At 46.8% G+C, this 572,091-nt stretch overlaps 2 protein-coding genes and 1 non-coding gene across 10 annotated transcripts; 1 reads left to right on the top strand and 2 right to left on the bottom strand.

The window, feature by feature from the left end:
• The first annotated feature begins 92,137 nt into the window (after positions 1-92,137).
• Positions 92,138-470,320, top strand: MSI2 (musashi RNA binding protein 2). 8 transcript variants are annotated; one of them, XR_004421222.1, is made up of 16 exons: positions 92,138-92,419; positions 92,717-92,757; positions 93,076-93,157; positions 93,849-93,933; positions 97,753-97,794; positions 221,283-221,375; positions 333,102-333,150; positions 394,924-395,006; positions 412,173-412,287; positions 421,340-421,414; positions 441,229-441,252; positions 442,549-442,611; positions 446,173-446,222; positions 463,518-463,672; positions 465,482-465,554; positions 468,067-470,320. XR_004421222.1 is itself a non-coding variant. In XM_033089089.1 (15 exons), the coding sequence occupies exons 1-14, from the start codon at positions 92,358-92,360 to the stop codon at positions 465,521-465,523; spliced, it is 1,011 nt and encodes a 336-aa protein (XP_032944980.1). In that variant the 5' UTR covers positions 92,138-92,357; the 3' UTR covers positions 465,524-465,554; positions 468,067-470,320. The 8 variants fall into 8 exon arrangements, 6 of the variants coding, with proteins under 6 accessions (XP_032944980.1, XP_032944977.1, XP_032944982.1 ...); XR_004421223.1 differs by lacking the exon at positions 441,229-441,252; XM_033089089.1 differs by lacking the exon at positions 446,173-446,222.
• On the bottom strand, positions 388,491-388,564 carry TRNAT-GGU (transfer RNA threonine (anticodon GGU)). The gene has a single exon. It is a non-coding gene; the product is annotated as a tRNA-Thr (tRNA).
• A 48,290-nt stretch (positions 470,321-518,610) lies between the features above and the next one.
• On the bottom strand, positions 518,611-519,072 carry CCDC182 (coiled-coil domain containing 182). Its single transcript, XM_033089207.1, has one exon. The coding sequence runs from the start codon at positions 519,070-519,072 to the stop codon at positions 518,611-518,613; it is 462 nt and encodes a 153-aa protein (XP_032945098.1).
• Positions 519,073-572,091: the final 53,019 nt, after the last annotated feature.

Below are 572,091 nucleotides of genomic sequence, written 5' to 3'. Positions count from 1 at the left end.
CTTTTCACATATGCCTTTATCTCAGAGATCTTTTAATGGTGACATTAAACCAGTTATCAAAAAATATTTTGGTTCAACCCCCTTTTTCACCAGCTTCACTGTTTGCCTGTTTCTTATGTACTTGTTACTGAGTTCTTTAGTTTGATTTGCTTCAAATTTGTTTAGAGTATTTCTTGGAATTTTTTTGTTTTTAGAACATGTGTGTCCTTGTACATTCAAACCTATCTTTCTGTCCCGACACACCAGCAGCTGTTAGCTGAGCATCCCTGATGGAGTGGATGTCTCCTTGCCAAAACTTCCATCCTCTCTCCCTGTAGTAGGATTGTACATCCTAGCACTTGAGCTCAGATGTCGTTCGTGACAGGTGGGTACAGGTGACGTGTATCCCAAGACAGACACTCTTAAAAGCCAGCACATGATTCATTTTTCCTCTTCCCGCTGGCCCAGCGTTGGCCACGTTCCGGTGGAGACTCATCCATGCACCTGGGTCCTGGTGTGAAGATGACGTAGAACAGAGCTGCAGCCAACCCGATGGATGTATGCTGCACAAAGCAGCAGGTGTAGTCGCCGAGGTCAGGGGGATATGGGTTACCTGTTGTTGCCTGTTCTATCTTGTCCTGATTGATGGGATCGTTCTGGGTCCCAGACCTTTTCTCTGACGACTTGGAGCTCTGGCAATGGGACTTGGGGCAAGTTCCTTGCTCTCTCTACCTCCCTTCACCCCCATCTGTAAAATGTGGGGGTGAATTAGATGAGCACGGAGGTTTGCCAGATTCGACTTCATACTGATCTGTTTTGCAAACAAGGACCTTCCTGAAGATTCCTCTTAATGAGGCTGACTTATTTTGTATTTTTACAAAGCAAATTATCCGGGGGAGGCCTTGGCTGTTTGTCACTAGAAATAGGTCCAGTAGGCATCTGGTGGGGACAGACGGCTTTTGAGAAGCCGTGGAAGACACCGGAATCTCCTACTGGAGTGGGGATGGATTTCTTGTCTTTGCCCAGCCTTCCTGGTCTGGTGATACGCAGGAGCTCTGCTCTCCCACTGACCCCTTTCTCTCCATTGAGTGCCTGCTGTATGCCAAGTGTCCTGTTAGGGGACTGCAAGGATGAAACACACACTGACCCTTCAGGAATTGTTTCTCTTTGGGGAGGTGGGCTCGGTGATCTCTATGCAGATGGTGCTTTCCTGTGGAGCTGCCTTCCCTCACTTCCTAATGGGATCCTGGCAACTGCCGGTGAGGTGGGCAACAGGCTCAAAACCGGCAGAGCCAGGACTGGAGCCAGGGCCTTGCAGATTCCAGATGTATTTGGTAGATCTGCTATGTCTCCCAGTCTTGGCCGGGTGGCCTAGTATATAGTAGGTGTGCTGTGGGGCTCTAGCCCAGTCTCCCTGGTCACCTGCTCTAGGAGTGTCCCTTGTGTGGGTTCTGTGTACCCTCCTGTTACAGTTGAACCTTGATTGCTGTTGGCACATCAGTGGGTGGTATTGACCCTCAGGCTGATTGGCTGTGGGGTTTATGTCCACAGCTTATGGGCTGCTCTGTGGGGAGCTCTGGTGCCTGCTCTGGTGCCTGTTGAGATCGCGCTTTGTGGATGCCGCTTATGGGCCTAATTGGGCTGTTTTATGCTATGGTCTGAAGCCAACCTCCAAAAGAGTGCATTGTGGGCAGGGCTGGCTGCTCCCGAGAGAGTGCCTTAGGCATTTTGGGAGTTGGGTGGGGCGGGGTCCCAGCAGAGCTCACCAGGCCAATCAGATTCAGGTTTGGCCTGTGGGGGCGGGCTCAACACAGGAAAGATGGCGCCTGCCTGCCGGCTACACAGGAGGAGGACCTTTCACAGGGAAAATGGTGACTGTCCGCCAGCCTGCACCACGAAGCCACACACCTCAGTCTGCCCTCCAACAGCCTCCCGAGTCATGTCCCTCCGCTGGAGCCCAGGGTGAGTGCCTGCGAGCAAATGAGTCTGTGCGAGGGCCGTTTAAGAGGATATCTGGGTTTCCTAAAGCCTTCCATCCCACCTGGATGGTCAGAATACCCACTGTTTTTCACAGCCAGATGTTGTGGGGGCTCCTCTTTCTGGCACTCTGGGAAGAGTGAGTCTGGTGGGGGTAGGGTCCCTCGCTCCTGGGGGTGGGGGGAACCTCCGCGACCAAGCTATCCCTCCTGTTTCTCAACTGCCATGGGGAGGTTTGGGGCCCGTTCTGCATTTCTGCCCCTACTACCAGTCTCAGTGTGGCTTCTTTATATTTTCAGTTATAGGACTACCGTTCAGCTAGACTTCAGATGGTTCTCCAGGCTGATAGTTGTATAATTTAGTTGTAATTTTAATGTGTTCATGGAAGGAAGCAGGCACAGTGTTTATCTAGTCTGCCATCTTGATCTCTTCCCATTGCTTCCAACTATGAATTGTTTAGACTTTGAAAATTATAGCATCTTCCGTTTCCCTAAGGTTCTCTGTGGTGGGCAGTTTTGTGTCATGTGGACTCTTTCCTGGAGGAGCCTTGTTCCTGGCAGGGGGACCCAGCACAGAACCCCCACCCACATAGGCTGGGCGCAAAACCCGGTGTAGCCCAGAAAGCCCCTCTTGGTATTCTAGCATAGCGTGGTCTACACAGCCAGAGTGCTGGCAGCACCTGGGAGCAGAAGGTCAAGCCCCACCCTTCTTAACCCACATCTTGATTTTAACGACACCCAGGTGATTCTTGTTTGCATGGAAGTTTAAGACGCACTGAGACAGCGGGAGTCTCCCACTACAGCTGCCTATTGGAATCACTCCTAAAATTACCAGTGCCTGGGAGCCCTTCTCACAGATGCAGATTTAATCAGTTTGGACTGCAGCCTGGCATTGAGATATATGCTTTTAAAATGATTACCTTTGGAGTATAACATATATACTAACGCACATCAAGTGCACAAATCTCGAGTGTAGAATGTGAAACATTTTTACACATGTACACACCTGGGTAAACATCATCAGATGAAGATAGGGGAACATCTCCTGGACCCCAGGGTTTTTCCTCAAGCCCTTTTCTAGTCAATACCCTCTCCCCAGGTAACCAGTAATCTTTTATTGCCCTAAGATTCATTTTGCCTGTTTTGGAACATCGTAAGAAGGGACGCGTCCAGTAAGGACTCTTGCAGCTTGCCGCTTCACTCACCACGATGTCTGGGAGGGTGTGTGTGTCAGGAGTTCTCTTTTGATGTATGTATTCCACTGTAGGAATATGCTACAATTTATTTACCCCATCTTTGATCACTTATGTTTCCAGTTTGGGGCTGTAATGAATATAGCTACTGTGATTCGTTCTTGTGATTTTGGTGGATGAATATATTCCTTTCTCTTGAACCCGCACCTGGGAGGGGGGCTGCTGGGCTATGGGTAGGAGTGTGTTGGGCTTCAGTAGTTATTTGCTTTTTGAGATGTTAAGAGGCTCACCAGGTGACTCTGATATACTGCTGGGATCGAGAATCTTGCTCCAGAGACTCAGCTCTTTATCTCTTGCTGCCAAGCTGCCCTTCTGAGACTTGTTGTTGAGTGCTTCCAACTGCTGCTGTTAGGTTCCCCAGTTGCCCTCTAATCAATCCCGACTCCGTGTCTGTTGCTTGCCACCAGTGAGCCCTGTCCCACCAGACATGTAGTTCCAGTCCCGCTCTTACCCCACCCCTGAATCTGCTTCAGTCTTGAATTCTTTTCCCCACCGTCTCTATTGATTGGATGCCAGCCTTGAACCAGTATCTCCGCTGCCAGAGCCCTTTACTACCTGGCTCTGTGTCCCAAGGACACTGACACAGACCTCTACGATGGCTAACAGGCTTGACATGAGGCTGGACTGGCATAAAGCCCTTAACAATAGGGCCTGGTGGAAAGTGCTCAACAGGTGATGCCTGAATACAGATAACAGAACATTTCCATCATTGCTCAAAGTTTTAATGGACTGCTGCATTGAGAGCTGCACTGTTCAGTAAGGTAGCCGCTGGCCACATGGGGCTATTGAGCACTTGAAATATGACTTGTCCAAACGAAGATGTGCTGTAAATGGAAAATATACGCTTTATGAGAAAAAGACTGATTCCATGTTGAAATAATATTTTGGGTATAGTGGGTGAATAAAATACAATCAGTCACACCTGTTTCCTTTTACTTTTTAAAGGTGGCTAGTGGACAGGTGATCACTCACCTGGCTCATGTCGTTTCTATGGGACAGTGCTGGGTAGAGGAAATGCCATTGGAAGAGGTCACACCCTTTCAGGTAGTGTTTCTCAAATTAGGGGGCTCAGGTCATTTGCTTCGAAATTTACCTGGAGTGCTTGTTAAAAATGCAAAGTGTTGGGCTCTACCCAGAAACACAAGAATGGGACTGGGAGTCTGCATTTTCAATAAGCCTCCCAGCTACACTCCCAGCAGTTGAGATTTCACTGCTCCTAGAACTTGGGGCAACTTGATTTTCCTCTTAAACAGGTACGCTTCCTTGCTTTAGATAGAAGATGGAACTTTTATTTCCTACATTGACTGGGCTTGCAGGAGTATTCAGAACTAAGTTTTGGGTTAAATAAGGGTTTAATTATTGTGTGACCTGGGTGGCTATTTTGCTGTTTTGATTAGAAGTATCTGGAGGCTAAACCCTGTGTAGAGTTTCTGGCCTCAAAAGACCTGTCTCAGTTCTGCCTTGTGGCTGTTCAGAAGATGAAAAGAGATCCTGTAATTTCAATAAAAATCTTGCCTAAAAAACCGAGGTAACAAAAGCAAACGCACTCCACGGCAAGCCATGAAGTTCTGCGGTCTTGGACCACTAGATGGCGCCACAGCACCAGTTTATGGAAGTATTCCCTCCCTACACCAGTTGTCTTAGACAAGTGGTTCTCCAAGTACGGTCTCATTCTTAGAACTTAATCAGAAATGCAAATTCTCAGGCCCTACCCCAGACCTACTGAGTCAGAAACTGTTTTAACACACCACCCAGGAGGTTTCTGATGCACACTTAAGTTTGAGACTCACTGTCCTAGAATCTGCCTTGGGGTGGCTTGGGTAAATGTGAGTAGGAAGTATGGGGTAGAGGGCTTGCTGGAGAGGGGCAAGGGGTACAGTGGGGAAAATCTGGGGGACGGGGAGAGTGAAGGTCACCAGTACAGGAACAATTCCAAATTGTCCACAGCTCATACAAATCAGGGAGCAGTTATGGAACAAGAGACTGGGTGGCGGTTTTGTAGTTTTCTTTTTAGGTAAGGCATATCAAATGGTGTCAGCTGGATGAAGGGAAAAGGGGGTCACTGGGGAACCCCCACTTTAGGTGAAAGGCCCTGGACCAGGAGCAGAAACAGGTTGGCTGAGTTCTGCAGGTGCCCTCGGCCAGCCTATGTCCTCACTGTGGCTATTTATTTCTGCCCATTCTGAAATTTCACCAAAGCACTACTGTGTTAATGGACTAAATTCTTGCAACTCTCCCAAAATGATCCAGGAAAATAGATGCTCAGAAATCAAAAAGAACCTTGCGACTAGGTGGAAAAAATCACTCGTGAATTAAACCCTTATTTCTTCCATCTTTTCAATCCTATCTGTATCCTAAGGGGAAGCCAGAGCCACAATAAATTCATATCTTTTTTTTCCTTTTTTTTTTTTTTTGACACAGGCAAAAATTCCTTTTGCAGGTGGCTGCTGAGCCTTCGTAGGGGCAATGCATCATGCAAATAATTTTTTTCAGCTATGACGTGTACAGTTTAGTTTGATTTATTTTTGATGTCAGAAACAAAATGGAAAGTTTACACTTTAAAAATGAGCGTGGCTGGCTGAATAAATAAATAATACGCTCCTGGCCAGAACTTGCCTGTGTCTCCTTAATTGCCCATTGATTGTTTAATTCTCTGCACTTTAACATCTTTGGAAATTAAGAGGCCACGGAGCATGGAGATGTCTTTTGTTAAACAAATTAATAAGGAAGTCGGGTTTGAGAAGGTGTAGTCCTTTCTCAGGTTTGCCCTAGCATTTAAAGGCAGGAGGACAAAAAGCCAGGTGCCCTCAGCAATTGTCTCTGGAGCACGGCTGGACCTCACCTTGCTTTTTCAGCCATGAATATTTATGGCATGTCCATGGGCCTGAGAATATACAAAACACAGAGCAACTTAGCGACAGGGACGTTGCACGTCCCTCCTGTGGTTTCCTGGGGCATCCGGAAGCGGCCTGGCGTGGTCTTCCTCTGAGGATGATGATGCTTGTATTTAGAACTCTGCAGACTAGCCGGGGAAGACCAGGCCATAAGGTCCTGGAGGGTCTCCTCCATTTATTTCAAGGAAAGTAACACTCCCCCAGGTTTCTTTTATCCCATTTCCAGGCTGGATGGGGGCACCAGCCATTCTCACCACCCTCGGGAGAGACCACTGATGCAGTCCCGAAAGGCTTCGGATCCCCATGGGCCTCCAGAGTCTCCCCGCTCACCCCCACCCTCGGACTTCCATGCCAGTCCTTCCAAACTGCAGAAAGTTCTGTGCGTCTGTGAGGGCTGTCTCTGCTGCTGGTTCTCCCTTCTTCCCCTAACACAGAGAGGTTTCCCTCCTCCAGGAAGGATTTCGGAACCCACATGTCCAGTTTCTCTCTGTGGGATGGTAGCCCACCTGTCCCCAGAGTACACCTAGTATCCATTTGCTGTGCCATCACCTCCTGATACTGAGTCCCTGAGAGCAGGACGTCAGGTTTATTATTTCTGTAACTCTAGCATATGAAACATGATAAGCCCTCAAAAATATTTGGTCAGTGAATAAACGATGGAGTTCCTTTGCCCTACAGAACAGAGAATGAAATGCCCAAAAGGAAATTCCGTGACTATTTCCTTGTCTTTTTGTGTTCTAGCCTCTCACACCTCTGTGTCAGGAAGTCCTTCCTCATATCCCCTTTAAGCCAGGTAGAGTTGGAGGAAGTTAAATGAGAAATGCCTGCAGAGCATTGTTGCATGCGTTCCTCCCACCAGTGGCAGGGAGGTTTGAGATAGGAGCCTGTCTTAGCCTCTGGTGGATCCAGGCTAGGTCTGGCAGGACAGATGTGAAGTCCTATGGAGAAAAGGCCATATCCTGCTGGGTTTTAGACCCTTGAACACAATGTATCTGACCACAAGTATGTGCCACTAAGACTGAAACCTCCCCCAACTTTCAAAGGCAGCCTACGTGTATGGACACCTCTGGGTGGGTATATCGGCTAAGAGCTGTGTGATTTCAGGGAAGTTACTTGAACTCTCTGGGCCTCAGTTTGCTCATCCATAAACTAGGATCAATAGTAATAGTGCCACCTCAAATTGTGGGAATTACAGGTAAAGCTTCTGGCATCCAGGATGCACTTGGTAAATATTTTGTGTATGCTCTTCTAGCTGTTGCACGGGGTTGGTGTGAGGACGAGAACATCTGCGGAATGTTTCTCTGTAGAAGTTTCTCAGGCAAGGCCATCTTTTTCTGCTTCTGTGGGTTCTTCCAGGGTGAGGTCTGCCGCTTTCTAGGTCTAGGGTGGCCCTTCATTTCCTTCACATTAAAGACCCAACTGCTGGTCCCTCCTTCACTCACCCCCAGGAACTCCCATGGAATACCTCCTTGGCCACAATTATGGCTCCAGGGTGATGCCACCATCAAAACACCTGCTGCCCAGGCCCCTGTTCCCAGATGTCCTTTCCTTCTGAGCCGGGCTGGGGGGTGAGGCTGAGACCACTATCCAGGCAGGTCCGCAGCTAGCTGCCTTCAGGACTTCTCACCGCCTCTCCTCTCAGTCCCAATTCCCCTTTCCATCAGCATCTTCATTACATTAGAATTCTCGCCCTTCTACTTATCAAATCACATCGCACCTGCCTGTCTCTGCCACTGTCAACATCCCTGCTTCTCGTGTCTCCTGCAGCCTGGCGCCGGGCGGCTCCCCTCTCGCTGGCAATTATGATTCCTTCCCCAGCTCACATCGAAAGTCTTTGTTCTTCTCCCTGAACGTTCAAGTTAATTTCTACCGACTGTTTATTCAGCCTTTGTACTGGCTGGCTTGCTACTTACTCAGGAAATGCAGCCCCCAGAGGGAGAGTGGGGACACAGAGCAACAGTTTAGGACAGGAAGGAAAGACACTTCAGAGAGTGAGGGGGAGAGGCAGGAATTCCGAGGGCCCCCGGGAACTAGGGCGTGTTGGGGGGGGAAGGAAGCAGGAGGGGGAGGCTGGCCAGTTCTCAGGCTCTGCTCTTTGGATTAGCATCTTGGTAGTTCTTTACCGTGTTAAGTATGCATGCAAATGCACATGGATACATATGCACGTGGAGTTACAAACCCATGTATAATGCAGGAGGCAGGAAAAAAATAACTGTCAGTGGCCGCAACTAACTCTCTGTCAGCCTTTTGTTCTGCTGAGCATTTTGAGTGTTTGGGAGGAGTTGCTGGGCAGGCCAAATCGCCCTACTTTGAAGAGAAGAATTTGGGGCAGAGAAGAAGGTGGTCCAACAGGGAGGAGTCAAAGAGGGGGCAATGGGGGAAGGGGGAAGAGCTGGGAAGGGAGGAGGGCTGGGTGGTGTGGCTTAGGAGAAACCCCCACCAGGGTGGCCTGAGGAACACCGTGTCATTCTAAGCTGTTTGCTCTGAAGTGCTGCTGTGACTCCCCAGTGTTCGTGGAAAATTCAGTTTTTAGGCATCAGTTTTGTATTTGAGGTTGCTAGGAGTGGGAGAGGCAAGAGATGTGTGTTTCCTTTGTGAACTGATGCCAGGGTGTAGATAAAGCCACATCTAAGAGACGTGTCCCAGAGCAATATTAGGGGGAGGTTGGAAGTCTAGAACTTCAAACAACTGGGAATTTGGAGAAATCTTGGCCGGAGCTTTGACCTGTGGAATGGTGGGTATGAATCAATGTTACCCCTCGATTGGGACCCAAGAGACTCCAGCTGACATCTGAGATTCTCTATATAACCGCACAGACATACACACACACCACACACAAGAATACATTCACAATATATAAAATGTAGAAATGCCAAATTACATATAACTATGTATAAATTATATACAATATGTTACATATATTTATAAAAGTATAAAATCATTAAAAGAAAACATAAAATATAAAAATCAAACATATTTATATAATACAAATACAATACATACAAGTATACATTGTAGTGTATAATGTATATAATTATAATATACATAAAATGTAGATGTAATCATGTTTTAAACATATATCAATTTATATGTACATAAAATAGAAATATAATCTTAGGACACAAAATAAAGACACATCTTTTATTTTTCCCATTCTGGCAATCTCTGTCTTTTATGTGGAATGTTTACTTCATTTACATTTTTTGACTTTACTGATATATAATCGGCATACAAGTTGCACATATTTAAAGTATGTAACTTGTACGTTTTTGTTTTTGTTTTTTTTTAATTTGCAAGCAGGGTTTATTAGTGATACAGTCTCAGGGAAGAGAACAGCTGAGGTTGGAGAGAAGGAAAGGGGGAGAGGAAGGGAGAGAGCCAGAGAGAGAGGGCCAGAGAAAGAGAGAGAGACAGACAGAGACAGAGACAGAGACAAAGAGAGCCCTTGTCTGGAAGACTTATAGTTTGCTGGGTGGGGTGAGGGAGTTACTTATTGATTTGGCAGGAAAAGGGGTGCATGCTCTTCATGGGAGGGTGTGACCCCCAAAGATGGGTGGAGGTCCGTTGACTCAGATCCTTATCTTGCTCCAGACCATCTCTTGTCATCTGTTGTAAAAACAGATACGTGGCTGGAGGCAGTTAAATCAAAGCTAGTTATGGCCTTTTTCTGTAGGCACTATGGACCCCCTCCCACCCCTCCCTCCTTCTCCTACATTTTCTAACTTCTACCTAATGTTTTCCCCCCTCAAGCATTAGGAACCCAAATCTTTGGGGACTTTGGGGCTATAAGTGCTCTGGCTGCTTCCTGCTGTAAAGGGACGTTGAAACGTCCTTGGGTTCCGTCTGCTCGCTAACTATTGATCGACGGGGGAGGAGGAAGGGTCCATCCATCCGCCCCTGATAGGTGTCTGGAGCTTGGGGTCCCAAGGGTCAATAGCTGTTCATGACAGTCGTTTGTAGCTTTATAGCCTCTGTTTACATTCCAAACAGCTGGAGACAAAGGGTGCAATCCGAGTCAACGCACCAAAATGTGATGGGAGTCTCCGTTCTTCTTGCCTTCGCAGTGCAGTGAAGAATCAAAGGTCAGCAAGCTGATTAATATGCAAGCAGGCTTTATTCTCAGGAAGATATATATATATATATATATATATATATATATATATATATATATATATATATATATATATATAGAGAGAGAGAGAGAGAGAGAGAGAGAGAGAGGAGAGAGAGAGAGAGAGAGAGAGAGAGAGAGGAAGAGAGAAAGGGGAAGAGATCGAGGGCCAGAGAGCGACCAACTTGTATGTTTTGACGTAGTATGTACACACCTGTGAACCCATTACCACAGTCAAGATAATGAACGTGTCCTTCACCCCAAAAAGTTTATTCATCCCTTTGTAACGCCTCCTGTCTCTCCCCACCTGCCTTCCATCCCCAGGCAACCAATAATCTGCTTTATGTCACTGTAGATTAATTTGTGTTTTCTGGAATCATATAAATGGACTTATACAGTATGTATTCTTTTCTGCATGACTTCTTTCACTCCGCATAATTTTTGGAGACTCATCCATGCATGTGTCAATGGTTCTTTTCTCTTTATCGCCACGTTACATTGAATGGATGTACCACACTTTGTTTATCCAGCCACCTATTGAAGGACATGTGGGTTTAATATGCAAAAACACCTCCAAGCCCTCCATGCCATGAAGTACAAGAAGTTCTTCTTCCTTCTCAGGTTTCTCCTCATGTCGCAAGAGCCTCACGGGCGGCAGGGTTCATTTCTCTGTGGGTTGGGAAGTTGAGGCCCTGCTGTCAGCACAGAGAGACCTACCCAAGCTGCCGCTCTGGGCTGTGCTGCCTCGCTCTGCCCCCACCGGCCCCTCAGCACCTGCAGCCCAGGTGTAGGAGGCAGGCTACTGCTCCTTCCTGGTGTCTGTGGTTGCTCAGGGAGCTGGGTCCCAGAGGCCATGGAGCACCGAGTGCAGGCCAGCCCTACTCTACCAGTTTACTCCAAGTTGGGACGCAGCTGTGTCTCGACTCTGTCAGGGCACATTCCAGGTCTCCCCAGGGGTCCACACACGGTCACACCCCTTTGAAAGTTCACACTACATACGCTGGGCCCCTGCTGCTGACCCAGAGCCTCAGTGATGCCCCCAAAGTCTCCAGCTATTATTTTTGGAAGGCTCTGGGCGTTTTTACAGGCAGCCCCTCATGTTCCATCCAGATTCCTACCTGGTCTCACTCAGTCCCCTACAACCACTCTAGCTCTCTTGCAGTCCCTCAAACACACAGGTGTTCCCAGCTCAGGGGCCTTCCACTTGCTGTTTCCTCTGCCTGGAATACTCTTCCCCAAGATGACTGTTCTTTCCTTATCTAAAATTTCACCCCCCACCATCACCCTTTCATTTCACCTTTTCCCACTTTATTTTTTCTCTGTGAATCACCTTCTAACACACCACATAGTTTAATTCTCTCTCTTATTTATCATCCTTCCACCAGAATATACCATAAGCTCCATGAAGGCAGTGATTTGTCTACTTTGTTCATCGGTGTTCCCAGCTCCTGGAGTGTCTGGCACATAGCAGACTGGTGCTTAAATATTTGTCAAAAGAACGAATGAATAAATGAACACCTGGTTCCTGTACTTCCTATTGGAGAAGAGCAACCTAAGTTCTCCAGGACGAATAGCCTGGAGGCAGATTCAACCTAAAAGGGCTGTGACACTTTCACACTGACAGTTGAGGGCATTTAGCCCTCTAGCACAAGTCCTGATAAGGACGAAACCCGTGCTGACATTGTGCGTCGGAGGCCGAGGGCTGGCATTGTGCGTTCTGGGCTGAGTACCACAGCACCTTAAAGAACAGCTCCTCCAGTTTGCAAACGTTTTTAAAAACAATGGATTTCCCCCCCACACCCCGCTCATCCCCCCAAGAAATCTTCCTGGAATTTCATTATGCAAATTAGATTAAATTGATATTCTATTAGTATACAACTACAGGTTTACATTTATAACATTTACTATTAAATGAGGACACTGAGATTAATGAAAATACAAATTTGACTCAATGCCATGTGGTGTCCTGGATCAGATTTTGGAATAGAAAATGGGGATTAGTGGGAAAAATGGGAGAACTGAGTAAAATTTGGAGTTTATTTACTGGTAACATACCCTTGTTGCCTTCTTAGTTCTGACAAATGTACCATGGTGATGTACAATGGCAGATATTAGGTGAAACTGAAAACAAGTAAGGGGTATTTAGAAAATCTTGAGATTATAACTTTTCTGTGAATGCGAAATTACAAAAAAAAGTTTATTAAAAATTTTTATTGCATTACTAAATAAAATTTAACAAACAAAAAATACACATTTAAAATTACGGATGACAATTAAAATCTTCTAAAACATATACATTATTACTGTTTTGCTTTGGTTACCCAATATTGAAAAAATCTTGACTCTCCCAGCTAAGCAGTTGAAAATGGCAACAGGTTTTATCAGCTGCTCGCCTTGTGATCTCAGAATATGCTCCCATTAAACTTGGAAGGCAGGAGCTCATTTTGAGTTCTGTAGAATACTAGTGAAGCAGACATTCCAGTTAGTGTCATGCCAGACCACAATGGGTTAACATTTCGTACCAAGCACACTGGAGTGTGCGTATTGTTTCCTGCAGTTTTAAGAGTTTAAACTATTTTTTGAAAGATGAAATTGGAATCAAACATTTTTGGAAATCCTATGAAGCATCTCTAGGGCTTTGCCACACACAATTTGAAAACCACTGATCTAATCACAAGTTCCCATTTTACAGATGAAGAAACTGAGGCCTGGAGAGGTGACAAGACAAAGGTCTCACCACAAGCCGATGGTGTCGTATTTCCTGTCATGAGATTTATTCCTATGGACAGATGTAACTGGATTATTCTTTCTAACTTCTGGATAGAAAGTCATTGAACAAACGCTTCAGCCTCTCTGTTCTCCTCTTAATGGTCATTGACTCTATGTCCATTTTTTAAAGCTCCAGTGAATTATCTTGAACATGTCTCTTTATTCACATGCCTAGAGCTTCTCTAGGGCACAATCTTAAAAGTGCAGTTGCTGGGTCATTGAATGTGCATACCCTCAGCTTCACTAGAAAATGCCAATTGCTCTCCGAGGACTTGTAGCCACAAGATATGGCTCCCTCAGACTCCCCAATGTCACCAGTACTTGGTATGGTCAGATAGAAGGGATGCAGTGTGCCTCCTCTCTCCGGTGTATGGCCTTGGGCCAGTCACTTCCTGCCTTCTCCTTCCCCCCCCGCCCCCGACTGCTTCTCCTCATCTGTGACATGAGGAGGTAGGCCTAGTTCAGAGGTTCCAAATCTGAGTGTTTATTACTCAAAATTAAATTTTCACAACTTCCCCCATAAAAACAAATGTATTTGCAGTATTGGATGATTGAGACAATACAACACGATCCCAGGCTACTATGAGTTCAGTAATGGTTTACACTGAATTTGTATTTCATTATGTACCATGACATGGAATACATTTTGAAATGGCCATATGTGTATTGGTGATCAACATATTTATTTATTTTACCCATAATGCTTCATACATGTATGGCCACACGCACCATACCCCAGAGTTATTCACACATCCCCCCTCTCTCCACCCATAGTTGGAAACTGCTGGACTAGAGAATGTCAATGAAGGGGGAATGCAGCATAGTTTTCAGGTTTTTCTAGTTTCAGAAAACCCTAGTTTTGCATCCTGCTTTTGCCATTTACTAGCTGTATGACCTCGAGCAAGATACTTCCTGGGAACCTAGCTTTTTCTAGGGTCCAGAAAAACACACCAGGCTCTATTCTAAACACAGTTCACATATTAAATTATATGCTTAGAACAGTTCCTGGCATGTAAGTTCTCTCTAAATGTTAGCTCTTATTATTATCTCAATTTATCCCCCAACAGTCTTACAAGAGAGTTATTATTTATTTATTCAATAGATATTTATTGGACATAACCATGTTTATGGCATTGATTAGGCACTGGGGATATGTCGGGGAATAAAACAGTCACAAATTTCTGCCTTTATGGAGCACACCGTGAGCTTGCTTTTATGCTTAATGATGCTGGAGCCCAGAGAAGTTAAGTGCCTTTTCTAGTCCACACAGCAAATAGAACAAATGATAAGACCAAGTTCCCACACCTAGTCCATCCATATGATGTTGGCAGCAGCTGCTCTGTTCTCTCATGATCCTTGCTCATGGCCCTTGGACCAAGGAGGGACATGAGTTTCATTCTGTGGGTTTTTGTTCTTGGGACCAGCGAAAGCACAATGTCAGTCAGTGGAAGCCAGAAGAAGAAAACTTGGAAGCTGTTGGCTGCCATGTTTTCTTCCATATGGAGAATGTCACTCTGGAGGAGAGAGAAGAATGGAGCCAAGACACAGAGAGAAGCAGAGAGAGGTTGTGTGTGTGTGTGTGTGTGTGTGTGTGTGTGTGTGTGTGTGTGTGAGAGAGAGAGAGAGAGAGAGAGAGAGAGAGAGACAGAGAGACAGAGACAGAGAGATAGAGAGACAGAGACAGAGAAGAGAGAAGCATGCTGGTATTTATCTCTCCAATCTCAGCCATTCCTAAGACCCAGCCACGTTCCTCTCTGAGTTCCTGGACACATCCAGTATCCTTTTAACAAACTCCCCATTTTTGCTTCAACTTGCAACCAACGGAATCCTAGTTAATGGACGGACATGACAAGTGCCGGTGAGCAACAGCTCTAAGATTCTTTGAGCTCCTGCCACACCCTCGATTGCCTTTTGGCATCTGGGGCTGAGCGTGTCCTGTTCTTAGACAACTTTGCAATAGATTGTCTACCTTCAGAGCGTGTGGCTGCAACCTAAATCTTAATAAATCAGATGGGAGCTTTTTGCATGGAAAAGAGCCTCAGCCATACATCATTTTTGTTTGCCTCTTGGGGAGAACAACTATGTGACAGCGATAACCTGCCACATATATGTCGCAGAGCCCTATTTATATAGCCATATGGATAAATATATATAAATAGGACTGTAGAATAATGGATCAAGGGACCTGCTCATCCATAGAAGACTTATGGGTCTTTCAGGACTTAATGGCGGCCTGATTCAGTATGAAAAATGGGTCTTCAGCAGGATGTGGCTAAGAATTAGATGAGCCCATAACCTGATAGAAAGCTCACCTGGGAGATGGAGAGGGAGGGAGGGCTGCGTGAGGAGCAGAAACTTTGGCAGAATGAGCTGTAGGGGAGAATGAGCAGAGCAGGGCTAGGCAAAGTCATGTACCCAGAGCTGTTTTCCCAGCTCGGCCCCTATTTTTCTGTGCGACCTTGAGCAGGTCACGGGCCTTCTCTGAGCCTTGGTGCCTCATATATAAATGAGGAATGTGGACTCACTGACCTCTAAGGTCAGCTTTATCCACTCTGACACTAAAATGACTCTGAGCTCTGTGGTTGCTGCCCTCAGAAGATTGAGAAGATCTCAGGTTGAAGTATCCCTGGGCCTTGATCAATCACTGGTGCTCCTTATGGGTCTTGTAGCTTCTGGAGGCTTCCTCAGAAAGGACCTGCAGGCACACGACTAAAGGTCCTAGGGCAGTCTAAATAACAGTAGCTGCTGCTACTCCTCCTGTTATTTTGCATGACCATGGCTGGGTGCTTCCGTCTCCTGATGTTGAACACTTATTGAGTACTTTACTATGTACCAGGCACCATTCTATACACTTCACATATATTATCTTGCTTCATAAGAACTCTGGGAAGTGGGGACCATTATTATCCCCATTTATGGATGAGGAAGCAGGGAGAGGCCCAGTGACTCGTTCCAGGCTATGCAACCATGTGATGGTGTGAAGATGCCCCTGAAGTCTGACTCCAGCATCTGCACTCCGAATGTCCGCTGTGGACTTCTCCTGTACACGGGCAGAAACTCAGGCGGTAAGAGGTTAATTAACGTGTGAACAGCCGAGGTCCTTGGAATTCTCAGGCCTGTCAATTTCATGGGAAGAGATTTCGAGAAAAAGTATTCTCACTGCTCCTCAAGTTTCTTTCAGTTTTTTCCAAGTCAGTCAAATTTTTTTCTTTTTAAACAGAAGTCTATTTACAGAAGCGACATTTAGGACCCAAGATAACCACCTGTCAGCAGTGCTTCAGTGAACCCCCAAATCAAAGGTGGACTGGATATCATGTACCTGATGCTACGGGCTTTCTCAGGATTTCAGACTGTTTTTTGTTCCCTCTGTGGATTGAAATGAGGCTTTTGTGACTTGATGAGGACACATGTTTCTCGGGGTGTAAAAATGCAGCTGGTGTTAGACCTAATGCCGGAGAGAGAACATTTGCTATTTTGGAAGAGTTAATCCTAAAGCTCCTTTGGCTCTTGACTTTAGAAAAGGCATTTCTGAAGCTGGTCCAGGCGAGACTGCTGCCTCAATAATCTGTCTTCAAGCATCTTAACGTTAAGCATGACATTTTATTGAGCACTTGTAATGTGCCAGGTCCGGTGCTGACAACTGGTTTAATTCTCCTAATGCCTTCTCAACAAGTATTGCCATTACCCCCACATTGCAGACAAGGGGCTGAGGCACAGAGGTTAAACAGTTTGCCCGTGGGGTCCCAGCCAGCAAGTGGCCGAGCTGGGACTAGAACCCTGAATGAGCACACTGGGCTGTTCACACCAGACGCTGCTACTTCCGGGACCAGCCATCCAAATTGTGGGGGGAAATGAACATGTGGGGCCTCTTGTTCTACAATTATTAAGAATTTCAAGATGAGGACAGCACAGTGTTAACCAATTGTGGGGCCCTTCTGAGTGTGACTGCACAGGACCCATGCCCAGGAAGCCACCCTTCCCAGCCCACAGAGAAATGAACTCTGTAGTCCATGGAGCTCTTGAAAAATGAGGAGAAACCTGAGAAGACCGAGGAACTTCTTAGGCAGTGCCTGCTTTGGGCAGTTTCCTGGCGTTTTCCAGCTCCCTGGGCCTCTTTTCCAAGGCGATGTTCTCACAGTGAAAAAACAAAACACCTCAGCCCTGGCAGTGTGCCTTAGGAAACCCTGAAAGCTATGAAAAGGAACAGCACACCTGGGCTCTGGAAAGCCTTGGGCAGCTGCAGGTGCCTTCCAGACAGGAGGCAGACAGGGCTCAGTGCCTGGACTGGGCACTCTGAAGCCACCCTCCTGTCCCATCAGGGCCCCCAGGTAGGCACTTGGTCGAACCCCACCTATCGGCAGGCTGTCCGATAGGCTGTCCGATAGGCTGGGAGACCTGAGAGCACTCCTGCCCGTCTTCACTTGTGTGTCCATCACGGGCCCTCACAGAGGTTCAGGTGGACCAGACCGTTGCCAATTCTTTAAGCTTTGCTTTATTAAACAATAAAGAAATGTCAACTGTGGTGCATTTCAAATGTGTACATGTTTAAAATTAAGGCCATTAGCAAAAAAATAATATAATGCAATATGCATGCTTTTCCCAAGACAGTTACTGTATTTATTCATACCAGTTCTACCAGTTATCTGAGCATCCCTTAGCTCAGTCAAGTTGTCCCCTAAAATTAACCCTCACACTGCCTGCCATCCCTCAGCCTGTCCTCATCATCCTCCAGCCACCCCAGTGATGGGGGCAGGACATTCTCCCAATTTCACCCTTCTGTCAATGAGATAATGAAACGACCAACTAAACCAAGAAAGAGAGACAGACAGGAGAAGAGGGGAAGGGATTCAATCCCTCGTTATACTCTCTCATTGTGGGAGTTTGGGAAAGCCATGTAGATATCTATCTCAGAATCTTCAGCTCCTTTCAGTGGACATCTTTTGGGCAGCTCCCACATGCCAGGTACCTTTGCTACCTCCTGTGACCATTCCAACAACCTTGCAAATTTGCTGTTACTATTACCCTGTGTCAGGCACCTCGTTAATATTCATTATCGCTCATCTTCACGACGCCTTCATATATAAAAGAAAAAAGCAGAGCAAAAAGACAAGTAGCTCGTACAGGGTCACATAGATAGTAAGTGCCATCACAGGACCTGCACCAGAGCTCCTGGCACAGCGGGGAGGCCACATGGTATCTCGACAAGCGGTGCCTGTATTATTGTAAGTTATATACATGCACATGTGTGCACTTGTGTGCACAGATGCACAGATGCCTGTGTATGAATGCCACTTCCTCTGACACGCATTGCTCTTTCTGAGTGACTAAGCACAAATGTACGTTTTGTCAATTGAATTACATTATTTACCAGGGTAGGTGACTTTAAAAAAAAAAAAAAAGACCCACAAAGAGACATAGAGTGAGGCTGTTGGAAAATATAACCCTATCTTGTATTGTGTGTAAAGCTATAGGTTGTCATAGTTGGAAGTTGCTTAAAGCAGGAGCTCCATGACCCCACTCCCACCCCCGCCCTTCTCACTCACCCCCATTCTGGCGCTCTCATGTGTGCACTGCAAGAAGCTCAGCATCCTGTCCTGGTTTATAGTGACCTAAAGTGGGCAAGGCCTCAGACTCGGGCTCTATGCTCGGGCCAATTTGGGTAGGAGGTTCTCTCCCTGGTTCTCTCCTGCTCCCCACCCCACCCCACCCCTTCCTACCTTACTACTCACAGAGAGGCCAGTCATTTCTGCCAGGTCTGTTTACTTCAGAGTCAGTGAGGTGAGCTAACACAGTAAAGCGATAGAAAGTGATGCTTTCCAGTTCCAAAAATAATTGTCCCTTCTGTTTGTCTCCTTGGAGAGGTGGGAGGAGCAAGCCATGAGCCCTGCATGGGCTCATTCATTCTGTGGGAGGCCAACCGCCTCTCTGGAGCCCAGTGGGGCCCTCCCCGCCATGATCCGCATTCATTCAAAGGGAACGGCCTCAGTGCCAGCTGCACAGCCGTGGGCTGGGGCCTTCACTAACTCCTGCTGTTCCCCTTGAACTACCCAGGCAACAGAGGGTCCTTGGCAGGGGACCATCACCCCCACTTCCCAGGAACAGCAGAGCTAGCAGCCAGTAGCCACAGCAGGTCAAGGCCAAGTAATGCGTGGGGGAGGGCTTGGCTGTTAGTTCCCAGCAAGACCAAGCTCAAGGGTGGGGACTGCAGCCACCGAAGCCAAGTGAAATTATTCTGAGAAGTAACAAATGGCTGAAGAGGAAAGGAAGATGGAAGGAGGAGAATTTGTATTTTTTTAGTACCTACTATGTGCCGGGGACTATGTAAGGTGCTTCCACATACCTTACCCTCTTTGATCTTCCAACGACCCCGTGAAATAGATGCTATTAATTATTATACCCAGGCCCAGCGTCACTCATGGGTATGCCACCAGAGCAGTATGTACAACCCTGTACTCAGAAGGCGCCCTGCACTCACTTTAATGGTCTCCTGTTGCCACTTTCAAATTCTTAGTAATTTTTTAACAAGGGGCCCCATGTTTACATTTTATACTGGGCCCTGCAAATTCCGTAGCAGGTCCTGACTATACCTACTTTACAAGTAAGGAAACCGAGGCTCTGAAATGTTACATAACCTGCCCAAGGTCACAGCTAGGACATGGTGAATTTAGCACCTGGACTCAGGGCTGTCAGACACCCACGACCATACTTTTCAATTGTACCATGCATTTCACCCCCAAAAGTGTATTTATTGAGCAATGGCCGGTACCGAGGCCCGAGGGTAAGAGTGTGACTGGTGAGCCTGAGGAACAGTAAGGAGGCCCCTGGAGCTGGGACAAGTGTGGCAATGATGCAGCCACATTCCATGTGTCACCAAGTCTCTGGATCCCAAGTCTCTTTGCTTATTCCAGCCATGTGACTATTGCCTGGGGAGACGATTTGAGAACAGTCACCCAAGCAGGACAAATGACGGGCTGTTTCTCTTAAGGGGCAATTATATCCTTCAAGGAGAAGACATGAGGACCCACCCAAAAGTATGGCTCATGGATAAACACATCACGCCTTGTTGAAAGGCTGAGGCTCGCTGACTAAGGTCTTTGCTGTGGTGTTCTTACTTCCTTTGAGCAGCCCCCGAGGACAGATCAGGGGACATTTTCATTAGGTTGCAAAGGTGCCTTGAATGCCAACAAATAATGGGAAGCTCTGGGACTCACTCCGCTGAGGGAAACAGCAGGTCTGTAGTCTCAAGGGTTTTCTCAAAGTCTCAGGGGCATCCTTGTCATCCCTCATGAAATCCCTGGAGAAAAAATACTGGCACAGTTGACCAGCAGTGGCTCAGCCTCTTCTTCAGAAGTGGACCTGACCCCAGTGACCGGGTGGGCTCATGTCCTAGGGAGCCCCCCAGCCCCTTTATCTTTTTTTCCTTTGTCATCTCACTCCTGTTCTCCGTCCTTGTGCAGAATTTGTACTTCACTCCAATGGGGTTGATGAGAACTTGGACTCCAAGAAAGTGGTAGAAGGAAGGGAGAAGAAGGAAAGAAATATTAATGGCATAAGGATAGCTAGACTTGGTCAAAGATTGTATGGTGGGGGTGAGGCGTGATGGGGAAGGAAAATGGCGGATAACTTCCAGGTTAGCTGACGTTTAATTGAGTGTCGATTCTGTGTCAGACAATATATGAAATGCACTCTGTGCATTGTTGCATTTAACTCCTCATTATACCCATTTTATGTATGGGAAAACTGAGCCTCAGCTAGGAAAGAACTAGCCTCAGGTCACAGAGCTAGTAAGTGGTTCTCAAACCTTAGCACATATCAGAATCACTGGGAATGCTTGTCGAAATAGAGATTACTGGGCTCTACCCCCAGAGTTTCTGATTCAGTAGGTCTGGGGTAGGGCCTGAGAATCTGCATTTCTAACAAGCTCCCGGGTGATGCTGAGGCTGTTTATCCAGGAACCATACTTCGAGAACCACTGCATCCCATTGAACCAGTGATTCTCAACCCTGGCTGTGCATTGGAATCACCGGACCACTTGAAAATGATGCCAGCTGGTTCCCCTCTCCGAAAGTCTGACTGTGTTGGTCTGCAGTGGTGTTTAGACTTTGGCATGTTTTTACAAAGCTCTCTGGGTGTTTCTCATGTGCAGCCAGGGATGAGAACCGCTGCTCTAAACTCTGTCAGTAGGGAATACAGGCGGAATAGCAAGGTTTCTGGAGGAGAATAATGGTCCCTTTTCACTAATATACAGAAACATAATGACTTCTGCTTTCAAGCTCAAAATCCCCCGCATTACAAGCCAATCTGCTCAGGCCCAGCTAGATGCTAATTGAGTTTCCTCTTTGGGCTGGGTGCTTGTCTGTGGCTTTTCCAAGGACCTGAGTGCTGACTGATTGGGGCCAACCAGTTGGTGGAAAATGACCAGATGGAAATCCATTGAGAAGCTGATGACAGGTCTACCTTACAACAGGGCATTTTTCTTACAAATAATCGGCGGTGATTTCACTTACGTTTGCGGCAGCATGTTTTATGACTGAAGCCCTTGCATAATTATGCAACGGAAATGTATTTGAAATTGCTTAAATGGTTATATATAGGTAGGATTTGCTCAAGCATTTGATGTGCTTTTAAGAAGTCTGTATTCAGTTGGATTACCTTTGAAATGTGCTTTTGAAATTGGAGTTTGCTATTCCCAGTTTAGTGCTGAGAAAGAGGTGGGTGCTCTATATAACCTATAAGTGACAGCAATTTTCAGAGGGCTGGCATGAATTGTTGCTAAGGGTAATTAAGTCATATCTGGTGATTAATTATTCAGAGATAACTGGAGAGCCTTGTGGCTACTGCCTTAAAATACAAGGAAAGTAAAAAACAAAAACAAAAACAAAAACCAAGGCAAGTCGCATGTCTCAATTCATTGGCTGTCACCAAGATGAAAACAAAAATGGTGATGATGGGACGGGATAGAGGAGGAGGAAGAGAAATTGGAAAGACGGAGTGGTAGAGCTTTAGCTGGGGAGCTGAAGAAGGCATCTAGAGCAGGCGGTTCAAATCCACTGTGTACAGAAGCCTCAGTGAGTGAGGGACCCCAAATGCCCCCCGCCCCAAAGAGAGGGTCTGATTGTTTCATCCATGAGTGTGGGCCCAGTGCTGCCAAATCGCCTGAGTTTTCAGAAGACAGAAATCCAGATTTTAATGTAAACATTCCCAATTTTAAAATGCTTGCTTAAATACAACAAGTAATGTGTGGGCCAAATAGGTCTGTGGGCTGTATTCAGACCACATCAATGATCTTGTCCAACCCCATTATTTTACAGAGGAGGAAACATGCCCTAGACGGTTTATTCGGTTATTGATTTAAATAGAGACAGTTAACTCAGAGCTCTTTTCCTTCCTAGGAGCTCATAATCTGGTGAAAGAAAAGGCAGGAAACAAAGGTGGGCCATGACAGAGTGGACCCAGGAGGCTGTGGGGATGAGCAAGCCGGGTCTCATCCAGCCTGGGATCAGGAAGGACTTCCCTCTAGAGAGGAAACTTCAGCTGAGTCTTGACGGAGGAATAGGGGTCAGTCACTTGGATGCTGGAAGAGGGGACAGCTTCAGCAAAGACCCAGGGACAGGTATGGTTGGAGAACTGCAAGGGGCTATAAGACTGAATCAGGCACAGAGCCTGAAAGGTCATAGGTAGAAGGAGCAAATGGGAGATTCTGATGTGGCTGACACGCTAGTCCACACCCCAAGATGTGTCTTCACCGTGGTGCAGGAAAAAGATGAGTTAAGTGTCTAAGAATCTGAGAGTGGGGCTTAGCCACGCCTGGAAAAAAGGGTGACAATGTCACGTGATGAAATATAGTTTGGGCTTTTATTTTTCACCTGCTCGCTGTGAAATGAGCATTCCAAGCTCTGTCATCATAACCTCTGAAAGGTTGCCTGATTCCTCCATGGAAATGGCTGGTTCTGCTTTTACCATTGATGGACATATGGGTCGTTACCAGCTCCCAGGGCTTTCGGTGGGTGGATCTTTACATTTCAATAATCGACGTGATTTCCCTTCAGTAACTTCGGCATTCATTGCACACGGCCGAGGAAGCTTTCTTTTTCAGCCCTGACGCCTTAGTTTGGAGGAAGGAAGAAGAGGAAATTCAGATTGCCTTTCTGTTTGGGAAGGGATCTATTTTTCTGTTCCTACTGTTTCTCTAAGAGGGACCTCTAGAGGGGGACAAGAATAAATTTCTTCCTGGGTCAATTGTTGATTAGCTGCCTCTGTGGCTTCTCTAAGTATTGAGGCTTCACAGTTTTCCATATTTTCTTGGCATCATGATAGCTTCTGGGATCCAGACACTGTCCCTGCCCTCATAAAGCTTACAATCTTGTGAAGAGAGCCGTGTGTGATCAAAGTCATGACAGGGTGAATTAAAGGCCCTGATGATGTCCATGGCAGGGAGTGAAGCATTTGATCCCTTTTATTGTTGGAGAAACTGAATCCATCAGCAAACATCTTGACCTGCCATTTACTTTTTCTTTTAAATTAAGAGAAGAAATTGAGATAAAAATTCACATTACGTAAAATTCACCATTTAAACCACTTTCATATGTTCAGTTCCGTGATTTTCAGTATCAGTGTAATGCAACCATCACCACTATCTAATTCCAGAACAGAATCATTACCCCCCAAAAGAAACCTCATACTCATTAGACAGTTACCCTCATTTCCCTATCTCCCAACCCTTGGCAAACACTCATCTACTTTCTGTCTCTGTGGATTTACCTATTCTGGACATTAAATCTAAATGGAATCACACGATATGTAGCCTTTTCTGCCTGGCTTCTTTCACACAGCAGTTTTCAAGTTTCATCCATGTTGCAGTACATGTCAGTACTTCATTGTTTTTTATAGCGGAATAATGTTCCATTGTATAAATATATCACATTTTGATTATCCATTCATCAGTTGATGGACATATGGGTTGTTTCCACCTTTTGGCTATTGTGAATAGTGCTGCTGCAAAAATTTGTGTACACATTTTTTTTTGAACATCTGTTTTCAGTTCTTTTGGGTATATACTAAGGAGTGGAATTGCTACTACATATGGTAATTCTATGTTTAAATTTTTGAGGAAATGCCAAATTGTTTTCCACAGTGGCTGAACCAATTTACATTCCCACTAGCAAATTATGTGAGTTCCAATTTCTCTACATCCTCAACACTTGTTATTATTTTTTTTTAATCTATCCTAGTGTTTGTAAAGTGGTATCTCATTGTAGTTTTGATTTTCATTTCCCTAATTACTAATGTCGTGGAGCATCTTTTTGTGTGCTTATTGGCCATTTGTATATGTTTTTTGGAGAAATGTCTATCAAGTCCTTTGTTTATTTTTAAGTTGTGTAGTTTAATCTTTTTGTTGTTGAGTTGTAAGAGTTATTTTATATATTCTATTCTGGATACTAGACTCGTATTAGATATAAGATTTACAAATATTTTCTCCCGTTCTGCAGATTGTCTTATGACTTTCTCCATAGTGACCTTTTATACACAAAGTTTTTAAATTTTGATGAAGTTTAATTTATGTATATTTTCTTTTGTTGCCTGTGCCTCTGGTGTTATATTTAAGAAACTGTTGCCTAATCCAAAGTCACAAAGATTTATACCTATGTTTTGTTTTAAGAGTTCAATAGTTTTAACTCTTGCATTTTAGGTCTTTGATCCATTTTGAATTTTTTGGTTATGGTGTGACATAGGGGCCCAACTTCATTCTTTTGCATCTGGATACCCAGTTGTCTCAGCAGCATTTGTTGAAAAGACTATTCTTTCACCATTGAATGGTCTTGGCACTCTTGTTAAAAATCAGTCGATCATATGTAGATATATGGATTTATTTCTGCATGCTTAATTATATTTCATTGACTAATGTATTTATTTTTATGTCAGTACCACAAAGCTTGGATTATCATAGCTTTGTAGTAAGTTTAGAAATTGAGAAATGTGAGACCTCCCACTTTGTTCTTCTTTTTCAAGTCATTTAGGCTATTTGGAGTCCCTTGCAATTCCATATAAATTTTAGGATAAACTTGTCCATTTCTGCAAAGAAGGCAGTGGGAATTTTGGTAGGGATTGCATTGATGCTGTAGATCATTTAGAGAGTATTGCCATCTTAACAATATTGTCTTCTACTCTATGAACACAAGATGTCTTTCCACTTATTTAATTGTCTTTAATTTCTTTCAACAACATTTTGCAGTTTTTAATGTACAAGTCTTGCACTGCCTTGGTTAAATTTATTCCCAGTATTTTATTCTTTTTGATGCTACCGTGAATAGAATTGTTTTCTTAATTTCCTTTTTTGAAAATTTCCTTTTTGGATTGTTTCCTGCTAGTGTATAGAAATACAACTGATTTTTGTATATTGATCCTGCAGTTCTTTTATTAGCTTTAATACTTTTTGTTGTTGTTTTGTTTTGGTGTGTGTGTGTGTGAATTCTTTAGTGTTTTCTACACGTAAGATCATGTCATCTGTGAATAGGGATAGTTTTACTTATTCCTTCTCAATCTGGATGCCTCCCCACGCCCTCCCCCTTGCCTAATTGCCTTGGCTAGAACTTCTAGTACAATATTGAATAGAAGTGACAAGAGTGGACTTTGCCTTGGCTAGAACTTCTAGTACAATTTTGAATAGAATTGACAAGAGTGGACTTCCCTGTCTACTTCCTGATCTTAGGGGAAAAGCATCTAGTCTTTTACCAATAAGTAGGATGTTGTCAGAGGGTTTTTCATAGATGCTCTCATAAAGGTGGAGGAAGGTTCTCTTCTACTCCCAGTTTGTTGAGTGTTTTTATCACGAAAAGGTGTTAGATATTTTTTTCAAATAATTTATCTGTATCTATTGAGATACATATGTTTTTTCCCCCTTTTCTGTTAGTATGGTCCTGGGTACATGATATATTAAATTAATGATATAAATGACATTGCCCTAATGTCAGCAGAATGGTGCTGCTGTGTGCTGCCGTTTTGTGATTACGTGTTGTTGGTTTGTTGTTATCATTTCTATAGCATCTACAGGGGATTGTCCCCAGTCATCACTGCTCTCTCTCCCAGCAATCCTTTTGACCTACAACCTACAACCTCTTGGAAGTGGCTGTTTGAGGGTTCAGGTAGGTAAACCTCCCCCCAGACCTGACAACAACACAGGGATCTTATGACCTTGACCTTTTCAACATTTGGGCTAGCCAAACCAGACAAGGAATCTTTACCTTCTACATAGTCAGGTCTAAAATGTTAATGTCACATCCTCAGTGCATTGTACATTAGGAAGCTACAAAGAGTTAATTCCCAGAAGCCATTCCTATTAGTCTTGGTACTGGATATAAACTAAATTTGGGACCTCAATTACCTGATCAAGTCCCATGTAGACTTAGCTGGCAGCAATATTGATGAAGACGGCAATCATTTTCTCCCACTTGGAGAGCTGATTACAACCCCCTCCTAAGCAATCTGTCCTTCAAGTGCATCTGGAAGTAGGCGTTATCTTTCTCTTCTGTTGTAGAAAGAGTTTTTGGTTCCTGAATCTCTAACCCTTTATGCTCCACAACACAGCCCTACTTGACGGAAGAACGTAAATAATACCACTAACGATTGAATTCTTTCACACTACAGGAAGCGCTTTAATGTTATCTTGTCTCGATCAATCCTCATCCCTTTTCTGTAAGTAGGTTTGGCCATGCCCACTTGTCAGGTGGGGAAACTGAGTTTCGAAGACGTTAAGTCACCTGCCTGCATCATTTGGCTAGTAGAGGGCAGAGGGATGCCCCTCAGAAACTTGACTTTCTGGCTCGTGTTGTGCTTGTTTCTCTGGGCTACAGAGGGCTTCATTAAACAGGTGCAGATGTTTTCACAGGGCCACAGACAGGAAAGAACAAGGCTTGCCCTTGGTTTAGAGATTCGTGGGGGTGATGAAGAACAAAGTCTGATTGAAAGGGCACGTGGGAGGAGAGAGAAGGATTTTGAAGAGGGGACTAGAATGAGCACTTTTGGCAGGTGGAACGCTACTGCCATCAAAAAGCAAACATCTCCACCTCTCAAGCAGTGGTTTGTGTCATGGACCTCCATTCATCTGTAGTTCCCCTATGCTGACCCTTGCCAGTTATCCCCTTGGTAAATGATTGGTGTCATGGTTTTGATCCCAAGCCACCTGGCGCACACCTGGTCGTCTACCTGGACAGTGAGCATGTGATCAGATACTGTGAATTGCTCTGAGTAGGAATCTAAGCAAAATGAGTCATGGAAGCAAATCCTCATTCAAAACTAGTCAAGCAGTGGGGGCAAAGGCCATGGACCTAAGGAAGGACTAGGAGCCTTCTTCCAGCCACGCTTGAATCATTACTACCAGCTGGTAACTGTTAAAGGAAGAGGGGCCAGTGGTTTGTGAAGGGAGAAGCTTTATGCTTCCTTTGTTCCTTTGCCTTTTGTCATTGAACACAGGGAAAGAGAATGAGACCTGAGGAAATCCAGCCATTTTATTCCTTTGCATTTAATTCTACATTCCATCATTCAAAAATATGAGTCAAGCATCTATGGTGTGTTAAGGCCTGGGCTGGGCACTGGGATTACAACAGCAAGCCAGCCAGATATGGTCTTTGCCTTCACGGATCTTGGAGTCTATAGTGGAAGAAAAACAAAATTAAGTAAACAAATACATAATAACAAATCAAGGTATAGTACTAGGAGGAAAATAAACAAGACCTTTTTGCTAGCAAATAATAGGAGGAGACTTAATTGGATCTGATGGTCAGAAAGATATCTCTTAGAGGACATGACATGTAAGTTCTATTTTACATACAAATAGGAACCCATCTTGGAGCAGGGGAAGCGGTTAGAGGAAGAAGAGTTTTCCATTCAACGCATAAGGAACAGCACATGCCACAGGCTCTGAGGTGGCCATGAGATTGGTGCCTTCGAGGAAAATAAAGAAACCCAGTGTGGCTAATGTGTGGAGAGCCAGGAGGAGGATGGTAGGAGATGCAGAGAGGTAGGCAGAGGCCGATTATGCAAGGCCTTGTTTCTCCTCCCCAGCCTCCTACCACCACACCCCCAACCCCAATGGGACCTTAGAAGAGTGTGTCCAATGGAACTATGTCAAGGCCAATGGAAATAGGACAAGGGGAACAGTGAGCAATGGAAGGACTGCATTATTGGCCTCAATTCTTCACTCCTCTGTATCCTACATTTATACCCTTGCCTTTGCCTCTGGACTTTGGCCAATGCTATGTGAAGGCCACAAAGACTCGAAATATGCTTGTGCCAATGAGTATACTTCCTTGCACTTCTGCCTTTTGGTATTAAAAGAACAAGTCTTGGGGAGTCCTAGGAAGACGAGAGATACTTGGAACAGACTGGACACAACCTGAAGCCTGGAGCAAGCCTCGCCAAGCCTGGCGTAAAGCAGCATGTCACTGAGCCCTTTTGGTTTTGCCTTTGAGTGTTTGAGAGGTTTGTTATACAGCATTATTCTGGCAATAGCTGGCCAATACAAACAGGGTGGGGAAGACTTCTGATGAGGCATGCTCGGCAGAGACAGAGCATTTATCTGGAGAACAGAAGATTGAAAAGGAAGCCAGGCCTGTCATATGACAGACGAGTTAGGCTTCTCCCATGTGACCGTAACGTACATGTATGAGATCAATGGGTGGATGTCTACAGGGAGGCAGATTTAGCTACACCTAGGAAAGAACTTTTTATCAGCTGAAGTGCTGGAAAAATGGAATTTATCACCTCAGAGTCTATTTTTCACCACCAGAGGGCATGGCAATAACAATGTAGGGCCTACTATGTGCCAAGAACTCTCATATGTTTTCCTTTTATTTTGTGATAATTTTGACACACACAAAAAATCGGTGAGATAAGGATTCTTTTAAAGATAAGGGAATTGAAGTTCAGGGAAAGTCTGTGTAGAGCCAGTAAGCCATAGAGGCAGGGTTTGAACTCAAAGCTGTCACTAAAATGCTGCCATTCAGGAAGCTGATTTCCAGAGATGGTTTCAAGTGGATTCGAGTGCTGAATGGGAAGCGATACACAAAGCGTGGGCCTCAAAGCCATCCCTGTTCCAGGATGAAGTTTTCACTAGTATTTGGCAAGATTTCACTAGTATTTGGCAAGGTTTCACTACTAGGGGGGAGGCGTGTGGCGAGGAGGGGAAAAGAGAAATGTAGTGAATTTTTCATAAAGCTAAATTTATTCCATTTCAATGGCTTCTCTTCGTGCCACCATTCTATCTTTTCAGTTGTTCTTTATTTTTTAAATCAAATAATGATGTTGTTTTACAAACTGTCCAAATTTAGCAAAATTAAAAGTTATCAACTTTGTCAGGCTCCTCAGATGTTTTGGAAAGATATGGGCTGTGAAATCTACAAGTCTAGAAAGCCACTGTCTGGATGACTTCCAATGTCTTTTCCAGCCTTGAACTTGTATAACTTCTTTTTTATTTTTTAAAGTTATAGACCTTTAAGGCTAAAGGTCAAGTAACAATTTTCAAGAGTCTCAGGAATCTGCCCTGGCCGCAATTGCCTCCAGGCTGAGGGGGGTGGGGGAGAGGGCAAGGTTGGCTGTCTTCTCCTGACTCAAAAAGGAGACTGCTGAAGTCTCGTAAATCACACACTTCCTTAGAGCAGTCCACCTTCTGGCCCATTTGGCTGGTTCCACAGCAGTAGTAAGCCAGCCTTGTCTGTCCATAAGGATCTCTATCACAGTGTTATGATGGAGCGGGTGTGGCTGGTGTAGGTGCCCGGCTGAGGTGCAAACTCTTGTTAGGCAGCTGAGCTGAGCTGTGCTGATGCTGCTGAGATCTCCTGACAGTGACCTTGTCCCCTCTCCTTGTTACTCAAGACACAGAGTCAGAAGTTTTCTTTCAGGGGTGGCCAGTTAGCTCAGTTGGTTAGAGCATGGTGCTAATAACACCAAGGATGCCAGTTCGATCCCCACATGGGCCACTGTGAGCTGCGTCCTCCTTAAAAAAGAAAGAAAGAAAAAAAAAAAGAACCCTAAAAAAAAAAAAAGTTTTCCTTCAGGGAAAGGCTTGGCTTGGGGTGGGCTGGAGGGCAGCCTCTTAGCCACAGATGCAGGTAATTAGCAGGGCCTTCTGGGAGACTGCAGCCCTATCTACTTTTTAATTTTTTAATTTTTTATTTACTTATTTTAATTTTTTTTTTTTATTGGGGAACAGTGTGTTTTTCCAGGACCCATCAGCTCCAAGCCAAGTCGTTGTTTTCAGTTTAGTTGTGGAGGGCACAGCTCACTGGCCCATGTGGGAATTGAACTGATGACCTTGGTGTTATGAGCACTGCACTCTAACCACTGAGCCAACCAGTTGCCCTCTATCTGCTTTTTTAAAAAACAGCTTTATTGAGATAGAATTTTCATACCATACAACTCAGCTATTTAAAGTGTACGTTTCAGTGATTTTGGTATATTCACAGATATGTGCGACTATGACTGCTGTCAATTTTAGAACATTTTCGTGACGTCCAAAAGAAACCCCGTACCCTTTAGCTATTAGTCCCCCACCCCAACTCCTACTCTATCTCCTAGCTCTAAACAAGCATTAATCTACTTTTTGTCTGTATAAATTTCCCTATTCTGGGCATTTTGTATACATGGAATCATATAATATGTGGTCTTTTGTGACTAGCTTTTTTTACTTAGCATAATTTCAAGTTTCAAGGTTCATTCATGTAGTAACGTGTCACTACTTCATTCGTTTTTTGTTTCTGTTTTTTTAAATTGACTTTTTATAGCAATTTTAGGTTCACAGCAACACTGAGCGGAAAGTGTAGAGAGTTTCCATATACTTCCTCGCCCACCCCCCTGCAGCCACACCTTCCCCACTATAAACACCTGGCATCAGAGGGGTACAGTTATTACAAAAGATGAACCTACATTGACCCATCATCACCCCAAGTCCACAGTTTACATTAGGGTTCACTCTTGGTGTTGACATTCTGAGAATTTTGACAGATGTATAATGATACGGATCCATCTTTACAGAGTCACATAAATAGTTTCACTGTCCTAAAAATCCTCTGTGCTCTGCCTAGTCATTCCTCTCTCCCTGCTCCCCCCTGGCAACCACTGATCTTTGTACCTGCCTTCATGGTTTGGCCACTTCCATAATGTCACACAGGGGGTAGGCTTATCAGATAGGCTTCTTTCACTTAGTGATATGTCTTTTCGTGGCTGTATTGCCCATTCCTTTTGAGGGTTGAATAATATTCCATTCTGTGGATATACCACAGTTTATTTCTCCATTTAAGGACATCTTGGTTGCTTCCAAGTTCGAGCAGTTATGAATAAGGCTTCAATACTTCATTCCTTTTCATGGTTGAATAGTATTCCACTGTGTGGCTATATCACATGTGGTTTATCCTTTCATTAGTTGTGGGGCATTTGGGTTGTTTCTACCTGTTGGCTACTGTGAATAATGCTGCTATGAACGTTCCTGTACATTCCTATGTTTTTGTGTGAACACCTGTTTTCAGTTCTTTTTAGTGTATACCTAGGAGAGGAATTGCTGGGTCATAGGATACCTCTATGTCCAATCATTCTGGGGAACTGCCAGACTGTTTTCCCAAGTGTTCGAACCATTTCACGTTCCCACCCGTAGTGTAGGAGGGTTCTGATTTCGCCACATCGTTGACACCACCTGTCACTGTCTGACTTATTTGATTCCAGCCCTCATAATTGGTATGAAGTAGTATCTCACTGTGGCTTTGTTTTGCATTCCCTGATGACTGATGATGGCCATCTTTTCATGTGTTTATTGGCCATTTGTATATCTTCCTTAGAGAAATGTCTATTCAGATCCTTTGCCCATTTTTTAATTGTTGTTGTTATTATTATTATCATTAGTGAGTTGTGAGAGTTCTTCATGTATTCTGGATACAAACCCCTTATCAGATATACGACTTAAACAAATATTTTCTCCCGCCCATACACTCTTATAAAGTGCTTACTTGCTCCTCCCTGTCCCCTGAAAAGCTGGAAACAGGGTGTTAGAGAGTTTTGATTTTTTTTTTAACTCACACGTTTCTGGGTGTATACCCAAAAGAATCGAAAGCAGAGACTCAAACCAGTATCTGTACACCAATGCTCATAGCAACATTCACAGTAGCCCAAAGTGGAAACAACTGTGTGACTTTTGGAACGAGGTCTAGCTTTGGAGTCAGCCTGCCTCGGTTTGATTCCTGGCTCTGCCATGTAACCTCAGGCAAGTTACCTTCCTTCTCTGAGCCCTGGCTTCCTTACCTGTAAAACGAGGTGGTAACAGTTCCTTCCTGTGAAGAGCCCTGGCTCAATGAGCGAGTGTGCCAACATACCTAATGTCAAGGCCCTGTGGTGGAAGGAGGAAAGATCCAGAGGAAGGTTTCCTCTCGGCCCCATCCTTGACGTTGGTATGACCATGGGCAAGACACGTGTCTCTCTGGACCTCCGTTTCCCCATCTGTAAAGTGGGGATACTAACACCTGCCCCTATTATACACTGTTAAGTTGTGAGGTTGATAAGAAAGCATTCTGTAAATGGAATAGCCTTATACAGCAGTAAAATGGAGATTAAAAAATAAAGAAATACTTGGCCTAATGATGAACTGTTAACTCAAGGTACTGTTGTTAATTAAAAATGATCCTGCATAATATGCAGCCATTAAAATGGATAATCATGCAGACTATGTAGAAAAAAGGAACACCATTTATGAGAAGTAGAACGCTTACAAAATTTTACGTACATGAGAACCAGAACTATGCAGAATTATATAATGTAGACAAAGACTAGAAAAGATTACAAAAAAACGTGTACTTATTGTGCACAAGCACGGGGAGGATTATGGGTGATTGAAACACATTCTTTTAAAGTCATCATTATGTTGTTTTTATAGTAAGAATATGTTTTTTAAAAACATAGGTGTGGCGGGGGTCATTTGGCGACATCCTTCGTGTGAATTCTGACCTTCGTTTGCCGCAATGGTAGGATATATCTGAATGAATAGATCTGAAATTTTTGTACATAAAAATAATGTGATTTATATACAAAGCAGCTCAAATCGTTATTATTCAATGCCTAAAATAGTCAAAATATCAACTTTTTGGTTTTTTTGTGGATTTCTGACACATCTTGGAAAAAAAATCTTGAAATCAATTAACGCAGCGAAAGAGTTAAGGCCCACTGGCTTTGTTGGCCCCTGGGAAATGACACTACAGTGTCATCCCTGCAGAAGCCCGGTGATCTGTTTGGCCCCCTGGCTTACCTGTCCCTCCCCACTTATAGATTCCACTGTGCACAGATCTTCAATGAGAGATGGACCAAGAGCCCCTCCTGGCATTAGCCCTGCAGGAGTTACCCACCTTGCTGAGCCTGGCTTCCGTCTGTAAAGAGGAGACACAGTCCCTGGACCTCACAGGGCTGTTGGGAGGGTGGAATGGGAGAGTGACTGTGGAAGAAGCAAACCCACTGGACCCCATGAAGCAAACATGGGCGTCACCACCTGTGTGTCCAGTGCTGTAGGGGGAGGAGGGCTCCACAGCAGTGAACCTGTAGCTAACTGCCACTGAAGCCTGCTTCCTTTTCATTTCAACGGCTACCTGTATTCGAGAAACCTCAAATTTATTTATCACACACTTACATACCTTCAAAAGTAGAACATATGGACTATAACTGTGCTTTTATTTAAAATACTTTGTTTGTAGTGAAAGTCATCAAGTCAGGCCCCTGTTCTTCCAGGCCAATCCCCAGAGCAACTGCTTCACACTTTTTCAGCTGTTTCTCCTGAATGTTATCTGCATATCCCTAAGTAAACACTGCCATTTCTTTATTTTTCATGTTCACTAGATACTCACTGACTTCCTGTACACTGGAACAGGGCTCAACTCACACTCCTCCGTCTCCCTTTGTTTCCTTTTCCCAACACAATTATGTCCCTGTTTTGCCAAGACTGTCACTTTAAGAAATACGCTACATCTTTCCTTGTTCACCCCCTGTATTATCTCTTGGTGCTTCGGGAGAAGAGGCAGCTGATGCTACGGTCTCCTCTCCTCTCTTCCTTCTGCCTCCAAGTTTCTGTCATAGGAGTTTGACTTTTACATTGTCTCTAAGATACATCCTCGTTCTGTTTCATAACTATAATTAAGTCTTCCATGCTTTGCTTGAAGACGGAGTCTAAAATCAATAAACAATATTTATGTTATTGAGACCTACACATACACATATGGTTCTTTGTCCGGTCAGTGGCATATCTGCTTATGTTTGCTTTCTTGGGATAATTTTCTTTGATGTGGAATTTCAAACAGCTTTACTTTTTTTTTCTAGCACATATTATTTTCCCATAACTTTCCATCCCAGTAGGTGTTCTGTTGAGTTTTGTCCCCTCCCCAAGGTCAACCTTCTAGAATCTTCTGTCCTCCTAATGATTCAATCGGAACATTAATCATCCAGGAACTTCCTTTTACTGATTTCCGGACCTCAACCCCCAGGTTCTGAGATTTTTGGTTGCTGTTGATTTTTCTTCCTTGTTTTACCTGAGTATACCATTAAGTAACATCTTAGGCAGAAGTGTGTGGTGGGTAAAATGTCCAAATCTTGTATGTTTGGAAATTTATTTATTCAGCCTTTGTGCTTGATTGATGATCAGGCTGGACATTGAATCTTAGGTTGTAAATCAAATTCCCTTAAAACATTAAAGGCACTACTATATTGCCCTCTATATTGATTTTCCTATTGAAAACCCTGATTCTCTCTCATTCTTATGGCTTTATGGGGACCCTGACCTTCCGTGGAAGCTTTTAGGGTACTCCCCTTGTCCTTGGTGACCTATTATGTCAGTGTCGTTCCCAGGCCTGGGCCTTGTTTCATTCACTATTCTGGTCTTGTGTCCTCTACCTCTGAGAAATTTCCTTATATTATGTCTTTGATAATTTCCTCTCCTCTATTTTTTCTGTCCTCTTTTTTCCCCAGAAACTCCTATTGGATGAATCCTGATTTGGTCCTCTATGTCCCTTATTTATTGGCTCTTTTTTCTCTCTGTATCTTTGTCTTCATATTTTCCAATCACGCTAGTGTATTTAAACTCGAGAACAATTTGTCTTTTCAATGTAAAGTCTTAATGTAAAAATGTATTTCTTGTTATATTATTTCCATAATAACAGAGTGACAGACATTTCAAACAAGTTTCACTTAAGAGTTTAAGGATTACCATAAACATAAATCAAAACTGCCTTCAAAGAGCGAGGCTCTGAAAGCTTAACTACAAAATGAGAGGAAGGGCTTTTAGAGGCATCAAATAAAGATTGTGGTGGCAGGGTGAGGCAAGAGACAGGTAGGAGAGAGAAAAATGTGATCTTAGCATGTGCTTTCGGTGCTTCCTCAGGTCACCAGGCTCTTGGGGAACACTATCCCTGCTCCCGACCCCTGCCAAGAAGTGGTAGATCAGCCAGTCAAGCAGAGGAGCTGAAAGCATCAAATCCCAAGTCTGTGATGGGATCTTCCCTGAGCAAGGCAGCTGGATTGGAAATGCCATGGGGGTCTTCTTGCCAAGGACAGAAGCCAGTCAAGGCTTTAGACAGGGGGAAGCAGGAGCCAGGCAGAGAAGTGAGAATCAAGCTCAGACGAGAGCCCAGGCCTAGGCTTGAGTGGATGTCAAGGTTGGCTAAGAACCTGGCAGAGGCTCAGAACACTGATGAGGCACCCCGGGCTCTCTGGGTCAAGAAACGCAGCACTCACCTGGCTCATGGGGCTGAGCAGGCTCATCCTCACATTACATCTGTTACCTCCCCGCTGCAGGGCCTTCCTCTGATGACGATGAGGTGACAGAGTAGAAAGATACAACCAAGGTTCAAGGGCCTTCTGCTGTTCTTGGACCCTGAGTGCGTGATTTACCTTCAAGCCTGTGTTCATCCTATGTGGGTGCTGTCCGAGTGCTCAAAGCTTTTTGTTAGGTACCCCCTCCATGCCGCCCCTGCAGTCAGGCTTCACTGTGTGGGGGAGTAAGAGGCAGTACATACACAAATACACACCCAACCATCACACCACCACGCCCGCTGGTACTTCCTTTCCTGTACAAATGTGTCGGGAGTCTGCCCGACGCTGTGCCTGCGCGGAGCTGGGGCTGAAGCTCCAACACCACATCAGATGCCCTTCCTGTTTCCATGTCCCGTGGGGCAGCAGCCGTGATCAGAAGAGGGCTGGTGATTCCTTCACAGTTCAGCTGCCTCCAAATGAGATGCTTGGCAAGAGAGGAGGACTGCAACCTGTTGTCCCTATGTTCATTGTTTATTTGCTAAAAGAATACTTTAGATAATTAGTCACTCATGCAAATGTTTACTGGCTCAACAAATGCTTATTGAGTTCCAATAATGATAATAATTAGCACTCGTTGAGTGCTTACCATGTGTCAGGCGCAGTGCTAAGCCCTTTGAACTCCACTACTTGCCAGATGTTAGAAACACAGAGATAAAGATGCAGGAACCACCTTCAAGTAGGTGAGAGGCCAGTAACATTGCAATCGTTTTGTGTAACCTTCACAACACCCCTTTGAAGTACTATTCTCAAGAGGAACTATAGTATAGTGGTTAAGAGTAAGGCCTTTTGTATCAGGGACCTGGGATTGAAATCTGTTTATACCACTCTTTAGCTGTGTAACCTTGGACAAGTTACTTAAACTGTTTAAACCTCAGTTTTCCCATCTATAAAATGGGTGTGAAATGAATAACAGCTATCCCTTATGGAGTTGTGAGGTTTAAATAAGACAATGTGTATAAAGTGCTGGCACATTGCTTGGCATATAGTTATTACTAAGTCCAGGGTATTATGGGATCCCAGTAACCAATTAGTGTAACATTACATTAAGACAGCCCAAAGGTATTAATCCTCACAGGATGAATAGGAGTTAGACAAAGAAGGAAGTGGAATTAGTCTAAGTGGTTCCTCTATTCTGATTGGAAGCCTAGCATTACCCTTAAGTATTTCTTTGTAATAACACAAACCTTTTCAGTTCCAGGTTCTAGCGCCATCACTCATGCATAGCATGTCATTGCAATATGCCTTGGGGAGTTGCTTCTCCCTTCTGGGCTTAAAATTCTTCATCTTTACAGAGAAAAGGTTATACTGATTCCACCTAGAAATCTATCCTTTGAGTATATTCATTACAGCATTGCTTATAATAGTAAAAACTTGGAAGAAATATAAAGTGTTATCAATGGAGAAATAGTTTAATAAATTATGATAAATTCATATAACAGAAGGCTATGTAGCTGCTAAAAAGGTAGAGGTAAACCCCTAAGAGTTGATAGAGAAAAATGTACTCTACTGAGGCAAAATTGACCTGCAATCAATGTACCAATTCTGAGGATACAGCTCTATGCATTTTGGCACATGTCACTATGACTCTGATCAAGATAAAGAATGTTTCTATCGCTCTAAAAATTTTCCTCATGCCACTTTTCCATCAATCCCTCCCCATTCACACAGAGGCAATGGCTGTGGTGATTCTAACACTATAGATTTGTTTTGTCTCTTTTTAGACGTCATTAATCAAATGAATTAATTTTTAAAACATATTCAATCACATTGTTGAAAGTAATAGCAGCTTCCTTTTTGTTGCTATTGTGCACTAACTGTTTGTGCCCCGCCCCCAAATTCCTGTGTTGAAGCTTTAACCCCCAGTGTGGCTGTATTTGGAGATGGGGCCTTTAAGGAATTTATTAAGGTGTTTTTTTTTTTTTTACATTTTTAATAGTTTTTTATTTTTTAATTATAATTGACATGAAATATTATATTAGTTTCAGGTGTCCAACATATATTAAGGTTAAATGAAGTCGTAAGGCTGGGACCCTGATCTGATAGGATTGCTGTCCTTATAAGAGACACCAGATCTCTCTCTCTCTCTTTCTCTCTCTCTCTTTCTAATAAAAAGTAATGTGAACACACGATAAGATGGCAGCCGCCTATAAGCCATGAGAAGAGGCCTCAGAACAAAACCTGCTTTGCCAGCATCTTGATCTTGAACTTCCTGGCCTCCAGAACTGTAAGAAACAACCTTCTGTTGTTTAAGTCCCCCACTCTGTGGCATTTTGTTATGGCGTCCTGAGCCGACTTGCTGAGTAGTAGTCCATTGTTGGTTTGTAGACCACACTTTGTTTATTCTGTATAGATCGATATTTGAGCTGTTCCAGTTTTTGGCCATTATGTATAAAGTGTGACCAAGAACAGCTGCAGGGGCTGAGAGTTGAAAAGAGATTGTAGAATACTGGAGAGAATTTGGAGTTCTGAGCCAGCTAGAGGGGAGAAGCACGGGGAATCAGTGGAGACCTCAGAAAGATCTTGTCTTAGGAATAAGAACCATGCCCTAGGAGTAAGGGGAGAACTGAAATAGACCCACCTTAACAAAGACTCCAATCAAACCTCAACAAGAGCAAAGTTACCATCCAGAATTTAACTGCCTGCCACGATAAAATTCAACATGCTGTAGAAAAAGATGTTTTAAAATCCAGGGTCTGTATGCTACATCAATCATGATACCAACAGTGTAATGAAAATGTACTACCTGTTTCAATTCCTATGAATATTCTTGACCTTTGTTCGATGATGTGATTAAGTTACTTAGATACAGTTTGCTTGTTTCAGGTTTGTTTGTAAGCTTTGTCAGGTGGGACCAGAGCAGCATTCATTCTGAGGCAAAACTTTTCTGAGGACACCAACTGAATACTCTATTTGAATTACGTGACTAATGCTGCTATGAACATGTGTGCACATGCATTTGTTTGAGTACCTCTTTGCAATTCTTTTGGATATTTACCGAGGAATGGAGTTGCTGTGTCATATGGTAATTCTGTTTAACTTTTGGAGAAACCACCAAATTTTTTTCCCACCAGTGAATCGTTTTACGTTCCCATCAGCAATATACAAGGGTTCCCATTTCTCTGTCTCCTTGCCAACACTTTTTATTTCCCATTTAAAACAATCATAGTCATGTTAGTGGGTGTAAAGTGGTATCTCATTGTGATTTTAATTTGCATTTTTCTAATGACCAATGAAAATTATAAGAGCATCTTTTCATGCTCTTACTGGCCATTTGTATATCTTCTTTGGGGAAACGGCTATTCAAGTCCTTTGTTCTTTTTTAAATTATGATGTATTTTAAGTGAAAATAATCATATGTATATTATCATCAATTTGGTAAAATAAACATTGTGTGTGTGTATACACAAATACATGCATAGAGCATAATGGTTAGATAAACAAACTTTATTTTTTTAATGAGTAATTTTGTCTTTCCTTTATTTAAAAAAAAAAAAATTTGTATTTTCATCCTCTCCTCCTCCCCTTTGGCAACCGTCAGCTTGTTCTCTATATCTATGGGTCTGTTTCTGTTTTGTTTTGTTTATTCATGTATTTTGATTTTTTAGATTGTACATGTAAGTGAGATTATATAGTATTTGTCTTTCTCTGTCTGACTTATTTCACTTAGCATAATGCCCTCTAGGTCTATCCATGTTGTCTCAAATGGCAAGATTGCATTCTTTTTTATGGCTGAGTAATATTTCATTGTATTGTATATATGTATCATTTCTTCCTTCTCCATTTATCTATGATGGACACTTAGGTTGCTTCCATATCTTGGCTATTATTAATAATGCTTCAGTAAACATAGGGGTATGTATATCTTTTTGAATTAGTGTTTTTGTTTTCTTTGGATAAATACCTAGAAGTGGAATGGCTGGGTCGTATGGCAGCATTATTCTTAATTTTTTGAGGATTCTCCATACTGTTTTCCATAGTGGCTACTTGCATTTACAATCCCACCAACAGTATACTAGGGTTCCTTTTTCCCCTTTCCTTGTCAACACTTGTTATTTGTTGATTTGTTGATGATAGCCATTCTGACAAGTATGAGGTAATATCACATTGTAGTATTAATTTGCATTTCCCTGACGATTAACGTTGAGCATCTTTTCATATGTCTGTTGGCCATCTGTATGTCCTCTTGGGAAAAATGTTTATTTAGTTCTTCTGGCCGTTTTCAAATTGGATTCTTTGTTTTTTTGGGGGGTTAAGTTGTATAAGTTCTTTATAAATTTTGGATATTAACCCCTTATTTGATGTATCATTTGTGAATATCTTCTCCCATTCAGTAGGTTATATTTTCCTTTTGTTGTTGGTTTCCTTCACTGTGCAAAAACATTTTAGTTTGATGTAGTCCATTTGTTTATTTTTTTCTTTTGTTTCCCTTGCCCAAGGAGATATATCTGAAAAAATATTACTAAAAGCAATGGAGAGTTTACTGCCTATGTTTTTTTCTAGGAGTTTTATAGTTTGGGGTCTTACATTTAAGTTTTTAATCCATTTTGAGTTTAATCTTGTATATGGTATAAGGTAGTCTAGTTTTATTTTATTTATTTATTTTTTTTTTGCAGTATCTGTCCAGGTTTCCCAACACCATTTATTAAATAGACTGTCTTTACCCCATTATATATTCTTGCCTCCTTTGTCATAGATGAATTGACCATATAGGTATGGGTTTATTTCTGGGCTCTCTATTCTGTTTCATTAATCTATATCTCTGTTTTTATGGTAGTACCATGTTGTTTTGATTACTGTAGCCTTGTAGTATAGTTTGATATCAGGTAGTGTTATACCTCCAACTTTGTTTTTCTTCCTGAAGATTGTGTGGCTATTCAGGGTCTTTTGTGGTCCCATATAAATTTTAGGATTATTTGTTGTAGTTCTGTGAAAAATGCCATCGGCATTTTGATAGGGATTGCATTGAATCTGTAGATTGCTTTGGATAGTATGGACATTTTGACAATATTAATTCTTCCTATCCATGAGCACAGCATATACTCCCATTTATTTGTATCTTTTCAATTTATTTCTTCAATATCTTATAATTTTCCACAGATAGGTTTTTAACCTCCTTGGTTAAATTTATTCCTAGGTATTTTATTTTATTTTGTTGCAATTGTAAATGAAATTGTTTTCTTAGTTTCTCTTTCTGGTAGTTCATTATTGGTGTATAAAAATGCAACCAATTTCTGAATATTAATTTTGTATCCTGCTACTTTACTGAATTCATTTATCAGTTCTCATTGGTTTTTGGTGGAATCTTTAAATTTCTCTCTATACGGTATCACGAGTTTTACAAATAAAGACAGTTTTACATCTTCGTTTACAATCTGGATGCCCTTTATTTCTTTTTCTTGTCTGATTACTGTGGCTAGGACTTTCCCCACTTTGTTCTTTTTCAAGATTTCTTTGGCTACCTGGAGTCTTTTATGGTTCCATATAAATTTTAGGATTAGTTGTTCTAATTCTGAGAAGAATACCATTAGTATATTTTAACAGAGATTGTACTGATCTGTATATTGATTTAGATAGTAAGGACATTTTTACAATACTAATCCTTCCAATCCATGAGCATGGTATATCCTTCCATTTATGTGTTCCTGTGCAATTTCTTTCTTCAATGTCTGATAGTTTTCAGAGTACAGGTCTTTCACGTCTTTGGTTAAATTTATTCATAGGTATTTTATACTTCTTGATGCAATTGTAAATGAGATTGTTTTCTTAATTTCTTCTTCTGACTGTTCATTATTAGTGTATAGAAATGCAACAGATTTCTGTATATTGATTCTGTATCCTGCAACTTTAATGAAGTCATTTATTAGTTCTAACAGTTTTTTTGGTGGAGTCTCTGGGGTTTTCTATATATATAGTACTATGTCATCTGTAAATAATAAGAGTTTTACTTCTTCTTTTCCAATTTGGATGCCTTTTATTTCTTTATCTTATTTGATTGCTGTGACTAGGACTTCCAATAGTAGGTATCCTTGTGTTCTTCCTGATCTTAGAGGAAAGGCTTTCAGCTTTTCACTATTGTGTATGATATTAGCTATGGGTTTGTCATATATGGCCTTTATTATGTTGAGATATGTTCCTTGTATACCCACTTTGTTGAGATTTTTTTAAATTATAAAAAGATGTTGAATTTTGTCAGTATCTATTCAGATGATATGATTTTTATCCTTTATTTTTTTTAAAGGTAATGTATCACATTTCTTGATTTATGGCTGTTGAACCATCCTTGCATCCCTGGGATGAATTCCACTCAGTCATGCTATATAATCCTGTTGCCAACAGGATTATAATCCTGTTGGCATTACTGAATCCAGTTTGCTAACATTTTTGTGAGAATTTTTGCATCTATGTTCATCAAGGATAATGGCCTGTAACTTTCTTTCTTTTCTTTCTTTCTTTCTTTCTTTCTTTCTTTCTTTCTTTCTTTCTTTCTTTCTTTCTTTCTTTCTTCCTTCTTTCCTTCCTTCCTTTCTTTTTTTTTCTATCTTTATCTTGTTTTGGTACAGGGTAATGCTGGCTTCATAAAATAAGTTTTACAGTGTTTCTTCATCCTCAGTTTTCTGAAATACATTAAGAAGGATAGGTGTTAATTCTTCTTTGAATGTTTGGTAGAATTCACCTGTAAAGCCATCTGGTGCTGGACTTTTATTTGTTGGGAGTTTTTTGATTATTGCTTCAATTTCATTGCTAGTAATTGCTCTGTTTAGATTTTGTATTTCTTTCTGGTTCAGTCTTGGAGGGTTATACACTTCTAGAAATATTTTTTTTCAGATTGTTTAATTTGTTGGCATATAATTGTTCATAGTATTCTTTAATAATTCTTTGTATTTCTATGGTGTCAGTTGTAACTTCTCTTCTTTCATTTATGATTGTATTTATTTGGGCCTTCTCTTTTTTTCTTGATGAGTTTGGCTATTTTATTTATCTTTTCAAAGAACCAATTCTTAGTTTATTGATCTTTTAAAATTGTTTTTTAAATTTCTGTTTTGTTTATTTTATTCTGATCTTAACTATTTTCTTCTTTCTGTTTACTTTGGGTCTTGTTTGTTCTTTTTCTAGTTCCTTTAGGTGTAGAGTTAAATTGTTTTTTTAGGATATTTCTTGTTTCTTGATGTAGGCCTATACATAGCTATGAACTTCCTTCTTAGAATTGCTTTTGTTGTATCCCATACATTTTGAAAGTTGTGTTTTCATTTTCATTTATTTCAAGATAGTTTTTGATTTCTTGTTTTCCTCTTTGATCCATTGGTTGTTTAGTAGCATGTTGTTTAGTCTACACATACTTGTATTTTTTTTCCAGTTTTCTTCCTGGAGTTGATTTCTAGTTTCATGTTAGTGTGTTTAGAAAAGATGCTTGATATGATTTCAATCTTCTTGAATTTATTAAGACTTGTTTTGTGGCCTAATATGTGATCTATCCCGGAGAATAATCCATGTACACTTGAAAAAAAATGTGTGTTCTGGCAATTTTTGCATGAAATGTTTTATAAATGTCTATAAGTCTGTCTTGTCTAATGAGACGTTTAAGGTCATTATTTCATTATTAATTTTCTGTCTGGATGATCTATCCATTGATGTGACTGGGGTATTAAAATCCCCTACTATTATTATAATACTATGGATTTTTTCCTTTATGTCCATTAATAATTGCTTTATATATTTAGGTGCTGCTATGTTGAGTCCATAGATATTTACGATTGTTATATCCTCTTCTTGGATTGACTCCTTTATAATCATGTAATGTCCTTCTTTGTCCTTTTTTTAAAACATTTTTTGTTTTAAAGATATTTGTCTAAGTATTGCTACTCCAACTTTCTTTTAGTTTCTATTTGCATGGAATATCTTTTTCCATCCCTTCACTTTCAGTCTGTATATGTCTTTTGATTTGAAGCAGCACATAGACGGGTCATGTTTTTAAATCCACTCAGCCACCCTATGTCTTTATTTGAGCATTTAATCCGTTTACATTTAAAGTAATTATTGATAAGTATGTACCTATTAACATTTTGTTAATTATTTTTAGGTTGTGTTTATAGTCCGCTGTTCCTTTCTTCCTCTCTTGATCTCTTCCCTTTTGTTTCCTGTTTCTCTTTAATGTTTTGTTTAGGTTCCTTTCTCTTTGTTCTTTGTATACCTTTTGTAGGTTTTCAGTTTGTGGTTACCATGAGGTTTATGTATATCATTCTTTATCTATAACAGTCTATTTTAAGCTGATAGACATTTAAGTTCAGATGTATTCTATAAAGACTACATTTTTACTCCCCTTCCATGCTTTATGTTATTGATGTCATATTTTAGATCTTTTTGTAGTGGTATCTTCTAACTACCATGTTTCCCCAAAAATAAGACCTAGCTGGATAATCAGCTCTAATGCATCTTTTGGAGCAAAAATTAATATAAGACCCGGTATTATATTATATTATATTATACCAGGTCTTATATTATAGTAAAATAAGACCAGGTCTTATATTAATTTTTGCTCCAAAAGGCACATTAGAGCTGATTGTCCAGCTGGATCTTATTTTCGGGGAAACACGGTACAGTAGTTTGAGCTGATATATATATGTGTGTGTGTGTGTGTGTGTGTGTGTGTGTGTGTGTGTGTGTGTATACACACATATATATATATGTGTATATATATATATGTATGTATTAACTTTCATAGTAGCTTATTAAGTGTCTGATTTGCTGTGTTTGTTGAATATTTGGCTTTTCCTGTGAGGTATTTCCCTTTCTCATATTTTCTTATTTCTGGTTATGGCATTTCCTTTTCTACTTAAAGAAGGTCCTTTGATATTTCTTGTAAAGCTGGTTTAATGGTGATGAACTCCTTCAGTTTTTGCTTGTCCGGGAAACTCTTCAGCAACCCTTCAATTCTGAATGATAACCTTGCTGAGTAAATTATTCTAGGTTGTATATTCCTTTCTTTCATCTCTTTAAAGATGTCCTGCCATTCCCTTCTGGCCTAGAAAGTTGTTGATGAGAAATCAACGGATAGCTTTATAGGGTTTCCTTTGTATATAACTCATTTTTCTCTTGCTTCCTTCAAGATCTGTCTCTTTATCTTTAACTTTTGCCATTTGAACTACAACAAGTATATCTTGGTGTGGGTTTCTTTGGGTTCATCTTGTTTGGAACTCTCTGTGGTTCCTGTACCTGAATGTTTGTTTCCTTTACTAGGTTACTACAGTTTCCAGACATTATTATTTTAAATAAAGTTTCTGTTGCTTTCACTCCTTTTTCTCCTTCTAAGACCCCTATAATGTGAATGTTTGAGCACTTAATGTTATCCCAGAGGTCCTTTAAACTATCCTTTTTTTTTTTTAATTCTTTTTTTCTTTCTGCTGTTCTGATTGATCTCCAATAGTTTGTCTTTCAATCACTGACCCATTCTTCTGTGTTACTAATCTGCTGTTGATTCCTTGTAATTGGGTTTGTTTGTTTTTTTTTCATTTCCGTTATTACTTACAAATTACTTTAATTTCTTTGGGTTTTTTTTCTGGGGATTTTTCTGGTTTCTTAATTTGAGAAATATTCTTCTGTATTTTCATTTTGTTTGACTTTCTATGTTTGTTTATATGAATTAGACAAAATAGCTGTCTCTTCCAGTCTTGGAAAAGTGGCCTTATGTAGAGGCGGGCTCTGTGTAGACCTTGTGTGCCAGGTGTTTTTGGCAGGCCAGTAGGAGCTGAACAGTTGCCTAAGGCATCCAGGGCAGTGGCCTACTGAGCCAGAGCAGCTCCAGGTGGGGAAGCCAGGTGCGTGTAGTAATGCCGTTGATCCTGCTTGCTCCCTCTGATTGGGCAAAATGGGCTTGGGGGATGTGTCCAGGAACACACTGCAGCAACCTTACAAGCAGGCCAAAGCACCTGGATAGAGCCCCTGCCCACCCTATGAAGGTGGAGGGGGACATGAACAATGGCACTCCCTGACCCCTCCGACCCCAGAGAATCCCTGCAGTCCTTGGAGAGCTTCTGCAGCTCTCCAGTCTTTTCTATATAGTCTCTCTCTTGTTTGTCTACTGAAAGCAGTCCCGTGTAGAAGAGACCTCTATGTGCCGGGTAGTCTGGAGAAGCTGCTTGGAGCAGGGCAGACACTTACGGTACCTGAGGCACTAGCCTGCATGGAGGAGTAGCTCTTGGCAGAGAGGCCAGGTGGGTGTGGTGACGTCTGGTTATTCATGCTTGCTCCCTTTGTTCAGAGGCAAAGGCTCTAGGCAATGTAGCTGTGAAGCACTGCGGTGGTCTTGCAGGTAGGACTAAGCCGCTGAATAGAGCTCCTGCCTGCCCTGTCGAAGTGAAGGGAGCAGAAACAATGGTGGCTCACCAGCTCCTCCAGCCGTAGAGAGTTCCTACAGCTCCCAGAAGGCTCCCTTGGTTTCCCAGCCTCCTCTATTCAGTCTCTTTCTCTTGTTTGTTGTCAGAAGCTGTTCACTCAGCATTCAGTTGTCTCACAGGAGTAATTACTACCTATATACATGGGAGAGGGCAAGTTCAGCATCCTCCTATGCTACAGCCAACTTGGACCTCTTTTGGATGGACGAACTTTAGAGTAACACTGCCTGGTTTGTAGTCTAGTTCTGATACTCACGTAAAACCAAGGGCAAGTTACCTAATCTCAGTGTCCTTATCTTTGAGATGGGTATAATAGCTAGCCTCTTCCTGTTGCTGTCAGGATGAAACAGTACCTGTAAAGACTTAAAATAGTGTTCAGGAACATTGTAAGTACCGTGTTTCCCCGAAAATAAGACCTAGCTGGACCATCAGTTCTAATGTGTCTTTTGGAGCAAAAATTAATATAAGACCTGGTCTTATAGTATAGTATAGTATAATATAGTATAGTACAGTCTAGTATAGTAAAATAAGACCAGGTCTTATATTAATTTTTGCTCCAAAAGACACATTAGAACTGATGGTCCAGCTAGGTCTTATTTTCGGGGAAACACGATACTTGTTAAATATCTGTTGTTTATTTAAGAACAACAGTGATATACAAATATATGTGGGTAACTGCATAGAAAAAAGTCTGTAATAGATAATCATTAACAGAGATTTCCACTGGAGAGTAAGATGAGAGAAAGACTGGGGGCACGTTCTCTTTTTAGTTCATATAGTTCTGTATTGTTTGAATTTGTTAAAAATAACATTTATTTAAAACAATAAATTTTTTAAAAAGCTTCATGATGTAAAAATAAGGGAACTTTCTGCTTTAAAGTTTAACTTTAACCTTAACCCTCAATCCCGGCCACTTACAGTTGTCGGATGGCGTTTTTCTATGGCTTTCCAGAGGATGCAGTTTGAGGCAGCTTTGCAAGGAAGGGCTGTGAGGTGGCCCCTGTCTACTTCTCCGGAGGATTCCCTCTCTACTCCCCATCTTTGTTTTCCAGCTCCTCAGAACTTCCTCTAGCTCCTGGCACACCTTGCTCTCTTATGCTTAAGAGACTCTTCACTCTTTGTTCCTCAGGAACACTGCCTTGGACTCCACCCCTATGTCATTGTTGTTCTCCTTGAACTTACATGTTCTTGAAAGCCTTCCTTTCTCCCTCTTCCAAGTGGGGTTGGGTGTGCCTCCCTTCTCTGTGCTTGTCTAGTGCTCCAGGGGATCCCAAGTTCACCTCTTGTCACACCATATTGGGAATTTCCTGTCTATCTCCTCTGATAGTGAACTAGTAGAACTAGAGCCAAGTTCATCTCCACCATGGCTTCATGATTCTATCCCCACAGGCTAACATGTGGCCAGAAACAAGGGAGGTGCCCATAGTTCGTTGAACAAAGGAATGAATGAAGGAAGGAGAGACGTGTGTCTCTGAGTCAGAAACCCAAGCTTCAGCCCTCAACTGTATGTCCTGGATTATTTGGTACATAACTCCACGTCTCATAAACATAGAGCTTTAAGGATCTAAATAAAGCCCTAGGGGAAATTTTCCCAGTGGAAAGCGAAGTCGATTGTAGACCCTTACGCCTTCACACCACAGAGCTGCCTACGGATTCCAAACGGAGTGGGGACTATCACCCATCCAGTTCTCTCGGGTATTATTGAAGGGTCATTTCCTTCTTTGAGATAAAACAAGGTGGGTTTCTTTCAAGCTGATGAGTCTCAAAACAGCCACCCCCTCAAGTTCCAGAGGTGGTGCAGCTGTTCTTTCAAAAAAAAAAAGGAAATAAGAAGAAAAATACTTTTACCTCCCTGAGAAATAAATAACTCAAATTTTTCAAAATTTCCTAAAGAAAACATTAAGATGCACTAAGTGTCCAGTATGTGTTCCTGACACAGGGACACCACAGGCATGAGAAGCTAACGAACATTGAGTTAGGCCTGCAAACATCCTTCAGAATAATGTTTCACTAAGGAGGCACCACATGAAGACATCACCAGAACAACTAAGCTCCAGTGTTGCATTATCCAGGAAGGGACCGGCCAGGAGAGTACTCCCTCCATGAGCTAATGTCCAGATCGGAGCAGTATCGTTAAACTTGAGAATTCATTATGGGCTATGGTTATTATTATTTGTGTGAGTTATTATAACTGGTTATCTTTGGCTTGTGTGCCTGATGGTGTATGTGTTTGGGTTATTGTTGCAGTAATGGTAGGATTGAGTGTGTCTTCTACTTGCTATTTTTTAATTCTTCTCAAGGGATTTATGGAATTCTGGTGATAATATACAATGGCCCTTGTTATTGTGTGTGAATAGATAATAGTTATATATGCAGAGATGAGTAGGACATAGGAGAGCTTCCTGTAGGTGAGCCATCAATCATAGCCAAGCTAAGAGAGAGGCTCAACTTGGCCTGTCCCACAGGGTCCAGCAAGGCCACTCACCCCGTGAAACTCAGCTGCCCTGGGGCTCACAAGAGATGAGTAGAACCTCTTGCTGAGCATGCTCATTACCTAACAGATTTCCAGACGGCTGGCATTGTTGTCTGGTATCCCATGATGCCCCAGCTCCCAGATGAGATTGAAGCTGATCTCTCTTGAGATTTCTGGGGCAGAGGGGTTTGTAAGCAGGGGTGAAGGTAGCTATAGTTTGAGCGACATTTCTGCTTCTTAATATCCAAGACGGACCTGAGAGTCTCACAATACCAATAATATTAATATTAATCACCACCACTATCATCATAGCTAACATTTGAGTGTTTACTATGTGCCAGGCACCCTGCAAAACACTTAAGATGGAATATTTTATTTGATCTTCCCAAGAATCCTGTGGGGTTTATTTTTACAAATAAGGAGACTTATTTGTAACTAAGGTTGAGCAACTTGCTCAAGGTCACCTAACTCAAAAGTGGAGGAGGTAAGATACAAACCCAGACAGCAGTTTGCAGGTAGTTGTGGACAAACCCTAAGGTGCCTTCCATTGAGTCATATCCTTGCATAATCCTATCCCCTTGGGTACTGCAGCAAGTGCAGGCAGTACCTGTGACTTGCTTCTAATCCGTAGAAAATTTAAAGGTCATGGATGTCACTCCTATGCCACCTTATCTAAGACTCTGTTTTAGCCAACTGGAGCAACAGAGTCTCCTGATGGCCTCTGTTGTGTGCTGCCTATGGGAGGCCACAGGGCAGGGGACTGTGGGTGGCCTCTAGCATCTGAGGGCCACCTCCAGCCAACAACCAGTAATAAGCTAGGGCCCTCACTCATACAGCCAGAAGGGCATGAATTCTGCCAATAATCTGCATGGGTCGGGGAGCCAGTTATTTCCTAGTTGAGCCTTCGGGTGAGAACACAGCTTGACAACAACACCTTGCTTGTAGCCTTGTGAGACCCTGATCAGGGGCCCCAGCTAAGCTCTCCAGGCCTGGACTCCTGGCCCATGGCCCTGATGAGATAATAGTGTCTTGCGTTAAGCCACTAAGTCTGTGGTGCTTTGTTCTGCAGCATAGCAGACTTATACACAGCCCATACGCTCTACCTCTACCTCATCGGCCTTTGCAGCAGGTCTCTGTGCTTTGGTGCATGAATCCTCCTGCAGAGTTCCTCTTTCCCTTTCCAGGGAGTTCCAGCTTCCTTTCTGGGAAGGGGCCAGAGCCAGGGAATCCTGTTCTCGTTTTTGCCTGGAGGCAGAAAAGCGGGGGACCCAGGAACAGTGAACTCTTTGTCTGAAAGAAGGTCAGCAAGAAGTGTGTGGAGCCCTCCTACCTTGTGACATTTCTAGGCAAGAGGAGACTTTGGGTTAGGGGTAAGGCATGACTTCCGAGGACTGGTCCTGGTAGAAATGTGTACTAATGATGTTATACGGCGGGGAGGGGTGTATTCTGAGAGTTGAACCTCTGGTTACATAATGATGTTTAACTGAGTGCTGGCCTTCTAGGGTACATTTCACCTTTATATTCAGTGCTGGAATTTAAAGTAGGACCCACAGGCCACCCATGGTTGGAGTGGCGCCGCGTCTCTTAGGTATTTTCAGTTTCTCTACTACATTGAACAGGGCTCTAAAAAGTCGGTACCACAGGATAGGGCTGCCTGCAAAATCCCGCCAAAACTAAAACACAACCCTCTGTGCAGGGGCTAATAAAGCTGGAAGTTTCTTCTTCCTCGTTGACCATGCATGTACCCAGTCAGGCTTGTGCAGAGCTCTGAGAACAAGGGTTGCTATGTGAGGCCATTAAAAAAGGCATTTCAGTCTCTGCCCCAGGCAATCAGGACACTGGATCCTTCATTAGCTGCCCCAGGAGGCTGAGGGCTACATAAGGGCCCACCCAGAGCAGGCCTGCCCTTCAGGCCTAGCTGGCACCATCCTGATGGGCCATGGAGTCACCTTTACTGATCATACTTTCTAAATAGGGGGAAGGAACACCCGTGGCCTGAACACTGAGGTATAGGCTGGTGGCTGGTATATAGGAGTGGGTCTGCCCAGCCTTGGGGTGGCCATCAGATTTCTCAGCAAGCTGCTTCAAGAAGTGAGAATAGCTACTGATTCATCTCTTTGTAGGAGACATATGACATCCAGGCCCTGCCTCTACGTGTAACTTGAAAGGACAAAAACACTTGCCTGTTAAACAATGTCTCTTGCAGAGATGACAACTGAACAAAGCTGTCACCCTGCCATGCCCAACTCTGGTCTATTTGCATTCCGGAGGCAGGGTTTCTTGGGCGGTGGAGAATCAGCTGTAGGGGTTTTCTCTGGGCTTTGGGAGAAATGGAAGAGGACATTCTCCAGGGCTGGGTGGGAGTTCAGCATCAGATAGCTAAGGGTGAGGAACAACCTGCCTAGTGCTTGCAGACAGCCTGGCCCTCAGGGATCAGAGGCTTCCTGGGCTGCTATCTATACATGCTGGCCCAGAGGCCAGGCGGGAGCTGGAGGGGTGGGCTGAGTCCTCAGGTCTTCCTGGGAAGATCAATCAGAACGAACAGAATTTGTGCCGAGTGAAATGGAGACAGGCATCAATTTCAGCCCAAAATTAATAAGCACACTTAAGAAGACACAGGAGAAGCACGAAAGATATGTGCAGATGTGCACAAATCCAGAGTGTATCACTCACAGCCCCATCTGTGAAAAATACTTGAGAAAGACTGGAAAAACCACAAATGAATCCACTGGGGACCTCGGGAAGTCAGAAGATAAAGTGACTTTCAAATCTTGCTGCTTTACCAACAACGGTGCGATCTCGCTCGTGTTATGTGTCTCTTCTGAGCGTGGCAACTCCGTTCCACATTCTTTTCACAGCGGGACCCATTTAGTGTCAAAGTCCATATGTGTGCTTTCATTGCTCCCGTTTTATGTGGGTGATTGTTTTATGTTGTTGTTTCCTCTTTTTCTGTTCCCTGGCTTTGGTTGGATCAAGTCCTTACTTATTCTGTTTCTCACCTGCTCAGCAAAGGAGTTCTATTGCACTTTTCTATTTAAGAAATGCAATTAAATATGGGGATCCTCCCATTCTTTCCTTTCCGAAAAGAACACACATTCCTCTACTATTATTTGAAAATAACATGCCAACTGAGGTTGATGGAACAGAAATTAGAAAGAATTGGTCCCCCATGACATGGGAGCTTCTATATTAACCCAAGACTGCCTGTTTTGGAGCTTATTTTCTAAGAGAGAGAAACAGCTTCCATAGCTGCCTCTGGTATTTGGGATTTTCTGTTACAGGCAGCAATGATCAATTATGTTGTTCAAACATTTCCTGGCTGTCCCGGCGGGAGGATCACACATTCCCAGTTTCTTGAGGCCGGGCTTGGCCCTGTGATTGGCTTTGGCCAATGAAAACATGGCAGAAGTGACCTGTGCCAGTTCTAAGCGGGATCTTTGAGAGCCAGTGTGTCATTCCACTATGTCCTCTTTTCCTCGGCCATGAGCCCAGCAATGCCTCAGGTAGGAGACTCTCCAACAGCCCAGGTCCCAACGTGAAGGGCAAGTGAGGCAGAGCCGTGGCCACCCCACAATGGACCAGTCAGGTGAGCAAAAATGAAATCTTGCAAGCTCCTGGGATTTTGTTATCTTTGTCAACACACGTAACCCAGTCTGCTCAGACTCATACAAAACTGGTGTTTGCACCTAAAATCAATTTTACTTAATGCATCGTGCCATCTCATATTTAATCGCCACCCTGGACTTATAATTGACCCTGTTTTCCGAAAAAGTAATGGGGACACAGAGGTAACCTTTCTAGAACCACACAGGCAGTAAAGGGAGCAGAGCCAGATTTCAGACTCAGGACAAAATCCCCTGTTCATTTTACTGCCAGAAGCTGCCTCACGAGATAGTAGCAGCCGCCTGGCATCACAACTGCAGTGCATGCGGCACTGTGGCTTTGCATGGGATTTTCTCATTCAATTCCATTTTTAGCTGGAGTAGCACATGGTACTAGGTTTCTGACTGTTACCCTTGGAGTGTGATAGATTTATCACAAAATAAGGATCTGCCAGCCCCCAATCTTCCCACACTTAAAAAAAAAAATGAAGAAAAACTTAACTGCCAGTGTCCAGCTCCCACTGCCAAACTGGGCATAAAAATTAATGTTCAGTTGAAGTGCTCCATACTCTCTGAATTAAAGGCCTGAATAATCCATTTCCTGAATTTAAGGGGAGGTGATCCTCCCTCTCACCTTTGCAGGGTAATTCTAGGCTTCTTGCTAGATTCGGATCTCAGGGGCGTGGAGTGAGCAGAACAGGGTCCCCATTATCTGGGATCCTGGGACTCGCCGACTGTCTCTGCTTCATCCTACTGAGTTTGGCAGAATGGCCACCCCCTGTCCAGGAAACCCCGCCAGTCCCCAGCCATCTCCCTGGGAGAGAGAGAAACTTTTTCAAGGGCCCCTTTCACGAGGGGAAAAAAAATCGTCCAAAAACCTCACAGATTTTTATACAGGACTTTAAGGAGAACGAAAAGGAAGGCGGTGGGAAACAAATGCAGAAGCGAGAAGAAAGGAGCTCCTTGAACTTGATTCTGGACATGAACAAGAAAATTGTGCAAGTATCAGTTGATGGTGGGGGATGAGGGAAGCAGGGAAAATCATCAAAAGTTCCATAGACTAGACTGTTCGTTTTTCTCCTGACATTTTCCCTACCTGAGCTTTTACGTTAAGTGGATTTCTGGATCACCAGGCGATAATTTGGAGAATAGTAAGTGATGAAAAAAAGTGGTTTGGACTAAACCACACTCAAAAGCTCTGCTTCTCAAAAGCTGATTTATTGCCTCCTGCTCCTCCCAGCAATTCCCTTTAAAAGAGGGATTGTATCGTTTTCTAATCAAGGCTCATCTCAATGTTCATGCCTGTTCTGAACTGTACAAGTTAGGGACCACCGTACCCCAGCCTGGGCAAAGGCCCAGATTAAGAAATAGGAAGAAAACCTTGGTGGGCTGGGAGGGGTAAAATAAGAGTGCCAAGAATGGCTGCTACAGCCCCAGAGGTGATGAATCTATTGGAGTGATTGGGTTGCTTAGCTCCATGATGGAGAAGGGAGTGGTACCAGCCCACCCATGGGAAAGGCAGATCCGTAGACTGTCTGGAGAGCATCATATCTTGGCTTGAACATGGATAGAGATTTCGGAGATGGCTTGAAAAATCAGATGCTAAGAGGTGTCTAGAATCTTGATACCAAGATGGATCACAGAGCCCTAGAAGAATAAGCCTGGTTTCCCTAATAGCGTTTTACCCTCCGCTCAAGCATTAATCTCTTCACATTCAGCCTTTGACTCTAGTCAGGTAGCCATGAATAGATTTCACAGAATAGTGTTAACTAAGAAGTTAATCCAGATTGGAGGCTTGGAGTTCTTTAGAGCTTGTGGGCTTCATAAAAGCATAAGAAACTTTAATATCACCTGCAAGACTTTTAGCAAGATGCATCACCACATGCTGTCCTGAAACAGGAGAGGATACACCCAGCTCCCTGATACCTAAGGCACTTTCTCTCAAAGTGAGGGTGGGTTGGGAGGAGGCTCAAGTCACCTCTGTCACTGATGGGATTTCAGTTAGCCGTTGTGTAACAAACCATCCCCAAACTTAATGACTTATGACAACCATTAGTTGTTTCTCACAAGTCTGTGGAAAAACTGTGGTTCTTCAGGTCTGGGCTAGACTAGGCTGATCATAGCTTGGCTTGCTCATGTCTCTCTTGTCAGCTGATGGGTTGGCTAGAAACTGGCTGATCTAAGATGGCTTCACACATATGTTAGGTGATTGGCTGGGTTTTGGCTGCAGCAATGTGGGTGACTTGAGTCGTGAATCTCTCATTATCCAGCAGGCTAACCCAGGCTTGTTCTCTGGATGATGGCAGGATTCCCACAGAACTAGAAGTGTGAAAGACCTTGAAACCTAGGCTAAGAACTGGCTTGGTGTCACTTATACTATGTTCTACCAGTCAAAGCAAGTCATGAGGACAGCATGGATTCAAGGACTGGGAAAATGGACTCCATCTCTTGATGGGAAGAGCTGCAAAGTCACGTGCTCAATGGTGTATGGCAGATATGGAGAATTACGGCCATATTTGTAACCAGTCTACACAAATGGATGGGCTCTATTTGTGAGATGGTTGACCCAGACTATGAGTGTGACATGTGACCTGGAACCCGAGCCATCTCTGTGTGGAGTGAGTAGACCCATGGAGGAATCAGAGCATAGCCTTGTCCACACTGGAGCTGTGTCTCTATGTAAGCAACTATAGGGCCAAAGGGTTTCCCACATTCACAATATTGCCTAGGATTTCTTATCTCAGTACCTTTGTGAATGCTTCCTGCGTTTTACAGAAAGAGAGACCAGAAAATCAAGCCTCCCCCCCACCCCTCCCCCACAGAGGTTTCTTTTTGAAACAAGGTTTGAACTAACTAAGCCTTCTGTTTTAGAAACACCTGGTCACAGTGTGTCTGCTCTACAGTTTCATGGGCTCCTGCTGACTTCCTAAAACACTGCACACATGGAAGAGATGGGAGGAGTAACCTAAGCTTTGTGGTTTAAGGGCTATAAATCAAGCTTCAGAAATCTAGGACACAAATGTGACCTACTAAGAACAATAGTGAACCATGACACCCCTTTCACAGTTATTGAGATGAGGGCTCTCAAGCACTCAACCTGGATGTATGAGTTGGTCTTGAATCATGACTTTGAAGATCTCTAGGGCCATCTGCAGAGGCTGACCATGGCTCCATCTCTGAGAGAAAAGGAGCAGCATTGGTGGGGTGGCCAGAGTCCTTGATCACCCCCACCCCATGGTAATCCTATTGGAAAAAGGAAAAGTTGCTTCTCACAAAAATGTCATTGTGGCAGACATTGGTGGGTTGCCTGTTCAAAAGCTGTTTGTTCCTCACTGTCCCCATACACTGTTTTCTTCCACGCCAATGAAATCCTAATTTGGTTTCAGTATTAGTAGCAATGTGGTTTGGCAAGATGGGACCCTCTCCAACCCCAGGCGATGAACAATGATTGGTCTAAACTAACCACTCTACTTCCATTGTCCTGTGCTAATGATTGGTTTAAGGGTGGACATGTGACCAAGTTTCTGGCTAATAGTACTTAGGAGGAAGTCTGATAAGAGATTTTCTCTCCTGATAAAAAGAGAGATGCACTAAGAGAAACTTCCACTGTTTCCTTCCTGCTTTTAGACCTCATTGTTTGAGGCATGGCAATCAACTTCTTACCCCAAAGGGAAGGCCAAGAGAACCTCTGGAAGCTGTGGCAAGCCCTGACATTGCTGAGCTGTGGAGCCAACTTGGAACCTGGGATGGAATGCAGCCAGATGCACTGATGTAGCAGCAGCAGTTGTTTCTCACTAGGACTTGTTCTGATTAGTCGGCATTGGTTCTGATTTGTCAGTGCCTGTGCCACATGGATTGTTGAGGACTTTGACTAGCACCCTTGCGCCTCGCTTGGAAACAATGCCTCTGGATTTATTGTTATGTAATGAAAATAAACCCCTATTGTTTAAGACACATCAATTGGATAAGTCAGTTACTTGCAGCCAAAAGCATCCTATCTGATTCAGTTATGGGGTCATAGAAACTGGGTCATTCTTAGTTATGCGTGTGGATATTTCACTTGCGGGGTTTTGGAGCCTGGGAGCCCTGTCAGCATCTGTCCTATTCCTTATCCCCACCCCACCTCCAATTGTTAGGTAACAAGAATGTCTTTCTCTGTTTATTGGCTCCCTGAGAAATTAAAAAAAAAAAAAATAGTGGTGGTAGTAGAGTAAAGGCAAACTATCTAACATCTGTACCTGGAAAAGGAAACTATTGCAACTCTATCAGTGTGTTGTATCTGCTGTTCATGGAAGATAGAAATTTATCCTCTTTGGCAGAAACAGGAGATTTAGCTAACTTCTACCTAATCTGTCTATTTGCTCTTTTGCTATGCCATTTGATTAGCCATATTGATAATGTCCCTTTTAGGAATGAGGCTTGGGTATCTATGAGTCAAGCAGACAGCCTATCGATCTCATTGAAGCACGCCTTCAATCACAAGAGGTAGCTTCAGGGAGAGGCGCTATGGACACGCTTGCTGCATTGTATTGTAATTATTATTTTTTTCTGTGTCCATTGTCAACATAAGAACATCTAAGCCTATAGAGAATTTTTAGAAACATGTATTTGAGCCAAATGGAGGATACACCTGAAAACAAGATCTCAACAGACAGAAAAGTGCTTCTGAGAAGGGCCGTTTGCAGCTTCTTTTATGCATTTGGAATTAAGGAGGGGACATAAGGAAGATTAAAGGAAGGTGGGAAAAAGCCAGGTGGGGACTGGATTACAGGATAGTTAACAAGATTATGTGCTCTGTTGAGGGTAGTTACTTTGAAAAAGACATTTCTAAGGTGTCTTAACCTAGATGCAGAGAAACAATAAACAGGGCTTGCCTAAGGCAAAGGTAAACCTTTTACTAAAGAAACTATATGCCTGGGGTGTGACTACCCACCATGACCCACCCAGTTGGGAATTTATGATCAGATCACCCTGTGAGGTGACTTTCCATAGAACCCCTTTTTCGTCCATTCCATCTTTCCTCCTGGACTGTGCGCAATTTAATGGCAAGAACTACATCTTTAATCTTTGTACGTATAACTAAATTTGGCATAGGATCTGGCCCATACAGAGGATTTGTTGAAAGAAAGCATGAATTATATACAAAATTATTATAAAATGCATGTCCTACCAAGAGTAGATGATTTTTATGGTCACAGAATAATTTGCTTTCTATCTGACTGCCTGAAGAAATTGTAATTAGGAATATTGGAATATCTCATCCCATTTTAAAAACCAACATATTCAGAAATACATTTTAAGAGGAATCAACGCATCTTTCCATGGACTTTTTATGGCAGAGTTTGCGCCTAGAAAGTCTTTTTTTTTTTTTTTTTTTTTTTTTTTAATGAGAAAGATGATGCTTCTTCTTAAAGCAACTCTCCTGCCAAATGTGAAGATAAGAAGTGGAAATCTCGTTCTCAGGGTTAAAAAGATTTTTCATTAGTTCACTAAGTAGTGTGTTTGAACTAACTCTGAAAGCTGACTTATAGAAACTAGATAAAATATGTTTGTATCTCTGCTAACCATCTCTCAAGGTGTCAGCTCATCTAAAGCCTCCCTGAGATCCAGGAGAGACAGCATGTAAGCTGTTCTTTAGATGGCCATCTGAAAGCTCATCAAATAGCAAGGTAGGGAAAACACAATCACCTCCAAAACTTTCGAATTGCATTGATCTGTGGCATAAAGCCTCGCCACAGGAAGAGAAATGATGGATTTGAGACTCACAGGAGGATTCATTTAAAGTGCTTTGTGTTTTTGTTTCTTTAATTTATGTATGGAATTGCCCAGGAGTAGTAAACAGACCTTATTTGCTATATTTCTGAAGAAGATAAAATTATCAGGACTGTCGACGTATTTCAAAGCCAGGGAAAACAAAAACTGCTTTGAAGCCTCTCCTCCCGGATTTTTTTGTCCTAATCTTCTAAGAGATGGTCTTGATAATGTTTATTCTTTTCTTCTTTCTAAAACAGTTGAAAGTACTATTTTTCTCAGTAAAAATAGCAATCTGATTTTTAATTAGGTAGGGTAAAGTGCTCACTGAGCACCACAGATTATTTAAATGACTGCAAAAGGGCAAGCAGAAGTTTTTGAATAACATCACCCCCCTGCTCCCCAAATCTCTCTCCTTCTCCCTAACCCTGGGTGGCTCCAGGAACATGCCCTGGTCTTTGTGGGGTATAAATCATTTGGATTTATACACACCACAAGTTTTTCTGCTACATTTCCCCGATAACCATAAAGAAAAGACATTTTCATCTGCTTGGAGATAATGTGTGGAGTTTTTGTTAGGCTCGGTGGGCATGGGGAAAAGGACCTACAGCCCACGCTAAATGCAGCCAGCAAAGACGGAGAGGTGGGGCTTTAAGTTTCTTATACCCCAAAACATGCACTTCTCATGAAAGCTCATCCTGTGACTCGCCCCAGAGCCTGGAGCAGAGGTTGGGAAACCTTTTCTATAAAGGGCCAGATAGTAAATATTTTAGGCTTTGTGGGACATTGGGTCTCTATTGGAACTGCTGAACTTTGCACAAAATCAGCCATAAACAGCATGGAACCAAATAGGCATGTGTTCGATAACACTTTATCTATAAAAACAGGCAGTGAGCCTTGAACCTCTGGTTTCAATCATCTTCAGGGTTTCACCTGATGGGGGCCCAGATCAGAGACAGGTCTGCTGTCCTGAGGAGGTGAGCCCAGCAGGGGCTCTGACCCCTGCAGGTAGGTCTATTGCACTACCTGACCTGTGCTTAGGCCACACTTTTGCGTGATGGAGAGCTGGTGAGCATTATAGCAGGTAGCCCCTCAACGTAATGACCTTGCCAGCTGCCCTTGTTGTGGCCCTACTAATGTCCCACCTGTCATGGTGATCATCTCCCTGGTCCAAGCATTCCATTCTTTGGCCTCTTCTCCACGCTCAGCTAGGGCTAGCTTTCTGAGACAGTCAGTCCACTCACAGAGCTCTTGTTGAACCATGGTTGATAAAGGAAGCCCAGTCATATCTAATCATGGTATCCAAGGCTATTCCTAAACTGATATCAGGTTGAGTTATCCATTAGGCATAGAAGATATGATGCCTGGGGCCCATGGTCCTTTTAGGGGCCCCAAAACATGGTTTAATTTTAATTTCTTTGAAAGTGAAAGAAAAATGAATATAATAATAATAATAATAATAATAAATATGTGATAATGACGCCAGCCTGAATTTTATTAATCGTCATCCTTATCCAGTCCTAAATACAATTAAAAATGCATTTTCTTAAATGAAGGGGCCCATAAAGGTAAAGGTACCTAGGCCTCTTTCTAAGGATTGTCATAGAAAATACAAAATGCCCAGTTAAATTTGAATTTCAGATAAATAATGAATAATTTTTTAGTATAAATATACCCCCAAATATTTCATAGGGCATAGTTACTCTAAGAACTTGTTTGTTGTTTATCTGAAATTCAAGTTGACTGGGCATCCTGTTTATCTGACATTCAAATTTTTTGGTGCAAAATCTGGCAATACTACAGGAAAGTCATAATGGGGCCCTCGCTGGCACCAACTAAAGTGGCAGCCTTCTCTCCCATGCCCCTTCAACTAAATGTCTTAGGTCAGGTTCCCAGGAAGCAGATCTTAAGATGAGGATTCATGTGCAAGTAATTTATTTAAAGAAGTACTCCCAGGGGAGACTAGGAGAGGAGGGAGAGAACAAGGCAGGGCAGGACAGGAGAGGTGCCAAGCAAGGGTCAAGTGCAGACCTCTCCAAGGCCCTGCAGAGGGTGTGTCAGTGTGACCCCACAGGGGAGTGTAAGTTTCACCTCAGAAATATCCCAAAGGGTACCTGGCCAGAGCACTGATGCCGTCTACACTAAGCCAGAAACAGAGGTTAGCCCGAGTGCAAGACTTGGGAATAAAAATCGCCCAGATCCTGTTAGCTTACTTTCATTTGGTTTTAGTCTTTAACCTATACATAAGCAATGCAATGAGGAAGAAGGAGGAAATCAGGCATACATTATGGCACGAATGGATGCTGCTCCCTCATGCCCACCTGTACCTCACAGAGGTGGCCCGGATCTCACAGAGGTGTCATGTCCGATTTCAAGGGTCTACCTTATTACCATAAAAATATTTTCTTTCTTTTGCTACTGTTCTTAGCTCTGCCTTTCTTTATCTTAACCTTTGCTGCACCATCAAGCGTGTGCAACGTTGCGTTCTCTGGCCTGACCAAGGCCCAGTGCTGTCACCAGCACACCCCACGTCGCATTCGCCTAGCTTCCCATTGCTCTCGGAATGTGTGGCTCACTTTCTCACCTCTGTTGTTTTCCTTCTGCTGTTTGCTCTGCTTTGAAACCCCTTCCCATCTTTTCCCATCTGGCAAATTCCTATCATCCCTCATGGCCCAGGAAAACGCCCTGTCCTTTGTGATGCTTACTGACTGATGAAGGTCAGTTACCTTCATCCCTAAAGAATATATTCCACCAGTGGAACCGCAGACGTACCTTTGCGTGTCACTTATCACTTGTGCTATGACTATTCACATCTTCTCCCTGACTACCTGTGGCTTCCCCTCTGGCAGGGATTTAGTTTTATTTATCTGGTTATTCCCAGCACCTAGTCCATAGTGGCCCCTCCAATGTTTGTTGTAGGAGTGAATGAATGAATGAATGAATGAATGAATACGGGAATTCAGTCGATGGCTCTGCACAGAGAAGCACTGTATTGCAATTAGTCAACTCCGCATTCCCATAGGGAAAGTGTGCATGTGTTTACAGCACCAGCAAAGCAGAGGCACCAAAACATAAAAACATGCGTCAGATGCCACTGTGCTTCCTCCTGGGGAAGCTAGGTGGGTGGGTATTAGGAGATCCTTCCCCTGGAGATGTTGTCTCCAGCCTCCAGACTCAGGCCAGACTAAGGCCTTTCCAAACCCCCACTAGAGTGTCCCATCTGATTATTTTATTTTTTTCAGTTTTGTTTGTGCATGTGTTTCGTCCCCCAGTGGAGATTTATTATACCTTCAGGAGAGCTTCTCCTATCTCATGGTTTGATTTTCTGACACCATGAATATATGGTGCACACGAAAAAGCTTAATCAAATCTGATGATTTGATTTCCACCTCCATTTCCAGGAGTCGGGAGCCTGACCCTGGTCCATCCCCATTTACTGGTTGGGGCCTAGGCTTTGCCAACTCCTCACCAGTCCCCCTCTTCTGGGGCTTCCTGTGGCCCTGCTTTCCCAGCTCTAAAACACCAGTACAATAGCTTTATGATAAATGGTGCCGAACTTATTAGGTTTCTATATGCAAAAGTGAACCTTCATCTACACCTTGCACCAGAGATAAAAATTAACCCCCAGTTGGTAATAGACTTAAATGTAAAGCCTAATACTGTAAAACTTCTGGAGGCAAATGTAGGAGAAAATCATTATGATCTTGGGGTAGGCAATGATTCTATAGTTACAAAATTAAAAGCATGATCCATGAAAGAAAAACTCGATGTAGTAGATGCCATCAAAATTGAAAACTTATGCTCTTTGAAAGACACAAGAATGAAGTACTAAGGATGTAATGTATAGCATGATGACTATAGTTAACACTATTCTGTTAGATATATGAAAATTGATGAGAGTAAATCCTGAGTTCTCATTACAAGGAAATTTTTTGTTGTTGTTTTTTTCCCCTTCTTCAGTCTCTCCCCGTCCCCTACACACACTCTGGTTCCAAGCCGTTGTTTCTCAATCTAGTTGTGTAGGACACAGCTCCCTGGCGCATGCTGGTATTATGAGCCTTGTGCTCCCCCCGGCTGAGGCAGTCGGTCAGCCGCTCACAGCAGCTCACAGTGGCTCTCACCAGCTGCCAGCCACTCACTCTGGCTGCCGGCCACTCACGCTGGCCACCGACCGCTCCTGGAGGCACATGGTAGCCGCGGCAGCACACAGCAGCCCACACCGACCTCCGACTGCTCTTGACAGCCCCCCTCCAGGGAGAGCCCTTGTTCACAGATTTAGCTATAGAGGGCGTAGCTCACTGGCCCATGTGGGAATCTAACTGGCGACCTCGGCATTAGGAGCACAGTGCTCCAACCACCTGAGCCACCAGGCTGGCCCTACAAGGAAATTAAAAAAAAAATTTTGTTTTTCTTTTTGCTTTCTCTGGTGCATAGTATGAGATGAGAAGGATAAGGAATTGAAACTGTCCTGCGTATCTGTTAAGTGATATCACTTAGTTCCCATGAGGTGGTATTATTCTTGTTGATGGGTGAGGAAACTGAGATGAAGCAACTTCCCCAAGATTACTCCCCTGGGCATTGCCAGGGCCAAGGTCCAAGCCCAGATATGTCCACTCCAGTGTCTGAGCTCTCTCCTTCCTTCCACCTCTCCACCTCTGGCTATGGGAGTGGGCTGCCCAGCGGACTGATGGGAAGGGAAGGCCGTACTTTGGGGGTCCAACGGGCAGGTGAATGTAGATCTGAGTAAGCCTCACATCAAAGTCCAAAGGGTCCAGTCTGGCTGTGGGATTTCACGGTGCTCTTTCCATCAGGCTATATGAGATGATGGATGCTAACTAAACTTACAGCAGTTGTCATTTCACAGTATATGTAAGTCAAGCCATTATGCTGTACACCTTAAACTTGCACAGTGATGATGTCAATTATCTCTCAGTAAAACTGGAAAAAATAAATATCAAAACACACACAAAAATAAAAAACACCAAATTCTTACTGATTTTCAAATTCTTAACTGCTGTACAGATTGAAAGATTTAAGTGGTCTTCTCATAGTATCTAAAGGAATGAGCTGGTGGAGGAAAATATTTTTACTTATTCTTTACGAGACGAGATTTAAATCTTATTAAAAACCAATCACTTACAACATCTTTAAAAAGAGAGATAAAATAAAAAGACAAGCCACAGACTTGGAGAAGATATTTGCAAAATACATCTCTGATCCAGAATATATAAAGAACTCTCAAAAACTTCACAATAAGATAACGAACAAACCAATTAAAATATAGGCAAAGATTTGAATTGGCACGTCATCAAAGATGATTTATGGATGGCAAATAAGCACCTGAAAAGATGCTCAACACCATTAGTTGTTGAGAACATGCAAATTAAAGCTACACACGCCTATTAGAATGGCCAAAATATTTAATTGACAACACCAAGTACGGACAAAGGTCCAGGGATACAGCTGGGATTTTCATGTAGTGCCAGCAGAAATGCAAAATGGTGCAGTTTGACAGTTTCTTATAATACGACCCAGCAATCGCACAGTCCCACTCAGATATTTACCCAAGTGAAATGAAAACTTATGTCCACACAAACACCTTTACATGAATGTTTATGGTGGCTTTGTTTATAATTGCCCAAACCTGGAAACAACCCCAAAACCCTTCAGTTAGTGAATAGATAACGAAAATCCATACAGCGGAATCTTACTCAGCAATAAAAGGGGACAAATTACTAGTTCTCAGGTTAATGTGGACGAATCTCAAAAACATGATGATAACTGAAAGAAACTACATGCAAAGTCTGCACATGGAATGACATTCCACTTATACGACATCCAGGAAAAGGCTACATTTAGGGAGAGATATAACAGATCAGTAATTGCCAGGGGCTAGGGCTGAGGAAAGGAGATGATTATAAAGACAGGGAAGGGAATTTGGGGTGTCATGAAACTGTCCTATGTAGTAGTGGTTATATGACTGTATGCATTTGTCAAATTCATAGAACTTTACACTAAAATAGGTGAATGTTGCTCGATGTGTTATATATTTCAATGAAAAAAAATAGTTGAACTACAAAAAAAAAAAAAAAAAGTGGGTGTTGGGGAATTGAAGATGAAAAAGCCAGACATTGGAATTTCTTTGGAGAGAGTCTCCTTTTGGGGGAAAAGTAGGTCATCCCACCTCACGTCAAGTCCAGTGAAAGATGCTCAGAATAGATCACCCTAGAAACTTAACTCACACTTGAAAGGAAAGTAACAGGGCTGGCCTAAGCAGCCTGTGGCAGCAGAGAAATCACTGCGTTTGAGGAATCACTGCATTATTGCGAAGTCAGAAGCGCGTAGTTCCAAATACCTCTAGGAAGGGTGGGGTTGTTTCATGCCTCCGGAATTCCTGCATGGATCCAGGAGAGCTGAGCAGAAACAAATGGAGGGAATAGTGTCAGGTGTCCAACTGAGGGGGGCCATAAGCAATTAACCTAAGAGGCCCACTATCTTGGTCAAAGGAGTCAGTTGTACGGATCCAGGAGGGGAGCCTGGAGGACGCCATGGAAGCCCATGAGAGAACTGCCAGCATTAGGCATCCGCCCCAGCCGCGCCACTGTCAGATCAGACTTTTCCTGCCCTTGACTTTTGTCCCCTCATCCCCGTTATCCTGGAGGAGCCAAAGGTTGCCTAGTGAGGAGGGCGGAGGTCCTGGGAAGAACTCTCGAAAGAATCACCAGGCAAACCTGCTATGGATCTCTGGAAGCTCCAGATCAGGGAATCAGTTTCTAGAACTCAGTGAAGGAGGATTAAATATAATAAAAGTCGTTATTTTTTTCTTTTAGAGAAACATGAATTAAACCCCGAAGAGCTAACTTCTGTTTTATTACAGCTTGAAATTTATAAAGGAGAAAAAAACCTTCCTCCCCCCCTTTTTGCCTCCATCGCTGGAGGGGAAGTATGACCTCATCTTGCTCACTGGTACACTGAGTGTCATGGTCACCTTTAATCGTGGAAGAGGGTGCACTGACCACGTGCTAAACAGTGTGGTTATTTACATCTGTCCTGAATGATAATACTCTTCTTATGCCTCTGCTGCCTGAAAGGGGCGATTGTCCTCTCCCACGGAGAGAAAAATATATGACTTTTTGTGATGGGCTTACTGTCAGCTGTTACCTTCCTTTGAAAGGACGTTAGTGGTCCAGCCTGCTTACACGCTGATTCTGAAGTCTGACCTTAACACGAAAGGTGAGGTGGTAAAGTTCTTCCAGAACCTGGCTGGGGAGGGGTGAGGATGAAATGGCAATGGAGCCACGAAGTTAAACCCAAGGTTCGATTTGAACCCATGGCGTGATTGAGCTCCCGTGCAAGTTACTCCATTTTTAACAAGGGTTGCATCCGTTAGTCCCTCCATGACGAGGGTCTTCTAGAGGCTCAGTCCCTCTTGGAGGTGACTGGGGTACCATTAGCTAAGCTGAAGAAGGTGACTCCCACGCTCAGGGAGAGAGAGCCCCCAAGCATCTGAGCTCACTCTGGGAGACCGCAGCAGCGTTTGTCACCCCAGGGAGTGATGTCAGATTTAATTTTGCTGTCAAGGGCTTCGTAAACCTGTGATGAAATGTATCCCAGAACCTAAATTACTCTCGTTTTTGTGATCATCTGCCCTGAGATCTGGTCTTCTGTGATAATCTTTCATGACATTAGGTACAGCCACACCCCACTCCCCTTCTCCCCCACCCCCACCCGGCTTGGTCTGAGTCAGCATCAAGGTAATCCATCAGTCTCGCTCTTGGTGTTCATTTATCTCCCCTGAGATTTGGCTTCAGACTTATGATGGGAAAAGAAAGAAAGTAAAATATCTCACCTGCATCTACCCGGAGTGGGTCCAAGTACATGTCCTAAACACCCACATTGATTTTAGTTCTCATCACTCAGCTGTGACAATAATTATTGGGTTATTTTTCTGTGTCCTTTTATTAGCTAGGACTCCTTTTTTGCAGTGTTAGAAAACTGAGCTTGAGGCTCATCTAACTGAGAAGCCCAGACATCATGGAAAGCTTGGCTGGATCCGAGGGTTTAAATCAAGGCTTCAGGACTCAGTCTCTCATATCTCTCCCTTTAGGATCTTACCTAAACCGATCACCACATCCAGGAGGTTGGAATACAATGAATGGCCAGGTCTCGGTCATTTCCTCAGTCCTTGAACCCAGGACTAGGTCATCAGCTCCAAATGAACCACAAGACCAAATGTACGAAGGGAAGGGCTCCCCAAAGGCAAACCAGGGTGTTGTCATCTGAAGGAACGGATTGGATGTTGGGCAGAAAAACTGCAGTTGTTCAGTTTAAATTTTGACTCTGTCTTTTCTGAGCTCTGCAACCTTGGGCAAGTTATTAAATATGACTGTGCCCAATTTCCTCATTTTTAAATTCAGGAAAGTAACCCATGCTCAAGGATCAAAGGATTAAATGAAGTAACCTAATGTAAAATGCTTAGCGCAAATAGTAAACACTCAGTTAAATGCCATTTGTTATAATAATACTATTAATTACACCAATTATTATTAATTCACTTATTAAAGCTCTCCAATAGACAATAAATTAATATTTATCTTTCTGGTATTTAGCATATGCCTAGTAAATATGCAACAAAGAGTTATGGAATAAATGAATGAATGAATAACAAACCATAAAACCTTGAAATCATCACATTATCTCTATAAAGAAAATATACATAGGTTAGTTTAATTTTATTTTAGGTCTATTAATGTATTAACTTAGGTTAATTTCACTTTATTATTTTAAAATATGTCATACATATAGATGAGTGAACAAAACATGCTGAAAAATAATAATGAGGTGAGACCCAAGAGACCAGCTACCAGGTCAAGAATAAAAATCAGTGCCCTTCCCCAAATGCAATCTCCTTAATCCCGAAAGAGGTAACCATTCTTCTAATATTTTGTGATACTCATTCTCTTGTTTTACTTTATAGTGTTACCAATTATATATCCATCCCAAAGTAATATAGTTTACTTTTATCTATGTTTTAACTTTGTAGCATCAAATCATACTATATATATCCATTTCTGTTTGATATATTTTGCTTCAATATTGTATTTTGAGATTCTTCTATGTCAATTAGTGAAGCTGCAGTCCATTCCTTTTCAGTGCTGTATAGTATTCTACTGTATAAATACACACTTTTTCTTTCTTTCTAGTGTTAATAGACATTTGGCTGTTACCAATATTGCTGCTCTGAATATTCCTTACGTTTTTTCTGACACATGTGCAGGAAAGCTCCTCTAGGATTTACATCTAAGAGTATGATTATTGGATTGTAAGGTGTGTACACATTCAACTTGATAATGAACTTTTCCCAAAGTGCTTTGATGAATTTACACTCCCATCTGCGGTGGGTGAGTGGTGAGTGATCCCATTGCTACACACTCTCTGCAGTTGTTATTATCAGACTTAATTTTGCCAATCACGTGTATTATGGTGCTTTGCTCATGATGTGCTATCCTTTCCATATATTGCTGATTAAGATTGCTAATATTTTGTTTGTGATTTTTGAATCTATGTTCATGAGCCAGATTTGCCTGTAATTTTCCTTTCTTATACTGTCAGGGTTGGGCATCAAGTTAATGATTAGATTCCTAAAGTTAGTTGAGGGAATGGGAACTCTTTTTTAACTCTCTGACATAGCTCGAATAAGATCATAATTATTTATTCTTTGAATGTCTGGCACTCACGAGTGATGCCATCAGCACCGGGAGTTTAATATGTAGAAATGTTTTAATTTACACATTCGATTTCTTTCATGGTTATAGGATTGTTCAGGGTTTCTATTTTTATCTCTTTTTTATTTTATTTATTTATTTATTTATTTATTTATTTATTTATTTATTTTTTAAGGAGGGCGCAGCTCACAGTGGCCCATGCAGGGATCGAACTGGCAACCTTGGTGTTACGAGCACCACGCTCTAACTAACTGAGCTGGCTAGCCCCACAATTTCTATTTCATAAGTCCGTTAGATTTTCCTGAGAATGTGTCTGTCTCATAAGATTTCAAATTTAGTGACAAAGATTTATAACAATGTCCTCTTATTACTTTGTTTCAATGTCTGTAGTCTCTGAATGTATGTTACTATTTCATTCCTGATGTTTATGCTTTCTCTCTCCTTTTTTTTTGGTCAGTCTTACCAGAGGTTTGTCACTTTGATTAGTCTTTTCAAAGGACCAACGTTAGGCTTTGTTAATCTTCTCTATTGTGTTTATTTTCTATTTCATTAATTCCTACTCTTGATTATTTCCTTTCATGCTTTTCTTGAGTTTAGTTTGCTGACCTGTTTCTAACTTCATCAAATGATGCTTAGCTAATTAACATTCAGTTTTTCTTTCTTTTGTCAAATAATGTTTTAGGCCAACTATTTCTCAGCATTATTTAGCTCTATCCCAAAATTTTTGCTATGTATTTTCATTATCATTCAGTTCTTCATATTTTCTAATCTCCACTATGCTTTCTTCTTTGATTCCCTCGTTATTTGAACATGTGTTTCTGACTTTCTAAGTATATGGGGATGAAGGAGGTTCCATTAACTTTTTGTTATTGTCCGAGAATGTAGTCTGTATGATTTTAATCCTTAAGAAGTGTGTTGAGAGTTGCTTTATGATCCAGTACATCATCAATTTCTGTAAGTGTTCTGGGTGTACTTGAATGTGTTTTTTGCAGTTTGGGGATACGTCTATGGTGACTGAAAACGTACCACTCAGTTCTTTTGCTAAATATGTCTGTGATGGTCATACACAAGTGCAAGCCAGCTCTCCTGCTGTGGGAGCAAGCTGCCTGAAGCCCTAACTGCTGCTTCTCTGGATCCACCAACCCATTTGTGTTGAGACCACTCTTCCCCTGGGCTGCTCCCAGCCAGTAACTGTGCATGTTGGGGGTATGAGTGCAGGTCCATTCCTGTGGGATGTGAGTCTCCTCTGATGGGCAACTTAGACTCAAGACCACCACTTCAGTCTGGCCAAACCATTTGTAGAGCCGCACTGTAATGTGAGACTCTTCCTACTCGTGTTTACTTCCTTCTCCCATTCCTTTCAGGCCTGTGTTGTGGTCAGAAGGCTCTCCCTGCCTACTCCTGCTTCTTTCCCTCATCCTTCATAGGCAGTATCCCCAAGAAACCTCTGCCACATCTTATCCCATCTCAGGATCTGTTTCCAGAACTGGCGTAAAGTCCCTTAGGTCAGTTGTATTAAATATATTGTTCAAATGTTCTATATCCTTATTGATGATTTTTTTTTTTTTTACCATTTGTTCTACCAGTTACTGATTTACTTCTCTTGACAATAGTCAATTTTTGCTTAATATATTTGGGGAGTTATTGAGTACATAAATTTAACATCAACATAGTTTCCTGTTCAACAGAATTGCTTAACATCTCAAAGTGACCCTCTTTGTCTCTAGAATTACTTTTTGCCTTAAGTCTAGTCTGCTTAATATGAAGATAGCTAAACCCAATACAGTTTCTTAGTACTTCTTTTTCCATCCTTTCACTTTCAAATTCTCTCTCTATACTCTTGCTTAAGATATATTTCTTACGAGCAGCATATGGTTAGATTATTTTTAAAAATCCATTCTCACAAGCTTTGTATTTTAGGTGGGGCATTTATTTATATTTGTCATAATTATTATATTTTCAGGTTTAGAGCTATCATGTTTTTGGTTATTTCTATGTTTCTCACAAGTCCCATTTATCTTTCTATCCTTTCTTGCCCTCCTTTAGATTGATCTGTTGTTTTTCCATTTTCATTTTTTTTCTTCCACTGGCTTAAGAACTCTGTTTCTATTCTGTATGTGGTTTTTCTAAAAATAGCAGGAAATAACTTACCAAAATCAAAGTTACTCAATAATTTTACTCTTCTGAAAAATACAAAAACCTGACAATTTCCATTTACACCTTCCTGACTTATATGCTATTATTTCTGTGCATTTTAATTCTATCAGTTTTCTTTTGAAACCCCTATACACTCAATATTTCATCTATTTTTCACTTTTTGTGTGCTTTGTTTCCTCTTGCTCCTCATACCTTCCATCAGGACTAATTTTTCTTCTGCCATAAATGAGAGTTTGTTGGTACCACATTTTCTCAATTTTCCTATGTCTGAAAATGACTTTCTACCTTTCATTATGAACATAGAATTGAAATGACCATCATTTTCTCTCAGCCCATTGAAGATATTATACATTGTCTTTTGATTTCTACTGCTGCTATGAGTCGTGAGTTGTTTGTTACTGCTTTAAAACTAATCTTTCTTTTCTCTCTCCCTGCTTTAAGATATTCTTCGTCTTCGGTGTTCTGGAATTTCACTGTGATGGATGCATATATCCTGCTTGGGGTCCTGGGGATTTCTTGATTCTGTGGGTTGATGTATTTCATCAGTCCTAAAAATTTTCAGCCCTTGTCTCTTCAGATATTTCCTCTGCCCCTCCTCTTTCTCCTTTCATAGTGGGACTTTAATGAGATATTTGTTAAAATTCTTGATCTAGTCTCCACGTCTTTTTTCCTCATTCATATTTTCTCTTTGCCTCTCTATGCTGCATTATGGAAATGTTTTTCAGGTCAGTTTTCCAGTATACTCATTCCCTTCACATGTGATTATTACAAATATGTCTATTGAGTTCTTTTTTTCCCTAGAAGTTCTTTTGGTTCTTTTTCAAAATTGCTTGATCATATTTTATAGTTTCTTTTTCTTGTATATATTTTCACGTGTGGGTTTTAATTTATATTAAAAAATTTTTTTTAAGTTTCTGTAGTAAAGAAACTTATTTGTCTTTGTTTAATTTAGCATTTCTTTTTTTTTTTTTTAATGATTTTTTTATTGGGGAAGGGGAACAGGACTTTATTGGGGAACAGTGTGTACTTCCAGGACTTTTTTCCAAGTCAAGTTGTTGTTCTTTCCATCTTAGTTGTGGAGGGCGCAGCTCAGCTCCAGGTGTAGTTGCTGTTGCTAATTGCAGGGGGCACAGCCCACCATCCCTTGCGGGAGTCCAACCGGCAACCTTGTGGTTGAGAGGATGCACTCCAAGCAACTGAGCCATCCGGGAGCTCAGCGGCAGCTCAGCTCAAGGTGCCATGTTCAATCTTAGTTGCAGGGGGCGGAGCCCACCATCCCTTGCGGGAGTCGAGGAGTTGAACCGGCAACCTTGTGCTTGAGAGCCCACTGGCCCATGTGGGAATTAAACCGGCAGCCTTCAGAGTTAGGAGCACGGAGCTCCAACTGCCTGAGCCACTGGGTCAGCCCTAAATTTTATTTTTACATTACATTTTATTTTTGTATTATTTTGTATTTTTACATTATTTACATGTTAAACATGGTTGTTTTATAGTCTTCATCTTATTGGATCTGAAGTTCTTGTAGGTTTGTTCCAGTTATCTGTTGTCTGCTCCTACTTGTTCTTTGTTCTTAGTGCCTTATTCCATTTTGTGTTCAGTTTCGTTTTTCTTTTTCTGTTTCTTCCTCTCTCTCTCTCTGTATCTCTGTCGCTCTCTCTCTTCTCTTACACCCCTCCCCACCCCCTCTCTGTCATTTAACTTTAACCTAATCATTTTCCTTGACATTTTATATGTGGGAATACTTTGAGGTCTGGGATAAATTTGGCCTCCTCTATAGAGGACTCACTTTTGCTTCTGCCAGGTGCTAGAGGCAATACAATTTCCTTGCAGGACTCCAGTTACATTCTCCACTTGGGGTATCCAGACCACCCGAAGAGTGTGGATTTTTTGCTATAAACTGTATCATGGACAGCTTGTGGTTTGAATATCTTGTGGTGATTCCTGGCACATGTATCTACGCACACACACATACACACATGCCCCGTATGCTCTCCAGGGAAAAGTTTGAGGTAGATTTTCCTTGCCGTCTCCAGGCGGGTGATGGACGTGTTTCTAAATTCACCCTTATGCTATAGGCACAGCCTTTGGAGATGCACCATCTTTATCCTGGAAGATCTATTAGGCTCCCCATCTTGGACAGACATGGGGCTTTAGCTCCTTTTTCATAAGCCTATGAGGCCATGGATACCAAAGTTCAAGTTCACCAGGTTCAGCGAATGGCCTTGGAGTGCTGTATTCACATCCCTGAGCTCCGCTTCACTCAGTTCCTGGACTAAGAATGCTTGGTTTCATTGTGGTGAACACCTCTGCTCTTTGTTCATTCACTGATGCTCTTAAGAAATTATTTTTAATCCATAATTTTTAGTTGTTTTCAGTAAGTATATTGATTCACTTGCCATGTTTCCAGAAATGGAAATAGGTTTTATAAAAAAAAAGAAAACACTTATGTTTTATAATTCAATAGTCTCCATTTAAATAGTGCCAATATATACTATTCACTGAAAACTCCACTGCAGTTTTTGTAGATTAATCATACTGTGTGTTTGGAAAGTGCTTTTAACTTTTCAAATTGCTTTCACATGTATCTGTGGTTCTCAAGGGGGGTGGTACTGCCCTTCAGGGGCATTTTGAAAATTCGAAGGAGTTGTTTTGGTTGTCATTCTGAATGGGGCCATTATCAGCATTTAGTGGGGAGCCAGGGATACTAGTCTCCTACAGGGCATAGGACAGTCCTGCCCAAAGGATAATCGGCCGGTGTCTCCTATGACTTTTGACTACCCCCCTGGACATCGACAGAATAACTGTCTGGTGAGATTTCAAGATAAGAGGGGTGTTTTTCTCATGTTTTCTTATTCTGTGTTATCACATAAGGAATTATTTTCACACTATACTTCTGAATAAGGCCCAGCTCGTTTGTGAGAATCTTTTCTTTTTCATTTTCTCCACTTTGATAATTTTTAATTTGCCTTGGCACATTAATCTTACTTCAATTAAAATTATAGCCTTGTTTCTTATCATATGCAAACACTTCCAGTTGGTTATCATTTATCCTAACATTAGTTTCATTGTGGTGAACACCTCTGCTCTTTGTTTTCCTTAAGTTTTAAATCCAAACTGTTTGTTATAACTTGTTGCCATAATCTTACTCCTTCACTGTGCCTGTTAGTGAATTCATGCCCAGCATTTACAGATTGAACTAGAGTTATAGATTGAACTAGAAATGGCAGCAAATAATTTACCAGAATCAAAGTTATTCAGTAACTAACCGTAGCAGGAAAGCAGCAATAGATAATATACAGAGGGTGCCAAAAAAATGTATACACATTTTAAGAAAGGAAAAAACTATATTAATATATACCGATAACAAAAGATGAATTCAAATGAAGTCACATTTGAATTCTGCAATGACAAGAGGTGCTCAAAGTGGTTACCATCAGCATCCAGAAACTTCTGATTATGGTGAACTACTGCTTGAGCAACGTTGACCAAAGTGTTAACATCTCTTAAAATGTGTATACATTGTTTTGGCACCCCTGGTATAAACAAATGTGTGTGGTTGTGTTCCAATAAAACTTTATTTACAAAAACAGGTGGTGGGTCAGATATGGTCTGGGATTATAATTTACCCACTCCTGCCTTAAACAATGCTGCCTTTCAAAGCACTCCAGACAGACTCACAACCAGATAAATCATGCTTAATTATAATTCTCTCCTTCATATTTTTCTGTATTTTCCAAATTCTCTAACTTGTATTATTTTTATGTATTACTTTGATCTGTGTGCATTTATTTATTTCACAACTTCTTTTATTTATTTTCTGGGGGAAGGAATATTCCATAACACATGTACATAGTCTATTCCACACTAAAAAGACACAAAAACTGTATTGTGAACAGTCTACTTCCCACCTCTGTTCCAAGCCACCTGTGTCTCTTCCCCACGGCAACCAGTGTTACTCGGTTCCTTGTGTTCTCCCAGAGATATGTGACCACGTGCAGCCAAGTTAGCAGGGCCACCCTGGTGTACAACACCAAGGGACCCCACTTATATTGAGCTACTGACATAAATTACAATGGGATCATATCCCTTGCAGTTGTGCAATGCAATAGCCTGACCAAAGATGTTTATTGTGTATGTAAATATACACAAATATATGTAGATATATATGTGCATGTGTATTTTTTCTACTGCCTCCCTTTTGAAACCAAGGATAGTATATTATGCATATGGCTCTGCAACTTGCCTTTTTTCCCCACTTAATATATCTGGATAGTTTTTCCATATCAGTTTACAAAATGTCCTCATTCTTTTTGATGATGATGATGATGATGGTGATTATGGTGGTGGTGGTGGTGGTGGTGGTGGTGGTGGTGATGGTGGTGATGGCAGCAGTCACTTCCTGAGTCCTTTGTGTGTGCCAGGCATTGTTCCAAGCACATTGCATGTGTTAACTCCTACAGTGCTCACAACAACCCCATGACAGGCAGAGAGGTTAAAGGACTGACCCAAAGTCACAGTTCATATATGCTCACCCTCTGACATTAAAAAAGAATTCTCACCTGGTTCCTTCCAGTGCTTGTGTATAGTATTGTGTTACACATTTAAATCTCGCCATTTGGAGTTCTTCCTGCTATAAGTATGAGATAAGAATCCAACTTCATTTTTTCCTGATGGCTCCAGTTACTCGCAGCACTGTTTACCCGCTGTTTCCAGATGCCAGCTTTCCTACACATGAAAGTCGGGAATGATTCGGGCCTATTTCTGGACTTTATTCCATTGTCTGTCTGTGTAATCAAGTGCTAGTGCCATGCTGTTTTAATTCTTGAGGTTTTATGATTTGTCTTAATATTTGGTAGGGTTTCATCTCCTCGTTATGCTCCTTCTCAGAACTCTCCTGGGTATTCTTGACTTATTTATTTTTCCACATTAACTTTTTTTATTGTGGTAAAATATATATTATATAAAATTTACCATTTAACCATTTTTAAATGTACAATTCAGAGATATTAAGTACCTTCACCTTATTGTGCTGCCATCACCACTATCCATTTTCAGAACTTATTTTGAATCTATTTCTAGGACTTTTTTATCATTCCAAACTGAATCTCTGTACTCATCAAACAATAACTCCTATTCTCCCCTCGCCCTAGACCCTAGCAACCACCATTCTACTTCAGTCTCTATGAATTTGACTGTTCTAGGTACCTGATATAAGTGGAATCACACAGTGTTTGCCCTTTTGTGTCTGGCTTATTTCACTTGACAGCATGTCCTCAAGGTTCATTCACATTGTATCATGTATCACTTCTTTATTCCTTTTCGTAGATAATTAAAATTCCATCCTATGCCTATGCCACATTTTGTTTATCCATTCATGTTGATGGACACAGGTTGTTTCCACCCGTTGGCCATCGTAAATAATGCTGCTATGAACATGGGTGTACTCCACATTAATTTCAGAACCAGTTTGTCCAGATCCAAACAAACAACCCTTCTACTGCTTTTATAATTACCCTCTACCTACCACCCCATCCCACACTGCCCCCTTACACACACCTCTCAAGCGTCACTTATTATTTGGTTCAATCACAACATGCCCCAGATATATTTCTGGACTTTTCTTCCATCCCTGGAGAGCCGCCTGTGGTTCTGCCTGGCCAGCATTCTCTCCCCTTCTGCTAGTAAAGCTGCTCTCTAGTCATCCACTTAGAAAACCAGCTCTCCTTTGATCTCAATCCTTGACTCCAGCCACTGACTTCAAGCGTTGGTTCTGAGAGAATTTATGGAAACTTTTTATAACAAATTGCTCTTTTTGCATATACCTGCCAACCCTACCTTCCTCCAGCCTAATGGAGCTTCCTGGGTGTCCCCAGAGTGTCCTGTGCCTCTGGAAGGCTCTCCTTGCCAACCACCACCTACATTGGCCCCTCTGGGAAGCCTGGCTGCTTCTCTCTTATCTGTAACTCCAGGGCTGGTGGCCTCCTTGCCCTGCCACTTAGCACCTCCATCCTGTTTAAGAGCCATCTTTGCATTTACCTGACACCCTGCCTTCCCCACCCCACCCCCCTTGGCCGCACTCTGCTTGGGCACAGGTCCCATGTCTGATACCTCTCCGTCACCCACAGCATATAGACAGTGTTTTTCATATAGTAGGTGCTGATCTGAATTAGGTTAAACCAGGATCATCTGCTGGCTTAGGCTCAAGCTAAGCAACCAAAGCCCTCCCACGCCAGCCCCAGGAACTCAGGGGATTGTTACTGACGTCTTCCCGCTGGTGACCTACACTATCCGTGCACAGCCTACTTTCCTTTAATGTCCAGCTTTGCATTCTGATGCTAGTCACCTCCAGGGTCCTATGCATCCTGAGTCATCACCTTCCCTGTCCAACTCTGTGGTGAGTTCTGAACTGCAAGGGGTGGGTGGGCTGCAGATAGGATCTCGCTCACACCTGGTCTGCCGCGTGCGGGGCTCTCTGCCCTTCAATCACAGTTCTCTTCCTGAAAAGTTCTCTGCAGCCTGACTTTTTGTGAACATGTGTAAGTTTGTGTGTTTCACTGCACTTCATGTCCATCTTAATTGTTTCTTTCTCTTTTAATTCTAAACGTTTAAAGTTCATTTATTCAACAAATGTTTCCTGGGTACTTCCTGGGTGCTGGGCATGTGCAGTGAAGTTGACATCCTCATGGATGGGGGAAGGGAGCAGGCAATTAGCAAGGAAACATAAATTAGCACAGTAATTTCAGAGAGTGAGAAGTGCTAAGAAGAAGATAAAACGGGATAATGTGCTAGAAAAGGATTTGGGGATAGGTGGAGAATATTTTAAGTTTTGGTGTTTTTGCTTCCTTCTTTGAGAATCCAGCTTCCATGCTGTTAGGAAGCCCATGCTGCCACATGAAAGACCCATATAGAGGGTAATTGAGGCCCTCAGCTGAGCTCCCAGCAGGAAATCAATAAAGCAATGAATTAGAAAGCAATGGGTGGGGAGGCAACTTTAGAGGTTGATTAGAAAGCATTTTCGATGAGGTGGTATTTGAACTAAGATTTGGATAGTAATAAGGAGATAGCCATACAGTGAGTGGAGGAAGAACATTCTAAACTGAAGGAATAGCATATGCAAAGCACCTGAGGAGGGTTTTTTTGTTTTTGAGACATGGTAGGGGGTAGGGGCATGACATTGGTTGGAAAAGCAGGCCATGATCAGACCATATAAGGCCTTTTAGGCAACACCAAAGGGTTTAAGAGCAATGGGAAACCACTGCTGATCTGGTTTGCATCACATAACGACCTCTCTGGCTACGCAGAGGGAAAAGGTTCTGGGGGAGCGCCAGTGGGCAAGTTAGAGGAAGAGCTAGTCTACAATGGGGATTCCCAGCACTTCTCACCCTCTGAAATTGCGGTGCCAAGTTATGTCTCCTTGCAAAAATGTAACCTGTGAAAGTAGCCAATATACAAAAGATACCTTGGACATGATACAGATGGGGACACTCAAGTCCAGAAACATCAAGTGACGTAAGCAATTATACAGAACTGATCCAGAAGTGCCTGAGGGCTCATGAATCAGATGAAGGAGACTGAGGGGATGTGAAGCAAGCGCCATTTACTTTAATTCCCCCATTTTGCTTCAGTCACCAGTTTGGTAAGAGGAGAATTTTCACCATCTGCAAGTAATCCAAATGCTTTACTAACCTGCCTACCTACCCACCCCCACAAAAAAAAAAAAAAAAGAACGAGAGAAAGAAAAACAGAAGCCCATTCCTAAGCTTGTATGCCTGTATTATCCACAATCATTTCTCTGTATTACAGCTTTTGTCATCTTACATTATAGATGAATAACTAATCAACCAAACACAAACCCACTGATGTAAAAAACGCATGTTGGATCTAGAATGTGAGCAGCAGGGTAAAGAGTAATATTAATTTTACTGGTAAATAACAAAACGGGAGCAAACATGAGCAATGTTAAGAAAAGAATCATGTTTCCAAACACTTCTGGGCAAGGAAACTTCCCAAGCCACAAGGGAAAGGGGAAAACTAGGATCAGGTTGACCATATTTAGAGGGCACTAACGTATTCTTTTTCCTTCTGGCATTGGTAAGCACAAGGAACATCATCCTGGGTCGACCAGCTGGCCATTTAAACCACCATCTGTTTCTTTCACCCTGTTGAACAATTTGTATAATCTTCCACTATTCCCTCATGGACATATAGGTGTTAGTCTTAACTCACCAACCAATATTAAAGTGGACTCTTATGCTTCTTCAACACCCATAGTGGGCCATAAGTCTTATGCTTCTTGAACACCCATAGTGTGTAGCTCAGGTATATAGTAGGTCACCAATAAGTGCATTCTTCCACAAACTTCCTAAATGAAGTCTCTCTCTGCTTCCATAATTTTCTTGAAATGTGTTTCTTGACCACTAAGGATAAGCTTCTGATCTTCCCTCCCAGAGAGTAGTCTGGAGCATCCCTCTTCCTTCTCCTGGACTTCTTGGTTGCTTCGGACACTGTTGAGCCCCTTCAATTGTCTTTTATGACTCTGAACTTTCCTGGTTCTAATCTTTCCTCACTCATGGCCTCTCCTCCCTGACCACCAGTGATTCCTTTTCCTCCTTCTGCACTTGCAAGTACATATTCCACAAAGATTCGGTTCTTCTCTTTCGTCACTCTTTTCCTATAAGAAATTAATTGCATCTCGTTTCAAATCAATTCATGTATATACCACCATCTGTCACACTATATGCAATGTGCCTATTTAGGGGCCTGTCGTGCAGGAGACCCTGCTCGCTGCACCATGTGTCGTGCGAGGCGGCCTGCAGGGTCTCAGCTCCTGCTCCCCACACAAGAACACAGGATATGGTGAGTCCATAAAGGAACACCCACGGAGCCATAGATAAGGGAGTCACACCACTATAGTCTGGCTGGCGACTGGGTTGGAGACACAGGAAGCAAACATCTGCCAGCACCCCAATAAGGGGTCTTCCTGCACCAGTCTCACTTGAAAGCTGCAATCCGCTCTTGCTAGCCACCATCTTCTTGCTAGCCCCCATTTTCTGCTAGCGTAGCCACGGCAGTTATATTAGTGGCCAATGGCTCACTGGTTACAGCTGACGGCCAACTAGCCACAGCTGATGGCCATCCAATCACAGTTGATGGCCATTTACTAGCTGAGCCAGCACCTTTCTATGTGAGGCCAAGAGCCTGGAAACTGCTCTCTGGAGCTCTGTCCCCACCGGGCCTGTCTGTCCATCTACATTGCAAGCTCCTCTTGGTGCCCCAGTGCCTGGCAGAGAGCTGACAGTAACTAGATGCTCAGTACACACCAGCCCAAATGAGCAGACTCTGTCCTTTCACACTATGCTTGTAGGTAGACTGGGTAGAGAATATTATCTCCATTATACAGAGAAGCCTGCCCCAAAAGCTCAAGGAGTTTAAGTAAACATTGAAAACATGACTCCTGGTACTGACTACTGAGATTCTGTATCTTCAGTGCAATAATCATTCTGATAGTACCAATTGTAAAAAAAACCCAAAAACTGTCAAGCTAATCTTGATGCTGTCTAAATACCGGCATCCAATCCTTTTTGTGCTCTTCTGAACAGGCTTAAATTTGCCAGTGTCTCTCTTAAACTATAGCCCGCAGGACTGAGCATAAAACTGTATGTAGCCTGACCCGCCAGCACGCACTGGGATTATTGCTTCCCTCCTTCCACCCTCTGCTGTTCTATTAATAGAGCCGAAGATTGCATTAGGGTTCTCAACAGCCTCCTTGCACTGTAGGTTCACATCAAGCCTGTGATCAGCTAACCCCCTGGGGTCTTCCTCATGAACGCCTTCTGTCAAGCCAGGCCTCGCCCATCAGCCACTGGGGCAATTGATTTTTTGAATGCTCATGATTATCTATGACTCAGACTAGAAGATACGAAACAAGGTCTTGCCCTCTTTTCTTGTGTGGCATCTGCTGAGTGGGTGTGGGGTCTTGGGGGCCTGCTCAGAAGTCAGAAGCATGGCCAGCCACTGTTGAGGAGGCCTCCAGTATTATTTGAGCCACAAAAACAAGAGGATGGTGACAAAATTCTGGTTTGCTTCAAATTATTCTTATGTTCATTCTTTCTCCTTTTGGATTATGGTCCCTTGTTCATCTTGTTCTAATTCTGGGTGTTTATACACGGAGTCTCTTGTTCCTCCCACCCATGGGTAGAGCTACACTTTTACTTCTTAATGCCTTCTCCAAGCAGTATTATTTTTAGCGCGAGTGTCTTAGTCAGCAATTTGCTTTATAGTCTGTCCTCTCCTATCCCCACATGTAATCTTTTCTCATTCTTTTCCTCCCTCTGTCTCTGTATGTTGATATTATGTTAATCTCGACCTACCTGAATCCTCCCTTTGGAAATTACAGTGCTTCCTCCATCTTCTTTCTTTCCTTTCATCAGTTTTTTTCAGCTACTCAGAATTAGTTGTTTGGTAGTTGTAGAAACTTCAGTGTGGGCTATTGTGGTGGATCTTGGTTTCAACTCAGAATCTGCAAGCCCCAGATTCCAGACTTCAGCAAGGTCACCTCAGAGCCCCAGGTTCCAGACTTCAGGACCTTGCTGAAGTCTGGAATCTGGGGCTCTGAGGTGAGAGACAGCTTCTCTTTCCTCAGCCAGTAGAGGGAACTGAAGTATCTGGACGCAAGTAAGCGTTCCCATCATCCACCAGAAGAGGGCGTCATACCCACAGTCCTCCAAGGCTGGAATTTCTCGCAGAAATAGATCTTGTCTAGGTGGTCTCCTGAAGACTTAAAGATAGGATGGGATGATACTACAACCATGCTAGTATTGATACTTTGGCCACCTCCAATACTGTGTAAATGGTAAAAAGCAAAGAATTTTGAAGAAGCGGACCCAACATTGGTCCAAACTAATGGGTGGGCCTGAGCTATGAGCTTGTTGGGGGCAAGTTGGCAGGTTGGTAGGGCTGTGAGGCTAGGTGTGGGTTATGACGATGAGAACGTTCAGAAATCACAGCTGTAACTTGCAGAGTGTGTGAGGGGGCCGGGGTGGAGGGGCCCTGCGTATTTCCAGCTGTGACATTGAGATTTCTGTTTGGCAGGGCAGGTCATTATGGGGGTGGGGCAGGTTCCCAAGTGGGTGTAGAAGTGTAAGGGAAGGTGACGGTGGCACCATGTCAACCATTTCCAGGTGGAGTTAAAAGGCTCAGCCATTTTCTTCTGGGAGCCCCGGCACCTTTCATCAAGACTAAGTTGGTAACTGATTAAAAAAGAAGAAATGGAAGATTAAGCCCGAGAGGCCAGAGGAGAAAATGGTTTCCAGGTGGAACGGACTGCTAGTCTATTAACACCATCGGGTGGTGTTCAGGCGGCCCACTGTTCTCCCACCCTCCCAGGCACTGCTGGGCGACGGCCAGGTCTTGGAGGCAAAGGACTCCCTAACTGCCAAGCAGTGAAGATGTTTAATAAAATATTTACCTACGTGTATAAGAATAATGATGACAGAATGACAAACAGCAGTTAAACAGCTTTAAGGTGCACGAGAGAGCAGCCATGGGATGTTTTAATGAGTATGGTAGCTTTCTGTTTAATTACTGAGGCTTCTTTCTTATGCCTACCATATCCACACTCATACGAGAAAGCCATGGTTGGGAAGGGGGCACACCAAGATGGCATAGAGGGTCCCTGCAGGAAACTGCCACCCAAATGAGCCGGAGCCAGCCTCACTCCCAACCCCAAGCTATTGTCCACCTCTTACAACTCTTGAAGATGAAAGATTTCCAATTCTTGTCCCCACCACACCTAGAAAAATCTTCAGCTGTGGTCATTCAATGAATGATATTGATATTAATTAGGAGTCTGACCTATTCTTATTCATCTGGACTTGTAGGCAGCATTTGCCCTGGTTGGGTGTGATAATGCTGAGGTGGAGACAACAAAGAGAGAGGCAGAGGGGACAAAAGGGAGCAAAACTCTTCAACCACATACCAGATTTCTAGCTGTGTCCAGTTCATAGCTAGAAAAGGAAAAATGAAAAAAATTTGGCTAAACACATTTTGTGTTTTTTTTTTTTAAACCTCCATTAGGGAGCTTTTTGCATTTCCCTCCCTAGTTTGGAAAAAAACATTTTTTTCTCTATCATTTAAATTTAAAAACTTTTTATGTCTCTAAATATATCAAACAGTGTTTGAAAAAATAGAATTTCACTTTCTCTTGGCCTCATACCCTCTGCCTTTTTTGGTGTTTTTTCCAGATATTTTATACCTCCAGTTATGACTCTGTTAGAAAGATACCATCTTGGCTTTCTAAAAGCCATATCTAAATACATATGTAAAAGAGGGGCCAACTTAGGACCTGTGTGCACGTGCTTATTTTCTATTTTTTGGAAGAAAACAAACTAGTCCTGAACTTAAGAACATGCTCAGAAATAATAATTCTTGAGAAAAGAAGCTATTTATTTATTTAAAGGGAAATACAAAGGACCCGTTACTTTTAGAAGTGGAATTTATACTTGGTGAAATTTTCATGAATAAAAATTCACTTCACTAAATATTTTCTGGTAAAAATATGTTTTGCTTTTTTGGTGCCAAGTCTGCTATGTCTATTCTTAAGAATAAGGCTTGTGAGACTATGGGAGACAGATAAAGTGAACAGACTCTTTAATCAGTGAGGCATTCGGTGTGGCAGTGAAATGCAATACCAAAAAGTAAACAAAGAGCATTGTGTGAAAAAGAGCGTGTTTAAATTAATCTTGCTTTTCCAATATGAAAACATGCTCACGGTTGTTAGCAACTGAGTCAAGACATTTAAGTCACGTATATATAGTTTTATGTCTTTACAGTGACCTTTTATAAGTGTGCAGTGGGGATAAGAAGACGAGCAGAGAGATGCTACAAAAAGAGCATTTGAGGTAATTGAACATGAAATGTGTTGCAATCTGATAACATTAATAATATACAATCACTACTTTATATCTAATATACAGTTCATTTGGCCAGAGTCTAACTAAAGCACTCTATAAATGTTAGCATATATATCCTGTTACAAACCTATAAAGCAAGCAGCTTTATTTTAGTGCATTTTGGAGTATCTCTGTATTAGTCATCTATCCTGTGTAACAAATTACTCCAAAACTTAGTAGCTTCAAACAATAAGTATTTATTATCTCACACAGTATCTCAGGGTTAGGAATTAGGAATGGCTTAGCTAAAAGGTCCTTGCTTAGGGACTCTCGTGAAGTTTAGTCGAGATGTCGGCTGAGATATCTGTCATCTGAGGGCTTGGCTGGGGTGGCAGATCCTCTTTTAAAGCATCTAACTCATAATTCTAGCAAATTAGTTCGGGTTGTTGACAGGAAACCTCCATTCTTCTCTATGTGGGTCTCCCCATCGGGCTACTTGAGTGTCTTCAGGATATGGCACCTGGCTTCCCCCAAAGCAAGTGGCCGAGAGAGAGAGCAAGGTAGGAGTTACGATGCCTTCTATGACTTTGCCTCATAATTCACCCACCATCATTTCCTCCATATTCTGTTTATTAGAAGACAGTTACTGGGCGGCCGGATGGCTCAGTTGGTTAGAGCACAAGCTCTGAACAACAGGGCTGCCAGTTCCATTCCCATATGGGCCAGTGAGCTGTGCCTTCCACAATTAGATTGAAGACAACGAACTGCCGCTGAGCTGCCGGAGGGGTGGCTGGATGGCTCAGTTGGTTAGAGCACGAGCTCTCAACAAGGTTGTGGGTTCAATTCCTACATGGGATGGTGGACTGTGTCCCATGCAACTAAAGATTGAAAATGGCAACTGGTCTTGGAGCTGAGCTGCGCCCTCCACAACTAGATTGAAGGACAACTACTTGGAGCTGATGGGCCCTGGAGAAACACACTGTTCCCCAATATAATTTAAAAAAAAAAAGGACACAGTTACTAATATAGCCCACACTCAGTAGGCACTCAGGAGGGGAATAAGGTTCTACCTCTTGGAGCAGTACTAAAAAATTTGTGGACATATTTTAAAAATCACCATGACCCTCTATTTACAGGTGGGGCAGTTGAGACTGATGGTGGCTTATTAGCTCAAGGTCATTGAGCTACTAGTTAAGACCCCACATGCAAAGCAGCAGGCCATTTTATTTCCCTTCTGCTGCGCCATTCACACACAAAGCAAAACAGAAAACACCACTGCCTGTAAATAAAAAATCTGCCTTTTTAAAATGGGTGAGATCTTCTAAAAGCAGTAGGAGGCTTTATGTTTGGAAATGAATGAAATGGACACTAGACTGGAAGGTAGGAGTCAGCTTTCCTCTCAGTTATCTCCACAATCCTGAGAAAACACCACTTGTCTCAGGGATGGTTTCCTTTGTAAAACCAGAGGGGCCAACTGAATGATTCCCAAACATGGTTGCCCGTCACAGTCCCCTGGGGAATGAAAGACTCACAGGCCTTACATGAAATCCACCCAATCACAACCTCCAGGAGTCTGTATAATTAAAAAAAGAGTCTGATAGACTGTTATGCAGACAGTAGGACTTACTGGAATAGATGATTTCTCATACTTCCAGTTCTCATGTTATTTGAACTCCTCCCTTTCAACTGAATGTGCCCAGGTAACTCATTGGTTCTTTTTTTTTTTCATTGGGGAATATTGGGGAACAGCATGTTTTTCCAGGACCCATCAGTTGTGGTCCTTCAATCTAGTTGTGGAGGGTGCAGCTCAGCTCCAAGTCCAGTCGCCGTTTTCAATCTTAGTTGCAGGGGGCGCAGCCCACCATCCCATGTGGGAATTGAACCGGCAACCTTGTTGTTGAGAGCTCAGGCTCTAACCAGCTGAGCCATCCAGCCGCCCCTCTGGCAGCTCAGCAGCAGCTCATTGTCTTCAATCTAGTTGTGGAGGGCGCAGCTCACGGGCCCATGTGGGAATCGAACCAGCAACCCTGTTGTTCAGAGCTAAGCACCTGAGCCATCCGGCCGCCCCAACTCATTGGTTCTTGACCCTCACTCATCAGGGAATCATCAGGGAAATTTTTAAAAAATAGGATGCCTAGGGTCCCTCCTCAGGCAAAATAAACAAGACATTCTGGGATGGAGCCCAAGGATCACTATGGTTTGTTTTCATCAATATGTTTTAAAATAACTGTGTTCAGCCTTATTGCACATTAGAATCACATGGGAAGTTTTTTAGAAAGACCACTGCCCAGACTGCCCCCCAGAGCAGTTAAATCAGAAGCTCATAGTTGGAACCAAACATCAGTATTTTTTAAAGTTCCCAGGTGAATGGAACGTGTAGCTGCACTGACCTATGTTTGCCTCATTGGAAGTAATTCCAATACTGCCTCACCCATAAAAGATCGTTCAGAAGAAAAATAGTTCAGAAATCTTAGCTGCCACAGTACTCTAAAGGAAAACATGCATTCTAAATGGAAGATATCAAAAATTAAATGGAAGAAAAAAGAAAGGAAATCAAAACGAGAAAAAAAAACCAAACAGAAAAAAAAGGAGAAAAATTAAATGGAAGTGAGTTCTATTTCTGGCAAGATAGCAGACTAAGTAACTTGAAAATACTCCTGTTATAAATCCTCTATAGATACTGGTCAAAATGCAATAAACACCCATTGAAATGAGCTCATGGACAATAAGGAAAGGCTGCCAGCAACAGAAGCAAGAGGGAGAGGACAGCATGCTAAGCGAGTAAGCGGAGGTGGAGCTGGTCTCAGGGAGGTTTGCTGGCCTTAAAAGCCTCAAGTTTGAGCATCAATAATGGAAAAGAGACTGTGGTTTGGGCCCGTTAAAAGTGGGGAGATGGAACTGAGATCCCCACATACAGCTGGAACCCTCAAAAGGATGAATCATTATAGAAATAATTCATTGGAAAGAAATCTTTCCCAATGGCACAGGGAGACAAGAAAATTTGACTGCCTTGGCAGGAGTGGAAAGTGGAGAAAAAAGTCTTCGCTGAGAATATGAGACTACAGCTCAGCCTTCATATAAATTTGGGGCTGGAATATACCCTACTTGTATGGTCCAGGAACTCTGAAGCTGAAAAATGAAGATAAAAATACAGATCCAGTACCAAAGTAGAAAGCATACATGGATACAATCCACCAAACCAAGATGTGGTAGATATAAGAGTCCCAGGAACCTCAGACCACAGAACTATCAGACAGACTATAAAATAAGTGAGTTAAAAATTATTAGACATAAAAGAATATTTGAAACTGTGAGAAAATAGCCTAACACTATAAAAAACGGTAGATATGAAAGAGAATTTCTAGAAATTATACATATAGTCATTGAAATGAAAAGCTCAGTGGATGAGTTACACTGCACATTAGACATAGCTGAAGAAAACACTGCAAATGGATCTGAGGAAATTGCCCAGGAAGCAGCAAAGAGTGACAAAGTGAAGGAAAGGCTGAGGGAAAGGTTCAGAATATGTTGCATGGTGGGGGAAGATGCATTATACCCCTAACAGAAGTACCCAAAGGAGAGAAGAGAGAGAATGCAAGAGAGACAGGATTTATAGAGACAAGGGCTGAAGAATTTCCAGATTTGATAAAAAACATGAATCCTGAAATTTTGGATTTACAATGAATCTTGAACCAGGTAAATGAAAAGAAATTCATACCTGAACACAGCATAGGAAGAATGCAGGAAGCCAAAGACAAAGAGAAAAATCTTAAAACCAGAAAGAAAAAGTAGATTACCTACAAAGGAATGACATTCAGACTGACAGCAAATGTCTCAACAATAAATAGAGAAACAAGAAGACATGACATATTAAAAAAAAAAGTGCTGAGGGTACGATAACTTTCAATCTAGAATTCTACATCCAGAGAAATCATCATTCAAGGATGAGAGTGAAATAAGACAATTTTATATTAATGGAGAAAGCATGTCACTCATATAACCTGGAAAAATTACTAAAGGATATGTTTCAAGGAAGAGAGCTGGTACCTAGAAAAAAAGGAATAGTATGTTAGAAACAAAGGTGAATAAATTGGTAAACACGGGCAAATCTGAACAATGACTACATAAAACTAAAATGACAAGTGATTAAATTTAGAGGCATGAAAACCAGGTAGGTCTAAAATAACAAGCAACAATAACATGTAAAAGGGAGGACGTACTTGAAGAATCACTCTTAGTTTATTGTATAGTTTTTTTTGGTTGGATCAAGTGTACAGGTTAAAAATTGTCATCACTAAAAGAATAGAACTAGAACTTACAACTTCTAAATTAGTTAAAGAGAAAAGGAGAATAAAAAATTCTTGATCAATTCAATAGGAGAGAAGAAAGGAAGTAAAAAAATAAAGCACAATAAATAAAAGGTACAAAATGAGAATGAAGACATAAATTCAAACATGTCAGAAATCAGTGGGTCAACATTGCTAGTGGGAGTATAATTTGGAATAACACTTTGAAAAATAGTTTAGCATTATCTATAAAGTTTTACATTCACATATCTTATGACCCAGTAATCACTCCAAAGAGAAATTCTTACCCACATACAGCAGAAGACAAGAATGTTCATTACAGCACTGCTTGTAACTGCAAAAAGTTAGGACAAGTCAAATCTGAAAAGAGGTTCAGATTTATAACAGGAGAATGGACAAACTAAATTGTGGCATAGTCATAATGAAATATCATACAATGAGAAAGAATGAACTACAACCAGATGCAACAATCTAGTTGAATCTTAGTAATATCACGTTAAGTAAAAAACATAAACCTCAGAAATTGTTCATACAATTTTAAAACAAGTATGTGATAAAAATTTGATAAAACTTTTTAAAAATCAAAAGAATAATAAATACAAGATTGAGATTAGTGATTACTTCAGATGTGGGAACGGGAGGAACACATAGGTAGATGTCTGTCATTGTTACTGTTTTCGTTCTCTAGTTGAATAGTAGGTTTACAAGTATGCATAATATTAAAAAATAAAATAAGGCCATTTATATACCCAATGATGAGCGTGTGTTTATGCTAGTAATTCTGATTAATGTATTTTTGCCCCCCTAAGTTTCATTAAAAATATCAGCAATCACATTAAATGTAAATGGACTAAACTTCCTAGTCAATCATATAAATAAATGAACAAGATTCACCTATATGCTGTTTACAAGAGACTCACCGAAAACTTAAGACTTTTAAAAAAGGCAACAGAATAAACCCAAAGAGAGCAGAAAAAAGAAAATAATATGAGATATATATTAATAATACACAATATATTGTATTCTTCTATATGGTATATATTTTTATATGTATGTTCATATATATGAGTATAAGATATATAATACTATATAAAAACAAAAATTAATGAAACAGAAAAATTGTGTTAACCAAACTAAAAGTTGATTCTTTGAAAACACTAGTAGAAAGTAGAAAGAAACACCAGTTAAAAAAGGGAGATCTCTGGCACAACTGATCCAGAAAAGAGAAGATACATATACAATATTTGGAATGAAAAAAATGGACATTATGGATAGATGCAGCAGAGAAAACATATTGAGAAAACTATGAATAGCATTTTGTTAATAAATATGACAACCTAGATGTAATGGATAATTTCCTTGAAAAATTGACTCAAGAAGAATATAAAACCTAAAGAGGTCCGTAGACATTTAAAGAAATGGAATCAGTAGTTAAAAATCAACCAAGGAAATGTTTATTCCAGACCCAGACATTTTACCAGCAAGTTCTACCAAACATTTAAGGAACACATAATTCCAATTTTATACACGCTGTTCCAGAAAATGGAAAAAGAAGGAACATTTACCAGTTCATTTTATGAGGCCAGTATAACCAGACAAAGGCAATATAAGAAAGAAAAATTACAGTCAATAGACTTATGAACATGGATGCAAAAAAAAAAATCCTACAATGAAATTAGATGTTGACATTCATTCATTCATCCTTTCAGTCATTCAACAAATATTTATTGAGCATCCACCATGCATTAGCAGGCACTGTGTCAATACATGGAGAGCAGAAACGGACTGGAGCTTATGGCTTAGTGAAGACGAGTCATAAAGCTAATGGTCACACAGCGTAAGGCACATAGGACATTCTAGCAGGATAACAGTGCACACCAAGTTTGAGTCAGGGAGGTTAAGGAAAGCTTTCCAGGCACATTAGTGAAGTAAAAATGGGTGTGGGAAGAATGTTTAAGATGCTATTGCAGGGTTCTAGTGGGAGATCCGGGATGCAGTAGCAGGAAAGATGAATTTGAGGGATATTGAGGAAGACGTAATACCACATCCCACAGACCTTCATGATGGATTGCACATGGGAAGGGGTCAACCTTGTCTCTAGGATGGCTGGGGTTTTGTTCACTGATAGAGGGAACCTGAAAAGAGGTTCAAATTTGGGGGAAAAGAGCAAGGTTTTGGATATGTCGAGTTTGGGGTACCTTTAGTAAGGCCAAGGGGAGACGTTGAATAGGAAATTAACTAGAGCCTGGAGCTCTGTGGGGAGGTCAGGCTGGAGATTTTTTTGAGTGAATAAACTCATGGCTTGGAAGAGCTCATGTAGAGAGGGTGTGTAGCTGGGATAGAGAATGAACACCGATTTTTAGAGGAAAGGCAGAGGAGAAGGAGTCAGGGCAAAGAGACAGAGAAGGAATGGCGGGAGAGGTAAGAGGAAAACCAGAAAAATGTGGGTATCAAGAATGCCAAGGGAATAGTAGCTATAAGAAGGGAGGGTCCGACAGTGTCATGGGCTATCGAGATTTTAAGGGGGTGGACTGACACTGCACTGCTGAAATTCTTCTGATTGAGGGGCTACATTAAGTGAGTGACCTGGAGAAGAAATGCATACAATAATAATACTAATAATAATCTATTACAAATAATAGTGCAAAAGGGCAGCACGAGGGAATTTTGGGGACGACGAAACTCTTCTGCATCTTGTTGATGGTGGTGGCTACTTGACTCCATGCATTTGTCAAACTTCATAGAATTATAGGCCATGAAGAGTAAATGTTACTGCATATAAATTAAAAATAAATAAGTAAAAACAATGTAGTAATGGAGATTTAAGATCTAGTTCTCTTCCTGACTTTGTAACTGCTGCTTGGTTTATAGTCTCTCAGGGTTTTAATTCAGTTCAGTGTCAGCTTGTGCAGGTCTACAATAGGGAACAAGGGCGCCCTACTCTCAGCTGTGAAGGACAGAATAAATATGCAGACAGCAGAGCCAAAGGGCATTGGACTGATGGCCAGAGCCCCTCTTAGGAGCGACCTGGTGGGGTCCGGGTACAGCCTGGTGAGCTTGGATCCTCTGGGACCCTGATGTAAAATGAGGGGGTTGGATCAGGAAAGCCCTTTCTACCTCTGATGGTCTGTGGTTCTATCATAAAAATTCCAAACACAATCCAATTAGCTCTGTTGTCTGCATTTTGTTATTGAGAATAATCATAATAAACAATTACCATAATAACTACTGGTTCTTGAACATGTAAGACCCCCAGATGATTTGGGAAGCAGCTTGAAGTTACGGAAAATGCTTGGGCTTGTGGTTTAAAGCTTTAAAGCACCTCCTAAAAATCATATGAAGTAAAGATTGATAATAAGCATGACCCATATTGGTTTTCAGTGAAAAAGGGACATTTGTTGACTTCAATCCCTTCTCTCACCCCATCAATCCTGTCAGGGAGGAATTATCCCAATTAGGAGATTAAAAGTCTGGTAACCCAAGGATTTGAGTGGTGTCGAAATTTTCGAAACATTGCACTTTTCCGAGACCCACAGTGGATTTGGTACAGTTTTGGTGTTGAGTGTAGAGTCCATTGTGTCCTAATTCTATGAAAATTAATGGAAAAGTGTTAATTGGGCATCAATTCATGCTAAACATTAATGTGAGTATTTGATGAACCACAACTTTATGTTGTCCCTCCTGCCGCAGTAACTCAATTTATTGTAATAATTTAAAACAATAGGGATAATTGTATCCTTATTGTTTTAAATACCCTATAAATTGAACCCGGCCTGAATTCGGCCAGCCTGAAATCTGCTGAAGCGTGAGATGCCTTTGTGAAGCTACAAACATCATCTTTTTGCAATTTTCATTGCGGGAAGGGATGAAGCCAGCATTTATTAAGCATCTACTGTGCGTCAGGACCTGTTCTGCAGCACACAGCTCCTAAGGTGGCGGGGTGAGCGTCTGAAGCTACTCTAGCTACCTTCCCAGATGGCGGGGAGTCTTGGGCTATTTCAATCGCACGCATTTTACTATCTCAGTATGGAAATCATAAAAACACCATGAACGAGTTGGAGAGGGATTTCCTGAAATAACCACCCTTTCCAGCCATCCCAGAGACGCTCTAAAACTATTTTTCACTACAAAAATGTGCTTTGAACCCCAATCATTTGACCTTGACCCCTATAAACCTATTTTATTATATTTTTTAAATGCTGTATGATTAACGCGGAAACCCTTTCTTCGGCACTTTCTCACCACTGGAATCGCATGTTTCTCAAAGTTCCAAAATAACCTTTCCCGGGCACGGATTCGTACCTCTGCCGGGGAAGGGCGGGGAGCGGCGCAAGACGTGCCGGTGTGGAGCGAGAGCCAGAGAGAACTTCCAGAGCGAAAGGAAAATAAAACTTGTGGCTGGTGTCTGTATGAGAGGGTCTCCTCAATCCCGAAGTCCCCCGATCCTGGGGGTTTTGGGGGCCGCCCGAGGAGCGCCAGGGTTTAGGTTTGATCCCGACGTCCTTGACCTAAATTTCTGCGCGGTAGCTAGAAAAAGGGCGCAGAGCCGGGCGGGCGTCTGGTGCCATCCCCGGATCCCGGCGACCGCGGCCGGAGAACTTGAATGGAGAGGCCGAAGTAACGGGGGGTGGGGGGCGTCTTCTCCCCTGCCCGACTGAGGATCTGCGGCTAGCTCCCCGCGACACCCCCTCCCCCGTTCCACCCGCCCCCCGGAGCCCATGTGATCTAGGAAAGTCGGGGGGTGCGCTCCCCCACTCCACCGCACCCGGCCCGCCCCGAGGCGGGGCCCCTTAGTGCCGCGAGGTTCGCGCACCGCCTCCGTGGGTCCGGCCGCGGGGGGCCGAATGTGCGCGCGCGGGCAGGCGGAGGCAGCTCCGGGGTGCGTGACGTCACCGGCATTGGTTACACGACGTTCTAGAACTCCGCCCCACGTGCGCCGGGGAGGAGGGGGAGGAGGAGGAGGAGATGGGGGTGGGGAGGAGGAGGGAGAGAGGTGGGGATGGGCCGGGGGGGGGGGGGGGCGGGGACGGGGGGTGTGCGAGCAGCAGGGCTGAGCTAAGCCGAGCCCACGTGTGACGGCTCTCGCCGCTGCCCCGGCTCCGCCGCTCGCAGAGAGATTCGGAGGAGCCCGGGCGGGGGGGAGGAGGAGGGGGAGGAGGGAGCGGGAGATCTCGGGGCTCGGAGCCGGCCGCCGCTCCGCTCCGATCGCTGTGGGGCTCGGTTTTTTGGGGGTGGGGGGGCGGGGGGGCTCAGATATGGAGGCAAATGGGAGCCAAGGCACCTCGGGCAGCGCCAACGACTCCCAGCACGACCCCGGGTAAGTTTCCAGCCGCTGCCCACCGCGCCGCCTCGGGCTTGCTCTCCTTGCAGCGGCGGGGACGGCGGTGCGCTGAGCCCGGCATCTCCCGCGCCCCCCCGCTCCTCCCGCGCGCCCCCCCCCACAGTGGAAGTTACACACCTTTGGATTGCATTTCGCCGTCACCTTCTCCCCCACCCCACCTCCCAGCTCTCGCTCGCTCGCTCCCCCCCGCTTTCCTTTTAGCTTTTGTAAGTTACACGTCAAAATGGCCGATCTGACATCGGTGCTCACTTCTGTTATGTTTTCTCCCTCTAGTAAAATGTTTATCGGTGGACTGAGCTGGCAGACCTCACCAGGTAAGGGAGGGAGGGGGGGACGCCTGGGTCCCCCCCTTCTTGGCTTCTTTATTGCTCTTTGTTATCCCGGTGTAGGAGCTCCCCCCCCGCCGCCACCGGCTCCCCACTTCTCCTGTGCAAGGTTATTTTTTTAAATAGCAAATCCTTTCTGAGCCCTCTACGCGACCTCTGTTGCCGAATTCCCCCCGCGTGTGCAAAAAATGCAAAAACAAAACAGAATAACAACAGAAAACTACTTTTGGTTTTTGTCCTTGATCAAAATTTGCATTGCTTTTCCCCCACACCTCCCCCCCCCAATCTCTCTCTCTCTCTCTACAGATAGCCTTAGAGACTATTTTAGCAAATTTGGAGAAATTAGAGAATGTATGGTCATGAGAGATCCCACTACGAAACGCTCCAGGTAAACCATTCCCTTCTGGATTTTGTCTTTATTTTAGAACAAAGTTTAAGTGTTATTTTTGGAGGTGTCTTCGGAAGTAACTAAGCGGATTTAGAATGGGGCTTAGGCATGTGGCTGTTTTCGAACGTCGCTCTATTCCACCCCCGCCCCCGTAACCCCAAAGGTTATTGTAAATTGGGGCTTGAACTCTGGATACAGAGATACCCATCTCTCGGCTTTAAGTCATTTCGCCGTCACTTCTTATTCTCCTGTTTAAAATGACATTCAGCTTCATTCACTTTCCATATAGTTTTTTTTTTTTTAATGTATGCTTCCCCACACTCCCAGCTCCCCAAACTCTTAAGCCCCTCTTAGAAAGCTGGATGAATCTCTTGTAAGTGCCGGGTTTTCTTCGGAATAAAACAAAGCGTTAAGAAAGGGAAGGGGAGGAGGAGGAGAGGAAACTGAGGTGGCGAAAGAGTGGAGACACCAGCTTTTTCCAAGTTACCTCCACCCGCCCTGCCCCCGTTCCACTTCCCCCATTAACCTTGGTGTGTTTTCTTGCGAGGTGGAGGGCTGTAGACCGGAGGGGACTGTGGGAGGACCGTGGGGGTAACTTTTGCTCTCTAGTCTGCATTAGAGTTCGCTCCTTGTTGCTTTCAATGGTGTCACATTTTCTTGTTTGTTTTTCTCCCTCTTTGTCTCATTTCAGAGGCTTCGGTTTCGTCACGTTCGCAGACCCAGCAAGTGTAGATAAAGTATTAGGTCAGCCCCACCATGAGTTAGATTCGAAGACGGTAGGTTGCTTTTCGTTGTTGTTGTCATCGTTACCCCCTTTTCAGGACCGATCTGGGCATTGACAGCCCCATTTAAAGGGACAGTGCCTTCTTTTGCTTCTGTGCTGAGAGCTGGGTACTTTTAAGCAGAGCTTGTGAGTTGGCTGTAAAGTTTGCTGCCATGGCTGGGTTTTGGGTTTTCTTTTTAGAGCCTGTCCCACAGCAGCTCCAGAAGCTGCCAGGCGGAGGCTTGGGGGAGGGGTCGGCTTGAGGGGGAGGCTATTTTCCGGGCCCAGGGACCATGCAAAGAAACTCCACCAGAGAGCAAAGGCAACTTTTCTTTGTCAGCCAAGCACAGCACGCATTACCAACAGTGGCTGGGAACCGGCTTTCCGAAGGCGCAGCCTGCTTCACTGGGGTCAGGGGGGGTAGGTGGGGCAGGAAGGAGGCGAGGGGGCGCTAATTCCAGGTCCAGGCAACAGGTTTCTCTTGGGGCACTTCGGATTTGGAATGGGGGTTTGAGAAGGAAAGGAGCCGCTTGCAGGGTCAAGCTGGGCATCCAGTGGTGACTCCAGATGGCGTGAAATCTAAGGCTGATTGAGGCCTTGGGTTTCAAAGTGATTTGTTTTCCCTTTTTTTTTCTCAGATCCTTTATTCTGAGTGAGCATACTTTTATAGCATTAGAAGGGTTTAAAGCTCTGTGTTGAGGGGGGAAATGTCTCTAGGTAGAGATCAGAAGAGGAAGGGAAGAAAGTGTCAGGGTATAATACATTTAATGGGGTGTGTCCATAGTGTTTTATTTAAACCCCTGTGTTAGCTCTGTGCTTTTCTTCCCTTCCCTTTATGTCTTATAGGATTTCCCAACAGCTTTTATACATCTGCCAAAGCAGAGGTTCTGAGATGACATTGGGGTGCTGTGCTGGGCTGCTTGGGGCTTCACTTTCCTGTAGTGTGGTAGTAGGACAAGGCAAGGGACGGGGTTCTAGTCCCAGCTGCCCTTACGAACTTAAGGTTAAGTTGTTCCCTGCCGCTGGGCCTGTGTCCTCTTCTCCAAAATAAAAGAGTGAAACTGAGGTGATCTTCCAAGTCTCTTTTGGTTTTAACATTGAATGGAAGAGAAGAAAAGAAAAACCTGGCCACTTTTGGTGCACCTGCATTGATTTTGCAAATTTACCCTCTTTGGTCAGAGGTCAGGTGCGTGGCCCTTACCCCCAAGTGAAGACCTCACACACACTAAGTTGCTTTATTAATGGTACTGATTTGTCATAGCCTGCGGCCCAGCCTTTTTGCACTTTTAGGTCATTTAATTTCAGGAATGATCATTTGTAAGGTGATAGTGGATGTTTGAAGAATGTTTTTCACTCTTTGACTTTTCCGCTAGACACTTCAGAAAGCAGGTAAAATTAAAGACGACAAATATTTCAAGGCAAATTTGGGAAATTATTTTTCACCCCCTCTCCACCCGGGATAGGAGAAATAGTATTTGGTTTTCTACCGTGGCTGGTGGGTCATATCCATCAATACCTGGTGCAAAGCCTGCAGTTTTCCCTCCCTAATTGTTTGTAGACATGTTTTGGTCACTATTATATTTAGTATAACCTAGCTTTTGACTTTGTTTCAACGTTCAGTGCAGGAGGCAGAAGCGGTTGGTTTATTGACATGGAAACAGAGGATCTTGTTTACCGTTACCTTAAAAGCTTTGTTTAGGTAACGGCCATTCACATCCAAAATAGTACCCTAGTCTTTTCCTAGAGGATTTGTAGCTACAGTAAGTAGAGCTGTACCTAACTAACTAATGTTTTAATTTTTGGTAGTTTTCTTTTTTGCTCGTTTTAAAACAATAGTTGACAGGGATGTGCAAAAGGTTGGGATTTGCCATACTAATCTTGACCTGTCCTCTCCCTTCGAGATCTCAGCGTGTAAACTTTGCACACTGAAGAACTCTCATTGTCGGACAGCACGCTGTTATCACAACGTGCAATACAGGAATTCTCAATTGGCTTTGAATTTGATAATTTCAGATATTTTTTTAGTGCTCTTCTCTCTTCACTGCTCCCTAGCCCCTCCAGCTCCTGGCCTCTCACCAGACACGTCCCTCACCTTTTACCCAACAAACAAGATGACTTATTATTGTAATTGTGTGCTGGTCAGCTTACAAAAAGACCTTGGGAGAGTGTTGATGAAAAGACGTATCTGTCTTACGTTTGGTCAACAGAATGGAAATCCACACCTGTTGTATTTCTCTTGTAGACAGCTCTAGTCAGTGCTGAATACACCTGTAGATGCAGTAATGTTAATCGTGATGAAAGGGTAGTTTCCTAGATCAGAGATTTTGGTCTCTTCGTTTGTGAAAAGTAATCTCTCATTTCTCAGGTGATGTTTAAAGGTAGAAAACAAACACGCTGCAGACTTTTGTTAGGTCTTTAAACTATCTTAATAAAAGTGGTAAATCTTTGATAAAGGTGGTGAGTGTATGTCTTACCTGCTGAGGTCCTATGAGATGTTAAATCTGCGAACAAGAATTACCTGTGGTAGACCTTTTCTCTGTGCTCTTTCCCAGAGGGAAACATTCTTCAAGAGCATGACTCTTTTTTTTTTTTTTTTTTAAAAACCCAGTGACAAAACTGAAAATAGGTTCAGAGTTAACATTTTGAAGGGAAAATTTTAATATGAAAGCCTATAAATAAATAACTTGTAACAGTATTCATGCCACTTAGCATTGAATTTTACCCAAAGATTCATGACATTTAGAAATCTAATGAAAACCAACAATAGGAATATTTTTTTATTCTTCCCTCCTCATGTTTTCTATCCAACAACTTTAACCCCTGCAAGTCAGCCTGTTAAATTCAGATGCTTCCGTGGAAATTGTTTTGAATTTTAAAGCCAGTCCCGGTTGAGACTCATGTTCTGTAAGTGTCTAATCTAGGGTAGAGGATGTTTTTTTACTGGGATTTGGGGTTAGGTTAGGGAAATACCCTAATGGTTACCTTACATTCTGACTTCTTTTTTTCAGTAATTTTTAAAAAGTTTTTTAAATCCTCTCTCCATGATAGTCTTTCTTTTCTAATATGGGTTTAGGTTGCTCATAGATTTTTTTGTTTGTTTGTTTTACCCTCCTGTGATTTTTAAAATCAAGGTAGATTTAGCTCACGTGTTTTCTTTTACTTTATTATTATTTTTTAAAGAACCAAGTCAGGGTCCATAGTTTTTGACACCTGTTTTCTTTTGAGATACAAAGAGTGAACTATTCCTTTGATTAATCTTAGGTAATTTACTTTTGCTAAAGTGCGTGTGTCAATTTAAGGAGAGCATTGTCTTGGGTGTCTATGGGGAATTTTTGATGAGGTGGGTTTAAAAAATTTTTGGAATCCCTTCCTCCTGTGTTGTTTTGTTATCACTGGGGAGAAGAACTACCATCCAGTTACCCACTGCTGGAAGACTTTTACATTTAATTCTCAGGTGATGACTTTTTTCAGTGATGATGTTCCCATCTTTTCTCCTAGCCATGCATTGCAAATTAGATGCAGGTACCATTTACTATTCAGTGTCTGTGGAAGAGAATCCCTGGCCTAAGAGATCTAGTTTTTTAACAGCATCACACATTGAAATATATGGTAGGACATTTCAGAAAGGCTAGCTGTATTTATTACATTTTGAGAGGGACCAGGAAAGTTTGGATCAAAGTTTAAAAAAACTGTTGAGTTGCCCGAGAAGTTACTAAAAGCTGGGTTATAAGCCTGAGAAATGAGTGATTAATAATTACGTGATTAACCATACTTTTTTTTTTTCTTTCCTCAAAGTACTGCAATTAACTTCCACTTTTCCATTTTTTCTCAGATTGACCCCAAAGTTGCATTTCCTCGTCGAGCGCAACCCAAGGTAAGGAGGAGAATCGGTCAAAATGATTTTAGTACTCGGGGATGGTTGCGAAGGATATCATGTTTCCAACAGACCTGGCAATGAAGCATTGAAACCTGGTGCACACCATTCCTTCAGGGTGACGACTTGTGGCTGTGAGAGGCAGGCCAGGCCAGTAGCTCTGAGATAACCATGTGTCTGTAAGTTAGCCACCACCCTGAGGTGGGTTCTGAGCTTTCAGCTGAGGTAGGGACAAGCCTGATCCTTAGTAAAAGGACAGAGCTCCATCTGTTGCAATATTTATGCACGTGTTCTGTTTATTTCTTAAGCATTGCCGAGATCATATCAGGAAAAGCTGGACATTTCCTTGTGACTCTTTTTGGAGGGTACTCTTTTGAGGCCCTACCACTTGGAATTTATGGAGAGAACTAGAATTTAAGTAACAGCTTGTCCTTTCTTGGAAAAACAACTTCATACATAGACCCATAATGTCCTAAACAGGAGGCGGAGGATGTCTTGGTTTCAGGTTGGTTGGATAAATCAGGGCACACTTGAAACCCACAGTGCTGCTGCTCTGTGCAAGCTCCGGTGGAGAAGTTCTGAAAATGTTGTAAGCTTGTCGGAGTGGTACTACAAGACTCGCTTAAAGGCTTGAGATAGGCCTTAACTACTTCAGAAGGGTGTCGCTAACAAAGTTTTCACTGAGTTTGCCAGGTGTGGCTGTGGGAACAGCTGCATGAGCCTAAGGTGAAATTTTAGGGGCTTATGGCTTATGTGTTGAATTTGCACTTTTTAATTATACTTTTTTCTTTCCTATATAACACTGGAAGAAATACTTTATCTGCATCTTGTGGCCTTGGCATTCTTTTAAGGAAAGGGGAAAAGGTGAAGCTTCTGATTGGAAGTCATAAAGGGAACGGGCTGTGGCTTTAGCAAATTCAGTTTATTTCTTTAAGCACGGTCTCCCAGAAGTAGAACCTTGTAATTGTGTAAAGGGAGGAATGGTTTTGCACATTAATGAAGAAAAAGTTGGCATTTGTGAATATTTTGAGAATTTCAGGTCTGAGCTTGCTGTGCGTTTCCCTTCCTTTCTTCTTTCTTTTTCTTTCTTCCATGTGATTCTTTCCTTCTCTCTCCCTCTCTCTTTCTCTCTCTCTCTTTCTTTCTTCCTTTCTAAACACAAATCTCTTAAGTAAATATAGTGAAATACTTTAAGGCATTTTTTTTCCTAATGCTTAAGCAAATAATAGGAATTAATGAGCCAAAGAGGTTAGATTATTTCTGTACTGAGCACAAACTCTGGGACTGTCTTAACTGTTTAAAGGTTGCTTTCCAAACTCTATGTGATCCTTGACATTTCAGAAGACTTCCAGAATGAGCAGTATTTCCTGGGTTTGGAAGAATTGCTATTTCTTCCATAAGTGTGAATCTTCAAATTTCCAGGTTAGTCATTTGATCACCCAGAACTAGGATCAGATTACCCTAGAGGGAAACTGGAAAAATCACTGACTTGGTCAAACCATGGGTTTGACCTGTTTTCCCTTCCTACTTGTTCTCCGCCACCACCACCCACCCCCGCCCTTTTTTTTTAACCAGGAGGGCAGTATTTCATTTTAATATACTTTAACATTTGATTTTTCAGTGATGCATTCAACTTGAAAATGAGACAGAATATTTCTCAAACTTGTCAAAGTGTCAAAGCACATATCCTTCCCGTTCCCTCCTCCCCACCACCCTCCCCCCACCAACCCGGAGTCTGGGCTATTTTAGGTGAATTGTCACCCTTTTACATGTGAACTAACATTAAACCAGCTCAGGGAGGACATCTTTCCATGAAATTTTAGGATTTCATAACTATACCTTACTCTTTATTTATTTATTTATTTAAAAAAATTTTTTTTAAATATTTTTTTTGGGGGGGGGAAGGGAGTAGGACTTTATTTGGGAATAGTGTGTACTTCCAGGATTTTTTCCAAGTCAAGTTGTTATCTTTTCAAGTTGTAATTGTAGTTGTGGAGGGTAGTTGTGGAGGGCACAGCTCAGCTCCAGGTCCAGTTGCCGTTGCTAGTTGCAGGGGGCGCAGCCCACCATCCCTTGCAGGAGTTGAACCAGCAACCTTGTGGTTGAGAGGATGCACTCCAACCACCTGAGCCATCCGGGAGCTCAGCGGCAGCTCAGCTCAAGGTGCCGTGTTCAATCTTAGTTGCAAGGGGCAGAGCCCACCATCCCTTGTGGGAGTCGAGGAGTTGAACCAGCAACCTTGTGGTTGAGAGCCCACTGGCCCATGTGGGAATCGAACTGATAGCCTTCGGAGTCAGGTGCAAGGAGCTCCAAACGCCTGAGCCACTGGATCGGCCCTATACCTTTCTTTTTATGACACACTTTACTGTACAAAGAACTTTCCTATCCATTATCTCTATCTGAATCCCAGGTCTTCGACATTGAGCAAAGTACCTCCTCTCCATCTCAGTTTGCTCTTCTGTAAAATGGGAGTGGTGACAGTAGCTCCCTCAAAAGGTTGATGTGAAGAATAAAAGAGCCTGGCATGGGGTAGGCCTTGTAACTCATCATCACCAGCACCATTATCATTGTTGGTTTAATCATTTATTATTTATTGTCATTGATATTTTCAAGCTTGATGGCCTGGCTTCAGATCCCGGCTGTGCCACTCGTTAGCTGTGTGAATTTGGGCAAATCATTGAACTTCCCTGAACCTCAGTTTCCCCATCGCATTGAATTTTTTTGTGGATTAAATAAATTAATAAAGGTAAAGTACTTAAGAAAAGACTTGGTGCCCGGTAATACCTGGGTGTTAACCAGCTATTTTTACTGTTACTTTTGATAGGCCCTCACACCAGTCTTGTGAGAGGTCTAGTAATAATAATGATATGAACTGAATGTATGTGCCAGGCACTGTTGTAGGGACATTATGCAGATTAACTCATTTCGTCTTCCCCTCTGCCCTATGAGGTGGGCAGTAGTATTTGCTCCATTTTATAGATGAGGAAACCAAGGTGCAAATGGGTTGAGAAGTACAAGGGACCCACGTAGGCAACCTTGCTCCCGAACTGGGCTCCCTCCCAGTGTGCTGTCCTGTGGAGTAACACATTGTATCTCTTCTTTGTTCCGGAAGAGGAGTCATCTCTCAGAGTGGTCGTCAGGCTGTGGAGCAGAACCACAGCCAGAATCTCAGGACTGAAGTTTCGTGGTTGAGTGCTTTGCCCAACCCCTATGATGTCATCCCATTGTGTGACCCTGTCTGGTAGTGTCTCTCCATCTGACCCCTCAGGGCATCCTTTCAGAGGGTTCTGGAATTGCTCAAGCCCAGTGAGGCAACTGGGAAATTGGCGGGGGTGTGTGGTGGTTGGGAGTTGGGGCAGGGTGGGGAGAAAGCGCCTTCCTTGTCCACGATTATTTTCCGATAGAATTTGAGCCTGGCCACGGGGATTTCAGACTGACGTTCGTGTTGGAGGCCAGAACCTGGCTGGCAGGAGTATAAAACTTGAAGTCAAGCCTTATTTATTTATTGTTTATTTCCCTTCAATGAGCCTTGTGTGTGTGTGCGTGTGCGTTAGGGTCCCAGGGGCAAGGTGAACGGTGCCCCTCCTCGTGGTCTGGGTAAGGAGCTTGTAAATGATACGTCCGCGTGTGTTTCAGTTAAAATTCATTTCTCTGCTTTCTGGCTGTCCCTCCTTGCTAACACTCGCCAGAGAAATATTCCGTGGAGGTGTTAAAACAAGACGAGTGGAAAGAAACTGTAACTTAATACGAAAGAAAATCCGCGGCAGTGAAGAACAGATTTTGTATTAGTACTGTCATAATATTCTTTAATGTATCATGTAAATAAAAATCTGTTTTGACCAGAATTTTAATGAGCGACTGAAGGAAGGGTTTTGAATCCTGCAGTTCATTTATCCCCCTTTGCGATGTAAATGTTCACCTCTCAAGTGAACTATAATGGGGCTTTTATTAACTAGTCAAGGGGTGACTCTTTGGAGACTAGTGGCCATTAATTAGTGAAGTACATTTTGATCAGAAGAAGATCTGTCTGTTCTAGATCTATTTCTCCAGATGATTATTTCATTTTGTGAAATACGGAAGAGTGTCTCCTCATCTTTTAAAAAATTAAAATGGTCTTGCTCCTCTACAAAAATGACTTAATTTGAAGCCATTGGAGAAATGGAGATGATTGGGGTCCATCATGTCATGTCCTGTCTTCCTTTTGGGCAGACGTGTTGGCTGCCCGGGAGAGTTTTGTTCAAGCTTGTGGGTTCTTTTTCTTGTGTGGAGAAACCAAGAGACTGCCTAGCAGCTTGCAGCAAGAGTGAGTCTGGCTGTAACTCGCCGTCTGCCTTAATGATCCTCGTGTATAATAAAGCATTCCCCAACCCCCTCCCTTGCCATTTTCCTGCTTTGGTTTTAGAGGCCAGAAACTTCTGTTCATCAAGGCGATCAAGAGAAGTCAACTCTTTCCAGTTGCCTTCAGTAGCGGCTGGATGACCATGGACAAGTCACCTAAGCCCTCCGAGCCTCAGTTTCCCCCTCTTTAAAATCAGGGATAGTGTAGTGCTCAACCTGGAGCTGTTTTCAAGGTGAATGCAAAAAGTCTTTGCCTGGAACCTGGCACAACTGTCTGCTGAATATTATTATTATTGTAGAATTATTTTTGTAGAATAAAAAAAAAAAATACATGATGATGGTGACAATGACCAAAGAAAAATCTTCATTGGAATGGAAGCCTCCTGACGGCAGGGGGGCATTTGCTATTGGTGGTTGGCGTTTGGTAACTGGGGAATGCATGCATTGAATTCAGCCTGCCTTTTTCAAAGAGGAGGCAGCTGGCACCCAGGGAAGTTATGTCCGTTGCCTCAGGTCACACAGCGTACGTTGTGTACGTTGTGGCAAGGTTGAGCTGGAAGCCAGGTTTTCCTGTTCCCTCGAAGCTTCTCTGTTAAGCAGGCATCCAGATGGGTGCAGCGCAGCACGAGCGTTTTACACATGCACCTCCTGTTACGCAGGAGCGGTTTCTTGGCAGCTTCTCAAGGGCAAGGGGTGATTTTTCGGCATCTGGCCTTCCCCTGCTGCTGTCGGTCGGGTCATTCTAGCGTCTTGCCATCTTGGATGATCTGCAGCTGTCATCTCAGCAGCCACAGTTAACAGACCTGCGGTGGGTTTCTGGTTCCCAGCCGGGAGGGGGTGGTGTGTCTGCAGCCCTTGTCCACATGGCGAGGACCCTGGAGGGTTAGTGGCTTAGCTGCTTTCTTGTAGGGAGAGCAGCTCTTTCCTGCCTTCCAGTCAGCAGCAGGTGTCAGCGCAGGAGGAGGGGCACCTCGTCCTACAAATGTCCTTTCCCTGGATTCTGCCTTTCCTCACATGCTTTCGTTTCAGTGTTAAGGTCAGGCTCCTGTGTTCTATGTCAGATGTTTTTGGCAGATTACTGAGACCTCTCTGTCCCCCAGGAAGGGAGGAGGAGGAAGGCAGTCTCTGAGGAACCAGCTGACCATCTTGGGTGCCCCTGGAGGCGGCCTCCATTCTTCGTGTCCTATTTTGTATTTTTAAATCCTAACGTTCTCCAGCAAAAGCCCTGAGAACACAGAGGGAGATGTAGTTTGTCATCTCTGCCCTCTTGTTTGATCTGGTGGGTTCACTTCGTGAGAGTTTGTTTAATTGCTTTTGATTGCTGACTCTTTATGCACCCACTTTGGGGGGGATTCAGGATACCCTTCATGGTTTCCTGGTGCCCCTTGAACCAAGTCTAAACTTCTTAGCCTGATAGGTAAGGTCCTTTAAGATCTATATAGGGTTAGGGGGGTGGGGGTAGCGGGCTCTCTTCTTCCAGCTTATTTCCCTGCTTGTCTGCCTTTTGCTGCCTTGAAAGTGAGTGTCACCCTTTTCTGAATAGCTGTCCTTTTGTGGGTCCCCACCTGCACTGCCCTTCCTTCTCTACAGTACAAAACAGACCCCTCTTTCAAAGCCCAGCGTAATTGTTACCTTTTCTGCACAACCGTCCCTGTTCCCTCATGGATGTAATCCTTTTTTCTCTGGAATTCTACAGCACTTGACTGTTTGTTTGTTTGTGTTTTGGTTATGTTCCTTCCAACAATAATAAATTAGCAAAAACTTATTGCTGAATCCTTAGGCATTGTGCTAGGCCTTCACGCATTCATTCATTCACCACACATTAGTGAGCACCTACTGTGTGCAAGACACTGTGTGGTTCTGGGGATAGTGTGGAGAGTAAGACAAAGTCCCTGCCCTCAGTGGGGCTTTCACTCTAGTGGGGCAAATAAGCAGTGGGCAAATGGATAAGTATATAACATGGCAGCAGGTGTGAAAACCTAGGCAGGGTAAGAGTGATGGGAGGGGTGGGGATGGACGGTATGTTTTCATACATTCGGTTGCCACTTGCAGTAGTTAGTAATTATTGACCAAGTTTCTGCTCAGCACCGGGAACTGTGGGAGGCACTTTGTTCTGAGTTTTATGGTTGTTTAGGTTCATGCCGTGTTGCTCCACTGGGCAATAAATGCTAAAGGCATGAGTAGGTTTTACGAATGGAAAACCAAACACCTGAGCTTTTAATATTGCCCTTCTGCACGCTCTGGATCTCCATTTAGATAGGATGAATGCAAAGTGACAGAAGAGACGCAGTTCTCGTCTTCAAGGGTCTTACCTGCATGTTGGGAGGAGAGGTGCTGCCTGTGTTACGGGAGAGGATGCCCTCAGCACAGGAAGAGTGAAGACAGCTTCTCGGAGGAGCTGCTCTTTGCCGCAGATCCTGAAGAACAGGTAGGAAGGAAGAATGGCAGGAATGCAGTTCTTCCTACCCGGAGTGAGAAGAGGTCAGGACGTGCAGCTGAAGCACAGGGTGTGTGCTGAGCATACTCCGGGATGAGGCTGGGAGAGTAGGTTTGGGCCAGGTGGTGGGAGGCCTTGAATGCCAGGCAAAGCACATGAGGTCGTGCTTTCCTTGGCAGGTGCTGGGGAACCTGTTGTGTGTGTGCAGGATCACGGCGATGCTGCGTATGATGCTCTGAGCTCTTTGGGACCAATATAGAAGCTGGGGTCACTGATAAGACTATGGCTGAGGCAATTTCATGGAGAGCTTCTCACCCTGGACTTGTGCCCTCGGCGAAATGCATACTGCGTTCTCTCTGGCTATTGTCCCTTCTAGGGGACCAATGTTCTTGGCAGATACCACCCCTGCTTTTTGGGGTGTGTGGCACTTAAAAAAAGCTCTATCCTTCTCTCGTTTCCACATTCTCCCTTCCTCTCTGCCTCCTTAAAAGGGGCCGGGATAGAGACAAAATTCTAAAGTTCTGCACTTCGTCCTTGTCTGAGCTGTGGTGTGACTATGTGTAGACACCGAGATGTCATTTCTTGGTATGGAAACCACTGATTGTCTGACACCAGTGATGTGCCCTGTGGCTCAAAGCTGCCTGACATGTGACTTCATAGGTAGTGTCACTTGAGGTCACCACCATGGACTGAGTGGCTGCCTGGTGTGAGGAATAGGTGGTTCTGGAATCACAGCCTCTGCCTTCTGTGTGGAGTGAGAGTTGTGAGCAAGAGACGGCTTGGGACCAAGTGCCCTGTGGTACGTTGTAGCAATAGTCTAGGATTGTGGGTCTGCGGGGGCAGGTATCCCACTGGGCCCCAAATATGACAAGGTGTCCCCACTCTCCCTGCCCCTTTCAAGCGTAGATAGCATGAAACTCCCAACCATTTGGAAAGTTATTCTTGGAGTAAGTTTCTGGCTGCCATACTTCTATTTTAGCTTTGAGACTAAATAATCAAAAAGAAAAATCCCGACTCAAAATAATGGCTGTTACTTTTTGTGAGGCATTATGTTTGAAGCACCATACTAAGCCTCTGATATACTCAAATGTCTTTTAATTTAATCCTTACATCAGTGCTTTGTTGGTATCTCCATTTGACAGATGGGTAAACTGAGGCCTGGGAGGATAAGCAGCTTTCCCGGGGCCACAGAACTAGTAAGAGTCAGGGTTGGCATTTGGACCAAAGGCTGTCTGAATCCTCTGTTCTCGCTCCCTTAACCATTAAGCCCCGCTACATCCAACATGAATGGGTAGATTTTAGATTCTTGCATTTTCCCTGAATGCTGTAAGATGCTCAGGCTGACGAATAGAATTTCTTGTAGTCTGGCCAGGAAGCTTCAGGTTAATTTCTGTTGCCTATTTTGTAAGAACTTGTTTAGCATAGTTAAATGCCACTTACCAGCTGTGGAATTTTGGACAAATCACTTAATGGTTTTGTGCCTCCATTTCTTCATCTGTAAAATGGGGTTTTGAAACAGTGCCTGTGTCATAGGATTGTTAAGGGGATTAAAGGAAGGGCCTAGGGTGATATCTGCATGTAGTGGATCCAGTGTAAGCATTAGTTATCTGCTACTGTCCCCAAAGATGGCACTGCCCAGATTATAGCTCATGGGTTGATTGGTACTGTTGCCCCTTTCTAGGGGTGATGGATAGAACAGCTTGGCCTGTTCCTGGGGTCTTGGCTCTCGAAAGGGGGATGGTGTGCCTCCTTTATCTTGGGGATGCGCAGTGGGCACTGGGAATTCATTTCCTTTTCCATGTGTGATGCTGTGTTTTTGCTGCTTCTGAGAGTGAAGTCCTGGGGCGCAGCTAGGGGACAGCTAAGACCCCGCTGTGTGAAAGGTCTCCCCAGGAGCCTTCTCTCTTCTAGTCCTGGTCTTTATCTGCCTGGGGGTGGTTCCACCAATGACTGATCTGAAAGCATCACATTCATTTATTTGTCACTGGCTGTGACAGGCAAGTTAATGCTAATGGATTCTTTTTTTAGCCTGTTGTCTGGGATGAGTTTTCTCCCACATGTCCTGAAGTCTAAGGCATTAGGGGAATGTGTAACTTTTATGGTATAGGAGGATTTAAAAGATAAATAGGGTTTTGTGTGTAAGGGCCTTACATTTAGGTTAGAGGTGAGAGCAGCCAAGGAGGAGATGTTGGGCCAGCCCAGCGTCTTCTTTTTAAGAAATCCATTCAGAGCTCTAAATTGCTGTTTCTGTTTCAATTATGTGACAATTTCAAGGGTTTAGAAAAATCTAATAAAATGGTCTTGATGATACATTCTGGGGAGAGAGTACTTTAGAAGATCCAGGAGAATAAATTCCTCAGGGGTCAAGAGAGTCTCATTCCTGTCACCTTGGGACTTTTTTCGTCTGGGTTTTTACATTTTTATTGTTTTGAAGGGCAGAAAACAGTGTTGGAATGTATTCAGGGCTTCAGCCATATCCTCCACCGAAATGAATTATTCTCTTTGGGCAATTGCAAATAGACGGGCCACTGCAATCACTACACTAGCTCCTTTTTTTTTTTTTTTTAACCTGGCATGTTGTAAATGACTTTCAGAGCATGGTCTGTGTGCGTAGCGGTTTTGAATAAAGCAGCAAAGAGAAGAAAGCGGAGGAGGGGAAAGAGTGAGCAGAGAGACTCTGGGAAAGTTTTTTCTTTTCTTCAAATCAAAGCTTTCGATAATTTCCCAAAGAACAGAAGTTTACAGTGGAAGCCATCTTTGGGCTGCCTGCAGGAACAGAGTCCAGAACGACCTAGGGTAGCAAAACGTGGTACTGAGTGACATTAACGAGGTGACCACTCTGGGGGGAGGGGGGCAGGAACCAGTGGAGTAGCCGTTCCCAAGCCTTGCTTTCAGCCATTCCTTTCCTTCTGTATGCGTGTGTGTGCGCCTGTGTGTGTGTGTGTGCGAACATTCGTGTTTGTTTCCTAAGTCTTCCGATGACAGTTTTCATACCAGACCTTGCTCAGTTTGCTGCAATATTCTCCATCTATTCCCACTCCCTGAAAAGTAAAGTTTTAAATGGGGAGGCCTTTTTTACCTTCTGGGTACCTGCTGGAGCCAGGGTAGGTGGCATGTGAAGCTAAGATCCCAGAGCTCGGCATGGTTGAAGACCAAAGCCAAGAGTGTAAAAAGTCAATACCCTCATCTGAAATGGATTCCAGGGAGGTGGGAAGAGAAAACCTGTTGGAGCACAGCTTCCTCCCACCACCACCCCCCTTTATAAAGGCTGTAGCCTGATAACATTTCATATTGATGGTATAAATGAAACATTGCAACAACGGCTTCTTAAATATTTTAGAGGCTTAGAGAGTATTTATTCCGTATTTCCATGTTGCTCTGGTGCAAGAATTTTCAATTACTCAAGAAAAGCTGCAACATGTTGGGTAGATAACCTGGGCAAGGAAGTGAGAAACCTGGGTATTACTGCCTTACTGAATAGGACCTTGGGAGTACCTGGTTCAGCCTGTTCCAGAAATGAATCTAGTATCTTCCATCTTATTCTTCATCATGGCGTTGGAGTGAGCATTCTAAGCAGGAATGGGCAAGTGTTTAAAAACTGCTGTGAGGTCTTAAGAAAAAAAGCGAGATGGGACCTGGGCTGGGGTTGGGGTAGGTGGCTAGAAATTCAGTCTGTTTGTATTGATGCATGTCTTTTTCTACAAAAAACCTTTTCAATTCCCTCTGGGATATCTCTCAAACATGTCATTTTTATAGCTAAAGGCAAACAAATCAACAAACATGCTTAAACTTACACACATAACACTTAAAAACCAACCCAGTAGTTTCATTGTCTCTTCCACCTTGGAGCAAAGGCTCAAATGAGGGTGCTTGAACCCAGGAAAAAATTGGGCTGTGGATCTCCACCAGACTGCTCCGTGGATATGTTTCTTCTTCTATTTTCAAAGCAGATAATTGGTTTTAGTAAGAACTTCTGACTTGATTAGGGGGCCCTTAGGAAATTAAAGTGTGTTTGAATTTCACAAGTATAATTTTAATTATACAAATTTTACGTTTTTCACTAGGGAGCCAGGTTCAGAACTTGTTTTCCTGTCCTAATAGGAGTCACAAAGCTGATTGTGGCAGAATGCCTTACTTACGTTCGCTTTGAAAAGAAAAATCCATGCATTTGATCATTGTTTTCCCCCCCGCAGTACACGATATTCAGGTAGTTGTCCATATACGTCCCATCTCCTTGTTAAAAATGATTTTGCACTGAATCCACACCACTGTAAAACTGACTAACATAGTGGAGGGGGGGGACCTCATTATGAATTTTTCGGCTGTACTTTCTGAAAGAATTCAATTAAAGTTCTTTTGAACACAAGTCCTGCCTGGGCGGCTTGTGTTTGGCACGCTGCCACGTTAGCATGTTGGGCTCTCTGTTATCGCCACATCACCCCGTTTGCTCAAGGCCTGGGTGTGCACAGCAGTAGCTCTCCTAGCTGCCCCTCTTTAGCACGATCCCAGTGGATCAGAGCAGAAGGTGCTGTGGAAACAGGCACCTGAGTTCTTCCCCAGGCTGTGAAGAGAAGATGGAGAAGGGATGGTCAGACTCCTTGGCCGTCCCAGGAGAAGGACTGATTGTGTTAATGGGAAAAGGACCATTTTTCAGGGCATCCAGACAAAACCCCAAGTGTCGGGGAAGTGCTTTGTGGGTTTGAACTCAGGCATCCCCACACATCTCCCCCCATTCAGGGGCTTTAACAGCTGCCTAGAGACCAGCTCCTCAGGCCTTCTGGGCTCTTGTCTCAGATATTGACAGGAGAGCTTGAATAGAGCAATTGTTCGTGATAGAGAAATCATGAAACTGGCTTGTGAATGAGTTGGTGTCATACAGAGGCCTGAAAATATGGGAAAAGAAAGCTCTAAATGTGGGCCTGATCCCACCCCATTAGCCTCCTCACATCTGTCATCGCCTTTATTATTTTTCTGACTTTCTGTGGAGGTGGCTTAGTGTTTAAGAGCATGGGCTCTGGAAGCAGGAGGTCTTCTTACCAGCTGTGTGGCCTTCAGCATGTTATCTAAATATTCTGGGCCTTAGTTTTGTCATCTGTAAAATGGAGGTGATGATAGTATCTCCTTCATGAGTTTGTTGTGAGGGTTACATGAGTTGACATATAAAGTGCTTAGAAGGGTGTCTGGCACGCAGAAAGTGCTGTGGATATGTGACTTACAGTAGTGTTAGGAAGACGGATGTCCTGTGGCAAGTTTGTCCAAATGCTGACTGCCTGCCTTACTCAGTGGTCGAATTGTTAAGTGCCAGAATCTACTGCCTTACATGTTTTTTCTTACGTAATTGAGAAATACAAAAGAGTATCACACGTGGATGTATGTGAATATATATGACGGGCAGAATTGTGTATAATTTGCATTCAGACACACGCATGTGCTATAACAAATGAGGCGTGTGGTTTGATTGGGGCACAGCCTCTGGGCTCAGAGGGACCCATCTTGAATCTTGGTGCTGCCACTAACTCTGTGACGTTAGAAGGTCTTTAAACCTTTCTGAGCTTTAATTCTGCAGCTAAAAAATGGGGACAATAAAGTTGTGGGTATGAAATGAGATGCTATAAATAAGGCATCTGACACTTAGAACATGTTACTTCCTTCCCCATAACCAGGGATATATACAGAGGGTGCCAAAAAAAACGCGGACCTGAACATTTTAAGAAAGGGAAACACTGTATTACAATAGTAATAATATACCTGGGAGTGCCAAAAAAATGTATCCACATTTTAAGATAACATCTCTTAAAATGTGGATACATTTTTTTGGCACCCTCCGGTTACCAATAACAAAAGATGAATACAAATCATGCATATGTATTTTTTGGGCACACCCTGTGTGTGTGTGTATGTGTGTGTGTATGTATGTGTATAAAATATATGTAGTACGAGGTCTGACAATTAAGTTCGCGAATTTGTTGCAACGATGTTGCTAACCTTTCTTGATATCAGAGGGATTATTCATTATGAATTTGTACCAGTTGGACAAACAGTTAACCAAGTTACTATTTGGAAGTGCTGAAAAGGCTGCATGAAAAAGTTAGACGAGCTGAAGTTTTGCCAACAATTCATGGCTCTTGCATCACGACAATGCACCAGCTCACACGGCACTGTCTATGAGGGAGTTTTTAGCCAGTAAACAAATAACTGTATTGGAACACCCTCCCTACTCACCTGATCTGGCCTCCAATGACTTCTTTCTTTACCTGAAGATAAAGGAAATATTGAAAGGAAGACATTTTGATGACATTCAGCACATCAAGGGTAATATGACAGATCTGATGGCCATTCCAGAAAAAGAGTTCCAAAATGCTTAGAAGCATGGACCAGTTGCTGGCGTCAGTGCATAGCTTCCCAAGGGGAGTATTTCGAAAGTAGTGATATTCAGCATTGAGGTATGTAGCACTTTTTCTAGGATGAGTTTGTGAACTTAATTGTCTGATACAAATATATGTAATTGTATCTTAAAAATGAGAAAGATACAAAGTGTCCTGCTCTTGCTGGACAGGCAGACACCTGAAATTAGCTGGTAAGTGCTTGGAAGAAGGCATAGAGAAAAGCACACAGTCAGAAGGGGGTGTTGTTATCCTTAATCTACATGCATTCGGGCTGTGTTAGGGGCTTCCTTTCACAAAACCCAAATTTTCAATGGTAGAGAGTTACTTTTATTTAGTCAGGCACCGCAGATGGTGTCCACAAGCCATTGAAGGTGGGTTTGTTTTCTCATGCTTGGTGGTACCCAGAAGCGCAGGGCTGGATGGTAGAAGAGATTTGGGAGGTGCTTACAAGGAGGAATAACTCTAAGGAAATGAAAGATTCCCAGCAATGAGTGAGGACAGTTGGGAGGGAGGGAGAACGCTGGGGTTGGGGGTAATTGTTTCCTTCCCATAGAACCTTTTACTTGGGGACGTGTGAGTGGGAATAAGTTTGGCAGAGCTCTGAGAAATGCCCGTAGTCCAGCACTGGCGTGGTAGATCTCTGAGCCTCAGATCTATTATCAGAGCCGGGAAAGCCCCCCGAGACGCCTTAGCACATTTGCAGTTTGCATGTCCTGATCTCCTTGTTCACTTCCAAAATAGTCCCCTCTGCTTCACGTCCGTTGTGTGGAATTTTCCAGGTATTGCCGTGAACGGGGAACAATATTACGATTATAAGTGGATCCTGGGGAGGGGACGGGGTGTGTGTGAATGTTGGTGTGTAGAGGATGGAAAGGGGTGGCCAGGAGGAGAGAAATAGTAGTAGATTACATTGACTAATTATAGGGAAAAAGCCATATTTGCCACTCCATTAAGTGATTACTAGGCTATGAAGCAGTTTATTGTAATTAATGCAGAAACAGCAAATAAGTGTTGGGTTTGGCGTGGAGGGTCTCCAGGCACCCTTCCTCACTTCAGTGCCAGGCTCTGCATTCACTCTTCATGATCCTCTGAGGTAAAGGGTCCCGGGAGGAACATCCTCGTCCGAAGGACTGAGGTGGAGTCTTTGACCAGTTTTCTGCTGGTTTATTGTGACAAATGAGGACCTCTTGCCTGATCGACCTCAGAATCTTCTGTAGGGGTTTTTATGTTTTCTAAGGATCAAGGAGAAGTGACAGAGCCGTGCCATCATTGCTATTCTTGCCACAATCATTTTAATTTCAGCGCATGGAGGTGGCAGGCTACACAGCCAAGTCCATCGAGTTACAGGCCGTGCGGAGTTGTGATTGCTTTCCTTGATGATTTCTTGTTCAAATCAGCGGTGCTCTTAATTTTCCAGATGAAGTAAAAAGAAAATTGGCGACTCCCCTCCCGCCCTGTGTCTCTTCATCCCAGGTTTTCTGAGCATGACTCTGATTTGGAGGGTTACTATTAATTAGGAGCCAGTTTCGACCTCGGTTGCTTGATGAGGGAGCTTCAACTGTCGTGACAAATGTGGCTTCTTTTTGCCTGTGCCTGCGTGTGTGGGGTTTTTTTTTTTTTTCGGTGAAAGTTTTCTGGATTTGAAAGCCAAAGGAATAAATATAGAGAGAAAGAGATGAGGGCCTGACTCCTAAAGAAATGTAGCACATTCTCCTAGCTCTTCAGACAGGAATACGACAAGAGAGTCGGGGCATCCGGGTCCTGAGGAAGTTCTCCTCCCATCTACCCACCCCCTCTCCCCAGGAGCATGGGGCCTTGACCAGCTTGCTGCTGCTGCAGCTCGTTGCCTCAGTTTCCCCCTCTGTAAGTGAAGGTCGTTTCTTCGGCTTCCTAAAAGAGGCATGACTCATTTCCTTAGTTTCCGAATTGGATGATGCTTGAATTTCTCTGAGGCAAGTCCCCCGTGAGTGCAGGTCACAAGGAGACACTTCATTTTGTGCTGAGGCCGCGCGTCCTTGCTCCTAAGCCTTACCAGAGCTGACTTGGGCTTTTTGGGGAGGGTGGCAGAAAGGATAAGGACAGAGAGAACCAGGGAGCTCCACAGTACACTTAGGGGACAGGCACTTTAGAGAGGAAATGACCCGCTCTCGTCAGGTTGGATCACGTTATGGATCTTTCTTTGGCCTCTGGGTTTGGGTTGGTTTCCTTTTTGGTAGCGTGGTTGGGGCAGGAGGGACGACCGCTGACCATGGGTGTAAAGATTGTTCCAGGTGTAGCGGGAGAGACCTGGCTTCTAGTTCTTAGCTTGGTGTTGATTAACTGAATGTGAACTTGGGCCAGTTGCCTTGCAGCTCCATGCCTCGGTTTCCCCTTCTGTAGACTGAGGAAGAATGAAGGGAGTACATAGTGGAAAGCAGCAGTGCTTAGGGGTTTCAGAGCATAGGCTTTAGGAGGCAGGCAGTCTTAGAGTTTTATTTCTGGTCTAATCATTTTCTAGCTGCTTGACTTCAGGAGCTTCACTTAACTTTGCGAGTCCTCAGTTTCCCAATCTGTGAAGTGGGACAACATAATACAAGTATTTACCTTACAGAGGCATTGCAAGGACTGCATGTAACAGTGTTCATAAAGTGCTTAGCACAGTGCCTGGGGAGTGCTTAGCACTTTGTATGTGGGAGCTGCTTTTGTTGTTAACAGCTACACAGTGGCCTGACCGAATGTCAGCCAAAGCATGGAGCAAAAGGGACCACATCAGGAAAACATTTGAGCCGCGCAGATTGACCTTCTGATTTGGACAGAGCTTCCCACAGAGGGAGATTGGCAGTCAAGGAGGTGAGGCCTACCTGAAATGCCTGGTCTGGAGCTTAGATGATGAAGTGCCCTCGGTGGTGATCCTGCACTGCAGACAGAGGGTCTCAGCCCAACTTAGGTTAGGGCGTGCGCCCTGGCTGCTCCCTGGGCCCTCCAGAGCAGGGAGGTCTGGCGTGGGCTTGCGCGAAAACCTGCCCCGAGCTGGAGGCTGCAGCTGCCCTGGCACCAGCCAGCTTCACGGGAATGGGGACTGAGTCGTCCCTTCCGTGACATCTTAGACACTTCACTGTAAGAGACGGGGAGGAGGGAGGAGATGGGGACCGATCACTGCGTGACGTGGAGACCCGCATTAGGTTTTGGAAACCCACGCCTGTTACTGTCTGAAATTCAAAAGCCTGGCTTGACCGAGGCAGGGTGATCAAAGGCCATTGCAATTCCAGAATGTTCTTCAGTGTGTTTGGCAGCCAGAGTTCTGCCTTTTGATTGCTTCCTCTCCCACTGTCCTCCCTTCCTTGGTGGGATCGCTTTGAGGTGGCACCGTTACGTGTTTCTCATGCCTTGTGTGGGTAGCAGGACTGTGTGCAGTGGGGGCAGGTCCTTGCCCTCTCCAGCCACTGCTGACGTGGAGCTGTGGGTACCACCGTCGTGTGGCCAGTTGTCCCCCATCAGCTGCATCTCGGCTCCCTTTTGGGGGCAGGCCTGACTGGGTGTTGTGGCTGTGGAAAGCTTTACGAGGTGTTGCTATACTGTTATTGTTACTCTGTTGAAGGAGGGTGGAAAGAGGGAGTAAGGCGGCAAGTGTCTTCAGGGAGAAAAGGGATATACACAAACGAGCCAACTCAGGCCCTGTGTTAGATAGACATAGTCACCAGGGTGCTCGCAGGCCCTGTAGAGAGGGTGCAGACTTGGCCCTGCCTCTGGCGGCTCTCAGGCTGGCAGGGAGGCAGGTTTATAAACGGCAGGGTGCTAGGGTGGCCAGGCTTGTCTGTACCATGTCCAGGACACGAAGAAGCAGGCAGAGCAGGCTGAATTTTGAGAGGAGAAATCCTTTAAGTCCAACTATGGGAGCAATTAGGCAGCTTGGCTTTTGGGGTGTGTGGCAAAGTATTCCTATGGGCTGGAATACTTGGGGGCAGGGTGAAATATTGGCTTACCATACAGCAAATGTCTGGAACTCCGACCCAAGCCAGGCCCAAAGCTGGGAAGTGAGGTTGGAGCTGTGATGAGCATGATGTATTTCCTTGGTTTACGCCTGGAAGGGGACATAGTCATTAAATAACTTATTACAGGATCCATTATTGGCGAACAAATACCACAAATGCTACAAAAACATATCAGGTGTTTCAGGGAGTGTAACGGGGAAACCAGGTCTCTTGTAGGGCTTTGGACAGGCTTCCTGGAGAAGCACATAGAGGCTGAGCTTGGAGGTGACTACAGGTGTGAACTTGGGGAAGGATCAGGGTTCCTTCCTATGCTGGAATGCAGAGGGCAGGGAAGAGAGAGGTGAGGCTGGGCTGTGTGTTTATTGTGTCCTAACAAGGTTGAGGGACACATTTAAGAGTTTAAGAAGGGATGGGAAGGGATCAGTTTTGCATTTTGAATAGATCACTCAGGCAATCTGTGTGGAAAACGGTTTGTGGGAGCTCCAGGCAGAGGTGGGGGGATCAGTAGGTGGTCTGGCTGAGTGCTTGGAGGTGTAGGTGGCGACCAGTGGATGGATTTGAGGTGCATTCGCGAATTGTTGCAGCAGCTTGGTGATTTGGTTAGCTGAGTGAGAGGTGTGAAAGGGATGGGCCCGTTTGGCTCGTCTTCTGTGTGGACAGAAACCCCAGCCCCCACCTTGGGATGAGCCTGGCCAAGGAGGTGGAATTTAATTCTTTGACTGGAAAACTGCACACTCTTGGTGATGTGTCCCTAGGGGTAGACTTTTTTTTGAGTGTGTACTTGTGTACTTATTTATGAATGACCTACGTGTACTACTGTGCTAAAAATACTATGCACTTCGTAAGTCATACACATATAATTAAAAATAAAGACGGATGAGGAAAAAAAGCTGAGTACAAATAAAAGGTCTTGTCATTTTTTTCCTATACCCTACTTCGGGGACCATAGCTTTAGGCCATGGGGAGTCATTAATGAGTTTTCGGGTGGGGGTGGCCCAGTCAGATGAGTGTTGGGGAAAGAGTGCTCTGCAAGCCAGGGGCCCTTGGATGAGTTCTGCACAGCCTAGGGGTCCGTGAGGAGGTGCCCCCAGGGTCTTGTCACCATGTGTGACCTGGTGAGTCGGGGCATGAGACTAGTGTCATGTTCCTCCACAAGTGGTATTGGCAGTATCATAGGAGGTAGGTGAGGGCTCCCTGGGGTTTGGTATTTGCTGGTCTGTGTGTCCTCATCCCACGGGAACATGTAACGAGGCTTATTCCTTTGTGGTCCAGTGGGTGCCTTTCCTATCCATCCCGAGGCCTGAAGGCCACACATGCCTCTGAAGAACAGATCTTATGTAGACAGCACTGAATGAGGAATATAGAGTCTGATGACCTGCAGTGCCACCCTTGCCAATTCTGAGCCCATCTGGGCCTCTCTTTCCCTTTTGTCTGGTGGGTTGATGATGGTATTTCCTTACTGTACTCTAAAGGCTGAAAACCGTTATGGAATGAACCGTTCCTATCTTTACGATCCCAACGTTCCTCTTGAGTTTCCTCCCCTAGCCCCTTCCAGCACATTGGTCCTGTCTGGGTTCTCGGAGGCTGATTCTGTTCTGGCCCACTCCAGTTAGCGCTTCCTTCGAGCAGAACCCAAGCTAGGATCTCGCTTTCCAGAGAGTGCTTTAAAAAGCCTTGTTTCCCAGCAGACTGCATTTCAGTCTTTCCCCAAGTGCAGCCGTGCTCAGCTGAGGCCTCTGAGCCGTTTCGACTTGTGAGAGGTGAGCAAATCAAAGGTGAGCCCGTTCTGCCTCAGTGAGGCCTCCTTTCGTGTGAAAAGAACCTTCGAGAGTAAAGCAGTCAGACTGACTGACAACTGCCAAAACGACCCAGCGACAGACCTGCTCTGTGGGATAACTCCGAGAGAAACCAGGGCCAAGAGCAGACAAAAGGATGCCCGGAACCGGAGCTAGAGAAGCGTGATTGAGATAAAACAGCCTGCAAGTGGGTCTTCAGTTCGGACATTCGTGGAGCTAGGTTGACATGGCTGACTGAGAAAGAACATCAGCATTTCCAGTTTGGCCTTGCTTGGACTTCTCTGGCTTTATTTCCTTTGAGATCAAAGCAGGGAGACTAGAAGTTGCCACTCTTGGGCTCAGTTTCAGACTATGTTTGTGTCCTTTGCGTTTGTGACCTTTGGGTTTCGTGTCTTTGCTTGGGGTGACTGGGGTTCGTTTCAAACAGAAAGTGCGAGGTGTGTTGTAGGCTTGTAGTCAGAGGGAGCTCTTAGAAAAGCCTAGACTTTGAGAGAACTGGGAAAGCAGCCTGGAGAGCCGGTCCTGTGTTTTCCAAGGACTGCCGGATATCTGGAGTCTGGAAGTTTCTATTTGTTAGTGTTGCTGTTCCTCCAAGGGGCCATCCTGAAGGCAGTTAAGTTCTGCACCGAGACAAGGAACAGGCCTGAAGAATTCCTGCCCCCTGTTGCATAATAAATCTGATACTAAAATTAGTGCCGGCCTCCTGAGCTGTAATTCTTGCTGAGGTGATAAAGAAGTGTGTGTGTGGCCGGCTTGTCTTTCAGGATTGGAGGATGTTGTTTTCTGTCAGATGACTGTCTAGGTCTCAAAACTGATTTTTTTATGACAGTGTCTCCTCCATTTTCCTGCTTCCCCTCTCTCCTCTCGTGTTTTTGTAGGGGTGGGAGGAGGTAGGGGGTGGATAGAAGGGAAATATTTTAGCTTGTCGTTTGGTTTTGCAGACGCGGTTGTCACAGTTAGGTAGATATCCTTCTGAAGGTTTTATAATTGAGTCTTTCACCTCAGCGACAAGATATTACTCACCTTCTCTAAACGGTTTACTTTATGCTCTGTAGAGGGAGAGAGAGGGCAAGACATTCCCCCCAGGAAAAGGGCTGTGGAAGAGGCTTGCTGTACTGGGCAGTTGGGTGGCCAGCTATTAAAGTTTTAATAATTGAGGAGGCACCTGGGTCCCTCCGTGGAAGGCAGCAGCCCTCCTGGCAGAAATGAGTTTGCTTTTAAAATAACGTGTTCACCTTTAACTGCAAATGGCTGTGCCGGGAGTTGTATTTAATTTTAAATTGCCCATGTCCGGCAACCCTCTGTTCCTCTTTAAACAATAAAATGTTTTTTTGTCTTACTGCAGCTGTGTTCTCTGTGTGGGAGCTTGCCTTTTTGGGGGGGGGGCGAAGAGTGAGCTTGGGTGCCCCGCCCCACTCCCCTTTCGAACTCACCAGGATGTCTAGAAAGCAGATGCCACTAGGTGAAGAATCTCCACCCATGAGCTCTCCCCAGTGAGTGGCGGGGACGTTTATAAGCTGAGGCCCAGGCGGCCCAGTCCGTAATGACGGCCCCTGGGGCTGAGGTGCTGCTTCTGTGGGCAGAACCCAGAAGTCGGTTTTTGTCCCTGACCCTTTCAAGAGCTCGTATCTTTTTCTGCCTGCTCCCACTCCCCAACTTCAGGGGGCTTGATGTTTCTGGGATAATCAGAAGCAGATTTTGGCTCTTGCTCCATTTTACATGTGTTTGAGATGGATGCCAAGCCTTAAGCCACTGAAAGAGCATGTGAAAATACATTCAGATACAAAAGAAAGAAAGGAAGCGAGAAGGAAAGAAAAGGAAAGAAATAGTCTCTTCCATATCTCTCCGACCTTAAATAAATAAATAATCAATCCTGAAAGGACAACACACAACAACAACAAAAATTCAATTCAGGCCCTCAAAAAGCATGGGAAGAGAAGATCTGGCTCCAGAGTCAGCAAAATTGGTGAAGGATGTTAAAAGGGTGGAAGACACATGTGGCCGCCCCAGAAGTAGGGTGGGGGGGGAGAGGAGGGTGTTTTTCCAGAGTCCCAGGCTCCCAGGGGAGGTGGCAGGTTGGTGGGGACACACAGGGAGCTTTCACATTGTGCCCAGCGGGACTGTTTCTCTTCAGGATACCCCTGAGTTAGGAAATATCGATTGCTCTGTATTTGTAAACAATCTTTAAAGGGACGTGGTGCCAACAAAAATAGCCAACTTCAGGCGATTCAAGTGTGTGAGGGGAGGTTTCTCAACAGGGAAGCCATTGCTCATTGCTCGGGATCAGCATGGCCCAAGATTTATTTTCCTTTTTAATTCTAAAAAGGGGCCCGCAGCGTTGAGCAGGGGCCGGGTATTGGTTCCTTTTCATCCTTGTCGAATTTTTTTTCTTTAATGAAAGTGCCCCGTTGGCCCCACTGACCTTCCGCGCCGTGAGGTTGTCCTAGTGACGCCTGGCTCTGGAAGTTCCAAGGTGGCCCTCGTTTCAGCTGTTCTTAAGGCTCATGCCTGTGTTTGTCCCCCGACCCCGCAAACGTTTGCCGTTTGCTGTTCAGCTGCTCTCCCAGAACTCTCACTTGTATGTCTCTCACTCCAAACAAAAAAGAAACCTGTGTGCTCTCTGTATGTATCTTAGGGGTGTGTATGTGTGTTTTTCTCTTGACACGTTTGTTGCCTATAGCTGGGCAGCCACAACTGGCTTTGAAATTTGGAAAATATGTTTTGTTTTGTTTCAAGTGACTGGGAGGGTAAGGCTAGAAGTAGGACGAGATGGGGTGATGTGGTCTGACTGCAACCACACATAGAACACTGACCCTGATTTTTTTTTTTAAGAAAGGATTTAATCAAAATATTACGAAAGTTAACTGAGAAGAAAGCTTTTAAGTTTGGGATTCCTGTTTTTCTTAGTGTAGTTTTTGTTTTTTGTGTGTTTTTTTTTTGTTTTTTGTTTTGTTTTTTTGGTCACAATAGAGATGAGAAGGGGCTTACTGATGCCACGTTTCCCCCTCACTGGGGGAGCCCTGACCCGAGCTCAGTGGCATCTGCTGGGGGATGGGAGAAGAGAGGTTAAGATGACTTTCTCCCATGCCCTCCGTCAGCTAGAATTAAAACAGCCTCTGGAGGCGAGTTGGTAACAATTTATTGAAGCTACTGAGCTGAGCAGCCATCAGTTCTTGGATTGGCTTTTGCCTTAACCCCTTCCTTTTCTAAAAGCCTCAGAGGAGGAAAGGAGGTTTGTGTGCATAGATTCGCTTCGGTGTCTCAGAAGTTTCTTCTCTCCAACTTTTAAAAAGTGCTTTGCATTCTCAGCTGGGACTCGCCTTTTCAGATAAGGATTCTTCAACCGGGTTGTCGGAGCCAAGCACAGGGGGTTGCTGGAGGGCCTGGAACATACTCTGTTTTCAAGGTTAGGGAGCAACAGACCTTCAGGGGAGGCGAGTGTCAAGGGAGGGAGAGTTGTTTGAGTTCAAGGACACCCGTTTTTTTCCAGTCCTAGGAAGCAAGCCTTTGTTTTTCTTTTCTTTTGCTGTCTTCTTCCAACTGCTTAGAGTAAATAGATTAGCAAATGGGCTAAAACCAAACTAACAAACAAATAAAGAAGTGGACGTGGACAACAAGGCTCTGTTCAGGGGAGCAGGTTGCATTTCTCTGTTTTCACATTGACCCACATTCATTCTCTCAGTGCTTCTCCTGGTCCTTGAAAATCAGAAAAAATAAAAATAAAATAAAATTGGGGGGGGTGGGTATGACATTTTTCAGGACTGAGGGTGGGGGGAAGTATGCACAGCTGTGTGCTGTTAGCTACATTCAAATAAAGTCATTTGTGGAAGACCTGGGCACACACAGTTGTGTCTGGGCAGCTTGTGTTCCTAGTAGTTGTGTTGATTTCTGTGATATAGAACCGAACATTTAAAAACAGTTACAGGAACATCTCCCCAAAGAGGTATTCCTGCGAATTTCTGTGTAAATGGAACCCAATTTTCCCAGCAAGCATCATTATATTTTTAGAAATGTTTTCTTTGCTTATTCCCCATCAGTTAGCAAGTCTCCTACCACTTTGTGTCATGTCGTTTTGCTTTCCTGAACAGGTGTTTGGATGGATGAGGGGTTATACTAAGAAAAAAATACTGAAGGATACTTTTTGTCACACGAAACAATACCTTTTCTTCCTACGTGGATGCAGTGAGAGTGGGGACCCAATCTGTTTTCTCTCCCTACGTTCCTGATAGGACAAGAAAAGGGTCACGCTGTTCATAGTGGCCAGCTACCTTCCCGTCCCTTCCTTCTCTCCTTTTCTTTCTTTCTCTCTTTTCTTTTGACTGATACCAATTCTTTGTCCCATTTCCTGGATTTTGAGAGTCATTTAATGTGGGCCAACAGAACTGGTGGCTGTAGTTTCATTTGTTTTTTTTTTGTTTTTTGTTTTGGCTTTAAGGGAACGACTTACAAATGGACTTTTTTTTTTAGATTGAGCACAGCTTTTCAGTGTTTGAGGGGGCAAACTCTAAAGGTGGTTTACTGGAGATCTTTCCCCCCTCTCCCTGAAGCTGTGTGCCCTTGGACTTTCTTTGAGGGTCGCTAATAAGAACTGCTGGCCTAAATCAGTGTCTCTGAGAATCATTGATTCACTAATTGCTCATAATTGAGTCCTGGCTTCCCCCTCCTGCTGAGAGCACTTTTGTTTTTCCACTATTCTGCCAGGAATTGGACGGATTTCTGGAGTGTTTAAGAGGTACCCAATAAAAGAGTTCGGCATGCCGCTGTTGCTAGTTGTGCTTCTCAGAGGTGACCATGCCACTGGTATCCGGGCTCCATAAACAAGGGGTTGCCAGTGACCTTTCCCAAGGTCGCTTGTCTGATGGAGAGAGTATTCCCCAGTCGACTGTGTGGGCCTCAACTTAATTTGTTCCTTTCCTAAGGCAAAATGACCTCCCAGTAAACCTCCCCCACACCCCCATTTCTTTAGTGAACAAACAGAATTAGGAAAAGTGTGTTGTAGCAGAGTGCAGGCAGGTTGGGAGGAGACATTAGTGGCCTGTCATTAAAATGTCAAGGTGGGGTTAGGTGTATTATAAAGTACAGGGTCCTGCAGGTTAGAAGGCAATGCCCAGGGAACTGAGGGGACCCAGGAACAAAGTGGAGGCCAAGAGTGGGGCTGCTGGGAGAGAAACAGTGCAGAGACTTTGAAGCAACATTTCTCTTGGCGTTGGGAATTCAAAAAAAAAGCAACCCTGTTCTCTCCATATTCATGGTCTCTATAGTACTCTGTAAATAAGTGGTCTCCAAAAGCTCTTTTCTTTTCTTTTCTTTTTGGCTGAACCTTCATAATAACACCCTTCCCCAGGGCCTCATGAGGCGCCCAAGAAAGCCTCCTTGCAATGTTAGTGTGGGAAATTATGGCAGCCCAGAGAGAAGGAAGCACAGAACTGTGTCCCTCGGTGAACACTCAGCCCCTCGGGGGCCACCCTGAGTGTCTTAAAGGCAAGTGAATTTGGAGGCCCCACTGTACGTGAGTTTGATACTGTGTGATTTGTTGGCCTGCCGTCCCTTCCACAAAAACTTTGAGGTCAGGCTTGGGGAATGCGTGCCGCAAGGACAGGAGAGCACATTAGGGACAGTTTTCAGATGGAGGACCGCCAGTGTGTATAGCCCAGCCCCGACCATGGTCCCTAGACCCAGGGCCCAGTCCCGACCATGGACCCAAACCCAGGGCCCAGTCCCGACTACGGTCCCTAGACCCAGGGCCCAGTCCCGACCAGGTTCCCTGGACCGAAGGTCTTGAGGGCTGATTCTCCCAGGACTTGGTTGGCCAGATGCTTCTGTAATGTAGTTGTTGGTTTGTGTTTCGCGTTTGATGGTCTGCTTTGCTTTGGGTGTCCAAACACAGGTGAGTACTGGGGCTTTAGTTTGGTGCTTCTTGGTCTTTCTGCTGGTAACTGGGGCATTGGAAAGCCCATTCTCTGCCTTGTTTAAACTTTCACAATTGCACACATGGCCAGCCTGAGCTCTTGGCCCCCCTTTTGTAAGTTATGACCAGTCAATGGGTTCCATCTGCAGGCTCCGCCTAGAGGGACAGGCAGGATGTAGGGTTCAGCGGGTTGAGTGGAACCAGAGTCCTGTGCTCACTCTGCTCTGGAGCAGGTCAGAGAGCACCCGCTGACAGTGCCTGTATGAAAGGAGTACAAGGATCGTGCTGGGCCACTTTCCTTCCTAAAGGGACCCTATAGACAAGACAGATCCCCGTCTGAAAACAGCAGTCGGGTGGGTGTGGGAGAGCTTGCCTAAGGCAGTAGAGCAGCTGGAGGAGCTGGGGCTGGATTTGGGGCTCCCTCTATCCCTCTGTAGTGGGATGTTTGGGAGAAGATAGGCGATATAGATAGGGCTGGTTCTTAGAGACAGTTCTGGGATTGAAGCCTGGCTGTGTGACGTATCTAAGTTGCATAACCTCTCTGAACCTCATGTGCATCATCTGTAAAAGGAGGATAATAAGACTTGCCTGGTGGCTTGTGGGGACAGATACTTCTTCTCTAGAGCACTTGGCACAATGCCTGGCATCCAGTAGGTGCTTACTCAGCCCTGTTTGTTCAGCTAGCCTGGATCCAGCTGCTGTTGTTGGGACAGAGAGGAGGTTGTGCAGTTACCAAACCTTGCACTAGTCCATTAATTTTGTTGATTTGGATCAAGGGGCCACAGTGTGCTTCAGGCTTCTAGGCCCTGAAAGGTTACTTATGCCCTCCCCTCTTCTCTGCAGAATTTACCCCATTCCATCCCCTGGGGGTGAGCTGAACTGAGGGTTAACCTCCCAGTCAGTTGGAGACAGAGTCTCGGCTTCTCCTGGGTCATTTTCCTTTTCTCTGGACCCTCTCTGTCCAAGAGCACCTTACACCAGAAACCGAGGGAAGTTGGCTCTCGTGCAGACGCTCGGCTCTCAGCTCAGGCTGGGCCTCAGCTTCCAGATCATAGATCATTCCAGTTAGGTTCCCTCCCTCCCTCCCTCCCTCCCTCCCTCCCTCCCTCCCTCCCTCCCTCCCTCCCTCCCTCCCTCCCTCCCTCCCTCCCTCCCTCCCTCCCTCCCTCCCTCCCTCCCTCCCTCCCTCCCTCCCTCCCTCCCTCCCTCCCTCCCTCCCTCCCTCCCTCCCTCCCTCCCTCCCTCCCAGTGGCCCATGCAGGGATCGAACCAGCAATCTTGGTGCTACCAGTACCACGCACCACGCTCTAACCAACTGAGCTAATTGGCCACCCCCTCCAGTTAGGTTGCTCATTCAGGCTTGATTTAATGGGGTGGTGGGAGAGGGTGGTGATAGGAACGGAGGCCACGGGAAGATTGTAAGTATTGAACGTTAATTGCTTTCAGTTCTCTCGCCCATGGTTTCTCTGCCTTGGCACTGTGGACGTTTAGGGCCAGATATAACTCTTTGTTGCTGGACTGGGGGTGGAGGTGAGACATGGGGGGTTCCAGGGAGGGTACACTGTGCCTAGTGTAAGAGACTTAACAGCAGTCCTGGCCTCTACCACTAGATGCCAGTGGCACCCCCTCCCCAGTTGTGCCAACTAAAAATGCCCCCAGACTTTGCCAGAGGTCTCCTGGTGGCATAGTCGGCCCTGGTTGAGACTCACTGGTCTAGCCCCCCAGCTGGCTTCTGTACAGGAAGATGGGGAAGGTGTGTATGTGCTCTGAAGCTCTCTCCGGGTGGGAACCGGGGCAATGAAATATTCATGGGAGCCAAGAGCTGGAAGGCACCCAGAGAAGTCACCTGTCCTGTCCATGGCCCTTGACAGTCCTCTCTGTGGTCCAGTGAAAGGGCAGGGTGAGGCGTGTTTCCCCTGGCACCCTTCCTGTGGAGCTTTCCACAGTGGGGAGCTTCTTTTTGCCGAGTGACTTCAAGTTTGGGCCCTAGGCAGTTCTGTGTTTCGGGCTTCAGGACTTTGATTACAAGCTCACGAATTTGATCTGTCCTCTCATCCTCTGCACATGTGAATTGGTCACTCAGAGGAACGGGACCCTCTGCGTGCACAAAATGGACTTTTACTTGAAATGAATTCATTAAAAAACAGAAACTGTTCTCTTTCTAGTCCTCTGCCGTCCCCTTTTCCCTTTTATCCCTTCTCTGCCCAGACGAGCCTGGAAGGGGCCGTGTGGTGAGATTGGTTGGCCAGGGCTTTGCCTAGGCTCCGATAAAAGGCAGATTATCAAATGGAAGTTGGATGTTGCTGCTGTGCTTGTAAAAAAGTCAGTTGTGTGCCATAAAATCCATCAGAGCTCCCTTGGTGAGGGGGAGTAGGGCTGGGAAATACTTATTGATGTTAGTTTAGTTTCCAATGGTTTGGCTCCCAGGCTGGTGGAAAGCAGCCTGTCAGCCCAGTGGACCACGATCCTGTTTTCTAGCTCTCAGTAAGCGAGTGAGTGAGAAACTTGCTAACTCATGGGTGGGAAGCTCAGAGGCAATATCTGGGTGTTGCCAACGCGTTGCCAAGCAGTAGCTTTATATATTGAACTTGGGGGAACCAGATGGTGTTATGGGCTGGCACTGGGGCCTGTGATTCTCGGTGAATTTTGCCTCTCTTTTCTTTAGAACAAAAGACGTCTGTTGTCCAGTTGGAGCAGGTATGGGGAGTCTGAAGCTTGGAGAGGCAGCATAGCCTAGTGGTTGAGAGCACAGGCACAGGGACCAGACTGCCTGGCCAGGTTTAAAGATGAGACTCTGGGCAAGTTATTTAATTTCTTGGTGCCTCAGTTTCCTCATCTATAAAATGGGGATGAGACTTATAGTACCTGCTTTGGAGTGGTTGTGAGACATTAATGCAAGTAAAGAGCTGAGCCTCAAGTCTGTCCAGGAGTAAGGAAGTCGCTCAGTTATATTATTAGTAGTTATATTATTCTGGAATGGGTGGTTAACCTTCCTTCCGAGGTTTTATGATGGTGGTTCTCACACTTCACTGTGCAGAAAAATCGCATGTCCTTCCCTGGACGTGCTGGAATTGGAGTCTCAGTCACGGGGCCCAGGAATCTGCGTTTAACGTCCCAGGTGGTGCTGATGCAGTGGGCCCATAGGGAACTTGGTGACTCTCCAATAGTAGCATTTATCAGCTTCTTGAAGAATAAGGCCCCCCATGTCATCGCAATGTCCTTCCCTTCCCCCAGCCCCCCCCCACCCCGCCCCATTATCTGGAAACAGTTCTGCCTCCTTCGGGTTGCCTGATTTGGGCCAAGAGTGGGTGTGGATGGCTGCAAGCTGCTCATCTGTCCGTGAGTCAGGTCCGGCCTGCACCGTCCTTGGTCTGGGCCAGCGCTGGCGACAGTGGGGTGAAGGAAGAATCGTCTGCTCCGGCCTGCAGAACATCCCTGTTCCTGGCTAAGCCAGCGTCCCACACCCTGTTCTCACTTTGCAGGCGAAGAGCCGTGGGCCTGTTTTGCAGGTTGTGATGTTTCAGTGGGTAACTGGTATGTGTGTGTGTGCATGTGTGCAAAAGCAAACATCAAAATGTTTGGGGAGTGTTTTCGGAAAATAGCAAGGAGCAGATTGCCAAGATTCGCTTATATGTATATTTTTTTTCTTTCTTTTTTGCTGTGTACATGTGTGATGAGCATCCTGGAGCGTTTCGGCTTTTCTTACCCCAACTGTTCCTTCTTACAGCGGAGAGGATCCAATTCAGCCCCAATAATACTGAGCAATAAATAACCCGGAGAAGATGAATAGCCTTGTGTGGTGGTAAATTAAAGTTGATTTATTGCACATAATATATACAGGTGCTCCTAATGTAATTAAGCAGTGAGGCTTTTAATGCTGCAGAATCTGAAAGAAGACCCAAGAAAATTGGGTCTTAATAAGGCTTATTGAAATAACAGCTAAACATGCTGCTTAGTACCGTTAGGGGATGTTGAAAGATGGATTGACTCTGCTGCTTTGTCTTATGTGTGGAGATGACACGCCTGACCCGTTCTCAGCAGGGCACGTACTGGAATTGTCTCTCCTCTACCAGGACTGGGCTGTGTTGAGCTGCCTACGCACTCTGGCCTCACCCCTCTTGTGACCAGCAGTCAGGTGGCTGCCCGTTGAACAGGCTTTTTCCGAGTGAAGGGCAAGGGAGCTGAGACGTATGGAACTCATGACCTGGCCTCATTAGCACCCTGTGCTAACTCACGGGGCCAAGCAGCACAGGGTTGGTTCACGGAGTGAAGTCACTGATTGAGGTCCCCTGCCATGCATGGGCTGGCACTGTGCTGGCAGTGAGAAGACACGGATGAAAATAAAAAGCAACACAGCCCCCGTCCTCAAGGGGGCTAGTGGGCGAGGCTGGCGTGTAAGTGCATGATGGCAGAGAGAACTTGGGGAATGCTGGGATGGAGGCAGAGGAGGGAGGAATGGGAGGAGGTGCATTCGTGGAGAGGGACTGAGAGCTGGGAAGGCCCCTTGGGGGGCACTGTGAGTGCAGGGCAGAGCCCTGGTGGAAGGCTGCTGGAGGGTGGGGTCAGGGTTTGGGTGGCAGAGGAGGTTGGACAGGCGGTTTGGGCCCAAGCGCAGGGCAGATTTTGCATTTCAAACTAAGGTACAGAGGCTCTACCTAAAGGCAGTGTGGAATCCTGGAGGCTGGTGCGCTATGGCAGGATCAAATTCATATTTAGAAAGAAAATTCTTGGCAGCGTTATGGATCTTGGATTGAGGGAGACCAGCTAGCTAAGAGAACAGGGCCTGGATGAGAGCAGGAGCTGCTTTGGGATGAAAAGATGGGGATGAGAGTTGAAATCCCCCCCTAGGCCTTAGACCTGGTGACTCCAGGAGGGTAGTTGGGAGGTATGAGGAGAGTGGGTGAACCAATGTTGAGCTAGTACTGCTGTAAGAGCCCCCTGGGGTGCTTGTTAGAAACGGAGGTGGGGGGTTTCCTTCACCTCTGGGATCTCCCATTACTGACGTCCCCGAGGCATGCTGGGCCTGTGGACCGGGTCTCATGTAGAGAAGTGGCTCCAAGGTTCCCTGGGGAGTGAGTGGGTTATTCTACAAAGAATGTTCGGGGAAGGAGCGCTGTAGGGCCATCAAGGACCGAAGAGTTCCTATAGCTTTTCTGTGAATTGCCGTTAGGGCTTCAGATTTTAGGGAGCTGAAGGACATGCAGATGTACCCCCACACACTGAGGAATGGACCCTACCTCTCATCGGTGTGTCCCTCTTTAAGAAAACCCCTATATGAAAACCTGGACTTCTGGAATAAGCTAAATCAAGGAGAGAGAATTATTTCCTGTACCAGGGGTTTCAGAATAAGATCCTTTTAAGTGATGACTGATCTTGTGAACCAAAAAATATAAGATTTTGTTTTCTCTGTAGAGGGCTTCTATTGCAAAACTGAGAATGTTTGAACAGTTTACTGCTTAAGCTGCCCAAAAAAAAAAAAAAAAAAAAGTCTTGTCTACTTGGTCCTGAGAGCCATTCCTGGGCTCCAGATCCTGGGGCCACAGGTGAGGCTGGGAGGAGGGGTACAGGAACCTCCTGATGGAAGGACCTTAACGTGAAATGTGCTGCTTCAGGTTTGGCGTGCGAGCCCCCAAGAGATATGTGCGGAGAGGACATTCCAGCTCCTGGACCGAGGGGCAGGGGGCTGCTGGGTGAGGCCGTGGAGCCTGACGGTGGAGCCTTTCCTTCTGCCTCCTCCTGGAGCTGGGACAGGGCTCAGCTGTACCTTGCCATTATTTGATTATTTGCAGAATTAGAAAAAGGCTCTAGTATCTGATCATTATTTTTTCTTGGATATATAGCATATCTTTTGAATACAGAATCAGCGCTTCTATTATTAGTTTTTTTTTTAAAGGAATACAGGATGTTAGATGTAGATGGATAGGTAATACATGGATAGACAATTTACTTTTTCTGAGGCTTGTTCAGGGAAACTGAAAATAGTTCCTGTGTCACTCTAGAGTGTTTGCCTGTCTTGGTGGTTCTGCTTCTCCCCAGTGGTGTGGGACTGAGGGATAGTCTGGGCGCGGGGGGAGGGGGGCTGCCGATGACCCTAAGAGGGCTTCCAGAGCCTGGCTTATTTTCCACACGTAGAATGAATGAATCCTAGAGTTGGGAGGCATCGAGCTCTGACTGGCACCAAATTGAATATTCGCGTGACCTTTTTATTCCAGTGAGTGGGAGGAGATCTGGTGGCTCCTTTCTCATAACTCTTACCTGGTTGTTTGCTCCAGTACAGCACTCCAGTTGGGTACTGTTTGAGCCTCTGGATTCAAGTCTTCCTGGCGGGTACAGGGCGCTGTGGCAGATGAGCACATCACGGCATGACCCTCCTGGGGTGGGCTTTGTGGCAGAAGGTGGACATCAGTTTGTCCTTGGGCCGCTTGGCCATCCTGCTGAGATTCTTGAGTGTGCCACCCGAAGACCAGCTCCAGGGACTTGCTGCCATGGGGAAGGCGAAGAAGTGAACTCGATGGGTAAAATCTCAGGGCACTGCCAGCTGCGGGGCGGGTATGGCCCTCCTCCTTCCCTGCCTCTCACACACCCTTCGACATGAGTTGTCTCGTCTTTACCATCTTACTACCACAGCCACAAGTCAGCCGATGCCTTCTTTGTGCTCCCGAAGGACTTGGCAACTTGGCTAACAGGGAGACATTTGTTCATTCATTTCTTCATTCATTATTCATGCAGCTCATGGTAATTACCATTCAGTAATGTGGGTTCTGGGGTAGTTATGTTCATTCATTGAACTAACATTTGTTGATTCCCTGCCCTGGGTTGGGTGCAGGGCATGGTGCTAGGGTTACGGAGATGAGGAAGGGGCCTCCTTTGCCCTTGAATGTGCAGTGTGGGAAGACAGGTAATCAACAGGTGTAGGTACTAAATCAGCAGGTGAACGATGCTCAAGGTGTTACAGGACCCCCAAGGGGGGAGTCACTGTTGGCTTCACAGAGGAAGTGACGTTTGATTGGGCCTCGAAGCCTGAGTACGAGAGACCTGAGTTGGGGGAAAGTGCTCGCCCTTCAGGGCAAACACTGTTCTGGGGGGTGGGGCAGGGTTTGTTTCCCATGATGGATGGTCATATGTCTTCCTGTCCCACCTTCCCTCCTCAAGCCTCTGTCACTCAGGGGAGTTCATCTGGGGTCCTGCAGCCCTGCGTGCTTAGTGAGAGGGCTCACAATTGGAGAGGCGGGGAGAGAAGGGTGCTGGTGAGTCATCCAGGTTCCGAAGCTAAAGGAGAGTGAACTTCAAAGCCTAGGGCATATCAAAGATGAATTGTGTCATATCCACTGAGCGGTTTACACAAATAAGAACCTAACTTCTGGCTCTGCAACAGAAAGTTCGTCTGTTTTGGGGAGAGGTTTGTTTTTTCTTTTCCAAGTGAGGTAGGTTGAAAAGCATCATCCAGAGAAATGGGCTAAGTTGGTATTAAAATGGTGTGGCGTGCTGTTGGTACCTTTCTTTTTCAGAGCCTCTTTTTCTTTGTTCTAGCCAGTGTTTTCTTACTGATATGGATCACTGAGGGGCTTGGAGGGAGAGAGGAAAGGGTTTCTGTATAAGCAGCTGTCTAGCTGATTCCATCTACAAAGTGGATTTTATAGCTCAAGTATTTGTTCTTGCTTTAAAATGCCAAAACAGCACCGTCATTTCCTCAGCTAAAAGAAGGGTGTTTGAGAATATGGGGGCCTTCTCTCTTCCCATCACAAACCTTTGTTATGGGGAGAGGAGGACGGAATTCCAAAGAACTTTCTTTGAACTGGTGGATTCTAGAATAATCTCAAGCTCAGAGGACAGAAATTTTCTTTAAGAAGTTTGAGTTATCGCTTCTTATAACCTTCCCCTTTTTGCCCGACGACAAATTCTGGTTAAAAAATCATAATAATCCTCTCTGGTCATCACAGCTGACTACCTGCTTAATGTTTGTGTGTAGCTATTTCATTTTCTTTTTTATGCAAGATTTCGTCTTTGCATGATCTGAGATCGTTGGTTGCCCTGAGATTATTAATAAATTGAGATGGTTAATGGGGTGTGACTCAGAACATATATTTAAAAACAAGTTGGAATAAGAAATAGCCCTTTTACAAAATTAATTTTTTGTTAGGCTCCTCTTGAGCCTTTTTGTTTGAAGCCAGCTTGCTCTGTAATGTTCATATATGTCCGATTGCAATTAACATAAATTACTTTTAAATATCAGTTAGTTGCCGTGGAGAGAGGCCAGGGTTGTGGCTGCTTATGGAGGGTTAAGAGGTTTGGTCATTGTCTGGGTTTTTATCTCACTGTAGATCAAATTCTGTTCCTTTTGGAGGGTGGCAGATTGTGTCAAAGCTTGCTTTCTTCTTGGAGGGTGAGGAGAAGGACTGAGTCTTTGCCCCGGATGCCAGGGCATTTTCTTACCAAGAGAGAATAAGTAATCATGAAATGTTTGTTTAAAAACTAGTAATTTTAAATGCGGGGGGGGGGGTATTCTAGATTGGCTCCCAGAACAGAGAAAGGAAAGCAGTGGAAAACTGGTGAAATCTGAAAAAAGTCTGTAGTTTAGTTAATAGTGTTGAAGCAGTGTTCATTTCTTAGTTTGATAAGCATTCTGTGGTTATGTAAGACATTAACGTCAGGGGGAAGCTGTGGGTAAAAAGTATAGGGGAACTCTTAAACTATTTTTGCTTTTCTTGTCATTCTGGAATTATTTCAAAATAAGTCTTTTTTAAAAAGTATATTTGAGGTATTTCTTTTGGCTTGGTTGAGATTATGTTTGACTTACGTGCATTCGAAATGGTCTACCTATATAGGGAGGGCAAATGATACCATTGCTGCTTTGGAAACTGGTAAACTAAGGCCTGAGAGTATCCAGGGAGGCGTTTATTCCTGGCTAGTCCCCCTTTTTTATGCCATTCATCCCTGCCCTTCTCCATCCAACGCCACAGCGAATCCCTATCTTACCTGGGTACCCTTCTGAAAACTTGTAGCCAGCAGATCTCTCCTGCATTGGAATGCATTGCCTGAGATGGACAACTGGCGTCTTGTGACGGTCCTTCCTTGTCCTGGAAGGAGCCAGTAATTGGATTTTCTTATGCTGTCTTGTCCACTTTCAATCCACGTGTGTTAAGTTTTATTGTAGTAGCCAGATTGGAAGCTTCCTGAGAGTTGGAGTTCTGTCTTGCTCTCTTTCTTTTAGAATTTACTTTAAAAAATGTCCCCATTCCACAATAATATGTGTTCATATTAAAAAAAAAAATTAGAGAATTTATAACATCCAAAGTAAAGGTTCCCCATAAGGCCGCCGTCCCTGCCATTACATGCCCTGTTAATGAATCAGAATATATTCTTCCATGTTTTTTCTGTGTATACTACAAGTATATATTACGATTTACAAATACAAGATCATAGTATCTGTATCATTCTGCAGTCTGCTTTTCCCAGTTAGCAAAATCCCTTTGCATGGCTGTGCGTATGGGGACTGTGTCTCTCTTTTGTATATACCCTCATATTGGCCAGGGCATTGCAAGGTGCATTGTAAACACGCAGTAGGTATGTATTATTATTATCGTTAGTGTTTATGTTATTATATCAGACCAAGTCATGATTCAGAACACATAGTAAATGTGTGGTCGGATGAGGAGAGAAGACACAGGGGTGGTTTACAGTACAGCTTTCTTTTTGCGGGGAGGGAGGCATCTTTATCTGCTCAATACCTGGGGTCAACTTCCTTGAACGGGATACAGGGTAGGGTTAGACTTTCAGGATATAAAGTTTTCACACGTGGTGGGAGAGAGAGTTGGGAGAGGAGAGAGTAGAAACTGAGTCTCAGATCGCTAGGCTTGGTGGAAGCACAGATGGCAGCATAGGGGTCTTTGCTTGGGATTTCAAGAAGATGGTTTGAGATGTCAGGGGGTGTCCAAGGTGGTGTGTTAATCTATTAAATTAGATGGGTGGAGGGTGGGGAGTGGGGGGTGAGCTTGGGGAGGGGAGCAATTTGAATAGGGGCAGGACAACATCTGATCTCCAGTAACTTTTGGGACTTCCTGGAGCGGAGGGGAAAATAATGATACAGAGAAAATTTTCCTAGGTTGAACAGTGAATTGAGCAGAAAAAGACTAGGCATTTGTTGGTGTTGATAATGGGAGTGGTGGTGAGCCTTTTGAAGAGTTTCTTGGTGAAGGAACACATTTCCACTGATAATGCTCCACGAGACAAGCTTGCAGAAGGAAGCTCGGGGTGCTGTCTGTAAGACACTTTGCTCATAGGGTGGTAGATGGAGTCTTTCTTGAACCTGTTGGATCCTAGGAAGTCTCAGGGAGCTCCTGTTTCTTCTTTGGAAGAGGCATGACCGTGTGGAGTGCCCACGAGTGGGGCATCTTCCTTATTTGGAATAACCTCTGAAGCACTATCTGTGCTGTTATACCTCCAGTTAAAATACGCTGGGGATGCAGAGATTTTTCTAGAGGAGTTATGACTTTGCAGTATGAATATTCATTTCCCTTTTGGTTTTGCGTCTCCTCGATAGAATTTTGACTTTACTCAAGGGAAAAGGGTGGTAGTAAGTACTAAGAGCCCTTAATAAGTAAATTCCTTTAGAGAGAAGGAGAGGTCCCAGAGGAAACATGGTCACACCAAGAGGAGATGCGCTTACCTTGAGTTGAGTTTAGCCCCCCCTGCCCCCGCCACATATAATATATTGCGTGTATACAGAAATAGGTGAAATGCACATGTAAAATATGAAAAATAAAACAAATACCCACCTATTCATCACATGGCTTAGAAGTGGAATATTACGGGTAGTATCTTTCACTACCCTTGCGTGTTTCTTCCCAGTTTCAAGCCCAGCTACCTGCCATGTGTAAATTTGCATGTTTTTCACCCTTACAAGATAACTTGGTTTCATTCAGTTGGATGTCTGTGGCATTCATTCCTGTAGCATGTAGCTGTATATGGAATAATTTGCCCTACCTATATAGGTAGATAATTTTGAATGGATGTAAGTCAAATATAATCTCAACCAAGCCAAAAGGAATACCTCAGATATACCTTTTTTAAAAGACTTATTTTAAATGATTTTAGAATGACAGAAGAAATGCAAAGATAGTTTGAGTTCCCCTGTACACTTTCCCCACCGCTTCCCCTGACGTTATCAATGTCTTACATAACCACGGTATGCTTATCAAACTAAGACATTAACATTGGTTTAATACTATTAACTAAACTACAAATTTTTTTTAATACAGTTTTTTCCTTTGTTTATTTATTTATTTATTTTATTTGGGGAAGGGGAACAGGACTTTATTGGGGAACAGTGTGTACTTCCAGGACTTTTTCCATGTCAAATTGTTGGCCTTTCAGTCTTAGTTGTGGAGGGCGCAGCTCAGCTCCAGGTCCAGTTGCGGTTGTTAGTTGCAGGGGGCGCAGCCCACCATCCCTTGTGGGAATTGAACCAGCAACCTTGTGGGATGCGCTCCAGCCAACTGAGCCATCTGGCACTGGCCCACGTGACAAATCGAACGCAGCCTTCGGTGTTAGGAGCACAGAGCTCCAACCGCATGAGCCACCGGGCTGGCCCTACAAATTTTTTTTGACCTCACCAGTTTTTCCACTGCTGTCCTTTCTCTGTGCCAGGAGCCAATCTAGAAGGATATTACGTACATTTGTTTGTAGTGTTGCATAGTGTTCACTCTCGTAATGGGTCTTTTCTCTTTTTACTGGACATTTGAGTTTTGGGTTTATTTTTTTGTCTGTTTAACGAGTGTTGCTGTACATATCTCCTGGTGTATATATTTGAGAGTTCATCAGAATGTACTTGTAGGAGTGGAATTGCTGAGTCATAGTGTATGTATAACTTAAGTTTATTAGAGATTGTTTTCTAAAGATCTCCTTTTTGTAGCAGTTGTACCACTCGTAGTATGTAGGAGTTCTCATTGCTCCGTATTCTCAGCAACAATTGGTATTATCAGACTTTTGAATTTTTGCCAATCTTGTGGTATCTTGTTATGGTTTTAATTTGCATTTCCCCAATCAATAATGAAGTTGGACGTCACTTTGGTTTTTAGGAAAAGGAATCTGGACACTAAAACATACTCCTTATTCAGTGACACAGAAACTGAGGTTTTGGTAGGATATATCTTCCCTATGCTGTTTCCTTCACTTGGGACAAAGTCAGACATAATTTTTCATTTATTGTGGGAATTTTGGGAACATCTGTTAGCTTGTGACACTTAGGTTCTGTGTATTGTGTTTGGAGAACCCACCTGATATCTGGTCCTGTTGACCCTTTATTTTATGAAAAGCTCCTGGATGACAGCGAGCCAGGCTTTTGTGTGCCGGGAGCATGTTGTTCCTTTTAATGTAAACAGGCAAATAAATGAGAGTTCAGGCAGGGTCCCCGAGGTGTTTGGTGGCAGTAGATCTTGGTCAAGGGAGTGGCTTTGGGGAGACACTGGGGACAGCCCCAGGCAAACATCAGTGACAGAGGTGGTGACTGGCTGGCTTTCCTGTGAGGGAGGGGAGATTGGGAGAAATAATACATTTCTAGTGTGGAGAGAAGAGGGAAAAAGGACCAGGCTCCTAGGGTGTGGTCAGCGGTCCAGAATGGGTGGGCAGGATTGCTGGAATACAAGGGTCCCTGTCAGGGATTTGTGGGGTGGTTCCTGAATCTGTTTGAGGGACCTGTTGGCCAGGGAGGATTGTGCCATGGGGAAGGCTTTTGTCAGAGGGCAGTCTCTTTTACTACGTGTTCGGTTGTGTGCTTTCATGTGAAAACAGACCTTTGATGTTCTGGAAAATGAGAGAGAAAAGCTGCTGTAACACCTGGGGAAGAGAAGCTGCCTATGGAAAAAAAAAAAAAAGTTCTGTGATGAAAGAATGGAATTGCACAACTCGACATATGCTAGGTTGGTTGTTCTAGCAACCCCACAAGGGGAAATGCAGGACAAAACGCAGGCTTTCAGTCCCAAGTAGAAGCATGTTTAGAGACCCCCACGTTAAGGGGGAAAAATAACCTATGGATGTGGTGAATACAACTGTGTCATTCCGGCCTGGCTGATGGACGGGGTCAGGGAGGGAAGAGGGGAAAATCGTATTGGCTGGTTTTGTTTGTGTGGTGGGATAGTGAGTGTTTTAACACTTCTGGTCTTCTCATTATATCAGAAAACGTCTTTCCTGAAAACGAGTCTGGACTGGGCAGTCTGTTATTTTCTTACACCACTTTGAATGCTTGTGAGCACATTTGTTTATTGAGTTCCTAATACGATAGGCACTTGAGAAGAGAACCCTAGTTCCTGTCTTCAGTAAGCTTACCAAGCATCCTGGGGTATGAGAACGTCAGCACCCATGAGGTAAGGTGAGTTTACCAGAGGAACGGGTGTCATACAAGCTGGCACCCGGGTCATTGCCCATGTGGGAGGATGAGCGTGCAGGCTCTCTTGGGCGCCTTTCGGAAGGGAAGGCAGTCAGGAGGGAGGAGGAGCTTTATCCAAAGGGCCATTCAAGGCTTACTGATAAAGGGTAACTGTGAAGAGTTCAACCGCAGTTCCTGCTGAGAGCTCACCCTTTGTCAGCAGGCTTAGGCATCCTTAGTAAGGTCCTCTTTGAGCTATGATGAAACCTTTGGATCCTCTGCTGAGAAACATGGTTACGTACGTACACTTTCACTTAGAATCCCAAGAAGCCCCCCACACAGAGGGCTGTGCCTGCAGTTTCGAAGGACTCCCTGCAACCCACCCTTGGGGATCCCAATTTAGCGTAACAAACATGTATTGAGCACCTACTGTGGCCAAGTGTTTCGTGGGATTTTGGGATACAGCAGGAATGGACAAGTCGGGTCTTTGCCCATAGAGACCTTTCCGTCTAATGGGAAGGACAAACCCTGAAGAGGCAACTACAGGCAGGAGTGTTACTAGGGCGAGGACTGGATGTTGGGAAGAGTCAGAAGTGGCCTTAGGCTCTAGGAAAGGACCCCCCAGTTAGGATTCAGGGCTGGGATATGTGGGGGTGGCGTGGTGCTGAATCATATAGGGGTGCCCTAAAGAGACCTTGGGTGTAGGTACGGTACCTTCTCATTGCTCACTGTCTGGTCAGGGCAAGCCACGTGGCCAGGGTCTCAGAGAAAGCCAGGTGTCTCGGGCCTCTGGTGGGTGTGGAGGGCGAGCGTAAGAGCATATTGTTTCCCTGGCCTTTGTTCTTAGCAACACAGGCTCTCCTGGAGCCGATGCTGGTGTTGTGTTCTTACAAACAAACAGCTTTCAGGAAGAGTTAATAAATTAGTCTTCTGGGAAAAGAACCTGCTGCCGTGCCAGGGAGGCCCTCAGCGGCCAGGGCCAGGGACTTGGCTCATGTAGCCCAACACACGGTGATAATTGTGTGTTGTTGCTGATGAGGTTTTGGTCAGCTGGCTCCATGCCTCTCACACCGGGCCCTCCTCGTCAGCGGCGTGCGGCTCGGCTCAGGAAGCGAGAGGCAGCCATTGGTGTGAAAGCTGGCCCTCACAGCTACCCCGGGAGGAGACGGGCCTATTATACAGACGAGGAATCTGACACATGGGTTAAGAGTGACTTGTTCAAGTCAGAGCTGCTCTTCCATGGAGGCCAGGGTTGGTTGCATCTTTTCCTTTTCTACCATTTAGATGGCCTTCCCATGATCCCCCTTTCCTGGCTCTTTATAAATGGGTAGCATGACCCAGACGGTCACTTTCAACTGGAAAAGCATTTCCAAACATCTGCTGTGTCTATATTTAAAGAGGATATGATGCTGTTATTGTATTAAGGCCTAGAAACACTCGTTCATTCAGCAGATATTTATTGAATGTCTGCTGTGTGAGTAAAACCCACAGAGATCCCAGCCTGGTGGGGCTTTCATTCTAGCCATGCACACGGAGTAGAGAGCAGCCTGGCTCCTGCCTTCCTTGGCGGGGGTGGGGAGCGTGGGGGGTGAGCGGGGTGCAGGGCTGGGCAAGCAACAGTGGCCTTTGGGGAGACCAGTTCAGGTCCCACCCATTCCTCTGCCTGATGAGGAAGAGCTTTTCTAGCTGCCTCTTGTGTTTCACTCTGCCTGTCCCTGACCACTCGCAGGCCTGCTGGGGCTTGGCGTTTATTGTTGCCTACAGAGACGAGCCCTTCCTGCCTGCTAATGAGAGAGGAGAGAGAAAGAGAGAGGGAGAGATATTTCCACTGAGATCTGCTTGTTAAAAAGTCAGGCTCGTCTGCCGTTTCACCAAACAGGACCTTCCAGGGGTCGAGCAGCGTAATAGAGTTCTGTGCACCTCTCCGTGTCTCCTTTGGGGACACCTTCCCCCATGCTGTTGCTCTCCCACCCCTCAGCTCTGGACCTGGGAGTTCTGGTGTAGGTTCTGAGGCTGTCTCAAGTGAGAATGACGTTGGAAGAGTCAAGTGGGACACTGTTGTTTGTCCTAAGTTGACGGGCAGGGCAGGAGGGCATTGGAGGCACCTGGTGACAGATGCACAGATACGCCCTTCGTGTTTTTTTTTTTTTTTTTTTTTTTTTTTGCTCATCACTGTTCGAATGCTCTGCTGCCAGCCTTCCTGTTCTTTGGTGTGTACAACTGTGACTCGCTTTATGAAATAAGGATACCCCCCACCCCCCGTATCATATTAAGAAGCAAGCTGATAGACTAAGTAGTATTTGGTTGTCAGATTCACTGGGGTTCCTTTAACCAGGGAGTCCCTGGTACAATTATATGAGGACTGAACATTTTGAACTTCTTATGCTGGCTTATTCCGTAGGCCTTCTAACATTTCCTGGATCCTCAGGTTTCTTCTATGTGTTTCCCTAACATTCTGTATACCCCCTGTGATGGTTAATTTTTTTTTTTTTATCAACTTGGCTAGAGTATGGTGCCCAATTATTTGGTCAGACACTCGTCTAGATGTTCCTGTGAAGGAATTTGTAGATGTGGTTCACGTTTACAATCAGTTGACTTTAAGTAAAGCAGATTTCCATCTGTAATGTGGGTGGGTCTCATCTAATCCGTTAAAGGCCTGAAGAGCAAAGACTGAGGTTTGTGGAGGAAGAAGCAGTTGTTCCTCGGATGGCAACGTAGAAAACCCTCGGTGAGTTTCCATCGTGCTGGTCTGCCCTTCAGACTTCAGACTGCGACATCAGTTCTTACCGAATGCTCAGTCTGCTTGGCCTGCCCTATGAGTTTCAGACTTGCCTACTCCCATGATTGTGTGCTAGTTCCTTGAAATAAATATCCCTCCCTCTGTCTCTCTGTTTCTCTCTGTATAACATCGCCTGCATCTCCTGTCGATTCTGTCCCTCTGGAGAACCCTGACTAATCCACCCGCTGTCAGAGTAATTGCTTGCATAACTGTCTTTTTCTCCTTGTTGGACCATAAGCTACCTGAGACTAAGGACCACGTCTGTCTTGTTCGCTGCTCTGTTTCAAGCGCCTAACATAGTGCCTGGCACACAGAAGATGGTTAGGAAATACATGAAGAAGAAGAATGGACGGAGGCATCTGTCGTCACTAAATGAATGGAGACATCTGTATTCACTGAGAGGCTGTGGGTTTTGCCTTTGAAGCCATTGGATCACAAGTTCCTCGTTTGTAACTAGGGGCATGAATGTCTGTCCCCAAGTGGTTGTAAGGATTAAATGAGATGATGTGTCTGGAATGGAGTAGTTGTAAGCCAGAGGAAACCAAACCGTAATAGGTACTACTGTTCCTACCACCATCACCACCGTCGTCATTTTCCAAGGTTATTTCAAGGATTCATTGAGACGATGAGTACAACATCCCTAGCACATAATCGAGGATGATAAGTGCTGGTTTTCTTCTAAGCACCAAGCTCTTTCATATGCATATTTTTATTAAGTTTAATTTCTGTGTAAATCCTGTGAAATAGTTTTAATTATCCCGTGTTAAGGATGAGGAAACTGAAGCCTAGCGCTGAGTGACTTACCCAAAATTCAGTAGGCACATTTTATTGCGTGCCTACTTAATGGTTGGGATTCACACTTACATTGGTTCAACTCCCGACCCTGTCCTTTTGCTCTTTGGCATATTGCTTTAGGAGGTCTGTGTAATTTTTGATCCTGGTTTTCCCCTTACCCTGCCGTTTCGTTACCATCAGCTTTTACTTGGTATGGGTAGGCGTACACTTCCCTACAGCTCCATGGGTTTGCGTGGCTTTTCATTCATCCCCAAGCTGAAAAGTGGGTTGTTTTTCTTCCAGAAGTTCCTTTGTAAGTTGGTTGTTGGGAGTGGGAATGAGGATTCCCATGGAGACCTAAAAAGTAATTCTTCAGTCCTTGGGGCAGCCCATAAAAGCTGGGAGGAAACAGTCCTTTTGAGGCCCGAGACTTCCTGAACGTTCAGCTGGTATAAAGTAGGACTTGGGCAGCTCCAGCTGGTTTCAGTGGGCGTGCGATGGCAGGTTGGGGGAGAAAAGATGCTCTCCATCCAGTCAACTGCAGCTTGTCAGATGGGGTGAAGGTAGGCTTCAAACTCTGGGAATTCCTTGGGCCCTACTGTGGGTAAGCCTGCAGGCTCCTTGGCACACCTTTTCTTGCTTGGTGTGGCCCCCAGGTACTCAGCATGGTCACGCCTCCTCTAATACTCTCACCACCTACTCACCTACTCAGCCCTGGGGGTTCTTCTCTCAGACTGGCTCCTTAGGAGGGAGTATATTCCTGGCTCCCAGCTCCTTACTGTCCTTGATCCATTTAATCATTGCAGGTTCCAGTAGGAGGTCATTTCAGCAACGACAGAGACTTAGGTATGATTGAGCTGTGTTATTGGTTCCATGCGACCGTTGAGGAAACTGACACTGAACTAAGTGACTGCTCCAAGGTCACCTGCTATCACCAGCAGGTTCCCCAAGTTGAGGGCTGCCTGTATTTCCATCAGAGTGTGGGGAGTTCACGTCGTCGGCCTGTGTGATCCTTCAGGCTGGGACTGAGTCTTCCTGGGAATGTCAACCCAGGTTTTCTGTGAACTGGAGAAAGCTTTTGAAAAGGAATGTTAATGTTCTTTAATAAGTTAAAATGCAGCCCACAGAGACTCTTTCAATCTAAGTGAGTCTATAGATCATCTATTCTACTGGGCTTAATCATCACAGAGAAGTTTAGCCTCCAGTTTGGGGCCAAGGAACTTGTAAGTGCATCTCTTTCCTACGAGGTGGAAGCTGTGTTCAGAGCAAGCGTCTCCTTTTACTTGGATCACAAGATCACCAGGGATTACCCCTGGTGCCCGTTTATTCTGCAATTGCTTTAGGCCTTTTGACAGTTTACATTTCCCTCCGCCACGAGTCAGCTTCCAGGAGGGGCTTGCAAAATAAGTGGCTTCAAACCTCTGTGGGCCACTGGGTCTAGAACCCTACCATGGGGAAAAGTGTAGAATAAAACATGAATATGCGGAGGAGGGATTTGTACATACTATGCACATGGCGTGTGTGTGTATGTGTATGGTATTGCTATAAATACTAGGAAATGTTTGCACAAATAAACGTGGATTTATTCCTGTGACTTGATCGTCCTTGAGGGAAATCCCTTCTCAGGAAAGCAGGTGTCAGCTCCGGCTGGTCACGTGTCAGTTCTCTGAGCTCTGAGCTCAGGAAGGAACCGTTGGGGAAGGGGAGCCAGGGGTGGGCCTTGCCTGGGGAGTCTTGTTGCATGACAGCCAGAGCTGAGGAGAGAGGAAGTCACGACTCGGTGGCAGAAGGGTTCTCGAGGCCAGAGTCAAGTGCTGTTAGTAATCAATAGACTCGGGAGCAGGCTGGCCTGCCTCTAGACTTGCGCTGCCGGTCTCTGTCCTGGCAGAGGGTGGTGATGGGGGTGGAGGTGTGGGGAGGGTGAAGGGTTGGGCTTTAGCGAGTTGTGGCACTAGCGTTTGTATGTCGGTTCTCACCTGGAAGGAGGTCTGAAAACAGGCAGCCCTGGAAGTTGGGGTGGGAGGTGGAGAGAGCCAGCCCCTTCACAATACTATTTCTGTCCTCCTTCCTGGTCCAGCAGACATGTCTGGACCTGCATCCCACTTCTGCATTGTGGGCTATGTATGGGTCACGTGCTGCCTCCTGAGGAACTGCTGCTGGGCGTGGCCTGGGACATTTGGCACACGCTTGGCTTCCAGCATGGAGCTGGAGCAGAGCACCTGGGAGCAACCACAGGCCCGAGAGCGCAGCTCAGCGGCCAGCCTGGGACTCTGCAGATCTGCCCTGTTGCATTTGAAGCACAGGACGGGACTCGTCGTCTCCCCCCAAGTGAAGGGTTAGGGGCACTCTGCTTCTTCATTAGGCCTCAGTTTGTCCACTCGTGCGACAGGGATATTCATGACTATCCCACCTGGATGCTATGCAGATTGAAGCCAGACAAGGAGAGGCCCAAACACCTTTGTAGGTGATGTGGCACCACGGAAAAGAGCCTTGGCCTCAGACAGACCTGAGTTCAAATCCTTTTTCTGCTTCTTAACTCTCTGGGGATCCTGGGAAGGTTGCAGGTTGCCTCAGTTTTCTTATCAACACGAAAGGAACAATGAAAATGTTTTTGAATAGAATAGTGATGCCTGCTGGGCAATACTATAAGGAGTCCATGAGTTTCCATGGAACACGTCAGGGTTCTGTAGCGCCCAGAACACAGTGGATACTCAATGTGTGGTGACCCTTGTTACTATTACTGCTATTGTGGTGGTCGTGATGGTCTGTAGAAAATTGGGCTCGCAGGCCCATCCTGCTGGTGGCTGGTGCCAGGGAGCCTTTTGGTGCTCCGTGAAACAGCAGGAGGGTTTGGCGATTGAGACTAGTCGTGGGCGTGTATGATGTCTGTGGTGACCTCCGAGCAGATGATGAAGGGGTGCTGGGCCCTTGAACCGCTCAGGGAGGGACATGTTTCTCTGTCAGGAGCAGAGTTACCTGGATTTTGAAATCCCATTTTGCGAAGGATCAGTGATAAAAGAGGGAAATTATAGCGGCTCCACATGCAGTAAGAGAGCCGTCACTGTCCTAGGAGGTCCTAGGAGGTCCCTGAAAGGGAATCTCACTACTGAGGATTGGTGGTAACTTCATGAGAAGCCTCTGGAAGGCTGGAGGTGAGAATTCTAGTCATAGGAGTATCTTGGATACCTGCTTTCCGCAGAGACATGCCACCATGCTCGTGTCTGGAAGGGCGGCTGCTGAATTCAGGGGGTAGCTGCTGATCCTCAGCCAGGGTGGGGAGCATCCTGGTGGAGGGAGGGGCTTCTGGTTTTGCTGTCAAAGAGCCACGGGAGCGCCAGGTCAGGAGCGCCAGGTCGGGAGAAAGGAACTACACGCCTTTTATAGTTTCTTAGTGCCTGCGGGCAACTTGGGAAGGAGGAAAGTGTCTTGAATCTGAAGGTTGTGCAGGTTATGTAGCAATTCCTGCCCGTCCTGTACATACCCTTCCCGGTTTTTCTTTTTCAAACCACCAAGTGGAGGAAACCTGGTGTGGGGTGTTTGAGGGGCTCAGGGTGGGCACTGACCCCTGCAGTCAAGGCCACAGGCTCCCCGGTGCCGAGGTCAGGAAGGTTCCCCGGGGGGGGGGGGGGGGGGCGGGGGCCTGACAGCGCTAAAACACTGTGCTGGAGTTTCAAGGTTGGCCAGCCTCATAACCTTCAAAAGAGCAAACCCTGCAGTCTTGGGAGTATAAATCGACCCTAAGTAGAAAGTGACCCTTTCATATTTCAGGTTCTGTGTGAAAAGGAAAAAAAATTTTTTTTTGCGAAGATACCTGGGCTGTTCTTCGCAGGTTTAGAGGGCACCGTAACTTTTAAGTAGACTCTCTTCCCTCTGCTCTTTGAACACGATGGGTTTTGTAAATTCTACTCTGTGACTTCATGGACCTTTCTGGGTCCTCCTTCTCTACAGCACAGGTTTCCAGGCATCGTCTTAGTTTCAAAGAGGGGTTAAGATTTCCCTCCTGCAAAGGTGGGTGTTGCTCTCCGGAAGCCTCAGCCCTCCTTTAGGACTGCAGCGAAGTTTAAACACAGTGGGTTTGGGAAAGTGCTTGGTCAAAATGGGTCTGTCTGACTTTCTTTGTGTCTCCTCCCCTAGCATGAAACACATCCACACCCTGGGGATGGTGAAGCACCACGCACGGTCAATCTGCATTCACTCCCTGCTTTAGTTACCACGGCCTTTTGACGAAAGAATTACTCTTTCTGGTTTCGAGTTGAGGACCTTTTGTGTATTTACTGAAATGTGATAAATGCTAGTCTCTAGAAACCAGCTGCCCCTTATGGCTGGGGGGCAGCATTTGTTAACACCTGGCAGTTTGCATTTCAATATGGTGGCTTAACACACACACACACACACACACACACACACTCACACAACCAAACCCATCTCAAAACAGTGATCATTCTTGGCTGCCTAGAGAGAAACATGAGTAGGGGAGGACTCCGAGTGCCCTGAAGCAGGCAGGCATGTTGGGGAACTTGCTGGAAATGACTGCTCAGTGAGGTGAGATCTGCTTTCCTTAAGTTCAGTCTGGTTGACGGCTGTCCTGGCCTCCCCCGTGCCATGCATAGTGCGAAGTGCTAGGCCCCGAGATCGTGGAGAGACAGGGTCTCTGCCCTCGAAGAGCTCGCACATATAGTTGGAAGTCGGAGGAGCAGGTAATTAATTATAGGACAGGGCACTTTGGAGACACAAAGGATGGCCAGAGTGGTGGGTCAGCTGGTACTGCTCAGGGCTACCTCCCTGCGTTGGGGCTTGAAAGATGGTGGACTCATGTCCCAGGGCTGCCATAACAAAGTGCCACAGACACGGAGGTTTAAACAGCTGAAATGTGCAGCCTCACAGCTGTGGCGGACGGAAGGCGGAGACGGTGGTGGTAGTGGAGTTGGTTCTGTTTGAGGGCCACGGGGGAAGGACCTATCTTAGGCCTCTCCTGGGCTTATAGGTGGTCATCTTCTCCCTGTGCATTCATATTGTCTTCCCTCTGTATGTGTACATGTGTCTGTTCAAGTTTTCTCCTCTTATAGGGACACCATTTATATTGGATTAGGGCCTACCCCGACGACCCCATTTTAGCTTAATTTCTGTCTTTAAAAATAATCTCCAGTTGCATTTTGAGGTGCTGGGGTGGGGGGTTAAGACTTCAACCTGTAAAGTGTTTTGGAGGAGCACAGTTCAGCCCGTAACATGATAGGGGATTTCCGGGAAGATGGAGTAGTTGTGGCAAAGGGAGTTGTGGCAGGTGCACAGCTATGAAGAAGGGAAATAGCACTGTGTGTTTTGGTAGCTGTGTGCATTTCAGGGTATATGTGTTGGGCAATGACAAGAGATGGAAAGGGGAAAATAGAAGGCTCAGATCGTATATGTCTGGAGCCAGAGTTTGGATCTTGATTTTAGAGCCTTGCAGCTCAAAGAGTGGTCTCTGAACTGGTAACAGGAGTCGGCAGCTGCTGTGAAATGCAGACTCTCAGGCCCTAGCCCACACCTGCTCAGTTAGCACCTGCGTTTTAATAAGATCTTCAAGAAATTCATGTGCACATTCAAGTTTGAGAAGCTGTGGTCTTTTAGAGCAGTGGTTCTCAGCCTTGGTTGCCTGGAGCTCTTCCTTCCAAAATTGTGATGTACTTGATTTGGGGGTGTGGCCTGGGTTTTGGATTTTTTTTTTTTTTAAAGCTCCCCAAGTGATTGTAATTGAAGCCAGGACCGAGAACCACTGTTTTGGGCAGTGGGGAGCCATGGAGAGTTTAAAGTAGGGTGTGGTGTGGGGTAGAAGGCCCAGAAACGGCCTCTGTCATCTTTTTCCCCAAAGCGGGAGCTCATAGGCTTTGGAGCCAAAAGGAACCCTTTCTACCCTGGTGACTGTCCTGCTGTCTGATGCCTGGGGCAGGACAGAAGAGTGAAGGACAAAACTCAGGCCCAGCTCACCTGCCTGTCACAGGGTGGTCCTGACTTGAATAAATATGACTAAATTATCTCAAGGATCCTGGATGGTAGGGGGGCATTTGACTCCACTGCTGCCAGCATTTCTGGGTGATGGAGGGTGGGTGAAGATGAGCCTCTAATGGTGGAGGTGGGGTGGACGTGCAGGAGTAGGAAAGGAGTTCCCAACCAGGTTTTCAGGAAATGGTATTCTTATTTCCCATAGCACTAAAGGTTCTTGAAACCTGGCCCCACTCCTTGGAAAGGATGCTTTTCATGGCTGTTGCATGTACCCGATAAGCTCTCTAAAGCCCGCTGGTGATAAAGGTGATCTAGAGAAAACAAACATCAGTGAAAAAGCAAACAGACTCGAACACCCAAACAGCGTTTATCCCAGTTTAGTGGCGAGACTTGGATTAGGCAGGTCACATGGCCCACAACTTTCCTTCAATCCTTAGGAGACTTCTTTCAGGGAAATCTTTTTCGGCAGCTTTGCAATTTTGATTTTCAGTTAATTAGATTTGTGCTGTTTGGGAGACTTGGTTAATGCATTTCACCCCACAGAGCTAATTTGCCTCTGTCTAAATTAGGTCTTTGCTATGGCAGAGGGGGTACACGGGATATGTGAATATAGACTCACATGGGGGTATTGAGAGGCCTTCAGACAATAAACAGGAGAGGGCTTTGAATCTCCATTTGTCATCATCATCATTATTATGGAATATCTGAAGTCCCGCAGCGTGGATAGAGGTGCTCTTCAGAGAAAGGGCATCATGTGGCTACACTGTGGCCTTGTTACATGCCTCTAGAAATCCAACCCGATGACCTGCCGTATTGTCAACTCCGGGTTATAACATTAATGAGAAAGGAAATCTCTTTGGAGAGTATAAAGTAGTGGATAATGCAAAGTAATAAATCTGCAATCACCAAACCTCTTAGAACTGAGAGGAACCTGAGGAGTTATCTTAGTCCCTCATTTCACAAGCCCAGGAGAGAGGCCGAGGGTCATTCCTGTTTCTGAGTTTGGAAAATCATATGCTTCTCTTCCTTTTCCACGTGTGCGTGGTCCCCTGTCTGCTCCTTGTCTTTGGATGGACGTGAAGGAGGGAGGGAGGTTAATCTGTGTGGATGTTTGAGAGGTGACTGTAAGAACTGAGTGACAGTTCAGGTTCCAGTTTAATGGATTCATCACAAATTCTGTCCTTTGTTCCCCTTTTTTGATGTCAGGAAGTATAGACTGCTTGTTGGTGATGTGACACCAGGAATCATAATTTAATAATTTACATCTTGCCGATCTTCTCAAAAGGTTTTGAGGCAGCAAAAACGAAAGGGGACCTAGGTAGATAGAATCAGGCTGTTTGTCTCCACTCCTCCCAGGAGTGCTGTTTCCTGAGCACCTGTCAGTCCTTAGGACCTGTGTACGTCAGCGATCAAGGGTACGATCCAGACTAAGGGTCTAGATTCCCTTTCCTTTTCCCTCTGCCGTCTCTGGCTGGTTGGAAGTGGCTTGCCTGTTGGAGTACTGCTGATCAGTAGGGAGAGTGTGCACTCGATTAGTCATGCCTGTCAAGGCCAGGCGGTGCGGGTGGTGCTGTGCTCGCTCTCCATTGCCATCTCTGGCCTCTACCACCAACGGAGATTGTATGTGTGGAGAATCCTATTTTAGGCATTTTGAAAAAATAAAGAGGCATAACCTCTGCCCTTGGGGGAAATTACAGTTCCACCAGGGAGGCAGAAAGTATGTACAAAGAGGACTTAATGCCTGCAGACTCTTAGCAATCTCAATTAGCATGATTAGCATAATTTGGTAATAACTGCCCTCTAACACTGTATCACATCTTATAGTTTTGAGACATGGGGTGGATAGAGACAGAAATGAACTTATATGGCAGATAAAGAAGACCAGACTCTGCGATAGGGATTTATTTCCCGAGGCCATGCAGCTGGTAAACACAGAGCCCAAGGCATTTATGGGCACTGGAGCCGTGGTCTCAGTCGTGCATCTTAGGAAAGGTTTAAAGCATCTCAGGAAGGGGGGCAAGGATGAGTGTGCCTGGGAAATGGGCAAGGAGGCCCGTGAAGATGAGGTAGGAGGTCCAGTGAGGGTTTTCACTGCTGGTGGGTGGCCATGTCCTTTGGACATTTTTTTGTTGGAGTCTTCCCCTCTTCTAGATTCTTCCCTGCTTCTGTCTGAGTCTTCCTCATGAGACATGTTCTGAATGATAGTCTGAGGGCTCTTGCCTTACTTTGGAGGTAACCCCTGGGCCCTGGCCTAGGGGAACGGCGGCTCCAGTTTCATTTTCTCCACCTGTTAAGAGAGGTGTCTGCATCATCGTGGAGGACGCGGAGTGGGCCAGAGAACTTGGCGGGGGAGGGGTGGACTGCAGTTGGAGCCATGGTGCTGTGCTGTTCGTGAGGAGTGTGAATGGAGGAAGGAGGATGTGAAGACCTCCTGTGTGAAACCGGGTTGGAAAAGATGCCTGTGGGGGTCTTGGATTGCACCGGTTGTGTGGGGAGAAAAGGTAGCCAGACGGCGAAGCACTTAAACCACCTCCCGGAATCCAGGTCTTAGAGACGAGGGAGTGTCTGAGCTGTAAGTTTCTCCCTTTCTATTTTCTTGTGTTGTTTTGCCTTTTAAGTGCAAAGAAGACACTGCACAGCAGGAACATCTGTGCTCCTTAGGATTCTGTGGCTGATTTGTTAAATGTAAATTTCCTAATGTAGGTTATGGAGTCGGTGAAGGAGAGGAGCGGGGAGGCTGGCTGGGGAGACATCTCTCTCCACTTGGCTTCCTAGGGTGCATGTGACTCCAGGGCCAGCCTTGAGAAGGCAAGACCAAGGCCGAGCTCTCCATGCCCCTTCCCCCAGCCTTAGCCTCCGCCTAGGGGTGCGTGGGCCCTGGAAGGACAATGCTTGTGCCAATGGCAAAGAGGACCTGGGAGCTTCAGCCTTGGTCTTGCCTTCTCTTAAGCTGGTAAGAAGGGGCAGCTGGTGATTATGCAGAACAGGGGCCTTCTGGCTGGTGGCTGAGATCATTCTTTAGAAGGTCGTGAAGAAGGTGATCAGAAATATGCAAAGCCTGTGCTGTTACTAATGGTTGGGAAATCTTGTTAGAATGTTTTTAGGGCTGAATGGCTGTGTAGTCCATCCTTTCACCTTTCACCAACACTCAGAGAGGCGAAATGACCTCACGATCACACAGCGGTTTGGTGGCACAGCCAGGACAGGAACTTGCATGCCCAGATTCCCACTGAGGACACTATGTTTCCTCAATTTAAGGTGCGTTTTTGTTCACATTTGCACTTGCAAATTGGGATGTATCTTACAAATGGATGGCCCTGTGTCGTCGGAATGGTGACCCTTACCATCCCCATGGATTCAGTCACGTAGGGTAGAGACTGTTGAGAGCTGGCTTTATGAGTGGTATTGTGCAAATTGCTTTGGACAAGTCTGCTCAATTGAATTCTAAACAAGACCAAACCCTATTGAGCAGACGTTGTTTTACGCCCATTTCAGATGAGAAAAAAATGCCTCAGCTCCTCTCCAGCCGCACTGCTGGTCAGTGTGGAGCGGGCGTCCAGTCCCTGTTGTGTGTCTTCTGGGTGCCTCCTTTCTCAGGGAGAGGGGCTCGCTCAGTTCTCAGACCTCAGTATTGTTCATTGCCAGCCTCAAATGGGTTGGTGGGGTGAGTCCTCTGGCCCTTCCCTCCCCCGCCCTTTCTCCTGCACCTTCCCGCTCTCAGCTTCTCTGGAATGAGAATGCTTTCTTCCTTCAAGTGGTCACCAGGCTGCTGCCTGCGAGTTTTCCGGACGCTTGCTGCTGAACTGTGTTCCGATCGAAAGAAACACAATTACTCTCTGAGACTTGAGGGCAATTGTGAACACTTGCAGTCTGCCTTCTTGTTCAATACTTGCTTGGAGTGTCTTTCTTGAGAGGATTGGAAAGGCATCTTTGGGTAGAGAAGGAGCTATACAGCGCTGGCTCTATCATGTGATGGGGGGGACGGGATGGTCAGCTTTTCGCCTCTCGGGGAGGGGGGAGAGTTATTTTTATTTAGGCGTTAATGTGGGCACTGGAATCCAGAGCAGAGGTGAGATCTCGCCTCTTTCAGGTGTGAGCCAATTTGTAGAAAGGTAGCTGAGGGGATTGTTAGAAGTGCCAGGCTGTTTGTCAAGTCCTTGAGGGAGAGGACCCGAGGGGGACACACCATCAGATGTTCCTCGCTCGTGCACAAAGCGCTTGGAGGTAATATTTTAAGACCGTTGGGACGGTCAGAGGTTCCTACCCTTAGAGTCTCATCAAAGAATGAAGTGATGCCCAAAGGGGATGAATAATTCTTCCAGAATTCTGCGTCCCAAGCTTTCCTCTCCGCTTTCTGCCCGTTGAAATGGGTGGTGTATGGATGGATGCCTCTGCCCCCATCTTAAGGTGCTGATAGAAAGTAGATTCTTGCTGTCTTTGTAACCACGCACGGGGGCCCTGCCGAGGGTGGCCCAGTGCGGGAGAAGGAAGGGACTTGAGGGAGTGAAAGGCTTTGACAGCTGTCTGAGCCCTATAATTATTCCATAGAGATGGAAAAGGGACATCTGAGCCTCCCCGTCGCCTGCTCTCTGCCACGCTGCCCAGCTTCCATCGGGGTCCCTTTTATCCCTCCAGCCCTCCTGACGGCGTCATGTACCTGGACCCAGGGGAGGAGGGGTAAAGCTATTTCACAGGTGCTCTTACTCTGGGCTGGATGGGGAGCCATGGAGTTGGGCTTGGAGGGGCTCTAGCTGCTTCCCTTTGACTCAGCGCCCCGAACCCTCTGAAGGTGGTGTGGCCAGACAGCCTGGAAAAAGTGACCAGGAGCTTCCCATTTCTGTTGCTGAGACGGCTGCGTTCGCTCCCGTGGCTTCCAGGCCTAATTGCTCCGTTATTACTCTGCACTACCAAGCAGGTAGCGACGGTAATTATCAACACTTTGAAAGCCGCCATTCGCTTCACTTGGCAAGGTGACTCAGAACATTAGATCAGAGTTAGAGAAGGAGAAAACGCAGTCCGAGGAAGCCCCCACCCCACCCTCCTGTGATGTCCCAGCACGCTAGCCCAGAATATTAGTTATGGCGAGATCGCCAGCTCCTCTGGAGACGGACAGCTCTGTTGCACCAGAATTCATTCTGTGCGGTCTCCTGGACGAGGCTTGCAGACGTCCCCGCAGCCAAGGGGCTGATTTTGTCTTCTGGCTTGTGTCTGCTGCCCTGGGGAACCATCAGATTTGTGCTAAAGCAGCACATGGGGAGAGGAGGTGAGCTGGAAAGGGAGATGTGGTCATAGGAGGGAGAACCGTGCTTTTGGGAAACGGCCTCCAGAGAAATCCTTTTGTGTTGGGCTGGGAAGCTTTGCCCTCGTGGTAAATGTTAAGCTCCATGAGGGTAGGGCAGGCTCTGTCCTATTCGCAGCTGTACCTACAGGCCCTAGGCCAGAACTCAGGACGTACTGGTGAGAGTGGAATTCAGGAAGGGGTCCAGGGTGCTGTACCCACGAAGCAGGACCCCAAGGGCAGGAGGGAGACATACCTTATCTGCTCTATTTGGATGTCCTTTGCACTTTCTGCTCAGAATTTGGCCTGCAGAGTCCGATTAGAAGAACTTGAATGGAAAATTTTATTCCTGTTTCAGGAAAGGGCAAGAAAAATATTTGTTCCCATCATCAAAGTGCAAATTTAAGTCAATGACAATGGAAACTATTTCTGGCCATTCACACTCTAGGAAGAAGAGGGAGTGGGTTGACTCAAACAGGGCGGAAGAATTCAGGCACTGTAAATTTTAGGGGTGAAATAACAGCACAGAAATAAAAACTCCCCTGTGGAAATATAAACCAACCCTTAATCAAACATAAACGGCAAACCACAGACCATACATTCCCCATCACGGACCATTTACTCCCCATCTCTGGCAGTTGGGCTGGGCTGTTGTAGTAAGGGCTGCCCTGTTGTAGTAAGGGCTGCATTGTTGGGGTGAGGGACTGCGCTGTTGTAGTAAGGGCTGCCCTGTTGGGGTGAGGGGCTGCCCTGTTGGGGTGAGGGGCTGCCCTGTTGTAGTAAGGGCTGCCCTGTTGGGGTGAGGGGCTGCCCTGTTGTAGTAAGGGCTGCATTGTTGGGGTGAGGGGCTGCCCTGTTGTAGTAAGGGCTGCCCTGTTGGGGTGAGGGGCTGCCCTGTTGGGGTGAGGGGCTGCCCTGTTGTAGTAAGGGCTGCCCTGTTGGGGTGAGGGGCTGCCCTGTTGGGGTAAAGGACTGCCCATGAGAACTTTGCATAACAAGGGAGCACTACTGGGTTTTCTTCCTTCTCAGAGTACCTGGTCTCCTCCATACCTTGCCTTCTGTTTTCAATCTGGAAAACCCAGTTGGCTGTGGTGGTTGCCAGCCTCTGGATTAGTTTGACACTTGGGGGGTTTCCAGGTGAAAATGTAAGGGACTCAACAGCAGTGAGTGAGCAAGTTCCACTTGGGAGTTATGTGTTGAGTTGGGTAGAAACAGGTTGGGAAAGAAGCGGCTGATTGGAATAGTGTGGTGCGGGGGTGGTGGGCATGGGCGCAGTCAGATGACCACGGTTATTGGTGGTTGATGTGTACAGGGCTGTTCGTTACACTTCTCTCTTTACCTTTATGAATGTTTGCAAATGTCTGTAATAAAAGGCCATGAAATGGAAGAAGCTGACCACAAGACATCTCCTAGTGTCAAGGGTAGGTCTGTTTCCTCATCTGTTTTACAGATTGATTCTATAAAAACCCAGGTCCCAATCCTGCAGGAAAATGGGAAAAAACGCAAGACCGACTTTTATCAGGGTTTTGACGGAGAGCATTACTTTGTCTCATGGACTTTGGGAGATCCTCGTCTGAGAAGCAGTTTGGGTTTTCCCTGCTTCCAAGGTTGACGAAGCTCAGTGATGTCCAGGGAAATGCAGAGGCCAGCTGCACACTTGATGGATGGATGCTCCCAAAAGATCCAAGTTCTTTGCTACTGTCCCAGCAGCCCTTTGGGGGGCATGTCCCTCCTTGTGACAGGGGACCCCTTGTTTGCTGGCGGTGCCAGGGCTGGGGCTCCGCTAGGGACTGTGATGTCTCCATTGACGTGGCTGTGCTGCTCTGACTGCTGCCTGGAGGGGCAGTTATTCAAGCCAGAGCCTTGTGACCTCAACAGGAGGGATTTCTCTTGGTTCCCAGGATGGTCAGAGCAAGGGGGATGGGAGCAAGTGAACATTCTGCCACTGTAGGGGTCAGGAGAGCCGTCCAGGTGGACCACAAGGTGGCTGGCTATTCACAGCACAAACACTCGCTATCATGAAATGATCTGTAGGCTTTGAAATCTTGCATGAATTCATCATTTTCCTGCTCTGCGAGGACCAGTCTTCCTACAGGTTCCTGTGAAATGATTTTCTTTTTGGTGATGGCTTGATTTACCAGGTAATTATTTTGTAGCTGTTATATTCAGGGTGGTTAGGAGACAATGAAAGGAGGAACAGTAGTCATTGTCCTAGAGGAACTTGCAGTTTTGTGAGTGGGGGTCTTGGGCAAACAGTGGCCAGTGGACTTCTGAGTCACTAAGTTGTCCTACTCGTCCCCCTGGCCTGGTCAGTCCCATTCTCCTCTGTACTATGACAGTGGCCACTTCTCTTTTAGCCCTTGGCCTCTCAGTTCCTGGAGGAATTGGCAGGTAAGTGGGGGAAGAGCTGTTGCAGATCCCAAATGGCCGCTCCCCATGCCACGTGGACCCTGGATCTATCTCGTCACCCTGAAATAACTCCTCTTCTGCCCTGGCTTCCAGCTAGTGTTTTGTTGGCATTGTTTTTAATAGGGGAGTCGTGGCCATTTTGGAATGGATGTTTGTAGGTCATCCTCATGAGTCAGCAGAGATCTACTCCATTCCAAGCTGGACCTTCACCTCCTCCAGTTTCTCCTGGTTACCCTGCTTGGTAAATCTGGTGTCAGCCCTGCGGCTCGGAAGGATGGGTGACAGGTGCTGTCCCCACCTCTGTGACCCACTGCTAGGTCTTCTCAGACTCAGACGTGCTTTCTGGGCTGCCCGGGCTGGGATTGATTCGAGTCACATGTACCTGACGGTGTACTTTGCCAACCAGCTACTACCTAGAGGAGGGAGGGGAAAAGGAGAAGGAGGAGGGCTGCATGGCTCAGATCTTAGGGCTATGACAGTAGTCACTTTGTCATTTGGTGCATCAGAAAGTGGGCTCTAGAAAAGGGCCTGCGGCAAGCGTGGGCTGTGTCTGGCACTAATTACTGTCCTTAGCACTGTTCGAGGTCCAGGGGGTGCTTCACGCCACTTTGCAGTGGCTCTTCCTCCTTTGTACCCCGGCTGCTGCTTGAATTGGCATCACCGTCACCATCTCTTCCTGGCCATTGGCACAGTCTCCCAGCTGGGCACCTCCTCCCTTTCTTCCTCTTCCTGTCCCTTTACAAGGCGGCCACCCAGGGGGATTTTACGAAAATGCAAATCCGATCAGTGTGGGTTCTTCTGCAGGGCTCACATGCGGGCATGATCTGACTGTGGCCTCATTGTTCCGCCTCTTTGCTTGCCGCTCCTGCACACACCTCAGGTAGCACCCTATGACTTGTTGCTGTTCCTGAACCTTCTCTGTGGGTTCTGACCCCTCCGGTCCCGCTGCCAGAAATGCTCACCTCCTCTTTCACTGAGGCTCACATTTCCCCGTCAAGTGTCAGCCTAAACGGTGCCTTTCTTTGGGAAGTCTCTCTCTTGTCACCCCCATTTGGTGGTTTGCTGTTGCTTCCTTTGTGGACTCCCAACACCTTATGACCATATGGCACAGGTCTGCAGACCCATATCTGCAATCCCGATAATCCAAAATGTTCTGAAAACCCAAAGGTTTTTTGTAACTCATTTGGCTGCAAAATCTGACCTGAACTGCCTTGAGACTCTCTGTAGTACTTCTTGATCCCTTAGTGGGGTTTCTACAAGGGTTTTGCTGAAGAAATCCCAACCTGTTTGATCACAGGTGCTGTTCCAGGTCCTGGGGAGGGAGAGGAGGAGGAGGGGAGGTGGGTTCTTTATAAGAAAGGTACATGTACCTGCTCCCTGTCTGAAATCAGAAACATCTAAACCCACACCTAGCTAGCCCCCGGCTTTCGGTGATGGATCACGGGCCTGTATCTGTTGGTTCAAGTTGGTCTCTTCCCACTAGGCAATAAGGGTTTTGGACTGTGTCCTATGCAACATTTTTGTGTTTCCTCAGAGTCTTCAAGAGTAACTGGCACTGTTAGAATAAATACCCAGTAAAAGTGTGTTGGACGAATGGATAATGATAGTTAGCACTTACTCACATTTACTAAGTACTCATCGTGGGCCGGGCACCATTCTAAATGCTTTCCTTATGCTCATGCCTTTAATTGTCACAACAGCCCTATACTCAATGGGGAAATTGAGGCAGCTGCGGGTAACTTGCCCGGGATGGCATGGCCAGGAAGTAGAGAGGTGGCATTTGAATTTAAGTAGCCTGACTTTTAACCACCGGTCCGTGCTGCCTCTGTGGAGGCAGGAGGGCCGTGTGCTGAACAGTTCTGGCAAAGTTGTAAGAGAAGAATGTGGTGGAAGCAATTTTAAGGACTCTGCTTGCTCCCCTTGTCCGCCCCCCCCCCCCGACTCCGGGCCGTGTTTGTGCTTTCTTGCTATCACAGAATTGGAATAGTACTACTCACCCCCAGAGCATTTTTGATACGGTAATGAAATGACTGGACTAATGAAATGACTGGACGTGGGAGTGAGAAAGAAACAATCGCAGGGGTCATTTGAGTGTTTTACTGAGTGCCAAGTGGAAGGCGGCACTTACAGAAACAGGCCGTCCAAAGTGATAACTGTTTTCACCGTCATCTTGGTCAGCACCTGGAAAGATGACAGACCTGAAGCTCAGAGAGGTGAAGTGACTTGCCTGAGGTTACACAGCCAGTGTACATTGCAGGGACTCAAATCTGACACCCCTCAGTGGGTGCCTTTTCTCTTGCTCAGGGAGATACGTGGGGATGAGGGCTGAGTCCTTGTGTGGATTTCAGCCCAGAGAGTAGAAACTCTACCCGTGGTTGATTAGCTTGCTGGCTGACCACGTGACTTGCGAATTGGTATCAGACAAACTTTTAGAACAAGGTGTTCCACTCAGGACTTGCCCTCTCTGTGGCATCAAAGAGGAGTACTGTTTGCCATCGGGGACAGGGTGGTGAGGGTGGTTAGGGCATCTTCTCTCTGAACTTCATGCAGGATTGACTGTCTGTTCTAACAGAGTGATGGCTGCTTTTACAGTTATGTCACGAAAACTGAGTCACTCCGAGATCCCCCAGGGTCACTGGCTGATGGGGTTGTTTTGGGGAGGCCCTACTTTATAAGTAAAGCTAGGTGAAGGGGACCTGTAGCACAGGCTCATCTCTCTGCTCAGAACAGGACATTTGCCCTTGGCTGCTTGTGTACCTGGGAGTCTGCTGCCAGGGCTCTGGATCCGGCCTCTCTTATAGCTCCTTCCCTCTCTACTTGGGAGAGGTGAGCTGCTTGGTCCAGGAATGGGAGACATAAACCTTTCCTCTCCGCGCCTTAGTGTTCAACATGCAGTGGCTCTGCTGTAGGGGAGGGAGGGAGGGGAACCGATTTGTTTTTTTCTTTACTAATTTTCTTTATTTAACTAATTTTTAATTGCCTGTTTTCCTCAGCGAAGTTAATGTTCTAAAAGCAAAATGCACCAGGCTCAAAAGTAATATAACTGCTTCTTGATGATAAAATCTCCCCAAATAGCAATATCACCTGCCTTCCCCTCCTTCCCCGCCCTCCCCTCCCTCCCTCCCTCCCACTTACCTAGTTGTTGGCTGTAGTTCTCTCCTTCTAAGCTTTGCAATGTAAATATCGGCATAAATATATTTCTTTTTTATTTAAAATAATGTAAAGGCCTTATTAGAGCATTTTGAGGTTTACAGTAAACTTGAGAAGAAGGTGCAGTGATTTCCCATATACCTCCTGCCCCTGCGCTTGCAAAGCCCCCCCCCCCCGCCCCCACTATCCACATCCTGCATTTGTTACAACCGATGAACCTACACTGATAGGGCCTCATCGCCCAAAGCCCATAGTTCACATTAGGCTTCACCCTTGGTGGTGTACATTCAGTGGGTTTGCACGAATGTACCATGACATGTAGCCACCATTGTCGTATCATCCAGAGTGGTGTCACTGCCCTAAAACTCCTCCGTCCCGGCCCATTCATCTCCCCGCACCAGGGGCAGCTAACTGATCTTTTCTCGGTCTCCGTAGTTCTGCCTTTCCCAGAATATCTATCACAGAGTGGGAATCAGCCGGCCTGGAGCCGTGTCACACTGGCTTCTTTCACTTAGTCCCCTGCGACTAACCCTCTGTAAAAAATTAGATCACGTGACCGTAGGCACCCAGTTTTCTGAGTGCCGTTTTCACCGTGGGCACACACCTGAACATCAGTGCTTTCAGTGGCCACAGAATGCCCCATTGTATGGAGAGAACCTCGTTTAACTAATCCTCTGTGGTTGGACAGCTGGCTGGCTCCGCTTTGCCTGTAGAAACAGCGTGACAGTGAATATCCTTGATAGTCTTTTTCTTTTTCTTTTTTTTTAAAACCCACTTGTTTGATTATTGCCAGAGGAGACATTCCTCTATGTGGAATTGCTGGGTTCAAGTTTGTGTGTGTTTTTGGGGGTGTGTGAGGGCTTTTGATACATTTTGCCAGATTATACGACTGAATTTTAGTTATCCTGCTGATTCTTCACTCAGTTGGCTTCAGGGCTCTCTGATAGAATATAAACTCGTTTAAATATTTGTGAATGATTAAAGGAGTAGATAGATGTCTTACAGGCAGAGGGGGAGGGAAGACAGCAGCGAGTGTGCTCCAGAGAGTCTGTGCTGTGGGTGGTACCCCTAGAAATGAGATACCTGAGGAGACGGGTGTTACCTCACCTGGCCAGGAGAATGCATTCCAGGGGCTCTTTTGAATTGCTCCCTGCAAAACAGCTCTACATTTTGTAGAAATGAGATTATTAGCAGAGTTTTTCAGCACCTCCAACTACATTTGGAAAAAGCTGTATTTCCCTTGGCTTGGTTGTAAAAGACAAGTAAATACATTTAAAACACAGACACACACACACACACACAGGTAAATGGCAATATTTTGCATTCCCAAGAGCGTGTTCTATCCTTTAAACTCAGAGTGTTCAACACTAAATTATTTGATTCCTTTTAACAATGCCTCTATGTGGGAGGCTTGTATAAACTTCCATCAAGGGTGGACAGCATGGTAAGCCCAGGCTCCAAAATGTGTAATTTCTTACCCAGTCTGGGTGGGCCAGAAACCCATAGGGGGGTTTGACTGAGGAGTAAGTGTGGGGGTGTGTGTGTGTGGGGAGGTCACTGAAGGTGTACAGAGGTTTCTCAAAGACTTATTTACATGGGTTGGTGAAGAAGGGTTTGTCCGGCATCCCTCTCTCCTGCTGACCTTCTCCATGTTTGAGTCCCTTGTGGGGAGCTGATGTGTGCAGTGAGTTCGTCTCGGCCAGCAGGCGGTTGAAAGCAGAATCACATCAGAACCCTGGTTTTTCTGAGTTACGTAATTTTGCAGAACCGACACAGAGGCTCCTGGGAAAAGTTGCCTGTCCTCCTGTTAATTTTAAGGCCCATTTATAAAATTGGAAGCTGTGTTGAGCAGATGAATATGAAATGGAACTTGCCTATTAAAGGGTTTTTGTCCGATAGCCTTATTTAACCTTTCTGTGTCTCAGAGGTTGGTGGCCTTGGCCTATGCCGCCTTCATGGAAAAAGTTCTAAAAATAGCTCCTGTTTGTTGTTGAATAATGACTCGGGAGCGTGGATGGTAGTGTTTCCAGTGTCATTCAGTCAGCAAACTGGACAGAGGGCAGCCAGTCCCAAGGAAAGCTGTAGGCTTGAGCTTTAGTTCTGCTCTGTTGGCTGTGGCTCTGGGTTTCGTGATTGTTCCATACAGCGTGCCTGTGTCTCTTGATTGCCTTCCTGTGCCCACTTTTATTCCAAAAAGCCTCTAATTAATTCCTGACTTGCAAACAGGTAAATGATACCAGCGCGATTCAGATCCTTGTAAGACTTTTGTGTCAGGTGCTCCTTATCTACAGGACCCAGGAGCCCTTTGTCTCTGTCCTAACAGAGTGAGTATTGGGGGGGGGGGCGGGTTTAAAACACACTTGGGTTTCATTTTCTCTGTTTCGTGAAAGGCAGCATCCTGATGGGGTAGAAGGAGCACTGGGCAGGGTCGCGACCTTGGAGTTCAGGTTTCCAGTGCATGTGACCTTGAATAAGACTTGGATTTCTGTTCTTGGTAAAATGAGGGATTGGATTCTATTCCTTTTTCAACATACGGTTTTGTTTCTTTGTGTTTCAAAGCAGTTTCAATAATGAAACTATCTTGAAGAACTGACCCAGGCAACACAGTCCATTCTTCTGGTCTCCGTTTCCATGAGATTTCGTGATGAACCCTCCACCACATGCAGACACTTCCTTCCGGCTTTCGAGTTGAGGAAGGGGCAGGCTGAGCGGGTAGAAACTTGGGTTTCCAGTAGGAGGGTTGAGATGTCAATTAAGGGAATATGTGAGTTGCATAGATTGTCATTCTACAATGGTAAGCCACGTTGGTGCTGCTTGTTCAAAGGGCTGTAGCTTTCCTTCTGCCACCTCTGAGCGAGACCTGAAAGCTCTTAGAGAGGCACCTGTGCAATAGAGACGTGAGCATGGAAGCTCCAGAGATTCCTGAAGCCCCGTTTCACGTGACTGCCTGGCGGGTAGCCTTCCTGTCTAATCACCTACCTCAGTGTCCTAGGTTTCTCAGGGGCTGTCTTAGAGCAATGAAGGTATCTCAGCTATCCTGAGGGAGGATCTGCCTTATTACGGAGAAGAGTTTTTTTTGTAATTCTCTCCATTTGGTAAATTTACACCAGTAAAGCATTTAGGTAAGATTGTCCCACTAGAAGGCTACATGCTCAGACAATATTACTCCAGCTCTTCGTAGAATTGTCTTCTCCTGAGTTGCTTTTCATGTTACAACTTTAACATGACATGCTTTTAATGATTTTAAAATTATATGTTAAAAATGTCAATGAGACCATCTGTGTACCACCTCATTGTATTCTTATTGCTAAGTGAGAAAATTTTCTGGAAATTTAGTAAAAAGAAAAGTCTGGTTCTCTCTGAGGAACTGATAAACTTTTCAATCCTTTTGATCAAGAAAATTCTGTAACTGGTCATGTTGCCCTTTGTTTTTTTTTTTAGCTGGGCTACCAGGAAGCTTAGAGACAGATGTGAAGAGTCATTGAATTCATTACTGGTATATTAAAAATACCCCCTTTCTATGGGCATGATTTTCTTTAATTTTATTGTTGTTTTATGTCTGTTGCTGTTAGTCATTCAGAGCGTTTGTGCAAAGAGATGGGTTAACAGTATTTTAAAAACAAACACAAAAAAATAATAGAGAGATACAAGAATTTCATGCTGTTAGAAAAATGCAACAAGTTTCTGAGACAGACAGACAGGTGGACTAAGACTGGCTGACTCTGATTAGTGTAACATTCAAGAGCATGGATTCAGGAGCCGGACTACTAAGGCTCGAATCCTGGCTTTATTACTTGGCTGTGTTACCTCGAACAAATTATTTAACTTCCGTTCCTCAGTTTCCTCATCTGCAAAATGGGGATGATAATATCATTCTCCTCCTCATAAGGTTGCAGTAAGGATTAGGTGACTTCGTTAATACCTAAGACCCTAAAAACTGTGCCTAGCACGTGTACATAACCTATATAAGTTTTATCCACCACTAGCAAATGATGACTTTCTGACATTTTTTCCACCCCCTTGGAAGTTCCACCTTAGCATTTGGTCTCTTTTCTTCCATTTCTCCAACTCTGTTTTTTTTTTTTTTTTAATAGACTAATTCTTGATCTACCAACCCAGTTTTATCCTGATGTAATTAGCCAAGGTGTGGTTTGTACTTTAAAAAAATTAAAAAAACAAAAAACAAAAATGGAAGGAAAAAAATAAAAGATTTGCCTTCAGGGGATGGCATACTTTTCCCCAGAAGATCAAGAAAAAGATGAAGTCCTTTCTCTTGTCTGGAGCTACCACGCAGCTTGCCCAGTCCAAAGTTACCTGTCTGGCTCAGCAGTGAGGGCTTCACTCCAGTCTGTCACGATGGACGGTCATTTTGCTCTTCTGTGCCTTAGTTTCCCTGTCTACCCCACTGTTATCTCCCAGGAAGCAAGGACTCTTATCTCCTCTCCCCCGCCCCCACGGTGGCCACTCAGTAGGTATTTGCTGAACACATGGATGGATGGAGATTTATGCCTCTGCTCTACCGCCTCGTGTGTTTCTTTTGAGTTTGGAATAAGATAACTGAAGTGAGAGTGGGTTTAGAAAGTCAAAAGTACCCTCAAGTGGAAGGGTTTTTGATTCCTCTTTCTTCCTACTCTTTGACAGTGGCAAAATGCTGATAAAATCTGAGAGTTGGATGAAATGAAACAGCACATCAGGGTCCCTTGCCATCTGGGTAGGTGGTGATTAAAAATGGCAAGCCTCACGCTTCGCAGGGAAGACTGTCTGGGGCGGCCCTGAACGTGAATGTGTAAAGGGGCTCGGCTTGAGGGGTGGGCTGAGGACTGATGTGGCAGCTGGGGAAGGCCTCTGAAAACAGCACTCCCTGAGATCTCGTAAAAATGCTTCCTCCAATGGATGGAGCTGGAGCAAAAGGGTTTGGGAAGCGAAACAAGCTAAGGCTGGTAGGAGAAACTGAACTATGAATTTAGGGGCAATTAAAGCAGAAAGACTTGAGCATGTGAATTTTTTTTTTTTTAAAAACAGTGCCCTGTAGTTACCCACATTTGTTCTTAGTGGTTAATTTAAAATAAGCATAATCTTGTCTAGTAACCTGGCTGCCAGAGTTGCATATATTTATTTTTATGACTATTTGTTTGCATTGCCCAGGAACCTTCATCAGTGCCAGGATATTTCTCTCTGGTCATATTTTGGCCCTATTGATGTCCTCCTGTACCCCTCACACCACCCTCCACCCCTGTCCTTGAGAGGTCAGCCAGCATGAATCTGTCGATTTTCCTCTGAAGTGGATAATGTAATAACTGGTTGATGTCATCCTAGCAACAGTGGGGCGTGCTAGAATCCTAGTCCTGTACCTGCCTTCTAGTCCATTTAGGTTTTTATCAGCCATTTCACTGTGAAAGAAGTTCTTGGTGGAATTCTGCTAAGAACCCTCCGAGATATGTTTGCAATCCATCCTCCCCGGTCTTGTCTAGCTTGAAGGTGGAAAACAGTCTTGTATTTGAGAGGCAACTATGTTGTTTAATTAATTAATCAAAGATGCCAGAGTTGGCAAACTACAGCCCATGGGTCGAATCCGGCCCACTACCTATTTTCATAAATAAAGCTTTATTGGAATCCAGCCACACTCATTTGTATCGTCTCTAGCTGATTTCCTGCGATGACAGTAGAGTCATGTAGTTCCCATAGAGGTTGTAAGGGATTTGCTATGTGGCCCTTTATAGAAAAAGTTTGTTGACTGTTGACTTACGTAATGAGCACCTTCTATGTCCCAGGAACTGTTTTAAGCACTGGGGATGCAGCAGTGAGTGAACTTAACAAAGTCCTGATGGTGAAACGCAAACAGATACAATATGCTGATCTGTGGTAAGTGCTATGAAAAAATAAAGCAGAGTAAGGGCAGAGAGAAGGAGACGGAAGAGAGTTCTATTTTAGATATGATCGTCAGGCAAGACCTTTATTAGGAGATGCTGTTTGTGTGGAAGCCCTGAGGAGTGCTCTCTGGGGACCATGTTCCAGGTGGAGGGCATGGTGATGGAAAAGGCCTGGAGACAGAAGCTTGCTTGTGTGAGGAATAGCAGGAAGATCTTTGTGGACAGAGTTAGGGGCTAGTGGAAGGAGCCAGGTGTGGATAGGCAGGGAGACCAGCACACAGAAACCTGGTAAGGACATACATATGTTTTGCCTGCAAGGGGAAGCCATGGTAGGATTATAAGCACAGGATTGATGCCAGAGGGCTTCTATCTTCGAAGGACCACCAGCTGCTGTGTGGCATGGAGACAGTGGATGGGCAAAGATGAAAGCCAGGAGGCCAGTAGTTATCCAAAGACCAGGTGGTGGTGAGGAGGTGGTGAGAAGTGGTTTGATTCCAGATAGATCTTGAAGGTAAAGCCTGTGGGAGTTGCTGAAAACTGGGATGTGGGAAGTGTGGGGAAAGGAGAGTCAAGAGTAAGGCCAAAGTTTTTAGCCTCAGCAACTAGAAGCCTGTTTTCTCTGATGGGCGGACTGGGAGGAACAGCTTTGGAGGTGAAAAATCAGCATTTGGAAACCTTTTCACTTTGGGTGCATATTACAATTAATGTATATATTTAATACAGTGGATTTTTTTTTTTTTTGAAAAAGCTGATAGTAATCAGTGTTGCATCTTATGGTTGTTTTTGACATGCCGGGGTTGAGGAAATATTGTAGGAACCATCTATTGAGCTCTTATGTACCAGGAACCAGAATCTGAATGAGTTATCTATTGCTGTGTAACAAATTACCCCACAATTTAGCATCTTAAAGTAGCAAATGTTATCTCACAGGATATCTGAGGGTCAGGAAGCTGGAGTGGGATTAGCGAGGTAGTTCTGGCTCAAGGTCACTCATGAGGTTGAAGTTCAAGTTCAGGGCTGCAGTCACCTGAAGTCTTGACTGGAGATGGAGGGTCTGCTTCCAGCTTCACGCACCGGGCCGTTGGCTGGAGGCCTCAAGTTCCTCTGCATGTGGACCTCCCCAGAGGTGCCTCAGAATCCTCACGATATTGCAGCCGGCTTCCCCCAGAGAGTAACAACCACGATTTCTTTTAGCTCTTAAAATTATCTTTTCAGCTCTGCATTTTAACCTAGATTTCCAGATGAGGAAACTGAGGCTCAGGGAGGTTGGTTACATAGAAACGCACGATTAGATCAGGACAGTATCCCCACTACGGCGGACTCCAACCTCATCTTCTCTTCTAAGGCCCCACAGGGTCCCTCCGGTGTTTCCAATGCTGTGATCTAGGATTGACGCCAAGGACCCCTTTGGGGTCATTATGGTTCACGTCAGCAGTTTGATGGTGTTGTGTGGTCCATGCTAATAATCACAGCTTAAAAAAAGTAATCTTGTTGTCTTAGAGACGCATTTTGTCTTCAGCCCCTACTCTCCACCCTGTCTTCTTCACTTTGTTTCCCTAGTCTCCAGTTCTCCTGGTTGGGTCGTCTTGGAGGCTGGGTCTGTCCTCGTGGAGGGCGCCTGCCTCTGTGTCGCCAGCTAACCATGGTGCTCAGGCTCTGGTGGCTGTTCCCATGGTAGCCACGCCCTTGGCAACAAGCAGCTGGTGTTGGCACCACTCTGAGTCCTTGGCTGGGCGGTGACTTGGGTCAGGTGGTCCCACGTCATATCATGGATTGGTCTATTGCCAAGCGAAAACGGTGGCGCCTCCTTTGCACAAGGAATGGTTATTAATAGCTTTTCCAAATTAAAAAATGAATGCCTCCTCCTTACAGAAGATTGAAGACAGAGAGAAAAGTATTTTAAAAAAAGGTTTATGATCCCACTACTTAAAGATAATAGCAATTTAATGTTTTGGTGTATTATCATTTTTGTGTGTACATGTATATTGAAAAACAGAATTGGAAAAAATCCAGAATTGGACTCCTACCATGGTGTGTGTGTGTGTGTGTGTGTGTGTGTGTGTGTGTGTGCTCGTGTGTGTGTGCGCACGTGTGTGTTTTTGTATTTGGCTTTTTAAATTTAATAGTGCTTTGTAATAATTTTCACATGTGCTGTAGATGGTTGTGAAAACACAATTTTTAATCGCTGCATAATACCCATCATCTTGATGTAAAATATAGATATATTTTAAATACACCTTACTGGCAAGGACAAGATGTGTAAGATTTAATTTCATACCACACAAGATAGCAGAGGGGAGAGTGGAAAAAGGATGGTGCTTGAAGTTAGAGGGCCTGGACCTGAGTCCTCATTTTGCTGCTTCGACAAATTATTTAAATTCTGAGCCTCGGTTTCCTTATCTGTAACAAGGAGACAATATTGCGCACCTTGTAGTTGTGAGGATTAAATGAGAAAATGCTTGTACAAATCTTTCTTAAATGGCCCGTTGTGTTATTTTTGTTAAAGACTTGGTTCGGTTTCTCCCGTATCAGTCGTCTGGATGTCCCATACTCATGCTCCGGGGATCATGGTTTTTGAATGTTGGTTTGCTCTGGGTATCTTCTTTAGAAGATCGGTGAAAGGAGATTATGTTTAAATTGGGAGCGGAGGTGGTCAGGGAGATATGTTAAGAGATTAGATTGGCAGTCTCTTTGAGAGCAGAAAGCCAGTGTGATGGAGGTGACTCCAGGAAGTTTTGATGACAGAGGGGAGAGAGCTCTTTCCTGATAGGATTGCAAGAATTGCAGGTGGTGGTTGTGTGAGGGGTGCTTTGTATGGTGAGGGGGCATCCTGTAACCGTATCCCCTGGGTATTGTGCTGGGGCTTCTCTAGAAGTGACAGTGGAGGGCGGGGGGATGTAGGTATTGAGTTAAGAGAAATGAGGGGGAAGTAAGAGCCTGTGTCGGCTCCCTGTTGCTGCTGAAGGAGCACATGTCAGCATGTGTGTACTCACAGTGGTGACACTGGGCCATTCTTCTTTATTTTGATCCTTTTATCCATCTCCCTATTGAAGGTAGGCTTCATGAGAGGGCGGCCCTTGCCTGTCTTGTTCGTACTGCATTCCCAACACCTAGAATGCTGTTCTTTATGTAGTAGGTGCTCAATAAATGAGTGTCGGAGGAGTGGCTGAGGAAAGAAAAATGTCCGAAGAAAAACACGACCAACTAGACCAGAGGCTCTTGAAGTGAGGGGCCAAGGAGGTTTGAGCACTGACACAGGTATCCTGGTCTGTCATTCTGGTCGCTCTTTGCCCCTGGGACGAGTTGGGATGATAAGCCCACCCTAGAGGGGTTGGGAGGAGGTGATAACGTATAAGCCGTGTGCTGTCCATGGGGTCTGGCAGGGAATAACGGGAGCCTTGATCATTCAGCAAGCAGAGGAGGCCCAGGGGAGAGGCCGAGCAGATGTGCTGGCCACACAGCCACGTTAGTGCCTCTCGAGTTCATTGGCGGTGAAATGTGGGGCACGTGGCCTTTCCATGCCCATATTTCTGTTCAGGTGTCCATGGGAGCATAAATAAAGACTAAGTGGCTTGGCAGGCCCTGCCAAGACTTGTTGCTCCCAGTTGTTTGGGGACCTGAAGGCTCCATAACTCAGAGCCGGGCCTCTGCCTTGAGCAGTGGGCTGGTGTGAATCCGCCGACCCAGGGTTGCTGTTCCCGCCGGTAGGCCTCTCCCTCCTATTGGTGCGGAAACCTCTCTTCCTCATTTTGGCCCCTGGTAATGGCTTTTTTGTTCAAGGCTGCGGTTTCAGCGTGCGTAATTGAGTTCTACCACAAGGCAGATAATGTGGGATGTGCCGTTCACGTGGATACTTCCTGTACTCCATCCCTCTGACTGCCCTGCTGCCACCTCCAGGAGGCCTCCGAATGGGGAAAGGGGAAAGAGGCCCACCCCCCGGCTTCCCTTTGTCTTCCATGTCTCCTTTGCAAGGAGAGTCCTTTATTTGTTCTTTTAATGCAACTGGCCTCTGAAGATCCTTTCCAGATCAATTTAGCTTGTCAGAGGTGCCAGGCTTAAGTTTTCAGGCTTCTAAAGAAGAGGGGGAAGGCGGGGGTGTGTGTGTGTGGGGGACTGGGGATCAGACTTTCTTTCTCTTTGTGGCTTTCAGAAGAAAATCACGCATGTTAAAATAAATGATGCAAATATCTGTATTTTATGTATCAAAGAGACAAATGGCATAAATGCAGATTATAGGGTATTCCTTAGAACTGTCCATCACACAAGCACTCCTGGGAAAGGCAGGCAGGCACAGCCGGTTCTGCAGAGCTGTGGCTTTGCTTTGGGGCAGCCTCCAGGGGGTCGGCATATTTGGGTCGCTGTCTCATGGATTGATTCAGGAGCATCTTCAAAGCCAACTGGTTTTCCAAGTGTTTCGTCTTACATGTACACTTAGAAAAGTAAAAGCCATTTCCATTTTCTTGTGTTTGATCCGCACTGACCAGTCTTCGGCTTCTGCCTCCTCTCGTACAATTTTCTCTCCCGGTTGAAGAACTAATGGGTAGGTCTGGGGTGCTCCAGAGCTCCTTCCCTCCTTTGGTGCTCTGTGCTCATTTGTACCGGCTCTGCTGTCATGGATTGGGGTCCGTGATGGAGTAGGGCTGAGTATGGTTTTTCACTGTTTGCTCTTTACAATCTGACGTGATGCCAATATGTCCGTTTTTCCCTCCCAGTTAAGATCCTTCATGTAAATGTTGGAGCACGTGCACTGTGACCTTCCTGTCCTGTGGTTAGGGTTATCGTGGAGCTGCTTCTGTGGTCCACCATGGGCTGTCCATCCCCAGTTGAGGATCTTTGGGCCTCCCCCCCACCCTGGAGCCTTTTCCAGCTTTCCATGGTCTGTGCTCAGTGTCTGTTTCCAGCCACGATGTCCTGGGAAGCGGTGTTTTCCAAGCTGAGAGGGCTTCCCCAAGGTCCATTGTGTGGTGGTTCTCCAAGAGCCCCCAAGAGTAAATGGGATTATACTCTTTAAAGTCATAGGCTGCCTGAAACTGGGCAGTCATGTGGTGAGGGTATTGGGACCCTCAGCTGCCCTAGGTCCGAGCCTTTCCTAGCGTGCTGACCTTGAGTCATAATCAGCATTTCTCAACCGTTTGCCATAGGCTGGCTCACATTAACTATATGTCTAACTCAGTCTTCACAGCAACCCATAAGAAAGCTTTCATTCTCACCCCATTTTATGAGACTTATCAAGGCCCAGATTCACACAGCCAGAAGTGGTGTCCAAACCCATGGAGTCTGCCTTCAGATCTCACACCGTCAAAACCACTGCACTGCGTCACCCTAACTGGTGTGCTCTGACCTACAACACTAGCAGAGGTCTGCCCTCGGGACCTCCGTTTCCTCATCTGTGAAATGGAGATACAGTGTCAACACGGCAGGGTTCTTTTGAGAATACAGTGAGGTGACATGTAGTGGCTCTGTCCCTGGCACATAGGAGGAGCCCAGCAAATGTTAGTTCCTTTCTTTTGTTCCCTGGGACATGGGGTGGGGCACGAGAGATGGAGGGACATTCATGCCCTGCTTGGCAGCCTTGGTTGTTAGGAGGGCAGGACCACAAACAGGGAAAGTGTGGGGATCCCCATTATTGTGGCCAGGTCATTTCATCATAGGAGCCTTCCCAGCGCTGGCCTGCTGCATTCTGGGGCACGGGGTGGGTGGTGGGACACTTGTTCCTGGAGACAAACACGTAGGAGGAAGTATCAGCAGGTAGACACTGGAGTCTGATAGGGGTGGAGATGGGGTACGTGTCCTTCTGACTCTGGGGTGGGCTTGGAGTTGGGCCCTGGAGACTGAGTGTGTGCCCCTCTTAGACATGTCCGGTGTACCAAATGCTCTCATCAGCACAGGGACGCATGAGACCCGCCATCTTGGGCTGCTTCCCCTCAGCAGTTGCCCTACCATCCTGCCAGGAGGGAGCCTCAGCAGGAATAGAGCCCTTCTCTGAACCCGGATTTGCACGGCTCTGTAAAGATCCTCTTCTGTCCTGGAGGGAGCCCAGGTAGGAGTAAATCACTGGTGGTGCATTGGAGAGAAATTCTGGTGCTGCCTGGGGAGAGTGTTATGTTTCATTTCTGGTCTGAGAAGGTTGTTTGACTTTTTCCCAGCCTCTTTTGTTCTTCTAGAACACAGACTTTGCAGGAGTGCAGAGAGGGGGGTCTCCATTCAGAACCGAGGTGGATCAGGGAAGGAGTGCAAGTCAGGACAGAGCCTGGAAGGACAGGTATAGCAGGGGAAGAAGCTGGGAAGGTGACCCTTGGCTCAGTGGGGTTCCCGCATCACCTGGGCACCTGTGAAACATGCAGCAGCTCAGACCTTGGAGTCAGAATCTGCAGTTTACCAAGCTCCCAAGGTAATTCTTGTGCACAGGATTGTCTGAGAAGCCCTGCCTTCGTCTTGCTTTGGAACTGTGAGGAGCTAGGATTGTACGCTTCCACATACCTGCGTTAAAAAAAAAAAAGGTTTTTTTTTTAAAATAATAATTTGTTTATACGATTGAAATTTTTCAGCGAAACCAATGAAGAAAAACAAAAGGAAACAAAGCACCCCCAGGTTCCTGAGTGAGAGGTGGAATTGAGTGTTTCCTGGCTTAAGGAAACACCCTTACCTGGCTGGGCTCCTGCACCACCTAAGACCAGGACACCACCTGGCTGTCCGCCCTTTTCTGTTCTCTTTCCCAGGTACATGATGGCAATGACATGACTTTTGGGGACAGTGTTTGTAGCAAGTGGGAGCTGTGGGGAGTGGCTTTGTTGGCCACTTTTATTTTTCTTGCTTATATTGTAGACCTTAGTGTGCTTTTTCTTATCTTGCTTTATTTTTATGGATAATGGCAAAATCACTGCTTGTGGGCACTGCCACAGATAACACAAAAAAAGTCCTTTGAAAAGAGCTTTATCTGAGCACAAAAGTCCTTGGAATTGAAGACCCCCAGGGATCTGCCTCTGCCTTCATCTTCTTTCTCCCCTCTCCTTCTTCTTTTTCTCTCCTTTCTTCTCTTCCTGTTCCCTCTCTTCTCAACCTCTCCCTCCCTGTCCTCTTTCTCTTTTCTTGATTCAAACTTGCAGCAGAATGGGAGTGAGCTATTGCCCTATTTTTGGCTGATTTGCATGTTCGAGAGAGCAGAGTAATTGGTGTTTAACCAGAACAAAAGAGGATCTGTTTTCTAAAAGAAAAAGAATTTTTGAAGTAGACCCTATTGCATCTATTGCCTTTGTCTTTCCTCTCATTAGGAATTGAATAGGATGGACCCCCGTAATGAGGATGTGGGAGATACTGCTTTGGTTGTGATGCTTTTGAGCTAATTGGTTTGAAAATTGTATTTGATGTGGATGTGAGGGATGTTGGCAAAACACCTCGTTGGTACATGGACATCGTGTCCCCACATCAGTGGGAGGATTGGGCAGTCAGAGGTGGTGTGGAAGCTCAGTTTACCTTCCGAGTTGAATGCTCTGATGGGCTACCCCTGAGATTTTTGTTCATTCTGCAAGTCTTCCGGTTGGGCCTCAGCCCTCTGAGATCAAGGGAAGCTCCTGGGTGTTGTCCAGGGAAGCCGTGTCGTGCAAAGTTCAGTAGAAACTTCCTCGGCTGATGTTTGACTTCTCGTGAAGCAGAGTCTGGTCATTAATGTGTGGTATTTCAATGAGGAAGTGAAGTTGGAAAAAGACTTTTTCCCTTGGTCAGAGGGAGGTGATCTAAATCTGGACTAGGAAATGGGCAGCATGTCAGGGGAAAACCTCCAGGTTGCCCCCTTCTTCATTTTATACACTTGGTCAACTCATACAATGACGTTCTTTTCCTTCTGGAGTCTGATGGCATCATATGGTTTTGTGAAAATTCAGTGAACTTTTGAAGACTTTCAATAATGTTTCAGTGAACTCAAAAATATCTTTTAAAATTGAAAAAGTAAAATAGCTTTATAAATTTTGAAAAATAGAAGGGGAAAATGAGTTATACTCACAGCTTTCTAGTGTATTACCCAGTCCTTTGCCACTGTAATTCTTACACATATACATGCATATACAGAACTCGGGAGGTTATGTTTAGGCAAGTGTTTGTTTACTAATACCAGTTAGAGAGTTCTGTGACCTCAATTCTTGGTTTGGTCACCCAAATTTGCAAAAATTTAATCCCCCTTGTTTCCACTAGAAATAACTGGTAGGAAAGTTGTTACGAATAAGTGCGAACAGCAATCATATGTCCTCCACTCAATATTTGTCAGTGTTCTATCCGTTCCCCCCAGCCCCCGCCATGCTCCGTTAGTTGCTTTCTCTTTTTACAGACTTTTTTTTTTTTTCCCCCTGAGTTATTTGGGAGTAATTGTACTATCATGACCCTTCACTCCTAAATACATTTGTGTTCCTACGAATGGGGATACTCCTGTACATAACTCCAGTACAGTAATAAACTTCAGGAAACTTAACTTTGACACAATGCTTTTATGTAATCTACCATCCCTATCCAGTTTTGTCCGTTGACTCGATATGTCCCTAATAGAATTATTTTTCCTTCAAGTGCAGGGTATAATGCAGGATCAGGATTACATTCAGTTTTTTTTTAATGTCTCTTTAGTCTGCTTTAATCTGGACTATTTCCACAACCTTTCTTTGTATTTTATGACATTGGCATTTAGAAAGAATACAATCCCATTTTTTCCAGGGGAACATTCTTGTCTAATATTTTCTTATGATTAGATTCAAGTTCTGCATTTCTGTCCAGGATACTACATAAATGTTTTTGTGTCCTTCTTAAGGTGTCACATCTGGAGGCACTTGATGTCCGTCTAACCCCCCTTTGCTGATGTTAATTTTTGATCACTTGGTGAAGGTGTTGTTTGGTGTTCTCCGCTATATAGTCATTATGTTTTCCCTTGTAACTAATAAGCAGTCTGTGGGGAGATGCTTTAAGACCATGCTTCTCATTAAAATTTCCACTTGGAGTTAGCATTTACTGATGATTTTTGCCTGATCTAGTCTCACAAAACTCCTATACTCCCTCCATGTTTACCAGTTGGCACTTGCCATTCTACTGTAAGAGAGCAATCTTATCTTCCATTCCTCTGTCAGTCTATGCCTTACAGGTATGGAGTCATGGAGTCCTATTTTTTTCAATGGCATATTAATTAATTCCTGTACTTCTTTATTTTGGGGCTCAAATTGTCTCAGATTTGGCCAGTGGAAGGCCTTTCGTTCTGGTTCCTTGGAACCATGCATGCCAACATTTTTTCTGAGCACTTCTTGACTTTCTGGCGCAATGAGATGGTCCATGCTCATCTTGCGTCTAGCCCATCCCAGCCCTGAAGTTAGTCATTTCTCCAAGGAGGTGTTTTCTTTGGATGGGGAATGGATTTAGAGACCAATATTTGAGTGCTAGGTGTGTTCATTGTTACTGGCGTGTCTTTGCGTGTACGGTGTCTTTGCCTCTAGGTCATCTCACCGGAGAGATTTGGGAAATACGTGTCAGTGTACATACTACATACATACACACACATTCATATGGACATACATAAGCCCTTCCCACCAATTCAAGTCCATCCTCAGGTGTGTTCTTTCTCGCCATTCCATATTTGTGTGGCCCCTCTCCCACGGTGAGAACGCTGCCTCTCGGCATCATCAGCACATTTATTAGTTTGCTCCATCCCATCACACATCTAAAGCAGACCCAGAATTGCTGGTTCATGCCACTACTGAAAGCAATCCTATTAAAAACGGATCAGGATTTGTTGGCAGTTCTCTCCTCCCACCCCTACCTCCCCCAGCTGAAAACCCAGGGTATCTGGTCAAACACTGTGTTCATAAATTAATTGGAGAAGCTCCACTTGCTTCCCCACCTACCTTTCATTGTGGTTATGGTTTGCTTTCAGTTTCAGGTTTCCCCCGCTTCCTCCCTTCCTTGTTAATTGAATTTTATTTACTATATTGGACATTTACATGTATTTAAAAGTTTATGGATGCTCCCATGTTGTATCCCTTTTTCCCCATCTCCAGAGCCCTGAGAGGTAACCAATGTCTTTGTTTTCTGGTATGTGTGTAAAGATAAACAGATATTTGTATGTTTTGTTATTTACCCTTCTTTCTTATGCAGAAGGTGGCATGGTATATCTTTTTCAAAGCATCATATTATTTTTAAAATCAACTGAAGTTCGTACTGTATTCCACTTTCCTCAGTTTTTCTTTGCTGCCCTTTACTGTTCCAGGATCTCGTCCAGGACACCACATTACATTCAGTTGTCCTGTCTCCTAGGCGCTCCCCTTGGTTGTAACAGTTGTATCTTATTTTTTGAAATAGGTGGTGGATGGAGGGGAAATAGAAACAGGAAAGTCAAAGGTGATAGATGAAATATGTTAGGTCCGTATCCCCCAAATGTTGTTTATCACCTTCCTGATTTTTGCCATATTCTCATGCTACATGTATTATTATTTACTGAATACTTTATATTGACTCATTTTTTGACCCGAAGGGCATTTTCTAAGAAAATTTTACATCACTACCATAAATTGTCTCACTATTACTTGTCCACTTGTATTTCTTGAGAGTTGCATAAAAATCACAACCTTTTGAAGTTTAAAGAGTTCAACAAGCGAAATAGCCCCTTCTAATATTTATTCTTAACGAGACTTGAAACATATAAATAATAATATACTTTTTTGGGGATCTGATTTTTTTCTTAATGAAGATGCAAACCCATTGAATTCATTGATCCGATTCATTGATCTAATATGTGCAAGAAACTGAGACTGGGCCTCCCAAGTGATTTGAGAAAGAGCTGTGTTTTACAGGGGAATAAAATAGAGGCACAAGTAACTGTGGTCCAAGCTGAATGATTTAAGTGCTCTTAAGACCAAAGATTCCTTCTTTTTGTTGTTGATGTTTCAACCATTAATTAAACATTTTACCAAGTGTCCCATTTATAACAACATCTAAACAGAGTATAAAGAGTGGACAGAACAAATATATTTGTGTGTATGTGCACACTTTAAATTTATTCTGGTTATCTTTGAGATTATGTTTGAAAGATTCTGGGCCACATCTTAGCCATATCAAATCCATACCAGTTATGCTTCTGTCTTCGTCATGGAGTTCCAAATGGAAACTTTGCCAGCATGGTATGTAGTAGATTTCTTAGTTGAGCACCCAGTGGTCAATATTCCTGTTCCCCACTGTCCCTAGAAAGGAGTAGTGACAGTCTTGGCCCTTCCCACTTAGACTTATATGGCCATCGATCATAACGATGTGACATGTTCTGGACTCGCATTCTAGAAAGGAAGTGGGAATTAATGTCATACTCCAGAGTGTACCATCTGACCAACTTCAAAAATTTGAATTATGAGACTTTTGTTCCAGAATAGCTCTTTAAAAACGATCTTAACCATTCCTATTTTTAAATAATGAATGCAACATGACAGCAGCACTTTTCCAATTATAAGGGAAGAAAAGGGAAATTGTTCACCTATCCTCCTCCCCGAGGGTGTCCTTGCTTTCTAGCCTCGTCCCCATGTCCACAAACCCACCGTGTGGGTGTGATTTCAATGCAGGTGTATGGTCTTCTGTCCTGTTCCCACTTAGCCTTACACATGTTGTATGTACCCCATGGCTCTTTAAAAATATATATATATATTTATATTTTTTCAAACTGTATTACCCCTTGGCTCTTATTGGAGTTATTCTGTCTTCGTGATTGTGAATGCGATGGTCAGTGGACACCTCCCCAGGATTTCTACCCTGGGAAGCAGAGAGGGGGCATTTCATCCTGCAGTTTCTATCTTGGCAAAGTGGGTTTGTCTCTAGGTTGCCCACATCACCTGCTTCCGTGGAATAAGCTGGAACGGATGTTATCAATTCCTCCTCAGGTTGTCTAAGTGGTCCTTAGTCTTTTTTTAGGACGTTGGGGTTCCCTGTGTCCAATTGTTCCTTCTTCTTTCATTCACTGAACCATCATTCACAAGTCTTGCCCTCTGCTAAGCCCTGGGCTAGCTGTGAGGATACAGTGGTGAGCGAGATAAATGCATTTGGTTTCTGCCTTCTTGAAACTCACGGTTCATTTGCCAGGGGTGTGCAAAGTTCCCTGTGCTTTGTTGCACGTCCAGTCCTTTCTGTCCTATTCCTGGATGCCCACCTTGCAGTAAAAGGGGGAGCAGTTGACACGGTAGGAAGGATCTAGAACCTGCTCTGCCTTCCTAAATGCTAAATTCGTTGCATGCGTCAGTACTTTCCTAGTGGCATGGTGACTTAGCAGTACATCTCACAACGGCTCGGACACATGCGCGGTACCGAGTGTGAGGACTGTTAGACAGAGGGCTGAGATGGGGAGTCTGGGGAGATGGGCTGGTCGTGATGGATGCCCAAGCTGCCGGCAGCACTGGACTGAGAGGCCACCACTCAGACTCAGGAATTCAAATGCTCAGATCATTTTTGTTACCCTGTGGGAAGAAGACAACCTGTGGGAGGATGGTAACATGCTTAATTTAAAGTGATGTCTTCTCTGCCCCAAGTCACATTCCCTCTCAGGTATTCTGGCTTCTTAGCTTTCAGCTTCACCTGAACTAGGAAGGATCTGACATGCTTATAACCCAGGAACAACAAAAAGTGAAAACGCTGGTCACGGTGGAGCTTGTCAAACAGATAGACTTTAAAAATTATTCTACTCGAGCCTTTTAAAGCCAATTTTAGGAATATGTATGTAAAAACCCAGAAGGGTAGGAAGTCAAGACATTTTGTAATCCGAGTATTCTTGAACCCAGTAGTGCCTGAAAATCTCTTGAATACACCTTTTTTTGCAGCCCTTTTATAAGAATAAAAGCACATCTAGTGACTCTAGTGGATATCATCTGAATGGATTCTTGCTGGCTGATGCCACGTGAATTACAAATGAAACATATGGAACTACTTTATATTAAGTAACTTACGTGTCCCAATGATAGTTATTTAGGTTGTAATCTTCTCAAAATCTGTTGTTAACGACTGGTGTGTTTTCACCTGAGGTGGTTAATGCTCCAAAGCCTGTTGTTAACAGTGCTGTGTGTGTGTATGGGGTGTGTGTGTGTGTGTGTGTATGTGTGTGTGTTTTCATAGAAGGATATTACTGTGAACCATATTTCATGGTCTGATAGCTTTTATTTTTTTTGCTGTAGAGTCAAGCCAGACACAATGCTCTGAAATAGCCATTTTAGGGATTATGTTTATTTGTCCTAAACTAAGGCCAATTTTCAGTTTGACCAAGGAAGGGATGTGTCTAGAAACACATTGATATTGGATGAAATTGCCACATGTGATTGGCGTTTTGAGACTATTGTCCGTTGCTTCAGGATGATGTCCAAATGCTTCATTCAGCATTGCTCTATAAGGCATGCCGTTATCTGTCGTCTTCCCACCCCCCCCGCCCCCCCGCCCAAGCATCATCTCTTATCCTCCTCACACACCACTGTACTGAGCCGCTGGAAGTTCCCTGGTCCTGCTGGCTTTGATGCTTCTGTGTCTTTGCTGATGGGGCTTCCTGGCCTGAAGTGCTCTTGCCTCCATCTTACTTATTCAGCTGAAGCATCACATTGTCTACGAGCTTCTCTTAACCTCGCTCCTTTCCCCTCCTATGCGTGGAAGGCGGTGTTTCTCTCTGTCAGTACCCCCAGCGCTTTTTGTTCAGCCACTGTATCATATCAGTCAGGGTCCCTGTAGGAAACAGACGCCTCACGGAAGCGGGGAACTGAAAAGATTTACAGAGGTGTAGACGGAGTTAAAGGTTCAGTGAGGAATGATGCAGGACCCTGGGATTCTCAGCAGTGCTGAGCAGTTATCGACCCTCTGTCCAAAGGGGCAAGAGGCGGGAGCAGGTACTAGAAGGAAACTGTGGGAAGGGGTCCCTGGATAGGAGCTGCAGCAGAGGAAGAGGAAGGAGGCCCAGCAAACAGGGACGGGCCATACTTGACTTCTCTTTCTTCCTATCTTCTCCTGATCGTATCTTCTGTTGGTTACACCCGACCGGAAGCCAGAGTAAGGGAGCCCTGGACACCCATTCTGTCGCGATCAGTCTTGCCAGGCACTGAGCAGAGAGGAAAAGAGCATATAATGGTTCTGCAGGGTCCAATGGAGATTAACCAGCACACCCGGACACTCCTGCGGGAGGAGAACCTCAGTGGGGGCCCCAGCCCTGGCTTCTGCCTTTCATATTCCTAGGGCCTGCGTTAGTGGTGTGCTGAGACTGGGGCGTTTTCTCTTCTCCCAGGCCTCCCCGCCATCACAAATAAGGACATCATCTCATAAACACTGAGTGCGTCTGTAGATTCAAGGGAAATCCCAGTGCCCTCCCCCGCCCCCTTAGGAGGTTGCTGCTCCCGAGCCCCTTCTGTCTCTGAGTTCTGGAGCCCCCGTGACCTAGCTCCATGCCTGACCCAAGGTTTGTGTTCAACATACGCTTGTGGACGGAATGAGTGAATGAGTGAATGGCTGGATGCGTGAGTGAGACCGTGAAGAATGAGAAGGTATGTTGTGTGAAGAAACACTGAGGGAAAGGTGTGAGGTGGGCTGTCGTCTCGTTGTATTCCTTTCAAATTCATCCATGCAGTAGGAATGTAAGTCTTAAGAGGGTAGGGGTTTCGTGTGTGTTGTTTACTGTTGTGTCCTTGGCACAGTGCCTGCACATAGTAGGCGCTCAAATATTTGTCAAATGAAGGAACCTAGATGTCAAGTCACAAGCCTGGCCAGTTTCCTCTTTTATGGGCTGCTTTCTAAGTTGCACCAGGGCGTGAAGTTCTGGGTCACTGTCTGTCTTCTGAAACCTAAGGCCACAAAGCAGTAGAAAAATCGATGGCTGCCCTTTCTATTTATTCTTTTGATTTTTGGAATGTAGCAGGCTGAAGAGAGGGTTCCAGATTTGCTCCTCTTGTTTCGGAGAAGAAGTAGGGGAGAAACTAGGACTTGAAGACTTTGGGGGAGAAGAGAAGGAAGGCAGATGAAGAGGGTCTCCTGGTAATGATGGCCGGAACGCTTGTCCCTGATATGAGCATGTGTGTCACATGTGTGGGTGGCCTCACCCAGCACAGAGCAGCCAGGTGTCTCCTCTTGCTTTTCTTGGCTCATGTGGGTCTGTAATTTTTCTTTTTTAAGAAATTAAGACAGATTTTTTTTTATAATTTTTATTGGGGAATATTGGAGAACAATGTGTTTTCTCCAGGGCCCATCAGCTCCAAGTTGTTGTCCTTCAATCTAGTCGTGGAGGGCGCAGCTCAGCTCCATGTCTAGTCGCCGTTTTCAATCTAGTTCCAGGGGGCACAGCCCACCATCCCATGTGGGAATTGAACCGGCAACCTTGTTGTTAAGAGCTCGCGCTCTAACCCACTAAGCCATCCGGCCGCCCCTGGGTCTGTAATTGGAGGAGGAGATATTGAGGGACCCTGAGTGAGAGACAGTGGGGCAGGGTCAGTGGAATAAATGTTAACTAATCCCTGAGTAACTGTTACCTTGCAAAGGCTATACTTGGACTAGGTTTTAGATCTTGAAGGAGTCGTTTTCATGTGTTCAAGCTTCTAGATGTCTCGCTACGGGGATTTAATTTGGGTGGAGTCCCTTAGGTTACCAGTTTGTTCTGGCCGGGAACTCCTCCTATGTCTCCTCTATGCAGTTGGTTGCAGGCACATTGCAATTTTACAGGGCGGTGTTAGGATCAGGGTGTGGAAAGCAGGAAATTAGTAATGACTGGACTGGGTGAGGGTGACGCTTGTAATTTTAAAGAAATGCTTAAAAATTAATTGGTTCTCTGCTCTGCAGCTTTATTCTGCTGGAGCCAGAAAGGAAAGGAAAGATAGAGGATTTCCCATGGTGACACCTTTTATTTCTGGAAAGTTGAGTCATTTAATGATGATTTGATTATCAGCAGCCCCCTGGTTCATCTTTCCCCAGACAGCTCCTGTCAATATGCTCCCTTCGAGGGAAGGACACGTTTCTTTCCTTTAGTATTCTGGCAACTCAAGGAGTCTGAGCTCCTGTGTTTCCTAGACCATTATTGGACTTCTGTTGGCCAAGATGGGAATGAGTCAGCCTTTGCCTGCTGCCCCTGTTTAAGTAATCCTTGGACCAGCATGGGGTGGGGCAGGAATGGACATGGCTGTGCCGTCCACCTGCTGGATGGAGGCGTGTTGGTTCATCTGATGGGGTTCCAAAGTGTGGGGTTTTCTTGAGGTTGTCCCAAGGCCCTCTGTATCCTGGAGGACCTCAAGGAGCAGGTGGCTAATGGCAGGCTCAATGCACTGATGCGTCGTTTGGTTAGGACAGACAGAGAAGCCTGTCAGGGACTCTAAGGTAAAACATGGTTCTTTCTTTAGTTATTTATTTAGGAGGTGGGTGGAGATGAAGGGTAGGGGGGAGTGATATGGTCTTTTGTAGGGGTATTTGCTGAGCCAGAATATCTATTTCTTGTCGAGGGTCTTAGAATTCAAAAGCTTTCAGTAGATTGGAGACTTAACTTGATTTTTTTTTTTTCCTGGGTGCCAGGGTATTAAGAGCAACTTAGGACCTGGTCTTGTTTCCTCATTAACAATCAGTTTTGGATGGTCCTGGGGTTGGACTGATCTATTAAATCTCCTTTTCCTCTCCCTTGATACATAGTAAGTCGATATAGCAGGGGTTGACAAACTTTATTTTTTTCCTTCTGTGAAGGGGCCATATAGTAAATATTTTAGGCTTTGTGGGTCAAGAAGCAATATTGAGAATGTTATATAAGTACTTACATAACAAGAGAGAAAACAAGCTATACTTTTTTTTTACTGATGAAATTCAAAATGTAATAATAATAACTGAGTATAATTTTTATTTTTTGGGGGGATAACATTTTGCTGAAATAGAGTTCAAAGTTATTGTTTTCTGTTATCAACTCAATTACAAATGGTCATCCGTCAAAAGCATTCTTAGCTTACAGATTATATAAATACAGACAGCAGACTGGGTTTGGCCCACAGGCTGTAGCTGGCCCACCCCTGGTCAGTAGCATAACTCTGGTGATCTTGCCTTTGGGGTGAAAAGCCAGAGGACATGGAATGGCCCAGGATTCCATGCTGGCCTTGCTTGAGTACCTGGGAGATGTTGAGTGGATGCCATCATACTGGAATTTTATTTATTCAATAAATGGTGGCAGAGAGACTAGGCCCTGAGGATACAGAAGTGAACACGGTTAAGGTCACTGCCCTTGGAGAGCTAACATTCTAACTGACGTTTTAATTGGAGAGACAGTAAACAAATGAATAAGTATAAAATAGAATTCCAGATCATGGTGATTGGCGACATGGGATAAGGGGATCTAAGTAATGTTGGGGGAGGTGCTTAAGAGACAGCTTTCTAAGAGGTGGTATTTGGATGGAGATCTGAATTAAGGGAGGGAAGAAGCCACCAAAGCTTTGAGTGAGGAAACGTAGAAACGTTTCCTTACCAGGAAACGTGGATGTCTAGAGGCAGGAGCAAGCCCATGAGTGGGAACCAGCAGGAAGTGCAGGGTGGTGGGAGCCGGGTGGGTATAACAGGGAAGGGCTGGGAGCTGAGTTTAAAGAGGGAGGCGGGCCAGATAAGAGGACCCCTGAAGTCCATGAAAAGGAGACTGTGAGAGGACATCACTGGAAGGATTTGAGTCAGAGAATGATGTAATATGATTAGCTGTTGGAGAAGGATACTCCAGCTGCTGGGCTGTGAGTAGATTCTAGAAGGCATTGAGTGGAAATGGTTTTATGGGGCCACAAAAGGGAATTTTGAAAATATAGTCTGAAAAAATATGGAGTCGGTGGTTAGTATATGTTTAACAGTGTCTTATGTAGTATAAGTCAGCATCCTTTTGGTTTCCAATTACCTCACTAGCTCAAGGAGTAAAGGGAATATATTGGCCCATGTATCTGTAAAGTCCAGGAGTCTTTCCTCAGCTTTGTCACAGTTGGTTCCAGGGGCTCAAATGATGTCATCATGGCTTTCTGTGTCCCTCATCTCTTCCCTCTCTTTTCCTCTGTGGGTTGGCCTCATTCACTCCTTTTGTAGATAAATGTTTTTTATGCATTGGATAAAGAGGCCGTCAGGACCCTAGATCCACATATTAGCTTGGCAATTCTAGTGGAAATATTCCTGCTTTCTTTCAGCATCCAAATGTCACTTTCAGGGAAGTTCATTGATTGGTCTTGCTTAGGTCACAGATCCAGCCCTTGGACCAGTGTCTGACTGACAGTCCCCTTAGAACTGTGTGGAGTGAGGGAGGTTTTGTTCCCCAAAGGTATGGGAGATGAGCAGAGAAAATACCGTATGTCCATGACACAATGGTCTGTCCCCTTTGTCTCCCGTATTTTTCTCTTCCTGGGGCCTGTCATTTGGGGAGCATACCAAAACGCAAGTGAAACCTGTGTCATTACCTTCAAAGCACAACTTCATGAAGAAGTAACAATCACATGCCATTTCTTGATTACCTTCATTTAGACCACATCATTCTCTCGCTCCAGGGGCTGCACCCAAACCCCTCTCTTGTTCTAACAGTGCTCTTTTGAGAAGCAGTGGGGCAGGCAGGGCCTGGCTGGGTTCGAGGCTCTGTTCTTTCTCTAACTAGCTCTGTGACCCCAGATAGGCCATTTAACCTTTCTGAGACTTATTTTCCTTATCTTCGTGTCACTGAATTGCTGTGTGCATCCACTAAGATATCCACCAAGCACTTTGTACAATGTAAAGTACCATTTTGGTGATAGCCGTTAATAGTGTCTTTTCATCCTTTGCTGCAGGAGACAGTGATGGGGGAAAGAAAGGCACTACATTTTAATTCTGGACCTTGTTACCCATACATACCAGCTCTCCCTCTTTGCCGAACATCTTTCCCAGCGGACATGCTTCTTCATTTTTGTCTTGATACTTTTACGCTCTGGCTGGACTTTTAAGCAGATATCCTTGGGTGGGGATGCTCGCCCGAGCACCCCAGATTGACAAGATGTGTTTTATCCGTCAGCCACAAGTGGTCTCAGCAATTGGACATAGACATCATTTTAGATTTAGGAGCGGAAAGGACGACACATTCCGTATTGATAAGATTTCAGCAAGACTCAAAACAAGAAAACGAAACTTAATGCGTTACTATGTGATGCCTTGGTTCCTAGTTCCTTAATTAGGCCTGTGGTTTAGCAGAGTGCACTGTCTCAATACACAGATGGTTTTTATGTAAAAAATTTTTTCAAATGTTAATTTCCAGTGACTGATGTTCTCTGCCTAAATCATTTTCCATTGTTTGTATTTGATAAGAACTGTATTTGAACTGCTCCTTTATAAGTTGGAGTCTTTTGTAATGGGATTTAACTTAGGGGTTTTACAGGTGTATGAAAATGTTAAGCTGTGTATTGTACTTGAGAGTTTGAAAATTCTTAGTTGCAGCTAATTTAAGAAATAAAAATTAAACAGGTGATTAGCAGCTGCTTTCGGTTTTGAATGTCCTCGCCTTGGGGTTTTGTATTTGCTTATTCGTGTGCAAATTGGTGTGGTTATTTTGGAGCTGGTGAGATATGCCAGCCAGCAGTGCACCGCCCGGCCAGCTGCCTGCCCCATTCAGCCTACCGGCCTCAGTTCTCCAGGCTGATTTGTTCCCCACCAGCATGCTCAGTGCTTGCTCTCTCCCTAATGATTCAGGCCTTCCTGAGAAAACAAAGCAGGCCTGGCCCTGGTTCTCCTTGAGGACAGCCTCGTTCATTGCCACAAAGGCCCCCCTCGCCCCTTGCAGAGGAGTTGGTTCTTAAAGCAGCTAAGAGCTGCAGAATCGGGGGGCCGCACTCCCACTGCCTCGTTAGAGTTCTGAACTTCTGACCTCCCGAATGACAGCTCCTGGTGGCTTTAAGCTCCAGGACCCTCCCAGGCCACTGGAGTTCGGGTCCGCAACTGGTGGGAAAAACATTAGGAAGTGGGTAGCTTAGAAAGGGTTAGTAAGGATTCTGGGCGACAGAGCTGGATCCAGCCACCCCAGTCGCACTTGGGCAGCGGATGGGGACCCCCGCTCTCCCACTTAGCCCTAGACCCTGTGCTTCCTTGGCACCGGTGGGTCGTGCTCGCTCAGCCCCATCTGTACGCTTGCCAGGGCAACGAGAGCTTTGCACAGGCCGCTGCTGCTTACTTACTAACGATGACGCCAGTGGGAGCTGTGCCACCAGCTCCCTTTGCAACCCTTTGTGGCCGCATCCTGTTCACTCAAAGGTGAAATCACGACCTGCTGGACTCGATTTTTCAGTTGAGGGGCTTTTGTGTGTGTCTTTCTTTATCCACTAAGAGGCTTGTGTTTTCATCCACAAAGATTTGATCAGTAAATATGGAGAGAAAATGCTCAAGGGAGAAATGCTTGCTGTCCAGATTAATTTATTAATCTTTTTTTTTTTTTTTTTTTTTTTTTGATGAGCCAAAGGCACTTTGCTGTTTCTCTTGACTGAGTCTGTGTTTGGCCTTACCTTTGACCTTGGCTGACTTGATAACTCAGCAAGGATTCCTGTCCATGCCCCGATCCTTTCTGGGGTCAGCTGGTCACACTGGTGCTTTCTTACTTCTTTCTGGAATGGTACTTCTGTGTACCCCCCAAGCGGTGGTATTGGTGGTGGGGCTGCTGTTCCAGGGACCCACAATTTGTCGGGCTTGGCTTCAAAGGGCACCCCAGTTACAGACCTTGGCAACTATTAGCCCCTGAAGAAAAACGTCAGTGAAAAATTGAGGGCAAAGGGAAGATGAGAAAGTCTTTGTGGCTTTTTCTTTTTTCTTTCTCTCTTTTTTTTTTTTTTATCTGGATAGCATTTTGTACCTGCAAAACCAGAATGAATCCTTCGGGCATTTTTCTCCAGGGTGGTTCCTGTCATGGGCTGAAGTTGGCTTTTCTGAAGACTGCAGTGATGTTTAAGTTTAAGTGTTTGCCAGGTAACACGTTTAATGACTCAAGTCCATAATTGGAGCTTCATTAACGACAGTGCCTTTTCTTAGAAACGTAGAGCTATTCTCTGTATGGGGGTGTTCATTTTTTCTGAGTGTGTGTGTGTGTGTGTGTGTGTGTTGGAATAAGAATGTAATGGTGGCCAGACTCACTTTCAGAATTTAGAAGTGGTCTATCTATCCTGAGTATTGAAGGCATTTCTGCTATAGAATCCTTAGATGCAGTTCTAATAAGAGCTTCTCAAATGGGGTGGGGCGGGGGTGGGGGTGGGGAGAGGAGGTAGCCTTACCTAGGAGTCAAGAACCAGGGTTCTGTATTCAGATGGACCTTTATGTGGGGTTGGTCCTGACTGTGCCTGAGGGCAGGGCTGGGCCTGCCTCATTCACTCTTCTCCCCTCAGTCACTGCCTAGTTAATCCTGGTTGCATGATTAATTTGCACCAATGAATTTGAATCCCGTCTGAGTCACTAACCAGCCATGTGGCCTTGGGCAAGTCATTTAACCTCCTGAAGCCTCAGTTTCCTCATCTGCACAATGGAGCAATTAGTGTTTATTATCATTGTTGTGAGAGTGGAATGGTGTGTGGTACTATACTAGCTGCTTGCAACACCACCCCGACTCACAAACTTAACCTTGAAAGAGACAGGAAGAAGACTGACACAGTGATTCCTTTTACATAAGTTCAAAAGCATGTAAAATTGCTAGTGACGAAATTATAAGGAAAAGCAGGATAATGGTTCCCTCTCAGTAACGGGGAAAAGGGATGGATCAGGAAACGGCAAATATAATACATTTTTTTGGTGTCTTAAACTGGCTGATAGGTATGTGGGTGTTGATTGTATTGTCTTGATAGTGTCCACATATAGTACTGATATTTTTTGTGTCCAGTCGATATAGCATTTGAAGCAAAAAAGAAGTTATCACAGCACCTAGTACATATAATACAGTCAACAAATATTAATTGCTATTTTGTTGTTAGTGGTGGTAGGATTGACAAGCAATAATGCCCCAGTAATGTTCAGTGGAAAGGTACAGGCTGCCATGTATGGTTGTTCAGCTGGTTTGTCAAGCAAGTTTTTTGCTCCCACTGTGGGCTGCACATCGCTTTGGCTTTGAGGTAAGGCTGTGTATAGTAGCGTCTTTTTCTAATTCACTCAAAGGCATCTTATGGCCAGTGGCCACCCTAGAAAGGCATTACTTAAGTATAAGGATCTTTTGGAAAGGTGAGGTGGGGTTGGGTTGAGCAACAAAGTGGTATAGCAGAAGGTGAATATAGGAGGTGGGATTTTGATCGTTAGTGTGGAAGGGACCTTGGGGAAGCATTAGGTCGAAGTTCTCATTGTGCAAATGAATGGGCCCAGAGAGGTTAAAAGGCAGACTAAAGGTCACACAGTGATTCTGTGAATATAAGAAGTACAAGGCTTAAGGAAAATAATTTTAGGTCAAATAAAAGAAGTACTGATTTTCATAGCACTCCTGGCAGTTGTATAGGAGTTGCTTACTATACCTGAAGTGTTGTACATATTGAAATGGAAATATATTCAAGAAGAGTGTAGGTCAATTCAAGGATGATACATCCTAAAGCCCTTTGAGGGGTGTTCCTAATACTTTGAGATTGGTTTTTGTGGAGGGCAAAGCTATTTACCCATATAAGTCCCTCAATGCCACCATCCGTCAGAACTTGGTTAGGAGAATGGGGACTGCTCTTTAGGTCAGCAGGGGGTCCTGCCATCCCAGGGGCAGTTTGCCCCCTCATTTCTCTGGTCATTCCTGGAGAAAAGGTTTTGCTTCTAATCCATCCTCCTCAGTTCCCGGAAGCCTTGAGGTTCCACTGCTTGGGGTGGGAGGTGGGGAAAATGTCTGCTGAGAGCCTCCCAGTCAAAAGCTATTCAGGTCCCCAGTGTGACAAACCTTTGTTCTGACTCACTGTGGGTATTTTCATGTTACTGGGAATCCAGCTACAAGGGAGATAAAATGGGGCTGATCATTAAGTGCGTGGGCCTTGAAATCAGAAAGACAAGGGCTCCAAATCCAGCTACCAGCTTTTGTCATTCTGGACAGGGACTTACCTACTTGAGCCTCAGATTCTTTGTCTGTAGAATGGACCTCCCAGTACTCTCTCTACCCCAGAGCTGTGTGAGTGAACCCTCAGTAAAAGCTGGTAGTGGCATTATTAATATTAATTGGTGGCAGGATGGGTGGGGGAATTGTACCTGCTATCCCACGGCTGCGGCCCAACACCCCAGACACCCCAAGCTACAACAACCCACCTTTGGGAAATCCCTGTTGTGTGCTTCAGTCATGCTGGTCTCTCTAGGACCCCGGCTGCCACTTCCTCTGTAGTTGACACTCTGCTTTCTTTTGCACTGAATGTAGTTTTCGGTTCCTTATTGTTGTCCTCCTAGCCTGTCACCTCCTATGCTAAGCTCCCCAACCCTGTAATGTCACTCAGCACTTTTATTTGTGACTTAGGTATTCTGGGAACCTCCTCACAGGTAACTCAGAGAACCTGGCCCTCCATCTTATCTCTTAGGAAATCCCCTCGGGGTGTCCCAGGGTTCAGCACCAGAGAAGTGCCATACACATGGTTTTCCAGAAAGTTCTTTGCCCTTATGCACGGTGAGGAAGTAGACGCTTGAAGCCAGTGAAGGGGCCCTGGAGGTTGGAGCCCAATTTTGCTAGGTACCTGCAGCCATGTGGAGCAAGCCATGGGTCTTCCATAGACTGAAGTTTCAGGACTTAGAGAAGGAGCTGGCTGTGATGTCATATGCTGGAGCTTACATGTTTAATTTGTATATTGAAGGAATTTGCCTCACTTCACAAAGGATTTGAGTGTAACAGTTCAACCTTTTTCTCTAACAATTTTGCTTTTTCCTACCTTTTTTCCGAGCCCCTTATCTCTAGGAGAGGCCACTCAGCAGCCGTAGGTTGAAGGTCTCTCCACTGCTGGGATCATTGAGGAGAATGACAAAGGCCGAGCAGAAGGTGGCTTGGGGATCATTGAGAGAAATACCTGTGCTGGGACTCTGAGCTGCAGAGCTGACTTGTCCCTTGTCCCTGAATCTCCCCCAGCCTATGGGGCCCACAGGGTTCCAACTAGTTTAATCTTGGTAGCACTTAGGTCGGTGCCAGTTTTGGACATTCATGCGATCCCATGAAGAGAAAATGTTAGAACTAAGCTTTGTGCCCATGGAGTGATTCTTCTCTTGTTTCTCAGTTCTCTTAAATTTTTAAAATATCTTATTGCTTTCACAGAAGAAAATTTTAGAATACAGGGAGAGCGAATATAACATTTTGTTCCCTATTAAAAGTTAATTTAAGACAGAACCAGAGGCCAAGACAAGTGTCTTCTCTTTTCTTCATTCGGTGATATAATTGACCTTTCATCCCTCCACAGGACTTAATATTCATTCAGCAGAGGCTAATTTACAGGGTGCGAAGGTGCCACATGGTTAAGGTGAAGATGCAGATTTCTGTGTGAACTGCTTAATTCCGATGGTTTATAACTTGTCCATAAAATTTGCTACGGATTGTAACAAGTAGAATATTAACGGAGTGTGCGTGTGTGCGTGTGTGTGTGGGGGAGGTCGGCAGTATCTCTCATATTGCTTCCTTTCTGAAGGGAGCTCACCTGCCCTGGATGGGGTGTATGTTGTGAACAGTTAATCAACTTTCTGAACCCCACATTGGAACATATGGCCTAACATGAGATCCCTCTCCTGTGTCAATTTATTTACATGTATATATAGTCAGCCCTACAAAGGTGGGACAATGTCATTCCATTTTCTTATATAGTCTGTGAATGAATTTTGCTGAAAATAAAAATATGTAAAATCTGAGCTCTCCTGGAAAAGCCTGAATAATGTATCTGTGGTGTTGGGATAATTGGCTGATAGGAGAGGGGTATCCCTTGGTGACTTGGGGTCCTGAGTTTGTCTTCTGGAACTGAGCAAACCCTTAACTTCTGCCTGGGCCCCAGATATGTGTGGATGGCCCATGGAACCCAGTGGTGGCCGGGATCTTGGTAAACAAAGTGAGGTTGACTTTCCATAGTCAGAGAATGAATGTGGAAACCGACATCTAACTTAAATGTAAGTTTCTATTTTTATTGAAATTTTGCTTTCTAACTGTGTGGGGTATGGGTAGTTTTTGCTTGTGTTTGGGGGAACTGCAGTCTTGACTACCCAACCCAGGATCCTTTGGTTTTATTGAGGTGAAACCTCACTGGATGAGCTGGAAAGAGAGATGGTGAAGTAACTCGTATCTACTTACCCTGCCCACTGTGGAAATTAATGTCTGACCCATTTCTGTTCACCCCGTGAGTTTATGGCTTGCATAAGTGGCTGTTGTAATGATCCATCGCCTGTTGCAACTGCATTTCCTGAGAATTTTATTTTATAGTTCTGAAGCTTTAGTCCATAAATCTTTTGAACTTGAGGTTTTGAGTTAGAGGCGCCATGCGGTTCTAGGGGGAAAAACAGTGTCAAGTTTATTTTTCACACCTGTTAGCTTGGCCTTCCCAGCATTCTTTTCTTTCATTACATTCCACCCCTCTGACAGTTGCTACTTGAAAACAATCCCTACTAACGTGTTCGCCTTCATGTAATATCACTCATAGAATATTTGTATTAAAAAATATCTAGAGAGGGCAATGTTTAACCCAAGCGCATGAATTATAATTACAAAGTTTCCATTAAAAATGGAGCCCTTGTGTATTGCTGGTGGGAATGTAAAACGGTACAGCTGTGATGGAAACAGTATGGCAGTTCCTCAAAAAATTAAACATAGAATTACTGTATGATCCAGCAATTCCACATCTGGTAATATACCCAAAAGAATAGAAAGCAAGGACTTGAACAGATATTTATACATCAGTGTTCATAGCTATTATTCACAATAGCCAGAAGGTGGAAACAACCCAAATGTCCATTGACGGATAAATGGATAAACAAAATGTGTATACATATAATGGAATAGTATTCAGCCTTAAAAAGGAAGAACATTCTGAGCTGTGCTACAACACGGATGAATCTTGAAGGCATTACGCTAATTGAAATAAGCCAGTCACAAAAGGAGAAATAGGGTATGAATTCTCTTATGTGGGGTTCCTCGCATAGTGAAATCCATAGAGAGATAGTAGGAGGCTGGTTTTAAGTCATGCATATTTTATCACACACACACACACACACACACACGCGTGCGCGAGCGCGCGGACACACGCACAAAATGAATAAATGAAGGCTGATGGGAAGCCCGATGTGGGTAGGTAGGATTGTTGTCTCTCTGAGACCAGGCAGGTGAGAAACTCCCCTCCCGATGTCCTTTGACAATACAGCATTGCCCAGCCTCCTCTATCGAGATTAGCCAGCTCCCGTGGACCGCTTGTCTCAGGCCTCCTCTGGGCGTGGGGGTCCATCCCTCTGCTGACCTGCATTTTCCTTCTAGGTGGGGTTTGAGAGCTGCAATAGCAGCTCCCACCTGAAACCTGTGTTCTTGGTTGCTCTCTGTGATAATTATTGTGTTCTATTTTAAGCCACTTCTCTGCATTTGGTAACCGTCTGGGATTCTGTTTTGTTAACTCTCTCCATGAGACACAATAAAAGAACAGAAAGACCTTGTGTAGGTGGCGTGGGGCCGAAGGCTCTGCTGGCTGGGTTTGGAGACGCCATCCGTCCTGTGCAGCAGGAGACTTGATTCCCTTTGAGTGAAGCCTGAGAAAAGGCGAGGCTTAAAAATAAAAGAAAATACATATTTTTCTCCTGCTCTGGAAAGGCCCTTGGCTCCATCACAGCAGGTGGCTGAGGAACTCAATCTGTGGAAGGCATCAGCGCTTTCAGCACAATCGAAGTTAAGTGCAGAAATTTAATTAAACGGCATCAAGGATGGCAGAAACTTTGTAAAGCTGCAGTGCATTGTCACATTCAACAATTATTTCAAGGAACACAATCCACAGATGGCGTCTAATTGATAAATTAAGGTTCTGCTTCTCTAATGGGCTTGCATTTAAGCCCGTTTTCCACCCATACAATAACCATCGCTTCCCTCACCCCTGCAAGAAAGAAAACCCCACATCATGCCCCCCGTGACTGTAGGATTGGGTTCTGACTTTTAGGTCTGGAAGGTCTCTGGCTCCTCTCACTGTTATCCCAAAGCTCCCATTTGGGATGGAATCTTGTCCTAAGAACAGAAATCGTAGGATTTCTTTGGGCCTGTGTGAATACCTTTCTGTTCCACTAACCTGTATGTGTTGCTTAGCGATGCCTGAGCGGGCTGTCTGTCTGTCTGTCTGTCTGTCTTATTATCTAATCTATCTGTCATTCCCTTTTAGTATTACTGGCTTCTGTCCTTCATAGCACAGGATTTTGCCCCAAAGTGTCTCAATTTATTTATTCTTAAGGAAGAAAGAACCTCTGTTTTCAAGACTTTGTGGCACTTCCTGTGTGTTAACAGTATACACCCAACTTATTTTTATTTCATAAGAAAATATTTGCTGTCTCTAAAGATCCAGCCATGTTCAGAGAAAGGTATCCTGTGTTGAGACTTAATTTAAAATACATAATCCGACGGTTTTGAATGTTGACTAGAACTTCATGTTGCAGATGGGGAAAAATGAGGCTCACTGATTTTATGTGCCCGGAGACTAAATCTTTGGAATCATGTGTCTAGAGGTGGAGGGGAAGCCTTCAAAAACATCTGGGCTACCTTCATTAAGTGGTTATTTCATTCATTCATTCGTTTCACCCACAGATATGCATTAGGTGCTTTTCTAGGTGCTAAGGGGAAATTCAGGGGTGGGGGAAGACATTCTGCCTGCCTGGAGCCTACAGGAGATCATGAGTGAGAGACACTAAAATCATCCCAGAAATAGCTGCATCAGAGTAACTTGTGCTCTGGGGGAAGAGCAGAGGGTGAGAGAGCATAGTACAAGGCCATCTGTTGGGAGGCATCCCGGACTGACTGAGCATGAATGGAGTCAGGTCAGGAGGGGCGGAAAGAGCCTTCTGGGCAGACAGGGTAACAGCCTGCTCAAAAGCTCAGTGTACTGGAAGAGCTGAAAGAAGCCCAGGGGAGGGAGGAGATGGTGGGACAGGTTGGAGATGAGCAAACGGAGGGGTTGTAGTGGCAAAATGGCCCCCGTGCATTGAGCACTTCCCGTGTTTCTGGTGGTGTTCAGAACTTCATACAGCCTATCTTCCAACTTTAAATTTTCTTTGTGGATGTATCTCAGCATCTTCTATAGTGCCAGGCACAGTAGAGTCTCCATAAATGTTTGTTGAACGAATGATTAAATCCTCCCAACGTTGGGTATTATTTTCCTGACTTTACAGTTGGGAAACTGAGACTGGCAGGGTGTAAATCTACTTGCCTGAGGTCCCCATCCTCTGGTAGGGTTGGTCTTTGTGCTGGAGTCTGTCTGTCTGACTGCTCACCTGGGTCCATCTTCCCTGCTCTCCCCTCCCCTAAAGATGAACCATCTGGTGAAGGGGTCTGTAGTGACTATCTCGGACCATCCCTTTACTCTGAGTGTTTCTGTCTCTCGAAAGAAAGAAGAAAAAAACCCTAACTTTTATTTCCACATAGGTAGTAGTTAGTGGTGGTGGAGAGGACCAAGTTTAACGCAGAGCCTTTGCAAAAGCAGAAGCACAGGGTCTGAGTAACTGACTGACCTTAGCCTTGTTCTTGCTCTATACCCGGTTTGTCCTAGACCATGAAAGCAGAAGGGGGGGTTGGGTGGGATGCGGGGGAAAGCCAAGGAACAGATCATATTTACTGACTTGTTTGTTTATTTCCAAAGAACAATTGTGGGGATTGCCGCGGCAGAACTCTAATTGCCTTTTTTTACACCACGATCGCGTGGGTGGCTTTTGAAATCCATGTGGTTTATGGAGGCGAGGGTTCTGTGCCTGGGACAGCAGATGATGTAGTCGCATGGCTGTTGGCTGTTTATTTGCTAGTCTGTCGTTACCAACAAAGTGTTCTTGAGTGCAGTGGTACAACAGTGTTTTACCCCCGCCTCCCCCATATCTAAATATATCCGACTAGTCAATCAGACTTGGCAGCCGGCAGGGTTGTGGCTGTCAGATTGAGTTTGCCTTGGATCCTCCGAGCTCTTGGCTTGTTTTCCAAGCTCCAACATGCATGCGAATAGTGATATCAACATTAGACTTGCAAACGCGCACCCAGGTAGGGGCTTGTAGGGTAAGAATGAGGCAGCGTTTTGGTGTAAAAAAGCATTTCCTTCTCCTCCACTATCAGTTGTAGAGTAGAGACAAAGCCACGCTGAGGGGAATGGCTTCACGCTCCATGAGCAAGATGTGTGGGTGTGTTTTCCTGAATCGTGATTTTTTTAAGTTGTACGAGGAGAGAAAACAAGAAACTGGCGGCTGGTAGGAAATACGCGGTGCGGTGTGTAGTAGATGGAGGTGCGGGAGTGGCTAGAAGAGGAAGAGGAGTGACACCAACGTGGTTTGGGGCATATTTGTAGGCGCCTGTCAAGGTCACTAGGATGATGTTGCCCTGCTGTGGATTCAGGGAGAAGCGCGGGCCTTGGAGAGGCCTTGGGCCCTGGGGGCCCGCCCCACTGGGCTCAGAACAGCCCTCGTCCTCAGTGCGGCCTCAAGCTGCTCCTGTAACCTGGGAACCGCAGGCTTGTTAAAGGGGGGCGGCGGAAAGCAAATCAGATGTAAAATCCCTGCTTGGAAGGTATCCTGTGTTCTCCAGGGAGCAGGCAGCCTTTTGTAAATAAACGACATGAGTGCTCATCTCTGGAGTTGCTTTTCTGCAGAGAAGCTTCACTTAGGAGAGGGTCAGGGTCCCTACAGTGTACGCCTGTGCAAGACGCACCTGTGCCCCTGCCAGCCCATCCCCTTCCAGCTGAGCGGAGTGCTGGAGGCCAGGTGGGAGATGAAGTGTGCAGCAAGTTCTCCCATGAGGGGGAGCCACAGTTGGGTTGGTGGGGGTTCCTGGGCCTTAGGTAAGTTCAAGGAGAGAAGGATTATAGGCAGTTCACCAGCTTGGGCATCAGGAACAGAGAAAGACATAAGACATAGACCCTGCCCCCAAGCAGCTCCTGGAATACAGATAAACACAGACACGCAAATGAAAAAACTAGAACAGTGGCTCTCAAATTGTGGTTTGGGGATGCCTGGGCATCCCTGAGACACTTTCAAGGAGTCTGTGAGGTCACAACTTTTTTTCCATAACAACTCCAAGAGTTTATTTGCCTTTTTCATGTTCATCCTTTCATGAATGTACAGTGGAATTTTCCAGAGGCTTCATGGCCTGTGTTGATGTCATTATTCTCATAGCTAATGGGATGTGTGTATTCCAATTTAAACACGCTTCGGTTTAAATTTCTAATATAGTAAGCATGGATAGATATAACACCGATAAACAAAAAGCTCTTGGTTGTTCTTTGCTTTTTAAGAGTATTAATGTATCCCGACACCACGAAGTTTGGAACCACAGAATTAGAATATCGGCAGGTGAGTGTATACTAGGTACTATGGGTAGATGGCAGGTGCGTGTGGGTCAGCCATGGAGGGGATTGTCGGGGAAGGCTTTCAAGAGGAGTTGTTTCCATACTTGGGTTTTGAAGGATTAATAAAAGTTTACCTATAGTCTATCTCTGTATAGAGATAAGGAAGGGAAAAGCATTCTAAAACGAAGGAGCAGCATGTCTGAAGCAACCGAGATGGAAACCATCATGGTTTGTTGGGCTTTCCCCAGCAGTCCGTGGGGCAGACACAGTTCCATACCGTCCACACCATGGGATTTTCTCTCCCAGCGACTTCCACACTAGGCTGCATCTTAGAATCACTTGGGGCTTTATAGAAACACTGGTGAAAATCCAGGCTTGCTTTTCATCTGTTGATTGGCTTCTGGTGGCGGGCATGACCAGGTGCTCTTTGTACCGTTTTTAGTTATTTTGTTGAGAGTGACATCACAGTTATCCCTGCTGGAAGAAGCCTAGGTCATGCCACACTGTTGGCTGTCACAGAACCGCATCAGGTGTCACGGGACACGGGCATTTCCTCCTCACCTCGGCCACAAACTACAGCCGGGAAACAGATGAGAAGGAAACTTAATGAGAGGGGTGGTAGTTCAGGGACCATGCATTCTTAGACCTGTTTGCCTATTGCTGCTGAGCGGTGTGACCTGGAGAAGGGCTTTCATGTCTCAGAGCTTGTCTGTTCCCCTTGGAATAAAGCATGTTGGACAGACCTTATTTAATAGACATGCCTAAATCTGCAAGTGAAAAGGACCCTCCTTTTGATGAATAGTTCATTTTGGTTTTGTTCTTAGAGAGGGTGACATGGGGCATGCCACCTTCTCAACTCTCTTGGTTTTGCAAATGAAGATATTGAAAAGTTCAGATGAACAATTTAGACAGCTTCTGAACCACCACCAAGGAAGAGAAAAGAGGGGCCCAGGGCTCGGGGCAATTTGTGTGTCAGGTGCTGATCTGTGGGTTTTTGTGAATGATTTCATTAAATGAAATCATTTTACTAGTCTTGTGAGTAGGTGCTATCATCCCATTTTATAGTTGAAGAAACGGAGGCACAGACAGGTTACCTTAATTTCCCCAAGGCCACACAGAATCCAGGAATTCCGGCTCTATGTCTTCCGGTGCTCCTGGGGAGGGAGGGGTCATGGTCTGGAGTGGTCCAGAGGAAGAAAGAGCCAGAGTAACCACCACGCTTTCTTAATAAGGATGGAAGATGGAATAAAGGGCACCGGAATAAAGTATCATTAACCAGACTGGTAAATCAATAGACTAATTAAAAATCAAACACCTTAAAACTCTGTTGCTGGGTTAATTGTAAACCAACATTGAAACGTTAAAACTTGCCCAGCTCATGGGTTTGAATTATTAACCAAGTGAGTTAATTTCAAGCCATGAGTTTGGGTAGCTGTGAAAGCCGCCATGAGAAGAAGGGGAATTTGTGTGCCCTTTCCTGCTCAGGCCTGCCTTGGTATCAAGGTCTTGTTATTGTTGCTGCCACTTTTATTTTAAATTGAAATCTCTTATTAAACATTTAGGCAGACCTCGCAAATTCAGATACATTGTGGGAAAGGACAGTTTGAATCAGGAAGGGGTTGGGTTACATATATCTTTCCAAATGAAAGAAATGCCATTCTGTTTTGCAGTAAAACAGAATCCCTGGGGGAGAAAGGGCCCTTTTAAAAGTCCTTTTGGCTTTCAGTGTTGGACCCAAGGGTGGTGTTCCATCTGCCACCTCCATTGCTCTGGAAAAAATAAAATGCTATATAAGTAATAGTGAAATACTATTACAATCATTAAAGTCCATCTGTTCTGTGACTTCAACACACGGTTTCTTAACTCTTAGTGAGGTCACGTCCAAGCCCCAAGGGATCCTTGGGTCCCAACCCTCTTCTGTCCAAAGAGACCAAAGTCCTGGGGTACGTGTCATCAGGATTTAGCCCTAAGATGCTCTGCAGGGAGACCTCTGGGATATTCAGTGATGGCCAAGTGACCACAAGATGTTTGTTAGGTTTTAAAGTAGAGAGAGAGAGAGACCCTGCTGGACCTGCTTTGATTATAGGTTAAAAACTTTAATTAGAGATAAAGCTCATCAGCAGCCAGCCCCATCTGTTTTGCTCTGTGAGCTGTATTTCTAACCTCGCTGGGGTCATGGATCACATGGGGAACGTTAGGGACCCTTTACCCAGAGAGGTGCTTGTTGCCACAATCACAGAGAGCTTTGCACAGAGGGTTGGGACCCAAGGATCCCTTGGTGCTTGGATGTGACCTCACTAAGAGTTAAGAAACCCTGTGTCGAAGTCACAAAACAGCTGGACTGTAAGGATAGTAATAGTATTTCACTATTACTGATACAGCATTCTATTTTTCCCAGAGTTCTGTATACGACAATCTCATTTGACCCTCATGAGAATCTGTAGTTGCTGTTTTATATAATATATGATACATGCTAGTGAGTGCAGTAACTTCCCTGAGTGTTGCTGTTTTCTTGATAATTTGCCAAATGGGTTTTAAAACGGGAGATAAATGTAAATTTCAGCCCCATAAAATTAGTCTTATTTCAAATGCTTCTGATTAATTAATTAAACAACAACATTAAAACACTACCCCAGCCACAAACATGGCAAATGAGTAATGTTTGTTCCATTCACAGTTGATGGGATAAAATTACGAGATTGGTTGGTGATAAAAAAACACTTTTGACTCCAACTTGGACGTTTACAGAAAGGAGAGACTTGGGCAGGTTGTTTATTTAGAACATCTATTACTGCTTCTGCCTTACTCCTCCAATTACAAAAACTTGGGAAAATTGTGGAAAACCACAAGAACTAAGTAAAAATTTCCCTAACTCTACTATTTGCTATTTAGAGATGACCGTTGTTAACATTTTGGTGGGTTTTCTTCTATCCTTTTTTCATGGCAAAATACACACACGCACACATGCACACACACACACACACATACAATCTTTAAAACTATCCATACTGTATACTTTACATATATATAAAATCTCCTTATGAAAATATATTTTTCTCTTAATTGACCCTATAAGGAGGGTACAGCTTTATACCCTCCCCAGAAGTTTGAGAGATCAGTTTTTAAAAATGAACCCGTTTTTATAAAAACGATACATGTTTATGGCAAACATTTTTATTTGTGCTGCAGGGTAAGGCTTAATGTTTAAAAGGCTGGTGTTTCTTGGCTCAACCTGGACTGATTTATCTTTAAACTTCCCCCTTGTTCAGTGCAGTTTGGCAGCGCTTTCTCTTTACAGTGTATTTGTTTACCTACCTACTTATCTTAACAGGCCGAACCTACCCACCTGTCTGTCTTACTTGGTTAACATTTATCCGAGTTGGAGGATGGAAATAGCTCTCCTCTGAATCACAACTTTTGGTGTAACCGGTTCATGAAGCTTCCTGCACAGACGTGGGACGGGGGGAGAGCAGAAAGTTCTTCAGTGTCCTTTTTACCCACCGGGTTAGTAAGTGCAGCTAGTTTGGGAACTGTTCAACAGTATAACAATGAGAATAAAAATCCCTGAAATCTCACCAAGATGATCACGGTCAAGATACTGATCTCTTTTTTTGGGGGAGGGTGTGTGTGTGTGTGTGTGTGTGGCACTGGCGGGAATAGTACATACAGATAAACACAAATTTGAAAGCCAGCTATGCCTGTTTTCCATTTATTTAATTATATAATGAACCAAGGAGTACTTTCCATAAACAATTCAGAGAGCAATACCACCACGTCCCTTTCTAGAATAAACTATAGAAGAGTATTATGCACCTCCCCTACCACTGTGGACCCTTTATCTAAAAAAATAAAAAAATAAGTTCAGCTCCAGGTGAAACTCTAGTTTCTTGGCCTGGAGTCCCGGTGTCCCACAGCGTGATTTGAAAGTCACCACTCTAACACGAATGAGGACATTTTTTTCCCCCCAACTGAGGGGCATTGATCTTATTGATTGTAAAAGTAAATTCAGCGTTATGAGAGTAAAGGGCATCTAGATTTATAATCACTGAATGTTAGGCCTGTCCGTGACCTTGGAGATCATCTTGTTTCACCCTCTCATTTTACAGATGAGAAAACCGAGTCATGGTCATCATTAGTAAGTGCCTTGTCCTAGGTCAGTCAGTCAAACAACTGAAATTTCAGGGTTCTGGTTTGCATCTGTCTTCTTTTTAAATTAAGATGTTGATCTACTTTTCAAAGCAAGAACCGCAGCAAAGTGGTTCAGTTTCAGAGAGCTGAATCCACTCCTCTCCAGTTTAAGCAGGAGGGAATCTGTTGGAGGGCATGAAAATGCTTACAGGAATCATTAGGCGATTTAGAAAGACCTCTAGGTTGTGCTTGCAAAACACTCTCGGAGCCACACATCAGATGTGGGACTCCGAGTGGCTACTGCGTCTTCTGTCATGTGGAAGCCACCCAGCAAACTGGGAAGGTGACTGAATGGTTCAGAACCAGTACACTGCTGGGTTCAGAACCATGGCCATGCTGCCTGGTCAGCAAGCACTATTATTGCTGCTGTCTTGCCATGATCTTCTCTAGCAATAATAGCTTCTCCATGAGGCGTCAGACGAGATACAAGATACGGCTGCAGAATAGCCAAATGCCTCCCTGGCTGTGCTGCCAGAGCAATGGAAGCACAGAATCCACTACTTCTCCTTTCACACCTAGCTGCAAGGGAGTCTGAAATAGGAATCCTCAACTCTCCGGTTCCTGCGTAACAGAAAGGCTTGTGGGGAGGAGGTTGGAATGGATGATGGACACCAATTTACCATGTCTCCTCAGCCATTTACTAGATAGATCAAATGGTAAGAGACATGCCTGAGTGTTATGTTATGGTCATGAAAGGTAAACCAGCAGAGAAGCCAAAAACAGAAGCAAGAGAAAATTGTACAAAATATAAAAGACTGATAAAGAAAGAAGCTATGTGCAGAAACATACTGTCATGCGGTGGCAGTACTACCTTGTATTGTTGGGGGATGTCATTTGAAGTTACATTGCACTTTCGCAGCCACTGGCATAAGTGGTGTGTGGTAATTTAGTACTTGATGTGACTAACATTAATTTCAGGTCCAGATCCAGCCTGAGGATTGACGGTTTCCCATTCAGTCCTTGAACTTATATGCTGATATTTGTCACTAAAACTTTAATTTCCTAACTATTTTTTCCTGCCCTTTTCCTGGTATTTTTCCCTTTGTACTGCTGAGGAACCCTACATTCCCTCTCAACCAAGAAAACCACTTAGCAATAATTCTATGCACCGTTGACATTTGGGAAGTGGTTTAGGCAAGACGGCAAACAGAAAACATGTCCTGCGTGCTGTTGGAACGATCATCGTGGTTTCCATATTTTGAATATCTCTGCTGGGTCTTCACGTCACTCCTGAAAATTCCCCATACAGAGGAACAGCTCTGGTAGAAAATTTCTGAGCTTGTAGGAACAGTGATAGACCACAGGATTGTGTGCCAGGTGACGTAGTGGATTTCTGAGCCGCCGTGGAGGCCAGGGGTTCATGGAGTGGGGAGAGAAGGGGGCTGTGAAGCCAGGCAGGGCTTCTTGGAATTGCTGAGGTTTGAACAAAGACTTGAAAGAAGAAATGGACTAGATAGACTGGGGGAGAATTAGGGGATGCTGTCTTAGTTTTGATTTTTGTTCCCCATCCAAGTGCCTTGACAAGGACTTTAACATAAAGCATTTAGGGCCATTGTCCCTTGACTTGGTTTTGCTTTGGGTGGCAGGGGAAGCGTCTGCTGGCCGTGAATGACATCTTACGGACAGGCCTCTCCTCATCTGGAATATCACCTGGACACCTAGTTGTCTTCAGTTTTCTCCTTGCACTTCTCACCTCCTGGGCACGGCCCCCCCTTGATTTGTGTATTCCAAGGGCGGATGGCTTGGTGTTCAAGCATCATGCTCTGTGCATTCATACATGTGTCTGGAGGACAGTGGGTACCATACAATTAGGGAAAGGCACATAGATGTCAGTACTATTTTTGAACGGGGCTGGTTAGTGTTCAGCTCTGTTAGGTGTCTGGGCAAGTGACTTTACATCTAGAAGCCTCGGTTTTCTCAGCTGCAAAGTAGGGATAATGATGAACCTTAGTTCATAGGGTTGGGAGGATTAAGTGAAATAATACACATAAGATGCTTAGTATTGAGCTGGACTCATGGTTCGCACTCTGTAAATGGCACCCCTCATCGCTGCTGCCGTCGTTCCTATTCTTCTGATCTTTATAGCCTGAAGAGGGGTTGGGACTCTCAACACCTGCCTAAACAGGAATCCAGTTCTGATCCCAGGGCACACAGCCCAGACGTGACCTCCCTTTTGCCTGCTCTCTTCTTTTCTTTCCCTCTCTACTTTGCTGCTTCTTTCCCTTCTCTGTTTCCAATACTTTCAGTGCGCTTGATAGAAAAAGACACCCAGTCATTGCCATCTTGATGGAGAAGATAAGCTGCACCATGGACTGCATTCAAAAGAAGTAGTATAGACAAATGGTTAGGGGTGTAGGCTTTTTTGGAACCACATTGCCTGGGCTCTGATTCTAGCTCTACTCTTTATATCTCTGTTCCTCAGTCTCTTTTATTTGTAAAATGGGGAGAATGATAGTTTCCACCTTATAGGGTTGTGGTAAGCATGAAATACGTCAGTCATTGTGTGTCAGGTGCTTACAATAGTGCCCAACAGAGTGAGGGCCCAAAGATGTCAGCTAATCATACCGATGATGAGGAAGACGTGACGACGTAATGTTGTCACACCCTCCTACACGAGACTTCCATAAAGACTGAAAACAGTGTGCTTAAGCCATGCCAGTCTGGTGGGAGTGGGGAGCTCGTGTAGGGTACAAATGGGAGGTCAAGTTAGAGATGAGGGGGTGGCTTTGCTCCCCTTCCCCCTTTTTCCTCCCTTCCACTTGGGTGGCCCTTACAGCTGAAGGATGCCGGTTCCCACAGTAAAGACACACCGTGCCCCATTTGCTCATTCTTGCTCTGGCTGCCCAGGAGCAGCAGGCTGAGCCGGGCTGCCCTGCCTTTGAACTTGTGCTCACCTGCCTGCTTTAATTAGATGATATGTGGTTTCCCTTATCTTCCTGAGAGAAGATTTTTCTTTTCAGGTGATCAGCGATTGACGCCAATGGGGGATTAGAGTTTCTACTCCCGTTTCTCTCTCAGGCCCTGTTACAGGGTGTCTGAGATAGAAAAATCACATGTCTGTGCAAGTGATGGGTGAGTCGCTTGGGAGTCCATGAGACTGATACCTCCAGTGCCTTTTCAGGTGTATAAAGCTCTTTTGCATATAATCTGATTTGATCCTGACAACAGTGCTATAAACTACTGGGAATATTATCCCATTTCATAGATGGGGGAACTAAGGGTCCAAGAGATGGAGTGTCGGGCTCAGGGTCAAATAGCTAGCAGGTGACGGAGCTAGGAGCCAAATCCAGGTCCGGATCTAGTTCACTGCTCTCTCCTCTGGGTCATGCCAGGGCCACTCAGACTTGGTTTTCAATAAGTCTTCACTGTTGGTTCAGTTCATTTCAACACTGTGTTCCGAGAAGTGGTGTTAGCTGTTTCCACACCACCCCACACCACCCCGCACCACCCCACAATAAAGATTTTCCACCTGCCTGCACTTCAATCCCTTCCCCTGGGTAGGAAGTTGCTGAAAGGCACAGAGTCAGGGCACGTGAGACCCATGTGTTCTGGAGGTGGAGAAACTTTCGTTAGGTGAACTCACCGGTCGTCTGGTTTTTCGTTGGTGATTTGTAATTCTCCTTTAGTTTTAGACAGGAGAAATAAAACCTCTGAGACCCACCACTGTCTTCCTCACCCCCCTTGAAGACTGCTCTGTTGATGAGCAGCTGATAGGTTAAATATTTACATTCCAGAAACCGCGTCTTCATCTTTTGGGAAAATAGGGCTTCTCAGTTGCTTTCCGCCATCGGGAAATGTCTGCCTTTTGCCTATGACATGCCTTGCTGCTAAAACTTACATGTGCAGGACATTCCGCTCTCCTCTCCACTGCCTCCCCCACCAAGGGGAAGCACATGGTTATTCTGGGTGCCATTTTGACCCGTCGGTGTCCTTTTTGAGGAGAAGCGTCAGAAAATGAAGGAGTGCCCCGGGCCTGACCGCAGGGATTAGTCCAATAATCGTTAACTCTGACAGGAATCAGGGCGTCCAGTTCTCCGTGGCATTTGCTCAGCAAAGCTCCTGTGCTGTTACAGCAGCCTCTCGTGTTGCGTCACGGCGGCTGGCTCCTGAGACGGAATTCTCTGTTGGCGAAAGGGCAGGGAATCTGGAGCTGCGGCCAGGTGAACAGGGCTCCCGTACAAGTCAGTCCAGCAAATGTTTGTGGAGAGCCTACCGTGCTGAGAGCTTTAGGTCTGTTCATCTTGGTGGCGATGTGCCCTGTGACAATAGTCGTCTAGATCCAAGTACTTCACATATAGTTCTCTGGATTCTACACACGGCGGAATTTGGGAAGAAAGGCATTGCTTTTTTTCCCTCTGCTTTCCATCACTTACGAAAACTACAAAGCTAACTTGTTTTTAGAGGAGTAGGCCAGAGAAGAGGCTCCAAGTAGCTAAAGACCTCCCATCCCATCTCTCATCTCGCCTCACAGACGGACGCCTGGGAGGAATATCTTCCTGAGTTCCTTTCTTGGTTTCTTACTTACCTCATCAAGGGTAGGGGCGTCGGCACGTCAGGCTTTGAGTGTAGGTCACTTGGACAGAAGGGTCTGGAGGGAGCCAGCCTCCTACGAGGAAGGAAGGCCTTACCCCAAACACAGTGCCTTCTGCCTGACTCTGGTATGAACTTGGAGTACGTGAGATGGTAAAATGAGTGAAGCTGCATGCTCCTCCCACTGTGTGCGCACAGTACTGCCTGCGGTGAGTGAGTAGCTGGGCTCATTTCATGTGTTGAATGTCGTCGTGATGAACTACTGGCCCATAGCCTAACATCCCTCCGATGGAGTTTAGCCACGGACACTCCATCTTGCTTTCACCCATTCTCACATTTTCTGCAACCCATCCTAAGTACTTATTTCACTCTTGATCTCCTCAACAGATATACCCACCCACACCCATCAGAACAAAACCTGTCATCCTCACCCACGCGTTTGTTTTCTTGTGTGGCTTTGCTCTCGGTTCGTCCCGCTTCTAGCTTCAAGGTGCCCGGATTTTGAGACTAATGGAGAAAAACCACCGCCCATCTCGACTGCTAATTCTGCTTTTCCCAAACCATTCTCTGTCTCCAAGTTCAGTTTTCCCAGGGGTGGTGGTTAGCTCAGTTGGTTGGAGCGTGGTGCTGATGGCACCACGGTTGAAGTTCAGTTTTCCCTCCTGCCCATCCTGGGCCCCGGGAGATGTCCAGTCTCTCCCTGTTACTTTACAGAAGGGTGTCTTTATTCAATTTGACTGTTGCTATTATGTGGCAACGCATTCAATAAAAGTCGTGATTTATGAGATGTGTGTGGCTGCGGTTATTTTTTCGTTTTCTTTCTTTTCCTTTTTTTTTTTTTTTCTTTCTTCCTTCGTCTTTTTCTTTTCTTTTCTTTTTGCTTTGTCATCTATCAGGGAGAGAAAAGCCAGGGCTGATAATTTCTTGGCACATCCTGTGTGCACTTAAGAATGTCAGCTGTCAGCCTGTCAGGAAGTTGTTTCTCGGATTGGTTTCTCCCTCCTTTTACCCTTCCTCACAGTCCCCTCTTTAAACAGGCAGAGGCCTTGCTCCCTCCTGCAGGCTGGCGATAAGGGGATGGCTGGACACCATGGGGCACGGAGCACGGCCGCTGGTGTGTCCCTTGGCCTCTTACACTCCTCAGTGACTACATGTCCAGCACTCTGTCAGCTCTTGATTGCTTAATAGGAAGAGGCAGGCAGGGTCTTTTCAGGAGGTTTCCAGAATTTTCTTTGTTCTTGAATATAGCACCCCCAATCCTCTTAGTTTTTTGGCCTGGCCACTTTAGAAATCCTTTTTCTTTTTGTCATTTTCTTTTCTGTAAAGTATGTGCATGTTAGATAAAAGGCTCTTGAATAGAGGGCCTAGCATATTGGGTATTGGCTGCTGGAAATAGGCTAATTGGAGATGGAAGCAAGTTGTCACAAAGGTGCCTGTGGTGGGGGGTTGGGGAGGACAGTCCCCAGTAAATGCCAGGTTGACTTTTCCCACCTCTCCCCGCCTCCTGTTTTTATTATTAGCTCTTTGCCAAATGCATCGTCTTTGTGGAGCCCTGCAGTAGAATTAACCAGGTTGTGCCCTGCAACTGGAGCACCTGGTTAAGGCCTCATTCTGTGTCTGGAAAGGTTCCATGCTGAGCCCCCAGAGTGTGCATAAATAAGTCTTTAATCCACAGTGGGTAGCCGGAGAGGGACCTGGAAAGCTGGCCTTCTGAACTTGAACAGAGTGTGTACCCCTCAGTTGCAAAGCCGCAGCTTTGGAGGCAGAGCCAGGCAGACTTTCGTTTTGGTTAGGACACTCGGAAGAGCCACATCTTTCTGGCCCCCTAACAGTGAGCACGAACTGGGAACAAGGTGAGGAGTGTATGGACACCCACTGGCTGACAGGCGCAGGATCTAGTCAGTGTGGAGGGGGTGAAACATGGTGGCCTGAGCCATTAGTCCATGAGTCCCCCACCCCCAACTGAGTGAACAAGAGTTTTGCCTTCTAGCTGCTTACAATCTAAGGGGGATGCTGCTTTTGTGAGCGCCCTGGATCCTTTGAATTTGAGTATTCTGCCACCTTAAGGTTAATTGGTTCCTGGTCACGTATGTGCTATTGCCATGTGTCTGTTACCTCATTTTTAGTCCTGCTGCATCATCCATCAAGACCCTCTCGTTTCATTGTGACGACTTTCTCTCTAGCCTCCCGTGCACCCTGCTCCTACCTCCCAGGGCATCTGCAATGGCCCTCTGCCTGGAATTCCACCCTCCTGTCACACAGGTCCCCACGCACCTCTGCTCCAGGCAGCGTGCTCCTGAGCCCCTCTGCATGTGGATCTTCCCTTTCCAGGCTTCTGGAATAACCTCCCTTTCCTTGCTTAGAAAACCCACCCATTTTTAGAGAGTCAACTCTCTCTAAAATATCTAAATATCTCTAGCCCTGCCTTGAAGCCTCTCCTGCTTTCTTCCTTTCCCCCCAGGCAAAGACACCTCTCTCCTTTCAACCCCACAGCCTGTTGCTGCGTCCTTTATGGCTGATTAACATATCTTTTCTCCTGGTCCTTTTTGTTCATGTCCCATGTGCCTCACTGGAGGGTTAGACGTTAAGGGCAAGAACAATCGATGTTAACTGCTGTCCAGTAGGACTTCCTGCAACAAAGGAAATGTAGATTCTGAGCTGTCCAATACCTGGGGTGAATGAGCATTTGAAATGGGGTATGAAACCCTCATACCTCATTCCAAATGTCTTTGCGCAGGTGTCACCTTCTCCACGAGGCCTTCTGTGACCAACCTTTTTGAAAACTACAGTCCCACCGCACACCTCAGCACTCCTCAGACTCTCTCACAGCTTATCTTTTAACGCTCTATGATTTTACTTCTTTTATCATCTGTCTCCCTCCCACCAGGAAGTAAGCCTTGTGAGGTCAGGAATTTTGTCTGTTTTGTTCATAGACATGTTCCCAGTCCCTGTGTGATAAGTGATAGTCAATCAACATTTGCTGAATGAATGAACAAACAAACGTACATTCTAAGGCATTCCACCTCTCCCTTCAGTCATTATAAGTGACTCCTTTCTCTATACCCGCAAAGGATATAAACTGTTCCTGAACAGTGACACCTCATTTCATTCTGCTTCCTATTATCACTAGATATTTACCCATTAGGTTCACATCCCTTGCAGGAAGGGACTATGTTTATTCATCTTTGTATCCCCCAAAGCATTGGTGGTGCTCAAGTATACAATCTATTGAATCTAACTTAAAAATCAAATTGCGTGGAAAATAGGCAAAGAACACACAGCTGATGTAACTACATACCCAAGTGATTCCCGTTTCCTTCCTCATTCCTTATGAGGCTTGTCTTATGTGCGGAGCACAGCGCAAGGGCTTTTGAAAATATCAAGATAAGCAAGATACACCATGTGCAACGTCCTCCAAGGACAGCTACTAGCCACCTGTGGCTACTTAAATTCATTAAAATTAGGTGTCATGAACAATTCAGTTCCTAAGTCGCATAGGCAAGGGAAAAAAAATGGCGGAAGGATATTCCTGGGTGAGGGCGCCTCTTACACGAAAGCCTGGGGTTATGGAAGTGCAAACATGGGTCAGAGCAGTGGGCTAGAGCGGAGTGTAGAGGCAAGAATGGAACCGAAGTTGCAGAGGTTGTTTGGAACCTAGTAGCAAAAGTTGAAACCTTGAAAACTGATTTTCGATGTTTCTGCAGATGTCCTGTCTTCCTGATTAAAATATCAGCCCCCCAGCCCCACCTCAAGGACAATGGTCCCAGGTATTCTCATGTCTCTTCCTATAAGGTTTCATTCCAGTGAACTGTTCAGAAATTGTTTTGATTAAGGGACAGTTAAAACTGTCTCTCTGACATCAGGTCTCTCTTTTGACTTCATTGTACCACTGGCTCTTATTTCATTTTCAGGTCTCTCTTTGGTTCAGACCAAGTACTCTCCAGGGTCCTGGGTGGCTCAGTCCTTGTGTTTTCACACATTCCTTTGGCCTATATCATCTTTGGGACACAAAAGGTTTAGGGGAGTCAGGCCTGTGAGCAACCGAAACAGAGAAGACCAAACAGGCGTTGAGAGGGACAGGAGTTTTGGTCAGGGAGAGGTATGCCGTATTTCCCAGCAGGTCTGGAGACCAGAGACTTGCTGGTTAGATGGGAAGAGATGGTGCTTGGAGAACAACTGTGCATGATCATCGTTTCATACATGTCCTGAGTATTAAGAATCCGGATTTCACACAGGAAGAGAGGGGTACCTTTGGTGAAGGGCAAGAGAGGGCTTTTAAAACAAATTGCTTATCAGCCTGTTTTAAGGTGGCTGCTGGGAACTACTGATATTTATCATGATAAATGTATTAGATGTGTTAGGTGTTACTGCTTGGGGGAACATTTCTCTCTAGGAGAAAACCTGACTTTTTAGACTTCTGCTTTTCTAAAGACAAAGTTGGCCACAGCAAGCATATGGTGGTGTGGGGCAGTTGTCATGTTACTGGGTACTTCTTCAGTGCCAGTTGCCATCAGCAATAAGGTTTCCCCCCAAATGAATAGTCACAACCAACCACAGACTGCCAGGTCATTCTAGGGCTTGGCACACCGTTGGGTCTGTCTAGAAGAGTTGTTCCTGTGGCAGCTTGGAGTTCGCTGATGAGCTGCACGTAGGTGTTCTTCCTGCAAATACTGAGATCGGTCATGGAAAGTGTGTAGCTGAGGTCTGGATCCAACGACCCTGAAAACAGATTCCTCCGTACCTTTCTTGACATCTTTATGTTGTTGGATACTGTTGACCATTTTCTGCTATTCGAAATGCCCTAACTTTCATGCTATGGTTACCATTGCTCTGTAACAAATTGCCCCCAAATTGAGCAGTTTAGAGCAACCGTTGTATTATGCTCAGGGAAGATCACTGGGTCAGGAATTCAGACACGGCACAGCGGAGACAGCTGGTTTCTGCTTCACCATATTTAGGGCCTCTGCTGGGAAGACTTGAAATCTGGATGGTAACTGGATGGCAAAGGACTGGAGTCATCTGAAGGCTTATTCGCTCATGTCTGGTGCCTGGCCAGGGATGACTTGAAGAATGGAGTTCCAGCATGTGGTCTGTCCATGTGGCTGGGTTTCCTTACAACATGGCGGCTACACGTAGTCGGACTTCTTACTCAATGGCTCAAGGCTCCAAGTACGAGTGCTCTAGAGAACAAGCTGGAAGCTGCAGTCTCTTTTATGACCCAGCCTTGGAAGTCACATACCATCCCTTCTGCTATACTGTATTGGTAGAACCAGTCACAGCCTCACTTATATTCAAGGGAAAGGGCATAGAACCAGGGGCCATATGCCACCGTTTTTGTTAAATGTGTTAGAAACAGTTTTTTTTCTGGCTTCTCTCCTGGTTCGTTGCTTTGGGTTTCCAAAAGATATTGGGATTCCTCCTGAAATTGTCCTTGTCTCTGCTTTTACTTTACCCTCTCATGTCATCCACACACATGATTTTATGGCCACTTAGACATTGGTGAAGGCAGTCTGTGTCATCTGTCCTGATCTTTCCCCTGAGCTCCAGAACAGACACACAAATTGTCCCATGGGCACAGCACATTCCGTATACCCAAACGGAACATTTTTATCGTTCCTCTGCAAACCTGCTTCTTCTGCATTCCTTATCTCAGTTAGTGACACCACCATTGACTCAGCCACCCAGTAAATTCAAAACTCCTTCCTCTCCCTCGCCTCTGCATCTGGCCATTTACCCAGTGCTGATAATTTCGTCTCCTACTCTCTCTTAAATCTCTTCCTGCTTTGTTATGCAAAAGATGCTTGCCGTAGTTCAGGGTCCCTTCATCTTGGGCTATTATGATAAGCTTCTAACTGTCTCACAGTTTCTACAGAGAGACTTATCTAAAACACAAAGTTGGTCATGTTGTACCTATGTTTAAAATCGCAGACCCCTTGTTTGAAGGATGGAGTCCAATTTCCTTGTATGGTCTACAAGACTCCGTGATCCAGTGCTTGCCTCCATTCTTACCTTCCAACAAACTCTCCTTTCCACTTGGTTTCTAGCAGTGGCAAACTTTTAGTGCCTGAAACAAATGGTGGTATTTCATGCCATTGTGACTCTGCCTACCCTTCTTTCTTGTCTCCCTGGATAATTCCTGCCCATCCCTTAAAACCCTAATGAGGCATCTTCTCTTTGAAGCCTTCTCTGACTCTCTTGACAGAGTTTATCATATTTCCTTCTGTTTTGCATACTCCTTCCATTGTGTGTTTTCATCAGGCCCTTGTGAGATCGTTGAGGGCAGAGAACTAAATCCTTTAGTTTGGGCTCCTACATCCTGGTGGGGATTAGGTCGTCATTAATGTTTGATGTTGCATGGTCATCAGGGGTAGTTCATACAGACCCTGGACGTTGTCACTGAATCTGTGATTGCCAGGGGTTTCAGGACCCTCCCTGTTTTACTCGACCTTTCAAGTGGTTTCTTATCTAGAGTCACCAATTGTCCTTTTTCATATATAAAGATACCGCTACCAAATTGCCAGCTCTGTGTGTGTCCAGCTAGGATGGGAAGATTTGTCTGACTCAGACCAACAGGACCTTTCCGTTGCAATGTGTGTTGCAATGGCTGTGTGTTCTGTGGCTCTCGAACAGAACTCTGGCCAGCTGTTCTTCTTAGGAACTAGGCCTTCTATTTCCTTAGTGCTTATGCCCGCTTAGCAACTAGGAGTTGCAAAGAGAGGCGAAAAGGAGGGTGCCAAGGGATCTTGAATCATCCACAAACCACGTAATTCAGAGCAGGAAATATTCTTTCACTCATTTGTTCAACCCATATCGATTGAGGGCCTGCTGTGTGCCAGGCCTTCTTTTAGATGCCGGGAATACAGTGGTGAACAAAATAGACAAAAGTCCTTAACTTTATGAAGCTTCCATTCTGGGGAGGTGAACTGATCACGGCCCTCCCTTATGAAAGGCTTCCATTCGGCAGTGGTGAGGGGGCGAGGGGGGGGCGGGGGCATGTGTCCTGACCGCGGCTGATTTGGCTTTTGAGTCTCTAGCTCAGTACCTTATGCATAGCAGGCACTAAACAAATGTTTGTGGAGGGAATAAGTGAGTGTTGTTGGACAAATGAGGTTTCACGGGGCACATTTTCCTTCCTTGAGGGAAGGGAACTAGATTTCATTAAGTACTTGCCAGGTGCAGGGCACTTTCCCCCACAGAAGATCCTGGTTTTCCAGGTAGAAGTGCCCTTCGGAGAGAGACGGTGTGCCGTTTGCTGGGCTGTGTGGCTTATTTGACAGCCCTCCAGAGTGAACTACAAAATGAGCCCTCCACGTTTTGGCTGACAGCTACGGGTCCCCAGTTACCTCTTTGCCTCAATAAATGGCCAGCCCAGACAAGTTAGCTAGGTTGGGTGCGTTGGGCAACATATCTTTTCTTTATCTCTTTTCCATTGTTTGGTGGCCTAGTGCAAACTTAAACAGAACAGACATCACGACTATAAAACATTTGTAACACTACACATTTAGTAAAATTCCTGGCAGCTTGAGTTCTGTTTGGTGATGTTTTTGCTGCAATTATTGTCTTATTCCTCCCCCCACTCCTCTCACACCCCCTTCATTCCTCTAGAAAATCAAGTTTTCTTTTATATGATGATTTATAGAAATATGTTCTGGGAAAGCACAGATAGGTTATGATGCTGGCCTAGCAGAGAAATACTACCTCTGAGACATGGACAGCTTTATCTTTTATAGAGGATGACCTCCCACATGTGGAACAGTCTGTTAGTCTTTGTAGGGTTTAGAGTAAGGAGCTGCCGAGGTTAAAGTAGATAAAGGACACTGCTTTACATGGAACTAGCATCCTTTCTGCTGGAGCATCTTCAACCCTTGAAATACTGTGGTTTCCCAGTACCACTGCTGAGGGTGTGGGGTGATTTAGGGTGGTGTCTAAGAAATCTGAGGGAAGGAGATCGTAATAAGTAGCCATCACATTTGTGGAGAGTGCCCTTTCCAAGTGCTTTTCCTTCTGTTGTTTAGTCTGCAAGGCAGGCAGGGAAGGTTGGATCCTCATTCACGGAAGAAGAGGTAGCGGTGAAGTCCCGGGTGGGGGGCGGTACGGGGGTGTGGAGAGGAACTTAGTGTGCCTGTCATTCTACATTCTAGCTCTGTGCTGAGCACATGTCATGTCTTAGCTCTTTTAATCCCATTTTGTAGAGGGAGAAACTCAAGGTCAGAGATGCTCAGTCATTTGCCAGGGTCACTAGTTATATATGTGACAATTGAGATTCCTGGGATCCTCCTCTGTCTACTCTGTCACTCTGTCACTTGGCCTGTTTAGGGTGCTAGGGTTGGAATCTTGTCCTCCCATCTCCAGAATTTCCAAATTGGATGCTCTTTTCAGCTTTCAAGGCCCTCTTGGATTTAGAAAGATCACCTTCCATCTCTTGAGAGGTGAGGCATTTAATAAAAGGTGGAGAGACTTGCTCGTGATTATCTTGGCTTCCCTCTTTCACTTGCAAACACTTCTTTGGGTCTCCCCTTTTCCCTCAAAGGAAGTTCCTTGTGGCACGGGGCAAGACCAGCACATGTTGGGGGGAAATATGACCTTTTTTTTCTCGACAGACAAAATTTATGACCTAACAGATGGCTGAGTGTGTTTCCAAAGACCAAAGGTGCAACCACCAAGGGTGCAACGCGCTTATCTCTCCTTATGCTTTTCCCACCTGTCCCCGCCTTCCCTCCCATCCCCCCTTGATGTTTCTGGAACAGTAGAATGGCATAGCAGGCAGGGCCTTCTGATGAGGGAGCTGAACCCAAGCCACATACTGGTCACTAGGACTGGTGTCTAGGTACCTTCCTTCCAGTTTGTGTTTTTCTTGCCACTCTTGCTTGTGCCTCCTTGCCCACATCTAAACCTTAAGGTGACTCAACCTGCTCCCCTCCCCCTTTCCTCTTTAACGGCCTGATTGAAGAGTTCCTCCCCTGTTTAAACCCTATGGAGGTTTCTGTTGCCTTTTTGGCCCCTCTCCTACTTGCATTTCATTGACACCTTGTGCTGCAGGCTTTCAGATCCCCTTGCAACCCTTCAGCCAACATTGTAAATGCTACAGCCTCTGCAGGGAGAGGCCCTTCTCTGCTTCCTTTCCTGGCTGCCCCCTGCTGACCTTTGAGCTTCAAGTCATGCCCAGCCCTATGCCTCCAAAACCCCTAGGCTCCAATAACATAGCTTTTTATTTAACTTTAAGCACCTTTGGAGCAGAGACCAGGTCTTGTTCCACTTAACATTCACAGAGTTTAGCACAGTGCTTGGCACATAGTAGGTCCTCAAAACACATTTGATGAGAGAATGAATGAATGAGTATGGCTTACCACCAGACACACTCCTCCGTGATTTACCTTCTCTTACCCTCTTGATCTTCATTTTCGCTGTTCTGAGATTTCAGCAAACACTGTTCGTGCGCCTACTTTGTGCCAGGTGCTTTTACATATTTACTTCTTGTGATGCTTATAGCAGCTATCTGACATACAGGTATTACGCCCACTTTACACATGACTCACATAAAATTACACAGCTAGGGAAGGGGCTGAGCTGGGACTCAGTCCCAGGCTCCTTCACTGTTCTGGGCTTTCCCCCGCTCTCATGCTCATTGTGGTAATAATGGAAAACAACCTTTGGTTTCTGGAGGTCTCCAGTTCCCCCACCTTTTCTCCCTTAAGATGGCAGAAGCTGCTTCGTACAGAGCCCTGATTGCACAGTAGAATCTTCTGGGGGATGTTTAAAAAAACAACAACTGATGCCTGGGCCTCACCATGGACCAATGAAATCAGAATCCCTGAAGGTGGGGCCCCGTGTCAGGAGTTTGTAATGACTCCCCAGGTGATTCTAAGATGCAGCCAGGTTGGAGCACCACTGCTCTATGGAAGTGTCAGTGAACCTGCAGCTTGGCTAAGCTCCGTGGATGAGGTAAACCTTGCTCATCAAGAACTGATTGCTGGGTGCATCTAAAATATGTTAATGAAGGTAATCAAGGCTAAGGGTTAAGGCTGCCGTTTCCTTCTTTTCGTGAAATCAACTGGAGGGTTTGGGGGATGGAACGCCCTGGCTTCAGAGCCTGCCTACCAGCAAAGTTTTTATCCTTTCTCTTCTAAGAGCCGTTTAGTTGTTGCTGGTGACAAAGGCCTTCATTCGCAGGTAGCCCCCCGTTTACCAGAGGGGTGAGTTCTAGAAGTCATCTCTTGGGCAGTCTTCCCCAGGGTACAGTGGCACCCCCCACCCCCCAGAGCTTGGTTTTCCTTAACCAAGTGTCTGCACTTCTGCCTGTCCCTACTGACATGGCTTCTCAGCCCGGCCTTTGAGGTTTCCTCCCATCATGTGGAGCAGGCAGAGGCCTTCCCAGACGGCAGGTAAAGAAGTAGGGATTTAGTTTTGGTTCTAAGAAACTTTGAAATGCTTTAACTTCAGAAACCATCTCTCTGGTAGTTGCTTCCCAGGTGACCTGAAATGTTTTAGGAAAAGAATACTGTGGGAATTAGGAAGGGATGCTCTGAACTCATCCCCATAGCTGTGTGTTCATAAACCCCGAGGCCTGCACACGGGCTGGCTTCAGTCACCCTGACTACGGGCTGGCTTCAGTCACCCTGACTACGGGCTCGCTTCAGTCACCCTGACCACGGCTTATGAGAAGGGCCTCAGGCACCTCTCAGCCTGGACATGGGTGTTGAGGAGCCTTGCGCCGGGGAAGAAGCTCTCAGGCAGGTTTGTGTTGGAGACATAAGCTCAGGAGTTGGTTTTCCTTAGTGCCTATGCTGTAGGATACAGGAACTTCCTGTGGGCTGTTTTCTTTGAGTAATAATTTCACATCTGCTGTTTCAGTCTGTGTTAGACCAAGGTCTTATGCCCATATTTCAAAGGCGGAGACTGAGGCCCAGAGCTGTTAAGAGACTTGACCTAACCTCATCTGACCAACCAGGGCCAGTTGTTGAGTAGGTCTCAGTATGCACAGATGGGCTTGAAAATGCAAAACCAGGTGGACGGGGAGACAGTATCTTAAACTTCTTGTTCTTTCATTTGGATCATTTCTCTGAGGCAGAATCACCTTGGGCCTATGCTTTAGCCAGGGGGCCCGAGACCATCTGTGTCACCATTTCTAGGGCCTTCCTCCTTACCGTGAGTCATGCTCGGCACCTTCAGAAGAATTCCACCCTGGCTGGGTGAACTGGGCTCCCACTGCTGGAGTGACAGGGACAGATGGAAGGAACTGAGTTCACACCAGCCTGCCAGCCTGTCTGGCCCTTCTTTCCCACCTCTGTCTGAGGTTTATTAAGAATCAGCTTTGGCTCCTTTTGCATGTACCTCTTTCATATGCAGAAATGCGTGGCTTCCTGGCACATTGAACAACAGTAAAGGGTACTAATTTAATTTTGTTTAGCACTGCTGTAAAAGATGATGGGTTTTAATGGAATCTATGTATTGGTCATCATTTGAACGCTGGCACATCTGTGGGGTCTTCCACATAGTGCACCTCACTCTGTGGCGAGTGTGTGTGGGGGGGCGGGGTCTCTGAGAAGGATGGACTGATGGAAAAATTACCTGTGACTGCAGAGCAGCTCGGTGCTTGTTGATTGGGCTGATGGCCAGCCAGCCACCTCACTCAGTATCAGTGTATGCGTGTGTGGGTCATGATCCTTAATTTCCTGTGCTTTCCAAGGCAACACTCCATCTCCGAACCTTTTTCTGTTACCGCCCCCCAGCCCCCAGTCTGAGTGGCACAGTCTAGGATATTACTGTCTGATACCAATCTGTGGACAGGTCAGCCTTGCTGGCTGCAGCTTTCCCCCCAAGGGTAAGAGGAAGTAGTATTTTTAAAATTAGCTTGGGAGGGAGCCCGGTAGAGGGCTCTGAGATGCAGGGGGCGTGAGGGGGGGGAGTCTGAGCTCCCTGACAAAGCAGCCTGATCATTTCATTACAAGATCACCTCCTCCTTTAGGTGAGTTACTGTTGTTTTAACCAGAGGTAATGTTATAAGCTGACTATGTCGGATAATTGTGTGTAAATTATATTCTGGCCCCACATAGAGGAAGGCTGTTTTTTTCCTTTCAATTTGAAAGCTCTTTAGAGGGACTGCCAAATTGTAGCCTGAACCCTCCTGCTCTCTGGCTAATAGCTATAGACAGGGAGAGAGTACTCTAAGAAACGTTTGGGGTTATATTTATAATTTGTTTCTTCTGAAGTGAAATTAATTTTTGCCATTGGCAACATCATGTATTGTTTCACTGTTGTCTACTGGTCAACTGGGGGGAATTGAGGCCCACGAAATGACCTGGCGGAGGGACGAAGCAGTGGGGAACACACTGTCTTGCACACTTTTGGGTTTAGTTTTAGTCCTTTCTGCATTCAGACGCTCAACGTTTAGGGATCGTTTTGGTCTGTCATGGAAAAAAAACAGCTTTCTTTATACAATTTACCTATGTAAAGTGTAGTTCAGTGGTTTTTAGTATATTCGCAGATGTGTGCACCCATCACCAGTCAATTCTGAGAGCATTTTCGTCACCTCAAAAAGAAACCCCATACCTTTTAGCTATCACCCCTCTTTCTCTCTCCCAGCCCTAGTAACTGCAAATCTAGTGCCTCTACGGATTGCCTTATTATGAACTTTCATGTGAATGGAATCATACAATATATGGCCTTTTATGCCTGGCTTCTTTCACTTAGCATAATGTTCTCAAGATTCAGCCATGTTGTAACATGTACCAGTACTTCATTCCTTTTCAGTGGTTGAATAATATTCCATTATACAGATATGTCACATTTAAGGTATCCATTTGTCCGTTGATAGACATTTGGGTTGTTCTACTTTTTGACCATCGTGAACAATGCTGCTGTGAACATTTTGTGTAAAAGGTTTTAGGTAGACAAGTGTTTTCATTTCTCTCCGGTATATACTAGGAGTGGAATTGTTGGGTCATCTAGTAACTACGTGTAATTGTTAGAAGAACTGCCAGACAACTTTCCAAAGCAGCTGCGCCATTGTACATCCCCACCAGCTGTGTCTGGTCTGTCCCTTTTGCCTCTTTGTTTCCAAATTGAAAAGGGCAGAGTCAGGCTTGCTCCTCAGTTGTGCCTTTCTTCTAGTTGTGCCTTTCTGTTGGGAAGAAAGAAGACGACCCACTTGCAAATGAAGGTGTAGGAGATTTTAGTGAATAGAAGAGGTGAGCGTTTGACTCTTCGTTTTTGTCACTGCCAGTGCTGTGTGACTTTGGACACTTCACATCTCTGAGCCTCAGTTTCCTTGACTGTGGAAGAGATGCTGAGACCTGCCCTAGGATTAATACGAGTCCTCAGAAAGGCCGCTCGTGAGAAGGGCACAGCCCAGGGCCTGCCCACAGTGAGGGCAGAGCACTCTGAGCACGAAGGAGACACGGGTACCGATAGGGGACAAGGGCTTCCGATAGGGGACGAGGACCTTTTTTACTAGTCTCTTGGATTTGGTGAGGTAGGAACCTGTCGAAGTGTAAGCTCTGGCCTCACTTCTATGGTATGTCTTGTCAGAGGAGCTTAAGTGCTTGGGTAGACTTTGGGTTGCTTCTCTTCCCAGTTTGCCTTGCTCTGACTAGTCCCTCACCTCCCACTGGGCATTACCTTACCTCCCGAGGCAAATGTGTCCTCCCCGTGGCCCCAGCCATAGGGGGTAAGCAGTGATGAGTGTGACATGCTGGCCCTGGGAGGACGAGTTCAGATTGTCACGCGTGTGGGGGGAATGTTCTGCCCGCGATCAGTGGAAAGCTTCCAAGGGCACTGTCACTTCTCTGTCACCAAGAAAAGGTGAGGCTGAGGCCGTGCTGTCCTAGGGCCTCTCCCAAATAGGTCCCTGTGTTAGCTTCCGAGGGCTGCAGCAGTAACACATCACTACACGCTGGCTGGTGTGAGCAGCAGAACTGGGTTCTCTCACAGTTCAGAGGCTAGAAGTATGGTGCTTCTGAGGGAGAAACTGTACTAGGCTTCTCTCCTAGCGTCTGCTAGCTGCTAGCAGTTCTTGGTGTTCTTCGGTGTGTAGACACAGCAGCCTAGTTTCTGCTTCCGTCTTCACATGCCCTCTTTGTGTCTCCTCTCTTGTCGTAAGGACACCCGTCGTTGGATTTAGGGCTCACTCTGTTCAGGATGATTTCATCTCAAGATCCTTTGCTAATTACATCTGCAGAGACCCTATTTTCAGATACGATTACATTCTGAGATTCCCGGTGTGCCTGCATTTTGGGAGGACTCTTGTCAACCCACTACAGTCTGTCTTCCACATGTGATTCCAGAAGGTACTTCTCCAAAGAGAAGTACCTGACGTGTGTTTTGGTTGGAGTGTTGCCACTGGATTTCGATGGGATGGTCGTACTGGTGGTGATGGTTGTGGTGTTGGTGGCAGCAAGGTGGTAGTTTAGGGAAGGAGAGCAATACTGGGAGAAGTTAGGAATTTTAGAGCGCAGGCCCCTTAGAGCAAACGGCTAGGAATGAGGCGTTGGCGTCGGGACTTCTGAGACGCCCCTCAGCCCTGATACAGCTTCTTTGCCATAACAAACATTGGGCTGTGTTCTCAAATGCAGAGTGACACAGGAGAACTGACGTTGTTGCCAGCAGCATGCAATGTCATCCTAGAATCTGCAAAACAAAGTGCTCACCTAACTCAGACTCTGGGATGAAATCATGTGGTATCTGCCAGCTTATCACTTCTCCCTCGTCACTGCCTTGGCTTTAACTATCACATGTCATCCCTCTGGGACTTGATTTTTCCATCTGCGTCATGGGGATGGTGGTTTACAAGAGCCGGGCTAGCACTAGCCTTCTAACATCTTTCCTGGGTTGTCCCGCCTTGGGGGTCCCCACAGATGAGAGAGCATCTGTCACCAAGCCTGTGTCCCTGGACGGTGAAGATGGCTCATATTTTTTCACCAAGGGGAATTTGAACGCTTTTCAGGAACATAGGCTGGCAAGAGCTGACTTAATTTCTCCACGCCTCTCTCATATCCATGTGTGGCTCTTTAGAGCCATTTCCTGCCTTGCCATACATTTGTCAGGATTAAGAATATTTGTCATTGTTTTCTTGTGTGACAGCTAATATCTTTGGACCAATGCTGTTGGAGCTGTTTTCTCCTTCAATCTCATTCTCAAGTGTAATTTCTCTTTTCACCTCCCACCTTCTGATTTCAACACACACATACACACACACCTGCTGTATCCTATTTCATAAAAATACAACCAGTGGCCCCACTCTGAGTGACCATTTCAGATAGCAACACATTTTTTAAAAGGAAGTTTTTGAAATGACAAAAGCCTGCTCTCTGGTTAGAGTCAGGAAGGTGGGAGTGTTCTTTGTAGCTCCAGTTAGCAGCTGGCTTTGGCCAGTTCTTACGTGTAAACAGCAATTTTCCGAACTGGAATGGGTGCTAGGGTTTTCACTATGGAGCCAAGAGGTTTGTGGAGAGAGCAGTGATGTTTAGTTAAATTGCTGGTCTCGATGCAAAACTTTGCAGCAACGAGTTGGTGCAAGTCTGAACACTCTCCCTTATGTGTCACACACACACACACACATACCCTGCTTCCTAAAGTGCTGCCCTACACCATAAAAGGAGGGCATCTGTTGAGGGAGGGGCTGTCCCCTAAATGGTGCAGGGCTCTTGGTGGGTATCTAGTGTCTCTCAGACTGGAAAGCATTCACATACCAAAGTGTGTTTTGCAACCCTTCCACCTAAAACTCCAAGCAAAGGAAATTTAAGATCAATTTCCTAATGGATTTTGGGCTGAGCTCTCTCTGGAACAGATGGGTGGCTCTTTCCATCGAGGGGCACTGTGGGCTGAGCAGGCCGGCTGAGCATTCTGGTGTGCGGTGGCTGGCTTCCCTGTACCTGTGTGGTTAAGAACCGTGTCTGTGTGAAGGCCGTGGGTTGGGAAACAGTTACCCGATGTGCCTGACACAGGAAGAAAAACACAGGTGGCTCTCTGCATTGTGGGTGGAGAGAATTTTTTATAATGCAGATTGTAGAGCCAGGGAGCCGTTGGGTAACTTGTTCTGTTCACTGTGTCAAGGTCAGAAAGGGTTCAAGTTCTGGGAGTACCAGATGGGTCCTGGGGCAAATAGAAGCCAAAATTCAAGTATTGGGAATAGACAGTCACACACACACCACACACGCACACACACGCACACACGGACACAGAAACGTCGGTGGTATTGATGGGAATTTGAGGACCTCCGTTTAGTCCCCTGAGACCGTGGACACAACATCCCAGCCCTGGCCCTTCCTGCCCCGTCCTTCTTGGCAGCCATGGAAATGGAAGGGCAATGGAGGGAAATTGTGGGGGCTCACCTTTTCTTCCTACCTTCTAAATTCTTCTAGCTGGGCTGATGATCAAATGAACAGAGACAGATTAACAGGAGAAAATCAAAGTTGTAATACATGCGCATGGGGACTTGGGGGTCCTCTGCCTGCCTCCTGAGTCCCCCTCCAGAATGCAAAACCTCAAGCAGTCTGCAGTCCACAGTCCATTTAGCAGTGATGCCGGGAGGATGCCCACAGTAAATCACTCCCATTTCCCCCACGTGCCCCTGGCGGGAAAGATCACCGTGAAAGCCCCCCTAGCCCCCCGAGCTGTGCTCCCTTCTCCTCCAGGCCAGACATGGGTGAGCAGCTAACCAAGTCTTGCACATCTTCCCACTGGCCTTTTCACATTCGGAAGGCTTTGATTCAACCAGTTTCCTTTTAGTGTTTGCTGAAGAGTGGGATCCATCACTGCCTCTGAGCTGGTTCCTGGAGAGGATGTTTTAGTACCTTGGACACTTTGGATCATTGTTTGGGGCCTGGGATTTCTCATCCTTCTCTTAAAAAAAAGTATTTTAAATACTTTTTGGGACTATGTAGATTTGTAGCTGGGCGTCTGCCCCTAGTGTTTAGGGCTCTGTCTTGGCAAGTTTATGGCTACAGGGCAACGGTGGAGGATGTAAGAGGGAAGCTTTTTATTTAACCAGTTACTGGGGAATGAGCATTCTGTTGACTTCTGTTATTTGGAACAGAGACACTCGGTCGTTTAATTCTCTGGGTCCATGTGAACGTTTGGAATATAAATAAGGTCTGCTCTATACCCACCAGGCCCTAAACCATGTGTAAACGGGACCATGAGGTTCATTTCTACAATGCCTCTGCAGAGTTTCTTGAAGTTGAGGATTCCACTTGCGTTTGCAGATCATATTAGTGTTTTCTTTATAGATATTTAATTAACTTGGTTGTGGTAAAAAAAAAAGGAATGAAAAGTCTAAAATGAAACTACTGGGAGTCTTTGCTTGTCTAAAATCGCGTAGTTAGAGATGCAGGAGAGTGGTTTTGAAATTATAGTGAAGAGAATGGGGCAATAAGAGTAGATTTCTCAGAGCTTTTTGTATAAGGTGTTTTTCTTGCTGCACATTTGGTCTGAACTTAAAGTATGAATTTAGCACTTGAGTTTGGATTCAGTTACAGTGACCATTTATGTAGCATCTCCCTGGTGTCCTGCTAGATACTTTGGCTTAGCTTATTTAATTCAGTCATAAAACAACCTCGCGTGGTAGGATAATTATTGTAGCTCTATGTTTTAGTGGATTAAATTCCGTATTATATTAGAATGTGAGCTCCAAGCACCTAAACACTTAATGTATCTGTTGAATGAACACATTACGAAAGTTAGGTCGGTAAAATTGGGTGATTCGTGTGCGTGTAGGGAGAGACTTAAATCTGGAGAGGGCCTGGTGGAGTGTCACCATAAAGGTGGCCTTGACCCACTAGGGAGACTTAAGGAATCGATAAGAAGGTAGATGGCTGATAAGGAGCCAAATAAGGTGCCCACTGCTTAACAAGAGGTTTTTGGAGCTTGGTGGTGTGGACATTGTGGGATCTTCCTAGAATATCCTCCTGTAGACGTGCTTATCTGACCTCCCATTTGTCTGAAAGAGATGAAACACGGTCAATCACAGCTTTAAACACAAGTGCAAACCACTGCATGACTCTCACAGCCAACAGGAAGTTGCTAGGACACTGTCCTCTTAAAATAGTTCAGGAAGTCCACTGTTTTCCAAGGATATCCCCGTTGGGGCTCAGTCAGCTGGCTGCGGTGGCACCCATCCCCTCTGGGAGCCATGCAGCTAATGCGTGAGGTCCTTGAAGCCTGGGAGTCACCTCCGTCGTGGCCATCGTGCTTGCAGATTCATGGGAGTTCAGGGTTAGGTGAGACCTAGAGTTCTGGTCTAGGCTGTCACTTTGCAGGGGACAGAAGCCAGACCTCAGAGTGAGTCCTATCCAGGGTCACATCCAGACGGAGACATAGAAACAGGTTTCCAGTGCCTTTATGCTCCTCATCTTAGCTTGCCAGTAACCACTGTGCCCACTACGCGTCACTCAGCTGAGGCTCTCCTGTAGGAGGTGGGTTGGTTGGTTCTTTCTCTCAGCAAATGTGTCAGGGGCGTTGGTGATGACAGTGGTTCAGGCAGCCATAGCTCTGCACTTAGGTATCCTGTATCAAATTATAATAGACATATATGACATTGTGGTTTTTCTATATTGTTCCAAGATGTGTCTCATTCCTTTATTTTTGGGTTTCAGTCATGTTTTGCTTTGTACGTTCTCATCCAACATTTCTCCCCAGCTTTATGGAGATATAATTGACAAATAAAATTGTAAGATAAAGTGTACGACATTATGAGTTGATATTACCTAAATATTGTGACAGGATTCTTCCCATCAAGTGAAGACATTGTGCTTTTATTATATGCAACCAAATGGGTGACACCCTGTACCCACTGAGTTTTTATTTTTTTATTAGACTTGGAAAAAAAAAACACACACCACATAGCCTCAGTCTTCAGAATGAAATTTATTTTCTTTTTTCTTTTTGGCTCCTACATGTAGGATTTTTGGTCTCTGCTCTCAACTGTTTATGTCATGGAGCTTCCTTCTTCCTTTGCCTTGGAACTGGTGGATTTCTGAAATGTGGCCACACACATTCGTTTTTGCATACACCAAACATTTGTGGGCTCCGTGTGCCTGGCCCTGTAGGTGGTGTTATGGGGGGGTGCCGAGAGGAATCAGGAGCTCACTGTCTGGGGGAGATGTAAAGAAGATGGATTATCAGTGATTTGGGCACTAGGTGGGAAGGAGTGAGTTCTGTGAGAGGCGGATGGATACACTGTTACGGGCATCCAGAAAAGGGAAGAACAGCTGCTGGAGAGGGCGACTGGAGAGATATTTCGAATTTGGAGGAGGTTGTTGGATCTTGGAGGATGGCCATTACTAGCCATGAAAGATTTAGGCATGGAGAGGGATTCCAAGGAGAACAATTTGTAGGACAAAGGTGGAGATCTGGGCTTGACTGAATCATGAGAAATCAAGATGGAAAGGAGGACTGGGGACTGAACTTGGGGGGGGGGGGGTCCTTGTGTGAGGCCAAGTCTGTCTTCTTGTCAGACATACACGACACCCAGAACAGCTCAGCATATACAGTCCACACACATTTTTGAATTGCGTGTGATTTTCTTATTGACAAATTATACAGTACTTGCTGGGCAGTGGATGTTTCGTAGTTCTGTTTTCAGAGCTCTCGGGTTTAAATAGCTTTGACACATGACTTTTCTCTGTGCTAGTACTTCAGAATGAAGCTGTGCATTATGTACCAAAGAGGTTCTGACGTCCATTCTGGGGTCTGTGTGAAAACTTGAGCCGTAATGCTGTGGCCTGAAGGCCTAAGATATCCACAGTGACTGTCTCCAGCATCCAGAAACATCTGAAGGGCCCTTTTTCCATGCAGCTTGAATCTATTGAAAATTGCCTTCCTAGAGAAACGTGGAGAGTGGCTTGTTTCAGCATCTTAGGGAGCATTGCTTCAGATAACCTGGTTAACCCATGTCCTCCTCTTGTCGTTTCTTGCAGATGGTCACAAGAACAAAGAAAATATTTGTAGGTGGATTGTCTGCGAACACGGTGGGTGGAAGATGTAAAGCAATATTTGAGCAGTTTGGCAAGGTAAGCGATTGCATGGGTTGGAGAGCATGTACGTGCTCAGTCCTTAGAAAAGGCTGTCGTGGTCACTGCCTTTGCCACAGCTGTGTCCTCAAGAACCTTGTCCTTGAACTTGGCCATCAAGATTTAAGTGAAATTTCAGCAGGAGCCGAGATGGAAGAGCCTGGCTTGTGGTTGGCATGGCGTCCCGTGTGCCTGCAGGAGCAGACAGAGTGGCCTTTGAGTGCGGTGGTGCTGGCATTTGTTGGCCACGTGGGGTCTGGGCTGGGAGCTGGCGGTGGCAGCAGCTGGGGAGGGATGCAGGACTGAGTCACCGGGCAGGAGCTCCCACAGAAGCTGCTAGAGGCCTGTGAGTCCATGCTGGGCGTCATTCTGTGCCTTTCTGGATAATGCATTGAGAGAGGGGAGGCTCCCTGGGGCCCTTTACAGCTAAACCAAACCCTCCCCTGTCAAATGCCCAAGGAAAGTCAGGAAGGATGCTTGGCCTGTACCTGTCAGATGTCTGGGAGACAGCAGTAAAATTATCCCCTGGGCTCTGCTGCTGGAACAGGCTCAGAGGAACACCGAACGCCCCAAATCAGTCAGGAAACAGTGTGTAACAGAGTGTGTGTGCCAGACACACAGTCATCCAGACAGACAGACAGGATATGTAACCGTGGGAGATGTGCTTACTTCTGCCTCTTTCTAGTTGGTGGGGGGAGCCTGTGCCTGGGTTCTTCCTGAGGATGACGTACTCATTAGATGACTGTGTTGCCCCAGGGCTCCAACAGGGCCGTTTGTAGGGGGCTGATCCTTGTTGGCTCCTGTGTTCCAGGAGGCTGGCAGGTAAGTGGCTGAGCTGACTTCCTGCATCTTTGAGTAGTTGTGGACATTGTCCTAGCAGCCAGGTGTGGGGCAGTTCCTTTTGCACAGGTCTGCATCTCCCACACTGAGAGGCTGATGTGGCAGAGGGCTGTGTCCTGTGAAATGACCCCGCACCTGGTCATCAGTGCCTCCCGCCCCCGTGACAGCTCTCCTGCTGGGTGGCACAAAGGCACTGCACCCACTGCCCAGCCTGAAGCTTCTGTGCTTTGTTTGTTTGCCCAAAGCAATGGGTAACTATGACCCTGTCCACAGGTGTGTCCAGTTGTGAGCTGCTGTCTGGGAAGAGTGCCCTGACCTCTATTTAGCCTCAAAATAGAGATATATATATATATTTTTGGTCTCTGGTATTAATCAATTTCGGCATGGATGAGAGACCATGCAACAAAGAGAAACCAGCCTCCTCCAGCCCAGCCTTGCAGTCAGAATGGCACTTAACAGCCCTTCCAGGTCGGTTACGAAAGACGCCTTCCCCATGGCACTGTCTGCATTGCCAGTTGGGGGCTGATTCATTCTGGCGGTTCTATAGAACAGCTGAGTATATTGGTGATCCTGTACATTATCATACTTCTCTTTGAGATGGATTTAAAGCACCAAAGGGGATTTGTCCATCGTCCAGCCCCACCCTGCCTAGGGAGAGAGATTGAAATAATTAAATGAGACAAGTCCAGCTCGCGTAATGGAAGGCTCGGGAATGAACCCTCTTTGCTGCCGTTCCGCCTTTCAAACAAGGCCGGGGGTAGTGTTTGCAAACATGAGGTGGGATTTCTTTTCAAGCTATAACCTGCCTTGGAATCTCATGGGCCTATTTGTGGGTGTCAGAGAAGTTGATGCCGCTCAGATGGGCTGTTAGCGTATTCCAGACAGGCTTGGACTTGCCACATCTCTCTGCACATTCCAGCTCTTGGTTTCCTCTCTGTCTTCCTTCTCTCTTTCTGTCGTTTTTCATTAACACTCACAGTGGTGCCCTAGTATGCCAACAGTGGGAGGCTCTGTAAGCTTGGCCAGGCCCACGACAGCAGCCATTGCTGCCCTGAGAACAGTTGTCCCCTTGTCTTGGGAGGCAGTCACAGACCGTCTTCCCTGGCATGGCCCTTGCCGCGTCTGAGGCCACTCAGTTAATTTCACAGTAACATTTGTGGATTCCAGCAGGATGGGTAAACTTATTAAGTGTTTTATTAAAGGACTAAGGAGGCTTTGGAATGTATTGAAACCATCACACTCTCTTTAAGGCTCATGTTTTAATAGCGTGTTTCATGCATATGCTCTGTCTATTGTCTGGGTCTGTCTTCAGAATAGCTTATTTCTCCTCTGGTTAGTGGCTAGTGTTACGTTTGTGTCCCTTGGGCAGGGCCCACTACCTCTCAGGATTCTGCAGAGTTCAGTGGAATCCAGAATGATCAAAGGAAAGCAGACTGCTGCTGAGCCTAAGGCGCAAAGAGTAAATCCATCAGCCTTTCAAAGAAGTAACAGATAAATTGGACAAACTGACTCTACCCTTTGGTAGTTTATATTCTGGTTGAAGGAAACAACACACACACGTGCATGTGTGTACACGCACACACGCATGAAGTATACTCACACACATGTATACATTCTTGACCCTGTGTAGTTGTTTGGGGCTCTTTTCAGTTGGTTTACTACAAATTAGTGAGGTGTAATTTTATTATTTAGTGACTGCGTACTAAGTGTTGGATACTGGGCCAAGCCAGACTTAATATATTATCTCACTTAATTCTTCTCTAGGAGGCTGATGGGGGTACTGCCCATTTTGTAGATTGTTAAATCTCTGACTCAAGTTCATTGCCCCCTGAAAGATAGAGTGGGATGCAGACTCCCTCTCTAGGCTTATCGGATAACGGAACCTGAACTCCCGGCCCCATTCCAACTGTTGATTGATGCACAGGACAGACCTAGCTTAGGGTGGGGCGAATGCAAAGGAAAGGGAAAGCCCGTGTCCCCTCCGTGTGCCTCAGGACAGTGCTGAGAAACTGGACATACATCGCTCCATTTCATCTGCACAGCACATTTTGGTTATTTTGGTATCATCAGCCCATTTGACAAAGGTGGCCAGTAAGGGTCAGGGAAGTTAGTCCCAGCGAAGGTCACCCCAGGTAAGGCAGTGTAACAGCCAGAATTCACGCTCTGCTCCCTTTCCCTCCAGGTCTAGAACTTCCGTCCTTCTACAGTCTCCATTCAGGGTTTGCCAACCTCTTTAAGGTTTCCCTCACTGTCCTGCCTCTCTCCTCTCCTTTTCCCCATCTTTCCTAAGGTGGCAGTTGCTTCAACTGTTTATTGCAGGTGGCAATCAAGATGGGTAAGACTGCTATCGTGGGGCTGAGGTAAGGGAGTTTAAATATGTCATTACTGTAAGTGGCGTGGGTGCAGAATGACACACCGGGAGCTTTAAATAACTCAGATTGGAGGTTTGGAAACCCTTTTGTGCTTTTCTCCTGTCGTTCTCCCAGAAGAGTTACCCTGCCTGGTTAGGGACGTCTTTACTTGTTTATATTTAAGATGAGATCATGAAGTGTGGCCATTGGGCCAAAGACTCTGCTAAATTGGATGTCTGTCCTCACCCCCTGGGGAGCTGTTCTGCTATTGTCATTAGAGAGAGAGGTAAGGTAGAAGGTATTCCAGACCCTCATGCAGGGTCTGACTGTGCCGTGACCCCTGTGATACCTTAACAAGCCATTTCGTCCCTGGCCTCAGTTTCTCACCTGAGGGAAAGGATTGGAAAAGTTGTAAAGGTCAGAAAGGAAACATTTTTGGCCCTGTGGAGCATACATTTTCTATCACAGCTACTGTGTTTTCCCGAAAATAAAACCGGGTCTTATATTAATTTTTGCTCCAAAAGATGCATTAGGGCTTATGTTCAGGGGATGTCATCCTGAAAAATCATGCGAGGGCTTATTTTCCGGTTAGGTCTTATTTTTTGGGAAACACGGTATTCACGTCTGCCGTTGTACAGAGACAGCAGCCATAGCAAACAATTGGGTGGAGCTATGTTCCAATAAAACTTCATTTACAAATAGAAGTGGTGGGCCACATTTGGCACACGGGCTATACTTTGCCAACCCCTGGATTAGATTATTCCTAAGGTTGGTTTCAAGCTTCAAAATTCAATAATTTAGAAAGTGTTTAAATATACATACACTGGTGGATAGATAGACATCTATCTAAATGATCTATAGACTATAACCCCAAACAAGATATTGTCTGTAATAATGAGCATGATGCAATAAACAAAACAGTCATAACTGTGGTAGAGTTCATTTCTAGACTTCAAGATGCAGAAACAGTGAAGATTCTCTATTTGGAAAAAGCTGCTATTTATAAACTGGAGTCTTCATCCTATGAGTAAGATGTAGTAGAACCGTAGAGTATTTCCAACTCCCTATTACATGTGCTAAATGTAGATTAATGAAGACTCAATTTGTGAAGTTCACGTTTTACGATGAAGATTCTTTGAGTTGATGTTTCTACATTAGAGGGATGTGTGCTTTGTACTAAGCTGTTTAATACATTTTAAAATTTGATTCTCAAGGCTTTCAGGCAAGACAGGTGAGATATCTGTCATGTAGGTGACGCAACTAACGTTGACCAGGGTCAGTAAGTTGTCCAAGATCACACAGCCCGTGCTGGTTAGAGCCCAGCTAGTCCCTCCTTTTTGTACAATCCAGTCCTTACTTCTATGTGCTGTTTAGAAAACCTCCTCTCCCACTTTAGCACTTAAGCAGCCCCGTACTCCGAGGGTGCAGGTTTTGTTCATTTGTCAAGAATGTTGGTATACAGTAATTCATTTTGCTGCTTCCGGTTTCCTCGTGGACGTTATCTGTGCCCATGATTTCATCCAAACAGGAATGATGTATATAGACCACTCCAAAAAGTGGCACATAAACGATGCTCTAGATACGCACATACAGACCCAGACAATCCATCGGCCTGTCCTCCACTCTTCTCCCCGCACCGCCATCCGGAAGAGCCCAACTTGGTAATTAAAAAGCACTGGGATCAAAGAAAGTCCATGTGCATGGGTTTCCTCCTTCTTCCCTTTAGGCCCCTCCTTCAAGTACCGGTTTCTTAAATTCTCACTTATAGGATTTTGGAGATCAAAAAGAGGCCTTTAAACGTAATGAATTCTCGGCTGCATCCCGGATGGGGCAGGTCTGCACCTTTCAGCTGTTCACCTCAATGATAGGCTGCACACTCACTTTATGTAACTCCTGTGAAAGCAAAGCAGCCCGCATCTGGAGGCTTCCAATTATACTTCACATGGTGAACTGTGTAATTAGTTTGGAAGACTTACGCTTAGTCATTGGTTTATCCTAATCGGCTTTGGCTTTCCCCACCAACAAAGTGAGCTTATTTTGCTAAGCTGAAACGACTCTGCACCCTTTGTTCCAGCCTTTTATTGTCTCATTCCTTTCATTCTGTTTTACTGCCAAAGTTCTGTTTCATTAGGCCTACAAGTCATTTCCAATTCAGTGGGCTGCTACAATCCAGCCTTTATCACTCGGCTGCCCTGGTTCCCATGTCCCTTCTGGGCCAGTGCCCGAATTTGCAGTTTGACACGAGGGCTTTAACCCCTTCCTAGGCCAGCCCCTCTTTGTGGTGGATGGGAAAATAAGGCCTTAAAGGAAACGGTTTGGAAAGTTACAGCTTTTGAGGTCTCATCAAAGGGGAGCTCCTTGGAAATGAGGTGAAAAGCGTTTTTCGAGTCTTTTTGTTGGATTGGGGTTGGGTGTGGGCCTATGAAAGTTAACTAGTGTGAGCTACAGAGAATGGTGCAGGAAAGCTTTTTTTGGGGGGAAAAATGAAAACAAGAATGAATCGGCTTTTTATTATAATGAGATCTTATTTATTCTGCTGTGGGGGGGATTTTTGGAGAGTTTGCTCTGAGGAAGTGTTCGACACCTATTGTTTTCAGCTCCAGGTTTTACGTGCAGGTCCAATGCTGGCCTCCATGGCTGCTGCTCCGATAACTCCTTTTGATACTGTATGTACGAGGAGAGTTGAGATCTATCTAGAATAAAAACATTATAAAGCCTTTGAAATTTGAAAGCCAAGAGATTTGTGAGAAAATAAATAAGCAGGTTTCCATTTTCCTGAAAGTGGACTGTGATCCTGAGGTAGAAATTTTATTGGTTCCAAATGTTTGTTGTAGATAAACGGGGCTCTGTGCAGTGTGTGGTTCTCTCAGGTCAGGCCTGGACAACAGAAGTCCTGTCTGTGCTTTGTGGGCATCAAAGCCCCCATGAGGTGTTTGTCTTCTGAAGTGGTCTGTGCAGATGGACTGAATGGAAAGTGGCCGGCGTGGCCGGGCCCCGCCTGTCATCTGCTCGCCTGCACTCTGGAGAGTCTCGATGTTCTTCAGACCTGGAATTATAACTATAGAGTGGACCGGGAAGGGCCGTTTGCCTCTCCCCTTCCGGGCCGGCCAGGCTGAAGGCTACTTTTGTGTTTAAATTTTCTTCCTGTAAGAGCCCAGAACAAGGCCAACACTGTCCTCATGTTTTATTAATTCTCTGTCTGGTTTGTGTCAGTCTCTCCCTTCGGAAGTGTGTCATACGGGGGAGGGGACTTTGTTTGCCCTCTGACCCCTGGCAGAGCTGCTGAGTGCAAAAAGTCACAAGTTAGCAAACAGAATCCTGCCTCATCTGCTTGCCTCAGCCTCCTCGGCCAGGTGGCAGCAAGCAGACAAGCAGTAAACCAAGAGTAATATGATCCTCAGGCATTGCAGCAGGTAAACCCTCCTGCTAAACGACTTTGTGTTTTCCTGGTGAACTTTTTCCTCCGTAGACTAACTTCTGCTGCCGCCAGTGGAGGGAGTCGAGTTAGAAATAGATAAAATAGATTGAGCACCGCAATCTCACTTCTCCTAAATCCTCTTCTTTGCTTAAAAAAGGAGCTCCTGAAATAGATTAGTGGATTTCTAGGAAAACTTCCCATTTCCCTTTTAGTGTCTAAAATATAGCCAGCTGTTGTTAGGCAAATGCATCAGACATTATTATTGCTCTGTTAACAGTGTTTTTAAAAATACAAGTAGAAAAATAGGATGCCTTCTGGGGAGCAAGCTGGGAAAACTTTGAGATTATGCGAATCCAGTGCCATGTGTGTATGCACAGTAGGCAGAGGAACAAGGCCCCAACTTTCTGGCTTTGCTGTGTAACTGTGTTTCCTAGTATGGTTTAGCTTTATTTAATCTTTCTAGGGGGCCCAGAAGAGGAAGGCAAGGGAGCCCTTGGGCAGGAAGTAGTTAATGAGCCTGGGGTGGGGGGGGTGAGAAGGGGCCGTGAAGGACTTCCACCAGCTCACCTTCCCAGACCCTCCTGGCAGCCTCCGAGGACGTCACTTACAATGGAGTTGTTTGCATGAGAAAGAAGGCCTTTCTCCCCGTGGATGTACTTCACTGGGAACTGAAAGTGTCTGAGAAATCGTAGTTCAAGCTTGTGCCAATAGGTGCAAGGAGTGGTTCTTAGGGAAGAGAAGCTCCGTTCATTTACACTTGGCACAGACGTGGAATTCCATTGTTTTGTGGAGCGAACATTGATATGGAGATTCCTGCCCGCCCCTCACCCCATCAATAGGACACCCCATGACATGGGTCGTGTATGCTTTTTTTTTTCTTCTTTCTTCTTCTTTTTTTCCTTCTTTTGTCCTCTGAGAATTAGTCTCTCTGTAGAATGGCCGGATTTGTCAAGTTACCACCCCCTAAATTTTTACAGCTCTGTATATTCAGACTTAGTATTTGTGAATTAGCTAAAAGTGGGCTGCCAATCGCCGCTTTATTTACATTTGAAACCATGAGATTGAGAGCCCCAGAAAAATGTTAATATGCAGGAAGAGGCAGAAGGGTTGAGTTTCTGACTGTTGCTAACCTCACCACTGCCTTTAAAACCAATCATGAGGCACACGGCTGATATTTAATAGCTTTTAGCTGATTATTTTTCTTCTCCTCCTCTTTCTTTTCTATCCAAGTTGACCTGGGTGTACTTGAGCGGAAATGAAGTCATCCAAATGCTGAATTAGAATAATCACAGGCCTCCAAGAATGAAATGGAAGCAGAGATTAAAATGGTAGAGGGAAAGCTGGCATTAATAAGCACCAGGAAAACTTTGCATAAAATAAATAGGAGATTTGATAGATTGAATTTGTCTATGCATTTTTCTCCACTTCGTTTTGTCTTCCTAGAGTCGAGTTACTGGCAAAGTAGGATTTGATTTGCGTCAAGTTCGCATACCGTCTGCAGCCTGGGTGATGGTCCTTTCTGTTTCGTGGGACATTTGCGTGCCTGGGATGTTTCCAGGATTGAAGAATCTGGGTGGAGGGGCATACTGTGCAAGGATCAGGATTACTTGTTGCAAGTGCTGAGGGGTGAGGGACGGGACGGGAGGCAAATTGAAGACAACGCACAGCAGGCAAACACTAAATATTACGGATGGTTTCCTGATTGTAGGGAGAAAAAAGCTGGGCAGGAAACTGGGACGTCGCAGGGCGACCAACTGCCCTGATTTGCCTAGGACTAAGGGGTTTCCAGGAATTCAGACTTGCAGACGACCCTAAATAGATGGGAGGTGGGAAAAGTCGAGACACTTGGCCTGGAACCCTAAAATGGATGAAACCTTTTTTGACCACCTCCAGGCAGATGTCAATACTCCTTCCTGTGCGTTTCAGAACACTTACCTGTTTACAATATGTCTTCCTTATTTAACTCAGCCACGGGGGGCAGGATCCAGCATAGGGCCTGTACAGGCACGATGGGTCAGTGAGGGTTAACCCAGCAGTAGCCGGGGAGGCAGGGCAGACCGCCTGCAGTCCTGGGCAAGAGGCCAGTCTGCGTTGACCTGAGTGTAGGACCACGTCGGACTCCTGTTTGGGCTCCTCCTTGGGGATTATTTCTATGTCTCTTGAAAATAAAAATTTCTGCCCTGTGTAGCAAAAAGTGAGCTTCTTGTCGTTAAAGAGCAAAATAAGGATTTAATTAGATTTTAAAACCCAGCAGAGTGGTTTGTTTACAGGAAGTCGTTTTTAGGTGGTCTGTCGTAGAAGATGTAATTTGTGGAATTGGATTAGTTGTAAATTAGAGATTTTTGGTTGTTGAGGTCTTTTATAATTGGTGGCGGAGGTAAATATTTTTAGACTTATTGTTTGTAGAGGGTTAGTGTTTGGGGTGGGGGGGGGAAACAAGGTGCTTTTCACTTGAGGAAACATAAATAAGAGTATGGAATGACGATCAGAGGCAGAGTTCCAGATCTGATTCCCCTCTTTCTTAGGGAATGGCAGAAGGATTGGGCAAGCACCCGGGATATAAGTTCTGGAGTTCAGGAGGGAGCTTGCCGAGTCGCTCTGATACGGAAAAAAATATTTCTGATTTTTATCTTTTTAAAAGACCGCCCCATTTCCTTTATTGATAGATGTGGTTTAATGGCCAAAAGGAGGATTTATTGATGTCATAATTCTCCATTCCCACTAAGTTGGCAGCTGTGTTTAGATTCAGAGATTCAGAGGTCTTGCGTCTTATAATTGTCCCAACAGCCCTGTGACATAGTAGGATTATAGCCATTTTAAAGTTAGGAAAGGAAGGCTGGGAGAGCAGAAATGACTTGGCTCAGGACTCCTCAGCCAGGCGGCATTGGGCCCCAGGTGCAGGTCCTGCCCTCTGGTGAGAAGTCCTGGGTTTGTTGCTGTACCAGAGCTACCCATGCTTGGGCTGCTCCCCCAGTCATAGGGGGTGCCATGGCCAGCCGTGTGCAGTGCCACAGGATTGATGTGGCACGTTATCCAGGAAGCTGACTGTGCCGTTATGGTTGTTTAAGACTTACTGTTATATTAGAACAAATATTATGGCATAGAATATAAAACTTGTGTAATTGTTTCAAAAAACTGTGACACTTGGAGACTTTTCAGGATAGCTGCTGGCTGCATTAGCCAGCCTGTCTCTGGGTACTCTGGGCTGTCCCTTGATTTACTTGACCATTCGGAGTACTTGGGTAGAAATATTGAGAATCACTGCTTTTTAGCATAGGGGTTGGTATACTTTTTTTTTTCCCCCTAAAGGGCCAGGGAATAACTATTTTCAGTTTTGTGGCCCAGCTGGCCTCTCACAACCACTCAACCCTTCTGTTGTAGCAGGACAGCAGCCACAGACACTATGAAAATGAAATATTGTGGTTGTGTTCCAATAAAACTTTATTTACAAAAATCAGAAGGCTGTTGGTTATGGCCCTCAGCCATAGTTTCCCGACCCCCTGGGTCAGTATATTGCCTGGTAATAAGGGCATGGATTTTTTTCATACTAAACCTGTCTGGTGTCATATTCAGCTCATCTATTTACTAGCTCTGTAACCTTGGGTGGGTCATTTAATTTTCTACCTCAGTTTCTTTATCTGTAGAATGGGGATGAGGATGGTATTCACATAGGATTGAATATTAAATGACCTAACGCATTTGTACAGTTGACCCTTGAGCAACATGAGTTTTAACTGTGCAGGTCCACTTCTATGTGGGTCCTTTTCAATAAATACACAGTTGGCCCTCTGTATCCCTGGGTTTCACGTCCAACCAGCCATGGATCACAAATGGTGTCTTCGACCTGCAGTTGGGAATCCATGAATGTGGAGGGCTGACCGTATGCATTGTTCTACCCCATTTATATAAGGGACTTGAGCATCTGTGGATTTTGGTATCTGCTGGTGTCCTAGAACTAGTCCCCTGTAGATACCGAGGGATGACTGCAGTTAAGTTTTGGGGGAGTCAAATGCTATATGCAGATTTAAACCGGTGGGGGTGGGGTCCGTGCCCCTAACCCTTGCGTTGTTTAGGGGTCAACTGTAGTTCCTAGCATCCTGCTAGAAACAAAGTAAGTGCTTAATAAACATTAGAAACATTAGCTGCTATTATTTTCATCCTCTGAGACCCTGGTTCAGCCTTGGGAGTTGCCTCTCCAGTTCTATCCATGCTTCCCTCTCCCTGTCTTTCCACAAACTCTTCCATCTTTCCCGTCTGTCCTCTGGGTGCGCTTACCACTCAATTCTTCCACCCACCTTGGGGAATAACAGATATTGAAAAGTCTTTCTTGAATCCTTTCAGCTTTAAGATGAAGATTCGGTTTTGTGTAGTTTTCGAGGGCATATACCTCACCTTTAATCCAGCTACCCTTGAGCCTCCAGTTTGTGGGATTGGGATCAGGTTGCTCTGGCTTTGATGGAAAACGTTGAACTGATGTGGGCCAAAAGAGAATTCTTTTGGACCCAGCTGATGAACTTGTTTGGATAATTACACTTTTTTGGGGGAGGTGGGGGGGTGTGGTAAGGGATACTGTCTGGAAACTGTACCAATATCATTTAGCTTATGTTCATTAAAATATATTTATATATATTGATCCACTAATCGGTTTATTGCATTTGTTTAGCCTCTTGAGAGCTTTTCGTATCTTCATTTGTTTTCGTTTCCTTAAGGTGGTGGGAAGGTGTTAATAAACTTAGTGTAAAGCAGGAGGGAGGAAAAATGTATAAACATAAAAAGACCTTGATCTGTAAACGTACCGCATGGTTAGGACCATTTAGTGCAGGAAAACAGCCATCCCTTCTCGTTAGGTCCAGAAGGCATCTCGTCTACAGCCTCGTACAGCATCGTTCATTGTTCATCGATTCATCACCAGGTCTTGATTATCTTCTGAATGCCAGGCTCTGAGCTAGGAGCCCAGGGCACATCAGTGAACAAAACAGACAAGATCCCTGCTTACTTGCAGCTTAAGTTTTAGGATGGAGTCAGGGAGCACCACCCAAGAGCAAACAAGTAAGTAATAAAAATAATTACAAATTGTCTCAGAAAACGAACCAGGAACTGAGAGAATCCATAATGGGAGTACAAAAGAGGGAATCTTGGATTATCCAGAAAAAAAGCCAAATCCATGTAGCCTCTTAGGTCCGAGAGGCTGTGACGACCCAGGTGGGGCTGGCTCTCTTCCTCTGTGGCACCAGGACTGGCCCAGTGCCTGGGCCATAGTTGGCGCTCAGTAAATCGTGGCGGAATGAATGGACCCTCTGTATCAGAGGGCAGGGCTGTGCCAGTCATTGGAGAAGGAGTTTCAAGTAGTCAAATTAGGATTTTGCTTTTTAAAAATGGGACTGTAAGAGACTATATTCAGTTTTCTGAAGCATTTCCTTATGTGGAACCCATCATTCCCCTGAAGCCCAGGATAAAGGAACTATTTTCACCCTGCCGTGAAAGCGTACGAGAACGAAGCAGCTACCTGAGTGGGGGAGTGCTGGTCGGCATGGTCTTTGTTGGAGCAGGTATACCTGCAAGCGGGTCTTGATGTATCAGGTAGACATAGAGTTGCCCTGGAGAAGGAACAGTGAGAGGTGGGTAAAAATGGGGTATACGTTTTTCTTGTTTCATCATCTTCCCTGCTCTTCTGTCTGTCTTTGGTCTAAGAAAAGCAATGGACCTACTGAGTGGGAGGTATCTGGTAGCGTCTGTGGTTTTCAAAAGCCCGTGGGAGCATTGTCTTGGTTCATAGATGGATGGATCTTCCTGTGGTGGGAGCAGGAGGTGGGCACTGGGCAGCTTCCCTCCTAGGCTTACCCTCCCAGAGTTCCCTCCCGGGTTTTGTGATCAGCCAGGCTGGGGAATGAAAAGGGGTCCAACCGTGTTAAGCCACAGCACAATACATCTCTGATGTTGGGAAATCTGGCCGTGGACAGAGAGGTATCGTTGGTGGGTACATTTTTTTTCCCCCTTGAAAGAACGGAGGGATGCCATCAACATGTATGGCCAGGCTCTTGGAAATTGTCTGGGTTGCATGGCATGAAGGTGAATAGTTCCAGAGTTTAGAGTCAGGTAGACCTGAGTGTGAATGTAGGTGCCACCATTTGCTACTAGTGTTGTGACTCTGCACTGCTGGCTTCACTGTCTTGAGCCTCGTTTCTTGTCTGTGAAGTGGAGATACAATTTTATTTATAGGGGATTTGCGGGAATTAAAAGAGATGTTTGCCTAGTATCTGCAAGTGGTGCTCAGTAACAGTCTCCCCTCCCACATCTCCCTCCCTCCCTCCTACCCTCCCTCCCTCCCTCCCTCCTACCCTCCCTCCCTCCCTCCCTCCCTTCCTTCCTTCAGGTCTCTCTCTCTCTCTCTCTCTCTTTTTCCCACCCAGGTGTCTGAAGTCCCAGGCTGCTGACTTCCACCAGGGTCACCCCTCCGCTGTAAACTCCGTACTTAGTCTGCACCATGCACTTCCTATATGTCAAATGGATGGTTTTCAGTTTTTAAGGGACTCGTTTCTTGGTCCCTCCCGTCTCTGCCTCCATCCCTCTGGAACCATGAGACAAATCCTGAGCCACAGAGTCCTGCATCTAAGATCCTGCTGGATTTAACCAAGCTGGAGCTATACCGCGTGGGGGGGGGGGGGAGGAGAGGGGGGAGGCCAAGAGGAGGGTTTGGCTTTTTTTCCTCTTATGCTAATGAAGTAAATATGGCAAGGAGTCACAATATTTTCTTTCCAGGCAAAGAAATGTTGTAGTAGGAGAAACAGCATGCAGGGGAAGCAAATGTGATCTTACTGGATTCTCTCAAGGGAGGAATAGGACAAATTGTCAGCTTCTGTTGAGAAGATAATGCTCTCACTATGATAAATGCCAAGTTTCTATTGAAAACCACCATCTTAATGGTGGCATCCCCAAGTACTCGGTGTATGCCTGGCAGCAGAGACCGTAGGCGCAGGAGAGCAGATATTTGTAGGGGATTTGTTTGTTTGCAATGAGAAATCAGTTTAAAGGAAATGAGACTGTGCATTAAAAATGTTCTTTTAAGGCAGCTTTATAGAGCTAACTGGAGTGCTCCAGCGCGGCCTGCACTTAAAACACACCTTTGGGGAGACTTCCACCCTCAATAAATATTTCTTGCATCTGACTCAGATTAAAGGAGCACATGGGGCTGGAAAGCCGCCTAAAATAATTTCCCCTCCCATAGGAAGTAGCCGCTGTAATTCACTTGCAAGTTATTTCAAAAGGCCTGTTTGATAGAAATTTCTGCCTTCTCACGGACTTGGATTTTTCTAGTACTGTCTGTTTGTAATAATCCCTTCTCGACAAGGGCATGTCTGGTCATATTTAATTGAACACCACACCCTTGCAGAGCTTCTCAGATTTTGGTTGCCTTTTGGGGGGTGCTTTATGCTAATTCCTCTTACCCTCTTCAAAATAACTGGTCTGCCTCATCAGCTTATGCTCAGGCAGACCTTCACGTGAGTGGGTGGGGTTCCTGCAGGGCTTACCAGTGCATGCAGGAGTTCTAAGAATGCAGCAGCCTGGAGGACCCTGGCTGGCTGGGGATCATGGGACCAGCTGGACGGGGAGGAAGGAAGTCTCCATCAGCAGTTGTTGAAAGGTCGTGAGGTTGTTATGCTTGTCCAGCATCTGATCATCCAGGAACCCAGTTCTTGAGTGCTTGGTAGGTATTAGGCACTGGGTTGGGGTCCTAGAAATCAGTGAGGCAGGGTCCCTGCCACCCGGGGCATACAGTCAAGGAGTGGAGATGCTGGTGAACAGAATTGCCGTGCAGTGAGGGGAGACCAGCGCAGTGCCAACCATCACAGATAGGTGGCGATGGCAATGACTGCTGTTGAACTCTTCTTCTGCGCCTCTCACGCGTCACATCTGCCATCTTGCATATCGCCCACGGTGGCCTCTGACAACGGGTCATGTCTTCATTTGCCTCAGCACCAAGCCGAGGGGTGACCTGAAAGAGGTGCTTGTGAGATGTTTATTCTGGGGTTCCATCAGAGTTGGCGTGGAGGGTAAGAGGGAGCCCACAGTGTCTGTTGCCCCTGGATATAACAGTCCTGCTTGTGCCCACCTTGGAAAGAACCAGTGGAGAATGCTCCCTGTAGACGACCTTGAAAAAGTGAGCTTGACTTTGTCATCATCTGGAGAGCAGGGAGGGAGGCAGAGTTCAAGTTGGAGGCCTGCATTCACCTTGCTCAAAGGTATTCACTGCCGGGCCTATGCCCCAAGGTTTAAAACACTCTCCCCTTCTAGCCAAGTTCAAAGTTCCTCTCTGAGATCTTACCTGTTAATCTCATCGGAAACTACAAAGCCAGGTTAGCTGGTTGGACCCATGGGTAGGGCCGTGCACACTCTCTTTTCGGTGCTGGAGAAGCCCAGAGACCATTAGTCAGGGCATCTCAGGTATATTCAGTCTCATTATTGCTTCCCAGATGCGTTTAACCTGGGCTCTGCTTGTAAATGGATTTGGCTGCCCAAGGAAATTGGCAAAGATGACTCTGCAGATGCACCCAGGACAAAATGATAGTTGAAATGAGGGGTTTTCTGCAAAACCCATAACCTGTAACCACTGGAGTGAAAGTTTGTATAAAGTGTTCCGAATCAAATGTGTTCATTCTCGATACCTTTTTTAAAGGCAACAGAAAGCAATACCATTTATTTTCATTACGTTTTGATTCCTCCTAGTTTCCAGGGATCTTGGAGTCACACTTTCTTATTCATATTCTCATTCTTAGCAGTGGTCATGTGGAGCAGGGCTTGACAAACTGATTATAAAGGGCTAGATAGCAAAATATTTTGGACCCTGTGGGCCGAATGGTCTTTGCCCCAACTCCTCAGTTCTATAGTACACAAGAGCCACGGACACTATGTAAAGGAGCAAGCTTGGGTGTGTTCCAACAGATCTTTACTTACAAAAACAGGCAGTGGAACTGGTTTGTGGTTAAGTTGCTAGTCCTACCCCCCGCTCCCCGTTCCCCCCTCGCCTCCCGGTAGCCATTCCCAGTCCCCAACTTGAGTTTCAAAGAAAGTAATGGTTTCATAGAACTGTGGCTATTTTCAGGGTCAGTCGTAAACTGACTTGGGGTACGGCACACATATACGTGTTTGAGAGAATGGCCCCTTTATTGTAGACAAGCATCAGAGAGGTTCATTGTGTGGTCTCAGGTTGCCCCTCTTGTCCATTTGGAAAAGACCTTCAAAGAAAGTAGCTGCAAACCTAAGGCCAATTAGAAGGAGCAGAGCATATAAGGAACGTGATTCACGGTAGACAGGTAAGGAGTGATCCCGGGGTCCTGCTGCTTCTTGGGGGGCCGCGTGCTACTGCTCTGTGACAGGTGTTCTGTGTGGCTGTGGCGGCCACAGGTAGAGGACTCCACTGGAGCATGTGTGTGCTGCAGTGGCCTGATTGCCATGTACTACTTGCCCGACCACATTGCTGAATGCAGAAGGCCAAAATGGAAACTTCTGTGCAGCTTCTACACAGTGGACCCATTTCTCTGGTAACTCACACCCTGGGGCTGAGAATTTCGTTATAATCATTTTTTCTAAAAGAAGAAGGAAAAAAACCCACCCAGATCCACGTGGATTAATTTGCACTCCTTAGGTGTGTAAAAACCCGATGACACTGATGTGTCGATGAAACGGTGGGAATTAACACTTGGAAATTTTTATATAAAACGTGCATTGAAATTTCAGCTAAAACATTCACACACTGAAAAGAGCTATATAGTTATACCTTAAAAACTCAATTTGATGCAAGCTGCTTATTTCTCCATTGTGGTCACGTGGGCTGAGGTTCTTAGTATGAAATGTAATTTACACAAATTAGTCCAAGGCAGGTAGAGTGTGAAATTAAATTGATGCCTTGATTTCTGTATTCTCTAGTAAGTGTTTCTCTGAAAATTTGTGATTTCTGTGCTAGGAACTTTGTAGTAGGAGGTTTTTTTGTTTGTTTGTTTTTTGGTTTTTGTTTTTTAAAACAGAGCAAAGAACTTATTGGTTAAGGACATGAAACAACCTTAATTAAAGGCTAATAAAGAGGCATGTTTCATTTCGTTTTGTAACTAAATATTAGAGTAAGCCCAAATTGGGCTACTAGTGGATGGAGAAAACCTAGAATTTAACATGTCTGTGAAATTTTTCAACTATGTGGACCAAGCCATTTAGTTTCTTTGGCTGTGACTAGAACAGTGTGAGCTCTTAGCCATGTAGACCTGGAAGGGCCATTGGAGACCCTTTTACTGAAGAGAAAACTGAAGCCTAAGAGTAACTTTGGGACTATGACCACCTCTCCCAGGACACCGTAGGTCCCAATTGAGCTTTGCCACTGAAGCCTACCTGCTGCCTCTTTCTGATGGCAGTTGTCAGTACCTGGTGTTCTCGTCCCAGCAACTGTACTAGGAATGAGTCAAGTAGGTGTCCTGGTTCACCTGCGATAATCCAAGAGGAAGGAGAATTACCACGTGTTTAGGAATAATCCCTGAGACCAGATGAGGGGCCACATCAGAACATTTTCACAAAGCCAAACACGCTTTGACTTTCCCTCGGCCCACCGGGACTAAGCCCATCTGTGGAGTCCTTGAGTGGCTTTGTGGACCGCCCTCAGCTGAAAAGGAGTCAGGTTGCACTTCCAGGGTCTAGGATGTCTGCGGTTGCATTTTATTGGTGTCTTTCTACTAGGCCACCCCTCAGCAAGGTAGACCTGGGTCAGCCCTGCCGACTATGGAGTGAATCATTTCCACCCATTAACTAGTGGCTGATGTTTGGGGTGCTCTGCAAAGTGAATTATTGGCTCTCATGATTTTTATTTGTCCACGGTGGCATGGCTGGCATTTATCTCTCTTGTCCCCACTCTCCCCTTTTCAGAGCCTTTGTCTCCATCTGAGTCAGCATGACATGGTTTGAAAATTGCCTGTTTGCCTCTTAATGATGATTAATGTCCATAGCCATGTTTCAAATTTAGGATCTCTTGAAGAGTCTCAGCGACGGTTACCAAGAGCAACCTGTGGAGGGAGTTGATCGGCAGAGCCCTGTGCTTCTCCTGCCTGAATTAGATGCCTCCTCAATTTCTCCATCTTCTCTCCAGCCACCTTGTGGACCCTTCTTGGTCTGTGGCTCAAAGAGCTGAGTTGGAGCAGATGGGTGAGCCCCCATCTGGCAAGCTCAACCTGCCTTCTTGGTCACTTCTGGTTAGAGCATCACTGTGGGGTGCCGGGGAGGGTCACTCCTCCTTGCCCCTCCCACCCGGCCCCCAAATCAGGGAGCCCAATGAGGAGCTAAATTTCCTCCACAGCAGGTGCCTGTCATCTATCTGAAGATAGTTGCCAACATCTGGTACAATTGCCTCCGCAAACACAGTAACAAGGCGGCCTGCAGTTCAATCGCAAAGCGAGCATTGCCGCTTTAATGATGACAAGCTGCTGGCCTCCCCTCTGAGATGAATCCATCTCACAGATGTTTGTCTAGTTTTGGCAATCGTATCGCACTGTAGCTTTGGTGATTATGCTCAACTGGAGACTATTACAATAAAAGAAGTTTGAACTTGTTCCATTTTTACATCCCACCCCCTTCTCCCCTGTTCTGAGGTATAATTTATATCAATGGCTGTAATATTGGTTCCATTACGGAGGCCTCTTTACTTTTTATGATGTCGGTGGAGCTGCAGCTTATGGCTTGGCTTCCTCTACAGGTTAATGTGTTTTAGCTACATCAGTGCTTTTAATGTCCTCATTTAATGGCCCCATGGCAGTCCTCACCCTCTGTCGGAGCACATGTGGACACTGAGAGGTCATGTGATTTCTTTGACTTGATATCTCCAGCTGTAGACAGTTATGGCTCATGTGTGTTTGTAGGGCGTAAACACAGGTTACGTAGGAGGCTTGGTGCATGTACAGGACAGTGAGTAGATGAGAAGGAGAGGTTTTCCCTGAAGGTAACAGTAAGAGACAAGGTCTAAACATGTAGAACCTTCTAGAATGCCGTTGGCCTTCCTCTCTCCTTCTCTCCCTCTAATCCATTCATTCGTCTTCTGCTCTTCCTCCTACTTCCTAAGAAGGCACGATATGCTTCTACTAAAACAAAATAAATCACAAAGTAAAACAAATAAACCAAAATAGATAAAAATCCCAAGTTGGTGAAACGGCACATGGAGGCCCGTCAGGCAGTTAACTGCTGCAATATTTTGGGCTTTAATATTACACAGTGGTTACTATTGTTTAGTATTAGACGTGTTTATATTGCAGCTCTGTATAGGAAAGTTGGAAGCAACTCTTAACCCATTCAAATCATGTAGTGATAGTGAGTACGTTAGTATTTTTAACAACAACTATCATTCATCGGGTCTTTGCTGTGGACTGAGCACTATGCTGATTGCTTTTATTAAGGTATAAATATATAACTCTTACTGTACCCCTGCCAGGGAGGTATTTTTACACCCATTGTTACAAATGAGGAAAATGCAGCTCAGGGCATGAAGGTCCGTGCTCCGTAGCACAAAGCTGCCAAAGGACAGAGGAAGCTCTTCGTCCAGGGCCAGTGAACTCCAGTTGTCATTGGGAGTCATCGTCATTAAACCTGCCTGTGCTCTGCATTGATGTCATGGAAAAATCTGCCCATCTGAGATGTGGCGCGTTATATAAATCAGTACAAGATAAATCACCATCGTCACTTGACATTTAAGCCTTTTTTCATTTTAATTTGGATATTACTTTGTCAAAGATTAGGAAACGTAATGTTAGCAAGGTGTTATTTTTGACTGTGGGCTTATGAATGGGTGAGTCAGCTTGGCAGTGGATGTATAATTGGTGGCAGGACACCACGTGTTTCTTTTCTCGGCCAGAAATAGATATTGATGTCTGTGCTGGTGGTGACACACTAGCAGGCCCTGGACAACTGCACTGGGCACTTGTGTAGGAGGAACTTTCTGTGAGGCACCAAAGGAGGGGTCATCATGTCCGCTGGACAGAATGTGATTCTGTAAAGAATTGTTCAGATATGTGGGTTTGAGCCTGATCGGGAGAGAGAGAGAACTTTCCCTCCCAAATTAAAATAGTGATCTTTTGTGATGCCTATCACAATAAAAACCAGTGGGTGACTCATAAAAAATAATGATTCTCGGAAATGGCTAAAAATGTGGAACTTGAAATCCAGCCGATTATTGAAGACATTATCTTTGCCATCAGAGTTAGCTTTAAGTATATGCTTTTAACTTGGGCCATATGAAGTAATAGGAAAAGCCCCGTACGGAAATTTGAAGAGCTACCTACTCGTTCCTTTTGTGATCTTGGGCAGCATTTACTTTTCTCTGGGCCTCAGCTATCTCTTCTATAAACTCGGACTAAAGGCGATTTTAGGACATTTTGAATCTGTTCTAGCCCTAGAGTTGTATTCTTTTGGCTGGGACCTCCTTGTGGTTTTCCACAATTGAAGTGTCTGTTCTATGCATGACCAATGCTAGTGTCTTTCTGTGTCTGAGCTAGATCCCACGTTGCCCAAAGGCAGGTCAAATCAAGCATAATTGACCATCAAGGGTAGTCTGTTAATTTGACTTTTTTGACTTTTCTCCCTCAGCGCAGATCTTCTACGCCAATAGTTAGCTATAAAATTTTTCATACCCACCCAGTGTTCCCCCTCTTCTCCTGCCTTCATCAGGGCTCTCTATCCTTTCCTGCCTGCCCTCCACACCAAATTAGTCCTTCCTTTGCAATCCGAGGGCCAAACCACTAAAATGCAGCAAAGACATGTGGTGTGGCTTTTCCCAGTTTTTCTCTTGCGGTAGTTACAATATTATTAAAAATCCATTAAATTTTAATGTACCCTATAAAATATGTGCTCTTGTGAAAGCAAGCACAGATAATTATTTCTGATGAATAAACCAAGAGGACAAGTATGTATGAAGTTCATGCTGCAGCATTCAATTTTTATTATATACATCTCCTGCAGGGGCAATCATTGTGATGTTCCAGCTGGTTGTGTCGAGGGCCAGTTCTTCTCGCAGATCCTTCGGGGCACCGTGAACCCTGAACTATTCAGAGTGTTCTCAGAGCTCGTTTTTATATGGATAAAAAGAGCCGTGTGTGGTAGCCGTCTTGTGTTAAACTCTCCAAACCCAAGAATGAGTAGATGAGAAACATGCTGTTCCTCCCGTACTGCAAGGGAGCCTCGTGGGATGAAGGTCAGAATCAACATGCGCTTCAAGTTCTGCTCAGTGGCTCTGTGCCCTTGAGCCAGCCTCTTAGCTTCTCTGAGCATTTGCTTCCTACATGAGGGGTGCTAGGGCTCTGCGCCTTGGGCCTCGTTAAGAGGACTCTGTGCCCGGCACAAAGGAGATTCTCTGACTTGTAGGTTCCCTCCTTCCATTCCCTATTTTCTTCTGAGGATCCTTTGAAGACCGTTCTCATAAAGACCTTTCTCATAGTTCCAGAAGTTGGAAGACAGAGCTGCCTCCTGGAGGCCATGTGCTGTGAGGCTTGGGAACTGTTCACGTGTCACTTTGCAGAGAGAGGGCCCCAGCCTGCGGGGTCTGAGTCTCCTGGTATGCTCCAGAGGTAGAGGCTTCCATTTGTGTTTGAAGGCTGCACCTGCCACGTGGATGAAAGTGCTACCGCGGAGGGCAGCCGGCCCTGCCTCCCTTCTCAGGCTGCCTCTGGCCTCCCTGCTGATGACTTCAAGTCCAGTAGCATCACCTCTAAGCTTGGAGATCAGGGGGCTTAGATCCAGCAGAGCAGCTGGGATGTGTTTGAAGCTGTGCCTGGGACTTGACACCCGATCTTTGCAATTTAATGGGGTTCAACTCCTGATCTTCAGCTAGGCCCCATTTCCTTCCTGGGGCAAGGTTAGTTGTCCAGCAGGATCCGGCCCTGCAGGAGGTGGGGCAAGATTCAGGAAGCACTCACAATAGTTTGAAAAAACACGATGGCTGGTGCAAGTGTTTCTTTCTAGGGCGGCCGAGTTGCATTATCCTCACATTCAATCCCCCTTAGCATCTTGAAGAGGGGAGGCCAGGGCTGTAGTTGGCTCACAAGGAGGTAGGTGTTCTGGAATATCCCAAAACTAGAGTTGGGAATCAGCTGCTGGCTCAGTGGTAAGGCAAGTGCTACATTTTGCACAGAATTGGGTGATCTGTAGATGCAAGGGGATTATTTTTAAGTGTTGTGATTTTGTTTAAAAACAAAAGGTGTACTAGAAAAAATTAAATACAGAAGCACACAAAGAAGTAAAAACTCCCCTCATATTTCATCGCCTTGAGATAACCCTGGAACGTTGTGTGCAGCTTTCCACAGGTCTGTCTGCACATACAACCTGGTTATGTAAATGGGATCCTATGTGTTGTTTGCCAGACTGCTTTTTCCGTTCAGCGATATGTCAGAGACATCTTTCCAAGTCAGTATGCTCATATTTGATGCCTACATTGTTTCTAAGATATTAATGTACTGTGATTGGCTTACTCAAACTCTTAGGAATATTTAGCTTGTTTTCAGTATCATGGTCATTATTTGGTCTTATAACCAGTGCCCTCGGGACTGCCTTTGTGAGTGCGTTTCTCTCCTGCTCGCGCTATTCTTTTGACCCAGCAGTTCCACTTTTAGCAATTTACAATAGGGAGATAATAATATATTTTATGATTTGCTATTTGTTGCCAAACTGCCCCACCGGGAGTTTGTACTAATTTACATCTCTACCAGTGAAAGGCAGTCTAAGTGTGGTCCTGAGCTTTGGTGTTCCGAATGTGGTATGTAGGTTTTCCTCAAATTTACATTTTTCTGAAATTTGTCATTGGAGACATTAAAAAAATATATATAGTGAAGAGTGAGGAGTCTGTTTTACTGTGACTTTGAGATGCTTTACACTACCTCTCTGTTCCCTGAAGTCTTGAATTATTTTGACCAAGTGTGATATACATCAGGAGGGTTTCAGGATAGACCAGGAGTGGAGTTTATGTTCTCAGGCTGTCATCTTGACACAAAAATGCCGGTAGATTAAATGTTTTCAAGTGAGTATGTGCAGTTGTGATTTTGAGTGGATTTTGACCATTGTTCCTAGCCCAGTACCAGTTTTGTCCTAGAAAGGATATCACTGAAGACAAATTGTGGCTTTTTTCTTCTTTTAATACATTTGTCAATTACATCCTGCCTCGGGAACGCATTACTTTAGTGATTTAAATTTTGCATTGCTCTTTTAAGATAAAGGGTCCACTTATTACCTGTGTATCTTCTCTTTCTAGCTCAGGGGGGACTGTGCGCGGCTGCTTTTATGTGTGGCCCCGTGTCCCCATGATACAGTGCACTTAGTGGATGCCCTGTGTGCATTTTGTGACTTTTCTCCAGTCACAAAATTTTAGTATTAGAAGGTCTCTGAGAGTCAAGTTTCCCCCATTGTAGGCGGGTGTTTGATCTTTTGCCCATTTTAATTTGTTTCTTTCATTCAATAAATAGTTGTCGAGTGCTTTTGATATAGCAGATGCTGAGGTTACTGTGTTGTGACAGGGTCCTCGCCCTCCTGGAAGCTACCAACAGGGCAGAAAGGATTCAGTACAGCGTCAGCCGTGCTGTGAGGTGGCTGGGGGCACAGGCCTGGCTGGGGCTGCAGCTCACTGCCTTTCTCATCTCTCGTTACCATTTACATCTGCATTTGATTTAAACCTTTTCCAGAGAAAGGCCCAAGAGTCCACAGAACCCTTATTTCAGTAGAGGTCTCTGCTCTTCAGTCTTGGAGTGAAGGTTTAGCTAAACGTGGCTTGGTGGAGAAGTGTTTGGGGAAGGGATTAAGAGGAAGCTGGTTCTCCATCCAACAGGAGAGCAAGCAGTGCCAGATGTGTCCGGGGCTCAGGGCTCCTGATTTCTAAAATCCGCGTTTCCACAGCTTAACCAGGAATCCGGGAAAGGTACTGTGATTGCCTTGCAGGATTCTGACTGAGAGACGCTCTGAATTTCCCCCTGGTGGGACTGGCACGTGCAAAGGCAAAAACGTGCGTGGGAACCTCACCAGATGTGAGGAAACCAGCCTGGCTAGAGTGGAGGGTGTGATGGAGACCCAGCTTGTCTGCAGCTGATGAGTGAAAGGTTTACAACCGCCTTCCTCATCAGTGGTTCTAAGGATTAAGTGAAACAATCTGTGTGAAATGCTATACACAAAGTAGGGGTTAATAAATGTTATGGTGCCATCAATTATTAATACATTGAATTAAAAAGTTATTTTGCCTAACCTGTCTAGCCAGTCCATATGGAAATCTCTTCTGCAATGTTCCTGACAAATTTGATTTGTGAGGTGGGTATCTCTTTCAGCCTTCTAAGGCATCAACTCCCATTTTTGACTGGCTTTTAGTGGTTTAGGGAAGAACTTTCCAGGAGTGAATCTACTTCCCTGTTTGATGAGCACACAGTTTCTAATTTTGGCTTTTGAGCTTGGCAGTGGAACAACTCTACACCTAATGTATTTTGAAGAGTTTTTAAAAAATATACATACAGATACAGCTATTATATATATTAGTGGTTTGATATATGTGTGTCAGTGGCTTTTAAATTTGGCTATGTATTGGGATTACCTTAAGAGCTTTTAAAAAAAATACAAATTCATCCATCTCTGGGGATTAGATGGTAGGATGGGGTTGGGTCATGAGCATCTCTTTTTAAAAGTCCTTATATGTAGCTAGACTTGGGAACTACTGGTTACCTGTTTGCATGTTTAGAATGCAGTCACTCTTCTAGAGGCACACAAAATTAAAATTGAGTAGCAAAAAGCTGGGGCCATCAGAGCAAGGTCTTCTAATGTAGCATCTCACGTTTTGTCTCCTTTATCGAGAAGTTTAATTGTGTAAGCACAGTTCTGCTCCCCAACTCCACCATAGGTAAACATTCCCCGGTTATTTCAGTTCTTCCTACTTGTTTATTGTCAGTGCTCTCCACTCTGTAGGTAAGACATATCTGCCACTCGGCATTTATTTGCACATCAGTGGTGATGCATTCTATGGGCCAGGCACAGAGCTAGGCAGTGGAGATGGAGAGGGTCCAGAGAACTCTCAACCTCAACATAATACCTTAGACATAGCTTTGTCTGTGCCGCCATCGAGGTCTTCCTCAGTATTTCTGGCTCTTCCTAAAGTGGGGACCAGTCCCTCCTGGACCTAAGAGGTGTCCTTGGTCTAACCAAGGCAGATTCCTACAGAGCTGGCTGCAGGGGTGTAGAACCTTCTAGATGGCACCTGGGCTGTTCCAACTGAGCCCCGCATTTCAGCCTGATTCCACTGAGCCGCCAGATACACAGGATGGCTCTAAGATCACTGGGGAAAGAGGCTGGCTCCGATTTTGGGAGCAGTTTGTTTTTGTGTGTGTGTCTAAGAGATTGCAGAGATGTAAGAGATTCAGGAGTTTTGTCCTCCTAATAAAAGGAAGAAAAGCTGATCGTTTGCTGTTGGACTCGGGAAAAGCATTTTCGTAGTCTTTGTGCTGATGGGCCAATGGCTCCTACTGCCGTTGGTCTTCCCGGCTGGATGTTTTTGGAGCTTCCAGTCACTCCTCCAGCATCCAGGGAGGCTGTGATGAAGTGAGGACCATCTGTTAGGGCCAGATAGCAAGGACGTGTGCAGCACACTGGAGGTTGGCCTAGATGGCCAGCTAGGGTTTGTCCTGCCACGCGTGCCTGGACTCCCACCTCCCCACCACTGATGTGGCTTCTGGATGGGAAGAGTCGTAACTCGTGGAGCTGTAGTCCTTAAAAAACAAACCAACAAAACAGTAACCGTCCACCCCCACCCCGGAGTTCATATTCATTACAGAATCTTTTAAAATTACATAAACATAGCCAAGCAAAAAGAAGAATTATAGTCTCATCACTGAGAGCTAGCAACTATTAGCATTTTGGTATGTGCCCTGCCAGCCTTGCTTTTTGTGCCTTCGCTCTGCATTTATCAAATTGGTGGCGAACATGGAGTCTGGGGGTTAGGGAGACCTGGCTGCCAATTCTGGGCCCCGTCACTTCCCCAACTGTGTGACCTTGGGCGAGTTAATTTATAAAGTGGTGATACAGTAGAACGTGTCTTACAGGCGTGGGAATCTTAAAGGAGACAGCTGCACATGTGTCCTTCGCCGAGGAGCTCACACGGTGAGTGCTCGGTACCGTATTCATTTAAATCGTACAGGACTTTTACGAAGAACAGGACTCCCTTCGGTGCCTGGAGATTGTTAGCAGACGACCCTGAGTAGAAACAGCTACACAGTTGCCCGTTCATTGGAAGTTGTGTTGCCACCAAAGGAAACTCACCCCCAAATTAATGTGATGTGCTTTTAATGGTAAACACCATTGTTTTGCTGCACAGTCATTAGGCATGAATGGCAAACAGTTCACATCAGCGATTATAATTAATTGGTATTGCTTTTAAATATTTTTGCAGCGAAACCCAAGCTCGCTTTCTTTCTCTCTGCATGTAGTTCTCCACAGTATCGATAATGACAGTGTTGATGCTGTCCCTGTGGGCGTGTGCCTTGAGGGCAGGGTTCCCCCTCCCCCAACTGTCTAGCACATTGGGACTCAAGATATGTAGTGACCCAGGACAGCTGTCCACTCCGTCGGTCATTCATTCATTCAGAAGTCTTCACCTAACACGTCTACCCCCGAAAGGCAACAGTCCTCTTTCCACTGGGTTTATTTTTCTTATTCCAGCTCTTCACCCCTCACCTAGCCATGCGAGAGACTCTGGGGTGCACTCAGCAGAGTCCATCTGTCTGTCTGCCCCTCAGGGCTGAAGGGTTTTTGAGTGCCACTCACCCCTTTCTTTGGCTTGTGTGCTGGCAGCCCCGAGGGTCACCCTCTCACCCATGGGTGGCTGTGCCACGTTGGGACAAGAGGGGGAAGTGGGGCAAGGCCATGGTGATGGCTGGGTGGAGGGGTCAGAATGGAGAACAGGATGTGGCTGTGTCTCTGACCAGAAGATAAAGGGGCTTTAGCTGTTTAGAGGGTCTGGGTTGGCTGTCCTGCCTACTACCTCTTTTCTCTGGATTTGGCCCTGGTTACCATTTCAGGAGCCTGGAGAAGGCTTCTCCAAGAACCACAAACAAATGAAAACTCCATTTGCTCTGCTCTTGTCTGTAAAGCATTTAACTGGAAACCATGCTCTTTATTCCACTGTTAGAGACAAAAGGCTCCCAGTTGCTGAAACCCATTCAGCACCAAATGATAACCAATAGCAGTCCACTGCCCTGCCGGTTAAGTGGAGGATGCTACGCTGGAAGGCCCGGTAGAGGTGCCACCAGGAAGCAGGTGGGGGAATGACAGCCCTAGTACGTCACTTTGGGCTGTCCTGGGCCTGGATACCTTCATTCCATACCTCATCCCTGTTGGAACTCACACTCTGAGGTTAACAGACCTGGGTTTGGAGCCAGCACTTGTGGGCTGTGGGACTTTGGGCAGCTTACTTGGCTCCTCTGAGCTCAGTCGCCTCTCTTTGAGAAGTGAGGGTAATAATCTCCTACCTCCCAGGGCGAGATTCAGACTTAGAGGATTTATACAGAATCCCTGCCCTAGCTGTCAGCATGTAGTAGATGCTCAGTAAATATTAAGTTCTTATCAAGACATCATGAGGGCATGTTAACATGCCTGATCTCTGCCACCTTTCTGGACAGTTCCAGATAACCTTGGTTCAACTGGAGAGTAGAGGCTTTGCCTCCTCACACATTAAAATTGCCCTCCCCAATTAGCTATAATGTACACTGATCCCTCTTAGTTCATGGAAGGTTAAAAGATTGACATTCATGAGCCTACAAGCTCCAGGCAGTATTTATACTTGCCCACCTTGTTTTGCACTGGGCCTCAGTCCTGACTCTGAGCATCTGACAGCTGCAGAATTTCAGTTTCTGATCTGCAGGTTGTCCCCAGTGGGCCCAAGGCAGGTGCCCCAAAGAATGGGTGTGGCCGCCTCTCATCTGTTCAGACGGGGAGACATTTTCATACTAATACTTACATAAAATTCATTATTTCTTCCTAGTTGGTTTGGGTGTCTCCTCCCCATTTCTTCATTGTGACCTTCCTGCCTTAAAGAATCGATCCCTCCAAGGCCTGACCTTTCTGTAACTGGCACAGACTCACAGCCTAGGAGCCCAGGCTGCACTTTAGGGATCAGCCCTTTCTTCCCTCCTGAGGCTCCGAGGCAGGTGCTCCTGAGCAACGAAATCAGAGCCTTGTGGTTGGAAGTGGCTACATGTAGGATGTGGCGCCACCCCAGCTACGTGGGGCTCTTTACATGTGAAGTGGGTCACAGATGCAGTTAGCTCCAGAGTGATGCATTGTGGGTATCACATCTTCCTTTGAATTGACAGGTAGAGGCAGCCATGGGGGCAAGAGGCCAGGCCCGGGGGCCTCCTCAGGGCCAGGTGTGTTGTAACATGGTCTGTGTGGCCTGTCCTTTCACAAACCCTCCTCCTGGGTGACTGGATGCCAGAGGCACCTGTGAGTGAGGCTCTCCCTGACCTGAGGAGGCTGAGATGCCAGAATGACCTCCTGCTGCCCCTGGAGTGGTTGTCAGAGCTCAGTCGTCCCCTTTTCCTGCCTGACCTGTCACATTCCTTCTCTGACCTCGCTGCCTCCTGGAAGAATTCATTGCAGTGCCAAGAGAATGGGACAGCAGGTCAGAGTGGGCTTCGCTGTGGCTTTGCAGCCAACAGGCTCTGACTTGTTGGGTAGCTAGGACGGACCCTGCTTGCAGCTCTGCTCTAGTAGTGTCCAGCTGCACCTGGACAGATTGGCCAGGTGATTCTGTACACAGGGCCTCTGCTGGGTACACACCTGGGGTGTGTAGTATGGAGAGAAGGCTTCTCCAGTCCGTGGGTGTGATTTGCTGTAGGCTTTGCAGCATAGATGTGCTTCCACTAAGCTGTCTGTGCCTTTCTCCCTTCAACACGTTCAGCCTTTAATTGTAACTATTAATCACCCTGAGTTGTGTTGCACTTCATAACCCTTCCATTAAATATTAAGCTTTAAAAAAAAATGGAGCTTTTTAAATTGAATTATTGAATTACCAGGCACTTAATGTGGCTCTGGTGGATGAGAACCACCGAGTTTCAGCGTCTGAAAGGATCTTAGTTTCCTCATCTGTGACAGAGGGTGTGTGGGGCCCAGGGCGGCGACAGGCGACAGTCGGCAGGCAGTTGGCAGCCCTTGTCCCGCTGCCTCGCCCTGCTGCCTTCTGTCTCAGAAGCCCTGTTCCCCGGGGCAGAGCCCTTCTCCGGTTTCTGCCATATGCGTTTTTCTGGTGGTTCTCAGCATCAGAGTTGGGTTTAGGTGGAGACAGTCACACCGTCATTTGAAGGCTGTTCCTTCCAGACTGGAATCAGGCAGTCTGTCCTTGAGATGAAGTGCTCATCACGCCTTGTCCTTGCTGTTGGTCCCTTCTCTAGAAATGCACATCCCTCAGTCCCTGCTGGCTTGAGTCCAGCTGCCAGCCCTCTCCCTCCAGTTTCTACCTGCTGCTGCAGCCCAGGCCTCTCCCTGCCTGTCTCCCCCACACCCCTTATCGCCGGACACCCTGCTCACACTGACCCCACCCACTCCAATCTGGTCTCCTGCTCTGAATTCCTGTCTGGGAAAGCAGTGGTGTTTAACTGACAGCTCTTCCTGACTCCTTCCTTGAAACTGATGTTTATCTGCTAAGCGGCTCCTTGTTCACCCCTCGTCTCTCCGGCCTGCTGTTCCCGTCCAAGTCAGGCTGAATCACTTCTGCTTCCTAATGCCACCTTCCTTCTTGCTTTACTCGGTCGTGGATTCCTTTTTCCTTAAACCCTGTTTGCACTGGATAGTCCTTTACTCCCCAAGTCACAATGGCCTCCTGCTTCCTGGCTCAGGAAATCTACGGTCCTCTCATCTCAGCCCTTCCGACGTGACATGAGATGTGACAGGCATCATAATCGATGCTGCCACCTCCCTTTAGGGTATCCACGTGGAACCTCAGAAGGTGACCTTATTTGGAAATAGGGTCTTTGCAGATATAATTAGTTAATATGAGGTCATACTGATTTAGAGTGGGCCCTAATGAAATGACTGGTGTCCTTATAAGAAGAGGGACATTTAGACACAAAGGATCTACACAGGGAGAATGCCATGGGAAGACAGACACAGAGATTGGAGTGATGGGTCTCCAAGCCGAGGAACACCAAGGATGGCTGGGAACCACCAGAAGCTAGGAGAGAGGCATGGAACAGATTCTTTCTCAGCCTCCACAAGGAACTAGCCCCGATGACACCTCAATTTCAGACTTTTGGCCTCCTGAACTGTGAGAGAATACGTTTCCGGTGTTTTAAGCCACTCCATTTACAGCACCTTGTTATTGGAACCTTAGGAAACTCCGTGGGAGGGGGGAGAGTAATACAGTGTGTTACGAAACCAGGTCCCCAAATTTTGAGTCCACAGAGATCTTTTCACTGTATCCAGACCTCCCCCTCGACTCGGCCTTCCCTCATGAGAACACTCCCCGTGAAGTCTTCACTGGGACGAGTACCCTGCATCTGCATTTGGAGTTGATCAGCCCCACAGGAGCAGGTTTTCTTCATGTGTCATCCTCATGTGGACCTCCTGTCCTTCGCTAGTGCTGCTGTTGTTCGTGCTTCCTTCTTCTCTCCCAGTACATTCTTGTTGAGTGTCTATGATATGCCAGGGGCGGTGTGAAGCGCTGGGGGTATAAAATGGACAAGGTTCTTGCCTTACTGGAGGATACCTTTCCGTGGAGGGTTGAGAGGAAGGCATTCAGAGAGCAAGCAAATAAATAAAAATAATCAAGTTGTGCCCTTTGCTATGAAGAAAATAATATCGGATAATGTACGAGAGCATGCGTGGGGTTACTTTTCATGTGGTGGTCGCGGAAGACTTCTCTCAGAGGATGGCTTTGACGCTTTGCCTGAATGAAAGAAGGAGCCAGGTGCGTGCAGATCTGGGGGATGATAGTCCTGGCAGAGGGAACCAGCAGTGCAAAGGCCCTGTGGCAGGACGGAACTTGGTGATTCAAGAATCAGAAGGAAGGCAGGAGGGATGGAACCAGGAGCGTGGGAGAAAAGGCAGATAGGTGACTCAGAGCCTTGTGAGCCATGGAAAGACACTTGTGTTTTGTTCTAAATGCCATGGAAAGCCTTTGAAAGGTTTTAAGCAGACAAATGACATGGTCAGCATTTTTAAACGTCACTGTGTAGAGAGTCTGGGAGCTGGGGCACCAAAGGTGATCTGGCCTTGATACCGGTGTGATTTCTTTTTTGGTCTTCCTCCGCTGGGCTGCCGTTGCACTGATAGTCAATACAGCATACTCATTACTTAATTAGAAAATCGTTTCCACATGGTAAAGGGGCCTCGCCAGCCGGGCTTTGAGGAGGTGGGCTAAGAGCATATGGCTCCTTTGGAATGCCCCCGAGCTCCTCGGTGATGGATTCATTGCTCTTCAGATGGGACTGAGTGATTGATTCATGTTTTGCGTGGAGTTTTCTGAAGCATAGGGGATATGTTCATCCCTCCGGGAAAAAAGTTTATTTGTCCAGGAATTGCCACACACATATGATAACCAGGTTGTGACTTGAGACCTGGTGGATTATTAGCTCAACTGTACACATGGGAAACGGCAACTCTAAGGGATTGTGGGACCTTGAATAAGGATTAGAGAGCCCAGGTCTGCAGGACCACAAGACCTCCATCTGCTTCCCTGCACCACAGTGCTACCGTGTTTCCCTGAAAATAAGACCTAGCCGGACAATCAGCTCTAATGCCAGTATTATATTAAATTGTATTATATTATATAAGACCAGGTCTTACAGTAAAATAAGACCAGGTCTTATATTAATTTTTGCTCCAAAAGATGCATTAGAGCTGATGGTCTGGCTAGGTCTTATTTTCGGGGAAACACGGTACAAGTGGGGCTTAGCTCTTGGAATGAGTGTAGTTCTGAAAAAGCTGTAGTTGAGTGATGAAGCAATGAAAATGGAGGAAGTTCATAATGGATGGTGGAAGCAGGCAGGACTGTACAGTGTTCAGGTTAAGTGCTTTTGAACGAGATGAACCCAGATGGAATCCTTGAGTGACTTGACCATATTGAGTCTCAGTATGCCAACCTGTAAAATGGGAGGAAGAATAGGGAAAGTCACTACCTGAGTGGAATGTGGTGAGGATGAAATGAGAGAATTCACAGAATATGCACTCAGCAAAAATTTCCTCTTATAACAAAGAGCAGATAACAGATTATAGAAGAAGGAGGAATGTATGTGCACAGAGTTTTCAGAGAAAAACTGTTGTACTTGTGTTCTGGGTATTGCATTCTCTGAAAAGTATGGACGAAAGAAAACTGATATCCTGCTGGGAGCAATGCAGGGAGAGCGATCCAGCGTGCACCTTGCTCTGCTGAGATGGGTGTTGGCAGGCTTGGGAATGGAAGTTAGAAGGTTCAAGAGACTGGGACAGAGGAGCCCCTGGCTATAGGCAGCCCTTCCTCACCAGAAGGCAGAGGAGTGAGAGCGAGCAGAAGTGGAAAGCGGAGTCCAAGCTTTCACGTGGAAGAGAAAGATTACCAATTGCCAGGGTGTTCCAATAAAATCACTCCTCTGAATGTGACAGCCGTGCATCACAAAATCATAAAAGTTTTAGAATTGGAAGGACCGAGGAGAGCATCTAATCCTGCCCAAGGTCAGACAGGGTTTATTTTGCAAGCAGAGCTGAGTGCTGACATGCCCAGGTTTTAGAAGAAAACGTTTCCCCTATCCTTTCTGTCCCTTCTCCTGGGTTGACTCCAGCAACGCGCCTCTCCCCAACTGGGAGCGTTTGACCCAGGATTCAAGGACATCAGAGACACTTACAGCCTGGAGCCTGGTGTGTGCATTGTTGATAAATCCCCAAGGCTGAGCCCAGACACTCGTAGGGTAAAGTGTCTGCTGAATATCAGCGGAAATATTTCCCATCTTCCTGTTGAGAATGGAATTTGAGGAAGGAGGCTTTCGGATCTCGTGTCTCAGGAATGCCTTTACCAATTGTGATGTATGCTTTTGGGCAGTGACCTTACTTTTAGATTTATTTTATTTCCCATCCTCGCTCATTTCTTTATCTACTTTTATCACACGGTAGGTATTTTTGTAAGATACCTCCAATCACTTTTGGAATAAAGTGAGGTAGAAATAAATAAATGAAGTTTCTTGGCTTTTGCTCTTGGGTCACCAGGAAGATGATTCAATGAGCCAGACCTGTTAGTTGCCAATAATGAACTTGGGTCAGGTCAAAACTCGAATTCCACCTCAGGGAGGGGCTCAGCAGCGGGACTGCCTCTCCTGGTGATCACGGCACAGCAGTGGAATGAATCTGAGGGAACACGGGACTGGGGAGAGAAAGGGAAGGATGTTTTCACAGAGGGCCAGGTCGAATTCCAGCATTCACTGCAATGAAGCTTTGAGACTTGTGTCCTGGGCTCTGTCATCTCTTTGGTATGGGGCAAGGATACATTTTTTTGGCGTGTTACCTAGTCAAATATGAGAGGTACCAAGAGAGGAAAAAAGGAGAACCCTGTAAGTTCATCTAGTCTATTCTCTGCATTGTGGTGTGGACCAAAATGATTCCCCAAGAGGCCCAACCGAAAATAAGTTAATATCCTGTTTCAAGTAGCCTGCGGTAAAGTGTTTCTTTCTTCTACTTATTTATTCAGTAAATATTTATTGAGTGCTTGATACTGTGGGGAAGAAGGCAGTCATGGTCTGCCCCTCATGGGACCCAATCTTGTGGGGGAGCCTGATATTAAACAGATAGACACACACTCGCCAATCACATATCGTCCCAGGTGCTTTGCAGGGAAAGTGCCGTGTGTTCTCTGAGAGGAAGAGAGGGGCCTCCTCTGGATTGGGTGATCACGGAAGGGTCTGTCGCCGAGGGTGTTTAGTCTTCGTTTCTTTACTACAACCTCTCCCTCCCTGGGCTGTGTCCCCGTGCAGGTGGGTTGAGCTGGGATGCCTGGGTGGTGGCATGCCGAGGAGAGAAGACTTTGACCGAGGGGAGGATGGGCTCTCCACAGCAATCTTTCCGCTCCCCGGCTGGGCCACCTGTCCCAAACGGTTGGGTCCCGGGGGAGGTGGGGGCAGCCCTCCAGGGAGTTCAGTAACGGGCACCATTTCTCAGAAGGGGCTGACCACAGAGATAAGACCACAGTGACAAGGGGGCCATAAATTGTTACCTGTGCCCCTCAGTTACCCTCTCTTCCTCCATCACCTCCTTCCTGAGCCCGTGGGGTTCCTGTTCCTGGGATGGAGCAGGCCGCTGACTTTCCTGGTGGCTGGGCATAATCTCTGAGATGCAGAATGCTGATAGCGGGAATCTATTTAATTTCTGTTGCTCTGTGAGAGGGGGTGGGGAGCAGGAAGGTCAGAACTGTTTTGAAAGCCACAGTTCAGTTAAAAAAACACACACACACAAAAACACTCCCCCTAAGGAATTAGAAATTACTGTATTTCAGGGGAAAAGATGGAAGTGGGTCGAGGCAAGGGGTTTAATCAGAGGAGCAGGGCAAGCAGAGTAAGTCCCCGCTGTGGACAGCCCCATCCGATCTGGAACCTGGGACCTGAGAATTTTAGCTTTTCCAGTAGAGAGAACGGGGTTGTATGTCTGTGCCGTTGAATCACTCGAGACTTGAGGTAGACATTAGGTGTCCAGTAGTTGTCATCGCCAGTTAGTTGACGTTAGATGTCAATTTCCTGACACATAATTTGAGGCCTAGTCTCTGTCCTGCTGGTGACGCCAGAGGCTGGCAGTGGGGGCGTGGGGGTCCTAGCTTCTCCAGCAGCTGATGGTTGCTCTGTTCACGCCTTTGTGATTTATGGGATTTTATAGAGTGGAGGTTGAGAGGTGTTTGTAGATCTGTATGAGGCTTTGCACTCCACATGGATTTTTCTAGTCAAACTGTAGCCTCGCCCGACTCGGAGGCTGTGGGAGGGCCCTGCAGAAATGCCGTATTGGCTGATGGTAGAGATGGGTGTTTCGGAGGAAAGAATTGGGCCAACCCAAGTCTTCCTCGTCAGGACCACAAACATCTGCCCTGAGGTAACTTTCATTCATAAATGAAATGTCGTGGGGTGGCTATTGCAAGGTGTGTGCGAGGCACTGGGGAGATGGTGATGGCCTCGAAGGAGCTCAGAGTAGAAGAGAAGGCCCAGACTTTGGGCATTTCCTGGGCATCCAATGGGTGAATGCATTTCCTGCACAAAGTCTGGGTTAGCGCTTGAGGGCCAGAGAGAGCAGTTGAGACAATAAAAAGAAATGGTAGGTTTATAACTGTCTTAGTCACCTCAGGCTGCCATCACAACATACCATGGACGGGTGGCTTAAACCCCAGAAGTTGATTCCTCACAGTTCTGAAGTCCGAGAGCAGGGTGCATAGTGGGTTCTGGGGAAGAACCTCTTCAAGGGTCGCAGATGGCCACCTTCTCGGTGTGTCCTCACAGGGTGGAGAGAGAGCTCCTCTTCTTGTGCGGGCGCTAAGCCCTTCAGGGGAGCTCCACCCTCATGGTCTCACCTCCGACTAATGATCCCCGAAAGGCCCCATCTCCAAACACAGTCACGATAGGAGTTGGCGCTTCAACATAGGAATTGGGGGCGTTGGGGGGCGGAAGGACACATACCTTCAGTCCATAATAATAACCCAGCAGGTAAAGGGACCCTAACATGCCTGGTTCCCTGGAGGGTACATGTTAGTCATATATTGTCGGTCACCATAAATGTGGTTGAATGAAGATAACGGAATGAAGATGTGTACGCTTGTCTCCTGTAATTAGAGCCACGTGGTAAACTAATGCCTGTCATGTTTGGGGTGTGGGAGGGTCTATTCTGGCTAAGATTCAATACCGTTAGGATCTCTCCTTAGTTACGGCTTGTGGTAAGGGTAAGCGACCAGCATTGTCTGGTCTCCCCAGGGGTAGGTGGTTATTTCAACCTCAGATCACCTCTGGGCATTCTCCGCCGAGAAGCCGTGCAAGGCAGTTGGAACTGTGCTCAGAAGGGTGGGGAGGCAGGGCTTGTTCCGAACTGTGAGCTGAAGAGGTGGTGATGGGTACACCGTGCGCTAATGGAGGTCTGAGAAGTGAGCCTGAGAGCCAGCTGGGTCCCACTGCCGAGTGCTCACTGGGGCATGAGAAGCCGTGCCCCTCATTCCTTTTTAAACAGCTTTGTGTTTGTCATTCCTGTGACTTGAGAGACTTCTTTGGACCTTGTATCTCTGGGCTTAGCATCAATCAGATCCTGTTGATCAGATAGTCTTACCCGAGGTTTGTTATGCGTGTGTGCTTTGCGGGCTTGGCTGGGTCAGAACTGGGCAGTCTGTCGAGCATTCAGCTAAAAGAGGTTAAGAGGAGGTAGGACTCAGACCACCGCTAAGGGCCAGAGAACTTTGCTGAAGAGCTGGTCATCTTAAAAATGAGCTGGTCTATTTATAATTTGGCTGGCTGCCACAGGCCTTTAATGAATGGCAGTCTGTGCGGGCGCACACACTTTGTGTACCGAATCTGTGTTTGTTCATTTATGTGCCTCTGTGCTGTGGGTGTGGATGTTATTTTTCAGCTGCTCAGGGTGAGGAGTGAGGGTCCAGGGGCGCAGGCTCGGCAGGGAAGAGGCTGCAGAGTTACCTGGAAAGCTGGTGTCTCTGGTATTTGGGAGCTGGAGACACCTCTGAGGGAGTCGGCCTGGACCATCTCCCTTTATTACCTAGGAAACAGCCCAGGGAGGTGTCCAAGGGTTCAGATCTGCCTGAGGTCAGGGGCCATCTGGGCGGGGGAGGGGGCTGTGGCTCTCTCTTGCCAGCTTGCTCCTGACAACACTGCCCCCTGCTGTTCTGCCCGGGCTGCAGGGACCTCGCAGCGTTGAAGACGGTGTGTATAGGGCTTCATCCTTAGGCAGCACTGCCCTTCGTAGGAGGCAGTGACGCTGGTCCTCCACTAATGGGAGGATGGAGGCTTTGTATTTGCTTTCCACTAATGGGGATGGCTTTGCAGAACCGCCCACACCTTGCCTGGTCCTGGTGATTCATGTGCACAAGATGGCTACACGGGGAGAGGGAGGGCGTCCCACATCCCCCGGAGGCCTCTTGTCACTCAGAGAGGATGGGTGTTCATGCATGAGCTTCTCACTCAGTGGTCTGCATGGAAAGAGAGCTGCTCATACCCTCCAAGGCCCAAGGCTGATGCTTCTTAAGACATTTGGCACTAATTTTCAGCACTGAGGTTCCTGAGTATCCGGGAAGTGTGGGCCTCCCTCCTGGCCTCTCCTAGACTCAGGCTGCACAGTGTCCAATCCCTCCTTGGGAAGTGTTTCTGAGCTCTGCACACCATAGGCTGTCACTCGTCACTTACCCTGCAGCCTACACTGGACTGGCTGGTTGTAAATGCAGGAAAGGAGGGTGGGTTGTTTTTTTTTTTTTTTTTTTTTTGAGAAATGTAAAGGTTTCATCAGCATGTAAACAAACATGCAGTCGGATTGAACTGGGTTTGAATCTTCAGGATTCAGTTTTGTACATCTGTGAACTTCTTGGAGCCTTTTTCATCTTCATTAAAGGGGGATCCTGTAAGACAAACTCCCTATGTGATGCGCAGAAAGCATGTCTAATCTGCGTCGCTCTCTTTTTTCCCTTTCTCTCAGCCCTTTCCTTTCTCCTTCCCTACCCCTTCCCCTTTTCTTTCTCCCTTTCTCTTTTTCTTTCTTTCTATGTGATTTAAGCTTGTTCATGTAATTTCACCTTCATCAGGGGCATAATGTTGGCTGATTGGGGTATGAGAAGCACTTATCAGGTTGCCTGGCCCACAGTAGGTCCACAAGCAACAGTAATCATTGTTTCTATAATTGTGTGGGGCAAAGGGGATGCCTGCCTTTTACGACTATTTCACTGTTGCCAACAGCTTGGCGGCTTCAGCGGAAAGACACCAGGGCAAAGGGATCTCAGTGAAGCATCTCTTCCCTCTACCCCACGAGCGGCCCCTTGAAGTTGAAATCTCCACTTTTAAACATGGGCTCCAAATCATGGTTTTGTACATCAGCACTGCCAATTTTGATGAACCTTCTGGACACATTTACCTTCTGGTTTTTCAAGCATGAATAACTTTACTTCCTTAAAGGAGGTTGCTGTAAGATTCAGTACTTGAAGAGGTTTTTGTTTGGGGATTTATTTTCCTTAAACAGCATGAGCTTGTCAGCGTCTGTAGGGTTTTCTGCAACCTGTCCAGTTAGTCACCCCCCTGCTCCCCAGAAGAATCAGGTGTTTTGTTCTCCCTGGCCTCTCTTCAGTGTGTTCCCTCTTGTGGGAAACAGCCCACTGACCAGGTTCTATTGCGCAAGATGAGACTGGATGAAAAGTGAGAGAGAATGTTGAAGAGACCCTGGAAGGCCCAGAGCATAAGGTGAGAGGGGTGGTGAGGAAAGCAGCGCTGGCCGGGGCCATATTCCCCTTCCTTTCTTCCTGACAGGTAGGTGTATTGGGTGGCATCTCCTGCCGGCATTCATGGGCTGTGGGATACCTCTGGCAGACAGCGCCAGAAATTTGGTGTTCAGACTTCACGAGGATAGGAGAGCACTGGAAATGCTTACCAAAATTGCTGTCATCAAAATTTGAGGGGGTGAAGAAAGGTAGTCATGGGGGAGACTCATATTCTTTCAAACCATCCTCACCTGACTGGCTCCTTCCCAACCCTGGAAAACAGAACATAGTGGCTGGGGTGTTAGGGCCACTGGAGACACTTTGCTCTCTCCGGCGACCTCTCTGTCCACCTGGCTGATCATGCCACGGGTCCACTCCTGACTAGAAAATCCAGCCAAGTTCGTAGCTGGGCCTGAGAGGGAAGCGTGCGCGGTGGGAGTTGGGGAACATTTTGGCTTGAGCCATGGGTGAGGAGAGAGCCTACACAGATGCCCATGGAGTTTCTGGAAACCTGCTTTTCCTTGGCTGCTTCTGCTGTCCAGACACCCCCAAGCTTTAGCGGAGTCTTGGGTGCGTCTCTGTGGGTGCCACGTGTTCTGTGGCAGCAGCTGTTGGTGCTGACTAATGAGACTTCCTGGCAGCTGCGTTGGGCACACTTGGCTCCAGCAGGGACCGCCTCTTGTCACCGCCCACTCTACTTCAACCACCCGAAGAAGGTGCCTGCAGCCTGAGCGATAGAGAGGCTGTTCAAGTGGGGAAGCCCTGGCGTTCAGTGACTCGTGGGTCCACAGAGCCGTGTTGGAAGGGCTGACTTCGGGTGGCAGAGGAGAGAACTTGGTGCTAGGAGGGTGTCTAAGGTCAAAGGGCAAGTTGAAGGCTGAACTGACACTTAAAATCATGTTTGCTCTCTGCCCCTCTGCATCAGGCTGCTCTGCCTTTGTGAGGCGGGTCCGTCGTGGGCTTTGTCTCACACGGTGTCTCAGGCTGGACACTGGCTCCCTAGCTGTGTGTCCTGGGGCAAAGCATTTCATTTCTCTGAGCCTCAGTTTCCTCAGAAGTCAAGTGAGATAACGAGTGTCCCTCCTTCATAGGCTTGTTGGGAGAGCAGCCTGAGAGCCGAGGGTAACATGCTCAGCATTGCCACTTTCCTGTCTTCTCACTGAAAAACTGGGCTGATGCATGTCTTCCCCATAAATCCAACGCTGCCTTTCTCTTAGCCCTGAGGGTTAAGCATGGGCCAGGGAGGAGACAGGGAAAGACATGGGAGAACCTAAGTGCTGGCTGATTCCTGCCCCTCGCCCTGCTTTCCAAACCTCTCTACTTGCAGAAGGGACTTGAGGGGCCCAAATGACGCTATAGACGTCCTAACTTGGCCAGGCATCCTTTGCCTGATGCTCAGCTATTGCTCATGGGGCTTCTCCAGGACGCCGTCCGCAGCCATAGGAGGCAGATTCTGCTATCATCTTCAGTTTATAGACAAGCACACAGAGGCTCGGCGTGGACAAAAGCACCTTGAGATGACCTCAATCTTTCCGCTAGGCTACCCTGCTTCTGTGCTGGGAACTTTGTTCCCCGGAAGAGCAGGACGATGGTTCTGACTGTCTGAAGACCTCGAGTCCTGGCTTGCCCTCTGGGTACCACATCTGGATAGCCTGTCATTGAATGTTGCCCAGGCAGAAAAAAGGGCTTTTCAAGGGATGAGAAGGTCCTGCAGGGCTGGGTCCCCTCTGTGGCTGTAATTAAACCTCCTTGCCTGATCTCCTTTTCAAGTACCAGCTTTTCAGGGGTTCAGATAACACAGCTTTGTGCTCAGGGCTCTTTCAGTACTTGAAACAGGAGGATCGTTTCAACTCTCGGCATGCCCCTTTTTCTCTCCACGATGCTGAATTTTTAAAAAGTGGGGTGTTAGCATCAGACAAGTTGCTGACTTCTGGGCCTTTTTCATAGAAATTCCACGATGGATGTTTTCCCCAGGATGCACAGCCAGTGTCCCAAAGAATCATTTATCCGTTAAACCCGCCTGACTCCAGAGGAGTAGCACCGAGTTCTTGGTAAATGCCCCAGAGCCAGGAACGCATTTGTGAAATTTTTAAGAGATGATCCCAGAAAAGCCTCTGCCGGTTTGCGGTCACCAAACCGTGTGTTATTGTCTGGAGATGAATTGTGTGAGGGAAGATGTTTGCTCCTGAAATAAGAGACATTTTGTACGATACATACAAGCCTTTAATTTGACATTGGAGTCAGATGCTGAGCTGTCAGATGCTGGGTTTGAAGTTGAAAGTTGACTTTCCCCCCTGTAGCTACAAAGTTCTGTGTCAGCCTGAATTTCAATTTCCTGGGATTTTTGTCTGTCTACAACTCAACTTGGTGTTCTCAGCACCTGTGTTTTTTTTTTTTCGTTGTTCTGTTTGTGTGTTTCTTGGTGGTGGTGGGTAGGGGAGGGATGGTTAGTGACAGGGCAAGGAGGGGGGGCATTTAATCATTTATTCTTTTAAGTAAGTTTAATTGTGTAAAGATTATAATGCATACAAACATCTGTAATTAGGGGAGTTGGTTCTGTTAGACAGTGTTTTAGTGAAGAAAATTATAGTGTTGATAAGCTGCTTAAGGAGGAAGCAGCACATATTAACAGGCAGCTAGTTTCTGGTAATTCATGCCGAGTGTTTACCAGCGTTCCCAGAGGTGTCTCCCCGCATTCCAAAGTATGCCTACTCCCTCTGTGCGTCCTGGACTTCTTCAGCCAAACCAGGCCATGTTCCAGAATACAGAGTCTTTCTCTAGGGGCTTAGGAGACCAGACTTTGTTCTGCGACAAGATGAGTCTCACTCATTCGTGAGACACACACTTAGGAGTGCCTGCAACGTGCTAGGCCCTGGCCTGGGTATTGGGGATAGAGACAGGAAGGAGACAGCAGGCTCTTCGCTTTCACGAAGTTTGTTATCTAACGGGGAGTCCGACGGGGGACCAGAAAACAAATAAATGAACAGCTACGTGCAGATATTGATCAGTGCAAAGAGGAAGTAGACCAGTGTTAGATTAGAGAGGAACTGGGGAGCCGGGACGGGATGTGAGGTGTGCATTTAGTCAGAGCGGGCAGAGAGGCCTCTCTGAGGCCATGGGAATCCTAGGACAGGGGTTTCCAGGCAGATGACATGGCCCATGTGGTGTCCAAGCCAAGAACAAGCTTTGTGATTCCAAGGAACGGAGGAAGGATGTCGGAGTTGGAGGACCGTGAGCGAGTGATAGGAGGTGAAGGTGGAGAGCTGGGTGGGGGAACTGCCTGGCGTTTGGACTTCCTCTCAGTGCACCGAAGGGATCTGCTGCAAAGAGAGCGGGATGTCTGTTCCTGGCCAGATGGCCCCGTTCGGGGCTCTCTGCCCCCTGGTCTCAATGTCAGAGGTGCCAAGCACATGGAATAGAGCTTTTCCTTGGAGGCAAGACTTTGAGGCCCCAGCAGAGATGCCTGTAGCTGGGGCTCCCCCTTCAAGATCCAGTTAGTGGAGTGTCAGTACCGTGAGGAACACTAGTTAGAGAAAAGGTTGACCCGCCATCCAACTCAGGGCATAGTGTTTTAGTGTCCACTGGGCCATAAAAGAGACTCACTCACATGCTGCAGGGGCATCATTGATTCTGAATGGCTCCATCTGAGGACAAAAAACATAGGCTCTGAAGGATAAGAAGGAGTTTTGATAGGACAGATGAAAATGGGAAGAACTTTCCTGGCAAAGAGAACCCACTTGGGCAAAAGTGTGTTACGGGCACACCAAAGAATCTGGTGTGGCTAGACGTGAGTCTTTGGGGAAGAAGCACTGGGGCATTAGGCTGGGGCAGGCCTTGATGGTTTGGGTTTTATTGTAGGCTTTGATGCCAGGTTGATTCATAAGAGCTGAATCCAAAAAATCCCTTTACTCCAAGCAGATAGACCATCGTCCTTAACAACTCTGAAGCCACCTGCAACAGTTTAAGTTTAAAAAGTTAAAGCTCCCAGCTTTGGAAGGACTATCCCTGGACGGAGGGCCTGGTCTGTGTTTTGTCTGAGCCCGGGGCTGCTGCTATCCTATGAGTAAGGTCCAGCTGAGCCAGCTGTCCAGTTGAGCTCTTGGTCAGATGGTAAGTACGTGGAATGACATTGGCAGGCTCAGGTTTTATAGTCACGCTCCCTGGGGCCCCTTGACCCTTTCCTCCAGCTCCTGGGAGGCCAGATAATCAATCCACTGTGGATTGCTCGACCCCAGGGCCTGCATTCTCTGCCACTTGTTGTTTTGGAGCCACACACTTGGCTTCCGGAATGTCACTTTTGGTCATCAGGGCGCTCCCAGCCTCCCTACTCCTTGGTGATTTACTTCTGGTCGAACGCGTCACATGCCAAGAAGCACGTCATCTGAAGTATCACTGACATGTCTCTCCTCGCTGGTGTGGGGCATGTTGTGAGCACCAAAGGCTGTGAGTTAAGGAGCGTGAGGTCAAGTTACCAAAGAGGAGGCAGGCAGGCGTTTGTGTGGTGGCTGCGCAGTGGGCGGCTCCAGGGCTCTCTGTGGGCACATTCCTTCTGGCCTCGTGGAAAGAGCATTTGCTAGGATGAAATAAATACGTCCCTAATTGTTTGTGGTGTGGGAAAGTAACCCCTATAAGCATTAATTTGCCCAAGCCCAGAGTGTGTGAGAAAGAGCCTGCCTGACATGTTTTCCTTTTCCATTAACACTTCTGGGATAAACAGCTTAGATGCACTGAGAAAAATTAATGAAACTATTGTAACAATCGTGCACATGTAGGTAATTTATTAAGGACAATTAAAAAGCTTTAAAAATCATCCAGGAGGCAAAATGAGCAAGAAGACGGTGTGAGGCAGATGTTGGCAGGAAGCCTGCCCGTGGGTGTGTGGAGCAGGTTTCTCCTCCCACCCCCGTCACCCCCATGACAGCCACACCATGTTGGGAAGCAGGGATTCCTGCCGTCGAAACTGTTAATAACAAAAATTCTGTGTGGATTCCTCAGGGAGGACGCGTGGAAGTGTGAGGAATGGTTCTTTGGGGTGTAGGGCAGCCATGTGTGAGCTGTTCAGCTTTAACGTCTTTGGGGCAGAGGTGTGCTTCCCCTGGACCTCCCCTCCAAGGATTCATGGCTTGAAGAGATGGTCCCCTCTCCTGGGTAACACGTGGCTGTTTTTATAAGGACGCTCATTTGTGTTGGCTCTGGGAACCTCAAAACCAGGTGAGGAACTGAAAAGGACGCCCAGAGAGGTTAAGGCGGCACTGTCAGGGGCCATTATTCACTTACTAACTTGTACCTTGGGCCTGCCTCTGTGTCACTGCTCTGGGCCTCAGCTTCCTCAGCCACAAAATGGGGACGGTGGTGAGAGGTGAGTGGGGAATGGGAGTGAGGATCACGCACCGTCACGCGTGCACCGCCCTTTGCATGACACCTGGCACCTACGTCGTAAGTGCATAGTCCATGTTAAATAGTCTCTGTCATCATTAAGGGCTTCATTATGCGGTGATTGTCTTGAAGGCCAGGCTCTGGGCGAAACCCGGATATCTAACGCTAAGGCCCATGCCCTTTCTATGATGGACCGATTATCTACCCATCCACTCTGTACGCCTCAAGTCCTGGATGAGTGCGGAGATGCTCGTAAGTTTTGGGTGAGGCCCCTCTTCAGAGGGATGGGCTACCATGCTTTCTCCTGGTCACATCTTCTCTACCCATGTTCTGCTCTGTAGCTCCAGAGGGAAAGATCTTCCTCATTTTGGAATTGTCTTCACATATATAAAGGACCGGGATTGCGAGGAATTTGGTTTTGTAATTGGTTCATGACATAAGAAATCTTTGCAGACCTCGGTTTCCTCAGACACACGTACATTTAATCAAGAAAACCTCTGTGAGTAGATGTATTGACCACTCTCTGGGCAGCTGTCTTCATTTTACTCTCTTTCGTCCCAGGCTTGATCATAGACACATAGGTTCGGTGTCCATTAGAAACATACGTGTCTATTTTCAAGAAGTAATTTTTAGTTCCCTTACTGACTAGAAAGGAAAATGAAGTGTTTTAGCACAGACACGTCAGACACGACAGATTTTTTCCCCCTTCCCATGCTGCAAATGAACAGTGAAACATTACTCGCTTTTCCTATTAAAAGCTATAGAGCCTGTAAAAAATAGTAAATTATGGAGACATTATCAAAGTTTATAGGCACTAGAATTTGACCTTCAGCAAATTCAACGTTGGAGGGGAACAGAGTTTTTCTTTTCCATCTTCAAAACGATAAAGGAGGGGGAGGAAAAGATTTATTTTCTTCTCTACCTGGAGCAGCAACTGGAAATGGCACTTCCCATTTTTAAAAAAAGAAAGAAAAGAAAAAAAATAATGTTTGGTAAATTGCATAAAGTAATATGGGAAGACAGTCTTCCTTGGAAAAAATTAAAACCTATAGAAAAGGCAAAGTCCCTTTGGACAAGTCACTGCTCCACTCTGTCTCCCATCCCTACCCCAGCCCCATACTGGCTGTTGTCATATTGGTGAATATTTATACAGAGCGTTTTCTCTGCATTTATCTACACTTCTGTATACTCCGAGAAAATAATGGAGTATTCTTTTGTCTTCCCAAAATTCATCACTTATTTCTCTATCCTTTCCTGAGATTTAGCTGGGAGAAGAGGGAGGTTGGATGGAGCAGTGTAGGGGTTTAGATCGCCTGGCAGGTAGTGGTGCTGTTTCTACCCTCTTAGTTCTCCTTGGGCTCCAGAAGCTTCCTCAGTTGTTCACAATCTGGGTTAAGATTGGGAAGATGGATGGTTGGAGGATGCAGGAAAGTTTCAAAGGAGCAAAGTGCTGGCGGGTAATTGAGACCTAAGCTTGCTTTGCCTTTGTCTAGATCCCAGCACTCTTGAACCAGGAATGCTTGAAACTGCTGGACACTGGTGCCCACTGTGTGGTTTTGAGTGTGCGTGTGTGTGTATGTGAGTGTGTGTGTGTGAGAGAGAGAGAGAATGCACACATTTAAGGGATTTCGCGGAGAAGCCTCCATCTCCATGGCAGATAATCTTGTCCTGGAATGCACGAATGAGATCCTCAGCTATATAAGTCCCCAGACATGAGTGATGGAGTCTGAGGAAGGCACCATCAAAAAACTGGTTGTTAACTCTGAAATAGTGGGCTGATCTGCCCATAGTGGTCTCCAGAAGACCTTCTGAAAGTACTTACCTCCATCCTGCCCGTCCTGTGACGTTTCTGCAGCAGAGGCACCAGCCTGGACCTCCCATCTCTCGACAGTGAGACACTTCGTCCTTTTTCCAAGAGCAGAGACCCCGTAGCTGTGGCTGGATCTTCACAGAGAACAGGTCCCTAATCTCATTCTTGCCTGCTTGTACCCCTGCTCTGAGGCCAGCAGAGAAAATTGCTTTGGTGCTTTGCTGCTCTCTGAGATTTAAGGTGGGAAGTTGAAGATGCAGAGCCTTCAGAAGGCAGATGTGTGATTCAGGAATTACTCTGAAACTGGCACAGCTGTCCGGCCTGGCCAGCTTTCCACCTTGCTTCTTTGTAAGGCTGTCATCTTTAAAACTCTTTACAACTGCTCCCTAGCAGGGGCACTTTGGGCCTTTCAGAAAGAGGGAAGGGCCAGGGTATGATCTGTCCCCTCCATTACCTGGCCGTCTGGTCCCAAAAGTGAAGCCTGGGGGAACAAGAGCATCGAGGCATTAGGGAGTGGTGATAATGAGAAGCCTGGACCCCTCCCAGCTTTGCTGATCGTGACTGGGAGTGATGTGCCTTTTTCTTGCTTTCCTGAAGAATACTCTCCCATGTGCTCCCATTAGGATCGCTGGTGTTTACTAAACACCTGCAACATGCCAGGCACTGAGTGAAGCGCTGTTTGGGCACCATCTTACCTGTTTTTCCTGCTCTCCCTGTGTAGATGCTGCTGTCACCAACACTTTTACAGATGAGGAACTGGCGAGAGGTTCACATCTTGCCCAGAGGTGGGGAACTGGGATTTGGACTTAGGGTGTAAGCTCAGATAGAAGGGGACTTCCGCATGGCAGATGGGACCAGAACCTCCTGGCCAGCCCTGGCCCGGGGGCTGTGCTTGGCCGAGGGGCTTCTCCCCCATGCACATAATCACTGTGCCTCCCTCCTTTTCAGGGCATCTCGTGACCGTGCGTGAGGCTTGCTGTTTCTTCTCTTGCTGTCCAGGTGATGGGTATCACAGATAATTTGGGGTTGAGCCATATCCCTAAAACTTGCTGTGTGATGAGGAGTCAGTGGCATCATGACATACTTGATTTCATTTGCTTATCTCCACATCGTAGAGGGGCAAAACAAGGAGCTGAATTCCTACATCAGAACAGCAGCGAGAGTAGACATGAGCATTCGTCTGTGTGGAGCATGTCCCTGTGCCGGGCATTCTTTTGTATTCACCACAGTTCTTGGAGTAGATACTGTTATTCCCACTTAACACATAAGGTAATGGATGCACAGGGATGTGAAGTGACTTGTTTGAGGTCACATAGTTGAGAATTGGCGGAGCCAGGACCCAAACTATCTGACCTCAGGTCTCATGCTTTTATCTTCCTCATCAGGTACCACTGGTTGGGTGAGTTCCTGCGTGGGGCAGAAGGGCTGCACGGGCCTGTGTTCTGTTATCCAGTGGGCCGCCTGGGCCGACACCTAGAGGAGAACCCCCATTCACAGGACATAACCCTTGGTGACATAAACAGCCCCCCAGGGGCTGAGTGGAGAGGACTGCCTGCCCACCCTTCAGTGCAGATTTGGAGCACAGTCCCTGAGTGTGGTATTGAACTGAAGAAGCCTCAGGCCGAGCGATAGTGAATATATGTTTGCCAGCCCCTGAACCAAGCAGGAGCCATGGAGAGCCAAGACACCCTCCTGTGTGTGTCAAGACCATGTTGCTGGTGTGGGGTGGCCATGTGCGTCCGTGTACTATTCTCAAGGCAGTCCTGAGAGGTTCCAGCCTACCTTGCCGCCTTCTTATAGCTGCCTTTTTTTTTTTTTTTGGATACCTGCTTCAACCTGGGCCTACAGCTTTGGACTGTGGCCATGAAATGGTATGTTCTTCATAGCTAAGTAGCTGATACGGCACTTGAACTCTTCACCAGGCTAAAGCCAGCAGAGTTACAGTTCAGCCTCCTAGCCCAAGAAGTGGGTGCTAGCATGGCTCCATCTGGGGGCTGCAACCCACTCTCATACTGGCCGTGCCTGTGTCAGAACCCTACTCCTCGTTAGTTTCATGACCTTGCGACTGTTAAGTAACTTCTGAGAGCCTGAGTTTCCCCACCTACCTGATAAAGTCCCGTAAAGCACCTAGCATGTGTTCAGGCGTGTGACAGCTGCTCAGTGACTGTGAGTTCCCTCTCACACCTCTTCATGTGGCTCTGGGGGCCTGTGTTAGAACTTCCTTTTCTTTTAAAGTACAGCCAGCTGTCTCTTGCCACTCGTACATGAAACTGTCTCTCTCTATGGTAATTTTGCACAAAAGATGGTTTTGTGGTCACCCCTGAAGAATGTAGCGAAGCCCCTGCCCCCAGCTCAAATACAGGGAATGTGGTCGTGGTCGGGCCACTTGGCAGCGAGAATAAGACTTGAAACGGGGGGGCTTGAAGCCATTGCTTGTAAATTAGCAAAAGGTTTTCTCCCTTTTGCTTTTGTGAAAGCTTAACTTCCTGTACAACCACTTGTGTTTAAAAACCCTAAGAACGAGGGAAGACCCCCCAGCCCTTGTCTACTGCTTGCCTGGTTAATGGGGCCGTTATGAATTAAAGATTACAGCCGTTAAAGAGAGATCATCTTTAAACAAGCACAGTTCCCTCTCCCCATGCCCCCCTCCCCCAGTGTTTAAGTTTTCGTGTAGAGTGAGTCCAAAACAAACAGAGATGTTCTTGAGAGATGTGGTGAGCTGGGACCCAAGACAGCAGGAGAATAAGAGCAGTGTGGGGGTGGGGCGGCAGGTTGCAGTTTCACATTGTTGGCCCCCTGTTTGTATTCTGGGAAATAGGGCAGCATGGAGTGGTTAGCAAAACCTGCCTGCCGCGTGATGCTTTGCTGTGTGACCTTGGGAAGACTTTGGATTTGCCCCTTCCCCAACACACACAGACACACACATTCACTCACGTGGACATGCACACATACACCCCATCCTAACCGATGCCCATTTGTGAGTGTTCTGTACAAGCTGAGGTCTGAAAGGGCTTTGGGCTCTTTGGACACAACTCTGCAGACTAATTGGGAGAGAGATGTAGAAGAAGCATCACCAGGACGCTTTTTAGTACATGCCTTATTGCGTGGGAAGATGGCCCAGGCGCCCTGAAGAGGTGACCCTCATGGAGCCCTCACCCAAAGCAGATGCAAAGAAGCGAGGGATTTCTAGGCAGCAGAATAAAACTGTCAGACAGCCGCACTCTTTGAACAGTAGCAATAATCAACATTTCTGAGCTCGTTCTGAGGGATATGGGGACGGCGATGAGCACTTCCTGCCTTTGGCAGGGAGCTCATGCTACAGGGGAAAGACAGACAGGGAGGGCCGAGTCCAGAGCACAGAACTTTTATGTCTGTACCTCCTCCCAGCCTCACAACATCTCGACGAGGGAGGGAGTGAAAGCACCAGAGCTGACTTCCCGTTTTGGAGATGGGTGTGCAGAGTTCCAGTCTTGGTCAAGGGCTGTGATTAGGAGCAGAAAGCGGGCGAAATTCCAGGCCTGCTGCCTGTGGATCCCCAAACCTTGACTGCAGAATGTTGATGTAGCTCTCAGGGCTGCATCATCTTAAGAGTTTATTTTAGGCAGATGATTGCCTTCTAGGTCATTCTCAAACCATTTATGTATCCTTGGCAAGGAGACTCACCTGAACTTTTTATGGCTCTTTGAGATGGGAACAAGGCATGATATTTCCCCACCCAATTTCCATGCACCCTGGGCCCTGTGTTTTTATTGGCATCTCCTTTGGAAAGTTTCTGGCTATTGGGAGGGAAGAGGAGGGGAGAAGTTTGGCTGTGTTATGTTCCAAGGCCTGCAGTTTTAATGTGTGGTCAGATTGACCACCCCTGCCAAGTTCACCGTTTCTCTGGATAGAATTGGATTCCAGATGGAAGACTGGGCATTCTCCCTTAGGACCACATTTCCCTGAGGCATTGTGATATGTTCGGAGACACAGACTCTGTAGCCAAATACATTTATTTATAAATAAACTTAGCAACTGTTGAATAAACATTCCCTAAATGCAGGACTTCTCAGAGCCTTTATTTTGCTCACAAGTGTTCTGATTTTCTAAGATTAGGTTAAAGTACACAGCGTTATTTGGCCACTGAATTTATTTTAAGGAGTATCTCATGGGACTAAGTCTCTCAAGGCATTCCTTGAGAAACTTTCTAAATTCACTTTCCCCTTTAAGTCTTCAGATCCCTCACCTGTGAAATGATAGTTTTTAGAGTGTTCTTGAACACCTTTACTTCTTTTTAAATTATTTTTCTCCTATAGACTGCATTTCCCTCCTGAAAGAATATTTTTCTCAAAAATCAATTAACCGATAAATATTGGGAAGTTAGATGAATTTGACTTGATAGATTCAAGTCCGATGTGTATTTATATATCAAGTTGATATAGGCATGTTTATAAAATCTATTAGATATATAAACTATGTAGCTTAAAAATGAATCAAGTTGATATTTTATATATATTCATATTTATGTGTATACATACATGTACATATAATCATACATATGTTATGTATAGTATATCATACATAATGTTCTCTATTATATAATAATGTTATAAATGGTAATTTATAATTATTATAAATACAAGTACATATAAGTATAACATACATATATACACACCTATAAGTATAATCTCTCAGCGGCCACCAGCGCCTCAGGTCAACTGCTGTTACTATACTTTAGTCAAAAACAAAGAAGTTGGGGTCCAAACAGTTCTGATGTGCAGTTTCTGATGGACTTCTAGAAGCTGGCAAAGCTTCATTGTTGATGTCAACTGTAGAAATACAAGGATTCCGGTTGGGAACCCCTGGATAAGAGGATGGGGAGACCACGGCAGGCCTGACGGTCTCCGTATCCCTTGCCTCTGAGGGATCAGTAAGAAGCCTGGCTGCTCAGCCCGAAACTCAGACGGGCCCCTGTCTAACCCCAGAAAATAACGGGGCCCACAATTGCTCCTCACCCTTGTCTTGAACCAGGCTGGTATGTGGGGTGGTGCCCTTGCAGGCCAGGGGAGGATCATGTGAGAATTGCCTGTTTTGCGGTTGCTGGGCACCTGGCACTGTGTGTGGGCTGTTTGCTTGGGTAGCTATGGCAGCTCCTTGTATTGGCCACCGACTCATGCCAGCAGGCTCAGCACGGCATGTCTGGCTGCGTCGCCCAAAAGAATGCATCCCTTTTTGTAAGAGCTGGGTCGAACTTTGGCAGAGGCAGGTCTATCCTGTTTAGTGTTTTTCATTAAACATTGAATAAAACTGGAATTTCAGGGTGTTTGAGTGGCACAAACGTTAAACCTTTTGCGGTGTTTTGGGACTTGGGCTAAATGTTTCTCACAAATATCTTAGTGACATTTTAAAGACTGCCTTTGTGTTCAAGTTGGGTCATTGTCAACTTTCTTTTGAAGGGCTCCCTGCTTCATTTGGGGGGCAGGAGTGGGAGAGGAGTGAGGTGAGAGAAGGGGAGGCAGGATGGGGGCTGGAACACAGGACTGTTGCCCATGGTCAGACTTTTCTAGAAAAGGGCATCAAGTGATGGGAAGGGAGGAGCGATCTGAATCCTCTGAGGTGACTTCTGCTCCTCTGACATCAGAATGATGTGAGACTCTGAGCCTTTGACCCCTGGCCCTAGGTCTGTAAATCTCTCATGGTTCCCAGGGAAATGTGGGCTTGTTAGGCTGGAACCTTAAGGCTTGATTAGAGGGGGTTTAATAAGCACTGTGTGTGTGTGTGTGTGTGTGTGTGTGTGCACACGCGTGCGTGCATGCATCCAGTCGGGGTCAGACGGAGTGCTAGGATTGGAAATGGGAGACACAGTCTGGTCCCCTAGGGACTGCTGGTGAGCCCGCGTTGTGTGGAACAAGTAATTAAAGTATGACGTTTGCTTTGATAAAAGCATGTGTGAGGCGCAGAAATTGGGCACAGGACGAGAGGTTCATCTGGGGGAGAGCATGGGAGAGGTCAGGCCTGAGCAGGGGTGAAGACAAATCCGATTCACCAAGTAGAGAGGAGGTGCTCAGGTTCCAGACAGAAGGAGCTGCACCCTCCAAAGCCTTTCGGGGCAACACAGTAGAGAAGCTCGCTGATGCCAAGGGCCTCCAAACGGGAGGGTGGTGGGGAGAAGAAATGATGGTAGAGGGCCTGGAGCCAAGTCTCAGAGGTGCTGCTGGAAGGGGGAACTTTTCTCCCCGTCCCCCAGTAGGGGAGAGGAGGCCGGAGAGGAGGGCACTATTGAGGTGCGAAGAGAGAAGGGCATTTTTGGGTGAGGGTGGTATTGGTAGGGTATGTCCCAAGGAGGGTGGCCATCTCTGGTCAGTGCAGGGCAGGTGCTTGTGGAATGACAGGTGAGTCAGGGGGCTGCATGTCTCCTGGATCGTGTCACTTACGGTACTCAATGCTGAGATTCTCTTTGCAGAGGCTGCACCCCTCTTTTTGGTTATATCAGTGAAAGATTGGAACGTCCTGGAGGCCAGTGGCAGGGGCTGAAGTCTCCCCCTCGTCTCAGTGCCCCGTTTCCTCTAAAGTCTTGGGATGGGTGACACTCGGAGATGCCTGAGCATGTGCCTGCAGGGCTGGCTGACGGCTCCCTGCCCTTGACCTGGTGCCCAGTGAACGGCACTGATCACACACGGGTGCAGCGTGTCACCCAGCCTCTTGCAGAGCCGCACGTTGACAGCACTCCACGCTCTCCCCAGGGCCGTATGGTCATCCCAGGCAGCTGTGCAGTGGTAATTAGTCAGCCCCAGCTTTGCAGGTTCTGTGACTCATTGTCTTAAATTTTAATAAGTACAGAAAAACAGAGTGCTGATTTATTAAAAATTAATCCTCCTAAGAGGTAGTTCTAGCTGCGAGAAAGGCAGGTGGAAGGAGTATGCAAGGAAGCAGGGCCCTCCTCCTTCCTGCGCTGCTGCTGCTGGGAACAGCAGGGCACAACCCTGAGCCTCCCCCCCAGTCACGGGCAGAAGTTAAGAAGGAGGTGGCAGCGCTATACAGATTTCCTCCTTTTATTCTTCCTCTCTCTTCCTTTTCCTTCTGTACTAGTTTTCTAGGGCTGCTGTAACTAAGTCCACAGGTGGGGTGATATCAACGACAGATATTTCTTGTCTCAGAGTTCTAGAGGCCAGAGGCCCGATATCAAGGTATTGGCAGAGTTGGTTCCTTCTGTGCAGGAGACTGTTCCACGCCGCTCCGCTAGCTTCTGGTGGTTTGCTGGCAGTCCTTGGGGTTCCTTGCCTTGTAGGCTCATCACCCTGATTCTGCCTTCATTTCACGTGGCATTCTCCCTGTGTTCTGGTCTATGTCCAAATCTGCCCTTTTCAGGAGGACACCAGCCCTAATGGATTAGGGGTCCCTCTTACCCCTACCCCTACCGGTAAGACCTCATTTTAGTTACATCTGCAATGACCCTGTTCCCAATTAAGGTCACATTCTGAGGTGCTGGGGGTTAGGACTTCAGCATACCAATTTTAGGAGGACATGATTCAAACTGTAGCACCTTCTTTCCTTCTCCCCTCTCTTAGCCTTCTGCTTCCTTCCCTGATATCCTCTTGTTCTCTCGATCTCTCTGTTCTCTTTGACCTTTTCTCTCTCACACTATGCCTCCCTGTTGCCTCCTCGCCTGCCTTAGCCCTTCATGATTCACCTTCATGTTTAGGCCACATACAGCTACAAGAGATGGATGGATGCCTTCCAGGGTGCCTGCCCCCCTCCAGGACTCCCTCCCCTGCCGTCTGCAGTGGTGGGTGTTGTACCCACATGGGCTCAGAACATGTCACGATGCAGCTGCCAGGCCCCTGCCATTCTTAAACAAAACTTTTCTTCTGGGAGGTTGAAGAAGTCCCCTGTCCAGGTTTCCATTCCCAGCAGGGAGTACGTGGGTGCGATCAGGCAAAAAGGTGTCCATGTGAACCTGCGTTTGAGAATTTCCTTCTATTGATCAGAGAATATTCCAGCACAAAGCAGGGGCAGCCCCTGAATGAGAACTTATCATTTAAAGCATTTTCCCCTCCAAGGCAATCAATTTAAGCAAAGTGTAGAGCTAGCCACGTTGAAATTCAACCAAAGGGGCATGTTGGCCCCCAAAGCATTATGGGCCATTAAGTCTGTAATGTAGCTTAGGCCTCTGGGTAGCTGAGTGCTTTCTTTCCTTGTTAATCGCCGGGATGCCTCACTCTCTGACTTGGTGTCATACTCACCAGCACACAGACATGTTCCCCTGATGTCACTCTCTTCCCGTGTACCAGGGTGGATAGCAGAGCTCAGAGAGTGGCCAGGTGACCCTCCCTTGTGTTTTTCTCTCCCCGCATCTCATGAAGCCCCTCCCATCATGGGTCTCAGGATTAGGGGCTGCAGTTTCACAGCAGTGAATGCCTCCTCTACATGCATTTTGGTGGAGATGGAACCTGAGCTCTGGAGGGATGCAGACACCTGGCTCCGCCTGCTCTCTCCCTTCTGCTGGAGCCCTGGCCAGCTCAGTTTCTCAGGATGGGCTGTGTTTATCTGGAATGTCAAGCCCCCACTGAGAGGGTGTGGGGTGGGGCTGGATCTCCCAGCATTGTGTATGTGGGGGTGGGGGTGGTAGGCAAAGTGCGGAGGACTTTTGTCTGAGTTTAGCACCCATAGTTTTGAAATGACTTGAAAAATTTGGTCTTGGGGATTTCCAACATGAGTAAAACCTAGAGGATTCTCTTTCTTGAGAAAGCCACTGGCTGTCAAGCCCGCCAATTCCTGTCTGTGAAGTCTCCCTGTCCTCAGCCTCGGTCTGGTCTCTTCTTTCCCACTGAGGCTGTCTGTAGTCTGATGCTGATCCCCCGGCCCCCGCCCCCCGCCCCAGGGCTTTTGCCCCAGCCTTCCGGCTGATTTGGTCCCCCGCTCCCTCCATGCAGTTTTGCCTCTCCACGAATACTACCTTCACAGAAGTTCCAGTGCATTCTCTTATTCTCTTACCTGGATTTCCAGTCCTTTCTCCGTTCAGTCCAATGACTTTTTCATCCTCTTCTCTGTTGGTTTCACAGTGTGAACTCACTGCTCCAGACCCCATGTGCCCAGTCTAGAGTGGTCCACCAACCCCTTCTGTCTCCTCACATTTGATCCATCCTTCAATGCTAGTCTGGGTATGCCAGTCTTCTCTGTCACTTATTAGAATGGAATATTCCACACAGAATAGATTATGTCCTGAATATCTTCTATTTTTGTCAGCCCCAAGGTGTCTTATCACCTTACCACTTTATCACCTGGCATGTTTAGTTTGGTTCAGTTTAATAAACCTGTAGTATTCAAGAAATATTTTCTGGACTGTGGTTATAACTGCTTGGTTGATATTTGGCTGGGGCGGCATGGGTGAGGCAGGAAGGAAAGACATGACCTTGAGGTAGCAGAGCAGAGTTGTCTTAGAAGTAGAACTGAGAAACAGGCTATCTTTCTAGAAGTGGTCAGATCTCAAGCCCTTGCTTTAGAGGTGAAGAACAGGGTTAAATCCATTTTTCTGAGGAAGGAAAGAAGAAGGAGGACAGCTGATTCATCCCCTGGGTATGGGCCAGCCTCTTTCCCTGGAAGGAGGAGATGGGGGCAGGTGGGCCACCCACCCTAGCAAGTGCCCCTAGATATACTTTTTGGAGCCCTGGAGATCCTGGTAGGCCACCCTGTTCCTGTCCCTTCCTCCTTTTGTGAGATTGGTCCAGCGGGCAACCTGCAGAGCTTGGCAGGAAGATGCCTGACCTTGCTGAAAGGTCCTCGGTTCTGAGTTAAAAACAGTCCCTCTGCGTTGTCCGATATGACAGAGGCCCACCTGGCATGAGGTACGTGTATGAAAGCATGTTGCAGCCTGCCCGTTAACGAGTGTGGCTTCCTTGCTTCCTGCTGATAATACCCATCTTACCGTGTCTCCCCGAAAATAAGACCGGGTCTTATATTAATTTTTGTTCCAAAAGACACATTAGGTCTTATATTCAGGGGATGTTATCCTGAAAAATCATGCTAAGGCTTATTTTCCAGTTAGGTCTTATTTTTGGGGAAACACGGTATACCTACCCTAGGAAATGCATGCGCCCGCCCCCCCACCTCCCCGCTGCCATCTTGGGCCATGGGGATGTTTTCCATAGACTGGAATTTTTTATTTTTATTTTTATGGAACCAGAATAGTTTTAAGCATGTTACATGATGATTATCCTTTTCAGTACTGTCATATTTCTGCTTAACACAATTTAGTGACTTGTTCTGAAAGCCTAAATCAAAGCCCAGAGGAGGCATTTGCTTACATCAATGAGGACCAGCCCCCAGCCATTTTCAACTCCCGTTTCAATGGCAATGATCTTCCTGGGCTCCTTTTCTTAAGCAGGAAAATTGAGATAGGTCCCTGTCTGGTTTTCATCAGGAGCTGCTTTGTTTCTTTCCCATGAAATAAGGTGCTCTTGATCCACAGGTCTGTTGGACTTAGGGGTCCTGGGGTAGGGTGGAAGGAGAAGGAAGGGAGGAAGGAGCCGGTGTGCTGTGAGGGTTCACTCTATACCAGGCGTGAGGTCTACATGTATCATTAAACCTTATACAAAGCCCATGGCTGGCGGGTGCTGTCTGTCCCCTTTCACAGGGGCCAGCAGGCTCAGAGACTGGGAATACCCTATAGGAGCTGGAGATGGGGCTGCACCCAGCTCTTCGTCGCCTGAGTGTTCATCCTTTCCCGAATTCCAGCCTGTCCTCACCCTGCTCTCTCTCTTCTTCCTCTCTGCCTTCGTGAGGTTGGAACAGCCCAGAAACCCAAGCTGCACTTTCTTTTGCATCCGTTTCTTTTCATACCTGAGAATGTGGAAGCCCACAGGCTTTATTGCAGTGCTTTTCGAGACCGTTTGCTCAGCACTGAGCCCCATAGAAGGTTTCCAAAGTCTATTAGGCGGCAAACACTTTCATGGCTTTAGAATCATAAGGTTGACTTGAAAAATTGGCACCCGATGGCTTACAACTGGAATAAATCTCCTGCAATTGGACCTGGGAGGGAGACTTGGGTGCATGCACAGCGGCCCCTACCTAGCTCTGCACACACCTGAGAAGGAGCTGCTCACCATGGTGATCAAGAGTGAGAGTCTCCCCTAATTAAGGGAGAGGCCCTGTCACTCTTCATTTTTCAATTTGGACCCAACATTTAGTGGCAGTAACTGTGGGGAGACTTCTGACTGGAATTTCTCCCCACTGGCCTTTTTAAAAGGCCAGGGCCTGAGAATTCCTGAAAAATTAATGGGGTCTCTGTGGGTTCTTAACACTTGCTGGTAACCTCGCTTCTGCCAGGCCCACTGTGGCTTCCCAGCATAATAGCTGCTCAGCAGCTGGTCTTTTGTATGCAAATATGACCTAAAGAAGTACCCACACCGCGGTCCATTGTTGCTGGAGACTGTGCGATTTCAAACAGACACGCGGCTTTTAAAATATTCCAGACAGATATTGAAAATGTCAGCAGCAGGTTTCTCCCACTTGTTCCTTGCCAGGTTCTCTTTTTCCTCCCTTACTCCCCTGCCATCCACCCCACCATAAAATATAATCAAAAAGCTAGTAAATAATTTAAAGAATTGCCTCAAAGGATTTTCAGACTAGAAAGAGACTCCCTTCTCTGGTTAAGTTGGGAGAAACTGTTTTCTTTCTTTTTTTTCCCTGAGATACTTAAAATATTCAGGAGTGTCCCACAGGGTCTTGAACTCATAAGTGTCTGCATTTTTCTCACTATACTCTCATCTCCTCTTTTCTTTATTGAATTTTTTCAAAGGTAGCTGTTGGCAACATTTAGGTCCAAATTTCAAATATAAATCACATTTGAGATATTGGTCTTAAGTCAGAGCAACCTAAGGTCTTTTTCGTTCATGTGCGTTCTATGCCCCCTGCTCTTTAGTTTAATGAGAGGGTGGCGTGAATCTTGGCGGCTGTGATTTTTTCCTCCTATTAACTCTTTTCAAAGGGGTCCCTTATCTTGTGAGCAGAAGGGAGTGATGTCTTATATGAGGGGTCACTGCATATCTTCTTCTGGGAACTTGATCAGCCAAGACTGGACCTTCAGTCTCTACCTGCTCACTTTAAGAAGGGACAGAGGTGGCCATGCCTCTGACTGGCCAGAAGCTTAGATTGGGATGGAGTGCACAGGTTGGAAAAAACCCACATCCACCCAATCTGCCCCCTTCCCCGAGACAGGCAGTGCCCCCTCCTGGAGGAACTCTCAAGTAGGGATGCATTTCTTCGTCTCCCAGAAGTCCTAGGGCCAGGAGCTATTGTACCTGGGGTGGACTCTTGATAAGCATTGGGTGGATAGAAAAAAGGAAGAGAAAGAAGCAGTGTGAATGGATGGATGAATGGAAGGAAGGACAGACACATGGATAGAGGGACAGCTGAAAGATGGATGGGTAGATGAATAAGTACAAGGCAGGGCAGACAGATAGGTGCACAATTGATAGACGCATAGATAGAGAGACAGGTGGATGGAAGGGACAGATGAAAGATGAATGGGCAGATAGATGAAAGGAAGGAAAGACAAATGGATGGCTAGAAGGACAGATGAAGGATAGACAGATGGGTGAATGGATGGACTGACGGAAGGGTGGAGAGATAGTTTCCCCGTGAGTATTTGTTTTCTCATGCGGTGGTCAATCAGAGGGCATTCCCTGGGTCTGTTCCTAGAAGCTGGGGAGAGGTGATCTAGGACACTGGTGCCAGGGAATCCTTACAATGTCCTGTCCTCCTTTAATACTCATGGATGCTGCTACTGGCTGATCCTCCCAGAAGGCCGTTCTCACAGCTTGTTTCCCTTGAAAAGGGTAGTTTTGCACTTATACTACTCTTCTCCTATATGACCTGCATGCTGACACTGTTTGGCTCATGGTTGGAGTATCTGGTAGTACCCTGCCAAAGAGCCAGGTGTGTCCTCTCTGGGTCCAGCCAATAAATGTCACCTCCTTGTCACTGTGATCTGTTAACTAAAGCAGTTCCTTCAAGTACACGGGTATAAGGCATAGCTGATGAGAGTTCAGACTCTAGAAGCAGATGGAGTGGAATTTGAATCCCTGGTGCCACCTCCTGCTACCTGTGTGACCTTAAGTGAGTTATGGAACCTTGGAGCCTCAGTTTCCTCATCTGGAAAATGGAGGAAATCATCTCTACCTAAGGGTGTTGTGAGGATTAAATGAGGCGATGCACAGAGTCCTTAAAATAGGCATTGCCAGCACATGGCGCCTGCACCGTGCCATCTGCATAACACATATTGTTATTAGAGAGGGTGGGGGGGACTGCCGTCTCCCAAGGGTGAGATATGAAGAATCTGGGCTGTTGAGTGGCCAACAGTCAGCCCCTCGTGTCCTATGCAGACACAGCTTGCCGAGGTACCTTGGGATGATGTTCCCCCCGCCCCTGCCCCAGGGCTGGGGGACACGATCAGCTTAGCACAGTGAGTGCTCAGAACATGACCTCTCAGGCCTCATCTGGGTGTCTTCTTTGGCGTGGTTGCTGTTGCGGTGAACAGCTGAGGCTCAAGAGCTCTGGAAAGATACCGTAAGGTGGCTCACAGGAGTCCTTAAGTGACCTCTCCCTCGTTGAACCTGTAGTTTCTTCCCTTCTCCTTTTGTTCTTTTAAATGACCCTCTGACAGTTTCTCCTCCCTTGAAAGCAGAATCCCAAACTCTCCCCCTGCAGTCATTTTGCATGTCCTATTGGGGCTGGGCCCCAGACACAAGCTGCCAGGACCAGCTCTCACCTCCATGTCTGCCATAGAGAGAGGCTGCTTTCAGGTTGGTAACAACCTCAGGAGAGTGCCGGCTCCAATCCTTTGTGCTCCAGAATCCAGAGCAACCCTGGCCTTGTCGGCTCCAAAGAGCCTTCCAGAAAAAACAGAAGCCCTGGACTTTCTGCCTCATCCCCTAACTCCTGTTCTTTTCTATTTTAAAGCCCCCAAGAAGGGAGGTGTGAAGTCCATGATCTGTGAGCATAAAGGATTTTTAAACTAAACAAGAAAACCAATTATTTTTCTAACTGCTTTACTCCTTCAAATCTTTCACTGTAATGGAGATTTAGACTCCATCACAGTTGGGCTATTATTTCTGTGTAAACAGTGTCATGCCCTATTGCACCAAGCAAACAGTCAATTTTTCCCATTACACTTAGACACAAATGACGAGGGTGCCCAGTCAGTGGTCTGCCCTAGCAGGTTTTCGTTGATGGGGAGCACGTGACCAGAGGGGAGGAAAGGGTTAAGGCTTGCTGGGGATTTGGGTTCTTATTCCAGGGTCACCTCTTTGGCTCCAGAGCTATATGAATCTTTAAGCTCTGGCTTTTGAACCTCTGTAACCAAAGCTGGGAGATTAGGGACTAGGGAAGAGTTCATGGGATGCTAGGGCTCAAAATGAGAGGGCTCCAAGTTTGATTTCAACTCGTGGCCATGGTGCGTTTCCAGCCTCCCCGTCTCCAGCCTCTCCCTTCTTCCAGGCAGTTCTGCTCATGGATAGTGCATATCTGATTTTGCATCCCCCTGCTTGTGGCCCTGGGATAAAATCCAGACAGCCTGCGTAGCCCAGGGGCTCCCATCCTGCAGTGCCCACCTGGACCTCTTTGCTCCTCCAACACCCTCTTGCAGGTCTCTGACCATGTCATGCTACATCATGCCCGCTGTCCAGAACATCCTTCCCACCTCTCCCCTTTTCATCCTCCAGGACCAAGCTCAGACGCTGCCTCCTCCAGGAAGCCCACCCTCACTCCAGGACTGGGTGCATGCCTATTCCGTGCTGCCCTGGGTTTCTTCTCTTCTAGCACCCACCACGGATCTGTCTTCCCCACTAAAATATAAGCCCCTGAGGGGCAGCCACTGTCTCCTTTGTATCCCCAGGGTCCAGAAACCGCCCTTGGCAGATGGTAGCGTCTCAGTGAATATTGGGAGGAGGAATACATGAGCCCCCACACCTGGCTGGACGGTTAGGGTGGGAGACCACCTGATGGTGCACCAGGGTGGGATCGGGCCTCCTGGCCCCAGCAAGGGGGGAAATGGCAGTGTGCATGGTAGCCAGCAGCACCTGTGATGGAAGGTGATAGAGCAGCATGGTAAAGAACACAGGTAGACACTGGCGCCAGACTGCCCGGGTCCAGATCCCAGCCCCACCGCTGTGACGAGGCCAAGTGACTCTGCCTCAGTTCCCTTATCTGCAGTACTGAGGCCATAGGGCCGTGAGGAAGAGCAGACGTGTTCCCACGGGCCGTAACAGCCATATGAAGCACCCAGCACGGTGCCTGACACAGAGTGACCACCATGGAAGTGATGGCTATTGTTGTTCTTCATGGGGCTTCCGCTCCGTTGGCTCTATCTCAGCTGGCTTCAAGCCCTTCTGAGGGCCTGGCCTGGAGCAGAGTCGGGGACCTCTGTAGGATGTGTTTGCACACAGCGTTGGCCACACAGTGGACCCTCTGAGGGGTGGTCCCCCCATCTTGCTCTCTCATTTATGCTACATGCCTGGCCTGCGAGGCGCTGGGGTCTGTGTGGCCTCTGTGTCGACCTGTAACTCCATCAAGGCTTCTCAGGTCAAGGTGGCTCTAACAGACTCAGCCAGTCCATCTGAGGCATTTATGGAGCACCTTCCATAAATGCGGTACAAGCACTGCCTTTACAGACGACCAGTTTGTCATAAATGCCTTTAGGAGCATGTCTGCTCTGCTTCCTACCCCACGAAGTAGGCCAGGCTAGTATGATTGTGCTTGTTTTTTCACATGGAGACACTGAGCCAGGGAGTAGCCCAAGGCATGCAGCTGCAGGAGGCGATGCAGCTGTGGACCCCCCACCCCCCCTGCCCGGCTCTGCTCGTGAGCATTTTTGCTTATCCAGTCCAGATGGCCAGATGCCCTCTCAGCCCTTGACGCTGCAGCAGGCTTCAAGGTCTGCTCATAACCCAGAAGCACAGGCTTCCTGGAAAGCCATCGGCTTCATTGACAGAAGCTGCCGTGAGCCCCGAGAACAGGGTAGGTGAGGGAGTAACTCATGGCAGGGCCTCAGAACTGCTTTTTGTTCCTGTGAGTGGACCTTACTTTAAGCGAGATTAAGAGCGGAAATTACAGAGTCCCACACAAGACAAATTAGGTGAGGATTTTCATCTCATGAAAGAAGTCTTTTAACATATATCCACGAGTATCCAGAGGCAGAGCTGGTTCGCACGCAGCCTGGCAGGAGCACCTGTATTCCTTCTGGGGATGGACTTGGCAGGAGTAACCTGTATTCTTTCTGGGGAATGGACCGCCTTGTGGTGGACCTAGGAAGAGCACAGTGTGGCTGTTCAAGGGAGAAGCCTTGCAGATCCTATTAGTAAGGGAGTGATGATAGGGGTCCCAAAAGACAAATGACCCAGCCGCAGTAGGCTGCTGAAGCCTTGTGACTTCTAAGGGAAGGTGATCGAAAGAGCATCACTGTATCTTAGAGATTGGGAAGTGGAGTGGGGACTAGCCACATCAGGGGTTGAACCCTAGTTCTGCCACCTCCTAGCCTTTTTACCTTGATCAAGTCCCTGAATCTGTCTGAGCCTTATTTTGCTCATCTGTAAAATGGAAATAATCATGGTAATAATAGTATCTATTCTCATTGCGTCGTTGTGAGGTTGAACTGAAGGTCTTAGCGTGGTCTGTGGTATGCAGTGAACACTGCATGGCTGTGGTGCTTGTTTTTATTTGTCCCGTTACAGGGTGCTGCCTTGTATTTTATAGGAGTCTGCTTTCATGAACCTTTTCCCTACTCACCGGGCACCATCCATCACTGAGTTTTCCTATCAAGGCACTTTTCTCTAAATGTCCTTTGAAGCTAACTAGCACATTACCTTCTCTTCCCAGAGGCTCAGGGCTACCTGTCTGGGGGTTCACCCCGTATATTTGGTCTGTAACTCATACTGTACGTGCATGTGTGAGTACGTGTGTGTAGGTCCCCCTACACAGATGTATATATAACTCATTCCCCAAAGAGAGATTTATTTCAGGGAACAAATGCTTCTGGTTAGCTTCTGTGTGGATTGGATCCAGCCCCAAGCTGTAGCTATGAGTAGAATTCATTGACGGCAAAAGGAAATGAAAACAAACGTTCCCTGACATGGGGCATTTCCGTTGGGGGGCCTCTGGGAATTCTCCTCCTCTATTAAAATATCCACCAAATTGAATGGAGGAACTTGGCAGCCGCGGCCTGAACTCTTTTATTGTTTCTGTGGGGAGGGTCTGGGCAGAAGTTGTGTAATGGCCTTTCCTTAGAACCTTCCTCTGGCCATTGACATATGGCTGGAAGGGGCTGTCTGAGAATGGAGGATGGCTGGGTAGTCCTGTAGTCCAGCTACTAGCCTCCTGTCTGGACAGGCGCCCGAGGGAGTGGAGGAGAGAGCGCCTTCTCCCTGGCCCTCTGGAAGCAGCTCTTTGTAAAATTTGGTGTTGGGGGGCGGGGGTGGGGGGTGGGGTTGGCACTGGGAGCTCACATTCCTGAGATCATCTGAAGCCTTCTGTTTAGCCCCGGCAGACAGAATGTGGTTTTGATCACAACCAGCTGATGGGAGCTGACCCAGACTTATTATGATTTGACTGTTTCTTGGTTTTATTTTTCCCTTTCCCCGGCTCTTCCTTATGGGGAAGATGTTTCTTTTATGAATGAATTTGCTTCAGGGCACAGAGTTCAGGATGGAGGCAGACGATGAGATACAGGGGCTCTCACGCAAAGTTGGGGGTATTTGCCGATCGGTAGCATTTTCCAATCTGCAAAAACAAAGCTTTCCAGAGCAAGCTTTTCCTCCCTCTTTGCCCCTTAACACAGGCCCATGTAGCGTTTTCCGAGGCCTCTCCATGTACTAGTAATAATAGCAGTTGGCTTCCTGGTGCTAGAATGTTCATATATTCAGCATCTCACCTAATCCTGCCCTGCCTGTGGATGTACCGCTCCCTATTATATGTACCTGAAATCCACGTCTCAGTGAGGTCTAATATTTGACCCCAAGTGACAAAGCTTATAAGTGGCAGAGCTGTTCAACTGAGGCAGGCCAGACTGTAAGCCAGGGTTTCTCCATCTCCGCACGCCTGACATTTTGGGCCAGATAATTCATTGTTGTGGGGGCTGTGGCATCCCAGACCTCTACCCATTAGATGCCAGCAGCATCCCCACCCGTCATGACAATCAAGCAGCCATAAAGAAGAAAGAAATCTTACCATTTGCAACAACATGGATGGACCTAGAGAACATTATGTTAAGTGAAATAAGTCAGGCAGAGAAAGATAAGTACCATATGATCTCTCTTATATGTGGAATCTAAAGAAAAGAATAAGTGAATGAACTAATCAGAAACAGTTTTGGAGACAAAGAGGAAAAACTGAGGGTTGCTAGATGGGTGGGGGGGTGGGGATAAGGGAGAAGGTGAGGGGATTAGAAAACAATCAGTAACCACAGGATGGCCACGGGGTTTTGAAAATTAATCTGGGGAACGTAATTTAGTGGTTACCAGAGGGTAAGGGGGTTGGGGGGTGGGAGATGAGGGTAAGGGGGATCAAATATGTGGTGATGGAAGGAGAACTGACTCTGGGTGGTGAACACACAATGTAATTTATAGATGATGTGATACAGAATTGTACACCTGAAATCTATGTAATTTTACTAACAATTGTCACCCCAATAAATTAAAAAAAAAAAAAAGTCTCCAGACATTGCAAAGTCCCCTGGGAAGCAAAATTGCCCCTGGTTGAGAGCCACTACATGGAAAACTGTGTTCTTTTTTCTGCCCGGAGCCTGTCCCAGGCCCTGTTGCTCTGCGTGGGAATACGATGCTATGAACGTTTGAATCTAATATGACCAGTGCACATCTGAGGTGCCCGATCCAAATTTGCCTTCACATGTTTAAACAATACAGTTACTGTGTCATGAGCATCTGCTGTGTGCAAGGCAGCGTAAGGGGTTGGGGCTGAGTGAAGGCGCAGGCAGGCGCTTCTGACTCCCAGGAGCTGACGGATTGTACCAGAAAGTCTAAGAGAAGCTCCCTGTCCTCACAGAGGGTCCAGTTGAATGGGACATTCACAGGCTTGTTGGGTAACAGATGCGCACTTCCTGTTCTTGGATGGGCAGATGGTGAGAACTGTGGAGGAGTGTTGGGGATACCCCAAAGATAAATGCACACATACGGGAGTGGGAAGAATAAAACTCATGTGACATCTGTGCTGCTTCTGGTCATTCCTCATTAGGACATGATAGGTACCTAAAATAAACTTCTCCCCTTTGCTTTATTTGAGGACCTGAAAGCATTTCTCATTTTTGAAAACCTTAAGACTTAAAAAAAACGAACAAAAGAAAACTCTCACTGTTTTTTGGAAATTTGCCTTTAAAACAAACACATGAGGGAAAAAGCTCCTGGGCCTTTGCCCTTGTAGTTTCAATTAACTGGTGCCAAAAATATCTGCTAGTGCCACCCCTAACCCCATATCTCAGGGTATATCGGGTCTCTGGAGAGAACAGCATTCCTTGGGAGTCACTTCTGAGGACCCCCAGAGAGGAGCCAGTGAGAGAGAGTGTGTGTGCATGTGTGTATGCATGCGTACAAGGTTGTGTACACACACCCACAAAAAAACAACATCAGGTTGTTCGTTTTTCTTTTAAAAAAAACTCCAAGAATGCATTGAAAACCCCTCCTGTCTGCCAATCTCCACTCCTCCCCCAAATATCCTTGGTTCAATCTTAAGACTCAACAACAAAGAACAAAGCCACAGCCGATTTCCCCCGCCCGACAAATGTCAGCTGTGAACTGAAGATCTGAATAGCCTTTAAAATCGTTTTATTGTTGTCAGCGCTGCAGAATGGTGTGTAATCTTTGTGTTCTGGAGAATCTTTAATTGGCACAAAAGGGCAGTTTAGCCGGCATCTTGTAGGAGGTTTGTCATTGCAAATGGTTAGTGCCTGCCACTCACAACATACCGGGCTCTCCAAGCTGATTTGCACCGGCAGCTCCCCCTGGTTAATAGCCTGGTACGTTTCCTGGGGACCCTGAGCAGAAGCCACAGGAAGATGAGGCTCCCCTCCTTGGCACCCACACTGCATTCCAAGCATTCAGAACCTTCTGGCACCTTCCTCTGAGCCCAGCAGGGGTGGAGGAGAGTGCAGGATGGGAAGCCTTCAACTATTCCACTATTTTGTAGGAGTGAAGAGGAAGGGACCTAGGCTTACCTACCTGGGTTCAAATCCCAAACAAGAAGCTGTCCTTCTTGCTACCTGTATTAGTTAGGGTAACTCTAGCCACTGAAATAATTAAATCCCCACACTTCAGTGCTTACTGAACACAATGGAAGTTTATTTCTTGCTCACTTAGCAGTTCAGTACAGAGCTTCCAGGTGGGCTTACTTTCTACACGATGATCAAGGATCCAGGTTCCTTCCATCTTCTTATGGCTTTGCCATCCCTGAGGGCTTCAGAGTTGCCGCCAGGCACTAAGTACTCAGGCTATGTTATCTCATTGAGTCCTCACAACAATTCGTAGAAGATGATAGTGTTCTCATTTTACCGGTGAGAAAACTGAGGTTCAGAGAGGTTAAGTCATTTTTCTGAAATCACATGGGAGCACCATAGGTGCTTGGGAGCCAAGTAAGGGAAAACCTGGTTCTTCCCACTCCCACGTGCAAGGCACTTTGATAGACTTATCTGTTCTCTCTTCCCCATTTAAAGGTTGCAAATCAAGTTCTTTTCCCACGGCCCGCATCCCCATGTGGCTCTCGTGACTGGTTTGGCAGGTCTTTGATATGGGAGCTTTGCTCAAAGGGGGAGGGCAGCCTCAACGTGGCCTCAGGTGTGTGTGTTTGGGGGTGGGGCATGGGAGCTCTTTATTGAACTCTGGAGAGGTAAACACAGCATGTGGGATCCATGGAAGGAGCTTCTGTTGACAAGCGGGGCTTTCTCTTGACACAACTGACCGTTAATGGATTCAGAGTTTGGCAGTTCCACAGAAAGCAGACTGTGAATGAGCCAAGATGCTCCAAACGCTTGACACTGCTTATCAGAGATGGGTTTCCTTTTGAGTCCTGCACTGCTGCGGAGATGCCTTGACCAAATAGAGAAGTGGTTAACCGCAGTCTATCCCAAGGCATCTCCTAAGGCCCCCACCCCCAAACCCCCCCACCACTCAGCCCTGCAAGGCTGTACACATTCTGTCAGAGCCTCCTGAATGCCTCTGAATTGGCTTTAGCTTGTGCACTGATGTAAACCCACCCAAGGGGAGCAGACTTAGCCGGGGAGGGCCCCAAGAGGAATTTCTACTTTGGGGGGGCGGGGGGCTGGAGGTGGGGCTTGTAAAAGAACAGCTCCTGAAGGCTCCAGGGCTCTTGGAGAAAGCTTTCTCTCCTTAGCTGTTGGGGACTTGGCTTTCCTATCCCTCCTGGGTGATTCCTGGTCAGGAGCTCATGACGATCGTAAAGGGGAGGCATTTGAAAGGCTAGAAATGGTTTAGTCCATCTGAGGAGCCCGTCCTAGAGCAGCCTGGAGTATGGAGGCAGCCACAGCTATGCTCCTTCTCCTCTCTACAAGGAGGTTGAATGTAGCTCAGCAGGGAGGTTCAGTACGCAGAGAGCACAGGGCCCCAGACCCTCTGCCCAGCCTGGTTCTGAAGGACCTGCCATCCAGAGGGGCTTTCACTGGCATCTCCTCACTGGCTCTGCAGCCTCTTAGCAGGGGGGTACAGCATGCCAGGGAGGTGCCTATTGGCTGCAGGCCAGAAGCCAGCAAAGTTCATCCAAATTTTCCCTCTTAAGCTCTAGGGAGGTTGGTCTCTCTTGGAGAGAAGGAGCCGTTTATCAGAATCAGCAAGTCAGAACCAACAGTGCCTAGCGGTCCCCAGATTCTAGAATCTTCAGTGCCCTCTTGGTTCCTACTTATGTCCTTCAAGATATTTTCCCAGTACAAGAGCACAGGTTCACTCTCTAATGGAGAAGCCTTTTTTTGTTACTTAATTCTTGTGTTTTGTTTCAAATTACAGGACTTGAAGCTTTTAGGATACAGTGCCAAATATTTTAGTTTCTTTTCTCAAGCAAGAAAAGGCCACAGGCCTCTGAAGCTTGTATTATAATACTATCTGCCCTCCAGAACCCAGTGAGATAGATTTCTGCTGACGTATTTCTGTTACATTCAAGGCCAGTACTTATGTCACCGGGTTTCTGAATTCTCATGTTGTTGAGCCAGAGATGTGAGGAAGGCCACCGCGAGGCACCGGCTGCCCTGGGGAAGCACAGAATGGTTCTCAGGGTCAGAAGGAATTCAGGGATCCTGTACTGGTTCCGGTGCGGTGCGAGCCAGTCTGGGTTTTGACCTAGGGCAAGAGGTCAAGTCATTTGTTGCTTTGGTCTATGTTCCCACCACTGAAATACTGATTTCTTGTCTTTAGAAAACAAGCAAGGATGCAACTGTTTCATCCTTTGAAAGAGGGGCTACTTGGTCTCTTTGCTATTGCATTTGTTCATTCATTCATTCATTCATTCATTCATTCATTCAGTAGTCATCGAGTGCCTGCTGTGTGCCAGTGTCCTAGGCCCTGGGGATGTGTTGACGTAACAGACAAAACCCCAGCCCTTATGCAGCTTCCATTCTGGTGAAGGGGTGCCACTCAGACACGTAGAAGACCATGTGTGCCTGATGAGTGCCGCCTCCCAGCCGGTGGAGTCCTATGAAGTGACCTGGGAGTCCTGGGCTGCTGGGGGTTTGGGAGAGGGGGGCTGATGGCGACAGAGATAAAGGGCACTCTGAGATTAGTCCTGTCTCAAGCCCTCAAGTGGGGGTGGGGCAGGGGAAAGGCAGCCAGTCCTTCTTCACTCCTGCATTAGAGACGCGGAGACAAGGAAAGGGAATTTTACCTGGAGCACAAGCTCCTCCTAGGCCCCTGAACCCTGGCCTTCCGTCTTAACCCTTCTTCTCTGGACTCAATGATCCTGAGTACATTGTGTTTTTTTTTTTCCAGAATGGGTTTTGTTTCTCATCCCTGCTTTGGGTAAAACCTCCCAAATGCTCCATTTTTACACTTAGGGTTTAATCCCAAACAGTATTTTATTTAATAATGGGTGTTTCAACATTTCCTCCAAAAAAAAAAGGGGGGGGGCAGGAAGGACAAAGTCCAAAGTATCAGGATTAGAAGCTTTGGTTCCCAAGTGAAGCCAAAGCTGTGGTGAAAGGCGCAGACGTGTCTGCATTGCTCAGAGCCCATGAACTCTGGAGCTTTGTTTGTTCTTTGTGGTAGGGCATCACCAGGACAGCAAGGACCTCTGTGGCCACCTCCAAGTTGCCATTCCTGAGCCCTACTATGTGCTGGGCAGGCACCTTTTACATACATGACTATTTGATCCTCGTTGATTGGTCTTAGGAATGAAAACCTGTTTTGCACACAAAGGGAAACTGATTCTTATAGAGGTCAAATAATGTGTCCAAGGAACTGCCAGCGTTCAAACCCAGGGCAGACAACTGAAATCCTTCCTCTTCACACGATTAGTTCACTAAGGCCCAGTCGCCAGGAGAAAGAGCTGTTTAAAATATCAGCCAATCAAATTAAGATATAAAGAGTTACTGTTAGCATCTGTCAATGTAACTAGTAAAAGCAAAAAAAAAAAAAAAACACAAAATAAAACCAAAAACGAATATAACTGCCTTAATATTTCTGAAGCCAGTGAACAGGACTCATAGTGACATTAGCTGCCGTTCCGGCTCCAGTCAGCAGCGTGAGAATTCTGAAGCTGAACAAGAGCTTTCTTGTCACCTTCATCAGAACCTCTGCCTTACCCTACACCCTTGAGTAATATATTCAGAATTTTGAGCTTGAATCATGTGAGCAGGACTTAACAGGCCTACCTCTGCCTGTGCTTGGCTGGGTTTCAGACCTCAGCTGTAGAGATGATGCGCTATAAATAGACGAGGGGAAGAGATTTAGCACAAAAATCCTGTGTTCTCAGAACTGCCACATTCTGCCTTTGGGGCCAAGCTGACCTAGTCTCGGGGCCATGAAGTTTGCAAAAGTAACTTGCGTGGGTTCGGTTTCATGCCAGCCCACACTCCAGCCACAGAACCGTGGCTCCTTAGTAGTCGACAAGGAGGTGAGTGTCAACGAGGAGGGGACTTCAGTCTCAGCCCTCAATGTCCTGAAGACAGAGCGTTGCTTTCTAAGCTGCATGCTAAGAGAAAGGGTTGGGTCGGTACTGCCAGGGACCATTAGGATTTGAAGGCAGGAGATGACATTATAGGGACACTGATTTCAGTGGGTCACTGTAAAGGGTGGTGATACGTATGCACAGGCACTGGCGAAGGCGAGAGAGACCCGGTTCCTCTGCGTTCATGATAACTATACACCCCGCACTGATCTCCCCAAGGCTGGTAGCCATGCTGGATGAAAGCAAGCTGGTTTCTCAGTGACAAGGTGTTCAAGTCTGCATTTCCCTGTAGTTAGTGGTCACTGCTTCTGGGGTTGATATCCTTGAAGAGACTGGCGAGAAGCAGGTGGCAGGTAATACATTTCAAAAGCATATATCCGTTCTGCTGAAAAGCACAGAACCAAAATAATCTGTAACCTATTCCACCCAAATAAATAAGTCAGCAAATAAGTCTGCTTTCATTGTATTGTCTTCTTCAAAAATATCCTTTAAATTGAGGCTGAGTGACGAGATGTGTTTCTGCCTCTAAAATGGTATCACTGATGCTATTGAAAGAGCTTTTAAAATACCACAATTGTCATTGAAACTATAGTTTGCTTTTTTTCCCCTCCCTCTCCTTTGCTAGTAACTAGGTCTCTTTGGGGAATTTTTAAAGTGACAATTGGCAGATTGTAGCCAGTGATAGTTCTTTCACATAATATTTCTGAATGCCGTTCAACTCTGTCTTGATTGGCTCCAAATATCCCAAGGAAAAAAAATGTTTAATTTGAAAATGTAAAGCTTATTGGAGGTCATCCGCTCCCCAACTCTTACCCCTTGGCAGAAGGGGCGAGGAAAAGGCAGCAGTGGTTTAAGACTTGGCCTCATAGGAGCATAGCTGCTGTCAGAACCAATCTGCACCTGTCGGCCTGAGTCCGGGGGTATATAGGCTCATTAGATTCTCAAATGTCGTTCAGCCTGATTGCAGCTTTTATACAAAGGAGTTAAGACACGGGGAGGAAAGATAATAGAACTATAAATGGCAAGACAGGTTCTTATGAAATCAGTAAATTATTCATTTAACAGTTCTCTCCTTGTTGATTTCATGTTGCTATGGCACCTCAAGATGGAGGCGAATCAGTCGTCCAGCCCAATCAGGGGCCGTACACAGATGCACAAATCCTGGTGGAAGGCAGATAATGCATTACGTACAACCTTCGGCCACAAGATAAATTGCCTCTTTATCTGGCAAATTCCAAGGAGATCTATGGAGAGAACTGAAGGAGATATCTCAGAGGCTAACATTTCTTGGAAGAGGCCCAACTGTCTCAGGGTTTGAGTCAGAATCTGTTTAAGAACGCATTAAGAATGCATTGTCTTGGAGTGACTTGCCCGTCTCCTGAGATGCTGAAACACCGTGGCCTCGCCGTTACTTTGGCGTCCACACTACTGTAAATGCCTGACTTCATTTATTATTTTGATGGGCAAAGAAAACTGCCCGCCGACAGTCGTGCTCCCTCTTACACTCTCCCAGCCTTAACTTTTGTAGCCCTCCTCTCCCCATTTACAATTTGCTTTCCTACTGCTTGTGAAATTACTGTCCTTACGTAATAGAAGGCTATGGCCAAGACTGTCATTCATGTTTGATGGAGTTGAAGGGAGTTTGGGTGCGGGGGCAGTTGGAGATGTTGGTACTGATGTTGGCTGGACATTGATAGCCATTTGACCTTGGACGTGTCCCTTCACTTCTGGGGCCTCAGCATCCTCATCGGAAGTGTGAGGGGTTTGGGCTGGACGATTTGGGTGGTCCCTTCTTTCTCTAGCACCCTGAGACTCTGAGCCTGTACCTTGTATTAGTTCCATTTGTGAACAGCAGGGCTGTTATGAGGACATCTGAAGGCCATCCTGAATGTGCCTGCATTTAGAAAGTGAGGGCCAGACCCCCCAGATGCATTGGACTATGTGGACATTTTGTGTGAGAGACTATTAAGAATTTTGCAGTTCGTTCTGACAGCTTGATAGATGGAGTGGTTTTGCATGGCATCCGTGGAGGAACTGACTAAGGAGGAAGTATTTTCTAAGAGAGTCTGGTTATGTGTATATGTTAACGTGTTGTTTTTTTCTTCCCTTCAATCAAATTTTAAAATTTTGCTTTGGAAGGGTAATAATAATAACCTAATCCAATATCCTTTTATATTTGATTCTATTGACCATAACATCTCGTAATTCCGCTTTTGGCTTTTGTGACCCAGTATACTAATGATAATAAGTATTAGTATTATTACTATGAGGTAGACATTATTATTCCTGTTGCATGAGTTATGGCCTAGTCAAGGGACAGAAACACACCAGTTATTTGTGAAGAAAGAGTTTAAAATAAAGAATTGTTTATGGGATATAAAGTTAACTAGGTAACTGAAGAAGTGAAAAGAAAATCCTGAGGCATAGGTTCTCAAACATTAGGGTACATCAGACACCTGCAGAGTTTATTAAAACGCAGGTGACTGGACCCCACTCCAGAGTTTCTGATTCATTCAGTAGGTCTGGAGAAGGGCCTCAAAATTGGCATTTCTAGTAAGTTTTCAGGGGATGCTGGTGTTGGTTGGGGGGCAGCTACTGCTCTAACGTACCACTGCAGGAAGCAGGCACCACCGCTAGGACTGACCAGGTTGGATTTATTAAAACTTGGACGTTTGCAGAAGGAAGGCCCCAGACCTTAGAAGAGGGGGTCACGTCCCCCGGTGTTGATATCTCTAAGGGAGGGGGAGGAGGCGCCACGTTGCTGGTTCTGCGAGTGTTGGTAGAAACTGCAAACCGGGTTTCGCTGCTAGTACGGTAAGGCCCTTCTGCTGCCAGGGTGAAGAAGTGTTGCTGGGGTGATGCTCACAGGAACCACAAGCTGCCAGGAAGCCCTCAGGAAGCACACGGGAAGGGGCAAGTCCCTTTTGCCTTCTCCAGCCTTAGGATCTCTAGCGCCCCCTATTGGCAGAGCCTAACGGACGCGCGGCTAAGCAGAAATGGATGTAGTTTGCAGGGTCACGCTCTAGCCACAAACCCGAGTATAATGAACAGGTGGCTTTGGCGCTAAGAGCCAGTTTTATCGATGGGGAAGCCGAGGCACAGAGACATGTACAAACTCTCCCAAGATCTCTCAGTTAGTAGGTGGCAGAGCTAGGATTTGAGTCTGGCTCCAGACCCCACACTTGTACCCTCCACCAGTCTGTCTGTCAGGATGCTGGTCTCTCTGGCTCTCCTTCCTCTCTCTGACTGTTCGTGGCCTCCAGTAGAGGTTGCTTCTCTTTTCCTGCCTCTCAGGTAGATGTCCTTAGGGCTCCATCACCCTGCACCTTCTTCCTGAACCCCCAACTCCAGCATCTCCATTATGTGAGTGGGTCCACATCTGTACCTGGACCCGCGATTATGTTTTGGATGCCAGTCTCAGAAGTCCAGTTATGTCCTGTAGAAACCTCAGTATTTCTTCTCCTTTTCCCCTCATCCTCATTCCAAATTCATTTTTTTATAAAATGTGGTCACCTTCCCCTCCGCATTCCAGTTCTCTTTCTGATTTTGGTGCTGCCAGCTTTAAACTCTCCCTTACCTGATTATTTCAGATTCTAAGTACTGTTTTGTTTTTTTTTGTTGTTGTTGTTGTTTAACTTTGATTGGCTCAGTAGCCTACTTACTGCCTTCTTTCTGTACTACTTCTGCACCTGGTTTATTCAGTAAACCACGATTGAAGAAATGCGCCTTAAAAACAATTTTGTTCATGTTATTCCTCTGCTTGAAAACGCCTGCTGGTTCCCTATGGCTCCTGAACAAAGCCTAGGCCTCTCAGAAAGCAGGGTGTGTTTACAACTTGGTGCTAGGATCATCAGTCTCCCCTCCCTTTTATAGGTCCAACTTCTCCATCCTCCGTGGTCTACTGATGGCTCTTTTGACTTGTTCCAGTACCTCCCAGATCGCCCGTGGTGGTTCTCGCCATTTCTGTGTCAGAAACACCACCATTAGTGCCCCATCTCTCCCCCTTGCTTGAAGATCCAATTGTAATGCCCCCTGCTCCACACAGCCCTCCTCCAGCCAGCCGTGGACGGGAAGGTGTCATGAGGTGAAGAGGCCTCAGAGGACATGGCAAGAAAGCCTGCACCGTGTTCTAAGCCCACTCCATGCTTGCAGGCCCCCATTGCCTGTGCCACACCAGACTCAGCTTCCTTCCGTCAGAGCCCTGGAAGGTCGTGGTGGGGGAAGGGGGGGCAGGAGGGTCCGACTTTCTAATCAGGCTCATTTTCTCTCTCGCCCCCCAAGAATGCTGTGTTAGAATGAGAGCTTCAGCCTCTGAAATGAGTTCACGTCACTCATGCAAATGACTGTCTGACTTAATACGCGCATGTGGTTGGGGACAGTGTCCTCACGGCCCAGTGGTGACGGAGGAACACGGCAGCGATTATTTTTCCTCCTAGCAAATGCAATTGATACCCTTCCTCTAATCAACAGGTTCACAAGGATTTGTCTGAGAACCAGAAATGAATTTCTAAGGGGCTCTCCTAGCCTTGTGGAATTAGAGCAGAGATATTGCTTTCTTTTCACTTCGGTTAATCCAAATGAGCTGAGTCTCCTTTCTATAGGGAAGGGCAAAACAAAACAAAAACCCAACCCAGCAAACACAAGGCTTTCTAACTGCCAAAGTTGGGCTCTGAAAGTAGTTTGGGTCATTGGAGTCATGAAAGAAATGGTGTTTATATAACTCCTCTCTTCCAGAGAGCCTAAACTAATTTCCTTACATCATATGCAAATACTATATGGGATTTGCATCACCCACTTTTGTCACACTCATCGTCTGCATACGTGTGTTGGGAAAGCTTATTCACGGGTGAGCAGGCTTCTCATTTTTCCTCCTGGGAGTTGTCTTTTAGACAATAAGTTCCAAGCTCTGTGATTCATTCAGAATTGGGAGGATATAAGTGGTGGCCCATCCTGATTGTGGAAAGGAGAATTAGTTTGAAAGAGCTCCCTTATCTCTGCTACCTAGGTTTTTCATTGTCTGCTGATATTTCAGTGTGTTGGCAGACGTACTGAGCACTTAGTGTGTCCAAAGTCCATGAGGGCTGCAGAGATAAAGCAGGCCACGTCCTTGCCTGCAGGGAACTTAGAGTCTAGTGAGGGAGACAGTGACAGCACCATGCTACAAAGAGAGTACTGGGTGGGTGCAAAGTGAAAGAGAGGGAGATACACCCACAGAGGGAGGGGAGGAGTGATACTTGAGCTTGCCTTGAAGGATAGGTTGCATTTCGACAGGCAGAGGGTGCGATGTGGGAAGTGCAGGGAGCCCTGTGAGGGCTGGTTCATAGGGTATGTGACGAGGTATGGTGAGAGAGACGGACAGGTGCCAGCCAGCTCATGGACGGCCAAGGCAGATAGTGGTGGGCTTTGGTGCCTAGTTGGGGAGTTCTGATTGCACGGTGGGGAATCATCAGAGTGTTCCAAGCAGGTGAGGGCAGGGGCAGGTCCTATTGTCTGTGTTCCATCTCAGTGGTTTCGGTAACTTGGGAGTTATCTCCACACCTCCCTTTTCTCTGTCCCCCACCTCTGTAGTCATCACTCTTTTCATTCCTAAAAATACCATTTGACCTGTTGCCTCTCTTTTCATCTACCCTGCCATTGGCTCCTATCCCCGCATCACTCATCCATACAATTTCTCAAGTTCTAAAACTGTTCTCTTGACCTTCAGCTTGGTCCTTTGGTCCATCCTTCCCATGCTGCCGGAGGAGGGTTCTGAAAGGCTGGTCTGGCCATATCATTCCCCTGCTCAGCACTCCTCAGTGGCCCCTGACATCTCCTGAGCAAAGCCCAAGCTCCTGGGTATGGCAAATGAGACCCTTCACGGCCCTGCAAGCATGTACTCCCTACCTCTGCCTTCTCACATATTCAGCTTTAGCCACACCAAGCTGGATGCCCTTTAGCTCATCTGCCTCTTTAACTGGGGTGTGTCCTCTGCTTGGAGCTCTTTTCCTTCTGTAATACACCCCCTTATTCATCCTTTGGCCGACAGTCATCTGCACGCCAGTCCAGCCTCCTCCTTCCCTCCCCAGGCCTATGCATTTGGTTGTGTGTCTCCTTCCGCCTCTATAGCAGTTTGTGCCCTTTCCGTGTGCACAGCCCAGTGTTTTATCATTATTCTGTTGCCTGGCCATCATGTCACTACACTGTGAGCTCCTCCCAGTGCCTGGCTCTGTGCCAGGCCCATGGTCGACCCCGATGCAATGTGTGAAGGAGGAATTAGGAGAGAGCTCGAGAGAGGAGGACACATTTGAAGCCCAGGGCAGCAGCCCAAACCACCTTCATTTGTCCAGTGATCTTACTGGTCGCCTTTTTTTTTCCATTTCTCCTGAGGGTGGTACCGAGATTACTGTTGAAAACAACCAGGGGAAACTCGTATATAATGACGCCACCTCCCCCCTCCTTGTCCCAGGAGGAAATGGTATTTCCATACATCCTAAACATCCGCCTCCTTTCAGCATCTGCGGAAGCTCCAGTTGAATAATGAAAGGTAATCAGCAATGGGTTGAAATTTCCTCTCCCTGGGCAGCTCCTTTTTTCCTACTATCATGTTTAACTCTCCGCCTACCCCTTGGGGCCTTTGGAGGTTATGTTTGTAGTCTAGGGACTCACTTGTTCTTCCCTTTAGTTTTTTGGGGTACAGTGGTATATCCCTTGCACCTTTCAGAGCCAGAAATGCAGCTTAGAAATGTGCTCAGATCCTGCAAAATGACGGCACATTAGAGCTGGCGGTGTGCAAACATGGCAAGGGAGAAAATTAGATGTGCTGGCAGAGAACTCCAAAGTGCCCTTCCCACGCGTGTGTGCCACTCAGTCTGGAAGGAATACACTGCCAGGAGCCAGGCAGTGGCCTGAGGTCTTTACTCTCAATTCTTGCCCAGAGTTGCAGCCCCTTTGTGCTCATTTGTGCATCATCAGACTCATTAAAGGTCATTAAGAACCTTGGGTTCGTGTCCCAGCTCTCCTGCCAACTGGCTGAGTGGCCTTGGGCAAGCCACATGGCTGCTGGGGCCCAGGTAGCCTCATCTGTCAAAGGAGGGAGTTGGATGGATTCTCTCAGGGCCTTTCCAGCTTCCCAATTCCACGAGTGTGTGAAAAACCTGGGGTGTGGGATTGGCAGTGGGGCCTGATGGAACACGCGGGAGTATGAGCCACTGGGAGAGGCAAGCAGCAGAAAGGGAAGGAGGGGAGGTGACTGCAAGCATCCAGGAATAGATACTATCAGGCGCTTGTGGAAGGAGAGGAAGGTAGGGAGATGGGGAAGAGAAGAGCAGGTTTGCCCAGCAGGGAAGAAGCAGCCCCTGAACTTGAGCCAATGGCTCTGGGGTCCTGCACACGAGCTTTGGAATTCCAAATGGGCCCGGGAGTCTCCTGTACAGCCAGTCTCCCAGTGGACAGAGACTCTGTATGTGCCTGTCCCATGCGGCCAGCTGGTACCACCCAGCGGCTTTCCCAGAACCACTGTGGTTCGAGCACCTGGCCAGACTCAATCAATAGTGCTCCCTCTTCTATTCTCTGAACCTTCTTTCCTGTAACTCTTCCCTAACATATGCATGCACCTCCCACTCAGTTATTGATCAGGAGCAGCATCAATAAAGAGCCCACTGTGTGCCAGGAGTAGTGCTGGAGCCTGGTGAGTACAGCCATCGTACAGTCCTTCTCCTGGTTACCACCCTACACCTGCCATTCTAGTTGCATTTACGTGTGGATGCCCAGGGGAGGGGAGGTCATTAACCCAGCTGGAATGGTCACCCAGAGGCTGTTGACCTCTGCTCTCTGACAGCTCCATTCTGCAAATGGTAAACCTCTGCTAAGAAATAGGACTTGGAGAAGAAGGACAAAGGCAACAAATGGATTTGTTTATATTACTTGAAGAACTAGGAATTGGGGTGAAGAGGGCCAAGAGAGGGTGGTTGGAAAATCCAGGTAATGGGAGCTTAGGAACGAATTGTGTTTGCTTTACATTCAGCTTAGTTTATCTAATGGGAGACTCAAAGACATGAGAAGTTCTTCATAAAAACCCTCTTAGCTGTCACTTCTGCCAAACAAGAATGTACGTAATGGTAGCAAGCCATGGCAGAAAGATCATGGACCTTGGAGCTCTCCCAGGGCAAGCTGTTTAACCTCCCCGTGCCTCAATTTCCTTATTTGCAAAATGAGCATCATGAAGCTTATCTGGAATGGCTGTGCTAGAGATGTGAATGAAATGATGGACGTAAATGCGTTGTGCTCAATAAGCTCGAGTTCTTTCTTTGGCTTGCTTAGAATGTTTAGCAACAAGCCATTCTTTTAGGCACCATAGGGACCTCCTCTTTGTTCTCTGAATCTGTTGTTGAAATGTGATGAAGTTTGCCATGTCTTGGGGTGGCCACCATGCCCAAATCCTTGTTCTTGGAATGTACCCTCTTTTCAGTTTCTCAGATCTCCTCCGGCAAGAGTTCTGCAGACACCCTCTAATTAGAGCCTGGAGAATTGGCGGCCCGTTAAAAATGTCCTCACACTTCAAGTAGCCCTGTGCCTTTGAGAGCCACCCTCAGTCACCCAGGAAGGGCTTTCAGACAGGCTCGGGAGCGTGAAGGGCACAGTGGTTGGGTTGGACTCACACAGGTGTCCTGGTTCCAGAGCAAATGGGTTACCCTTGCCAAAAGGGATACATTTGGAATAACATTCCATGGCTCTCGTTTCAAGATAGCATAGGCCCAGAAGTGACCGCGATCTTGGTGAGATGCCCTGATATTTTGTTTCTGGAGAGAAGTGGAGCACATCATAAAAGCACTTTAGGCAAACATGTTGGTCAGCACCATTTCCCAGCTCCAGTCTTCCAGATTGTTCTGAGTGGCTGAAATTCTTTCTAGGGGGAGTTTTGCCTTCTCTTGTAGCTCTGAACTCCCCCCTCCCCCTTTCCCCTCTGTTTTGTTCTTCTTAGCCATTGGCAGCAGCTTAGGACTTGGAACCGGTAACTTAGATGGCTCAGACTCCTTGGAGCCAAGGTGCGGCAGCCAAGCACCTGGCCAGGGTTCCGGGGTGGGGGTGGGGGGCGAATAGAAGGTGCCACACTGCCCCTCAGGGGCCTTCGAGCTCACAGCTGGTGGCAGCCCTAGCACCACGATAAAGGACTTACCCTCAGGACCTCAGTATTCCTGCCAAGCACCCACACTGGTCATTTTTTTCTGATTCTGCCATGGAGAGGGTTAACTTGCTTCTTCCTATTTCCTTTCTGTAGCACAAGACCTGGCTAGAGGCTTCTCTAGGAGCATGCCTAGGCACAGAGCTGAGCAGGGGAGTTGGAAAAGATGGGTCATGGAGTGAATGAGTGAAGGAACCCCAAGATCCTAGGGTGTTGTTAGCTCTTAGAATGGCACATCCTACGTCACTGCGATTTAGTGGAACACTGACCCTGGCATCAGAAGTAACTTTCAGACCAGCTGAGATGCCAGAAAGCAGGCCAGGAGAATGCTTGGAGCAGAGGCAGACAGCCTGGGGTTAAACGTTTGTGACGGATCGTAGACCCTGGATAAACTGAATGTAGGCATGGCCCATTTCTGGACACAGAACTCCAGCAGCCAGTGGTTCTTGGCCATCTGGGGGCTCTTTGGGAGCTGGGGCTCAGATTGGGCTGTACTTAGGCATAAGTTCGTTGAAGAAAGTGTGTGTTTGGTGGGGGTGAGGGGGATTGAGGTCCTATTTCTTGCTCTGGCAAGGGGAGGGGAGACCAATGCCTGCCAATCCTTACTTGCCATTCGGTGATCCCTGAGCATTCCTGGGGAGGAAGGCCAAACACGGCGGTGGTGGTGGTGGTGGTGGTGGTTTTTTTCAAAGGATTGATCTAATAATAGGAATATGAAGTCACAGGTTGCCGTCTTCCTGCCATTCAGTCAGCCTGGCGACTTTGCCTCAGTTTTTCTCCCTGGGTGATGAATTCATTATACCCGCCAGAAAGTACATGAACGTTGCTCTGAAAGTCATCATTTTGCTCTTTTAAAACTTATTTTTCTTTCTCTGAGGACTGTATTAGTGTTGTAATTTGCTCCTGATACCACCTAAACCTGTTGTGATTAAAGCTTTTTCTTTTTCTTTTCTTTTTTTTTTTTTAAACCAGGTTTGCCGCCTGGAGTTCACATATTAACAGAGATGAAAAAGATCATTTCTGATTTATAAGGTTCTGAATTACTTCAGTTTTTCATTTGTATTTCTCTACAGTATTTCTCTAGTAAAGCGAGGCATCTGTTCTGTTGTCAGGGTCTCAGTAATCCCCATGAAAGATGGGGAAAGGATTTGTGAGACAGTCTACATGAGCATTGGAGGTGATGGACAAGTAAAATCAGGACATGAATTACTGAGTATCTTTCTTCTCCACAGTTATTTTCACTGTGGCATTACTATATTAGGTAAGCCCTCTGAGAGCCTCGAAGGTCAAGAAATCAGGAAATAAAAACCTTGTAGCATTTGACCTAATCAATACCGAGGGTTCTCAAATAGATATCTAAGTCTTTGGCAGCCAATGCTGGATGGGCGAGGGAAAAACTACTTTTGAGACGTATTGAAGAAATCACAACACGGCTGAGGACAGAGTACTTCAGTCCGACATTGTCTGACGTGCCAGGGCCAGTCTCTGGGTAAGAGGGAACAGTCCGTTTAGACTCTGTCAGTCCTTTTTGGAGTACCTTTGTTCTTCCAGTTTCCCTCGGGTTTCCTTTTGGGGTGCTGAAAATTAGGTTCAATGGGATGACAACATCAAACGGGTTGAGAAATGCAGCCCCTTTTGGTGCTGAGGAGACTCAGGCTTCTGTTTCAAAGGAAGGAGTCGGAGATGGATTCCTGGACTCTTGTCCCAGCCACGCCACCAGAATTCTGAGCGCTGCCAGTGGACGCTAAAAGCCAGGTGGAGATGACGAGAGCAACCATTTCCCCTCCATACTCTGCCTGCCTGTTGTCATTCAGGAATTCTGAGAGTAGGAGCGTGGGGTGGTCATGTCATTTGCATCTGTCAGAAGAAAGGTGAAAGGAGTGATAGTTGTTCACTGGGGATTTCTGATTTGTCTTGTGATAAAATCTGGTTGCACAGTTGATCAACAGCACGAAAGAGGAAGGAGTTGAATGGTACCACTGCCCTCACTTGCCACCTTCTGATTCTTTTATTCTTGCGTTGTTCGCGCAGCACAAATATCAATAAAGAGGCTGGTGGGTGGTTCCGGTCTCAGTCCGGAACGCCTGCTGGGGGTAGTCCTCTCCCCGCGGAACTCCAGGAGGACACAGTGGCGTTGCCTGCATTTTGAGTCATTATATATGTTTGAGGATTTCTGTTCCTCTGCCTTCTCAGTTCCTTCCACCTGATGAAGGCATCCAAGCTCCAAGTTAGGCAGGAAACAGTCTTGAACGGACTGAAGCTCTGTCTCCTGGGGGAAGGGGGTGGGGGGGGCAGGTAGAAGTATTAGCTGTCAGATCTTCCTGTCTGCCTGTTGTGATTAGTAACACCTTCGTCAGCTGCCTGAATGTCAGTGAGGAGGTCAGCTCTGCTGTCCCTTCCCCTGGGGGCATTTTCATGCCCAGTATGTGTAGCTGGGAAGGTGATTGCCAGGCTATGAAGGACTCGTCCCAGCGTTACCCAGCGCCGTGAGGCAGATGCAGCAGGGGAAAGTGGAATCCCCTGTACACACATGAAGAAACTGGCCCTTTGGAGAAGATGCGTGGTTTGCCCACGAGCTGGCAGTGGAGGCCAGGTCTCCCGCCACAAAGTGCGTGCGTGCTCTTGGTCCCTTGCCATCTGCCTCTGGTCACTCTGTAAATAGCAGAGGCCTCCACATAGCGCACACTGTGAGACATGGCGGTGAGGGTTACCATAAACCCCCTCTTTGCAGATAAGGAAACCAGGCTCAGAGAGGCTAAGTAACAAAGAGTAATCATTCTTCTTATCAGAGCTTGTTCATTTTATGTTTTATCCTTACCACCTCCAATAAAGGAACGACAGCAGAGTAGGATAAAGGCAGTGTCCTGGTTTAATGGAGATGGTAACTCGAAGGCCGCGAAGCCTATTTTCCAGATTCTTTTTGGCCTTCTGGACTCCCATGTGCAGGAGTCTCCAGGATGCAACAGTGCCCCACCAAAGCCTGGTGCTGTTTGGTCCTTTTCCGGCGTCAAGAAAAGGTGCCCGACTCTGGATGTGGAGTGGGGCCGGGGGCTGGAGAAGTAGAGGGGGTGGAAGTTCTAGAAGGGTGTGTTGTGGGGGTAACGAGACCTGTGATTGAATAGGACCTGCCTTTGGTCTGAGCTTCGCTCTTAATTAAGCCTTAAAAGGAATTTTGTTTTTCTCCAGCAAATAACATGCTTTGAGTGCCTCTGTTGTGCCAATCGCCATGCCAGGTGCTTTGGCATCTGCTCTTTAATCCTCTCAAGCAACACTAGGAAGTAGGTATCTGCCTGTTTTTGCACTTGAGGAAACAGTCTCAATGAGTTGAAGAAACTTGTCCCAGGCCACGTTCCTGGTCTGTGGTCGTGCCACTCAGTCATTCAGCAAACATTCACTGAGCACATGCTGTCTGCCAGGTACCATCCTGGGCACCGGGATACATCAGTGAACAGGATAGACACAAATCTCGGTCCGTATAGACCGCAATTCAGTTGGAGGGAACTGCAGTAAACAACTCATATAATAAGTAAATCACATGGCATGTTAGAAAATGATAAACATCTAAAAGGAACGACGGCAGAGTAGGATAAAGGAGATTGGGAGCATCTGGGGTGGGTTACAGTTTTACAGTCGTTGATCCTAGTGACCCACCCCGGGAACAGGCTTGAAGGAGGCGACGGAAATCACGCAGGAGTCTGACCTCATGCCCTCTTTTCAGGAAGAAATGGAGGTCCAGGGAGTGGGAATGACTTGGCCAAGGTCACACAATGACTTAGCATCCAAATCAGGTCCAGAACCGGGGATTCTCTTAGCTACTGTGGGAAGCCCGTCTCAGCTTCTTTGTTTCTTCTGCACATCTCTGACTTTATTCTCTTGACAAATCTCCAGTCTCATAGCCCATCCTTCAGTCTTCAGTGGTATTGATTTCTGGCGGGCCCATACCAGCCCCAGTCTTCCCTATCCTCAGAAGCCCCGTATCGCTTCTTTTCCTAGATAAACACGCATCCCTTCACCCCAGCATCCCAGCGCTCTGAGTGGGGGAATTAATGCTTTTTTATTTGAAGTGATCTGCCGCTGTCATTTTTGATATCTTCTGTTTTTGTATGCAGGAACGCAGAGCACAATTAGAATACAGTTATATATCCTCATAGTTATTAAAGCTTGGATTAACATGACATAAAGTTTTGTCTGGGGAGTCTTTTGCTATGGCTCAGGGAGCATTTTTTGTGACAGTAATAGGCTACAGTTAATATACTTGAATGATACTAGAATCTGTGTTATAAGGCAGAACAAAGGGGGTTTATCTGAAGCTGAATTACAAAGGTGGAATTATCACTGCGAATGATCCACAGAGATCTGGGCTTAATTATTGTCGCTTGTGTCATTTTGGCATAATATGGGTAGTTACTAGAGCAGAGTAGAAGTGCGGGAGGGCCAGCTTGTCAATCACTCTGCGAATGCCTGGACTCCCGCCCCTTCTCCTCAGCACAGCGCTGGCCACTTGTCCTGCAGATCCACGGTGATTGAGACCTTTTGCTGTCTGTGGCTCTGTGGTGCTTCCAGGTTTTATAATGTTTCTGCCGGATGACTCTCCTGTTCCAAGGTGGATAGCCCAGTCTCTTTTCCTCACATTTAGGTCCTCTGCCCTCTGGCCCCTGTTGAACTGTCCTCGAGGCTCATGAACAGGCTGATATACTTTATTTTCTCCACCGCAGTGCCATTGCCACCTTCCAGAGTCTAATTGTGTTGACAGGTGCAGGAGGTGAGCTAATGTGCTCTGTCAGCCATTTGGTCACAAAGCCTGGCTGTGGCTAGCCCAGGTGTCTGGCTGCACACGGGCATGCTCAGGCGAGCTGCTTCCCCATCTGCTCCCAGAGGACAGAGGCCGGGGGCAGCAGCATCGTGGGCAGCCCCTCTCCGCCCGGCTCCGGATCTGACCAGGGCATTCATGTCCCTCTGGGGGTTGAATCAGGTCCGAGGAGTGAGGGGTGGGAGCAGGATAGCTCAGCACTGAACTGAGCAGGGCACCCAAAGGCTTTAGAAATGCTATCTATAAGGACTGTAATCCTTTTTTTTTTGTATTCTCTAGCTGCCAGGTTTGTGATTACAACTTATTCTGTTGGTGGCTAACTTCAGCTCTCACCCTCACCTTTACTATTAACTGTGAGATACTTGGCTCTTTTTAATGGTCAAAGAGCTGCCGTGGTCCCTCTGCAGTGTGGCTGTTCCTGCCCAACCTGCCTTCCGAGAGGTGGTTGCTCTCGTGCTTTGTGGAACGCCACTCTGAGGTGCCCCACTTTTAGTGAGAAGGGAACAGGTGTGTGGTAGGCAGCAGTGTATGGCAGGAAGTGGTCAGGACTTTGCATCATTTTCTCCAGCAGTGCTAGGAGGTTAACTATCCAAAATACAGATTCCCGGGCCCCATTTCACAACGACTGAGCCATGCTGTCTAGAGGAGTGGCCTGGGATTATGCATTTAACAAGAGCACCGGCTGATCCATGTACCTGCAGTGGCAGGTGATTGGGAGCCATTGCACTGTTGGACAAGCTGCTGGCCATGGAGGCCAGTGATGAGTTTGGACACCATGTGCCCTGAAATAGTCTCCATACCAGGAGAGCTGGTCCGTGGTACATTACACCCCCCCCCCCCCCCGGGCGCAGGCTGACAGGAAGTGGGAGTGATGACCTCACATTGCATTACAGCCAAAGGAAAGGAAACATGGTGGAACTTGCTTCACGTCTCCCATTTTATAAACGAGATAACTTACACTTGAAATAAGAGAGTTCCATGCCCAAGGACACGTGTTCGTGGCAGAGCCAGCCCTGGGCGCTGTTATCCCCACAGCCTGATAAAAGATAAATGTCCGTCACCCTTTGCCTTTCCATTGCTAAGATGATTTAGAAGAAGGATGGTTGTAATTAGAATAAACACAGTATTTTTCTTACTGCAACAAGGCCTTCAAAGGGAAAAAAAAACCTCAATACCCCAATTATGCCAAAGCATTCCCAGTCCTATCCAGGAGTAATTAAAAAATACAGCTGACGCTTGTTCTCTCGCTTGTTTTTAAATGAATAGCTAAGTATCTGTCAAGATGATGAGCGCCTAGGCCGCTGACGGCCTTACGATCTCAATTTGCTCCCAGGAACCGCAGTGATGAGAACACGAAAGCTGTGGTTTTGAACTAGGAGACACCTGGCCACCCCAGGCACACTCGTTTTACGGTTGGTGGAGAATATCTCCCCCGCCCTGGTACCCTGGTACCGAGTGCGAGGTGGAAGATCAGACCCCGCATCTATGTGCGTCCCAGGCTTGCGAGGATTCTCCTCTTGGCCCGTGAGTGGGCGCGATGGGTTCTTCTTGTGCTGCGCAGGGAAAGCAGCTGCCCTGCAGAACACAGGATGGTAGGATTTTGAGGATCTCTGCGTAGAATTGCATAACTTGGCTATGGTGGGGAACATCCTCCTGTTGCAAGTCACTTTTTAATTAGTTTATAGACTCTTTAATCCTAAATGATGCCACTGTGTGAATTGAGATGTCATTTTGCATATTGACACTATTCATGTGGTGACAGGCTTTTTTTTTCTCAGAAGCTAAAGGCAAATCTGCATTCATTCTTCTCACCCCCGCCACAATACACAGTTTTCCTAAGACAACATCAAGGGCAGACTTGAGGAGGAAATAATCGTAAAACTTATTATAGCGTTAGTAGTTCTTACATATTTACCCATCAGTTTACAGCATGTTTTCATACGCGTGATGTTCCATAACAAATCATAACAAAGCTCACCGGCTTCCAACAACAATCGTTCTATTATCTCTCGTGGTTTCTGTGAATTGGGAATTTGGGAGGGGCTCAGCTGGTCGTTCTGGCTGGGGGTATCTCATGAGGTTGCAGTCAGACGGCTGCTGGCACAGTGGAGGGCTAACCAAGCATCTCTCTCTCTTCATGTGGTCTCAGGACTTCTCCCGGTGGTCTCTCTGTGTGAGCTGGTTTGAGTTTTCTCATGTCATGGCAGCCTCAGGGCAGCTGTTGAGGGTTCCAGCAAACAAGGCAGAAGTAGTTTCACTTTTTCTGACCTGGCCTTGAAAATCGTAGGAAACAATGAGTCCCCTAGAATAAAGGGGAGAAGATAGAGACCTCACCTCTTGTTAGGAGGGTGGACAGGTGCCCTCCTGGTAGAGCAGCCAGTGTTTCACAACCACTGTGAGGTGAGGATGGGCCACCTGTGTTTGTACAGCATGTGTGATGACCAGACTTTACCCAGAGCCCTGTCCTGTCAGTTCCGTTGGCAAGTGCTCTCAATGAAGGACAAGTTCCACTGTGGCCTTTAAATAAAAGCACTAACCAGTGTTGATAAGAATAGCATCAGAAGTTAATACCTGTGTGTTTCCACGTGTAAATGTACTTCCATTTAATCCCATTTCATGACCCTTTTAAGAATATTCAGAGAGTTAAGTAACTTGTTCTGTTGCTTGTCCAAGGTTAGTCGGTTCCTGAGGGTCCGATATGAAGCCCAGTCTCTGTGACCCGGGTCCAAGTCCTTGACCACTCTGCTAATGTCTGAGTTGGCTGGTGCTGGGCCACAGTCTAGAGGACCAGCCGGACTGAAGACATCCACGGGAGTGTGGGATGTACTGAGCTGAGCTCCTTTGCCAGACTTGTCAAAAACAAACACGCTTTTATGTGTTTACTGCCACACACGCTCAGCCAGAAGCTCTTGCTTTATCATCTAGTTTAAATGAGGGCAGGAAGCTCCATCAACACAGACCTGACTCAGTCTCTATCCCCTGCCCTCCTCCTCGCCCCTGCTGCCCCAGGCCAGGCCTGCCTCAGCTCTCAGGGGCCCTGCCTCCAGGCTGCCCTGCCCCAGCTCCCATCCGCCTGTGCTCACAGGGCAGTGTGATTGACCTCAGTGCCTCAAACAGATGCTGGTGTGCGGGAGAAGTCCTTTGGAATGACACATGTGTTTACTAATTCACGCCCCCCCCATGACTGTTCACGTGAACCTGAGTTTGGCTTTTGAGCAGTGAGATGGACCTAGAACGGCCTCGACTCCTGTAGGTTTTATTCCACACACCCTTTAAGAAAGCCTGCCCTACAGCCACAGTCATCGTGCGTCTTGGGTTTTCCAGGGAGGTTCCTTGCAGCGTGGCTTTGGAACTGTCCCTGGGCCTCTCGGAGGGGGACCTCCGCAGAGAGAGGGAGGATGGGGTGGGAAGAGGCAAAGGCTAGGAACCAACAGTCAGCATTCATTGCACATTCTGTGTACACCTGGTGTTTCGCACTTGATGCCTTGTCTCTTACTGCGGTTTGGAGAGATGGGTATCGCTTTTCCTAGTTTATAGGCCACGTGGCGCAGAGTTTAAGAGCCAGGCCCCTAAACTGCACTGTGGGGTTGAAATCCAGGCTCTGCTCCTCCTAGAGGGGAGTGAATGTAGCCAAATTGATCAACCTTCTGGGTCTCTGTTTCCTCATTTATAAATGAGGTGATGCTAATAGAAGTTCCTCGAAAGGGTTAATGTGAGAATTAAACCAGATTGTGCTGTGAAACGCCTAGCACGGTGTTGGGTGCACAGAGATTGTGTAATAAGAATTCACTGTTATTATTCTCGTTGTTTTTCTTAGTAACAACCTGAGGGATGCGGACAGAGAATGAAGGAAGTGGCTCTGTTGTATAATGACTTGCTCTTCATCCAAAAAAGTCTGAGCCCCAGGCTTAGGCCTGTGAGTACGTCATGGTGGGTCACGGCTGTGGTCAGGAGGGTCTGATGAGGCTGTGTGTGTGGCGCCTGGATGGGGAGGCTGCCTCCTGCCCTTCGCCATCTTGACCTGTCAGCCCCAATGTGGCCTTGGGCGCAGACGTGCAGCTGGTGGCTGGGGTCCGGGCTCCTGCCTGCTCACCAAACCCTTAGCTTCTGTTGATGACTAATTACTTTGTTTGTTGTGTATGAGACACTTAATGTTTTTTTTTCAGTGATTTACTCCTCTTTGTAATTAGGTGTAGTGATTAGAATCTTGTTCCTATTACAATGGAGTTTTCCTTTTAATTCATGCACGTTCACCAGGCCTGTCTCCGTCTGTTCCATTGATTGTCCCCAATTGGCTTTTCCCAAGCTGTCATATAAATCACAGTGGAGGGGGTGGCTTCAAGACTGATGCGAGTCCAAGGAATCAAAGAGAACTGACTGGGAGTTTTGTTATATTCAGCTGCCACACTTGGGGATGAAATCTCAATAATTCAGAGCATGAGAGTTGGCAGATTACTTTAATAAATATCCTTTACTCTATTTCTCCATTAATTCCTTTTTTAAAAAAAATTTAAAATGCTGTTCCACACAAACACATAGACATTTGGCTAGGAAACATAAACACCAAAATGTTAACAATGGTGATTTGTATTTTCTTCTTTTGCTCATTGGCAGTTTCTGATACATACATGTAATGCATGTATTAAAAAACTAAATGTTTTGCAAGCCCTCCTTAATAACAGATTAGGCACGGTGCATTTGTCAACTAGTCCAAGGTCACGCCACACATTGGCAAGAGTCCAGGTCATGAAAATGTCCCAGAGCAATTGTTCAGTCCCCAGAGGTCTTTATCTGTCTGTCTGTCAGTCGAGACAGCCATGAGCCGTTGCTCTCTGGGGTGAGGGGCAGAGAAGGCATTAGATACGGATTCTGCTCACAGGGTGCTCATGGTTTTGGTGGGAGTGGTTTCTCTTGAAACTTTCTCTTGCTTTGGCCATGACTCTGACCACTACAGTTTCCAAACTTTGATTTCTCCTTCAAGACACTGAACAGTAGCTGGTGCCAGGGTTTTGCCCTCTTAGTCCTGCTGCTTGCTGCACAATCCCCTCCCCTACTGTCATCTCACATCCAGCCTCCTGTTGAAAGCTCCCAAGTCTGTGTGTCCAGCCATCATGGCCTCAGGACACAGCTCCCAGAACCAGTCTCCACAGCAACCTTCTCAGAGAGTTCCTCGTGGTCTTTCTTCTGTTCTCCCAACTGCGGAGGTTGACAAAAGCATGTTCCCCATAAGTAAAGGGGCTAGAGAGAATTCAGGGGACTGGACCAGGGGGCATGCGTCTATGGGGGACAAAGGGATATAAGGCTGAAAGGCAGGGACAAGGCCAGCTGGTATTGGGCCACGAGTGCTTGGACATTTCTCTGTGGGCACTCAGTACATGGAAGACTCGAAGTGGTCCTTCAGGATAAGTAACCAGGCCGAACTGAGTGGAAGTGATGAGAGTGGAGCAAGAGTGTCAGTGAGGACACAGGAAGGAGGTCATCGTGTGGGAGGTCCAGACTTACAAGTGATAAGGTCCTGAAACTAAGAAGGGTGTCGAAGAATTAAGAAAGGGTGAGGTGGAGGTCACATCAAAGGAAGAAATGACTGAATGGGGCAGGAGCTCGGAAGAAGGAAGGGTCAGTGATGCCATAAAGATGTCAGCCCATGGTTGGTCCACTGGTGGGAACGGAGTTAGGGGCTTGGGGGGAGGCACGTCTGTCCTTGTTAAGAGGTGTTGGGTTTTGAGCTCCCAGAATATCCACGTGGCAGGAAACCAACGGCAGGCAGGAGAAGGGAGGCTGTGGCACTCTGGGGATAGGCATGGGAGGAGCCCCCAGGGAGGTGGGTGACTGTGGAAGCATGTTCTCGCATGGAGAGGAGCTCGAAGGGAGAGAGAGCGTTGGGGTGGTGATAGAGCAGGGTGGATGACAACCTGGAGATTTATGGGGGGGAGAAGACCGGGGAGCCAGGGACGGTTACAGAGAGAGGAGCAGAATCCATGGTGCCTAGAAATCCGGGGGCAAGAGTGTGCAGGTGAGCATAATGGAAAGATGGGATTGGGAATAAATTCTGAGTTTTGCTGGATATGTTTTCCTATTTAATGTCAGAGGGGGCGGGGGAGCCTTCCAGATTTAGCTGAACAAATAGAAAGCGTTAATCCTCACTCCCTAATATATGCAGATATTCCTTGCTTTCCGGAAGGGTACCTCACCACCGTTCCTTAAACAAGAATTTGTGCAACTTTGTAGTGTACACACTATTTTGCACGGGGAGGTACAAGCCAGAAGAGTGAAGTTTAAGGTAAAGGCTGAGTTTGTGCTTGTTTGGTGTGGTTGGGTGGCATCATGTCTTGTGGTGGGAGTGTTGTATCTTTATTCTAGAGTTACTACGTGTAAGTCGGGGTGGGGTCGGGGGGGAGAAGGTGAAAAAGCAAATAAGGAAATAAAAGCAGTTTCTCTGAAATTCTCTGTCTGTAGCTTTCTTTCTCTGGAACCAAAGAGAAACTTGAATGAGTTTTCCTTTGCGGGTAAAGCACAGTTTTATTCTGTAGCGGAGACTTTCCTGAGTAAAACAGCCTTCCTTTTAACCTCCCCTCCTCAGGCTTCAACCCCGTCCTGCCCGGCTCCCTCCCGCCCTCCAGACACTCTTTAAAATAGACTTTCATGCATGAGGAAGCATCATAATGTAATACTCGTCTTATCTTCACACGTACCCAGCAGGCATTTACAAAAGGACAGTGGGCGAGCCTTAGATATCTCCACGCGAGGGAAGGTTGGACGTTTTCTTTTGAGACATCCTCATCTGGGTCTGTTCAGGGCAAGACCCTGACGGGGCAATTAGCTGAGTGCGGAGCTCTCCAGTTCTCCAGTACGCAGGTGCCTTCTCTTTGAAAGGCGTTTTGCAAGTGCTGGACTTGTGTCCCTGGGATGAACAGCACAGGCTGCGTATCCTGAGGACTTAGGGAAAACCTGGGGGGGTTATTATGGCTCATTTGGGAGATGAGAGGACTCTGTAATTTTCCGTTGTGTTTTTATACGCGCAGAGATGTGATAAAGATGGCTTGGGCCTTCTTTCATTTTCCAGCTGTCGCAGGACTAGACCAGCGTCGCTTCTTCCTTTGGCTGCGGGTACTCTCCCTGTGCTTTGCGCCTACCACCGTGTTCCCTGGGAATTTGAGTGGTCATTGCACTGTCCCTGAGGAGCAGCCATTTTGCAGGAAGAGGTCTTCCCTGGCCTCGGGGGGAGTGCGGAGAAGGCTGTGGGGTCTGAGGGGCTCTGCCATGCTTTCCTGAGCTGTTTGAACGTTTGGATGGGTTCAGCTGGTTAGATTCGAGTTGAGCAAAGCTGGAGCTTGTTTTTCAAGCCTATTGAAAAACCTTGTTTTTCAAGCCCTATTGCGGGAAAACCTTCTCGTGCCCTCCTCCATGTACAGGTTAAGGGACACGAGGGTTAACCTGGGCAGCTAGCAGGGGAAGGCAGATTTCTGACCGCTGAGGAATGCATGGAAATGGTGTGTGCTGGGGTGAGGGGGGTCTGCAGAGTGATTTTCAAGCCAGTGTGGGCCCAGCTCAGACTCACAAACCTGAGGGTATCTAATGTTGTACCTTGAAATGGCATACCTTGAATTTTCTGACTGTTGAGTCCATAGTTCATTTGGTATTAGGCTATGGAAAATCCTTTCTTATTTCTCTTCTGTGTAGTTCACCTCCAAGCCTCTTGTGTGATGAGTCAGTCTTTCTCAGTTTCTCTATCTGTCCATCTCTCTGTCTGCATTTCTCTGTCTCTGTGTGTGTGTCTCTGTCTGTGTCTGTCTCCCTCTGTCTGCATTTCTCTTCCTCTCTTCCTTCCCCCCACTGCCTTTCTCTCCCACTCCCCCACCCCCACGCTGCCCCACAATGACTAGAAGCATTAAGACCAGGGCTTTTTTCCTACAAATGCAATGTGTCCTCTTCAAAGTGGGAGTCTGTGTACTTCTTCCAAAGATCTCGCCTTTGCCGTGAGCGGTTTCAAAGCTTTCACTGTGAACTCATGGTCAGACTCTGTGGCATTTTCTTCTGAATATCCTCACTGGTGATAAATCTTTGGCCTTTGAAAGTGGATGTGATTTTTGGAAACTATCACCAGCCTTTAGCTCCAAGTGACTTGTGGCCAAGATTGATGATGCTGTTTTTGGACCCAAATGCAGCAGGACTATAAAATAATAAGACTAGTTGTCTTGCATGACTTGGGAACTGACAAGAAGGGAATTCCTCCCCCTCTCCCTCAAAAAAAATCTCAAAAAAATATTTGAAGTCTTAGTACAGACAGGGCCTTTCACGGTGAGTTCTTTGAATGGGACAATGACCCTTTGGGGTCCGTCCTGACGTGTTTGTTTATCAAGCAATAAGACAGAGGTTGCGTTTTATTTTTATCCTTGCTGTGCATTAGGCATCGGACCAAGGCAGCGGACAGTAGATGAAGGGCCAGCGTCATTTATGAGTTGGTAGCAGACATTGTGCTTTTTGGAACTCCTGCTGCAGGTCAGCAGTGGCTATTATTTGGGAACACCGGGAGCTGCCCTGAGTGCATCCTCACTCACTCTGTCTCCTGTGGGCAGTTATCACTGACAGCTCTGGGAAGTCCATCCCAGTGGGCTGGACCGGCCGGTCTGCATTGTTTGGAGTCCACCTGCCACCTGGGCCACATGCTGTGCCCACATGACCCTTCATTTGCTGCCCTCTCCCACACGGAGATTCCAGACTTCCAGCCCCCACGGAACTGGAGAAATCTGCCCTGACAGCTTCTTCTTCCTCATCCTGCCCCCAGGAAAATCAACCCATTTACTACACGAATGACTAATAAAGTGAAAACTCAAAAGGACAGGGCCTTAAATCTCATTCTGAAGTGATGAATGCCAAACCCATCGCAGGGCTAAAGGTCAGGGTCCTCCACAGGGCTGGAGAAGATCACTGCTGGCTTTGAGGAAGTCTGGAGGTGTTTCTTTTAGGGGGAGAAGAAAAGCCACCGGACAGAAGTCCCCTTTCAGAAGGCTTCCATGCGAAGCCTGTATTTTACACCAGAAAGTTTTAGTTTGAAATGGTATCAGATGTGTGAGACGGTCATGACATGAGAAGTAAGAGTGCAGCTCACACAGATATGCTAATGAGCCCAGCAGGACTGGTGGGGTGGGTGGGGGGATAGGACCCTGGAGATGCCGGGCACCTGCTGCTGTCCTGTGACAGGAGGCGTGCACTTGGCTGGCTGAAGTGCTGCAAGAACCGTGCTATATCTTGTAGCTATAGCCGTGGTCAGGCCCTTAGGACAGAGTCCTAAATCCCAAGCATTGCATCACTTTCAATGGAAAATGGTGCCTGAGGTCCAGGTGACAGTACCCCTGGGTCAAAATGGCTTAAAATCATTGCAGAAATCGGCAGAAATCCTGGGGCAGCTCTGCCTCTATTTTCCCAGTCTGAGAGATGGGTGAGTGAATGCTGTTTCTCGGGGGTGTCAAGGATTAATGAACTGACATTTGAAAACTGCTCGGGAGGTGAATTGGAAGTGCTCAGCATTACTGTTTCATGCGGAAGTCTGAAAATAACCTCACTGAAGCGTTCTGATAAATAACTGAGTCGGGCTAGCGAAGGAGAAATCTCAGCTGTCTAGAGAGTGTTTCTCTTAAATATTTTTCTCTCGAGCAGAAAGGAGGAGTGCGGGCGCATTCATCCCCTGCATTTTCCCGCCCACTGAGGGAAGAATATTGAGTCAGGGACACAAGGTGAGGAAGGCTTGACAACCCTGGAGGTGCCCTGCTGCCTCTTGCTTCTTTTTAAACTCCAGACCCAAGGCATTTCCAACCAAGTGAAATCCCACCAATATATTAACTCAGTTGTCTCCCCCATGTGACCACTTTTCCCAAGATCTTCTCTAGTTTTTCAAAACTTTCCCATCCTTCAAGTCCTGGCTTCACTCCATCTTCTGCTGGGAAACCATGCCTGAAGGTTGGCCCAGTGGTGATTTCCCCATTCCTCTGGTTCCAGCACCTCATTTTGCCACGATAAGCCACTGTTTTGGTCCTGTAGTTTTAAATGTCTGTTTCAGTTTGCCTCTCCAACTGGGGCATGGGAGGCAGAAACGGTACCTTGGTGACATGTGCTGGTGACATGTTCCTGCCACGTTTGTTGATTGTCCATTCATTCTTAAATTGGGCTGTCTCACCGCTGCCCTGTCCCACGTGGCTTCTCTCCTTTCTCTGTCTCAGTCCTGTGGGACTTGTAGCCTCTCTGGTGGTGGGGTTTTCTGCAGGCCTCTTTGGGTATGGACTGTCCTGCGTGGGGAGGGTGCCTGGGGCCTTTTTGATGAGGCAGCATGGCAGGGAGAATGTTGGGGTAGTGGCCCCATCCCCGACATAGCCTTTCCATTTCTTCCTACTCTGATGCTTTATAGCAAAATGCTAATAAGCTCTGGCTTTCCTGGTGTGAGGTCAAAAATAATGCTGAGCGACCCTACCTACCTGTCAGTTTTAAAAGTCTTGCTAGCTCTGATGGTTGCTAGAGCTGGGGCAGGTATGTGCATCCGGAAATACCTTTAAAAACATAGGTTTATGGCACATTGCATTTTTCTCTGGCTTTAGCTCTCAGCACATACACTAGGATTAGGAGCAGACAGTTTAGTGGTTTTTTGTTTTGTTTTGTTTTGTTAAAGATTTTATTGGGGAAGGGGAACAGGACTTTATTGGGGAACAGTGTGTACTTCCAGGACTTTTTTCCAAGTCAAGTTGTTGTCCTTTCAATCTTAGTTGTGGAGGGTGCCGTTCAGCTTCAAGTTGTTGTCCTTTCAGTCTTAGTTGTGGAGGGCGCAGCTCAGCTCCAGGTCTAGTTGCGGTTTTCTATTTGCAGGGGGTACAGCCCACCATCCCTTGCGGGAGTTGAACCGGCAACTTTGTGGTTGAGAGGATGCACTCCAACCAACTAAGCCATCCGGGAGCTCCGTGGCAGCTCAGCTCAAGGTGCCGTGTTCAATCTTAGTTGCAGGGGGCACTGCCCACCATCCCTTGCGGGAGTCAAACCGGCAACCTTGTGGTTGAGAGGACGCGCTCCAACCAACTGAGCCATCTGGGAGCTCAGCGGCAGCTCAGCTCAAGGTGCCGTGTTCAATCTTAGTTGCAGGGGGCACTGCCCACCATCCCTTGCAGGACTCGAGGAGTTGAACCGACAACCTTGTGGTTGAGAGCCCACTGGCCCATGTGGGCATCGAACCAGCAGCCTTCAGAGTTAGGAGCACGGAGCTCTAACTTCCTGAGCCACTGGGCTGGCCCAGACAGTTTAGTTTTAATCCACCAGGATCAGCTCTTGTCCTGCTTCTGCCTCTTTTCATCTCACTGGCCCAGAGGTGGGGAGGAGGTATGCCTGCCACTGCATCCAGAAAATGGATGCTTTTGTCCTTGGAATTGCATCTTTGTTTGGTGACCAGAAACCCGGGGTATTGCTCAGCTTGACCCTTTGGAGGACATCACCACCACGAATAGGCTTTACGTTGATTCCTGGTCTAATACCAGAAGTGGGTCAGCCAGCATGGCCCACAGAGTCCCCAGAGTGGGGCCCCAGGAACAATCCAAAAGTGAAGAAGAGCGGCTCCATGCTCTCAGGAACTTACCCTCCAGCAGGAACACTCCCTGGGGCAAAGCACGCAAGGTAACAAACTCAGAATGAGAAGTGAGTATACTATAAGGTAGAGCAGTGATCTCCTCACTCAAATATATTGAGTAGACCTCCCTCCCCGCCATGCGCGCGCACGCGCCCACACACACACCACAGACCCAGAGACAGGGGCAAGACTCCTGGAGCTGGAATTGTCATCTCTCCTTCCTCCATGCCTTGAGAAGGGACCTGCGAGATGTGGGGGCTCCTCAGCAATGCAGGCCCTGGGGCTCCCATCATGTTGGCTCAGAATCATGACATTTACACCGCGAGGGATGCTTCGTGGGTCTGGTGTTACCTAGCGGAGATAGGTTCCTTTCTCCCTCATTCTCTTGTTCATGGTGAGGCTGGTTCATAGGGTTGGTGCAGTCAACCCGGCTCTGCCTCTGCCCTGCTGTGTGACCCTTGGCAGCAGAGGATTAAGCCCTGCCCCCTCAGCCTCAACTGCACCGTAGGATTTTCCCCAATCTATTGGGAAGGCTGGTTTCAGCAAAGAGTTGAGTATGGGTTCTCTGACTCCATTCTGTGCCCTCCAGTTCTGCTCTAACAAGCCAGGGCCACACCTTCAGGATGGAGTCCCAGCCTCTCTGTGGCTCCCATGGGCCAGGCTCTAACTGAAGGCAGCCTGGGCTTTCCACTGAGTTCCTTGCCCCGCTCCCTGGGCTTAGATGTCAGCCCAGACCTGCTGCTCCAGCACCAGGCCCTTGGAGCGTCTGTCTAGAATGCCCCCCTTGCAATTTCCGTGACAAACTTTCTGTCTCCTCCAGCCAAGTGAGTGTCATTTTCACCGTGCGTTTTCAGAGCCCTAGAGGGCATGAATGAATGACTACAGAATGTCTGAATGGGCCCTGCCGCGGGCTGTGTCTCTCTTAGAGCACTTGTCACATATCATGCAGGGATGGATTGTCTGTCCCCTCCCTGGACCTCATCAGCAGGAATCTAGTCTCCCTTATTTTAAAATCTTTGTACCTAGGTACACATTTAGTAAATATGGGTGGTTGGAATGATTTTTAAAAATGAATGGATGAGTCCTAAAGGGAACCCTACTGCCTGTGGCAAACTCATTTCTTTGTAAGTTAGGGCCTTCCCCCATTTGCTGAGTGAAAGGAGACGGTCCAGCCCAGTGGGTGGGGCCATCACTGGCCTAGGATAGAAGATCAGCCCTGACATTCTTGCCACCTGTTGACACCTGGCTGAAACAGCCTCTTCACATGCAGACTAAACCCCATGTCTGCGCAGGATGGCACAGAAGAATTGCCCCTGTATTGGGCTTCAGGTTCAGGCCCAGAGTGGGAGTGATCTCAGTGCATCCGTTTCCTCACCACAGAACTTGGAAAATAGGCGAGTACTAGTGAAGACTTGGTTATAAGCAACGGAAGCCATGACCTGCTAGCACAAGCCTGTTTCTCTCTCTCGGCTGCTTTTCCATGTTTCTGAACCCTCATGGCGGGGCATGGCTGTGCCTCTATAAAGAGGCTCTATCTGGATTTTTGGGCAGGGAGGGCTGGGCAAATGTTAGAGAAGGTGGCCAGCTCAAGCATGTCCTTTCATCCTCTGTACTGCTTGCTCAGGTAAAGCCAGCCTCTCCACTAATTTTCATTTCACTTGGCGTCAACATCCTAACAGTTGAAATAGGAAGGGCCTCGGGTGTAATGAACGGTATTCGACATTTCTCCTGACCAGCTCACTGAGGTGATGATAATAATGGATGACAGCTATTTAGCTCTTAGTGTGAGCCAGGATGCTACACATGAATTAACTTCTCTTAATGCTCATAACAGCACTATGAGGTGGGTACCAACTTAGAGGTGAAGTGATGGAGACACAGAAAGGTTGAGTTACCTGCCCAAGGTCACACAGCTAGTGAGTGGTAGAGCCAGAATCTCAGCCAAGGGAGTCTGCCTCCAGAGCTTCTGGCCTTTCCTATTCATCACCACTGCCAAGGGGCGTCTCGTCAGCAGAGCTGGGACCCAAGTCCAGGTGTCCAGGTGCTCCAACAAATGTGTGTGGACACATGTATCGTTAGCAGAGCAACAGTGATGCCGTTTATAACCCTAGAGGCTGATGGTGTCCACAAGCAGATGGGATTCTGCAAAAGACAGTGCCAAGGTCCATTCTCACCTTTACCATTTGATTTCAAATTGGTGGTGGTGGTGGTGGTGGTAGTGAGGGGCCGGGCGTCTCTTTAGTATCTCAAAGGCGCCCCATCCCCTGGGCTCCCACAACCTCTGGCCAACTCCTGGTGATGGTCAAGATCAGATACCTGGTGCCACATAGCACCTGCGGTCTGCTGAGGGAGGCATCATGACTCTGGAAATTGCTGCCGTTCTCTCAGAAATTCCCAGCCCTGAAGCTAAAGAGGGAAAACTTACAGATCTGAGCAGTTGAGGAGCAATTTAATTAAAAAACAAAAAGAAATGTAGATGAATTATCCAAAAATCTTCACGGGCACCACAAAGGAGGACCCGCGACAGGAGGAAAGGGAAGTTTCCTCTGATTTAAGATCCGTTGTAACAGAACCCTCAAGCTTGATGAGGGGTAAGGACTTCTCACAGCCTACTGTGTGGCCTGCGTGTATCTTTGTTAATTCCTAGGGGGAAGGGGAGTAAATCTTGGGAGGCGTGCTGCTGGCTTCGGTGCTATTTCACCGAAGGGGTATTTCAACTAACAGCACCTGACAGTTAACCAGCAGCTAAGAGGTTTTTCTGCTTCAAAAAGCAAAATATTGTATGAGTTGTGCAACTCGTATAAATGATTTAGAGAATTAGGGTGCAACGAATAGTGCACTTTTCAGCAAAGAGCTGAAGACTTCATCAAATCGTGACGTTAGCAAGTGGAAGGAAGGCAGGGGTGGGCCCGTGGGGTACAACACAGGTGTGCTGTGTGGCCTGTCATCCTTGTTTAATTTCCTTTTTCCATGGTCCCATTTTGAATTGCCAAAATATGTTAGATTGCAGTGCATTATTTCATTTGCCTGCTTTGTAATTCCTCTACCTCAAACAGATGAAAAACATGGCACTAAAGCAAATTGACAGCTCTTGAAATGAGAAAGATCTTTATCCTTCAGAGTGTTGATGTAGAAATAAATGAAAGAAAAACATGCTTGTTGGGTCTTGAAGCACTTTGAATTGGTGCCCTTTTTTTTAAGGGTAAATGAGGGTTTTTCCCTCTCCTTTTTTTCCCCCTTTAGGGAGTTGTATGGGTTGGGGATTAAGTAGGAGGGTTGGTTTTCCTGTCAGTACTCATTTGCAAAGATCTGAGTCATAATTTGGACATAAGGAGCAGACCAGAGGTTTCTAAGCTAGGGGTCATCAGAAGGAATGTGTGGGGTCTTCAGGTTGACTTCATTACTTCAAAAAATCTATCAGGCATCATGGTTACCCCACCTTTAGCATGAGGGTCAACTAAAATGTCCAGGTGTGCTTGCTTTAGACAGAGCGTCTCTAGTCATTCTGTCCCAGTCACCCCATGCTGCCAAAAGCCCCAATTTACAATTATGGTGAGTGTTGACAAATACATTTCCACACCTCAGAAGTAGTGGTGTATGAAATATGTCAAAACATATAAGATCTGTGTTTTCAAAAATTAAATGAAAGGGCCTCAATGGCTTAAAAAAGAAAAACTGGAAATCACTGGATTTGAGGCTCTTTTCTATCTGAATTTTTTTCTTTATCATGCAAAATCTTTTTGAAACTTACTGTGCACTCATTTTTGTATTAGTTACTCTACTAAGTGCTGTAGGTTTGCAGAGCTGTCTATGAAATTTCCTGAGGACCAGGGGAGATGATAAGATGGGCGGGGGAAGGACAACTTCTAATACAGATATTCATGTGACAAAAGAGTGTTTTAGAATACAAGATGCTAGTGCCAAATATGAGTCACAGGTAAGTAAGGGATGCGTCTTTCTACTGTAGGCGTACCTTATTTATGTGTGCTTTATTCAAGTCAAGAGAAATTAAGGCTCAATTAGTTGTATTATAAACTGATTGCTACTGGGTTTCCTGAAATAACGAGCCCCTTGTGGTTTTTAAAAAAACTATCATTATAAATTTTTATTCTTCAATAGTGTAGAAGTCACAAAAAGTTATAAAAATAGTACAAAGAGCACTTGTGTACCCTTCACCCAGCTTTCCATGATGGTAAGATCTCCCATAATCATAGCACACAGTGAAAACCAGGAAATCAATGCTGGTACGCCATCAGTTTTAACAAGCACTTGTGTATATGTGTGTGTGTGTCTGTGCATAGATGTATACACTTCTTTGAAGTTTTATCACAAGTGTAGACTCAAATGACCATCACCACAATCAAGTTACAGAACTGTTCCGTCATCACAGAGAAACTCCTCATGTAATAGTCACCTCCTTCCCCCACGCTTAACCCCTGGCAACCACTGATCCGTTCTCCATCACTGTAATTTTGTCATTTGGAGAATGTTAGAGAAATGGAATCGTACAGTGTGGAGTAAGCCTTTGAGAGTGGCGTGTTTCCGTCAGCCTAATTCCCTTGACGTCCAAGTTGTTTACTAGTACTCGTTTGTTTCTTTTTATTGCAAGGAGTGTTTCACTGGAGGATATACCGTTTGTTCTTCTGTTCCCCATGTTCTCTGGAATACAGTTCATTTGCATATGATTCATTACAGCACAGTACATAAAGCTAGGTATCCTTATGAGGGTAAACCTCACTCATCCGTACTGATTTCACTAAATTGAAATTTGTGGTCATCGATACAAAGTTAGGGATTGCGTTATCCAGCCCTCACCTAACAGACATTAGTTGAACCACTTGCGAGCTGTGTACTGGCAATAGCAAAGGGTGGTCAAGGCTGAGATCGTGTGTAGGTGAAAAATGTGGGGCGGGATTTGAACCCAGGACTTGTGATGCCACACCACGCAGCTCTTACCCAACGATGCAGGCTTTGCCCGGAGCCATGGAATCTTGGAGAGCCAGTTTGTTCCACTGCAGAACTAGTAGGCTGGACTTGTAGCTTTTTCCTTTCTGGCTCAAAGATTTTATGATCCTCTCTGAACAAGGAGTAACTTTGCCAAGTGACTGAATCTTTTAGCCTGTTGCCACGCTTAAACTTTGTTCTCAGCAGCATTTTGTTAGCCATCATGGGAAGATGCTTTGGGAATTTAAAAGTAACAAAGTAGGATTCCTTTTAAAATAGTCTGTAGTTCAGACCGTCCTTCATTTTGCTGATATTTGATAAAGTCTTTGGGTCAGGGCTTGAACTGAGCACGCCATGGGGTCTTTGACTCAGGGCTGTGGGGGTGACTTTAGGGACCAGGGGGCCAGGGAGATCTGCTCTCAGGTGGCCTGAGGAGCAGGAGTTTCTTCAGATGCCGTTACAGCCCCATTAAGCTCTGGGACGGGTGGGGCTTGGTGCTCTGATTCAGGTGCCTGGTGCTGTGTAGTTCACAGGATTCTGCCGTGTGCCAAATGGGGCTTCAGATCAGTGGAAAGCTGCTATTTCGGGCAGCTAGGTGCTACTGCTACTGAATTCAGACCGGAACAGCTCAATCAAGGGGGTGGAGCAGAGAAGCTCCAGAAGGGGTTCCTGCACTAACTGGGAAGTAGAGAGGGGAGCTCTGAGTCACTTCTAACTCCCAAGTCCATCATTATGAGACTGATGGAGCCTCCTCTCCTCCACTTACCAATATTTACTCCAAGACTCAGCTGAATTCCTCAGAATCATAGGCTGGTGGAGAGGGGCGGGCCTGGGACTCCGGACAGACATCCCGTCTCTGTGACCTGTGGTACATCACCTTTCCTCTCCCCAGGTATAGTCAAGGAGAGAGGTGGGCTTCTGCAATCTGCCAGACCAGTTTGCCTCCCACCCCAGTGGCAGGGTACAGTGGGGGATAGGAAGGCATCTATCCATGGGGGTGTCAGAAAGCCCCAGGTTCATTCTAAACCGAAATTCTTTTTATCTGTCCAACTCTTTGTGTTGGGCAGACAGACTTAATAAATATTGGCCTAATGAATAAATGTGTCACCTTGGCAAAACGCTCCCTCTCCCTCATTCTCTATCCCCGCCAGCAAGTGTGTTAAAGGGGGCCGGTAGAGGGTGTTTCAGAGGGTCAGACACCCACAAGTTCCTTTCCCTTGGGCTCTGGGCTTTCCAAAGTGCAGACAAGCCGTCCATCGCACCATTTACCCTCCCCATTTTCCAGGCAGAAGGAAGATGCAAATGACCCCAGGGATTAAAATCAGGGTTGGAACCTGGTTTCCAAGCCTGTGAAACTCCTCTCCCCTCTCCCCTTTCTCCCCTTTCTCTTCTCCTCTCTCCCCTGTCCCCTCCCAGCGAGCGTATGGCCGCAGCTACGCTTGTCACCGTTCAAGATTGCATTGGCCACAGGAGATGTGGATGATTTTTCCATTTGGTCCTGATGTTTATTTCATGCCCATCAATATCAGCCCATATTAGGACAGATGAGGTGGTTATTTACAGGCTGTGCATTTTCACACTTGGTAATTATAAACTCTTCCCCTGTTGGGTCAGAGTCGTGGAGATCTATTTTGGCAATTAGCAGTTTAGTATTTGTTTAATGGGAATGCAAGAGAGTGTTACGGCACATCAGCACTCCACTAATGATGTGCCTGTCTCCTCTGGAGCTGGCAGGTTTGGGCCTTTTTCACGGTAGGTAAGGCCTGATGGGGAGAGGCTGGAGCGGGGAAGAAAGGCGCATTAGGCAGCCTGCCTGCCTCTCCCCCTGCTCCCAGCGCACACTTGCATGCACGCACGCACGCACGCACTCACAACCAGTGCTGTAAACGAGCCGTAGATTTCCAGAGCACAGCAGCCGCCACTCGAAGGCACCTCACAAGAGGCCGTTAGGCCAGATGCCATTTCCGTGTGACAGCTGTCAAGCCTGCCGGAACCAACTGCTTCTCCTCCTACAGCCCGTGCCTGGCCTCTCGGTGTCCCTCTCCCACCACCTCCCTTCCTTGCACTGTGTCCTGTTTAAGCCCGGCTCTTCATCCCCGGAGCAAGCTTCCTGCCCCACCCTCCAGGGTGGTGCTGGGCCTTGCGCTTTGCCAAGTCAGCCACACTGGAGCCCCCGCCCCTGCTATACATTGCCCAGACAGATTCTTGTTTCCCTTGTTCAGTTTTGAGATAGAGCCTCCTGCGACTGCTCCCACAGTACATGCTGGTTCCATTAGTGGCTGTCCCTTGGTGTGACTCATCTGTAGTGGGAAGACTAATAATATTGGGTGTGGCTCCCTGCTTAACTGCATAGAGTCTGCATGTGGGCACACGTGTGTATATGTGCACACATGTGAATGTGCATACCGAGTTGGCTCCGGGAGGGGAGTGCCGGGGCTGAGGCAGTGACTTGAGACAGTGTCCGTGTTCTGTCACTCATTAGCCACCACGTAAGCCTTCCTAAGAGCTCTAGGAAGGGGGACCCTCTCAGCCTTCTTAGCACACATTCACAGCAGGGACTTGTGTGGGGTGAGCCCTGGACAGTGCTGGGATCCCTCTACCCATTCCAGCTCTGCCACCGGCTTGCTCTGTGACCACAGAGCAGCCAAGTGACCTCTGGGCTTTGAGTTCACCCATCTGAAAGGAAGAGACCCCTCCGTCGTCCTTTTCACTTTGCCTCCCCAATCATTCCCACTTCTGAGCCTATCAGAGGCAATGTAAGGCTCTCTCCTTGGTTACCTCATCACCTCTCTTAACTTGTAGGTAGGGTTTTAAGGCAGTGTTTGTCGGTTTGTTTAGGAGACAGTGGCACTACACTGAGCCTTAGGGATTCAAAAAATAGAACACAATTAAGGGAGAGCAATAGAAAGACGTGGGAACCCAGCTGCTATTAGATCCTGGCTCCGCCATTTATGACAAGTCACTTGATCACAATGAGCCACAATTTCCTCATCTGTATAATGGGTATGATAATATCTACCCCAGAGCTACTGTGATAATTAAATGAACATTTGCAAATTGCCTATTAAGCTCCAGCAAATGGTAGTGTTACAATAATCATTATTTCGGTGAGGGGGATAGCCATTTCATAACATAGACATTTCTGACATTTACTTGTGGAATCGGAATCTCTGAGCCAATGGCTTTGCCTTTAGGTAAGTATCAGGTTGGTGCAAAAGTAATTGTGGTTTTTGCAATTATTTTTAACCTTTGACACTGCAATTACTTTTGCACCAACCGAAGAACATATCTGAACCTCCAGGACAAAGGTGTTTGGAGACCCCACACCCTTCAATTTCCATGGGCATGTGTCCATTTGTAAACTTCGTAACTGCTATCTGATGAATACTGGTGTTTGCTTGTTTAAGTTAAATGAGAAAACGGAATAACCCCATAAAAATTTTTATAAAGTAAAAGTAGAAAAAAAATAGGACCAGTAAAGAAGAACCGAACCCATGGGGATGGAACCTTCTGGTCATAGTAAAGACTTGGGAGCCTTCTAGGACGAGTTTAGGAAATGTACTTAATGCACTGAACTGTATACCAAATCATGGTCAACTTTATGTTGTGTGTATTTTACTACAATAAACAAAGGAGGTTAGGCGAAATGATGTCAGCAGATTATTTTTCTTGTTATTCAATTAAGGCATGGGCGTGAGCTAAAATAGAGAAGCTTTCAGGTGGATGCAAACTAGAATTTTTTGACTTTTGAAATGAAGCAGGAAAGTGCGTAGCATCAGCAGCTGCCAGAAAAGCTCTGAGCACCTCCACTGCTGCAGTTTTCCGGGGGGAGACGCACAGAGTTGGGGTGGCTGAGGAGCTCACGTGCCTGTAGCAAGGCGCTGACAAGACTCAGGGCCGGCAGGCAGGGGCTGGCCAGCTGAGATTTGGACTCAGAAGACCAGCAGCTGAGCCTTGGGCCCAGCCCCTGCCAGCTCCAGGATGACCAGCGAGGAAACTGAGGCTCAGAGTATTTGTCATAATCCCTGTCTCCTGGGGTGGTTGTGAGGAGCAAATCGTATGTGAAAATATTTGTAGTGGTGAGAGGAAAACAACAGTTTTGTCAGGTTTTCTTAAAGTCCTGTGTTCCGTTTTTGGCCCTTCTGAGCTTCTTCCAGGACAGACCTCTTATCTATCCTAAGACCCAAGATGAGGTGAGGAGAGCCCCCAAAAAGCAGCCTGTGGCAAAGGGCCTGCCTGATCCTGACTTCTGGCAAGGGACAAAGAGCCACTCTCTGGGCAGCTGAAGGGCCCATCTCCACACAGATACGCTGTGATTAAGGCTCAACTCAGCTGGATTTAGCCATTGAGAACAGGGTTTCTCCATGGCTGTACCCTGAAATCACTGGGGAGCTTTAAATGCTCCTCTACTGGGCTCCCCGCTTCAGAGTGCCGATTTACAGGTCGGGGTGGGGCCTCAGCAGCAGGGATTTTAAAAGTTCTTCGGTGATTCTGGTGAGCAGTCAAGGTTGACAACCACTGATCTAGATTTCAGTGTGAGCTAATGGGATTTTCCGGCCTGTTCCCTTTTCTCCTCTATCCTTCCTGTTGGACAGTGATTAAAGATAGACCAACCTCGCTCTTTGCAAGGCCGGAGCATACCGAACAGTCTCATTTCTATAAACTAGACACCGTTATTGGGCTTTAGGACAGGCACAGCTTTGGTTTCTGTCCAGGCTGGTTGGGGAGAACCGGAGAGCAGTGCCATCTATGTTCTGAGACAACCCCCGGGAGAAGGCAGCCTCCGTGTCCAGCACAGATTCCAGCAACTCTGTCCTGGGCAGCCCCTGCCTCGTGCGCGAGTCTCCACTCTTGGGAGTTTAGTGCCTTGAGTTTGAAGAGCATAATAAGGCCTGTTAAGCCCCACGCGCTGTAGTATCATGCTATTGCATTTATGGCATTTATTTAAACCAACGCTTGAAGTGTTTGAGTGGGAGCAGGAAGTGAAATTCAAGGACATTTGTTCTGGGGGAGTTTGCAGAGCTGCACTGCTTCCCTCCCTCCCGGCCTCCACGCCTTCCTCTCTCCCTACTTGTGTCTGGCCAGATAATTTAAAGATGATTTGAAGTACCATTTCCTGCCTGGTTCTTGATATATATGTGTGTAGGTGTGTGTATTTGTATTCCAAGAGGAGTAGGAAATTCCTCAGGGTGTGTTGGCCACCGCAGAGCTCTGGAACGTCCTCACAGAACAGAGTTTGCAGAGAACCAGCAGCGGCCAATTTGATGCTCCCAGATGTTGTCCCAGGGGGCTCTGCGGTCCGTGTTAGAATTCTAGGCAGAGAGTCTTACGAATGGATCTTAGGTGGTCCTCTCATACAGTTCCCTCCATTCACAGATGAGAAACTGAGGACAGAGAAGGGACGTGACTTGGCCTCAGTGAGCTGTCAGTGGAGATGGGATTCGAACCTGGATCCTGCCCCTGCTTTGTGCCGCACCGCCTGCCAGGCTCAGCTGCCTCCCACCACCTGCTGAGTTATGACTAGCCACTCTTTTCCATTTAGCCGTCTCCTGGGGACAAATTTTCTTCGTTCCCAAATCAGCTTCACTCACTTCCTGTGTCGTTGGGGGCCCAAAACTGCAGGCGGGAGAAGCAGCGGTCTGGGGCCACACTCTTGGGTCCCAGCCTTTGGCTAACCGCCTTGACAAACAGAATTTTTATGCTTTGTGATTTGAAAGGTTTCCTCTTCAGCTAGCACCTGAGCTGGGCTGGCTAAAGTCTCACCTCTGGGTACGGTCGACACCATCTGGCTACGTCTAAAGTCACCCAGCAAGAATGTCTGGCTCACAGTAAATCTTTTGACTCATTATAAAAAGGGTTCGCTCATTCCTTAAATGATTTAGGATTAGAGAGCCATCACCCACTGACTTGAGTGCTAATTATTGCGGATTTTCATGGTGCTCAGTGAGTGACGAGCACGTTGCCAACTTCTCTTGGCACTTCTGGGATCTCTGTTTCCAACCTCGAGATGTAGAAGCAGTCCCTTCACACCCCAATACCTGTATTCCACCTAGAATGTGGAACTTGACAGTGTAATACTCAGTCCACATGCCGTATTTGCCTCCTTCCACCCTTTTCTTGCCTTTGTTCACCGTCTAGTATTACTGAGACTGTCGTTGTATCGTTTGGTAGATTAAAAGCTTTTTTTTTTTTTTTTTTTTTTTGAGAACAGGGACCATGTACGAGTTACCTGTTGCCATAAGAATGCTGTGTAGGGTGGCCGGTTAGCTCAGTTGGTTAGAGCGTGGTGATGATAACACCAAGGTTGCCAGTTCGATCCCCGCATGGGCCACTGTGAGTTGCGCCCTCAAAAAAAAAAAAAAAAGCTAATAGAAAAAAGTTAAAAAGTTAAAAAAAAAAAAGAATGCTGTGTAACAAACAGCCATGAAACCTCAGTGGCAGACACGGCTATTTATTTCATGTGTCTACAGCCCCCTGGGAGTGGCTCTGCTAATCGTGGCTGACGTGCACATTTTGGGGTTGACTTGTTGTCAGTCCATCTATGCTGGCTCACCTGGGGCAACCGAGGGGACTTGGCCCTACTCCACGTGTTTCTCATCCTCCAACAGGCTAGCCTGGCCTTGCCCTTCTCGTGGGGGTGATAGAGGTGCAAAAGAGAACGAGCAGAAATAGGCAGTGTGTTTCAAGGCTGGGCGCAAAATGGGCATACAGTTCTCTCCTCTTTGTTTTATCGATCATAACAAGTCAAGTTCAGACACAGGGACGGGGGGATAGACTGCCTCCTTGGGGAGAGGAACTCTCCCCCAAAATCACAAGGTGGAAAGGGTGTGAGGCCTTTAATTCAACGAGTCTTCCAGGGACCTGTAAAATTTGCCGCCTCTTTGTACGTAGGCTGATGCTCTGCCAGTTGTGAGTGTCTAGTGAATGTGTCACATAAAAGGAAGTAAACATTAGGTAGACTTTCTAATCGAGATTGAGTTGGCTGAGTGATATAGACATTAGCAGGAGTTTGTCTGTTAGAAGGAAAGTTTGTATCAGCCTGGTAGAATTCGAACTTTTCCTTATTTGGGTGCAGAGACAGCTGGGTTGCCACGAAAAAGTCCCTCTTCTTTTCATCTTTTCCATCATGGTTCTACTGTCACCATTTTCAGGATCTTAGAATATAAATGTCCAAGAGACGGGGAACACGGAGAGGAGAGCTGTTGCCGAACGGAGGTGCATCAGTTGCCTTTGGAAGAGAAACCTTGTTCCATGTGTTGAGCTGAGTGTAGGTACAGAGGAAGGAAGAAGCACCTTTGTCCAGTGTCCTCAACCTTTGTCCTTATTTCTCATCCTTTAGAGCAGCACGTAGAAAGTGGGATCCGTCAGCATCACCCCGGAGCTGGTTAGAAATACAAATGCTACTGAACCAAACATTGTTGGGAGCTGTGTTTGAACAAACCCTCCAGGTAATTCTGATGTGGAGGAAGTTTGAGAAACCCAAATCCCGTAGAGCTAACCGTTTAGCTCCTGCTGATGACTCTCAGATATGGTGTGTGCATGGTACACATCTCTGAGGATGTTACAGCACAGTCTGACCCTTGTGAGACTCAGAAATACATGTTCAGGACTTTCTGGTGTCCATGCAGAAGGTGGGGGGCATCCCTGACCATCTCCCGTTGAAGTCACTTTACCTGCTTGGTCACTCACATAGATACACCACCGAGAATGCCAGGGCTGTGTTTGAAACCTGCCTTACATCATTAGAAGGCACATCTCGAGGCTGGAACAAGCTCCTTCTCTCAAAACACACCAGGCATATGCCGGGATGTGTGACAGCGTATGCTGAGGTTCAGACACCTCCTCTCCGTCTTGCTCTCTCCGGGAGCCCCCAAGACCTGTAGGCCTATGGACCCCACCTTTGGTACAAAGAAATCCGTAAGGCAGGTGAGGACACTGTCAACACAAATACCAGTGCTAATCTTGAGAAAGAGGGTGGTATCCCTCGAGGAGGCAGTTCAAGGGTTAAAGGTTAATGGCCTGAGGTCAGAAACACCCCTGTGTCCAGCCCCCCAGTCTTTGTTCTTCTAGCACCCCAAATGAGACCTGGCTGCATGTTGAAGTTCATGGCTCTGTACAGCCAACTAATCTATCTGGGTTGCATGTGTGACACGTGTGTGTGTGTGTGTGTATCAGAGAGAGAGACAGACAGACACGCAGATGGACACGCAGAGTTATCAGTTTGTGGGCTCCGAGGCTGAATAATAGTTACCTTGATTATTCCCCTCATTTCCCCGTGACGAAGACGCACACAAGCCACTTCTGTTTGATTCACATAGAACCGTGAGAAACAGCCCCGTATGTGAGGCCATGTTTTTCATTCTATTCAGTCTTTGTATATTCAAATTCTTCCAGTTTCAGCTCTTGCTGTTCTGCCAGATTTCCATCGCATTGATGGCTTCTCTGAATTAATGTGTTTTGAAATCACTGAAAAGTTTTCTCCCCCCAAGCACCAGGACTTATCCAGATTGATTTTTTTTTCCCTTTCTCTTTTCCTCTCTAGCTACTTCTTAGATGTTTTATTTTGTAAAGTGTTAATAGAATTTTTCTTTTGCCCTGACGCTTGATCTGTTCAGGTGGTCTTTGCAAGTCCCATTGTACAACCAGACTATAGAGGAAAGAGCACTTTTCTTTCTGACAATGGTTGCCCTAAAAAATATACACAGCTCCTCCCCGTCGCTCACCAGGATGGAGCGAATGTTGGGAGGGCAGCAGCAAAAAAATGCCCAGACTGAAGAAGAAAAAGAGGGAGTCAATTATGCACTGTTGAAAGGGAGGTTTGAAAATACATTATTTTAAAAATTCAAAATATTTATTTCCTGCGGGGATCAGAGTTTCAGTATCAAAAGATGGCCAACGCAGAAGGGAGGCAGTTTTTCTTACTGTTAGACATTTGTAGCTCAAAATAAGGACTTGGCAAACATCTTAGAAAAGATGGATTTGGGTGCGAAACAGATGTCACATTTACCTGCGCGATACCAGCAGGCTTCACCCCCCATCCACCCGCACTCCAGGCATTGGAATTCTAATCGAGGCCCAGGGTCTGAATCTGCGACACCATATGCTCAAGTGTGACTACTCTGTGTACAAACAAACCAGTTGATCTTCTGGTGGTTTTGCTTGAGCCGTGCATGGGAGGCAGATGCCGTGGTGTGTACGGCCCCAGCAGGTGCCTGGGGGCCTCGGCAAGCCGCTGGCCGGGAGAAGTCTGCGGATGGCGTCTAGTCTACAACCCAGCATCATCTACTCCTGTCTGCCTGGGGCCCGGGAGAGAAAGGACAGCCTCCTGTTAGAGGAGCAGGTATCCTGCAAGGCCATTTTCCATCCCCCCTGCCCCCCGCCCCCCTCAGTAACTGACTTCAGAAATGGGGACGAGAAGGGGAAGGCCCCAGGAGCCAGTTTGTTCAGGTTCGGTTGCTTAGCAACAAAAGGGGGCCCTGAGTCCCGAAGAGATTTTTAAGTGAGGCCAGTCCCTTCGAGGTTTGTGTCTGGCTTGCCTAACCGCCCCCTCTCCATTCTTACCTCGACTTTACTTTCCCCCCTATTATATTTGATAGCGTCTAGAAAAATGGATTTGATTTGTCTGGAGGCACACCATTTTAAACCTGGTTTTATTGCTTCACCCAGTGTCCCCCCCTCCATCAGAGACTATAGTCTGGGAGGAGTGAAGAATGAATAACCTATGATTTCTTTTCTGAGCCAGCTTAGATCAGTCCCCCAAGCTCATTTGTGAGCCTTTGAGCTCCAGTGAACAGTGCTCAGCCCTTTCCAACCACATATACACGCTGAAATTGCTCCAAGCACAGAGCCCTCTGGCTAACAGTTTTGTCCACCCACAACCGTGTGGGTTGGGTTGTATTTTTACTGCCAGCCTTAGGCACAAAGTGGAGAGACTAGGCTGCTCACCTGGCCAAAGCAGGTACAGTCCTCATGTGAGTAGCTGATTGGCTAGGACGAAACCTGCCCTAAAGATGTGTATTTTGTGGAACAAATAAAGGATTGGATCATAAATAAGAGGAGTGGAATTCAAAGCCAAATCTCGTTCTGTAAGTGTGAGTTTCTTGAGATATACATGGGAATTGAGTGTGGATCCTGAAGCCTTACTGGTAGAAATGTCCAGAAGGATTGCAGGATGCATGGGAGGATTGAGAAGGGACTAGGAAGACACACAGAAGATGCCATGGGTATTTTCTCCTGTTTGATGTTTTTAAAAAGTTTCTAGCATCCATGTATTAGTTCACTGGTGCTGCCACAACAAAGTACCACAGACTGGTTGGCTTAAACAACAGCAATTCGTTTTCTCACAGTTCTGGAGGCTGGAAGTCTGAGATGAAGGTGTAGGCAGGGTTGGTTTCTTCTGAGGCCTCTCTCCTTGGTTTGCAGATGGCCACCTTCTCTCTGTCTTTCCATGCTTTTTCCTTTGTATCTGACTGTGTCCAGATTTCCTCTTCTTAAAAGGAAATCTAGTTGTACTGGGTCAGGGCCCACCTGGGACCTCATTTTAACTTAAGTACCTCTTGAGAGACCCTCTCTCCAAATCCAGTCACATTCTGAGATACTGGGGGTTAGCACTTCAACATGTGAATTTCGGGGAGGGGGACATAGTTCAGCCCATCACAATCAAGATGTTTGAGTTCCATTGTGGATAACTGGAAACAATTTAAATAGTCATCAGAAGGATAATTAAGTAAGCTATAGCTTCTCCCCCCATGAAATATTATGCAGGAGTCAAGATAGTATTCACAGTACCTCACACTCCTTAGAATGACTGTTATCCAAAAAAAAAAAGAAGAAGTGTTGGCCAGGATGTGGAGAAATTGGAATGCTTGTGCTGTGTTGGTGGGAATGTAAAATGGTGCTGCCACTGTGGAAAACAGTATGGCAGTTCCTCAAAGAATTAAAAATAGAATTACCATATGATCTAGCAATTTCACTTCTGAGTATATACCCACACGAAATGAAAGCAGGGACTTGAAGAGGTATTTGTACACCCATGTTCATAGCAGCGTTACTCACCGTAGTAAAGGACCTCAGTGTCGATCGATGGATGAATGATAAGCAAAACGTGGTATATACGTACAGTGGAATATGCTTGGACCTTGAGGGCATTATGCTAAGTGAAATAAGCCAGTCACAAAAATGCAAATACTGTGTGATTCTACTTATGTGAAGTACTTAGAGTAGTCACGTCATAGAGATGGGAAGTAGGATGGTGGTGGCCGGGGCTCAAGGGTCAAAGGGAATGGGGAGTTATTGTTTAATGGGTAGAGAGTTTTAGTTTTACAAGATGAAGGAGTTCTGGGGATGGGTGGTGGTGATGTTAGTGCAACATTATGGATGGATTTAACACTCCTGTGTATAAAAATATCTAAGATAGCAATTTTTATGTTACGTATCTTTTACCATAATAAAAAAAAAACTGGAAAAAAAGAGATAGTATTCACAATGTAGTAATTTGTAGTAATCACAATGTTTGCAATATTGTAGTGTTATATATAAAAAAAGAACAAAGGAAAAATTCCATATACAATATGATTTAAACTATATTCAAATAAGCATAGGTTGTTTTTTTTTTAAAGCAAAAACTGTAGAGAAATAAATACACCAGATGTTAACTGTGGTTGTGCTAAGTGGAAAGACCAATAAACAAGTAATTTATTTTTCTAAGTTTTCGTATTTTCAAATAGAATTTAATGAGCAACTATGGCTTCCATAATGGAAACCTCCACCCCCGCTATATAATGCTTTTTATATATGTTAAAATTCCTAAAGCAGGCTCTATTCTGTATTTGTTTTGCAGGTGGAGGATGCAATGCTGATGTTTGATAAGACCACCAACAGGCACAGAGGTAAGAACCCCAGTGTAAGAAGGTTACCCCTCCATCTCTTCTCACCCCAGTCTCATAGACAAAAGATACAGTGAGCATTCTGGAATTAAGCAGCTAGAGTTAAGCATCTGATGAAGATCTGTATTAATGGAGGGCCACACTAGCATAAAAAGTCCAGATACTGGACAGTTCAAGAAACCATTTCCTTATGTCTGGAGAGCTGTCATTTAATTATGCAGACCTTTCTAATCCTGGTTTTCTTGGTCCTTGCTAAACCTCAGCACTAGTGATCCAGGTGGAAATTATTCATCTCAATTACTCTATTGAGTCTCCAATTTGCATGGAAGGAGGTGGCTTAGCTGCATACCGTCACTCTAAGGAGCCAAAAGAGGAGGGCGGAAGCCTTGTCATAAGTTTATTCGATGTGTACAGCGATTACAGACTAGGAAATGCCCTTTTGCACTTCTGGAATGTTTAGAGGGCATCTGCACCTCCTTGCAATTTCTCTTGTGCTCTTACTGCCCCATCCATGTTTTAGAAAATGGGTCTCAACTTGGGATCTGTGAACACCCGAAATGACACGTAAAATGTTTCACGAGGGTGCTTTTCTTGGGAGAGGATCCCTAGCTTTGAATAGACTCTCAAAGGGGGCTCTAACTTGCATTTCTCCCCCCCAAAAAAAAAGAACGTTAAAATTATTGCTTTAAACAGAAAATTGGATGCATCTAGAAAAATCCACCCCAGAGGAAGTAGGGTAAAGGTGATGGTTCAGCATTGCAGTCTCCTGTTCTCTGGAAGCTCCTGGTTTCAGGGGTTCCTATTAAGAGGGTGCTACTGAGCAGGGTTTCCGATAGGGGGTGGCAGACGTGGGGGTGGCAGGAGCCGTGTTCTTGAGAGGAACTGGCTTATTTCGCTTGCGCGTGGCATTTCCTTGCCACTTGGATTGCATTTAGATGTTTCTTGTGTTGTTTACATTCTTGCTGTCACCTAGGATTAGAAGCAGTTACCCAGCGCTGACTGGCTGTCTCTCCTGTTGCGAGCAGGCAGGCTGAGTGAAAGGGAGGAAGGAGTGGAGTGGGAATCACTGCTGACGGGGTGGGAGGCAGAGGGGGCTGTCCTGCGGGTGCCTCGTCATCGGCTCCTCGTGCATCATCTATAGTGTCCTCACAAGGGAAAATGGAAAATTGGGTGGGAAACCAGAGTGTCGGTGCTGTGTATGTTGGGAAGGGATGAGGAGCGGGGCAGAGGACGGGAAGTAGGGATAGGCAAGGAGAGAGTAGAAGAGCTTACAGGTGTAGAATGCCTGCCTTTGTCCTCCACGTTGCTCACGAGTGACAGCGGAGAGTGACAGGAAAGTGACCGCGGTGAGGTACAGTTCACAGTTATCCTCCATTGTCATCCGCATGGTGTCGCTCTTTATGGTTTGCCAAACACTATTGCCACATGCATTGTCGCATTACATCTTCACATCAGCCTCAGGAGGGTTGTTGTGACTTTGGGAAAGTCACTTAACTTCTTCGTGCCTCAGTCTATTCATCTGTCAAATGGGGATGATATTATTACCTCTTAATAGGATCGTTTGGAGAGTGTAGCGCCAAGCAAACCATCAACTGTGCATATGTGTCAAGCTCTTCCTCTTCTTCTCACCGAAGCTCAGAGGGTGGCAACTGCTATACCCAAGGTCAGAGCGTGGACTGAAACCGAGGACTGCAGATTTCAAATTCTGCTCTCTCTCTGTTGTCGTCACATGGGAAAGGGTTTGCCAGGAATGTTTTCATCTGTTTATTTTCAGGGTGAGCAAAGCCCATCTGAATGTGGTGCTAGTGTTCAGTGTTAGGATTTGTAATCCTAGAAGATTCCTGAGCGGCCTCTAGGCAGTATTGTTGTCATTCCTTTTTGAATACCAGTGAATGAAAAGGTATTTTTAATCTCCTGCTCTGTGTCAGGCCCTGTGCTGGAGCAGATGATAAGTCATTTTGTTTAACCCTCACAGCTGTGCAGGTAAAGAGGCTTGTGGTCTGAGGGATCAGAGAGGGCTGGAGACTCTCGCTGTCTAGTAACTGACAGGCGGATTCAGTTTCAGGATGTCAGGCTGCCGGGTGCGAGGAAAAGCTCTCCCTTATTTCTAACCCAGTTCCCTCCTGCTATGGGTGAAGCCTCTTCCCTTTTGCTGGGCCTAGTGATGAGACGTGGTCCCTCTACGACTGGGTGAGCACTTCCTATCGTGAGGTGGAAGGAGGTCCACTCCACGGCCCAGAGCTCGGACCGGCTGCAGGGACATCATCCTTTACTCTCCCAATTCAAAGCTTCTGGTGGGCCTGGGCCGGTGGCTAGAGCCCCTGGTGCATGCAAGGGCCTGTCCCAGCATCCTTCTGCCCTGCCACAGTTTCAAGTTCCTGTGGTAGATGCAAGACCCCTTACAAAATTCGTGAAGCCAGAACAAGATGATAGACAGGGCGTCTTATTCAGTAGTTATTAAGAATTTCAAGATGACAGCAGAGCACTCAACCCAAAGTGGAGCCCTTCTGAGCGTGGGCCGTGTGTTGCTACACAGGCTGCCCACCCATGAAGCGGCCTGAGTCGGTGCAGCCGGCCAAGGTCCAGCTGATGCTGGTGGCGCCAGGGAAGAGAGGCAGGATGGGAGTTGTGCCTAGAATATTTCAACAGGATCTGACATGCTGTCCCCTTTCCTCCTGTACAGAAACCTTCTCCCTGGGGTTTCTTCTGTGTAGGTGGGAGCTCTGGCCTGTACACATTTTTCAATGCCTCTAAACAACGGAGGAGGAGTTTCTCTTTGAACTGGAGTAATTCTTCAGTGATTCAGAGCAGTTAGATGAGGAAAGAATTAAAAAAAAAAAAAAGAACATATCACAACAGAAGCACAAGTCATACATATAGAGCAAGTGGGCCCCCATCCCTGGCCTGATGGAATGTGCGTTTGGAATCAGGTGATAAGCACAAGAAAATAAAATTCTTTTCCAGCCACCTTGCCCCAACCTTCCCTTCACCTCTTCAGCTTCCTGTTTTCCATTATCTTATCAGGAGGAAAATGCTGCACTAGCAGAAGCTGAGGACACCTCTCTGGCTGGCACTGCCTCTAGCTTTCTTCTTAAAGAGCCCCAGACCATTAACCTCTCGGTGTTGTCACAGCACTTGCTCAGCGCTTGTCATCAAACTTCTAACCCAGTCCTGCTGGGCAGCCTGGGGCGTTGCCTCGTCCTTCACCCGGGGCATTTTCAAAACCACCTGTGTGCCCTTGGAGCTGTGACAGCTGCTGTTCAGGGACAACTACATAGGAGGGGCCTGGCCTTCTCTGAGAGTCCTTGTGGCCACCTCCTGCCTCTGTTCCCTGTTGGTCCCTTAGGGACAAAGGTGGCCCTCAGCTACCTCTGCACAGCAGTTTGCTTCTCCTGTTCCCAGAAACACGAGCCGTGTCTCTTCCCCTATGACATCTGCGTTGGACCTTATGGGCACCATGGGAAAGGATTCAGGGAACAGGAGACAGTGACTCCTCCCAGGATATGTGTCCTTCATCCTGGAAGGAGGAAGAGGGTCTATCAGCAGCTGACTCTCACAGAATTGTGGGGTCTTCCCACGTTTCTCCTTCTCACCCCTCCCCCACCCTTCCAGCATCTGCTGCCCCTTGTTATTTAGTGGGGGGCACGTGCTAACTTCTCTGAACACCTCATGTTCCTGCTCTGAAACACACAGGAATTGATGAGCTCCAGGACCTGAAGTATGTTTCTGGTTTTTAGCTTTTTGAACTGAGAGAGCGTCCAAGATTGAATTCCATTTTTATTTTTATTAACTAGGGGAGGGAGGTGAGTAGGTGTAGGCTGGGTCTCCCCAGGCGAGGATTAGCATGCAGGAGTGCTCTAGATGAGGGGTGCGCAGAAGGGCAAAGCTCACCTGTGATGCGCTGGGGAATTCTAAAGATGTGGCTGTCCCCATTCGGGGTGAGGGGGCTGGCCTTTATGTGTGCTGATCGGTCTTGGAGGCAGCCCATCCTGGGGAAGCAGGTGTGACCTTGGGCTTGGATTGAGGAAATCATAGAGGGCGGACGGCTAGGGGCCATCCTCCAGCAGCAACCCCAGCAGATCCTGAAGGGGGATCTGGTTGTCCCATCACGGCACACACCATGATGGTCCCGTGGGTTCTGTGTTAACCAGGCCATGCTAACACGCTCAGTAGAAACAGCCAGCACTTTCTGAGCACTTAGATACCAAGTGCCAGCACATACTGTTGAGTCTTTATGACAGACAGCCATAGGTGAACCCAGAGTCCCACTAATCAGATGTAATCCCAGCCTTGCTGACCCAGAGCCCAGGCTCTGAGCAAGCACCGTGCTAGGCGGTGGCTTGAGCAGGGGAGTTGGTGAGATAAGGGTCTGGGCACCTCCTCGTGATCCGTCCTTCTCCACACCTACTCTTCTTGGCGGGCTGCAGTGCACCTCCATTTCCAGATGGAGAAACTGAGGCACGTGGAGGTTTGGAATGCCACGTCGCAGGTTCCCACAGCTGGGCAAGAGCTGAGCTACTGGTAGAAGCTGGGGCCTTCCTTGGCCCTGCCCAGCACTTCATTTCATGGCCTTTCTTGAGATTATTTGTTCCCAAGGGGAGGGAGAGGTGACTTTCCAGTTATCTGAGTCATTTCATTTGCTCTCTTAAAGTTGTTAGAGGTGTTCTGAAAAATATTGGGCTGGTCATCAAAGGATTCAATCATTGGGGTAAAGTTTGCTTCATCCTTGCAAAACTCAGATAAGATCTTGAATTCAGCATTAGGTATTGATCCCAGAGTAGGGCTGGAGGGGCAGGGAGGGAAGAACCCACAAGGCACTGTCCTTTCTAATTTACTCTTTGGTTGGCAGAGGCTGAGGGGTTGAGAGCCCGAGGGGAGGCGGGGAGGGAGGGAGCAATAGTTCAGCTCTCCCCACATCAGCCCTGTCTGCGAAAGTGGAACGTGGGGATGCTGGTTGCTGAAATTCATCTCACACTTCACCTCCCTGTGGGGGACCCCCTTCATGAGCGTCACTTCAGGGGAGCCTCAGCTGCCCCTCCCTCTGACCTCAGGGCTCTAGGTTTATGAACCTGCACTGTTGGTTCCTCCAAGTCTGGCCCATCAGGGGAGAGCTGGGCGGCTGGGAGCTCAATGGAAAATGAGCTGGGTGTCTTTGAAGCTTATCGGAGGCCTGGTGAGGGTCAGCTGGACAGGGAGTGGTGTCTGGCAGAGTATAGAGGAGACGTAGAGGCTTCTTATTCCCTGTGGCTTCCATTACCCAGCAGGCCTCTTTGCTCCAGAACAGTGCCAGAGGCCAAGGAACAGGATACACTGAGAGAAAAATAAAGATCAGTGTGATGGATGACTCTTCTCCCAACTGTTAGCAGTCACTTATTAAGTGCAATGCTAATGACTTTGGAGAGGAACAGCAGCTCTGGGACAGACCCGGGGGCCGCTAGCGGATCCCCTCATTGGACTGACCTCGGCCAGCCCCCGAGTGGTTTTGTGAACCTCAGGGAGCACCACCACCAGCAGGCCCCCTGCAGGGAGCCCGGTCCCAGGGTGGCTGGAAACACGCAGTGGTGAGCCCAGCAGCCAGAGGGAGAAGCTTTCTGCAGGCTCACCTCATGGTCCTGGGCCTGAGCTGGGCTTCTCCTGGGAAGCTTGCTCGTCTCTGTCCCGAAAAGCAGCTGGCTGAATGCTTAAGGTCTTCGTAATGTGTGTAATCAGTTTATTTATTAAAATGGTGCCAGTGGGATGGAGCTGAAACTGTGATAGAAGATAATGCTTTTCTAAGGAGAAAAAACAGCCCTTAACGTCCTGACTACCTGCCAGACACTCACTTTTGAAATTGACCTCTGAAGTCCAGACGGACTCTTTGATGTACCCTAACGTGATTAAGAATCACACTCTAATAATTTGTGTATTGGTGCCCATTTCCCAAGGTACGGGGTGGGGAGACATGTAAAAAGAGTTTCACAAAGGTGTAAATTAAATTAAAAATAAAATTTTTAGTGCTTCGTTGGTACGTGTGGGAATGTCAAAGATAATGTATGTGTGTTTTTCCTAATGAGACGTGAGCCTTCGGACTGTTTACCTCAGGAAGAGGGTTGGGATTCTACACCCTGTCAATGTGACTTTGTGGGGTGGAGGAAGAAGTGTATTTGACAAAGAGGTTAAAAGCCCTTCTGGGTGGGAAAGGGTTATTAGATGGGGTAGAAGTCAGGATAAGGGTTTGTAGAATCACAGCTGGTGATGACACTTGTGCTGACGTGACACGAGGGCATCTTGCAAAACCACGGTGCCCATGGCGGGGTCGGGAGTAAGGTGTGCTGCTAGGTCTGCCCTCCCTGGGGGAGTGATGGATGCCATTTGCATTTTCCCCACCTCTCAGATCTGTTCTCTCGTCCCCTATGCTAGTTACTGATGGTGTCGGGCACCCATCACACTCTACCCAAGGCTGCGATGGGTGAAGGGGTTTGTTTGTAAACCAGTGGCTGATCATTACTGGTATTGATCCCAATTCTGCGCCTGAATGGGAAGCCAGTTGACAAGAAAGCTGCTGGGCGGTCATAGACCACTAACTGAGCAGGGGTGCTGGCCGTGTAGAGCTTTCCGTCTAGGCCCTAGTACCTTGTGGCCGTCAAGCATGACATGGGGCTCTAGAGGGCTTGGTCGGGTTCGGTGAGAATCCCATTCCTGGAGTGTGGGGAACTGTTGAAGAAAAAGAGTGGAGAACCAGGACGGTAGGGGAGAATGTTCACATTGGGGTAGAGACTCAGAACCATGGAGTCTCGTCCAGTCCACTCAGGTAGCAGCGATCTGGGGGCCAGGGGTGGGGGCCTGGCAGTGATGTGGAGATTAATGGCTGCCTTTGGTACTTGAAGAAATTCTGTTGGAAAGCCGTCATGGGCAGGCTTGAAGCTGGGCAGACTTCAATTAAAATGCGGAGGAATTGACAAGACCCACAGTGGTATAAATGGACAGCCACTTCTGTCTCCACTAGAGTCTCAGAACCCAAGGCTCTTTGCTTCTGTCTGGGTTCATTCAAAAGCCAGGGCTATATAAGAGGGGTAGGTGTGCTTGCGACCCACCATGGGGGGTGGTGTACCCAGCCTCTTCATTCCTTGCAGGGCTTTGCCCAGAGACTGTGCAACCTTGCCCCTGTCCCCAGCACCTTCTCCTCAAGGCCTGGCCTATCACCCGACCCATCTCAGGACCTCCTCCAGACTCAACAAAGAATCTAGGAGGACTGTGCAGTAATGGAGAGTGAGGGAAGGGAGAGGAGTTATAAAGAGCTGCAGCCCCCTCCCCAGCCATCTCTCAGAGACCAACACCCTCCCCCTCCCGCAACTGTCTGCACATTTTATTTTATTGTTAAATAAACACCATTAGCCTTCCCAAGAAATTGGTGCAAACATGACCTCACAAATAACTAATTAAAAGAGCAAAGTTGAAGGGGAATGAATTTCAAAACATGTAGAAGAGTCCATTCAAGATTCCTGTAGATACCCCGGCCCTACTAACATTGATCTGAGACTTTAATTTTATTTCTGACAGGAAAGCTTGGAGTGCGCTTTAATTTTTTTTTCCCCCCTGAGCTAACTAAATTCCGGAAGCGCCCATTGCCGCATTGTCTCCTGAGATATTAATCAACACCGTAGCTTGGTTTCTGTTCACCTGCTTTTTTTGGTAGACACGGAGGAATACAAAACCCATGGCTTCCTAGCAACAGGGCCGGGGACGGGGGTGCCCAGCGCCAGAGGAGCTTGTGAGCCCAGGGGAACTTGGCACCCTGGATGTGTGCTGCGTTTTCTGTAGCACAAGTATAAATCTGAAACTTCTTTCCTTTGGAATAACAGCCCTGGCACAAAAAGGGTGGTGAGCTAATCGGTCTTCCTGCCTCCCTCCTGGCTGTGGCCCACGGAAGCAGAAAGGGAGTGGGCCCGGGGTCAGCCACTTCACTGACCCAGGAATGGTTTTTTTGTGCAGAGGGACAATGAGGGTTTTGTTCGGCCCTGTTCCCATAGAGGCCCAGGCTCAGACTGCCATGACATGTTTGAAGATCTCAGTGAGGGCAATGTGGAAGCCTGACGAGAAAGGAACCTTTGGCTTGGTGACTTGATTAAAAGCACCCCATTTCTTAGCATCACGATGCTGCCAGGGACGTAGAGGGCTGGCCCAGGGGGACCAGACGCTGGGGGAGCTGCCTCTTGCTGGGACTGGAGGCTCCTAGAGGAGCCCTGGTTACTGTGGAGCTTTGGACTTCAGTCTCTGCTTTAAACCTTGTATCAGAGGACGTACACTCGCCCATCTGAAGCTCTGGATCAGCCCGGGGTGCTGGAAAGAGCTAAGTTGTAGTGTTGGCCAAACTTGGTCTCAGATCCCAGCTTTCCCATGAATGTGACCTCAGCAAGTTACCGAAGGGCTTTGAGTCCGGTTTGGCTCACTGTGGAGGTAGCATTTCTCTGTAAGAGTTAAATGAGTCAACTTGTAAAGTGCCCGCGGTGAGTACTTGGCGCCCAGTAGCCTTAGTTCTTTCCTTTCCCCCTTAAAGGATATCATCAGTTCTATGTCTTAAGGCAAACTCCAATCTGTGTTTGAATTTTTAAGACCCTCCCTCCCCTTCACACACAAAATATATGCTTGCATGTGAATAGAATATTTCTGAAAGGATACCCGCAAAACTGCCAACAAAGAGTTCAGTGGCATTGTGGTCCAGAGCACACGCTGTGGAGCCAGACAGCTGGTGTTTGAATCTGAGCTCTGGGACTTATTAGCTGTGTGACCTTGTGCAAGTTCCGTCACCTCTCTCGGACTCGGATTCCTCATCTATAAAATAGGAATGATGAGGCTGGGTTAGCCTGAGGCTCATATCAGTAAGTGTAACAGTCTCTGCCCATAGTAAGCACTGGAAAATGTTTATGCACATGTACATACACTCCTACATTGCAAATGTACATAAATTAAAAAACAACATTTGCTTCTGGGGAAGAGGATTAAATGACCAGAGGTACAAAGATATGGGAAAACTTTTTATTGTACACTCATTTACCTTTTGAATTTTTGTACCATGTGCATTTGCCTAATATAAATAGGTAATTTATATTACCTATTCAAACATTTACTTTCTTAGTATAAGCTTTTAAAATTCATTCCAATTTGAATTGTAAATGTAGTGATACAATAACATGAGAGAGAATTAAAAAAAAAAGAAAAAAGCCCATTCCTAACACAATAACTGTTGTCACTTCTACCTTATTCCTGATGTTATGTGTAAATATTTTTAAACTTGGTTGTAATTATGGGGTCGATACAATCCATGGTGTCTCGTCCTTTGTTGAATGAGGTATGGGCCCTGCCTTATCTGAGTTTCCTGCCCTGCCAGGAAGAGGGCCAAACAACAAGACGTGGTTATATGCAGCCGAGAATCCTTTGCCTCTGAGTCGCCTCTGTCTTTTTTTTTCCCCATAAACAGAGAGTCAGATAGATAGATGAGGGTTTTCTCAGTCGTTTCTGCTCCTCCCAGACAACGTGCTATTAATAGACTAGAAAAGAAATCAGGTTTGCTGGAGTTTATTCCAGACCAGAGAGGAGAGAGGTCAGAATGTGGAGATCCTTCGTTCCAGGAGTTCAAAGTGCTTTTTAATTAAAAAGAAAAAAAAGTCTCAAGTATTTTCCTAACCCAGGGTTTCCTAACCCACGTGATTAGTAAACACGTGGGGACCTTACGCAACGTGGCAAGTGTGTTCCCGTTGTTTGCTTACAGCTTCAGAGTCAAGGCAAGTTCCCCCGTTAAGGAGGCTTGTGAGGTGTCTGGGCCATGTGACACAGAGGTGAGAGCTTAGAGCTTGAAGAGAGCTTAGAGCTGGGTTAAAATTTCAGAGCTACCACTAATCAGCTGTGTGATCTTGGGCATGTTGCCAAACTGCTCTCAACCTCAGTTTTCTTATCTGTTAAATGGACCTAGTGTTACTAACTCATGGACTTGTGAGGTTTGAGATAATCTGTGCAAAGCATCCGATGCTTAGGAGACTATCTGTAATTTAACTTTATTATTATCATAATAACGACTGTTATTTTTACTAATAAGAATATTGTTACTATCATTCCTTGGGGAATGAAGTCTCAAGCTTGCTAATTGGAGAAAACGTTAACACTCTGGAGAGCTGTTGGCAGATGCCATCATGTTTTCCAAGATGGGAGGGTATTGTGGGTGAATTGTGTTCCCCCAAAACATGATGATATATTGAAGTCCTAGCCTCTGGTATCTCAGAATGTGACCTTATTTGAAAAAGGTCTTTGCAAATGTAACCAAGTTAAGATGAGATCACACTGGAGTATTTAATCCAGTATGACTGGTGTCCCTCTAAGAAAAGGGAGGACATGTGAAGAGAGACACACAAGAAGAATGCTGTGTGACCATGCAGGTGTAAGCCAAGGGAGGCTGGCAACACCAGAAGCTAAGAGAAAGGCATGGGACAGATTTTCTCCTAGAACTTTCGAGAGAACGTGGGCCTGTTGACGCCTTGATTTCAGACTTCTGGAACTGTGAGAGAATACATTTCTGTTGTTTTAGGCCACTCCAGTTTGTAGCATTTGTTACAGCAGCCACAGGAAACTAATGCAGAGGGCAAAGCAGTGCTTTCTGCTGCACGCGTCCCCCTCTCACGATCGGCCTCAGTTCCAGTGGGCAAGCATAGCCTTTCTCCCTACACATTTCTGTCCATACCACAGCTGCTCCCTCAGCAAAACTAGGTGCAAGAGAAATTAGAGAAGAGACCTTTTACCTAAGATTGCAGCCCCCAAATCCTGGCATAGTTCATGCTTTGCCCACTTCTAATTTAGCCAAAGACCCTGAAATGGACCTTAGGATGTTAAAGATACTTTTTGGTCCAGAGATACTTGAAGAACTCTGAGGTTTCCAGTTTAATTCAGTAACTTTCAGCGCTTAGTCCTTTCTTTATAAACCAAGGAATAACCACTACACTTAGGAGTTGTCCAAATTCCCAACTTCAAGAATGCAAACCATACTCATTAGATTGGTGTTTCCAGTTGGTTCATTCAACTCAGCTATTTAGGGAAATAAAAATAAAGCCAAAGAAGAAAAAGGAGGAGGAGGATGAGGAGGGGAGGAGGGGAGGATGTAAGGGAGGGAGGGAGGAAAGAGAGAGAGAGAGAGAGAGAGAGAAGAAAGTCAGGAGAGCTCATCTGTAAGACAACACAAACCTTGTCATCCTTCCATACCTGTCCCGACTTCCATCCTGGAAAAAAAAAAGAAAAACGACACAGCAAGACAACCTTGAACCTGCCTAACAGACTCCTTGATTTCTTTCTGTTGTCCCAGAAACCCTGCCAAATTCAATCCTAGAGTGAGTTTCTGAGCTAAATTAGTGCAATTGAGGGTCAACATGGTAACACCTCAGGTCTCTGGTCGTAGGACGCCAGTGGGCACGGCAGTAATTAATAGTTGCACCATGTGGATGTGCTTCTCTTAATCCTCCGGTTTGGTTGGCAAACCCGGCGGCACAGAAAAATAACTGCCATGATTTCACGGTGATCAAAGTTGTACACCTTAGAGCACTCCTTACAAATTTGAAATTTCTTCCTCCACTTGCCACCCCATCTTGCTATCAGGAAATAATTGAAAGCGCCTCCTTCTCTCTGAGTGTTTCCTCGTTGAAGCCTGTGTTCCAGCACCCTAGGCAAAGCTGGCGCCTCTGCACCAGATCTGCAAAGGACGCAACACCAGCACCCGATTTATTATCTCGGAGCCTGGGCCGGTTCATGGATGATTCATGACTCTGCTTTCCACGGCTGCTGGAGGTGACATCATCCATTCTGGGCCCAGAATAGACACGGAAGCAGCCGTGGCCCCTGCTTTGTGTGTCTCTCGCCAGCCCGGGGCTCCCTCCCATCTCACACGCAGCTGGTGTTGTGTTCCCTGAGTAGGGTGGTGGTGGGCCCAAGAGCCCCTCTGAAGTTTCTCCTCAGCAGGAGGCCATACAGGTGTCTGGATGCTGTTCTACCTGCATAATAAAGCAGAGAAGGGAACCTCTCAGAGTTCACCTCTTCCTCTTAGACCTAGTTCAATTTAGAGTTCACTCTGAACCCAAAGAGCTGCTTAACTCCTGTGGCCAACTTTGGGTTCCTCACTCAGACAGGGTTGGTTCGGAAGGTCTGGGTGACATAAGTCATCCCCCAGCCCAGCATTAGATGCCCATGAGATGAATGATTGTTCTCATGTCAGAGGTCTGGACTATGTCTGTGGTTTTCAACCCTGGTTGTACATTAGAATCCCCTGGGGAGTTATTAAAACACCCCATGCCTGGGCCCACCCCAGGTCAGTTAAGTGAGACTCAAGGACAGAGCCCTGGCATCGTTAAGTGTTAGCGTTACCCTAACTGAAGCTAATGTATTATCAGGGCTGGGAACCCCTGGGTCACAGGATCTCCCAGGACCCTTCCAGCTTTCAAACCCATCAGGGCAGCACTGCTGACCTGTGTCTTGGGTAGTGAAATGGGCCCTCTTTGGTATGTGCCCTGTCCGTAAGAATTGGACAGTCAGGGTGGCTCCTTCACACGAGCGGCCTTTGGTAAACTATGGGGAGTGGGACGTATAATTACCATTCTGTTGTGCTGGTTATGAATCTAGTTACACCACCACCACCACCACCAGAAATACTGTGCTGGCTTCCCACCACTGTTAGGATGAGGCCTAAGTGTCGGCACTGTCTGCAGAGTCTTTGATGTCCAGCCCCTCTCTCCTCTCCAGCTTTACTCCCTGCAGCCACACTGACCTCCTGGGCATTTCCTTAACAGGGCTGTCCACACAGGCTGTTCCTTGGGCTGCCAGGAACTGCGTGTCTCTCATTCCTGGCCAACTCCTACTCCCCTTTCAGGAGTGGGCTTAAATGTCCTTTTCCTTGGGGAAATCGTCCTGGACCCCCAGACTAGGTCAGCTCCATTGGTTGTCTGTGCTCATGGCTCTTTGTCGTTTATCCTTCACGGCTCTTCTCTGTTCTTAATGATTGTGCTATTGGCTCGATTGTTTGGTTCTTATCTGCGTCCTCCTCCCTCATATCCCCTGTGCTTGGCAAGTAGTATAGATCCAGGACCAAGAGGGTGGAAGGCAGACCGGCAGGCCCTCCTCACCTTGGTCTGTGTTCTCCTTTGGCTGATAACCGAGAGAGGCTCTGCTCGCTGTCCCCATCTCAACTTCTTTGTCCTTTCCCCCAGCCAAGACCAGCTGTAGCAACATGGAGGTGTAGCAGTCTTGTCTGGAGGACGCTGTAGGAGCTACAGGTGTTTTCTGGAGAGGGCTTCAGAGCACTGAAGAGATGGTTCAGGAACACTTGCTTTTCCAGCACCTGAGGAAGAAACAATTACCCAGTAAACTCTCTTATAAGGGATGTAAAAATGCCTTTGGTGTCATGGTAGCTGCCCTTTACAGCTGCTTTGGAAGAAAGACTAAAAATATTGGTTCAGTTGAAAATAGAATCAGTCTGGTGCTCCTACCTCTGACCCACGATGCCTGGTGGGGCCTGGTGGGGCCAGGGGGAAGGAACCCTTCAGTCAGGGGTCTGTACTAGGATTTAAAATGCTTACGCACTTCGCACTTAGAGGCTAGGTAGAAAGGTGTGTACTTACAGATTTCTAAATTTCCTTCCCACTTCCAAAATCACTAGGCTTGGCATCTTATGTCTTCTTTTAATTAAGTTGATTCATTTGCCCTGGAAAGATTTCCTGATTCAGCTAGTATATTTATGTATAAACTTCTCTGGGAACACCTGGCAGTTTTTCTGAGTGACAATAAGGAAACGTAGTCTGAAAATTACGGTTTAATTTGCTCCCTCCTTCATGCTGTCTTAACCTTTTAAAAAATGGGTAGGATTTACAAAAGAGGCTTTGTATTTTTGCCCGTAGTACTAATCCTGTTTTACAACAGAAGTGTGTATCAACAATCTCTAACAATTTCCCTTTATGTAGTTTTAGAACTCTAGATTTTAATGGACAATTGAATCATTCCTTGGCAGATGGGAAATCATCTAATTGCATGTTTTTATTTATTGTAAAATTTTCAGGTAGGCCCCAGAAGAGATTAGTGAGCATATATAAAAAAGTTATTATTACATCTTAATGACTTCATTTTCGGGGGTTGAAAGCTTTGTTGTCACTCTTGGGTTGCATCGCAGCTCGGGGATGTGTGTGTGTGTGTGTGTGTGTGTGTGTGTGTGTGTTGCACATTTGAATTGGATATGGCCTTTGGTTGGCTTTTAAACATACACTGGAATGAAAGATGTTATAAAGACTCAAAATAGGAAAGTAGGTACCTGTATATTTTATTTTACTTTATTTTAGGTTTGTGGTTCCCGTATTTTGGGACAAATTAAAATACCCTGGTGAAATAAGGACTGGTGCCCTAGCCGGGTCAATGAACAGCATTAACTTTCCCTGGGTAGTATAAGGGCTTCCACAAAGTGGTTTGAATCCTAACTACCACCTCCTGGGTCCATTCCTTCTTTTTCCTTTTCTATAAGATTCTTCAGCAAAATGTGTGGGGTGGGGAGTCAAGCACCACAGGTAACCTAGTAGCCATTCGTGCTGCTGCCAGGACCATAGCGGCTGGAGTGGGAAGAGGAGAGCAGCTGTGGCTGTGTTATTAGTCATTCCATGAAGAAATTGATTTGATAAATAATAAAGCAGTGATATTAGCAACACTTGCTCGCGGGTCAGATGACTTCAATGAAAGCCTCCAGTTAAGTGTGTGTAATGGTTTGACAATATATATGCCTTCTAAAAACATCCTATTTTAAAATGGAAATTGGACTCTCCGTGTAATTCTGAGCCAGTGTGCCAAGACGATTACTGGAGGGAGCTTGGAAATCTGAAGGATGATCTTTCTATTTAATTTGGCCTCTGTCCCCCGTTCAGACGGTGCTTAAACTCACTTTGTTTCCCTGTCCTTGCCTTTTTATTTTGTTAACTGTTTTGATTTGTAAAATACTATGCCCCACACTACACTCTTTTATGATGATTTACTGTGCTGTTCTTATCTTTCACCTTAAATCCTTGATAAGAGCATTTTAAAAATGAAATTGCTACCTGACACTATTATAAAATCTTGGCTGGCATCCAGGGGAGAAACGAGTGGGGGGGGGGGAGAAAAAGAGACTGAGTTTTAGAGAAAGGAAAGATTTTTAAAGGAACCGCAGAGTACTTTTTTCCTCCGGAATTCTGGAAGCCTCTCTCTCTCTCTCTTTTTTTAATGGAACAGTAGTACTTGTCAATGCCCCTCGCTATTACATGGTGAACCATTGGTGAATATAACAGTGACAGTTTTGGGGGGCAGGAGGTACCCTGCAGTGAAGATGAAACTCACCCATAGCCTTTGCTGTGGATTGAAACTTGATGGATGGACAAAGGGATGGATGGCATTTAACCACCTCCATATTCATAGCCTGGCATACAAGCCCTTCCTAATTCTGGACACCCACTCTCCTGTACCCTACCCCTCTGAGGAGACAGGTCAAAGCAGAGTCCCATCTAGTTGCGAAGCAATGGCAACTGACCTTTTAGAGGAAGAGTGTGTGCTGTAACGGAAACTTTTTTGTTAGACTGTGTGCATTACTCATCTGTTTCTGGAGATCTCCATTTAGCCACAGAAGGCATTGGAGATGGTGGCGGGGAGCATCAGTAAATAAAGCTGTCTGAACGAGCAGGTTGTTTAAATTTTAATACAGTGATTTAATGAACTCTTGTCTTTAATTCCTGTGACGTGGAGAAGACAGCCATTCTCTCCCCATAATGGAGCTTGTTAACCCATCTCTTCACTGACTGGTGCTTTTATTATTATTGTCATTATTATTGCAACAACTGGAGAACTTTGCGTGTTAGAATAGCAGGTGTCCCAGAGCCTGGCAGAGAAGGGGGTATGCAATGATGGTGATCTTTTGTAGGAATCACAGTGACCGCAGGCTCATCTGGCATAGGCGTGACTCCGAGTCTTCTGAAGATGCTCTGTGTAAAGACCTGGTATTTATTGTCCTAAATTAGCGGGGTGGGGGGAAGGTGCAGCGGCAGCAGGGACACGGGTCACCCCATCAGGACTCAGACAGCCACAGTGCAGCTGCTGGATGCTGAGGCCATGGCCAGGGGGAGGCTCCCGTATGTAGCTGGCGATGCCGGAGCCTTGTGCCCAATTTATCACACACCTTCTGAAAATACAATCCGCCACCAAAATGACTGCTTTGGGAAACTGTCTTGTCTCTTTTGAGTCGAGACTGGAGACAACCAGACAAGGTTCGGTGGTAACGAATAAAGAAACATTACTTTCTGAACACAATCTTCTGTTACCAGTCACTTTTCAACAGACATTCAATCAAAATGCTAATAGCGGCGGCAACAAGGGACCGCGGTTATTGTAATACTAATTGATTGGTTGGAGGGTGGGTTTTGATAAGTGCAGCTGAAGATTTCGGAAATATGATTCTCTTTAATTACAGCGACACTAATAAAAATGAACAAATGATTTAACGATGATTTCCTGGGTAATGGCTTAAAGATTTTTGTTTGAGTTTAAAATGAGATATGGTGGAAATGCACCAGAAAAATAGGGCCCTGGCGGGTGGCCTTGCCTTTATCAAACCCAGACATGGAGATTCAAATCCATAATGCCCTTGGAACATTGGGTGGAACCTGCATAGACAGGAGTGCGAGAGGCCCCTCCCAGCTTGCCAGGACTGGTCAGCTGGTGATGGGTAGATTCTAGAGCTCCAGGCTGGGCTGCACTGATCCAGCGATGCAGTCACTGTGGGTTTCCCCAGACTGGCCAGGGCAGAGTGAACCCCCGCTGTACCAGCAGAGCCACATCCTGCACTGAAGGCTCTTTGGACTCTTGTCCCACGGCCGGTACGGACTGGGCACCCTCTGTGCTCCGGCAGCTGCTCTAGTTCTAATAATGCTGGCACCAAGGCAGACCCAAACCCAGCCCTCCTGAGCTCACCTTCCTTGGGAGAGAAGGCGCATAGATCATGTAATTTCAGGTACTGCTAAGTGCTCTGACGAGGATAAAACGTTTGGCATGTTTGACGGACAGGTGGAAGGGCAGTGGCTGAGAGGGAGAGTAGTAGGCGATGAGAGAGAGAAGTAGGTAGCGGCTGTATCACGAAGGGTTTGTGAGCCAGGGCAAGGTGTATGGGATCCTCTGGCAGGAGGTCAGAAGGGCAGAGGCATGTGAATGATGTTCTGGAAAGATCCTGCTGGCTCCTGGGTTGAGGAAGGATGACAGGGTTGCACTTTTGGAAGCAGAAAGGCCAGTGGGAGGGAGCTCATTGCAGCCGGGCTGGCCAGAGCTGGTGGCATCTTGGGCCAGAGCTGTAGCAGTGGGGGTGGGGAGAGGCAGTGGGATGCGGGATGTGTTTTTAGAGAGGAGACATATAAGCTGTTCTGATAGGTTAAATGTGGGTTATGAGGGGGGAAAAGAGAAACGACAGCTGACCATGAGCTCTCGGATTGAGCAGCTGAGAGGATGGATGGTGGGTCTGCCTAATAATATGGGGGACTACTTTTGTGGACAGAACACATTTCAGGAAGAAAAGCAGTAGTGGCATTTGAAATCCCCACTGGCATCCATTTGGTGGTGTTGCATAGATGGATATACAAAGGGTGCGCCAAAGAACAGGCCTCTAGAGGATTAAACTAACCCACCCAATTGTTTTTGCATAAACCTCACTAAGGAAGGGACGGTGTCAGGGGAACTCCAATTAGATGGTACTGTCAGCGCAGTAGACAATGGAACTTGAAGATGGAGTGATTGGTCCCTCAACACTCCAGTTTTTCTAGCATTGCAAGTCCCCTGTGCTTCTCTGTTGGCGATTCCTGCAGAGGGTTTCAGGAAGGATGCTGCATCCAGAAATCAAAGCATCATTGCATCTGGCCCAACAGGAATGAGAGAACCCGTGGACGCTCTTCGGTACCCCGTTATTATTCTCCTCTGAGTGTGTGCTGAGAGGTCTGGGGGTCCTTCTGAACGTCCTTAGGAAAACAGACCCTGGGGCCCTCAGCACTGACCACTCCCCACTTCCAGTGCCCTGGATCTCTTGCATTTCCAAGAATGAGCACATAAGAGAGGGGCTCACCCTTTGTGTCACTAACCATGCAGATCATAGTTGGGGCTCCCTGGGGTGGGTGCAGCTCTGACACATTAATTGGTTAAAAAAAAAAGCAGAACTCAGATTTATGTTATTGGGGTGGGAGTGGGGCTCAATTGGGGCGGAGAGGCAGTGCTAGCCTTCCTTTCGATTTGTCAAGCTTTCTTTCAAAAGATCTGCCAAAGAAGAAAGGGTAATTAATAGGCTTGAAGTCATTTCCGATGTGTCAGGATTTCTGCCTTGCTTCTAAGTGATAATGTTCGCCAGCTCCAGGTCTCTAGGGAGCCCTCCGTCTTATTAACTTGTCTGGGAGAAACAGCGAGTTGGGGACAGCTCTGGCCAGTGGGTGACAGGAAATAAAGATTTGTGGTGTGGTGAGCTGTAAACTGTTGGGCCAAATAAGTTTGGTGTGGAGGCTGGGCGTCAGTGGCAGGGTGGGGAGGGCGAGGGATTTCTCTCCCAGAGCACTCCCACAGCCCTCAAGGCCTAGGGCTTCCTGGGTCACTGGCCACTCACTTTACCTGGAGGAGTCAAAGGTCACCCTGAAGGAAACAGTGCTTTTACTAAGGAGCCTGTTGGCACTCAGCAGATTTTTGTGTTTTGCCTCTTCACCCCTCTGACTTCTTTCTCACTGTCCCTTTAAAAAAACAAACACAAAAACCACCTCCCCCTGACACGGTCTTTGGAACATACAGTCCTTGTTCTCTCCAGCCCTGGAAGTTGCCTGCCCAGGCATGGACCCCAAGCTTTTGACTTTTCCAAAGACAGAATTGTTCAAGAGCATGGATTCAGCAGCTACTAGTGCAGGGCGCTATCTAAGACTTGGTGGGCTGTGCGGGCCTGCCCCCTGCCCTGGGGCGTTATAAAGCTCTGGGAAGCAAACTCACCTCCCTTTTGGCCACAGATGGGTGTAGGTGCGCAGCGCCCAACATGCGCTTCCACCCGGCAAAGTCTGGGCGGAGGATGTGGAGGAGGATCGTGGTTTCCCCTTCGTGTCCGCACCACCCTGGCCCTCCTGTTGTGACAGCGCTCTGTCTTCCTTTCCACCTCATCTTCAGCCCGTCCTCAGCTCTAAAACCATTCACCGTTAAAAACGAGGGGCTGGGTGAATATTTTTAACAGAGTAAATGATGAGTGATGGTCACAGGTGTTATCAGGCACTGCTGAGGCTTCTTTGTGTGTTCTCAAGTGGTGGTTTTTCTTAATCCCCCCAGCCACTTCATTTACCTAATGGGTGATTCATACTCAGAGAGGTTAAGTAACTTGACCAAGGTCACACAGACAGTGTGGTGGAGAATGGGATTTGAACCCAGGAATCCTGTTTGATGGTAGTACCTTGACCCCCAGGTAGGCTGCTGCATATGCGCTCAGGAGCAAGGCACCCGCTGGCGGCAAGGATATTTCAGCTGCAGCTTAAGGCCTGGCTGTGTGGAGAACGGAGTTAGAGAGGCTTGGAGACTGTCCTTTAGGGGGTCATTTGGGACCTGGGACTGGCCTCAAGGTGTCTGGACAAGGCTGGTTGATGCAGGAGCAGCAACAGCAGCTTCACTTCTGTGATCACCCCTGAGGGCGGGGGAAGCCCAGCTGCCTCCTCTCCACACCCCATCCCTGCCTCCTCTCCCCACCCCGCCCCGCCTCCGTTGTCTGTGGACACCTTTTCTGTGCCAGTTAGGAGAAATCTCAACAGGACTGAGAGTAAATGCCGCTTGTAAGTGCAATCAGTGCAGGGGTGGGGGCTTGCAGAACTGTTTTTAAAGCTGGATGTGGCTGACAGCTGGTGGCCAGCCTGGGCAGGGGAGTGCCCTGGGCACCCTTCAGGATGATGCAAGCACAGATCTCCTCGATATGTGCTCCTTTAGGCCTTTTACACACTTGTCATTTGTGTGAAAGTGCTTAAGAAGTGAAAGTCGAGTGTAGTGCAGAAAACCAGAGGTAAATATTGCCAGCTTCAGCTGGATCCAAGCTGTTCCTCACACAATGTGTTTTTCATTGTTTAAAATAGCAAAGTTTGGATTTTGGGGAGTCATGGGGAAAGAACACAATGTCTGTTTTTATCTCTCTTTTCTTAAAAAATAATTTTTTGGGAAGTCTCCTTTTTCACCTTTTTTCTCTTCTAAAAGGAATTTTTGGGGACAGACACGAAAGCTAGGCAGAAATCCAAATTCATTCTCTGTTTTTTCTTCGTAGTCCCCTCTCCTCTTATTTTCACCTCTCCGTCTGATATTTGAAGCCTGGATGGAAATTTTTGGAAAATTTCAGCCTGAGGAAGAGAGGAGATTCGGGACCTTTTTCTTAGGAAAACTCAGAGTAGGATTAGGAAATTTGCACATTCAAGATCTATACACACGTATTCTTTGGTCTCTTGTCTGATTAAATGCACACTGACGACGTCTTCCACCCTCAGCTTCATCTCCCAAAAGTTTGTAGGAGCCATTTTTCTATTAAACCAAAGAATGGGAATTGATAGGGAAAGGGGCTCTTGGAAGACATAATGAAAATTTGTTCATTATACTGATTAAAGAATGATTATTGTTCAGATGCACGACCTTCCTTCTCCCAGTGATTTTTTTTTTTTAAAAAAAGACTTTTTATTGGTTTATTCAAAGGTTAAGGACTCACGGTAATGGCTTGTTTCTGTGAAGCACCAAAGGCTTCCTTCTGCAGGCTGTGGACTAAGAAGGAATAAAGTCCTCTTCTTTCGGTGCCTGTAGGTAAAGGCTAAGGGTGCAAAGGAACAATAGTATCTCTCAGACTAAAAACAGCCACCTTCTTTGAGGCTGAACCTGAGTATATAAGTTTCCCTTTTCCCGTCCTGGCTGCATCCTGAATTCCTCCCACTAATTTGTCTGCTCATGGAGAGGCCACATCCGACTCCCTGGGCCTAGAGCCTCCCAGGGGCCACAGACTCTTCTCCTGGTGTGAGCCTCACTGCGTGCTGGGTGTGCATGGGGGGGCCTGGGCGAGGAGCAGCAGATCTAGGTGGGTGGAGAAGATGTATTGGCTGCAGCCTAGGACGAGGTGGCAGTTGGATTGGAAATTGGTGTTCAGCCAAGGGTAGAAATCAGGTACGTGAAGCACGCTGGTTGCTGTGTTAAGTCTGTCGATCGCCGAATGCATCCATGGGTCACACGTGTACACACAAGCGTGTCCTCATCCCCTCCATCCCCCACTGCCATAAACCACCTCCCTTCCCCCACCTGCTGCTGAAATCAGCTTTCAGGTGCAGGTGTGGAGGTTAATAACAAGCCATTTCCTGGCTGGCCTTTTGCTTGCTTGAGAGGCGTCTCCCTGGGCTCCAAAGGAAAGGACAGGATTTAAAGGGACCATAGACATCAAAGCTGGAGGAGTCTGTCCACTGCTGGAGGCCAGGGTGGGCTGGGAGGTGGTTTTCTACACTGACCACTCCTGTACAAAGAGCAGCTCAGGCAGGAGTTATGCCCTGCCCACCCGCACCCCCACCTCTCACCCTTTGGATGGAGCATCCTACTAGGCCAACCAGCCAGACTTTCCTTAGATGCTTCAGCTTCCAGCAGGATTGATTCTTCCGCTGCACTCGCTGCACAGGCTGTAAGCTCTGATAACGAGCGCCCCAGACCCAGGCCATGTGATCTTCAGTCGGTCTCTCCCCATGATGCCCCAGAACTGGCTACACACTGGGGCTCTGTCCCCCCACTTTCTCACTGGACCCCTAGACCATCTCTCCCACTGCCTGGTTGTGAAGTTTTGATTGCTAATGCCAAGGAGTAACCCGCATAACCGCTGGGGGGAGTTTCAGTGATTTAATTAAACTTCAGAGTCGTGTTCACTGGTCTTTAATTCCTAACTCCCTTTCTGCGAGGGTCCTGGGAAGCCCAGCTTGGCTTTCTGTCTGCTTCGTGTCTCCGAGCATGGAGACCAGCCAGCACTCCCCATTCTGGCCCCCTAACTCAATGCCCTGCTGCCTCCAGACCCTGAGTGCTCTCAAGCCTAAGCCGGAATAATCGGCCCAGGCGCTGGGTGTTGCCAGTCTGGTCATGGCTGTCTCCAGAGGTCTTGGCTGATGGACTCTTCTGAGCCCTGCGTGTCTGTTTTAAGCCCTACTGCCCAGTGACAACTCTCTAGGTTAGAGACAGTCTCCTGTGTCTCCTTGGGTTGATAGAGAAACTTGGTGTTTCCAGTTTTTCCATAATCAGCAGCCATTACAGGCCTTCAGATGATCTGTCCCTGAGCCTCAGCCTGCCCACCGGGAGCCCCGACGTGGGGGACTGTTCTCCTCTGTGCTAGCCCACCGTTCACAGCGGCGATTCCTGTTTACGTTGTCCAGTGTTGTACATGCTTGAGCGCTATACGGTATCTCAAGAACCTTAGAAAACTGGGGGGCGGGGGGGGCATCAAATATAAATAACTCACTAATCAGTCCCATGACTGCTGTACCACCTACGATTCGTAGAGTCGAGGAACCAAATTGTCCCCAGTTTTTTGGGCTGACGCAGCTTGGGCTGGGGAGTCTTCTCTTGTGAAAGGCTCACGATTGTCTCTGAATGAACTCTGTGTCCCACCGAAAAAAGAAAAAGGATCTGAATGACAAAATTTGTTGTTGTTGTCATCGTTGTTTTAGGAATGTTGAGCACCCCTGGGAATAATGGGAGATCTGTGGTTGGAAAGGATCCTCACATTGGAAAGGAGGCTCAGAAATTGCTGGGTTGGAAACACCACCTTTTGTTGTCTGTCCCCCAGCCAGCACGCTCCCCTCACGGCCAAGCTCTTAATGGCTCCTGTGTTTCAGTTGAGCAGCTCTGATTGAACTGGACTGATGGGCACAGGATGCTGAACGGGGGGCCATGGAGGATGCCAAGGCTCTACCAGCTCAAAATTACCCATCGGAAAGCTGTTTGGAAGCCAGAATGAATGTTAGGATCATCTTTCACTTGTGCAATTTTTCAAAATTCAGCCACAGGTCTTCTTGGAGCCCTAGCCGGGGTTTGATTTTTTTCTGGGCTGGAATGAAAGATGAAAGAGACATTTATTTGGTAGGAAGGGGATTGGGACATTGAACTGCTTTTAAATGATGTAAAGAAACCCTTTCTTCTCCCTCCTACCCCACTTCTGCTCTGGTGCTGACTTTGAAAAAAACCTCCCTAGAGAGGCTGAGATACAGGGAGCTTTCTCAAGCCTCCTTCTGAGGTTGCTCTTTTTTTTTTTTTTTTTTTTTTTTAAATACACTGGAAATCTATCAAGGCTTGGAATCATCTGTTGGTTCTCATCACAGAAGGACAGAGAGGAGGGTGCATGGGCAGCCCGGCCGGTGGGCTTTTGTGACCATCCCTCTTCCTGGCCAAGAGATAACGGTGTTTGGAAATCTGTGTTTATCACGAGAGAGCAGCGTGGTCAGAGAGGCGGCAAGGAAAAAGCTGGCAGCCCTTCTCTGATGGATGGGGAGCAAACTTTTCTTGTGAAGCACGGACAGCCCCCAAGTTTGTCTTTTTTCAAGAGGAGAAGAAATTTCGAGTGAAGCTCCAGAGAGATAAGTTTTTTCGGTCTGGTGCCTCATGGAGGCTTAACAATTCTAGTAAGGCCCTGAAAATGGCAGAGACCTCAATTTCCCCCCCTGATGAGCTCCCCAACCAGAGAGGTTTGCAAAGCTTAAGGGGATTAATGCTCTTTAAACCTCTGCACTGCTTCCTGCTCCTCACGGGATCCGGGTGCTAATAAAGATATACCAGCTTGGAAAGGCTGGTAAACACTGCTTTGTTGCCACGGCAACAGGTGAAACAAGAGCGTTGCTGAGTATTGCTAACAAGAGTCCTTATGATCAAGAGTTTAAGGAGGGGAAAAAAGGTTCTTAAAAATGCAGAGAGTCTTGGCGAAGTAATTAGACTTGGTGCTCTCCAAGTAAATTTATAGTTTTATGGAGCATTGCTTGCGAAGTCACCCTTTCTCAAGTACTAGGAACAGCATCACCGCTAAGAGCCTCCAGCATCTGCTGGGGTTTGCTCTGTTGAGGCTAGAGCCGGTGTCCTGAGACCCCCTTCCTTCTGTCTCCTTAGCCAGGAGTCACTGTGTGTGTCCCCTTGCTTGGGAAGTGTTAAAAAGCTCCGCTTCCTGTCCCCTTGGTGTTGCAAGATATGAGGGAATGTTCTAAGACCTGTGAGGTTCTTTTTATTAACAGTAATGATAGATGATAGCTAACTCTTATCAGCCTGGGCCCTGGGCTGAATACCTTTGTTGTTTTATTGCTCACTGCACCTTCCAGCCGACCACGAAAGGTATAGCTGTTATTGTGCCCAGGTTTCAGATGAAGAAACAGAGGGGTTAAGGAAATTGCCTATGGGGACTCAGCCAGCCAGGGGCAGAGCTGGGATTTGAACCAAGGAATAGTGAGCTATAAAGCCTGGGCTTCCAGCCCCTCGACTGTATTTTGTAGCCCTACTCACAACCAGCCTGCCTGCTGCTGTAATTTTCATTCCTGAGTCATGAGCAGCTTCTGCAGCCCCTGCTGGGATCTCCTGCCCAGGTCAGCTGAGACTTCCCATGGAGCTAGGACTTGCTCTCATGTTCCTTCTCTCTGTGGTATTTGGGCACTATGCTAAATTCCTTGGAGAAGATTATGTTCCGTGTGTGTGTGCACGTGCGCTTTATTTCCTGAGTGAGAAGCAGGGCATTGTGAGGAGGCAGGGTCGCTAGGCTTAGATGCCCAGCTTGCTCCAATGATAACCCCACTCCTGTGTAACAGTGCCCCGCTGTTCAAGACAAACCTGGGGCCTTGTCCTGGACCCCACTTCCCGCACATCTGGCCAGTCTCTGTACATCCCCCTCTGGATGACCATGTCCTCGGTATCCATTGCCATGCCAGCTGCAGACCCCCATCACATTCCTCCCTGGCACCTGCAGCAACTCTCAGGGGACTCGCACCACCAGGCCCACCCCTCACACCCACTCAGAGGGATCTTTCTGGACTGTGATTCTGGCCATGCCAAGTTGGATGGTTTCCCAGCCAAGCACCTTACGTGGCGTCCCGGCACTGTTTGACTGAGCCTTGCCTTCCTGTCCCACAGCCTGGGCTAGCTCCTTAGGATGTCCTGTGCCCCCGAAGTTCCTTGACCACCAGGGTCTCCAGCTTTTGCACAGAATTAATCCCCACCCACCTTTCCTTTGACAAACTCCCCAGGGCCTTCAGGACTCGGGCCGGGACCCATCCCAGTCTAGATGGGTACCCCTCCCTCCCTCCTGATCGCCCTGAAAATTCCTCTATTGTCGTGTGCTCACCAGTAACTATAAGGACATTACAAGGAGGGCACCAGGTTCTGTTTCGTTTGGTATCCCCAGTACCTGGGACACAACAAGTACTTGGTGCGTGTTTATTATTATTAACTAGAGGAGTGAGTGTGTTTATCCTCACCAGCTTGCTTTGGCAACAGACTCCACAGCCCTTGGAGATCAAGTGACTTGGGACCTTGGAGGTTCCAAGGTCACAAAACGACCCTCCTCAAACCTCACCTGGAATCCCCCTGCCCTGAAGCCAGGACAGCCTGCCCAGCCTCAGAACCACCACTTTCCGTTGTCACTATTAAACCCCGTGTCCCCGTGGTGCCTGGAGACCATGCCTTAGACATCTTGCACCCTTGGTTGTAAGGGGGACACATTATCTGCGTTTTGTTGCTTGTAAATTTCTATTTTGCTGATAAACTTGGAACGGGATCGGAACTGAATGCAGGATATTATTGTCCAGTACCCATCAAGAATGTGATGGTGAACATTTAACTTTCTTTTTTCCTTCTTCCCCACAGTATCAGTTTTCTTATTGAATTTGGGAAGCAATAGCAATTGATTAAGTCGCAGTGGAGCTTGCCCTAAAAGGAAATGATTGATAATCCATTTAGGTCTGAGTTTCTTGCTTTTCCCCGTCCTGATTTCCTTGGCCACTTTTTCAATTACCAACTGTATTTAGCTTGGTTTGCTCGCTGTAACTCATTTCCCCTTCCTCCCGGATCTACAGGGAAGTTGTAATGTAATGTAGGAGTAGTGACATCTAATTATTTCCCTGAGACATCAGTTAGAAATGCACGAATATGTCTTCCTTGAGGTGGAGAGACGGAGGCTGTGTGGCTGCGAAGCAGAACAAGTCTGGGCCGATATCGGGTGGGAGGTCAGGGTGTCTGGACCAGCACCGCCTCCCCGTCCCTGGACTCTGAGTCCACGTGGCCCTCTGGGGACAAAGGTCAAATGATCTCCCCAGTGGACTAATTGGCTCACTGCTAGGAGAAAAGGTACTCAGAGCTATGTGTCACTGTGAGTGGTTTGTGCCTTTCTGAGTTTCCTTGTTGTTTCTTTAGCTCATATCTTAAAGGTGTTTGGCCATCTACAAAGTGCTTTCACCTGTCCAGTTTTGATAGCCTAAGCTCCTCCCTACAGTACTATGATGGGAAGTTGGAATTCAATTAGCTTCTGTGTTTACCCTCCCAAATTAATATTAATAGATGGACGGTGTCTGGCCCTTAGTTGGTGTTCGACAGTGTTCATTGTCATGGCCACCTTCTGGAGTGGGTATATGGAGTGTGTGATTTCTCTGTGTCACCGATGGAGAGACTGAGGCTTGAAATGGTGGAGAAACTTGTACAAGATGGTTCAGTGAGTGGTGCTTGGAGCCCATCGTGCGGATGGTGAGGGTACTCCGTGAAGAAGTAATGTCCCTGCCTGTGGAGTGAACACACTGAGAAGTAAGCCACAGCCATGGCTGAGGGCACACGGGAGTTTCACCTCACTTATCATCGTGTTAGTCGGGGGGCATGCTGCTGGGCCCCCAACGGTGGGGAGACCTCCTCCATCACGAGCAAGGCTGGACTGGCCGGTTGTGATGCGCTGACTTAAGGCCCAGGAGCACAGAGACGTGTGCTTTCCGAGGGAGGCTCCCTCCGGGGAAGGAGAGCGAGTTGTCGCCCAGGGTATGCTTCCCTATTTCCTGTGAACCAAGTCACGCCACCTCTTTCCAGACGAGACCAGAGTGTCCCTGAAAAAAGCAAGGACTCGCTTAGGAGCTGGAGGCTTTTCCCAAGTTGTCATGATGGAGTCTTCAGGCTCTGCCTTTGGCCCTAAGCCCTGGTTTCCTCCCATTTCTGACTCTAATGCATAATGTGTTTGGAATGAGTTCAGTAATGCCAGCACCACCCAGCCTACGTCTAAGTCACTTTCTGTCTCTGTGGACTCCACGAGTCTGGTTTACTAAAGGAGAACCCTGCCCAGGAGGGCGCGAGTCCAAGGACAGGCTCAGTGGGGTGTTGGCTGGTCCCCCGCAGCCCTGGGCAAGGGTGTTCCCTCTTCCCTGGCCCACTGCAAAGCAAGGCTATCTGTGCACAAGTCTCTCTACAGCCATTCTCTGTTTGGAAAGGGGAACAGGGAGACCCAGAGTGTCTCTTAGGAGTACAGAGTCCCTGATTTTGAAATGCCATTGATGAGAGAGAAGCAGCCACAATTTTGGTCAGAGTTAATGGGGTGAAACAGCAGCGCTGTTTTCCTGGGCACTTAATATTTCTTCTGAATGTTCAGGACCATAACCAAGGCAGCTAAGTCAGCGGAATTTCAGCGTTCCAGAAAGTGCTATCTCCCTGGGTGTTATACTGCCCCCAGGATCGCAGCTGACTTAGCCCCCGCACGCACACACACACACACCCCTTTTTTTGTTTTTATGACTTCTTTTGCTATGAAGAATGAGGGGAGAGGAGTGACATTTCTTATAATCACCCCCCTCCCCCCATTTTCTGACAGTGCTTGGGGAGGGAGCTTGCCTGCTGCTGGTGTGGGAAGCTGACAAAATATTTAAATAAAGGCTCTGGGGAAAAGGACATGCTTAGATTACGAACAGAAACTGCTCGCAGTGATGGTTTCGGCGTATTAGGAGCCTCTATAATTACACCTATTCAGCACTGCCATTTCTAGTCACCACGCAGCCATCCAAGGGAACACAGGTGCTCTAAAAATGGCCCCAAAAACAGTCTTTTTAAAAAGGCAGTTAAGATCTGGAGCTATAAATAGTGTCTTTCCAGCAAATAGCAAAGACAGTCGGCTCCCTCTTTGGGCTCTGTTGTCGGGGCGCCTTGTCCTGGAGAAAGGTTGGGGGTGGGAATATTGGCACCTCCCCAAAGTCCTGAGTTGTTGCAGACCGCCGGTATCCCCGTGAGACCCAGCCTGTGGCAGGGTCGTCGGGACGAGGCCCTGGCTGGCCTGAGCTACCTCCTTACTATCTGCTTTTGGAGATGCATCTTTCCTGGTGACATAACAGAAAGCCACCACTCTCAGTTGCTTGCCCCGTCCCCAGACCAGGCCTTTCACCAGCTCCAAACCACTAGCCCTGCCAAGAGCAGAGGTGAGCCCGCTGGATTGCGCTGTCTCTTCGTGGAGTTCCTGACACAGCGCCTTCCAGGTTCTTCCTGGTTTGGCTTACATGCATCAAGAATGCAGAGGCTCTTTGAGGCCGTTCTCATTCATACGCGTTCATCGATAATACCACAGAGGAAGTATTGCTTACTGTCCAAAACAGGCAGGCACGTACATCAACAGAACTATAAAATAGGACGATAGTTGCCCCACCTCCCATGGAGGGAAAGATTGGGCTAACAGACAGCCATGTGAGGACAGCGTTTGGAAAGTTAAAGCTAAGGAAACGGGAAGGATGGGGGGGGAAAGATGACCGCCCTGGTGTACTTTGCACTGGCCCCCTTTCCCTCCTTACCTGTCCCACCCTCTCCTCTGTTGACAGCGAGGTGGCTTCCCCCTAACTCAGCTGTCCAGACCAGCGGCAGACCCCATCGCAACACAAGGTTCCCTGTGGGGGGTCAGCCGGCAGGGGTGGGCCTCTAGAAGACGATGACATGCGCAGCAGGGCAGTCTGGCTCCGGCATCCTAGGGCGGGTCTCGGCTCTGCCCATAGCCAGTTCTGCCACACAGACCCTAGGGGTAACTATGGAAAGTCCCAAGGGCTACTGACAAGACAGACCCTAGGCTGAGGGAAACTGAAGAGACCGTGCGGGACCAGCTGTGCTGGTGACAACCTGTAGCCCAGAGGACGCCTATCTCTGTTTCTGCCCCTCAGGCAGCACCCCTCCAGCTTCTCCTTGGTAGCAGCCCGTGTGTACCCATGGGCCAAAGCAGCTGGGCATCTGGAGAGAGTGGCCTAGTGGTTAGCATCTCCCCGGACTGCCCCACGGCCCTGCAGAGGCTTCATAAATCAGGAGCAGGGCCTCAGGTCTGGGCCATCCTACCTTTTTGGGGTGACTCCTTAGCCACAGTTGGTTGGTGGGAAAGCGAGAAAGCAGGGTCATAAAAGCAGTTCTACAAAATGCCAAGTGGGTTTTCTGAGGGCCCCCAGCCATCTGGATTTGTGCTCTGAACATACCATGTTAACGGGTTTTAAAGTAGAAACACATGTGATTCTGGAAGACTGGAGATGGGGCCGTAGAGGAGACAGTTTAAAATTGCTGTTTGGTATCTCCCGGTACAGTAGCAAACGTGAAAAGCTATTATGGTACATGGAAGCGGTTCATTGCGTAATGACATCTTCATAACTTGCCTTGCCAGCTGGCTTCTCTCAATAGTCTTTGGGTGGAGGGAGGGAATTTTGCTTTTTAAAAATATTTTTTGGGATGGTGGTAAAGGGGGGAGGCTGCTTGTGTCCTGAGCCCTTCTGCTGAAACTCCGGGGTGGGGGGGACTTGTAGTGTCCTGTGCCCCTCCACAGAACTCTGGATGGGGTTGAGGGAAGGACTTGCACCAGACTTCACGGGGATTTACAGGGATTTACACGGTCTACTTCATGGACGGTGTCCAAAACTCTTCTCCCTGTACTGCTTCCTCCCACCCCTTCCAAACCATTGTGTTTGGGGAGAAGAGGATTTGGGAAGCAAGGATTCTTGCTGGCTGATGTCAGACCGCCCGACTTCAGAAATCCCAGCTTCTAACCATCTGTCAGCTGAGCAACCTTAGGCAAGTTACATAACCGCTCTGAGCCTCAGTCTTTTCCGCCACAAAATGGGATAACAGTAACACCTGCCTCTTCGCGTTTTGAGAGGCGTTGTTCAGACAATGCCTATGTAGTTCTTAGCAGGCCTAGTCGGATCTCAGTAAAGAAGATGGTTGTCACTGGTACAAGCATGCCTTGCAGTTGGTTTTTGGTTACCCGATCTCTGTCAAGTGACAGGTTGTGGCGTTCTGTTTTGTGAGCACCCAGGGAAGGAAACAAGCCAGTTTGACCCCATTGAAAGTGTGGTGGGAGCCAAGATGTGTGGGAGGATGGAGAGCCCGCCTCTGCTCTCCTGGGCCATGCAGGAGCTGCTGTCCTGCTGGGTGAGGACGGGGACAGTCCAGGGCCCACCTCGCTGATGGCCAGTGGCCCCCCAACAAGCGCCCTCTGTCCAGGCTGATCTGCACATCAAGGGAGCCAAATATGGAAACCACTTGTTCTTCCACTGTCTGTTCTGGAGCAATGGTCCAGAGACCCTGTGACCCAGAAGAAACCAAGGCGCTGAGGTGGGGAGATATCCACAGGGGTGGGGCTGGGCGCTTTGGAGGGAGTGCTGCCCAGGTGGTGTGTGGAGCATTTGGTGTTCTCGCCCAGCTGCCTTTTAAAAGAGAACAACGTCTGTGCTTTGACTGTGTCTCAGTTCCCGGAGGCCTGACACCGGACTGGCCCCAGATAGCAGGCAAACCTCTGCTCTTGCTCACCAGTCTTGCCATTGTCCATTCCCAGCAAATTCGTCTCTGTGCAATTGATTCTGGGAAATCCCACGTGAACTGCTTGAACCAGGGGGTCAGAGACTCTCCCTCGTCCACCTCCACCTCCACCTGGCCTGTATCGAAGCTGAAACAAGAAGCCGTGTGAACGGTTTGCCCCCTTGCTGCTCTGCGCTTCTTGGGCCCCTCTCTGGGTGGGAGGCTGTGCTCTGAGGAGGTGGGAAGGACAGAAAGGCAGGAAATCCCCAGCCTGCCCTCAGAGGGTGGAATTTTATATCACGGAAGAGCAGTCTTCACTGCCTTGTGCCCTTATCCAGAGAAGGGGGAAGCCTGCAGGTTTGATCAGAATTTTAGAGGCCTGGAAGGTGCCCTGCTGGGCACCAGCTGGTAGCAATATTCTCCTTTTATAGATGAGGAAGCTGATAGCCAAAGAGGATTAGTCCGCTCAGTCCAACAGCCCTGGATTCAAATTCAAAGTGGGGCTTTCCACTTAATATCTGTGTGAGCTGTTTAACCTCTCTGAGCCTCAGTTTCCTCACCTGTAAAATGGGGACACGAATTCTTCAGATGGTGACTGCTGTAGTTTGGGTGAGGAAACATACATCAAGAGCCTGATACATAGGAGTTTCCAACAAATGGCAGCTCTTGTTTTCCATCCATCACACTGATGGAGCCCCTGTTGTATGCCAAGTGCTGTTCACATCCCAACACATTCAGAGGTGGATCTTGTCCTGGGGCTTATGTGGTCTAGTGGACATCTGAGGTCACCCGCCCCCCTGGTCCCCAGGCCTGTAGATTTCTCTTCTCATGGATCCTTCATACACAAGGGGAGCATTCTTCCATAAGCAGAAGGCAGCACGTGTTGGCCCCAAGCCAGCCCACCCTGAACACTGGCCTAAGGGACGCCACACGGCCTCACTGGCTTTGCCTGTAGCCTGGAACCAAGGAGTTCTCTCTTCTAGGTGAGTGGAAGTATGGAGCTGGGGATGTGGCCCCTCCTTAGAGCTGTGCTGTCACAGCAGATGACAGTGACACCAGCTTTTCAGTAGAATGCACCCACTACTACAAATGTTGGTTAGTTTTCTGGAGGGTGGAGGAGAGCCATCTTTTAAAAATATTATATTGGGTGAAAAAATACGCCCATTCTTATTTCACCAACGTAAAAAACAAGGCAGTCACTTCAGATGCTGACAGGCAAACTGGTGACAAACCAATCAGAGGCTCGGGATCCACGCCAGTGGATGGAGAAGTCTTGCTGTGTGAAGTGCACATTCAGTACTTCAGACCAATGGCCGAAGGCCTTAGAGGCTTGTTCTCTTTAGTGAGTTAATTGTTCCTCCTGCTGGTTCCCGTGGAAAGCTCTCTTCCTCTCCAGCCCTACACTTGGGGACCAGTACACATTACAGACACTAACTGGGCTTCCCCACAGCCCTGTGAGACAGGAACCCCTTTTACAGATGGAAAAGGCTGAGCGCAGTTAGGCCACTTGCCTGAGATCCCAGGCCAGGCGGCAGCAAAGCTGGGAACTGAGCTCAGGGCTCCTAAACCCCGATCCCATTTCCCTCCCACTGCACCACCCTACTTTCGTCAACAGTGTGACATTGAATAAAGCTCCACCCATGTCAGGTAATCTGCAGTCCTTCCCAGTGTGGACTGTGGTCTTCCAGAATTTGGTGTAGCCATAACAACCACGTTAGTGGGGCACACACACACAGGCCTCTGTGCACAGATGGCCCCGTCCCCAGAATGGGTGTTGCCTTTCCCTTTCATCCCCGACCTCCGAGCCCCAGGCCTGCCACCCTTCCCAGGGACGCTCTGGTTAAGCAGTTCGCAAAGATCCCGTTGTGTGGCCTGGGACACGCTCCGCTGAACAGCCCACCTGAGCCAGAACGGGCCTGGGCACCTCTGATGCGTGTCACAGTGCCCAGATACAGCCTCATGAATAGGATGTCCTTGATGGCCAGGCCCCTGTGTGTATTTCTCGCTGCACAGCTGATCCGTTGTGCTCGGGACACAAAGACGCCATGTCCCTGGCTACCCGTGTTCCCCGCCTCTGCAGGGGGTGCGCTGTGTTTGTGAGCCTCTTGATAGAATGGGGCACACGCCTGGGTCGGAGTGCAGCAGTAATTAAGTCAGAATGGCCCAGGAGCTAATGTATTTGTGGGCATCGGCCACGTACAGCCCAGAAGGTCACCTGTGACAGGTATCGTGACCCCTACAGTCTTGTTGGTTGGGTTGGCTTTGGGTTGCGTCCTTTGTCTCTGCGCCCTCAGATGCCTTTCTTTTGACTGGAATTTCTGGACATGTGGGTCCTTCCACTGCTTGGAAGATGTTTCTGGTCCTCAGTAGGTCCAAGCAGGTTGGCCTGGAAACCACCAGGCGGTTGTGTTGATGGTGACAGAGGCCTGAAGGTAGAGCCTTTCAGAGGCCATCTTCACCCCCCTTGTGGTCACTGAAAGTCTCTGCTGTCCTCTTACTCCTGGGAGGGATTCTGGAAACCACACTGCCCGGGAGCCTGTGCCCTGGTGGAAGCACGTAGCCTGAGCCCGGTGAGGCATAGGATGGCATAAAGTGTGGCCCTCATCTCAAGAACTAGGAGTCTCGTTAAGTGTGTGATTAGAGTGAAATTGTATGTCATTACGTTTGCTCATTCCTTCAATAAATGGTGCGAGCACATGGTAGGTACTGAGTGACATTCGTACACACCCCTGCTACACTGGTGCCTACCCACCAGCACTCACATACAGCCTTCTGCGTGATGAACACGTATCTCCGTGCATGCCAGCATGGCTCTGCGGTTGTTCCGTAGTTACCGTTCTGCGTGGGTGTCTTGTTTCAACCTCCTTCGTTGACAACTATTTACGGGGCACCTTAGATGCTGTCCCCAAGTATCTTACATGTGCTGCCTTACTTCATTCTCACAGACTTCCTCTTTGATAGATGAGAAAACTGGAACTCAGGTGGTTACATGCCAACACCCACACGGTGTGCATCCAAGGAGGGCTGTGTTGCCCTGTCCTGCGTCTTAGGATTTCCTGTTGGATCCACAGAGCCCGGCACTGCGCCTGGATAGCATTTCCGGAGAAGGAGGAGATCATGATGGAATTCCCATTTTCTGGAGGATAAGGGCTGAATGTTTTAGCATGGCATTTCAGGCTTCTCGTAGTTTGGACCAGTCTTCCCAACCTTACCACACCCTGGTTCTTAAGCCACGTTACCCTGCCTGCTGGATCCCCATACCACACGCTCCTGCAGACCAATCTGACTTTGTAGTTGCCCTTATCTTCACCCAGAATGCACTTCTCTGCCCCTTTGGTGCCTGGTAGCCTCATCTACCTGCGTAAGACTCCACTGGGACGGATGGACAGACCACACCGCCTGCCCGGAAGCCTTCCTGCGACCTTGCAGGCAGTCATCTTCCCGTCTGTCCCACCACCATCAGCCTTGACAGTTTCATATTGGGATGTTTGTCCCTCTTCTGCTAAGGGCAGGGATCTTTCTGACAACAGGGGAACCTGTTTTGTTATATGCCCCCAGGGCCAGCACCATATCTGGCACATGGGCTAAGCTCAGCAGACGGTTACTGATGGAATGGCTTAGTTTGAGCAGCTCCAGGGAATAGCTGATGCTGTATCTACCTAGGCTTTGAAAGTGGAGGAGGGGACGGCATCTCAGGCCGATGTCCCCTTCTTGCCACTCCCGTCTCAGGCTCCCTCGGTTTGGTAAAACTTGGCTGTAGTCACGAGATACCTCTGTTGCCTCTTCAGTCACATCTGCTTACTTTCCCAGGGAGAGTAGTAATTTAGGATGAGCAAACAGAAGTGAAAACCCCTTTCCGTCTTTCAGCTGCCTGGGTATGCTGGTGCACTTGGGCAGACCACCAAAGACATTCTCACAGACAAAGAGAAATCGGGGACTGAGTGAAGAGCTCACATCAGCAGATAGAGTTCACGATGGAGCGGCCTTCTGGGTTTGCTCCTTGTTTGGAGACGTTGGCAAGTGGCACGGAGGACCTTCCGACCCAGAGGTTGTATACACTCAGCCCTTGAAGGATGAGCGCCCCTTCCCAGGGAGTAAGACCCATCTTCCATGTAGAAACTAAGACAGCAGAGTAATACGTACTTGAGTCTTCATGTTAAGTTAATTCCTTTGGCACGGCCCCAGATATCTTGATTAAATGGCCTGTGAAGAGCTGAGATATCTTGATAACGTACATTTTACATTTGATTATATAATCAATTATGTTGCTCCTAGTAAAATTTAAAATTAGCTAAAAAAGCCACGAGAAGGCTGTACCATATATCAAGAGAAGGTCTCCACATGGGTGTAAGGGAGCCCTGTACTGTGAGTTGGACCTCAATATCTGGGTTGACCAACAGGGCAGCTGCTGTGTTTACCTGTACAAAAGTCACCGCCCTTTACTGCGCCTGTGTTTTCAGAGGGCAGCACACGTTGAAAATGCAGCACTGCTTTGCTTTCCCAGAGGAAAATGGTTTTATTCACTCAGTAATCAACGAAGTGAAGATGTGGCCCAGCTCCTGAAGCTGAGGGCCAAAGTGAGAAGAGAACTTGTGGGAGCCAGGTCTGCCCCTGAGGTTGCCAGCGAGCTGGTGGGGACCACCCCTCAGTTTATGAAACAATGAAAGGAAAAGCGTTCGGAGGCACACAGAGCGCTTCGATGAGGAGAGTCGTCACATGGCTTTCTCTGCCTGCTGTGGCAGCCGCCGCGGCCCCCTGGGGAGGTGGCAGGATTTACTAGAAGGGGCATGCTCAAACCATTCTTCCAGAAGGCCTTGGAGAAGGAGCCGGGGGTTCTTCCTACCGACGCCCTGGAGGGCGATATTTCTCCAAGGCACATGTAGCAGGGAGCTTAGGAGGTTTGGAGAACAAATGCTGATTCTTACGAACGGACCACGGTAGAAGGGTCTGTTCAAAGCCATTCATTCTGTCCCGCTGACAAGCTGCTGCACCATGTTTATTCCCGTTTAAAACACTGCTATCAACCAGTTGGAATATAGGCCCGGAGTATCGCAGGGTGTAATCTAATTAGTATGAAGTCAATTCAGTCGCTCCTTTTGTATCTCGTGATTAAATAAGTGGGGAAAATGGCTTGAAAATTAGGTGCTAGAACGACCCAATTACATTTCTGTAGCTTTTTGTATTCAATTTCATAAACAATTTTGCTCTTCGCTGGTTAATCAGTGAATGCCTTTTTCCAGTTTGAAAAGCACTTTTGAAATTATAATGCAATTAAATTGTGTGTGGATGTTCTGGCATAGCGAGTGTGAAAGCCGGGGGCTTGGCAGGCTGCCGTGTTGTACCTTGACTGTAATGAGTCCCCAGGCTGGCAGCTTGCGAGTGTCATTCATAATATTGTCCATGCTGGGTTACAGTAAAGTGCAGCTGCCTTCAACGGCGGTTCACCAGCGACCGCCAGTCTCCCATCTCAAGCAGGGCGTGCATGCCTCCTGCGACACGGCTGTGCCATGGAGATGCCAGGAGGGCAGGGCTCCTCTTGAGGCTTGCCAAAACATGGAAAAGTCAGTCTTCCCCACAGACGAAGCCAGTGCCTCACGGATGATCCGCTTCTCTATGACCAGGGCAAGGTGGGGTAAACTCGTCTCTCTTCTCCTGCGTGACCACCAGTTTTCTCTGTCAACAGACTACAGGAGCGGAAAGGAGGAGAACGTAGTGGTCTTGAGCAAGTTGCTGTGTGCCGAGCATTACAATAAATAACCTTTTCTGAGTCCTTACAATAACCCTGTACAGAAGCGTTACTGTTTTATAGCTAAAGATGCTCAGGCACAAGGAGATTCGATAGCTTTCCTTTAAGGGGTGGATCTGAGATTGCGACCTGAGTTTATCTAACTCCAAAACCTATGTTCTATCAAGGTTTCTGTGCTGGGAAGACAAACTGAAATAAAGGCAGGGGACCTGGATGGGGGGCTGGGTGCAGAGAGTCACGTGAGGTTCCTGCTGTCAGTGAGGAAGGAGAACAGGAGTCCCCTCTGTTCTGGGAAGAAGCCCAGAGGGATGCTGGATGGGAAAAGACGTGCGCTTTACATGTTTTTCTGCCATGTCATTCTTTAATCATGTTCCTACTGCTTTGGACCTTTGAGTATGCGTTAGGATAATCTATAATGTGGGTACAGGATACAAGACAGTGACCCAAGGTTGGGATAGTTCAGTGGGGTAAGTTCAGTAGGACCTGTCTGGGCCCCAAATCTTGCCCCTGTCCATAGGGAAATCTCCTTTGCTTTTAGTGACTTAGGATATGACTCCCATAGGAAGCAGGCTCCCCAGGGCTGTATAGCAGGAGGTGGTTAAATCATTCTGATTCTAGAACGTTCTCAGCAGCTTTTAATAGCTCAGCTCCTAATAGTTAACACCTAGCTCCAGCCTCTAATCTCCCTTCTTCGCTGTTGATGCTTTTTCCCGATAGAGGCCTCCAAACTAAACCCACTGTGCTGGACATGAGTGATGTTAAACTCCTCCAGGGTCCTTTCCTGCACATTCCTTCATGCTAAACCTGACCGAGACGCGCCACCAAAGGGGAGTATCTGGGGCCTGGTTATTGTACTGCCTGCTGAGTGGGAATGACAAGCTTTACACTGAGGCTGGCCTCCCAGAGGCTGGAGAGCTGTGATGGTGTTTATTGGTGAGAGAAAAGGTTAGGAGCTGGAAGTGAGCACACCTGGGCCAGACTGGTAACGGAGGTGCAAAGGGGGAGAACAATATTTACTGAGCTATCTTGGACTTGGGGAGACTGTTTCATGTTGTAGCCTCTTTTAAAATGTTTTTGGCCACGTGCCTGGGAGATCTTGGGTCAGGTGCAACATCTGTTTTGCAGTAAAGCTCGGCAAAGCTAGGATGGGGAAGTGAATGGGGTAGGACTGCGAATTAGAGAGAGGAGGGAAGATGGGGCTCCTGGGACTACACTTAGCTTTCGCTGGAAAGCATGTTCGTAACTGCTAGCATGTGCTTCTAATCATCTACTTGCCAGATGTTCCCAGAGTGGGAAACAGTGGGGTCTTGCCTGAGAGTTCCCTGATGGCGAACTAGTAGCTTGGAATTGGAAGTGGGCCCCCGTTTGCTTGCCAGGTGTTTGCTCCTTCCTAGAACATCTGGAGAGGGGCAGGTAGAAATCCTCTCTGCCCTAGCCTGGAGTCTTGGGGTGAACTGTCTTGCTGGTGGATCCTCTAAAAGCTGGACGTTCTGGCCGTGAAAGGAGCCACAAGATCCTCTGGAATGACCCTCCTTATCCAGTTCTTGGTCCACCTCAAAGTTTGAACTTCCAGGACTACACCCAAGGCACCAAAACAAGGCTTCTTGCACACCAGGGCCAATAACACACCTATTTCTGCAGGTTTTTCAAGGTGCTTAGAGGAAGAAGCAGTAAGAGAAACAGGTGTAGAGACAGGAAGAATCAGTTCCTGACCAAATTTCTAGTCCAAAATGGAAAGACGTAAAATATCTTTTAGGATGGTTACTGTCCTAAATCAGTGAGCCTTGTGGGAACTCCATGAGGATCTCAAAAGAAATGAAGGAACACACAACCCATCCCGCCAACAGACCTTCATTCAGAGCCTTCTGGGTGTACATATCTTCTCCATGGGACCAAGATGACCCTTCCCGGCAGAGATACCGTGTTTCCCCAAAAATAAGACCGGGTCTTATATTAATTTTTGCTCCAAAAGACGCATGAGGGCATCAGGGGATGTCATCGTGAAAAATCATGCTTGGGCTTATTTTCCGGTTAGGTCTTATTTTCGGGAAAACATGGTAATAATCAAGTTACCCAGTTGGTAAAGAATTCTGGGGTTCTGTACAGGATCCCAAGATGGCCGTGCAGGAGACCAGTCCGTGCGTCCCTGAGTGGACATGCTGCCGGCCAGGCTGACAGCCAGCCTCTAGGAGCCCTGCTGTCTCTGAAGAGCCAGGCAGCGAGGGGCCGTGCAGTGGGCCTGCCTTGAGAGTTGGACCCTGCCTTCAGTCTGGACCCAAGCCACTTGCCGACACGCACTCAGGAAAACACTTAAACAAAAGCAAACTGAGAGAAAATTATGGGACGTTCATGTGATGGATTATTACACATCCATTAAAGCGATGTTCACAGGGAGTTCTTAAATGACATGTGGAAATGCTGATGACATAATATTGCATAAAAAATGCTATAAAATGCATATACACTATGAATCACATTAGAATTAGAATCAGCTGGGGAACTCTTAGCGAATATCAATTCCCAGGCCCCACCTCGGACCAAGTCAGTCAGAGTGTCTGAGGGTGGGGCCTGCACAGCGGGTTTTTTAAAGCTCCCGGGTGACTGGGGTTGAGAGTGTCTGCAGTCAAAGCAGCACTCGCAGAAGGAGAGAAATTCTCCAAATTGTTAGCAGTGGTTTTCTCTGGTGGAGGAGTTATGGGTGGCTTCTAAGTCTGTGCCTTTATCATTCGTGAAATTGCCAAGGTTTTGTAGGCAGCTTGGGGAACCATGAATAGAATGGGGACCCCTGCCAGCTGGTAAAAATAGACAGTGCTGGAGGCCTAAGTCGGGTTCCTCCCTGCACACCCCTGCCCCTCCCCCTCTCGTCTCCGGTCCCTGAGAGTCTGTGGATTGGAGTAATTATTTTGGTGCTCTCAGTGATGAAGCCATAATGCTTATTCAGAATGTTTATCAAGAAAACGAACAACCAAAAACAACCTTTTTGAGCCAAAGGGGGAGACCCAGCATAGTCCCCCGTGCTTTTGCTCGCATGGGCATGTGTTGGTCACCAGAGTTAGACAGCTTGGGATTTGAACTCTATGTAAAGCGGGGATTCCCACAGCCTAGCCCGGTGGGCGGGGGGATGAAGCTTGCCTCACTTAGCTTTCCTGCCCCGGGACTTCTGGGAGAAGGACCAGGCTTGGACAGGCAGTCAGAGCGACAATTACAGCCTTTCCCCTGCAGATTAGGGTGGCGCGTGAGCCGCGGAGTGGGTTCAGGGCCTTTCACCTGCTGTGGCCGGTGGCTGGCTGCTCTCTCGCTGCTGAAGACCAGGGCAGAGCACGCGCTCAGCTGTAATCAGCTGCCTCGTTGATGTATCGGGTCTAGCTCAGAGCTTTTGAGCAGGACAGGATGTTGAGTAGCATTACATTTCTGGAGCTGTGGCGGCTCTAACTAGGAATCGAGCTCTCGCCCAGACCTGACCTCATTTTATCGTTTAGCTCCAAGGAACCAGTGGCAGGGAGCGCACCACTAACCTTTTAGTGCCTGTCACCTTCGAGTAGGAGGGATGGGTCGCCCCCAGCAAGGGGAGATTCATTCAATCTACTGCTAGCTTTTGTGGCTTGTCAAACCTTCTCCCTTGCGTTACAGGCCAAGTGGCCTGACCAAGGCACCAGGAGAGGGGACACAAGGAGAGAGAGAGAGCACCTACTCTGAGGGCACGTGGCCCTGCCACCCAGGACCCGGGCAGCCTGCCTTGTCTGAGAGGCCTGTTTCTGACAGACCTACTGAAGTTCTGCCTTGCTTTTACTTCAGATGCCTCCGGATGCTGGATATCTGGCTAGCATGTTCGGGGACACGTCCTCTTGTCCTTCATTTGAGTCACGGTGTGGCCAAGGTCAGGGGCCACCCAGTCTGTGCCTTGGTTTTCTCCTGGGTCCCAATGGGAATAATAATCCCTTTTGAGCTCTTTCATTGGATGATTGTGCAGATAAAGTGAAATAACCTATGGCCATGGTTTTGAAAAGACAGTGGTAAAATAATAACAGTAATTATAATAATGGCACACCAAGAGCCAATCTAGACACTTGTCAGTTCTTTTTCTTTCTGCTTCCAGCTGGGCAGGTGAGCGGCTTACACCAAATGGGAAAGTCGATACCTTCTACAGTTGACTTGGTGCCACTAGCCCCCCCGAAATCAGGAGAGGGTCTCAAGCCTTATCTCTGCCAGTGCCCATTTTGCTCCGTGTCTTCTCAGGCTCTCCACGACGTCCCTTGTTTTCCAGATTCCGAAAGAAGGGTGCTGTTTCCTTAGGGCCCCTAATGGTTTCTCTGCTTTGGTGGGTGTGGTGGGGGATCTGAAACGCTGATCAGCTATTCCACAGAGTCCACCAGTGTACGGTAGCTAGTGAAGGGCTGGTGACCCTAAGCGTTGTGTGCAGCAGAATCTGCCCTTAGGCTTGGGCTTGCTGGGAAGCAGTGAAGGATTTGGCATCACTGAGGAGGAGTGTCGCAGGTTTGGATAAGGAGTCAGAGGTTTAATCAGCAAAGCTATTTAGGTCCCAGTGAGTCTAACTGTGAGAATTATTTTGAGCTTTACCCTATTCCGGAAATGTTGGGTTCACTAAGCAAGATGGTATTTGGCACGGGCAACCTGGAAAAGAGTGACGACTTGCCATATAAGCCTCCAGGATTAGAGGAATTTGCAGAGCTCCAGAGCCCAAGGCTGGCTATCAGCAGTTTTGGAGGGAAGGGGGCCCAGTCTCAGAACTCTAGTTTCTGAGGAGCTGCCTTTTAAAAGACCAGTCTGTTTACCTTTTTCCTTAAGGAAATCTGTCCTGAATTCGAGTTACTCTGTGCCTGCTTGTCTTTGTCCGTTTTGTCACCTTGCAGCGTGGCTGATTCAGCCTCCGGTACGTCCTGGCACATGAACAGGTGCTGAACCCGTATTGAGTGAATCAGAGGGGTCTGGCGCTTCGGAGGGAATGCAGTACCTTCTGAGTAAAGAGCCCTCCTTGCCCCAGAGCTGGCGTTGCTGACATGGAGGCTGCCACCCATTGCACGTCAGCATGGCGCCACTTTGGGTAACACCTGCTCCCCTGCCACCCTGATTTAGAGGAGTCTGGATTTAGGTTTCTGTGGTAAACTCTATATTTAACTGAGCTGAGCAGAGAGCCAGCTGAGGTGGCTGTCAACTTACGGGCGTTAGGTGACCTGTGCAGTGGTAACAGGAGGCATTCTCACCCGAACTGCCATGCAAGTGTACATGTGCCCAGCAGTTCAGTCTGAGGATCCCAGATGGGCACAGTGACCTGGGACAGCGCATGGGCAGGAGCTCCTCCGACTCGGCCCTGGGTGCACACGCCCCATGGAAATGCCAGGGCAGCCTCCTGGGGCGCCTCCTTGCTGGCCTCCACCGGACTAACCCCGGCCTCTTGTCAGTGTCTGCCCTCATTGTTCGGCATCGGTTACTAGTTATTGTAAAAATACTAGCTTACATTTATGGTTCACAAACACACTGATCCTTCTAATACCCTTGTGAAGCAATCATAGCGTTATAATCAAAGTAGGTAATAATCGTATTAGTACTAATCAAGAACTTCTGCTTATTGATCCCTGAGTATGTGTTATGCTCTGTGCAAAGTGTTCTGTGTTACTTCATTAATAAGATGGGTGCGGGGGAGTGTTACTTGGATTTTCACTTTTCAAATTCATTCATCTGACAAATTTTATGGAGCACCAGTTGTAAGCGTAGGGCGTTCACCTGTGCACAATACAGACTGCCGTCTCAGGCCTCGTTGAAGAAGCTGAGCCTGTAGAGGTCACAGGGGTCACTCGGGGTAATACCCCCATGAGGGTGGGGCCGGGTCTCCATCCCCCATCACTGCAGACCCTCTGAGTATCTTGCAGGCCACAGCACTTACCAGCGAGGATAACTGAGCAGTCCTTTGGCCTCCATTGTTTGGCGACTTATTCAGGGCTGGGTTTGCCCTAAACCTTCCATTTATTCTGCTTGCTCTTCCAGGGGCCCGAGGAGAGGAAAGCCCAAGCTTTAGGGACAGACAGATCTGGGCTTGTGTCCCGGCTCAGCTCGTCATGGAAAGGCCGATGGCCCACGACTTCACTCAGCTGACCGTGGGATTCCTCATTTGTCCAATGAGGATAACATTACCTGCCTTCAGGGCAGGTGGGAAGGATTAGAGACACTGTGTAGGACAGGATGGAATAAGACATGTATGCTGATTAAATGGTGGTGGCTGCAGTGATGACGAGCACCCAATGAAGCAGGCAGGTGGGAAAGGAACGTTCTCTTCCTGGAGGACGAGTCAGGGGGTAACCAACCCTGCCCCTGCCTCGGTGGCCTCGGTTCCTGTGGTCCCAGGTTGAGAATTGAGTCTCCAGCACCTGCCCTCACATCCTCCACCCTGGCCCAGCCGTGCTTCTCTTTGGACAGAGCAAATGGCCAAGGCATTACTTACCTCCTGGCATCTCCCCAGCCTTTGCTGAGGCCTCCAGCACTGCCAGCTTCTTTCCCCATCACGGATTGGTCATGTCCCTTTACAAGCCAATGAAATAAAATAAACAGGTTCATTATACCTTCTGGCTGGCAGAAAACCAGTCGCGAAGAACCAGAAGGCAAGGCCCTCATGAGTGTGCAGCAGGTGTCAGACGGGCACGTCCTCCTTCAGAGGGATGGGCCGTGGGGAGGAGATAGCTCTGGGCTGGACCAACCCAAAGATCCCAGGTGAAGAATGCAGTTCTGGGTCATGTCCCCCATGCTAAGCCTCCATTGGCCACCCCAGCCTCTCCTGGGAGGTTGCCATCCTGGAAGGAAAGGCTGGAGACATCGTGTAGGGCCCAGTGTTCTAGGCGCAGCAGTAAGAGATGACTCTGGGTGCAGTGAAGGTCTCTGAGCGTGGGTTCTGTCCCAGCGCCTGCCTTCTGTCTTCTGCCAAGTACTTGTACAGCGGAGCCTCTAGCTTATCAGTCTCAGTGCTGAGCCAGGCAGACAGCTCTCCCAGCCTTCAAAGACACAGCAACGCCGTCCTTTGTTTCAAAAGAGGAGCCCAGCAGTGGATTCGTGTCCTGGCTGCCTGCTGGCTGGTACTGTGCCCTGCAAGGCAGCTCACTCGTGGGAGACAGTATTCAAACAGAGAGTAGAATTGATGGGGCCGATGCGACCAGGGCCCAGTGTCAGTGGTCACTGTGAAAATCACAAATGGGTCTTGCTGCATTAAGAAATGCCTCAAACCATCTCATTTCCAGATCCATAGAGACCCCCCAATAATATCGGAACGGGATTCTTTATGAAACTATGTCGTTAAGCTCTGGTCTCTCTCGTAGATACTGCTTTTAGTGACCAGTTGTTTTTTTCCATACTTGATATGTGCTAGACAAGCAAGGCTCAAGGACAAAACAAAAACATAAATAAAAAACAGCCCAAGTCCTTTGAGATGGTAGGAGGCACCCCTGGCTGCTGAAGATGATTAAGAAATAAAGTAAAAGCCTTTCTTGGAGTCATGACGTCAGCCCAAAGGGAAAGTCGGTTTTGTTTATGGAGAAGAGTTATAACTTAAGCTGTTCAGGAGCACAGCAATTCCCGGGAGTACGATGCTTCTTGTGTCGGACTCCAGCCCCTTCCTTGGTCCCTGGAGGGGTACTCCAGAGGGTTGTTGAGGATGACATCTCTTTCCTTGCCCCGCCCCCTCTCGCCCTTCCTCCCTCCCTCTCCCTTCCCCCCCCCCCCCCAGGAAAGCTTTGGAAAAATAGCCAAGTGTTCAGCAAAGTAAAAGGCCTGGCTTTCCTCCCCGCAATCCCTTGCTGAGAAATCCCATTATCCAAGAGAATGATTGTGAAACTCCGATCTGTCTGCAGCCAAGCTGTAGGCTGTTCTCCCTCCTCCACCGCTCCCCTGCTCCCCTTGTCTGTCTTCAGGGAGAAGACGAATATCTATATATTAAAGCTTTAAGGATCTATAAATCTGAGTTGATTCTCTGCCGGTGACAGCCCAAGCTCTTCCCCACGACGGGTGACATGATCTAATGGGTTTACAGTTGTCTGAGTGCTTCTCCGAAGCAAATGAAAGCTCTTAGTTAGGGGACGCGTGAAATGGCATTGTTTGTTCCAAGCCCTGCGGCAAAGCCAGAGGATCATCCTCAAATTATCTGTCCTTTGCTTCAGCTGCCCTGCGATGCGGGGACAGTTTCTGCCGTCCTGGCCTTCCTGCCCGAGAGGAGCCAGGACGCTGGGAATCGGACTCATCCCCAGCTGTGTTCATTTTGCCAGGAAGCTGGAGGCTAATTGGGAACAGAAGGGATGCCCAGGGGATGAGAAGAGGGGACAAGAGAGAGGGAGGGTCTCACCAAGGTAGAGGAGTGACAAATATTTGCTTGTAGCAAAACAAGAGAGGTTCCTAATGAGAGCTTTGGGCATTTTGGGCTTCCAGTTCTCAGGGGCCAGCAGTGTGGGCTGGTGTGATTAGTTGCCTTGCTCCTTGGCACAAAACCAATCCCTCTTTTCAATATCAAGTTTCATAAGCGTGGAACAATAACACATCATTACAAACCCTCTGGGAATGGTGGGTGGGTGGTGGTAGGGTCCCCCCCCCCATTTTCTTTGATAAATCCATCTTTTCAGTGCAGGTACATTTTTCTCGTAAATAGAGAACGGCAAGGGACGGACTGTGTCTGGGAAACTTGCTGTATTGTTAGTCTGTTGTTAGGCAGAAGTCTTAACACGAGGCTGGGTGCTCAGGGCCTCATTGTGCGCTTGAGATGGAATTAGGCATCGTGAATAAAACCCGCTGTCAACACGCATTGGTCTCAAAACATTAGAGCATATGGTATGTGATTATCTGTATTGTCAAGTGCAATAAAGTGAATTTGGATATAATAAAGAATGTAATATTTTAGAAATTTGGTAATAAACTAACGAAGGGATGACAGCTGAGGTTCTTTTAGGCCCCAGACACAAATGAATGGAAGTTACTGGTCTCTGCAGCCAAACAGCAGAGTGGTCACACGTGGCTCTCTGTGCACTGTGATTTTCACGTCGGGGAGAAGCTGGGCCGCCTTCCAGTGCCTTCTTTGGAGAACATTAAGAGGCAGTGGGTGTCGTGTTTGCCTGCAGGTGGGGATGGCGGCTCCTGGTGGGAGATCCAGACCTTGCCTTCTTACCTGGCCTGGAGGTGTGCCGCGTAGTGTGTCCACTGCTCTGGGTAGTGGAAGGGTCCATCTCCTATTGAGGGCAGTGTTTTGCCAGGTGTGTCAGGTCAAGCCATGCTGAGGATCCTTCTCCCCTGAGGCAATCATGTCTCGGCCAGTCTCCAGCTCTCTTGATCCTATTTGGTCAGTGGGGAAGGTGATTCTGGAAGCATAGGAATCCTATGCAGCCATTTTCTGGAACCCGCATGCCACAGGGTCAAATGATTACATCCATACAGCAAGTCAATATGAGTAAGAAAACCACGTCTCCAGAAGGACACACATGCTTCAGCATCCAATTAGGACTAGGAACTATGCTGAGCTTCATGTGCATTGTCTTGTTTAAATGCTCTACCTCCCTATAAATATCCCCCATTTTATGGGTCAGAAAACTGAGGCACAGAGAGACGTCACACAGCCGACCAATTGTGGAACTGGGATTATAGCCCATGTCTGAACTCAAAGCAAGGACTCTTTCTACTCACAACCCACAAATAAGGAGGTTCTTTCCATTCATAACCTTTTCTACAAATAAAGGTTTGTTTGTTTCCCATTCACAACTGACAAATCATAATCTACACATCAGAAGGTCTCACCACAGGAAACCTTTAATTTATTAAGGACCCGGGGCCTAGAAAGACTGTTCCAGAAAAAAATGCAACCAAGTGATGTCTTTCTGTCCCTACTTGGGCCTGGCAGTGGGCTGGTCTGCATTTCTTACTTTTATGATTTCCCCTTAGCTTTGAGTTTTGGATCCTGGCTCCAGCTAGGTAAACTCATTCATCATCACCCTAGCCGTTTGCTTTGGTCCTGCCCTTATCTCCTTCTGGAAAGGGCTTCTGCCCCAACTAAAGTTTCTTGATGAAGGCTGAGGTACAACCTGTCTGCTTTTCCTGGCCACTTTCATATTTCTAACCCAGAGCTTCCCCTTGACTCCTGGCTTCTAACTTCAGAACTTGCCTTGACCCCTCAGCTTCCCCGAAACCCCAGCTATGGCCTTGCTGCCTATGCCTGGCCCCTTCCTTCACCCCAGTTTGTTGTGTCTCTTCCAGTCCTGGCTCCCAGTGCTAGTGTCACGTGCTGCCCGGTTAGGCAGCCCGTTTCATTATTAAGCGTGAAGAATTGGGAGTATCACCATAAAAAGCAATTTGGATGGCTGGGAAAAGAAAAGACACTTAGTCTGTTTCATGCCTGGATACCTCTAATTCCCAGGGAAGGGGAAGCAGAGATTGGAATAAACCCCTCTGGCCTAGGAATCATTTGACCTGGTTTCCCTGGGAGATAACCGCAACGTGAATCCAAATTCACTTCCAAATCGCTTGGCTTGGGCACCTCGGGATAGACCCCACCCTACTGCAGCCAACATTTATTGGTATCGAAATTATTTTCCAGTCTCAGCTGGCGGCCCACATATTCCAAGCAATATTAGGTACAAAATCCTTATCTAAAAACTACAGACTTTTGCAGAGTAACCGGAGCGTGTATTATCTCATTTAATCCTCATGCGAGCCCTGTGAGGTCTATATCTTTATTCCTGTTTTACAGGTGCTGGCGCAGGGTCAGGGAGGTGGATGGCTTGCCCCATACCACGCAGCCACTAATGCAGCACAACCGGGGTTTTAGCCATATTCTCTGGTTCCAGACTCAAACCTTCCCAGTGGTCCATGCTGTCTCAGTGCTTTGATTTCTGAGTATGTGTTGCTCTTTCTCTTTCTCTCACCCAAACTATTCCACGTCAGCCCTTTTGAGTAGGCTGCACCGAGTGACATCAGATCTTAGAATAATTTCCTTTGGGGCAAAATAGACCTTGAGTCCCTGTCTCTTGAGTTTCTCCTCGCAGACATGCTCGTAGCACAGGCAGAGGGCTGAGGGTGAACCACAAAGGACACTTCTGCCCTTGCTGTAAATTTCCAGGGCGGCCCACTGACAAGCACCCCACCCGATGAAGAGCTGGTGAAATTGAACTGAACGCTCCTAATGATCTGTGAATGTATTAATCCTACTTTCTGTTAATTAACAATATGATAAAACTGGCATTTCGTAAGTCGTCGCTTAACACATGTTTTAGCAATTATGTACTTAGTGGTTTGGATTCAGAATGCTAATAGAATAAAATTTTAATGAAGATGCGATGCTATGAAAAATGTGTGGATACGAGTTCAGGTATTGCTGCTATTAACAGGTGGTGGGCAGGGGTCTCGGAAGGGTAGATCCCCCAAATGCCTGGTAAGCACTCGGTGCCCTGAGCCAGGAAAACCCAGGAAATCCTGGGCTTGGTTGACTCTTAACTCCCACGAATGTCCCACCCAAAGGCCCCTTCTTGGGGGATCCAGAGGGGTCCACACCAGCTGGCAGTCACTGAATGTACCCATTCCCAGCCTGTCCTCTGGCTTTCTGTAGTCTCTGTGACTAAGGAATGACCACTTCAGAGCCAGAGTCCAGGACATACAATCACACCATCTCCTTGTTCAGAGCAGGAATCTCCAAAAATTTTTTAATTGTGCAGAAAAAGAAATTACCACATACACCCCCCCACCCTATATCTTACCTAATTTTCAATGTCTATACACACACGCTGTGCTAAACATATCATGTTTATTATACAACCTATATAAACAGGACTATGGTCGGGACGATACGTGTGAAATAAGCGGTATTTAAAATTTCATTAATAACTAAAAGAATATTTTTAGTGAGAGCAGTGTGATTAAATGTGCTTCTTTCTTTTAAATTCATGATTTAACTCTTTGTGAGCCAGCTCTAAAGTTTGGATTCTAAGTCTAGCTTATTTTTATACTTATATTTAATGCCTGTCGCAACAAAAAAATGCACATCGTGGGATGAGACACCTCAGTGGAAGAAGCATGTTCACTGTGCTGTCTGCATCGTGGCACTGATTTTTCAATCCCATCCTCCAGTTATGCAAAGGATTTTGTTGAAAATTCAGCCTGGGAATTTCCATGTTCCCTGATGTCAATCAGTTTTTCATGCAAACTAATCAAGTGTTGCATTTTTATATTTTTAACAAATGGGTTCAAAAGCCAATAAAATGTCCCTTTTAAAAAAAAATGAGTTTTATAGTTCTGTTTCTGAGTTTTAAACGTATGCAGATATGAGAGCTTTTGTAGTTGACCCAGTTATATAATTTTTAACAACACGGTCCCAGAAAAATCGAAATATTTTCGAGACGTTTGTTTTCCAAGCACTTTCACTGATAGCTCAAGTTTCTGTTGGAAAGCGGGTTCTTTCTCACACACTTGAGTGCCATTTGTCCCATCTGATCAGAACACGTTTTGGGGGGTGGGTGTTGTGGCTGGAGGAGTCTTGCTAAGAGAAAATGGTCAACTTGCCATTTTCTAATAGTGGCACGTGCTTATATTCTTAGTGTTATCTACCATCCAGGTTTTCTCTTCAGTGCCCATTTTGTCAGGGTTCCTTTACTTAAAGCCAGGTCACAGAATCTATGCATCGATTTACTGGTCACACATAAACAGCACTAGGTACCAGCTATGCTGGTGGCAGGTGAATAAAGGAGCGGCCACACTAACCATACTCCCACTGTAGCATTTCCCTCTTCCTTCGGGGGACACTATAAAATACCATCTAAGATAAGTGTCTATCTGATAATGGTTGTGTGAGGACACTAGAACCATTCAGTCCATATGTTATATATTCGTGAAGCCGGAATTATTTTAGATGAAACATACAAATTAGGCATTATACGTTCTTCCTTTTCGCAGTGTTTCTTAACCCTAACTGTACATCTGAGTCACCTGGGGAGATTTTAAAACATACACATGCTAGGGTGCTACCCCAGACCTAACTCCATTCCGAGGATGTAGCGTGGGCATCCAATTTTTTAAATTTTTCCTGAGTGAATCTGAGGTAAGAATCACTGTTGAGAATCACTGTTCCAGACCAGTGCTTCTTCGGTTTTAATTTGCTTAAAAATCACTTGGAGAATTTGTTAAAATGCAGATTCGGATTCAGAAAGTCCAGGGTAGGGCCTGAGATTCTGCATTTCCAGTAAGTTCCCAGGTGGTGCTGATGCTTCTGGTTGGTTGAACACCCTGAGTAGTAAGTCTCCAGACTGTCCTCCCCCCACTTCCCTGCTTCTCCCCGCTCCCACCTCCTTCTCTTCCCCTAGGCCATTGTCTGGGGAACCCAGCAGCTGTCCTCTGCTAGCGTGCTAGCTCCGGTCAGAGCTGCTGCCCCCACCAGGCCGCCTGGGTTGCTGGTCTCAGCTTCTTGGTGAGATCTGGCTTCCAGATGTTAAGCACAGTTTCTTTAACAGCCAGAAGAATAAAATAAAACAGGCCCCCACCCCACGGTGAATAAGTGTGTGTGTCTCGTGCAGAGACACCTCGATGGGCAGCCACCTACCCCCCAAGTCCAGGCGGGCTTGCTGGCAGCACGGCCTGCTGGAGCCCTGGAGATGCAGGCAGAACTGACCCCTCTACATGGGGCACGGAGGGGGGTGGCGGGCGTGGTGGGCATCCAGCCAGGGCTCTGTCAGTTGGGACTATTCTGAAACCATACCTCATAATAAAAGTCATATAATTTGTGGCAGTGCTGAAAGCCAGCTTCCAAGTAGTGGTTTTTTGATGGAGTTTTGGAGGCTGGTAACCGTTCCCCGAGAACTTGTTAGAGGGGAGGCAGGTGGGCGTCTTTGAGACAGCTGCTGGGGAGACCAGGGCTTTTCTGAAGGGTCCTCTATACTGGGGTGAGTGGGACACAGGGCTGCTTCTGACCCTTTGTTGCGGAGCAGGTTTTGTCTGTGTCCACCCCACCTTCTCCTCTTTGTTTCCCCGTTTCCTTCATGTTCTCTCTTCAGAGGCTACCAGGGCACTCCCCTCAAGAACAGAGGCCCATGGCTTTTTCATCAGCAGCCAGAATGCCGTCTCCCAGCCCTGGAAGTGAACGCAGGAGCCACTGGCGGCGCATTTGTGGTCAGGGTGAGGGCCACCAAGGCCACACTCTGCTCAGCCAGTGCAGGGCCTGGCACTCAAGCATCAGCACATGATTTGTGTTTTTACCTAAAAGGATGCACACAGTAGGGTCTTTTTAAGTAATAAGACTGCCTGGGAATTTACCCTGTGACTTGTTTTACGTCTCCCTGTCCCGAACCTTGTTATAGCTGGAAAAGCACCGTGGGCATCTCCGTGACACACATGAGAAATGAATTTTAAGTGATGCTCAAAGCAGAGGGCAAAAGTAAGCGTGTGTGGAGATAAAGGTTGGAATAGAGAAGAAGCCATAAAAAGTCTCATGGGATTGCTGGGAGAGACTAGCTAACCCCTCTCAAGTGTTTTTAAGCAATCCTCCTGGCTGGTGAGAGAGATGTTGTTTCTGTCCCACAAAGGAAGATACTGAAGGTCATCAGAGTGGTTGAGTAAGTTGGTCCAAGTCACACAGCCAGTTATTGCTGGAGCCAGGATTTGAGCCCAAAGTCCAAGCCCGTTTCCAGCCCACCTCAGCAGTGGCATTAAGGTAGATTGAAACTTGCTCTTACCTTCCAAGGATGCTCACTGCATGGGTGGAGCTGGAGGGTGAGTGTCAGAAAAGGTGACAGATTTGAAACCCACTCTCTGGGGGAAAGCCTGGGGGTACCAACACAAATACCCACCTCTGCAGGGTACAGCGTGCAGCCAGTGCTGCATCTCCCCAGCTCAGAAAGCCCTGGGATTTATAAGGGCTTAGAAGGACACGCTCCTGCCGTGGAGCCTCCCGAAGCCGGCCCCAGGCTCTGTGGTTTCCAGAGCAGACGTAGAGGCAGCGTGTCCTCGTGCCCTTGCTCCGGCTGCGTGCACAACCTCAGCTTCCTCCACCCTGCTGGGCGCGCACTGCAGCCCTGGCACCTTCTGCCGGGGTCCTGATCCGAGCCAGTTGTCTAGCGATTTAATTTGGTGAATTTACCACCGCATCCCAGAGTTTATATTGGCACTTAACAGCAGTAATATGTGTCTCTCTCGCCAAGAACTGACTATTTTCCCGACCAAGATGGAACACCACGCACAAAAAATAGGTTTGTGAACTAATCTGCTGCCCTGACAAGTGTCATTCACGGAATCACTGCTATGGAGCGCACTCGGAATGAAATGAGTTTGGGGTTTTCTGGCCTGGATCACAGGTGCTTTTCCCCGTCTGTTAACAAGAATCTGGGATGAGACACCCTTTTTCCCTGCAGCTACAGGCACTTTCAAATCACGCTATCAGTATTCATGGCAGATTTCTCTCTTAGAAAAATGGTTGGGGATGGTTGGAGATTTCTCTCTCTCTCTCTCTCTCTCTCTCTCTCTCTCTCTCTCTCTCTCTCTCCCCTCCACCATACCCCTCTCTCTGAATCTCTTTCTCTTCCTCCCTTTCTCTCACTCTCTGTTTTCCTTTCTCTCCTCCCTCTTTTCCTTTCTGGGTTTTTTTTTTTATTTCAGAACCTTTACCCATTGTAAAGCTCTCCATATACTCATCTAATTTCACAGACTCACGAGGTGCCCACCATCAGTAAAAACTATCTCCCGTCTCTGAATACCTGTTTGGAATTCTAAAGTAAAACTGAATTGCTTTTATTTAAGGACTTGATACAGGTAAACTACTAATACCTCGGGGAGTTAAGCAAAATCAGTCGTTTACACTTTAGTATGAACGGCTTTCTGATCCTTCACTGAGCCTGGGGGAGAGAAGCTTGCCCTCTGCCCATGGTCTCCCCATCTCTTGAATGAGAGTTGCCCCTGGGGCTAAAAGGTCCAGCTTTCCATAAAAGGGATATCAGAGGCTTCTTAAAACAGCTTTAGTTTGCCCCTCGATGTGAAAGAGGAGCTTAGACAGTCTCTTCCCTGAGAATGTCCTGGATTCCTTTTTGACCAGATGGTCTCTACTCAGCATATCCTGAGTCAGATTTGGGGGGACATCAGAATCACTAGAGCGCTTGTAAAGTGCAGATTCCCGGCCCACGTCCACCCAGTTCAGGTAAAGAGGCAGGCAGAGCCCAGGGGCCTGCATTTTAAACAAGCCCCGTCCCTACCAGAAGACTGCCAAAGAACCACGCGGAGAAACACTTCACTTTTACCCGCAACTTGGTTTATGGTCTAGGGGCCTCCATAAATGGTCCTGAGGACATGGTGGCCATATGAAAAAAATTGCATGTAACTAAAGCCTTAATGAAACGCCTACGGGTTCACAGTTGGCGTCTGACTTTTAGAAGGTTGATGCTCACGTTTCAAGGTCGGGTGTTTGCTAGAGCATCCTTGGGCTGAAAAGGAAAGAAAAGCACCTTTCCAGTTGAGAAATTGGCTCCCCTCTGGCAAATGCCGCCAACGTAGCTTAATATTAATTTAGGGAATTCAGTCTGTGCAGTTCCTCCCTACTAGATTGGAAATCTGATAGTGTCATTTCTGTTATCTGATTCCCCACACGCCTGACATCGCTCCCTTCCCCGTCCCTAACTCCCCCCAGCTCCCAAAGGTGGCTGGAGAGGCGCAGGTGTGAGCGGGCTCACCAAGTCACCCCCCCCTCCTGATTAAGTGGTGTGTGGGAATAAAGGAGACCCGCGACGATTCGCACCAATCTATGCCTTGCCGGTACGCGACCACTTGTAATTCCCCACAGCCCCAGCCAGCTTTGCAAGGCAGAAAGAAATATGACCAGGCAAGTTGAGAAAATAAATTAAACTAAGTGTCAACTTTTCTTGTTTCTCTCCTCATTATTAAGAGATGGAATGGGGCTCGTTTATCAAGCAGGGGGAGAAATTAATTGACATGGCTTTAATATCATGATGTCTTGCATGTCTGGTCACATTCCTTCATTTTTTGGAAAGGCATTTTATTATAGTTTACAGCAACCAGCTGCCAAACTACTGGTGTAAACGAGGAAGCAGGTGCATGAATGATGCCACAATGGAAAGGCTGCAGTGCCAGCCTAAAGGGGACACGGCAGGAAGGAAAGGCCAGGACAGGAAGGGGCCCAGAAAAAGGCAGCTGTTGGCTCAGGGTCAGGGAGGAAGAAAGGTGTGGGGAAAGAGAGAGGGATACTACGAGGGAGGGAGGACGTCTGCTGACCCCTCAAATCCATCACAGGCTTGTTTGCTAGGCCTGGGCGAGGGTGGTAGCAGGCGTCTGCCTCGGATGGCCTCCTGGTCCGCATGTCTTTGTGCTGACCAGCCCCTGGGCTGGGTCCTGTGTCCATCACAGGCAGCGTGCCTGCCCTGTTCTTTGTTCTTAATAAGGCCAAGGAAGCAAGTGCTTCTCTGTTTATCCCTCCAGGGCGGCCAGCTCATTACCGAGCCTGTTTGCTGGAGGAAATCTCCAGCCCCGTTTCAGGCAGATCTGTGGTTGGAAATGTCCAAAGAAGTCATGCACCCTGGGCCCGTCATAGGTTAGACTGGCTTAGGAGATGCTCTAGTTGCTTTTTTTTTTTTTTCTTTTTTAAATAAAGGTCATCTTTGTTGTGTACCTCTGAAAAACCTTAGTATCCCCTCAGCTGCCTTTCTGTTGAAGGACTTATCAGGTGGCAGGGGAAGCCACCATTCAACTGGAGTGGATGAACACATCTTCCCCACATTCTGTCCTTGCTCGCCTTCTGCTGTGTCGTGAGGATGAGGGCTGCTGCAGCCAAGTGTGCGGGCAGGGTTCTAGAGCCAGGTGTGGGACATTAGAATGGCCGGAGATACGGGGTTTGGAATAAGCCGCCTTCGTGTGAAGAAAGCGGGCTGTGGTGATGAAACGGACATGGGTTCCCTCCCGGCCTTCAGTCTTCCTCTGTAAAATGGGACCAGTCATTCCTACTGCATAGGGGGAGATGTGAAGACTGAGTTAAAGAATCGCTGCTCCGTAAATGTGGATAAGCTTTCTGTTTTTCAAATGATTATTAGGACGTGGACAGATAATAAATAACCCCCTTTGGGATACGAGACATTAGAAATAACTAAAGGAATCCCATCCCTGGTTTGGTGGGAGATGGTATTCTTAGCTCCCCAAGTCCACGTTACCATTTGGGTGTGGAAACAGACACCCCCACCTCTTGCCCCACACCCAGTGTCTGAAAGTGCTCAGGAGACTAATGGCAGCTCAGGCTGGGTCTCACTGACGTCCAGGTGACGTGCCGTGAGGATCCTAAAGTGGCAGACCGTCATCGGAAACTGACATTTCTTTTGGAAAGGCAACTTGTGGTTTTTTTCCTTGGAACTGATGACCGATCTTCTGAGTTATATTTTTAGGGCAAATTCAGGGCATGTGAAGCCACCCTGTCCTGCCGTGCATCTGTGCGTACTGCTCATCTCTGATCTTCTTATGGGATGGACCCACAGGGTGGGGCCTCAGACCTTCTCCATCCAGGGTTCCAGGAAAACACTTCCAGGCAGATGGAACCAATTTGCCAAACCTGCTTGTAGCCCATGGAGGTGGCTCAGAAGTGTTCTGAGTTGGGAATAGGGCAGGCTGAGGTAATAGACACACAGCTCGTTAGGGGTTAACTCTGACTCCATGCCTCACGACGCAGGCTCTCACCCTGTCAGAGCCATAAGGCCACCAAATCCATCTTTGGCGTTTTATTTATTTATTCATTCATTCATTCATTCATTCATTCATTTTTTAAGGAGGGTACAGCTCACTGTGGCCCATGCCGGGATCGAACCGGCAACCTTGGTGTTACCAGCACCACACTCTGACCAACTGAGCTAACTAACTAGCCACCCCAAATCCACCAAATCCATCTTTGAACACTTTCTGGTTCAAGAGTGTTCCTGCTGTCTGCTGGCTTAGTAATCATGTGTCATATCATGGACGAGTCATTTAACTGTGCCGAGCAAGCCGTTGAGCAAAATGCCAATGGAGGTGTCTGCCCCACCTCTCATAGGGTTGCCTTTTGGACCAGGTTGGATGATTGATGTATGAGAAACATTTTGAATCAGAAAGTACACCGCACACCCAAACCCAAGGCGCTCGTATTTATACTGGAAGCGGCCCACACATGCGGCCACATCCCTCAACACTGACTTATTAGCAGGAGAGGGAGGTTGCCTCAGTTAGAAATATACTTATGTCCACATACCTTAAATTCCTCGTGGGGCACTCAGAATAAACTCAACAATCTGGGTGCTTTTTTTTCTTTTCTCCCTCATTTTTTCCCCCATTAACGGAGTGTGTTAACTCATGACTTGCATTGATTTTCACTGAAGATGCATTAGGCACCGTGCGATTGCCTATTAGTGTTCATTGACCTATATGATAAGAGAAGAAAATGATTTTTGAGGCTTGGAGGAGGCCATTCCCGTCTTTCCCTCTCTGACCTAAAAAACATTCTCTGTAAGCTAACTGCCAGATGTTCCTCAGTGACTGTTTGGAGCAGGTCATTTTAATTTTGAGGTATCTTGTTTTCAGATCTCTATTCTTTTGTGTGTGTGTGTGTGTGTGTGTTTTATAGCTTTGTATTATTCAGATGAATATTCAGTTTTGTGCATTTGAATAAAAGAGGGAAAAAGGGTTTGACTGTTAAATGCTTATCTCTTAAATAGAGCTTACTGTTCGTTTCCAATAATAGCTTCATTCAGGAGAATGCTATAGAATTTCATTTTTAAATGCTCCCTGTCAACTGCTACGTATTATGTCCATTTTTAAATCCCTTTTTGTTTGGGGTTAACCTTCCTACCACCTTCTTTGTCCACGTTTTGCTGGCTTCTGGAGCCCCTCAGAAGCATGGGGTGGAGTGAAGGTGGGCACTTTATGAGTGGCCAGGCAGGGGTCATTTCGCTGATGACAAGCTGGAGGGTTTCTTTGGTGGACTAGCGTGTGGTCCGCCAGGGTTTGACCCTTTGACACTGCACCCCCTTCCCAGTTGTCCGTCCCTAGGGCTCCTCTCTATTCTGAATGGCGGCTTGCATGACTTTAAATACCTGGGGAGGAGTTTTCTGGCTCCAGGGTGGCGCCCCCTAAGGACCAAGGGAGATGAGAGACAGCACAGGGTGGGGACGTTCATGGGAGCCCCCAAAGGGCCTGGGTAAAGTGCGAGCCTCATAGGCACACCATGGACCCAAGTCCTTGCCTTGGCAGGGGCCACAGCAGGGCCCCCCACCACCATGCACCCCTTATCCGGTTCTGCCTGCTTCTGGTTGGCCTGGAGAGCTGAAGGGACTTGGCTGGGGCACACAGCTCATTATTTGGCCCTTGCATCTTTTGAGTGAGGTCAATTATGCATGTCTTACCTGCTGTTCCACCTCAGTTTGATGGTCTTTCATGAGGCCCCATTTCTGATTCCCTGCAGGGCTCTCTTTTGGAAATAATGGGAAGGAAATAATCAGTCCTTCTTGCCCCTTCTCAGAAAGACTCAGCCTTCCCAGAGTCTCATGTAGAATCTCTACACCCAGCAGATTGTCCAAAAGACCACGATGCCTTGAAAACATGATGCTAAGTGAAATAAACCTGACCCCAGAGGACACATACTGCTTGATTCCACTTACGTGAGGTACCTAGAATGGGCAAATTCATAGAGACAGAAGGTAGAATAAAGGTTATCAGGAGCTAAGGGAGTGAGGAATGGGGAGTTACCGCTTAGTGGGCACAGTGTTTCAGTGTGGGATGGTGAAGAAGTTCTGGAAGTGGGTGGTGGTGATGGTCGCACAATATTGTACTGAACTGGACACTTAAAAATGATTAAAATGGTCAATTTCATGTTACATGTATTTCACCCAATAAAAAAAATTAATTAATTTCAAAAAAGAAAAATATTTTGATGCCAAAAAGGATATTTCCTACCCACCACCCTACCTCTTCCAAATTTCTGACTCCGTTGTTTTGTCTTTACACCTCAGTGTAATTTATTTTGGGGGTTGTTCGCCACTGAGTTACTAATTCGTTGTAAATGATAACGTGCTTGTGAGATAAAAATGATTATATGTTAAGGAATAACATTTATTGATAATTAAGTGTTTCATTGCTTCTTTGCTTTCTCCAAATGGAATAAATAAATATTTTAGAGGTAATCAAGTTTGCTTTCTCTATTTGGGCCAAATAGACAGGGATGTTGAAACAATATAGATCTTTAAAGCACTGCAAATGAGTCTTGACATAGCTAAATTGTTATGCATCCAAGGTAGATAGGCTTGAAATCCAGGCTTTCTCCTTTGATCAGGATAATCATTTTTGTGATACTCAAAGTTTGAGTCCTGTGGGTTTAGGAAAGGGACCAGCAGGGAGAATATCAGAGTCAGAATTAGAAATGATACAGCGAGTCCTGCCCCTGCCCTTCCAGGTGTACGGTCTGCATTTTAATTCCTGTCTCCAAGCTCCATCACACTTCTTCCTGTCTCTGAGTGGTGGCACGGAGGGGGAAATTCGGGCCACATGAGTTCTGCATGGTACTGGGCCTGGAGTTCAGACCGTGATTTATTTGCACAGTGTACCCGGAAGGCCTGGGTTACAGCAGAAAAGCAGCTTCCCTGGCAGTGAACCCAACCTATGGCCCCCATGGTGACTTACCCGGGGTCACGGTCCTGTGCTCAGCAGCAAACAGTTGCTTTAAACCAGGCTTTCCTACGGTTTGTGGAGTGGTGCCCTTGACATACTCTTTTCTGATGGCACGCATGGCTTGGGTCCATTCGTCTGCATTCTCCTGCCTTCTACCCAAAGCGTGTGATTGGCCTGGCTGGAGGAGATCGTGTGTGACCTGCCGATACAGCCTGTAACCTTGCTGTATTGATTTCCAGTGGCTGCCATAAGAAATGACCCCAAACTCGGGGACTTAAAACAACAAAAGTTTGTTCACTCACAGTTCTGGAGGCCAAAGGTCTGAATGAAATCAAGGTGACAGCCGGGCACACTGCTTCTGAAGGTTCTAGAGGACCATCTTTCCTTGCCTCTCCTAGCTTCTAATGGCTCCACGCTTTCCTTGGGCAGTGGCTGTACCACTCCAGTCTCTGCCTCTGTCGTCACGTGGACTTCTCCCCTGTCTGCCCTCTGTGTCGCCAGGCTCCCTCTCCTTGCTCTTATAAGAACACCCGTCATTGGATTTAGGGTCCACAGTAATTCTTGAGATCTTCAACTTAATTATATGTGCAAACACCCTTTTTCTAAATAAGGTCACATTCTTAGGGTCCAGGGCTTAGGGCGTGGGTGTATTTGGGGACAGGGGCAGGGGAGCACTGTTCAACCCATTACACTCATCCTAGATAGCAGTGAGTTTGCCCATAAGAACTGGCCTGTCTTGGTTTAAGGATTCACACGTTGCCTGGGTTTGGGTCCAGGCTAGAGTGGTGACCTTCAGAGACAAATGAGATCCAGGGTGACCCACAAACTAGAAGTGAGGGTCATGAAGGAGAGGTGAGGTCTGTACAGGGGAGGTGCTCTCCTTGGCGGGAACCTCTGACTTACACCTTTCAGGGAACGAATTAAGAAGAAGGATATTGCCCGTTGCTCTCTGCATCCTCCATGACGTGGGAGCCTGTAAATGCAGAAGGAAGGGCCAAATCAGTCTTGAAGGGGGAGGCAGTGATGCAGATAGATTAGCAAGATGCTCAGACCCCAGAGGACCGGAAATGACTCGTTCAGTCGTTCATTCAGCCAGCAGCCACTCAGCACTGGCTGGGTGTCGGGGCCTATACATCATGGGGACCCAGAGTGAGTGAGGCCCCAGCCTTGCCCTCCTCCTTGAAGCCAGTGCTAGCAGATTCCCACATCCTCTGCTGTGCCCCCTGCCCTCCCCTAAGAACCTTTGAAGGGCTCTGCATCTCAGTCCCTTCTTGAGGGGCCCCTAAGATTTGGGCTCTAGGAGGGTACGCAGGAAGGAGCAGGTTAACCTGTGCTGCAGGGGTCCCTGCCTGGCTGAGAGGTTTAACTGATGGTTTTCATGAGGACCAACACACCAGAGCCCAAAGAGAAAGCACTTGGAGACTGCCTCTGGGAGTGGCCCTCGTCCACCTTTGCACATAATATATGGGACCAAGGGCCAAAGAGGAGGAGACGCCCAGGCAGAGGGAACCCAGAGGACGCATTGTAGCTCCCTGCAGGGACCTGGTTTAGCGGGGACTGTATACACCTAGTGAAAGTATTACTGTGTCTGAGGACCCAGCTTCTCCCAGATGACGCTGGGAGAAACTTGCCGACTCTGAGCCCTGGCAGCAAATACTTGTGTCCCCTCTTACAGCATGTCTGACCTTCCGTCTTACTTGTCTATGATGGGCTTGGCTGTGTGGACTGGGAACATAGGCCTGGTGTTTGGTGTGTGGTAATAAATTATACATCCTAATAAAGATCATGATTGCCAGTTGTGTGGTGGTCCTCGCCCTCTGTCTTACTGGAAATGGTCTGAGAGCAGGGAGTGGAATCCCGTTTCCCGAGGAATCTTCTAGACCCCGCAGGAGCTATGATGTAGAAGCTCAATGTATCAGCTGCCTGTTCTCTGCTGTTCCTTAGAACATGGTGGTGGTAGAAAGGGACTTGAGAGATTTTCTCTCCACCTTGGGTTTCTGGGACCCAAAATAGACACAGAAACTTGAAAACGAAGCATCTATATTTTTACTCATTGACAGGAAACGCCAATTCTTATAATACAAAAATGGCCCTTCTGATTTGCAACTTCCTCGTTGGTGTGTCCAGGTTTGTGTTCGGCCAGGTTCTCCTCCCCAAAGCGGGACGAGAGTGCCTTGGCCAGTTCGAGCTGCTGTTCCAAAGTAACCGTAGACAGGGGGGCTTATAAACAGCAGAAATTTGTTTCTCATGGTTCTGGAGGCTGGAAGGCTGAGGGTGTCCTCATTGTCAGGTTTCTGGTGAAGGCCCCTCTTCCTGGTGACACGCAGCTGGCTTCTCATTGTATCCTCACATGGCAGAGAGAAAATGCCAGCACTCACCCCTTCAGGATGCCTCCACCCTTGTGACCTAAATGCCTCCCTGCAGTTCCACCTCATCACCATCACGTTGGGGGTTAGGATTTCAACCTGTGAATTTGGGGAGGAGACAAACATTCAGTCCAAAGCAGCGTGGTACCAGTTCTGGTTTGGGTTGTGCCCCCATGTGTGGGACCCAGCGTCCACACTCACCACCAGTCATTTGCAGGCGCCAACCTCGAGGCTCAGAGGGGAAGGAGCTTCCCAGGATAACACAAAAGTTCGGAGTAAAATCAGAACTAGAACCCAGGCTTGCTGCCTCCCCGTTGGTGTCCGCACTCTCCGCCTGAGTTCCTTTGTGCTGTCGGTACTGACGTGGCCGCTGCGTTTCATCCGCGGTGGGGTACCGTCCTGGGAGTGTGTGTTACAGCAGTGCTCCCCGAGTGGGGTCACAGATGGGGCTGCGTGCTGGAGACCCTGCTGGGGGCAAGAAGAGAAGAGAGCAAGGGGCAGGAGGGTAGCAAGAGGAAACTCAGGATGCTGAGCCGTGGTCGCCTGCCAAAATTCTTCAGAACGGCTTGTCTAGCAAAGGCGGTCTCCAGCCGAGTAAATACAGTGGATAGCTGACAGGCTGACAGCAGGCATCAAACAGTCTTAAACTGCCCCGAATCTGTAGCGCTTTTGAAGCAGCAGTAGAAAAAGCATGCCTGCGTAGAACAGAGGCCCGAAACTTTTAATAGTTTCTTCCAGGCCTCAGGATGTCCTGATGAGGTATTAGAGGAAGTAATTCAGGAAGAAAAGGACAAATAACCGCCTCCGTCTGGAGGCCGACCCGAGGGCTGGCCATTCCATCGTGGAAAGGGCAAGTGTGGCCCCGCGGTGAGCCTGGCCACTCTGGGCAGCCCACCCGCCTGCTGCTGGGCAGAGAGCTACAGGGCTCTGACCCTTGTAAATAACAGACAAGTAAATTTCTTGTTTGCTTCGGGGCAAATGTAAACCACACGACGCCCACCGCATGTGGGTGAAATCATTAACTTTTCCTCACTGTTGGAAGAAGGGTGCCCCATACAAATGAGAAATCGGTTCCTCAACGTGGGTGCCCTTCCAGAGGATCCACCCCACCCCCAAACCAGGAGCCTGTTGCCACTGTAGCACAGCAAAGAAAATGAGGTGGGCCGGCCCGAACTGTACTCACCCCCCTCTCTATTTTTGTTTTCCTTTTTCCTTTAGGGTTTGGTTTTGTCACTTTTGAGAATGAAGACGTTGTGGAGAAAGTCTGTGAGATTCATTTCCATGAAATCAATAATAAAATGGTAAGTGTGCAGGGGTTCGGCTGAAATGCGATGCCTCCCTTCCCCCACCCACACACCTTTGTCTTACAGACGGCTGCAGTCGCCGTGCTGCAGTGGGCAAGGTGGGCTTGGGGACCTGACTCGAAGGGTCTGACCTTGGGAAGGGCAGGAGGGAAAGGCCAAATAGTAAACATTTGAAGCTTTGCAGGCCATACAGCTGGCTGTCGCAGCGACCTCATGCTGCTGGTGCAGCACAAAAGCATCCACAGACAAAATATTCACGAATGAGCCGGACACTGAAATGGAAATCTCATGTAATTTTCACGTGTCACAAAATACCTGTCTGTTTGTTTTTAACCACTTAAAAATGGAACAACCATTTTTAACTCTGGGGCTGTACAGAAGCCAGCAGGCAAGTTGTAGTTTGCCATCCCCTGGCTTGGGATATGCGTTTGCTGTTTGGCTTGGCATGGGGTGGGGGCGGTGCTCTGCTCGATAGGAAGTTTACTGCCCCAATGATTTCTTTCTTTGGGCCCTCCTGGGTACTTACAGTCTCCCAGTCTGATCAATTAGATAGTTTTACCCTCGTGATCAGCTGCTTCCATCCCTCCCTTTGGCTCTTTAAAGCTCCTTTTCCTGGCCTGGCACACTCAACAGGTTGATCATTGGAAATTCGGGGAGCCAGGTAGGCCTCCCAGAGAAACGGCCACCAGAGGGCGCCGTACCATGTGCAGAATGTGCACACTGGCTTGCTTGCCATCTCAAACTCCTTTCTTCAAATTAGGTAGGTAGGTGAGAAACCCCTTCCTCGTTGGTTCCAGAAAAAGGGGAGCTCAGCAGGTGTCTCTGGGGCCATCCGCAGATCCTTCAGAGACGAAACATTTTGGTTGGCCCGCAGAGCCTGTCGCCCCGTAAGAACAAGGATGGGCAAATTGGTGTTTCCATCGCAGCTGTAACTTTGATATTTTCTTCCTTTAGTCAGAACGTTCCTTGCTTCTGAAACACGCATTCAGATACTCATTGTATATTGGTCTGATGTGTGTTCACTGACTTTAAATTCAATAATAGAGCTTTTAGTGTGGATAAGATCAAAGCGATCTGCTTAGCATGTGGTGCTACAGGCCTGATTCAATATTTGACTTGCTAATTTTTTCCCAGGGCACTAAAATAATATTGTTGGTATTGTTCCTCGCCAGCATACGCATCGGCAATGAGAACACAGCTTCTTTGCACACTGCCGGGTGCAGGCATCCACCCAGGCGTTAAAATGGCACAGGGGAGATAAATGTATGGGAACAGCATAGTGCCCTTGGCGGCTTTCTCTGCCCCTGCAAAGCCAGTGCCTTCCAGTTCGTACCTCTCTCCTTCTGTAGATTACTACTTACTGTTTTTTAAACTGGAGAGATGCGGCGGGGGGGGCTTAAAAGGAAAGCTGCCTCCAGTGCCCAAATGCCTTGTTCATCCCAGCTAGGTGTGCCAGTGATGGGCTCCACTGCAGGCTGCCTGGGCAGCAGGGAGCGGAAAAGGCAGGCGAGAGTCCTGGCGGCCACCCTTCCGGTCCTGCCAGGACTTAATGGTTCATCGGGAAGGCCCGACGAAGACTGACAAGAGACAGCGCTCTATGCTGCCTCCGACGCATATGTGCAGCCCTTCACTATTGACTGGCTTTGAAAGGAACCTGAGACACAAGTGGGAAAGTGCTTTATTTTCCTCACCATTCCAGTGGGGAAACTGAGGCCCAGTGGATATGCCCCGGGGCTCCCCAGATAGTGAAGGAGCTTGGTTCTTGAGCCTATTGGCTGTCAGATGAACCAAACAGACAGTTGTTTGAGCTTGGGGGTGGGAGAGTGAATCCCCAATTGACACAGGGGTGCAATCAGAAGGTACTCTCAGCCCCAGAAAGGTAACCTGTGGGCTGGCTTGAAGCCAGAGAGCTTTGTGGCCATTGTCCCCAGTCATTTCACGTGTGTCACCTTCTTTTCCACTCAGGTAGAGGCTGACTGTGGCAGGTACAGGTAACTGTGTTGATGGTGTGACGGTTTCTGTGTTCCTTTGAATCTGGGGCTGGTACTGTTCTTTAAGAGAATAAACAAAGATGGAAGTGGACAGGAGGAAGGGGTGGGGACAGAGTGGTGGGATCACAGACAGGCTTTGGAGGTGCTGCTGCAGGGTCCCAGCCCAGCCCCACCAGTTCCAAGCTCTAGGGAGAATTTAGAGGTGCTGGGAAAGGACATTGGTAGGTCACCTCCCTGAGCTTCATTCAGTCTGGCAGGGCCTGTGATGACCGCCTCTTGGGGCTGCTAGGCTGGGGGAGACACTATAGGCAAAGGTGGTGCACGGGGCCTGTGCACGGTCTTGCTTGATAAGCGTGGGCTCCAGCCGTCATCCGTTGTTGTCAAAGGACTTCTTCAGCGAGCTCCCCTCTGAAGGGCTTTGGGAAAGGAGCCTGAATCCTGAATTGCTGTAGGCTCTGTGATACTGGTTTCTGCTTCTGAGGCCCAAAGCAAAGGAAGTGAATTTAAACTGTGCGATGGAGGGAATTCAAATGAGAGATCAGAAAGACTGAGAACTCGGAGACTGCCAAGCAGGAACACAGGCGGTTGTTAGGCTGTCCGGGGGAGTGTTTTGTAAACTGGACTGCGCTGTGAAGCTGTAAAGACCCATCTCTTGGAGCCCCCGCAGTCTCTCTGTGAATTCAGCTGGAACAGAGAGCTGTACTGCCCCCACACGTGCCTGGAGCTCCTGTTTTCTCCTAGTCACAGATAAGAATGGGCTCACTGCTGATTAGTCATAAAGGTAGGACTCGAATCCAGGCCTTCTGGTTCTTAATCCAGTACTCTTGTGCCTGGCACTCAGTAGGCTAAATAATTGTGGAAGGAATAAGGATTAGATAAGGGACCGTGTGACCCTGAGGCACATCATAATTTTCACAGCCATTTCCCATTTAATTTGGTTGGCAAATCTCCTGGGCATTTTTAAAAATGAGAGCCCTTCTCTGCCATCTGGGAGAGCTAGCACAGTAGGCATGAGTGTTTCTCAGGAAGGTGGGATCCAGGAACTCTGCCTTCCTCCCTACATAGTCTCTGCCTGAAGGAGGTCTCCTCCAGGGTGGTGGCAGGGGAATGGCCAAAAGGACCCCACATGGCACTCTCCCACACAGAGATCCCACAGCTAACGTTTCTGAGTGCTAACTATATGCTCTGCCGAGCACTTGCTTTATGCACCTCTTCTCATTTGATTATCACACACACTTTGGTGTAGGTACTAATTATTATCCCCATTTTCCTGATAAGCAAAATGAGGCAGAGAGAGAAGTACAGCGACTTGCCCAGGGCCACAGGGTCAGTGAGTGGATTTCAAGTCCCAAAAGCTTAACGTCCAGGGCTGACATTTTATACCTGATAGGCTATTTCCCCTCTCCAGGCTGAAAGAGACTTTAAAAGTCATCTGGTCTACAGCCTTCCACGGCTACTGACTGCCCACTCTGCCAGTCATGTTGTGGACCATGTGGTTCCACATTCTCCTAAGACACGGGTAAGGAGATAGACTCACTCAGGGCCCAATTCTGGCTGGGCAGAAGGGCCACGCTTGGGTGTAAGGGGTCCCAGATGGCACAGTGGATCTCCAGGCAGGTGAGTGAGGGACACTGCGGGTAGCTGGCTGCCATCCCAGCTCAGGGCCCAAGCCACGAGAGCCGAGACTCAGCCCCTTCCTCCGTCGTGGCACAGGTCAGAGTGAAGCCCCAATGTGGCTCTTTCTCCATAAACACACACGTGCACATGCTGAGCTACGTGCTGACCCTGCAGAGAGGGACACCTCCGGCTACTCGGCTAGCCCAGGCGCGGGCACAACTAATAACGCCTCCTGCCGTGTGCCCCTGATTGAAGCAGCCTCCGAGCAGCAGGGACACTTGCTTGATTAGTGCCAGGCAGCCTCCCGGCGGGCAGCCGCAAGGAGGGAGGCGGGCATCGACAAAGAGAACTTAGGGTACAGTTTGAATGGTGCCTGGGTGAAAGCACCTCAGGTGGAGCCTGTTCCCACTCCTGATTCAACAGAAAGATATTGGTGTTTACACACGGTCTCCTTTTGTCCTGAGGTCGGGGTCGTTGTCCCGTTTTATAGAGGGTGACACGAGCTCAGAGCGGTGAAGAGACTTTCGCTGCCCACGGTTCTAAGTGGCAGAGCTGGGATTTGAACCTGGGTCGTTCTGGTTCCATCTCGATGTTCTTCCCACTGTACCCTGCTGCCGACTTAGGCAAATCTCCTTATTGAAAAATCTGGATTGATTTGAGTGATGAATGTAAGCAAGGGCTTTTATTTGCTTTTTATAAGGATTACTATAGGATTCCTTTAAATAGTCCTTCTCCTTGTACCTTTAAGGTGTTCTAATTGATATGAATTGCTAAGCAGTTTGCAAGGTTGTTAGTAATGTCGGCTTAGGGCCCACCCGAGACCTTCCAAATCAGTCTGCATTTTGACAGATCTCCAGTGATTTGCGTGCACATTAAAGTCTGCGAAGCACGGGGCAAGGACCACTGCTAAGGAGAGACAGTGCAGGAGTTGTGGGTCAAATCGTCCATCCAGTGTCAGAAGGAAGGAACCCAAGATGACGGAACTGAGGCCCTAAGAGCATGGAGCCAGATGAGCCACCTGGCACAGGACACCTCCCTACCCCCCCCCCCCCACACACACACACACACACCGGGTCAGGCTGGTGCTCTTGGCACCGCCGCACACTCCCTTGTGGTCAGAGAGACCAGGGCTCCGCCCCGAGGAAGCTGTCAGTGCAGGGCCTCCCCCACGTGGCCATGCCCTTGCTCTCTGATGTGGGCCTTGGAGCTTTGATCATGTCTGTATGAGTACATCCACTGGGGTGAAGGGCTGGATCCTGAGAGTGACATGCGATGTCCCTAGTTGGGACCTACTGGGTCGTTTATAGGTACCCAGGACTTTGGAATACAGGGACCCGAGCCTGAATCCCAGATCCACCTCTGGTTATCCCTTGACTAGGAAATCCCCTACCTGTCTGCACCTGTTTGCTCCTCTATACAATGGGAAGGATGATGACCACTGCCCTTTGCAGCTTATTGAAAGCCCTGGTTTGGTTCCTGACCCTGGGGAGTCTTTATCTGCTCTGCTGTGGGGTATAGACTCCCACAGCCTTGAAGGAATCAGCCCTCCAGAAAACCTCCTTGGTAACTGCGCGTTTCCTCCATTTGGCCTAAAGCTAGGAGCCAAAAAACTATTTGTAAAGGGCCCAAGAGTAAATATTTTAATCTTTGAGGGCTCTACGGTCTGTCACAACTACTCAGCTCTGCTATCGTAGTGCAAAAGCAGCTCCTGACAGTATTTAAATAAGGGGGCATGGCTACATTCAAATAAAACCTTTTTTACAAAAATAAGCAGAAGCAGGATTTGGCCCATGGACTATATAGTCTCTGACTCCCAGCCAAACTAATGTAGCTCAGAGCAGACAAGGTCTGCTTATCTCCAGAGGCCCAAGGGAAAGGCTTTTAGCTAAGAGGTCACTCAGGTTCTTTATTGAGTCAGCTTTTTACTAGTCAGCGGCAGAGTTTGGAGGTGGGGGTACCCCAAACAGACGCTGGGGTTTAGGACACCAGCCTGTGGAAAGTATGAGTGCCTTCATTCTTTGAGGGGCCCCCAAGCACTGAACAGGTGGGGAGTGAAGTGGTCAGAGTGGTGTGCTGTCAGCCCAAGACGCCTTCCCAGCAGGGAAGCTCTCTACGAACTTCTCACTGCTGAGTGCCCCACAGCGCGCCTCCTTGCTCTGCTTCGTGACCTTGGGCAAGTTGACCTGGCTTCTGTGCTCCCATCTCTGTAAGACAGGTAATGATGGCAGCTGCCTCACAGAGGGCGGGGACTTAGGACTTGTGAGGGTTTCTACCAGGCTGTAGCACACTGTATCAAAGTGCTAGCATTTTCTTACTACAACGGCTGCCATCATCGTCATCATCACTGTCATTATTCCTAGAATCATTTTACTGAACAGATACGTAATCATAAGGTAAGGTGGTGCTGGGCAGATTACAAGTCAGTGCGATGCAAGTGTGTGTGTCTCTGGGGCAGGGAGTGCTGTGTGAGGGGAGCACTCGATGCTATGGCTGGGGGTGGTCCCAAGGAGAGGGGAAAGCTCACATCCTGCAGAGAAGAGCAGAAGGGACCCACAGATGTGATTTTCTAGATGCCAGGGAAGCTGACTCAGGCCCTTCAGCTGAATCATCCTTGGGGAAGGTTCTGAAAACCCTACTTCTAAGAGCAAAGCCTGGTGAGACCTCAGGCCCTCAGCCCACGGCACCCTGGGGGATTCACCCGGAGCAGGGCCCTCTGGGTAGGATTAGGAAGGGAGAGCAGAAGTGTCCTGGATTGGCCCCTGGACCTCGGGGCTGGGCGAGGTGATCCTCTGAGGCCCCCATGGGGTGCTGCCACTGGCAGGGTACCCAGTGACTGGGCACACATCCTTTCCCTCAAAGCTGCTGCTCTTCAGCCCAACTGAGAGCTGGGTCCAGAACCAGCCCCAAAGTGCAGGGGGATGGGGTGGATAATGTGGGTGGAATTAACTAGGCTTCTGTGTTCACCATCCTATTTGTAGCATCATTCTCACTCGTAAGCTAATTTTAGCCATCCATTCTGCTTCTGTTACCATTTATAAAATGAGAATGTCAAATGCAATATTAAACAAGCAGGATGAAGGCAAAAAAAAAAAAAAAAAAGGAAATGCCAGAGAGGCACTTAATAAATGAATCTTGTGTTTACGTGGAGAAGGAGAAGCCCTGTGTCTCCCCCCACCCCCATCATGCATTGGCACACACAAGTTGTTTGTGTATAAATTGTTTATGTACCAGCTCTGTTAATGCAGGCAGAGGGATTTGCGTGTTGGGGAAGGTGAGGACAGCAGCCGGGAGGCCAGGCTGGGGGTGTTGGGGGTAAGTGTTTGTCGCTGTTTAGGCAGAAGTAATGTGCCCGGTGGGGAGGTGGCCTCCCGGTCTCCTGAGTTCTGCCTCCTTTGTTCTTCATCTGTCCTCTGGTGAGGTCACTGCAGGGGGGCGGGGAGACTGGAGCATCTTTCTCAGTATCTAGCTGCCCCTCACGTCTGGGCTTTTCCACGTGTGCTGCCCCTTGCATCCCCTGCACACCACCCACAGGACGGGGCATGGAAACCACCCAAAGAGGCTGCTCCCCTCTCTCTACACCCCTTCTCTGGGGCCTGTTCTTCCTTTGACTTTGCTCAGCCGTTCTTTGCCTGACAGCCCAGGGAAGTACAAGCTAACGCTCAAGCCACACCCTTTCTTCTCTTTTAAATAGAGAAATTAAGGTAGGCCCCATCTGTGCAGGGTCTCTGGCAGAGCCCACCCTGGTCTGGGAGAAGCACCCAGCCTGGTGACAGAATTTGGGCACCTGCTGGAGGCTGAGCTTTCTTTTCACTTTGAAATGTCCTTGCAGGTTCCCAGAAAGGAAAAGGAGAACAGCTGTTGCTGCCACCGTCAGCTTTTTCCCCAAATAGTGCAGCCTGTGCAGCTCCCTTTGCGCACCTTGCTGATGAAAGCAGGAAGATGGGGCCTTACCTGGCTGGCAGGTGGGGGAGGTTAGGGAAAAAGTCAATGGCAGCATGCCTGGAACCTGTGGGCTTGGGAGGGTGGCAGCCACTTTCTCTCTTCTCTCTGCTCCCCAGTCTTTGGAATTTACATCAGCACAGATGTGAACTAGCCTTATCACCTTCAAAAGTGTTTACCTACCGTGTTTCCCCAAAAATAAGACCTAGCCGGACAGTCAGCTCCAATGCGTTTTAGACCCAGTCTTATTTTACTACAATATAATATTATATTACCATAATATAATAATATAATAAGACCCGGTCTTATTTTACTATACTAATATAATATAATTATAATATAATATAATATGATACAGGGTCTTATATTCATTTTTGCTGCAAAAGACGCATGAGAGCTGATTGTCTGGCTAGGTCTTATTTTCGGGGAAACACGGTAGGCTCCATGTGGAGGACAGTAAGGTACGACCCAACCAATGATATCCAGCACAAGCGCTTAAAGGGTTAGCTCGTTTAGTTTAGTAGCTCCCTGCAGCCCTGTGGGGTAGGCGCTGTATTTCACTATTTCACAGATGAGAAAATTGAGGCACAGAAAAGTCAGAAGCAGCAGTTTAAAGGTAGGTAGGAGCCTTAGCCTCTAGGCTGGACTGCAGTGCGGGGGATGAGACCCGCCCTCAGAACAGGTGGGGTGGGAGGCTACAGTCACTGGAGCATGTGTCTCAGCTGGTGCTGGGGGCCAGCTCCTCTCCACTCCTCGCCCAGACTTTGAGTACCTCCTAGGGAGAGCCTCCTCTTAATGAATTTATCTGTGTGTCCAGACCTGGCCCCTTCCTGCTACAGAGGAGGTGCTAATAGTATTGGTTTATGACTTCTTTCACTTTGCCTTCGCTGATTTTAATAAAACACCGAGCAGAGGAAACAGTGTATGAAATTGATTCTGGAAGTGTTCGGGAAAGTAATTCTGGAACTAGGATTGGGAAGGGGTTTGTGGAAGGAATAGCATCTGAGGTGGGCCTTGAGGTCTGGGTAGCGAGACAGGGGCTGGGAAGGGCTGTGCAGGCAGGACCTGCGCGGCCGGAGGGTGTGAAAAAACGGGTTTTGAAGTTGGGGACCAAGCACTGAATTCCGGCTGTGCCGTTCCCTGGCTTTGTGATCTTAGACAAATCATTCCTCAGGACCTCAGTTTCCTTTTACAGCGTAACGGGGGCCAGTCAGGCCAACTTAGAAGAAATGAAGGGCCGATTAATGACGGTGTTGAGAACAGTGGGTCTCCGAGGACTTCTGTGTGCCACGCACCGAGCGTTATGTGCACTACATGTATATGTCATTGTGTGTATGACTACATTACACACGCACACACATGTGAGGATGGCATGACTACTTAGCACATGGGAAGTGCTCAGGGCGCAAGAGGTGCCTTCCTCCCCAGAGCAATCCTGCTGACCAGGGAGATGGAGTCGAGTCCTGCGGACTCTCCGTGCTTCTCACAAATGGTCTGTTTCTAGCAAGCACGTGTCCTTTGAAGGTAGATGTTTCTGCTGGCGGCCATCACTTGCCTAAGCTGGCATTTCCGTTTTGGTTTGCACAGTAACCCTTTCTTCCATAGACTTCAGGGGCGGCGTGGGGTGGGGGGGGTGTCCCGTATCTGTATCTGTGAGGACCGTTTCGCAACAAAACAAGACCAGTGGGGTACAAGTGGGCCCCCTGGTGCTTGGCCACGCACTGGTGCCTGTCTACCAGGACAGTGCCTGATGGAAACGTCCATGGAAGGGAGGTGGGAAGGGACAGAACACAGAACTCCCTTCTGCTCACTTCCCAGAATTGACAGTGCCCCGCTGAGAGGCCTGAGTTTGCAGAGGGCAGAGGGCTGGCACTGGTGAGGGGCAGGCAGGTATGGCAGGATGGCTAGGCACCCTCCCCTGCTGGAGGCAAGGGCTGGGTCTTGCCAGTGCGGCTGTCAGGATTTCCGGGGTGTGATTGCTGCCATCGCCCATGATGGAATCTCAGGCTGTGTCCTCACATAGCCATGCACTCCTGCTGGTTAGGACTCCCTCCTGACTCTGACTGTGGATACACAGAGTGACTCAGTAGCATGGAAACCCTGGAATGGACATTAGAACCGAGAAGAGGTGACCTGACTCTCTGAAGGTCACTCAGGGAGAGCTACCCGGCAGGTGCATTTTGGGTATGGCTCCACATTGCGGAGAGCCTGGGTCTTGCCTTCCCTCTGCAGGCCCTCTCTGCCTCTCCTGCGGGCTTGTTCATGTGCTTCTCATCCCGCACCTTGGTATTTATGGGACTCTTTCTTCAATTCTCATTCAGCAACTGCCTTGAACAGGGCCGGCTTCCTGGGTGTGCCAGCAGAGCAGCTGTTGCATGCCCTGCGTGCAGAAGGGTCCTCGGTGGTTTCATGCACTGCTGATGCCATCTTGGAACTCTTGGATATTGTTAGACGAGGGCCGCCATGTCTTCATTTTGCAGCAGACTGCGTGTTCTCTAGCACATTCTGTAGCCAGCCACACTCTGAAGGACAGCAGAGGCTCAGTGCCTCCCCGAGGAACTCACCTCTGTTTATCTTCCTTGCTCTGCAGGTTCCATGAGAGAAGGTCCTCTCTGAATCTTGGTTATGAACCTGCAAGAGCCTCGTGAAGGGTCCTGTCTTCCTGGTTTCCAGAAAAGCTTGTGACTGGCAGAAAGGGCAAGAGAAAGCAATGGGCAGGAGGAAGGAAGGCTGTGGCCGTGGCATGGCGCAGGCCAAGCGGGGAGCTGTGTGTGGTTTCGGGGGTACAGCTCACCCCTCCAGCCTTCCTGGAGAGATTTGGGTGGCTCCTAGGCTCCAGGCTGGACCCCTGAGACGTTACACTGGGGTGTCATCTCCTCTTCCCTTTGTCTCCCTAGAAGGTGCTCAGGGCCTAACAGCCAGAGGAGATGGTCAACTTGGGGCTTCAGAGAAGCAGTGTTGGCCTGGAATCTACCAGAACCTGGCTGGGGAAGAGCAGCAGCTTGAGTCAGAGGAGGAGCTGATCTTGGGGCAAGACCAGGTCAGGCCTCTGTGTCTTTCAGGAAACTCCCCAGAAGAACGGTGCCCCATGGGCAGCTCTGTTTCCCTCCCTTCCTACCAGCCAGACAGTCCAGGTTGATCTTTCTGAGCAGCTGTGGATTTTATCCTCCCCTGGAGGGGTAAATCGCTTCTAACATGACCTGTTTGGGGTGAGAAGTGAAGCTACAAACACTGGCCTCTTCAGGCCACACAAGAGTTTCCTTGTCCTAGGCTGTAAATCAAGGCCCCAGGCACAGGGCTTGGGTTTCCCCAGACCAGGGTGGGGTCTGATTTCCCTCTCAGCCCTCAGGGCATGCTGACTAGCGCCGTTTGTGTAGAAACCAGGAATGAACAAAAGCCTTTTCACTTCCCAGACCTTGGTTGGCATCCTCCTCAGACTGCCAGCCTCTTCCTCTTCCAAAAGGTGCCCGGCAGGGAGCTTGCCTCAGCAAGGACTGCAGGCCAGTTGGGTGGGGGTAGCCACTCAGAGTAGCTGCAGAGAAGCTGTGCCCACGGAAGTCCTAGCTCCTTCTCCAAAAGCCAATGCCAAGAGTCTCCCCCTTGGGTGTGGCACAGGACCCTGTGCCCGGTATGTACCATGGCATTAGGCAGACCTGGGCTCAGACCCAGCCCTGCCACACATGGACTGTCTGCAACCGTAGGTGAGGTGTCTGAAGTCCCTGGGCTTCGGCTTCTTGTTCTATAACAGGGGTGTCCAAACTGTTTTCATCGTTTTTCACCAAGGGCCATATGCGGTAAAATACACAAACAGCCGGGCCACTCGCTGGAGGTGAAGTACATATTGCCTCACCTGGTGTATTTAAGTAAACTAAATATATTTTTGGAATTTGCTGCGGGCCAATTAACAATGGATCGTGGGCCGCAGTTTGGACACCCCTGCTCTACAAGATGCATAGATGTGATAAAGGGCATCACTGGGGCCACTGACGAAATAGGAATATAGACCCTAGATTAAAGTGTTGTTTACTGTTAAATGTCCTGAGGTTGATAACTGTGCTGCGGTTATGTAAGATAATGTCTTTATGTTTAGGAAATGCGTACCATAACGTATGCAATTCCCTCTCACATGGCTCAGGTGCGGGGAGGGAGGAATCACAGATCTAGACCTAGACCTAGACCTGGAGAGTGTGCACATGATAAAGGAAAAGTGACAAACTGTTAGCAGGTCAATCTGGGGAAAGGGTATACAGGTGGTCTTTTTACTCTCCTTGCAACTTTTCTGTAAGTTTGAAATTATTTCTGGATAAAAAATTAGAAACAACCCTGGCTGACTTGCTTTGGACCCTGATTGGAAGAGGCGGCCACCCCAACAAGCAGCCAACACAGTGTTAAGAGAGCACACATGCAAGCTCACATCGGGCCTCTGTTTGATTCATCCTCTCAAAGGAACATTCTTAAAGAGGGTTCAGCTAGGTCCTTCTTCTGAATTCATACCCATGGGGCGACAAGGAAGCCATACCCCCTCTTCCCACTTTGCCAAGCAAAGCAGCGTATTTAGAGAGAGAAATTTTGAAGGCAACTGTATCTACCTTTGGGGGATTGACCTTTACCCCCTGGTATGGGGCTGCTTCTTGTCTTTGCCAGCTATGAAACCTGAAAATGGGAGACCTCATCTTCCCCGTGCGAGAAGTTGGTCACAATGTCCTCTGAGGCTTCTTACAAGCACAAATCCAAATGGCATGTCCTGCTAAATCTCTAGCCCCTCCAACCAGACTGCTTTTTCTGGTGCCATTGGAAGCAGTAGCAGTGGCAGCCAGTGTGAGAAGCTGCCAAAGTGGGGTCTGAACTGTTGGTTGAGGAGATTCAAGGACTAAGAGCACTTTGGTATGGGTAGTGGGGCGCATTTATTATAAATGGGGGTCTTGGGGTGGTCCTGAAACAGCTGGAGCAAGAGATCTGAACACCAGGAGAACCACTTCCGTTTTGCTTCTGTTGACCTGGGGAGCCAGATAAGCCTGTGTGGGACGGCCCTAGGAGGGGTACACGCATGCTCTGCCATGTGCCTCACGGCAAAGGCAGCCCCTCAGAGCCCACAGCCCCAAGAGCCCAGCCAGCCAGATACAAGGGGTGGCGGACTGCTTCCCACTGCCCTGTCTGCTCACTGCTCTTCACTGATCTCATGTGGTCATCCGTCTCCAAAGATGGACACTGTGATCTAGGCCTCCCAGGGTTCACAGCCTTGTTATTCCCGTCCCACAGCAAATCTAGGCTGGTCCCGTGGCACCAGTAGAATGTGATGGAAGTAACAGTGTGACTCCCAAAGCTAGGCATTGCCGCTTCTGCCTTGGTCTCTTGGAATGCTTGTGCTTGGGACACAGCCTCTTGGGACTCAGCCACCATATTGTGAGAAGACCGAGTGCCATGAAGAAGCCACGAGTAGGCCACCCCCACCCCTACCCCCCAGTCAGTCCCAGCGGAACCAGCGTCACCTGCTTGCTGTGTGAGTGAAGAAGCCATCTTGGACCTCCAGCCGAGTCCAGGCTGTCTCTGGCTCCAGCTCCAGGCCCAGCCACCCTCTGATCACAAATACATGAGAGACCGCAAGCAAGAGCCGTGCTGAGACCAGTCAACTACAGAACCATGAGAGAGAATGATAAATTGTTGCGCGAAGCCACTAAGTTTGGGGGTAGTTTGTTGCACAGCAGTGGATAACTGGGACATAGTGTGTAGCTGTATGACCTAAGTATGTGACTTCGGCTGCGATCATAGACTGGGTTTTCCCTGTTTGGGTTCTGACCGTAACTCGGGTTGTTTATGCCAAGTTGTCTGGTTTTGCACAGGGCCCAGAGGGAGGATAGCAGGGGTTCTGGGGGGAGGGGGGAGTGGCCCAAATGTGGTCTAACTCTAGAGGCTCCAGAGGCTGACAGGCCCAGAAGTGACAGGGGGCCGGTTGACGTATGATTACTTGCCTTCACGTTAATGTGAGGTGAATAAAAACCTGTTTTTTTCAATAGAATGAGGGCTCTCAAGGTGGAAACCTGCCTTATGTATCTTTGCACCCCTCCACAGCCTAGCACTTGCTAGGCACGTTGAGTTCCTCAGCACCATTGAATTTAGACTGGGTCTCCTTGACTACATAACAAGCATGTGAGTCAGTCCATGCTCTGTACAGACTTCACTGAGGGACCTGGGAAGGTAGGGGTTAACCTGATCCCTGCCCTGAGAATTAGCAGTCTGATGGAGAAGATGAGTTTTCCTCCAGTCTGATGGGTAAAGGATGTAGTTTCATCCTCAGCAAGCCGTGTCCCACTGCAAGGACTCAGGATACAGGCAGAGAACAGCTGTGCCTCTCTCCCCTTTTGTGTGTGTTCTTCATACGACATCATCCGAGGAGTGGGAGGCTGGGTGGGCAGGCCTCCCGGTCCTGAGAAATCTCTCCAGAAGCCTTCAGTGCAGGCCAGGCCAGGCTCCCTGGTGCGACTGCTGCCTCTCTCTGTCACTCAAGTGCCCGGGATGTGCCAGGGTCCCCCAGAGAGTACGCAAGACATGGCCCCTGGCCTCGGGGAGCACTCAGGGATGACACAGTGCTGTTCGATAGAACCCACACAGTCAGTGCTGCCCAAAACAGCACCAGCAAAGACAGCAGAGTTAGACAGAGCTGCCAGCCCTGCCTGCTCAGTGAGAGGAAGAGGAGGTGGGTTTGTTTAAAATGTTCCCATTACAGTCAGTTAACCTTTATGTTCCCTAAATGAAAATTGTATAAACCTGAAATTTTCGTTGATCAGGTTGCCTAGGAACAGGCAGCGGGTTTTCATAAGACAATGCAATAGATTGTCACCGATGGGGCTATTAGGAGGTGAGCTGGTTAGCGGTGTTATTCTGGCTCCTGGTGTTATCGTTAGGTAATTATCTGTCTACCTCTGCCGAGCACAGCCATCTTCCCCGGCTCGGGCAGGCGCTTGGAAATGAGGTTTCTCAACCTGCTTGTGAGTCCCCAGATTGGGATCCGGTGTCCAGGAGCAAGTTGTCACCCCGGTGGTTAGGGGAGGAACCTAAAAGACCCAATTTTGATGATTTCTTTTTAATCACCATTCCCACACACACACTAGCAACAGTAATATTCAAAGCAGAAAACTTGGGAAGTAAACAACAATAACAAAATGCACAATGGAAATTCAAAAGCAAAGTCACTCTAAGACAACTTTGCTGTGTCTGTTTCATATTTTTTCCCCTATGGTATATACCCTTGTTTATTTCCCACAGAGTCACTGTCATTTGCTTTTTTCCCTGCTTGCAGTTAGGGTGACCAACCATCCTGGTTTGCCTGGGACTGACGGTTTCCCGATACTGATGCATGTCCTTATCAGCTTTTTCTGTAGCTGTGTAGCTGCCAGTCAACTTGAATGAACCAAACTCAATCTGACCAACTCCCTGTTCTTGGACGTTTAGGTCATTTTCTTTAAAAAAAAAAAAAAAGGATAATTAATGCATATGGTAAATAGCCTCATCCATATGTCCTTGCAGGATAAATTCCTGCAAGTGGGATTTATTAGTCCAAAGTATGTGCGTGTATAGTTTTTGATATTTTTCACGTTGTCCTCCAGAAAAGTGTGTGCCAGTTTTCACCCCTAATGCTCGTGGTCTCAGGGACTCAACATGAAATAATCCTTTCATCATGGCCAGTCTGATGGGGGAAAGATATGTCTTGTTTGGGGATGTGGGCTTCTTTCTTAGCCATTTGTGAATTGCCCGGTCAGGTCCTTTACCCATGTCTCCTTTGGGGATGCTCATCTTTTTCCTTTTAATCTATAAAAACTCTTTTTGTATTAAGCGTATCTGTCATGGATGTTGAACCATGTTGTCCATTTTTTAAAAAAGCATGTGTGGTTATCATTCTTTAAAGAACAAGATTAATACCTATTATCTGTTGTCTTTGGAGAAAGAGGAGTTAATAGTTGAGGTAATTAAAGTTTCCCCCCAACTGAAGCACTAAAAAAAAAATACATATAGATATATATATCTATATATGTATATATATAGATATATATATGTATGTATGTATTTTTTTTAAATAAATTTTATTGGGAAATATTGGGGGCCAGTGTGCTTCTCCAGGGCCCATCAGCTCCAAGTCCAGTTGCCATTTTCAGTCTTTAGTTGTAGGGGGCACAGCCCACCATCCCATGAGGGAATTGAACCGGCAACTTTGTTCAGAACTTGCGCTCTAACCAACTGAGCCATCTGGCCGCCCCTAAAATATTTATCTGAAGAATTTGGGACGTGAGTATGTCCAAAATGAACAACCCACGTAGGTCCCTTTTAAAATACACTGCACACAGTTTAACTTCCTCTTCGTATCTCAGATCTGCCTGCTGTAAACAATGGTAATTTTCTGTGTGATAGCGATCCTCCCAGCAGCTGTTGAGCTACGTGGGGTTTTGGCTCCTATCCCATGTGGCCCCAGACTGCTTTTTCAATAAGATACCTGATTCTTGTCTTTCCCCCGTCACTATCAGACTGTCATGCTGTTACTTTCGCTGCTATAAGCATCCCTGCCTTACCCTGTGACATCCCATCTTCATCAGCAATGGGATCGATGACCAGCTAACAATGCTTGTTAAGTTTATCTGTAAACTGAAAGCAAGTAAACTCTGAGCAAGGAAAGGCCTGAGGAACATTAGTAGAAACACTGTAGGAACTTCACAGGCAAAAGTTGTACTTATTTCCTGGGCTTGCGTTATTTTATTTTTATAAATATACGTATATTTTACATACATATATATATAAATATATGTTGTTGAATAAGTGACATTTGGATGTGTGAGCAGAATAAGATTAAGAAATTTTGGAGGCAGAAGGGAAACAGAAAGAAAAGACTAGCAGCCACTTGAAGATGTTGCTGCAGAATGAGAAACTGGTAATCCACGTGAACAGAATCAGTGTTTAATCTTATTACTACTTCCCTCTGGAGTGTGCCAGGCAGGTTTTATGAAGATGGTGGCATCGCTGACCTAGAAATTTTAAATATCTGGCTTTCAGGCCTGCTCCTGCTAGGATATGGTTTACAGCACGTTATGCAAGCCTTCTGATGTTCACTTTTCTCAGATATCTGAAATGGAGCTAAAACTAACTGGCCTGTCTGTTTAATAAGAGGTAGAATCAGATGGCCCGATGTGAAAAGTCACTGACTTAAAAGGAACCTGAGGGGAATTTGCAAACATGTAAAGGGTCCACTAGTCATGAGGGATTGTTACTATTGCTGTTGTTATTATTCACAGACACATCAAACAGCCATTCTCTGCCTCCTTAGCTCTCATACCTTCCGTGCAAATTTCAATCTGAGCTCCCAACCCCCACACATGTGTATCTTAACCTTACGTCCTTGCCACCCTTCCAAACCCAATTTCATCCTTGTAGGTTTTTCCACAGCAGGATTTGCACAAGTGGTGTATTTTCTTAAATATTTATTTTGCAGGCCATTTACTCAGCACGGCTATTTTTACAGTGAGCAAGGAGCAAGGCTAAAAATAACCTAGCTCATAACCAGATCAGTTCTGCATTTGACATTTACGTGGAATTCATTTGCATCTCATTTGTTCGCTTTTCTGTTTAACAGGTAGAATGTAAGAAGGCTCAGCCGAAAGAAGTCATGTTCCCACCTGGGACAAGAGGCCGGGCCCGGGGACTGCCTTACACCATGGACGCATTCATGCTTGGCATGGGGATGCTGGGTGAGTCTGGGTGGGACCCTGGGGACCCAGCAGAGTCACCCTGGATTGGGGGCATTGGAGGCCTGTGCACCCACTGGGTTACCTTCCAGCTGGACAAACTGCTTTACCTGGCTGAGCCTTAGTTTCCTCATCTGTAGATGAGAATGGTAATCCTCCTTGCGAGAGTTGTGACTATGAAATGAGCAGAGATAGAGCGATGGATGGATGGATGGATGGATGGATGGAGACCTAAGGACTCCTGACTGGCTTAACTTGTGTGAGCCGAGGCTACATTTTCTAAAACTTGGGAGAGGAGGGGAAGTGGTGAGGGTGGGCGATAATCCTGTCTATTTAAATGATTAACATTTTTCTCCTGGGATATCAAAATTTGCATTTAAATGGATGTTTTAAATAGCCTGTTTTACTCTTTATTTGCAAAAAAAAAAAAGATGATAAAAGACAGTGTGTTTGTCCTGACGAAAAATGATCTCTCCTGGCTTTTAGAGAAATTGAGTTGCATATTATGCCCCTTCCTTAAAGGTATCTCTGTCCGTCCTGCGTAGATAATTGAAAATCTTGCTGCTTAAATAGCATGAAAGATGGAGAAAGCAGTGGAGAAGCGTAATGGTGTGGGTCGCAACAATAATTAGAAATTTCAAGGCGAGAGCACAGTATTTTAGTGCAAGTTATTGTGTGTCAGGAAAATACTAATTAAATGGGATAAATGGTAGTTAATGGTAAAATTCCATTCAGGTACATGATCTGTCTAGTTTTAATGGGTTTTCATTTGGTTTGGTAAGAGTCCCTCTTCTATATTGTTTGATAAGCTCTTTATGTATTTTCAGATTTGCTGCTGTGTAAGTCATTCCTGGCTTAGTTTTAAATTTATAAAACTTTGCTGGGTTTTATAAATTACTGAAAAAAAATTGTCTCTATTTTTTTGAGGAAATAACAAGGGCAGGTAAAGTTATTTGGGGGAACTTAAAATGGAGAGAGATGCCATGAGAATATCAAAAATGGCTGAGATGCTTATTCTTCTCAAATTAATGTTTTAGGTTTAACAGTTTCAAAGAAAAATCCTATTGTAATTCTTTGAAAATTGGGCAAATGATTCTAAAACTTATCTGGAAGAGGAAACACATAAGAGTAAATCAGAAGATGTTTTAAAAGGAGAAATGAGACTAGTTTGCCGAGTACCAGAACATAGCACAAAACTACAGTAATTAAAATAGTGTGGTATATAGGAATGCATCTGTTCCTACAAAAAGTTAAAGAGCCTGAACTAAATATATTTCTGAGTGTCATTATATTATACGATTATTTTTAGAAATCAGTGAAAATTATTTCCTGGTTGACTATGAGACACTTGTTGGGCTCTTGATTGAAAAAAACACATTTTATTTGGTCTTTACCCTAGGTCGTATGCCAAAGGAAACTGAGTGGATTAATTAATAGTTTTTTTTAATCAAAACTTAAAGAAAAGAGTTTGGAACCATTACCACCTGCTGGCTTTTGGAGTCTCATGTAAAGGTCTTAGGGCATAAAATAGGAGACTTTTAAGGATCCCTATCTTTAGGAAGTGTCCCCACCTTTGTGGTCTAACTTGATGCCCTTTACCTGCAGGGAGAATGAGCTGGGTTTTCTTCAGGGAGAAGCAGAGGTGTGGAGTGAAGCAAGTACACTCTTGTCAGTTGCCAAAGAGCAAAGGTGAAGCAGCTGTATCCAAGGAGGGCTCGGGACCCACGTCTCCACAGACACCCAAGTTCAGTCCTTGAACAGAGCACACCCAGTGGTTTCATAACAGGAGCCAAGACAGGAGGACCTTGTTGAATGCCTTGGGTCTTTGCACACCTCCTGTGTGCCCAGCCCTGGGTGAGCTCTGGGAGACGGTGCTTACAAGGTGGAATGGTCTCTGCCCTCATGGAGCTTGTGGTCTAGTGAGAAAGACGGCATTGAGCAATCTGTCACACAGATACGTAATTCATCGTAATAGAGTTGCGGGGTGCTTTAAGAGTGTACGATGAGGCATGGAAACTAGTCTGAGGAATCAGGGGACATCTCCCTGTGGAGGTGACGATTCAGCTGCGATGAGAAGAATGAGTAAACCGAGGGCCATCCACACAGAAGGAACAGCCTTGGAACCTGAGGGTCCTAGTATGACACCCCGGGAGATGCCTGTCCTGACCAGGTGGGGCAGGCGCAGGCAGGCACATGTGAGAAGGAAGAGTGGCGTCCCAGGGGCTCCAGAATTGGGCTTGACCATGGTGGTGGTGGGCAGACCCGAATGCTCCTTGTATTTCTCGAGATGCTGTCTGATGGGCTGTTGCTCGCTGGGGGGTGGATGTGTTATGAACGTCAGGTGCTTACTCATCTGCCCCAACTCTTTTCCCTTCCTCTCGTGTCTCAAGTTACGATTTCCTCAAGCCGCAGTAAAGAAGTAATTGTTAGTTTAAAATGTCCTCATGGTTAAGAACCTGTTAGTTTTTGAGTTAAAACCTTCCCCAGCCCTCCCCAAATCACCCCCACTGCTGTTGCTTAAGGCTTTTGCCCACATAGCTCTGGTTGCGACTGCCACCAGGCAGGACCCCCAGAGCTCAGCCGGCTCCCGCCTCCCCGCCCTCTCCCAGGTCACTGAGATGCTCCTCCTCCCCCAACCAAGCAGAGAGCCCCTTGGATGGAAGTGATGGCATCGGCTGGGCCTCCCCCCAGGGTGGGGGCCGTGTGGGCTCTGGAAGAGCTCAGGACTTCAGAATCAAATCTGCGCTCCTCACCCTGGCAACTGTGTGACTTGGGGCAAGCGACAGCTTCTCTGTCCTTCAGTTACCCCACCCATAGATAGGGATATGGGGTCCCTCACTTCATGGAGTTGAGGATAAATGAAACCGTATCATGCCCAGCCAGTGTTTTGTCAAATCCGAGCTGCATGGCTGGTAAAATGTACCTTTGTGTACCATTCAGAATGAAAAAAATATACGTACTGTTAATTAAGCTGCACTGGTGCTTTCTTACCACATCGATGGTGAGATGGACCCCACTTTCAAGAGATGTTAAAATATGAAAAAAATGTGTATTTTCAGATCTGTGAAGTATAGTAGTAGGTGCTCAAGCTGGGAGCTACAGTTAATAAGGTCCTGGGGAGCCCTGGGCAAATCACCACTTGAGTAGGTGCCTGGTACTCTTCCATGTGGGGTCCCTTCCTGCCCTTGGCCAAGAACTTAGCTAGAGCCGCACGTGTGACTTGTGCTGTGGCACCTACAGCCTCCACCTCAGTTCGGAACCCCCGCTCAAGGAGTTGGATTATCTTCTACCTGCCAACAAAGGTCCACTCCAGGCCTGCTACCCTCCAGACCTCAGCAGCCCCCGGCCCTCCTGAATCCCCCAGTCCCTATGGCGAGCCCATCCAGACACTTGCTGAGACAGGGCCTCCTGAGAGGTCCCTACACATGCTCCCAGCCAGGAACCAGCTCAGCCCAAAGTCCGGGCAGAAGGGATGAATCAGGCACAGTACCCAAGGAACAAACTCTCAGCCTCACAGTCTGGTTGGCCTGTTGCCTCCCTAGCCAGGCCGGAGTCTCCCCCGAGCCTTCTCCGATACCCCTGCTGGAAATGTCCAGGGCTGCCCTCCATTTCGCCCATTGGCACAGCTCGCAGCCTGGGCCTCTGGACTGTGGGCGAGGAGAGTGCCATCTGCTGTGCTGTGAATGAAACCCGTGCTTCCTCCCTCTAAAGTGGTGTCATCAGGAGGAGTCTGATGCTTCGGGAGGATGGCCTGACATGCCCCCATTAGTCAAGGGGCTCAGCCCCTCCCTGCTGCACTAGGCCTGCTTATGTCCCGGAATCATTATCACCACCAACAACTTGATGAACTGGGCTCACACAGAAAAACATTTTAAAAAAAAATTATTAATGAATGGAATGAGATGAAGTTTCAGTGATTTGAACTTTTTTTGTTGAAAGAGCAGCAAAAGCACTTCTAGGGGTTTTAAAACGTGAGACGATGAAACATTAAGGTTTTCTAAATCCATTCATTCAACAAATATTTATTGAGTACCTGCTAAATGCCAGGCACTTTTCTAGTCGCTGAGAATGCAGCACAGAATGAAGCCTGTGCTGGTTTCAGGGAGCTGATAGTCTGGTGAAACCATACACACACTGGTCTGTAAATAACCTGGAAACGGTGGAACTAATTTTTAAATATCCTTTAAGATGTCTCCACACTTGGGGAGGTCTCATCAAAGGGAGGCTGATGAGCATATAGTTGCACAGTTATTCCTTCTCAGTCTCTCTTGATATGACTCCAAACGTCCTTGGGAGGAATCAACCGCTGCTTTGGTTTTAGCTTTTGCTTTGACAGAATTATAGAATAATCGGCCCAATGGGAGCTCCTTATAAAGAACTTAGAAGAGAAGAGGAGGGGTCAGGTTTCCCTGCCTTTGCGCTGGACAAAATGAAAATCAACTGAGACCCTTAGAAAAGGTCTTTTTGCAGCCCTCAAAGTTTATTCCACTGGCTTGCAGCAGCAAAGAGGTACCCACAATTATCCAGCTCAATGCACTAGAATCTCTTTAGTTTTTCTTAATGAAAGGGGACTTAATAAAAGCAAACATGATTATTGTTGATATATTTGATTCCTTTTGGCCTTTTCAGCCATGTAATCTGACTGCCTTCCAATCTCTTGACCTCGCCGGGCACACGCTATTTAACAGGTTGGATACTAGTGGTAGAGAAATACCTCGTTGCTGAGGCCTTGAAAATTCACCCTGCAGGCCCAGAAATGGAGAGACACTTGACCAACTGAAGAAAGCCAGAGGCATTCTTATCCATGCTCGTACTGAGAAGGCCCTGCGAAATCCTGGCCCAGTATTCCCTGTTAGTAAGCCCCTCTGAAATGAAAGCCAAAAGAAATCATCGTCGAGAAGAGACGAGCTGTAATCTGCTGGCCTTCACTTACAAACCAAAAGATGATAGGCTGGAACTTAACAGCTGCGTGTCAGGACTCATGTGTAATTTCAACTGGGATTTGTCTTTCCCAGAAATATCTGTTGAGGTCATTCCCAAGGACGTCTCCATTGGCTCAGCTGTTTCCTGGTACATAGAGGAAACTCAAAATTCACGCCTTCATTTTCCTTCTAGAGCCGCGCAGTTCATTAGAACTTTCCATTATGGTGAGACGGTTCTGTCCAAGATGGTAGCCTTGAGCTACATGTAGCTTTTGATCATTTCAGATGGGGCTTGTGCCTCTGAGGAACTGAAGTTTTCATTTTATATCATTTAAATTAAATTAAATCTAAGTTGGACAGCACGGGTCTGGAGGAGCCCCTGTGACTCTGGATGATTCTGGAGCTGGGCATCTTTATAGACTTTTTGCCTGGGAAGGGCTCTTGGCGCTTGGTGTTGCGTCTGTGTGCAGACCTCATGGGTTCAGTGTGGGGCCCTCACCAAGGCCATGCTCTGCACACCCCGCAGCCTATGTGTCACACTCTCACAGTTCCCTTGTCTCTTGACTCTTTCAAGTTGGGGGCCTGGTTGGGAGCAGTTTTCCATGACTCTGGGTAGCTAACGCCTGGGAGAGGATGAGTCATGTGCTCATCTAGACTGCAAACATCTCCTAGGGTTGGAGCAAAGATCTAGAACCGCAAGTCTGAGAATTCTGCCAGCATTCCCAAAAGAGAGCCCTCAAATGAGCTGTCCAATTCAAATTCTCTTGTTGATTTCCAAATTTTTTTTCCACAATAGAAAGCTGATCTGTAAGAAAGGTGGCCATCCAGGCAGAAGGCTTAGTTTTTTCTTCAGTGACAAGAGATAATTACTGTGGGATTGATCAGGCATCCAGAGTACTGGAGCAAATAAATTGTGCAGTAGCCGGTGCAGGAGGGGCCCGGCTGCTAATGGAAGTGGTGGCTGGGTCATCTCACCGTAATATGGCTTGATGGAGCATCCGCATGGGTCTGCTGTAATGTGCTATTGATATGCAGCCAGCCAATTTCCCCTGTGTGGCTGGGGCTGGGAGCCGTTCGAGCAGAGCTGGGCTGCACAGCAGTAAATGAAGAGGAAAATTGAAGTAATGTTGTATTATAAATTTATGATTTCATCTGCCTGACCCACGGGATGTTTGGCAATGGGGAGGTGGCGATAAGATCCCCTGCTCTGGCAGATGCCACATTCTTACCTTTGTTGTTAGGAGACAATATTGATGTCTCCGAGAAGACTGGGGTAAGGGCCCCAGATTGGGGTGAACTTGACAATGCTTTTTCTTCCTTCTTGTTGAAGACTTTCAAGTATGCCAGGAAGAAAGCAGATATAATGGAGTCTTCCTACTGGTGGATCGAATCAGGGAGGGATTAGGCATTCCACCTCCCTCCACGCCCACCCACTCTGAGGGCGTCTTGAAGGTGACACATGGGCCTACACTTTTGCTGTCAGATTAACACTGAAATATTTAAGACCCCCCAGCACTGAAGTTAGAAGCAAAGGAGTCGTTTTTCATCAGGAAAGGCCCTAGGCAGCCGTGATTTGGCTGCTTGTGTATAATTCGTTTATCAATATTGTTGAAATAATGGTATAAGAAATCTAGTGCTAAATGATTTGATTTGATAGCAGGTGATTAATTGGGAGGAGAATTGAGCTGGCCAGCCATGAAATAAGTACCAAGGAAGGAGCCCAGGTGTGCGTGTCCATTTCAGGCGTCCGAGTCTTGGTCTCTGTCCGTCATCGCTGTCCCTCTGTTCTTTTTCTTTCCCCATCGGGTGCCAGAGCTCCGCGTCGCACTTGGGTCCTGCTCCTCAGAAGTTGGTGCAGAGGTTCCCGGTCATCCTGTCTCCTCTGGGCAGCCTTCTGTCAATGAGACACCAAATGCTGGGAAATAAACACACAGGGAAGGAGCAGGTGGCAAGACCCTTTTGAGGGAGAAACAGGTCAATTGAGTTGTGACTGTAAATTTGGAAAGGCTCCGATGAAGCAAGGGAAAGGAGCCACAGCTGGTATCAGTTGAGAATTGGGGCCCATCAGAGGGCAAGACTGAAGATCCCAGAGAAAAGAGAAGACCCACCATGTGCGTGGTCTTGGGCCAGAGGTAGGGCTGGAACCCAGGTCGCCTAACATTTGGTCCAGCGAGTTTCTATGCTGTGACTGACGACAGATCCCCTGGTCGAGGCAGAAGCTACAACACCAACAAGCACAGGGAAGTGAGGGAGGGTGGGTCTCGTCTCTGGACCTCTGAGGCAGAAAAGCTCTATGAACAGGCAGCAGGAAGACCAGCAAACTCTTAACACGTGGTGCCAGAGTCCACACGCAATGGAATGTAGTGAGTGATCCTGCAGGGCCAGAGAATGTGAGAGTCCACTGGGGAGGTGGACAGTGAGGCCCCAGAGCCTGTGTTTAGGGATGCTTAAGGGGCTATTTAGAACCGCACAGACACACATGGAAAGCTGCCGCTGTTGCATGCATGGCTAGAGGGTGTGGCAACTGTCATAAACCACCCATCAAAGCAGCTTTACCAGCATTTTGGTGGCAAGCAACAGAAATAACTGGCTGCTGGCAGCAGCAATGGAGATAACTGGAGGGACTTAAGCAGCACACAGAATTGCCGGGAGGGCTAGAGAACAGGCAGGAACTGCATGCTGGGTGGTCAGAGCCACAGCCACAACCATGGGACCCAGGAGTGACCTGATCAGGGGCCACTGTTGCCACCACTGGATGCTGGACTCTGCTGCTGATGCCAGAATAAATACTGAACTGCTCCCTCCTCCTCTGCCTCACTGGCCTCCGATGTGGAGCCTGGGAAGCTTCCATTGGCCAAGCCCCGGTTCCCGGCCTGTCTGGCTCAGTGAGCCGGAGGAAGGTCTTTTCTGCTTCCATGATGGGAGGCAGGCCTCTCTCCAAGACTCACAGAGAAGGGGAGCCCGGTGCCAGATAGCCAGAAAACAACCAGGTCAGAGGTCAAAGCAAAAGTCAGGCTGGTGGAGGTGGCAGTCTAGGTGGTAGGGTTGCCGGATGGCGTTTGAAGAGCATGAATATACTGAGAATCACATACATTGAGTGGAGGGGAGACCACGTGAGCCTGGCGGGGTGGGAATGGGGGGAGCCATGGGTCTCCAATGACCAGTGGAATTTCAGTCCAAGAAGGCTACACCAGCCTTCTTTGTGGCCTGAATCAAGAAGCGGGGATATGGAGAGTGAAGTATCCTGAGTGGGCGTGATGAAGGGTTGAGAGCTGAAGTGACATCCGTTTCACTGGCAATTTCCTAACACATCGGAGATGGCCACACTAACACCAGAACTTTCCTCTGCACCCCATGTCCCGCCCAGCAGCAGCTTCCACAAGCACCCCCCACTTAAACCTGTCACCCCCTAAGCTACCTGCTAAGACATGTGCTTGTTGCGAAACGCCTGTCGAAACACGAGGCTTCTGGGTTTGGGCTGTGGTTTGTGGTGCATATTTTAACATAGCCAGCCCCTCCCCATTCTCCAGGGGCTCTGGGAAGATTGTGGTACTCTGTAGTGTGTCCGTGCTTGGACGCAGACCCCTGGAACCCCGCCTCCCCTGGACCGTGGCTCATTGGGCCCAGTACTTTTCCAGAGGCACTCTGTCAACCCTGAGTTTCACCACTAACCTGTGACCCCACCTTGTCCTCGTGTTGTCGGGCGTTGGGTGCTGTTGGCCGCTGCCTTGGGAGGAGGCATGACGAGGACTTCACTCTCCCATTGTCAGTAGCTTTAAGGTAAAGTACATTCAGGCTAAGCTCTCCAAATGTCAGAGCCAGCCACCGGCCCCGTGTTTGGTGCTGATACCTGGCATTTACTCTGCAGGGCAAGAAAGTGTGTGGGCTTTGGGGGTCTCTCTGCCCAAATACGGGTTAATTACCAGCAGGCTGACAGCAGTGCCCCTGGCTGTGGGAGAGAGGTGCTGCAGGCCCCGGGCAAACACCCTCACGGGAGACAGACCATTTTGTGGAGGAAAATAACTCAAGCTGTTTCTCCTCTTCTCCGCCACCCGCCATTCCTTGGGGTTGCCCCCCGCCCCCAGACCTGAGGCAGCTGTACTAACAGGACTGTCCTTTTCTCTGTGTTCAAGGCTACCCCAACTTTGTGGCAACCTACGGCCGCGGCTACCCCGGATTTGCTCCTAGCTATGGCTATCAGTTCCCAGGTGAGTGTCTTTGTCTACCAGACCTCTGGAAACATGGGAGGTGGTCTGCATTTGCGGGGAGGGGGGAACCCCTAAAGAGAACACAATGCATACATATTATCCGTTCAAGAAATGACCTATAGGTGCTCAATTTCACATCCACTTAACTCCAGAGTCAGGCTGCCGCTCAGTCTGTGATTAATAGAAGTGTTTCACTGGTGCCGGGTGTGTGAGAGTGGCAGCTTTTGGGGGAAAGGGGAAGAACTGAGGCAGGCGTCCTCCTCTGCTCACCCTGCTTTTTCTGAAGCCTGTTAGAGGTTCCCTCACTGGGGACTGAACTCTGGGCCCAGCGTTTCCCTTCACCTTCTGCCTCCCACTGCTGACTCGCACCTCCCCGCGCCCTTCCTCCAGCCCCATCCTGACACTTCTGTGCGCTTCTGCTGTGTGTGGCGTGTGCTGCTGGAGTTAAGATTTGCTGTCTGTCTTGGGTGGGGGTGTTGAGATGCTCCCTCCCTCTGTGTGGGTGTCATAGACTCGAGGCAGAGCACATATGCCCAGGCTGCTGCAGCTGCCATGTGGTGGGGAGGCCTGGGACCCCCACCCTAGGTGGGCAGCAGGGTAGGCCTGGTCTTGTAGGGATGAGGGCGGTGCGAAAGGAAGTGGTATTTTATGGGACTTGGCTTTTCCCCTGAGTGGGTCAGCAAGCCTTTCCTAGACCTGGAGTATAGATGAGAATATATTGGAGTGCTTGAGGGTGTCTGTGTGCAAAGGACAACTGGAGTTTCTCGAGCAGGCGTCAGGAGTGGGGTTTTATACTCTTGGGCTCTGTGCTAAGGGCAGACTCTGTAGGGAGGTGAGCTTCAGATGGAGCTTCACTCCTGATTGGTCATCCTGCCCAGACCAGAGACCTAGGAACTCAGGCCTGAGATGCAGTAGGAAACAGGGAACAAAGGTGGCCCTGGCAGGACGGTGTTCTGAAGCCAGAAGGAGGACCGTGGGAGGGGTACGTGCTGGGCTTGACCTGGTGTTTGCCCCAAACAGAGCTTTGGGGTGGGGGAGTGTGTATGGGGCAGGTCAGGAGACATTTGGGACACAGAGCCATGCCCTACGGGGGACAGGTCCCTTGACCAGCGACAGGCCCTAAACCCTTGTCCTGGCTGCCTGTAGTCATGGGAAGTCACTCTATGTGTCTGGCCTTTACGTGTCTTCTGTAAATGAGGAGTTCGTGCAGAATGGTCCCTGAGGTCTGTGCACCTTTCTGATGGTAGGGGTGAGAGATACAGTTGCAGAAGTTCCAGATGGAGGAGTATGAGTGTGGGGGACTCCCCCTTGAGTGTTTCCTCTTCTCCTAGGGCTGCCAGTTTCCCCATCATGGTGGGGTCCTCGGCAAGCATCCTTGCCTGCCCTAAGGAAGTCCTCCCCGCTGCTTCTCTACAGCACGTGGCTGCTTTCAGAGCGGGACATGGGCCTCTCGGAGCAGGACAACTGGCACCACTACCAGGGCAGCCAGCACTGGGCCAGGCACAGCCATGAGTGCACTCAGTCTGTTCCTCCATTAGATTTGCACTGTTTACAGATGGGGACACCAAGGCCCCGAGAGGTAGAGAACCCTGTTCAAGGGGCAGGGCCAGGATTTGGGCCCAGATGGTCTGGGCCTCACATGCCACCCTCCCCAAACGCTCTAGCATCCATCTGTCCAGTATGATCACACTACCCATGTGTAGCTACGAGTTACAATTAAGTAAAACGAAAATTTCATGTCCTCGGTCACACTCGCCTCATTTCAGTTACTCAGTAGCCACGTGTGGCAGCTCAGAATATAGAACGTTCGGATCAGCACAGAAAATTCTGTGGTGTATCACGGTGACAGTGCACAATCCACACACATAACACGCACGCGTGTACTGCCCTCCTGGGGAAACCTGGCATGCTGCCATCCCTGTTCTCCGTTCCTTTCCCATCCTGCTCAACCCAGAAGCTGGTGGCACTTTGAGGGAAGCCTTGCCTCTCTGTCCTTCCCGTGGCTTCCTCCCCAGGAGAAAAGACACACAGGCTCACACATCCTGTGCTTGGCACAGCCCACCTCCCTTCACAATCAGGTTGCCATTTCCCCCTTGGTGTGGCACTAATCCCAGAAGGACAGAGTTGGGGGATCCTACCGTGGGATAATTTGGGGAGTGACGAAGTGGAGCCCACGCTAAACCTCTGTCATCGGAGCGTCTGCCCTTGGAGCCCCGTGAACCAGCCCAGGAAATGTCTGGTAGAACTGTGTCTCGGGGACCTGCATACTTGGGTCTGCCGTAAACAGACAGAGATGCATGAGTGACCAACCGAGGCTGCACAGAATGGGATGCCCCTCCACCCCGGGTGCCCAGCCCTTCCCCATAAACAGGGCTTTGGGAACAAAGCAGGGGCTGGTAAAAGGCATGGAATGGACTTGGAGTGACTATACCCAGGACGCATCCGTTTATCATTGTCACCAGGTGCCACAGCTTAACACAATCATCTGGGTTTGAATGGGACAGAAATCAGGCATTAAAATCTCCAGACAGAGCCTCCCTGACCTGGGAGGTTTGGCTGTTCTGTCCTCTCCCAGCCATTAAACTCTCCATTTCCCCATCGTTCCCACTCACTCTGGGCACCTCTTGTTGGTCCTCACCGATGGCCGTCAGTGGCCACAAGAGTGAGGCTTGCCTGCTCTCAGGGAGGGTCACGGTGTGGAATGGTCCTGCGCCAGGAAGGGGTGGCCCAGTGGCTGGACCTAGCCACCCACGCTCCTCCAGGAGGAGCCAGGCTGGGTTCAGAGTCCATCCTCTGCAGACTCTACCCCCTGGAGGAGCTGCCTCTTGTGGAATGGTGGCTCTGTTGTCTGTTCCAGACGCCTCCCCAAGCAGCCAGGGGTTCTAGACCACAACTCGTAGGTCGCCCCTGTGGCTTTCCAGTCAAGAGCTCATGGAGTGGTGGCTCCCTCGAGAAGCAGACTGGCGCCCTCCTAGAGCCTCTGCTGCAGGGTAGGGCCTCTGGTGAGGGAAGCTTTGCCGTGTTCCGACATCTGTCTCTTGCCTCGTGCCAGTGAATGTTTCTAGTAGATTTGGCCGAGAGGGCTGGGGTGCAGAGGGGCGACCCAGAGGAAGGGCAGCCCAACTCTCCGCCTTCTCCCCTCTGCCATCAGGCTGATTCTGTTGACCCCTCTCCATGCCAAGGAATCCTGTGAGTCAGACATCGGCATAGCTGTCGCGTCACCACCAAACTGTCCGGAAGTGTTTCTCCTTTGTGGTCTTTCTTTTCCACGTCCTCACGGTGTGCCCACTTCACCCACTTCCCCCTCTAGTCGCTCCTGTGATGTCAGTGGATCCTGCACCCCTCCCAGCCTCTCTGTGACTCCGTCTTACTGGGGCAATTCAGCAGACGTAGCTGAGAGAAATGAAGAGCACCCAGGTCCCAGCAAGTGGCTAAGGTTCTTTCTCCTGCGTGTTTTCACTCACGTACCACGTATCCCTTTCAGGAAGGCACAATCTGACCTTTACCGAGGCTCCTCCTTTTCACCCCAATCGGCTCTTCCTGTGAATACCCATCTCATCTGTGTGGGTGAGCAGTATCCCTCTCAGAGGAGCCCCATTTCACCTGTGTGGCCATCGTGGGTCACCGAGTAGGTGTTAATGCCTGCCTCTGCCCACTGTTAGAGTCTATGAGAATAAGTGAGATGCTCCAATAAAGAGGGCTAGACACCTTTCGATAACTTTTGGAGTGGGGAGTAGTTCTTTTCTAGGAAGATGGAGTGGCGATGACCAACCACTGTAGAAAGGGCTGCTTCTTCTCAGGCCCAGACGTCCCTTGTGTGCACCCCCACCCCACCCCACGCCCCACAACTCAACACGTGAGCTCAAATTATTGTGATCCTCATCATTGTTCTCTCCCGTTTCCTGTCTTTCCCCCCCTCTGGATTCTCAGTGTAATCTGTTAATTTCTGTTCTTATTTCACTTTGCAGACTCTTTGCCGATTTCACAAGGCATAATTTTGATCAACTAGCTCTTAAGAGAGGCATAACAAATTGGGGCTTGCTGCCATTACTAGAGAGAGGATGCAGGTCCGGCCGGGGCCAGCCCCGCTGCTTTCAGTGCCCACGGAACCTGTCCTACCTGCCTGTTTGAACAAATGTTCTTTCATTCCTGGAAAAGACTAACGTCCTCGTGGCGTCACTCTGTTTTTTAAAAAATAATTTTATTCTCCAGTCGCTTTCCATTTTGTCTCTTGTGCACATTACGAACATCCTCCCCACCTCCCCCACCTGCCGCCTCCCCCAGAATGTCACGGGGCCAGAGGGAAGCTTCTCACAATCTTTGTAGAGTCTCCTCCGGGGAACCAGGTAGAAGGCATCAAATTATGTTAAATACTGACCAAACAGGCTCGTTGGGCATTTCATGAGATGAGCTTTGAAGTGCTGGGGGCCCACAGGGGTTAGGGATATGTGACTTGGAGCACCTATGTCCTGTGGTGGACAGTACTAAAAGTGCCACACACACACACACACACACACACACACACAATTCTATAAAGACCGATGTAAAAAACTTAATCTGGAAGGAAAACGAGGAACGTGATCTGGTTGTCTTTGTCGTTTGGAGCCAATCCCTTGGTGGCTGTTGTTACCATAGTCAGCACAGCTGTCTTCCAGATGGGACAGTACAATCACCTGGGCACTGTCACATCTCAGGCACCGTGGATACCTGTCCACGCCGGGCCCCTCCTGCCCCAGGACCCTCACCCTCACCTTTCTGCCCGTGCTAGCCTTGCTTTCCCTGCTGGCCTCAAGGGCCTCGTGGCCCACTGGGGTCGGAGGGGACAGAACTCAGAGGGTCCATCCTGACCAGGTCAGCACCCCTGACGGTTACCCCCAGAAGGGCTTTCTTTTCCCATGAACCTGACCCCCTCCACGGTCCATTTGGAAACCCCCACTCTTGGATTAATGAAGTACAGCTCAGCTGGTCCCTTGGTTCACATTCATAGTTTGTGAGAAGTGACCCGGGTGCTTCCATTGGGTGCATTTGAGGTGAGCAAATCCATGTTGGAATGTTAGTGTCCTTGAGACCCAACCCGTGCAGATTTGCTCATCTCATTAAACATGCTTCATGGAATAATTGGTTAGTTTTACTTTCCCGTAGGCTTCTTCATGAGTGCTATCTAATCTGTATGGCTTCTTTTTTTTTTCCTGTTTGTTTTGTTCTGCGGATTACTTTGCTTTGGTGAACTTGTCCTAGTATGCTTGCCTCACAAACGGTTTAGCCATTGTGAATTTTCTTCATCTCTGTAAATAGCTCATCTGTGCTTCTCCCTCATGACGTTTTATTCCCCCTTCCCCACCCCCCGTAAGCAACTGAGGTAGAAAAATAAATTGTTTACCACGGACATGCTGTGTGCTGCCGTCTCTTAGCCCTGACAGTGTCCTATTCTCGCTCCAGGGGAGGTGAATGCACTGAATAACCGGTACCCATGGCAGCCTAGTGCAGTTTCTGAAAGCATGTGAACTCCCCCTGGCTGTTGCCTGTCCCCAGCCCCGCCACCCCTGCTTTCTCGTGTCCTCTGCACTTGATCGAGGTGGTCCTGTCCTTGAGCGGAGTGACAGGTCACCTGCATGCAGCAGCTGCACAGTTTCCCCATTCCCTTCCTCTGCCATCGCTCCTGCCCTCAGGTGAGAATGCCACTGGAACGTCTGGAGCCCCTCACATCTGTGCACCAGGTGTATGTGAGCTCACACACGTACTTGTGCACACCTACATGTGATTTGCATGTGTCTTGCTTTCCTGACTTTCCAGAACAGTACAGGTTGGAGGAGGCACCTGTAGTGCTGCACAAGAAGCTAGAAATCCTTGTATCCAGGTCCTACTTGACCACATAGTAGCCATGTGACCGTGAGCAGGTGACTTAGCTATCTAAGCCCTGGGGATAATAACAGTGCCTAGTTAGTTAGGTGGTTAAAATTAAATAGGATAATATGTACAGGTGAACCTGCCTTGTAAATTTGGTAAATACTCTACAACTGAAAATGCTAGAAATTGTGGTTGTCGATGTTCCTATTATGTCACGTTCCAGCGTGCTTTTCTCTTCCTCGTCACCCCAGTGGAGCTGCCTGCTGGTGGATTTGCTTATCAGTGAAAAGAATGATACAGGATCCCTAAGTGAAGGCAGAGAGTTGCTGGGGTTTCTTGCCCATCCTCACGCCCCCACCCTTCCTTTTCCCTCCTTCCTTCTCCATTTACCCAGGCTGTAAATTAGGTACCAGATATTTGGACATGAATGAGACTCACTCCTTCAAGAGGCTCATAGTTCAGTCGAGGGAGAGAGAACCGGTGATGAGACCCATTGAGCATCATAGGACAGGTGCTTAGCTAGAGATTGGGACTCTGTCTCTGCTATGAAGGGACAAAAGCGGGCTGCTTGTCCAGCCTGCGGGGCAGTCAGGAATGGGAGAAGGTGACACCAGAACTGGGTCGTACAAAGTTAAATCGAATTAGCTAAGTGAAGAAGGGCAGAGAAATGGCACCCTTAGACACTGAATCGGGTAGCTTTACGAAAGAAAAAACAAAATAATAATCACCTATGCAAAATAAGAATTTGTTTCTCTCTGTCATGTAAAAGAAGCCTGGATGTGTCTCACAGTATTAGGGATTGGAGTTTCTTCCGTTTTCTTGTTCTATCATCTTGAACATAAGACTCCACCTCATAATCTAATAAGGCTGCTCAAGCTCCAGCCATTACATACTCATCCCAGAAGAGTGAGTCTCTTCCCTTTAATAACACTTCTTAGAAGTCATGTGTGACACTCTGCTGAGATCCCATTGGTCAGATCTTAGTCACCTGGCCAGTTTTAGCTGCAAGGGAACCTCAGAAATATCTTAATTCCCCGTAACCATGTGCCCAGCTGAAAACAGGGAATCCCCGTACTAAGGAAGAAGAGTGGAATAGATCCTAGGGGACACTTAGCAATCTCTACCACAAACCTGAGAGAGGAAGCATTACAGGTCCCAGGATTATGAGTAGTTCAGTGTATGGGGAGCTTGTAGCAGCATCTTGAGTGGGGCAGTGGTGACAAGGCTGGGAAAGGAGGCTGGGCTGAATCAGGGTGGGCCTTGTGAGTCAAATTCAGGGGGGAAAAAAACAACAGATTTGATCCCCGAAACATGAAAAGCCCTTAGAGGATTTTAAATAGGGAAGTAATGTGGTCAGATTTCCAAAGTGAGTCAGAAGGGATTTGAAAAGGTAAGAGGGCCTGTGAAGAACTCACAAGGGTGAGTTCAGAAGAATGTTCTGTTGTTTCTTTGCTCCCACCGCCTCTCCTCTCCGCCTCACCTCTCTTGGCTCCATTCCTCGCTCCCTGCCTCCAGCTGGCTGGTGGCCCTTTGCGGGGGTGTCTTTCACCTCTATTGGGTAATGCAGGGTTAATACGACTCCAACCGCCAAAAAGTTTCTGGTCCAAAGTCTTCGCTACTGAAGTATCCTCAGATATGAGCACTTGAGGCAGCCAGGAGAGCCGGGCTAGCATCCCACAGCTCAGGGCTCACAGCTCCCTCCCACACACTATTCGCGTGTGAATAGCTGGGCAGCAGGGTGTAGGTCTCAGGCCTGGAGACCCTGGACTCTGGTTCTGGAAATGCCAGTCTTTGTTCCTTCCTCTTTAGCGATGGAGGACCAGTCCCATTTCAGATGCAGATATTGACTGATGGGTACTGGTTTCCTGGAGCACAGGCTTAAGAATGATTTTGAGGCCAAAGCAGGAGGACTGTGATTGATTAGCAATGCCTGCACGGTTGCTGGATCGGAGACTCACACCCACTCACCTCATATTTTGTCTTCTGTATTCCAGTTTAATGGTGGTGCGTGGGTGCCGGGTGATTTTCAGTCACTCTTAAGGATGGCCGTCTGTTTCACAGGAGGGAGGGGGCCTGGCCTGAGGAGAGGTGCCATAGCTCAGGGATATCCGGTTCCCTCTGCAGGAGATGCCCTGTCATCCGTTGTCAGTAGGGGCTGCTGTCATGTGAGCTTCCCTTTCATCAAGTGGTCTGGTCTTTGAGCAGAGACAAAGGCTTAGTCTGACTTATCCTGAGAGATGTAGCTTGAATGTGGAAAGCAGAGTGAAGAGAGCCTGAGTTCTTAGGAGGGGCAGGGGTTTGCCTTTCCACGATGATGGGGAAAGCAGCCTTGGCCTTCCGGAAGCAGCTCGTGCCTAACTGGGCGTTCTGTCCAGTTTATGATGTTCTGTCGTGCTCAGACACGCTGAGAGCTGCCACACCAAAGGCCCAGGCTCCTGCCTGGATGGGTAATCTGGGCCACTGCAGGGAACAACCCCGGGACCCTTCTGTCCACTCATTCCTCTAGCCCACCCAAGTGGTAGAAACCCTCAGTCCTACCCACTCAGGAGAGGCCAGACCTGGGCTTGCGCTTCCACCTTGATGTCTCCCGAGTTCTGCTTTTTCTGGCCTAGTTCTCAGAGGGAGAGGAACCTACCTCCCCAGCCACTACAACCTTGGCCGTGGAGGAGACTCCGGGGCCACTTTGGTGAAATCATCAAACCAGTAGCTTAGGATGACCTCTTCCTTGGGTGTAAATTTAATTTGCCAGGATTGTCTTGGTTTTGCCAGGATTCCTTCCTCCTGTTTAAGTTTGTAGGGGGCTCTTTCCACACCCCTCTGCCCCAGAAATTCCCTCACGGGGAATCCCCGATATAATAGACCAGCACTGCCAGTGCTCCTGGCTCGTTGCTTCTGGTTGGGGTCCAGAATGGAGCCCGACCTGTGAGCAGAGGCTGGTTCCTCGCTAGTAGGCAAATTAATCTTGAAATGCTAAGACAGGATGGTTGGCTTCCCTGGTATGTTGACATAGCCACAGACCCACGCACCCCAGCGCCCACAGCGAGATGTTCCAGCACGATAAACAGAAATGCTCCCTTGTAGAGGGAAGCCCCTCCTGACACAGCAGCCCACATCTGCTTCATCGCAGGCCCTGTAATCCACACATCCCTTCGGCCCAGAGCTTTGTCTCTAGGGATTACCGTTTCATAGATTGGACCCGCAGCCCGACTTTGAAATCACAAGCTATCTCCTCCTATGGCCTGCCCCCTTCTCTGCCACCTGACTCTGTGTACTTGGGGCTTAGCCTCTCATTTGAGTATTAAAGGCAAGCTTAGTCAGGAAAGTGTACCTGCTACTTTAAAGATGGAAAAACAAAATTCAGCAGCATACCCTGAATCCAGTGTGAGGATTGTCAGGGCTGTGGGTGGACAGTGCCACCACGCCCCCCCCATGTGGAAAATCAGGAGCTGACGCTATTCCCAGATGGAAACAGAGTGCGGTGCCTAATAGGCACTTAATAAATGTTTGTGGAAATGAATTGGAGCAATCTGAATTGACGGGAATTGCAGGTTTCACTTTCGATCAGCTTTCTGTGCCTCTTAAAGCTCCTCTGCATAAATAAAGGGAAATGATGTGATGAACGAGTGCTCCGCTCCCCGCGCTATAGCCCAGAGCACTGTGTTCTCAGGCACAGAATCGAAGACTGAGTTCTTACCCCTAGCTTGCTGGCAGAATAAGGCCACCTCTGGGCCTCAGTTTCCCCCTCTGTCAAATGGGGCTATTGATCCTTGTCCTGACCCCTTGCTTTACAGGTTGTTAAGAAGGTCGCTGGGTGAGGGAGGGTCTAGTGCTTTGGAAAAGGGTAACGTTTTGTCCAGGAAGGGAGACCCATGCAGGAGCGGAGGCCCCAGCCAGCTCCACTGGGGGCAGCAGTGCGGGAGGCTGTGGACATGGCTTCACATTCGCACTCGTTCTCCTCCGTGGGCTAAGTGGGGTGCCCACCAGATCCCGGCTCTCCCAGTGCTGCCGTCCTTGCTCCCCTCACACCTTCTAAGTGCCTGTACCACCAGGCTCACAAAATCCCCAGTAAGTCTGCCAGCAGGAGTCCTTCAGTTTTAATTTCCATCAGCAAAAGCATGTGAAAGGTTGCAGCTTCAAAACCAAGACAATAAAAACATAAATTGCTCAGGCCTGAGGGATGGGCAGCTCATGCCCTCCAGGACAACTAAGGACAGACCAAAAGGCAGAGGTGTGGCCCCCACCACCTGCTCCTCTCACCCAACAGGGGTCACTGTCTCTGCTGCCTGTCCCTTTAGCCCTGCAGATAGGGGGTGAGAGCACATTCTCTGCGATGCAGGAAAGGGTTGTCAGGACCTGCTCCGGGCTGGGTCCTCTGGGGCACGGGATTGCTGAGCAAGCGAGCAAGGAGTTCAGAGCTTGAAGGGGCACCCCATATGTGGCCAGATATGTTCCTGTGTGGTCTGACTGGTGTGCAGAATGAGCATGGGGGAGGAGTCACTGACTCATGGGAAAGCTTTCAGGGAGGGCTGACATCTGAACTGGGTTTTGAAGTACACATAGAAGTTTGCCAGGCAGACAATGAGGGAAGGGTATTCTACGTCAAGGGACCAGCACATGTAAAGCTACAAAAGCATTATATGTCTTCCGTCCCTTGCATTCTGCTTGTTGATTCTGTGGCCCCCATCTGGCAGATGCTATCCCATGACCTGGGCTGGGACAGCTAGACAACAGACTTTGGCATTGGGAAACGAATACTCCTTATTCTCAGACCCAGGGAATCCCAAGCAGACACTCCGTGGGCCAGGGGTGCTGACCCCACCCTGCTGTAGGAGGCTGGCTCCTGTCATGCCTTTGTGGATACCACTGAGCTGACCCAGTGGGGTGTGAGTCACTCTCCTTTGAGGTGGAGAGCCTTTCCCAGGTGCACAGAGAGAGAGGAGAGCACAGCCTGCTTTTCCCCCAGTGAAGGCCCTGCTGCCCTGCTGTGAGCCTGAGCAGGTATTCGGCTAGCCCCAGGGAACCCCTGATTTTTCAGAGGAGCCTCTGGGACTAGCCCTGCAGTTCTGTTAGTGAGTGGTACCTGCTTAGGGCTCTTCCAGGCTTTCTCCATCTAACCTCTGGTACTAGCCTTGAACACACTAGGACTCATGCCAGGAACAGGAAGAGGCACCTTCTCACCTCACCCCCTTGAGTCCATCCATCCCTCTTCTACCCATCCATCTTTAATGCATTGAATACCTAGTTATTCAACCCCTGCTGTGTCCCAGGTCCTGCCCCAGATGCTGGGAACATAGTGATAAAGTAGAGGGACATGCCTCCACCTTTATAGGGCTCTTATCGGGGACAGAGGAGTGTACAGGATCCCACTTGGATGGAAGGACCGAGCGGGTCTTCTGGCCGGGCCCTTCCTAGAGGAGCTGGGAAGAGCTACATGGGCCTGAGGGCAGCACATCTGGGCAAGAGGGCAGCAGACATCAGCAGTCCAGCTGCTGACCACAAGCACCAGAGCTCCAGGATCCACGTCCGCACCTGTGGCCACCATGTCACAGGGCCCTCCCTGTCCCTGAGCCCCTGGGAGCCGCTTGCCTCCTGCCATCACATTAGCCCACCAGAGTTAGATGTGGCACGGCAGATAAAACGTACTCTTATCACTCACACGCGAATTATAAATGCTATCTATTAAAGCCCTTTGGATGTGAAATGTCATGTAAATTAATAGGATTTTAGAATAGGAAGGCACCAAAGGGACTTCTCAGCTCCGCTGCTGTTATTACCTTGAGCAATAATAATAAAAATAGAAATAGAAGTTATCATTCTACTTACTGAGCGATTACCGAGGGCTGAGCAGCCAGCACCATTCCCTCACTGAAGTGCACAGCAGCCCGAGAAGCAGGTGTCATTAACCGTGTTTACAGAGGAGCAGAATGAAGCCAAGGGGAAGTTACATGGCTTGTCTTCGGCGACACAACGAGGGAGCGTGGGAGAGGGCATTTTTCTCCCCTTGCTTTTAACCGTGTCGTGTACGGTCCCCTTTCACCTCTCTGGACCTAGAGTTCTGTACCCGTTACACGGGGCGAGTGATTGATGTCTTCTTTGTGGAGCTGTAATGAGAGCTCATTGAGATTACGCTGGCAAGCTCCTCGGCTGTGGAAAGGGCTCCAGTGGTAGCCGCTGTTATTAACATCAGTGTAATGATTCATTTCCTCATTATCTAGGCCAAGTTCTTTTACTTCATAGGTGAGGAAACAGAGGCACAGAGAAGGTTCACGCTGTCAACTAGGGCTGGTTATACAATGGTAGGATGTGCTGGCTGTTAAAACCTTCACATATTTCTGTGCTGGTTGGTAAATAGTGGCTGCCCCAAGCCCTCAGAGGAGCTCCTCCACTGCCTTGTCCTCCTTCCCAAGATTTCCTGATCATCGCGGGCCCAGCAGCGATGCCCAGTACAGCTGTGGTCTGTCACTCAACACCCGAAACATCCTATCTCTGGAGACAAAAAGTGGTAGAGCCTGCCCGTTACAGGGAAGGGACTTGAGATCACAAATGTACTGACCGAGCTAGTGATGGGACCAAGGTGGGAACCTGGGGTCTTTCAGCAAAAAGTCTCGGGGTGCTCAAGACTTGAGGGGTTCCTGTCCTGGTCCACAGAGGCGGGCACCCTACCCTAGGCCTGGTATTTGGAATCCTGCTTTCCAAGCCGTGCCATTTAGATTTAAACAGCTCAGCATGAGACCCTTTGGGGGAAGAAGCAAAATATCGACTCTTTCTGGCAATTCAACCCATGAAATTTTGGGAATGGGGAGAAGTAAAAACCCATCTGAACAATGAGCTCTAGAAGGACCAATGGTCAGACGACTGGTTTGTCCTGACACCCATTGGTGGTAGGCGGGAGAGTGTTTCAAAAGCAGAAATTGCCGTTTTTATGAGGAGAGGGTGAGGAGAGCAGCACAGTATGAAGGAGAAATTCTCAAAATGCTTTGCTGACGTCTCCTTAGGACCTGCCGTCTAGAATCCCCTCACTTTGAAGGTCTTGGTCTTGGCAGGCAGATGTTTGTTCTGTGAGCACACAGTTGTCCCTGGGTCATCCAGGGCCACAGACTGCCATCCCAGGGCAGCGAGGGCTGGCTTTGGAATGAACTCCCTACGGCCATTGTCGCCCTTGAGGTCTTGCTGGAGAGCAAGAGTGATGCTGGACAGTGTCCTCGGGCCACAAGCCAGTCAGTGATGGAGCCCTGGTAATGTGTCAGCCATTCCTGACGCTGGCTCTCCTGCCAGCAGCACACAGGAAACCTGCCTTGTCCTTAGGGCCCTCGATGGTCAGGGCAAGGCTGAATGAAACTGGAACTCTAGAGTCCGTACTCCCAACTCAGTGGGTAGTGACTGAAAAGTATGGGGTGGGACCTGGGTCTTGGTCACGTGTGCCAGGGCCTTGCTTGGTCATTTTTTAGTGGAATTGAAAGCTCTGAGGACTAGGTCAAAAATCATAGCCTTGGGGACACTCTATTCTTTTCCTTTTGCTTCCTTGATCTTGGAGAAAGAATTAGTTGGAATGGCCTCTCCCTATGGTCCACCATCCCAGAGGACTGATCTGTTAGCTGCCTCCATCTTCAAGCAGGGTTTGGAGGAGCCACTCCTGTATCTTAGCTCAGCTATGAGAAGACCTTACAGCAAACCACGGGCAGGGGCCTGGCTCCCAGCTGGGTGGGTCCGAGGAAGATGGCCCCTTCTCCCTGGCAGAGTGAGCCACGGCTCCCCTTCAGCCCAGGGCCCTGCTTATCATTAGCCAATTTTCTCTCCTTCCCAGGGAGTTGGTTTGTGTGCAGCCTGGTCGCACAGATGGAGCCCCCTTACCTACCATGGGCTTGTAGCGACTGTAAGTTCCATGAGGGCAGAGACTGTGTGTGTTTAGTTCACGGCTGCGATCCCAGTGCTTAGAACAGTGCCTGGCGTGTGGGAGGTAGGTGCTCGGTAAATGTTTATTGAGAGGGCATAGGGCTGAGGAAGAGCCTGGAGTTAGGCAGTTCCCTGCAGAAGAGCTGGGTGAGTGAGGGTACTGTCTGTGGGCTCCAGCTCTCTGTCATGAGGTAGGAAGGCCCGGGGAGAAGGATGCTTGCTGGCTCAGAATCCCCAGAGAAAGCGTTCTGCTTCCTGCCTCCCAGAAAAGTCCCAGGACCTGAGCAAGCAGTACCTAAAGCTGTGTTCTCAGCTTCAGCTGCAATTTGGCGTCCTCTGGGGAGCTTTGAAAGTTTCCATTGTCCAGGCTGCACCCCAGATGGCGTATTTCAGAATCTCTGGAGTTAAGGCCCAGTATTTTTCGAGCTCCTCAGGGGAGTCCAGTGTGCAGCCCAGGTGGAAAACAATACCTCCCAGAAGAGGAATTGCCATGGAATGTCGGCTGTGGGCTGGGAATAGCAGCAGGTGGGTCAAAGTGCTCACTCTCCAAGGGGAGGCTGCTCTGAGCACCTCCTCTTCTCCTTCCCAGGCCTCAACTCCAGGCTCTGAGCTGGAGCCAGGCCCGGGTTGAGAGCAAGGCCCATAACCCGCAGTCAGTGGCACATGGGGGTGGGGGGCCAGCCTCAGCCTTCTCTGGTCCTTGGGGGCACGGTGGCAGCAGGCATTCTGTTTTACTCCCTGAACACCCCCAAGTCGGAAGGAATCTGTGGGCAAACACCCTATTGGACTCCTGGCCTGGCACCCCAGGTCTGCGCTTTTGTCTTCTGGGAATTTTCTTTTGTTTCCAAAGAATGCTCCCTGACTTCCTGTGTTGAGTTTCTACAACCCCTTTCACCCAAACAGAGGCTCTCTGACAACAAAACGTTACACAACTTCACAAAGTTGTTATAACAGCACATCTTCCCTTTATCCCTATGCAAGCATCTAAAGAATTACATATTATATAAAAATTAAGCTAAACAGCAGTTGCATTAAACATTCTTCGGCGCAATTTTTGTGCCATCCCTCTGCTGTAGGGGCCAATACCCATGGGGCTCTTGAGCCCAGAGCCTCTCACCAACCTTCAGCCACAAGGAGGACCCTGGACGAGGCCCAGGCTGCAGACCCCATCCCACCCCTTACCCTGACAGGCAGGCCTGGTCTTCTCATTTGGTCCCTCTGCCTTCCTCTCCAGAGGGACATTAGCCAGGTCCCAAATGACTGTCATTTTCCCGGCAGAGAATGAGGCATTTCCAGCCTGCACTCTGTAGCACCCCTGCCCTAGCCCTCGCCTCTGTCCCGGGGTCTCCATGGGAATGATGCTCGTGGTATAACCAGGGAATGTCAGGCTTGCTCTTCAAAAGGTGCATGGAAATAAGATTCCCGTTTTGAATGCCAGGAACTCGGGGGTTTTGTTTGTATGTTTGTTTTCCCACACGGTCATATATGTGCTTCCTTCAATGCTGAATTTTACAGTTTGATCCTGTACATGGGCCCCTTTGGTTACCAGTTGTCATTCCTCTTCAGGCCCTGTGTTCTGTTCTGGACCCCTGGGCCCTCTCCCTCCAAAAATATATCATCTGACTTTTTTCCACCCTCACCCCCTTGCAGCCACCACTCTCTCTCTTTCTCTGCACAGAAGGCAAAGCTATGGATTTCCTTTACAAGACCTAGCCCTGTCATACCAGGCCTGCCTAGGGAGTGGGGGAGGGTCCTGGGCCAGCCACATCACAGGTAGTGGTGTTTCTAAACTCTTTTAGGACGTGTTTCCTACATTCTGGGTGACGATTTCTTTCGGTTGCTTATTTTTTGAGTGTTTGGAGTCCGTAAAGCAACATTGGGTTGAGCCAAGAATGTTGGAACCATCGATAGAAATTGCTGGCGGGGGAGTTGCAGCGGGCGCTGGGGAAAGGAATGGAGAGTGGTGTAAGCAAGCACACCGTAGGAAAAATTGTCTTTCATAATGGACCATTCGGGATGGTAATACACATTGCAGGAGTGTTTTATAAAGCTTCCCCTCGAAATCACAGCCTGTGGGAGCTGTAAGGAACCTCAGAATTCTCTCATCTCCTCCTTTTGTGAGAGGCACAGAGGAGTCCACTGACTCATCCGAGGTTACAGAAATAAGTAGTGACTGCGCCAGAAGCCAGAAGCGTATCCCCGCAGTCCACTCCCAGGCATACCGAGAAGGGCAGAGGACCCGAAGAAAGAGGCTGTACCCCACGCTGGACAGAATAGCAGTGCCCTCGCAGTGTGTACTAACAACTAAAGACCCCCAAGGCTTCCTCTACGTCAGGGATTGCCGGCTCCACTGTGTATCAGAATCATCAGGAAGGCCTTTAAAAGACAGAGGCGTGGGCCCCACCTGCTTGGTGTGTTGTGAAAGCTCCCCCAGCCAGGACAGAGACCCCACTGCTCTGAATGGCACCCGGCAGTGGCTCTCACGGTGGTCTGGTCTGTCACAAGCTTTCGTTCAGCACACTCCTCTCAGGAGGCCTTTCCTTCCACTAGGTAGCGGGGGGACGGCCTCTGCAGATAGGCACCGCAGTGTAACTTTTTTTCAACTTTGAAAGCCTTTACGTCAGAGCTACCGGTTCTGGGCTGTACACTGGGATCACCTGGGAAGCCTTTCAAGGTCCCACCGCCCAGGCTGCACCCCCCAGATGAATCAAATCAGCATCCGCAGGGGTGGGTCCCAGGCCTCCGCAGTTGTTAAAGCCTCCAGGTGGGCCAGTGGGCACCTAGGGTTGAGGATCAGTGTGGTAGACAGGGGCGCTCCCCTGGCCATCGCCTGGCATCCTTCACTGGGTGAGTTATGCACCCAGCCCACTTCTGTGGGCACTTGAGTTTGCCAGCCCCTGGGGTGGACGATCGTGGTAGTAGAAAGGCTCCTTAGACGTGCAGGCAGCTCTGCCTTTTACCTGTGGGTTACCTGGCTCTCATTCGCCACATTAGGGCATCCTGACCGTCATCAGCTGATGCTCCATGAGACTCTTCTGTGGGACAGATTCTGGGCTAGATCCTAAGTGGGACGTGTGACTCAGTCCATGCCCTGGAAGAATTTGTCACCCAGCAAGAGAAGTGAAGATGTGTATGTAAAAATAACTATGCTTATGGCAGGCAGACACTGGCAAGTGCCATAGAAGCAGTATCGTATAATTCTAAAAAGAAACCCAAGGTGCCATTGACTTCTAATTTGCAGTAAAGTCACAGTTCCAAAAAGTCCAGCAAAGGGTCTCATTCACTGTCAGTGGGACAGCGACAGCTTTCACTTTGATGAGTGGCTAACCCCGGAGGTGTATTCGCACCAACCGCAAAGCCACCACTGGCCAGTAACAGAGGGACTAAGCTTTGTCATCTTTTTACACAAGAAGACTCACATAAGAAGGGCTCACATAAGGTCAGAGGTGAAAGGACTTCAGAGGTCGTCGGGCCTAACCCTCCATGCAGTAGAGAGGAGTCAGTTACTCGGGGCTCAGAGAAGTGAAGCAACATGCCCAAGTCACACAGCAAGGCAGGGGCAGCCAGGGCTGGAAGCCAGTCTGTGACAACAAGGCTGGTGATCCTTCTGTTACCTCACTTGAGGGGCAGAGGAGCTCCAAGCTCTTAGCAAGATGGAGTCTTTGGGTCGAACCGCAGTCAAACAATGACAGTTCCCCGCAAGCGGGCACCTGCCCATGCTTGCAATTTCACCATTACTGCTTCATTCCTTTGTATCCAGACATCTTCTGTTGAATGTAAGGTTCCCCAACAGGAGGAGCATACTACCTCCTTGATACCTAAGTTCCAAGGCCCTGAGATGTTTTTCAGCAAAACGTTTTTCTCCTTTCTGCCTGATTTACAACTAAGAAATGGAAACATTAGAGCACTAGGATCTTGCCAGCCCTTTGGCCCAGTCGTTGTTCTTACAGCTGAACAGAACGTATGTTCTAATTTGAGCTGTGGAAATTTAGCTCCACTAAAATGACATCATGGCGTTGGGACACGATGAAAGATTACAGACCACTGTTACCCGTATGGAATAGAAAGGCTCCTGTGTGTTTATGACTGTCTGGCCACATGGCCCCACCATGGAGAATGTGGAACAGCCCTGCATGGCAGAATCCTATCTTGGAGGCAGGGCTGATGGATGGGCAGAGACCTAATAGACCTCATCCAGTGACAGCTAATACTCATTTAAGCTTATTCCCTGACAGGCATTCGTTTAAGCATGTGGCATATATTCATCCCCACTAACATAATCATCTCCTCTACACATTGGGATATCAAGGCACAGAAATGTTAAGCAACTTGCCCAAAGTCACACAGCTAATAAGTGGCTGAGCCAGGATTTGGACCCAGACAGGCTCCATGTCTGTGCACTTAGCTATTGTGCTAACCTTCCCCACAAGGTGAAGCTTGGGGGTCCCCTTCATGCATCGGCCAGGCAGGCTATGTTGAGAAGGACCCTCCCTTCTCCACATTCCCAGCCCCAGATGGGGGGTGGTCATCTCCCATTCTGAGTATTGGGGTACTAGGGCGGCCGTAGGCACTCATGGACCAGGAGCCTCTGCCATAGCTCTGCTTTGGGCCTCAGCCCAATGAGAAGCCCTGAGCCCTGCCGACCTTCTGCATAATTCCCCGCTGTCTTCCTCTGAATCCCCCTGCCAGGGCAGTTCTCTCCTTGGCAGCCCACACCCCTGTCCCTTCAAAAATAAAACGAGCGGTTTCCCAGGGAGGTAGCCAGCCACAGGTGATCCCTGGCCCCTCAAGGCCTGGGGAGAAATGCTGAAAATAGGACCACGAGGCCAGTCTGCAAAGCCTCTCCTCCTTGCTCTCCCAGCTTGTCCAGGTCCAGCCCGGGAAGGTGCATTTCCACCAGAGTCCAAATGCTGGCCTCCTGGTCTTCAGGTGCCTCTGCTGTCTGGAGACGGCTGCACTACATCAGGACAGCTTTAGGCCAGGGTCACTGTGCTTCTCTGGCCTCTGACAGCCCCTGGCTGGGGCAGCCCCACCCCGCCCCCAACACACATACAAACACACACTCTTTTCCTGGATCTGTGCTTATCCATCCCGCACAGGCCCAGCCACCAAGGAGAGCCCATTGGCCCTGGAAATAGTTGTCAGGGTTTATCCACCAGATCATCTGGAGAACACATTTGGTGTGACCGATGAGGCTAGATGGCCCAACAGGACAGGAGAGGGGTGGCAGGGAGCTGGGGAAACGGGGTGGTGAGGTCTGGCCCTGGTAGGCACAGATGCATTGTGGGGTAGCGACTAGGGAGCTGGGTTGTGAAGGCTGTGGGTTCTTAAGGGGCAGGCTGGATGGCTTTCCTCCCCCAGCCCCTCTTCTCACACTTATCACTCCGTTTAGCCCTGTTTTGATGGTTGAGATTAAATTCCAGCGCTTAGCAATGTCTGATGCTGTCTCCAGCTGGAGCCTCTATGTGAGATTAAGGATAATAGATTTCCTTTCTTGGATAAGTTTTTTTCCCCCCCTTCCGCTTTCTCAGACTTTTTGTCCGAAATGCGCTCAACTCCAAAAAATAGACCTTTGGTGTAAAGTTTTTTTATTGACTAAACTCCCCTCCCCCAGTTCTGTCCCCTCTCCTTTCCCCCAGCCACCACCTTGTCAAGCTTCCAAGGAAACCTTCTGCTTCAAGTAAACAGTGAGAGAGTGCAAAAGAATAACTTGACATTCCTTCTCTCTCTACATGCTTCCTCTGCCTTCGGAGTCCCCTGAGCCCTGCCCTGTGCCTGCAGGGAGCCTGGTACACTGAGAGTTGGGACAGGGAGAAATAACTTGACTTCTTCCTTATTTTCCTTCAGCACATTCCACCAGCACCCATATCTTCAGAAATCTAGATCCTGTCTGGAAGAAATGGGGACAGGATTTGGTGGGGGAGTCCATTCCTTGGTGGTGTCCAGCAGGGGGAGGGAAAAGCCTCCAGGTGTGTGCGTGTGGCCCTCATGGGAGCCGGGGGACCCAGTCCAGCAGCCAGGGTTCACCATGGACATGTATTTCACCTGGATCTTTCTTTTTCCCCCTTCAACAGCCCTATTACCATATTTAAATGCAAGTATGTCTCTTTTCATTGGCATTTTAAGTAGCTTAGCCTGACCCTCTTAGAGTAGCTTGTTCCCTTTTGAACTTCTTTCCTCCCAGTAGTTCTGTGTAGCTAGGACGATAGTCTTAGAGTTTAGTGGGCTTCTAGTTTGCTCCGTTTGGGGATGGCTCTTCTCTCCTTTCTTTCCTCCCCTGCTCCCTACGACTCCATGATGCATGTCTTCCCCCTCTATCTGTACCAGTTCCTTATTTGGAAAGCTCAGTGGCTAAAGCTGAGCAGCTCTGTGGGGCTGTTTATTAGGAGCTGCTGGCTTCTGGCACCTCATTTAAGACCACAGTCATTGGGTCCTGGGATCAGGCCTCCAACTGTCTGCCTAGATGGCAGAGGGTATTGTTTCATGTGTGTGGGAGTGTATCTGTGTGTGTCCCAGTACATGGCTGTATGTGCACATGGCTAGTGGCCAAGGCAAGCCCAGAGAAGGGGACTCGCCCATCTCTCCCTTCACCTGGACATTCTGTAGCCACACGGGGTCACCTTGTCCTTTTGACTTTCAGTCCCATTGCTGGGACACCCTTGCTGCCTGGTGCAGTATTAGATAGCACAAACCTTGGTCCTTGATAGGACCCTTCAGTGCCAGCTCTGAATCCCCATCACTGTGCCTCGGGAGGTTGAAACACTGAGAGATAAACACAGCCACAGGTCTCGCCTCACGTAGGTCTCCACAGCCCCACACTCCCTCCCACAGCTGGCTTCATGCGCACACAGTGGACCCCCAGAACGTTGCTGACATGACAAAGTCTGGAGTTAAGATGGCTGAGCAAACCTGCAGAGCCTTTGGAGAACAGCTCGAGTTAAGCCGTCTCCTGGCCAAGGTGCCTGTTCTTGTGATGATTCCGCCCCAAGGGATCTGCCTGCGGCTCAGGTCTGACCCCAGGCGACCCAGCCATGCTTGGTCCTGCTCTGGACAAGTCCTGGGTCATTACTGGTGTCAGCACAAGGGTGGCAGGGAGCTTGCCCCGGCTCTCGAGAGAAGTTCCTCCTAATCCTCTTGAATTTTTTTGGTATTCCTTCTACAACCAGTTTCTGGGGGGACAAAAATGTGTGAGAATCAAACACACCCAAAGATGCTGTGCCTTCCAGAAGCCTGAGAGCCACTGATCTGTGTCCCTCCTAAAAGCTGACCCGTAGAGATGCCTTCCCACTCCTGTCTTTTGTGTGAGGGGTGGAGGGGCGTGTGACCTGTGAGACAGGGCTGTCCATGCCCCTTTCAAGGATCCCAGCTTGACTGCAGCTCCTCTCTCTTGCCAGGCTTCCCGGCAGCAGCTTACGGACCAGTGGCGGCAGCAGCAGTGGCAGCAGCCAGAGGATCAGGTAGGAAGGTGTATGGGACAGGCGGCTCCCAGGCATGCCCCAGTGTGCAGGGGAAGGTAAAGGCCCTTTGGATCTGTGTGGCTGCGTCTGTCCACTACTCTCACCACAGCCCAGCGGGTGGGGACAGGGAGGCGAGGGCCAGGCCCTGCCACGCAGGGCACCTCCCAGCCGGGGTCAGTCACGGGACTACAAACCAAAGTTAGATGATGATTCTGTCATTGAAAACAGAAAAATGCATTTCTCTGACTTTGGACGACCCCTTCACCTGACAGCCAGCTGGCTGCAGGGCACCTGCGGTCATTTTCCTCCTTGGCTTTTTGCTGCTTCTCAAGGCTCCCTTCCTCCAGTCTCTGACCCAGCCAGAGAAGGTCTAGGTTGTGAGAGAGAAGTGCAGAGCCCATCCAGGGCAGGGTGTACCCCGCCCTGGAGCAACCAGCCCTCTCGGATCCTGCTGCCCCTGCAGATGGGCTTGCTGATCCGGCTAAACCCCCGAGCTCCTGAAAAGGCCAAAAGTGGGGCCAGCTCTGACCTCGGGGAATGAACTGCAATTTCCTGATGCCCCTGTTGCATCTCAGACACTCTTCTTAGTGGAGACCAGAGAGCTCCTGGCCTCTGGCTGCCAAGGGAAGTAGGGTTTTCCCTCCCATGAGGTTGCTGGTTCTTTGGTCTCTAAATCCAACTTTTTAGAAGGTCTGGAACCCCACAAGTGAGGTGGGAACATTTTCCCACGGGCACTGTGGGGTCCGGCTGGAGCTGGGGCCTGTCTACGGTGTAGGCCCCAGGAGGGCCTTTTGTCCCTGTCCCCCAGATGCTCGCTGCCTTCCTAATAAGCAGGCAGGGCTTCTGCTGTGTGCGGGGCCTCCAGTGAGGACTCATGGCCTTCCCGCACGCCCCGTGGGCCACTGAGAGGTCCCTTCTTCTCTTAAGCTCCCCCCTACCCCCCACACACCCCGTGGACTTGGCACTAGAGCCCCCAGGGAGCGATTAGTTTAATGTAATGGGGCTCTGAGGAGGGCGGGGGGGTTGGGGGGGAGGAGGAGCTGGTGAGGGTACCAGGAAATGGGGCATTAAAAGCCCAAAGGGCAAATACCAAAAACCCAAACCCTCAGTGACAAGAAACTGGCACAGTGAGGCCCATTAGAAATGTCAGTAAAAATCCGTTCCATGCAAACTGGCACTGCCTCGAGCTACAAAGGATCCACTCCTGTGAATCACCCACTGGGCATTTATTTGGAGGGGCCAGGGAATGCTCCACGGGCTGCTAAGAGGCAGCTCGCCAGAGAGCTGGGTGGACCGGCTTGCAGGGCCGGAGAGCTGGGCGCGCTTCCTCCGCGTCCTCCTGGCCTAGCAGCCTCCGAAGGCCTCCTCTGCCCTCTGGCCAGTGTCCCTTGGTCCCCCCTGCCCTAGGAGCAGAGTGCACCGCTGCCTCGTGTCTCCCTGTTCCGTTTGGTTTTTGAACTTGAGCGCTTTTTGGTATCGTTATAAACGAGCCTCTGTCCTACCTGTGCCTGGTGGGGGGGACGATACAAAGAAAACTTGAGATTTTTGAGTGTTGTTGGTTTTGTTTTCTCCGTTCAGTTTCTTTCTTATTATAACGTGGATTATGAAACTAAACTTTAACCCGAAATTAACCCTGCCTCTCTCCCCACCCCATTCTCCTTGACTTCATGGCAAGTTTAAAGGGCAGCATGGGGTTCTTTGTGAGTCTGGGAGTGGCCTCCCCGTGGCCTGTCCCCTTTCCGCCACCCCCACCCTCTGACAGACCCCCAGAGCCAGGCGGGAGTCCCACCCAGCCCCTCTAACTCCTAACCCCTACGGTCAGAGCCATCTCCAGCCACACTTTCTTTTTTTTTCAGGCTCAGTGGTGTTTTATTTGTAGCCATTTCCATCGGGAGCGAAGGCTCCCACAGGCCATTTTAGGTCAGCCATGCTCATCGCTGCACTGTTAGTGAACTCTATTCAGGAGTGTGTGCCCAGACCACCTGCCCCACACCAGCCTGGTTAGTACAAGGAGTAAATCCTCACCTCCGAGGTGCCGCCCCCCAGGGTGCAGGCTCAGCCAGGAAGCTACAGGCACCCACAGTGCTGCCTGGGGTCAGGGGCTTGGGATGTGCCCAAAGGCGATGACTAGACTGCCCGCCAAAGTCAGAACCCTGCCAGGGCAGTAGACACCTGCCCATGTGTAGACAGGGTGGCCCCCACCCCCTACCCTCCTTTGTACCTGGAGCAGGGTTACAGGTTGGGGAAGGAAGATCTCTGCCTTTCTATTACTTCATTTGGGCCTGTAAGGAGTATCCCCTCCCTTCCTTTAGAAAATGATCTGGACTCCAAGCCTGGCAGGATGGCCAATTATTTACCTGTTTGTAAGGGCCCCGCAGTGTCTCTTTGGCATGGATGTGAGGGGGCCACAAAGACTTGTTAGGGTTTGTGCATCAGCCCACACCAGCATGAGCTCACTGCGTACTGGCTGTCAGGTTCTCCTTTCACCTACTCCTGCAACCCTGCATCCCCGCTCCAGCTTCTTCCCAGGGGACAGGGGTGCTCCAGCCTCCTGAGCCAGAGCCAGCAGCCTCGGCCACTGGAGAAAGTCCCACGCTCAATTGCATCCCCCTGTAAGGAGAAGCTGGTGCAGGGAGATTCTGTGGAGTACCAGCCTGAGCTTGGTACCGTGATGGACCTGGCAGAGGACTCCAGCAGTGGGGAATGAGCCTCTGCTCCCCAGGGTTCTCAGGTTTGGCTTAGAGATGAGGCATCATATGGAAGGCCCTTTTTTTGTCTTTCATTTTTGTCTAACTCCACAGTTTTGTTTGGGGTTTTCTTTCATTATGACGTACTAGGAGAGCTTCCTGAGGAGGAAGTATTTGCTGAGGGCCGTGGGGTGGGAAGCAGCTTCGATTTTGCTCACGTTGGCAACTTGTATCCGTGAGGGCTATGGTGTCAGGGTAGGAGGTCCAGGGAGGCCTTGAGCTCTGCACCCACCTCCGCCAGCTCCTCTGGGCCAGCCTGCCTGCCTTTTCCTAATTCTCTGAGGTGAGCAGGGCTCAGGGGACCCCACCAGGGGAGGTCCCTGCCAACTCCTAGATAACTTCACTATCAGTGGTCACTTTTCTTTTACCTTCACCTGGTAGTTTGAAATGTCATCTTTTCTTGTGCTCAGTCGAGAGTTTGTTTGTTTATTTTGATCGTATTCATTCAGTTCCAATGGCCCCATCATGTCCCGCCCAAACCTCAATCCTGTTTGGCAAACGACTCCCCCCCGCAACAGGTGAGGGAAGTGGTTCAGACTTTCAGGCTATTTTATTTCTGGGTGACATTACAGGTGGGTCCGTGTATCAGTCTTAGAGCTTCTGAGTCCCCTCCCTCCCCCAACCCATCTCCGGCCCCAGCCAAGACCCCTTACTGTACTTTATACTTGCCAGCTTTAATCCAATGTAGTAACATGAGCTCCTGACGGTGGTGGTGAGTGTGAGAGTCATGTTTCTGTTGTCTTTTCTCTTGCTTGGTTGGGGCTGCGGTGAGAGAGTGTCTCTGAGGCATACTTTCCCGCCTCTCTTACACTAGGATCTGCACACCTCCTCTCAAACACTCTTCTGAGCACGCTCAGCGGGAAGGTTTGTCCACACCTATTAATCCTCTCTCAGTGTCCAGCTTCCTGTTAGTACCAGCTGGTTTGCATGTTTTTGCTTGTTCAGATGAAACAGTTCAAGAAACAAACTCATATCCAACTCTCGAGAAATGTCTTTTTTGTACTTTCGTTTTCGATTTTTTTTTTTTTATTATTAGTTACAACTCCAAAACACCTGTTGTCCAGTAAAACATTTCACACCTCCCTGCCTGTTCCTAGAGTGTATGTATCTGTGGGACTGAACTAAATGCATGCACTGTAGTACATGTACTGGTAGCTGTAGCTGTAGTTGTAGAACATGCATTGTTGAGTTGATATTACAGGGTCTCCGGCAGCTCGGCACGGCACGGCTGTCTGAAGGACAGCGTTGGGAACCAGGAGGAGAAGGGGCTCCACATTTTCAACGTTGCCAGGGGGCTTGGATCCATGTTCTTGCCATCAGCCACCACCACCTCCTCTCACACTCCCTGCCCCCCCAGTCCAGAACTGGGTCACCACCCTCAGCTCTAGCTTTCCCAGTGGAGATCTCTATCAGTAGCGTCCAACTGTAGTGAATGGAACGAGAACGGGAAGGAGTCGTCAGGTTCTTCCTTGTTCCGGTCTTCCTCCTGTGGTTCTTGAACAGAGCAGATCTTTTCTTATTTCTTAGGGGCTACCAGCAAGGCTCCTCCAGACCCTCTACTCTTGGAATTCTTTGCCAGCTCACCTTCACCCCTTCAAGGAGACAGGTCCATGTGGCAGCCCTGCCTACGTGGTCTCCTCCCTGGGATGGAGGGGAAATGAGATATGAAAGGACAGGGATTAAGGTCTTCAGATCCTCCATCTGCAGATGGGGAATGCATTTGGTCCTAGGCTGACATGGGTTCTCACAGTTGGTGAAGGTGAAGGTGAAGAAGGTGAAGAAGAAGCCTTTAGACGAGCTCTCCAAGGTGTGAGGGCAAGTGGGTGAGAACGGTGACATGCCTGGCATGGAGATTATTGGCACAGCTTCATGGGGAGGGAAGAGGGCAACTGTACCAGTCAAAGAAGAGGCCACAGTTTTCCTCCGTCTCCCCAGGAAAACTGCCCAGGCCTGCTGCCTTTGTCCTCAGCGCAAGGGCACGCGCAGTCAGGCAGTCGTCTTCAGACATACTGTCTCCCCTGTATTTGTGGTGACAAGCCATAAGGGAGTGCCAGAAGTCTCTGAGAGCTTTCGAAGATGTCCCTTATCTACCATGGGAGGCAGAAGCCCAGGAAGTGGCAATGTCCCTGAAGTCACCAAAAGAGTATGAAGTGACAGAGCAAAATGGTAGCTTTGTGGAGAGGCGTGGTGCTGTGGACGGCGGTGACACAGTCGGGGTGGAAAAGGGTTGCATGTGAGCAGGCCCATTGGCCACCAGACAGAATGAGGGCCCCAAGAACCAGGAAGGTAAATCTGGAAGGTGCTGTCCTTATGGCTTAGCCTTCATGGCGGTGGTTAGAGAGGTGGGGTGGGCAGAGGGAAATATCTGGAATGGTGAGGCTTCCAGGCTGTTAACAACTGCAGATAGACTTAGGTTGGGGAGCAGGAGAAGAGGGTGGGGACAGAAGACAGAGCAGAAAATACCCTCTATTGACCTAAATCCTAGGTCTGGGCTGGCTCTGCTAAGAAAATGGCTGTGCTGTCCTATGGCTGGACATCCTAAGAGTTTCCATTCCAACAGGTGAAATGAACAAAAGCAAAAGCAAAATTCACAGAATAAATAGTTTAACTTGAACCATAAAAGAAAATGCTTTGGGGAAGAGAATAGATCTCCCGAAGTAGGCATGCCCATCCACCCATCTCAGGATGTTTTCCATGTCCCCCCTTTGCCTAAGATGTGCTAGGGGCCGAGGGGCGTGAGTGATAGTGTTGCAGCATAAGCCTTAGGGTTCCCAGATGTTGCTTTCGACCGGCGTGTGTTGGAGGTTTACTTTGTGCCAGGCACCAGCCAAGGAATATAAAGGCAGATAATTCTTCTTGCCTTCAGTGGTCTGAGAATGCAGCTCCCACCCCGTGAAGGCCCCTATTTCCTATGAGGTGTTGTTTCTGGTGGTGTCAGCTTCACTAAAAAAACAGGAAAATGGATCAATGTGCTGCTGTCCTTTCTGAAGATGGCTTTCCTGCACCCCCGTCAGTGCCCAGGAAGGGAGACTGCTGTGCAGCCACCTCCACTTTCCCAGCCTCCCTTGTGTTAGCAGCAAGCATTTTCGGGGGGCTGTGACCCCCCTCCCCCAATGGCCCATCTGTGGGTAGGGTCATGGGGACACACTCTCACTGGATAGAGCCACATCTGTGGCCATGGAGTAGAGCCGGTGCAGTAGTAGCCCAGAGGGAGAGCAGATCCGTGACCCCTTCGGACCAGCTGCTGCAACCAGCCCGACTTACCCGGACGACCTTCCCTGAACACACATCTCCCAGCCAACTGCCTTGTGTTCTGGGGTGGGCACCTCGTTTCACAGTTTGTCATTCAAGTCTTCATTTCTGAGAGAGCCAGGACTTTCCCCATGAAGAGTCCAGCATTGGATTTCAGTAACCCCAGTGAATTTATAATAATGTGCGGAGCCGCCCGCCGCTGACCTCAGCTTCATTCATTTTCCAGGGGCTTTGGACCAACCCTGTTGAGGATAAAATACATCAACTCTAATCAATAATTTTGTAATAGAAATACCATGCGCTTGATAAATCAACTCGAGTGCAATTAGTGACTTGCCTTGAAGCCCAGACCTAAGTATAAGTTAATCCTAAAGTGAATGAAGTGGGGGAATGTTAATGGTCTTTTAAATCAGTGGAATTCTTTTCAGTGGGTGACACATCCGTGCCTGCCCCCTGAGCGGCTTGGCTCCCGCTCTCGTGCTAGCTCAGGAGGAGGGGTGGAAAGTGTGGTGGTGCCTTTGGAAACTCCATAAGAGCATGTAGGCCCTAATAGAGAGGGACAGAAGGATCCCCTCCTTGCAACCTAGGCTGGGAAGGAGCACTGCAGGGTGTGGGGAGCCCCGAAAGCTGGTGAAACCCCCCCATGTTGGTGAGAATCATCAAAGGAGCTCGTGTCTGGGTGCATTGTGGTTCCTTACGTTCCTACAGAGCTTAGACTGTCATATCTATTACTGCAGCTACCCTATGAGACCAGCAGGAAGGCAGAAGTTTTTGCCTGGATTTACATGTTTATTTGTTTTTATGAGAAAGTTGGGCAAGAGAATGGTTACATGACTTAATAAAGTCACACAAGCTGGTTACCTGGAGAACAAAGCTTTGGGCAAGGATGAAGAACCCTGGACTTGAATCCTGGTCTTTGGCTTCCTTAAGTACTTAAGTAGCCCTGTGGAGGAGCCATGTTTGTCCATGCAGGACTCAGCTGCTGCCCACACGCCGTGCACATACAGGAATGCCAGCTATGCTGGGAGAGCCCAGTAGCCTCAGCTGCCAGCGCTGTGTCAGCTGAGGACCCAGGCTCCAAGACCTCACAGTCCAACTTCCAGACGAGATTTCAGAACTGGGCCCAGGGCACATTGTGATGGAATTCAGTTCAGCAGATATTTATTATGTGTGTAACAACAATAATTATTATATGTGGCAGGCATTGTCCTACGCTTTGGATCTGACACCCAGCTGTTTCAGAAACCTGGCTCAGCGGAGTTAAATAGGATAGGGGATTTATTGCCTAACATCTTAGAAGCTCTATAGAAGAGGGGGCTTCGTATATGGATTATTCAGGGCCCTTTTTCTACAGTTCTCTTAGCTTTGCCCTCCTATTTTCAATATTATCTTTATGTTGGATTTCCTGGTGGCAAAATGGCTGCAACAGTTTCCTGCGTGATACCACCCCGTCTAGAAGCAGAGGGGTGGCTCACATGGTTCAGAATTCTCGCACAAAGTCCAGCTCCTTGGCTAAGCCCTGGGTTACAAGAACTGATCGCTGAGGATGGGATCCATCCCCCTCTAAACAGAATAGCTCTTCCACAGTGGGAGAAGGACGATTGCTAAAGAAAAATCTGGGTGCTGAAAAGAAGGGGAAAGTGCAAAGGATGTTGGATAGACAAGTAGCAAATGTCCACCACTGCCACAGAAGTTCATAGATGAGTGCAAAGCACAATCCCTGCCCTCAAGGATCTCCCAGCATTGTGGAAACTAACAGGTACTCACGATACGATGCTCAAAGCCCAGTAACAGAGGAGCACAGAGCAGGAAGTGATTAGCTTTGGGAAGACAGAGGTTTCACAAGGGAGTATTTCTATTTCTAAAAGACAAATAGGAGCTTCCCAGGAGACCAGGGGGGACAGCATGTGCAAAGAACCAAGAACAGTAGAGTGAACTTGAAGCCCTGCAAATGGTTCACCCTGGCTGGAGAATAAAATGCAGTTGGGGTGGAGAGGGTGAGGCGGATGGAGAATAGCAGATTAAGCTGGAGAATTGAGCAGAGCCAGAGCAGGAGGCCATGGTACCATGCTAAGGAGCCTTGGTTCACATGGGCAACTGGGAACCTCAGAGAGGCCTGAAACTAGTATATGACATCAGATTTGTATGTTAGACAAGCCTTGACAGCAGTGTCCAGCATAGATTAGAAAGATGGGACTGAAGCCAGGAGGACATGAGACCCATAATTCATGTACATTGTAAACACTCCATAAATGTTCACGTAATGTTAGCTGCTCAGTAAGATGCTGCAGGCCTTTTGCTCTTATCCATTAGCTGGTTGATTCTTGGTTTGACCTCATGCTGGGGGCTGGGGTGGGATGCAGAATTCCACGCCATCGTTCTTGCCTTCAGCAAGCTCCCATTCTTCTGGGGAGGACTCAGCACACAATCGACATTAGAGCTGGTCTTTAGTAAGACTAGACTCCTGCACGGTCAGAGAACACTCAGCATGGAGGAAGCTCAGATGGGAAGTAAGGCTTGAAAAGTGGGCCTTGAAGGACTTGAATTGGGAGGCGAGAGGACATTTTAGATGAGAGAACTTGGGTAAAGGTTGGCAGTGGGATGAGCAGACCAGTGGTTGGGTGACAGAGGGGTTACAGGCTTGACGAGGTAGAGACAGGCTAGATTCTAGGAGACCTTGAAAGTCAGATCAACATAGTCATATTCGTGGGAGAGAGAGGTTCACATTCTTTATGGCAGTGGGGCTCGGTCAGGACAAAACCAGCCCAAAGGATAGAACCAGCTAAAGATCAACCTGGCAGTGACCCCACACAGCACAGCCTGACCCCTAACCCCAAGGGCTGGGGCTGGATTTGTGACCTGGAATGCAAAGGGAGGGGAGCAAGGCAGCAAGGAGGCGGACATGGGAGGGCATTCCATCACCTAACTCCACCTTAGTTTCCTCTGACTCTCCTTTACTTCCGCCAACAAATTGTTACTCATTTCCTGCTTGGGGCTATTGGTTCCCACTGCTGTGCCCTCATGCAGCCACTGCCCTGTCCTTTCTGCCAGTGCATTTCCCTTTATCTTTGTATTTGTGGCCTCCGTTAAAATCTGGCGCCTAGTGCCAGAAGCCACACCTAATGAAGCCTACGTGGGCTCCCCCTCCTTTGCTCCAGCTCCTCAACACAATGTTGTGTTCTCGGTCTTCTTCCTGATTGGTGAGTTCTCCTGAATGAAAGGCAGAGTTTTGAGTCCTTGGACGTTGTTTTGCATGTCTCTCAGAGTTGTGCCTGCCTTCCCCAACAGTATAAGCTACCAGTCCTCTAGGAGGCAAAGTCTGCCTCATTGTTAGTATAGATGAGTAATTACTATGCAATTAGAGAAAGCAGAAAATAAAGGGGCCTTTTGTTCCTGGTGCTAATTAATATTAATAAAAAGGTCTCCCTTTTCTAGCATAGGATTCTGTAGCACAGGAGGTGGGCAAATGATGCTTTCGAACAACCGAGATTGGCTTTGGAATTGGATCTGTCAGGATGAGACAACCACAGTGAAGCCCAGTACTCTACAGCATGGATAGAGGGGTTCCAGTCAGCATCTCAAAATCCATGCCCACCTGGGAGATTGCTTAAGGGAAGGATATGTTGCAAGTGGTTGAAAGAATGCTCATCCAATTTTAATAAAATAATGGTAATAGTAGTATGTTAGTAATAATGTATGTATTATGAATAAGCCAAGTACTATGCCAAAGCAACCTGCCTTATCCCATGTACCTCTCATAACCCTATGAAGTGGCCACTACCATTCTCACTCCCATTTAAAGATTTTAAAACTGTCCCTTAGATAGCTTGTCTGAGGTGGCCGAGACAGGATTTGAGCCTCGGTCTGTCTCATCAGATCTGAGCTCTCAGCCATTGTCAGCCGATGCTCCATCGTACCAGCGCTGACATGCCTGACCAAAGCTGTGCATCTTTAAAACAGCCACTCAACAAAAAACCACCGCTACCATCGACTCGATTCTCCATATTCTTGGGGGAATATCATTTACACGAGGCCTCAGGAGGCATTACATGTATGTTTTGCACCTGCTTCTGCGGTGGCAGACTTAACATCATGGTTCTGTCTGGCTTCGGCCGGCATTTCTGATATGACTTCTGGTCCCCGAATGCTTTCAGACCAAAGGCAGACAAAGGAGGCCCACAGGAGGTGTGGTCGGGTAAGAGGGAGCCAGCCTGAAAGTAATTATTTGAAACGAGCTTTAAGCTAAAACAGGACTGAAGGAACTTAGCCACTGCCCAAAAGAAACGGGGCGATTGATGGGCCGTTTTAGGTAGGACAGACTTTCTCCTTAGGGATATCAACATCCCTTCCTTCTTCTGAGCTGTGAGACTGAATCTGGAAGGTCGCTGGGATGGCCAGCCCAGCCCTAGGGCTGGAAAGCGATTGGCCGCCCAGTTGCTGGGCCTTTGCTTTGGGCCAATGGCTGAGGAAGGGCGGGGCCAGAGGCGGGAGCAGGCTCCTTGGCCAATCATCCTGCAGGTAGGCTGGGCTCCTGGTACCATGGCAACCAGGAGCAGGGGCTCATTTGTTTTGTAGATGAGTAATTACAACGCAATTAGAGAAAGCTAAAAATAAAGGGGCCTTTTGTTCCTGGTTACTTATTAATATTAATAAAACGGTTTGTCCACGTCTGTGGTAAACAATGCAAACCTGTGTGCCTGTGGTAGAGCCCACTGTAGAAAGCAAAAGCTGGCCAAACCCACTTTCCCCCCTCTTTCTGGAAGTTATTTCTGACACTAACCTGCAGAGCGTTGGCTTTCCGGGCCTTGGGGGGAAGAAGAGAGGCTCAGCCTCATAGTCACACGGGACCCAGAATGCCCTCGAGTCAGGGTCGGGTTCAGTTACTCACTCACTGTCCCCAGAGGAAGGGTCTGGCAGTGTAAACCCTGCCTGCCGAGAAAAGTCCAATAACACAGCAGCAAAACCGGAAAACATGGGCCAGTGCTGGAGGAAACCCCTTGTCCATTTTTGCTGTGTATTTTTGGCCATATTATTTGACTTTTGTGGGTCTAGATTATTCAGCTCCAGATGCATAGTCTTTAAACCTTCCACTGAGTTAGTCCCCAAGATTTCAATGTCTCCCCTCCCACTTGGCTTGAAGAGAAACAAATCCAGCTTGGACATGACTTGCTGGAAGGTTACGGGGTATTCAGAGATTGGCAACACAGCTTCCTGTGCCCTGGCCTTGTGGACAGAAAGAGCTCGGAGGCTTCCCTTATGTCCCTTACCCTTGGGGGTTGGGACGCTTATGGATTAATCAGATAAGGATGAGAAGCAGCTTTAAGGGGGAAAAAAGAGGATTAGAGCATAGAAGGAAGAGTAGGGAATCTGAAGACTTGGTTCCGGTCCCACTTCTGCCACCAGCAGGCTGGGTCATTTGAGGGCAAAGGATTTCAAACTAGAGGGTTCTTGGGGACCATTGAGCTCTATAGCTCTGTATGCCAAAGCTTGCAATCTCTTGTCATTGGGGATGCAAGGGGTGACAGTGTCCGTGCCTAAAGATCTATGTGGAGTAACTGGTGAGAAAGCCAGGGACTTCTAAGTAATGAGACAACTTGGTGGGGATACATTTGAAAACAATCATTCATGCCTTTTTTAAATACATGAAGGCAGTAAGAGGGAAAGAAATATTTCCAGAATTGTGTGTTAGCAAAACCTATAGTCAGATTTCCATCCTCAGATGTGATTGATTAAACCTTCAGGGGTTGGCTGTCTGGGTGGCATTCATTAACAAAGGTGGACCTGCTAATCGCTGCTGTCAATGAGCAAATCGGCTCTGAGACTGGGGCCAAAGCAGTGGTTCTTGAACTTTGCTGCATGTTAGAATCACTTGGGGAGTTTTTACAATTCCTAGTGTCCAGGCCACACTGCAGACCCATCAAATCAGAATCTACCAGCGTGGGCCCCAGGCCTCAGTAGGAGTGAAAGCTCCTCAGGCAAGGCCAGTGTGTATCTGTGGACTCAAGTACCACCAGGTTCTTGCCAGATACAGAGCCTCACATCATCTCTGTGACTGTGTCACCAGCACCCCTACCTCAGAAACAGATACATAGAGCCAAGCCAAACAGCTCACCCCAACCTCCTCTAACAGCAGGAAAACTGGTCTGGGATCCTTACTTAGCCTTGGAGACTCCAGCAGGGCCAGGAAGTCCACCCCTCTCCAGAGGGCTGCAAAAGTCTTTGTCTTCATAGACGGATTCTCCTACACCTCTCAAGGATAGATCTGTCCTGGCTGAGATTAAAAGCATATATTGCAGAACTAGCGGCCTGGAGCAAACATAAACAGGGAAACAGCCATCCTCCTTGACTGTTTGAGGAATGGTGGCCTTTTGGTAAGGTCGGAGTTTGTTTGTTATTAAAGACCTAATTAGAAACATGAGAGGGAGCTGAATGGCTCTGTGCTTAGCTAATTAGTGACATGTATGCGACCGCTTTGAACTTCAAGGACACAGAGCTATTAACGCTTACATCAAAAATAGATTAAACTCCTGTGCCTTTATAATTATTAAAGACAGGCTGCTCAAGTGGGAAGCCTTTTGTACAGGTCTAAAAGGGGCTGCCCCTTGGGTATCCTGCCCACCCCACGCCTGGCTGCGGGAGCCTCAGGCCGTGAGTGTCCAGTGTGATTGGGCAATAAATACTGATGGGTCCAGCTTCCCCTGTGAGGGCTTAGGCATGGGAGAGCTTCCTTTCTGGCAGTGCTCTCTCCGCTTCTCCCTGACCCCAGCAATACTGCATGCTCAGCCTTATTCTCCAGGATGTGGCACAGAAGTGGTCCGAGCAGTCAGTCCCCTGTCTCATGTGGCAGGCATGGCCCCACCTCAGGGAGCTCCCAGTCTGGCATATAGCTCTGGTCTTGGACTTGATAGTGTTTTCTTTCAACAGTAGCACATAGTGCAGAAAATGTATGCTGGGCCTGCAGTGAGTGGAGTTACAAGACACAAGCCAGGGCCTGAGCCCTCTGGCTGGGGCAGACAGGGTGGGAATTAGTGAGTGAGCACACAGCACAGCAACACAGAGGGCTGCTGGGTGCACGTGGGGAAAAAACCAAACTGGTTTCTGTTTTGTGAAAAGAGGTAGATATGCCTCAAGAACATAGGCAGTCACCAGATCAAACACTCTCAGGATTAAACTAGGAGGCACTTGGAGCAGCCAAACTGTTGGGGGCTGAGGGATGATGGTTAGTAGCACCACACTCCCTCCCGCTTTTTATTTCCTTTTGCTTCTTAGGTTGGGGAGGGCTGGTTAAGGAAGCAAAGGCTCTGGCATTGCCCTGTGGTGGCACCTTCCCGTCTTTGCCTCACGGAGTGGTGATGGAGGCAGCACCTGCCTTCCCAGGGTGTGTGCGCAGCTGCTGGCAGACTCAGGACAGCATCCCATGGGTCCTGGTCTCCCCATCTGTTGTTCTTTGCAAGTTCTAACCTACGCGGGCCTGGAATCTGAAACCAGTTAATTTACGCAAAAGACAGCAGGATGTGAGTGTTAAAAACACCACCTGCTTCAGCGAAACCATAAACATTTGTCTCCCAGGTTGATTTCCCCTGGTCTTCTAAAGTACTTTAAAGGTTCAGGATGGAGTTGCTGTTGAAACCCTTGTTCACATCCAAGAGGGATCAGGCACCCCTCTTTGTGTTTGAGGCTTGAGGCCGGAGCTGTTGCAGCCTGGCAGACAGCTCACATGGCAGAGCAAGTACCACACAAGCCCCCGTGACTCAATCCTCACCTCCATCATGGCCTTTCCTTTCCCGAGGCTCCTCTCTGCTTCGTTCCTTAGACACGTGCAAACAGCGCTATCCCACAGGAGCCCTCAAGGTCTGGGAGAAATGGAAACCTCACTGTGCCTCCAGAAAGTTACTTCTTTGCCCGCATGACAAAATCCTGGTTTCTTTGGCCACCAGGCCCAGGCCCACTCAAGGCTGCCCCCTCCTCAGAATTCACACCAGCAGCATATGGCAGTCAACTGCTAACCCCCTCCTACCTTCACCCACCTTCTCAACCAACCGGACCTGGTCCTTCTGAGGAGTAGACATACCTACAGACCCAAATCAGAAAGTAAAGGGGCATCCAGATGGAAAGAGAAGGAGCTGTTTTCTGTTGAGATTGTACTTCGACAGAGAGCATATAGTCGGGGCCACAAATCTCTCCTCAGAGAGGCCTGCTCTGGGTATTTGGGGCTTTCTCCCCGCACTTGCACCACTAACACATGATGTAAGGGGTTTATAGCCAACCAGTAGTGATGTTAATCTCTTTAGGGGAGTGTGATTTGACCGGAAGCTTAGACCATTCTAAAATTATTAGTCCCAAATCTTAGGTTCTGTTGTCCATCAATTCCCTACTTGAGGTATGCCAATATTAACCGACAGACATCAGCACCAAGCAGAGCAGTCTGACGCAGGTTAGGTTTTGAGCGAACAAGCAGAAACTGCAATCTTAGAAGACTGGCACCGCTATAACCGACATTTGGAGTGTTTATGTGACATTAGGCCCTGTCAGCCTAATAAATGAGCAGACACTCTCCATGTGTCCGGTGCGGTATTTAAGATGAGCCAGGCATCTCTGGATATGTCAAGACTTGTTGATACCAGGCTGAGTGTGTACCTCTCCGTAATATCTTTGTTTGTATATGGAGACAGGGAAAAAGAAATACCATCCCAATACCCTCTTAACCCTCCCCCAGTTTTAAAGTATTTCTTCTCCTTCCCTTCTGAAATAGACTGAATTTCAGCAGAGCTTAAAAAAAATATTGTGTATAAAATTGATTGTCCCTTCATCGGGGTCCCTGACCTGATTTGATTTTAATTAAGTGTGTCATACAGTTTCCCCAGGTTGGACGTAATTACTGGCCCTCCCTGTCTCTCCCTCCTTCAGGCTAAGCTCTAGAAAGAAAGCTTGAGCCCCGGATTCCTAGGACATAGTGGCCGGGCAGACTGCTGGAGTGTAATGCCTCCTTGCTCTGCTCAAGCCACGCCATAATAACTCACAGCTGAGTGTTTCTCCTTCAGTTATCAGAAACAGGTTTATCTTTTCTTGCTGACCTTTCCTATTTGATCATCTATATTAATGTATAGTGGGCATTACCTTGAGAGGGCACAGAAAGAAGGCTGTAGAGGGAGGTCCTTAGCTCTGTTCCCAGGAAGGCCCTTGGCTGCCCAGCTGCCATTCTTCAGAGCCCCCAAGCAAGGAGTGGCTGGCTGGCTGTTAGGAGGGACCCATGCAGGTCTCCACTATTGACAGCTAGTTGGCATGATGGACCCAGCATCCCCTGAGTGCCCAGTGTTAGTGGGGAATAGATGCAGGTCGCTCTTGCTCTGGAGAACATAGGATACCGTGAGAACCCTGAGAGCCACCTGCCTGTCCCCACACCTTATGCTGAGGAATCCCTTGCTAGTAGGGGAGGCAGAGTCTCTGCTGGTGAATGTTTAATCAAGCAGACAAGGTGAAGGTACAGGTGAGTGTTGGAGGGGCAGTGGCTCTGACCTCTTTTTTTCTCTGCCTTCAGCCTGTCGACCATAGTCCCTCTACTCATTCCTTTTTCAGTCAATTTCTTTAAATTCTCTAAAACAAAAAAACCCCCGCAAATCCAGTGTGATGAATTAACAGAGCCCTGGCCTCAAAGAATATCACACGGGCTGATATTCCTCCATTCTGTGGAGGGCTGGGGTTGGGAAGGGGGGCCATGACACCAGTCAGCCCTAACTCCCTGCTACCTGACCCTAAATGCGTGTGTAATGAATTCTATTTTGGCAGCACATTATCTTCTGACTTGGACTTGGTAGGGACAGGCCCACCATGGCATTTGCCTCTCCATGAGCAGGTCATGCTCTGTCCCGGAAATGTGCCAGAGACCATCAGGGCCTCCTGCCTGAGATTAAACCTGGCAGCAACAGATAATTCGCAAAGTGGGTGATTGAAATTGTCTTGAGGGCTGGCCTTGCCCTTTGGGGAAGTGTGAAACCCACCAAACCAGAACCCAGGTCCAAGATTGGGACGTGGCAGGGCCCTGGCTTGTCCCAGAAATGTAGGCTGAGCTCATCTGGAAAGGACTTTGTAAACAGTTCATTTCTCTGGATCAGTTATAATCCACTTTCAAGGCTTTCGAGCCAGAGGTGTCCTGCCTGGCGTGCCCCCGACAGTCCTGGGCTCTAGCTTTTTGTTTCAGGTCCAGTAGCATCACTTAGGGATATACAGAGATACCTGCACTGCTACACCTCTCCTAGCCCTACAGTGAGGCTTTTCTGATTCTTACTGCCCTCTTCCACAACGTCCCCACCCCCCAATGACTAATTCTACTCTCGGCCCAGCCCTTTCTGACCCCAGTTGGGCAGAGCTACACGCAGACTGTGTGCCAGCCAGCAGCAGTGATCTCCTGGGCTTGCCCTAAAACCCCAAGGGCAGAGGTGCCCAGGGCTTTGGGTCTAAGTGAGGTCTAGGAGGAGGGGCTAAGCCTGCAGGACACATCTTTGTCAAAGTCTCAGGGATAAGATGTCCTGGCTTTCCTGGGTCAGGCCTGTGTTTTGCTTTGTTTTGTTTTATTTCCTTGATGAGCAGGAAGTTCCTCCTTGTATCCAACGCCAAATACCTCCACCTTGAATTCAATTGTATTTCCTCTTGCTGGCCTCAGTGAGATTCCGTGTCCTTGCTTTTCTGCTCCCCATGCCCCAGCGTCCTTTCTTCAGGTCCAAGATGATTAAATGTACCAGGTGGGCGAATTGGATCCTTTTGTAAATCACCTCCTGATTTGTATGGCGAGTGAATTGTATTTTCCTGTATCAGATTTTCCTAAACCTGCATATGGTACTTGCTCTGTTGGGCTCTGTGTACCCAATTGTTTCAAAAATAGGTGTACTTGTTTTAAACTGGACAGGTTATAGAGTGATTTCTCTCTTTCATTCTCACCACAGCCCACTGAGAGTCAGGCTGACTAGGCAGGCAGCACTCCCAGAGGAGGACATCAGCGGGTAAGGGGCTGACACTGAGATGAGGGCCGGGGTCACACTCAGGTCTTCTGACTCCAAGTCCAGTGCTCCCTCTCTCTACACTATAGCTGCTTCCGTGAGCATATCAGCTGCCTGGATGGATAAAGCACAGAGGATGATGGGAGTGAAGAGGAAGTTGCCCAGGATTAAACTGCTGCCGTGGGTGCTCAGCGTGGCTGACAGAGAAGTAACTCTGCTCCCCACAAGGAGCCCCCAAACTGCCAGCCTGGTGCAGGGCTTGGCCCAGGCCACTTAACACTCACAGCTTCTGCTGCAAAAATGCCAAGGTGTTTGTAAGACATTGTCCTCTTCTGGGACAGGAGTGTAGGAGTCGTAAGGTCCCATTTGTAACTCTCAGCACAGTTTATTTATTCAGCATCACTGACACCCCTCCCTACACACACACACCCCCTACTGAGCAGTAGTAAGGCGCCCATGTCCGGTCACAGTGATGTTTCATCCCCTCTCCCTGGCCCAACCCTGGTGAGTGGGACTGGGGCGGCCCCTCCAAATGAGGCTCGGTGGCCCGGGAAAAGCACCCTCCATCCAGACCACTGAGCACTGACTGCAGGGTAACTTGCACAGAAAGCACCCTCAGGTCAGGAACTCAGCCTCATGCCTTCTCCCCTGGCCCCTCCTGCCAAAGTCACAGCTTGGAGGGAGAGTGGGTCCCTGAGTAACTCCCTTTCCTGTGGAGCCAGCCAGTATTCAGTAGGAACGTCCCAAAAGAAGAAAACCACTTGGTCCCTAATGGCTTCCCACTTTCAGACACAAGGGGCAGCTGCTGACAAGTTTGAGTGCAAAGTGACAGTCCCCGTTCTCTCCCAAGCAGCCAGAGCTGTTTGTTTGTTATGAGCCTTTCCAGAGATGCATGGCTTTCCAGATGGCTTGTTTGGAGACTTTAACATGCTTTCTGGAACCTGGGTCTTCTGCCCACAGAGACAGAAAGAGGGGATTGTTGACTGTGGAACACAGAGACACGTCTCCATGCCCCCAACCTCTGAGAGGTCGGGTACTACTACCAAGAAGCCTGGAGAAAGGGGACCAACCCTGAATGGGCTGCATCTTGCCTGCCGACTGCGCCCCCTGGTGGGGACCCACAGCCCAGACTTGCACCCCTGACTGGGGGCGTATCTACAAGGTGACTTGAAGCTGTGTCTCAGGCATTGTGAGGAGCAAGTGGATATAATAATACAGGATTTGGAGGTTTAAAGGTGCATTCTAATACTGCCTTCTCCATGGTGATTTTAGTGTTGTTTGATGGAAGATGACTGAGCGGGGAGGGGCAATACGGCCCAAGAAGAGCAGCTTATTGTGACATTTCCTTCATACCAACTTTTGAGCTATAGGCCTGGGCACATAGGACTGGAAGAGGTCGCCAGGGACAGGCAGAATACCACCAGCCCTTTTGTCTTCTAAGCCTATGGAGGGGGATGTTTCTGGACAGCATCCTTCCATGGGCCTGCCGCATCCTGTCTCGCAGGCTGCTTCCGCTGGCTGGATAGTTCTCCCCCTACTGGAAGGAGCCAAGACTGAAACCTCCCTTCTCTCTAGCCCCTAGATAGCTAGGTAGGCCTACCCAGCGTTTTCCTGGATCCTCATCTAGCCTGAGGAGAAAGAAGCCAAAAATATCTATCTTCCACTGTGCCCACCCCTGCCCCCCACCCCCTGAAACAGAACAGGCTGCCTACTTGTTAGTTTATATAGGAGGGTGGTCACCTGCGTGGGTGAACCAAGAGTCCACTGTCTGAGCTCTCTCTCCATTTTCCTAGGCCCAAAGGAAAAAAGTGTGTTAGACCAAGATAATACTGCCTTTTGAACATCCCAGCTTGATATTTGCCTCCGTGAGTGAGAAGGGCCAAATGTTATCTGCAAGCTTAATCTTCTGTATTCAAAACTCCCATCCCCTTTGTCTGCCAAGAGCATTCCCAAATCAGCCACTCACTTGCTCTAAGCCTCTATGATTTTTTTGTCTTTAACCTGTTCTTTTCATCAGTCAGTTTATTCATTTCTCGGCATTCTAAGGGGCCTCACCTTGGGGCCTCCTGCCACAGAGGACATCCAAGGTAGCAGCTTCCCTCTTCTCTGCTGAGTCAGGAACCCCGCTTCGTTTGGTCACTTTTGTCTCTTTTTGCCTCCATCTCAGTCTCCTACCAGCCTGGCTTGAGTGTATCGTCAGTCTCTTCCCATCCGATGAGAAGTGGGTAAAAATCAACCCACATCTGACTCTTCAAGCCCCACCAGAAGTGGGGGGCTGCAACCACAGGCTCTGGGGCAAGCTCACAGCTGCGAGGGGAGTTGCACACATTCTTTCCGTTTGCCATTGACGGCTGGTTACAGGGCAGAGAGGAAAATGCTGAGTTGGGCAGAAGGGCGAGTGTTGTGAGGAGCTGCCCCTTGGAGCCATGGAAATGTGTGGAGCCCAGATGGTCTGTCTGGTTATTTGAAACGGGTTAGCTATAGCCCAGAAGTGGCCAGCTCCAGACTCAGACTCACCTTGAGCTTTAAAAATCAATGAGAACTCACTTTTGCAATTAAAAAAAAAAATTTTTTTTTCCATTCTGGAAAAGAAAAAGGTTAAGCTACTAAGGGGAAATAAAGAGGAAACAAAATTAACTTGGTTGACAGGCTATGGCCCTCACTGGGGAGGGAGTGATGGAATTTGGGGGAGGCTAAAAGAGGGGGCCCGAGGCAGTGTTTCCTGCCTCCTCCCCCCACCTCTCTGGGGATCAGTGGGTGTGAAGTCCAGTCTCTGTGTAGCAAAAATACATTCCTAGCTCTTTTTCTCTGTCTGGAGTTTATACCTGAGGATAACAGCAAGCAGGCATTTCAGTCAGAGATGCTTTAGCAATAAATTGGTTCAATCAGTATGCTCTGCATTCATACTTCTTTGTCTTTTTTTTTTTAAACAAAAGGAAAATAAAGTTTAAATCCCCCCTTTCCTTCTACTGCAGGAGGTGAGTGTGTGGGTGTCCTGTAGAATATCATTGGCATTCACCCAGCTTCGGCCCCAGCCTCCAGACTTGCCATCCCCACCCCATCCCCTCCCTCCATCCCCTGCTCTCCACCCCAGAAGGGACCCCTCTGCCACCTTCATTATGTTAAGATGCCCAAATTTTCCATGACATATCCCATCTTCCGACCATGTTCAGTATGGACAACTTTCATGAAGGGATATAAATGGGAGGGGTGGAAAGGGAGGGAGTAGCCAGGGGGGAGGGGGGAAGTAGTTTGGGGGGGAGGGGCTGGAGAATGGAGATCTTTTTTGTCTTTTTAAAAACAAATTTGTCATTTAATGGATCCAAAAACAAACAAACGAAAAATCAAAAATCCCCTCCCCAAAGATTTTTTTCCTAGACACAAATTGCTTTGTTTCCTGTCACGTTTTAATATCAATATTAACACAATGTGTAGTCTAAAACTAGTTCCTTTGTAGTTTGCATGGGATGTGAATGCTGTCTCAACGTGCCCAGATCTAGACAAGACTGCATGAGCATCAATTCAAATGTGGAAAAAAAAACTCTCTCTCTTTCTCTCTCTCTCTCTTCCATATATATCTCTATTTCTATTGTGATAATTTGGTGGGCAGTGAAGCACCTCCGGTTGGTTGCCGTAGTGTGTTGAATGATTGTTTTTTTATTCTCTATATTTTTGGAGCTCCGAGCTTCTTAGTAGTAGCCTGGGCTGAGTATTCTTGAGTCCCTGCTGATGTTTTCGCATGGCCTTGGTTGAGTGTTAGAAGTTGGGCCTCAGCTGTTTTTCTCGAGTGTTTGGCTTGTAACGATCGGTGCATGCCTGGCTTCTGGCCTCATACCCAGCTCTATTCTCTGCACACCAGTCCTGAATAGCTACAGTGCTCAACCGAATTTTGGCGCGCCCGCTTCCCCGGCAGGCTCCAACCCGGCGCGGCCCGGAGGCTTCCCGGGGGCCAACAGCCCAGGACCTGTCGCCGATCTCTACGGCCCTGCCAGCCAGGACTCCGGAGTGGGGAATTACATAAGTGCGGCCAGCCCACAGCCGGGCTCCGGCTTTGGCCACGGCATAGCTGTAAGTATCTGCCTTTCCCTGTCCTCCTGCCCCCTCTTCCCTGCCTATCTCCCATGACCCATCATGGGGAGAGCGTGCTGGTAAAGCCCAGAGTTGGGAGCCAAGGAGAGGGCGGTGGGTCCCCATCCACGTCACAGTGGACACCTAGGGCTGAAGCTCCTCCGTTTAGATGTTACCCGAGCACCTGTGGGCCAGGGCATGTGATGGAGCGGAAGGAGCATGAGAAGGTCAGGTTCAGAGCACCATTCCGTCACCTTCAGCCCATGCAACCTTGAGCCACTTATGGAAGCCATCACTTCCCTGGCTGCAAAATGAACATACGTGCCTCCCTCAAAAGACTGTGAGAATTCATGGAAACAGGATGTGTCGCCTGCTGGCACACAGTAGGTCCCCAGTATCAGCCCCTGTCCCTTGATCTCTGTCTTCTGAGACTGTCATGTGGGCTGGGACCTCAGAGCTGCCAATCCCCCGACCTCAGGGTAGCCACCTTAGTCATTTGAGTCCCCTGGCCTAAGGACCAGTGGCAGTGCTGGTGCCTGGGACGTGGTACAGGTTGCAAGCCCTCCCCAGGCGGTTTCCTTTGCTAATGTTTCTTACGGTTTCCAGGTTCCAAGTAAGTTCCCATTTGCGTTCTTTAGCCGCACCCTGCCCCAAGGCCAGATGCATTTGATATTTGTAATGCTCTGTGGTTCTATAATCTGACTAATCCAGGCCATGGAAATTTGCTTAACAGATTTGCATGCTGTTTTCAGATTGTATTGTTCTTCCCTTCCCAGTGTGTGTGAGCATGAATGTGCCTGAGCCCACTCGTTCGCTGTCCCTTCCATTTGGGAAATAGAAAATCGGCCACCCTCTGCCCTAGCCAACCAACCTCAGCCTTTTGGAGGCAGTTTGGCTTTGAGCTAAGATGGGAGTGTCTGCTACCCAGGTCCCGCCCCCGTCAGAAGAGCCATTTCTCAGGGGCTGCGCTGGGGAGAACAAAGCCAGTGCAGACAGTCTGAGGCACCAGGGTGGGTGGATCCCTGCCCCTGGAGTTGGAAGTCACACACTCAGTCACACACACACGCACACACTTTCACACATGCACACACAATCTCTCAGACACATACACTCACACTCACTCACTCACTCACTCGCTCCTGCCAGCCCTGGCCTGTGTGACCTGGGTCCTCATGCAATTCCACTCCCAAGCCAATATGACTTACGTCAGTAGTTTGATGAGTCAAATCCCCTCACGTCAGCTATGGTACCAAATCCAGAGTGTTATTATTCAGCTAAGAGCCGCATCAATCTGGGAGACCGTCTATCACCCTGTAGAAACAGCTCATTTCCGTTTTCAGCACCCACAAACACAGGCCATATTAGTTCTTGAAAAATCTGGATGTCTTGACCTAGGTGCTGTGATGCTTTTCCGAAATAACCACACAGCATCACGTTTGGTCTGCACAGGGCTTGCTTTCTCCCCAGCCGGAGCCATTGGGACGATGGACAGAGACACTGTTATCTTTGCTCTCCAGGGTTCAGGGCACCACTGCCCCTCATTTGGGGCGTGAGCGTCCCTCTCCCATCACCCACCTCCCCCTCTGAATCTGGCTCTCGATTTTCCCCTGGGTACGAAGACAGGCTTGGCGTGAGGAGTGGGGGCTGGAGGGGTGGGAGCTGGGGAGGATTGTCATCCTGGCCCCTCATGGCATGGTGTCTCAGAATTACATATTCATGCTGGCAACCACAGTCTAGTCCTTTCCCAGAATATGACAATCTGTTCCCATGTATAGCGTGCTGATGACCTTAACAATTGTGCAATTTTAGGGACCTTTGATTGCAACGGCCTTTACAAATGGATACCATTGAGCAGGTGCTTTCGTTGCCATCTCACTCTGAGGTATTACCTTCTCTGCCATGTGTCTTCGCTCTGCCGGGCGTGTCCGTACATGTATGTGCACTGGGCATGCAAGTACGCACGGGCCCTGGTCTCATTGCGTCATCTCTCCTCTATCTGGACCCCTTTTCAGGGGGGTGGGGGCAAAAACATCCAGTCTTTTAATTTCTCATCCCTTTCTCCAGCTTTAATCATGACCCCCCACTTTTTCTCTACTGTCTTTTTTTTTTTTCTTTCTCAATTTGGTTCTTTTGATTTGTTTTTCTTTATCTTCCCCACCCCTCATCTTTCTTTGTCTTGAAATACAATCAAGAGTGTGGGAAACTGGAAGGAGATCGCGTGCTGTGCCAGTCCCAGGGGGAAGGAGTCAGGGAAACACTGGGCTTCTTCCAGGCTTCCCCCCAGGGTTCTGTGAGCTGACCTTGTGGGTTGCTGGGCCTTTTCGGCTCCCTGGAGCTCCCTGGCCTCAGCCAATGGGGTTCCTGCAGTCAAACAGCCAGACTCCATCTTTTAGTGAAAAGAAAACATTTTTGCCAGTAACTACTGAGTAATTACCAGATTACCGCTCAAAAAGCAGATTAAATTAACGATATCATCTGCGTAACATGGATTTGGATCCCTGCCAGTTTCCTAACCTTTTAAACTGAGCTCAAGTTAATTAAACATTTTTTTAAATCACTTTGATGGGGCTATGGAAAGGGTGGAATGGAGGAGAGGGAGGTTGGGGCAGTCAGTGAGGGAGCCTCTTGTCTCATTTGAAAATGAGTATCTGTCATTCTTGGGAAGAGCACCAGGAAGCCTGAGGGGTTCTCTCGTGAACACTAAATGTGTACTGTGTTAGCACATTAGTTTGGGCGATTGAAACATGGCTCTGTCTCTTTGGAAGAAAGAGGGTGACTGTGGAAGCCTGAGAAAGGGTCCCACTCAGAAAATTCCAGCTAGGACATGAGCGCCTGTCTCTCTTGGAGTTGGGACACAGGAGAAGCCAGGCTGGAGATGGATTTGCCACTTTAGTTTGCAGTTCGTAAGACGCCTCTCTTGTAGAGGGGGTCGCTCCAGACCCCTGAGTCAGCCAGGACTCTGTAGAGTGGGCCCCGTCGGGGGACCACGTAGAGCTGAGCTCCATAAATGTCTTTTGGATTTCTCTAACGTTGCTGCTAAGGAATCACCTCAACTAACGCAACTGCCTTTCTTAACCAAATAAACCCATGTGTGGATTCTTCCCACTCCTCGCCCCCACTTTCCTTAGAGCACTGACCCAGCCATTGCTGGCCGGAGCCAGAGGCCACTAACAGTTTGAAGGAGAGCTACTCACTACTAATTAAGCTGGGTCTGGGGCCCAAGGGGAAGTAAGGTTCCTCTGACAGCAAGGCGAACTCAGAGATCCAGGAACTTTGGGGATTGAAGGTGCCTCCAGCCATTTGTAGAGTCAGATGAGGAGGGGATTAAACAACCACCAGGTGCAGCCGATCCCTGGTAGGCCAGACGGTGGGGCTGCCAGCACTCCGTCCCTCCCTCCTTCCCCCAGAAAATGAGGGTAGCGTAGGGCTTCTGGCCACAGCCCGTGTCCTCCAAGGCCACCGCAACCTTTCCATGGGGTGGGGGGAGGAGTGCTGCCAGCCCATCCTCCATCCAACTCTAGGATTCAGTTTTCACAGAAGAATAAGATAACTAAGACAGTGGAGATAACAACCCACCTCACCCTCCTCCACAATGGAGAGCCGATTGGTTCACATGGCTGCACGAAAACACACACTTAGTGCCATCAGACTCTTAGTGCCATCTGCAAATGAGGGGCTCAGGCTCAATCACCTGAGTGATCGAGGGAGACTCAATCACCAAGTCAGTGACTCCTGGACCTGTTTTTATTTCCTATAACTAGAGCTGGTTATTTGTTGTGGAAATGTTTTAATAAATGTCCTGCCCTTGAGTCCTTGGTATGCAATATGATACTTTTTAGTGGAAATTTGCATTTTCAGCTATTGACAATCATCGATGGGTATCTCATAAAGGCAGAAGTTTTTTAAACATTTATTAGGTTGGTGCAAAAGTAATTGCAGTTTTTGCAATTATTTTTAGCCTGTTCAATCACGATTACTTTTGCATCAACCTAATAGCTTGGAAAGCACAAGTGTAACCAGAAAAAGCGTTGCTGGTCAATGTGCACCTCCCCAGTCTAGCCAAAAACCCCCAGCATGACCACATTTGCTGGCCACATTTCCTGCCTACCTCAAGAATTCTACAGTGCTATATCAAATCAGCAAACTGAGTTGTAGAACCTCCTCCCTGTCCCCAGCCTCAGGCATGGCTTAGATGTCAGATTTCCCAAGCTGTGCCTCAGCAAGCTGTTAGCCAGGCCATTTTCAAACATGCTCAGTAGCCCCGTGTAGTCATATTTTGAAAAGGCGAGTTAAAAAGTTGGAATAAATCGTGTACTGGTCTGACACTTCTTTCTCCTCCCATCTCCCACTTTTATGTTCTCTTCCGGGCATTCCCGACCTTCCACACCCTGCAGAGCATACCTGGATGTCCAGGCAAGACTGGGCGAAGTTTCTGAGTGGCCCTTTGTTTAGGTGATGTCATCAGACCTGGACCCCCACCAGCCTCACTCCCCATCCCAACCAGAGATGGCTCACTTCGGATCGAGGGTTGACTACATCTCATCATCTCACAAATCTGCTGTAATATAAGACAACAGCTTTTAAATGTGTATATAACCCATGATTTTGGTTTTGTTTTGTTTTTGTTTTTCTTGATGGTTTCCCTTCCCCGTCTCTCTTGCCCCTTCTCCTTTTAAATCTCTTTGAATCACATTCAGTAGTGATTTTGACGTAGTCCAGTAGTCATATAGCTTTAATATCTAGTTAAAAGCTAACCATAGTATAATTGTTATATTAAGGTATTATTTTTTTCTTTAAAAAATTTTTTTTGCTTGTTTTGATTCTGTTCTCACTTTTAAAGGATGCTGAGATGGTAATATTACTCTCAATATTTTGGTACCAATTCTGAGATTGTATGAATTTTCAGGTGGAACTTGAGCACACATGGAAGTGAAGTTGTGAAGTGTGGAGCGGGAGGTGGGCATCAACTTTCTCTTTTGCATTGTGTACGAAGGGAGATGTGGTAGACTAATTAACAGACTCTGGCAGTTCTTTTTGTGATGTCTCTTTGTTAACCTAAGTATATCTATTTTCGGCAATAAGGTAAGGACGACCATGTTTCAAGTGTCCTCCTTTTCTATAAGTGCTTTTTTTCTGTTGAAAGAGGTGATATTATAAGGTTTTTTGAAATTGTGAATTCTAAAAAAGAAATGTTGTAAATACAATTCCATTAACTACATAGAAACTATTAAGAAAGAGAGAATCAAAAATATTTTTGTGAGGGAGTCAGTCCCAAGCAGTTCGATGCTGTGTGGAAGGGGAGGGAAAGGAACATGAAGCAAGTGAGTTCCGGAGACGGAAGAACACCCAGCTGCCAGGACGACCCCGGGAAAAGTTAGAACACTGTTTAGCTCCTTTTGTCTGTGTGATAGACCTAAGAACTCTATTAGTGTCATACCAGCATATTAACCTCTCGTCTGTGCACAGCTTCAAATGTTACCGTCTAGTTAGATTTTTATTTAAAATAATGAAAAACCGCTTTTCCCAAGACGTTTTTTAAAAACAAAGCTACAATTTTAATATTTAACGTATTTAAAGTTTCAAAGCACACCTGTCTGGCTTGGGTAGGGAAGGGTGGGGAGACATCCTTTTTCAGTCTTAATTTTTAAATATTTGATCATTTTCTATTGTCCAATCATTTCAGCACCTCCAAAGGTCCCTAGGACACTTTGCCTCTCTTCTCCCCCTGCCCCCCCCACCCACCCCGGCTCTGGGGCCCTTGGGCCAGGAGTAGATAAGCCTGCATTAATGAAACCTTTTCTCCATTCACTTTCTATTTACAAATTAGGAAAGCAACCTTTTGGTTTATATATTTTTTTTAATACCTCAGTGCTGCAAGTATCACCAGAGAGGCTATGGAAGAATTTTTTTTTAATTTATTGTAGATGTAAACAGAATTTTAAAAATAAAAAGTATAAACATCGCTGCACTGTGACTGGTGGGAAAAACTGACAGTTTCCTGTTTGCACATGTTAACATTTGGCTGTTATAATATATGGTCCTCGGTTGGGGAAAGATACTTATGATGAAGGATATTTTTTAATTTAACTTTTTTTTAATATTGGTAATAGGTCGGCAACAGCAACTATAGAAGTACAACTCAATAGATGGCATTAAAACATATTGTAGTGTGGATATATATTTTTTCCTTTTTTAAAATGTGATATTGCCGTTTTATTAATATTTTTTAAATTGTTACGTTTATAAATTTGGTACTTAAGGCACAGCCAGTATGAGACACTGAATGCGACATTTATTATAAAGAGCTGCTGCACTCCTATTTTTATAAATTTTACTAACAAAGTAGACTAATGTAGACATTCACAGACATGGTAGGGCAAATACATCTTCAAACAAAAGGCTCCAAAATGCTAACTCAGAAAGAAAGAAAAAAGCCTTTTTCAATTCTAATTAAACAACACTTTTAAAAAGTCATGTTCTTTGTTTTTCCAATAAAATGTTAGGTTGTTTGGTGATATGTTTTTGTTTTTCTTTCTTTCTTTTATTTCCAAACAACCAGGTTAAGGAAAATGCTGGGCGCTTTTAAAATATCCAAACTTGTTCAAGTAATAAAATAACAAAATAGAAGTTTTATTTAAAAAAAAAAAAGAACAAAAAAAAGAGACAATAAATTCCCAGAAATTCAGTGTCTAGACTAGGGAATTTACTTACTCTTTTGTCCATGTTGGTGATGTACTGTACTACCCTGCCTTTCTCTGCATCCCCCGTCACCTCACAGAAGACTCTTTGTTGATCACTGTCTGTTAATAATGTATAAAATGGCTATCTTGTACGCGTGCTGTCCTGGTACTAGTGTAGTGACTTTTTTTCTCCTCTTTCTTCTAGTACATATTGATAGGTATAACGTAATTAAGGTTTAAAAAATTAGACATAGTTATTCAGATTTAGGACCAGTAAGGATAGAACTTTCTCTTATTTATGGAAAAAAAAAAAAGCTAATAATTTTGGGGCAGTTTTTTCCTTTCAATTTTTTTTTTCAATTTCAAGTTTTAATTTTATTTTTGCTGATCTGATGTGGTTTCAACTAACCCAAGGTCTCACGATGTTCAAATGCCGGCAGACTCTGCGGCGTTTTGTAGATTCCCGCCCCCCCCAACTGTGAAGGGGTGTGCCATACTACCTTAAATGCTAATGCTAGATATGCAAAACTGGATTTTTTTAATTTATTTTTTAAAAGAGGGAGGCATGGTATATTAAAATGATTTTACTAAGAGAAAAAAATATTTTTTTAAGAATGCTCAGAAGAAATTGATAATTTGTGTGAATATGTTTTAGATGTTTATAATACCTTTTGAAGAGACCCAGTAGCCCATAGCACAAATCTTGTGGAAATCTGACATGTTTTAATGTGGCTACCTAGGTTAAGGTTCACGTTAGTCCCCCCATTCATCTAGAAGTCCATTACGAAAGGTTTTTGTAAATTATGTTAGCACTGATATTCAGCCTTGTCTTTGTTTCAGTTAAGCTCAGTGGCGAACATGGGAACCACCTTTCGCCTTCCCTGGGGGAGAAACACTCTTGGCTGATGGCTTTTCCCCGGAATCATAAAATAGCCACCGGGTGACTTTCTGGCTTCCAGATCCATCTGCCTGGGACCCCCGAACTCCTCTCCTCCAAAGCAGAGGAGAGTGAGTAGCATAAGCTCCTGGACTGATTCCTGGTTCTACCTGGATGTGGGATGACCAAGCTCTTGGTCTTCTCTCCAGGAGCTTTCACACACCTGGTTTGTGGCCTTCCTCGCACCCACTGGGAAAACCAAACAGCCTTTCGCTCTATCCCAGTCGTTCATTGGCTTGATTCAAACAAAACCCCGACAGGCCTTTGCGTTTCTATCCTTCATAGCCTTCATCTTAATTTGAACTCGTAGCTTGGACTTTAAGGTAGCATGGCTCTATTGCTGTCAATTTAATGTTTCACTGCACAGCAATTCACAGCCAGTGAATGTTACACACATCTTGCTAGACTAGTATAAAAATCATTGGGCAATTGTTGGTTCTAATGACCTGAAAGGTGTTCAGTTTTTGTTTTCAGTTTTGTTTTTTTTTTTTATTTTTTGGGTTTCTTTTCCTTTTCCTTTTTTTTTTTCTTTTTCATTTGGGATTTTGGGGGGGAAAATTGTTTTGGTTCCAAATAGAAAAACAAAACCTGTTTTGATCTTTAGTGCAAACGAGGGCTAGGGACTTAGCCTCCACCACCACCACCACACTGCTTCATTCTGCCATTCACTCACTGCAGCATAATCAGAAATAAAGCAATATAGTTTACTACATTTTTTATTGAAGGTCAGCCATGCTTTCTGTATTATATTGCATATGAAATTGTTTACAAAAGAAACACTAACTCATACTTCTTTATTGGTTGGGAGTGGCACGCAGGGACAGAAGGAGACTGGGGGGTGGGTGGGGAGGGGAGAATATTTTTCTTGGATGTGCTTTCATCAGCCAGCTGCCTTCCAAGGAAGGCAAAAGCAAGGGGCTAGCGGGTGGCGGGGTGGGGAGCAAAGGGACAGATGCAGGCAAGCACATTGAAGAGAGACACTGGCAGGCTCCCCCGCCCTCACCCTAAGCAGAAAAGAAGCAGAAGTCAGCTGAGCCCAGTCCTGGGCACAGACACTACACAAGGAGACGCTGTACGTTAAGCAATACTTTAATACTGTAATATGTTTGTTTTCTTTTTTTTTAACCAAAAAATGTAAGTTAACTAAAAAACAAAGAAATATTAATAAAACCCACCCCTTTGGGGAAGCAACCTTAATCCAAACACTCAGCTGTCAAATAATCAGAATGTATTGTCTCGAACAGGATTTCATTTCTAGGAGGCAGGGGCATGAGGGGGGCGGGGAATGGGGACTGAGAGACAAAAGTTCCAGAGCCTCCCTAGAAGGCGCTCTGCTACTGTATCTGTACATACTATACCATCCCGTGTGGAATCTGTGAGTGTCCTCTTGAGTAGCGTGGGCTAGCCAATCTGCCGTTCATGGTGTGTTGTAAACTCAGAATTCCATATGTAATAGGATGCAAGTCTAAGCGTTTCATGTGGACATAAATGTATCTAAATAAAACTTTCCCTAGCACTGTGGCTGACCTCACCCTTACTTTTATACTTTAGTATGAAACTGATGACAACTTTGGTAGTGAGTATTTTTTTTATATATATACATATATATGTATCTATATATATATATATCTCAAGCATCTTTCAGGTCTTTGTGTGTGGCTTTCTTAAAGCCCTGTTGTAAAAAATTACTATGTGGATGGCAGTCTCTCACATCACAGATGTGGAAAGTATAATTTTATATTTGTATTTTCAAATAAATAAGTTTGTGAAAGGTTTCCATCCTCTACTGTGGTCCAGAAATCAATGTGTTTGTCTGACAAAAAAAAATAAATAAAATAAACTGTTTTGAACAGAGTTGTTTGGTGTGTTTTCACTTGCAGAGGAGGGCTGGAGTGGGGGAGAGCTGGGGTTTGGTTCAGCGGGGTATCACCATTCACACCTGCCTCCCCTCCGCATGAATGTTGATCACAGAGCCCCCAACAGAGAAGAAGCTCTTGCCCTCTCTCCAATGAGCTTGTGGGACTATTTTTATGAAGTGACAAGACAGCATAGCTGTGGAAAAGCAGGCCAGAGAGTACAGAAATACCCAGAGGATACCCAGGAGACAGGAAATTGGAGGAGGCACCCAAGAAGGCCATGCCCTGGGGACCAGGGCTTGACTCAAGGCCTCAGAACCCGTGGGTGGGCAGGGAACAATCACCAAAGCGTAGGTAGCTGTGATAACGTAGGACCCACATGGTAGAAGTATGCTGATGGAGAGCTAGGTGGCTGTCCGGATTGCTCGCCTCAGCTAGTATCCACAGCCTGTGGGAGAACATTGAACCAAATGCCATGACCCTCGAGTAGGAGTCTGAAAGTGTATCAGGAAGCCTGACCTTTGCTCTCAAGGAGTTCAAAGCTTTGCTTATGGAAAGAATTTTATAGAAGCAAGAAAGTTAAAAGGTGTAAAAATAGATCATCTATGATATTTCTACGTTCTGGCTATCAAATAATTGAGAGAAAATAATTGAGATACATTTTGTTGAAGGCAAATCCCAAGACTTGGTGGTAGCCATCAAAGTGTGGTCCGACCAGAGGGGGTTCTTGGACTTTTAAGCACTGGAGATAAAGAGTCAGGCCTAAAGGTTTGTAAGGGGGGAAGCGTGGGCTTCAGGGTGTCCCTGTAACTGTTTCATCAAGACTCTGAGTAAAGCGTGGCCTTCTTGGGTCCCTCCTCCAATTTCCTGTCTCCTGCTTATTTCAGCTTTATCCTATGGGTGTTTATGTACAAAAGGCCGAGAAGAAGTTGGAAGGTGTCCCTCTTTATGTGAGGCTAGAGACAGGAGAATTGGGTTCCAGGCCCACCTTTTGTGTGTCCACAGCCAAAGCATCAGCGCTCTACAGTGTCTTGTTACTTTGTTTGAGGACAAGAAAGTATTCTAAACCCTGTTGCCCTGCAGAAAAGAAAGACCAACAAGAGCTAATATAAGAAATTCTTTCCAGGAATTCTGAGAAAAGTGGGCCAGAGACATGAAAAATGTCATCCCCATCCTCTTCATCCTGATTGCTCGTCTCTAACGAAGAGAAGGCCCAAACCCATTCCAGAAGCCTAAGGAGAGAGTTGGAAACAGGAGCATCAACTATATGTTAGATGCAGTCACACACATGGTCTGGTTAAGTCTACATGTGCTGTGTGATTGTCTACTTTTGAATGTTCGAAGAGGGTAGGTAATTTGCCTACAGTCACACAACCACTGAATGGCAGAATTGAGATCTCATCTCCAGGACATCCTGCCCCTGTGTTCAAGCCTGGTTACAAATGTCAGCATCAGTGTTGAGTGTGCCTGGTAGGGGGTGGGATGTATAACCTAAGTGCCCACCTGAGCCAACAAAATGTACCCAAAGAGTCAGAAAAATAATCTAGAGAAAACCCGACTTTCAAGAAGAAACACTGAAAAAATAGAAAACAAATCAGCAAAAACTAAGAAAAGGAAAGAAAAAGAAGTGTTAGGATAAACAGAAGCAGACTAAGCAAAGGAATGGAAGGAATGCTATCAAAGGGATCCATCGTTATCTAAATATGAATGGACTGAATTTTCTACCATTATGAAACAGAGATGTGTTCAGACAAAAAACCCAATTAAGTGATGTTACAGAAACAAATGATAAGACTGAACATAAAGGGGTGGCAAAGAAAAAATAGGCAAACACAAAAAAGGGCAAGAATTGAAATATCAATATCAGAAAGGGTAGAGTTTGACATTAGAAGCACTCAACAGGATATTCTGTAATGACAAAAGACACGATGTATTAAGAGGACATGGAGATGATAAACCCTATGCCTCCATTACCAGAACTAAACATTTAAATCAGAAACTATTAGAATCACAAAGAGAACTTGGTAAGAATTAAAACACAATGATAGAGACTTCAACACATTTCTCTCAGAACTAGACATGTTTAATAGACAAAAATAAGACAGGAGTAAAGCAATAAATGATCAGACTATAAATAAAATCTTTAGTTAATGTATATTTTTGTTGTATACGCATGAACATACACAAAAATCAATCCCATACATGACAGTAATAAGTAAATAATTATTAAGAATTGAGTAGTAATAGTAATGATATTGATTCAACAAGTAGCAATTTTATAGTCCACATTCCATTATCATAATCCAATAAAATTAAAAATTAAAATGTGGCTATGAACATTATAACTGCACAGAAATTAAGAAACACAATTCTGTACATCCTTGGATCTAAGAGGAAAGTTTTTAAAAAATGTCTGGAAAGCAACAAAAAGCACACATTTTACCTGAACCTGTAACATACAGCAAAAGGTATACTCAGAGGAAAATGGATAGCTTTAAATACCTTCAATGGAAAAACAAATATTTTTCAGCACAGGAACTTAAATTATTCATCTTAAGGTAGGAAACAGCACCTAAAAAAAGTAGAACAAATTGATGGGAGCTAAAAGCAGTAATAAAGAAAGCAATAAAGTAATAGAAGGGATAAATAAATCCAAAAGCTGGATTTTTACAAAAACTAACACCCTGAACAAGGGGGGAAAGAGCGAAAATATACAATCTAAGGAAAAAGAAAGGAGACATAACCACAGATAACAGAAAAGAATTAATACTCAATGGCCTTGAGCACAAATCTAAAATTTTAGGGGAATCAGAAAATTTCCTAGCAAATATAAATTACCAAAACTAGTAAGTAGTACCCAGAATAAACTTATTACCACAGAAGATATTGAGAGAGTAATTAAAGATCTAATATCGGAAAATAGACTGGGTACAAATGGGTTTACAAATCAGTATTATCTCAATGTTAATTCCAAGGCTACTTAAACTATTCCAGAAGATAGAAAAATATGGAAGGTTCGTTCCCATACCTGTTTTATAAAGCTAATAAAGCCTTGATGTCAAAACCCTATACAGAAATAAGGCAAAAAATACGTTTACAGACTTACAAGCTCAAATGAAAAAATTCTAAATACAATTTTAGTGAGCAGAATCCAGTAAGATATCAAAAGTATAAGATACTATGACCAAGCATGATTTATTCCAAAAATGCAGCGTATTTCAATATCGGGAAATCTGTCAACATAATCTGTTAACATTAGCAAACTAAAGGAGAGAAAAAACATGCTTGTAACAGTCTATGCTCACAAAGCATTCGCAAATACAGCAGCTATTCCTGATAAAACCATGGGAAGTTAAAACAGAAAGCAATTACACACAAGATAATAAAGACTACGAAAAACTCAGTGACAATTATTCTAAATGGTTAAACACAAAACTTAATTTGAATTAAAATAAGGAACTTGTAGGGGTGCTGCTGTCACTATTATTCATTATTGTCTTAGAGGTTCTAAAGAAAGCAATAAGATAAACCATGTAAACATTGGGAAGAAAAGAAGAAGGTGTGATTGGATTTCTAGAAATTTCAAGAGATTCTAGTTTTTTAAAAAATACATAAAAATTGCTACTGAGATTGATGAAACATTTTGGTAAGTTGGCTAGATACAAGCTATATATACAAAAACCTGTAGAACTTCTCCTGTCCAATGATAAGCACCTAGTAATGGAAATAGGGAAAAAATATTTCAGGATAAATCTTGTGAGAATGGTATATGATCTATGATAATTAAATTATAAAATATTAAAAGCCATAGAACAAGATCTGAAAAATGGAAAAGTCCTATTGTTGAATGGAAATATCTAATCGTAAAATCAGTGCTCTCAAATTTTACATATACTATATATAAAACAATTCCAATAAAAATCCTCACAGGTTTTGTTTAATTATTTAAATAAATAGGCAAGCTATATAAGAGAAGAAATGCCCCCAAAATGGCAAGAAAATTATTTAAAAGGATAATAAAGTTTATCTGTATTACTAGATATCAAGAATTTACTAATTTACTTAGTTCTCATCAGTGTTGCAGATGTATAGAAAAAGTCAAATAGATCAGCGGAACAGAATAATAGAGAAGTTAAAAAAATAAGAATTTAATACAGTATGATAAATATATTAAGTAGTTTAATTCTGTTGAAAAATGGTGGGTTACTTAATATATGGTACAAGCGCGACTGTCTTTCCAACTAGAGAAAAATAAAAGCTGACTTCTAACCTACATTATTCATAAAAATAGATTCTAGATAAACGAAGGATTTAAATGGAAAACTTGAAAAAATTCTTGCAAGAAAGTCGATGCCATTCATGCATAATCGAGGAGCTTTTTAGCTATAATCAGAAACCCAGAAGCCCTAAAAGAATATATCTAACATTATAAAAATATTATGACACTAAAAGAACTTAAACTTTTCACGTGGCAAAGCAACTCAAAGTTAAGAAAGACCAATGATAGATTTGGGGAAAAAATATTTGTAATACAGAGGACAAAGGTCATAATATATACAGAGCTCTTAAGAACTGACAAGACAAAGACAACCCAGTCGATAAATAAGTAAAGGATAGAAAAAGGTGATTATGGAAGAGTCAATCCAAATGACTCAACATATGAAACATGAAAGCAAGATCAAAGTCACAAATAAAGTGGGAAATCAAAATTCAAGGTATACTCGGGGCGGACTGGTGGCTCAGTTGGTTAGAGCGTGAGCTGTGGGCAACAGGGTTGCCGGTTGGATTCCCACAAGGGCCGGCAAAGCTGCGCCCTCCGCAACTAGAATGAAGTCAATGGGCTGCCACTCAGCTCCCTGGTGGCCAGATGGCTCGGTTGGGGCGCAGGCTCTCAACCACAGGGTTGCCGGTTCGACTCCCGCAAGGGATGGTGGGCTGCACCCCCTGCAACTAAGATCGAAAGGACAACAACTTGACTTGGAAAAGTTCCGGAAGTACACACTGTTCCCCAATAAAGTCCTTTTCCCCTTCACCAATAAAAATCTTAAAAAAAAAAAAAATTCAAGCTATACGCCACAGTCCTGGCAGCAAGCAAAAAGAGCTGTACTACCTGTTGCTGTGAGGAAAAGGGTGCTCAGATATTGCTGCTAACAATGTAGTGTTTTAGTCTTTTGGGAAAGTTTGTTCAGCCATCACTGGGGATCCTGAAGTTACATGGCCTGTCTCTTCCTCATCAGGATCATTTGAGATTGCCCAATCAGAAGTGTATGTGTAAGAGATTTCCCACTTTCTCACATCCTCCTTTTCAGAGTCTTGTAATATGAAGAGAAAAAAAACTATATGTTATTTTTTGAATGTTTTGTATTCTCTCCCCCTGAAGTCTAAGGGATATGGCCAAGCTTTCTCTGCCTCAGCTGTTATGACCTACAATATTATAAAGTCCCTTTCTCCAAGATTCTTATCACTTCCAGTTAGCCAATCAATTTTTCACTGATGGTCAGAATTGATTTCAGAGAGGCCAAAATGGTCATTTCCTCTATCCCCTGGGAGATTGAATTCTTGGGCAAGAAAGCAACAGTTGGAATAGTTGCTTCTTTTAGGGCATGCATCCCTTGTCTTCAGATGCCCTCTGCCAACCCTCCAAGGACGGATGGGGGCCAGGGAGTCCCCTGGGTTAGGGAAGGGGCTTGTGGCTGTACCAAGCAGCCTGGCTCTCATGTTGCCCTCGCCACATCCCCCCACCCCCCCAAAGTTCTCTGGTTGATTGCTGTGACATATCGATGGGCACTCTCCAAAGAGAGAGCAGACTAGCCGGCCCACAGCATCCCAGCTCAGCAATCATCGCTGATTAAAAACTAGTTACAAAGCAATGAAGATGGAATCCTGCATTAACCAAATGACCCTGTCCGTGGCCAAGCCCAGATAGATGGCAGTGATTATGAAAGCATCACTTACAATGTCGGCAAACGTTAATGGCTATTTGAATTTCCGGGAGATTTACAGGGTAGTGACAGTATTTGGCTGGATAGGACACAAGCTCTGCTTCCCAGATGTGCTTGTGTTTATGGATTTCTGTGGACTGACGGCCTAGCCAGAGCTGTTAGGTGGGTCTAATCTGAATATTCTGGCTTGTGTAAAGCGGCAATTTATCATATTGCCAATTTTCAGAGACTCTGAATTAGCTCAGCCACACTTAATGCTGAAACCATCCTGAATATAATTTAATCTTTCTTTAATGATTCAAAAGGCTCTTTGAAGTCTGGCACTAATCAGAGTCATGGTTATGAATATTAGAATTTGATATTCAAGAAATGTAAAAGTGCCCATAAAAGTATTAGGTGAAGGAGATTATGGAATATGGGGCACATGGATTTTTCTGTGAGAGCTACGTGTGTCGGGGGCCCTGTGTAAGTGTGGTGTGATAGGAGGTCCAACCTGACTAACGCTGACGTCACCACGCTCAGTGAAAAAGTCAGCCTTTCTCCCCTGCTTCTGCCTGCTCCCACATCCCCCAGGGAGAATTTGGTCTTTGCCCGCTTGGGTCTCAGTTGTGCAGATTTGGAGTGAGGAGAATTGTCCTGCCCAGGAAAAGTCCAGGAGCCCACGATAGTAGCTCCTTTAACAAGTAAAAGATAAATGAACATATACGTAAGGTGAGGGGGAGGGGAAAGACAAGAGCTTTCGAGAGCTGGGTTTAGAAGGAGAAAATGGAGAAAACAGCTGCGGTGATTGTGTGTATGTGTGTGTGTGTGTATCAAATGTGGATAACAGCACCTGCCTCATTATGTTGTTATAAAATCTAAAAAGCCCAGCATGCTCTCTCTCTTTCTGGTGCAAGAAAATTTCAATAGAATCACCATTTGGAATTTTTTAAAAACACTTCAGGGAAGATTTAAGTAAGTTGCCTTTCAATAATTTTTGGATGTAGGTATTTCCTTGAATATAACCCCACGTGAAAACAAAGGCAAGAAGTCAGGAGCAAGGAGGCCTGGCTTTTTCAGGGTTTTATAGCAGTGTCGTTTAGGGCTTGAGACCCTCCTGGAAGTCCCCCCAGAAGTGATGCCCAGCAGCCGGTTACGCAGATAGTGCTGGGCCAGCCTGGGAAGTCAGCTCAAGAACCACCTGAAGCCATCGCCTCTGCCCTCACCCCTTGCTTCCCTGGACCCTGGAGGAAATGGAGGTGCTTCCTCATCGGGGTAGGAACAGGACAAAGGGGTGACTCCTGCAGCCTTAAGGAATAAAAAGTGAATTGCTCTGAGTCTGAGTCATACAGAAAGTTGCACTTACCTCCCCAGAAACCAAGTCTGGGAAGTGACTGAGCATGCAAGCCGGGGCGGGAGAGCAAGCTGGGGCTTGGGCTCGAACGCAGCCAGTGTGGGAATCTGAAGGCAGAGATAACCACCGCCTCCCTTACCAAAGGATCCAGCTCTGTGGAATTGCAGGCCGAAGCAATTTGCCAGATTGTTGCCAGAGCCCAAATTCTACCCCTGCTTGCCCCTCGCCTCTCCCCACCCCCAACACTTGTCAATGGTCCATGTGTCTGGGGTTTAGGGAACCCACAGTGTATACCAGACTCTGCGCAGATTGGAAACCCACCCCCAGTGCTGTCCCACTGTTGACCTCTCACCTGGACTAGCCACCAATGTCCTCCCCTGCTCCACCCATCCCTCAACAGCTGCCAGAGTGGGTGTGCTACACTACAAGTGACCATGTCACTGCCTCTCGAACATTTATTGGCCCCTCATACCCACAGAGAGACAGCCAATGTGAACATGTAGCAGACAGGGCCAGAGCTGGGGATGCTACAACACGTGGGGCAATCCCACCCGAGGATGACTTGTCCTGGGTCCCACGAGCCCATCGAGGTGCCGCATGATATTCACGTAGATGAGAAACAATCTATAAGTGTCTGGGCCTTTTGTCTAATTTTATTTGACAGCCAACACAAAATATTTTTTGCACAATGTCAATATATAATGACTTTTGCAGGCTTTTACATTCAATACCATGTAAATGAACAGAAGAGCACACTTTGTTTCATTGTGAACTTAGCCAAGTTATTCGCCAATCCGGTCCTCAATAGCGATGGCCCTCGGTCAGTCTGCATTTATGGTGTCACAGTCACAGTGATTGCACATGTACGTGCATCTGACCACTTTGTGATGTCCTCTAGTACTGTCATTCATGAATGTTTACATATTCAAATGTAATACTATAATAGTCAAATGCATACTATTTTGTATAAATTACTTACCTTACAGTCCTTTATATTATAGATTGAGGGCTTTAGTGAAGTTTTTTGAAAGTAAAGGTTAGTAAAGGTGTCCTTACAACGTGTTTTTATATAAAAGCGGTTGGCTGCTAAAGAGTTGAGAAACAGGCTCACAGGCTACCACTCAAACTTTGTATGGAGGCTCCCAGAACCTTTTGATCCAGCCCCTGTCTATAGCTCCAGCCTCGTCGCCTGCCACCCCTCCAGCCTGGAACCCTGGACTCCAGTCACGAACAATAATATAAACAAGGCCGTGGAAACACAGCACAGGTCCCACCATCCCCGTGATTGATTGGACTCCCACCCTACGCTGCCCAAAGCCGCCATATTTACCCCTTCTTTTGCCTCACACATCACACCCATGATAGAAAGCCAGGCTGGCATCGACCCACCTGACTCATTCCTCCTTGGGAGTTGTAACTCTACTGCTGGATCTCCCAGGAAAGCATATGGGGAAGCAAATGAATGACAGTGCTGTTCCAGGAAGGTCTTGAAATGTGTGATAGGTATAGTGTGTATGACACACTTTGGTAGCTGAACTCTTCTTGGTAACAAATTGCCTTACAATTGGAGTGGCACTAGAGAGTCACATGCCCAAGTTGAGTCAATGTGTGCTCAGGATAGAAGTGTCCCTCTTTCTTCCGCGGTGGGCTGCCCTCCCCACCCACCCACCTCCATCCCCATGTCCGTCCAGGGCTTGTCAACTTGCTGTGGAAGCCGGCGAGTCCCCCAAATAACCAATCGTCCAAGTGTCCAACTGACTGAGTTTAAAACATTTACTAGTAACTTGTTTCTCTTAACTATTCAGAAAGTTTTCAGCAATCCGTGTCAAATGGAACCATTTGAATAGCTGTTGATGATCTCAATGGAGCATAGTTATCCATTGTTTGTCTGTTTATTTCAGCTTCGTCACAATCCGTGTTTCCCCGAAAATAAGACCAAGCCAGACCATCAGCTCTAATGCAACTTTTGGAGCAAAAATTAATATAAGACCCGGTATTATATTATATTTTACATTATATTATATTATATTAATATTATATAAGATCCGGTCTAATATAGTAAAATAATTTTTGCTCCAAAAGACACATTGGAGCTGATGGTCCAGCTAGGTCTTATTTTCGGGGGAACACGGTAGATGAGGGTTGCTGTGGCAGACAGTGGGGACTCTACTGGGGAAAGATGACTTCGAGTTAGCATACACTTCAGCCTGGTGTATGTCCAGGTGGTCAAGCCTGGACAAAGACTAAAAGGAAAACCCCGTGGAGATTGGGGCATGGGATGGGAGGCTGAGGGCAGAAAATGGAGAGAATGCTGGTGAGAGGGGTCTGAAGGCCCAAGAGCCGTGGAGCCCAGCTCCCCACAGCCCTGTGGGACCTGCCAATCCACCCAGTGGGATGAGAAAGCAACTCCTCACAGGAGTTGGTTGCAACCACTTGTCAGAGTTTTATTTCAAACTAGCAACAAAGGATCTACTTCCATGAAAGCCAGTTCCAAGAGCTCGTCTGTGGTGGGGACATTTGCAGAAGAAGGGCATCGACGCCACATTGTTAGAAGAGGTACAAGGAAGGAATGTGTGGCCAAGCGCTGCGGGAAAGCTGAGTGGATAAATCTCAGTTCCCGAGGCACTACACATCACGTCATGCAAAACTGGTCTCGGTTCTGTTAAAGACTAGGTGTGGAACAACTTTCTTGCACCAACAGTTGCAATAAAGACTCTATGTATCTAAGAGAAACAAGGGATGTGTGTGAATGGGTAGATTGGGTGAAATCGGTCATTTGATGAATTTGTCATGGGCCATGTTGACATGAAGAGGAGTCATTGCAGGGCTTTCCTGAAGTGCTGGCCAGTGAGGGTGTGGGGACAGAGCCCCAAAAAGCAGTTTCCAGGCTCTCGGCCTCACATAGAAAGGTGCTGGCTCAGGTAGTAAATGGCCATCGACTGTGATCAAATAGCCATCAGCTGTGGCTAGTTGGCCGTCAGCTGTAACCAGTGAGCCATTAGACATGAATATAACTGCCGTGGCTAGGCTAGTAGGAAAAGGGGGAGCTAGCAAGAAGATGGTGGCTGAGTCTGCAAGCGGCACAGTGAGGGTTGAGAATTGTGTTGCTCCTGGTTCCTGTGTCTCCAACCCAGCCGCCAGCGAGAGTATAGTGGTGTGACTCCCCTACCTATGGCTCCGTGGGTGTTCCTTTTTGGCCTCACCATGTCCTGCGTTCTTATGTGGGGAGTGGGAGCTGAGACCCCGCCTGACACCCCGCACGACACTTGGCGTAGTCGGCAGGGTCCCCTGCACTACAGAGGGACTCCTGATCTTTCTTGGGGAGTTAAACTATAGGGTGGGAGGTGGCCAGAGAGACCCATCATTTAGCCATGAAAGCTTACAACCACGGAGAATCTTGGGGCCACTATTTCTCTCGTGCGGACAGGAAGTCTTAAACAATTAACTTCAAGTATTGCAGCCACGGCATCTGCAAGGTGGCGGTGAACGCCGGACTCTGAGCCCATAGGTTTCTAGCGTTCCCATCCTACACTCACACCTGCCCTACGGGGACTCAGGTGCATCAACCTCTCTTAGTTGAGGCAGTTAAACATTTGCTCCATTCAGCTGCCCCTTGTTCTCATTGAAAACTTGACAAGCAACCTTCTGGTTATAATCTGGCCTCCCAGGTAGTCCTGGATGATGTCAGTGAACTGGCCCTCTGGAACTGGCCCTCCATTTTGTGTGTTCAGTGTGCAAACAGAGAAAGGTCCACTCAGGGTGCTGACGAAACCAGGTATGCGTCCCTGCAAGCAGATGGAGTGAATTCCAAGAGGCCATGCCTGCCTGCCTAAGAGGCCTGCCCACCTCCCTTTGGGGAGACCCCACCCTCACCTGTCCTCCCATTCGGTGCAGTGCTCACTTCTACCCCAGCATTTGGTGGGTTACACATCCGTTTCCCACCCAGCCTCAAGGCAGATACCACAACTTATTCGAGTTTGTGTCCCCAGCACCCGGATCCCTGCAAGTGTGCAGGCCAACAGGGAGCAGTTCCTGAAACACAGTAAGCCCTAAATAAAAGTGTGTGGAGTGAATGGATGGATGGACCATGTGGCCTTGTAGCCCACTCTTGAGGGTGGAGCTCAGGCCTGCCTCCTCTGAAGCATCTCCTGATGCCTTCTGGGACTGCTGACGGCTTTCAGAATTCCCGTGACCCGTCTTTTGGTTCTGCATAGTTGCAAGGACTTCGAGTCTCCTGTCCCATGTCCTGCACCTCCTGGGCTCTGGAACCAGCCGCTTCTCTGTCTACAGCCAGCTTTGTGACCTTCAGCAAGGTCACAAAGAATTGCTTTGTGACCTCTCTGCACCACCTCAGCTGCTCCTTCTGTGAAATGGAGTCATGCCACCAACTACACCACAGGTGGGGTAGGTTTTTCTATAGCCCCACAGGCTTTGGTGTGAGGAAGAAGGGGCATAGGAAGGTAAATATTTTCCAGAATCTTCCATTGAATTTTCCTGAAATACAAGCTCTTCTTGCCCCGCTTCACCCTTGCCTCCGCCCCCACTCCTGGGACACATTGAGTTGTGCTCCTGTGAAGAATCAAAGGGCCCTTTATTTGCCTCCTTTCTTCCTCACCCCAATCCCAGGAGTCTCCAAGGTGAGCCAACTTGACCTGACAGCTTCAGAGACTGTCTTCTGTTCAGGGAGGGGCTGGTACCTCCATCGGGAGCAGGGAGGGATGTGAGCTCTGCCCAGAGGAGATCCGTCCCCACAACCCTGTCCTCCCTCCTCCTCTCACAGCACAGCAGCTGGCTTCCAGGGGAATCAAGTGACAGCCAGACTCCAGGGAACCAAGCTGCTGAGACCAATTCTGTGGAGTGATCTATAGTGACAGAGAAGCCTTGGGGCCTGGGAGACCAGCAGGGACCAGTTAACCCGTAGAGGGACAGTCTAGGGGACCGTGGCCTGCTCCTCTGCTCCAGTGGCACCATCAATTGTCTTCTAATTCCCAGCTCCCATTAGCATTCTGGAAGCTGCACATGACCTTCTATTCTTGTCTTCCTGTGTACAGGGTAGATTCTGTCCACTCAGGGCCTCCCTTTCCATTGGCACATAATGGCCTCCATGTTAGGCGCCTGCCCACCTGCCCACCCCTCCTACTGATTCCTTGCAGTTTCCCAAACACGATGCAGTGCCTGGTCTCTGTCATGGGGCTCGAGCTGCTTCCTCTGCCTGTAATATCCTGCAATATTCTCTTCCACTTGGCTAACCCTTCTGCAGCCTTCTCCTCTCTGCTCTAAGTCGTGGCCTCTGGGGAAGCTTCCCAGGAGGAACGGACAGAATGCCCCTCTCCTGGGCTCCCACAGCTTCTGTGCTCCTTGCTGTGACAGCAGTGATCCTTCAGTAGTGGAACTAGTGACCAGTCTGAGCCCCTCCCCCTCGAGGGCACAAATGGCTGTGTCTCCTATTTCTGATTCTCAAACTCCCAGTAGAGCCTGACTATTTTTCACTATTTAGAAAACTACTTTTCAGTAGGCACTCACCAAATACGAGTGACATTGAACTGAATTTGGGAGCAGGTTCATTTTTTTCCCAAACAAATCTCACCAGATTGGGATTACACTGAAATTTGTGTGTTGGTGACTCATACATATGCAATTTGGTTTGGTTTTCTCTTGTTGTATGTATCATACAATTCACACATTTAATTTAAAGTGTGTAATTCAATGATTTGTAGTATCTTTACAGACTTATGCAATTATCACCACCAATTTTAGAACATTTTTATGTCCCCAAAAGGGACCCATATCCATTCCCCATTTACCCCGTGTAGACGTCCTCTTCAGTCCTCTCAGGCTTCAACGCCCCATATCCCACTCCCCCGCCCCACCAGGATGCTCCTGCCATGTGGATACTCTCTCACCCTGATTAGGTTCTGACACCCCCTGCTGGGCTGCCCACTATTGCCACCTCCCACCCCCACCCAGGCTCTGAAAGCCCACCACTCACCATTGCAAACACCCTCCTCACCTGGACTCGAACGCCTTGTGCCATGCCACGTAGAGGTTCTCTTCACCCTGCTTGGTCTCTGGCACTCTCCACCGGGACACCATTCTTGCCCACTCAGTCTCTGGGCTGGGTGATGCAATGATGCCACAGTGCCGACATCCCCCACCACCACCCTACCCCCATCCTGGCACCTACTTTGCTTATTGAAAAGATTGGGTTCTTGGTTCTGTAGGCTTTTCAGAGCTGAGATTTTGCTGATCTCATCTCATAGTGTCCTTCAATATGCTTTTCCTTCTCCTTCACAAGAAACTGATAGTTAGATCTAGAAGTTTGATAAAATTCAGGTCCAGTTTTTTGGCAATAACACTTCACAGGTAGTGTTGTGTTCTTCCATTAGATAGCACATGATATCTGGTTGTCTATTATTTCATTAAGGGTTTCAAATGATATTATTCTATTTCTCATTCTTCATATGAACAGATTCCTTTCACCAACCATTTGTTTACCCTGTGGTTCATGTAAGAAAGGCAGGAAACACTTGTTTCTTTCTCTTCATTTGCCAGTTTTCAAAAAAAGAAATTAATGGGTTCCCTAACATCCTCCAAGAGTAATCAGTTCTCAGTCAGTAGGGTCAGGCATGGAACCAGCGGTGTTGCATCCAGTGCCCATGTGACCAAATAGGATACGTTTAACCTACTGCCCTTATTATTTTTATGAATGATCAAATTGTCTTGTCTTGGGTCAGTAAGAGTCTCTCCATGTTGTTACTACCTGTTAATCTTTGATGTGACAAGATATTCCAGGGTCATCTTATACACTTTGTCCCCCAGAACTGGAATTCATCATTTCTTCAAAAATCCCCATTTTGAGGGCAGTATTATTTAGAGACCATAATCTTGTGTATAGTGGTGTTTACTGTTACCGGCGTGGCCATTATTCCCAGGTCTTTGTGATGGATAGAAAATGGACAACGCTAACAATTAACAACATACCTCCAGAATTCAGACTGATATATCCATTCAGATACAGGGTTACAAAGTTTTTACTTAGATTGCTCAGTCTTAGATCTGTATAATCTTTTCTTTCACACTGAACATCACAATTCCCAATAGAACCATCATAATTATTCACTTCTTTATCTCACAATATACACCCAACAGCCTCAGATGACGAAAACCAACACTGTCATCAATAATATGTCTATTGATAAACAACTTAAGGATTTTTAGCAGTTATTTTTGTCAGGGTATACCCTCCCCTTGGGATGAGAATCAAATTAATTTGTCTTTCAGTTACTTGCAATAGTTCCTCTGTGTGTAATTATGCTACCATGCCAATCAATACACAGGTTTCTTTCTTTCATCTTGTTTTCACAATTTAGATTGTTTTTATGTCAATTTTTATAGATTACTTTCTTAAACATTATTTTCATAACTGTAAAAAATATTTACGAGGTTCCAAAGTCACAGCTACAAAATGAGTTATCATAAAAAGAAGGCTTCAAATTCCAATCTATTCAAATTGGAGCAGCTACTAAATGAGCTCAGAATAGCGCAGGCATGGGAAGCTTGAGATTCTTCCATGTCAACAGACTGGCCAGTTCTCAGTTATTCATGTCAAAGTATTCTAGAATGAGACTATAGCCTTGATGCTGTAACAAGACCCTAAAATAACCATCGGCTACACTTCTCACTTCATAGTCTCAGCAGGCTCTCAAGGACTGATGTGACGTTTCCGTGGTCCTCTTTTTATCATGTTACTCCACTACCCTCAACACATGGCTTCCATCTTGTGATCTAGACGGCTGCCCCAGATCCTGTCTCATGCCGGCCAGCAAGAAGGAGACACGGGAAGAAGAGGCCACTTGTCATTAAGAGCAGGACCCAGAATTTGCCTTTTGCATTTATTTCCTATTGACCACTTAGCTGCATGGAAAACTGGGAAGTGTAGTATTTTGCTAGAAAGCAGGTGCTTGGCTAAATTTTGGGGGTTCCATTAACTAAAGGAAGAAGAAGAGAGTAAAATATTGAGAGAACTGTCTCTGCTACATCCTCTAAATAATAAGCCAAAGCATCATATAACCCAAGCATTTCTGCCAGCTAAATTTTCACCCTGATGATATTTTTTTAAGCTTGGGATGAAACCAAATGGCTGATCAAGCTTACATGCAGACACAATATGGGAAAGGAACCTGGCACTTAGCCCATGGGGAAAGAAATCTGAACTTTTACATAGTCAAATATATCTTTGATGAATTCTGCCTTTGTTTCTACACTTGAATTGAGAGGCGTGTTTCTCTTCTGTAGTTCTTTTCTATATTATTATAGATTTTTCTTTTATACCTACATTTTTTGTTAAACAAAATTTTGTTGAATAGTATCATGGAACGACGGTGATTTTTTCCAAATTGCCAATCAGTAGGGTCAGACGTGAGACAGATGGCATTGCACAGGGTGCCCATATGACCAAGATCATCAAGAACAATTTCAAGTCTTCGTCAATGTTGGTTGAGCACTTAGTACAGGCAAGGCTCTCTGCCAGGCTGACAGGACATGAAGATAACGAGACTCAGTTCTTGCTTTTAAGGGACAATCAAATAACAGACAAATCATAAGCAAATCAGCACTATCAAGTGTGATCTGTGCTGAGGATAGTGTGGCAGAAGGACACACGAGGAGGCTTCACAAAGGAGGTGACACGCAAGTTGAATCGGGTAAGACCAGGGGATATTTTCCAGGTAGACAAGTGCAGGATGGGCATTTCAGGGCAAGCTGCTGAAACTCTCTGAGGCCTGGTTTCTTCGTCTAGAAAACAGTGGCAATGCCTCCTTCACAGGCTTGTTGGAATTCTGGGATGGCACTTGTGCTGGATTTGTCATGCAGCAAGGGGTCAACATAAGGGGCACCCTTCACTGGTAAGAGATGCCAGCCTCTCTGGTTAAATGACTTGTCTAGCTTCATTCTCTGAACCTGGGAAGGTAGGATTTCCAAGAAACCTAAGTTTTCCATGGAGGAAGAGTGCTAAGATGGAGCCACAGAAAGGTCCCATATATCTGGGTAGGAGTCAGGGGTAAGAGTGTTCCTAGAATTGGATTTGGGCACCTTCACAGTTTCCACTGGAGGCATCCCAACCCTCTTGTTGCAAAAATGATTTTGGAGCGGAAGATGCACATGGCAGAGCTGCAGAGGCCACACGGCTAATTTACTGCATGACTTTGGGCAAGTCATTTCCCCTCACCTGAGAATTGATTCCTCTAGTTCTGGGACGCCGGGATCATTCCCCGAGCCAGTCCAAGGGTGAAGACTGGGAAAGGGAGAGGCATACCGTTAAGGCTGTCATCCCGCCCTTAATGGAGTCCACATGCCAGCTGTCCCATTGCTAGGTCCTTGGCCAGCAGTTGCCCTAGTGTGTGGACTTGGGAGGCATGTTGTTATAATAGGATGTGTTTCTTTGAATATGAAGGTCAGGGAGTTAAGTAGTTGGTATTCCAGTCATATAGAGTCATTTGCACAGTGTCACTAATAATTAAAGGGGGTTTTGACTAATCTAGTTGCTCTTCCTAAATATACTCTGCTCAAGAAACTCATCAAAGCAGCAAAGTAATCTTTGAGGTTATTAATCTCCTCTGCTTCACAGCTGGGGCAAATTTATTTGCTTCAATTAGCATGTAATAAACTTATAATAAAGCTGCCAGAGCCCCAGCTTGGTAAAGAGTGGTTCCATGTAATGGGCAGTTACATCTAGGAATGAGGTGCTGGTCCCTAGACCACCACTGCGGGCCTGGTGATGCCGGCGGGCTGCCCCCCAAGGCCATAAGAGAGGGGACTACCAGGCATGGGAGACCTCAGATGGAGCTGAAGAGAGCTTTGCGGTTTGGTGGGTCCACGCTCGTCTCTGCCCCACCCCATCATACAGGTGAGGAAACGAAGGCCTGGAGCACAGTGCCAGATCCAGTGAATAAGGTGGATGAGGACACACCGTAACGCTTTTATTTGACAGAAATTGCCCTTCCAGAAGCGATGTGTGACACAGAGCGTTGTCATGATGGAGGATGAAGTAAAGACACTCACGAAAGAGGACTTCCAGAACTGATTCAGAAAGTGGCAAGAATGATGGGATAAGTGGGTTAGAAATGAGGGGGAGTATTTTGAGGATTAACAGCAATGTGTCTTTTACGGTAATAAATATTTTTTACTTACACATTCACCATATCTTTCGATCACACTTCATATTTTAATTATATTATCATATGTTAATAACTATCTAAAATAAACAGACTATGCCTAGAAAAGAGGAAGAGAAAACACTAAATTGTAAATCAGGTAACGTCTCAGAAGTGGATATTTTCCAAATTTTCTACCAAAAAATAATGTATATTTATTATACTGTAGTGGAAAAAAATTTAAAGTTTGATTTCAAGAAATAAAGAGAGTGAGGGCAGGAGGGAGGGAAGGAAGGGAAAGAGAAAGAGGAAGGAAGGTAGGAAGGAAGGAAGGAAGGAAGGAAAGAAGGAAGGAAGGAAGGAAGGAAGGAAGGAAGGAAGGAAGGAAGGAAAGAAGGAAGGAAGGAAGGGAAAAGAAGTGAAAGGAAAAGGAGGGGAGGGAAGGGAAGGGAAGGGAAAACAAGGGATAAGAAAGGAAGGGAAGAAAATTGGATTCAACATACGGACTCAGGTGTCTTGGGAAGCTCAATTGTCCAGGCACATGATCCCAAGACAAGGACCTCAAGTACAAGTACAGAACCCCTGGAAGGCATCTTTGAGGGATCATAGAGAGTGAAGAAATGCTAGACTACTGACAGCCCACATTCTGATTTTTAAAATGAAGCAAAACTTTAAATCCCAGTAATGACTGGCTTGCAGGTTCGAAAACATTCCCTGGCAAATTCCTAGATGAAGAGAAAGCAACGATCCCTAGGAGCCAGTGTGAGTTCACCAAGGATGGCCCATGCCCAACAGAATTCCTGTCCTGAAGGGACAACAAGGACAGGAGGGACACAGATGTGCTTTTGACAAAGAATGTGGTGTGATGATTCCAGTAAGACACTCGTCAAAGCCTCTGAGACCCTGAATAACCAGGCGGACCATGGCCTGCCTGCTGGCACAGGTGCTGTGGACGCCGTGATGAGGCCCCAAGGTCAGCCCTGCAGGCACCTCCAACAATACCCCAAGGCTCAGCCCTTGACTTTGTCCCCTCAACCGTTTTTTCTGCAACTTGGATGAAGTAGAATAGAAAATGTGCTTATCAAATTTGCTGTTGACACAAAGCCGGAGGGATTGTTGATAGAAAGGATGGCAGAATTGAGACTCAAAAATATCTTGACAGGTTGAAATAATGGACTGAAAAACATGTAAAAGGGATACATGTAAATTCCTGCATTTAACTTAAAAAAAAAAAAAAAAAAAAAAAAGGTTTCCTAAACATCAGATGTGAGAAACAGGGCTTAAAAGCAGAAAAGAGGGTGGCCAGTTAGCTTAGTTGTTTAAAGCATGAGCTCTGAACAGTGGGGTTGCCGGTTCGATTCCCACATGAGCCAGTGAGCTGTGGCCTCCACAACTAGATTGAAGACAACGAGCTTCCACTGAGCTGCCTGAGGTGCGGCCAGATGGCTCAGCTGGTTAGAGCGCGGGCTCTGAACAACAAGGTTGCTGGTTCAATTCCCACATGGGATGGTGGGCTGTGCGCCCTGCAACTCAAGATTGAAAACAGCAACTGGACTTGGAGCTGAGCTGCGCCCTCCACAACTAGATTGAAGGACAACGACTTGGAGCTGGTAGGCCCTGGAGAAACACACTGTTCCCCAATATTCCCCAGTAAAATAAAATAAAATAAGCAGAAAAGACAGCTAGCTAGGAGCCAGTAGGAGCCAGCATAGCATGGATAGTGGTCAGATCAGGAGAAGGAAAAAAGAAAAGAAAGTGGCATTTATTAGTGTAGCAGGACCTGTACTGGATGCTTTAAATGACCACACACCATTTCAATGGGGCAGGCACGAGCCCATTTGACAGATGAGGAAACAGGATGAGTAATGTTATTAAGTGATTAAATGATTCATATCAAGCTATTAAGTGACTCGAGTTAAACTACAAAAGAATGGAGACAGAATTTGAATTCAGGTCTTCCTATATCCAGGGCTAGTACTTTATCCTCCCCTGGCCCCAGGGGTAAATCTTGATTAATTGAAGCCAATTAAAGTGATTCCTTTCTCCTCAGCAGTAATGGTTTTGAAAATGGCACATCATCTCGCTGTGGTCAATGAGACATGGGGGCAAGTATGCTTGGGGTGCTTTTGGTAAAGTTTTCCTCTTTGTTGAAAAGAAGTACTAGAAACGTCTGTCCCTGTTTCTCTTCTGTTTCTAAGAGTCATTAGCATGTGAGGTCTACAACTGTAGCAGCCATCAGGGTACCTTGAGAAATCAAGGTGCATTAGAAGACCAGCCAAGTGAGATGGAGATAGGGTGGAGAAAAGGAAATGTCTCGGGTCATTGGTGACTGTATTCAGGCACTGAATGAACACAAACCACCCCATCTTAGGACTTCTCCTTGGGAAATAACCCATTTTCCTAACTGCTCAAGCCCCTTCTGTTTGGGTTTTCTGTCGTGTTCCACCTGGAAACACCGTAATGAAGGAATGAGGCCAAGTGCGTTCCCTCTACCGGCCCCTGCAAGATCACATCAGGAGTGCTATGCTTACAGACTAAATCTGACCTGACCAGGATGATGAAGAGTCCGGCACCCATGCCCAACTCCATCCTTCACCTGCCAGCCACCACTGAGTGCCAGTGACTTGTGGAGTTTGCCTGGAGAAAAGATTTGGAAGGAAAGTAACACGATAATGTTCTTCAAATATTTGAAAGTCTGCAATGTAAAAGGGCGACTCAGTATTTTCTGAGATACTCTAAGATACAGAGCGAGAACCAGGGAGGAGAGGTTACTAGGAGGCAGATATTGGTTTGGTGGAAGCAGAGTTGCCCTCCATGGGACATGTATTGGGCAAAGGAGAGAGTGCACCGTGGCTGGAGGTGCCCAAACAGCACTGAAGTAGCCCTCAGACACAGAGGTCAGAGAGAGACGTCCTCACTGGATGGCAGGTCAGACCAATTCACCAGGGTCCCGTCCAAACCCAACATTCTGGGATTCTGTGTTATGCATATGGGGTAGTGCTAGAGCCTTCTAGGAAAATACACAAGTAGAAGACCAAGTGTCTGCCAGCTTCTCTCTCTCCAGCTGGAGAGAGAAGCCGTGGGAATAATCCTGGGCAGGGAATGGTAAGTGCCCAGTGGAGAAAAAGAGCCAGTGTTTCATGGAGGAGATGGAGGAAAACCCTTCCAGGAGGGAAGGTCAGAGAGGGTGGCTTGGAGGAAGGAGATCTGAGTGGGGCTTGATGAATTGGCAAGCTCTGGCTGTTCCCAGGCCTGGCCTGGTTCCCACCCTCTCCTCCCACCACACACACATACATTCAGTTGAGTCCATTGGTTCTTTCAGCTGTGCAGAATTGACCTATCTCTGTTCCCAGAACCAATCCTAACTGAAAGCAGGAGGGATTTAAGCGATCCAGCTAGATTCCAGGACTCAGCCACATCTCCTGTACAGCTGCTATACAGCTGACCTTGTACCCAGGTTCACTAGCAGGGCTTCCAATTGTTTCTAAGGCGCTTCCTCCCTCCCTCAGCACCCCAGTTTTGCAGGAAGGTTGCTGTATCATTTGATGGGGTACTGCTTGCTACCTGCTGATGGACATTTGTTTTGCTCATTAGCTTGCATCACCAACCCCTTTCTTTCGATAATAAACTCCACCCATAGGTCGAGGGTGACCAGGTGACCCAGGCCTGGCCAATCAGAGTACTCAAGCTCCTTGCTACAGGGATTGGCTCAGGGCTGGGCACACATGGCCCCAATCTAATCAGAGTCATTCCTCAGTTCTGTTTTGATAGAGTTTATGAGGGGAGACCTCTGGTCCTTGGATTAGGAAATAGGAAAGCTGGAATCTAGGCCTGGTGGTGGCTCTCCTTCCCACCACATAGAGCAAACCTATCTGCCAAAGGAGAGAAGGAAGCACAGGAGACTTCAGGGCAGAGATGAAGGAGAGATGGATGGAAGGAAAGGGAGTCGTGGCCTTCACTACTCTGGTCTTTGGATATGCCAGCTTTCCTGCATTTCTTCAGAGCTGGAAACTGCCGTCCACTTCCTCCCAAGAAGCCCCCTCTTTTCCTAAGCTCTTTGACAGAGTTTCTGTCATTGTAACCCAAAAGTCCTGACCAATATCCCAGCCTTTCCCATCACCACACGGGCTCCCGTGGCCCCAGAACCGGCCATCAGCAGCCTCATGAATGAAGTCTCCAGGATCAGTCTGTCCTGGCCCCGTGTGTGGGGGCAGGTGTCCAGCCCTGCCTTTCTGCTCCGTCCTGCTGAAAGGTCACCAGGTGGTACGGTGCCCAGGCCTACAAGGTGACAAAGCATGCAGGGCAGGGCGTGAGCCAGACCGGGACTGTGTAGGGGTGAATGCACTCATGAAGCCAATTCTTCACTCACATATTTATTCATTCATCCAACAACTGGTATTGAGCTTCTACCATGTTCAAGGTGCTAGGGCCAAAGACTTAACACGGATGTCCACAAACTTTTTCGGTAAAGGGCCAAATAGTAAATATTTTTCAGCTTTATGGGCCATAAAGTATCTGTTGCAACTACTCAGCTCTGCCTCATAGAAGGAAAGCAGCCACAGACAATACTCATATGTGAACCAATGGACATGGCTGTGTTCCAACAAAAAATATTTACAAAAGCAGGAGGCGGGCCAGATTTGGCCAGCTGTCCGTGGTTTACCAACTCCTGACTTAAAACACACACTTGGAGAAAGTGACGGGAGGTAGGTTAAGCAAAGTCTTGAGTACCAGCCAGAGAAAAATAAATTTTATTGAATGGCTGATGGAAACCTTCAAAGATATTTACATTGAAGAATGGGGAGATCGCGGTGGGGTGACAGAAGGATTGGTTCAGCATCAGCCTCCTTGCCAGGCACTCACAATTCCTTCACTTATTCAGTAAATATTTACTGACTGTCTCCCACGTCCAGCCACCTCAAAGCACAGGAGAAGCAGCGGTGAGCAAGGCAGGCAAGGAGCTTGCCTTTATGCGGCTTCTACTCTACTAAGTTTACAAAGCTCTTCATGGTCAAGCCCCCGCCTCCCTCCCCAGCCTTATCTCCTCCCACACCCCACCTGTTAAGACGCTTCCCCCTTCTATAACTTGGCTGGTACCTCTTCCTGGAATGTCCTCACTCCCTCTCGTACACCTGTGGAAGTCATTGGAGCCCAGGTGAGCTGGTCTTCCTTGTGAAGACTTTGCCCTCCACCTGCCCCCTGGGGAGAGCTGGCCACTCCTCTCCTAGGTTCCCCCCATCTTCTCCTAGGTACTTCCTACCTTAGCTCAAGTGCTTCTCACGTGGCTTTGGAATTCTTTACTCACAAGCCCCTCCCGTCTGTAGGACTGTCCCCAGCACCTGGCAGAGGCCTGGCACACAGAGGAGCTCAGTGACTGTTTGTTGAATGAATGAATGGAAATAGCTTTAGGAAAGAAGAAGAGAATTGTGCTGGAAGAAATATGGGAGACACTCAAGCCTGAGAGGAGGACCGGACACTACTTTAGGAATCTAAACACTTGAAAGATACAAGTGGTCTTATTTGAGGGCTTAAAACTCCTGTCCAAAATTATTTGTTGAGTGTGAACAATAATACAGTTTCCCTCTCTGAAACACCATGGTGAGGGCTCCTTTGTCTGATTAAGTGCTGTCGGGAGTGATTGATGGGCTCCCGCCGGACAGCTGAAACCTCTCTCCTTCTGACAGTGGCGAGTGATAGCCGAGCGGAAACCGACCCCAGCTGACACACTCATCTTAAAATATCTCTGTTTTCCTGCGGCCTAGATAAAATAGCTGTCGCACTAAAAGTAAGGGCTCCACTCGGGGGGATGCTGGCTTCTCCAAAGACTGGTGATGGAGGAGCCTATGATGTCAGGGTTCAGCTGAAGTCCAAATCAAAAGGACCCTACGAAACTGGCCCGGGATGAATTGTATTCAGGGAGCAGCTCAGTGTTGAGTCTCTCAAGGCTGGACCAGGATGACTGAGCGACGTCATCAACAACATTGAGAAGCGTTTATTCAGCATGGATTGGCACGTGGAGTTAGGTTTGGTTCAGATCTAAGAGAACACGGCCCTTTTCCCAAGAATATCTTGCAATATGCAAAGGATGATAATGACCCCGTCAGTGCTACGGGCCCTTTTGGTTTACAAAGAGCTTTCAGCAGCAACACAGCGAAGTAGGTAGAGCAGGTATGAAACTTATTTCCACTTGAGAGGTGAAGAAACCAAGGCTAAGAGAGGTTAAGTGTCCTGTCTCAGGTCACACAGCCAGTGAGGTGCAAAGCAGGGATCCATTGCAGAGCAGGGAACAAATAGCATACTCAAAGAGGTAATGGAAGAGGGTTCAAGGAAAGGATTCTTTAAAGGGCTGCAGGGGCGGGGCTAAGGGAACGACAATGGACTAGGGAGGAACCCAGAGTTGAACTGCGTCCCCAAAGATGACATATTGAAGCCCTAACCCCCAGTACCTCAAGATGTGACCTTATTTGGAAATAAGGTCACTGCGGATGTGATTAGCAAAGATGAGGTCATACTGGAGACGGCGTGCCTTTAATCTAATGTGACTGGTGTCCTTATAAGAAGAAAAGAGACTCAGAGACATGAGGGGAGAAAAGCCTGTGATGTGGTGGCAGAGACTAAGGAACTGCCACTGCCAGCCAAGGAACACCACCGATTGCTAACACACCACCAGAAGCTGGAAGAGGGAAGGATGGATTCTCCTCTTCAGGTTTCAGAGGAAGCTCGGCCCTGCCATCACTTTGATTTTGGTCTTGAAGCCTCCTTATGAGAGAATAAATTTCAATTGTTTTAAGTCACCTGATTTGTGGTATTTTGTTACAGCAGCCTAAGGAAACTAATACACTGAGTTCCTAACAGTTGGCACCCCTAAGGTTCTAGGGACACATATTATGAGTCCAGGGAAGAGGAGCCACAGAATGGGGGCTGCCAGACGGGAGCAATGACCCGGCCTCTGCCCTTCACTGTCCTTCCAGGAGAGAGCTGGGCAAATAAGTGCTGGGACCTTCCTGCCCTCCAAGTCTCCCTGCAGTGTCTTCCAACAGCGGAACCTACCGAGGAGTCATCGGGCAGGAGCGTGAGGGTGATGCAGTTTGCGGCAGTCAGCTCCCTAGATCAGAGAGAATGTGGAAAGGTGGGGTGAGGATCCAGAACAGGAAGTGGAGACCACCTGACAAGATTCAAACCCATGTCTGAGACTCCTTTCCCACCCGCATGCTAGTTCAGGAAAGACCCTAAAGAAGAGGAAGGAACCGTTTCTGCTCTTTGGCTTCATGAGGTGAAAGAAAGAGCATTTAACACATGCAGCAAATAAATAAGCGTGCAAGAAAAGGACATGCTTGTGATTTGCCAAAGGCAGGGTGGCCCGGACATCTGTCCACCCTCCCTCACTTGACACCCCATTTTTCCCGGTGTAAACTAGGAATATTGCTTCCTTGCCACGGAGTAGCTAGCGAGATCATGGCTAGCAGAAACAGGGCAGCCGTCAAGATGGTCTGGGAAGGAGGACATGGATGGAGTCGTGATCCATTGGCCACAGACCGTCTGGCCCAGAAGAAAATGCTGTCTGGGGTGGGAGGTGGGGGCTTTCGTAAGTAGGCCCTGGAGCAGGAAGCCCGCCTACAGAGCAGTACACCTGAGTGCGGAGAGGTGGCTGCCCTGCTCCCTCAACCCAACAGACTCAGGGGGGCCTTGGTTGGGGGGGCAGCTTCTGTATGGGTCTTGAGCTGCCCTTCTCAGTCCACTCATAGCTGTGTCCCCCTCTGGAAGCTGGTGGAAACATCTATCTTGTTCACACTGTATTTCCGGAGCATAGCACAGGTTCCCTAATAAATATTTGTTGAACAAATAAAAGAGTAAGACCCCAGAGACAGAGACAGAGAGAAATACTGCCAAGGCAGAAGTACCTAGAGAAAAAGAAATCACAGGCCAGAGGCTCTGGGGGCAGACAGGGCCAGGTCAGACAGGAGCCCCCAGTTTGTAGGGGCTTCTGGGTGGATTGGGGAGCCCTCTGTCTAGTGGCACCCCCACCCTCCACAGGCATGCCCCAGAGCTGCAGGCAGACAAAACCAGAGAGAGCAATGCTGTCCCCACATCCAGAACTCACTGTCCCCACCGCAGATCGCCTGAGCTCCAGGCCGGCAATCCTCCCCTGCTCACTTTTCCAAGGGCAGGTGGCCTCCTGGGACCCCAGGACACAGGCCTCTGCAGGATCCCAGAGCAGATTCACACAGCCCCCCAGGTGTTTCAGGGACTGAGCAGATAGGCTGAAGGCTGAGGGTGGGGTCTCCTGCCAGGTCAGTAAAGGTCACGAGGATGAGGCAGCCTGCTTCATCAGACAGACAGAGCAACCAGGGAGAGGCCCCCAAAGACACGCGGATAGAAAGGTCTGTCCTCACCAGCGTGCTGGACGAAAAGACCGTCCTTCTCCGTCTGACTTGGACTTACGCTCAGGCTTTAATTATAGCTTGTCACTCACACGCCTTCCCCAAGAGACGGCTGAGCCGGACAGCTACGGAAATGAAACTCGCTTCAGATGGCTCATTCTGTCTGTCAGGAAATTTCAAACTCGCAAACAATAACATCTTGAATTGTGGCAGTGGGGTGGCTCCGAGGGGCTCAGTGTGCTCCCCTGCCCCTTCCAGGTCCGGCCAATGAACTCGTTCCTGTGACAGGGTGGGGCAGCCATTGCAAGAGGCCATTCCCCACTCACAGATGGAGAAACTTGATCCCCCCAAAGCAAAGTGACTGGCTCAAGGTCACCTGGCAGAGGGCGGGTGGGACAGGGAGACCCATGAGCATTGTTTTATTGTGTGCTCCTTTCTACATGAAGATGTCCCAGAAAGGAAGTTTCCTGGCCGTAATACTACTAACAGTTTGTTTATCACCTCTTGGTGCCAGGAGCTGAGGCTCTGTACAAACCACCCTACTTAATCCCCCTCACAGCAGTCAGTAATAAATATTGGTTATAATTATTATCCTCACTTTTCACGAGGAACAACCAAGACTAGAGCGCTTGCTCAAGGTCACACAGCTGGAACCAGGACTTGCATCCAGATTGCCTGACAGCAGAGCCGGTGCACTGAGCTCCATGCTCTCTCCTTACACTTGTCCCGGATCAGTAGACGGACGACCTGGAGTTCTTTCCCTTTGCCTCTGCCAGGAAACACAAATTGTTTCTGGAAGCACTCAACAAAGGATACATCACGGAGACAGGCCGTCCTTGAGTGCTGTCAGGGTCAGCTGTGAGTGTCTGGTTCCGGGGGAAGGGGTATCCTTGCATCTGTCCCACCAGGATGGCCTGATGAAGTGCTACAAGAAGGGGGAGGCTGGGGCTCAGGCCTGTCTCCGGGCAGCTCGGTCATGAGATCTGGTGCTCTGTTGGGCATGTTCACATTCTCAGCCCCTGGGTCTCAGGCTGGACGTCCAGAAGGGAGTCAGGTTAGGCCCTTAAGGGACTTGGAACAGGATATTAGCTCCCTGGGCAGATGTGACCCAGAGGAGCATAGCATGTGACTTGCCACACAGGCCCCTTTCCAACAGCAGTGCCAAAAGCCCACTAGATTCCCCAATGGCAGCTTCCCAGGGCCACTCAGGAACAGCCGCTTTGGATTTCCTGTGTGGCCGAGACGTGCGCCTGGTTAGCGAATAGAGCAGAATTTCAGCCTTAGGATGAGCCAGGGCAAGAGGAATAGAGGATGGGGGCAAAGGAGAAGTGCAGGAGCCTCCTGGTCGGCCGTGGTCTGGGAGTAAGAAAACCTGATCCAACTCCTGCCTCCCATTTTGCTAGTTCCCATACCCCTGTGACCCTCAGCTTCCTCATCTGTACGTGGAGATGACGGCCCTTGTTTCAGGATGGTAAGGACTGAGCCAGTCTATGCATCTAAACCTTTAGTGGTGTGGCGGTGAGGTGTGCGGGGAGCAGGGGTGCCGCATAGCTCTAGGATTAGGTCTGGCTTTTTAGTGAGCCTGTGCCCCTGGGCTGTGACCTTCACAAGTGTTTCTCAGTATTTTTTTCACCCCCTTAGGTGAGATAGTAAGGCGAGAGCGGGCAGACTTGGGTATTTCCCTTCCCCCAGGTCCCTCAGACTCTGAAAAAAACCCAGCAAGTCAGGCTCTGGTTAACTAGCTTCTCTTGCAGGCAGCCTAGTTCAATTAGGAAGAACAGAATGCTCTGAAGTATTTCCAGGTGGTTCCTTTTCTCCTCCCCCTGCAGGAAACAAGAGCGGATCTTTCTCCGATCTTTACTGTAAGAACTTGGTAGAGTCCCTGGAGGTAAAACTCACAGAAGTGTGGGGCCCCTGTGGCTGGGTCCTCCTGGAGTTCTTGTTCCTCTGGCTTGTCCACACTGAGCCTCTAGCAATTCTTCAATGACACTTCAAATTTGCCTACCCAGCACTGGTTTCCGCAGAAGTGTCTGCTCTAGGGTTGCTGCCCAGGTAAGTTGGGATTCTCTGTATCCGCCCGTCTGTCTTTCCAGTTTGCTGAGAGGGGTAGCAGTTTGCCCAGTGACCTCAATTCTGTGCTGGATCTATGAAGAGTTGTTGATTTCCAGTTTGTTCAGCTTTTCACTTGTGATTAGAACAGAGGCTCAGCTTCCGATCTCCTTCTCAGTCCATGTGTACAGGAAGGCCCTGTGCGGTGTTTTACTCTGGTCTTTCATTGAGTGCTTGCTTGGTGCCAGGCATCAACTCAAGGTTTCACGTTCTCCATCTTGCTCATGACTCATTACCCAGAAGGAAAGGTGTTACAAACTCAGATGAGGAAACTGAGGGCCAGAGAAGCAGGGTCACCCGGCTACTGGAGGCGAAGATTTGCCAAAGCCCACATGTTCCCCCGGTGATATGCTGCACCCACTCCTTCTAACGCCCCACGCCGAAATGCACTCTGGTAAGCTGGTCACACAGACCTGCTCTTCGCCCCACGAGGAGGCTGTGGAACAACGTCATTTGCACTTGGGGTTAAGGGATAAGCCACCTCCCCTAATGGGAGGGAAGGTTCAGGCAGCCCTCTTCCTGCAGGGTCCAGTTACTGGGAAATATGTTCAAATGCTGCATTATATTGTTTTGTGACTCTGAGTCCTTCTGTTGTCCCAACTGAAGTGCAGAATGCCTGGGGCAGGCTGCCTTCCTTCACAGACCCGTGTGTCATGGGAATTAATTAAGAAAAAAAAAGGAAAAAGAAGACAGGCTGATGGCTTGATTGCATCTGTTTGCAGCAGGAGGGGGCTGCCACCTGTCTCAGCCATCCTTCGTTTGGCCGGACCAAAGGAACTGAGAGCTCTTTGTCCCAAAAGTAGGAGCTCTCCGAGGAGTTCTAGGGGGTGCTGTGAGGAACTGGGTGGGGGTCAACATGGTGGGAAAACAGTCTCCTGAGCTTGGGGTCTTAGAGCAATGATGTGGGTTGTGTCAGCCTTGTAGCGGGGAGGCAGAGACCCAGCAGACCATTTCACTCTGATTCAAATCGCCAGGGGCTGCAGACCAGGGCTACCCTGCCTTCAGGATAAGAGGCAAAGAAAGGGGGCAGCTTTAACCATTTCTGAGCAGAACCCTTCCACCCCAAGTGGCAATGGAGCAAACCCTAGGAAATGGTAGGTGGTACGGGAGAGCGTAACCTTAGGGGTCCATCTCTCCCTCCCCTCATCAAGATTATCCCAGTGTAGGAACAGAGCGTGGCCACTCTGCTCCTCTGCCATGTGACTCACTGTGGCGGTATAGCTCAGACCCTAAGCAAAGCAGCCATGATACCAGCTGTGGAGAGGCGGCTTTATGCTTATCCTAGTTCCGGGGAGAGTCAGCATCTCAGACCACTGAGTCCCACCCCCTTGTTGACAGAGGAGAAGGGACTTGCCCCAAAGCACACAATGACAGTGGCAGAGCCAAGACCCAATCTACCTCTTGGCCCCCGGGAGAGGTGGCAAGAGGGAGTGGTAAGTATCAGCCACTGTCCTTGGCCAGCGGACAGTGAGAAAAAGGACACCACCCCCTTGCCCGGGCAAGCAGTCCAATTAACCTTGGCCTTTAGCAGGGAGACTACGGCCTCTAACAGCCCGTCCTCTCAACCACCTCATATCAAACCTAAGTTTCAGCTTCTTCTGTATCCAAAGCCCAGCTACTGCTGCTTCAGGGGTAAAGGTCGCTGCAGGGAAGGAAAGAGGAGGAGAGGGCAGGAGGAGGGCAGCTGTGATGGAAGATCAGGCTGTTCACACACAGCACGCCCAGGATAGATGTCTGTGTTCAGCATGGAGTTGCAGGAATAGACTCACTGAGATGCCACGTTACTTTCCGGGGCATTCCATGGGGTACAAGGTTGGAGGCCGCTGCTCCTCTGCCTGGGGCAGAGGGCATGAGGCCGCACAGCTCCCAGCAGCCCAGACCCATGCAGTCCGCACAGCTGTCTCCAAGGTCCAGCAGACACCTCTCGGGAGCTGAGCCTCTCTCACTCATAGAGAGAGTGTAAAAGCACAGGATGGACAGAGGAAAACCACTCTGGGAAAAACACAAATGCCATTTTCCATTCCAAAGTGTGCTTCTTCACAGCTTAACTGAATGAATGCACATAGGTGCCAGGTCCGGCGATACCAGGATATAAGCATAACTCATCTTCTTCCCGAGGGCTTATACTCTGATGACTGCAACATGCTATACTCATGGAGAGCTTAATATGGACCAGGTATGTGGGTTGTCTCATTTAGAATTGGTCTTCCAAGCAACCCTGTAGGTCTCATTATTGTCCCCTTTTTAGGTGAGGAAAGTAAGGTCCAAGGAGATTAAATAAAAGGCCAAAGTCCCAGCACTACTGAGTGGCAGGGCCAGACTCACACCCGGGTCCCTCTGCCACCAAAGCAGAGTCCTTCACTGCCATGGGGGCCACCTCTCTGTACTACCTTGCTCCTCCCACATCTTCGACTCCCAAAAACTTGCGCTTCCCTAGCAGGTTGACCTGTCAGTGCCTCTCAGTCTTCACATCGCGGCCTCTGGGCTAGTCTGCAAATCCCAGAACAGACACAGGTCATTGTGTCCTCTGGGTCTCCAAAAGGTTTGCCTTGGGGAGATGCTCATGCAGGCAAGCACTGGGCCCCCAGAGCTCTGGACAGCCTTCGTCATAAGCTGTTTACCTGTCAGTCACCCCAACCACACAGTGACCCCTTCAAAGCAGCACCTATGGCTTTACTTTTTCAGAGAGGAGAAAAGGATTATCTGACTTAAATAAACTAAAGTTTAAAAAAATCCACCTGTTCCTAAAATGTTCCGTTGTAGCCACATGCCTGTTTGATGCCAAAAGCATGCACTGGCTTACGTGCATTCACTCCACCCCCTGCACGTCCCCCTTGCCTGCTGGGGCTTAAGTGGCGTGGGTGGGTGCGTGTGGTGTGGGGTACAGCAGATGTTGTGTGCTATGGAGCACGGAGGGGAGAGATACATGAGCGTGGGTGGGAGGTGTGTACAGTGTGAGCACGGGATGCGATGTGTGCTGGGGGGGACGGGTGTGTCTCATAGGTGGTACATGTATGGGGGTAATTTGTGCCGTGTACCGAAGTGTGGGCGTGCTGTGTGTGTGGTTTGTGGGTGATGTGATGTGTATTTGATACGGGCAGTATAGTGTGTACAGCACTGCTTTGATGTGGTCCATGATTCATGGTGTATGTGTGGTACATGTGAAATCTGCTGTGAGGCATAGGAGAGTGATGTATGTATGGTGTTGGGAACATGGTGACCAATACATAACATGATCATGAGGAAAGAGAAAGAAAGCCCTTTGTCTTCCCCCTTCCGGCTTCTCTGCTAAGCTTGCGTTCTGCGTGAACCTTACGCCACGCTGATGAGACTCAGAGAGGAAGACGAGAGGACCTGACAGGGACACAGCGGCCATCACAGGAAGGGAGAACGTGGGCTCGGTTGTCCCCCGCAAGGTAAAAGCAGACTCTCCCGGTTCTCAGCTGCTCGGGGCCGTGTGACCTGGGATCTCAGCTTCAGGAATGCCAGTGAGGAGAGGGCAGAGTCCTGTGAATGAGCAGGGCTCCACTGACTGCAAGCGGACAATGGGAGAGCAGTCCTCATATTCTTACGTCTCTTCCCAAACCCAGGTCCAGGATGAAGGCCAGAATATGAATTGGAGATAGAATTCCCATTCATTTTCTCCATCTCAGGATAGGGGTGGCCCCAGGTCAGAGGTGACCCTTATAAATGTTGCGCTCCCATGGCTCCATCTCAGCGCTGTCTGCCCGAGAGCACCGTCTAGAGCAGGGGTGTCCAAACTTTTCTCAACGTTTTTCACCAAGGGCCATATGCGGTAAAACACACAAACAGCCGGGCCACTCACTCGAGGTGAAGTACGTATTGCCTCACCTGGTTTATTTAAGTAAACTAAACATAGTTTTGGAATTTGCTGCGGGCCATTTAACAATGGATTGCGAGCCACAGTTGGCCCGCGGGCCGCAGTTTGGACACCCCTGGTCTAGAGCCATTCCTGGCTCATTAAAGGAGACTCACATCCCTGGATCCCAACAGCACTATTCAAGATCGCATTCATGCTCCTATCCACTCCCTTCTTACCCTGCAGCCCAGGTGTGACGCTCCTTGACCCCTGAAAAAGCTCTTTCTTTACCCCCAGTCCATGAAATCCTTCCCTCTCCTCTTTCTACCTCCCTTAGCACTTAATTATGTAGACCAACCTGGCCTGTCTTCCCAAAAGAAACCAGTTTTTCTAGGAGGTGAGGGAAAACCGATTTTTTCAGTATTTTCTTTGTACCAGAGGGAGGTCAGGCAATAGCACCACAGCAAGCGTCTTGATCCTAGCACACCAACCCACGTATCCTGTGTGAGTTCCAGGCCCTCTCCCGGTCTCTGCTTCCGCAGCTGATCAGGCAACCACCATCCTAGCAACTCACTGCTTCACAAAATTAAAATCTTCTAAAGAGCCATAATAATGCCTGAGCAATGCTTTGGGAGAGAAGACTAGCACACAGACAAGTGACCTTTCTTACCTTTCTGCCGGTAAGGCAGTGCCCATGACAATGCAGGGCAGGACAGCAGCCTTGCCAAAAACAGATGGAAAACTACAGATATACCATTTGAAACACAAATTGGAAACCGACACCAGCATTTCAGTACCTTCAAGAGTGATGTGTGTGGTGTTGGGTGCAGGCTGGGGTCGGTGGGGGGTGTTACATGTGACATTCCTTCACTGCCAAGGACAGGGAAGGATGACTCTCACCCCGACCCCAGGTATTGCTACCAGTCTCTCTATACCACCCATCCTCAACCTTTCTGAGTACATCGTCTTCACTTGTAAAATGAAGGGGACAAGTGAGTAGAACAGTGCCTTTAGAACCAGCCTTTGGCACCAATTCTATTTTTTCTTACTAGATATAAGACCTCAGGCAAGTTATGCAACCTCTCTATATCCATTAGCTATTACTGTAAAACAAGCCACTTCAAAACTTAATGACTTAAAACAACAATCAGTTATTAGTTCTCATGAAGCTATGAGTAGCTTGGGCAGTGCTGCTGATGTGAGCCAGACTTGGCTGCTTTTGGCCGATGTCACTCATGCACCTGCAGGCAGCTGGCAGGTCGTCTGGCGCTGGCTGGTGTAGGATGGACTTGGCTGGGATAATCTGGCTTTGCTCCACATGGTCTCTCACTCCCCAGAAGACTAGTCCAGACTTGGTCTCAGGGTGGTATTGAAGTCCAAGAGAGTGAGTGGAAACACATGTGGGTTTTCCCAAACCTCTCCTTTAAGTTTGTCTTTGTCCCATTGGCCATTTGTCGTTTGGCCGAGCCCAGAGTCAGAATGGAAGAGGCCCATAGAGTTACAGGGCAGAGGGCATGGACAGGGGGAGGAGAGTGAGTAGGACCGCCAATGTAATCAGTCTACCACACCCTATAAGCTCAGTTTCCTTTTCTTAAAATTGAGATGAAATTCACATAACATAAAATTAACCATTTTAAAGTGAACAATTTAGAAGATGGAGGATTGGTAAATGCTGTGCCTATTGCATCCCAGGACCACACCAAAATTACAAATAAATTATAAAACAATCAACCTCAAGATCACCTGAAGACTACCTGAATAGAAGCCCTGTCACTAAGGATACAAAGAAGAAGCCACATCGAGACTGGAAATACATACATACTAACGTACATACATACATAAAGTGAACAATTGAGTGGCACTTAGTATATTCACAGTGTTGTGCAACCATCACCTCTATCCAGCTCCACAACATTTTAATCACCCCCAAATAAAACCCCATATCCATTAAGGAATTAGTCCCCATCTACCCCACCACTAGGCCCTGGCAGCCACTAATCTGCTCTCTATTTCTATGAATTTCTCTATTCTGGACATTTCATATAAATGGAATATGTGACCTTTTTTGTCTGGCCTCTTTGACTTATAATGTTTTCGAGGTTCATCAATGTTGTAGCAGGTCTTAGGACATCATTCCTTTCTGTGACTGAATAATATTCCATTGGATGGCTAGACCGCAATTTTTTTATCCATTCTTCCATTGATGGACATGAGAGATGTTTCCACCTTTTGGTTATTGTGAATAGCGCTGCTGTAACATTCAGGTACAAATAGTTGTTTGAGTATCTGTTTTCCATTCCTTTGGGTATATACCCAAAAAAGGAGTGGAATTGCCGGGTCATGTGAAAATTCTATGTTTTGTTTAATTTTTTGAGGAGCCCAGTTTCCTTTATTTTTAAAGTGGAGATAATGAAATTGCTTTGTGAATATGCTGGGAGGCTTCAGAAAGTGCATGTCATGTGTCTTGCACAGAGTACAATCTTCACAAATGGTTTATATGACTATTCTTTTTGTTCCTTAATTCAATAACCATTTATTGAGCACAAGATCAGGAATTATGTGAGGGGCTGAATAGATATACAGATATGTAAGATATAAAATATCTATAAAACACATGTTTATATTTTTATAGACATATAAATATATCCCCAGGGTCCCTTTCAGCTCAGACTCACAATGGTTCCATCCTTGCTTCTTGCCTGGTGTGTCCTTCACAAACAGAAGACAAAGGACTCTCTCCCTCCCTTCCTCCCTTAAGCGATTCCCAGGAGGCTGCTGGTCTCATCACTCCCCACCTGAATCAGTGCAGACCACCTATTTCAGATCTGTCGGCTCTTATAAATGTAGCCACACACCCGCAAAGTGAGATAAAATGGCAATGTGATTAGTGTGTGTGTGTGTGAGTGCGAATGCTTATGCATCCCTGTCTCATTCCTTTTGTAAAGATTAATACATCAGAGCAAGCACTTACAAAAGAATAAGAAAAAAACAACAACCACTGGGTCCAATTCTCCAGACATTCAATAACCAAATGTCACCCACATGGTAAGCAATAAAATAAAAATATATGCTTAGCAGAGGCAATATAAATATGATGTATATTTTGAAGTTGGATAACAGAACAGTGTCATAAAAATAATACCCGGTGGCAAATTCAGGAAAGCGACCTTTTTCAAATGTGGCCTTCCTTTAGGCTGCCATTCCTAAAATATCACAGCGTCTCGAGCAGTAAAGCAGAGGTTGGTTTAAATCTGACAGGAGCACCTAGTGTAATGAGGGCAAGGAGATTCTTGCTCCCGTTCTGATGCCAAAGCAGCGTCTTAGTCCCCCTCTATCCTCTCCACCCCGCCCACTCCTGAGACTCTCGCTTCAGTCTGCCAGCTCCATCCCCTCTGCCTGTCACAATAATCCTTTATTTTTTGAAACTCATTTCCAGACATTATTCCGTTTGACCTTTACAATCTGCCTCTGAAGTTGGGAGGACAGACATCCTTATTGCCATTTTATGGATGAGGAAGTGGAGGCCACAAAAGTCATGGTAAATCTAGGATTGCCCCTACACCCCAGGGAGACAACATTTCTTTCCTGTCTTAGAAACCATCATTTCCTGCTCACATGTGCATACCAAAACAATCATTTAAAATATTTTTACGAAGAACGGACACCTGTCGATCACCCAGCACAAACCTAGGTTTCCAGTGACCGTTTGTTTAGGGAATATAAACCAATTGTTGTATCAGGCAAACAAAATATTATTAGAAAGGTAAATCCGAGGGTGTATATGAAAACATTAAAATATATCAAAAATAGATGCTGTTCATTTCTTAAAACACACACCTTTTGGAAATGGAGCTCTAAACATTTGAGTGGTTTGTCCACAGCCTCAAAATGAGAGCGCTGGGATCGAAACGCATATTATTGATGTCAAGAAGAGAGCGAACAGCTGTGTGTCTTTAGGCAAGTCACTTAACCTCTCTGAGTTTTAATTTCCCCATGATGGAACAAGTAGAACTAGATGATCTCTAGGCTGCTTTCTACATCTGAAATTCTGTGATTTTAGTCCGTAGAACAAAATATTCAAAGCCACCCAATGTTGCTCACAGAGGGATCCGTAAAAGGATCCCTGATGGAACCCCAACTTCTAATGCATTCATGTGGGGGAGGAAATAAAGTATGTCTTAGGAGCAAGAAGACTTGGGCCCTGATCCTAGATAAGCTACTAAGTCACTGTGTAGCCCTCGGCTTCCCCCCTCTTAAATGAGGAATTTGGACTAGACGAGGATGGGAAATAAATTCCACATCGAGTACATTCTGACCAATAGATGGTGGTCGCCTAGAGTGTGGTGTGGAGAAACAAATATGAGTCTGCAACCAACGCAAGAGAGAAGAGGCCGGGATTGATTAATGATGTCTGTCACAGGTGAGGGCAAAAGCGGTTATAGGGCCTTTGCCAACCTTGGAGTAGATGCTCTCACAGTAGATGGTCTCTTCCAACTTGACGCGAATCCTCTGTGAGTAGCACACAGAAGACTGGGGGAGTCAGAGTCACTGATGCCCAGGAAGCAGAACACAGCTTGTTCAACTGTTTTTATATTATCCATAGCTTGGGTTTGAATAATCTGTCCCCTGATACCACTGTATTTTCAGAAATTGCTACCTAAGGCAAATTCTCCACTTTTAAACTCATTTCCTGAGTCGGTCTTTTTAAACCCCACATTAAATATTGATCTGCCCTGGAGAGATCTAATTTATTTAGTAGAGACAGGTTTGACTTTACCAGAACCGTCAAACCAAGAAATGGGGCCACGGCCCTCCTGAAGCAATAACCATCCAGGATGGTGACAGACAAGCCAAGGACACTGGAACCAGCTTTCTTCCTCTCTCTGAGGAAGACCTACCTTCCTGGTCTCCTTCTCCCCAGATTGTCAGGGCATCTTTGAGAACCTTTCCTATGAGAATGGATGTCTGAAAGTCAAGGTGTCTGTGGGGACAGAGCCAGGAGTGCAGTTTCTAGGCTCTCGCCCTCACGTGGAAAGGTGCTGGCTCAGGTAGTAAATGGCCATCAACTGTGATTGGATGGCCATCAGCTGTGGCTAGTTGGCCATAAGCTGTAACCAGTGAGCCATTGGCCACTAATATAACTGCTGTGGCTATGCTAGCAGAAAATGGGGGCTCGCAAGAAGATGGTGGCTGAGCTAGCAAGAGCGGATTGCAGTTAGCAAGTGAGGTTGGTTGGCAGAGAGAAGTGGACAGCAGGTCCAGATCGTGTGGATCCTGCTTCCTGTGTCTCCAACCCAGCTGCCAGCAAGACTATAGTAGTATGACTTCCCTATCTATGGCTCCATGGGAGTTCCTGTTTGGCCTCCATGTCCTGCGTTCTTATGTGGGGAGCGGGACCAGAGACCCCGCAGGACACCCTGCATGACAGTGTCCACTCTGTGTTAGCCAGGCTCCCCACTCTGAGCCTCGAGCCTTGCTCGCACACAATGGTGAACCACGGAAACCTCTTCTGCGCTCCCAACACACTCTGCTGCTGAACTTCAGGCTCCGTCACTCTCCCTCAAGTCCTGACTCTGGCCCGAAAGGTGGCATTTCCACTTGGACCCTGGTTTTAAACCTCAGCCCCCATGAACTTTGGCTTGACTGCTTTTCTCCTGAATGACAACACACTGGCTTTCCCGTGGTTTGTGCTTATTAGTGTGACTTCAGTGGAGAGGGGCTGGGGACTCGACCCGCCAAAGCTGAGGACAGGAGCAGCCTCTCCCACACAGCCAGCCCTGCACACGGCGAGGGTGGCTTGGAAGATCCAGGCTCCTAAACTCTTCCTGGGGGGTGGCCTCCTCCACCTTCTGCCCTCGGAAGAACTTGCTTCCATTACTTGCACTCTGGGTTGACCCAGCATAATTTCTTTCCATAATTTACACTTCCAAGAGCAAATGCCAAGGTTCCCTTCTGGGTTTCTGGCAACATCTGTTTGGGGCCCTTCAAAAAAGAGCCTCTGCAGCAGGGAACACAGCCTATCTGTAGGTTAGGGAACCAGACTGTTATTAAAGTCTCAGGCAATTATCCTGCTGTACCTGCATTTCCTCCGTTAATTCATCCAACGATCCCACTAGCCAAGCAGTGTCATGGTCTCATTGGGAGGCAGGGAAACTGAGGCTTTCAGGCCATAGTCACTAGTCACATATGGCTCATTGAAATGAAATAAAACGTTGATAACAGGAATTCTTGCAACTATAAAATAATGCTACATAGAAGTAAGAATTCAAGTAAACGGTTAATGAACTTACCAACGTTAGCAAAACTTTCATTGTAAATCAGTCTGTACTCAGCAAATAAAAATTATTATTCATATAAAAAAAAGAAATAAAACGTAAAATTCAGTTTCTAAATTCCACTAGCTATGTTTTAAGTGCTCGATAGCTACCCGTAGCCAGTACAAAAATACTGACAGCTCAGAGTTATAGAACATTTCCATCATCCCAGTAAGTTCTATTGGACAGGACTGGGAACGGGTAAAGTAACATCCCTTCGCCACATGGAGGCTGAGCCAGAGCTGGTTATTAAACCAGACCGGTTTGTCTGCAGAGCCTGAATGCCTATCCACTGCTTTCTCCTGCTGTTGAATGGAATTCAAAAGGAAAGAGGCAAGGTGAGCAAGGCAGTCAACCAAGAGATCTCACCAGAGTGAAGCCTTTTGGAGGGCACAGGCGACAAGACACTTGAAAATCGGAAGACGTCTTAGCCGCCTCTTCATCACGTGACAGCTGTCAACAGCACCTTGGCAAAATGGTCCTGATGCTGCTTTTACCCCATCAGAGATGTCTTCTGGGCTCGGAAGACTGAGAGGGAGCTGTGAGACTTAATCTCTCTCTAACAGTTCCATCTCCTGTGCTCCCAGAGGGGAAAGCCAAGCACACAGCTGGGCACAAATGAATGTCATACACACACTGCCACACTCCAGGAGATAGTGGAGGTCAATCAAGGTCATTGATCTCCACATTTTGTGCCTTACTTACAGTTTTGATCCAATGGTCATTTTTTATACAACTATTCTGTGCCAGTCGCTGAATCAGGCACGTTTTTCATAAATGACCCAAATAAACTTTGGAGCCCATGTGGCTCCAGAAGGACCATAAACTAAAAACAATTTAAAATATTCCCAGTCTTGCTTTGTAGCTCTCAGTATTAAAGGGGATTCAAATTATAAATCATAGGAGTATTTCTTGTTTTCCCCACTGTGTATTCGAAGTTACACTTTATTTTTTAAATAGCTTTATTGGGATATAATTCACATATCATACAATTTACCTATTTAAAGTGCACAATACTTTTAGAACACTTTTGTCACTTCAAAAAGAAACAAGGAAAAATCGACACCTGGTGAACGTCAGGAAAGATGCCCAAGGCTTGCTGCTCTCCGCACTCCAGGAATTACTAAATGGATTGGATCAGATCAGGAGGCAAAGTTCTGCACGGAAAGAAGCCAATTTCCAGACCTAAACCCTTGCTTCTCAGACCCATTAGCAGTCACTCCCCCTCCTCCTCCAGCCCCAGAGGCCCCGGCACCCACTGATCTGCTTTCTGTCTCTGTGGATTTGCCTTTTCTGGACATTGCATATAAATGGTATCACACCCTATGTGGCCTTTTGGGACTGGCTTCTTTCATTGAACATAATATCATAGCATGATTAGTTTTGCATTCCTTTTTTTTATTGCCAAATAACATTCCGCTCAACCAATATGCCACATTTTACTTATCTTTGTATCAGTTGGGTTGTTCCACTTCGGGGCTATTGTGCATAATGCTACGAACATTTATGCACAAGTTTTTTGTGAACATATGTTTTCAGTTCCCTTGGATGTACCTTTAGGAGTGGAATTGCTGGGTCACATGATAACTCTACGTTCAACATGTTGAGACACTGCCAAACTGTTTTCCCTGAAAAACAAGGAAAAATCGACACCTGGTGAATGTCAGGGAAGATGCCCAAGGCTTGCTGCTCTCCGCACTCCAGGAACTACTAAATGGATTGGATCAGATCAGGAGGCAAAGTTCTGCATGGAAAGAAGCCAACTTCAGGCCTAAGGCCTTGCTTCCCACCCCCACCGTCAGCCCCGCCCAGCCACGCCACTGTCCCAGAGCTTACGTCCTGCCCTGGGTGTCAGGTACGTAGAAAAGATAAGACTGAAGTTGCAGCAGCAGAGGTTTGTTGCTCCCCACACCAGGCACCGTAGGTTCAAGCTTTCCTGCTTGCACCTCTGCCATCTTGCCGCTCACCCAAGCATCCCACCTCGCAGCAGATACAGGACTTGGGGTCCTGGGAAGGGCTCCCATGGCTGCCGTGGGTTGTCCTAAGATGGAGCCATGTGTCCAAGATTTCAGCATACCTCTGACGGCGGGAGTGTTCAGAGGAGCGCTTGGAGGAAAACTTTGAGAACTCTGGCTACCGGCAGGGAAAAAAACATGTTATTTTGTCTTCTATTTGTTGTAGAATGTCAATGAAATGAGCAGTTGGGAGGAGAAGAATTGGAATGGGAATTCCATCTTCCAAACCTGCAAAAAGCTGTTTCTTCTTGCCATCATTCACAGACCCTAGGCTCTTTAATCGACCACAGAGTCTCAGCGGTGAGACGTGGCCTAATCAGAAATCCCAATTATCCACACACGGATCTCAAAAGTTGCCCAGAAAAGGCCTAGCTCTCAAATCTCCTTGCCAATTTGAGGTGGTGGACAAGGTTACCTGACGGTAGGGGGCAGAAATGAAGTCAAGGATAAGCCCCTCTGGCTGCAGAAAGGGCAGGCCAACCACCTCTGGTTAAAAATAAAAAATGCACCAACCTGGCAGAAAAGGCCACCACCCTCCTTGCTTCCTGCCCTGACCTCCTGTGACGCCCCCCACCACAGCGTCACCTGGATCCTCCCAAGGGGCTTTGTGTTTGATGCCAGGTGGCCGACCATCCCGGTTGGCCCAGGACTGAGAGGGTTCCTGGCATAGGGGACTTTGTTTTCCAACAGAGACAGTCCCAGCGAGACCAGGGCTAGTTAGTTACCCTAGACAATCGTCACTGACACATGTGGATTACCTGTCTGAGAGTGGCTGCTTATGTTGAGGACTGAGGGGTTGCAAAGTCTCCCTGGCACCCTGTGGGTCATCTGAAGCCTCCGACTTCAAGGGTGAAAGCCTTGAAGTGAGAGTGGAACAAGTGAAGGCAATGGATTACCCCCACAGCACTGAAGTCACCCCATACCTCCACCCGGCCCATCTCCCCAACTCCCAGACCTAAATCCATGCTTCCCACAGCAATATGACTGCCTCTCACGCTGCTCAACTCTGCCCGGCGCTCCCATCCCCCAGAGCTCTCTTCTTCCTGGCTCTTGGTATCAGTTCAGTCGAAAAGCTAAAATTGAGGTTGTGGTAGCTAAGGTTGGTTACCTCCCAAAGCCAACCTCATTAATGGCACCTTGATTTTTATTCAGATCTTGGGTAACTGAGGTGCCCAGCCCCAGGGGTTGACTGGTGGCAATTCCTTTCCTCTTTGCTCATGATTGCTTTAAGGTAGCAAGGGAACCAGATCTGGCCAAGGAGATGTCGAAGAAAATCTGCTTGGGAGATTCTGGAAAAGGGTTTAGGTCTGCCACTTCTTTTCTGCTTTGGAAGTCGTCGAGCGATAACACAAATTTGGAACTCCTGCAGCCATCGTCGTCATTCAAGGGGGTGAGGGAGGGAAGATCACAAAGCTCCCAACGCAGAGGCCCTGTCATCGTTGAATTACTGAACCAACCATCTACTTCAGATGTCTTGTTATGTGAAAAAATAGACTCCTCAAAAAAAGAGAGCGTAATGGGTATCCTGTGGCTTGCAGCTAAAAGCTCTTGATAGAGGAGAAGAAAGCTGAAAGCCCTACAGCAGAGAAAACCATGAGGGGACACTTAGCCTTTCACCCTATCTCCCGATAGGACAACCTGAACACGTGGGCACCTGCGCTCTCCAAGAGGAAATTCACAGGCTTCCTGCCTCTTCCTCCTCCTCATCACTCCAGGATGACTCACCTCCTTGGAACTGGAGGGCCACCCCCATGGGACCCTTCAGCAAAGGGGCCAGCCCATCACTCCAAGTCCCTTCCTTTGGTGTGGGTGGTGGTCAAGAGAGGGAGATCTGGAATCTTACTGTGCCCTCCTTGGCAAGTTACTTAACCTCTCTATGCCTCAGTTTCTTCATCTGTCATGGGGACAAAAATGCCTAGCTCACAAGGTTATTGCGAGGATGATAAGAATGAAATGTCAAGGGCATCCGACACTGCATCACGGGCCCCCGAGACCACCCTCAAATGTAATGATTCACTAGAACCACTCACAGACCAAGAAGAGCTGTTATATGCATTATTAGTTTATTGCAGTTAAAGGATGTAGATTAAGATCAGCAAAGGTAAAAGGAGCACAGGGCAAGGTTCAGGGGAGACCAGGCACACGTTTCCAGTTGTCCTCTCCCAGTGGAGTTGTGGGGATAATACTTCATTTTCCCAGCAACGATGTGTGACAACACATACGAAGTCCTGTCAACCAGGGAAGCTCACCCAAGTCTTAGCGTCCAGGGTTTTTATTGGTGGTTTATCACTAGGCATAAAGCAACCTCCATAGCTGACCTTAGTTTCTCAGTCTCCAGCCCCTCCAGGGGTCAAACTGGTACAGCCTGACCCACGGTGCCTACCATAAGTCACATTGTTAGCATAAACTATCCGGCATGGCCCAAGGCCCCAGGTAAACTGAGACACTCTTATCAGGCAGCAAATTGCAAGGGCATAGAGACTATCTCCCAGGAGTCGGTCAGGAGCCAGACCTTTCTCTGAAATGTGCAAGATTTGAACATCCCACACTGGCTGAGTCAACCATTTACTGCACAGACACATGAGAAGCACCAATATTATTTTTATTTCTAACACAGGGTTGAAATCTGCCTTCTACTAGGATCCATCCTTTGTTATTAGTACTGCCCTATAAAATTATATAGCTTCATTCTACCTATTTTTCCTAATTGTTGGTGTGGGGGGGGAACACTTCTTTCCCATTCCTCTTTCATTATGGAGGGACCTCCACTCAAATAGCATCCTGACTTCTCCTTCCCCTCACTTCCTCCTCTCTCAGGAAAGGGGAGTGATTTTCTGATTGGTGGATTTGGAAGAAAGATCAGCCCTTGCACAACTCATCCCTTCCTCTCTCTTGAGCTGTCCTTCTGTAGAGACGGCCACACTCTCCAGTTTACAGAAGCAGCGGTGCCCCACTGGAGAATGCTTCAAGCCCCCATGGCTCCCAGACCCTAAACCACCTCCTCCAGCAGCTTTATCAGCAATAAAGGTAATATTTTGTTGCCATTTGTTTGGCTCCTATGTCTATCCCTCAGCTGGTTCCTAGTGGAGGCAAGGAAAAGAGGGGTGACATTTATTTGCTCCATTAAACCCCAAACACACTCAAGCTTTTCAATGTTTGGAAAATCATGATTAGGTCTCCTCTCAAACATCTTCTGCCAAGGTCCTTAGGTCCTTCAGTCATGCCCTCTCCTCAGGATTCCCTGGCTTGCCCCTGTCCTCTGGGCACAGTCCATGCTGTCTAGGACCCTCTAACATAGTGGTCCAGAACTAAGCACAGACCACTCTAGGTGTGGCCTGGGGGACACCAATCACCGGGCAGCATCGCTCGGTCTCTTCTCAGAATTCCAATGCACACCATCATTTCTGAGCAGTCATATTACATGCTGGACTTGCCGTAGACGCGAATCCTTTTCCATATGAATTAGCGTTAGATCCAGATTTCCCTGCACAGGACAGTAAATGTTTTTAAACCATGTCTTATAGCTGGCCAGTCAAGTTCTCCTTCTCAGATACATCTGTAAACACACACACAGGTATCCCCTAAAAGGTTTAGGTGTATAAGAATCTCCCCCACAAAACAATCCTTTCTCCCAGAGCTCACCTCACCAATTTCAGTACCCTCATAAGATATCTACTCAAGAAGTGTGTAGAGATATCTGTAAGGCTTCCAAAACTACTGCGTCATAGTGAAGAGCACAGCCTCTGAAGTTAGATTATTTCTAGATTCACATCTCAATGCTACCATTTATTAGCTGTGTGATCTTGGGTGAATTGCTTAGTCTCTCTGAGCTTTGGTTTCCTCAAACTCCTATAGTGAAGGTCAAAATAGTACCTGAGTGCAAAGGGACCAGCCTGGTGCTTAGAATAGATCATGTTCTTGATAACTATAAGCCAGGAGTAGCAGTAGCAGTAGCAGTAGCAGTAGTAATATTACTAATATTAGCATTATTATTACCAACGCAGCGAAACCTTCCAAAGTAGCAATGGGTTACAGTTAGACTAGGGATGCAGCCCTTCAAGGGAGATGGTTGATGCATGGACATTGCAGTTAACGATGGGTCAGGGTCCTTTTATGGCGTTTGGCTCGGGGGTCCAGACGTGCAAGTCTTGTTTGGAGAGGGCCTATGAAAGAACAAGGAGGGAGGATGGGATTGAACTAGAATATCAGAGGGGATGGCACAGGCGGTAAGGCCCACGCAGGGAGGACAGAGGCCTGATTCTTCTCGGTACTGACTCTGGCCTCCAGGCACCTCGCTTCTGTGTTCAGGGGGAGAATCTCTGCTGCGTGGCAGTGTTTGGGGGCGGGGCAGAGAGAGGATATGAGACTCAATGAAACAGAAAGTCTCTCTGGAAACAAAAACACAAGAACAGCTATGGTACCCCTGTGGACCCCAGTGACGATCTCAACCTTCCAGAAGAACAGGTCTCTGAACAGATTGATGAGGTTCCAAAGGGACAGTGGGTGGCGAATGAGCAGAGGTGTCCTGGATTTGAACCACAGTTCTGCCACTTTCTAGCATGGAGACCTTGGGTAAAGGACTGGCCCTCCCAAGGGTAGCGTCCCCTGTGCATAATGGGGAAATAACACTTGCTTCCAAAGGTGCCTGTGGAATCAGCGGGATGGTGTGTGTACATTATGAAACGTCTGGGCACCGTAACAATTCCTGCTCCGTGAGTCAAATGTGAGTATCAGTTTCACTGTTTATAGCCCCACTCTCTAGGTGTTGCGTCATCAGTGCACTGAGCTCATCTGACTCCACCCACTGGGGCCCTAACAAACTCTGTCAATCTGATCGGTGAGTCTGCAGACTAACTGGAGAGGAAGTAGAGGTGGGCAAAGTGAGATATGACAGTCTAATGGTGAAAGCAGACAGAAAAGCCCACGAGGAGAGGATAAGAACAGCAAAAGCGAAGTAATCTGAGGCCATTTAGTGCATGAGCAAACGATCGACCCCTCTCAATAGACCATGAATTACGTAACAAATCGTGAGAGCCTTGAGTCATTAAAGGAAAGGTAAATATATTCAATACAATCAGTTTAAGAAAATTTTTTTTAAAGTTACACATTTGAGCAGTATCACCATTACAAACAGGACAACAGTTAAAGGTGGAAGTTACAGGTGTCTAAAAGACAGTATTGGGGCACCTCCATCTTTGATGATGCTGGATAAGTGGAGCTTCCACGAAAGAACATATTGCGGTCGTTTTCGCCTCTCCGCAAAGTGTTATTTAGGTAGAAGGAAAGCAACGGAAATGGGGGAAGGGGAGCAAATGAATAGGGCCTCAGGCTTGTCCTTCCATTTAAAAAATCTTCTACTTGGCCGCTTGGCTAAAAGCTTGGCTTCTACTTGAGGAGGCCTCAGTTTGCCTGGATCTTCTTGGGGCGGCCCAGCGCCTTGCGGCTCCTACCCAGCAGCATGCACTCCAGCAGCCTGCAGCGCTCCCGGAGCTGCTTCTCACGGGGCAGCAGGAAGGTGAGGACCTTATTTCGCACAATGCCCCGGTCCTCCTCTTCCCTCAGCCGCTGCTTCACACGGGCTGCTTGCTCCTCCTGCTGTGCCAGGGCCCCGTTCATCTCGCGGAAGGCATCTTCCAGGTAATGGATGGCTTTCAATGCCTCCTTCTTAAAGACCTCCAGCTCCTGCTGCACCGCGGCCACCTTCTGCTGCAGCATCTCCACGTCAGCTGGTGGCAGGAGGCAGGAAGGCCACGACTGGGGGAGGGAAAAGTCTCCAGACTGGAGGCCACTCTCCACTATCTTCTTCCCTTGTAAAGTATTCACCTTCATGAGAATGGACCCAGCCTGATAGAGTGGTTCCATGGTCTTTCTTCCCGTTTGGACAAAGAGAAAGAGCTAAGTGATCAGCCAGTAGGGTTTTTGTTTTGTTTCGTTTTGTTTGTTTGGCTAGAGACACAATCATTTGGCGTGGAGATAACCACATATTGTGACATCAGGGCCCCTTCAGCCAACCAGGAGGAAAGCCGCAATCCATTCATTTGCATATTAGAGTCCCTTTGGTTGGTTATCCAGGGCTTTGTCGGCTCATCTACCACAAAAGTATTTAGTTGTCCCTCCTGAGATGTGGATTCTGATTGACTCATCACTCTTCCAGAACCAGAGCTCAATCTCTCCTTTAACCAGAGGGACAAACCAAGGCTTAGAGCAGGGAAGTAAACTGACAAGAGGTAGGCAGGCCAGGCCAGGGTCACTGGCTCCCAAGGCTGGGTGGTCTCCTATCCTGGCAAGGGGCCTGGAGGGTTCTGGAATGGTCTCCAAGAAGTAATTTCTGATTCCAAATCCATACTCCTATAACGATACCAGAATTCTATGTAATCTTAGAAGCTGCAAGAAATGTACTTAGGTTTTGGTGTATGGTCCAGAGCAGTGCTGATTCAGGATGTACAGGGTAAAATGAAGTCATTAATTCTTTTATTCCACAAGTACTGAGTGCTCACCATGCACCAGGACCAGGGAACAAGTGTGAGCAAGAGTCTTTGGTCCCTCACTCCCTGCCCTGCCGGATCATGCCTGAATATTAACAAAGATGAGAGGGAAAAAAAACATATAAAAGGATAAATCTCTCACTTTTTCCCTAAAAGGAAAATGTTTCTAGCTAACCTATGTTTGGTTTAGTGAAGAAAAAACTTCTATGTTGCAAACCTCAATCTCTTCCCCAGACTTCTCTCCTGGCCTCCAAATCTAAACGTCTCTCCAACAGTGTGCCGCAAATTTAATCCATCGAAAGCTGGATGGGTTATCATTTCACCAAACTTGTTCCTGTTGCACCCACACCAGTACTCACATGAGAAACCTAGTGGGTACTAGTGGGATCAACCTAGACCCTTCCCCATCCAAGTGGCTCTGAGTCCTATTGATATCACCATCTCTGAGCATCAAACTGCCTGGGTGGTTTGGGTCTCCCTTCAGCTCCACTACCTAAAAGCTGTGTCTCCTTGGCAGATGACCTCACTTCCCTGAGCCTCAGTTGCCTTATTTATAAAGTCAGGACACTAATTCAGTCATGTGCAGGTAACGTGCAGCTCTCTGGGAGGAAATAAATAAAAGCAGCTGTTTTACAGCTGTTGCCAATTTCCATGGTGTAGATACTCCCACTGTGGCTGATTGCTAACTACCAACAGGATGTCTCTGGGAAGAGGTGTGCATAATGAACCCATGCAAACCGACTCCATAACCACAGGGCCTGTGATGAGGGCAACTGCCTTCTCCAAGATGCAGGTTGACGCACCTAGAGTGCCTAGCAGTGGGCATGAGAGGGGGTATTTTGCAGGGAGGCTCACAGTTAAACTAAGGTGGAATTTTGAATCTTAAGATGGGTCAGCAACTCCAAATATTGAAACAGAATATTTGATGGAAAGAGCACTGGTTCTAGGAGTCGGGAGATCTGGTATCTGGAATGCTGTGTGACCACAGGTCAACCACCTCCCTTCTCTGAGCCTATTCCTTCTGCTGTAATGTGAGAAGGTGGGAGACAGCGTCTGATGTCTCTGATGTTCTAAGATCCACACAATCGTTCCTCTAACCTTTTCGCTGCGATGTTCGTCTATAGTCAAATGATATTTCCATATCACTCACTGCGGCATTCAACTTTACCTCCACAAGTTCAGTGCTCCAGAAAGGAAGTGTAGGAAAGCAGATGTACATTTTTCTATATTTTTGTGTTTTTCAAGAATGAATAACAATAGGACATTTTTATACTTTAAAGTAATCATTTATTTTAATAAAATGTAGCACCTTACCTGTATTTACTTAAAACTATAAATACTGTAATTATTTTTGACACATTTTGGAGAACAAACTCGAAATCAATTAACGCAGTGAAAAGGTTAAAGCTCTCCTGAGGCTCTTACCGCCTTCTCCCTCTTTTTGTGACCTAGGACCTGTCCTTCCAGGTTCCCGATGGCACAGTCAATTCCATGAGGACAAGACTGTGCATTTCTCATCCTATGTACCCCCAAGTGTTCTGCCTAGTGCCCTGCCCATAATGGCACTCAGAAAACTAGATGAAACAGACGTTATATTCATCCCGTGGCTCCCCTGGCTTTCCCTCTGACATGATGACACCTACCGGTCTGAGCAGAAACAGCACCCTCTTTATTCTCCGACCTAAGAGCCAGGCGGGGACTGTGGAAAATGATGTAAACAGCCTGCCGTCTTGTGGTGTATTAATTAGGGATGTGTGTGCAGGTCCAGCCCATAGTAGGTTCTCGATAAATAGTTCTTAAACCAGACAAAGATAAAAACGTGTCTCTGTTTTCTGGTTTCTGTCGTTCTTTGTTTTCCTGTTTGTGCCCCCCTTCCTCTCTCTCTCTCTCTCTCTCTCTCTCTCTCTCTCTCATTGATACTCGGCCTCTTTGTCTCTGTCTCCCACAGGGAATGGTGTCAGTCATAACCAGAGCTATGAAAGAAAAGTAGTGAAAGTTAAGAAGGAATGGCAATTTCTCAATTTCCCTGGTGCTTTCTACCGAGGTTTCAGTTCATTTCTCCTCAGAACCGGCCAAGATGAACAGTGTTTCCACCTGAACCACAGCGGAGGCAAAGGAGTGCTCTGTCAGCAGAGGACCCCAGGCTTGGGGCGCCCAAACCTTCGGGGCGCCCTCAGCAGGGGCAACTCACTGAACACGTGCTCTGCTCTGAATGTTCTAGAATTTTCATAGTCCAGGCCTGTGCCTTCCTCACAAATTTCCTGCCAGGTATCCTAGGAAAGTAAGAAGGCAAATCTATGTGTTCCCTTCAAGGTATCAAGGGAAAGGAATTCTTACCTCTCCTGGCAAGCCATCTCTGGGGCCCTGTCAGGAGGGCTTCTCTGTCTCGGGTCTATTTCCACCGTTTATGGGATTCCTGTGTCTCAGAATTATGAGGGGATGAAAGGGACGTATCGACCCTACGGAGAGCCAGACCCCAGCCCCTGAAAATCAAATTCAACCTGAATGAGAAGGGGCTCAAAGTGGGCATGTGTTAGGAGGTCCTAGGTTGGGGACATTCCTGCTGGTCCCTACCCGGATGGATCAGTACCCCTCCCCAACCCCTGTCACGTGCCCTCTGCCCATGCCGATGCCTCTGCATTTGAACTAAACCTTGGTCCTTTTTAGGATCGAGAAAAGGAACACAACATGGATGCACTCTTTAATGGACCTCTTTAAAAGTGGCAGGAACCCTCCGAACCGCCTCTCATCCTGTTAGAATCACAGTCACGATCCCATTTCTAACCCCAGCACTGGCAGGGGGGTGGAGTTCCCACAGATGGCTCCAACTAATCACAGGGTCCCTGCTGGAGCTGGGCTGGGCGTCCCAAAAGCGCAGGCCTCCCAATGGAAGGACCAGATTGGAGTTCTGTTCCTGAGCAAGAAAGAGGAGGCTAGGCAACCAACTGTGTCTTCCACAAAGAATTGGAAGACACAATTCTTTCACTTTCGTGAAACTAAACTTTGTGAACTAAACCTTGGTCCATGAAAGGACCGTGCTTATTTGCCAAAAATGAACTACTAATGTCAGCTTTTAAGCAGCGTCTTCTAGGAGTCCCTTAAAACTGGTCAATCTCCCCCCTCATCCTCAAGGAAAAAAAATTATGGAAAAAAAGAAAAAAAAACCCTCAGAATTCAGAGCAATCTCTCACCATCACCAAAGAGCATGTGTTTGGATATTTCCAAAGCAGAGAGGGTAGTGGTTGGCCCTATCCAGCATACTGTCTTCCAGAATCCCCTGGGCCAGGACCCCCATGGTGGCTTCTTGTCTGGGGGAGGATGCTACACAGCCAGTGTCTCCCCAGATGTACCCCTACCACCAAGAGCAATCTCGACACACTTCATCTAAAATCCACGCTCGCGGAGGGCCTCCCTCCAGCCTTCCACTCGTCTATCCATCCAGTCGTGTATTCAAGGACATTCGCTGGGCACCTGTCCTGTGTACCCTGAGCTAGGCAACAGGGATTGAAGATAGCAAACAAGATAGAGAGGGCCCCTGTTCTCAAGCCGCTGGCATTTCAACAGAAGGAGACAGACAACAAAGGGAAGCAATCAGCAAAGAAGGTGGTTGAGGCTGGTCTAAGCGCTCAGAAGGAAATAAACAGGGCAAGGCGACGACGGAGAGCCTGTGGGGGCGGGGATGCTCAGGGCAGGCCTTTGTGAGGGGAGGGCATCTGGGGTGAGGCAGGCAGGATGAAGCCACCTGGAGGTGTGTTCAAAAGGGAACAGCACGTGCAAATGCCTTAAGGCCAGAACAGGCCCAGGTGATTGAAAGCAATGAGGAGGAGGGGAGGTGCAGGGACAAGGGGGCACGGGATGGTATCCCCATGTATCCCCAGTGCAGTGTGACGGCTGTCTAGGGCTACTCCAGCTGTGGATGACTTCCACCTCTGTGGCTGGTCTTCCAGTCTGGGGAATGGGGACAAGGCTGGGATGGGGGTGAGGATCACCATCAAGAACCTGTTCACTGTGATTAATTAACCCAGAACCAGGGCCCCAAGGCGCGGTGCTAAAAATACCTGCTTCCCTCTGTGAGGCGGCAGCTGCCACCTAGCAACTTTTACCCGTCGCCATTTATCATAATTTCACACTGGTAAGGAGTGTCCACAGGGCTGTGTGTCTGCAAGAATCGGACTCATCCACAGCCCACCAGCCAGCTGGTTTGTGGAAATCATTTATGGTACTTTCCTACCTGAACTCCTCTCCTGTCCCTGCGCTCCACCTTGGCCACCCCTGGAGGTGCCTGCCACCTGCCCATCGCCGGTCGGGCTCGCCTTCCCTCCTGGAACCCAAGTGGACCCGCCTCTGGGGTGGGAGCCAAAGCATTCTTGAGAGTAGGCGCGCATGCTGTGTTTCACACCACTGCAACCCTGCAACTCGGCTTAGAGCCATCTATCAGAAGGCCTGCCAGCCCAGGGCAGCACTTTAATTAAAATATGTAAAACATGCTGGTGGGAGTGGATCTGAAGACACAGGAGCGGTCCTTGGACACAGAGCAGTGCAGGCAGCCTCGCTAGTGGGCTGGCCCTTCTCCAGCCCCGGAGACCTAGGACTGCTCCAGGAGGGCCCTCCAAAGCCAGCTGGGCAAGGTGACATCTGCCCTGCACCATCCACCCACTCCACTGGGTGTGGAACTTAGCTGAGGCAGAACATGCACAAGAAAGAGAGCCTCTCAGGCAGGGTTCACGGGCCACTATGGTGACCCGAGAGCAGGCCAGGAAAGGCCTGGCATCACCCCAGTTGGAATATTCTATCCCACTTTCAACACTCATTTTTCTTAAATGATCCATCATGAAGCCGGTACCTGGACATTTATATGAACTCCTTAACAAAGCCATTTCCATTTCCAAGACTTATGAGCTCCCCAAGCTCTTGCCCCAGCTCAGTCTGAAACTGCCTGCTATGCGAACAGGTAGGCACTGTTTAGGGCAGGGCTGAGCAAAATTTTGCAGAGAGGTCGAATCAGAAAAAAATTATAGGCCAAAATTTGTAATCCCGACATTTTCCTAAAATCAGAAAGACAATTGTTTTACATCTTTTTTTCCCCATCATTGAAGGAATTTGTAATTTTTAGTGAAATGCCAGAACACTGGAGTTCGGGCCTGTGACATATTTTCTGTGCAGTGACATAAACTACGGGAAGTGTTGAGGGGTGTGGGGAGGCAAATTGGACCCTGAGCCTAACCAGAGACTAGGGATCAAAAAGAGCCCCATTGGGAGCTCCCGTTCTGGGGAAGCAAGGGGCAGGGGTACTCTCCGGCCAGTCTCTGGGGAAAACAGACAGAGCTGCAGGAAGGGTGATGGGTGGCGATTGTTGTGTGGGTGGCTGATTCTTCTACCCACTCACAGCCCGCCCGCGGAAAGCAGGGCAGGGAGGGTGCCCACAGGCTCTAAAATCACCCCGTACAAGACAAGCTGCTCTTCCCTCCAGCCCACACCCCTCTAACCAGGAACAGAGCCAGAGCCCTTGCCTATACATGTCAGGGTGTCAAGCTGAATTATGTGAGCTTAAAAACCAAATCCCTTCCTTCCTGGGTTACTTAACTGTCTGCCTGGTGAGGCTGGAGGATTACTGGTGACAGACACCAGGGCCTGCCTGGCAGCTCTAGACAGAAAAATCTTTGATCACCTGGAAAACTCCAGACACGAGAACTCCTAATGATGAGTAATGAGCTCGAACCATCGGAAAGTTACCCAGCGCCGTGAGGTGCGGACACACGGCTTCCAATGGACGCCTGGGAAACCTGAGCCCAGAGGAACGGGGTACAGTCCTCTAGTGCCCTGGGGAAGAGTATGGTCCTATTCCCACCCCACCCAGGGTCCTGCCGCTCCCTGGTGAGGTGAAGAGGTTTCTAGGCTCTCAGCACTTGGCTGCTACAAGGGTTGGTTTGGGGTCTGGTAGCCAGTTTAGCTTTTATTAAGAGTGCAGCCTCATTCATTCATTCACTCATTCATTCATTCATTCATGTATTCAACACACATTTATCAAATGACTAAGTGCTAGATGCTCAGGATAGAAGATGCCTAAGATGGAGTTTCTGTCCTAAGAGAACTCAGGATCTACTGTAGTGACAGCCTAGCAAGTCCAACAGCACCGGTGCTGTGCTAAGGGGCCTGACAGAGGTGGCTGCAGGGCTGCAGGGCTGCAGGGCTTAAGACCACCCAGCACAGGAAACTCTACTTTAGGCTGTTCCTTCTCCTGGTGAGGACAACGAGCAGGCTAGGGATGGAATCTGAAGGTCCCAGGCCCCTCCAAGCTCGAGGTTTGATTTGATCCTGTGAGAGTTTGCAGTCTCAAGTCACACCCACGTCCCTTCATCTGGGATTTCCTCCTGCTTTGAGCTTAGCTGGGAAGATGTCAACCTTGAGTCCCCTGTTTTGGCTTCATGGAAACTGAAGCCCAGTGATTCTCAAACTTCCAGCATAGATTATAATCCTCTTGGGAAAGTATTAAAAATCCTTTTTTAAGGTCTGGATTTCACCCTCAAAAAATTCTAATTCAAAAGGTCTTGGGAGATTGGAGTTAGAAGGAGCAACTCTCTTGATTTGCCCCAAACCAAGGGGGTTCCTGAGATGTGAGACTTTCAGTTTTAAAACCAGACAGTCCAGGACAAGTTACCCTAGCTGGGGTAGGCACTGTTAGTCTCTGCCCAATAACATTCCTTCCTTCTTTGGGTCATAGAATCCTATTTTAATCAGGCAGTAACATGCTTCGGGAAGGTGAGCCCTCACCAGACCCAGATGGATTCATTCAGTAACTCCATTCCCCATTGCTATTGCTTTGTTTAAGGTGGGCCTGTGACCTACTTCACACCAATAAGTTGTGAAGGAAAGACTTATGCAAAGGTGTTACATAGGACATCACAGAATGAGACAAACACAGGGAGAGAGAGGGAAAGAGAAGGAGATGTGGGAGGTGGGGGAGTCTGCCTCTTTTTATGCCTTGGACATAGTTGTGTGAGAACACGATGGTTGGAACTGTGGCAGCCATTCTGCAATCATGAGGCAACAAACCTGAGGATGGAAATTCAGCTGTGCTGAGAAAGAACAGTGAGATGAAAAGAGCCTCTACTTTTATATATCACTGAGCCATTACACCAAAACTCAAACGATCTATCTCCAGTCTAACTGATATGTGATTAAACACCTTCCTTGCTCAAACATTTGTCATCTGGTATTCTTTTAATTGCAGCCAATCACGTCATGACTATTACAAAGAGCCTAGAAACTGGTATTTTTAACAAGATCCCCCAAATCATTCTGATGCTGTCCACCAATCTAGCTAATCCAGTGGTTCTCAGAGTGTGGTCTTCAAGCCAGCAGCAACCAGCTCACTCGGGAACTTGTTAGAAATGCAGATTCGGGTGGGAGATGAAGGGAAGGGGGATCAAATATATGGTGATGGAAGGAGAACTGACTCCGGGTGGTGAACACACAATGGGATTTATAGATGATGTAATACAGAATTGTACACCTGAAATCTATGTAATTTTACTAACAATTGTCACCCCAATAAATTTTAAAAAATATATTTAAAAAATTTATCCTACAAAAAAAACAAATGCAGATTCTCAGGCCCCAACCAGACCTTCTGAATCAGACACTCCGGGAGGCGGAGCCCAGCAGTCTGTGTTTTAATGAGCCCACCAGATGATTCTGAGGACTGCCAAAGTTTAAGAATCATTGAGCTAATCAATACCTGAAACTCGCTGACTAAGACCAGACCCCAAAAACTTCTGGATGAGACTTTTAAACTTAACTCACGTCACATCACACCTGCTTCTTTTCATCACTTGAAAAATAAAGAAGTATGTCTTCTCACCTTCTGTAACTTTTCTCCTTCCTCAGGTAATCTTGCATTAGTTGAATGCTTTGGCCAGACTTACTGGCCTGTGTTATCAAACAGCTATGTGGCGGGAGGCGAGGGAGGGAGTTCTTTGCGGTCAGGACTGCTCAGGGTAGGAGTAAACTTGGTGGCCTGCAGTTAAGGAAGGAGAGTGGATGTCAATGACCCTGACCGAGTAATCCTGGAGGAGCACTTGTACCCTCCACGAATCCCCACTCATCAGACGTCACATTGCATGGTGGTGGCCTGAGAGGAGAGGGAGGCAGTGGGGAGGCCCAGGCAGTTCCATCTTCTCTTCCTGCCCCAGGGAAGCTCTTCCGCTGGCCTTTTATATTCCAGGTAGTCCCCTACTTCTCGACATAATGAGTTACTCAAAACCCCGGTGAGAGTCCAACAGGCAGAAACTGAACAATAGACTTTATGTTGCGAGGGGGATCCATTCTCAACTAAAAAGGAAATTATAAATGCCTAATTACACTTCCTCTGTAGAATACTTCTTCGGCATTTCACATATGCTCCTGAATTTGTTATTCTTCTTCACAACTGAGCACACTGTCAAATGATTACGCAGTAAGCATCACATTATTAATAATAACTTACTAAAAATAAAAAATAATAATTCCTGCCATGAATGTCGTGCTTTCCAGTGCCTGGCCCGGGGGTTTCGCATGTACTATCCCCTTGAGCCTAGAAAGCCACCAGCCCAGGCATGCAAACAAGGCTCATCTTTGTCCCGGTTGGATTAGGTGTGAGTCCTAGAGCAGTAGCTGCCTTTTGTCCATCTTCCACCTATATTTATCAAAGAAGGCCAGAATCCCATAAAACATGCAAACACTTGCACCGTTTCCACTGTGTGGTCCAAGCTGGCAGAACTGCCAACACTGACACATTGGCCAACAGACCCCCGGGGAAGGCTGAGGGTCAAGAAGGCATCCAGTGGTTTTGAAGTGTAGTGTCAGATAGTGAGGGTTGTGCTCCAGTCCTGCCTTACCTCTTTCTAGTCAGGGGGTCCCTGATTAGTGTATCTGGTTCCCACTCCCACGGGTCTTATGTTGGGTTCATCTGTCACAGTCACCCCCAGCCATCTGTTTTCAGGCTCCCAACATCTATGGATAGGACCCAGGAAGAGTGGGGTTTTACGGGTTTTCAGGTCCCATTCACACCCACAGACAAACACTCTGGCATCTTTCAGGTGGTCAGCGGCCTACATACTCCCTCAGTTGATCTCATGATGAACATTTTTCTTGGCTGTAATCATTTGGTCATTGTTACAGTGGGACCTAGACACCCAGTGGTTCTTCTTGGTGGGACGACGACATGGGGTTGCTACGAAGGACACGATAGTTGGTATAAAGCAGTAAAGCCAGAAAAAGTCAATAATTGGAAACATTTAAGGCTATCTTAGGGCCATCATAGTCAGGGTAGACAATTTGGAAAGTAAGCCTGGAGAGCTAAGCAAAAAAGGCCCAACAACTGCCAAGTCTGGAGTTGTGCTTGCAGCCAAGCCATCGGAGCCAAACAGGCGATGTCCTCCCAGCCCCTGAATGTGGACGGACAGTCCCACAGACACCCAGTACCCCAGTCCCTTCTGAGCCTATCCTGGGGCATCTCCCTGACAGCCACAGAGATGTGTTTTTGCCATAAGCCCCGTAGCTGCCAGCCATCCTAGGCCTATCCAGGGGATAGAGGAGGAAGGATGGTTTACAGGCCTGGCTTCTAAAGCCTCCTTGGTTTAAATCGGGGCACTGGGGTTGGGGAGGAGTCAACATGATCTCATGGGTTGGGGAAGACAGGTCAGAAGAGGTGGACCAAGGCCCCAAAGGGAGTTGCTTCCGAGACATGGTGTTCTGGGAGCAATTAAAAGGCTGGTCCACGGGAGGTACTAACTGTGAAAACCTGCTAGGCCAAGGCACTTGTCAGAGCCCAGGAAGAGGCAGCAAGCATGCCTGGGCCTCCCCGGGCCCCTCCGCACACACCCTCAGAGTAACAAAGCCTTCAGGAATCAATCAACTTCGGCAGGATGCCGCATCCTGTCTGAGCAGCTCCCTTTCTTCCCTCTGCTCTTTTCGGGAGGAGGTCACAGTTCACATCAAATGTCATTAATCATCTTCCTGGGGGTTGGGGGCTTCTTGGACAGTCCTATTAATCAGAAGCCTATCATAGCTACAGCCTGGCTGGGTCGCCATTGTGCTGTTCTTCACCTATCATAGCAAGATTAGATTATCAGTGACAACTGAGACACCCTTTGAGTCACAGGGAAGCCAGAGAATGGGGGTGCTTTTATTTTTTTATTTATCCTCCTGATTCGAGGATGAGCTGTTTCTTGTCTTGTCACACTGCCTCCTTTTCTTCAAAGAATCAGCTTTGAGAATCCAATTTGTCAAACCGGACAATCATTGGCAAATCCATAAGGAAAAAAAAAAAAAAACCACCTCAGCGACTTTATCAAAAAAGGTAAAATAAAGAAGAAGGTTTTAAATGGAGCCTGAAAGGATTAGAAAATAAGTTGCGTTTGACAACAATTAATCTCCAAAAAGCAGGGGTTTTGTAAAAAGGATCAGGCAGAGACGTGTCCAAAAGGGATTCTGGTGATCCATACTGGAGTCCGGCCACGACCTAGGCATCCATCCTCCTTTCAGAGGCTGGTCAAGTTGAGACCTGGTTCTGAAAAAGAATGTCTGGCAGGCTTTCTCCTAACTTCCTGCCTCCCAGCAGCAATAGCAGTAACCACACAAAACAAGACAACCAGGGCACACCAGTACAAAGCATACAGTTCCCCATTTCTCCCAACTCTGTGACAGACTCAGTTACTCAGCAATTACCCAGCCCACCCATTGTGGCCACTGTATGGGGTCATAATGGAAGGGGGCCCTTTCCAGCCCTGTGGAAGTATAGAGATCAGGTGAGCACGTGAAACACCTTTGTCAGATGAGATAGGGTCTTGGTGGTGTGGATCCCACGGGCTTCAAACCCAGATCCCCAGAAGGGCAAAGCCGAAATGGGAACCAGGGAAACTGGCAGAGCATAAGCCCATGCGGAGGGCACACAGGCCTGCCCCCAGCACTGTTTGCCCCCAGCAAAGCCCCACCCCTATTCATCGTTGTCCTGTAAGTAGGGGAGTTCAAATCCATCAGATAGTCTAGTTTTTCATGAGATCACAGAGACCTGGGTTTTATGTAAATACTCCCTATTTTAAGTGTCGGCAATTTATTCAGACACAAAGAAAACCACTGTGCATACAAAACAAAACCTGTTGGTGGGTCCATTTTGACTCCCCAAGCCTGGGATTTGTGAAACTGATCTAATCTACCAGCCTCCGTGCAAATAAGGATTGTGAAGCCCAGAGAAGCTGGTAACTGCAGAGGTCACACAGCTGGTCAGAGGCAGAGCCAGTTCAAGAGCCTGGTTCTTCAGACGCCCGGCCCAGGGCTCTGTGCTCCAGACCTGAATATATGAACACGTGTGTGACCAGTTAGCGGGTACACTCATTCAACGGCAATCACAGTGATTAGAATTGACAGGAGAGCCTAGATCCACAACTTTGCCTTGAAATCAGAGAAGGGACTGAATTAGACTGTTACTGTACCTTTGATACTGTATCCACTTAATTTTTTCTACCTGACAAACTAACTCTGAGTGATTATCTGTGTGGGTGCTGTAGAGGTCTGGGGCAGGAGGCCAGAGAGGGCTGTGACAGCCTGTGCGGGTGTATTATCCACTTGACCACAGCAAAAAACTGGGACTCAGGAGACAAACGACCCAGTTCAAATCCTGGCTGTGCAACCTCAGGCAAGTTACTCAACGTCTCTGGGCCTCAGTTTCGTCATTTTAAAAACTAGAATGATAATATCTAACTCAGAAGACTGCTGTGAAGATTAAAAGTGGTATAGAACACAGCCTGCCACGTGGCAAGGGCTCAAAAAATTGTTGTTGTTATTGTTATAATATAGAATCACTTTTTATCCCATCCTCAATGCTGCCTGGTATTGAGGCACATGATAAGATGTTGAGTCTGGAAGGAAGCCTACAAACCATTCTAGTTTGATTGTTTAATCTTAGGGAGAGAAAAAACTGAAGTACACAGAGGGCAAAGTGTTTATTCTCTGCAGTAGGCACATGCAAAACCTATGCATTCCTACTGACATGGTTCACTTTTGACCACTTCCATAGGCCTGTGCCAACCATTTTGTTTTTCTACTATGACCTCATTGGAACTAAGAAAAGTTCCTGCTATAAATGGGTTTAAGGCAAAGCTACACAAGCCTTCAGCCTTCTAAATATTTCATCAACGTCAGCATAGGCAACACCGTGTACCATCTCCACTCCCGTGCTCATTACAGAAAGATTTGTGAGGCAACTCGGGGCCATATTTGTCCACTGCGAGTTTGCGACCAGCTTCATTTTTAAAAAGGATTGTTCCCCAAGGCAGTTTGTGATCATTAGTGAGAGGCTGAGCCTCAAAGTAATTTCGGTGTTTTGGGAAAGACGCTGTAGTGTTATGGTCCACCCCGTTGATCGTTTGTGAAAATTGAACACTTGCGTGTGTTAACTCTTGACAAAACTTGACAGGTATCATGTCTGTCCTTTATTCGGTTATTAATTAGAGACTGCTGGAGGGATTGGTGTTGCATGGAAGGCCTGAATTTGGTGCTTGATAGAGCTGGGAACAGAGCTTGACTCCTCACTAGACGCTGAGGCCATGGTCTAGTTTCTTAAATTCTCTGAGTCCCCAGTTATTCATGTATGAAATGAGGGTAATAAAAGCTACTTCATGGGACTTCGTGAGATTTACACAGAAAATGTATGTGCTCAGAAGCTGTGAGCTCCCCTTCCATCCCTCTGCCTGCCCTCGAGACATAGAACCTCTGTTCACCGGCGGGCAAGGCGGGGTTATCCCTGACAGGAGCTCGCTGTGTGCCTCACATGGAGACCCTTGTGAAGTGCTGAGATGAATCCACTCAGAGCGAAATTCAGGTTCCTGTCAAGTGAGAGGAGAGGACAATGAGCACATTCATGCCTAATGCTTCTGTTTGGGCTTCTAATCTAACAGGCAATTATTGACTTGTTTAAATAAGAGTTTACGCCCTCCCGGAGCTGATCTGCAACCTGACGTTGGAAATCTGGCTGGGTTTCCATTTGGGCAAGCTATTTTCAATTTATTTACCTTTCTGCAACCTTCCACCATGCAGACACAATCTACGCAGGGGAAGCTATGTGAGGGGTCTCCCTAGGCATCCAGCGGAAGGTGAGGTGCAGGCCCTTAGATGCCACCAGAGGACACACACCATGCAACCCACGAGGCCTTCTGGCCCACTCTCCCTGCTCTGGGGAAGAGTTCCCATCTACCTCAGGAGTACAAAGACGAATGAAACCACTGCCAAAGAGGAATCAAGAGAGGAGACAACTGGAGTTCGAAGCCTGAACTAGAGATACTTAGCACAGCCAATATTTATTGAGCATTTACTAGGAGCTAAACACGATGCTTACAGCTGTACACCAGCATCTCACTGCATCCTCACATCAGCCCCATGAGGTAGTAGGTTATTATCATAGCTGAGAATACTAAGAAGTCAGCCCATTGCCCAGGGCTATATGGCTCCCAAGGGACAGAGCCCTGATGCACAAGCATGACGCCCAACTCTTAACTGCTGGACTCGTGGCCTTTTCAGTGTTCTTCCAAGAGCAACACAGCAGCCATGCCTATAGCTCATCCCATCTTAGGGCAAAAACCTACCTTCTGCCTGACAAATCATTCTTTCTACAAAATTTTTGAAATTACCGTTGACATACAAATTATATTAGTTTCAGATGTACAACATAGTGATTAGACATGAATGCAACTTACAAAGTGATCACCCCCATAAGTCTAGTGCCCACCTGACACCGTACATAGTTATTACAATATTATTGACTATATTCCCTTTGGTGTGCTTTGTATCCCTGTGATTGTTTTCATAACTGGCAATTTGTCCTTCTTAATCTCTTCAGCTTTTTCATCCATCTCCCTACTCCTCCCATCTGGCAACCACCAATTTGTTCTCTGTATCTATAATTTTGTTTCTGTTTTGTTTCTGACTTATTTCGCCTAGCATAATTCCCTCCAGGTCCAACCATGTTGTTCCCAATGGAAAGATTTCATTCTTTTTTATGGCAGAGTAATATTCCATGTATATATGTACCGTATCTTCTGTATCCATTCATCTATCAATGGGTACTTAGGTTGCTTCCATATCTTGGCCAGTGTAAATAATGCTATATACATAGGGGTGCATGTATCTTTTCGAATTAGTGTTTCAGATTTCTTCGAGTAAATACCCAGAGGTAGAATTGCTGCGACATGTGGTAGTTATGTTTTTTTTATTTTTTGAGGAAACTCCACACTGTTTTCTATAGAGGTTGCACCAAGTTACAATCCTACCAACAGTGCGTGAGGGTTCCTTTTTCTCCACATCCTCACCAACACTTGTTGTTTGCTGATTTATTGATGATAGCCATTCTGACAGGTGTGACAAAGTCACTCTTGTAACCAGAGGCCTCTGCATTCCCCTGGGAGCCCTTCTCTGAGCGCTGGGATGCCAGAGGTCCCTGGGGTTTGGGTTCTCACCCTTCACTCCCAACACACGCATCCTAAAGTGCAAATGTTAAGTCCTGGTGCCCTAACCCTCCTGGGGGATGGGTGGTGGCCTTTCTTCCCACCCCACCTCGCCCCAGACCCCTACTCCCCCACTCCCACCTCCTATGCACAGATCTGCTCCTGATGGGCTGTGGGAGCCTTGGAGAGAAGAATTTACCTCCCACCTGCTTCTGTGCTTTATCCTTGGCTTCTGTGTCCTTACAAAGACTCTTCCCTAACATATTGCTTAGGTTTGGGGCCAAGAAGAAAGGGAAAGAGGAATAGCTGAGACCTAAAATAAGTATATTAGCAAATAGAAGAGAAACCCTGGGCTTTTATAGAATCAAACGAAGAATCTGTAAGCTTTCGGCCTCCTGGAATTGTGGTGCTTTCCACAGCACACTTAATACAAGCTGACAGCCCACATTGTTCTGCCAAGACGAGGTAGCCAGATTCCAGTGATAGGGTGAGTGGAGCAGAGGGACAGGGCACCCGCGTTGAGAGGGGGTGGAGACGGGGTGGGGGATAAAAAGAGAGGGCCAGTGGGGGCTGACTCTTAATCGGGGGCCTGGCAGGAGACCCTGGGAACCACAGCCCACTGACAGTGGAGACCAGGAGCTCCAGATGGCTTTTTGTCTTGATGCAATAAAAAATGTAATCTGACAGGCCCTGGGATGGGACTTGGGAAATAAAAGTCTGCAGGGAGGGGGAGCAGGAGTGGGAGTGGACCAGGTGAAAGGTATCGGAGTCTGAGAAAGACAAAAAGAAGCAACTGTCTCTTCAAGCAATTATGGGCTTTGCAAGTGGTATTTAATTCCAGAGGTGCACGCGAGGGACAAAGCCAGTTGCTTTCCAGTTTTGGCAAGAGGAGAGGAATTGGAAATGCACTGGACATTTGGCCTCTGAAGAAAGGTGATAACTTTGCCAATTAACCACGGATGTGAGCTCTTTGTATCCACCGCTGCCTCCCTCGCTCCAGTCATTAGGGGATGATATAAAGATACAGGGCTTCCCGGTGCAATTTAATTGCTCATAGATAGAAAAGTGATGAGCTCCATCATATTGTGCAGACGTCCTGTAGGAGACCAGCTGCCGTGTTAATGTGGCTTCTCAGAGGGGGACACACCCCCACCTGCTTCACAGGGAACATACAGACGCCCAGGGAAACAGTGGCACCTCTGTGACCTCTGATGGGCTTGTCGCTTTTTATTAAGTAATCTCTGCCTTTCAAATAACTGCATGTTTTCTTCCCAAAGGTCTTGGTGGCTGTGTGAGCCCAGCACACAGCAGGCTCCTGATAAATATTAAATAGTAGATGCTAGTGATGTCTCCAGATTTCATTGTAGGGGACGACTTGTCACCCAGGGAACGGACCCCACTCTAGGACTATGGCATGGTCATCAGGGCTGGATAACAGGAAATTTAAGGTGAGATGGTTTAAGGATTCCAAGGCAGGAAAATGGGCAGGAGTGTTAGTGGATATTAGCAAGAATCTACTAGAGAGACAAAAATGACAAAGCGGGAAGATGCACAGTTGTGATGAAGAAGTGCCAAAACAGGTACTCTCACACGGAGGGAGGGAGAATAAAGGCTTTTTCAAAAACAATGTGTCAACAACATTGATCAAAATGTGAACGTCCACACCTTTTGACCCAAAAATCCCTAGAATTGACCCTACAGCAATATGACAGATGTACGCGAGGTGGTTGGCATGGGTCTTCATGGCAACAGGGCTCATAAAAAAAAAAGGAGAATCAACTTTAAATATCTATAATTAGCATAATTCATGGTACATCCATACAATACTCTGTAGTTATTAAAAAATAATGAAAGAAATCTATACCTACTGATGTGGAAAGGTCTTTAAGACATATTGTTAAGAGATTAAGAGAAAAAAATCGTTGAAAAACAATACATAAGTATGATAGCATAAATGTTAAAAAAAAAATCCTAAGTACCTAACTGTGAGTATGTGGGCAAACATATGTACATAAATGCACAGACAGTGGTTACCTTTGGAGGGTTTAGGCAAAAAAAAATGGTGAAGGAAGGGTTGTGAAAGAACTCTTTAACGCGTTGCTCTTTAATTTTTATAATGCAAATATCTGTGCATTGTTCACATAATTTAAAAAATTAAAAAATACATTTGACAAACACCAGGGTTTTAAACACATTTTAGAATCTATTCAAGTCTCAATTTCCAGCAATGCCTCTCTCGGTTAATGACTCCATTTCTCTGAGCTTCAGTTTCCTCCACTGTGGTTTGGGGTTCGTAATAGTATCTACCCCTTAGGGTTGTTGAAAGATTTAGATGAGGTAGGCATAGAGGAGCTCAGTGCCTGACACATACTCAGTGTTGAATAAACAGTAGCAGTTAGTGTCATTATAGACCAAGAGTCTCTCAGTAGTGCTGAACGAAGGACAGCAACAAGAAGTCCACATTGCCCCATAAGCAAAAGGCTGAAAAGTCTCTCAAGTGCTGGGGACATCTGCAAACTGAGGAAACAAAGGGTTCACTGACTTCCTCTTTGTCTCACGGCCAAACAGGTCTGGGTGGCTTTTCCTTACCTCCCTGTCTTTTGAATTCAGGTGACACAACAAGAGTTGGAATTCTGGGCCCCCAAGCCCATGTTAGGTAAGAGGTTCCCTTGCTCTTTGGCACTGCCGAAGTACATAAATGCACAGGATAACTCTTTTTTCAAGGCACCCCGACCTGGGCAAGAATTTTAAGAGCAATATAGGTCCTTGACCATCCCGGGGCTTTCACTACCATTTGGTGTGCCTTCCTGTCCCTAAAAGAATATTATGTTGGAGAAGCCTCCTTCAGAGCTATCAACGAGCAGACAGAAAAGTTGACTCTCATAGCTTGTACTTATTAAATACAGAAGGATTGACTGAAATAACAGAACTAAGATTCACCCCTAAGAAAGCAGGGTGTGTCCCTGGCTCTCTTCCTAATGAAGCCCCTTAGAGTGAACTGGGAGAGTGTACACTATAGCTCTTTGGATCTCTATTTTATTCTGAGGAAACTGATCCCAGAATAGACAACAGTTCTTCTACAGATACACAGCAAGTGAGTAGCCCAGGCACAGTATGATTCTGAGTTTCCAGTCCAGCGTTGTCCAAGAAAAGTATAATGAGAACCATACATGTAATTTAAAATCATGTAGTAGCCATATTAAAAAGGAAAAAGAGACAGATGAACTTAATTTTAATAGGATATTTTATTTAACCCAATATAACTAACATATGATCTCAGCATATAATCTATATACGGTGACGATAGTTAACAATACTGTACTGTATATTTGAAAGTTGTTAAAAGAGTAAATCTTCAAAGTTCTCATCACATGAAGAAAAATTATAATATGTGGTGATGGATGTTAACTTTTCATGGTAGTCATTTCAATATATATATATATATATGCATCAAATCATTATGTTGTACACCTAAAATGAATATAATGTTATACGTCAATTAGATCTCAATTTAAAAATTAAATTTATAACATTTTAAACGAGTGGGATATTTTACATTCTTCTTTTTCATACTAAGGTTTTCAAAATCTGCTCGAGAGCTGATGGCTGGTGGCTACTGTATTGCTCAGTACAACCCTAGACTCTGACCAAGTCAGTTTCCTTCAACTGTGTGCATGTGTGTGTGTGTGTGTGTGTGATGGGGTGGGATGGGGTGGGTCGGTGTGGACCAGGGAGCTCAGAAAAGAAATCCGTGATTTGAGTGGACGGAAGGTGCATTTGTGAAAGGGCAGCCAGCAACAGCTGATGGAAATGAGGCACAAAGAGCCGCAGCCACAGGACAGGACAGAGAGAACCCAGGGAAGGAGCAGAGAAACAGCCCAGGGGGTTTGAGGCTTCATGAGCCCAAGGCCTGGCCACCTCACTGGGCAAAAGCCACTTACAAATACCAGCCAGGGGCTTCTTCCTTAAGTCAGAGGACCCAGCTCTGTGAGTCCTGTGAGATCTGCCAGGGACGGACACCTCTGTGTTTGCAGCTTATCCTGTGTCTAGGCCACTATTTGTTCATTCTAAGCCAAAGCAAACAATGGAAACTTGAGGCTTCGATGCAAAATGTAATGGCATTTGGGAGATGGCCACTTCGTCATGATTTAGTGGCAAGGAGCCTAGGTACAAATCCCTGCCCCCCTCCCTACTTACTAGCATGTGACTTAGGGAAAGTTATTTTCTGAGCCTCCATTTCCCCAGCTATAAATCGGGGAGACTAATTGTACCAAGCCTATTGCCACTCTCATGGGGCTATCGGAAGCACAGCAGGAATGCATCAAGCCCTCTACAATGAGCCTGGCACACAGGCCGTCCTCCCCTAACGGCTGCTACATGCAGGCAATCGGCAATTGCCTGCATTATCTCACTTGACCTTGGAACTGCAGACAGCCATCGGGCTGAGAAACAGAAAGGAGTCCAGTGACTTGCCCAAGGTCCCACAGCTAAACCCTGGCTCATGACTCCCACCCAGTGCTCTTTCCATGACATTGCTGTTTCATGTGTAAGGTAGGATTCTTTTTGCTTTCTCTTCAGTTGTGTTTTTTTTTTCAATTAATTGTTGCTGTTGGTTTGTTTGGGCTCCTAATCAAGAGGTAGGAAGGAGCTTTAAGAAGCTGATGTCTCCCCATCGCTTCTGTTGGTCAAGGTCATCCTCAGAGGGACCCCGACTGCACAAGGAAGGCTGAGAGGACCCAGGGTGCTTGCTGAGCAGCTCAAAAGCCAGGACTGTACACACAGTACAGGGTGGGGAGGTCAGGTGTATGGAGAGTGAGGTCTCACCTGACAGAAAGGGGGAAAGAGGGGCTGTGGTGGGGATGTTTGCAGGATGCCGGTCTGGGCTGAGTGGGTCACAGTCCAGAAGACTCTGTGAGGTGTTGCCAGTCTGGAGGACTCTGTGTGAGAGTCCAGAAGCCCAGCCTCTTCCTACCCCCCTGTCCGGCAACCCGAAGGCAGGGTTCCCATTTCCAACAGCAGGAAGCAGGCAGGCCATAGGGAGTGAGGCCACTACAGCAGACCTTTGTGGGGCTAGGACAAACGTGTTATCTTACCTCTTAATCTGTGTCTTGGAAGCAACCTTAGAAGATATTTTGTCCAAAAACTTTATGTTGCAGGAGACAAAACCAAGGCAGAAAAAGGATAAGAGATATGCTCAATGTCACACAACTAGAGAGTGACTGAGCCAGGTTTTATGCAGCTGATTAAAGAAGGTGGGGGGTGGAAGTGCAGGAGGGAAGAGACAAGCAAGGGGGAGGGAGGATGGGACAGGGAGAGAATGCTTTTGCAGGGTAAGGGGTTGTGGGGCCTGCTCATGCCATCCTAACAGGGAAAGTGGCCCAAGCCCTTCTCTGGCTCATTCAGAAAAGCAGGGTTGTCGTCAAGATGAATGACGAACTAGAGAGGATTATGGAGCCAATTTGATACAGGGGAGACCTCATTGGAGGTCAGATAACATGGGGCAGACTCTAAAGATTCATCTTCAATAAAAACAATCTGATGATTGCTAATTATGTAGAAGTTAACTTTGGGGAAACAACAGTATAAAGTATTAATATCCTCTCTCCCTTGCAGGGAGGACTTACAGCCTCAAGTCAACTGGGGAGGATGGACTAATGAGGACCAAATAAGGTTGTGGCTGGTGGGACTATGAATGGAAGAGAGGAAGACAGTCTCAGGTGTCACACTGAGAAGCCCAGGACACCAGAATCAACAATCTGTTTCTCCAGGGCTTGAGGAACAGGGCAGGCAATGGTCTTTGGAGAAAGTTTGAAGGCTCTAGACCATGAGATAGATCTGAGGGTCTTCTAGGGTTTCTCTTCACCTAAAGCGTGTTTCTTGAATGGCTGAATGATTCAGTTACTAGCAGACCGTCGGTGATCTATTCTTCTCATCCAAGCATCCCAGAACCTGCCACTGGGCTGGCAGGTCCCTTCCAGCTGGGAGCTTGTCTGGGCACAGGGGACAGGGGAGTGAGGTGGGGATTGGGATTCCACACTTTTTCCCAACTCTGACGTCCTCCTCTCTACCTGAGGGGTTTGCAGGTAATGGTTCCGAGCAACCCTCATCCCCGTACAGTGAGAGGATTAATTACCGAGGTGAACATGGTGCAGAGATCCCTAAACGAGGGCATTAGCCAAGGGCCGACATTATTAGAGTGATGATGGCTATTAGGTTACACTATTGTTATTATGTTTGCTCTCTCAACCCTTAAATCACACTCCATCTCGTGATCACTTGCATTCTATGTAATTACAGCGTAGATAGGTAACAAATGGCTATTTCTGCAAGCTTGGGAGAGAGCCTTCCGCATACATTAATTTGCTTGATTAGTTTTCTATTTGGTATTCTTTGTTCCCCCAAACACCCCTTTCCTGCCCAGCTTCAACAGAAAATTAATGAGTTTTAACACCTTGCAAAAGTGGGTTGCACCACGGGAATACCTCGCGTGTACTCTGGGTTTTAAATCGACATGTTCAGAGGCTTCCTAAAGGTTATGCAAAGGTTAACAAACAATTAATATGTTGAATCAGTGTGCTAAATCTGTTTACCCAATCTTTGCAATCTAAAGGCCATTAGCCATCAGCCTCCACATTTTAGATTGATCTCTCTCTTTCCTAACCCATTCTTACTCTGTCCCCTGGATAATTTGGGTGAAAAAGAGAAAGAAAAAAAAAAATTCCGAATTGAGAGCACTAATATCTCTGGAAAGTTGAGGCTTTCTTGTTACCTAAGGTTCAAAGCTATGGGAGTCCTAATAGACTCGATTTAGTGAGTTGCAAATTTTAAGAAGACAATGCCAGATGAAAGGCATTTCCGCCTTTTTAATAATGAGCAAAATGTGAGTTGACCTTATAAATTGTGAGTTGATGCCATATTGGGTTCTTCCTTCCTTGTTGACAGGGAGAAGCAGATAGAGGAGCAGTGTGAATAGCTCCCACCTTGGGGACTAATAGGAAAGAGTCCTTTGAGCACTCTATCCTCTAAGGAGAAAAGATGGCAGAGTAGGTGGGGCCCAGCATGTTTCTTTCCTTAGGAGACAAGAGGAAGAGGGTAGTAATAGCCAAATGTAATCCAGGGGGTCCCCCCAGGAGTCTCCTAATGGTACAAAGAAACTCATTGGTCCCCACATTTGAGGACGCTGTTGTTGGTGATGATGAAAATCTTGGCCGTGATGAAGACAGTGGCCTGGAGGAGATAGCCAAGACTTATCGTTAGCATGAGAAACGCAGCACGCTGTCCATCCCAGCCCGGCCCCTTTAAGAGAATCTGTGCTGCCCACGCAATCCTCCTCTAGCCTGGGTGCCACAGAAGTAGTTCCCCCTGTTGACCTAGACTCTCTCTCCTACGCCTGTTCCCAGCTTCTGTGGCTTGCCAATCATCTTGTCTCCCTACCTAAGACCCCCTTTTTGGATGATCATACCTGTACACAGACTGCCAATTTTAGTCTTTGGGGTGCTTTCTTAGGTATCATTTGACATTGGAGGCTCTGGTCTCTGGTAAGCCGGTGTTTCCGAAGATCCCCAAAGAGAAACACAACCAGGGTACATATACCAGGTGACAACTGTTCCAGTCAACCAAGACCTAGCAGGCCTCTTCACTCTCTCCTCCATCCTTCTCCCACACTGACTGGGGCAAAGGCAGTCTACCAAGTGGGGGAGGAGAAGAACAAGGGAGAAAACAGAGAAGGAGCTGACCACTCCCCTGCGCCTCCAGGCCAAGCTTAGGGAGGGGAGAAGTTACAAATTACATGAGAGTTTGAGATGAGACTGGACTTGACATTTTATTCCCTGAAGAAGTAAGACTCTTCATTAATACCTGGGAGCATCCAAAAAGCAAGAGAAAGGGGAAATGAATCCACAGAGCCAATGGCAGGGCCAGCGGGGGAAAGAGGAAAGATGCTTTCTGCTTGCGCCCTACCCAACCCAGCTCATTCAATCACCTGGTTGCTCCATATTTTCCACTTTTTATTTTGAACTTACATAACTTATACAGAGAGTGAAAAATAAACTCTATTTTTGAAAACAAGAAATGAAAGAGCTTTGCCCTCTAAATTTCAAAGTGTTCAGATTGATGAGAAAGTGTCCTGACAAGGCTTGGACAGAGCAGGAGAGGAAGGAGATGAGGTGTACTCTTGGGACTTACGAAGTAGGTTCCTTCAAGATTTTATGTCTAAATAAGACTAGATTTCAACAAAAACAAGTTAGGTAACAAGCTCTGGGCATAGCCACGCGGAACCAGGTGCATAGTTGGAGCAGCTGGCATATTTAGAATATTGAAGTACTCTTCCAGCATAAACACATTCTTTCTTGCAAATTCCTAAGAAGTGCATACTGAGCCTGCTCCCAGGTTGCACTGCGGGGAGAGACTTCGAGGAGAAGATTGTTTGCAGCCAGGATGAGTTCTTCGTGGAGACCCCAGGAGAACCCAGGTCTTCTGACTGCAAGTCAAGGTTTCTGGGGCCATGTTTCATGTCTAAAGAAAGAAAAGTTTCATTGTTTCAAGAGATGCCAAATGGATAATATGAAGAAAAAAATAGATAAGTTATACTGTGTCCTCTCAATCGTTTGGGTCTTTTATGTATAGATTTTTATCCTTAAAAACAGAGGGGGAGTTAGGTTATGTTTGGGAGGGGCTGAAACTGTCAGATCTGGCTTGCCCAGCGGCCAGCTCTTGACGAAGTACGCATATTGATTGCAGAGGCAGCAGCACTGGGGAAAAGATCTTGTGAAGACAGATCCAAAGCCACTGTCTCTGAGAGGTTGCCAATGCCTGACAATCAGGCCCATGTGTAACCCACAGCAGCAGCCCCAAGGAAGAGCGGGCTGGCTCCTGGCTGGCTGGCTGGAGCCTGATGGATAGAACATACTCCCTCCTCTCCTGCCCATGAAAGAGATACCCCCTCACTGCTGGTTGGGAGGGTGCTCTGTGCGCTGTGCCCTTTACTTCCCTTTTGAGCCTGCAAGCCCAGGTCCCCCTATTTAGGTGCTAATGGTTAAATTTGGCCTCCCTCCATCCTAGATTTTACTCTCAGTTTAGGAGATAAAAGAGGGAGACTTTCTGCAAAGATGGTGCTTCTCATTCATAATAAGTGGAAATGACATTTCAGCCTCTTGCAGCCCAGGTTGGAGCAAGGATGGAGATGGGTGGGGACTGATCCCTTGCAAGGAGGTGGGGAAATGTGCTGCCATGCCGTCACTAAGAAGTGATTCTCCCACCAGACCCTGCTTGTACCGATGAGAAATAGATTCAGGTTGCCCACTGCAGAATCCTTGACAAAAGGAAGAAGTCCAGGCCCCAGACTGATGGGGAAGCTCTCACCAGACACTGCTGCCCACCAACACCCCAGCCACGCTTCAGGGGTGCCATGTCCAAGCCTGAGCCTTGGAGCACATGGATGTGCCTTCTTTATGCTCTCTTTCCCTGTGGCTGGGACCATGTGGCTATAGCCTCAACCCTATAGACCAAACCAAGGCCTGATAACAGGATGTCAGGTCCCTCTGACTGTGTGGAAAGCTCACCTCAGACTGTGACATCACAGAGAAGTAAACGTCTATCTCACGTAAGCTACTCAATCGCCCCTCAGTCGCTTGACTTCTAACCCCAAGACTGGCTTCTAACCAATAACACCCCTCAAATACACCTATCAACCGAGAATGCTGCAGCTCCCTCCTCCTTTGTGGATCTTCAGAGAGGAAAGGCAAGACACAGGTCTCTTAGGGGCAGAAACCACTACACAGGGAAGCATTGTCTCTGAGACATAATCTAAGCGAGACCAGAGGCGAAGAATCAAACCCCATACCCCTCTTATTTCTCCTCCTTTCTTAATTATAATCCCATCTGTAAGCCAATCCTGTCATTCTGTCTCCCTTAATGGCTAGTTTCTATTCTGGGACTTTCTCCACCCGATTAACTTTTGCAATATTCAGGAGCTCAGGCCATGAAGGGGTAAGGCTTCGACTGCCTGTTCTTCTCTCTCTTTTTAAATATTTCAGTGGCTCCCAATCCTTATTTTTGCATTTCGATTTCCTGCGGTACGGTACATTTATCTTGGTCACTCAATCAAATTTTCCCCGGCTCTCCTCCCTTATCTGTCCTGCTCCGGGCTGACTGAAAATACCTACATTATCTTTGCAGCCAATATGCCAACTGGAGGGAAATCTGCAGATTATCTTGATAAGGAGACGTCTGAGGGAAAACTGGGAAGTGCTGCACTTGTCAGAGGAGAGGTGAAGTGCATGACCTCAGCCAGCAGACTTTCCTTCAAGGCTAACGACACAGCACAGGCCACTTCCAAAGGCGTTTGTAAGGACTCTCCTCCTCTTTGTTTCAGTTGGGAGACAAACCTTCTCCTGTGTCTGTGGCCCCTCATGGAGTGGGTTGACTGATACCTTACCCCCTCACCTGGCCACAGACGGCCTCCACTGCTGAGGACCTGAGCCTCAGCCTTCCCACTTATGAGACAACGTGGATCTGCACTAAATCTCTGAGTGGCAGGCTTACGAATAACCCTACGTAAGCCCCTGCAAGTTTGGTGACAGATGGACTTCGTGTGTTGCTCACGTGATGGGAAAGTGCATGGATGTTCTTCGGCCTTGGTCAGATCAGGCTTCATTTCCACCAAACTGTGACCCCACTATGACGAGGAGGGAGGGTACCGGTCATTGTTGCGTGGTCTTGCTGATGGTCAGCCAACCCACATGGATCTGGAACGCACACACGGCCGTCCTCTGTTTCGGGTTCATTGTGTGTCATCTAATCCGTTAAGAACCCACAGTTAATGTTGGGTCCTGTTCCTCAAAGGACACAAAGCCCTCTCAGCCTCAGTTCTTGGCCTTTTGTGGCCACCCCTCTCCAAGCTGGTAAGGAAAACTCTTCCCTCCTCTTAGGGGCTCTTTCTTCTCCTTTTTGTCCCTTTGCTCCCCTCGTCCTGGGTTCCACCTCTGTTCAATCCCTGACACATATTTCAATCATTTCGTTCCACTGCTTCTGATGACTCTGGAATTGGAGAATGTGGTAAGACGCATATGTTTGGATCCTGCCAAATGGACTCCGTTTAGCAAATCTCCCGTGTGTTATAAAGACCTACAAACCACAGACCTTCTCTGAAGATTTAACACTTAGAAATTGCATTTATCTTCTTGTAAGAGAGACCTGATCGATGAGGCCTAAACAAGATAGAGATTTATCTCTCTCTCATGTGAAAGAAAGAATCCAGAATAAAGCAGCCCAGAGCTGATCTAGTAGCTTCCAAGCTCCTTCCAGGCTTCTGTTCCACCACCCTCAGCATGTGGTTCCCATTGGTGAGGTGGCTTCATTACGGCTGCTGGAGCTCCAGTCATCATGCTTGCACTCCAAGCAGCAGGAAATAGAAATAGCCAAAGTGCTTACACTTACATCTCATTGACCACACGGAGCTGCAGGGAGACTGGAAACTAGTGTGTCAGCTGGACATGTTGTCCAGGTTCCTGACACTAAGGATGAAGAGTAGAATGGATAGTGAGCAGACAAATGGGAGGGTCTTCCACAGAGGCAGTCAGAACAGTGGTCTAGAGACGAAGCACTGAAATTAGATGCCATGGGTTCAAATCTTTTGCTCAACTAATCATTAGCCTTGGTGGGTTACCTAATCTCTGTCCTTCCCTGTTCTCATCTATATAATGGGAGTCACCTCATCATTGGCAATAGCATTAGTGGTTGATTGTTGGGAGGCTCCCGTGCTCTGGTACATGGTCAGCGCTCACCAAATGCTGGTTATTGTTATTCCTCGGCTTGTAGCTACATTATCGACGCCCTGACTCTTACCCTGGATGGTGTGCACCTTGTCCATCCAACCACAGAAGAAGAACTGGGCTTTGGGTCAGCTGAGGGAGAGGAAGGTACAGAAGAGTTGCAGTGCATCTCTAATTTCCCACTCGCAGGGTCAAAGGAACTCAAGTTATTTGGAATGTCCCTTCATTTTCCTCTCTGTCCTCCCACAACAAGGGCCGAGCTGCAAGGAGTACAGAGGAGGTCACACTGAATGGCGCCTCCCATCCTTTCTACCCAAGTTCAGTATTGAAAATGTCAACCCTCCTACCAAGTCCTCAAGCCCCTAATGGTGCATAACCCCATTCCAGGGTCTCGGGGGCATCTGCCTGACCCTTGCTCCAAGGAATTTACAGTCTAGGACAGGGGTCAGAAAACTAAAGCCTGCAGGCTATATCCAGCCTGACGGTTGTTTGATAAATAAAGTTTTATTGGCACACAGTCACATTCATTTCCTCACACATTGTCTGTGGCTGCCTTTGCACTACAACAGCAGAGTAGAGTAGCTGCAACAGACATACAGTGGCCCACGAGCCTAAACTACTTCCTATCTGGCCATTCGCAGAAAAGGATTTCCAACCTCTACTCTAGGAGGAGAAAAGGAACATATTTTTGAATATAGCAGCAGGTGTACATAATCAAATAGTACTTTGAATAAGTGTATGTAAAGGTACAAAAAAGGCGGGAAAGAACTTAAAGCCAACAGGGAGTGCTGAGTATCTACACGGAGATGGCGAGAAGACAAGTGAGGATACGGTCAAAGACAATGTCACATATGGTCAACGCCTGATCTGTGACATTGTGTTTCCCAAGGAGAATAGACTTGAGCAGTTAAAAACTAATTTTGAACACAGTGTATTGATTGCTGGAAAGAGTGTGACATGTTTAACACTTTTATAGATTCCTAATAAAGTCTAAATTTATATAACCCTTTTGGAAAGCAATTTGGAAAAATATATCAAGACCCTTCAACATGTTTGTACCCTTGGCCTCATAATTCCACTTCTGGGAATCCATCCTAAGGCCATAAACGAAAGAGTCAGAAATCTTTATGCTCAAATATGTCCATTGTAATACGACTGATAGTAGCAAAAAGCTAGAGCCGTTTAGAGAGTCATATCAGTGATAAATAAATTATGATACATCCTCATGATTGAATGTTATATAATAATTAAAATTATGCTCACAAAAAGTTTATAATTTCAGAAAAATCTAAATGAATGAATAAGATACAAAGTTCAGTGCAGTTACATCAAAGCTGTATATAAAAAAATTTAACATTACCACATGGCCATATCCAAATGTCACAGTAGTTATTTTTGAAGGAGTGGCTTATTCATGTTTCTATTCTTCATATATATATGCTCACACACATATACACACACATATACCGGGGGTGCCAAAAAAATGTACACCAGTGGACACTTTGATCAGCGTTGCTCAAGCAGTAGTTCGCCATAATCAGAAGTGTCTGGACGCTGATGGTAACCACTTTGAGCACCTCTTGCAATTGCAGAAGTCAAACGTGGCTTGTATTCCTCTTTTGTTATATATTGAGTATTACAATTAATACAATTTTTTCCTTTCTTAAAATGTGTATACATTTTTTGGGCTCTCTCTCTCTCTCTCTCTCTCTCTCTCTCTCTCTCTATATATATATATATATATATATATATATATATATATATATATATATGTGTGTATATATATATATACACACATTAGAACATGTTGGTTTTATTTTCATAATGGGAGCATGTATATCTTCTTAAACTATAGGGGCTTTTGAAAGGTTCGTGGTTAGCCAAGTGGATCAGAGATTCCATGGGAGCAGAGAGGAGGAGCTAGGAGTTAATGTCCTTCTTTCTGTGGAGTCAGGAAAGCAAAGCAGAGGAAGGGCAGGGGTTTACACTCCACTGTACCCGACTGAAGCATGCTCTGGGTAGGCAGCAGGACAGGTGACCCTTCCCTGCCCCCTGCTCTGCTGCTGAGGACCTGATGGGCAGAGGTTTCCCTTTCCTCCAGGAGCTGGAGTGGGGCTCATCAGTATCACTCAGTAGGGGTCAGCAGAGAGGGAGGGAAGAGAGTGTCAGGATGGACAGGAAGCCGGGGTGGGGGTGGGGGAGAGTCCATTCATTGCCCTCCAGGGGCCTCTGAGTCCCTGAGATCCCTGCCTTCTGAACATTTTCCTGCGGCTCAGACCCACCGTCCAGTTCTGAAAACTCCCTCGTGTTTGGTTTACATTTAGCAGTTACAATATCTGTTTGGGCTTCTCTTCCCTTATCCTAAAAAAAGACAAAATAATACCAAAGCTGGATCCTCAGCCCATGCGGTGTTTTAGGAAGTCCCCAAGGGCCCACGACTTCTTGAAGGCAGGCAATTAGGCACTAATATAGAAAATAGCTTCGAATTGTGTTGCCTCTGCAAATCAAAGCCCATCAATTTTGGAATCAGCTACAACAGGTGTGGCTCTGACTTAGCTCCGCGACCTTGGGCAAGATACCTACACTTTCTGAGCCTGTTTCCTTCGTCTGTAGCTTAGAGTAGGAGATGGCCTTCTAATGAGTGTTGTAAATATCAGAAATAATTTTTTTTTTTAGAAATAATTTTTTTGATGTGCCCCATGCAATGATTGGCACATAGTAGGTGCTCATAAAAGGTTATTCTCATTTATCAAATTACATATTCTGGGCACTCTGAAGATGTTAGGGACAGTGCCCTGGAATCAGGCACTAATCTAGAAACGATGGTTAGTCCTGTATCTTTACCAAAGCAAAACAGAAATCGCTACTTCTCTTAATAATATCTGATGTACTCAGCCTTCAAGAAGCAACTCAAATCCAGTCCTTCCTCCCACCTGCCCCAGTGCGGCCCTTCCTGACCACACAGGTCTGCAGCAGTCCCCTCTCCCCTGGACCAGAAGAGCAATTACTGTCAGAGCCATTCATCTGGTAATTAATCACATAGGGACCTGTGACATCTCTTCTACTGTGGTTGAAACTGTTACTTACACCGTTCCCGCTGTACTGCACTTCCCATGTGTTTGCATCTCATCTCTTCAACTAGATTACACGCCCCTTGAGGGTGAGGCTGCTTCCTCTATTTCTGCTCTATTTCTTTCTTCAGTAGGCAATTGATACTTGACGCACATTGGATTTTTGAGTTTCTTTAGGTCTAGCCCACAGAAAGCACAGCTATACTTCGCTGGTGCGAGGCAGAATATTTGTAACTCTAAACACATCAGAACAGTTCTGGGACAGGCTGCTTCCAAAAGGGAAATGCAAAGAATCTGCAGCAGAAGGGGACTTTCTATGTCCTTCAAAGTGTGGCTTCTCTGATTCTGAACAGAAAAGGGGTGGTGGGGGGGGGACAAAGCCAGTGATGCCGAATCAAGGGCTAGATTTGTGCCTGGGGTGGTGCCAGGACACTGGTTGCTTCCTGCCACCCACCACTTCTTCTGGGAGTCCCCAAGAGCCGCTGCCCTGGAGAAGCTGGACTTAATCAGTAAGCAGGGGGCAAAGGAGCCATGCAGCCAAGCCAAATCTGGAATCATTTAGGACAGGGAGTCTCCGGTACCTCCTCCTTCCTCTCATCTTTGTTCCCTGGTCTGGGTTTGGGGGTCCCACAGAGGGCTAAGGAGTGCATGCTCCCAGCGGGAGCAGCTGTGTCCCCGCCCTCCCTCTGCGGCCTGGGGCGCCTCTGGTCAGGGCAGGAACAGTCACATGCAGCTGACAGCTGTGGTGGCGCCAGGACTCAGGCGCCCACCACCTGGCTCCTTTTTTTATTCTGGCCCTCCTCTGGGCTGGCTGCTCCTCCCCTGCCACCAGAGCAGCAAATGGCCGGTGGGGTCCTCAGAGAAGGAGCGGAGGAGGGTGTGGAAGGGTTAACAGCACCTGCTCCCTTTCCACCCTTCTTCTCGTGACATTTTACTTCAAAGTTACAGGAGGTGCTTCCCGTTCTTTGTTGGATCCCTGCAGACATGGGACTCTGTTTTTCCCAACTGGGAATTCGTATTTCAGCGTTTCTGATGGTTGGGATCTCAGAAAGGACCTCGGGAAAGAAAGCTGATATTTGTTGAATGCCTGCCAAGCACCAGATGCACACCATTCCATGCGCTGGATCGGACACCGATTAGCTGGTCTGGTCCTCTCCGCTCCGCAAATATTTCGACATCATCAGCCCCTAGTCAAGGGCCAGCACGTCTATCCCACCCCTTCACCAGGGCAGAGGTTTTACACGAACCTCCATAGAGAGGTTCTCCTGCTACTGTGATAGCTTTGCAATACGCTCTGACTGGGAATTGAGCAGCGGAGGGGGAAACCCCGGTTGGTAGCGGGCGGTGGGTGAAGGAGTCAGTCCTGTTTTCCTCTCGGCACCTCTGCGATCTGGAGCTGTGGCGGGTCTGTCCGCCTCCTGTGACAGGAGAGCGCCCCCTGCTGCTCGAGTCCAGTCGGTGTCGCGCAGCCCGACGCTGGGCGTGCATCAGGGCTGTGTCCCGGCAGAGCCGTCTTCCAGAGAGTGGCACCGCGGGCCTGGCAGGATCCGCTTCGCCGTCAGCCTGGCGGAGGAGGATGCAACCTCACTGCACCGACATCCGCCTGTGGCGGCCTAGGGCCTGGTTCAGCCCCTCCTGGGGAGGCAGTTCTCTAGGGCGGCGTGGTTAGGAGTGTGGGACCTGGTTCCGAATCTGGCTGCACAACGCCCTGCCTGCCTGACCCTGGGCATATGGTTTTAACCCCTAAAGCTTCAGTTTCTTCATCATTACAGTGACTTCATCAGTAGTATGTATATCACAGAGGTGCTTTGAGGAGATAATTCATGTAAAGCACATAGCAAGCTTTCAATAATAATAACTATTATTATTACTGATCCAGCTGACACCTCTACAACTAAGTGATAAGAGAATAACTGACACGATCCCACGGACAAAAGTCAGGAGATTTGTTTTTTTCAAAGCATTTTCATCATTAAATGGATCTGATTCAGTTCCATGGGCATATTTGAGAAAAACAACTTTGCCTAAAGGAGAAATAAATGCCAGAGACATTCACAGAAACATCAACCACAAGCAATTACTAAACACATTGATCAACGCTCCAAGCTGTGCAATAAAGAAAATGGAGAAGAGTTATGTTTAGGGAGACTCTGGGCTGCATTATCAATTTTTCCCACTTTGCTGGATTATATCCATTAACTACAAACATGCTGAAACATCGCCTAGTTAAAAAAAAAAAAAAAAAAAAAAAAAAAAAAGACTCCACTTCCCCCTTCACCCCAAATTTCTTTCTTTCCCTATACAGTCCATTTCTTGAAGTTTGCTCAGCGACTCCACTTCTCCTCTGTTAGCTCTTTAGCTCTTGAACCCACTCAATCAGGTGTTTGTGCCCAGCACTCACTCCACTTTACCTGCCCTTGTCATGGTCTCCAGTGACCTGCACACAGCTCAGCCAGGGGTCCATTCTCAGACCTCATCACTCCACCCATTAGCAACACTGACATAATTGATGGACCGCTCCCTTCTCCTTGGAACACTTTCTTCCTCCCACTCACTCCTGGTTCTCCTCCTACCTCTCTGGCCTGTCCTTCTCATTCACCTTTGGCTGGATGCTCATCTTCTCAGTCGGAAACTTATTAATGTCCGGATGTTCTGGGCTCAGTGTCCAGGTCTCTTTACTTACACTTACTCTCTAGGTGACTTCCACCATCCCCAGACTTTAACTACAATTCGCTGATGATGCCGGCAGTTGTGTCTCTAGTGCTCCCTCTCCCTGAACTCCAGACTTGCACATCCAGCTGCCTTTTCACAATCTCCACCTGGAGGTCCTACAGTCATCTACCTGGACGCGTCCAAATGGAGCTCTTAATTTCTTCTTCTCCCTCTTTCCCACCCAAATAAAGGACAACTTCACACTTCAGTTGCTCGGGTCCACCACTGTGGTCATCCTCATTGTCTCTCTTTCTTTCACACCCTACATCGGGCCATCAGCAAATCCAGTTTTACCTTCAAGATGCATCCAGAATCTGACTGCTTCTTGAATTCTCCACTGCTACCTCCATCTCCTGGCCGGTCTCCCAGTTTCTACTCAGGCTCCCCTGCAGCCATTTCCACATAGCAGCAGATAGCCTTTTATAATAAAAGTTAAGTCATGCTAACACCTTTGCTGAAAAATCTCCAAAGGTTTCCCTCCTCACTAAGAATAGAATACCAGGGTCTACAAGACGACACATAATCTTGCCCTTCTTCCATGTTTACTTCACTCAGGCCACACTGGCCTTCTTTCTCTTGCTGGAGAGGGCTGAGCATGATTCTGCCTCAGGGCCTTTGCACTCTCTTCCTGGAATGTGCTGACCCCAAGCCACCATGCAGCTCCTTCCCTCACATCATTCAGTCTCTGCTTGTTTCTGCTTACCTTAACAGCGAGGCCTTCCCGAACCACTCTATACAAAATAGAAACCTCACCCAACCCCCACCTTACCATGATGTATTCATAGCATTTATCGCCACTTGTCGTGTAAATTTAATAGTTATTTTCTGTCGTCTCCAACTAGATCCTAAGCTCCCTGGAACAAGGACTTTGTGTTGTTCACTGCTATAGCCCCACTTTCCAGTACAATACCTAGCACATAGTAGCTGCTTAGTAAATATGTGTCGAATGCAGGAATAAATTTGTCCACACCAGCTATCTCTTCACATGATTGGGAGGCAAAAAATCCAAGGTTAACCTCAGCACCGATTTCAGAGATGTAGTCGTGGCTCTGGGCTTTGCCTGTCACCAAAAACCTCTATCTAGAACACGAACAATAATGTCTCAATCTTCTCAGCCTCAAAAATATTAATTATGTAAGGCTTGAAGAATTTGAGAAAATACGGCCTCTTCCACTTCTGAGTTGGCCAGTTAATTTCTTTTTTCTTGTCCATCATAAGAACAGAGCCACTCTTATTAAATAATCCGCCCTAGATGTTCCCTCTACTATATCATGTTATCGGTCTCTATCATTCATTGTTCTAATGATACAGTCAGAGAAAAGAACATGTAGGGTAATGCTTCAGAGTGGTTTACCCACTCTGGCTTCAAACGGAAATTCCTCTCCTTGGCTGTGACTTTATTCTTTCATTCAACTAACGTTTGGCCAGATGGACGACTATATAAACTCATAATTACCAACCGTGTGTAAAATACTAAATATAAGTATTTGCCAAGTGTGAGAAAATCTAAAGAAAGATTACTCTGGAGAGGGGGAAGAGCATATAAAAGATGGTTGGCTCAACAGGTGGGAAGTTAAGGCAATAGTGTAGGCAAGATGCAGGTAGAGCCGTGGTGGGTGGTGGGACCGGAGCTGTGAGATGGACTGGACTTGAGAGAGATTAGAGGAGTAACAGGAGGGGAGGGAGAGGTGCAAGTCGAGGGAAACTTCCAGATTTGAGACCTCGATGGCTGCACACCCAGATATATCGTTTGCCATTCCTTCTTCTTGTCTCTTCCATACCGTCAGTCTCCAGTTCATCTAATTGTCCCCAGTTTAGTCACAGATGCCATCGGTCAGCCTCGTCTCATACCCTCTCCATGCCTCAGTTTCCTCATCCATAAAGGAGGCCAATAATGGTCATTCTCACATGCTTATAGTGAAGAATAAACAGTAAATCCATGGACAGTGATTCGGATAGTCCCTAGGACATAATAAGCCCTCAGAAATGTTAGCTGCGGTCGTCGTCATCGCTGTTGTGCCTCATCCTTACCATGATCTTCACCATCAGTTGTTTCCCAGCCTCCTCCCCTGAGCCACCCTGCTCCTTTCTATTGCCAGGAGCTATCACTGTGTTCCTGGGCCTTCTTCCCTAGGCCAATGCTTCATATTTCTGGCGTTTTCAAGACCCCCAAATTTCTGGCCTGGAGGAATTATTTTGCCACAAGGCCTTACCTCACTCTCCAAGTAAGTCGAGTTAAAACGGAGAATCCCTCCCTCAAACCCATAGCATCCCCCTCCTTCTGCATCCACAGCTGCTCTCCCCCTCCCCAGGGCAGAACTGGGCAGAACGAAACAATATCAGGACAGACACTCCATCCCCAGAGTGGGCCTCTGCCAACCACCTGACTGGCTCCGATTGAAACCTGCTTGTTTCTTTTTCCGCTCTCTAAATGCTCACAGATGTCTGTCTGCTTTCCTCTATTATGTGCCTCCCAAAAGAGGGGGGCAGATCAGATACTTGTAAATATTTTAATCTCTCTTTTCCTTTCTCTCTTGTATCAAAAGAAGCAGGGGGTGGGTGAGGGGATGTTTTTCTCCCCTGGGGGAGTTGAAGTTGGCAAAGCCTAAAAACAACTTCATTTCCTATCCATGGTGAATTAGCTGACCAGGGAACCAGAGTGAGCTCTTAATCCTTACTGGGTGCTAATCCCTCCCACTTCACCAGACTCTGAGAGGTGTTAGAAGGAACCAGAACTAGGGAGTCACCAATGCGGCCACAGACTAAGTGGGGACTGGGCAGGGTCCGGAGTGGGCAGTGATTTCTGAATTGCTGCAGGACCTTTGGATAAGGAAAGCGGCCCCAGGAGAAAAGGGCAGGAATGACCACTGGTGACCTAAGACAAGATTGGGAGAACAGGGACATACTGCAGAGGAGACTGCTTTTATACACATTTCAGGAAGGACAAGGGAGGCTTGATATTGAAAGGAGGCTTAAAACAGGAGGGGATGTTGTCACAGGTGTCAGACCTTTAAAGTTGGTATCTGAGGAAAATATTTACTCTAAAAGGTGTGGGGCAATGTCACTCAAAATTTAAAGGCTCAAATCAGGATTCCTGTGGGAGTGTAAATTCATGCAAAATCTTTGAAAAGCAAATGGGCTAAATGAGTTAAGAATCATAAAAATATCCATCATGTTTGACTCAGAAATCCCATTTCTGGAGTTGGATCCTAAGGAAATTGTTCCAAATACAAAAAAAGATGTTTGCTATGGTGTTATTTATACGTGTACTAGCAAAAATGGAAACATCCCGTCTGCCCATTTATAGGGGTAGAGGCAGAGAAATCACGAGCGTCATCTGTGGGAACCATCTGGCAGCACGCCTCTTAGGAAGAGCATGTGATAACATGGAGGTGTTTTATAACAAAATTGAAAATGACAGTGATACAAAAAGTTGTGTATCCTAGACTTTCCACTATTGGCACAAGATGATCGGGACTGTGAATTTTTAAAAAAAAAAACTTGGAATAAAATAGGCATAAATGTATTTATGCTTGTGTTTGGGTGATGGAAACATGGCTAGGATTTTTTCCTTTTTTTTGTTTTTTTTTCTTTTATGCATTTTTCAAGAATTTATCTCCATTTTTAAAGTAGAAAATAATTATTGGTTTTCAAATTAGAAAATCCATCAAGAGTTTTTGCTTTAACAGCTAACTGAAAAGTTTTGCATGGAAGTACATTTTTTACATGGAAGAAGTTTTTCCATTCCATTTACAATCTAGTGGTGTAAAAATTCTGCCACTCCAAGCATATTAATGCATCTTTGTTCCCTCAAAATGCCCACGTTCCCTTAGCTTTCATCTCCAAGCAAGGAGGATACCGGGTGGGGCAGAAGCAGTTGTGGCATACACAAAAAGACCCAGAAGAAGTTCAGATAAAATCTTCCACTGGATGACCTGATATTCCTAAACACCACATTTCTCCTGGTCAGATCTTCCAGAAGTACCTGCCTTCTGTGTTCTGGGAGGGCAATCTGTAAAATGCAGATATGGCAGGACGGCAGAAGTAGAGAAGGAGGAGTTTCTGACTATGCGAGATCATTCCCTTCAGACCCCTGTGCTGAGAACAGCAGGACAAGCCTGGACTGGGCTTGCCGTGATCCCACTAAGAAGTCCCCTCCCAGCAGCCCCTGCAAAAAGTAGGAACACAGTCAGAAAGGACTGGTGCTCACCACCTTGAATCCTAAAGACACCAAGCTGCTGTCAGGGAATAATTAGGTGGGTGTGAGACAGGAAGCTCCAACGGTGCCACCTGAGCCCCTGGTTTGAGTTCCTGTTTCAGACAGCCGACACCCTGTGTCAAAGAAGAATCAGCAAGTCACCGAGAAACCCGGATGAGTGAGCTCCTGGAAGTAAGGATTGTTGTTTAAAGGGCATTTTTTGCATCCTGCCTGAGATAGCCTGTAAAACTTTTCCCTTAATTATTACTGTTCTGTTTATGAAAATGAAAGGGATTGGTTGATAAATACACAAGAAAACAAATAAACTAAAAAGAGGCCATGGGCATGGCAAAAGCCCTTCACTTTGTCAGAGACGGCCCTGGTTTATCAGCCTCTAGGTGGCTTGGAGGGTCCTGGGTCTTTGAACCCCCTGACTTTCTCCCCATCCACACCCCTCCCATACTGAACACCCATCCCACCTCTGCCCATGTACCTTTTGTTCAACCAATCAAAGAGCTGGATTAAAAAAAAAAATTATAAGAAAACATTTCAGAGTATAATAAACCCTATATGTCATTTCCCCAGATTCAATAACTGTCAACTCATGGCCAATCTTGTTTCAACTACATTCCCACCATTTCCTTCTTTCCCATCAATTATTTTGAAGCAAATCCCAACTATTACATCATTTCATCCATAAAGAGTTCAGTGGATATATATGACATTTTAAAACCATTGTCACTATACCACGCTCAACCTCAAAAAACTTATTAATTCCTCAATATCATCAAATATCTAGTCAGCATATAACTTTTCTTGATTATCTCATACATTTTTTGTTTGTTGGTTTATTTGAATCAGGATCCAAATAAGGTCCTTATAATTGTGATAGATTGCCATGTCTTAAGACAAAGAACTAAATTCTGAACTCTGAAACCACAAAGTCCAAATTTAGGGCAGGTAGCAGAATGTCAGCCTTACTAGGTACCAGTCATCAAAGCCAAGCAGTCATTCATTTACTCATTCAACACATATGTATCAAGAACCTTCAGTGCACCAGGCCTGTGTGCTACATTGGGCTATGATCATTCCTAGAGTTTGTACCATAAAGGCAGACTGGTGAGGAGAGCAGGCATTGATCAAATGCTCACACAAGTAAATGTGACATTTAAAAGATTGAGAAGTGCTATGAAGAAAGGTGTTATAGGCATCAATAACACAGAATTTACATAACTTTAAAGAACACAATTAGGATAAAGAGACTGAAGTGCTGGGGAATCAGATTTTGGCACAGTAAAGGGAGGAATTCAAAACTTACTGAGCATGAAAATAAGCAGGAACATATGATCTATAATGAAGAGAAAAATTAAGCAAACACCAGAAACAGATCCAGAAATGACGCAGATGATAGAATTAGTAGGCAGGGTGTTAAAATAGCTATTACTCTAATGTTCAAGAAGGTAGAAGAAAATGTGATCACGCTAAAGATAGATATGGAAAATCTAAAAAAAGACCCAAGTCAAACTTCTAGGGATGAAAAATACATCTGAAGTCAAAAATACTCTGGGTGGGATTATTGCAGAGGAAAAGATTAATGAACTTGAAGGTATAGCAATAAAAAGAATCCAAAGTGAAACAAAGAGGGAAAAAAGACCAAAAAAAAAAAAAAAGACCAAAACATTGAACTAGATGGGTACCAGTGAGCTGTGACACAACATCAAACATATGTGTAACTGGAATCCAAGAAGGAGAGGTGAGAGAGGGAGGGACAAAATTTGAAGAAATTATGGCCAAATTTTTCAAACTTTGATGAAAAGAATAAACCCACAGATTCAAGAAGCTCAATGAACCCCCAAAACAAGGAACTTGAAGAACACTACATCAAGCCATATTATGATCACATTACTTAAAACCAGTAATAAAGAAAAAAATCTTTTTGTTGCTGTTATAGATGTTTTTAAAGATTTCAGTTTCCAATTGTTTGTTGCTAGTATATAGAAATATAATTTATTTTTGTACATAATAGACCTTGTATCTTGAAACCTTTCTAAATTCACTTATTAGTTCTCAAAACTTTCCTTAGGATTTTCTACATAAAAATCATGTCATCTGTGAACGAAGATCTGTATGCATGTTTTTCCTCTTGTTTGTTTGCTTTGCCTTATCACACCTGCTAGAACCTTCAGCACAATGTTGAATAAGTGTAGTGAGAGCATTCATCCTTGCCTTTATCCCATTCTTAGGGAGAAAGTATTCAATATTTTACTATTAAGTGTGAAATTAGCAACAAGTTTTTCTTAGGTGCCTTTTATCAAGTTGAGCAAATTTCCTTCTATTCATAGTTTGCTGAAAGTATCTATCATAAATGGGAAAATTTTATCAAAATTTTTCTACTGAGATGACCATGTAGCTTTTCTCCTTTACTCTGTTAGTAAGGTTAATTACATTAATTGATGTTCAAATACAAAACCAACCATGGATTCCTGTTATAAGCTCCACTATCCACTAGGTCATGATGTATTATTCTTTTTATATATTTCTGGATTTGATTTCTTAATGTTTTGTTAAGAATTTTTGCATCTATGTTCCCAAGGTTGTTGTTCTATAGTTTTCTTTCCTTGTAATGTCTTTGTGTGGGGTATCAGGTAACGTATCTTTCATAAAGTGAGCTGTGAAGTCTTCTCTATATTTGAAAAAACTTTGTGTAAGATTAGTATTATTTCTTCCTTGAAGTCTTTGTGGGCTTTACCAATGAAGCTGTGTGGGCCTTGAGTTTTCATTATAGGAAGGTTTTCCAAATGATAAATTTAACTTCTTTAATAGAAGTTAGGATATTTGAATTTTCTATTTCTTTTGAGTCGATTTTGGTAATTTGTGTCTTTGTAAATCTGTCTTAAGTTGTTGAATTTATTGGCAAAAAGTTGTTTACCTTATTGCCTTATTATCCTTTTAATGTCTGCAGTCCTGTATCACGATGTCCCCTCTTTCATTTTTTTTATTGGTAATTTGTGTCTTCTCAATCTTCCTTGATCATTCTAGCTAGAGGTTTATCACTTTTATTCATTATTAATTTTTTACATAATACTTTTTTATTAGTTATTCATTATTTTTTAAATGTCTTTTGTTTCCATTAATTTTCTCTACCATTTGTTTCTATTGCATTTATTTCTGCACTCATCTTTATAATTTCTTCCTTTTACTTGTTTTGAGTTTATTAGCTTTTCTTTTTCTTCTTCTTAAAGTGGAGGATTAAGTATTCATTTTAAACCTTCTTGTTTTCTATATAAGCTATATTTAGTTATAGCCTAAGTATCCTGACATGTTGCTTTCATTATCACCCACTTCAAAATATTTGTGATTTCTTCTTTGACCCAAGGATTATCTAATTGTTGTTTAATTATCAAATATTGGGGAGATATTTTAGATTCCTCCTTATTTTTGGAATCTACATTAATTTCATCATGGTCAGAGAACATACTCTATATTGTATCAATCCCTTCAAATCATTGATTCTTGTTTTATTACCCAGTATATGGTCTGTTTTGATAAAGATCCCTGTGCACTTGAAACAAGGATCAATTCTGCCATCGTTCAGGATAGTGTTCTATAAATAAATATCAATTATGTGTCAATTGGTTGACAGTATTGTTCAAGTTTCTAGAGCCTTACTGATGTTCTGTCCATTTTTTCTATCAACTACTGATCGTTGCTGATTATCAGTTCTGTGAGTTTTGGTTCATGTATTTGAAACTCTGTTACTAAATGCATTCAGATTTAGAATTGTTAATGTCTTCTCTGCTTTCAAGCTATGTTTTCTCCATACAGCTGAAGCAAAAAAAAAAAAAAAAAAAAAAAAGAAGCACCAAAATACCTGTGATTGTATTTTTTTCATAAATTCAGATTTTTAATAATAATAGAGATGAGCAAAAACAGAGATTAAAAAAACCATAATCCCACCTCTAGAGAGATAAGCAGCATCACCATTTTAGAATATGTTTTAGTTTGTCCATGAATATCGTAACATCCTTTTATAAGCAAATAATCATGAACATTTTTCTGTCATTATTATTATTCAACATTATTTTAGTGGCCATATAATATTCCATTGTGAAATAACGAAACTAACTTCACATTATACTTACATTTATCTCTCTAATTTTAATCTTATAGATATCCATTCATTGGACTTTCCTTTTCAACCTTTTTCCATTTTGTTCTATTACCTTTCCTCTCAGTTTAGGGTGATCTACAAATTTAGTTGGATGAGCTCCATCTGCCTCTAAGATGTAGATATAAATGTTTCATAATACGGGAGCCCTGTGGTCTACTCCTGGAGTTATTTCCAACCAACAGTCATTCATTTCATACTCTCCTCCTGAAATGTGTGTTCAACCAACTCTGCATCCACCTAAATGAACTATCTCCTCCAACACCGTTCTAAATACCTCGTTGTGGGAAGTTAATTGTTTTCACCGATTTTTTCTTAAGGTTGAGTAAGCCCTTATAGAGCTGTTTGTGTACCATACTTGGCATCTGTAAAGGACTCCACTGAAACCCCTCCTAGATCCTCCTGGATCCCTTTCACCAGCTCCATATGCCCACTGCCCACTCTGGGTACTTTGCTGCTAACAGTTTGCATTGATGACTTTCAGAGGATTGACCTAAGACACCAAAGCTGTTTCACTCTGGGAATCTTACACTTTCCCCTGAGCAGCCTATAGACAATAACTGACTAGTTTGAGAACACAAGAGCCCAACAACTTCGATTCAAGGTGGTATGCTCTGAAGTGTAATTTATGCCCCAGAGCTCCCCACTAGATCAGGCTGAGTGTGGGACCTGAAATCTGACTTTCACTTGGTTTCCCATCCCTATCCTGCTCTCCCATTCCCCTACAGATTTCTTCTAAGAGCAGTTCCTTTATAAGTCATTTTGCACCTGAAGCCTTGGCCCGGGCTCTTCTTTTGGTAGAACCCAACCTGAGACAGCATCTAAATCCCACTTAAAGTATTACCCAAGGTAGATTCCTCCCCAAGTCTCATCCACATTGCTATCCCCCACCTTCCAAACCCCAAAACACTGGTGTGCCAAACTTTGAACAACTTGACGTCCGAACATCTATGCTTATACTAAAAGAAACTAGCGGTTTTATTCACTTTACAAAAGAATTCACAACAGGGCTCTCAATATAGGGAACTCTACTTGTGCTGTTTAAAATCAAATTACAAAATTTTACCCCCCAAAAATTGACCTGGAGCAACTTTTCCAGGAATAACACATCCTATATAAAGCAGTGCCCCATATAGCAACCTAATAGTTGAGGCTTTTGAAATCCCTCTCTGTGAAAGTGGATTTCTCCTGGGGCCACCTAATAAGTTTCTGACTCTTTTCCTCAGCCCCCTCGGTCAAACCCTGAAGGGAGTTGCCATGGTGACTGTGGGACAGTGACCTCTGGAGTAGCTCAGGCTCAGAAGAAAGGGTTTCCACCAGCCAAGACTAAAAAGCTGGGAGCTGAGATGCAAATGGCATTCTCCTTGGTCAGTCGGGCAGATATTTAACTAGTTGAGCCTTGGAGACGTGCAGAAGGTGCTCAAACAACTTCAGATGCCCGGGAGCTGACGCCAGGCTCACCCTGCTTTTCAAGAGTAAAAACATTAACAATACACTTTACCCTGAGCCTGGTTCAGACAGATTCGTGCACCCAAAGAAAGGCCATCCCCCAGGGAGGCCGGTTGGGACTGAATGGCTCTAATTAATTTATTATTAGAGTTCACTGATATAAAGAGAGGGTCACTACATATGTAAATGATTCTGTTTTTATCCCAAGATCTAAACGTACTTAACCAAGGAAATGAAAGCTATCTCACGTATGTTTAATTAGCTCATTTGAATAGAAGAGAAGCCAGGGAGGGACAAATAGGCCTGAACTCAGGAACTCACCCACAGGGATCATTCCTCACCCCCTTAACACAGAGACCCTGCTGAACTATTCCTCAGTACTTTTCTAAAAAATGTTATTAATATGTGCAATTACAAAAATAGCTTGTACTCATTGTAACAAGTCAAACAATTCAGAATTTTTCAGTTACCATCTCCCCTCCAATTCCAGTCAATTGAGTAATCAATGTTAACTTCCTGACAGTATATAGCCTTCTCTACCTTTCTTTTTGATCACTTAAATATACAACCCTTCTCCATTACGTCTCCCTGCCCCTTCACGTGCTTAACGTTGTTCTAGCTACTTAACATTATATCATCATATCATGGGGATTCCTCCAGGTCAACATATATGGATCAAATTCATCCTTTAATACCTCCATAATATTCTATAATATTCTATTCCATAACATTCTCTGATAGTATAATTTATTCAGCATTACCCTATTGATTGGCAGTTGTGATAGGATTCAGCTTTTGCTACTATAATTGGGGTCAATCTTGTAAATATATATACATATATCTTATTGTATATATGTATATATACACATATATAATATCATATCTCGTATTGTGTATATATCCTATATGTGTGTATACTGATGTTATTATTTCTATAGGATGAATTTTCAAAATTGGAATCAAAGAATGTGTTCATTTTTACTTCTAACAGCTACGTTGAGATTACTTTCCCAAATGGTTTAGCAATTCACATACCTATTAGCAATATACAACAGTCCCTGTTTACCCACACACTTGACAACACTGAATATTATCAGTCTTTAATTTTTGCCAATCTGATGAGTGGGAATAGTATTAATTGTTGTTTGATTTGTTTGATTTTTCATTTCCCTGACTACAAGTAGAGTTGAGTGTCTTTTCATATGCTTATTAGCCATTCACATTCTCTCATCTGTAAAATGCTTGTTCATATCCTTTGTCCATTTATTTTTTAAGATTTTATTGGGGAAGAGGAACAGGACTTTATTGGAAAACAGTGTGTTTTTCCCAGGATCCATCACCTCCAAATCAAGTTGTTGTCCTTTCAATCTTAGTTGTGGAGGGCGCAGCTCAGCTCCAAGTCCAGTTGCCGTTTTCAGTCTACTTGCGGGGGGCGCAGTCCACCATCCCATGTGAGAGTCCAACCGGCAACCTTGTTGTTGAGAGCACGCTCTTAACCAACTGAGGCATCCGGCTGCCCAGAAGCTCAGCAGCAGCTCAGCAGCAGCTCGTCTTCATTGTAGTTGTGGAGGGCGCAGCTCACTGGCCCCACGTGGGAATCAAACTGTCAACCCTGTTGTTCAGAGCTCACGCTCTAACCAACTGAGCTATCCGGCCGCCCCTCCATTTTTTTATATATATATTTTTTTTAATATTTGTCTTTTCCTTATCAGGTTATATGTTAAGGATAATATTTATTGTTTGTCGTTGGTATTATCATTAGTCTTTTGACTTAGTGGGTCTTGGTCATTTTTATCCCTTCCCTGTCAGTTTCACTATTTTTTCCCAAGTTAATGGGCAAAAGTGTGAAACTAGGAAAAAGCACCAGTGACTATAGAACAGAGAGGAGATTCAAATGTGCAGAACAGCAAGTTTGTGCTGGGCAGCTGGGAACACGAAGTTGGACAGCATTTAGCATCTGTAATACTCTTATATCTGGTAGAGAGAGAGATAGTAGCTTTTCTAGAATTAATTCAATCTCTTTCTTCTGCTTTAAATGTTCCTCCTCCTCTTGGAATAGAATCCTTTTCCCACATCCCTTTATCTAGCTCATGCCTGCTCATCCCTCAGAACTCAGCTCAAACATCACTTCCTATGAAAGCCTTCCTTGATTCACCCACAAGATGACCTAGAAGCCTCTCCTATATATAATTCTATTCTAGCTCTTGTCACATCATATCACAACCCACTGGTTTGCCTATCAGTCTCCCCCTCTAGATGAGTGCTCCTTTAGAACAGGACTCCCTTTGGGGCACATGTCTATTCCCAAGGTCTAGCACTTTTGCCAGTGCTCCATCTGTTTAAAAATGGCTGGAAGAATTTAGAAACTTTTCTTTGGCACCACTGTGCCAGGTGTTATGGGAGTGACAGGAGATGTATAACATGATTTCTGGTATCAGAGTGATTAAAAACTAACTGAGATATAAGAACACACTAAAATCAAGACAATATGAGAGCAATTTGTTAGTACACTTAAGTAGAACACTGTGTAATTGAGAATAGAAGCCCTGGGTAATGGGGGGGCAGGGAGAAGTCATAGAGGGTGTGGGACTTGATCTAGATTGTTTGATGGGTGAATGGGATTTGGGCAAGGAGTAAGATGAAACAAGGGCAGGTAGGGACAGCAATGGGCAAAGGTGTGGGACTTGAAAAGAGCATATGGTGATTATGAAACAGCAGGGAGACTAAAGTGACCAGAACAGAGAGTTTGTGCTGGAAGGAGGAGGAAATAAAGTGGGCAGCATGTAGCTTCCCAGCAAGGAATGTCTGGACTATTGTGAACATGCATGCTGCCTCCCCAGATCTGGCTGGCTGATTACGGTACCCCGTCATGTGCTCTAAGATGTGGTCACACATGAGGTCTGACAATTAAGTTCGCGAGCTCATCCTAGCAAAAGTGCTACATACCTCATTGCTGAATATCACTAAGGTCACCTTCGAAGTACTCCCCTTGGGAAGCTATGCACCAACGCCAGCACCTAGTCCACCCTTCAAAGCAATTTTGGAACTCTTTCTGGAATGGCCATGAGAGCTGTCATCATATTACCCTTGATGTCCTGAATGTCATCAAAATGTCTTTCTTTCAATATTTCCTTTATTTTGGGGTAAAGAAAGAAGTCACTGGGGGACAGATCAGGTGAGTAGGGAGGGTGTTCCAATCCAGTTATTTGTTTACTGGCTAAAAACTCCCTCACAGAGGGTGCTGTGTGAGTTGGTGCATTGTCGTGATGCAAGAGCCATGAATTGTTGGTGAAAAGTTCAGGTCATTTTCATCTAACATTTTCCACATAGCCTTTTCAGCACTTCCAAATAGTAAACTTGGTTAATTGTTTGTCTCGATGGTACAAATTCATAATGTATAATCCCTCTGATAGCAAAAAAAGTTAGCAACATCATTGCAACAAAGTTTGTGAATTTAATTGTCAGACCTCTCTCTGTCTCACTAAATTGTAAGCTCTTGGTCTGGAGTATGGTTTGCAGAATAATGCCCGTCCCACGACCAAAAGATGTCCATATCCTAATCCCCACGTGAATATGTCACATCACATGGCAAAGGGGAATTAAGGTTGCTAATCAACTGATCTTAAAAGAGAGACATTACAATGATACATCTGATAAAGGGTTAATATCCAAAATTTATAAAAAACTCATTCAACTCAACATCAAAAAACAAATAACCCAACTAAAAACGGGCAGAGGACATGAAGAGACATTTTTCTAAAGAGGACATACAGCCGCAAACAGACATATGAAAAAATGTTTGATCTCACTAATCATTAGAGAAATGCAAATAAAAACCACAATGAGATATCACCTCATTCCAGTCAGAATGGCTATCATCAATAAATCAGCAAACAACAAGTGCTGGAGAGGATGTGGAGAAAAGGGATCTCTCCTGCACTGCTGGTGGGATTGCAGATTGGTGCAGCCACTATGGAAATCAGTATGGAGGTATCTCAAAAAACTGGAAATGGAACTACCTTATAACCCAGCAATTCCACTCTTAGGTATCTATCCAGAGAAATCCAAAACACTAATTAGAAAAAAATTTATGCACCCTTGTGTTTATTGCAGTGCTATACACAATAGCCAGGACATGGAAACAACCGAAATGCTCATCGGTAGATGACTGGATTAAGAAACTGTGTTACATTCATACGATGAAGTATTACACAGCCATACAGAAGAATGAAATCTTACCATTTGCAATGATATGGATGGATCTAGAGAACATTATACTAAGTGAAATAAGTCAGACAGAGAAATACAAATACAATATGATCTCACTTACATGTGGAATCTGAAGAATAGAATAAAATGAACAAACTAATCAGAAACCATCTCAGAGACACAGAGGAAAAACTGAGGGATGCTAGATGGAAGTGGGGTGGGGATGAGGGAGAAGGTGAGGGGATTAGAAAGCACAGTAGGGAACCACAGATTGCCACTGGGATACGAAAGACAGCTTGGGGAATATAATCAACAACGTTGTAGAGATTTTACAGAGTATCCGATGGACACTTGTCTTATTAGGGAGACCATTTCAGGGATAGTGTAGATGCCTGACCACTGCAGTGCACACCTGAAGCTGAAGCTGAATAATAATGAATGTCAACTATAATTTAATACATAGATAGTCACAGGATGTGAGTACAGCATAAGGAATAGAGTCAGTGGAACTGTAACAGCTATATACGATATCAGAGGGGTAGGAGATGGGGGAGGGGGTTATCCCTTTGTGAGGGGTATAAATGTCTAACTATTACATTGTTTTGTACACTTGAAACTAAGAAAGGAAGGAAGGAAGGAAAGAAAGAAGGAAGGAAGGAAGGAAGGAAGGAAGGAAGAAAGGAAGGAAGGAAGGAAGGAAAGAAGGAAAAAAAAAAAAGGCTAAAACAATTGAATAAAAAATAGGCAAAGTACATAAAGAGTTCACAGAGGAAAATACAGATTGGTTTACAATTCTATGGAGTTGCCCAATCTTGCTTAAAATAAAGATATAGAAAGATGAAACATCAGAATATCAGAGTTCAAATTGGTTCAGAGTACGCAAAGTCAGTGAGGGTATAAAACATGCAGTGTTTCAAAGAGCAGTTGAGAGAAAGGATAGAAAATGGAATATATGTTATTGGAACCCCACTGTTTTCCCTTGGCTCTACCTGCCTGAGCATAGGCCCCTAAAAATGCACAAGAAGGAGTTTGTAAACAGAAAGAAAAAATAGTTTAATATTCAATTGGGGCAATACAAAGACGGAGAGATTTTGCTCTAAATAAACCGATACCCCATGGCATATAGGGTACAGATTCTGCAGGGCAAAATCATAAAAGAAAACGACAACAAAAACAGGGACATTATCCTGCATTACCTTGGTGGGCCAATGTCATCACATGGGTCCTTAACAGAGGAACAGAGAGGCAGAAGAGAGTCACAGGGAGCGGTAACTATGGAAGAAGGTCAGAGTGAGGCAAGGTGAGAAGGATTCGGCTCACCCTGGCTAGCTTTGAAGATGGAGGAAGAAAGCAGTGAGCCAAGTTCTGCGGGCAGGCTCTAAATACTGGAAAAGGCAAGGAAAGAGTTTCTCCCCTAGAGTTTCCAGAAAGGAACACAGCTCTGCTGATGTACTGATTTTTAGCCCAGTTAGACCCGTTCCAGACTTCTGACCTCCAGTTTTATCAGATAATAAATATGTATTTTTTAAGCCACTAAATTGGAGATGATTTGTTACAGCACAATTGGAAACTAACATAGGAGGGACCATGTTTACATACACACGAAACCTAGCTCCATCTATTAAGGTGCTTAGTCATTGCTTACTTAGTAAAATTGCATAAAGAATTCCTCATGACCTAGCATCCCTCCCAGAAAACACAAAGCAAACTCTGTCAACATCCAGGGGCTCAGGGCCACGTGCTGTAAGTCAGTTTGCTCTCAGCACAGATTTTGCTTTTGCTAGGATAAATAACACCAGAGTAAACATCTTTCTTGTTTTTGAAGCAATTCACTTATCCTAAGCAGAATTCTTGGGTCAGAGGTGATGGGCCATTTTTTATGGCTCTTGGCTCATTTAGCCAGCTTACTTTCCAGAGAGTTCGAGCTAATTTACACGCCCAGTGAGCCCAGCAGGCCCTCTGGCACACACCCCCCCTCCCCTCCCACACACACACACAATCAACTTTTTCCTGCTCTGATATCAACTATATAAGTTCTGGCCCCTGAGACTTGATGGGGCGTCCCACAATGAGCAGGGATCCTGACCATTTTGCTATGGTGGCTTCATGGTGGCAAGAGCGACTTCTCCACAGTCATGAGGAACATTCCTCAGAGATAATGCTGGTCAAGGAGGAAGGAACCTGACACATCCCTGGTTTATTTTTAGTCAGCAATTACAATGAGAGATTTAAAAAAAAAACAAAAAACAGTTACAAGAAATGATCTGCCTGTGTTCAGAAAGCTGGTAATTTTCCAGTGTCCCCAAATAGGTAGCCTGGGAATTATAGCAGGCTGACACTGAGGGAAAAGCTGGTTTGATTTAAAGGTCTGGTTCTTTATTCCCTTTTTGCACTATAGTGGCCTAACTATAGTGGTTGTTTTGTTTTTGGTTTTGTTTTTAACGAGTCTTTTGTTGATTCTGCTACTAAGAGTATCGTGGAAGCAAGAATAAGATTATTCGTTTTTGCACCTGCTTCCAGCCCACAGGACAGAGGCAGATCTGCAGGCTACATCTTCCCGTAGGAATGACTATCTTCCACTTTGGGGGAAGAAAAAAAACCACGTGGCAACTTTGCTCGCCTCTGGCTCCTCACTCACAAAAGTCTTACTGGGCTTGCATGTGGGGAATATTGTTCAAGCTTGGGGAGGTGACGAGGTCGGGGTGGGGCCAACAGGGCCTCCCAAAGAGTTTGGAATCAGAGACTCCTGGGAAAGTGGGCCGTTTCTGTCTCAGCCTCTCTAAGGTGGGCAGGCGGTCTGGTGGCTCTTCCCTCCCTTTTTGCTCTTCTCCCTCTGCCCTTTTCAACCCACCCAGCCCCTATTACGGATGTGTCCATGTGAAATAGGGCCATGAGAAATGTCCTACTGTACCCACAGGCACATTTGGGGACTCTGTCAGGTGCAAAAACCCCTTGTCTTTGGCTGCACAAGAATGGGAAAAGCCTTTGGAGACCGTCATTGTAGTCCCGGCTCCACCCCAGACTTCCCTCATGACTTTGGGCCTTCAGTCTCCCGGTCCTCAGGTTTCTTTTCTGTGAAATGGCCAAACAATTTTGCTTCTTAGGGAGAAAGCACACGGTGTGCCTCAGGAGAAAAGAGCAACATATATTTATAAATCCATCACTGAGGTGGCAGCTGAAACAGCTGACAGGGCAAAGCCTGCCCCAGTCAGGGCCTGGACCTTCCATGGGTCCTGCTTCCCCGCTGCTTCCCACCCACACCCTGACAAAACAGGGCCAACCTCCAGCTTCCCAAGGGGGCCCCAGGCGACTTTCCAGCTCATGAATTTCCTTGGGCACTTTGAGGCTCCCCTAGGAGGATTCTTGAGACCACAGCAGGAAATGAGGAACATATTTTTAAATCAGAAGGGGAAGCAATGTCTTTGTGTCAGATAAGTGGTCTGGATCCAGGACTGAGAGACTGGCGCATTTCTCCTCACAGACAGCAGGTGCTCTTCTAGATGTGGTTATGGCAACAAAATAAATGATGGATAATTGCTTTTGTGACAACTTGCCAATTAAATTAGACTCAGCAGAATAACATAATGACAATTTGTTATGCTCCGGTGGGCACTAACATACCAATCATAATTAAATGCTATGACTGAAATAGAATACGGCTTGACGCAGGAATATATAACCCCAATTCCCTCTCCGTGAAACATTATAGGTTGAGGCTTGATTTTAATTTCGGGAAGATAATGGCATTAGTGCGTATGTGAGTGGGTTTGTGGAGAGGCCTGTGGTGAGGGGAGATGGGCCTGAGTGGGAAGACTAGGCCTGTGAGGAAATGCCCTGGGGGCTGAACGCCACGGTCGTGGGGAAGAGCTGAGGAGCTCCTGGTTGTGAAGACAGTGCTTCCTGGGCTGTGCCTGGTCCTGTCAGCCCAGCTGGGGAGGGAAAGCAGGAAGCCTTTGTCGTGGCTTCTGCAGTAACAGGGCCTTTGCTGCAGCATCTCTAAGGTCTCCACACCAGAATGTTCCAGGGGCATGATCTTGAATGAGAAGCCTGAGCTCACACTGCATGATCAAGGAGCGTTGAAAGCGTACTTCGTGCTAAGCGTGTACTTGGTGCTCTTCAACCATATGGCATTTCCTCCTTACAACCCTTAACGAAAGTGAGGAACCAGCCTCAGAGATAAGGGACCGACTAAAAATCACAGTCGATTCAAACCCAGATTGTCTGCCTTCAAAGCCCCTTTCTCTGTGTGTTCACCGTGCTCTTCTCCCCACACACTTGCTGGCGGCATGAGGCAGTTATGTCAATAAACACGAGGGAAGGAAACACGGGGAGAAGCATAGAAGCAGGCACAGTGAAGGTGAAACGTCTGCCCAGGCCACATCCACTCTCCTGGTCACGACTGATTGGGCTAGGAGGGAACAGCTGACCCCACGTAGGCCAATCAGATTCTCCCTCTGGGAACTTTGCAAGTGGGCTACTTCATTTCCATAAAATGGTCATAAACATACCCATCTGTCTCAGTCCACTTGAGCTGTTATAACAGAATACAATAGACTGGCTGGCTTATAAACAACAGAAATTTATTTCTCACAGTTCTGGAGGCTGGGAAGTCCAAGATCAACAAGCCAGTACATTCAGTGTCTGGTGAGACCTGCCTCATAGACATCTGTCTTCTTGAACTTCTGCCTCACATGGCAAAAGGGCAAGGGGGCCTTCTGGGGTCTCTCATAAGAGCATTCTACCCTCATGATCTAATCCTCTCCCAAAGGTCCCACACCCTAATACCATTCCATTGGGGATTTGGATTTCAGCAAATTAATTTTGGGGGGATACAAACCTTCAGTCCGTAACAATATCAATTTTACAAGAGCTTCTCTATATTATAATAGATGCAGCACATAAAGGCTACATCTCGACTCACAAAAATTTGACCTAACCTGGATATTCTGATAATAATAAGTATAAATTACATATTAAGGTTTTAATATCTTTATTGATGTATTAATCCCAAACCATTCCATAAAAGATTGGAGGTCGCTGTTTAAAAATCAAGTAACATGGTTTCTTTTAAAGGTTAGCAGGGGGTTCTGCAGAAATAGAAAGGACGATTGAGATTTCTCTCTTTGTCTCTTAAAAACTTTACTGAGCTTTTTTTAAGGTAATAATGCAAACAAAAATCATATACTACTGAAATGTTTAAAATAAAAATCTACCCTCATCAATCCCACTCCCCAACCATGACGACTGACATTGACTTAGTGTATATCCTTTGAGCCTTTCTTCCCTGCCTGCACCACCCTTTGAATGTGAACATGGCCCCAGTGTATGGATATGATGATAGGATATTTGGGATTTGCTTCAAATAATCCACAGGTCGGGGAGGCAAATGAATGGGATGGGAAAAAAAATAGCCAAGAGGTAAAAATTGTTGCAACCAGTTGATGGGACTATAGGGCTTTATCACACTATACTCTCTACTTTCAATGTGATTGAAATTTTCTACTGTAATAGCTTAAAATTTTAAATACTGTTTTTCTTTTTTTAATGTTTAAAAAATGGAATCATGGTCTCTGTACTATTCTCCAATTTGCTTGTTTCTTTAACAGCTTGTTGGGGACATTGCTCCAAGTCTGTACAACATAGCTCTGTTCTTTCTGGCAGGTTCCCATTAAAAGGATATTCCGAAAGTTTTCCAAACTCTCTTACGCTAATGGATTATTTGCAGTGTTCTTCTATGACAAATAATGCTCAGTAAACACACTTAAGCAGGCATCTGTCCTCTCCTGAAGGAGGGTTTCCGTATAAATTCCTACATAATTTCTGGGTCAAAGGGCAAATGTGCTTTAAATTGGGCAAATGTGTTTTAAATTGCCTAACTCTTCTTCAAAAATGTTATAGCAAGGTTCAGTTTCAACTGTACACGCCTTTTTATTTGTATCCTTCCAAACACTGAGTACAAGCTGGTTAACTTTCGCTAATTTTGACAGGGAAAACACATCTCATTTTGTTTTATGTTGTTATAGTTGTCTCTGAGGAGGTACATCTTTTCATGCTTTGTATGCCACATGTATTTCTTCTTCAGTGAATTGCTAGTTCATCGTCCTTGCTCATTTGTCCACTGTATTTCTCTTTCTTACTGATTTTTAGCAGCTCTTTGTATATTATAGATGTTATCCTTTGTCTAGTATATATGTTTAACATATTTTCTTCTATTCTTTAAGTTTCACTCATGGCATCTTTCACCATACAGTGGTTGGTGTCATTGTTTGTTTTATGTTGTCATAACTTTCCCTGCTGTTTTCTGGGTTTCATGTCATGTTCAAAAAGGCCCTATATTTTTT

Source organism: Rhinolophus ferrumequinum, chromosome 21, assembly GCF_004115265.2.
Source record: "Rhinolophus ferrumequinum isolate MPI-CBG mRhiFer1 chromosome 21, mRhiFer1_v1.p, whole genome shotgun sequence".
NCBI classification, from domain to species: domain Eukaryota; kingdom Metazoa; phylum Chordata; class Mammalia; order Chiroptera; family Rhinolophidae; genus Rhinolophus; species Rhinolophus ferrumequinum.
The sequence above is the reverse complement of the archived record's forward strand: the minus strand, read 5'-3'. Positions and strand labels throughout refer to the sequence as shown.

Excerpts from the sequence above, each read along its gene's own strand:
- MSI2 (XM_033089087.1), top strand. The coding sequence starts at position 92,358 with ATGGAGGCAAATGGGAGCCAAGGCACCTCGGGCAGCGCCAACGACTCC. Across the intron at positions 221,376-333,101 it reads TATTTGAGCAGTTTGGCAAG|GTGGAGGATGCAATGCTGAT; the intron begins GTAAGCGATTGC and ends TTTGTTTTGCAG. Across the intron at positions 395,007-412,172 it reads ATGAAATCAATAATAAAATG|GTAGAATGTAAGAAGGCTCA; the intron begins GTAAGTGTGCAG and ends TCTGTTTAACAG.
- CCDC182 (XM_033089207.1), bottom strand. The coding sequence starts at position 519,072 with ATGGAACCACTCTATCAGGCTGGGTCCATTCTCATGAAGGTGAATACT.